The sequence below is a fragment of the Bos grunniens genome, chromosome 2 (genome assembly GCF_055505025.1).
Source record: "Bos grunniens cultivar Pamir isolate PY7600 chromosome 2, Bosgru_T2T1.0, whole genome shotgun sequence".
Taxonomy (NCBI): domain Eukaryota; kingdom Metazoa; phylum Chordata; class Mammalia; order Artiodactyla; family Bovidae; genus Bos; species Bos grunniens.
In genome coordinates this window covers 64,026,009-64,602,724 of record NC_141166.1, presented here as the reverse complement: position 1 = coordinate 64,602,724, position 576,716 = coordinate 64,026,009, and the positions used below count along the sequence as shown (strand labels likewise).

The 576,716-nt window shown below is 49.0% G+C and overlaps 1 protein-coding gene and 5 long non-coding RNA genes across 13 annotated transcripts; 1 reads left to right on the top strand and 5 right to left on the bottom strand.

Annotated features, from left to right (window-relative positions):
- Positions 1–85,937: 85,937 nt before the first annotated feature.
- Positions 85,938–101,055, bottom strand: LOC147378166 (uncharacterized). The gene is made up of 3 exons (XR_015151463.1): positions 100,199–101,055; positions 99,449–99,529; positions 85,938–86,189 (listed from the first exon to the last, which is right to left on the bottom strand). It is a non-coding gene; the product is annotated as an uncharacterized LOC147378166 (long non-coding RNA).
- A 51,306-nt stretch (positions 101,056–152,361) lies between these two features.
- Positions 152,362–219,996, bottom strand: LOC147378165 (uncharacterized). Its single transcript, XR_015144904.1, has 3 exons — positions 219,765–219,996; positions 181,286–181,339; positions 152,362–153,570 (listed from the first exon to the last, which is right to left on the bottom strand). It is a non-coding gene; the product is annotated as an uncharacterized LOC147378165 (long non-coding RNA).
- A 55,253-nt stretch (positions 219,997–275,249) lies between these two features.
- LOC147378164 (uncharacterized) lies at positions 275,250–285,105 on the bottom strand. Its single transcript, XR_015144895.1, has 3 exons — positions 280,280–285,105; positions 279,702–279,774; positions 275,250–276,897 (listed from the first exon to the last, which is right to left on the bottom strand). It is a non-coding gene; the product is annotated as an uncharacterized LOC147378164 (long non-coding RNA).
- On the top strand, positions 277,427–540,953 carry GLI2 (GLI family zinc finger 2). 8 transcript variants are annotated; one of them, XM_086349276.1, is made up of 14 exons: positions 277,427–277,951; positions 346,466–346,544; positions 478,134–478,239; positions 503,407–503,609; positions 506,601–506,786; positions 519,441–519,642; positions 521,325–521,538; positions 523,161–523,283; positions 526,325–526,459; positions 529,046–529,195; positions 531,869–532,033; positions 533,153–533,431; positions 534,992–535,328; positions 536,734–540,953. In XM_086349276.1, exons 2-14 carry the CDS (start codon positions 346,496–346,498, stop codon positions 539,154–539,156), a joined length of 4,572 nt encoding a protein of 1,523 aa, XP_086205402.1. In that variant the 5' UTR covers positions 277,427–277,951; positions 346,466–346,495; the 3' UTR covers positions 539,157–540,953. The 8 variants fall into 8 exon arrangements, with proteins under 8 accessions (XP_086205402.1, XP_086205396.1, XP_086205433.1 ...); XM_086349270.1 differs by having other exon boundaries at positions 346,466–346,646; XM_086349286.1 differs by lacking the exon at positions 277,427–277,951 and adding an exon at positions 447,029–447,159 and having other exon boundaries at positions 346,466–346,646.
- Positions 502,346–503,668, bottom strand: LOC147378163 (uncharacterized). The gene is made up of 3 exons (XR_015144897.1): positions 503,540–503,668; positions 503,055–503,266; positions 502,346–502,466 (listed from the first exon to the last, which is right to left on the bottom strand). It is a non-coding gene; the product is annotated as an uncharacterized LOC147378163 (long non-coding RNA).
- LOC147378162 (uncharacterized) lies at positions 503,838–506,334 on the bottom strand. The gene is made up of 2 exons (XR_015144891.1): positions 506,176–506,334; positions 503,838–504,136 (listed from the first exon to the last, which is right to left on the bottom strand). It is a non-coding gene; the product is annotated as an uncharacterized LOC147378162 (long non-coding RNA).
- Positions 540,954–576,716: the final 35,763 nt, after the last annotated feature.

The following is a 576,716-nucleotide window of genomic DNA, read 5'->3' as shown; positions in this document are numbered from 1 at the left end:
GCAGGTGGCCACCACCGACCTGTGCACTTGAATGTGTCTTGTTAATGACCAATCTTCCTCCCCACGTCATGACATGGGCAGCAGTTCGGAAGGTCATGTGGATGGCTGCGCTCTCAACTCCAGAGCTGGTCACACTTGAACAACCTCAGACTTGGCTTGTCCATCACTGAGTCAGGCCACAGGGCACGAGGGCCAGCAGGGTGTCCAGGTGAGATCCCGTCTGGGCTTGAGGTCCAGGGGATGGCCTTGACGGGGCTCTGGAAAGGAATAGCCTCCACCAAGCCCAAGTCCGATGGCAAATCTGGGGCCCTTCACAGAGGAAATTCCTCAGCCTCACCGGGTGGTAACAGAAGACCTGAAAACAGTCCACAGGGTCTGCCGTGAGGACTTGACTGACATGGAGAATCAGCCAGAAGGTGGTGGAGTGGGCCGTGCATGCAGAGAACTTTCCATCTCTCTGTCCTTCCGCATTGGATTGGCTGCTCCACTTCAGCTGTAAGCAGGGGCACAACCAGGGTGAAATCCAGTCTCTCTGACTCTGAACCGGTGTCCTCTTCTCTGGGCAGACTAAGAACTTAGATGATCTGATTTCTTCAAAATGACTGCAATCAAGGCAGAGTGGTATTGGCAAAGGGATAGACACATAGATCAATGAACAGAATTGAGAGCCTGGAAATAGACCCATATATATGCCCAAATGATTTGCAACAGAAGTGCAAAGGCAATTCCATTATCAAAATCTAATCTTTCAGCAGATGGTGCTAGAATAATTAGCCATCCATAGGTAAACAATGAACTTTGATCCATACCTCACATCATATACAAAAAAATGACTCTTCATGGAGTGTAATATAAACGTATAGTTTAGAAGTATAAATTTCTAGGAGAAAAATATCTGTGACCTGTGTTAGGAACAAGAGACAATTTGTAACAAGAAAAATTCATATATTGGAGTCTGCCAAGATTTAGAAATTTTTGTCTTTGAAATGAAGAGGAGATAGGTTCAGAGTCTATTAAGGATTCTCAAAGGTCAGTGATAAGAAAATACATCACCTGATTAAAAATGGACAAAAGACATACGAGTGGCAAATAAAAACCTGAAAAGATGAGGAGCATACGAGTGGTCATGGAGATGCAAATTAGAACAGGAGTGGGACCCTAGGACGCACCCATTAGGGCAGCTAAAGCAACAGACAGAAAAGGACACACCAAGGCCTGACAGGGATGTGACACAGCGAGACCTCTCGTGCGGCACTGATGGCGACGCAGAGATGTGCAGCCACCTCGGAAAACAGTTCTTAAAACAGTTCTTAAAAAGTCAAACATAGCCCTACCATATGATCCAGGCTTTTTGCTTCTAGATATTTACCCAAGCGGAATGAAAACTGATCTCTACACAAAAACCTGCATGTGAATGGTTACAGCAGCTTTTGTTGTTGTGGTTCAGTTGCCAAGTTGTGTCTGACTCTTTGCGACCCGTGGACCGAAGCACACCAGACTTGCCTGTCCTTCACTATCTCTTGGAGTCTGCCCAAACTCATGTCCATTAAGTTGGTGATGCCATCCAACCAGTCATCTCATCCTCTGTTGCCCCCTTCCCCTCTTGCCCTCAATCTTTCCCAGCAGCAGGGTCTTTTCCAATGAGTTGGCTCTTCTCACCAGGTGGCCAATGTATTGGAGCTTCAGTCTCAGCATCAGTCCTTCCAATGAATATTTAGGATTGATATCCTTTAGCATTGACTGGTTTGATTTCTTTGCAGTTCCAGGGACTCTCAAGAGTCTTCTTCAGCGCTACAATTCGAAATCATCAGTTCTTCAGCACTCAGTCTTTTTTATGGTTCAACTCTCATTTTGTTCATAATCAATTCAAGCTGGAAACAACACAGATGTCCTTCAAGAGGCGAACAGGAAGCAAGTGGTGCTATACCCATACAGTGGCATGAAATTTTCAGCAATAAAAAAACAACACAAAAACAACATGGATAAATCTTAAAACATTTTGCTAAGTGAATGAAACTAGAAATAAAAGATAACATAACCATAATGTATGATTCCATTTTTATGACATTCTGCAAACGACTATTGGGATAGAAAACAAATAGGTGATTGCAAGGTTGAGGAGAGAGGCTGAGTACAAAGGAGCAGCTCAAAGGCAGTTTGGGGGAACGGGACTGTTTTGTTTGGTACTGTGCTGGTTGAATATACAACTATATGCATTTGTCAAAGCCCATGGGACTGTACACTACAAAAAATAAACTTCACTACATACAAATTCTAAAACTTAACCAGGGTGTGAAGAACCCAAAATGGAATGCAGATTATGACCAATGAATCAGATTTTATTACAAATGAATGAAATAATCACATTTAAGGAGATGGGGGTAAAAGGAGATACCTGGGTAATTTTAAACAGTGTTTTGTTTGGTTGCTATAAGACTAAATCAAAGAATCTATCCACAAACATGTACACTGGCTGATGAGTGTGTTTCTCACAGGGCACAGGCACCCTGACCTGACAGGGTTCTGACACCTGTGTGTTGTGCTCAGTCACATCCAACTCTTTGTGACCCCATGGACTGTAGCCTGCCAGGCTTCTCTGTCCATGGGATTCTCCAGGCAAAAATACTGGAGTGGGTTGCCATTTCCTTCTCCATGGGATCTTCCCGACCCAGGAATTGAACCCATGTCTCCTGAGTCTCCTGCATTGCAGCATGCGGATTCTTTACCCACTGAGCTACCTGGGAAGCCCCTGCATGTATGTATACTAGGGCTGAACAAACAGGTAATTTACTGTGGATAAGGACAGGGTTATCACTTCAGAAAAAGGAAACTTTTAAGTAAACAAGAAGATGCTAGAATGAACCCTGTGGTGTTGGGTTGGAGTTGGAGGTGTCAGTGTGTATATACACACTGAACCTTATGTGTGTATATACACACATACACACATGTATAAATGGACATAGGAAGAGGCATAGATGTGCACACACATGTGGTTAGCATATAAGCACACATTTCCTGGCTCTGTCCACTGACAGGGTCTAGAAGCAGTGACACCTCAAGAGCAATGTGTGCATCTAGCACACAAATCTTGGTTCCTAAGAATCATCCTCCAATAGAAGGAACCAGGGTTCCTTGGGGAAGTGATTGATTCCAGGGCCAAGGCAGGGAAAATATAAGGCTAAAAATCATAGATGCATATCAAAATGATACAGGGCAAAGGAGAGAAATTCCAGTGCCAGGAAGAAAAGCTTGATGTGCTTTCTTTGATTCCTATCACTAACTACAACGAAAACCCCCAGGCCATATATAAACCAAATGTAAGAAGATCTAAGAGGTGGAGAGAAGAAGGCAAACTGTCTAGGGACAGTTGGCTGCTATTTTATTGGAGTATGTTGGTTATTGACTAAAACTTCAGTTCAGTTCAGTCGCTCAGTCGTGTCCGACTCTTTGCAACCCCATTAATCGCAGCACGCCAGGCCTCCCTGTCTATCACCAACTTCCGGAGTTCACTCAGACTCACATCCATCGAGTCAGTGATGCCATCCTGCCATCTCATCCTCTGACGTCCCCTTCTCCTCCTGCACCCAATCCCTCCCAGCATCAGAGTCTTTTCCAATGAGTCAACTCTTTGCATGAGGTGGCCCAAGTACTGGAGTTTCAGCTTTAGCATCATTCCTTCCAAAGAAATCCCAGGGCAGATCTCCTTCAGAATGGACTGGTTGGATCTCCTTGCAGTCCAAGGGACTCTCAAGAGTCTTCTCCAACACCACAGTTCAAAAGCATCAATTCTTTGGCGCTCAGCCTTCTTCACAGTCCAACTCTCACATCCATACATGACCACAGGAAAAACCATAGCTTTGACTAGACGGACCTTTGTTGGCTAATGTCTTAATAAACCCTTAACTTATGTCAAATGACAAAGATTCTAAGACCATTCAAAGGGAAAAGATTATCTTCAAAAAATGTAGCTGAGAAAATGATGTTCACAAGCAAAAGAATGAAGCTGGAACCTTATGTACAAAAATTAATTTCAAATGGATCAAAGACTTAAATATAAAAACTAAAACCTCTTCAAAGAAAACATAGGGGAAAAGCTTCATGACATGAACTTATGAATGATGTTTTAAATATGACACCAAAAGCACAAGCAACTAAAGAAGAAATAGGTAAACTGGACCACACTTGAATAAAAAAATTTCTATGCACTAAATAATACAATTAATAGAGTAGAAAGTCAACCCATAGAAAGGAAGAGAAAAATTTGCAAATCATATATCTGATAAGGGGTCAACATCTAGAATACATGAAGAACACCTACAACTCAACAACAACAAAAAAGCCTGATTTTATGGCAAAGAATCTGAACATACACATTTTTCCAAAGAAGATATACCAATGGTCAGCAAGGATATATTCAGTGATACTAATCATTAGGGGAATGGAAATCAAAACCACAATGAAATAATATCTCACACCCATTAGGATACCTGCTGTCAGAAAAACAAAAACATCAACCAAGGGGAAAAAAACACAGAAAACAACAAGAATGTGAGAGAATGTGGAGAAGTTGGAACTCTTGTGCTTTGCTGGTGGGAATGTAAGATGGTTCAATGACTATGGAAAACAGTATGGCGATTCCTAAAAAAATTACAAATAGTATTATCATATGATCCAGCAATTCCACTTCTGGATATATACCCAAAATATTTGAAAGCAGGATCTTGAAGAGATTTTGGCAGGCTTAAGGCATTCAGTTCAGTTCAGCTCAGTTCAGTCACTCAGTCATGTCCGACTCCGTGCGACCCCATGAATCGCAGCATGCCAGGCCTCCCTGTCCATCACCAACTCCCGGAGTTCACTCAAACTCACGTCCATCGAGTCGGTGATGCCATCCAGCCATCTCATCCTCTGTCGTCCCCTTCTCCTCCTGCCCCCAATCCCTCCCAGCATCAGAGTCTTTTCCAATGAGTCAACTCTTCACACGAGGTGGCCCAAGTACTGGAGTTTCAGCTTTAGCATCATTCCTTCCAAAGAACACCCAGGGCTGATCTCCTTTAGAATGGACTGGTTGGACCAGTAACACTGAAGAAGCTGAAGTTGAACGGTTCTATGAAGACCTACAAGACCTTTTAGAACTAACACCCAAAAAAGATGTCCTTTTCATTATAGGGGACTGGAATGCAAAAGTAGGAAGTCAAGAAACACCTGGAGTAACAGGCAAATTTGGCCTTGGAATACGGAATGAAGCAGGACAAAGGCTAATAGAATTTTGCCAAGAGAACGCACTGGTCATAGCAAATACCCTCTTCCAACAACACAAGAGAAGACTCTACACATGGACATCACCAGATGGTCAATACCGAAATCAGATTGATTATATTCTCTGCAGCCAAAGATGGAGAAGCTCTATACCGTCATCAAAAACAAGACCAGGAGCTGACTGTGGCTCAGATCATGAGCTCCTTATTGCCAAATTCAGACTTAAATTGAAGAAAGTAGGGAAAACCACTAGGCCATTCAGGTATGACCTAAATCAAATCCCTTATGATTATACAGTGGAAGTGAGAAATATATTTAAGGGACTAGATCTGGTAGATAGAGTGCCTGATGAACTATGGACTGAGGTTCATGACATTGTACAGGAGACAGAGATCAAGACCATCCCCGTGGAAAAGAAATGCAAAAAAAGCAAAATGGCTGTCTGGGGAGGCCTTACAAATAGCTGTGAAAAGAAGAGAAGCGAAAAGCAAAGGAGAAAAGGAAAGATATAAGCATCTGAATGCAGAGTTCCAAAGAATAACAAGGAGAGATAAGAAAGCCTTCCTCAGCGATCAATGCAAAGAAATAGAGAAAAACAACAGAATGGGAAATGCTTAAGGTCATAGCAGCATTATTGATAATGGGCAAAAGATGGAGGCTGCCCAAATGTCCATTGATGGATATATTGAAAAAATTTGGTACATTCCATATATGTAATGGAATATTACTGAGTTTAAATAGGAAGGAAATTCTGACACACGCTGTTACATGGATGAACCTTAAAGACATTATGCTATGTGATTAAGTGAAACAAGCCAGTAACAAAAAGTCAAATACTGTATGATTCCACTATTACAAAGTATTAGAATAGTCCCATTTTGTAGTGTCCTAAGTACCATGGTGGTTGCCAGCGGTTGGGGGAAGGGTGGTCTAGGGCGTTACTGTTTAATGGACAGAATTTCAGTTTTGCAAGATGAAGAGTTCAGAGATGGATGGTAGCGATGGTTGCACAACAATGTGAATGTGCTTAATGCCTCTGAACTGGAAAAATGGTTGAGATGGCAAATATTGTGTTATGCATGGTGGTGGTTAAATCGCTAAGTCGTGTCTAACTCTTGCAACTCCGTGAACTACAGCCTGCCGGGTTCCTCTGTCCATGGAATTCTCCAGGCATTAGCCACAATTGAAAAACATTCTCTGTCTTGTTTAGGCTACCCTTTTCCTTGACCTTCAGTTAGTGAGAGCAGGCTTTTTCTTGGGGTTTTTTTTTTCCCCTTGTCTCTGTCCATTGGTGTTTCTGGATTATTGACTCTTTTGCTCAAAGTCTGAGGTATATGAGGCAACTCTCTGGTATGTGGTTCCCTCGGGATCCAGAGTCCCTAGCCAGCTGGCCTCTTCTCTCCACTTCTGAGTCCTTTTATATTAAAAAAAAATTTTTTAATTGAAGTATAGTTGATGTCCAATATTATATAAATCATGTGTGTGCTCAGTCGTGTTAGACTCTTTGCGACCCTGTGGACTGTAGCCCACCAAGGTCCTCTGTCCATGAAATTTTCCAGACAAGAATACTGGAACAGGTTGCCATTTCCTATCCCAGGGGATCTTTTTGACCCAGGGACTGAACTTGCATTTCTTGCATCTCCTGAATTGGCAGGCAGATTCTTTACCACAGGGCCACCTTATATAAATTACAGGTGTATGAGTCACAGTTTTTAATGGTTATACTCTATTTATATTTATTATTAAAATATGAGCTATATTCCCTGTGTAGTACAACATATTCTTGTGGCTTATTTTACACCTAATAGTTTGCATCTCTTAATTTCCTACCCCTATTTTGCCATGCCCCACTATGCCACTGATAACCACTACTATGTTCTTTATATCTATGTCTGCTTCTTTTTTTGTTATATTCACTCGTGTGTTGTATTTTTTAGATTCCTCATATAAGTGATGTCATACAGGGTGTACTTTTCTGCCTGTGAGTTTTCTTCTATTGGTGTGAGAGTTGACAGGAGGGTTTTTAGTTGTTCTTGGAGGGAGTAATTGGGAAACGCCCCCATCTCCCCAGAAATGGAGGTCTCTGTCTGCTGTGTTTTTATTGGTTCTCCAGGCAATGTTGTACTCTCCAAGGTTTGGGTACTACTGACCTTGCATCAGAGCCTCCAGTCTCCAAGGGCAAGGACTGGATCATCCTTGTTTACAACGTGTTCCCTGAGCTGCCCAGAGTCCTTGCCCCCAGCCCCGTGTTGGGTCTTCCAGGTGATCCTTCCCCACACTCACTGCTGTGTGAGTTCGTTGATTCATTCCCCGCTCCTCTGGCCACCCATTCTGAGCTTTCTCTTGTTTTCATCAAGCAAGAGGTCAGACCCTCCTCTTCCCCCACCCCCCAGGCCTCCGGAAGGTGCTGGAAAGCTCTGGGTCAAAGCACAGCAGGGAAGCCTCTGTATTTCCCTCCTCAAAGAGCCAGCCTCCCCACACGTCAGCCAGGCCCAGCCTTCAGCCAGAAGGAACTCCTTTCTTCTGGGTCCTCTTAGTGCCCATGCTAAGTCACTTCCATTGTGTCCAACTCTGTGAGACCGTGTGGACTATAGACCACCAGGCTCCTCTGTCCATGGGATTCTCCAGGAAACAGTATTGGAGTGGGTTGCAACGCCCTCCTCCAGGGGATCTTCCCGACCCAGGGATCGAACCGGCATCTCTTACATATTCTGCATTGGCAGGCAGGTTCTTTACCAATAGTGCCACCTGGGAAGCTCCACATTTATCGAAAGATTGTGGGCTTAGCAGGTGTAAAACATCACACTGCCCCAGATCCAGCCCTTCTCAGAGCTCTGAGGAGGGTCTTCTGGATTCTAGCCCTTTACAGAGGACAGTCTCATTGAATCCTCCCAATTCTTCAAAGATCAGACTTAGTGCCAATTCACTGAGGAGAAACGGGGTTCAGAGAAGTTAATTCATCTGCCTAGGGTCACACAGCTGGTGAGTGGCAGGGCAGGAGGACCAGGAGTCAGGTGGTCTTCGGCCCAAGATTTTCTGCATGAGACATCCCAGATATGGGTTTGTCTTAGGGACCCAAAGCTTCATGGAGCATCATTAGTTTGGACCATTGTCCACCTCCAAGGACTGAGTACAGTCCTCACGGCCATAACCTGTGTTCCATCTGGTTGGGTAACAGGTAGGCTCCACCTGACTTTAAAAGCCAAGAGGAGGAGGAGCAAGAAGCCAGCTGACTTGAGATTTTCTGAGGAGCACACAGGTTTCTGTTTCCTTGCCTCAAAAGGCCTATCTGGGTTCAGGGTTAGAACCACTGTTTCTTCTACAAAGCTATTAAGCTGCTCCAGAGACTGTTCGGCCATTGAACGCCATTCTTGAGAAATGAGGGCAGATATGTACATTCAGGAAACCTCCCATGGCTGACGAATGGCTGGCTTTGGATGTGGTCCAAGCCCCGGTGTGCTGTTGGTCTCCGGTTCCAGTCCCAGCTGGTCCTGGCTGCCCTGGGTGAGGATTTTTGCTGGACTGGATTCTTGGGACTTGACTTAATACATACTGAACTGTCTGAGTCTTACATCAAAAAGAAAGAAAGAAAGAAAAACCTTCCCTGGATCTCAGGAATAGTTGTCATCATAACCCTCAAAGCAATGACAATCCAGCTTCAGGGCAGCCACCTTTTCCGGAGGCCCACCATGTGCCAGGCTGATCGGGGGTCTGTTTGCTGGCCTGTGGGGCAGGCACTTTTTAATCTATTCGTTGTACAGATGCAAAAGCAGAGGCAAAAAACAACTTCAAAGCAGCCCTATTTTTTTCTGTTTGTAACTTTTTAATCTTTAATTTCAAACTTACAGAAAAACTCCAAGAATAGTACAAAGAATTCCTGTTTACCAATTTTACTGGGTATTGTTGTTAATATTGTTGCCACATTTGTTTTATCAGTCTTTTTCTTTTTAAAAAAATTTATTTATTTATTTTAATTGGAGGCTAATTACTTTACAATATTGTAGTGGTTTTTGCCATACATTGACATGAATCAGCCATGGGTGTACATGTTTTCCCCATCCTGAACCCCCTCCCACCTCCCTCCCCATCCCATCCCTCAGGGTCATCCCAGTGCACCAGCCCTGGGCGCCCTGTCTCATCCATTGAACCTGGACTAGCGATCTATTTCACATATGATAATATACATGTTTCAATACTATTCTCTCAAATCAACCTACCCTCGTCTTCTCCCACAGAGTCCAAAAGTCTGTTCTTTATATCTGTGTCTCTTTTGCTGTCTCACATATAGAGTCATCATTACCATCTTTCTAAATTCCATATATATGCGTTAATATACTATATTGGTGTTTTTCTTTTCTGACTTACTTCACTCTGTATAATAGGCTCCAGTTTCATCCACCTCATTAGAGCTGATTCAAATGTATTCTTTTTAATGACTGAGTAATAACCCATTGTGTGTATGTACCACAGCTTTCTTATCCATTCTTCTGCCAATGGACACCTAGGTTGCTTCCATGTCCTGGCTGTTGTAAACAGTGCTGCGATGAACACTGGGGTACACGTGTCTCTTTCAGTTCTGGTTTCCTCGGTGTGTATGCCCAGCAGTGGGATTGCTGGGTCATATGGCACTTCTATTTCCAGTTTTTTAAGGAATCTCCACTCTGTTCCAAAGGAGCCCTGTTTTTGAAATGCTTCCTGAGTTCAGATTCTTCTCTTAGTGTGAACTGTACACCCAGGAGAGGAACTGGCACAGAGCTAGTCATCGCTAGGCATTCAGCAATAAATATTGGTCAAATGAATGAAGAAGGAATTCCTTGTTTCTTTACTGTGATCTTTGACATCATTTAGATCAAAGTCCCCCTCAGCGCAGAAGTCCCTTCAGACACCATGTCCCCAGACACCACATCCCTGGCAGTGTCATCCACCTTGAATATTTCCAAAGATAGGGAGTTCACTCCCTCCAGGGACAGCTCTTCCCACCTTTGAAGAGCTCAAATCCTCAGAAAGGACAGTAGTTTCTTATTCTGAGCTGGGCTCTGCTTCCCTTCCTTGGGTCCAGGAAGCCTTGGCTTCATCCAGGTTCTGGTTTTATCCTTTGCTGTGTTTGAGCTCCTTCCATATCTATAGGTCTGTTCTTAAAAATCAAAAGGGGGGACTTACCTGGTGGTCCAGTGGTTAAGACTCCACACTTCCAGTGAAGGGGGTGAGGGTTCCATCCTGGGTTGGAGAACAGAGATCCCGCATGCTGTGTGGTATGGGCAAAAAAATCAAAAGGGGCCTATCCCTTTTCCTCCCAAGTTTTCTCATTTGGAGACTTGGGGGAAGGCTCCAGAGAGTCAAGAGCCTGAGACTCAGTGACAGGGTGACCACTGAAGGAAGGGCTGTGTGTGTTTAGCTGGAAGAAGGTAAGCCAGTAGCAAGGTGAGGGTGTATGATTGGAGCCCTTGGCTACTTCCAAGGCACAGCAGACAGATGGAGAAATAACAAAAAGAATAACAAGTAATCATCACTGCAGTTCTGGGTACTGAGTTCACAGCTTTCCTTGTGTCATCTCACCTGATCCTATAGGAACCCTCCACAGTGACTTAGTGTCCCCATTTTACAGATTGGGGAGCTGAGGCCCCAAGAGCCCAAATCCCATGTCTAGTGTCACTCAGCTGATTAGTGGAGCAGTTGGCTCGCAACCCCACTTGATCTGACTGGATCCTGCCCTCCCACTTGCCCCGTGCATGGGGGTCACTCTGCTCTTGGTGGTCGGAACCTGGCTGACAGGTAGAAGCTGTAAGAAAACAGGCTGGAGCTCTTTCTAGAAGCCAGGGATATTGGGCTGATGGAATTAGTTGCCTTAGAAGACAGTGACACCGATATGCCCAGATGGTCCAGGAGGGGTTGTGGACAGGCCTTTGGTCCACACTTCTTCAGTTGAATCCAATTAAAAATTAATAGCTGGAAAAAAATTAATAGCTGGGGCAACCTTAGAAAGAAAAAAAAGAGAGTGAGGGATGAGTGGATTTTGTGGTATGTCTTGAGGCCAGTGGTGTTTTGACCACAGCTGGGAACTTTCCCTTTGGTGCCTGCTTCTCTCAGTCTTTCCCCAAATGCTATGATGCTCTAAAACCTGGGATCCTTGGGAGGTGGTCTTGACTCTGCTCCCAGGAGCTGAGAAGGGGAGAAGAGATGGTGGGTCTTTTGCTTGAGGAAGCCCAGGCCTCCCACCCAGCCTGCCTATGCCCAGTCCCACGTCTAGAGGGGCTGCCTTGTCCTCCATCCATTTTTGTACAACCAGGATGGCCCTTGAAGGCCCAAGCTGGATTTCTTCATTACCAGTGCCCCCAGGAAGGCAGAGCTCATGGGTGGAGATGGGAAGTAAGTATCAAGGAGAATATCACCAGGAGGCTGCCCGCCTCATCCTGACCTGGGTTCAAATCCTGACCCTACTACTTCCCAGCTGAGGACCTGCGCTATAATCTCTCTGCGCTTCCTCTCTAAAATGAGGATAAACACCTTCCCGCACAGAGGAAATTCTCAATGAAAGGTTACTGTTTGGGCAAACTCCAGGAGAAGGTGAGGGACAGGGAAGCCTGGTGTGCTGCAGTCCATGGGGTCACAAAGAGTCGGATACAACTGAACAACAATACTGGTACCTCCAGTTGGAAGTCTGGGGCAAGGGAAAGAGCAAGAAAAGTGGATATAAAGAGAACAGGCATGGTTCCCGGGGGTGGGGGATGGGGGGTGGGGTAGGGATGGAGTTTGGGATTAGCCAGTGCAAGCTATTATATACAGGATAGATGAACAACAAGATCCTGCTGTAGAGCACAGGGAACCATATTCAATACCCCGTGATAAACCATAATGGAAAAGAATATGAAAGAGAATATATATGTGTGTGTGTATATATATATATATAAAACTGAATCACTTTGCTGTACAGCAGAAATTAACACATTGTAAATAAACTATACTCTGATAAAAAAAATTAAAAGAAATAAACCAGTGAGGGTTATTCAGGCCCTACAATTTTTTACAGAGCTATTTTGTTTGCTGGACAGTATTTAATCTTTACCAAAACCTACACAGTAGATGTCCTCTCATTTCCACTTTCTATGTGGTGAGATGATCCTCAGAGAAGATGAGTGACTTGCACAGAGCCACACAGCTCTTACACAGCTCAGCTGGAGACCTGGGAGTTTGGGCTGCAGGGGGCTCACCCTCATCCTGTCCTGGGAAGCCACTCACTATCTCCAGGTCACTGGTTCTGGACTGTAGAATAGTGTAGTTAGAGAACTTTGGTCTCTGATTTCTTCTGGTTGGTGAATCCTGGGTTCATGAGCATCAGGCTCTGAGTGGTTTGAGATCCAGGGCCTGGCTGGGAGCGGGGTTGGAGGCCACTGCTGTCGTCAAGGGCCAGGTTGATGCCCACGCGGTGCTGGGGCTCATCTGGGGGTCATCCGGGAGGCAGCCTTGTCAGACCTGGGGTCTGCACCTTTTCCCACCTGCCTTCTGTTAGGTCCTCCTGCACTTTAGGAGATGAATTACATTTATCTATACTTCCAGCTCTGTCTCCTGCAGGCTGCACAGCACAGCAACCCGGCATCTGGGTGGCAAGGAGTCCCCTCCTGGAAGGCTGAGGGTCAAGGGCACCCGGGAGAAGGAGGCCAGGGAGAGGACAGGACCTCATGGTGGCAGCAGGCTCCTTGAGGACAGCCCAGCTGCTGCCATCCAGGACCCCCTCGGCCAGGAGCAGAAGGTGGGGGAGGCCAAGTGGTGTCACCTCCCAGAGCAGGAGGCTGAGTCACCCTCCTGAGGTCACGCAACTGGTGAGTGACGGGCCGGGAACCCCCCAACCCCAGTCTCACCACAGAGCTCTCTTTCCACGGCTGGACTTTGCCTGCAGCATCATCGCCTGGTCAGGGTGTCCACTTCCACTACCTCACAGGCCCCTCAGGGGTCAGAGGTGGGCCCGGGCTTCAAGCAGCTCCCTCTTTCCTCAGAAGGCCTCCCAAATGGAGGCCCACGCCCTCCTCAGACTTCCCTGCTGTCAGAAGGCAAAGGGCTGTGGAGAGCATCTTACATATTCTTTTTTTAATGTTTTTTTAAAGTTGTGGTAAAAGTCACATAACACAGAATATACTATTTAACCCATACTCAACTGTACATTTCAGTGGCACCAAGTACATCCACATTGTTGTGCGACTCTCACCATCACCCATCTCCCAAATTTTTCACCTTCCTAAACTGAAACTGTGTCTCCATTAAACACTAACTCCTCATTCCCCAGCCTCTGGCATCTACCAATTGGACTCTACAAATTGGACTATTCTAGGTACCTCGTGTAAGTGGAATCAAACAGTATTTGTTTGTGAAAGTGAAGGTGTTGGTCACTCAGTTGTGTCCGACTCCTTGAGACTCCATGGACTGTAGTTCGTCAGGCTCCTCTGTCCATGGAATTCTCCAGGCAAGAATACTGGAGTGGGTAGCCATTCCCTTTTCCAGGGGATCTTCCTGACCCAGGGATCTAACCCAGGTCTCCTGCATTGTAGGCAGATTCTTTACCATCTGAGCCACCAGGGAAGCCCATTTATCTGTACTTAGTGTACATTGGAATGCACTTTTAAGGTTAATTTAATATATGTCCTACAGATTGTACCTTTTTATTCGCCGCTATACAGTAGGTTCTCATATATTAACACATATGTGGAATCTAGAAAAAATAGTACAGAGGAACATATTTGCAAAGCAGAAATAGAGACAGACGTAGAAAAAAAATGTATAGATACCAAAGGGAGAAAGGAGTGGGTGGGATAAATTGAAAGATTGGGATTGATATATACACACTACTATGTATAAAAATGGGGCTTCCCAGGTGGCACAGTGATAAAGAATCCGCCTGCCAATGCAGGAGATGCAAGAGACTCGGGGTTCAATCCCTGGGTCAGGAAGATCCCCTGGAGTAGGAAATGGCAACCTGCTCCAGTAGTCTTGCCTGGAAAATTCCACGGATGGAGGCACCTAATGGGCTACAGTCCATGGGGCCACAAAGAGCTGGACACGACTAAGTCTCACACACACACGCACGCACACATACTTGTATAAAATAGATAACTAATGAGAATCTTACGTCTTCTTTGATGGACAAGAAAACTGTGGCCAAGGGAGGGCGGCTGAAACTAGGGTGTCCTGACTCCCACACATGCTTGTGGGTGAGGCCTCCATACTGTGTCTTCCAAGAGTGATGCCTTGTCACATAAATGTGGGAAGGACCAGGTGCAGCCATGACCAGTGCTGTCTGTTCAGCCGTGTAAATATTCCAAGAATCCATGAAACTCAACAGTTTGTTGCTGGGGATGGTTATGATGCCCAAGCGCTTCCCTGTATGGGCCAGAGGCACCAGAGAAGCAGCTAAAGTCATGCCCCAGCAGTTCTCTCATCTTGTTATTCCCCATCTGAAGATGGAGAGGTTAGACCAGTTTCCTTCCAGCCACCAGCTCCTGGGTCCCTCGTCCGTGCCTTGGTTTCACTGTCTGTGAGACCTGACTCCATGTCAGCTTGTTTGCATCAACAGAGGCAAGGGCTCTGAGTGCAAGGAGGGTACAGGGAAGCCAGGGATCTGCTGAGCCTCTAACCACACTCAAATATATACATATTTTCTTTTATATTTTGCAGTATGGAAAGTAATCTTTTTTTCTTTAATTTTAGTACAGTTGATTTACACTGTTGTGTTCATTTCCGGGGTATGGCACAGTGATTCAGTTATACACATATTACACACTGAGGCCCACTGCCCTCCAGCCACAGCCTCCACTTCAAGAGGCTCTCTCCCTGTATTAGGGACCCACTGACCTCACAAGCTGGTCCCACAAAGGGGCCCTGCCATCTTTGGGAACAATGTCGCCTGTTTACCTGACAGAGCGTCTGCTTTCTTTTCATCTTGGAGGAAAAGAGCTCCTGCTGGGAGCCGCTAAGCCCAGAGTAAACGGATGACCTCGTGGTGCCTTTCTGCCCGAGGTGGGGTGACCAGCTTGTGCCCCAACTGTGCAAACAGACCTGAGGCTCGGGCCGCAGGGGGGGCTGCCCGGCTGGGAGGGGCCTGCCCTCTCCCAACCCTCCTCTTCCCTTTGTGGTTTCGGGTTGAATGGGGAGAAGCTCAAAGGCAGGGCAGGGAAGGTCAAAGCCAATTTGCAGGGCCAAGCGCGGGGGAGGAAAGCGGGGCAGAAACCACGTGTTTCTGGAGGCCTGACCTTCACCTGGAAACTACCCCGGCCTCCCCTCCCCGCGCTTCTGCCGGCAGCGCCCAGGCAGGGCCGGCTGGTGTCCCTGCTACTGAGCCTCAGTTTCCTCATCCTCAAGGCAGGGGTGAAGACAGCATCTACCAGGCCTGAGCCCTTCTCCAGGGATAGTGATTTATGATGAGGGAGCTGCTGCTGCTGCTAACTCACTTCAGTCTTGTCCCACTCTGTGCCACCCCATAGATGGTAGCCCACCAGCCTCCGAAGTCCCTGGGATTCTCCAGGCAAGAACACTGGAGTGGGTTGCCATTTCCTTCTCCAATGCATGAAAGTGAAAAGTGAAAGTGAAGTCGCTCAGTCGTGTCCGACTCTTAGCGACCCCATGGGCTGCAGCTTACCAGGCTCCTCCGTCCATGGGATTTTCCAGGCAAGAGTACTGGGGTGGGGTGCCATTGCCGTCTCCAATGATGAGAGAGGGAGAGCTCCAACTGTGGGAGCTGGAGCCAGGTGCCTGTGGAGCAGGCAAGGTGTCCCCAGGGGAAGGCCAGACAAAGCCGTCAGCTGGGGCTGACTAGCACCTGCCAGGACACAGTGAAGACACCCACTCGCTCTCTGCAACAACATAATCCCCTTGCGGGTTGTTATCTCTGGGAAAAAACCTGCACTCCCCCCGCTTCCTAGATGTGAGTCCTTGGGAGGCTACTAGGCCTCCCTGACAGTTGGTTTTCTCCTTTATAAATGGGGATGAGAAGTTTGATAACAAAGGGCTCTCATGAAGATGAAAAGAGGAACATGATACATAGTAGATACTCAATAAACATTAGTTCCTGGGGGCTGACAAAAGGCAGGCCCTCCAACCCCTGCGAGGAGCAGGGGAGTCTGGGTGAGTCTGTGATTGGGGTGCCCCTCCTGCCTCCCTTGTCACTGACAGACAGCAGACCTCTAGGCTGCGGGGACTCAGGTAGGCCCTCCCAGGGGGTGAGCGCTGAGTATCCCACTGGTTGCAGGCCTGTGCCTGTGGGTCTTTCCCTCTGCCCTCTCCTGGCTGCACCCCAGGTCTTGCTTTCTTGCCTGGGCAGCCAGGGCATATGTGGCTCCTGGCCCCACTCTAGGGTAGAGAAGGTGGGAAACCTCAGATTCTGTTATGCGGGTCAGTGGTCCTCTTAGCATCAGGCCCTTGGCTCAAACACATGGTGTCTTCCTGGGTTCCTTGGCTTTCATTTTTGTAGGCAAGGAAAGAAAGAGAAAAGGCAGAGAAGAGATGTTATATTTGATGAGCGCCTTAAAGCAAGCTCATAGGCATCAGAAATGTGCTTGGCTTCACTTAGCAAACTCAATTGGAGGTTTAGTTTTCTAACATATCAAGATTCTGGAAATGGGTGACTGCTGGTTTTGCCCAGCCACTGATGATGGTAGAGAGGACTGGGACCATTCCAGCTTTTGGCTCATCGTCCTTAGCATGGGCCTACTTCTTGCCTCATGGTGGCAAGATGGCTGCCTGAGCTCCATCAGGAAATAGAGGGTCTTCTCAGCTCCCTGTTGGTGTCTCATTGGCCAGAAATGGGTCATGTGACTACTTCTGCCAGCAAAGGATGCTGGGGATGCAAACTCTTGACTCTACTTCTCCAGCCTCCAGCCGGGCAGGCAAGGGTGAGTGGAGGGGGTGGAGTGAGGGAAGTATGTCAAGTCATCCAGTCGGTTGCCTGCCAGAGGAGATAGTGCCACTCACATCCCAGTCTTACAGGCGAGAAGCTGGTGCCAAGGGCAGAGAAATGCTTACTCAATACGCAGTTTAACTGATTTACTTTGACATTCTGGGCTGGCAACCAGAGATGGAGAGATAAAAGCCACTCCCTTGCCTTCCAGAGCAGGGAGGAGAATAATAGTATTAATAATAACAATGTAATAGATGAAATTCACTAAGCATGCACCAAGTGCCAAGTGCTTGCTGGGTACTTTCTAGATTTTTGTCTTGTCTCAGGCCCACTCCAACCCCAAGCTATCAGCATGATTCTTTCTGCTGCAAAGAAAGCCAAGTCTTGGTGAGGCCCACAGCACACACGTTTGCTCCCCGACCCTCACCCCACCGTGTGGCACCAGCCAGTGGTGTAAGGCCCTGGGGTGAATGATCTGGACTCTTGGGCAGCCCACAGGAAGAGCATGCCACACTCCCTGGAGAGCACGTGGGAAGTTCCTGGAGGCAGGGAGATGTGCGTGGGATTTGGAAGCGCCAATTGGAATTTCCCAGGCAGGCAAGGTGGGGGAGGTGCCCAGGTAGAGAAAGACATCTGAAAGGACTCTTTAGAAGTGATGTTAGTAAACTCTGAGGCACCCGGAAGGTCTGTTCACCCACCCTTCCCCAGAAATTTTTGGAATATCAAAAATAAAATCATACTTCTAACATCAGGGAGCAGCATGAATAACAATAAAATGCAAAAAATATTGAAAATAAAATCTTTTCGTTTCTAAAATTGTTAACAATTTTTTGAGAATTTGATGCTGGTGATGGTGTAGTAAAATGGACAATGCTCACACTCTGCTTGTGGGAGGGGGAACTGTTATAAACCTTTAGACAAGTAACTTGAAAACTATCCTGTAAAACATGCTGGTCTTTCAGCTGAACTTTTAGAAACATATCCTCACGGAATGATAAACAAAAGTAGACAGAAAACTTTGTGCAAGAAAGATAATTTGTTGAACTATGAATTTGCATTTTGCTTGTTTTTTCCCTAAGTCCCAGATTTGTAGCCAGACCACTTCCTAGTCCCTAGTCCCAGGGGCATTTGTAGAACCCAACCAAATGCTACGTGAAGGCAACGTCTTTTCCTGTACTAGGTGAAAAAAAGATAAAAAAAGAAAACATGCACACAGTCCCAATAAAGGGTAGGAGGAGAGCTGTGAGCAGGAAGAGGCAAGGGGCCCTAAGTCCCAGTGAGAGGACCTGGGTGCCCTCCACAGCAGCACCCCAGGACGTGGCATAATATCCCAAAGCTCACTGTCTGGGGAAACTGGAATTACAGACAGGCCTGAGGGTCCTGATGTCCCAGCCTGGCACACAGCAGCAGTCATTGGATAACAATGAGCATGCCCTTGGCATGGCAGGGGGTGGGGGGAGGGGGGAGGCAGATATCTCTGGGCACCCTTTTTGGTATGTGGCAGGCTGTCCAAACCCCAGGGCCTTTGCATGGCCCCGGGAGACAGGGAATTCTGAAAACAACTGAGGTTGATTTTCATACAAGGTATCCAGTGGAATTAAAAGGAAATTTTGGATGTGACATTATCACATACATACACTCATGAGGCAAAAGGTTTTTAGAGACAATGGAGTACAGAGTGATAATCTTGTTTTGATTCTTTTTTTAAGCTAGTAGTTAAATAGTTTCCATAGGAAGATAACAAAGTCTCCTGCCTTGTGTTCCCTGAGCTCTAGGCACGTATGTTTACTGTTGCACCGACCCTGCTGGGAGGGTCAGTGTCTATATTTAGTGCTCACTGTTCTTCGAGGTTCTTGGGCCCTGGAGACTCATCAGGACACTGTCTTGTTTACCTCCGTCTCCCCAGGGCCTTGCACAATGCCTGGCAAGCCCTCAAAGGATGAATGAGGGAAGGCGGGAGCACACAAGTGAATGAGTGAATGCGTGAGTGAACTCATGGGTGTCTGGTGTCTGGGATAAAGCTGCCCCTGTGGGGCCCACACTGCTGCTCCTGCAGTCCTAAGACCTGTGCCCTAGGCCGATGAAATGAACTGCAAGCACACACTCGGAGTGTGAACAGCCTTCCTGCGGGCCAGGGCCCACTGGCAGCCTCGCAGGCAGCTTGCACAATCCTGTGGGCTGCTGTGGTTCTCATTTTTGGGGCATGGAGTCATCTCTGCCATGGGCCTCTCCCTCCTGGCCCTGGACTGTCTCTTGGCAACATAAAAGGAACTGTGTGCCTGTTGTCAGTGGGAGGAAGTTCAGACCCCCATCCCCTCCAGGAAGCCCATCTGATTTCCAAGATCTGCCCCAGTCCTCGAAGAGGTTGGAGCTGAAAGGGGACTGGAGATCACCCAGCCCCACCCCTCCCTTTCCAGATAAAGAACCTGAGACTTTAAGAGGTGGGGATGCTGAGCCCACTGCCAGGGTGACCAGTCTTGGCAGGAGCTAAATGTCCTGGGATGGCAGCTCCTTTTGGAACCAAACAAACAGGGCTGTAAATTCCTTCCTACCCAGCCACCATCCAGCAGTGTGAACTTGGATCAGGGCCATGTCCTTCCGGAGTCTCAGTCCTTGGGTCTACACTATGTTGCGTGCAAGGTGGATGAGGAAATTTAAAAAGATGCTGTCCGTGTCAGCGCTGTGCCTGGTCCAGATGAGGCTTCCGGCCTCCTGCTCTTCCCGCACTTTCTTTCCCAGCCCTTCCCACTCACCCGGCTTCACCATCCCTCTGCATCTGGGCTTGAAGGGCCTGGGCTTCACTCTGAACCCTCCGCTGCAGGGAGCTTCCTTTCCTTCTGTAATGGGTGATGGCTCTGCATGCCCTGACTGCCTCTAGATTCCTGAGTATCCGCCCACTTTCTCTCACACGTTTTTCTGTCCTCACACACTTCCTGGTGTTGCCAAGTTTGTTCATATTTTCCTCTCTCCCTCCCTCCCCGCAGACTTTCCCAGGCCCCTGCTGTGTGCCAGGCACCTGCTGGGCAGGGATGCTTGTGGCCAGCGGCTGCCCTGACAAAGTTCATCCACTGCTTGAGAGGCCAAGTGAGCAATGACCGGAGAGGAGAACTGAATAGCAGAGGCAATTCTATATGCCCACAAAATCCTGGGTCCTCGCTCGGGTTTCTGGAACTCTGTGGTAGATGGAAGAATGAATGGCCCCTTAAAGACAGCCACGTGTTAATCCTCCCAATCTGTCAATGTTGCCCTCTGTGACAAAAGGGCGTGACTGAGTTAAGGATTTTGAGATTATCCTTGTGGACAAAAGGGTCCTTTATAGGAGGGCAGGAGGTCAAAGTGAAGAGGTTATTTGCTGGCTTCACACATAGAAGGAAGGGGCCACAGGCTGAGGCATGTATTCATAGTTGCCTCCAGAACCTTCGAAAGAACTCAGCCCTGCTGGCACCTTGACAAAGCCCTTGAGACTCATTTTGGACTTTGGAACTCCAGAACTGGAAGAGAATAATTGTGTGTTATTCGCAGCCACTAACTTTGTATATTAATTTGTTACGACAGCAATAGGGAAGGAACATGAACACCGGAGAATGCGTGCCCCTGTAGTTAGGTGGCCATGTGGCTCTAATTCTGGCCGAAGCAAGGTGAGGTCAGGAGACGCCTTTCTTTCCTCTGAAGCTTGGCCTCCTGGCTTTCCTCTTCCCCTGCCACCAGCCAATCAAAGGACAAAATGGTGATTTTGCTGGCAACCTGGGTCCTCGAGCTGACTGTCCAAAACTGTTAGGACTTGGGGGCTATTCATTACAACAGCGAACCCAGGCTCTCCTGACCCTGGGAGCTCTGATGAGTCTCCTGCTTCACAGAGGAGGTGGTACCTTGAGAAGACAGTTACTCCAGGCAAAGGCGATAGCGCAAACAAGGGCCTGTCGGAGTCTGTTTGGTGGCCTTGCCTGGGTGTTGGGCATGAAGGTTGGCTGCAGATCTCAGGGGCACCATAAACAGGGGACTGTCAGTCAAGGAGGATGGTGTGTGTTCTGGATCAGGGTTAACGGAGAGACTTTTGAAGTCATCAGTCATGGAAAAGCTCTGGGACATGGCAGTAGCCCACAACGTGAGGCTTACCGTCTCAGCGCCACCCTCGAGAGCTGGGCCATGGTTTGTACCCTCTGCTTTCTCTGAAGGTGACTCACTGCTGTGAGAGCCTGGCTCTTTCTCCAGGGCTGGCGTGGGGCAGAGAATGCCGCATCCATCAGTCTCTCCACTGGCCAGGTTTGCCTGATGTATTTATTGCCCACATTACTCAGTATTTTGTTACCTGAAATACATTTATTTCCCATTAATAACGAGCACTGTAGGGCATAGATTTCATCATTCATATTAAATGGCTTTATTGCAGTTTACAAAGGAGCTGCCTTGGATGGATGACGCAGCAGCTGGAACCAGGCCCGCATGCCTGAGCTGCTCACACTCATGTGGACATCGTACAGCAGAGTGTGTGGTCACAGGCAAATGGGTTTTCTTGCATGCCGTGTTTTTCAGCAGCCATGAAGGTAATCTTCTGTTTGTTTGGCCCACCTGTGGGGTGCTGGAGGGCTGCTGCGTCCCCAGCTGTTGTGAAGCCTAGACGTAAGACAGGAACCTGCTTTACTGAGAGTCTATACAGGTCGGGGTATGGCAGAGGCCCTTCAAGGCTCTTATCTCTCTTTTTTCAAGTTCTTTTTTCATATTCTTATGAATAAGCCATTCCCTTATGGCTTATTACAGGATATTGAATATAGTTTCCTGTGCTATAAGGTATAGGGCCTTTTCGTTTCTATTACAGTTAGCATCTGCTAATCCCAAACTCCTGATCCTGTCCTCCTCCCCGGCAACCACAAGTCTGTGTCTGTGAGTCTGTTTCATAGATACGTTCATTTGTGTCATAGTTTAGATTCCATATGTAAGTGATATTATATTTGTCTTTCTCTATCTTACTTCACTTGTTCAGTCATTCTGTACAGTCCATGGAATTCTCCAGGCCAGAATACTGGAGTGGGTAGCCTTTCCCTTTTCCAGGGGATGTTCCAAACCTTTCCATCCCTGGGTTGGGAAGATCCCCTGGAGAAGGAAATGGCAACCCACTCCAGTACTCTTGCCTGTAAAACCCCATGGACAGAGGAGCCTGGCAGGTTACAGTCCATGGGGTTGCAAAGAGTCGGTCATGACTCAGCGGGTTCACATGGTCATCTTACTTCACTTAGTATGATAATCTCTAGGTCCATCCGTTGTTGCAAATGGCATTATTTCATTCTTTATGGCTGAGCAATATTCCATTGTATATATGTACCTCATCCTCTTTATCCATTCATTTATCGATGGACATTTGGGCTGTTTCCACGTCTTGGCTATTGTGAATAGTGCTGCTATGAATATTGGGGTGCATTTATCTTTTCAAATTGCAGTTTTATCCAGATATCTGCCCAGGAGTGGGATTTCTGGATCATATGGCAACCCTTTTTTGAGTTTTTTGAAGAACCTCCATGATGTTTTCCATAGTGTATGCTCAAGGCTCTTATCTTAAAGCAATCTCCTGCGCCTTAAGGGTGGGGACTTCAATCTTCATTTTTCTGTGAGGAAATGGAGGCTTCTAGAGCCCAGAGGACTGGCCTGGGGCACAGGGTAGAGCCTCACTGTCAATCCAGCCAGGCATAATGCTAAAGTCTGGGCTTTCTTTGCTTTCAGGCTACCTTGCACCTCTAGCCTCTTGATGAAAGTGAAAGAGGAGAGTGAAAAAGTTGGCCTAAAGCTCAATATTCAGAAAACGAAGATCATGGCATCCGGCCCCACCACTTCATGGGAAATAGATGGGGAAACAGTGGAAACAGTGTCAGACTTTATTTTTCTGGGCTCCAAAATCACTGCAGATGGTGACTGCAGCCATGAAATTAAAAGACGCTTACTCCTTGGAAGGAAAGTTATGACCAACCTAGATAGCATATTCAAAAGCAGAGACATTACTTTGCCAACAAAGGTGTGTCTAGTCAAGGCTATGGTTTTTCCTGTGGTCATGTATGGATGTGAGAGTTGGACTGTGAAGAAGGCTGAGCACCGAAGAATTGATGCTTTTGAACTGTGGTGTTGGAGAAGACTCTTGAGAGTCCCTTGGACTGCAAGGAGATCCAACCAGTCCATTCTGAAACAGATCAGCCCTGGGATGTCTTTGGAAGGAATGATGCTAAAGCTGAAACTCCCAATACTTTGTCCACCTCATGCGAAGAGTTGACTCATTGGAAAAGACTCTGATGCTGGGAGGGATTGGGGGCAGAAGGAGAAGGGTGCTCAGCTTTCTTTATAGTCCAACTCTCACATCCACACATGACCACTGGAAAAACCATAGCTTTGACTAGACGGACCTTTGTCAGCAAAGTAATATCTCTGCTTTTTAATGTGCTGTCTAGGTTGATCATCGTTTTTCTTCCAAGGATCAAGCGTCTTTCAATTTCATGGCTGCAGTCACCATTTGCAATGATTTTGGAGCCCAAGAAAATAAAATCTGTCACTGTTTCTATTGTTTCTCCATCTATTTGCCATGAAGTGATGGGACTGGATGCCATGATCTTTGTTTTTTGAATGTTGAGTTTTAAGCCAACTTTTTCACTCTCCTCTTTCACTTTCATCAAGAGGCTCTTTAGTTCCTCTTCACTTTCTGCCATAAGGGTCGTGTCATCTGCATATCTGAGGTTGTTGATATTTCTCCCAGCAATCTTGATTCTCCTTGTGCTTCTTCCAGTCCAGCGTGTCTCATGATGTACTCTGCATATAAGTTAAATACTCAGGGTGACAATATACAGCCTTGACGTACTCCCAGTCCCTTTACTTTGTGGCAAATAGATGGGGAAACAATGGAAGCAGTGGAGACTATATTTTCTTGGGTTCCAAGGATCACTGCGGATGGTGACAGCAGCCATGGAATTGGAAGATGCTTGCTTCTTGGAGGGGGGGCTGTGACCTACCTGGACAGCATATTGGAGAGCGGGGGCATTGCTTTGCCAGCAGAGGTCTGTCTGGTCGGGGCTATGGTTTTTCCGGTGGTCATGTATGGATGTATGGATACAGAGGCCTGAGTGCCGGAGAATTGTTGCTTTTGGGCTGTGGTGTTGGAGGGGACTCTTGGGGGTCTCGTGGACTGCAAGGAGATCAAGAGATTAGACCAGTCAATTTTAGGGGAGATCGGTCTTGAATATTCATTGGAAAAACTGATGCTGAGGCGGAGTCTCTAGTGTTTTGGCCACCTAATGTGAGGAGCTGACACGTTGGATAGGACCCTGATGCTGGAAAAGATTGAGGGCAGTAGAACAGGATGACGGATGACAAGATGGTTGGATGGTGTCGTGGACTCCATGGACATGAGTTTGAGCAGGCTCCGGGGGTTGGTGATAGACAGGGAGCCCTGCTGTGCTTCGGTCCATGGTGTTGCAGACAGCTGGACACTGGCTGGGCGACTGAACTGAACTGAACTGAATGTAATTCAGTTATAAGAAATACACCTCTCTGGTGGAGAATGTTGATAATGGTCAAGCTTGCATGTTTGGGAGTAGGGAGTTTAGGGCTATCTCTGTATCTTCCACTCAATTTTACTGTGTACCTAAAACTGCTCTAAAATATAAACTCTGTTTTTTAAAAACAGTTTCAGAGGCAGATAGTTGTGCAACAGTATGAATATACTTCATACCACTGAATTGTAAATGTACTTAAAAATGGTTAAAATGCTAAATTTTAAGAATACATATAGTTTACCACAATAAAAAATTATTATAAGGTGTTTTATGCATATAAAAGAATATACCATATTTTATGTAGAAATAAAAACCAATACCCATGTACCCATCACTAGATTAGGAAAGAAATCTTTATACATAAGTCTTGGGCACCCCTCTGCATGATACCATCTTCCTCCCAAGGATAACCACTCTTCTGATTTTGTGTTTACCATTCTTTTGCTTTTTAATCTTGATATCCCTAGATAATATATTGATTATTATATTTTTCTAAACTTTGTATAAATGATATTTGGTATTCTTGAAACACTCCTTACTCAAAGCTATGATAATTAGATTTATCCACAGTGATACAATGTATGGAGGTGTAGTTCATTCATTTTCATTATCCTTGTAATGCATTAAGCAAATATATAACATTTTACTTACCAAAAATATAACTGTTACTTTAAATGATGTGATGTTATTTTGTTAAAATGCACTATCTTAAAATTTATGCCTTGGTTAACTCTTAAATGTTTTAGAATGCAATAATCTATAGGATCCATAGAATTTTTCAAGAAAAAAATTTGTTTTTAAAATAAAAGGTAGTGTTGAACTCCTGAAAAAAAAAAAAAACTCAACATTCAGAAAACGAAGGTCATGGCATCCGGTCCCATCACTTCATGGGAAATAGATGGAGAAACAGTGGAAACAGTGTCAGACTTTATTTTTTTGGGCTCCAAAATCACTGCAGATGGTGACTGCAGCCATGAAATTAAAAGACGCTTACTCCTTGGAAGGAAAGTTATGACCAACCTAGATAGCATATTCAAAAGCAGAGACATTACTTTGCCAACAAGGTTCGTCTAGTCAAGGCTATGGTTTTTCCTGTGGTCATGTATGGATGTGAGAGTTGGACTGTGAAGAAAGCTGAGCACCAAAGAATTGATGCTTTTGAACTGGTGTTGGAGAAGACTCTTGAGAGTCCCTTGGACTGCAAGGAGATCCAACCAGTCCATTGTGAAGGAGATCAGCCCTGGGATTTCTTTGGAAGGAATGATGCCAAAGCTGAAACTCCAGTACTCTGGCCACCTCATGGAAGAGTTGACTCATTGGAAAAGACTCTGATGCTTTGAGGGACTGGGGGCAGGAGGAGAAGGGGACGACAGAGGATGAGATGGCTGGATGGCATCACTGACTCAATGGACGTGAGTCTGAGTGAACTCTGAAAGTTGGTGATGGACAGGGAGGCCTGGAGTGCTGCGATTCATGGGGTTGCAAAGAGTCGGACACAACTGAGCGACTGAAGTGAACTGAACGATGCACCTGCTCCTCAGTTTTCCCATCCCCCACCCTCCCCACCAGAGCCCTTTAAGATCAAGTGAAATGATCTTTAATTGTTGGCAGCACTGGGAGACTGCAGGAAGATTACTCATTCTTCTTCTTCTTTGTTTTTTTTTTGCAGTAAAATTTGCATCTTCCACTCGTGGCCATGAGGGTCTCCCTCCCCGCCCCCTCACCAAGTCGCCTTGGTACAGGGTTGGTCAGAACAGATGTCAGCATCTGGGTGGGGTGAATGGTCCAGGGTCTTGGTGGAACTTCCCTCCCACCCACCAAGCACATACCCTGCATTTGCAAAAACAATTCCCTATTTGGCAGAGGGCAGTGTTTGCCCTGGGATAGGACCTTGTAGCCCTGTGCCAGGCCCTGTTTATTCTGGCATGGACCACAGTGATGTCCAAGCACTCCAAGTGTGTTGAACTTCCTGGATTTCTTATCACGCAGTCAACCCCGCTGGGGAGCAGGTGAAACGCTGCTGTGTGCCCAGAAGAGGATATTAAGAAGTTCCACAAACACCACTCCTGCCGCCCGAAGGGGCAGGTAGCACAGGGGCAGGGCCCCTGAGGGCAAGGGGGAGGAGGTGGCAGGAACAGCTCAGATGCAGAGATAAAGCCTTTCCTCTCCTCCACTCCACCTGGACCTCCTTTCCCATCACCGAGTCCCCACTCCCGAATCCTCTGTTCTGGTCAGGCTGGTCTCCTCACTTTACCTGGAACACAGCTTGCCCTGTCTGACCCCTGAACCTCTGCCTGGGCCTGCCCACCATCTGGAATTCGCTTCCCGTCATCTCTCCCATTGAAATCCTACTTGATGGGTAGAAGAAATGCATGACTGGACCATTTGGTGGTGGGGGAGGGGATGTGGGGCTGGGTGGGGACAGCCCATGCCCCACTCCACTTGTCTGCCCATCTCTCTTCCCCCAGGGTCCCTGAGACTCCAGGGCTCCTCAGGATGTCAGGGTGAACCCCCAGATAGCCCCAGAGAGACCCAGGAGAAGTTGTCTCCGCTCTGTCAGGCTGGGGTCAGGATACTGGGGTGAAGCAGGGGAAGGGTGGGGAGGGGGCTTTCAGGCTCAGGAGTCAACCAGGGTCAAGTCCACCATGCAGTCTTCTAGGTCCTGTAGCTTAGGAGGTGGCTCCCAGTGCCCTGTGCCCGAGTATAATGGACAGAAGAGCACTGCTTCCGGAGGAGGCCCTCCAGCTCGCCTAGCTCTTCCGTGTCTGGGAGCCAGGGCAGGGGAGGCAACTGCTGTTGCCAAGACAGCTCCCTCAGGTTCTTCAACAGATTGCCCCCTGCCAACCTCCGTCTGCCACGTACCTTAAATTCCCATCATTCCTTCTGCTGCTATGGTTCCCTCAGCATGTGGGCAAGACCCTGGGTGTAATGCAATTTACCATCTTTCTCCAGTGGCAGTAGGGACACAGCTGTCAAAGGACACAGTGGTATCTGAGGAAGGAGTCTCCCAAACGAGGGACATTCTGCTGGGGGGTGGGGACGAGGTGCAGGGGGGCAGTATTCCCCATGCTGGGAACGTGCTTGTGGAAAGGAATTTCTGTCTTCAGGCAGAGCTAGCTGGCCTGTGTAGAAGAGGTTTGTGGAAAGGAACCATTGTTCATGAGTCAGGGGGCTGGCCTGGCAGCTCCTGCCGCCCACCTGTTACGACCAGAGGGCCTGGGGGTGCTTTGGTATGGTTAGTCATCCAGGCAAGCGGCAGGCAGGCACCCATCAAGAGGGCTGCTTCCACCCCCAACCATTCCCTCACCCACCCCTCCTCCACGCTTCAGATGAGAAAACAAAGGTGCCCAGGATGCATGACTCATTTCCTTCCTGGGACCCATCTCCTCCGTGGGAGGGGGTGCTGGCTCCTGCCAGCGCTCAGGGCCTTGGGTCTCGAGGCGGGTGTGCAGGTGGGCACTCTGAATCACTCACATCCTCTCGCTAGACTTCATATGGATCCATGGCGTCAGGCCTAGCCTGGGATGCCTCCACCAAAAATAGTTGTGAAGCAAGGTTAAAGTTATTTGGGTTCACTTTAAAAGAAAGGGCTTCCCTGGTGGCTCAGATGGTAAAGAATCTGCCTGCAATGCGGGAGATCAGGGTTCAATCCCTGGGTTGGGAAGATTTCCTGGAGGAGGGCATGGCAGCCCACTCCAGTACTCTTGCCTGGAGAATTCCATGGACAGAGGAACCTGGTAGGCTACAGTCCATAGGGTCTCACAGAGTCAGACACAACTGAAGCGACTAAGCAGCAAGCAGCAGCAAGTTTCCCGCATCGTTCCTTTACCCACTGCAGCCTTTGGGAGGAAGGCAGTGTCTGGACAAGCTGGAGCTTGAAAAGGTTGAAAAACCCAAACCCACACATACTAAGAAAAAGGCAGAGAAGGGATTAAACTTGAAGTCAGTGGGACCTCCAAGTCCAGGTTCTTCACTACCTCTGTAGAGGTCGCTGGGTTCCAGCCCTCAGACCTAACATCTTATCAGAAGGGTTTCCCCTTCAGATGAGAAATTCAGTGCAAACACCAGGTTTAATACCCACACAGTATTCTATCCAGAGGCCATTTCACACGTGTGTCACCATCTCCCGGTGGGGAACACCTGCTATTTCTGATTTCTCACCATTATTCTGGGAGGAAATTGCTTCAGGTCATTACCCTGGGGCAATGCCTACAGTGGCAATGTGAGGTTAAAGGGTGGGGAGACTTTGAGAAGCTCCTGGAAGCACCGTCTGGGCATCTGATTTCACCTGCTGAGTCTGAGCAGACCAGCCCCGCTGGGCAGGATGAGAAGGCTGCTACTCCAGAAGCCCCTACAGCCCAGCATGGAGCCCCCAGGCTGACATGCATCAGGGGACTGAACACACAGCTGAGCTTTCCTTGGGCGGGCAAGTATGGGGCCCTCTGTCACAACTCCACCCTGTTCAAAGGTGAGAAAACTGAGTCTCAGAGAGGCAAAGTCACTTACCCAAGCTCACACAGCTGGGACCAGAACCCACAAAAGCCAGCATCTTTCGGTTAGGCTTGCAAAGTGCCCACCTTTAACTCTTCAGAAAGTGAAAGTGAGGTTGTTCAGTTGTGTCCGACTCTTTGCAACCTCATGGACTGTAGCCTACCAGCCTCCTTCGTCCATGGGATTTTCCAGGCAAGAGTACTGGAAAAGAAACTGGGTTGCCATTTCCTTCTCTGGAGGATCTTCCCAGACTAGGGATCGAACCCGGGTCTCCCGCATTGCAGGCAGATGCTTTGCCGTCTGAGCCACCAGGGAAACTTCAGAAGTTCTGGTTAACTTTCCCCACAGATTCAGGATCCCCAAGTGCCTCTTATCTCCTTCAGCATCTTGGGGAGATCATCACAGAGGCTGGGTTTTGGCTCAGTCCCTGCTTCCTCCCCAGCTCCATCTAAACTATATTTTTGACTTGGTCTGCTTGTCCCTATCACCTCTGCCTGGGATGGTGCCGTGGCCCTGGACAGCTCCCCCAAGCCCACTCTTGCCCTCTATCCATTGGGCAGGCAGGGAGATGTTTTAAAGACCCCAATCCCGTCCTGTGGCTCCCCTGCTCAGCCTCCCAGGGAGTCCTGGCTGGGTGTGAGCTAACTCCAGACTTGCAGAGATGGGTGGGTTCCACATCTGCCCCAGGCTATGCACAATGTCAGGCACTGCAGGAATAATTCACCAAACACAGAGCTTAGAAGGAAAACCAGATCCCTCAGCCTGACTTTCCAGGGCCCCTTCCCCCACCACTGGCCTCTCTCCTCGACCTTGGCCCATCCCTTCCCGGGCATCCTCTGGGCTCCAATTCTCAGCTTCCCTCTGTCACACAGACAGGCTGAACCTCCTGGAACACCCTCACCTGCATACTCTGAGTTCTGACTGCCTCTGTTCACAAGCTATTATCTTCTTAGACACCCCCCCCTCCAAAAAAAAACAAAACAAAACCATACTTACCACAGCTTCCTCAGGAAAGTTCTCAATTCAGGAGTTTCAGAGGTTATGAGGAACAAAGGGTCTGGGGGCAGTACACTTAGAGCCCCACCCTGATCAGTTTTTGGTACATACGATGCACATTTTTTCATTCATTAAGAGAAAAAAATGGAGCAAAGTCATCACGTTGAACGAGTTGACTTAGGGGCTATCGGACACATGGAAGTCAGCAATAGCTCTCCATTTCTGTGGATAGCCGTTTGGCTAGAATACCTTCCCCACACTCGCAACAAGATCCTTGTCAATTATCTGGTAAGCTGGGAAACCATTTTCCTTCTGTGTTTGGTCTTCTGTGAATCGATCTCACTAACTCCTGCTTTAAGGCCCTCTGTGGTCCCAGAGACACGACTTGGGAACATCTCTTGGCAGAAATAGCACTTGAAGCCCCCAACGGGGCCTGGCCTTGCTGGTGTGAGGGGGTGGTGGTACAGCCTGTCATGTCTTACTCTTGCCTGGAAAATCCCATGGACGGAGGAGCCTGGTGGGCTGCAGTCCATGGGGATCGTGAGGAGTCGGACACGACTGAGCAACTTCACTTTCACTTTTCACTTTCATGCATTGGAGAAGGAAATGGCAACTCACTCCAGTATTCTTGCCTGGAGAATCCCAGGGACAGAGGAGCCTGATGGGCTGCCGTCTATGGGGTCGCACAGAGTCGGACACGACTGAATCGACTTAGCAGCAGCAGCAACACTTTCCAAACCCTGTGCAGGGCAGTCATGAGGCCTGATTGTCACTCTGTTTTCTCTGGGTGTCTCAAGCCATTGGTGTAAGAAGCCCTTCCCCTGGGCCTTCATATGACCATCCTCTGGTTTCCTCCCTTTGTTCTCATCCTCAATAAGAAAGTATAGGGAACTCCCTGGCGGTCAAGTGGTTAAGACTTCACCTTCCAATGCGGGGGATGTGGGTTCCATCCCTGGTGAGGGAGCTGAGATCCCACATGCCTCCTGGCCAAAAAACATAAAACAGAAGCAATATTGTAACAAATTCAATGAAGACTTTAAAAATAGTCCACATCAAAAAGAAAGAAAGAAAGTATGGAAAACCAAGGCAGAATTCAGCCATGTGTGCTGAACTGTGATTGCTCAGCGGGGACTTGTGACCGGGAGGGGCAGTCCTGCCCAGAATCCTGTGGCAGAAAAAGAAACCAGCCCGATAACAGAAACACAATCTTTGCTGGGCTGAAACTGTGAATTCCAAAATAACGCAGTTAATGAAGAGGTTGCCTGGGTGAATGTGAGCTACAGTGTCTTTAGTGGGCAGGCTCTTTTTTCTAGCTAGGTGTCCTGATGGTGAGCTGGCCCTGGGCTGGGCTCTGTGAGAACCAGACCCGGATTCTGGAAAGTTCTAGAGGGATAGCTCAAGGCAAGTGTGAACCTGGACTGAGTCTTTGCTGTTAGCACTGCTGGACACTACTGGTGGGCAGCAGTTATCCTACGCGCCCTGCTCCCCACCAGCTGAAACGGGGACTCTGTTCGGAAGAGCCTGGCTTCCATCCATGAAGCTGTTTGTCCTTTGCCAAGGGCACAGGTGAGATCTCTCTGCTCTTTCCCATCCTAAAACTCCCTACTGGACCCCAGGAAAGCCCATGGGGAATTTGGGCTGGGCAAGTGCCCAGGCCTTGAGGTCTTCCAGAGCTGAGCCCCTCCCTCATCTGCCAATGGGGACTGGAAGCCCCTCACCCACATTCCAGGTGGCAGGACCTGGGCTTACTTGTAGGATGAAGAGGGCTTGTGAGCAAGTCTGGTGTTCCACAGTGACCCAAACAAGGCCAGGCTTAAGGGCAAGGCAGTGAGCCCTTCAGGGGAACTGGTCATGGGCAAGAGGGGTACGGGACTCAGCCCCAGGGTCACGGTCATGAATGACAGGTACCACCTAGTGTGAGGAGATGTACTCAGAACCAGAGCCACAGTGACAAGGGGCCTGTCTGGGGGAAAAGTGCATGGAGGTGTGTGTGTCTGTGTGAACGAACCACTGGGACTTTCACTTAGGAGCCCAGGAGATGCCGCAGAGGAGCCCCTCAGCCGCACACAGCCCAGCTTTTTCGGCTCTGGAGGCCCAGGCTGCTAGCACAGCACCAGCGCTGTGGGGATCTTAGGAGTTGCTAGTGCCCCTGGAGAGGCCACAGGAGACAAGGGAAGGGAGGCCCGGGGCTGAACCTTGGGGTCAGCCACCTGGCTTACAAGCCTGGAGGGCCAGGGCACAGGACAGAGGGATTCATCACAGACCACCTGCTGCCTTTTACCATCCATGACGAGACCCCTGGTGTGGGGAGGGGTGGGGGCTGACTTTCCATGAGCCCTGACATAGCACGCGTGTGGGAGTCTGCTCTGATGCGCAGGAGCCACACAGAAGGTGGAAGGACAAATAGCCATCATGCCTACTGTGCAAAGAAAGCCAGAGAACTGATGTTGTTGTCCTTGTTCAGTCGCTAAGTCGTGTCTGACACTTTTCAACTCCATGGACTGCAGCACACCAGGCTTCCCTGTCCTTCGCTACTTCCGGAGTTTGCTCAGACTCATTTCTATTTCGTCGGTGATGCCATCCAACCATCACATCTTGTGTCGACCCCTTCGCCTCCCGCCCTGAGTCTTTCCCAGCATCAAGATCTTTTCCAGTGAGCCAGCTCTTTGCATTAGGTGGCCAAAGCATTGGAGCTTCGGCTTCAGCATCAGTCCTTGCAGTGAATATTCAGGGAATGAGAAATGATGAGGGTCCATCAAAGACCCTGGTGTCCACATGGATCCATGTTGACAGAGCAGTAGATTATCAGCTTCTGAAACGCCTCTAATGAGGAATGAAAGCAAGTAAATCGAGTTTCAACAAACAAGCCATTGACCTTAAAGAGCAGCAGGGCAGACAGAACCCAGAAAAGGAATTTTGCTCTTTGTTCTGCCCAGAAGGGAACGACAGGGCTGCTACAGGGAAGCGCAATTGAGCATTTCTTCTGACATTGCTACCCAGTCTTCTATCAGCAAATCTGGTAGGATGAGGCCCGGTTTTCTAAGGTGACCAGATTTGCTCCGTGGCTGCTCTGGCTTGCTTCTACAGATGGCTTCTAAGTTTTTGAGGTCAGTGATGCTCTTGGGCTCTTTAGTTCTTTCATCAAGAGGCTCTAAAGTACTAAAGAGCCTCTTGATGAAAGTGAAAGAGGAGAGTGAAAAAGTTGGCTTAAAGCTTAACATTCAGAAAACTAAGATCATGGCATCCAGTCCCATCACTTCACGGCAAATAGATGGGGAAACAGTGGAAACAGTGACCGACTTTATTTTTCTGGGCTCCAAAATCACTGCAGATGGTGACTGCAGCCATGAAATAAAAAGATGCTTACTCCTTGGAAGAAAAGTTATGACCAACCTAGACAGCATATTAAAAAGCAGAGACATTACTTTGCCAACAAAGGTCCGTCTAGTCAAGGCTATGGTTTTTCCAGTAGTCATGTATGGATGTGAGAGTTGGACTATAAAGAAAGCTGAGCACTGAAGAACTGATGCTTTTGAACTGTGGTATTGAAGAAGTCTCTTGAGAGTCCCTTGGACTTCAAGGAGATCCAACCAATCCATCCTAAAGGATATCAGTCCTGGGTGTTCATTGGAAGGACTGATGTTGCAGCTGAAACAATACTTTGGCAACCTGAAGCAAAGAACTGACTTATTTGAAAAGACCCTGATGCTGGGAAAGATTGAAGGTGGGAGGAGAAGGGGATGACAGAGGATGAAATGGTTGGATGGCATCACCAACTCAATGGACATGAGTTTGAGCAAGCTCCGGGAGTTGGTGATGGACAGGGAGGCTTGGCATGCTTCAGTCCATGGGGTCGCAAAGAGTCAGACACGACTGAGTGACTGAACTGACTGAAGTGACTAATGCTCTTGGGGGATTATAAGCGGCTTTCTGGCATCCACACAAGGCATGCCTGGCTCAGGAGTTCCAGTTTTCAAAATTGTCTTTAAAAAACCCTTTCTGCCTCCACCAATGCTGTTCTGTCTCTCTCTCAGTTCGGCTGTACATGGGGGAACCAGGAACTCTGGGGTCTTAGGAACAGGGTTCAGATGGAGATTTCCTCACTTAAGAAGTTGGGAAGAAAGTGTTGTGTATGTAAATTGGAGTAAAAGCCTGGAGCAGGGCAGATACTGGTTCAGTTCATGTCAGTGTAACCAAGAATCCTGGTAAAGCCCGACGTGGCCCAGAGGAGCCCAGAGTGGGAGGCAACAGGGAGTCCGCCTCCACTTTGGTTCCTGCTGATCAGCTTAGCACACAGGAAGCAATCACAGACCCAGCGAGATCGTCTTCTATTACAAATTTCATGTGCTTCTGAAATGAAAACCACGGGACTTCACTGGCTCAGCTGTGAAAGGGCCAGAGTAGTTTAGTGGTTTACACGCATTCCTTCCCAGAACCTGGGAGTTCAGTGGGGTGGACCCCGACAGGGAGGGGTCGGGTCAGTGGGCAGCCGCAACCCAAGACCCTCCCAGTGGCTTAACTCTTCAATAAGAGTGGATCAGCAGTTATGTTTCCTGTATTGGGACATTATGTTTATTTTGGAGTGGGGGACAGTGTGTAAACGACCGGAGCGTTTGAATTCTCTAGTCTCCAAGCTATTCAGAGAAGTAGCATTGAATGTATTTTGAATACCAGGAAGTGTAACTACCCTAGGACACAGACAGAGGCGACGTGTGTGGGGCAGGAGATTCGGCCCAGGATGGTGGCTTGCTGTTCCTATCTGTGTGTTATTTGGTAGAGTCCTCAGGCTCATGTGGCAAGACACAGGTTTCCATGCATCTTGACCCCATCCCCTAAGGCTGCCTCCTGCCCTGCTGCCCCATGGCAGACCCAGCCACGGCTGTCCTGCTGGGGGAATGCTGGCGGCAACAGCACTGTGGCCACAGGCCCGAGGGTGAAGGTCCGTTTTGGCTGAGGGTATCTTTACTTCTTTTGCTTCGTGGTAGCAAAGAACAGACAAAGATGGCAGAGTGATCACACTACATGAACACTGCCACGCACCGTCGCATGGTAGACACAGCACGAACCGTGCACGGTAGGAACACCAGGCAAACACAGGCGCACAGCCTCTCGTCCCCCACGAATGGGGGTGACATGAAAACAACAGTGTGATGAAGAACACCTTTGGCCTCCATCCCTCCAGGGCTGTCATCTCATCATCTTCCAGTAACTCCAGGAGGCAGGAACTTCCGCTCTGAGAAAGCGAGTGCCCCCTGAGGTGAGGGACCTGTCTTGGACCCAGGATGGATCCCAAGCTCTTGCTATTTCTAATAACCAACCTGCTTCTCTCCACACAGCAATTCCTAATCTGGGAGCTGGGCAGATGGGGCAGTGGGGACCAGCACCCCCTGATTTGCATTCTAATTAAAGTTCCAGAAGCTTGGGAGGAGGGCAGGGTAGAGCCAAGCTCTGGAATCCAGAACTGGCCACAGGGTTTCGAAAACCCTGACAGTGGCGACTTGGCTGAAGAGGGGCAGAGGAGCAGGTCCAAGGGGTCTGGACAGTGCAGGGTCAGGCAGGGCAGGTCAGCACCACCTTGAACGGCTGACTCAGAGTGAGAGGAGCATTGATACACTGGCGCCCTGGTGTCTGCAATTGTTCAGTCCCTAAGTTGTGTTCAACTCTTTGTGACTCCATGGACTGCAGCATGCCAGGCTCCTCTGTTCTCCACGATCTCCCAGAGTTTGCTCAAATTCATGTCCACTGAGTCAGTGATGCTACCTAACCATCTCATCTTCTGCCACTCCCTTCTCCTTTTGCCTTTCATCTTCCTGCAGTTAGATGCACAGAACTAAGTTCAGAGAAAACTGTGAGATGCCCATGCCACCCTGGGAGGGAGCCTGTGCTGGCTGTGGCTCCCTGAGATGAGAGCCACTTCTGTGGCCTTGCATACACTGAGCCCTTACAATTACCTACATTCGAAGGGGTTGATCTTCCTTGCTTCCAGAGCAGCCTTGAAAAACCCCAAATCATATGTTTGTTCTCTACATCTGTGTCTCTGTTTCTACTTTGCAAATCAGATCATCTGTACCATTTAAACATACGGACACCAAAGGGGAAAGCGGGGTAGGATGAATTGGGAGATTGAGGTTGACAAATACATACTACTGATAGTATGTATTAACTAAATAACGAATGAGAACCTACTGCAGAACTCAGGAAACTCTACTCAGTGTTCTGTGGGTGACCTAAATGGGAAGGAAATCCAAAGAAGAGGGGATACATGCAAACATATAGCTGATTCACTGTGCTCTACAGCGAAAACACAACAGTGTAAAGTAACTATATGCCAATAAAAATAATAAAATAAATCATTAATTTTTTAAAAAGCCCAAATCAGCCAACGTCCCTACTCATGGGCCTCCACCCCCTCTCCTGCTTCTTCACTGGCCTTGAGTTCCCTCAGCCTGGTACTCCTGCCCTCCTGTGGGCCCACCTCTTCTCCCTGCATCCTCCAAGCTGAGCCCTCCTGGTCCTGGCCCCAGGAGGAGCACGTCCCACCAGCATCTCCCACCCGCCCCTCAGCCTGGGCCAGAGCCAGAGGAATAGTGGGAGGAAGTGAGAGTGTGGTGGATGCACCCACGTGGGATCTGGGCCTGGGCAGACCTGCTGCTGGACTTGTGACCTCGTCTCCTCCCCCGCTGATGATTTCTTTCTGGCCTTTGGCTTGAGTCCTCAGTGGGGGCTTCCATCCGCCTTCAGGCCCTCTCACCTCCCAGGAGAGTTTTCTTCTTGGTCAGGAGGCCCCCAGCAAGTCCAGGAACCGAGCTGGCTGGTGGAGCCCAGAGAGGGTCCCCCCACCCCGCCCCCGGCCTGCCTCATGCCTCCTACTCTCCTGCTCCTGGCCTGGAGGGAGCAAGGAACCCAGAGGACTCGGGGACTGTCCCCTCCCATTCCCCGGGCTTGGCCTGGGACCCCCTCCCATGCCACTGCCTGAACTGTGGGTGAAGAAGCCTGCCTTGAGGGAGTGGCCTTGCCTTCTATCAGGTGAAGAGAGCTTCATCTCCAAGACCACTGTCAGGGCGCCTAGGGCACCCCCACATCTCGAAGGTGCAGCGTTCAGGGGCGCCCCCTGGTGGAAGAGGCTTCATTTCTCCCTGGCTCCCTAGCTTCCACCCACCTCTCTCCACCCTGCTGTTGCCACCCTAGCCGAATGCCCCAGACAGTCCTCAGTGTAGAACGGTGCTCTTGGCCTTCTGCCCCTGATGCTCCATGCTGCTCCTTCATGTCAGCTGGCTGTGATGAGCCCTAGTGCTGGGATTTTAAGTCCTGGATATACTGATGAGAACCTGGAGCCAAGCTGTTGGTTCTGGCTCTGACACTCCACATTTAAGTCTATGTAGGCAAATCTCTTTGGGCTTCCCAGGTGGTAAAGAATCTGCCTGCAAAGCAGGAGCCACAGGAGATGTGGGTTTGATCCCTGGGTTGGGAAGATCCCCTGGAGGAGGGCATGGCAACCCACTCCAGTATTCTTGCTTGGAGAATCCCATGAACAGAGGAGCCTGGCGGGCTACAATCTGTAGGGTCTGAAACAACTTAGCATGCACACAGGCAAATATCTTCATCCCCTCGGGCCTATATCTTCTCATCAGTGTGCCCACAGCTACTGCTATTCCCACCACAGAGGTTCTCATGATGCCAAATATAATACAATAATGTGCTACATGAAGATCTTTAAAAAGGATTTAAAGAGGACAAGGAGAGACCCCATCTTCATTCTCATCCTAACCCACAGCATCCATGACCAGGGTCCAAGGACCTGAAGCGAAATTAGCAAAGGTGTGAAGCTCTGGGATAGCCAGGCTCATGTCTGGACTTCAGAAAATGTCAGTTGTCTCCCCTACTTACCCATGTGAAAATGTGTCAAGCCAGCGAGTAAACAAATACCTGTCCAGTGACTCCCTGAAAGAACAATCAATATATAAGATGATGTTCCTGGGCTTGGAGATCCAGCTGGACTTCCTGAAACATTCCTCCACCAGGTTTGTACACTGAGTTGTGATCCACAGGGGCGGTAAGTCACTGTGTTGTCCTCTTGGCTTAGCTCTGCCCCTGGGGCTCCTGGCGTGGTGATGTCATCCCAGGAGATGAACTCCAGGTCCCCAAACAAATGGACACACCCAGCAAGCCTGCTGTTTACTCTTTACATCTTTCTGAAAGCTTATGTTTTTGTATTCCTCATACAAATATCATCATGAACCATGGAGTCTGGCTCTGTGTGTGTGTGTGTGTAGCTGCTTTCTTGTAAGATCAAGAATCCCTTCTAAGATGGAAAGACAGAAGTTTGCACACAGGCACTGTGGACTGTTGGTTATTTGGTTTGCATATGTGTGTGTGTTCCATAATCGGTATAGGCCTTCCTGTTTTTGGAACCTGTGTATTTGCCAGTCCCAGAGGACTGTTTTTGGAATTGTCATTAATTTTGCCCTTCATGGGAGAGAACTGCTCCATGTCACCTGAGTGCCATTGCACTTGATTCCATCTGACCCTGAGAACCTGTGAGGCCAGCTGTCCTGGGCTGGGCACCTGGAGGAGGCAAGGTAAGGTCTCCATCCAACAAGCATCTCCTGGGTTGGCTGAGTCGACCATGTGCAGATGGGCCATACCTTCACTGAGGCAGTGGTGTCAACCAGAGGGGGTACACACGTACAAGCTCATGGTGTGTCAGCAGGGACTTCAGGTGTTTTCTCTGGGGCCTACGACTTCATATCTGAGGTGGGTGGGTAGGAGAGGGTCAGGAGGGCGCACCTGTGTGCATCAGAAGGCGACACATGGCTGGAACTTGTGGTGAAACTTGTAAGGGAAGAGACTTTGCAGGGATGCCATTGAATTTAGGGATTGGAAAGAACAGAAGCACCCAGGAACTGGCCACTATGGGAGCTGTTACCACCCAGGACCTAAAGGGGCAGGGAGCCGGGTTCAGAGCTGGAGATAGTGGAGGAGCCAGAGTTCAGAAGGGCACAGCCCATCCCAGAACAAGACGGAGGAGGGCAAACAGGATCCCTGGCCCTCTCTCTCTTCCACCGTCTGGTGTCCTGCCAGGTTTTCCCATCTAGCAGGCTTGGGGTTAGGGTTAGGATTAGATGTGTAGATACAGAGTGTCTTCCTGGGGCACAGAACAGGCAAGAAGGGCAAACAAGGATCCGAGGGACACACAAAGCTCTGGGTCCCAACTCCAGCTCAGCCGCAAATTCCCCACATGATTTTAGCAGTTGCTCTGCCGTGCTGTCTCAGCTTCCTCCTCTGGGGGATGGAGACAGTGGACCAGGTCAGTGATTCCCAGAGCTTGCTGTTGCTTGTGTACTCGGCATAAATTTTGCAGCACACAATTTCTGCCTAAATACCCACCCACCCCTCTGCATGAGTGCCAACACCATCAGCCCATGGGCACTCTTTCTGGGCCACATCTCCCTATCGTGTGGTCCACACCATAGTACACTTGAAGTTGGACCTGACAGCTGGTTGGGTGGGAGGGGCCTCCGTGGGCCCAAGACCCAGGAAACTTGAAGCATCTCTAACTGATGCTCTTGGTCTGTCAGGGTGAGAGGTGCAGATGCCATGGCTTCTATTATGGTGGAGACATAAAGTTTCCTTGTGAAATACCTCTGTTTTAGTTTTTTTTTTAAAGTGAGTCTGTTTAAAGGAAAACCCATGGATGTGGATGGAGGATGTGAATGTGGCAAAAGCCATGGTGATTTTAGTGGTGATTAGTAAGTGATCAGTGACTGAAATTTAAGGAAGAGACAGTGCCAATTCCATGCAGACTCTTCCAGAAAATTAAACTTGCTTTGTAACTTATTTTAGGAGGCCAGCATTACTCTGATATCAAAACTAGACAGAAACATTCCAAGAAAAGAAAACTTCTCCCTCAAAAACATCGATGCAATTTTTTTAAAATTTTTGAATCAAATTGAATCAAACTATATAGAAGAAGAGCAAATGGGGTTGATCATAGGAGTTCATGGTGATTTAACCTTAACAAAAAAATCAATAGAGAAAATTTACCATATTATTTAATAACTGACGAAACAAGAAATTATACGATCATCTTGATAGAAGCAGAATGCATGTGATGAAATCCAATACTCAAAGGCAGAAGACTAAATGCTGTTCTCCCTAAGATCAGAAATAAGGAAACAAATGAGCCCTTCAGATGGGCCAAAGGTTCCAGCAAACATGTCACCAGAGAAGATGGATAGATAGGAATGCAGCACGTGAAGAGGAAGCAGCCCATGTAGTTTCATCAGTCACCAAGGAAGCGCGTGTCTTCCACACAGTGCCCTGTACCTACACCTTTAAAACGGCCCTTTCTATTTTATCTTAAAATACCTGCCCCACAGGAGATACTTGGTACCTCCGATATCACCTGGAAGACACATCCTACCCTCCTCTTTTTATTTTCCCTCGGAAAGTTCCACATCACGCTTCACTTTTTCCTTTGTCATCTTTAGGGATGAAAGAGGAATCTTCAAGGCCTATAAACAGTGCACTCTTTGTAACAAGGCAGGTCAGAGTGTGGTGGGAATGGGGGAAGGTCCAGGAGAATTTGCTGGGAGACTGGGCTCCCATCCTATCTCTCTGCCCTGACTTCCGGGGATACCTGGTCTGACTCTGGTCTTGTCCCTCATGTGCCTCCCCGGACCCCAGCGATCAGCACTCTGGTCCCCATCTGCCTTTCCAGCACCCTGGGGCCTCCAGGCCCCTCCTGCCTCATCCTGCCCTATCGCTCCTTGCAGACACTCGGGCTTTCCCACAGCTCCTAGAAGATGTAAGACACATTCTATCCTCAGAACTTTGTATTTGCCAACCTGCCTCCTGAAATGCTCTTTCCCCAGGGAACTGCATGATGGACCATTTTTTAATATGTCTATGACCAGTTTCCACTGGACTGTGAACTCCAGGGAGGGGCCTTGGCAGTGGCTGCCACGTGCTCAGCCACATCCCAGGCCATACTGTCAATCGTGGCCTGAGCCTGGCCCAGGGCTGGGTCCCGGAGCCAAGTGCGCCCTGCTGACCCCACCTGGAGCCCTGCACGCAAATGACAAATGACAGGCGTGTCTGCTTGGGTGTCACGGACTGGCCCTAGAGTGTCCCACATTGTTCCCGGAAATTAGCAGCGGTTGCTGCGTCAGGGGAAGCACTCCACCCCACGGGTTATGGCACCGGGGGGAGGAAAGGAAAAGAAAAACAAGATCCCCAGGCGGGCCAGCGCCGGTGCCTTTTCCCTGCCCGCAACGCACACTTCATTTAATTTTCATAGTGGAGGGATACACAGGGTCTTTTGAGCATCGCTATCCTCGTGGGCCGGTCTGAGCATCACACAATATGCGCAGGGGCGAGTGCAGAGCTGTCAGTCTTGCCAGATTAACAACTTCATCCGAGCCTTTGTTGATATTGACACTCGGTTGCTAGGTAACATGTTTACCGACCAATGAATAGGGACTTGAGGGCCAGGGGCACAGTCAACAGATTGGCAAATCAGGCGGACGTGCTGGGACTTGATGGGGCCTCCGTGGTGCCCGGAGCAGTGCAGGGACCAGATCCTCCTTGGTCAGTGCCTAGGGGTCACGGAGGCTCGGCCCAGGGAGGGCAAATCCAGGTCAATGACCCTGCTTTCTCCCAGGGTTGTCCTCAGAGTGACATGGTGAGCCCGGCCTCTTGACCTGGACTATTTCTGTCCAGCAATCCTGTCTGACGGTCTCCCAGCAGTACTGTTGGGCTCTGCTCACCCTTCCCTGCACTTCACCCTGTCCATGTTGGGGAGGTGGGGTGGGGGTAGCTGCCCTGATGAGAATGCCCTGCTGGGGCTCAGGAGACCGTGGGTGGTGCTTTAACCCCTAGGCCAGGAACCTGAGGACTGAATGCCAACCTGCCTACACCACCAGGGTGTTCAAAGGATGCACAGGGGCTGGACTGCCTGCCACTTATGAAGTGCCAGGCATTGTGCTAGGTATTCCCTTTAGGCCTTACGACAGCCCTCAGAGGTGGCTGCTGTTGTCACCTCCCTTTTGAAGAGATACAGGGGCTGGGGCTGTGTTGACTGCCCGGCCTGAGGGCCCTCTGTGAAGATGCAGGCTGCAGAGGTCGGAGGACCCCCTTCCCACCACCTTGCTCACAGGACACACCTTCAGGGCCTCCCACCCAGACCCCAAGCAGGATGTTGACACACTGCCCACCTGGTTCAGGGCTGTACCATTGTGCTAAATGGGTTGGGGAGGCAGAGCTGCTCAAGGAAATGGGGTTAGAGGCTGAACCAAGGGCGATGAGAGCAACCTCAGGGACAGACTCTGCAATCGAGACCTTCCAGCCCCCAGGGAAAGGGGGTGGAGCTCAGTGGCTTGGGAAGACAAGGAGGAGGGAAACCTGGACCAGTGGAGGCTGAGGGCTGAAGGCACTCACATCCTGGAACAAGAAAAATCCAAACATGTCTGCCCCAGACTTGGTGATCCCTTATGGTGTGCAGCTGGGCCTGAGCCAGCATACAGCAGAGGTCCAGCCATGTTCACCCCGCACTTCTGAGGCCTCCAGAGGGTCTTGATGAAAGAGCCTTCATTTATTCACATGTTTGTTCATTTGTCAATGAAAAAATGTTGCTGCCCCATCAGTAAAAAAGTATGTTGCAGTCAGCAAGCCGCTGCTTCCACCCCAGACTGTGAGCCCTGAGGGAACTCAAGATGGAGACAGGACTTCTCCACCCCTGCCCTCAGCAGTCACCCCAACTGTGAACCTTGAGAAAACTCAGGATTCTGGCCCCAGAGAGCTGAGGTGCATAGCAAAGGAATGATTTCACTGAGCCCAGACTCTTGCATCTTCCCATACACAGAAAAGCACTAAATCCCTTAACTCAAGATGCCTGATTTTCTTTAATTAATGGTGGCTATTTGATGTTCTGCTACCTGGTCTTTGTTGCAAAAACTATATATCCTGGCTCTTCCCTTGCCTCTTCAGAGCAGTCTCTCAGAGGTCTGAGATGCTGTCTCCTGGGCTGTAGTCCTCAGTGTGGTCCACTGAATAAAACATAATTCTCAACTTTGAGGTTGTGCATCTTTTTTTGCTGACACCTCCATAAATATTGGTGCCTTCTCTCTGCCAGGCTGTGTGGCTGTTGAGACTAGAGCTATGAAGGAGACAGGCCTGGTCCCCGCGTTCATGGGACCTTCTGTTTGGTGGAGGAGGTAGAAATGAGACATATAATTACACAGCTCCACACCTGATTACATTGTGCTAAGTGCCAGTAAAACGTTGACAGTACAGTGTGAGTGGCGATGGTGGTAGTGTTGTAGGGGCGCTTACCTAGCCTAAGGGAAGCCAGGATGCAGCTGAGACGGCAGGTGATGGGAGGGACTGGAGAGTGGGGTGTTGCTGGGGGGAGTGGGGATGACTCTGAGGCCAGAGAGAGATCAAATGTAGCAGAAACAGGGAAAAGTCCAGCTGGGCCAGAGCTGAATCTGAGGGGAGACTGGATGAGAAGAGAGGAGGCAGATGGGGGATAGACTCCCCAGGACTTGTTGGCTCTGATAAGGTCCTGGATTTTTTCCAAAAATAAAGTAGTAACAGGTTACCATTTGCCGGCCTTAGCAGGGGAGTGGTATGGTTCTGTCTGGTTTCTTTTCTAGACACCTCCTATGACGTCTTATCCCAGCACCAAGAGGGCTGAGCAGGTGGGAAATTCCCTTCCACAGTCCTATTTTGGGGAGCTCCTCCAGGACAGGGAACCCTCAGCCTTGGTTCGGTCTCTGTTTATTCCCAGGGTCTGGCTTGGAACCTGGAACAGAGAGCGGCTCCATCCACACTTGCTGAGTGGAAGGGAACAGATTTGGAGATCCTTGCCCTTTCTGTGCCTCGTGCAGTTACCAGATCTCTGACAATGGTGCCTCCTCTTCTCTCCTCTCTTCTAATCTATGCTCCCAGCCGCTGTCAAAACCACCAGACTCTCTACCCCTGGGATTCTGCCAAAGTCTTCACTCAGGGAGCTGCAGCACCCCAATCTTCTGGGATGCTTGGAGAATGTTCTGGGTAACTGACATTTCTATATTGATATCATGGATAATTGACCTTTTAAGGCCAGATGTTTTCCTTGTATCTATTTCGCGCCAAACACTTTCTAAAATATACAATTTCCTGACTTAAAAATGGTTGAACTGGGCCTGTTAACTATGTCATTTTAATAACAATTCTTGAACTGAATAAAAACTTAATTGCTGAAAGTCAAGAGAGCTATTTAAATGAATTAGAACTGAATAAATTCCTTAGAGTCAAAAGATTCCTGTTGCAACTCAGCAAAAATATGGCACAGACATCCCCAGCCTCAGTCCCTCATCAGTGGCAGACATTGCTAATCAATGACCAACCTCGTTCCTGCTGAGTCTGGGCTTGGCTTCTCACCCTAGGCAACCACAGCTACTGAGTGGGTACTGAGATTTGAAAGTGAAAGTTGCTCAGTCTTTTTGGACTCTTTGTGACCCCATGGACTAGCCAGTCCATGGAATTCTCCAGGCCAGAATCCTGGAGTGGGTAGCCTTTCCCTTCTCCAGGGAATCTTTCCAACCCAGGGATCAAACCCAGGTCTCCCACATTGCAGGTGGATTCTCTACCAGCTGAGCCACAAGGGAAGCCCAAGAATACTGGAGTGGATAGTCCATCCCTTCTCCAGTGGATCTTCCTGACCCAGGAATCAAACCGGGGTCTTCTGCATTGCAGACAGATTCTTTACTAACTGAGCTATCAGGGAAGCCCCATTGAGATTTGAGATGAACCTAAATTAATCGTGCAAGTGATTCTGTTTGAGGCTCTTCTTTGCAGTCATGTCACTGCTCCATAACTGTTGTCCTCCTCCCACTGCCTCTGCCCTGGTTTGGTCTTAAGCTACTGCTCACTCCCCTTCCTACCCTCTCCCCTCTTCCTCCTTCTCTCTCGGTTCCCCTTTCTCCTATCTCTTCTTTACACACTTCTCAGTCTTGGCTTCTAGGACCGCCACCAACCCTGAGAGATGGCAGATCACCCTATGTCTGCCTTGACCATCCAGGATTCAGACCTTTGGGTTGGATCAGCGCTTCTTGTAAGAGGACATCAAATAGCTGAGAGCTAGCACAGAGGCTCACTTTCCCGGGAATTTAATAAGTAGAAAATTTTCTAGTGCTTTCACATCCTGCCTCCTGCTTCCTTAGTTGGTCTACATCCTCTCCACGGAGAGGAAGGAAAAGGGAAGGGAATTCACAACAATCGAGTGTGTGCTTTCCCACTTCATTTATTCCCCCAAAGCAACTTTTCCAGATGCAGCTATTTCACAGATGAGAAAGCTGAGGCTTGGAGCAGTTATATGACACTGAAGGTTACTCACTTCACACATCATCACTGGAAAGGATGTGCAGCCAGCTCCAGCTCACACATGGCTGTGTCCTGGCTCTAGGTGGCCAGTTTGAGCTCTGGGAATTTTTTCCAAAGTAGAGGTTTTAAATTTTGACAAAATTCCATTTATCATTTTTTATTTTATGGATTGTGCTTTCGTGTTATATCTAAGGAGTGATCAAGATTTTCTCTTATGCTTTCCTCTAGAAGTTTCATGGCATTGGGTTTTACATTTAGATCTAAGATCTAAATTCAGTTGATTTTTGTGTGAGATATGAATAAAGCTTTCTTTGAATGTGGACACCTAATGATTCTAACTCCATTTTTCAAAGATTGAATTGCCTGCACTTCATCAAAAAAATTTTGACCATATCTTTTTGTTGTCATTTGTCACTAAGTCAAGTCCAGAGTTTTGCAATTCCATGGACACAAAACACCAGGCTCATCTGTCCTCCACTATCTTCTGGAGTTTGCTCGAATTCATGTTCATTAAGTTGGTGATGCTATCTAACCATCTCAACTTCTGCCACTGTCTTGTCTTTTTGCCTTCAATATTTCCCAGTATCAGGATCTTTTCCAGTGAGTCAGCTCTTTAAATCAGATGGCCAACGTATTGGAGCTTCAGCTTCAGCATCAGTCTTTTCAATGAATATTCAGGGTTGATTTTCTTTAGACTTGACTGGTTTGATTTCCTTGCAGTCCAAGGGACCCTCTAGATTCTTCTCTAGCACCGTAATTCAAAAGAATAAATTCTTCAGCCCTCAGCCTTCTTATGGTCCAACTCTTACATCCATACATGACTACTGAGAAAACCATACTTTGATTATACAAACCTTTGTTGGTGAAGTGATGTCTCTGCCTTTTAATACACTGTCTAGGTTTGTCATAGCTTTCCTTTCAAGGAGCAAGTGTCTTTGGATTTCATGGGTGCAGTCACCATCCACAGTGATTTTGGAGCCCAAGAAAATAAAATCTGTCACTGTTTCCACTTTTCCCCCTTTTATTTGCCATTAAGGGATGGGACCAGATGCTGTGATCTTTGTTTTTTGAATGTTGAATTTTAAGCCAGCTTTTTCACTCTCCTCTTTCAACCTCATCAAGAGGCTCTTTAGTTCCTCTTCACATTCTGCCATTAGAGTGGTATCATCTGCATCTCTGAGTTTGTTGATAGTTCTCTCAAAAATCTTGATTCCTGCTTGTGATTTATCCAGCCTGGCATTTCACATGATGTACTCTGCATAGAAATTAAATAAGCAGGGTGACAATATGCAGCCTTGTCAAACTCCCTTCCCAATTTTGAACCAGTCAGTTGTTCCATGTCCAGTTTTAACTGTTGCGTCCTGACCCACATACAGTTTTCTTAGGAGACAGGTAAGGTGGTCTGGTACTCCCAGATTTTAAAAAATTCTTCAGTTTGTTGTGAACCACACAAAGTGTTTGGAGTAATCAATGAAACAGAAGTAGATATTTTTCTGGAACTCCTTTGCTTTCTCCATGATCCAATGAATGTTGGCAATTTGATCTCTGATTCCTCTGCCTTTTATAAAGCCAGTTTGTACATCTGGAAGTTCTCGGTTCACATACTGTTGAAGACTAGCTTGAAGAATTTTGAACATAACCATGCTAGCATGTGAACTGAGAACAATTGTATGGTAGTTTGAACATTCTTTGGCATTGCCCTTTTATGGAACTGGAATGAAAACTGACCTTTTCCAGTCCTGTGGTCACTGCTGAGTTTTCCAAATTTGCTCACATATTGAGTACAGAACACTCACAAGAGATGACTCTACACATAGACATCACCAGATGGTCAATACCAAAATCAGACTGATTATATTCTTTGCAGTTGAAGATGGAGAAGCTCTATACAGCAGCAAAAACAAGACTGGGAGATGACTGTGGCTCAGATAATGAATTTATTATTGCAAAATTCAGCCTCTTGATGAAAGTGAAAGAGGAGAGTGAAAAAGTTGGCTTAAAACTCAACATTCAAAAAACAAAGATCATGGCATCCAGTCCCATCACTTCATGGCAAATAGATGGAGAAACAATAGAAACAGTGACAGACTTTATTTTCTTGGGCTCCAAAATCATTGCAAATGGTGACTGCAGCCATGAAATTGAAAGACGCTTGATCCTTGGAAGAAAAACGATGACCAACCTAGACAGCACATTAAAAAGCAGAGATATTACATTGCTGACAAAGGTCCGTCTAGTCAAAGCTATGGTTTTTCCAGTGGTCATGTGTGGATGTGAGAGTTGGACTATAAAGAAAGCTGAGCACTGAAGAATCGATGCTTTTGAACTGTGGTGTTGGAGAAGACACTTGAGAGTCCCTTGGACTGCAAGGAGATCAAACCAGTCTATCCTAAAGGAAATCAGTCCTGAATATTCATTCAAAGTCTGATGCTGAAGCTCCAGTACTTTGGCCTCCTGATGTGAAGAACTGACTCATTGGAAAAGATCCTAATGCTGGGAAAGATTGAAGGCAGGAGGAGAAGGGAACGGCAGAGGTTGAGATGGTTGGATGACATTGCCAACCCAATGAACATGAGTTTGGGCAAGCTCTGGGAGTTGGTGAAGTACAGGGAATCTTGGCATGCTGCAGTTCATGGGGTCTCAAAGAGTCGGACACGACTGAGTAACTGAACTGAACTGAGTGCAACAGCTTAACAGCATCATCTTTATAATTTTAAATAGCTCAACTGGAATTCTGTCATCTCCAGTAGCTTTGTTTGTAGTAAAGATTCCTAAGGTCCACTTGACCTCAGACTCTAGGATGTTCGGCTCTAGGTGAGTGACTATACCATCGTGGTTATCTGAGTCATTAAAACTTTGTATAGTTCTTCTGTGTATTCTTGCCACCTCTTCTTAATCTTTTCTGCTTCTGTTAGGTCCTCACCATTTCTACCCTTTATTGTGCCTGTCCTTGTATGAAATATTCCCTCCATGTCCCCAGTTTTCTTGAAGAGATCTTTAGTCTTTTTCATTCCTTCGTTTTTCTCTACTTCTTTGCATTGTTCATTTAAAAAGGCCTTCTTATCTCTCCTTGCTATTTGCTGGAACTCTGCATTCAGTTGGGTATACCTTCCCTTTTCTCCCTTGCCTTTCGCTTCTCTTTCCTCAGCTACTTGAAAAACCTCCTCAAACAACCACTTTACCTTCTTGCATTTCTTTTTTTTAAGGAGGATTCTGATCACCGCCTCCTGTACAATTTTACAAATCTCTGCCTATAGTTCTCCAGGCACTCTGTCTTCCAGATCTAATGCATCTTGAATATATTTGCCACCTCTACTGTATAATCATAAGGGATTTCATTTCCAGAAAAACATCTATTTCTGCTTGATTGACTATGCCAAAGCCTTTGACTGTGTGGATCACAATAAACTGTGGACAATTCTGAAAGAGATGGGAATACCAGACCACCTGACCTACCTCTCGAGAAATTTGAATGCAGGTCAGGAAGCAACAGTTACAACTGGACATGGAACAACAGACTTGTTCCAGATAGGAAAGGGAGTACGTCAAGGCTGTATATTGTCACCCTGCTTGTTTAACTTATATGCAGAGTACATTATGAGAAACGCTGGACTGGAAGAAACACAAACTGGAATCAGGATTGCCGGGAGAAATATCAATAACCTCAGATATGCAGATGACACCACCCTTATGGCAGAAAGTGAAGAGGAACTCAAAAGCCTCTTGATGAAAGTGAAAGTGGAAAGTGAAAAAGTTGGCCTAAAGATCAATATTCAGAAAACGAAGATCATGGCATCCGGTCCCATCACTTCATGGGAAATAGATGGAGAAACAGTGAAAACAGTGTCAGACTTTATTTTTGGGGGCTCTAAAATCACTGCAGATGGTGACTGCAGCCATGAAATTAAAAGACGCTTACTCCTTGGAAGGAAAGTTATGACCAACCTAGATAGCATAATTCAAAAGCAGAGACATTACTTTGCCAACAAAGGTCCGTCTAGTCAAGGCTATGGTTTTTCCTGTGGTCATGTATGGATGTGAGAGTTGGACTGTGAAGAAGGCTGAGCACCAAAGAATTGATGCTTTTGAACTGTGGTGTTGGAGAAGACTCTTGAGAGTCCCTTGGACTGCAAGGAGATCCAACCAATCCATTCTGAAGGAGATCAGCCCTGGGATTTCTTTGGAAGGAATGATCCTAAAGCTGAAACTCCAGTACTTGGGCCACCTGATGCGAAGAGTTGACTCATTGGAAAAGACTCTGATGCTGGGAGGGATTGGGGGCAGGAGGAGAAGGAGACGACAGAGGATGAGATGGCTGGATGGCATCACTGACTTGATGGATGTGAGTCTGGGTGAACTCCGGGAGTTGGTGATGGACAGGGAAGCTTGGCCTGCTGCGATTCATGGGGTTGCAAAGAGTCGGACACAACTGAGCGACTGAACTGAACTGAATGACCTAGTGGTTTTCCCTACTTTCTTCAATTTAAGCCTGAATTTTGCAATAAAGAGCTCATGATCTGAGCCACAGTCCACTCCAGGTCTTATTTTTGCTGACTGAGCTCCTCCATCTTTGGCTGCAAAGAACATAATCAGTCTGATTTTGGTATTGATCATCTGGTGATGTCTATGTGTAGAGTTGTCTCTTGAGTTATTGGAAGAGGGTGTTTGCAATGACCAATGTATTTTCTTGATAAAACTCTGTAGCCTTGGCCCTGCTTTATTTTGTACTGCAAGGCCAAACTTGCCTGTTATTCTGGGCACCTCCTACTTTTGCATTCCAATCCTCCATGAAGAAAAGGACATCTTTTTTGGTGTTAGTTCCATGAGGTGTTGTAGGTCTTCACGTGTGTGTGTATTCAGTCACTAAGCTATATCTGACTGTTTGCAACCCCATAGACTTCAGCATGCCAGGCTTCCCTGTCCTTCACTATCTCCTGGAGTTTGCTCAAATTCATGTCCATTGAGTTGGTAATGCCATCCAACCATCTCTGCCTCCCTCTTCTCCTTTTGCCTTCAACCTTTCCCAGCATCAGGGTCTTTTCCAGTGAGTCAGCTCTTTGCACAGGTGGCCAAAGTATTGGAGCTTCAGCATCAGTCCTTCCAATGAATATTCAGGGTTGATTTCCTTTAAGATTAACTGGTTTGATCACCCTGCATTCCAAGGGACCCTCAAGAGTCTTCTCCGGCACCACAGTTTGAAAACATCAATTCTTTGGCTGTTAGACTTCTTTATGGTCCAACTCTCACATCCAAACGTGACTACTGGGAAAACTGTAGCTTTGACTAGATGCACCTTTATTGGCAAGGTGATGTCTTTGCTTTTTTAATACTGTCTAGATTTGTCATAGCTTTCCTACCAAAGTGTAAGTGTCTTTGAATTTCAAGGTTACAGTCACCATTTGCAGTGATTTTGGAACCCAAGAAAATAAAATCTGTCACTGTTTCTACTTTTACCCTTTCTATTTGCCATGAAGTGATGGGACTGGAGCCATGAACTTAATTTTTTGAATGTTGAATTTTAAGCCAGCTTTTTCACTCTCCTCTTTCACCCTCATCATTAGTTCCCCTTCACTTTCTGCCATTAGAGTGGTATCATCTGCATATCTGAAGTTGTTGATATTTTTCTTGGCAATCTTGATTCCAGCTTGTGATTTATCCAGCCTGGCATTTTGCATGATGTACTCTGCATGTAAGTTAAATAATAGAACTGGTTCACTTCAGCTTCTTCAGTATCAGTGGTTGGGGCATAGACTTGGATTACTGTGATATTGAATGGTTTGCCTTGGGAATGAACAGAAATCATTCTGTCATTTGCACCCAAGTACTGCATTTTGGACTCTCTTGTTGACTGTGAGGGCTGCTCCATTTCTTCTAAGGGATTTTTGCCCAAAGTAGTAGATACAATGGTCATCTGAATTAAATTCGCCCATGCCCATCTGTTTTGTTAATAGTTCACTGATTCCTAAGATGTTGATGTTCACTCTTGCCATCTCCTGCTTGACCTCATCCGAGTTACTTTGATTCATTGACCTAACATTCTGGATTGCTATACAATATTGTTCTTTACAGCATTGAACTTTACTTTGACCAGGAGAAACATCCATGACTTAGACCATCATTTCTGCCTTGGCCCAGTCACTTAATTCTTTCTGGAGCTGTTAGTAATTGCCCTCTGCTCTTCCCTAGGAGCATATTGGACACCTTCCAACCTGGATGGGCTCATTTTCTGGTGTCATATCTTTTTGTCTTTTTATACTGTTCATAGGGCTCTCCTGGCAAGAATCCTGGAGTAGTTCACCATTTTCCCCTCCATCAGACCACGTTTTGTCAGAACTCTTCACTATGAACTGTCTTGGGTAACCCTGCACAGCATGGCTTATAGCTTCATTGAGTAATGCAAGCCCCTTCACCACGACAAGGCTGTAATCTATGAAGCGGTGACCATTATCTGTGCATTACTATTTCTGAACTATTATTCTCTCCCAATTGACCCCTCTCTATCCTTTCATCAAGAACATACTGTTTTACCCACCCACCCCAATTTTATTGAAAAATAATTGACATACATCTATAAGTAAATTTAAGACTTATGGCCTGATGCTTTCATTTATATATATTGTGAAATTATTAACACAATAAGTTAGACTAACACCTAGCTTCTCATATAGGTACAATAAAGAAAAGAAAGAAAAACAAAAAAAGAATTTCTCTTTGTGATGAGGATTATTTGGATTTACTCTGTTAACTTTCCTATATGTCATAGAGCAGTGTTAGCTATAACCACCATGCTGTACATCACATTACCAGGAGGACTTACTTATGGGTTTCCCTAGCTTAGCTGGTAAAGAATTCGCCTGCAATGTGGGAGACACCAGTTTGATTCCTGGGTCAGGAAGAACCCTTGGAGAAGGATAAGTTACCCACTCCAGTATTCTTGCCTGGAGAATCCCCATAGAGAGAGGATCCTGGTGGGCCACAGTCCATGGGGTCGCAAAGAGTCAGACACAACTCAGTGACTAAGCACACACACTTATCTTATAATTGGAAGTTTGTAGCTTTTGACCACCTTTATCCAATTCTCTCTCCACCTGCTCCTTACCTCTGTAATCACAAATCTAGTCTCTTTTTTTCTGAGTTTTTGGGTTGCTGTTGTTTAGATTCCATATATAAGTGAGATCAAACAGTATTTACCTTTCTCTGATTTAGTTCAGTTAGCATAATGTCCTCAAGGTCCATCCATATTGTTACAAATGGGAGGATTCCCTTCCTTTCCATAGATGAATGATACTCCATTGTATATATGAATGACAGCTTCTTTATCCATTCATCCATCGATGGACACTTGGATTGTTTTTCACATTTGGCTATTGTAAATAATGCTGCTATGAAGATGGAGGTACATATATCTTTTTGAGTTAATGTTCTCACTGCCTTCAGATATATTACCAGAAGTAGAAGTAGTGGGTCATATGGTAGTTCTATTTTTAATTTTTGAAGACCTTCCTTATTGTCTTCCATAGTTGGAACAATTTATAATTCCACCACCAGTGTACAAAGGCTCCCTTTTCTCCACACACTTACCAACACCTATTATTTCTTGTCTTTTTGGTGACAGACATTGTAACAGGTCAGAGATGCTATCTCATTGTGATTTTAGTTTGCATTTCCCTAGTGACTAGTACTTATAAACATTTCCTTATGTATCTGTTGGCTATTTGTATGCCTTCTTTGGAGAAATGTCTATTTTATCCTTTACCCATTTTAAAAATTGGATTATTTGGGCTTTTAACCTTTGAGTTGCATGATTTCTTTACATATTTTGGATAGTAATTCCTAGTCAAATATATGGTTTGTAAAGATACTTTCACATTCTATAGGTTGTCTTTTCACTTTGTTGATGGTTACTTTTAACGTGCAGGAGATTTTCAGTTTATAGTAACCCCACTTGTTAACTTTTATTTTGTTGCTTGTGCTTCAGGTAGTTTGAGCATTCTTTGGCATTGCCTTTCTTTGGGATTGGAATGAAAACTGACCTTTTCCAGTCCTGTGGCCACTGCTGAGTTTTCCAAACTTGCTGGCATATTGAGTGCAGCACTTTCACAGCATCATCTTTCAGGATTTGAAATAGCTCCACTGGAATTCCATCACCTCCACTAGCTTTGTTCACAGTGATGCTCATGCTAGTAAAGTAATGCTCAAAATTCTCCAAGCCAGGCTTCAGCAATACATGAACCATGAACTTCCAGATAATCAAGCTGGTTTTAGAAAAGGCAGAGGAACCAGAGATAAAATTGCCAACATCCGCTGGATCATGGAAAAAGCAAGAGAGTTCCAGAAAAACATCTATTTCTGCTTGATTGACTATGCCAAAGCCTTTGACTGTGTAGATCACAATAGACTGTGGAAAATTCTGAAAGAGATGGGAATACCAGACCACCTGACCTGCCTCTTGAGAAATCTGTATGCAGGTCAGGAAGCAACAGTTAGAACTGGACATGGAACAACAGGAAAGGGAGTACGTCAAGGCTGTATATTATCACCCTGCTTATTTAACTTATATGCAGAGTACATCATGAGAAACACTGGACTGGAAGAAACACAAGCTGGAATCAAGATTGCTGGGAGAAATATCAATAACCTCAGATATGCAGGTGACACCACCCTTTTGGCAGAAAGTGAAGAGGAACTCAAAAGCCTCTTGATGAAAGTGAAAGTGGAGAGTGAAAAAGTTGGCCTAAAGATCAATATTCAGAAAACGAAGATCATGGCATCCGGTCCCATCACTTCATGGGAAATAGATGGGGAAACAGTGGAAACAGTGCCAGACTTTATTTTTCTGGGCTCCAAAATCACTACAGATGGTGACTGCAGCCATGAAATTAAAAGACGCTTACTCCTTGGAAGGAAAGTTATGACCAACCTAGATAGCGTAATTCAAAAGCAGAGACGTTTCTTTGCCAACAAAGGTCCGTCTAGTCAAGGCTATGGTTTTTCCTGTGGTCATGTATGGATGTGAGAGTTGGACTGTGAAGAAAGCTGAGCACCAAAGAATTGATGCTTTTGAACTGTGGTGTTGGAGAAGACTCTTGAGAGTCCCTTGGACTGCAAGGAGATCCAACCAGTCCATTCTAAAGGAGATCAGCCCTGGGATTTCTTTGGAAGGAATGATGCTAAAGCTGAAACTCCCAATACTTTGGCCACCTCATGGGAAGAGTTGACTCATTGGAAAAGACTCTGATGCTGGGAGGGATTGGGGGCAGGAGGAGAAGGGGACGACAGAGGATGAGATGGCTGGATGGCATCACTGACTCAATGGACGTGAGTCTGAGTGAACTCCGGAAGTTGGTGATGGACAGGGAGGCCTGGCGTGCTGCGGTTCATGGGGTCGTGAAGACTGGGACATGACTGAGCGACTTAACTGAACTGAACTGTGCTTCAGGTGTGATACCATAAAATCATTACCGAGCTCCATGTCAAGGAGATTTATTTCTATGTTTTCTTTTAGGTGTTTCATGGTATGAGGTTTAATTTATGTCGTTAATCTATTTTAAATTAATTTTCATGAGTAGTATAAGATATGGGTCCAGTTTCATTTTTTTACAAGTGATTATCTAGTTATCCCAACACTTTGTATTGAAGAGATAGTCTTTTCTCCATCAGATATTCTCAGCTCCCTTGTCAAATATTAGTTGAGTATATTGCTTAGAGTTATTTCTTGGCTCTCAATTCTTTTCTGTTCGTCTATTTGTCTGTTTCTGCCAGTAACATACTGTTTTGATTATTGTGGCTTTATAGTATAACTTGAAGTCAGAAAGTGTGATGCCTCCTGCTTTGTTCTTCCTTCTCAAGATTGCTTTGGCTCTTCAGGGTATTCTGTGGTGACAAATAAATTTTAGAAGTATTTTTTATACTTCTGTTAAAAATGAAATTGTAGTCTTGATAGGGATTATGTTGAATCCTCAGATGGCTTTGGTAGTATTGAGATTTTTACAATGTTAACTCTTCCAATCCACAAGCATGAGATACTTCTCCATTTCTTTGATTTTTTCATCAGTGTCTTGTAGTTTTTAAAGTAGAAGTCTTTCATTTCCTTAGTTTAATTTATTCCTAAGTATTTCATTGGTTTTGAGGCTATTAAAATGGATTATTTTCTTTATTGCTTTTTTAAAACATTGTTGTAGTGTATGGATATGCTACTGATTTTTGTTTGTTAATTTTTTATCTTGCATCTTTGCTGAATTCATTGATAAGATCTAACAGTTCTTTTCCCAGGTCTTTAGAATTTCCTACACATAAAATCATGTCATCTGCAAACAAATAATTTTATTTCTTCCTTTCCATTTCTGATGCCTTTTAATTCTTTTTCTTGCTTGATTGCTCTAGCTAAGACTTCTAGTACTATGTTGAATTAGAGAGGCTGGAGCAGGCACCCTTGTCTCCTTCCTTATCATAAAGGAAAAAGTTGAGTATGATGTGTGCTTGTCATATATGGCCTTTATTATGTTGAGATATCTATGAGATATTAGGCATAGATATTCTTCTATGCCTAATTTGTTAAGAGTTAGCATCATGAAAGGATGTCACATTTTGTCAATTGATTTTTCCATGGCTATTGAAATGATCATATAATTCTTTTCTTTAATTCTTTTAATGTGGTGTATCACACTGATTGATTTGTGTATATGGAAACATCATTTCATTTCAGGGAGAAATTTCCCTTGATCATGATGAATGATCCTTTTGATGTCATGCTGAATTTGGTTTGCTAGTATTTTATTGAAAAGTTTTGCATTTATATTCATCACAAATATTGATCTATAATTTTCTTTTCTAGTTCTGTGTTTTGGTATCAGTATATTGCTGGCCTCATCAAATGAGTCTGGGAGTGTTTCTTCATCTTCAATTTTTTGGTAAGAGTTTGAGAAGGATTGGTATCAATTATTCTTAAAATGTTTGATAAAATTCACCAGTGTAGTTATCTTGTCTTGGGCATTTCTTAATTGGGAGATTTTTTATTACTGATTCAGTCTTCTTACTAGTAATTGGTTTATTTAGATTTTCTGTTTCTTCCTGATTCATTCTTACTGAGTTGTATGTTTCTAAAACTTTTTCCATTTTTTCTAGGTTGTCCAGTTTGTTGGTGAAGATAGTTGTTCATAATAACATACTACCTTGATTATTGTAGCTTCGGAGAAGGCAATGGCACCCCACTCCAGTACTCTTGCCTGGAAAATCCCATGGACGGAGGAGCCTGGAAGGCTGCAGTCCATGGGGTCACTGAGGGTCAGACACAACTGAGTGACTTCACTTTCACTTTTCACTTTCACACATCGGAGAAGGAAATGGCAACCCACTCCAGTGTTCTTGCCTGGAGAATCCCAGGGACGGGGGAGCCTGGTGGGCTGCCGTCTATGGGGTCGCACAGAATCGGACACGATTGAAGTGACTTAGCAGCAGTAGCATAGTATGTCTTAAAATCAGGAAATATGACTCCTTCAAATTTGTTCTTTGTCAAACTTGTTTTGACTCTTCCAGTCCTCACTTTTCTATAAAAATTTTAGAACAAACTTGTCAATTTCTATTTTTAAAAATCCTGCCAAGACTTCAATAGAAATTGTGTTGAATCTATAGATTAACTGAGGGAGATTGATATCTTAAAGCCTTAGGGATACTCTTGCCCCTAAATCACAGTCCTTGGAAGGGTTAAATGAAAAGTTCCACAAAAAAAGTAGAGTTATAGTGGAGAAAAATGGGAAGAAGGGTCAACCCTCACAAATCCATTGTACATGTTGAGAAAAATACAGCAACAGATAGAAATATTGTTAAAATTGGATAATAATGGTGTCAAAATCCCATCAAACCCACTTTGGGGTAAGCTCTGAAGACTCTGGTTAAAATACCAATGCCAAGGAGAAAGGATCATGCAGGAAATTTCTTACTAGCCTTTATCTACTCAGCCATCTCCAGGCCTCTCAGTAGCCCTCTAGCAGGGCTTGGAGAAGAGCAGGTGTTGGTGGGGGCAGGACTGTGGGATTTGGATCCTGGAGATCTGGCTCAGATCCCAGTTCTGCCTCCATCCACTACGCAACCCCAGGCAAGGCACTTCATCTCTTTGAGCTTCCATTTCCTCAGTTATACACTGAACAGCAACAAGCTTGCAGGATTATTATGATGGTGGACCTGGGACACAGACAGCTAAAAAAAGGAGCTTGGGGTGGATGGGCCCAGTTTGGCCCACTCTGCTGGGGTGCAGACAGTGAATAGCAGGAGGTCCCTGGTGAGTCATGGCTCCTTGGATGAAGGTTTTTAATGGTTTCTTCAATGGTACTTGAAAGAAGAGAGCAGAGGGCTTGTGGGGTCATGATGCTGGATTCGACCCCTTAAACCTTCATTCAGCTCCCATCCGCTGAGCACCCACAACCTGCCTAGCCCTGAGCCTTCCCTCTGGCTCCAACACGGTTGAGAGGCAGGTCCTGCCCCACAAAATGCCCTTGACCCAGCAGGCAGTGGTCTGATGAAGATGGGCCTGAACGCTGCAAGACCCAATGGGAAGGACCCAGGCTGTATCCTTAGGGACAATTTGGACCTGTGTCACACAGAGGGGATGTTTTGCTCTAGTTATGAAGGGGCCAACAGCTCATCCAGGAGACAAGTGAAGAAGGTCCCCCCAAGTGGCAGGAATGGCAGGTGTGGACTTGAGGTCCCATATGAGCTTGGAGGGCCCTGATGATGCCATGACCTGAGTTGAGCATGACTGAGGGGCCTGATTACATGCATGATAGGAGGTCATGGAACAGGCTGACACAGGAACAGACAGGGTGAGATCCTTGTATTGAAAACATCAGCCTGGGACTGAGCGAAGGGCCCAGAGGATGGGTGGCTGGTTCCCAGGCCAGCAAAGCCACCACCTGGCCGTGTGTCCTAGCCTCAGTTTCTCCATCTGCAAAAGGAGCAGTTACCCGGAACGATGCTAATGGCAGCTTCCTGCTCTTAAACGCAGTGGAGCTTCTCCGTGGCCCTCACCACTCTGTCTTCCAGGCCAGGCCTGTGGCTGCCCCAGCAAGCGATGACAGAATGGAATTCTCAGACGCTTTTAGGAGGAAGGGTTCCTGCGTGTCCCTGCCAAACCCTGGCACGGCTGGAAAGGCTAAAACCGAGGTGCCGTGGAAGCTGGGCTTGTGTGAGCTGCCCCATTAATATTCCCTCCAGGAAGCCTTGCCAGACAGGGAGGAGGCAGGGGGCAGATGGGGCACTGAGAGGCCAAGTAATCTGCTTAAGGTCACCCAGCAAAGCAGCAGCAAGCTGGACCAGGCCCCAAGCCTCCAGATGTCCAGTCTGATGCCCTGCCCACTGGACCATGAGGCCTTTAATGAGGCCACCTCCGCAGGGGCTGTGGGCTGGCCCACCGCCCAGGGCCGGTGACTTGCCAGGCATCCCAATAAGCCATCCTGAAAGGCCCTGCCCTTGGCCGCCAGGCTCCCCGAGGCCGGGAGTGAGTGTGTCAATCAAGACTGGTGTTTCTGCGAGGTGGCCCCTGGGTCCAAGCACACCTGGCCCTCTGGCCAGGATCCCCAAGGAAGAGGGTTCTGTGTCCCGAAAGGGGCCACGCATGCCTCAGGAGTCGGGGGTTGTACTCTTCAGGGAGGGTCACCTGCAGGCTCCCTCTTGTCCCAGACTCCCCAAGGGGCCCAGTTTTCCTGGACTGTGGAGTCCACAGTCAGTGTCAGTGACATCTCTGGGCAGCATAGCCTTGCCTCCCTGCTCCATCTGAAGCCCGTGGCCCTTCATGTACAGAAGAGAGGACGGGGGTGTGATAGGGAGACTGGACTTGGGTCGCACAGGGAGATGGTCACAGAGGCAGGCTCCAGTGGGGTCCTGACTTCCGGGCCAGCCCTCCTGCCCCGCTCCATAAGGTCTCAGACTTGTCCACTCTGGCCCCCTGCCTCTGTGACCCCTGGAAAAGCCCCCCAAGTCAGAGGGCATGGACCCTGGGCTCTGGCACGTGTTAGAGGGAAGAGAACACCGCCCTGGCTGCTGGCGGGGAGGCCAGGGTCTCAGTCCTGGCCCTGCCACCTCTTCAGCCCGTAGGGGCCCTTGGCATTAAGCAATTACCGTGTAACCCATGGCCGGAGCGCCTTGAGGACTCCTCCCTCCGAAGCTGAGTCTCCCGGGGGCGCCAGGGTGTCCATGAGTGCGGCTGGCAGCATGGCGGGGCCATGGCTGGCAGCTGGGCCCGGCCAGGGCTGAGGGGTGCCACTTTTTCCCAGGGCTTAACCTCCCCCCTCCTCCCCTCCCTGCCCCTCCCGACAGTCTCCACACCCTCCCCCTAACACACACACACCTCAAAGAAGCTCAATTCATCTGGACCCCTCCCCCACCCTGCCCCAGCCCTTCCAAGAACCTTCCCGGCTTTGCCCCCCACCCCCCACTTCCCCTGGGCCTAGCTATTGGGGGGGGTGGTCACAGAAGGAGGGGACAGGGAGAGGCAAAGTGAAAAAACACATGCCCGACCACAACAAAACCCCCAACACCCCACATTATGTTCCACAAAGCTGGAAACACACAACAGCGAGCAGCATCTGTGTGGAATAATAAAGCGGGTGTGGACGTGTGGTTCTCACAGGGCATTTGGCCGAGCCCGGGCAACGCGAAAGCATGCATAGTTAACGCTCCTGACTGTGTGAAAGCCTTTGTGGCGGCCCCCGCTCCGCCAGGGACCCAGGGCCCACGGCTTGGCAAGGGCCCGAGACATTTCTTGGAATGGTTTCCTGTTCATCACTGACACTGGTAATGAGAAATTTATACACCATCCTAAGCGGATAAATTAATTTCAAACACTTTAGACTTTGGAAGACAATGCCTCCTGGCAGGACCCTTTATCACCCCTTTTATTAAAAAAAATAAAAAGAAGAAAGAAAAGGAAAGAAAGAAAGGAAGGAAGGACACCGCCCCCTCCAACCCTCTAGGGACCATCCAAACACAACCTGTGAGCCCGGCCCTGGGGTTGCTTCCCGACTTGGGGAGCCTGCTCGACCCCATGTGGGCCGGGGCCCTGGGTCACCTTCTCAACTCTGGTTTCAGTGTTTCAGTGCTGTCCCCTTGCCCCTGGGGGAGCTCCACTTCCGCTCATCCCTGGCTCCACGCAAGGTTGGCATTGGGGCTGAGGACTGGGGTTTCTCAGGCTGCGTCGGTGAAAGGTAATTAAATTGTGATAATGTTTCCATTCAGACCCAGTTCCAGAGAAGGCTGGGGACTTGTCACACTCCCGCCATCCACTGGACACCAGGGCCAGGCTGGCGAGAGCCCCTGCCGGGGACCAGCGTGTCCCACGCTGTCCACACCATCGGGGGCCGGCCGTGCCCTCAAGGTCCTTGTCACCTCGGGATGACACTACCTGTAGCAGCCTGTGACAGCTGATCAGTGTGGGTGTGGAGGTGAGGTTGCTGGGCTCCACCCAGGGCCCCAGACCCCGCAGCCCCTTCCCAGGATGCTGGGCATAGTGGTCTAGGGCAGGAAGGCCTTTATTTCTTGGCTGGAGAACTCTTTTTTTGGCCAAGGCACTCTGCTGATCAGAGGAACGTCCAAGAGCTGGTCTGATGTTCAGCCCCCCTGCCAAAGCGTGAGTCCTGCGTCTCCTAGGACAGATCTTTCCTCTTGGGGGCAAACCCCTCCCACTCCCAATGACCATAGCTCACCTGTCCCACCCTCTTCTCAGTGTTACCCAAATGCCACCCATCTTTCACGTCCAGACCCACCTGCCAGAGCCACCCAGCCCCTCCTCCTTAGGCAATCCTGCCTTAGGGCTCCTTGGAACTCCTGTTGGGAATCTCCTAGAGGTCCTGTCCCCTGACCAGGCTGAGGGATTCCCCAAGTTCTCATTGGTGCGTTTCCCAGACAGTGACTCATCCTTTCCCAAGTTGGAGCCCAGGTAGAAAGTTAGCAATTCATTGGATGTTTCTTGAGACATTAAGTACACTAGAGGCAAAAAAAGAAAATTACATTTTTCCTCTATTTGATAAAATTATCTAAGAAAACGTATAAGGTAGTGTAGTAAATAAATAAACGTAAATAAGCATCCAAATAGCATTCTTTAAGAAATTAATTAAATGAGAAGCAGCTGCTCCCATAACAAAACTTGTTTCTGTGTCAGATTGAATGTTTGGGGTGGTTGCACGCAATTCCAGAATAAGAGGGTTTTTGTTTGCTTTTGAATTTTTATTTTGAAATACTTGTAACTCACATATATTGTGAAAATAGTAGAGAGAGGTCCTGTCTACTCATTGCCCAGCTTTGAGCCATGGGGCGGCTTATATAACCACAGCATGTGGCCCAAACCAGGAAACCAAATTTTCTAACAGCCATGTCTTCAGCTCGTAATCACCCCCTTGACAAGAAACATTCTTCACACAAGCAGGTGATGAAAGTTTAAAACAATCTTGAAAACAATTAAACTGTATTTTAAAAACCTAACAATTGTTCTCTTTCTTTCATTGACAAGTGTGACGTTGAAATACCTTATGATTACACAAGTGGATGTCGTACCCTTACCCTATTGAATTTTTTCTCACAGACGGTGTTTTTCTGTCATGATGAACTAGCTCCGGTTTTCGTGGTTGGCTCAGTTACCTGCAGTGGTAGGGACTCGACAGACGGGGCCTCCCTGACTTGATGCAAAGTGGGGTCCCAGGCTGCTACAGGACTGTGCCCTTCTCCCACCTTCCTGCCTGGCCACAGTGGGTTGGGGGCCCATGTCTCAGGCAGCAGAAGCCCAAGCCCCTCTGCCCACACCTGCTACAGTTGCCAGGCAGTTCCTACTGTCTCTTGACATCTTCTCTGCCTCTGCACCTCCTTCAGGAAGCCCTCTATGATTTGGCCCATCTCTTCCCCCAACGGTGGTGGGTAATCATGCTCCTCACACAGATCACACTCCATGGCATTTCCTGTGTCCTGGACTCTGTCTGCCATGGAAGCACAGCATCCTGAGGGCAGGGCTGGCTCTGGTCCCTCTCGGTGGTCCTACCAACCTGCCCTCCCAGGCACGTAGTTGGGGCTCAGCCTTTACTGAAGGCAGAAAAATCCTCCTTGTGCTCTGCGTGATCCCTCGTCCTCCACTCCAACAGCCCCAGTGCAAAGCACTTCCAGGTTCACAAACCAGCCGGTTTCAATGTGCAAGACTGTCAGAACACACTCCCCTCCGCCCTCCACCACATGTCCTGAGGCTGACTCTGCCTGCCGGAGTTACTCCCGGACAGGCTCCCCTAAGCGGGTGTCTTGAGCCCCAGCCTTCCTCAACCCAGAGCCCTTGGGTTCTCCTAACCTCCATGCTCTGGAGGCTGCTCTTGGTGGTTCTGCTCCCCTGCCCTCTTCCCCCAGACCAGGTGGAGCAGAGTGCAAAGCAACCAGCTGCTCTAACAAACACTGTCTGCACTGGGTCTGAGCAGGGCTTCTGGAAGCTGTGGGGGCAATAAGACCAGCAGAGCCCATGTAGTGGGAGATGGTTGGGAACAAGCGGGCACCTGTTGCCTCTCCTACATCCTCAGGCCTTTTCCTTGAACTGTGCCGCTGAGCTAGCCCCTCTGCTCCACTCACCCACCTTCCCAGCCCCCTTCCTCCTCAGCTTCCCCCTTCCCTGCCTCTACTCTCTAGCTCCCACAAAACCCCACCAAATCACCCCCTCCTTTCTTCCCCTGGTCCTGTCTTTTACTGCTTTTTGGAATCCAAGGGCAGTCCCTCCCATTTTGGTGGGAAATCCTGTCTTGGGTGGGTCGGGCTCCTGGTGCTGATGGGTGAAGCAAGGCCTTTAGGTCTCAATTGGAGCCACTGGCTATGTGTTCCCCGGCCCCCTAGTGTACTCTGAACTTGGGGAAGACCAGGCTTGGCCCTGGTTGTCCCCACCTGAACACTCAGCTCAGGTCTTGGACCCTCTTGTGTAGGTTTGTAGATTTGGAAAGTGAGCAGGAAGAGCAGAGAAGGTTCTGGGAGACCTTCTCTGGGAGACACCACAGCTCCAGGCAGGGGGCTGCCCCGAGCAGTGCTCAGAGGCTTATTAAGTCCCCCGTTATTGTTTGCAAGCTGTGAGCCCCAGGACTCCATGGGAAATGGACCCTGATTGCTTTCCTCTCCTACATAAACGCCCCCTTGGATTTTTTTTTTTTCCAGTAGGGAAAAGAGTCCAAGCTTTTTGCTGCCACCCACAAAGCCTGCAAGCACCTGTCCTGTGTGTCCCTGGGAACCCTAGCCCCTCAGGGTTGACCAGCCAGGCATCTTTCTGGTCCTCATCCTGCAGATTCCTGCCTCTTGCTCTCCCTGATGCTCCCCCTTGAGCCGCACACAACTCTGGGTTTCTCCTTCAGGCTCAGATGTCCCCCACATAACAGCCTTCTCTGACGACCCTGCTAACATCACCTGGGTCTCCCAACCCACCCACCCCGACCCCAGCCAGCACTCTCAGCCCTGCTGTGTCTTCAGATGGCCAAGCCATGCACTGTGAAGGCTGGGAATGGCCACCTTGTGGAGAGAGCCCTGTGAACTCAGGCACTCGAGCTCTCTGCACCTCAGTTTTCCTCATCTGTAAAGTGGAAACTAAGACCCAGCACAGCCAAATAAAGAAATTTTTTTTTTTTTTTAAAAAAAAAGGTAAGGTGAGTGAGGGACAGGTTGGTTGCTGCAAAGTTCATGGTGCAGAAATCCTTTGTCTACATGAGTCTAATCAGGATGACCTACAACAAAAGAAATGTTATTCCCTGTTCTGCAACTTTTTATCTCTCTATGAATAGAAATATGCTGTATCCTTAAAGCTCAGAGCCATCAGAATGGGCTACCTTGTGTACTTCAAGCTATAGGCATCATTTTAAAAAATACTTAATTATACTTTTCTTTTCTTGCTGCATTGGATCTCAGTGGTGGCATGTGGGACCTGCATTGGGTTATGCTGGATCTTTCACTGTGGCCCACAAACTCTCTAGTTGTGGTGGGTGGGCTTAGTTGCTCTGCAGTATGTGGGATCTTATTTCCTGGATCAGTAATTGAAACTGGATCCCCTGAATTACAAGGTGGATTCTTAACCACTGGACCACAAGGGAAGTCCCTGTAGGCATCATTCTTAACTCAAAGCAAAAGCAGAGTACAAAGATTACAGGAAAAAAGAATACAAAGATTACAGGAAAAGAAACAGATCTAATGTCAAGTCAGATTTGTTCTTCCCTTTGACATAGCTGGAAAAGGTGAGTTTTCATTCCAATCTCAAAGAACGACAATGCTAAAGAATAAATTCAAACTACCGTACAATTGTGCTCATTTCACATACTAGCAAGATTATGCTCAAAATCCTTTGAGCTCAACTTCAACAGTATGTGAACCAAGAACTTCCAGATGTACAAGCTGGGTTTAGAAAAGGCAGAGGAACCAAATTGCCAACATTTGTTGGATCATAAAGAAAGCAAGGGAATTTCAGAAAAACGTCTTCTGCTTATTGACTACACCAAAGACTTTGACTGTGTGGATCACAACAAACTGTGGAAAATTCTTAAGGAGCTGGGAGTACCAGACCACCTTACCTGTCTCCTGAGAAACCTGTATGCACATCAAGAAGCAATAGTTAGAACCGGACCTGTAACAACAGATGGTTCAAAATTGGGGAAATGTCACCCTGCTTATTTAACTTCTATGCAGAGTACATCATGCAAAATGCCTTAACTGGATGAATCACAAGCAGGAATCAAGATTGACAGGAGAAATATCAATAAACTCGGATTGCAGCTGATACCAGTCTTATGGCAGAAAGTAAACAGGAACTAAAGAATCTCTTGATGAGGGTGAAAGATGAGAGTGGAAAAGCTGGTTTGAAACTCAACATTCAAAAAACTCAGATCATGGCATCCGGTCCTATCACTTCATAGCAAATAGAAGGGGAAAAGTGGAAAGAGCGGGCTCCAAAATTACTGCAGATGGTGACTGCAGCCATGAAATTAACAGACGCTTGCTCCTTGAAAGGAAAGCTATACAAACCTAGACTGTATTAAAAAGCAGAGACATCCCTTTGCTGACAAAGGTCCATCTAGTCAAAGCTATGGTTTTTCCAGTAGTCATGTATGGATGTGAGAATTGGATCATAAAGAAGACTAAACACTGAAGAACTGAATCTTTCAAATTGTGGTGCTGGAGAAGAGTCTTGCGAGTCCCTCGGACAGGAAGAAGATCAAACCAGTCAATCATAAACGAAACCAACCCCGACTATTCATTGGAAGGACTGATGCTGAAGCTGAAGCTCCAATCCTTTGGCCACCTGATGCAAAGAGCTGACTCATTAGAGAAGACTCTGATACTGGGAAAGATTAAAAGCAAAAGGAGAAGGGGTCAGCAGAAGAGATGGTTAGATAGCATCACCAACTCAATGAACGTGAATTTGAGCAAACTCTGGGAGATAGTGGAGGACAGAAGGGCCTGGTGTGCTGCAGTCCATGGCACTGCCAAGAGTCGGTCATGACAACAGCAACAATATGCATAGCTGCCTATGGCAGGAGAAGGAAAGTGATACATTTATAAGCTCTCTTGGAAAGTCACCTGCATCTGCCTCCTGCAGCAGTGAGTGTCAGCCTGCAAGAGACTTGTGATCATCCCCATTTCCCAGATGAGGAAACTCAGGCATCACCACACCATCAAGCTCACACATGCCAGTAGAGACTCTACCACCACTTTCTCTGGATCCAAACCCTGTTCCCTTTCCCTGACTCCACACTGCTTCCCACCAACTGTAGTTCCTAAAAATATACTTGCTTCCCATCTGTAAGATGACAAATTTGACTCTGAATCTTGTTTCTAGCCCTCCATGACTTCTGGAAAAGTCCTGAAGGAGGGTCTGAGATCACATCTGTAAATTCCCTGGTTTCCTGGGAGCTCATCTGTCTGGGCCAAAGAGCTGGGGCTTCATTTGAGGCCACTAGGAGCTCTCTGGTCATCTCTCCTTCCTGTCCTGGGGCCACCTTCCCTCTCTGGGGTGCAGGGCCAGCACCTCCATGGGACAACCCTTCTCCTGGTTGACATGGGGAGTCACAGCCTCTTTGTTTTTCGTCCCCACCATATGAAAATAATTAAGCTTTCAACATACTCTTACTCATTGCGGGGATGCCCAGAAAATAAGAAAGACCTCATTTCAAATCAACAATGACCACTGTTGACAATGGAAGTATAAACATGGCCTTAATACATGAATTGCTAGTCATCAGCCCTGTTAATAGACACTGCATTTGCTGTACACACATGTGGTTGGAGGCTGATGCTCACATTGGCCAAGAGGGGCCAGTGAGGGCTTGGGGCTGCCCAAAATGCAAATCAGAAAAGAGGGGCCACGTTCCCTCAGCCCCCAACGCTGTCCTGTGGGTAAATGAATTGCCTTGCTAGGTTGCTCAGATCAGTGGTTGGGAAATTTGGTCTGCCCTCAGCCTGGGAGCAAGCGTTCTCTGTTTAGTTCAGCACAGATGGGCCCCTAGGAAGCCAACACACACACATTCATGTACACGCAAACGTACACCTGCCCAAGTCCCACTCAGATTTTTCCAGGGACCCCACCCAGTTGTGTGAAATGATTAGACGGCTCTGGATGCCTCCTGTTTTCACACACCACTTGCTTTCTATACAAACAATACACACTTCTGTAAGGTAACTTTAAAGTTTTGGCTGTAAAGTAACAGAGATCAAAATAATTGCATTTATGCAAGATAGAATTGGGCCTCCCTGGTGGCTCAGATGGTAAAGAATCTGCCTGCAGAGCAGGAGACCCAGGTTCTATCCTTGGGTCAGAATAGCCCCTGGAGAAGGGAATGGCTACCCACTCCAGTATTCTTGCCTGGAGAATTCCATGGACAGAGGAGCATGGCTGGCTACAGTCCATACGGTCACAAAAAGTTGGACACAATGGAGCAACTAACACACAAAATATAATTTGATTTCTCTCATAGAAAAGTTTAGAGGGAGGTGGTCCGGGCTGGCTTGGGAGCTCTCTCAGTGAAGTCTTTGGGGGCCCACGCCCCTTCTCGGCCATGCATGGCCTCTGTTCCCAAGGACACCTTCATGGCAAACAGCTATTCCCGCCATCATCCCCACAGTCTGGCCCACTGGAGAAAGGAAGGGATGGAGAGGAAGGGAGTAACAGCCTTTAGCTGTCTCTGTTTTTAAAATTTTTATTGAAGTAAAGCTGATTTACAATGTTGTGTTAATTTCAACTCTATAGAAAACTGACTCGGTTATATATACGATTTAGTTCATCATGGAATATTAAATATAGTTTCCTATGATATACAGTAGGACCTTGATGTTTATCTATTTTATATGTAATAGTTTGCATCTGCTAATCCCAAACTCCCGCTCCACCCCTCCCCAACCCCACTTCGCCTTGGCAGCCACCAGCCTGCTCTCCACATCTGTGAATCTTTTTCCGTTTTGTAGATAAGTTCATTTGTATCGTATTTTAGATTGCACATATAAGTGATATCATATGGTATTTGTCTTTGTCTGGCTTCATTCACTTAGTATGATAATTTCCGAGTCCATTTATGTTGCTGCAAATGGCATCATTTCACTCTTTTATGGCTGAGTAATACTGCAGCCATGAAATTAAAAGACGCTTACTCCTTGGAAGGAAAGTTATGACCAACCTAGATAGCATATTGAAAAGCAGAGACATTACTTTGCCAACAAAGGTCCGTCTAGTCAAGGCTGTGGTTTTTCCAGTGGTCATGTATGGATGTGAGAGTTGGACTGTGAAGAAAGCTGAGCACTGAAGAATTGATGCTTTTGAACTGTGGTGTTGGAGAAAATTCTTGAGAGTCCCTTGGACTGCAAGGAGATCCAACCAGTCCATTCTGAAGGAGATCAGCCCTGGGATTTCTTTGGAAGGAATGATGCTAAAGCTGAAACTCCAGTACTCTGGCCACCTGATGCGAAGAGTTGACTCATTGGAAAAGACTCTGATGCTGGGAGGGATTGGGGGCAGGAGGAGAAGGGGATGACAGAGGATGAGATGGCTGGATGGCATCACTGACTCAATGGACATGAGTCTGAGTGAACTCCGGGAGTTGGTGATGGACAGGGAGGCCTGGCGTGCTGCAATTCATGGGGTCACAAAGAGTTGGACACAACTGAGCGACTAAACTGAACTGAACTGAATGTTCCACTGTGTGTATATATATACCACATCTGTATCCATTCCTCTGTCATTTGGGTTATTTCCATGTCTTGGCTATTGTAAATAGTCACAGCTATCTCTTAAGTTTCCAGAAGCTTTCACATGACACTTCCATTAGCCGGAAGGTAGCTATGTGTCACCTTTTTCTACCTGGGAAATGTCATCCACAATCCAGGCCAATCCCATGCAATGGAATAAGGAAGAATGGATATAACTGGATGAATCAGAGTGCTGTCCTGTGGACTTAGGTCTCTTTTTGACCTGGCGAAAGGATCCACAACCAGTTTTCACTTCTCCTGGAGATAGAAGAGAGCTTATTGGCCAGTTTCATCCTTTTTTCTCCTGTTTCACTGATGCTAAAACTAGCTCAAGAAAAGAGAAGTGACCTTCACAGGTGCCATATAATCAATTGGTGGAAATGCTGGATGTGGCCCCTTGTTCTCCACACTCTCAGCCCAGAGTCTCACTCTCTGCTCTCGGGTACCCTGTGTCCTGGCTCCTGGCCGCAGCCCATGTGTGATGGAGAAGGCAGGTCAGCAGAATAGGGTCTGTGCTGGTGTTGGATGGGGGAAGGACTCCTGAGAGCCTTCCAGAGGTCAGACAACAACCTAGACATTTTACATCCGTCACTTTAGCTAAAAATTCCAACAATCTGTAAGGGGAGAAGCACTCTTGATTTACAGAAGAGGAAAATGAGTCTTGGAGAGCTAAGGCCTTTGTCCAAGGTCACGGCTGCTGAGCCCCAGGGCTGGGTTGAAGGAGCAGTACTCAGGTCTGTCTCATCTTCTACTGCCCTGGGAAGCCATGTGTCACCCCAAGCCACCCTTGCCCTGGGGTTTGAGCAGCATTCTTGCAGGGCACACTGGAGGGAGCAGCAGTGTCCAGGGTGGGCCGTGTGTCTCTGCGACTGGGCTTCTCCTCCCTGAGTCCCTTCCACCCCTGCCCACGCACATCCCCACGGTGCCTGCTCTCTGTGGTCCTGGCTTCACTAACCACAGCTCCCTCTCTGTCCAGTGGGTCAAGGGGTCATTCCTAAGCCTAGAGTCACTCCAGGTACTGTGGATAGACAACCTCCCCAAGCTCAGCATCCTCATCTGTAAACTGGGCCCAACAGTATCTGCCTTGCTGCACTGTGGGGAAGAGTGGGTCAGTGGGCGCTCCGCCCATAAATACTCCTTCCCTCCCCTCTCCCATCTGCCCAGGGCCAGCTCTGCTGATGATCTTTGGGCCTCAGTGTCCTCTCTCGTCTCTGCTGTGCCCTAGATACAGGCTGGAAATGTCCTAGACAGCCTGCCTCCCTACTGGCTTCCTCCCTGCATCCAGAACCCCCTTTCTGAGCATCCTGGTGCCTGACTCAAGCCATGCTGAGGGGGATCCCTCCTGGGGAGCCTTGAGAAGCTCCTGGGCTGACAGCTGCCCCGAGGTGTGGGTTGTCCAGCAGGGTCAGATGATGGCCAGGGACATCCCTCAAGGTCCTGAGCCCAGATAGCCACTCCCCAATCCAAGCTCTATGAGGAGCCTGGTGGACATGCTCTGTATGAGACCCCCAGAGCCCTGATATCATGTGAATGTCACCTAAAGGGACTAGTGCAGGAGTGGTCATGGCCACTGCCCTGGGCCGCAGGAGGCGGGGAGTGAATGTGTATGAAGAAGCCCTGTTGCCTGCCAGGACCTGCTGGGGACCTTGTCCCTCCTTCCTTTGCGTCCTCCCCTCCCTCTGCCTAGAACGCCCTTCGTGACTGCTTTTGTCCGGGTGATCCTACTTGTGCTTACGATTTGAACAAGGGCTGCGTCTTTCAGGGAGTCCCCCAGTGCCCCCAGGATTAGACACCCTCACAGAGCCCTCTCAGCTTCACCAGAAAAATGCACATCGTCTGAGCTGGTGTAAATAAACGGTACTCCGCAAACTCTTCCACTGCGAGGTTCAGCAGCAGAGTATAAACACTAGGTGTTTTAGGTCATGGAATAAAAACAGCCACGATGACAGTTCCTTTGATCTCAGTGGTTAATGTGAACTTTGCACTATCCTCCAAAATCTGCACTTTTGTAACACAAAAATTTTATTAAATTATATAAAATTTTTAAAATTTATTTTTAATTGGAGGATAATTACTTTACAATGTTGTGTTGGTTTCTGCCATACATCAACATGAATCAGCCATAGGAATGCAAATGTCCCCTCCCTCTTAAATCTCCCTCCCATACCTCTAGGTTGTCACAGAGCACCAGGTTGAGCTCCCTGCATCATATACCAAATTCCCACTAGCTCTCCATTTTACATATGATAATGTATACGTTTCAATGCTATTCTGTCTTTGTCCCGCCCTCTACTTCCTCCACTGTGTCCAAGTCTGTTCTCTATGTCTGCACCTCTGTTGCTGCCCTGCAAATAGATTCATTAGTACCATTTTTCTAGATTCCATACATATGTGTTAATATACAATAAATTACATAAAATTTTACTTGCCACAATCCTTCAAAGAGATACATGTCCCTACATAAGGGAATGTGTTTTCTCCAGCTTGAGAATCACCAACCTAGAGGTGAGGAGTGAAGGAGACATCTAAAGCCGACATATGGCATCGGCTGGGATCAACTATTTTTGGAGTTGGAGACTCTCCTGCCATTTCTTACCTGTGTCTTGTTGCTTCATCCCTGGACCCACTTACCTTTCTCTGAAGTAACTTTGAAGCTTTGGGCAAGTACTGCAGTGTCAGGCCATCACAGTAAGGGAGGAAATGTTGATCAGGTGGAGACTTTACCATAAATTTCAAAGTACGCCTGACAAAAGGGCATTTGTCACTTTTCCTACTTCTTTATGATCTTTGACCAGGCTCGGTTCACCCTTGGGTGCTCTGGAAGTGTCTGCCAAATGAGTGAATGGAGTTCTCAAGACCAGAATCAATAAGGTTGATCCTTATTGAATGTTGGCTAGAAGGTTGAATGTGTGATTGTAGGAATGAAGGAAGCTTCTGGGAAGTTGGGGGTGGGAGATGTGCAGGAAAGGTAAATGGTATGCAACCCATCTAATCCTCACACATCGTTATGAGAAAGGTGCCTATGTGAGTCTGCTTGGGCTGCCATAACCAAATGCCACACACTGGATGGCTTAAGCAACAGAGATTTATTTTCTCACAGTTCTGCAGGCTTGGCATCCATGCTTAGGAGGCCAGCAGAGTCAGGTGCTGGCGAGGACTCTTCCTGGGGTGCAGACTGCCACCATCCTGCTGTGTGCTCACGTCGTCTCTTTGTGTGACACAGAGAAGGAGGGACAGCGTGCGTTCTGTTGTCTCTCCTTGTAAGGGTACTAATCCCATTGTAAGGGGCCCACCCTCACAACCTCATCTGAATTGAATTACCTCCCAAAGACCCTACCTCCAAATACCATATACCATCACATCGGGGTGAAAGGCTTCAACATGTGAATTTTGAGGAGATGTAATTGAGTCCATAGCTCTGCTAAATGTGTCCATCAATTTAGGCTGGGTTATGCCATGGCAACAAATAATCCCAGCATGTCAGTGGCTGAAAGTAACAAAGGTTTGTTTCTTGCACTTGGTACAGGTCCAGCACAGGTTATCAAGGGGCCTCTGCTTTTCGTGGTCTTTCATGGTCACCATGGGAGTGGTGGTTGTGGGGAGGATGTGGCAAATCACTTACCATTTCACTGGCTAAAGGAAATCACAAAGCTATTTCTAAGTTCAAAATAGGTAGGGGGAAACAAAATCACTTTTCTGAATGTTTGAAGAGTGTCTGAAAGAACATCTGTCTATTAAAAAAGAAAGTAGATGGAGAAGTACAATCATACCGTGTGTCCAGAAAGAGAATTAGAGTATTTGTGAACAGCCCAAATGACCCATGTAATCTTATTCCCATTATACAGGTAGATAAACTGAGGCAAAGAGAAGTTAAGAAAATTTTCCCAAGGTCATTCAGTTAGTAAGGAGTGGAGCCAGGATTTGCACCGAGGAAGTCTGATTTGTGAGCCTAAGAGTAATGCTGGCAAGGCAGACTTCTGATGGTCTCCCATTCTGTCCTAGAGGAAGGGCAGGCCGTATACCACAGGTGCTAAGAGGAGGCCAGGAGACTGGCACATTCAGATATCACTTGTCCTATAACCTGTCCCACCAAGGAGCTGCCACTGTCCCCAGAGCAACACAGGAAGCATAAGATTCATTGGATTGGACCAAACTGGATTAATGACAAGGCACTGACCTCATAGTTTGCCATAGGCCAGGCACTAATACATGCAGCACTGAAGCATCTACAGTTTCCCCATCCAGTCTCAAATTCAAGTATACCACTGTTCCCACAACTACCTCCACAATCCTTGGCATGGAGAGCTCCTCACTCCACTTCAGGTCCTTGAGATGCCTGACATGTCCTTCTACCCATCAACACCAAGAATCCATGTGAAACTTGAAGGGCTGGGCCCTGGTTGCCGGGACCTCTTTCCCACCTCCCCTGCCCCTTGCAGCTTGGTGTTGCTGCCTTCAACATCCTACTGGCTCCTAGTGCTCAAGACCAGCCTGGACATTCCTTTCTTGGTCCTCCAGGGGCCCAAGCATCCCCTTGGCAGAAGTGAATTTAATTAAATATGTGCATGGAGTCGATCTGAAGAGGACTGAATGAAGAAGAGTACTTGTCTGGATGTCAGATACCTCCTGGGTTAACTGCTCAGCATAGTCTGGGTAGATATGAGTTAGACTTGCTGTCTCTTTACATCAATGTCTGGTCAATTTGGAAACTTAGTCTATAGTAAACAGACGGACAGACAGATGGATGAATGGATACATGGACAACAGATGGATGGACAAATGAATAGGTGGATGGACAGAAGGAGGATGAATGGATGGATGGATGGATGGACAAATGGATGCAGGGAGGGATGAATGCATGGATGGATGGATGAATGGACAGAGGGATGGATGAATGCATGGACGGATGGATGGGTGGACTGACAGATGGATGGAGGGATGGATGAATGCATGGACTTATGGACGGACAGATGGATGGCTGGTTGCTGGAGCTGTAATCCTATGCAGCTTCCTATCAAGTCTTTTCAGGACTGTGAGCTAGTGCGATCCTGGCACACGTCAGATCAGTAAATGCTTGTTGAATGAATGAATGAGGCCAGAGACCAGCACCAAGTCTGGGCAAGACGCACCAGCAGCACTAGCAGGACCTCGGGCTCTTGACCCCGGCTCCAAGGGTAGCCCCACCAGCTCACAGTTTCCCCTGACGAAAGCTCCTCCGCGGTGCCCAGCATTACTGACCACAACTTTGCACGTGAGGCACGGCGGAAGCACACAGGAGCCTCAGAGAGCGCCTTTTGGACAGCTTATCTCTTGGCAAGATTAAGCCGGCTCTCCACAGAGGGGCCCGTATTGCAGGTCTGCGGGGAGGGCCAGGCCCGCCGAGTTTGCACCTTTTACCCAGCATCTGTCCCTGGGATCAGGAGAGCCGGGAGGCTGGATTAGACGGGTCAGCGCCCTGATTGACAGTGACACTTCCACCGGCGCCCCCGCCTGCCCCCCGGCCTCTCCCGCTGTTCCTCTCCTGCCTCACCCGGGCCCCATCCTGTTCCCGAGAGCGGCCACTGCCTTCTAATCTCCTTACCAGGAAATTATTTTCCTGGGTGTGAAATCCCTGCCCCGGGAGGGAGGGCAGCAGAGCAGCCTGCCCTGGCCTGGAGGCTGACCACAGGGCTGTCTCCCAGAGACATCTGGCATGGGGGTGGGGACAACCACAGCTAGCAGTGGGCACAGCTCAGGCAGCTCCATCCCAAACATGACCCTGACCTCCAGAGTGGGCTGTCCCCACACTGCCTTCCCCTATCTCCATTCAAGGGACTTTTTGAGAATTGGACCTGCCTGCCAGTTGGTGACTGACCCCTCCAGGAGAGAGCAGCACGGAGGTGGTGCGGGGGGCACTGGGAAGAACCCGGCCCCTGGGGAGGTGGCCTGGGACCCCACCCTGGCCCTGTGCCAGCTGCTCTGTGACTCTGGACACATCCCAGCCTCTGTGACCTCAGTTTCCTCCTGTTGTAACCATAAATGGACTCTGAAGTCAGGAGTGGGGTCTATATTTCACATCCCGGGATCTGGGTGTATATGACTACAGGAACACGGTTGGGGCAGCAGGGGAGCAGCCCTGAGCCCCAAAACATTTCTCAAAGGGGCTCGGGTCCAACTGGCGACAGGTTTTGAGGGACTATTTGTCTGTGATAGTTACTAAGACCACAAAGGAAAACCTTAGAGGAAGCAGGGTGGAAGCTGGGGCCCCTGTGTGGTTCACAATATCCACAAACCTGTGGTCAGACCAAGGGAGGAACCCATGAGGAACAAGGGATGGGACAGCTCTTTAATGCACATGCTGGCAACTGCCTGTCAATGGGATGGGGGAGGAGGGGAGGGTTGGTCTGACTATACCACGGGGCTACCTGACCTTGGACCATTGGTAACTTCTCTGTGCCTCAGTTTCCTCAACTGTGAAGTGCAGATACAGCAGCCTTTTTAAAAAAATTTTTTTTATTTATTTGGCTGCATCAGGTCTTAGTTGCATCACATGGGATCTTCGTTGCAGCACACAAACTCTCTAGTTGAAGCATATGGCTTAGTTGCTCCACCATATGAGGGATCTTACTTCCCTGACCAGGGATCAAACCTGCATCCTTAGCATTGCAAGGCAAATTCTTCAACAACTGGATCACCAGGGAAGTCCCCAGCAACTCTGCATCATAGGCTTGTTGTGAGGATTTGGGGCCATGAATACATGTAAAATTCTTAGGTCCCTGGAACAAGTGCTGCTTTATGATGATGATGATGATTTTATCACTATTGTTTGTCACAGAGCAGTGCTCAAGCCATTGTTTGCTGCTGTGGGCTGAATTGCATCCTCTAAAAAGATGTGTTGAAGTCCTGACCCCTGATACCTGTCAATGAGATCTTTTTTGGAAATACCTAGGGCTTCCCAGATGGTGCTAGTGGTAAAGAACCCACCTGCCAATGCAGAAGCCATAAAAGATGCAGGTTCAATCTCTGGTCAGGAAGATCCCCTGGAGGAGGGCATGGCAACCGACTCCAGTGTTCTTGCCTGGAGAATCCCATGGACAGAGGAGCCTGGCTGGCTACAGTTCATGGAATTGCAAAGAACTGAACATGACTGAAGTGATGTAGCACGCACACACAGGGTCTTTACTAGATGTAATCAAGATAAGATGAAGTCCCACTGGAGTAGAGCGGGCCATTTTTCCAATGCAACTGTCATCCTTATCAGAAGAGGAGAGAGACACAGAGACAGTCACAGGTGGAGCAGGCCCTGTGGGGACAGGGGACAAGATCAGTGTGACGCAGCTGCAGCCAGGGAGCCCCAAGCCCACACCGAAGCTGGGAGGAGGCGAGGAAGGATCCCGCCCAGAGTCTCAGAGGGAGCAGGGCCCTGCTGACACCTTGATTTTGGACTTCTGGCCCCCAAGACTGTGAGACAGCACCTTTCTGTCTTCAGCCACCTGTTCGTGGTGCTTTCAGAGCAGCCCTCAGAGGTGTTACAATAACCAGAGGACTGACTGCAGACCAGGAAGGTGCAGCACACAGTAGATGCTCATTCAGGGCTGGCTGATCTGCTTGCAGGATGCCTGAGGATGGGGAAGGGTGGGGTTTGGGGAGGGCCCGGTTCCTACGCCCTCTTTCAGGCTTTGGTGTGGCTGACGGGGGCCCTCAGGCTGCTGGCTGGAGGAGGCATGGCTTTTTGATGTGTGTGTCTGACCTCTTGGCCACAGGTCAGCCATCAGAGGTGAAGAGGGTGCAGCCGTGGGGTCTTGCTGACAGAGTCAAGGGTCCTGGGATCAGCGACACCTCTGAGAGGATGCAGCTGCCTTTGAACCAGGCTCTCAGGATGGACAGACAGAAAACAGGCCCCAAGGCAGGGCTCCTTCCTCTGCTCTCTGATTCACCCTCACGGGAACCCTGTGCCCCTAGTGACACTGATGTGGTCCAAATACCTCGAATCGTTGCGAGACCCCTGGAGAAGGGGCTGCGAGGTGCTGGGGGTCCCAGAAGAGGAGTTTCCTGTGTGCACGCAGGCTGGGGGTGGAGCATATTTACACAGGGCATCTCTGCCGGAAAGGCACAAGCATGCTTGCCCTACAGATGCGGAGACTGAGGCTCAGCCAATCACACAACTGGCCACTGAACAGAAGGAAGTTAGGCTTTCACCCAGTCCCCTGGGCCCCAAGGCCCAAGCCCACTGTGTGCCGTATCCTTTTTTAAGCAGAAAAAATTTCCCTTCAAGTGCTCCTGAACACTTCCACCCACCTGTAAGCCCTTTCCCTGTCCAGTACCTTGGAATACCAATGCCATTAACTCTCCCTTATAGGGACCATTCTGAGTCGCCTCCCAAATCAACGTTTATCTTCTGGGCCCTTGAAATTTCATGCGCTACAGAACAAGCAGATGCACGGCCTGGGAAAGGTGGGAAGGACCCCGGGGGCTTGAAAGTCCTACGCTTGACCTAGCTGTTATCTTTCTTTACCATTCTGGGCACAATACAGAAGCTTCTTGTGCCTTGAATGTCCCATTTATCAGTTGTTGTTCAGTTGCTCAGTTGTGTCCAGCTCTTTGTGAACCCGTGGACTGCAGCACACCAGGCATCCCTGTCCTTCACCATCTCCCAGAGCTTGCTCAAACTCATGTCCATTGAGTCAGTGATGCCATCCAACCATCTCATCCTCTGTCATCCCCTTCTCCTCCTGCCTTCAGTCTTTCCCAGCAGCAGGGTCTTTTCTAATGAATCAGCTCTTTGCATCAGGTGGTCGAAGTATTGGAGCTTCAGCTTCAGTCCTTCTATTAAATATTCAGGATTAATTTCCTTTAGGATTGCCTGGTTTGATCTCCTTGCAGTCCAAGGGACTCTCAAGAGTCTTCTCCAACATCACAGTTCAAAAGCATCAATTCTTAGGTGCTCCGCTTTCTTTGTAGTCCAACTCTCACATCCATACATAACTACTGGAAAAGCCATAGCTTTGATTAGATGGACCTTTGTTGGCAAAGTAATGTCTCTGCTTTTTAATGTGCTATCTAGGTTGGTCATAGATTTCCTTCCAAAGAGCAAACATCTTTTAATTTCATGGCTGCAGTCACCATCTGCAATGATTTTGGAGCCCAAGAAAATAAAGTCTGTCACTGTTTCTATTGTTTCTCCATCTATTTGTCATGAAGTGATGGGACCAGATGCCATGATCTTAGTTTTTTAGAATGTTGAGTTTTAAGCCAGCTTATTTGCTCTCCTCTTTCACCTTCATCAAGAGGCTCTTCTCCTTCGCTTTCTGCTGTTAGGCTGGTATCATCTGCATACCTGAGGTTATTGATATTTCTCCCAGCAATCTTGATTCCATCTTGTGCTTCATCCAGCCCAGCATTTTGCATGATGTACTCTGCATGTAAGTCAAATAAGCAGAGTGACAATATACAGCCTTGATGTACTCCTTTCCCAATTTGGAACCAGTCTGTTGTTCCATGTCTGGTTCTAACTGTTGCTTCTTGACCTGCATACAAGTTTCTTAGGAGACAGGTCAGGTGGTCTGGTATTTCCATCTCTTTAAGAATTTTCCACAGTTTGTTGTGATCCACACAGTCAAAAGCTTTACCGTAGTCAATGAAGTAAAAGCAGATGTTTTTCTGGAATTCTCTTGCTTTTTCTATGATCCAACAGATGTTGGCAATTTGATTTCTTCTTCCTCTGCCTTTTCTAAATCCAGCTTGAACATTTGCAAATTCTCAGTTCAAGTACTGTTGAAGCCTAGCTTTAAGGAGTTTGAGCATTACTTTGCTAGCATGTGAAATGAGTGCAATTATGTAGTAGTTTGAACATTCTGTGGCATTGCCCTTCTTTGGGACTGAAATGAAACTGACCTTTTCAAGTCCTGTGGCCACTGCTGAGTTTTCCAAATTTGCTGACATATTGAGTGGAGCACTTTCACAGCATCATCTTTTAGGATTTGAAATAGCTCAGCTGAAATTCCATCACCTCCACTATCTTTCTTTGTAGTAATGCTTCCTAAGGCTCACTTGACTTCATACTCTAAGATGTCTGGCTCTAGGTGAGTGATCACACCGTCGTGATTATCTGGGTCATGAAGATCTTTTTTGTATAGTTCTTCTGTGTATTCTTGCCACCTCTTCTTAATATCTTCTGCTTCTGTTAGGTCCCTACCATTTCTGTCCTCTATTGTGCCCATCTTTGCATGAAATGCTCCCTTGGTATCTCTACTTTTCTTGAAGAGATCTCTAGTCTTTCCCATTCTGTTGTTTTCCTCTATTTCTTTGCACTATTCACTTAGGAACGCTCTCATATGTCTTCTTGCTGTTCTTTGAAGATCTGCACTCAGATGGGTATATCTTTCCTTTTCTCCTTTGCCTTTTGCTTCCCTTCTTTTCTCAGCTATTTGTAAGGCCCCCTCAGACAACCGTTTTGCCTTTTTGCATTTCTTTTTCTTGATTTTGATCATTGCCTCCTGCACAATGTTATGAACCTCCATCCATAGTTCTTCAGGCACTCTGTCTATCAGATCTAATCCCTTGAATCTATTTGTCACTTCCACTTTATAATCATAAGGGATATAATGTATCAGCTACCTACTGCCAAGTAACAAAATACCCCAAATTTCATGACTCCAAAGCATTGGTTTACTCAAGATTCTACTGTTGAGGGAGGTCTTGCTGGGGTCATTTGTGCAGCTGGCAGGAGTAGTCGGTTTTCCTCCCCACAGCCTATTTGTGTTCATCAGGACAGCTCCATCTCTTGTGGGACTGCAGCAGCACCCTAAGAGAGCAGGGCCCTCTGAGCATCATGTGGGCTGGTGCCTCAATACGAAACAAGTCACATGGCCAAGTCCAGAGGAAAGGTGGACGGGGACCCACGAGGACATGTGTAGCAGAAAGTGGCGTCAACAGGGGGCATTTATGTAATCATTTGCCACATCCTCTATCCTAAATTAAAAAAATTTTAAGGCAGAAAAACATAGCTAGAAGGTCAGGTTGTCAGCCCTCTCTGTTTGCCCTCACACAGCAATTATATGGGGCTTTATTTATGGTTTAGGAAAAATCATTTCAACATAATGCTGCCACCTGAGTTTCCCACCAACCCTCTGACACAGGTGTCCTCAGGGAAGAGGGATTCAGGAAAACCAGATGCTAAGAGGTGGTGAAGGAGGCAGGACCCAGGCCACATGGCACGAAGCCCATAGGGCCACATCTGTCCCTCTGGGCTGGTCCCCTTTCCTAGAGGCAGGGCTCAGCCCAGGCTGACGGACTGTCCCAGGATCCGGCAGCTCTAGAAGCTGTTTTAGAAAGAACCAAGGGCAGCATCCCCTGAAGTGGGGGTGAGCCGCGTGATGGCCACCTGTTCCTAGAAGCTGTTGCTGCTGCCCTGGAGGCTATTCTCAGGGAGGCTGAGGAGTGTCCATGTGGAACATCTCCCATCATGGCCAAGAGGGCTCTGCAGGTCAGCTGAGGCCACAGAGATGGAGAAAAGTGTAGGGCTTCCCTAGCCTCAGAGGCCAAGGCCGAAGGGTCTGGTGCCTTTGTCTGTCCACAGGACGTGACCCAGCAGCAAGGGCAAGAGCTGGGCTTGAGCCACCACAGCCCCAGAATGTCACCGCCTGGAGCAGGCGCTGCTTCCTACTATAGACCTGGGATTCTGCCGGGTCCAGGGTCCCCTCGGGACACATTGTTCCTTCTGGCTGTGATGCCATTATCCACTTCTAGAAGGGAACCCGCCCATTCACACCACAGCTGCCAAAGAGGGAAGATTCAGTGTTTACAATTGTTGGTGTAAACAATGTGTGTGCCTCCCATGATGCTTCTCAGGGAACAGAGCATGTTCTGGTTTATCTTCCTTTCTGAGTGGAGGTTAGGTCACCAATATCTGAAAACACATATGTCAAGTGGAGTGGGTCCATATACATGCACCCACTATGGTTGAGCGTATGATGTGCAGAGCGTGCACAACGCACACAGTGACCTGTGATATGGGTGCAGACGCTGTGTGTGCACCTTGCTGTGAAGCTCATTTCTAAGTGCTACGTACTGCATGTAGATCTGGCTGTAGACGCACATCCACGGTGGTGATGTGCTATGTACACCACTAGATGTGTCATTGCTGGGTTTTTTTTAATATTTATCTATTTGGCTGCCTCGGGTCTTAGTTACGGCATGTGGGGGCTTCACTGTGTCAGGAGGGAGCGCTTGATTCTCTAGCTGTAGTGTGCTGGCTCTGGAGTGTGTGGCCTCAGTAGTTGTGGCAGGGGGCTGAGTCACCCTGAGACCTATGGGGTCTTAGTTTCCTGACCACGGATCGCAGCTGTGTCCCCTGCACTGCAAGGTGGATTCTTAATCACTGAGCCACCAAGGAAGTCCCTAGATGTGTCATCTTTGGATGCATGTACCCTTACATACTTCACACCCACACCCACATAATGCATAGCATGTGCTCACAGGTACTACATAAGATTTGTCTGGAAATGTACACGTAGGAGCCTGTGTGTGTGCACATGCTTTGTGTGGGTGTAAGAAGTACATTTGCTCTGAACTCCTCTGTAATCTGACCATATGTGGGAATGGCCAAGGAGCACAAGGCTACATGGGGCTATATGGACCCCCACGGTCCATCTCGTCCCCCGAGTCAGCTGTCACATCCTGGCCACCCTCCTTTGTGTCCAGCTTCCCCCTCTCCATGTTTGCAGACAGCCTTGGCACTGTGCCTCTGTTCTGAACACTCCTAATCCTCCCGTGACTCAATCCCTAATCCCAGGGCCTGAGCTCTTGGGAATACTCCCTTGGAAAGGAGGGGGCTGTGACTGGTTCCGTGGCTGTGGCTGGCAGGGAGGGGGGACTCGCTCCCAGACACTGCCACCCTTGCCCCCACCCCTACTCTCCTAGATCCCTGGAACCAGGGCACACTTGCTCTCAGCTCTGGGGGACGGGCTTCAGGACAAGGACCAGGTCTCCAGGTGCTTCTAGCTGGGGTCATCTTGGCCACTTGTCTGGAGCTGTGCTGCTTCCCTGAGGACAAATCCGGCACTTCCTCCAGGATGCCCACTGGCCTAAATTGACCCACTGCTCTATTAGCTCATGTTTCTCACTTCCTCGGTGGTCACGTATTTCATCCATCCCATCCCAGGAGGTGGGATTTTCCCCAACATCCTTGGCCTTTTGCCCCACTCCTTCATTCTCACCCCAGAGCGGGTGCTGGCCACCCATCTAGGGGAATTAGGGTGAGGAAGGGGGCAGCCCAGCCACAGGGAGGGCACCCGTGGCTGAGCCTTTCAGAGCTGCCAGCAACCAGGGTGGGAGGCAGAGAAAGGTAAGTCCAACTTGAGGCTCATCCATTGTCATCACATAACTAACCATAAACTCTGGTTCACTTTTTCTCCTTTAAATGGCATTTTTATCTCCATCTACCATAATTTTATCCTCCTAATTAGTTACTTTGCCAACAAAGGTCCATATGGTCAAAGCTATGGTTTTTTCAGTAGTCACATATGGATGGTGAGAGTTGGACCATAAACAAGGCCGAGCACTGAAGAATTGATGCTTTTGAGCTGTGATGTTGGAAAAGACTCTTGAGAGTCCCTTGGACTGCAAGGAGATCAAGCCAGTCAATCTTAAAGGAAATCAATCCTGAATATTCACTGAAGGACTGATATTGAAGTTGAAGCTCCATTTTGGCCACCTGATGTGAAGAGCCAACTCATTAGAAAAGACCCTGATGCTGGCAAAGATTGAAGGCAGAAGAGAAGGGGAATACAGAGGATGAAATGGTTGGATGGCATCACTGACTCAATGGACATGAGTTTGAACAAGCTCCAGGAGATGGTGAAGGACAAAGATGCCTGGCATGCTGCAGTCCATGGCGTGGCCAAGAAGCAGATGCGACTGAGTGACTGAACAGAAAATTAGTCCCAAACTGGAGCATCCACAGTATTTATTTTGTTTTTAATTCAGTCTCCTTTAGCCCCAAGTGACTGACCCCCCCCCCCACCCCACTTTGTGCCTGGCGCAGCACTGGGTCCTGAAGACATTGGGACAATAATGTGACATAGTCTCTGCCCTCGTGGAATGCATGATTCATGGAGGAGGGCAGCACACATGTAAACGGATGCATGTGTGCTCAGTCATGTCCAACGCTCTGTGCCCCCATGGACTCCAGCCCGCCAGGCTCCTCTGTCCATGGGATTCTCCAGGCAAGAACACTAGAGTGAGTTGCCAGTTCCTCCCCAGGAGATCTTCCTGACACAGGGATGGAACCCATGTCTCTTGTGTCTCCTTGTATTGGCAGGCTGATTCTTTACCACTTAGTCACCTGGGAAGCCCCATATAAATGGATACCTCATGCATAATGGGGCCTGCAAACACAGGAGACCTAAGAGACACAGGTTCAATCCCTGGGTTTGGTAGATCCCCTGGAGGAGGGTATGGCAACCCACTCCAGAATTCTTGCCTGGAGAATCCCCATGGACAGAGGCGCCTGGTGGGTTACAGTCCATGAGGTCACAAAGAGTCAGAGAGATGAATGAACGACTAAGCACAGCACAGGGTGGCCAGGGCTTTAAAGGAAAGGAGAAGACTGCAGAGCAGACAGTACTGGTTAGGTTGTGGAGGGCCAGTCTGAAAAAACAACGAGAAAGTGTTCTGGGGTGAGTGATGGCATATGCAAAGGCCCTGATGTTGAGTGTGGCTGGAATATGGTGAGAAAAGAGGAGCAAGAGTTGAGTTTGGAGAAAAAAGCTTGCTCATCCCTTATAGGACACTGTCTGTGGAGCCTTGAAAATTTGGGGAGAAGGTAATGGCATGACTCATGCATTTTACAGAACAATCTGGCAGCCATGAGTTCCCTGAGAGCAATCCTGGGCAACCACTGAGTGGGCACAGTGCAGGCATTGTCTCAGATCCTGGGCAGAGGAGGGGTGATGGCTGGAGCCCTTCCCCAGCCAGCAGCTATTAATACTAGTACAGCAAGAATAGCAGCAAGACAGTTTCTTGTTCATGGGCGTCATCCCATTTAATCCTCACCCCTGGGAGTTAGACGCTATTTTGCACCTTCACTCGTCAGACATGGAGCCGAGGCTCAGAGAAGTTAGATAATTTAGCCAAAGTCACCCAGACTTTCGGGCACAGAGCACAAAGACACACAGTGCTGCAGAGGTCGGGTGCCTCTCCTCGCTCTCTGGAAAGAACTGGATTTTGCTCCTGGTGAAAACTTTTCTCTGGGTGTGTTACAAAGCATGTTCTTAAACATTTTTAAAAAGCACAATGACTTTGCACAATAAGTGCTTCTTAGTTCAACAACAACAACAAAAAAATGGAGATTTAATTTGAGAGTGGTTGGTCCAGGGTGGGACAGAAGCGTGATGGAGGACACCAGGGCACATTTGCTACCCCTCACCTGGCAATCTTCCAAAGTGGTGCTTCTCCATGGCTGTTAAGATGATGACAGAAAGATGAAAATCGGGAGGCTGGCGCGTCAGTACACGGGTGAAGCCAGGAGCTGCAGGAGCGCCTTTCAGATCTGCTTGCCTTCCCATCAGCCAGCAGCGCCCCTCATCCGAGCTGCCTCCCTCAGATATGAGAACAGGGGAAGCCATTAACGGGGGCCCTGAATACCCCCAATGTCCCCACGTCAGGTCCTGACCTCCCAGGAGGGAGGAAATATAATTGCTGGAGATTTGATAGAATTATCAAAAATATATCAAGTCAGCTACCTAAATTGTGAAACATGCTGGAAAATGTCCTACCATATAAGAAACCATCTCAAAGCAAGGTCATGACTGTCATCTTTTAACAGATGCCCACCACCATATCCACATTATCTGTGCCACCCCCAGCACACAGACACACACACACACACACACACACACACACACACTCACTCACACAAAGACCTAAATTTTTTTTGCTTAGCCCATCATTCTGAAATGCATGGAGTCCCTGCATCTGATCAGGCCTCCATGCAATAGACATTTTCTACCTATCACACTTTTTTCTTCCAATTCACCAATTCTCTTTTCAGCCGTGGCCTTTGAATGGTTTTTAATTTTAATGACTGCGTTTTATGTTAATTTCTCAGCTTAGGGTTCTGGCTTGAAGCTGCTGCTGGCATGCCTCTAAAGCTAGCACTTCCCCCAGGTACAAACTTGAGCTTTCAGCTTTTCACAGAAGACTTAAAAAACCCCACTCAGAGCTCTGAGCAGAGACGATGCACCCCCTTGTCTAGGTTAGTCTCATTTTCAGAGACAGTGGCCTCTTTTCCAGTGTGTTAGCTTTTTGCAAAGGTCCACACTTCAGCTGCCCATCACCACAGGCCCCAGGCCATATTTCCTGCCCCAAACTGGCATTGAACTCCAGCTTCCACCCCCACCCCCCAGCCTCTCACCTCATGGGCAGCTGAAACATCAGCCCTGACTGACCAGTGTCCCTGGCTATGTTGTCTCTTTGTGACTGGCCCTGGCATCTCCCTTTCCTTTAAGGTTGGCTCTGCATTTAAAACCTTTTTTAAAATATCATGTAGGCTTGGGTGCAGTGTTTCTCTATGCTTGCATCAGAAGTGGGGGTCCACTATCAGGAGGCTGCTTGGCCCAGCAACATTTTCAGTAGCTGAGTTCACTCTGCTGCTGCTGCTGATGGAAAATGATGCTGAAGACGAGACAAAGTCTCAGGGGTGGGGGGCAGGGAGGGGATGCCCCACCCCCCCACAACCACCAGGCTCTGTAGCAATCCTGGGTGGCTGGCTGTCCCTCCTCTCTGCTCCTGTGAGAAGGTTGTCATTGGCTGAAATGACAGAGGTCCCAGAAGTCCTCTCCCCCAGGTCATCCTGAAGCTTTAAGACCCCCAAGTGACCCTGGGCTTTTTTAAGGCTGCAGTCCGTCCCCCATCACAGGGAAAGTCCATCCCGCATCACTGGGCAGAGTGCCTGGGATTCCCCCTCTCCCCGCCCAAGGGACGGAGCTGTGATATGGCTCCTCCTGCCCTGGATAATTCAAGGTGAGTCCTGAAGGCCCTGGGAGGTTGGGTTCATCAGGGGACCATGGAGAGCAGGGCCTGGTTCCATCCTAAAGTCCTGGAGGTGAATGGGTGGGGACTGGCCATCTCAGGCTGTCACTCAGAGTTGTAATCCCCTCTTTCTCCTTCTGTCTTCCTCCTGACTGTGTCTGCTGCCTCCTTCCCACATCACCCACCTGCTTCAATATGGACTTTCACTCCTCTGGGCCTGTTCAGATGGGGGGCAGCTCTGTGTGGGAGTCGGGTGCTTGCTCCCAATCCTCCACATGATCTCCTCCTTCCATGCTACAGTATCCCCCGCTGTAGCTGCAGAGGTGGATAGGATGATTTCCCAGAGCCCTTCCACCTCTAGCATCTCTAGCATCCCTGGTCAAGGGCGGCTGGTTGGGAGCTGAAGGTATTGGTGGGGAGGGTTTCCTGGTCTGTGTCTGAAATACAGAAAAAGCTTTATATACAAAGATGCTTCCCAGAGCATCATTTATAATTGTGAAACACAGGAAAAAACCCACAAGTCTTATAAGAGGGGTTTTGTTCAATAAACTGACACATTTCTTAGATTGAATATCCAGCATTCTCAAGAATTGCTAACAATACGGTGGACAGTTGGAATGGTTTGAATATAGCAGAAAAATGTACCATGTCACAGAGCTAACGAAAGGGTCGTGTGGACCCCTTTCTCTTAGCTCTACATGCCGATGTCCTCTGCCGGCTCCTCCTGCAGCTGGTCTTTGGCTGCGACATGTGGTGACTGTTCTAGGAATCACATCCAGACACAAGCATATGCAGAGGAAGAAAAGGGACTTTCTCTTTCAAGATCAAGGAAACCCAAGAGGCCCCAAGGACTCCCCTTTGCCCTCATGGCCGGGAAAAAGGTGTTCACTGATGTATAGGCTAGTAGATGGCAGGTCTGGGCCTCACCAAGACAGGCTGTGGCCATTTCCTGGGGTGGCTGCATGTGGGGCCCCCCATTCGCATGGAAAATCAAGTTACCGCATGAAGGCAAAGAAGCAATCCCAAAACTGTATATAATAGGAACTCTGTTATTATCTTTGTTGGTCTCCTATATATCTAAAATGATTTCAACATAAACATTTAAAAAAATCTAAGATCATTTTCCTAGGCTAAGCTTTTGGAAAATCAATGAGAAGTGAGTACATCATACTGGGACGGTGATATATTTTCCCCTCACTGTTTCCTTTCCTTGGTTGATAAAAAGAAATAAAATATGATAATGATCCTACTGCCACTGAGGCATGGTACTGAAGCCAAACCTATAGCATCTAAATACGCCTGAAAGAAAGTGAAAGTGTTAGTTGCTCAGTCGTGTCTGCCTCTTTGCAACCCCATGGACTACAGCCTGCCAGGCTCCCATGTCCATGGAATTCTCCAGGCAAGAATACTGGAGTCAATTGCCATTTCTTTCTCGAGGGGATCTTCCTGACCCATGGATCAAACCTGGGTCTCCTGCATGCATATGAAACTTTAAAAAATGATTTTTTAAATTATATCTATATAGTAATAGGAAATGGCAACCCACTCCAGTGTTCTTGCCTGGAGAATCCCAGGGACAGGGGGAGCCTGGTGGGCTGCCGTCTATGGGGTCGCACAGAGTCGGACACGACTGAAGCGACTTAGCAGCAGCAGCAGTAATAGCACTCTCTGTTCTAGCCCAGCCTTCCTGTGAGCATAGCCAAGAGCTGGGCATGCAGTTGATGGTTGATTTGGGAACCATCACCAGCAGCTAGAGTGAGGGGTCTGGAAAGTGAGAAGAGGAGAGAAAGCCAATTTAATACTACATCGATGTGGGCAATGGGGGCTCCACCTGACCGGAGCCGTACATCCCAGTTCGGTGGGAGTGGCAGGCACAGTGGCCAGGACCCCGATGCTCGGGCCCTGGCCCATCCCCCACCCTGCCCAATGCACAGGTCAAATGCCCAAGGTCCTACTGTAACTATTGATAAAGCTGCCAAAACAAGCGGAGATCCAGCTCTGTTTCTCCACTGGGAAGCAGGGGTAATAACAGCTCCTTCCCTGAAACTGGGAGGAGCCAGAGAAATGAAGCTGTGCAGCTTACTCGATGAAAAATGATGGTTCATCTCCAGAGTGTCCTCACCCCAGGCCTGGGGGGTAAGGGAATACCTAACTTGCCCAAGGCCACACAGCCAAGAAGCAGTCAGCCTGGGAATTTAATCTGAGCCTTGATCCCCTAATGCGTGTTGCTCCCTGTCTCTCTGTGTGGGGTTCTGCTTGCTGGTTTCTGCAGCCGTCACTAACACACCTGGCTGTAAGGCTAAACTTGCCATCACCTTGGTTTCCTGCTGGGACCACTGGATCCCAGAGGCTGTGAGCTGGACTTGTGGGCTTGATTTAGCTGTCCGCCTCTGTTCCACCCAGAGCAGGCGGTGCACGGCTACAGAGTGGAGAAAATACTAGAGAAAAGCAGAAGAGTCCATGGGGAGTTTGCTGAGGGGAGTAGGAAACTTGAATCTGAAGAGCATTTATTGGTGCCAGGCCTGTGATCTCAGGGGATACGCAAAGCAAACCTATCAGGTCACATACCCATTTTACAAGAGCAAGAAACTGAGGCTCAGGGAGGTTAGGGAACTTGACCAAGAGACTAGTCGAAGGAACTAAGAACTCTACTTACTGTGGGGAAGGGCCTCCTGGGGCCGTAGCACCTGCCCAGGTGCTTCCTCTGGGACCAAACCCTGGGGGCTCCATGCCATTGCCCCTGGCCCCTGGCCCTGCCAGTCTGCCTGTCATCAGAATCCAGGCCCTTTCATGGAGCTCTCAGCTATGCCAGTTCCCTGTTTCCAGTTGGTGGGAGACCTCTTGCATTAGCCTGGCCGGGACCCAGCAACCTGCAGAGCAGACCCCCGGGGGCCCCCAGGATCTCCCTTTGGAGTGGCTGGTGTGGTTGAGCCAACATCCTCTGCCTTCTCTGTGTCTTCCTACCACCTCTACCTTGCCTCTGCTCATCCTTTTGGTCCCGCCCAGCTGCTGCCTGCTTCCAAGGCCTTTTCTGATGCCACAGCCCTCAGGGCATCCTCTTTTTCTGCTGCCTCAGAGCCCAAGTGGTTCCCAACGTAGGTGAGCTCCACCCTGGCTCCGTGCAGTATGGCCTTGCTCCCAAATAATCCCATCTGGCTGCCTGTCAGGAGGACTTTAGGAAGATGCCCCTCGGGGGCACCTGGAGAAATCAGAGAGGTGTCATGGGTCTTCCTCTCTCCTCGGGCCCCTCCAACGCACTCAGCCTGAGGGGTGACTGCAGGACCCTAGGCCCTGTCCCTCAACAGCTAAAGGACAACGTAGGGTGTGGTGACCCAGTGGCCTGGAGGGGAGCTGAGCTAATGTGGCCAAGGGTCTGCATCTCAGGGTTATGCATCCCGGAGCACACTGCTGCTTGGTGTGCTGGATGGGAGGTGAGCGGGCCAATCTTGTCCTTTGATTCCAGCCCTCTCGGAGACTAAGGTTCAGTGCGTTCCACCATGCTGTGCTCACGAAGGCAGGAAGGAGAGGGCTGTCCGTGGCCAGCTCTGACTGTCGCTTGGAGTTTACTGAGGGCAGACTGTCCTGAGCCGACTGCATGCACTGCTGCCTCTGCTCCCTCCCAGTGGCCCTGTGAAGCCTCGGGTCCCCTCCCAGTGGTGCTGTCCTCCATGGATACACTGCCTGGGTTCTGCTACCTGCTGTCACAATGCTAAGTGGGAATCACTATAGTGTCCCAGGGAAGACTCAGACCCGCCTTTTCTGGCCCTGACAGGAGAGCAGTTGGAATGCTTGATTCATTCACAATGTGGTAATAATGCACAATCTGTTAGGTTTGCTGTTGCTGCCATTGATTCTCCACCATACCTATTATCACTAGAGTTACTTCAGATGGGTACTGAAGTACAGTTACATCATATCTGGGGGCATTACGGTGGGGTTATTGCAGTGGCTACTAGGTCGGGAGTTAGGAGACCTGAAACCTAGGCCTGCTTTTATATGTCTTTGAATTATTTACTTTACTTTTTTTTTTTTTTTGGACTTGTCAGTATCATCTACGCTGTTCAGAACAGAAATTTCCAAACAAACTAGTCTCAATAATAACACATTTGAAAAAGAAAATTTGCTAGTTAACATAAATGAAAACATAAATGAAAAATGAAGCTATGTAGGCTTCAGGTGTGGGTTGATCCAGTGAGTAACAATAGCTTCAGGCTCTGGTGCCATTCTCTGTCACTCCCGTTGCCCTTCCTCATGGGGTACAGTGGTTGCTCCACCGGCTCAGCCCTGGCAAGATAACAGAAGCAGTTGTGGCAATCCCACCCTGCCCCTCCTCACATCCCTGGTCCGGAGCAGAGTGTCTGCCGCCCCTCACGCCTAGCAAAAGCCTTGATGTTCACTTGGATTGGCCTATCTTAGGTCTCAGGCTGAACCCCAAATCAGGCGCCATGGCCAGAGAGATGGAATGTGCTGATTGGCTCAGCCTGGATCACAGATCCCACCCCCAAAACAGCAGGGAGGCTATTTCCCTAATCAGCGTGAAGAGGTTCGGAAGGAGGGAGGTGGTGATGGGTGGAGCGCAGGCAACAGCTACCCACTTTATGTTTCAGTTATGTCGTTTAGCCTTCATCTCTACTCCTTCATTTAGAAAACAAGAGACTTTGTCTAGAGTCCTTTCTAACACTAACATTCTGGACCTATCGGTCATCTTTATCTTCCACACTGAATCACCGAGACCAGAGCAATAGATAGAAGTGGCCTTGCGCTATCCACAGAGAAGGGTTTTCTGCTCCAAATGTAGCAACCATATCTTCCCCAGCAAACAGTCACTGTGTCCTTTGTCTGCGCAAGGCCAAGTACTGCCACTGTGTGAGTGTAAGACCCAGACCCTGGCCTCGAGGGCCTTACGGGTAAATCAGTGGCATGCAGCAGGCATTTACTGAGCACCTACTGTGTGCAATGCAAATTACAGACAACAGTGACATCTTCCAGGTGTGAGATTTCCAGTTACTAAGCCCATCCTGTGGGGCTGACAGGTGTCACTAGACGAGGACAACAGAGGGCGGGGCAGACAGAGCTGGTCAGCAATGACAGCCCTTGCTGTCCCAGGCAAGGGCGCTGGCTGTGGTGTGAAATGATTACAGTGGGAATGGCTTGAATGTGCTTTGAAGGCAGAGCTGGTACAGTGTTTACATGGTTAGGGGCAACATGAAAAGGCAGGACTCCTGTTTAAAAGACGGGGAAAGGGGCTTTCCTGGTGGTACAGTGGTTAACACTCTGCCCTTCCAATATTGGGGGTGTGGGTACGATACTTGGTTAGAGAACTAAGATTCTATATGCCATGTAGCCAAAAACTAAAAAAGAAAGAAAAGGCAGGAAAAAGTGTCACTAAGGATACTAAATCATAAAGCTTCCTCCTTTCTGATTCCTTTCTCTCTCAACTTGTCATGGTGTCTACTTGTTGGCCACTTAATGTCATTTTAAGTAATGATAAGTAAACACCTCATATGACACAAATAAACTTATCTACAAAACAGAAACAGACTCAAAGACATAGAGAACAGACTGATGGTTGCCAAGAGGGAAGGGTAGGGCGAGGAAGCGAAGGATTAGGACTTTGGGGTTAGCAGATGCAAGCCATTATATATAGAATGGATAAACAAGGTCCTACTGTGTAGCACAGGGAAACTATATCCAACCTCCTGGGATAAACCATAATGGAAAAGAATATGAAAAAGAATGTATATCTATGTATAACTGAATCACTTTGCGGTACAGCAGAAATTAACATTGTAAATCAACTATACTTCAATTCTTTAAAAAGTAAACATTTTAAATGATGAGCGTGCATTTTACTGTTCATCTCTAGACTGTGCCAGGCCAGTTTTAAGCGTAAATAGAAGAACATTTAACTCACATGCAGAATCACCAGGATTACACAGTTTGTGTTTCAGAGTTAGTCCATGCATATGTATTTCATTCTTACCAGAGCAGCGGAAACGCAGCCCAACACTCACTCAACTGTTTTTATTTCACTTCTTGATATGCACACACTCTACCAACATGCTCTACCTCCAACTTCCTGTTGGAAGGAAGAGGACCCGGGGCTGCGTTCTTGTTCCCTGTGCTTTGGGTCTCACGTCCAGCACACCAGGTTGGCAGGTACAGGAAAGGGACAGAGTAAGAAGGAATGTGAAGACACCTCAGCTGTCCCTGTTTCATGAATGCCGTGGCCTTCTCTTTGCATTGGGAGCAAGTTCTGGCTCAAGTGGAAGGCATGGCCTTTCAGGGCAGTCCACATTTCCATGGACTCACCTGGTCCTGAGGGGCACTAATCCCCCTGCCCCCCGGCACTGGACTTCACCTACAAAACACAACATCAAAGACCAAATTACTGAGAACTTCTGCATGGCAGCCCAGAGCATTAACCCAAGTGTGGGGCCTTTCAGTGAGGGGCCTTGGGTGACCACACAGGGAAGATGCCCATGGGGCAGGCTCTGCTGGAAGGACAGGGATTTGTCCAGGGAGAGAGATGGTGAGAGGGCATCCTGGGTAAGCAAAGGACAGGCTTCGGCAAAGATACCAAGGTGGGAATTCTCCTGGTAGAGTTAGGAGGGGGAGGCGGTCCATCCCTAATCAGGAGTCTGATTAGGGATGGACCTTCTTAACGGCTGGTGGTCAGTCAGGAGCCAGCAGTCCGCAGAGAGCCGTACACCTTAAAAGCCTCAGTGTCGCCATCAGTCCTGGGCCGTGATCATGAATGGGGCTACTCATAAGCCATCTGTATGGCTTTAAATTGGCTCCTCCCTGGGAGTGGGGGGCTGGTGGTGCACCTTCCTCTCCCTGGACTGTTTGCCCCTGAGTGTCATTGTTTGCCAAATTGGACCAACCCCACTTGATCCCAAGCTCCTTAATAAAGGGGTAGGTGTTACACTATATTTCAGAACTGCCCTTTAGTGCCAGACATCAGAACTTCAACAAAAAATTTTATGGAAGGAAGAAAAGAGAACTCGTTCTTTGGGAATTATACTTTTTTAAAAAATTGAAGTATAGCTGACTTACAATGTTGTGTTAGTTCCAAGCGTGCAGCAAAGTGATTCATCTATCTATATTATACATATTCTTTTCCATTATAGGCTAATACAAGATATTGAATATAGTATGTGCTATATAGTAGGTCCTTTTGGTTTATCTATTTTATATATTGTGGTGTGTATATGTTAACTCCAAACTCTTAATTTATCTCCCAGGAACAATGCTTCTTTAAGTGTTTTAATTCAAGTAGTGACCTTTTTTGAATTTTAAAGTTTAATCTTGAAACTGATCCATGCCTCCCATTTTCCATTCGACAGGCTTTCCCTTCGGTAGACGACGGGGAGCCACACCTGGACAGAAGAGTGACTGCTGACTAACGGGGGGACGGGCGGGCCCTACTGCTTCTGGCTGACATCATCCTGAAAGCCTCCGGAGAGGGCCAGACATGGGCCCTCCCGTGATGGTGACTGCGTGTGATGAGGTCCGGAGACAGCGAAGGAAGCGGGTGAATGGGTTGTAAAGTAAAGATAAATAGAGAGGATAAACTAACCCTAGAGAAGATCAGAGCAGCCTGAGGTCCACCCAGCCCTGCAGGGCCTCGACCCTCGGATTATTTCTAAGCTGTGAGGCCGGGTGAGCAACTGAGACACTGGTACAAGTTTTCCCTGGAGTTCTCTGGGAGGGAAAGAAAGAAAGATTTACAAGCCTTCCGTGAACACATCACGTGGTTAGAAAGAGAGCAAGGAGGGATACCCTTTGTCAGATTATATGTTGGCCTAGCACTGCGTACCACCAAACAATTAGCTAAAGATGTGAAGTTTTCCTGACTTGGTTTTCAAAATTCCAGTGCAATATAAACACTTAAATTCTTGGTGGATTTTTTTCTCCAATTTTCCTCCAGATGTTTGGAGGGGTGCAGATACCACAGTACATAAGTGTGTTCAGAAGGCCACTAAATTAGGCAAGTGGGTGTGAGGGTGTGACCTTCTGCCAGGGAAGCCCTGGGACAGAGGCACAGCCTGGACCATGAGGTGTCTTGCACCTTCGGAGTTGGGAGTGGGGTTGGGGAGCTGGGCTGGAAGTTTCTGGAACAGCCAGGCACTATAGATAGCAAGGAATGTACCCATGAGGCCGACACCCGCCTGAGCTGTCAGAATTCACACCCTGGAAATGAAGGCAGGGGCCGAGGCGGGAGGAGGACGTGTGTACATGGGGATATGCAGAAAGACACTGCATGTCCCTGGGGGCAGCTGTGGCCCGCATTGGGCTGGAGTGGAGGGAGGCAGGGCCTGGCTCTGGGATCCTCACTTCATATGTCAGCTCTGGGGGATCTGCACTGCTGCCTGGATGGGGAAGCTGACAAGCAGTGGTTACATCACTGTCCAGAGGCTTGATGGAAACTGACTCATGCCGCCCACTCAGTGCCTTTTATGCCTCCTGGCCCTGGGGCCAAACGAATTTGCTTGATGATGTGTTACCCGGACAGCTGAACAGTCGGAGGAAGAAAGAAAAAGTTGTTCTTGGTGGTTTTAACTCTGAGATTAGGCAGGGACAGCAAAAAAAAAAAAAAGAACTATCAGTAATTAAATGAAACAAACTCAGCCTTGCTGGGGAGGGAGGGAGCTTCCTTGCCTGCCTTCTCCTTTCAGAGCACAGGCCAGGTGGGGCCCCAAGCCTTCTGGCTCAGAAGATCCCTTGCTGCTGGGGAGGCAGAAGCCATTAAGGATGACATATGGCTGTCAAAGGATGCTCTCAAAGGCGAGCAGGCCCCAGGAGGGCCCCTGCCCACCCAAAGCACCTTTTTTGTGTCACACTGTCCCTGGCCGTTTCCTGGGGTCATTCGCCGGCTTTGATATCCCAGTGGTAGACTTACTTGGGTTGCCACCTTTGAGACTGGGCCCTAGGGAGCTGTCGGCTCATTTACGACTGTCAAGCCCCAAGATAAGGTGCTCGCAGATCAGGGTCACTTCCTCATACGCCAGGGGGCCCTGAATTGAGCATAAATGTGTCAAACACCTGCAGCCCAGAGCTGAACAGCTCTCAGAGATGTTGACCCGCTGGCCCCAGCCTTCACTGAGCTCAGACTGCCTGCCAGGAGATGGGATTTCTCTCCTTGTAGCCGGTGAAACTGAGGCCCAGAAGTAGTCAGGAGTCACTGTAGGAACCGCTAGAGAATGGCAGCCAAGAGCGTGGACCCTGAACTTGGAACAAAACTGACATACCTGACCTCCACTCATTAGCCAAGTGACAGTCAATCCATCTAAGGTCCATTTGCCCATCTGTAAAATGGACAGATGTGTCGTATCACTTTCTCAGGGCTTGGCTGTGAGCTTCAACGGGGATTCTGAGAAATTTATTGCTGTCTTAGCCTTTTTGACTGTGAACGAATTGCTTTCTGGGGCAGCCTAGCACCTGAGCCCCAAGCTCCAGCTTAAACCTCGTGGGCTTAAGGACTTTTAGAATTTTGGGTCCAGCAAGGAGAATTTGCCTGTAGAATCCCAAAGAGAGGTGGAGGGAAGGCTTTGGGACATCCAGATGGCTCATGAGGACGGGGAGGGGCAATGACACAGGGGCTGGGGGTTGGCCTTGCACAAACAGAAACATTCAGGTGACCCCACCTGTTGTGGAAAGGGCTTCCCTGGTGCCTGGAACTTTGGAGTGTAAGCATGGGGAACCTTAGCTGCAAGAGGGCCCCTCTGGTTGGCTGGCTTAGAGCAGATGTGGCTACCAGCAGGAGATGCCCTCCAAGGACAGGCAATGCTGATGTGGTCAGGAAGCTGCCTGGCAGGCCTACCCCATAGCTGCCTGCCACAGCTGCCCGGGGATGCCACTGCTCACCATGCAACAAACCACCAGCTGTGACTTCTTGGGAAACCTCCAAAGCCCTCCCAACATTCCTCAGAGGCTTAGGAAGGGGCCAAGAATGCCCAGTTTGTGAGTGGGATATCTTGAAACTGATTTAATCATATGCAGATAAGTGAATGGGGCATTTCCTGTGTCCAGGTGTCACCGAGGTGTTCACATGTGTCACCCACATAAAGAGTGGGCACAGAGTCTAGGACAGACAGGCCTTCAGCAAATGTCTTGCACATGACTCTTGATAAAGGGCCCTGAACTAAGACCATCAGCTTCAGGGTGTTTCTCGTGGATGAGCACGGCTCGGTCCAGGGGTGCACTTGGTGCTGTTCAACTCCTCCCCCACAAGCTCATGACCATGCTACCTTGGAAGCAAGTCTCCATCCAGCTTCTGCTCCACAGAGGACTTTGGGGAACAAGCATTGCTTCTCAAGGCCTCAAGGGTCTATACAGACTCCTGAGTGGGTGGTGTCAGGGGACGCCAGACCCCCTGCCCTTTGAAGAACTCCCACCCCTGCATGATGTCCCCTGTGACAGTCACACACTTCCTGGGTAGGATTCCATGGTCCTCATCATCCAAGTAGCCAGGCAACTGGCAATCCTTCCAAATGCCGGACAACTGCATGGAGGACCACTTGGGGATCAAACTTCGGGTACCAGCGCTACAGGCCCAATCTCCAGGCCTCCCTGGATTCTTATCCTCAGTTCATGCACCCTGGGGAGTGTTTCTAAATAATGCAGCCAACTGGCAAGTCTGCAATACCTTTATTTTCACCAAGGAGCACTTATTTCTCATGTCATCAGGCTGGTTACTGGGCAGCTATTTTCACACATACACCAAAAACTCCACAAAGCAAAACACACCAATTCTAACATTCTTTGTGTTGGCAAATTGTGGGCTGTATTTTGAGGCAATAGAAGCCCTTACAGTAGGGTTTCCTCAGGAATGGCCTTCTGGCCTGGGAGTCATGATTTGCAGCTTGGAACGCCCACCTCATTGTTTAATCTAAGTGGCATCCCCAAATGTCACATCAGAGCAGGCCCTTGGGAGCTTTTGCTCCGAGGACTGGAACCTGGGGTGTGAATTGGTCCCTTGATGAAAATGTGAACTAAAGGGCTCTTTTCCTTTTTTTTTTTTTTTTTTCTTCTGAGATCTTAAGTCTTGCTCCCAATTAGCTTATGAGCTCCTTGGGAGCAGAGCCAGAGGTTCAGCCACACGATGCTAAATTCATTGTATTCGCTGCTTCTTTAAATATTTATTAAGTGAATTTTGGGAGAGTAGAAAAGTTGGCTGAAAAAGGCATTTCGGGAAAGGAGGGCCTTGGTGGCCAGGTGAAAGAAGCTGAATTACATTCAGGGGAGCCAGGAAGCCATGGAACTTTTGAGGAGGAGACTGGCTTGACCAAAGTGATTCTTGACAAGGAGCAGTTCATGGTCTGAGCAGCCATCCAAGGGTCCCTGGTACATACACAGAGCATCTCTCTTCCTGGCCAGGCTTCAGTTTAGCGTGGTTTTTTTTTTTTTTTTTTTGGTCATGCTGCTCAGCATCTGGGATCTTAGCTCCCCAACCAGGGTTTGAACCTGCACCCACTGTGATGGAAGCATGGAGTCTTAACCACTGGGTTTCTAGGGAAGTCTCTAGCGGTTTCTTAAGAACAGGAACCATGGAGGATCTGCTGAGTACCGGATTCTGTGCTAGAAGTCTCAGGCCCCAGGTGTCCGGATGAACCCTCTCTCTCCCCCTTTTCTAGAAGAGGAAGCCAAGGTTGAGAGCGGTCAAGTGATTTGCTCAGAACCCCAAGCAGGAAGGGTAGATGGTTTCTGTCTGTCGCAAAGCCCTCCCTACACGAAGCCTCCACTCGTCCTCCAAGCTGAGGCATTGGCTTCTGAGTCTCTCTGAGGTATCTGGAATCAGAGACATGCAAAGCAGGCCGGTTCCAGCTCTTGCTCGGGAACAGCAGTGCAGAAAACGAAATGCTTTCAAGTCACAATACCCACTCTCTGCATTGCAGCCCATCTGTGCTAAGTGGAATTCCACAGGGATCATGGTCCTCTGGAGGTGGGAGGAGGCACTTGATGGACTTCGGCAGCCGAGACCAGACCTCTGCTGAAGGCAAGTCCCATTAGACAGCTACGTCCTTAGCCTTTCGGGGGAATGCTTGTGGGGTGGCTGGTATTTCGTCTTGTTGCAAGATGATAATGCTTAATTAGGACATTTTGCATAATAAGCCCGTGTATTGGACTGAATTTGCAATATTTGGCACATTAAAAATTATTTTTCAGTTGAGATTAAAAAAAAAATTATACTTTCCTGCCTACACTCTCATTCAATCTAGAGACCCTTAAGTTATTCTATGTGGAGATGGATTATTCATCCTGATGTAGGACCAGATAGGAGGCAAACCATTTAAATAAAAAAAAATTTATTAATACTCAGCATGTAATGAGGGGAGTTTTATGGCTCAAGATAGCTATTAACACCCTCCTTGTCTTAGGCTCTGGGGAGCTCACATATTGCAGAGGGGTCAACAGGGATGCAGGGGCAGACAGACCTGGATTCTGCCCCCAACACCGGTACTTCCTCGTTGTGTGTCCTTAGGCAGGTTACTCAATCTCTCTGAGAATTGATTTTCCCCTCTATAATATCTGTATCTGCTGCACGTGTGCCCAGTCATGTCCAACTCTTTTGTACCCCATGGACTGTAGACAACCAGGCTCCTCTGTCCATGGGATTTCCCAGACAAGAATACTGGAGCAGGTTGTCATTTCCTACTCCAGGGGATCTTCCCCACTCAGGGACCGAACCTGAGTCTCCTGTGATTCCTGCATTGCAGGTGGATTCTTTACCTCATGAGCCATTGTGGAAGCCCGTACTTTAGGGCAACTAATTGAATTGCCAATTAAACTAGGTAACAAATACCAAAACAACCCACTGGCCACCCCTGGAATGTTGACTTGCGGCTGGTAGTTGATGCTTTTTTTCTTTTTTAGGAGTTCCCAGCCGTGGAGGTAAGATTAATAGGGATTAGCTGTCACCTGGAAGAATGTAGTGGAGAGAAATCATGGGCTTTGGGATTGCTCAGATACAACTCATACTCTACCAATCACTAACTCCATGTCTTGGGGAGTTAATATAGCTCTTGGCACCTCTGTGTTCTTATCTGTAAGATGGGCTCATCACACTACCTGCCTGGCAAGGTGTGTTAGGGGAGCTCATGCCTGAGGAGGAGTAGATTTATATTAAGACTCCATTTGTTGGAGAGTGCTCAGGTCTCCAGACTAAAGGCAACCAGCTCAGGTCCCACCAGGATCCACCAGGGTACCCAGCAATATCTGTGAGCTGAATAGAACTGTCTCATCCATACATATCTGAAGAATGTCCACATGGGTACAGATGTTGTGATCGACGGAATCCAAATTCTAAGGCATGACTGAAGTCATTTTCTCTTAGCGGAAGTAGAAAGGGCAAAAAGGAGGAGCAGAAATTTTATTTGGCACTGAAAAGGGTCAGCTAGAGAGGTTGGAAATTCTGGTCCACAAACCAACTAGTCAGTCGTGTGTGATGCTGGATCTGGAGGCTGGTTGGAGGTCAGAGACAGACTGAGGAGGAAGCTGGTCCTCAGGAAACCCAGTCCGCCACTGTCCAGTCCCCTTCCCTCTCTTACTGGACTCCCCAGGGGAAGGGGGGCACCTACCTCATGATCAAGAGCTTTGGGGGCAAACCTAAGAGCTTCTTATGAGGTTGTGTTTCTATCCAGGCTCACTTCACAGGGAGCAAACTAAGGCATGGAATGGTTAAGTGACTCACCCCAGGCAGCAGATTGGGGCTTCACACACAGGCAGACCTGCTCCAGGAGGCTGGCTTCCATCCAGGGCTTGGGAGAAGAGTCTGGGGACACGGGCAGCAGTAGCAGCAAGGGCAGCGGGTAGAGAAGAAAATCCCAAGAGAGTGTGGGTTAGGCGGAGGCCAGTTCGTCTGCACACTGCCCTGCCTGCTCCACAGCCCTGGCCAGGAGTCTCAGAGCAGCCAGAGGACACGACTCTGCAGCTCGCCAGAGGCCTAAAGTCCTTCATCTCCCTTTCTCTCACCTTCAGGTCAGGAAAGCAGGGAAGTGGTGTGAACTGCTTCTGCTGTAAATGTCAACCCAGAGACCTGCACGTGTCGGCTGCCCTTGCTGGAGGGGAGGGGGCCAGGGGACCCCCTCACCGCGGTTGCAGAGGGTGACACCCTACAGAGCAAGACTCCTTCTATCAGGAACAGGGTCAGGGCAGAAAACATCACAAGAAAGAGGCACACAGAAGAGACCCAATGTTCAAGGGCAGCCCCACTATGGATGTGACCAGACCTTGAGTTAAGCATGGCATCCAGAAGGCTCAGGCAGCAGATGTGGAGGGAAACAGAGGCAGACTAGGCCATTGCAAGACTCTGGGAGGCCTTCTGGAAAAGGCCAGCTAGCAGGCATTGGGTTCTGTGAGCATCTGGGGAAAGGGCCATAGAAGGAGCAGGGGCAGGGGATGCTGTGAACCCGGATGTGGAGATAGGCAGGTGAAGGTGTACCTGGGAAGCATCAGCTCACGGCATTCCAGGAGGCTGTTTCCCGGTTCCTCATGGCCTCTGGGAGGAGCTCTGGGAGCCACCAAATGAGACTCAGCCCTGGCCAGCAGGGAGCTCACAGTCCAGCTGGGCAGACACATTTTCTCAGAGGTTCTGAAACTTCACCCTGCCCCCTGGGGAGGGCCTGTTCAAAGGTAGGTTTATGGGTCCCTTGTCCTCAGAGCGTCTGCTTTAGAAGGTCTCAGGTGGGACCTGAGGTTCTGCATTTCTACCAAGATCCCAGATGTTGCTGCTGCTAGCTGGACCACACTTGGAGAACCGCACATCAAAAACAGTGTCGCTAATAGAGCAGGGGACCGAGGAGGAGCTTCCAGCGGAAAGAGGTGTAGATGCAAGAAGAGTGGGCCAAAGGGCAAGGAGGTTAAAGTGGGCATGGAATCCAGCTAGACCACAGCCAGTGGGTGGAGAGCCTGGACTCAGCTGGGGGATGGGGGCATTTCTCCAGGAAACACTGAGGACCTCTCAGTTGAGAAAGGTGGACCCGAGATGCTAGGTTGTTAGAGGAGCAGGACAGAATTGAGATTCCCGGGGGGAGCCTTCCAGTGCTCAGAGCATCTCCCCACGTCAGTTACCGAGTTCACCCACCCACAACTCTCTGAGGTCTGATTCTACATCTTTTAACACCAGGCTTGCCCGCCTGTTCCAGAAAAGGAAATCGAGGCTCAGAAGTTGTGCAAAGGCAAGTACAGTGTGAACTAGATCAGCTGTAGTTAACCACAATCCCGCCACCTCCTCCAAGTCCAGAGTCAGGCAAGCCCTTCCCTTGTTCCCACTGAATAGCTGCCCCCGTTGTGTTCATCCTGTGAATAAAATAGCAGGAAGTCAATAGCAGGCCACGTAATGTGAGAAAGGTAATCATCCCCCATCAGGAAATCCTGTTGCTGAGAGTCCCCTGGGAATGTTCACTTTCCCACTCAGACTACTCCCCACCCACCACCCCCTCCCCTCCCCAGCTTCCCGACTGTCTGCCCAGTTGGCTTCTACAGGTGAAACTGGGCCAGAAATGCTGGGCTCTTGGCCAGAGTCTGACCTTCACCCTCTGGCCTTGAAGAGTCCCTCAGTGTAGCATCTCCTGGGGAGGAGGAGGCAAAAGAGGAGCCACCAGAAGTCCCCCAGCACTCGTGGACTCTGCCAGGAGGGTTGCGAGCCCTGGCTGGGGAGAGAGGGGGATGCTGGATGCTCAGACGTTGTACCCTCCATGGCAAGAGGCCCCAGGACAAGCATCCTGTCCTCCCTGGCTTCCATTCCCTTGCCTGTAAGTGAAGCAGCAAAGGGAAGTGAAGTTTACACACGTGAATCTGCACATTGTAGGTTCTAGTCAACCCGCAGGAGATTAAGCAGGTCAGAGCCCCCAGGGCTCAGAAGCCACAGAGGAGAACCCCTCATCAACTCCTCTCGTGCAGAGAACCCAAGTTCTGCCCAGGCAGGCATCTGATGCCACTGACTGACAGTCTCATTTGCTGGCGTTTTCTTCCACTGAGTGATCTTATTTTATATGACACACATTCACTTTCACATGTAATTACCTCCCTTCTCCCATCAAATAGCCCTGCGAGTTAGGCTGTCTTGGGTTATCTATTCTGTGATCCAGTTCCTCAGTAGATAGTACTGGAGCCTCCTCCAAGTGCCAGGCATGGGTAGGTGCTGGGAACACAGATGCGGTCCTGCCCTCGAGGAAGTCTCCATCTGCCAGGGAAGCTAAGTCTGATAAACAAATCATATGCTCAATTAGCTAATTTCAGTGATAGAGCTTCAAGGGAGAAGGGCTAGCTGCCCAGGGAGCCTCTAACAGGGAACCTGGTTGAGTGTACAACTGTGAGCTGGGAACTACAGGAGTTCCTCTGCCCACTTTTCCACAGACTCCACCTGGCCTGTTCACCTTGCATCAGTAACCAAAATGCCCTCCTGATCCCTCTGTGTGCTGAGTGTGCAGCTGCTGCTTTCTTATCTTGATCATTTTGCTTAAGCTGTCCTCTTTTTCATGGTGCCTACCTGAACCTGAACTCTACGTGTTGTCTGTCCTTGGGGCCTATGTCTCCCTCCCAGACCATGATCTCTACCCTCTGAAAGTTCTGATGCCCTGACAGAATTGGTAGTCTCTGCTGCAGAGATCTCACCCTTCCCTCTTCCTGATTCCCCAGCATGCCCCGCCCCTTGTTCACTGTCAGGTGTGAGGCACTGGGATGAGGAGACCCAGTTTCCATGTCCCCGGGCTCACAGCCAGGCAGGACCATGGCATCAAGGAACCATGAAGTGACCTGATGGATGTTGGCTCCCAGTGCTAGTGAGGCCCTATCAGAGAAGGCTCCCTGGAGGAGGTGACGCTGAACTGAGTCTGAAAGGGTGGGAAGTAGACAGATGCAGCATTCTAGCCAAGGAGAGCAGTGAGAACAGTCTCAGGAGTGAGGGGAGTCGGGTGGTGGAGAGAGAAAGGCCTATTCTAGAAATGACAGACTGATGGGTACAGCTGGACAGTAGAGTAGAAGGGGCACTTCATCTAGTTGGGGGCATTCAGAAAGGCTTCCTGGAAGCAAGTGAGACAAACTGAAGGATCAATAGCAGCTGGCAGGAGGGAGGGGGAAGGATGCCATAGACACTGAGGAAGGAGGGTATAGTCACTAATAATGCTGTATAATAACTCACTCCAAAACTCAGTGACTTAAAGCAAAAAAAGAAATAACCATTGGTCCTTTCTCATGGTTTCTGTAGATGGGGGATTTGGGAGCAACTTGGCTGGTTTTTCTGGCTCAGGGTCTCTCCTGAGGTTTCATTCACATGTCAACTGAGCTTGCCTGCGGTTGGAGGGCCTGTCGCCCAGGTGGCCTCCTCCCAAGCCCAGCTCACTGGCGGTGGCTGTTGGCAGGAGGCCTCAACTCCTCAATCCAGTCCACCTCTCCACTGGACTGTTCAGGGTCCTCACCCGGTGGCTGCTGGCTTTCAAGGGAGTGAGTGAGCCAAGAGGCCAAGGTGAGAGCTAGAGAGGCTTTCATGACCAAGCCTCTTAAGCCACATGCTTCTGGAGTATTCTACTTGTCCCATAGGACAGCCCTGCTGCAGGGTGAGAGGGGACCAGCACTGGGACCATGCAAGGCAAGTGAGGCCTTTGCCTTGTGTACAAACACTCGGTATGGAAAGCAAGACGTATTTTGAATAATCAAAATCATTGTGAAAACGACCATGATAAACAAAGTACCAACATTTAAAATAAAGACTGAACCCAACAGGGCTTGGATTAGGGATCCTGTGCAAGAATGTGAACTCAGGAGCCCAAGACTGTGGCAGGCCATCCTGGAGACTGGATACCATGCCCAAGGATGAGTGGATGTGGGCTACGTGATGAGCCAGGCCCTCGAGGTAAAGCCCACTCCCCAAGTTCTGGGTCTAAGAGCCTTAGGGTCTCAGAAGCAGGTGTGCAGCCCAGACCCAAGGGCAAGGAGTAAGTACTGGGGAGACCTGTTTCTCCAGCAAGAGTCACTGAACCAAAGAGGAAAAATCTCCACCCACAACTCAGATATAAACAGCAATCTCATTTTCAGGGAATTGGGGTTGGGAACTTTATTCTTTTCCCAGTGCTACGGTAACAAATGACCACAAACTGGGGGACTTAGAACAACAGAAACAGTTATTATCCCAGAGTTCTGTTGACCAGAAGTCCAAAATCAAGGAGTCAGTCCCTTCTGGGGGCTAGGAGGGAGAATCTGTCCTGTGCCTCTCTCCTGGCTTCTGGTGGGTGCTGACAACCCCCGAGGATCCTTGGCTTATGGACACGTTCCCATTCCACGTGGTGCTCTTCCCTGCATCTGTGCACTAATAGCCCTTCCCTTTAAGGACACCAGTCATTGGGTCAGGACCCACTGCAATTTGACCGCATCTCTAAAAGCCCTGTTTCCAAATAAAGTCATATTCATAGGTACTGCGGGTTAAGACTTGAACAGGTCTTGGTGGCAGGGGCACAATTCTACCCACGACAGGAGTATAGGATTATTCTAAGGGCTTGCTACATCATTAGAATTGGAAGGAAGACAAATATTTTAAAATTCACATTTCATGCATCTGCCTTTTTCAAGCACTAACAGGAAGCAGAAATGCTTTTGAATAAAAGTGAAAAAACAATAAAATATCTGGTTCCATTCTGCTATGATTTGATGGAGGAGTGTAGTAGAGGACCTGGATGAATGGGAGAGGGGTGTGGTCCACCCTGAGACTGAGGTTAACAGATAATCCCAGAGATGCAGCAAACAAGACAAAAAAGATAGTGGCAAAGGCTCTGAGGATGGACCCGCTACTAGAGACTTCCAAAACCCCACTGCATATTTGCAACAGGTGGCATGAATTAGGAGCTCCAACTTTGTTACTTAATCCCTGGGGTGGATAACAGTAAGAACAGGATGTAGTTTGAACTTTGGTGAGCCTGCATTCCTGCTCCTGACATTGTTGCCCAGAATTTTCCAAGCATACTTTGGTACTTATCAAGAAAATGTCAACACTGGGCAAGTGGGAAAGGATTGAAGTGAGTTTTGAGGTCAGGGAAAGCAAATAGGTTTTCTCTTTCATGCCCTGCCCCCACTGGTACTTGTCCAGGGCACCACGGGAAGAAATGTCCAGGCTCAGAGAACCATGATCAATTAGTGATATCTGCCCTGAGTGCAGGAAAGACAAGCAGCCTCTTTTCACATTTGCTATTCTAGATCCAGAACAGGACATTGTGGGAAGAAGTATCCTTGCTCAGAGAATTGGAATCAATTAGTGATGTCTGCCTAGAGTGCAGGAAGGACAAGTAACTTCTTTCCACGTTTGCTAGTTTAGGTTGAGCACAAGCAGTGTATTTTGAGGATGCGAATATAGGCCAAGTAAGACAAAAGAGCATGCCTGAGATCTCTTTGCTGTTTGCTAGAACTCAGGTATGTCCCACTCCACAAGCCCATCCCAAACTGGATTCCCCGTCCTTGTTCCCATGTCAGTGAGTGGCACCAACATCCACCCAGTGCCTGGGGATCATCCTTTCTACCTTTCTCTCCCTCACCCTGAACACTCAGTTACCACAACTCATTCACTTCCGTCTTGCCTTTCCCTCAAGCCTGTTCTCCATCATCCTCCTGATCCAAGGTTCTCAACAGGGGGCAGTTTTTCTCCCCAGAGGACATTTGGCATGATGTGGTGGGGCTGCTACTGGAGCCTGGTGTGCAGGGACCAGGGCTGGGGTAAGCATCCTACAATGTACAGGGTAGCCCTCATCATGGCAGCCCACATCCAGCCCAGAGTGTCAATGATGCTGAGGTTGAGAAACCCTTCCCTTGACCATGTGACCATCATCTCTTGCCTGGACAAGCTCAAGGGTCTCCCAACTAGGCTTCCTCGCACCCTCTTGATCCTACAGTCCAGTTCCCACCCAGAAGCCAAAGACTTCTTAACATATCAGTCCTATTACTGTACTTCCTTGCAGACCCAGGCTTGTCCCCAGGGCCCAGAAGACCTCGTGTGATATGGCCCTGCCTCTCCAGCCACCCCTCCTCCTTTTCTGCTCCATCTCAGCGCTCTGGTCTCACCAGCTTCCTTCAGTGCTTTGAGGGAGCCAAGCGTCTTCCTCCTTCGGAGCCTTAGCAGCAGCTGCTCCTTGTGTAAGAAACACCAGCCTTCCACCCCCACCTGTCTTCCTTATTAATTCCTGCTCATCCATCTGATTTTACTACTTCCTTGGCCCTTCTTCACCCCCTGCCCTTTTCCTAGCATGTATCATAGTCTGCAGCTGTATATATAGTTGTGAGACTGTTTCATGACTGTCTTTCTCCTCTCACTGCACTAGAAGAAGTGCCCGGTAGGCAGGAGCAGTATTTGTCTTGATGAGTCCCATATTTTCAATTTCTAGTATTGTACCTGCATATAGGTTCTCCATAAATATTTATTGGATGAGTGAATGAAAGAAAGGATTGATGGATGAATAAATGAAAGAAAGAAACGACAAGTAGCTGGATGAAAGGATGGGTAGATGGATGAACAAATGAATGAACAACCTCAGGTCTTTGGACCCCTTGGCTCTTCATTCACTCAGTTATCACCACAGTGTCTCCTTCTTTTCCTTCTTTTCTATTTCTTTGCCCTTCAAATTTCCCTCCTACACTTTCTTCTCCATGAACTATCATCTTAGGCAGCCAACGATGTTCTGTATTTATTGTGCTGATTAAATGCTGTTCTTTGTGAAACAAATTCATTTGATTTTCTTATTTGCATATCCTTCAACGGATGTTGCCAGGAATGAAAAATAGTCAAATAGAATAAGGCATCTATGCTGGATGGATTACTGGCACTGCCTGAAGGCAGGCAGGAGACCTGGTGGCCTTGGGCTCAGAGTCAAAGTCAATGGCCGATAGGTCTTCAGCCCCAGCCCCAAGGGGGACACAGTTGCTGGCTCCCCAGCCCTAAAGAGAGGTCATTCTCTGGCTTTGCCCAGGATGGGTAACTAGTCAACCTGCAAGTCCAAGTCAGATGTCATCTCTTCAGTGAGGTCCTCCCAGATCACCAGTCTAAGTATTCCAAGGACCAAAAGCACAACCAGGAGGCGGAACTCAGAATTGGGAAGAGGCAGAAGCCCTGATAATATCTTAAAATCATGTGCCTGCCTTGCTTCTTTGCCATATGTGGTTGTTAAATGGCCTGATCAAATCTTTCTTAGTTGGATCGCTTGTTACTTGCAGCTAAAACACCCTATCTGGGACTCCCCTGGCTAAGACTCCACACTCTCAATGCAGGGGGACTGAGTTTAATCCCTGGTCAGGGAACTAGATCCTACATCCCACAACTAAGAGTTCACCCCGCAACTAAAGATCCTGCATGCCCAACTAACGCCCAGTGCCAGATAAATAAACAAAAACAAAGGCACTCTACCTGATACATCCTTTACCACATGGGTTAGTTGGCTAGACTTTCCATAATTTCCATAACAAAGCCATAACAGACTGGGGGGCTTAAACATCAGAAATGTACCATCTCACAGTTCTGGAGGCTGGAAGTTCAAGGTCATAATGTCAGCAGAACTATTTCCTTCCAAGAGCCAGATGAGGGCAGGATTTCCTCCAGGCATCTTCCCTTAGCTTAGAGATGTCCATCTTCTTCCCATGTGATCACACCATCTTCCTCTGCACATGTCTGTGTCCAGTCTTCTTATCAGGCGCCAGTCATATTAGGTTAGTAACCTCATGTTAATTTAATTACCTTTTTAAAGGCCCTGTCCCAAACACAGTCACATTCTGAGGTTAGGACTTCAACATACAGATTTTGGGGATCTCATAACACCCATGGAATTCTCTTCCATCACACAAGGCCATGAAAACTATCTTCTCCCTTCTTCTCCAAAGTAGGAGTTGCTGTAGAGACATTTCTCCAGCCCCCACCCCAAAAACCTCTCCCCAGTGTAATCTAGCCAACCGTCCGGGGTGAGAGAAGGCAGGAGTGAAAACCTCCCTCCAGAGACTTGAATCTCAACAGCCAGAAGTAACTGCTACTCATCACCTCCCATAGCAGGGGTCTTGTAAACGCTGTCTCCAACTACCCTGTGAGGGTGACTCTGTCCCTGGTCCACACTGAGAAGGCTGAGCTCAGAGCAGTCAAGCACAGGCCCAGGGTCACAAGTATGACAGCCATGCAGATGTCTCTGCCCTCTGCTCTCAAGACAGAACCTGCTGTTCAGCTGTGGGAACACAGGAGCCTCCCTCCCAGGGCAGCATTTGCAGTACCTGCCTCCACATCTGAGCCAAGGCCCTGTATTTCTGGGGCAGCCCCCCACTCCTACTCCACCCAGCAGGGGAGGAGCAGGAAAGAGGTATTTGGGCTTGACCTCTCCAGCTCAGTGAAAGCTCCCCAGGGGGCTATCCCTGCTCAGTGATCTTTGGTCCAGACTCTCCTTCCAACTTCTTTTTTAACTCTTAAAAAAAATTGTTTTTAATTTTTGACCGTGCCTCATGGCGTACAGTATCCTAGTTCCCTGATCATGCGTCAAACCTGCTAGAGTCCTAACCACTGGACAGCCAGGGAAGTCCCTCCTTCCACCTTTTATCTTTCACAGGACTTAACTCTCCATAAACCTGTCCCACTCCCAACCCTGTCATGGTGCCTGCAGCCTGGAGGACTGGTACCGGTCCTCCAGGGTAGGACACACCAGGATGAGAACTGTGACTCCACCTTGGGACCCATCACAGCAGTCTCTCCAGTCACCACTCAGCCTTGAGGCTGTAGGTTTCAGATCTAGAGGTGGGGGGAGGGGCTGGGCTTTGTGAGCCCTGGAGTCATTGTTACCTAGGCTGATGGGAGTGTAGTTAAGGTACCTGGGCTGGGAGGATGGGAGCAGTGAAGGCACTGTCCAAGGTCACCAGCTGCTTGGTGACAGAGCCAAGTTCACAGCCCCAGGTCCCTGAGAACCTGAGTCTGGACCTCCTGCCTGGCCAAACCAACTCAGAGTGGCAGTCCTGAGGAAGGAGGAGGCTGGGAGGCTGAAGGTCCATCACTGAGCTGCAGAAACTGCAAGGGTTCTTCAAGGTCCTCACACTGGACATCCTGATGATGGAGACCCTCATCTCCCAGGGCAGAACACAGACAGGGCAGAACAGACAGACAGTAAGATGTAGGGGATGAGAAGGGTGTAAGCCCCTCCTCCTCCTTTGCATTGACTTTGCCAAGTGAGGCAGTCCCTCTTAACCACATGGAAAACTCCCTTCTTGCAGGGACGTTGGGGGTCTTCAAAAAGGTGGGTGGGTAAAGAGCTCCCAGCCAGGGCTCTGGAGCTCCTGCCTCTGGCCACCTGACCATACTTCCTCTCATCAGGGTGCCTTGCCCTCAGGCTGGCTTCTGGCTTACTGATTTATGACAGGGATGACCTGAGATCTCTCCCCAGGGATTCAGGATGCCAGTTTATAGTCCTGCCACTTTCAGGGCTAGCTCATCTTACGAACAACAGGAGAGAAGCTTGGCGTAGCTGCTTGACAAGTCTTTGCTTCAATAGGCATAAAACCAGGCAGAGTCCCTTCCTCTCTGTAGCTGCTCTGGTCTGGACGACAAGGGTGTGACAAGTCACGAAAGGGTCCCTCCAAAGCTGACAGGCCAGAGCGAGGACAGCCTTCCTACTGCAGCTCCCATGTGGGACTGCTCTCTTGCCAAGGGTTCCAGGCTAGATTAGGGGTCCTCAAATCCAGGATGAAGGGAGACGTCTACTCATTCTCACCTTGGGAAGCCTCAGCAGGGTCTCCTGGAGCCATGACGCCCACCTGCCTCCCCACCATCTTGGACAAGCTTTCCAAGCTGAGCGTTTGCACTCGAGGTGTGTCCTTCAATAATTTCCCCAGCAAAGATTGCACTCTGCATGTCCCCACAGATGATGGCAGCACCCCACCTGCACTGGGCCTGAGCTATTAAAACGTGCAGAGTATGTGGTGTGTGTGAATTTCCAGTTGTCACAGGCAGACAGTATGGTGTCATACAAAGCAAAGGCTTTGGAACCAGTCAGATCTGGTTCAGTTACTTCAAGTTATTCCCTAAGCCTTGGGCTCCTTATCTGTAAAATGGGCTAGTAATGCATCCTTCAGCTATTAGGATTAGATGAGCTAAGTGCAACAAGAGCATTTAGGCTGCCGTGATTGGGACGCAATATTAGTATTCATGAGGAAGGAGGGAAACAGGGGACACAGGGCAGCCCTGGAAATGCGGGCTGCCAGTCCCACCGGGACAGCTAGGCCCTTTGGCAGTCTGCTTTTCTTTTTTTTTCAATTGAAGTATACTTCATTTACAACATTGTGTTCGTTTCAGATGTACAGAAAAGTGATTCGGATAGCTGTATCAATCTATCTATCTATCTATGTATATTCTTTTTCAGATTCTTTTCTATTATGGTTTATTATAGGATATTGAGTAGAGTTCCCTGTGCTACACAGTAGGACCTTGTTGTTCATCTATTTTATACAGGGTGCTGTGTATCTGCTAATCCTGAACTGCTAATTTATCCCTCCCCCCTTGCCCTTGGGTCATCATAAGTTTGTTTTCCATGTCTGTGAGTCTGTTTCCGTTTTGCAAATAAGTTCATTTGTGTCATATTTTTAGATCACACATTTACGTGATATCATATGATATTTGTCTCTCTTTGACTTCCCTCACTTAGTATAATCATCTCTAAGTTCATGGCAAGTGGCATTATTTCATTTTTTCTTATGTCTGAGTAATATTCCACTGTGTATATGGACCACATCTTTTCTATCCATTCATCTGGTGATGACATTTAAGTTGTTTCCATGTTGTGGCTAATATGAATGGTGCTGCTATGAACATTGGGGTGCATGTATCTTTTCAAATTAGAATTTTCATCTTTTCTAGACATACATCCATGAGTAGGATTGCTGGATCATAGGGCAGCTCTATGTGTGTCTGCATTTCTGGACACTGAGCTGATGGCTGTGGTTACTGTTCTGACTCAAGAGTTTTTACGGACAGAATCTTCTCATGCCCATGCTCCTGCACATTCATGTGCATAAGCCCGTATCTGGGCACATGCCTCCCTGGAGACTGGAAACCGCAGTTACAGAGGTGGCTTTGCATATGTGTACTCTGCATCGAGGTACGTACCTACATTCACACACACATGCATCCAATGTATGTTGCACACAAAAAGTCCCATGGACACACGCACATATACACACGAGCTTACATTGCTGTATGCACACTGTACACACATATAGAGTCCTGCAGGCACATGCCATATATACCATATATATATATATATATATATATATATATATATACACACATGCGCATACCCCTGCACACATACACACACACCCACAGGACCCCATGCTTCCAGCACATATGTGGGCGCAGAGGAGCAGGTTGACAAACCCCAGAGCCAGACCAGTGTGGTTAGCTTGGAGATTAGGGTCCAAGGAAAGGAGGGAAAAGCAGATGTTTTTAGCTGCTGAAGGACATCCCAAAGTAAAAATAGCCCAGCTTGGGCCTGCCAGGAGGGGTGTTGGGCAGCACAGAGGCCCTGACACCCCAACACCCCCACCTCTCCCACCTTTGAATCGAGGTCTTCAGAGGACTCGCTTGTACAGCCCAGATGCCACACGAAGGAGTTGCAGTGAGAGGACAGGGCGCTCCAGCTCGTCCTCAGTGTCAGGGCAGGACGTCAGGGCAGGACAGCTGCAGAGCTGGAGATGGAGGGACTCCAGCATCCCTGGCCCTGCTGGTACCCAGTTTACCCCGGAGCCGGCTGAGGACCACAAGGCGGGGCACACTGTGACCCGCCATCCTCACAGTGCCTGGCTGACTGCTATGGTCCTAGGACTGCAAGGAAAGGGAGGGAGGCCAGGGACCTGGCTAGGAGGAGAGGTCAGGACTTAGGGAGCACACTGGCTTTTGTGATAGGAAGAGAGTTCAAACCTTGGCAAGCAGGGGCCTAGCTCCCACGGGTCCCAGCTTGCACAACCTCCACAAAGGGAAGAGAAGTGAAAACCAAGGCTACTAAGACTGGTAAAACTGCATAAATATTAAAATACATCGCCATCCTTGATCTGTACATTCCAAAGAGGCGGATTTCATTGTATGTGAATTATACCTCTGTTTCTAGAACTCTCCTCTTTCACTCTTACTTTGATGCTCTTGTCCGGAACACTGCAATTTTTTTTCAAGTCCATTATCTCATTAAACCCTCCCCCAAATCACCTGCAGGGAAGCTGTGGGGCCTGGTGCAAGGTCACCAGGTGCTCCATGGTGGAGTTGACTCCAAACCTCACTTAGCAAGACTGGCAGGCTGGCTCTTTCCTTCTCACATTTGTTCTGTCGACATTAAGTCATTGAATCTAGGTGTCCAATATGAACTGGATCAGGGGTTCCTGAATTCCAGGATCCAACACATATACCATCTGGAAGGCTATCAAAATGCCAATTTTGGGCCCAGTCCCAAGGTTCTGCCTCAGTGGGTGAGGGCAGGTCCCAGGCTGGGTGGGGATGAGAGTGCAGGCTCCTGGGCACCCAGAGAGGATGAGATGGTGTCACAATGCGTCTGTGTCCAGGTATTAATTGAAACAGAAAACCCTGATCAGCTGTTTCTCACAAGCCAGGACGGCACTCCGACCTCTGCTGTGTATTAAACAACAGGCAATGGGTCACATGGACATCTCATTAAATCGCCCTCTCCATGGGGGGTGGGGGTGGGGAGGGATGACAAAGGACAGAACTCAACGGCAGAAGCATTTTCAAGGTTAACTAGTGACCTTGGCAGAGGATGCAGGAGAGGGGCAAGGGTCCCAAGGGGCGGGGCCTGGGTGAAAGGATAAATTAGAGCATCCTTTGTTTGCCAGTCAATAGGTGCTTCCAGGGGAGCCTGGGAGGGAGGAGGGGACTTTGTTTGCCCAAGCGTTTAAACAATACCCCTGCAATCCTGTTTACACTCTTCATTTGCTCAGCAAACCTGCCCCTCGGAAATAGCTTTGGGGTAAACTTGGGCCCAGCTGCTGGTGGAGATTGCCACACAACCTGCCTGAGACTCCGGCCCCCAGGGTTGCTCATGACCTGCACAGGTGGGGGCAGGGGCTTCAAATGAACACAGTGTCCCACTGATTGTGTGCTCACGGGCGCACACACACATATGACCCCACCTGACCTCATCTTGCAGGACAAGTGAGAGTTAAACGTCCCAGTTCAAGTTCATTCCATCTCTTAGCTTTGTACCTGACTCTTCAAAGGTTGGAACAGCTGCAAGGCTGTCGCTTGCTCTCAAGAGGACACCCCTCCTCCCTGTTCTTCTTTGCTAAGCTGCAGGGATGCGGCTGTGCCTTCAGGGACTGCTGGTCCCTGGGCTGTAGGGGACAGGCCATCTTGCTCTCAACCCTTCCCACCACCACCCCCCCCCACCCCAGTAGTCCTGTAGCTGGGGTCCCGGGGTCTGCTCACTACACCTAAGCCAGGCAAGGGGATTGCAACCTCCACAGCAAGGCCCTGCTGCTGGGTTTCCCAATCTGGGGACAGCTGCCCAACGGTCTAGCTATGACCCCATACTTACCCCTGGAGTGGCTGGCTGCTCTGCAGTTCTTGGTTAGAAGGCTGATCCCTTGGCAAGTTCACAAGACACTCTCAGCTTCCTTCTGGTTCCCTTCCATGCCGCTGGGAGTCCAGGAGCCTGGGGGCTCTGCTCCAAGCCCCTTTTATGCTTCATGAACTTGTGTCACTCAGGGGACAGCCCTGCTATGGAAGTTGGCCCTCAGTTCCAGAAGCACAGGGAATGAGGTAAGTGGCAGCGTCGCCTTTGACCTTTGACTTTCTTTCTTCCCCACTCCTGGGGTCCCACATGAGCTGCCAAGGCCCCTGAGTTTCATGAAACCTGGCAGCATTCTCTGACACCCCTCCCCCGTCCTGAGGTCCCTCTGTCCAGCGCCAGCTCACCTTCTTGTCACATTCAGTGTCTGCTCCACCTTGCACCAGCTTAGAATAAGCCCCAGGGCTCAGAGCTCCAAGCGCTGCACCTGATGTATACAGGACAACGTACAGAACTTAGCAAACATTTTCTTCTGCCGCAGAGCCTGGCTTCTAAAGCTCTGGGCTGTGGCTTGGAGCTCCTAGCCTGGCTGCACGTTCTCTTTCTCTTTGTGCCTTGTTACCACCCTGATCTCCTGTGGCACTGGGTACCTCTGGCAGGTGAGCGGGAAGGTCACAGAGAAGAAAAGAAGAAAAAACCTGCATGTGCCACTTTTCGAGAGGTATGATCCCACTGTGTATATAGGTCTGCCCGGGGGACGTGCTGGGAGGGCAGGAGGCAAGCGCAGGAGTCGGTGGGTGGGGGGGCCTCACCTGAGCCTGAGAACCTCCTGGCACCTAGAGGACAAAGGAGCCCTGCCACTTAGCTCATGGTAGATACCTGTGACATAAGAATGAGCAGGTCTGCGTCACCAAGGTGTCAGCATTAAGAGATGAAACTCCTGGAATAGACTAGGGGCCCTCAAGAGGGTGTCCACCCCTGACCTCAGGCACACGTGGAGATGCTCCTGGTCTTGCTCCTTCTTGGGTGGATCTTAACCCCTAGCCAGACCACACGGGCCCTGCCTGCCCCCCAGAGTAAGCTTTGGTGGCATTGCCAAGGCAGAGAGACACTGTCCCCTGGCGTGCAGGAGACGTTGAAGGATGAAGAATCCCCCAACTTCTGTCCCTGGAGCGAGACACTGGTGCTTTCCACCAGGCCATCCTACAACATTATGGCTCCTCTCTGTCTCCATTTTCTCCCTGTGCTGTGCACAGCAAGCTGGGGACAAAGGGTGGGGGAGCAGTAGGTCTGCAGTGCACCCCAGTTAGGAAATCAAAGCAGTCTTCTTGTGATACAGATATACAATGGAATATTACTCAGTCATAAGAAAGAATGAAATAATGCCATTTGCGGTAACACTAATGGACCTAGAGATGATCATTCTAAGTGAAGTAAGTCAGACAGGGAAAGACAACATATGCTATCACTTACATGTGGAAGCTAAACTATGACACAAATAAACTTTTATGAAACAGAAACACTCATAAACCTAGAGAAGAGACTTGTGGTTGCTCAGGGAGGGGTGGCGGGGTTGGCGGGGGAGGGTTGGATTGGGAGTTTGGGATTAGCCAATGCAGACTATTACATGGACAATCAACAAGGTCCTACTGTACAGCACAGGGAGCTATAGTTAATCTCCTATGATACAGCATAATGGAAAAGAATACAAAAAGAAATGTATATACATGTATAACGGAATCACTGTGCTGTACAGCAGAAATGAACACAACACTGTAAATCAACTATAATAAAGTAAAATTTTTTTTGAAAAGCAATCTTCTGGATGCTTTGCCAGGGTGGCTTTGCCTGAAGGTCGAGATAACCCCACCACCACCACCCTGCGGTGGGAGTGGGGGTGGGGTGGGGAGCAGCCGCCAGTGTTTTGTTTGGCGCAGCGGCTGGCGTGGTTGCCTCGGTAGCTGAGAACATCGGCTCTGGTCACGCTTGCCTCCGCTCCAATCCTATTACTCCGTGCGGTTGGGCTCCGAAAATAGCCTCTGTCAGCCCCGTCATCACAGTTTAGCGTTTCCACCACCGGCCATTTATTGTTCCTCGGACACAGGCATCGTTAACCCCTCCGCTGCCAGCCGGCCGGGGGCACCTGAGCTGAGCGGCCCCCTTTGGGGAAACGGTTTTCTTTTCATTGTCTTCATCCAGGAGGAGCTGCAAAGGGCGGGGAGTTGGCCTCCGTGCCAGACCCTGCATACAACCTCTCATTTTAACTCATTTGAGAAACTGACTGAGGCCCTGGCGTTTCTGTCCGCATCTGATGCAGGAAGATGAAGTGACTTGCCCAAGGTCGTCCAGCCGGGCTACAGTGAGCGTGGGTACAGACCAGACCGCCTGACTCAATGACCGTGACCAGGCCCCGACACCACGCTCCTGAGTCTGATGATAAAGCCCATCAGGACATACATCTGTCCCAAGACACTGCAGGGCCCCCTGGGAAGGAAAGAACACGGGCCCACGGGCCCCGCAGTGTGCTCTTCAGACTATTAACACGCATCATTCTGTTTCTTTTGGTACCAAATAAATCTTTCACTCAAGAAAAAGAAGATTTCTTTCACTGCACCAGATTGTTCTCTCAAAAGAAAACAGCCAACAATTGTACTGCAAAAGACCAGCCTGGAAAATGGATGTGTGTGGCACAGTCCTGAGCCTGGACCTGGCTCACAAGAGGAAAGCAGCTAGGCAGGACAGTGGCTTTGAGGACAGGTCCTGGGATCAGACAGACCCAAAGTTGTTGGGGGCTTGCGTAAGGTGGTGTGAGTCTTGGGGTTGGCACAGGGCCTATTGCTAGTGATAGCATCTGGAATACACTGAGCCTCAGTTTGTACAAGACTGTCCTGAGAACTATTTTATGAACTCACTTAGACTTGTCAGGCAGATTTTGCTATTAGCCCCATTTTACAGGTGAGAAGACAGGCTACTTCATCCTACAAGTAGGGCTGGAAACTAGACACCTGGCTTTGGAGCTTATGTCATGTCATCATAATTAGATGTGTCCTCCGATGACCCTGGCCTGCCACTCAGACACGTAGATTTTTCGGCACCTGCCAGGCCTGGACCAAACACTCCCAGGGACAGGTGGGGCGTCCTGGCAGGATGGAGGAGTGCTCCTGCTCAGTGGACTCTGGCTGAGTCCCTTGCTGTCAGGAGGCTCTCTCCACTGGGTTCTTTCAGTGAGATCTGGGACAGTTCCCAGACCCTCCTTTCTTTTAGGTCTGGAGATGGTGGGGACAGATGCCTCAGCAGACTTACACCTTGGCCTTAATTTTGAAAGACCTTTTTATTAAACTCTCTGATCCTTCTACTTTGAGTGCAAGATCTGTTTCCTACTGGTACCCTGACTGGTACAGTAGCTAAAAATATACAAAACCATTGCAATTAATAAAAAAAAAAAAATGACTTCCTTGTTGATCCAGAGGTTTAGACTCTGTGATTACACTTTGGAGGGCACAGGTTTGATTGTTGGTGGGGACTAAGATCCCACATGCCATCTACAAAAAAAAAAAAAAGGGTTTTAGTGGACCTGAGTTTGAGGCCCTGAGATGGGCAGCTACCTGCCCAAGATTGCTTGTGAGTTAGTGGCCCAGATGGGCCAGGTCCCCTGCCTCCTGTGCTGTTCCCCCCTCATACTTCAGACCCTCTACTCCTGTGGGGAGAAGGGAATGCAGTCTGCCCACAGGGAGGGAGCCTCAGGCGCAGTGTGCATTGGGCCCCAGTAGGCCTGCCGAGGGGTGAAGTGGGTGTTCTTCACTTTGTAGAGGCCAGCTGCTCCCGCCCAGGACAGAGGCTGCTGGCTGATCAGACTCTTAGAGGCTTGTGAAGGGCTTCTCCACTTCATCTCTGAGCTTTCTGTCCCGTCACTCCATCTTTGTTCCTTCTGCTAAGGGAAAGCAGTGGGCTGGCCAAGGGCCCAGACTGCCCTGTTCCCCTTCTCTCTCACCTGCATGTGGATACAACAAAGCTCTCCAACCCCAAAATAATGCCTAGTGTACCCCTACATGGCCTCATTCCTTACTCCATGGCTTAGCCTAATGCTCCAATTACTTTTGACATTCAATTGGGACAGACTGAATGAATTGGCACCACTGTATAAATGAGCTTAGCAGAGCTCTACCTGAGAAAATACTTTGATAAAAGGAAGAATGTATGAGTCACAATTCACAACTAAATCTTACTGAAGTCTAAAAGGGCATTTTTGAGCCTTAACCTCGTGAGAACCGGACCATAAAGAAGACTGAGCACTGAAGAATTGTTTTTGAATTGTGGGGCTGGAGAAGACTCTTGAGAGTTCTTTGGTCAGCAAGGAGATCAAACCAGTCAATCCTAAAGGAAATCAATACTGAATATTCACTGAAAGGACTGATTCTGAAGCTGAAGCTTCAATACTTTGGCCACCTGATGCAAAGAGCTGACTCACTGGGAAAGACCCTGATGCTGGGAAAGATTGAGGGCAGTGGGAGAAGGGGATAACAGAGAAATGAGATGGTTGGATGCCATCACCGACTCAGTGGACATGAGTTTGAGCAAACTCTGGGAGGGTGTGAAGGGCAGGGAAGCCTGCAGTTCATGGGGTCACAAAGAGTTGGACATGACTGAGCAACTGAACGGCAACAACAAGAAGACCACCTCATCCCCAGACTCAGGCTCTGGAAGCCTCTGTGTCCTGCTCTGTCCGTTTGTGGCTGCTCCCGGACTAGCCAGCAGTCGTTCCTCCAGGCCAGGATGTGTATCACTTAGAGTAAATAACAAACACCTACCCCACCCCCATCTGAATTTAGTCAAAGTTTGTTTCTTTCTCACACACCACTCAACATGGCCATTTCTGGTGGGTGGGTGGCCTTCCACTGGGTCAGGCAGGATCCTGGGGTCTTGAAGCAGCACCCATCATGGGAGCCAAGATATTTGCGCACATGTGACTAGGGAACAATTGTAATATGGCTGAAACTGAATTTTGAATTTTCCTGAGTTTCCATTTGCAAAGCTACATGTATCTAAGTGGCTGCCGTCTTGGCTGCTGCAGCCTTGGAGTTTTCACCAGATCTTCTGATTCTAGCTGGAAGATGGAGGAGATTTGGAGATCATTTTGAGACAGGCCTGGGAAGTGGTATGTGCCTCTTTTGCCAATGTTCCAGTGACTGAAACTCATTCTCTGACCACATCCACCTGCAGGGGACCCTGGAGCTGTAACCTCACAGCTCCTCAAACCCTGGAGATAGAGTGAGGTTTCTGGCAAGAGTGCAGCAGTCTTTGCCACCCACTCTACTCCTTCACTTCCATGCTTCCCAGACCTAAAAGTGCCTGGCAGGAGACTGGCATTCAAGAAAGGGTTTTTTTTTTTTTATTTGATCGAATAGATATGAACATGAGAAGGTACATGTGTCTAAGTATCAATATGGATAAAGTGGTGAAAAAAATGCTAGTGAATGCTAGGCAGTGAATTCAGCTCCCAGGGGCTACTGGGAGCTCCAGGCCACCTCAGTGACCCCAGATTCTCCCTTCCAGGTCCCAGAATACAGGGCAAAATGCAAAATCTCAAACGCAAGCAAATAGCATCATTTAAATAGCAAATATTGACCCTGCAAGGAGATAAGCAGAATACAAAGTGCAGAAGGACCAGGGCTGATCTGCTTCCGGCTGTGGCTCAGTTCTCCCGCCTCAGCCTCCGCCGTGGCTCATGGTCTTCCCTCCATAGCACTGTCGTGGGAGCTGCCCTAGGAGCTGGCTGAGGAGGCAAGTGGGGCCAGGTCCTGGTGGTGGGAGTGGGCGGCATCGGCTGCAAGCTCCTCAAAAACCTCCTGTTCACCAGCTTCTCCCACATCGACCTGATTGATCTGGATACTAACTATTGATGTCAGCAACCTCAACAGGCAGCTTTTGTTTCAAAAGAAACATGTTGGAAGATCAAAGGCCCAGGTTGCCAAAGAAAGTGTACTGCAGTTTTACCCGAAAGCTAGTATCATAGCCTACCATGACAGCATCATGAAGAATGCTCTGATTATTATGTCCCAAAATTGTATTTGCTGTGAATTTTTAATTAAACCTTCAAAGTATATTTTTATTAGCTAAAAAAAAAAAAAAAAGACCAGGGCAAACTCCCAGCCAAGCCAAGCATGTGGGAGGGAGACTCAGGGCTGGGACCCTGGGTCAGGGACAGAGTGGGGTGATGCCTTTATGTGACCCTGTACACAAACCACCCAAAAGGGGCTTGTTGGCTGCATTCTAGGAACCAGGGTCGCTCTCAGAGATGGGAATGGCCACTGGAGGGATCTTGGGGTAGAAAAGGGGTGTGTGGGGGGGAGCTCAGGTAGGGGGTCAGGGATCCTGAACTTTACCTACAACCTGGTGTGGGCCTGCAGGCATGATCCTCCCTGTCCTGGGCTCCTGCAGCCTGAACAAGGAGAAGGCTGGACATATGATTTCTAAGGCCCCTTCAGCTCAAGAGACATGAGATTGACTGTCATCTCTGTCCCTCAGGAAGCTGCATAGACTCCAGCAAGACCTTTGACCTTCAGAGGCCTCAGTTTGCCCAGCTATAAAATGGGAGGAATGCTGCTAACTGGAGTCTGTGTGGGAAAGCAGAGCCTGGGACTTAGGCAAATGGTCAGAGGAGCAAGAGACAGAGGCCTATCTCCTTGGTAAACCTGGGCCACCCTGCTCCCAGTGTTGAGGACTGCAGGTCTGTAGGGGTGATGTGGTCACATGAGGCCTGTCTCCTTTAAGGAGATGGGAGATCCTTGAGGGCAGAGACCCTACCCAGGAGGGAGGTGGGGAAGCCTGATTTGTCGATTTCTATGGTGTGGATATCTCCACTATGGCCAATCCCAATCCATGAGGACTTTACAGAAAGTGGAGCTGAAAAGAGACGTGCACCAGGACAGCAGGCTGGGGGCATTCCTGGGGTAGTCCCCACAGGCAGCCTCAAGTGGGGCTTCCCCTTCTGCAGGTCAGACCCCACATGAGTGTGTCAGAACCCTCAGAGCAGGTTGAGGCACCTCTGGGCCTGCCTAGCAGCCAACCTCAGCTGACACTCCCATCCCTGCCCCTCTGCACTGCTGCGGGACAGCCAACCCCTGCTGACTTCAGAGAGGCGTGGGGTGGGGGGAGCTTGAGCAGGGCTCTGAGTGGCATTGACCATGGGTGGAGGGTCCAACAAGACTTCACGGGCACACTGGCATGTCTGGGCACAAACTCAGGGCCTCTGCAGGGTGACTCCTACCTGGGCTTCTGGGGCAGTTGCTTTCCGAGAGGGTGCATCCCAGGAGAAGCAGGGAAGCCGCCTGGCCTTTTCTGATGCAAGCTCAGAACCCAGGCAATATCACTTCTGGCCCTGGATTCAAGGGGGAGGGGAATCCAGCTTCACCTCTTGATGGGAAGTGCAAGGACCAAGTGCAGATGAGCACATGAGGTGGGATAGAGCTGTGGTCATCTGCGGCCACCAAAGGGGACCCCGCAGCCAAGCTGTCACCCAGGTCACTGTCTCTAGTGCAGCCCAGGGAAGGGTAGGCTTGGAGGGTCTGATTCACAAGGTATTATTAATACTAAGAAAACACTGGGTTATGACTTTCCAATAGTGTGATAGTTAAGATGATCTGAGCAATAACTGTGTGCCAGGCAAGGACTGTTCTCAGTGCACACACAGGTTATCTCATTTCTTTCCCACAATAATCCTATGGGTAGGGACTGTTATTCTCCCCAGTTACAGATGGGAAAACTAAGGCATGTAGCAGACAACAGTATCCAACTTCCCTGGAGGAAGCACAAGCAGACACCAGCTTTGGGCCCCAGAGCCCAGCTGTGCCCATAATATACCCTTGGGTTTCCTCCCTAGGAAAACCATGGAAGGAGCATCAGGCTGACTGCCAGCCTGCCACTTCCTAGCCGTGTCACTACTTTCCTGACCTCCTCTGAGCCTCGGCTTCTGTGCCCATGTAATGGGAGCTCCGGGCTTGCTGGAGAATGATATGGAATCATGTATAGTAGTGCCAGGCATGGGATTGATAGAATGAAAACATTAAATTCCCTTCCTTTGCCTCTTCAGGAAGAAACTTGAAGACAATGCTCAGGACAAAACTATCTTTTCCCCATAGGATGGAGACTGTGGAATTCTAGTGATGCTGTGATGAAAACCAATGGTGAGCCCCCTGGAAAGGGTAAAAGGTAGTGATAACTGAGGCTAAAACTTACCAAGTACCTCTGAGTGCCTCCTATGTGCTGGAGTTCCCCATAGATGCTTTATATCCCAAGCCCTCCCAACAAAGTTGCAGGATGAGATAAAACTCTCAATTTAGAGAGTTTAAGCATCGGATCCAAGTCTCAAAGCAGTAACTGCAGAAGAACAAGTCAAACCCAGCACTCTCTCATTTCCTGCATCCCCTGCCATCTTGCCGGGGCCCTGAGACGCAAGGTTGAAACACAGAAGCTCAGTATTTGGAGGAAAAGTAGTTTGAGAATCACCTCGAGGAAGGGAATATGACAGCCTGCTGTCAATGACATGAATGAGTTGTTGGCCTGTGGCTAAGACATAGATCCAAACTCCTCTTGGAGCTAAGAGGCCCCTGCCTGCTCTGGGTCCCAGAGACCTCTCAGATCTCCGCCCCTCCCACACCACCTCTGCTTGCCCCCTTGCTGCTTTTGCCAGTCATGTTCCTGCATTTGCAATTCCCAGTTTGGAGCACTCTGTCCTCAAGCCTGGGCATGGTCCCTCTCTACCTCATCCAGGTCTCTGCTCCAAAGATACACCCTCAGGGAGTCCTTCCTAACCACTCTGTCATTACACCCACCCCATTCTGTTGAGTTAGGCTGCCTTTTTTTCTCTTTTGCCAAATAGCACTGGGTACTCCCTGACCTTATACTGTATATTTGTCTTCTTATTTATATTTATTTTCTGTCTTCCCCACTACAGTGACAGACCTAGGAGGTCAGGAGCTTCATCTGTGCTGATCATTGCTGTAATCCTGGGGCTTGGAGCAGGGCCAGCACACAGCAAGTACTCAATACATAGACACAGGGCCAAAGACTTGGTTAGCAGGGCAGGGAGAGCCTTGTGACTTAACAATCACGCTAAAGGAGAATCTACTTAGGGTCTTGTTTTAAAGCAAAGCTTCATTGGCCTGAATGAATGGACACATCGTTGCCCATTGATTCCAGAATTTCAGTAGGTCTTTCCTAGGAAGGGAAATGTTGCTCTTTGGCTGAGCGTGATCACCTTACAGGCAGTGCCCATAGAGGGCAGTGGTTATAATATCTTCACAGGACACACTCAAGGCACTTACCCCCAAGACCCAAGGGCTGGGCTACTTAACGGATGGGCAACCATGCAAAAGTGCAGGGCCCATGCTCAGAAGTGCTCACAGAGCTGAATTTAGCACTCTGTCATCACCATCTTGAAATTCTTAACATTTTAACAAAAGGCCTGCGTTTTCATTTGCGGTGGATTCCACAAATGATGTAGCCAGTGCTCCCCAAAGAACTGGCCAACAGTGAAGCTTCAGACTTTCCAGCTGTTGGTTATCTATGGACAGAAGATTCTTTGAGGAGTTGCTCATCCACACCACTGAGACCACTATGTGCATCGCCAGTTAAATTCACTGGGCACCTGTTGTGTGTTGGACTCTGTGTTAGACACTGGAGAAGCAGAATGAAGGAGACTTGGCACCTGCCCCTGGAGCTGCCAACCAAGCAGAGAGACTGGCAGATGAAAGGAGAGGTTACATTGAGCTTGAGGAGGCAAATTGAGTGCAGAGTGAATAACAACATTGGCCTGCAATGAGCTAGATGCTTTCTGGACCATCAAGTTGAGATCAGTCCCAGGAAATCTGGCCCCCAAGCTTACACTGTCCCCACCCTCACTAAAGCCCCTGCAGAGGCACCAGGAGGAAGAGGGGAGGGAGGCAAGGTGGCTGGCTCTGGAGCACCAGATCTGAACCTGGCTGGGGCCCAGGTGCCCAGGAGCAACTGGAGCCAAGGATGCTGACAGGCTCAATGGGATGGACTTCATCATCTCAAGTTTGATGGCTCTTTTGTGGCTGAAGGGAGCCCTGGAAGATTTAGAGGGCTCCATGTGATGACCTCTTGTTGAAGAGCCTTCCTGCAGTTACCCCAGCAGGTGGAGGAATGGAAAGGGAAGTCCATGGAGCAGGGAAGGGAGAAATTTTTTCAAAACATCTCTGCTCTCCACCCCTCAAATCTCTCCTTTATGGAGCCATGACTACAGCAAGTGATGTACACGGATCTCCCTCCGTCCTTACAAGCAGAGGGGGGTGTTTATTATTAGCCTCACGTTTCAGAGAAGGAAAAAGAAGCACAAGAGGGGGAGTGATGTGCTCAAGATCACGGGGTCAAAAAGCGGACAGAGCGTCTGGGGACTTCAGGGCAAGGGTGCCCCAGCAAACTGCCAGACTCAGGCCAGCGCCAGCTGACGACTGTTTGAAGCGGGGAGTGGGATGGAGGGCACCTAGGTCCTCGGAGGTGATGCCCAGCGCCCCAGAGTCCCGGGGAGAAGCCGCCAAGGGGCTCAGCAAAAACGACTCGGCAGGAAAAGAGCCTCCAGCTCCCGGGGAGCTAGGCATCTGCGCGCTGGGGGTTCACGGCGCCCGCCCCGCCGTCCCACCGGCCGCGCTTCCGCCTCCTCCGGGCTGTGCCGAGCGGATGCGCTGCCTGCGTGTGAACAGGGCTTGTTTTCCCTTCACGCCCTCGGGCTCCGTTTTTATGAAGAACTTCCTTCTGTTGGCGCTTTGGGAATATTCATTCCTGGCTTGCGTAGCGCGCGGGTGACAGTTGGGCTGGGAAATGTACCCGCGGCTTAATTAGGGCATCACTAGACCGCGCCAAGAACCCGCCCCCGGACCCCAAGGACCCCAGAGCCTGCCGCCCGCTGCGAGGAGGGAAGAGTCGCCGCTTCTGCCTGTGTGCGCACCATGCTCGCTTCTGCTTCAGCCCGCGACTCTAGGGTCCCCAGCCTGCCCTCCGCCCTCTCACCCCAATTCCTTCTTCTCCCCTCCCCTAGCCTTCACTCATCCACCCGCTGGAGATCCCTTCTCAGCCAGTGGGCGTCCTAAGGCCTCCTGCCACCCTGGCCCTTGGACAGCCCTGGGTAGATGGACCATGATGGACCATCTGCTCTCCGTTTCCTGCATCCTCACCAGAGCATCCCCAGGAGAACAGGCTCACACGTAACTTTCACCCTGATTTTGAGGAAGCTGAAAGTAACATTAAAAGGAAGGCCGGCAAAACTGGGTATACACATCATCAACCTACATGATTCAGGGCAGAGTCGGGGGAGACCTCACACCCCAAAAGCCCAGAAGAGTACTGCAGAAGAAGGCCAACTGGACTGACAGTAAATGTCAAGCCAAAAAATAAATATTGAAAATTTGACTGCATATTATATTAGAATTCCGCTATAAAAAAAAATCTGGAAAAATATTTGCAACACATATGGCAAAGGGTGAGTTTTCTTAAATGTGAAAGCACTCCTACAGTAGGAAGAAAATCAACCACCCCAAAGAAAACGAGTAAAAAGCAACAGGCCACTCTCAGAAAGGAAGTATGAACGGCTGCTCAAGAAATGAGATGTGCAGCCTTACTCATGATGACAGAAACATGGAACGGGGAAATGACATTGTGGTGTGAATTGATAGAGAAACATCATGATGGGTGGCCTCATGGGAGAAAAGGGCTGCAGTGAGAGGCTGTGAGAGGCTCCCACTGAGTGGAAGCCAGGTCGGCATAATGAGTTCGGTGGACGGCAGGTCATGCCTGGTGAGTTCAATGGGCTGTGCAGGGTGAAGCTGGCATGAGTCTTCACTCAGAATCCATGCAAACCGCTGCTCCATAGCTTCCCAGCTGCAGCCCTGCAGGCAGCTTCCTTCTGTTCTCCCAGCCTTAGTTTTCTCATCTGTAAACTGAGCTTAGGATGAGCTTCCAGGGAAGATTGAGAGGTGATAGCAGAAGGGAAGAGTCCAGGAATAAAGATGGAAGCTGAGAGAGTGAGACCTAGGAGGAGAAAAGGCAGGGTTACTGTGGGGGAAGGCAGGGCATTTGATAGTGGGAGATATGGCCTTGGGGCTGAGACAAATCAGGTACACAGGAAGCAGATACAGAAGAGGCAGCCCTGGGCCTGCCAATGGGATTGGGTAGAAGAGCTGGCCTTGGAGACCACACTTTCAAGGTTATTTGGTGACAGAGGAAACGGAAGAACTTGAAGGAGGGATAAGGATACAGAGGGGAAGGGGGTCAGGATGGGGAAGACGAACTATCTATAGGCTGTGAAAATGACTTCAGGCTCCTAGAACTCTCAGCAGCATCTCAAAGCCAGGCCTAAGACTAAGTTTTACAAATGAGCATATTTTATATGATCCAATCTAGTAGAAGTCCCACTTACACTTGCAGGGCAGAGGCACACCTAAAGTCCATCAGAGCATGGGCCAAAATCCAGCCTTGCCAGCACTGATGGAGAGGATGATGTTTAACCCAGAGCTGAAAGGACAGCAAAGCCAGAGGAGCAATTTGAAGCATATGTGAAGAAGACCTGTTAAAACAAGTTGTTCGAGCCTGTGAGCACAGTGAGGACAGGATAGCTTGAGGTCAGGGGCTGCTGGAAATGTCGCTTTGGGTCTCAGCACTGGCTGGGCGGGACCTAGTGGTCCTGCACTTGCAATTCTTTTTTTTTTTTTTTCAGATTCTGTGTTGTTTATTACTGTCCAAATACATGAAGTTCTGATGAAATAAAATCATATGGTACAGATAAAAACAGGCCATGAGAGCCCAGAGTCATTTTAGGGGCAAACGGTAGACCACTCAACGGTTCACATTTTAGGAATCTGAAATGCCTTAAAATAGATAAGGTGGTGTCTGAGAAAGAAGAAAGGAAGAAAGAAAAGGAGATAGGGAAGGTGGAGACAAGAAACCATTGAGGACATATTAACTCATAAGAAAACCCAACTTAAAAAGAAGTGACAAATGAATAAAAAATGCACAAACCTTGTGCAGGTTAATGAAATACTAAACGGTAGAATACGTAGGCCTCATAATACTTTTGTAATCTGCCCTTGCAACTCTTGAGGCAGGCATAATGCTTCCCCTACAGAAGAATAATCTGAAAGGACAGAAGATTCCTTGCTGGGGCAGAGCCCAGGCTATTCGGATTCACAGGGCTCCTTTCACTGAGCAGGAAATCCTACTCGCCTTGGATAGAGAATGGGAGAAGTTATTAGGGCTCCAGGGCTCACAGGTTCCAGGGGCTGTAGGATTGTGGAGGGCAGGTGGTTGAGGGAGAAATGAGAGCAGCACTGAGGACCTAAGGAGCAGGCAAACAGACTTCATCACAATATCCCCGCGGAAGTCAGGCCTGGGTTCCCCAGTGGGGGGGCTTCCAGGCAAGACTTGGAGAAACTAACAAACATATCTGATTGGCTACTGGTCAGCCAATGAGCAGCCCTCTCTCTACCCTTGGTCCAATCAGCTGCAGGCTGGGCTTGTGGCAGGCAAGCCCTGTTGGAAGAGGAAATTGGATAGGACAAGAAAATTAACTAAGATCTGCGTTATGTTGAGTGATTAGTGAGATGAAAGACTCCCTGGCATTGAGGTCCATTCTGCCCTTAAGAGGCTTTGTGAACACAGTGCATTACCTCTCCAAGCCTCAGTTTCCTAAGTTGCAAAATCGTAGTTATAATGGGTTTGTCACAGGGTTCTTGTGAAGAGAAAATGAGATGATAAACAGGAGAGTGTTTTGTAAACAGTAAAACTAGAGGCGAGTCGTTTTATTTCACACCCAAAAGAGTCAATGTTGTTGGGTTTTACTTTACAATGAATGCAGATCCAGCCCCCAGCTGGTGCTGTACACAGGTCAGACCTTAGAGTTATATCCTCAGCCTATGTGAAAAAAATGCTTACCAGGCTTCCTGCACAAGGCACTGGGTTGCACAGTCTTGGCTCTGGTGGTATCTCTGCCTCCAGCGAAGCTGGTTAGGCCCTCCAAGCCCCAGTTTCTCCACCTGCAAAACAGCATCCTTGACCTGATCACACACTGCTGAAGGATGAACTAACGCCCTGCTTCCTCTTCCCTCCCTTCCTCTCTGGGGTTCCGTGCATGGCAGCAGCTGAGAAGAACAGAGCCCCTGGGAACATTTCTGTGCCCTCACCAAACTCTCCCACCTCCAAAGGCCTCTGACACTCTGCCAACTGCCCGCACAGCCCAATGCCAGACATGAGTGCAATCTGCATCCTCGTTTCAATGTTTCCAGTGCATCAGCAACATTTCCACAACTGGATTATAAACCTTAGCGGTTGTATGTTACCTCTTTTGTAAATATCACAGCTGTCTCCGTGTGTGACCAAAACTGGGCACCCAGCAAAAGTTCTGTGGAGGACATGGACCCTAGCAACCCTCCTGCAGAGGAGGGTTCCTGCCTCGAGGGGCCCCTTCCTTTCCTGTGCTCAGCCTCCAGACCTCACACAGTCCTCAACATCCCCACAGCTTCAGTTTCCTGGACCCCGGATCCTGGGACCAGGCGAGGAGGGGCTGCCGCTCCCCGAACTCTCACTCAACCCTGCAGGCCCGGGTGTCATCTCCTGCAACAGCTGACGACGACGCCTCACCGCGCTGGTGTCACTTTTAACACTGCACGTTCGCACCCGCGGCTGACTGCGCAAGGAGGCCCCAGCAGAGCCGCGTGCAGCCGCACCCCACGTGTGGAACTGCTAAGCCGGCAGTTGTTCAGCAGGTTCTCTCGGCCTCACCTCCAAACGTGTTACTTCTGGAGAGAACGACACTGCGGAGCTGCACGAGCATGGAGAAGCAATGGCGGGACCTGCCTGTACTTTGTTGGCTGGAGGAAGCGAAGGCAGGCAGAGAGCTGGGGCTGAAGCCTGCCACCTGCACACAGCTCCCTAGGCTGTAAGGGGGCCAAGAGAATAAGGAAAGGGGAAGCATGTCACCACAGCACTTTAAAAGTTTTATTAGAGCTGCATGTTGACCATATGTTTCCAAAGAGCAGTTCCTAATATAATGGTTAGAGACAAAAGCAGCTGGCAGAACCCTATACACAATGTGATGTCCGCTCTGTAATGTGCAGAGTAGACATGCCACTGCTCACCTATCCTCCACCCTCTGCCAGGTGCAGTTGGAGAACTTAATTTTCTCAACCTCCCCTAGAGCAGGCGTGGCCATGTGACTTGCTTTGGCCAATGACATGTGAGGAAAGTAAATGTATTACTTCCGGGTGGCAGTGTTTTAATTGCTGGCTGGGGGCTCCCCAGCTCATGCTCCTGTGGTCTCAGCAGCCCTGGGAACATTGGTGATGTGCAGGGACCAGGAGGTCACAGGAGCCACCTTGGGGGGAGCAGCACCCCTGAGAGTCACCAGGACTCATGTGGTCTGGATATGAGCAGAAATAAACCTTTGTGCTGTTAAACTGCTGAAATTTCTGTATGGTTTCCCCAGCAGCATGAACTGCCCTATATTGACTGATACTATAAACAGATGCAGGGAGTTCCCTGGTGGCCTCATTGTTAGGATTTGGGACTTGCCCTGCTGTGGCCAGCGTTCAATCCTGGTCGGGGAACTAAGATCCCACAATCCATGAGGCCCTGCTTCCCTGAAAAAAGGCAAAATATATATATTAGAAAACATTGCAGTTACTGATGATTTTTGTTTTTCAACTACTTTAAAATTTCCAGATGTTGTGTAATCAACATATAATATTTTTATGTTTTTTTACATTTATTGAGATATAATTGACATATTGACATACAGCATATGTTTAAGGTTTTCTTACTTTTATGACTTTAAAAGGTTGTTAGTTTTACCCACTGCTAGCTTTTTAAAGTAAATAAATGTGTCCTTGGAACTGTGCTAGAGGTTTCAGCTATGTCATTTAATTTCATCCTCAGAAAACCCTAAAAGGATTTTCCTGTTTTAAAAAGGAGGTGTCTGATCTTTAGAGAGATTAGGTGACAGGTAGTCTACACTCATTATCCCATTTATCTCCTCAGTGGCTCGAAGTATATTGTTCCAGTTTTAAAGATGAGGCTCAGAGAAGTTAAGTGAGTTGCTTAAGGCTAATCACTTGGGAACTGAAGGAAGCAAAATTGAAACAACAATAACCAGGACGGCAGACATCGTTATGCGCTGCTTCTCCATGCAGGCTCAGGTATGAGCTCTTTTTATCCTCTCTGTAACTCTACAGTGTAGCTACAAGTATTATCTCAACTTTCTAGATGAAAAAACAGTGGCTCAGAGAGCGAGCAACTTGCCGATTATTAGGGTCATACAGCTAACAGTTTGTGGAGCTGGGACTGGTGTCTTGGTCTATCCAAATTTTAGTCAGCTCATTTTGACCTGAGTTCTATCTCTGGATTGGGAAGATCCCCTGGAGAAGGAATGGGAACCCACTCCAGTATTCTTGCCTGGAAAATCCCATGGACAGAGGAGCCTGGCAGGCTATAGTCCATGGGGTTGCAAAGAGTTGGACACAACTGAGGAATACAGTTTCATTTTGCCTGGAGCAGAAGTGATACAAAAGGTGCCTTTAATTATTTCACACAGGGATATTTTAAAATCAAATTTCTATTTTTATCAAAATATTTATGTAGAAAAAATTTTAAATCAAGTGATCCCATGAAACTGATAATCAAAAGTGGCAATCCATCGTTTTACCACCTAGCCCCCTCCCCAGAAGCAAATACTTTCAACTCCTTTAGCTCTTCCTTCTGACATCTGCCTACAATGATGGAGACCGGGATTTGATCCCTGGGTCGGGAAGATCCCCTGGAGAAGGAAATGGCAACCCACTCCAGTATTCTTGCCTGGAAAATCCCATGGACTGAGGATCCTAGTAAGCTATAGTCCATGGGGTCACAAAGAGTCGGACATGACTGAGCGACTTCACTTCACTTCACTTTCTGACATTTACTTTTATATTTCTAAATACCATTCTTTATCATTATTGTTTAGATATGCATTGGCTTCCTCCTGTATAAGATTGCTAATGCTCTGCCAAACACCACACACAAGCCCCCACTTTCCCATCCAATACAGTTCTATGACAGTTTTAAATGAAAACACTTATATTATTTATATGTATAGCATTTTTAAGTGTTAGCCACTCAATCATGTCTGACTCTTTGCGACCGCATGGACTGTAGCCTGCCAGGCTCCTCTGTCCATGGGATTTCCCAGGCAATAATACTGGAATGGGTAGCCATTCCCTTCTCCAGGGGATTTTTCCGACCCAGGGATAGAACCCAGGTCTCCTGCACTGCAGGCGGATTCTTTACCACTTGAGCTACCAGGAAAGCCAGTAGTATTCATAGCTAAACAAAATACTATTTAATGGTTGTAAATACTATCTTCTACAGTTTCCCCCACCCCCGGAGTTAGCAATTACCTGTTTTTCATTTAATTGTTTTTCTTTTAGCATCATTAATTCATCCCACAAACATGTCTAAACATCTAGCAATACATTCAAACATATCTGGTAATCTGTAAGTTCTATATTTTTCTTGAACTCTGTCCTCCTGCTCCTAACTGACCAGTTGTTCTCCTGGCCACTGTCTAGTGGAAGTCCTGACATTTCTCTTCATCATTAGCCTGAGAATTCCCTTCACCTCTTTCCTGTGTTGATTCCTTATTTCTTAGATCCTAAGCCATTTTCTTTCTTAGTTGACTCCCTTCATTTTGTTGTAATATGTACGCCAGTAGCTTCCTTGGAGACTGCATATGGGATTTCAGTTATTGGATAATTGATTGACAGTTTGGCTGGATGCCTAAATCTTGGTTGGAAATCATCTTCCCCCAGAATTCTGAAGGCAGCTCTCTGGTATCAGCATCTGGTATTCTGGGTTGATGTTAAGAAGTCCAATGATTCTCATTATGAGACCTTTTTAGTCTCTAAAATCTCTAGAATTTTTATCTCTAGTGTTCTAAAAAATGATTTAATAAAATTCAATATTTATTTTGATTTTTAAAAAAGTTTTGAGGGGGACTTAACTGATGGTCCAGTGGTTAAGACTCTATGCTTCCACTGTGAGGGGTGGTCGGGGGGGCGGCAATCCCTGGTTGGAGAACAAAGATTCTACATATGCCCCTTGCCCTCTAAAAAAAAGCTTTAAAGAAGTTAGAATACACGAATAATGCCATAAATTGACTTCTATATATTTGGATCTGAAACCGGGGGAGATAGTGGAAATACCGCAACCCCATCACTATCTACTGGAGTCCCGGTCAGTCAAGTGGGAAAGAGGCATCAACCTGAAAAAGAGGAGGTGACCTGCTAGTTTGAAGATTGTCTGACTGTTTGCTTGGAAGCCCACAGGAAACAACTGAAAACCTTATTGAAAATGACAAAAAAATTGAGTAAGGTAACTGGGTACAAAGTTAGTTTTCTATTATCAATAGCTTTGAAATATACAATTAGCTAGTACTAAAATACAATGGAAGAAAGATTCCATTAGCAAAAGCAACCTAACAATAAAATTCTTTTAAAAAGTGAAAAATCTATGTGAAGAAAACTTTTTGAATGCTACTGAAGAATACAAATATGAACTTACACCATATACTTGAATAAAGAGATTCAGTCTTATAAAGATGTCAGTTCTCCCTAACTACAGTAACATAATCACAATGACAACAGCAGGAGGATTTCTCATAGAACTAGACAAGTTGATTCTAAAGTTGATGTGGAAATATACCCAAGCAAGATTAGCCAAGAAAAGTTTGAAAAAGAAATGTAAAGAGCAGAGATAACTCCATCAGATATTTCCATGTCTTTTAAATCTATTATACAACTAAAATAATGAAAAGTATGGTACAAGCCCATGGAGAGATATATAATTTAGAAATGATAGGAAGTCACCCAATATATATAGGAAGTTACTATATAGTCAAGTTGGCATTTTAAAAACAAGATTTATCCATATTTGGTATTGGGACAATTGGCCACCCATCTGTAAAAGAAATGAATTTAGATCCTCACTTCATATGTTACACCAAAATAAATTCTACGTGAACCGAAGGTTTAAATGAAATCATAAAAGCCTTAAAGGACCAGGAGAAAAACAAGGATATTGAATCTCTTGCTACTTCAGCTCAATGCCTGGCCGCAGTGAGCAGTCCCAACTTGTGGGTTGTTGATTGAAGAACAGATTGATTGTGAGGTGCTGGACTAGCTGTCGTGCTTGCAGCTGCCAATCAGAAGGCCCGGACTAACTTTGCTCCATGGCATTTGTTTAGTTCTACCAGCATTAAAACATTTTTGGTTTTGAGCTAATGTTTTAAAACTGGGAGTTTTCCCATACAAATCAGGATTTCAGACTTCCCCTGAAATGTCTCAATGTCTGGCAGCACTGGGCCCTTGCTGCTGCACTGCATGGAACAATCAAATGAGCCCTTGACTTTTGCACTGAGGTTGAAGCTTGGGCTCCAGTGACTAGAGCAGGTGAAGGGGCATGGTGATCCTGGATGCGGGAGCCCTGAGTTGAAGGTAAGCAAATGAGGTTGTCACTGGGACATGGGGGACAGGGGGCAGTTCCTAGGCTGTTGTCACTCAGCCTAAGAAGATATCATAGCAGAAGCAACAGGAGGGACTGGCTTGGCCAGAAGGAATTTGGGGTGTGAATCCAAGAGGCTTGGGGACAGATGGAAGGGGTGTGTGTATGTGCATGTTGGGGGTAGGCAGAGGAGTTCTTGGAGGATGAACTAAGGAAGCACCCCAATATTCTCATTCGGATGGGTAAATGCTCATGAACACATAAATCACATCCAGGCATACTCCTGCTTAAAATCCAAACTCCTTATCTAAGCCAACTGGCCATGATTCATCCTCCATCCTTTCCTCTCTCTGTGTTCACCTTGCACACCAAGCCACAGAGGCCTTGAAGTGAAGTGAAGGTTGCTCAGTTGTGTCTGATTCTTCACGACCCCATGGACTATATAGTTCATGGAATTATCCAGGCCAGAATACTGAAGTGAGTAGCCTTTCCCTTCTCCAAGGGATCTTCCAAACCCAGGGATCAAACCCAGGTCTCCTGCATTGCAGTCGGATTCTTCATCAGCTGAGCCACAAGGGAAGCCCAACAATACTGAAGTGGGTAACCTATCCCTTCTCCAGTGGATCTTCCTGACCCAGGAATTGAACCAGGGTCTCCTGCATTGCAGGTGGATTCTTTACCAACTGAGTTATCAGGGAAGCCTTGGGCAATCCCAAAGCTGCTGGGGGCTTTTTGCCTCAGAGCCCCTGTTCTTGACATTCCCTCTGCCTGACATGCTGTTTCTCTAACTCTTTAGCTGGCTGGTTCCCCTTGTCTTTCAGGTTTCCTCTTAAATATTCTGTCCCAAAAGAGGTTTGGAATATGCCAAGGGACAGCAAGAAGGCTAATTCCATGAGGTCCTGGAATTTTCTGGACCATGGGGTCCAGAAAAACACACAGATTTCTGAATGCAAGAAGGCTTTGAAGGGGCAGCCGGTGCTGGGGGTGCAGTGACGGGATCTTATGGACCTCCGAAGACTCCCTCTAGCACTTGCTGGGGGCGGAGATCCCCAAGGCCAGAGTAGGAGTAAGAAAGAGAATTCAGGGCACTTGTCCGAAAGAGGAGATGGCAGGGGCAAGGCATTAGAGCAAGGTCTCTAGGTGTTTTGTGCACGTGCAGAGCCATGGGTATCAGGAAGGAGAGTCAGGGAACTGCTTGGGTTCCAACCCTGGCAGAGGGGAGGGTGGCGGTGCTGGGGTCCTAAGGAAGGGACCCTAGGGCAGGAAAGCGCTGGGCAAGTGTTGAACAGCCCCTCTCCACGGTGGGCCCAGAGACAATCTGAAGGCAGCAGTGCAGGCGGGGCCGGGGGGTGGGTGTTAGTTGGGCCTGCGGGCAGTGTCAGTCAGGTAGGGGATGGACGGGGAAGTGGATGTGCAAAGGTCTGGAAAAGGGAAGGGTGTAGCTGCAGATCCCCTAGCCTGGCCACAGCCTGACCAACAGAAGGTGCAGGGCCAATGACCCCAAGAGGAGGCAAATTCTACCTGTGACATGGAGTTGGTCAAGCTCATCTAGAAAATAAAGGTCTGATGTCAAAGTGTGAAGGCCATCCCAAAGGCCTAGATGCCTGAGGACATCTTCATTGTTCCCAGAAGGGGTGCCATTTAGCTCAATTAATATGCTAAACAGAAGTTAATCTGGTCCTTGTTCCAAGCAGAGCAGGGTTACCACTCTAGTGGCTAGTCCAGGCTCTGGCCCTGAATCTCAGGATCCTCAGGCCACAAACTATGCCTCTCTGGGCTGCTGTAAGAGTTCATTATTACAGAAAGCAGGTAATTGAAGAGTATCTAAAACAGTTAAGGGCTTCCCTGGTGGCTCACATGGTAAAGTATCTGCCTGCAATGCACAAGTTCCAGGTTCGATCCCTGGATTGGGAAGATCCCCTGGAGGAGGGCATGGCAACCCACTCTAGTATTCTTGCCTAGAGAATTCCATGGACAGAGCCTGGTGGGCTACAGTCCATAGGCTCTCAAAGAGTCAGACATGACTGAGCACAGGCTGATTGGAGCTTACATATTCATGACTCATAATTATGCTCTTGAGCCTTGAATGGGTCTCAGTCTCACTTCCTCCCACTCAGAAGCAAGCCCAGTTATACCCACTGTGCAGGCGAAGTCAGGAAGCTGAAAGGTTCACACAGGTGAGCAGGCAAAGCCCTGACCCAGCACATAACCACTGTTGGTGCCTCCTATACCTTTTTTTTTTTTTTTTTAAGACACCCTCCTCCAACACCCTCCCCTCTCCTTGGTCACCAGGGAAAAATGCTTCTGTAGGCAGGGTTCTGCTATTCCAGGGACAGCTCCAACCTTTCTTCATTTCTCCTGATTTGAGAAACTTAATGAAGCTCTTACTCTGTGCTCACACTCTTCTAGACTTAGAGGATTCCAGAACAAAACCAAAGATGCCAGGCCCTGGTGGGAGACTTGGAGTGAGACTATCTCAAGGGATAATGAACAAAAAGAAAGGATAGGACTGACAGCTGAGCTGTCTGTGGAGGTGACATGTGAGCAGAGACCAAAGGAGGTCAGGGCAGGGACAACTGCCCTGGGGCAGCCACCCAGGAGGCCAGGGAGGCTGGTGTGTGGGAGCAAAGGGGTGTGAGTGGCCAGGATGGGCACTGGGGAGCTGGCTGATACTGGGGCGCTGGCTGACACTGCGGCCTCCTTGTTTGGGTGTCAGGAGTCACCAAGTGCCCTGGGGTTCTCAGTGGCAGCCAGGATGATTCAAAGTTGAGACTTATCTCTGCAGGGTGTTCAACCTGCAGAGGATTCTGAGCAGAGGACTGACCCAACCTGCCATTCTAACATAAAGTTTTTTTTTGCTTTTGCTTTTTTCTCAGCTCTAAATCATTTTATCTTTAAGCCCTGATTTTACAAAATGTGCCAGTTCCAAAGGGGAATTACATTTCCATCTGAATTTGTTCCTGTAGATTGCATTCCAAATACATTGGAGCTAAGATGTGTGTACATTTTTACATGCGTGTTGGAAGAAAGCACATAGAAGCAGCTGCTTTTTTTCAGTAAACTTGGGCCATTTTCCATCTCTTTGGGTCAGTGCACTGCAGTCAGGTGAGGGGAGATTTATCTGGGCCTTGTAGTACATACTGAACCACTGGGTGATGATTCGTCTTCTCTGCTTGTACAGCCACTTGGGACATTAGACCAAATGTCTGATTGCAATTTTTGAAAGAGGACTCTTTATAGATGGCGTCTCTCACTTAATTACTACCAGCCTGCTGCTTTAAGGTCAAGTATTAGTTCCTGCCCTCTGCTGTCGATCAGTCAGCATCTGCTGACATGGCCCACAGGCTCAGACTCCCACCTGGAAATGTCATGAACGGCCCCTACCCTACACCTCCAGGCCCCGCCGACATAGGGTTTTCTTGATAATCACTCTGATTGTGTGTGGAGACCAGGTTGTAGAGGGAGAAAAGGAGAACTTGGGAGACTAGGTAAGGGCCACAGCAATCCCCAGACAATAGATGGGTCTGCTCCATCTCCCCGTAGCCTTGGGAAAGTGTCATTTCTGGAGTGACCCAGAGAGATGGGTGAAGGATGACACGTTTCTAAGGAAATGTAAGGCTGAGAAGGGGAACTGCTTTTGAGAGTTCTTATTCTGCCCTACAGGGCAGCACATCTCCACAGAGAAGAAAGGTTTCCAGGTTGCACATGTGGAAGGCTCTCTGCCCACCATACACACACACTCTGTGTTTCAGGGCTTCCTGTTCTGCTTCTGAGCCAGGCCCAGAGCAATCTGGTCTCTCTGGCATCAAACAAGTCAAGCCTGGAGTTACCCCATGCATTCCAGAAAAATTCCAGGCTGCTTCGATCCCATGTGTAGCCCAGACATAAACTACTGATACACGATGTGGAAAGCCCACTGACAATCTTCCTGCTTAGAGGCCACTGGGTTACGCAACGTGCTTCAAGTGCTTCCATTTTCCAAATCTCCAAGCACATTCCAGAAACATTAAAAAGCACAACTCACTTCTTCCAGTCTCAGCTATAGGGATTGATTTCCCCGTGCTGCCTGTTGTTGGCCCAGGGGTCTGACCTGGGATTGGACAACCAGACAACTCAGTGGGAAACCCCTCTGCTCTGGGAGGGACGTTCCCCAGGTGGTTGACAACTCCATGAGTGAGGGACTGGATGCTGGAAGGGGAGAAAAAAGGGGCTTTGTTTTTGTTTTTGTTCTAAAGTGTTCTCCAGATGTCTGTGGAGGGTCACATTGAGGGTTTCCAGAGGCAAAGGTATGGACTACGGGAACCAGTACACTGTCTTCCTGATATTCACATGTAATTTTCTTCTTTTTAAAAAAATTAATTTATTTTTTGTTGAAGTATAGTTGATTTACAATGTTGTGTTAATTTCTGCTGTACAGCAAAGTGACTCAGATATACACACATATACATTCTTTTTCATATTCTTTCCGTCATGGTTTGTCATAGGGTATTGAGTATAGTTCTCTGTGCTATACATTAAGACTGTGTATAGCCATTCTAAATGTAATACTTTGCATCTGCTAATCCTAAACTCCCAATCTATCCTTCTCCCACCCCTCCTCCACCTTGGCAACCACAAATCTGTTTTTTATGTCTGTCACATGTAGCTTTCTTATTGGAAACCAAACCAACACAGAAACAGATTCATTTTTGTTCTCAAAGGATTTCTGAAATAAATTAAATTGAAATTATTTAGTTAAGTGGTCAATCTTTTCTTTTAATAAATAAAGCTGACAAACTTTATGCTGTATGCTTAAATCAGTCCTGAATATTCATTGGAAGAACTGATGCTGAGGCTGAAGTTCCAATACTTTGGCCACCTGATGCAAAGAACTGACTCATTGGAATAGACCCTGATGCTGGGAAAGATTGAAGGCAGGAGGAAAAGGGGATGATGGAGGATGAAATGGTTGGATGGCATCACTGACTCAATGGTCATGAGTCTGAGAAGGCTCTGGGAGTTGGTGATGGACAAGGAAGCCTGGCATGCTGCAGTCGTGGGGTCGAGCACAACTGAGCAACTGAACTACAGTGAACTATAGTGCATGCTGTGCAGGTCACACCCACTTGAGAACATCTGGCCTGGGGGCAAGTGAGGCCAGCACCAGCCCCATGCTCTACACTCAGAGCTATCCCCAAGCCCCAGGCCCATGAGCCCAGAGGAGGGCCTGCCTTTTTTGAATTCGCATGAAGACGCTGTGTGTGCTGAGAGCAGTCATGCTCGTGGCAGGGGCTGCAGATTGATCTCTAATATCTGTTCTCTCCTTTCTCAGTGTTAGAAGTATTACCAAGATCCAGATTCACCTAGAACTACATTTCCCAGCCTCCCTTGCAGTTGATTGCCATGTGACTAGTTTCTAGCCAATAGAGTGTGAGCAGTATTGTCCTGTGGCAGCTTCTGGGAGCTTTCTAAAAGGACAGCTGATATATGACCTCTGCCCCATCTTTTTATTCCCTATTTTATTCTGAAAATTTTAAAATATATAGAAAAATTGGAATAATTATATAGTGAACTCTTACATACCCATCCCCTAGATTCTATATGATCTATCCAGCTATCTACCATCTATTACCTATCTATCATCCTTCCTATCCTTCCATCAACAACACTATTAATGTTTTTGATTCATTTTAGAGTAAATTGCAAGCACCAATATACTTTCTTCCAAATATGTCAGTGTATATTTGTTACAATATTTTGAGGTACACTTTTTACATATAATGAAATGAACAAACTTCAAGTGTACATTTGGTGAGTCCCGACAAATATATTAAGAATCAGCAGCCCAGAAAGTTTCCTCACACCCTCTCCCAGTCCATCCTCAACCTTCTTCCCACTGCTAGGCAACCATCGTTCTGATTCTCACCGTTAATTAGCTTTTCCTGCTCCAGAATTTCACTTAAACGGATCATTCATACAACAAATACTCCTGTGACTGATGGGTTTAGGTCAGCATCATGTTTTTGAGGGTCACCCTTGTAGTTTCTATTGATGAGTGATCGTCCATTGCATGAGTATATCCATGCCCCTGTTGAAGGACCCTGGATTATTTCCGGGCTTGGGCTATTATGAATAAAGCTGCATGTATTGAGAAACAGTTCCCCCGTGGGTCTCTCACATTTTTACTGTAAGTGAGGGACAAGCTGCCCTTTCAAGGATGTTTCTATTTTGAAGAGTCTTGTAAAAGAACATGTCTCTCAGGGGAGCAAAGGGCAGGTGTGCTTACTCCCCATTATAAAAGCTCCAGGTTCCCTAAGTCAGAGTTCCTCTCCTGTAATGCCTCACTACATGTGCTGCATCCATCTGGTCCCATCCGCGTTGCCCCCTGAGACTTCAGAATAAGAGGAACTGACGCAAATACACTAATGCTCTTGCTACTTGCTGTGCTGTGAGTAATAAAGTCTATGGTTCTTGGATCTTCTGCCAACCTCTGTAAAACAGTGGCAGGCTGACATGATAGCCTTCACGTTGAGTAAAATCTCAGCCCATTCGTAGTTCTTGACACTGAACATTCTTGTAACCCTTGTTTTGATGACCATATGTTTGTCTCTTTCCTTTCTGTCCTCTTATCCTGCCGCCTGGAATACAGATGTGATGGCTGGAGCTCTAGGCGATCTTGGCTCTAGAGGACCACAGCTTTTCTCTAGGGGTAGTGATGCAGGAAGGTGCAAGAAGCATGCATCTCCTGGATCTTTACAAATTAAAAATCGCCGTACTGGCCCTGGAATTTAACAGGACAGATGCTTTGCTTACTCTATTGTTACCATGTTCTTTTCCAATCCTATCTAATGCAACCCACATCATCGTTTATCCCTTCTGAGATGTCTTCCCCTTGTTCTACAATGAACACTGTACTAACTTCAATGAATGACACTGTCAGGCCTCTAGTCCTTTCCACAAGGATTACTTCCCATATCCCAGTGCCCAGTGCAGTGTCTGGCAAGCAGGAGGGGTTCAGGAGATGCTAATTGACCATCCATAAGTGAACAAATCCATAAAAGAGAGGTTCAGGATGGGAAAGGTCCATCCTCCAAGTGGTGGAATAGAAAAAAACGTTAGACTTACAGAGAAGGAGTCAGAGTTCCAGCCCTGTGCTGCGTGACCTTGGGCATAGCACCTACCTCTCTGGGCTCAGTTCTTTAGCTGTGCAATGTGGGCTTTGGCTCAGATGATGAATGTTCATGGCCCCCACTGGCCCTGAAGTGCTCTACTAACCCTGAAATCTTGGCTTTCCTGATCATGCTTTTTGCTCCTTCTCATGTATCTTCTGCTGGACTCTTGGTGGCCAAAGGAAGACCCACCTCTTGCTGGGCCTGGGACTGCTCTCCACCCAAGGTTGGGGAAATGTGGGTGCCTGGGCCGCTTGGCAGCTGGGGGAGATTGGCAGCTTTAGCAGCCCAGCTGGTGGCGTCAAGTTGCTGGGTGCCTGGTCACCACATTAATCTGCTCTTGGTGCCACTAATACCAATTTGTGAGCAGACAGCCAGGATCAGACAGGCCAGCTGTCAGGCAACTGTGGACAGCTCAGTATGTGGTTTGATTTTTATGGCTTAGGGCTAGAATTAGAAATTAATTAGCAGATTTAAGTTTCTGGAGCTGCTTCAGACAGGTAGCTCCCAGGGACCAGGTGACACCCGTTCAACCCAATGACCCCAGCCCAAGCAGCCTTGTTCCATCCTGCTGACAGCCAAGGCATCAGTTCTGGCTCCAGCTCTGCCGCCGCCCTGCTGGGTGACCTGGCTGAGTATCTTTCCCTCTCTGTGCTCAGCCTCCTTGCCTGGACCATAGAGGAGTTGGGCTGGATGCTCTCTGCATCTTCCCAAATCCAACATCCTGTGATTCTCATTTGGTCTAGAATGCCCAGCATGGAGTAGAGTAGAGCTTGGCAAGCCCTTTGTCCCCACTGCCAGTGGGACAACTTCCCCCATGGCATCCCTGTAAACTTTCCAGGATCCCCGTTTCTAGAAAAAACAGGCAATAAAGTGAAATGATCTCCATTGCAGCTAAGTCACCCCCTCCATCAAAGCTTCCACCATTGCTGGGAAGGAAGCCCTGTCCACCTGAGTCACCCCCTCTCATCTCATGGCCCCCCTGCTCCCCTTCATTGCTCATAGGACTCTGGCCACAGCAACCTTCTTTCAAATCCTCTAAGTGACACGTTCCTGGTGGCCACAAGTTCCTGCCTCTCTCTGCCTGGTGGGAACTTCTTCACTGCCCCCACAGTCCCCTCCCCCCAGCCTATCCTCCTGCATGTCTTTGCTCTGATATCTCTGCCCTGCCTGACCCCTGTTAGCACTCCCTGTGCATTTCCATGGTATCCCTCAGCTCAGTGGGAGGCATAACTCTTGAGGTCATTTGTCATTTGACATTCATCTGGCCATGAGTCTCCTCAAGGCAGGAGCACATCTGTTTTATCCATCATTTTTGTCAGTGCTTGCTAATTATCACCCATTCTCTGTCCCATTCTCTCTCATGCAGTGGCAGATCTCCTGATTTTAACTTGACCTGTGTTCACCCCAAATAAAGGACCCCGTTCCCAGTCCCCCTTGTGGCTGGGCATGGTCACGAGCCAAGTCCTGGCCAATGGATATAACTGGGCAGGAAGGGAACCACTGCCAGCTGTGCCCATCCCCCTGCATTTCTTCTCCTGGTAGGAGGCAGGGGTGAGGCAGGGGCTACTTTGGGCCCTGCAAATGGGTTTCACTCCAGAAGGGCTGAGTCACAAGGTAGTGGGGTCTGAGCGACATGCCAGCTGGGACTTTGACAACACAGATTGTCAACATCAGGGTCCCCCAGAGAAACAGAGCCAATGGGGCATATAAGCATAAGTACATGCATGTTAAGTGGCTTCAGTCATGCTGACTCGGTGACCCTGTGAAACGTAGCCCTCCAGGTTCTTCCGTCCATGGGATTCTCCAGGCAAGAATACTGGAGTGGGCTGCCATACCTTCCTCTAGGGAATCTTCCCAACCCAGGGATCGAGCCCAAGTTTCTTACATCTCCTGCATTAGCAGGCAGGTTCTATACCACTAGGGCAAACTGGGAAGCCCATATAGATATACAAAACACCTAAGAGGAAATATTATAAGCATCAGCACATGCAGTTATGGAGGCCAAGAAGTACCACCATCTGCTGCCTGCAAGCTGGCGCACAGGGATGCTGGTGGTGCCATCCCAGTCCAAACCCAGAGGTGCAGGGACCAGAGGAGCCAGTGGTGTGTGTCTGAAGTCCCAAGACCCTGAGCACTGGTGTTGGAGGCAGGAGATGGATGTTTCAGCTCAAACTGAGAGCAAACGCACCGTTCACCTTCCCTTTGCTTCTGTTCTTCACCCTCAATGGATGGCAGATGTGCCACCTCTTCTCTGCATGGGTGAGGGTCTACTGATCCCAACGCTAGTCTCTGCCAGGAACACCCTCATGGACACACTCAGAAATAATGTTTCACCAGCTCTCTGGGCTTCCCATAGCCCCATCAGTGGACCCATAAAATGAACAATGACAGGAGCTAGTCCTCTGCCTTGTTCGAACCACTGTCATTCTGGGTCTGTATCATGGCAGCAGTAGTAGTAGTGTTAGATGTTCAGTCGTGTCTGCCAGGCTCCCCTGTCCATGGGATTTTCCAAGCAAGAATACTGGGTTGGGTGATCATTCCCTTCTTCGGGGGATCTTCCCGACCCAGGGACTGAACCTGGGCAGTCCCTGCAGGCAGATTCTTTACCATCTGAGCCACCAGGAAAGCCCCATATCATAACTACACCCCAAACCTAATTACTCCTAATTACCACTGTGTGTAGTAGGCACTTAGAAAGTATTTGTTGATTAAATGAGTGAGTGAGTGAACAAATGAATGAGCAAAGTTTTGTGTTAAGGAACTAATGATCTTAAGCACCGGGAGCTATAGTCAATATCCTGTGATAAACCATAATGGAAATGACCTTGTTGGTTTTCTGTTTTAAATATAGTAGTTTGTTTGCATCTGTGAACCCCAAACTCCCACTCCATCTCAGTGACTTCTTGTGAAAATTAAATGAGGTACTGATGACAGGCATCTGGAAGAAAGAGGCTGACCCAATACAGTGAACAGGCTTCTTGGTCACAAACCTGGGCTCCAGACACTTCTGCCTGCTTGGTCGTCTGTGTCTGAATCATATCATTTAGTGCCTGATGTGTCTCCACTGCTCAGGGTGCAGGGGGCGCCCAGGACTCAGACTTGCCTGAGGCAAACTTCACTCAGCCTCCAAACAGTATTTGAAAAATCAAGATATCACTCTCTGTCTTTCACATCCACACACACACACACACACACACTGTCACATGTGCACACAAACAGACATACACGGATATACACCCTGCATTTCAAGATAAATCAGAAGACTGGGCCACCCTAGGCTCCAGTTCCTGTGGGTACCAAGCAGCTGTTGATAAATAGCAGCTGCCCTTTCAGACAGGAGCTTGGGCTTTCTGACGCCCTGATCCTCTTGCCACCCTCTAGGTGACCCCTCACCTGGCCCCATCCCAATCCCTGCAGTCCTCTCAGCCTCCTCGCTGCTCTGTGCCTGTGGGCTCATCTGCTCATATCTTCTCTCTCTGCACCCTGACTCCCTGAGCCCAGTGCAGCCTGGAGCCTGGAGCCCAGAGTCAGATACAAGTCCTTTGCTCTTTCCCCACAGTCCCCTGCTGTGACCACGGTTTTCGGGACAAACCACGTGCCCGTTGTGGGCTGGATCTCTGAGCAACTGAAACGGGACCAGTGCCTCTTTGAGGTAGATCGGAACTCAGTTTCTGTGCTTCTTGAGGGTGTGTGGGGCAGCACACGGCACCCAGGGTGGCTTTTGAGGCCCCGAGAGCTGACGATCTCAGCACACAGGCAGCTTGGATCCCCGAAGGGCTGTGTGGCCCCTGCCAACCTGGAGCCTCCATTCTGGACTGTTGGATGAGAGAGTGATGTGTCTCTCTTGGGCTTGAACCGTTACATGTCAGAGTCTCTGTGCTACAGCAATTCAGGCTGCCCTACCATCACCTTCCAGAGCAGACTTCCGATCCTAGAACACCCGGTCACCCAGGGCTGTGGAGACTTTGGATGTGCGTGCAGGCGGAGCACAGACAGGTGACAGGCCTGCTGGCCAGTCACCACACTGCTGTTGACAAAACTCCCTTCTCGGAGAATGAGAGGCTAACGTGAGGACCCATCAGCCCAAGAGGGGCCAGGCCATGACTCTGTGGTGGTGTCCCACCCTCCAACCCTGCCACACCCTGGCTAAGTCCCACCGTGTGGGGGCCTAGATCCTGGCCTGGTGGCTGCTGCAGCTTAGGTCTCCCAAGCACCCTGGCCACTCTCCTCTGTGTCTCTCCCCGACACAGGATTGAACAGGCCCTTATATGCTCTCCAGAGTGGGCAGTCTCTCACTCCACTTTCCCTGGTGCCTCTGTGGATGGCAGATGACCATATGGGTTTCCAGGACTCTATGGCAAAGCCATTGGGTCTTCAAAAGTGGAGTTGCCTGGGGAAAGGGGAGGGGTTTAGGGGAGGGATAATTGAGGAGTTTGGGATTAACATACACACACTGCTGCTGCTGCTGCTAAGTTGCTTCAGTCGTGTCTGACTCTGTGCGACCCCATAGACGGCAGCCCACCAGGCTCCTCCGTTCCTGGGATTCTCCAGGCAAGAACACTGGAGTGGGTTGCCATTTCCTTCTCCTATGCATGAAAGTGAAAAGTGAAAGTGAAGTCACTCAGTCGTGTCTGACTCTTGGTGAGCCCATGGACTGCAGCCCATCAGGCTCCTCCATCCGTGGGATTTTCCAGGCAAGAGTACTGGAGTGGGGTGCCATCGCCTTCTCCAATACACACACTACCTACTATATGTAAAATAGATAATCAAAGGGGACTTACTATATAGCACAGAGAACTCTACTCAGTGCTCTGTGGTGACCTAAATGGGAAGGAAATCCAAAAAAGAGGGCGTGTATGTATACATGTAGCTGAATCACTCTGCTGTATACCTGAAACTAACACGACATTGGAAATCAATTATGAAAGTGAAAGTGAAAGTCACTCAGTCGTGTCCGACTCTTTGTGACACCATGGACTATAGAGGCCAGAATACTGGAGTGGGTAGCCTTTCCCTTCTCCAGGGGATCTTCCCAACACAGGGATCAAATCCAGGTCTCCTGTATTGCAGGTGGATTCTTTACCAGCTGAGCCACCAGGCAAGCCCTAGATTACTGGAATGGGTTGCCTATCCCTTCTCCAGCAGATCTTCCCAAGCCAGGAATCGAACTGGGGTCTCTTGCATACTCCCATATAAAGTAAAAATTCGAAAAAGAAAGATTTTGCCTAAGGGAAAAAAAAAGAAAGTACTAAATGCATATTTGAATAAACAAGCAAATGGGGAAAAAAGGAGAGTTGCCTCCCTCCGTCTTTCCTGCGGTGACTGTCACTCCTAGTCACAAAGCCCTGCATGGGGATGGCTGTGGCCTGCCTCATGGCCAAGGGAGGAGAGCACAGGCTGTACGTGGCTGGATATGGGAGCACCACCCACTCTGATGGCCGCTTCACTGACAAGCTTGGCAGCAGGGATCGTGCTGGGACAAATGCAGTTGGCCCATCACGAATGGGCCAACTTACAGCTGACAGGCCCCTACACCCATCACTGGGGCTTACAGCTGCTTTTTATTTTCATTCCTTTTCCCCCAAAAGTATGAATATAAAAATGACAAAGGATGCTGATTCTACATCCCAGGGACCTGATTTTTTGGGGCCTTTGGAGGAACTGGCAAACCCCTTCGGCCTGATGAAGCTCGAGCAGGTTCATCTGCAGGGCTGGTGGTCACTCCAAAGCCAGGTGACAAGGTTTCCATGGCCCCAGGTGTTCCTGAGTCCCATCTCCATGTCCTTGTCCAGGCCACTTTGCAGAAGGGGGATTGAGGGCTGGAAAGAGCATAGACTACAGAACTCAAGCGCCCTGTGTTCGAGTCTTTTCATCCACAGGTAGCAGTGTCTAAGCATTGACAAGAATCATAACTGCCTGAGATCTCAGTTTGCTCATCTGCCAAACGGAAGAGGAATGCTCACCACACAGGCTTATTGTGAGAATCGATTAACTACAAGTTCCTGGCATCTACCATGGGCCAGACATGTGACTAGAAAGAATGACAAAGCCTTTCCAACTTCATCTCACTCCTGGTGACGGTGGCTTCCTTCATGACGTCAGGGGCCAGACCTCACTGGCTGTCCTTACTTGAAGCTTAGTGTTGGCTCTTTGCCTCTGCTCAAGCTCTTTCTGCTCACATGGGCATGTGCCTCTGTGTGTGTGTGTGTGTGTATGTGTGTGCGCATGTGCTTGCACACGCATGTGCTAAGGGGAAGGGGCGGCTCAGAAGCACGTGTGCTTGTGAACCTCTGTGAGTGATGTCAGGTTGGCAGCTTCTACCAATGGCCATCAGGGGGTACTCATAAAGGCCCTTCTTTCAGCATCCCCAGGGACCCTTCTCCAGCCCACCCCAGCCCAGTTCCCACACTCCATTCTGCCACCACCAGGGGCCCCAGAGATCAGATTGCTCCCCTTTCCTGCCTCACCTCTGTCTCTATCCGGCAAACCTTATCTCCTCCAGGTGGGCCTGGTGCTGCCTGCTGGGGACACTAAAATATGCTTGGGCCCTCCTGCCCTCAGGAGGCTTACAGTCTCCCAGGGAGGTGGACAGGTACACCAGAGTGTGGAGCAAGGCAGGGCGTGCAGAGCAGTGGGCCCTTGCTGTGGAGGGGTGGGGGGCCTGGCAGTGTCTTGTCTCCTGAGCTGGGGTCTTCAGCTCCACTCCCTATTCAAGGCAAGCCTAAGGGCCTTTTCTTCCTTTTCCCAGTTTTGCAAGCTAATAGCACAAACTGAGCTCCGAGAGATAAGAAAGGTTCCCCAACTTCCCAGGGTGGGGGTCCAGCGTTGAGCCTGGCCTGTGCATCTGCTTCTTTCCTCAGCACCAGCCTTCTCTCTAGCAGGGCTCTGCCACCCACCTCCAATCGTCAAGACCTCCAGTCCTCAGGCCCAGGCTAAAGGCTGCCCTGCTGGCTCCATGAAGAGTAACGTCCACAGAGAGCTCTCATCTCTGTCCAAAGAGGCCACTGGGGCTGGTGTTCTCTGGGGGCATGGGTGGGACTGTCTGCAGACCAGCCCCTCCTATAGACTGTGCTGGTGAACCCTTTAGCCCACCTATGAGTAAGTCCTGAGCCTCCGCCATGCTCCAGGCCTCATGCTCAGAGGCCACAGATTGCCAGAGAAGTCCTTGCCTTTCAGGGGATGGAAGATGAAGATGAGAAGCTGGGCTGTAGCAAGAGGCAGGAACCCTTGGGGACAAGTCCTGCGGATGCTCCAAGGAAGGATATTGTGGATCGAGAGGTGAGGATTTGTGGGTGGAGAGGTAGTCAGGGAGGGCTTCCAGGAAGAGGTGGGGAAGGGACTCTTGAAAGGAATAAGCTATCCTTTGTGTACATGCCTGCTGTTCTCAACTTCTGAAAATGTCCCCTTCAGCACATATGATGGTTACAGCTAAGCACATAGCTCAGAGCATGGGGTTTTAGCTTGTCTGAGGGAGCTGCCAGGACTATGGTCCATGGAGAGGAGTCTTGGAGGTCCAGCCACACGTCTGGCTGCCCCTGGGCCCTGGCTTCAGTTGCTGTGTCTCAGCTCTGGCTCTTCCTAACTCCTCTACTCCCCACGACCCCCCGCCCAGGATCACTGCTGCCCCACGCCCTTTGCACACTGCTTGCTCTCAGCCTGTCACTCTCTGGATCCTTCTCTGTGTGTTTAGCTTCCAAAAGCCCCAAGAGGGAGCATCTATTTGGCTGGACAGACACTGGGCTCTGGGCCACGTGCTCAAGCCAAGCTACTGACAGCTGCTCTGGGTCAAGGCTCCAAGTCTGGTGTCCCTAGCTGTGGCCAGTGCCTTGGGTCGCATGGAGGTGCCCCTCCTCTGAGGGGCCTCGAGAGCCTGGTGTGCGTGGGGGGTGCATTCTCAGAAGCTCTCATGTCCAGGATCACCCCAGTGATCCCAGACCCTCAGGGTAGCCTCGGGCAGTGCCGCAGCTCAGCAGGAGCAGAGGTCGACTGGAGCTGTGAGACGCCAGTCACTGACACTGCCCCTGGGATCCTTTGCCCCAGGGCCTCTAAGGGACTCTGAAGGCCACAACACAACCCTTGATAAGGCCTGAGCCCTGTCCTCTGACACAAGCTGGAGGAGCCAGCTGCTATGAGCAGCTTGGCACTCGCCAAACCTCAAGATTTTTTCGGCAAAGGAGTTTGTTTTCTCTGCCCCACCAAACACTTGTCTTCTTTGATTATGCCATTGTTCTTTCCAGGGAAATCTGATTTTAAAACAAAAAAACATGTTTTCTAACCAACAGGACACAGACATGTGCCAACACATATCTGATTTGAAAGCAATTCCTTGCTCAGTTTAAGTTTTGTTTTGGAGGGACAGGACAGAACATCGTCCCCAGCTGTTCGGAGCATGGGTTTGGCCCTGGGGAGGCTCCTGTGTTCCCTTCAGCTTGGAAATCTGGCTAGAGGTGTCCAATGGAATTCCTTCCATGAGGGTCACATAGCTTCCAATCTGGAGGGTGAGGCGGGGCCAGGCAGCAGCAGGATCATCTCTTTAAACAAGGAAGAACCAAAATACCCCTGTTTGTGGTGTTCTCAAGCCCAGATGTGTCTCCACACACAAGGCGGCTCTAGAGACAAAGCCACTTCCGTGTTCAGGCCAAGGGTGATGCTGTCTTCATTGAAGCTAATAAGTAACCTGTCGCTGGGTGAAATCTGTTTGGTTTTGTGGGGGTTTCTCTGCCTCAGGGAGCAGTTCTTCCACCCCTGGGTGTTCCTCTCCCTTACCCCACCTTCTCCTCTCTCCCAGGATGCTACCCCCACCGGCCTGGGGTTCTACCAAACTCTGTGTCCCCTAGGTGTCCTCAGCCACCATCACAGGGGCCAAATCATGCCCTGCTCCCACCTCTGAAGAAGAGGGAAAACTGCCTGGTCCATTCCAGTAGCAGGAAACCTAGAAGGTGAGGGGTGACTCTCGGGTGTCTGGACTTCTCTGAGACCCTCACAGAGGCACGGAACAGGGGCAGGGGCAAACCTGAGACAGGGATGGATGCTCAGTCGTTCACCGATTAAGTCTTCACACACACATATGGAAGCTCTCTGGGCTTTCGCTGTCTCCTCTGAGCCACGGAGCCAATATACCATGCCTCTTGAGGCTCACACGAGATGAGGCCGTGAGGCCGTGTAGCTATGTGCGGAGAACCATCCCACCTTTCCTAGTAACACAAGCCTGGATTTTGCTAGGTACAAGGCTACTCACAGTAGACCGTGTTTCCCCTGGTGCCTAAGTATGGCTGTGGGATTAGCCAGTAGAAGGTAAGCACAAGTGCTGTGTGGAGCTTCTGGAAATTTCCTTTGCAGCCAGGACTTAAGTTCACCCTTGGCCTACTTCTTTGTCCCACCATCATGCTGTGATAAATTGTGATAACCAGACTCATGAATTGTTCCTCTCCATCCCCGTTAGTCAATCCCTGACCACAAAGCCCAGTACTTTGTGTACAACATGACATTCACCTTCCCAATTACTCTACCATGAAGACATCTTATCCCCATTTTACAGATGAGAAAACTGAGGCTCAGAGCAGGAGCTGGTGTGCAGTTTGAACCCATGTCATAGAGACTCCAAAGCCATGTGCAATTTTCATTCATTCAGTGAACATTAACTGAATGCCTTCCATGAACTGGGCTCAGAATGGGACCCTGGAGACAGAGCCATGAGCCACACCCACAAAGGGCTGTGGGTACCAGCTTCAGAGAGGGTGCCAGATTGTGGTCCCAGGCTTCACTCTCCTCTCTGCTTTCCTCTCAGAGCCAAGTGATAACAATTGTCTGCCCTACAGACTGTTAGACCAACCATCCAATTCTCCCACTTTGCCACCTGTGGGCACCTGGGTGGGTGAGAGAGCATCTTTCCTGCTTCCTCTGGGATGAGACAGGAGCCCTTCGGAGGGATGCTGCACACTGGCTGTGTGGCTTCTGGGGTATGGGACCACCATCCCGCAGGGGACTGGAGAGCTGTGAGCATGTGCAGCACCCCATGAGATGTGAATGGAGACACCCCAGATCAAGCAGACCCAGAACTGCTTGGTATTCAGCATTCAACTCCTCAAAACCTCTCATGACTCAAGAGTCGTCTGAGTCAGGTTCATCCACTTGGTCCTGTTCTCTGTGTCAACCAAAGTACAACAGCTCAGCACCTTGTCTTAAAAATGCCCTGCTACTGGTCCCAGAATTTTCTCTTGAGCCACTGACACCTATCCTGCAAGTTCTGATGTGTGTGCCAGGAAAAGACAATAGTCACAAGAGCAGCCTGGCCTGACAAAGACTGTAAAATGCCCTCAGATTGCAAAGATGCCAAAATGTAGAAAGTGTCATGGTAGAGTCCATCAAATATGACAAGAAGGGAAGAGGGTGGGTGCCATTTTCAGGACAGACTTGCCAGACAGTGCCCAGTCCTCCCCAGGTGGGCTGGCTGGGCTGTGCCAAGATTTGGTGGTGGGGGGATCACTGGGGTCAGAATTCTACTGGCTTGGTGACCTTCATTGACCTTCCTTCTGTTTCCTTGTGTGAAATGGGGTCTATAATATCCAACTCATACAGTGCTTGTGAGGCTTCAGTGAAAATGCGCAGAAAAAAATGTGAGTGTAAATGCTTAGCAAATATGGGAGCCTCCACATGTCTGGTGGTCAGGAGGTCAAGAGGTGGCATCAAACAGGCCTGGCCCAGCTCTGGCAGCCTTTGTTCTTAATCCCTCCATAGATAACAAGGCAGTCATGGAGCCCACCTTGAGGGGCTGACAGGGTGAATGAGGGAAGGCTGCCTGGAGGAAGAGGACAGTCTATGGGCAGCAGCCAGAGTTCCTGCTGCCCTGGCATGGCCTCTTTCCCCCTGCTCCTCCTGAGCAGGCACCACCATCCTGGCCCCTTTGCCTGATCAGCACAGAGCAAGGGCCTCAGTCACCAGCACATCTGCCCACTGCCCCAGCCAGGGCATTTGCCTCTGCCATTTGTTCCCAGTTCTTCCCAGCCTCTCAAATCTCCAGCTGATCAGCTCCCTGACCGCAGGGACCAAGGTCAGAGGCAGAAATAAAGACAAAACAGTTTAGCTGTCTTCAATCACATTAGCTGTTGTGGGGAAGGGCAGTAAAACAAAGATGAGATAGCAGGTCTGACATAGAAACACAGAGTGGGGTGACCAGGGAGCAGCTGGCAGTCTCTGGAGGCAGGCAGACCTAGGAGCTATCTGGATGACCTTGAGCCAGTCCTCTCCCCTCCTGGAGACCTTCCCTTTGGGCTCAACACAGCAGTAATCATTACCATCCGTAGTGTTATCTCAGGCTTGTACGCAGTCTTGGAGCATGACTCATTCAATGGACGTGAGTTTGAGCAAACTCTGGGAGATAAAGAAGGATAGGGAAGCCTGGAGTGCTGCAGTCCATAGGGTCGCAAAGAGTCGGACACGGCTGAGCGACTGGACAGCAAGTCTTGTACATGCAGATGACCCAGGCCTTCATCCTGAGCCCAGTGCTCTTCTCTCCCATCCCGGCCCTGGGTGTCTTCACCAGCTCATGACTAATCCCATCCAAGATCTGCTCCCAGGTGGTCCAGCTGGGCTTTTGCCCTGAACATAGATGCACTCAACCCGCTGTGGGCTGGTCATCTGCCCTGAGGTCTGGTACCTATCTCTACATTAGCGTGTTCAGAACTGAACCTCTGGGCCATCCCAAGTGTGGACCATGCACTGTGGCTGCATCTATGAAAAGAGAAGGGCCCTAGCGTCCTGGGAAGGGGTACCCCAAATCCTCGGGGGTGGGAAGACACTGCACAGGAACTGCTGCACGTGTCTCAGGATCGCTGAGCTGCAAGGGTGATGCGGGAGCTGGGGTCCTGCCACATCTTACTGTCCCTGATTGTGCCAGGAAAGGGGTCTCTACTTCCCTATTGGGGTCGGCCCTCCTCTGCCTCCCACCCTGGACCTCAGGATTTCATCTCTCTCTAGGCAACAGAGATGTAGGGATATAGGAATCCACCGCCTGGGGTTCCAGGGAAGACTGCTACCTGTTTCCCACAGAGAGTGAACCTGCCCTAAAGGTGCCCCGTAGTCACCCAAGCACTTCAGCTGGCCCACAATCCTCAGGTCTCCCAATTTACCCACCAGCATCACACACCCCAGCTGCATCCTTCCTCAATGAGTTATCTTTCCCTTATTGGAAAATCACAATAGTAATATATTTTAGTTGCTAGAAGTTTATGATAAAGAAATGAACAGGAAAGACAAAAAGTCAGTCCTCAAACCACACCCCTCCACCCTCCCCGCCCCTGTCCCACAGAGCTCTGCCCCCCATGGAGGTTTCCCTGCACAGGCGTGTGTGTGCCTCTTCATGAATGCACGTGCAAGACTTTAAACATACAAAAGGGGTCCTGCAATTGCTGTGCTTCTGCATCTTGCTTTTATTTTCACTTACTAAGCTGAGAACATTTTTCAGGATCAGAGCGGAGGTTTCATCGCCAGCTGTATAATTCTTTGTCATGCGGCCACCTTCCTGCCTCGGGACACACAGGTGACCCTGCTGTCTTCTCATGCTAGAGGAGACACCAAGGCATGGGACACCTTCGGCATTTTGCAAGGAAAGATTCCTAAAGGGGGAATTTCTGGGTCACAAGGAGCATGCATTTTAAATGTGGCCAAGTCTGCCCAGGTCGCCTTCCCGCTGGCAGCAGGTACCATGCCGGTCCCATGTCTGTGGCACCAGGGACCTGCATCCCCAGCAGTGCACCCCTTCCCATCCTTTCAGCTCTGTCCCCAGTGGCTTCTTCCAGTGACTGGTGAGCGTAGGGACCTATTTTATTGTTCAATGGCTAAGAGTGTGTCTCCTTCTCTGGGTTACCCCTTCCTCTCCTTTGCCCATTTTTCTCTACTGGGTTGGACATGTCTTACTTGTGGGCTCACAGAATTTCTTTAGATGTTGTACTATTAATTTCTTGTCCATTGTACATGTTTTAAATATTTTCTTGAGTCAAATATCTTTTAACTTGGTTTCTCGTGTAATTTTGCCATGTATGGGCTTTTTATTTTTATGGAGTCAAATCTATCAACCTTTTATTTTATAGCTTTTGCATTTTGTGTCTGGCTTGGGAGGATCCTCCAAGATCTTGAAAATATTCTCCTCTCTTTTCATCCATTGGTTTTATAGCATTTTAAATAGGTTTTATGGGTTTTTTCAATCGGTTTTATAGTGTTTTTATCTTTTACAGCCTAGATTCTTCTGAAACATATTTTGTGGGTGTAACACTCCCTTTCTTGGGAAATCTGATGTTCCAACTGGCCCATCTTCCAACCCACCCATTCCTTCACTCATGCTCTCCACAGCATTTTGAGTCTTCATGTTAAATCGTTTCAGTTGTGTCCAACTCTGCAATTTCAGAAGAGCCGCCTGGCTCCTCTGTCCATGGGATTCTCCAAGCAGAAGTACTGGAGTGGGTTACCATGCCCTCCAGGGGGTCGTCTTGACCCAGGGATCAAACCCACGTCTCTTATGTCTCCTGCATTGACAGCCAGGTTCTTCATCACTAGCACCACCTGGGAAGCTGCCTCAAATGCTGAGGGCACCACAGAGCCTGTTCTCACAGGAGTCACGTCTGGAGAAGATGACAAGGAGCAAAGAACAAACATGCAGTTAGCTAATATTATTTCAAGTAATATGGTGGGAGATGCAATAAGGGATGGAGGGTTAACACAGAGGTGATATTTTAAATAATGTGGTCATAAACAGACTCCCTCAGAGGACAGCCAAAGCCTGAGATGCTGACAATGCAAGGGAGGAGCTGCTGGATCCCCGGGAAGACAGCTCAGGACAGAGGCAGCGGCAGGAGCAAGGCCCCGACAGGAACCCATTTCTTCAGGTCAAGGATGGCTGTGCTCCAAGTGGATGCTGGGGAGCGGTGGTGGGCAGGATTACGGGGCCTTGGAGGCCCCTGGGAAGGGGCAGGTTTCACTCAGTTATTGGGAGTCTTTGGTGGTAGCTTTTGGTACATGTGATGCACTGGGAGTGGGGGGCAGGCAGGTGGCCTATGTGAGTGCAGGGGGCCCCCCAGGCCTCGGTCCTAGCCTGCACTCTCACTTCTGTGGTCTGCATAGCCACTGGCGTGCAGTGTCGCACCTGGCCCTGTGCCTGGCACATGGGGAGCCCTCCACGGACATCTGATAGACCTAAATTGAGCCTCACACACAGCAGGTGCTGATGCGAGCTCCTTCACTCCCTACCCAGGCTCTAGAAAAGGAGTTGGGATGGAGGCTGGTCACTGGCTGGCCACAGAGGGGCAGTAAAGCTGCCGCTGCCCGAACCAGCAGAGGCTGAGCCATCCGCTCCACCCGGTTCCCTGCACTTGGGAGGTTGTGACGGCGGGTCACCCAGGTGATGGCACCTGTGCCTCCTCACAGCCTGGAAGGGTCTGCAGAGATGGCCAGGATGAGGAGGGACTCTGGAGCCAAATGAGGAGGCAGAGCGGGCAGGGCTGATCCAGAGCTGTGCCTGAGGCCTGTTCTGAGAGGAAGCAGGAAGGGGGCAAGGAGATGCTCAGTGTGGAGGAGGGGGAGAGGAGGGGCTGGCCCCAGGGAGCGGGCAGGGACTCAGAGAAGTGGAGAGACAAGGAGCGACCCCGCAACATCACATCTTCACCAAGGGCTCATGACACCAGGCTGAGGAGCCAGCTGGGCTGAGCCCACCATGAACCTATGTCAGTTCGGCATCCCACTCTGCAGGGAGGCATCGAGGCCCTGCCCCACGTCCAGCTCCAAGGGCCAGAGACTAGCTCAGAGGGCCAGGGAAGCCTCCCAGCCCCATCGACCTGGATGCTGAGATTTTAGCCAGGCCCTCACCTCTGTGCCTCTTTTCATTTCTTTGTTAAGTCTTGTCCTTAAGAGGTGCCAAACTAAAGCCTTCTAAAGCCTATGTTTTCCAGTAGTCACATACAGATGTGAGAGTTGGACTATTAAGAAGCCTGAGTGCCAAAGAATTGATGCTTTCTAAAAAAGAATTGCCAAAGAATTGATGGTTTTGAACTGTGGTGTTGGAGAAGACTCTTGGGGATCCCTTGGACAGCAAGGAGATCAAACCAGTCAATCCTAAAGGAAATCAACCCTGAATACTCATTAGAAGGACTGATGCTGAAGCTGAAACTCCAATGCTTTGGCCACCTGATGGGAAGAGCCAACTTATTGGAAAAGACCCTCATGCTGGGAAAGATTGAGGGCAGGAGGAGAAGGGGACGACAGAGGATGAGATGGTTGGATGGCATCATTAATTCAAGGGACATGAGTTTGAGCAAATTCCAAGAGAAAGCAAAAGAAAGGGAAGCCTGGAGCACTGCAGTCCATGGGGTCGCAAAGAATCAACAATAAAGCCATCTTCATCCATCCTCAGCCGGGGAGAGAAGGGTGGCACTAGCAACTGAGGTAATCAGGGTAACTGGGCCAGGGGTCATTTGGAGAAAGAGAGCCAAGCCAGGAGCTCAAGGTCCAGGAACTGGGAGCTCAGGATGACCTTGCTTGGGCAGACGCAGATGAGTCCAGTAGGAGGGAAGGCCAGGGAGCATGGAGACAGGAGAGTTCCAGGGCCAAGCTTTCTTGGTCCTGCTTCCCATGGAGGGTCAGGTCATCATTCCTGGATGAAGTCCACCATCTCTCCCCACCAGGAGGCCTGTGTGGAAGGGAGCACTGGGAGTGAGGTGGGTGGCAGGACCTCCAGGGCAAAACCACCTAAGCTCTGGTTGACACACAAAGGTGAGAGGCATGTGGGACCAGGCAGAAGGATGAAGCAGAAAGAGCCCTAGTCCCAGACACCACAGGTCATAGCCGCGGGATGACGAAAGCAGATGCCCCAGACATTGGCTCTCACCTGCTCTCAACCTGTTGTGTTCTCCTCTGCCACAACCGTGAGCTTTAGTCCCTGAATGCAAACACACTTATGTTTAGGTCTCTGGTACTAATGATGACCTTGATAGAGAAGGATATAGATGCTCCGGACTAACAATCTAGAACTCAGAACCATTCAGCCATCTCTCCAGACGCCTGACCATGGTCCACACGGCTGAGGAAGCTGGCCCCCATCACCCTCTTCAGACTTAAGGCCCCTCAGAAGTTCCCAGACACCCCCACCCCCTCCTTGGGAGCCTTGATCTGGCAATTCTTCCCCCTACTACCCTTGCTGCAGCCTTGATGCCTGGCTTCCTCTCATCCTCCCCACTCTGGCCTGGTGAGGCCCTTCCTAGACTCCCTCCACCCTCTGCAATATTCCCTTCCCACAGTACACACAGCCTGTCATGCTTTGCACCACATATTATTAACTACAAATATTCGTCCGTTACTAGCTAGTTAGCTGGCTGGTTAATCAGTTATTTGTTTCCTGGTTTATGTTCATGCCTCTGCCCCAACTTGCTCATAAGGACCCAGAGGGCAGAGACCTTGCTTGTCCTGCTCAGGACAGTATCTCTTTGCTCAGCACAAAATGGCACAAAGTTGTTGTTGATGAATGAACGACTGCATCTACTGGACTCATGTCCCCTGCACACAAACTGAACTTGCCAGCACAGGGCAGCTCAGATGAATAAGACAGGTTTCTGTCCCTCCAGGAGCCCCCAGTGGTGGTGTCCCCTTGTTGTCAGCCTCTCCCCAATCCAGAAACTCAGCCCTGACAAATGGCCTTATTCTTCTTACTTCCTGCACCCCAGATCCCACCCCTCCATGTCTGACTTAGTTCTGGGGGCGCCTGCAGAGACTTTTCTGAGGCCCTGACCCTGCTGCTCCTACAAGCTCCATTCGTCCATGATTGGAAGTAACCTCTGGTAAAAACAGCCTTGGGGTGAATGGCAGGAACAGGGAAGACTCCCCTGGGGCAGCAGAACTTGGGGGCCCTTTACGACAATCCAGCAATGCAGCCTAGACACTTCAGCAGCTTTAGCTCAGTTTTTTCAGAGTATGAGGCCACTTGACTCCATTCTCTATGGCTGACAAAGAGGTCGAAAGAGGCTGTAGGCCCATGGAGACAGGGACCCCGTCAATGATGTTGCTTCTGCTACAAGAAACAGAAAAACCAATCTGAAGTGGCACTGAAGAAAATTTGACAGGTCAAGAAGGCTGGAGGAAGGGAAGCACTTGGCTGATCATTTCAGTGATTCAGTGACATCAACCTGAACCTGGATTCTTTCCATGTTTCAGTTCGGTTCTTCAGTATGAGAACTTTGTCCTAGGCTAGCTCCCATCATGGTTTCAAGATAGCTGCCAATTTTCTAGTCATGATACTGACACCACACAGGGAGAGAGAAGGCAACTCTTCTAATGTGTCTCTCTCTTTTTTTTTTAATTTTTGGCCTCTCAGTGTGTGAGACTTTTAGTTCCCGAACTGGGAATTGAGCCAGCAACCCCTGCATTGGAATCTTGGAAACTTAACCACTGGACCACCACTAAAGTCCCTAGTGTGTCTCTTTGGTCAGTGGGAAATCTCTCCTGGAAGCTCCTCCCCCAGCTTGACTCCCCTCACGTCCTATTGGCCAGAATTGTGTCACAAGCCTCCTTTGCACCAACCAGTGACAAGGAGTCTGGGATTTCCGGTGTTTGGCTGAGAATAATTGGGATTTATGCTTGAACCACAGGTGGAGGAGGCATTCGTACTTGCGGGCTAAACTGCTTCAGTCATGTCTGATTCTTGGCAACCCTATGACTGTAGCCCGCCAGGCTCCTCTGTCCATGGGATTCTCCAAGCAAGAATACTGGAGTGGGTTGCCATGCCCTCTTCCAGGGGATCTTCCCAACCCAGTGATTGAACCTGTGTCTCTTAGGTCTCCTATGTTTGCAGGCAGGCTCTTTATCAGTAGTGCCGCCTGGGAAGCCCTAGAGGAGGCATGGACACCAGCAAATCCAAGTCCTACCAGTAAGGAAGACAACTACTGAGGAAGGGATTGGCCTCCAGGGCAGAGAGAAAAAGGTGAGACTTTAGAACCGTGGTGTCCCACAGCCCACAGGCCCCAGCACAATGGGTGTGTGGAAGACTGGAAACCCAGCGCTTGTCTGGCTAGACTCCTGGGTGACCACATAGCAACACACACCTTTTACGACACTACAGAGTGTGGACCCCGGCCAGAGCCAGAACTGCAAATTAACAGCCAAGGGGGCTTGTGAATCAGACTGGATGCCTCACCCTCTGGGCCAATGCTGTCTGGTATGGAGCACAGGGCTCCACAAGCATTTTGTCAAAGGAGTGCCCACAGGAGAGAATAAACGCTGGCCTCGACTCAGAAACGGGCCTCTGCCTCTCCAGAGGCACCAGCCCAAGCAGCTGTGGGCCTCTCCCATGCCCCCAGGAAAGACAGGAGCCTCGCTAGATGGTCAGTGAGAACTGACCCGCTCCCTGGAACTGCATCCATTTGCTGCCAAAGAGTCTTCTCAGCCTTTCACAGGCGGGCGGCTTTCCTGAAATCCAGAGGCCCTCACCCTGCCATGAGGCTCCACAGTATGGGAAGAGGCAGAAAAGCCTCTGCTCTGGTCGCATCTCCCCACATCATTAGCTGCTGTTGATGGAAAGTCAAATGACCCTTGTGTGGGAGGTGGCATGTGGAAGAATTTATATGCTTTTAGAGCCCGTTTTCCCATCTCATCATCTGCTGTTAGCTCAGGGCTGAATTAGAGCTAGTTCTTTCCGACTCCCAGCTGCAGTGTCATTTGATGTTGAAGAGAAGTCCAGGAAGGCAAAAGAACAGCCCCCAGATGGGCCAAGATGTTGCAGTCTTCAGAGATTTCAGGATGGAATCAGGCAGAGGAATGGAGGAAACCTGGAACCTGACGTTCTTTTTAATTTTCAAATTAGTTTCTTATCAGTGAGTTCATTCGATTTGCTTTACAGCTCTGTGAGACAGGCTGCCAGGGATTTTCATGTCCATTTGACAGATGAGAAAACTGAATGACTTACCCAGGTTCCCACTTTGGGTGAGTGACAGAAATGAGATTAGGATTCTCCCAGCCCTAGATATCTGGACAAAATTATAATTTAAAAAAATGCATGCACTCGCATGTTCATAGTAGCACTGTTCACAATAGCCAAGACAGGGAAGCAGCCTAAACGTCCATCAACAGAGGAATGGATAAGGAAGATGTGGTACATATATATAGTGGAATATTACTCAGCCATAAAAAGAATGAAATAATGCCATTTGCATCAATGTGGATGGACCTAGAGATGATCATACTAAGTGAAGTAAGTCAGACAGAGAGATAAACACTATATGATATTATATATATGTGAAATCTAAAATATGACACAAATGAACTTATCTATGAAACAGACACAGACTCAGACACAGAGAACAGGCTAGTGGTTGCTGAGGGTGAGGGAGGGATGGACTGGGAGTTTAGGATTAGCAGATGCAAACCACTCTATACAGAAAGGATAAACAACAAAGTCCTACTGTATTGCACAAGGAACTGTATTACTATCCAGTGATAAACCATAAATGGAAAAGAATATGAAAAATAATGTGTATATATACATGAGTCACTTTGCTAAATAGCAGAAATTGACACAACACTGTCAATCAACTATACTACAATAACATAAATTTTTTAAGGAATCATCCCAAGCCTGGTTTGTTCAGTTATACCACTCACGATGCCCTGTGGGTGAACAGATCCTGCACTGGGAGGGGAGCTGAGGTGGTCTTCTCCACTCAGGTTCCCCCAACAAATACTCCATTGTCATGAGACTCTTTCTCAAGGCATCAGGCTGTCCTCTCAGTTGGTTAAAGCTTCACCAATAAGGCTGGCTGATGTACTCTTGGTGGTGATGCAGTGCTTTGAATTTAGCTACCGAGGCCCTGTTTGAAATGTAAGATTGTGACAGGTTTTTAGCAATATATTTGCAGAGGATCATCAGAGGTAGAGAAGTCACTTGTGTCTGGTTAAAACCTTCTCTTGTCAAGGGTTCCGCATATGGTGCTAGTGGTAAAGAACCCACCTGCCAATACAGGAGATGGAAGAGATGAAGATTCAGTCCTTGGGTTGGGGAGATCCCCTGGAGGAGGACATGGAAACCCACCCCAGTATACTTGCTTGGAGAATCCCATGAATAGAGGAGCCTAGCGGGCTATGGTCCATAGGGTCACAGAAAGTCGGACACAACTGAAGCGACTTAGCACGAATGCATGCGCTTGTCAAAGACAGCTGAGGCAGGACTCTGCCCACTTGGCTCATTAACAGAAAGGATGCAAAGTCTATCTCTTTGAGATGCCCAAGAGCCCCAAGACTCCCAGCCTGCTGGCACTGCACTTATTGGGCACCTGACCCTCTGAAGGACATGTGCTCCTTGGATTGATAAGGCAAGACCCAGTTTCAGCATCCTTGGTACCCCATGGTAAGGGGCTGCTCCAGGGCCTGCTGGGACCTAAGTACCAGGCCCCATCTCAGCACCTTCAAAACCCAGCCAACGTCCACCCCTCCTTCATCCTGAGCCTCCCTTAATGCCCATCACCCTCATTCTTGGACCATCTTGGGCCAGTTCAGGATTTTAAATCCCACCTCTGTGCAGACAACCCTCGGATCTGAAACTCCAGTCGTGGACTTTCGTAATCTCCAGTCCCCCTCAACCCCATCTCCAGACTGGAACTCTCCCCTGGCCTAAGTCACAGAACTGTCCATAGTGGCCACAACCGGCTTCTGCACCTGTGCCTTCCTCTGGGAATGATGGCAAATGCCCCACCTCCAGCTCCAGTCACCACTCCACTCCCAGTCTGCTCTCCAGGCCAGTCCAGACCCCTGGGAGCCCCAGGAGCTTTGATTTCAGTCTCCAACATCTCCTCCCCTACCCCACACCCTCTTTCCCAATAGGGACACCTCTCTTTGCACCAAAATTTATCATCCTGGGTCCCATTGCCTGAGCGGTCTCCCAGCTGAAAAGGGAACCCACTGTAATATGTTAATGACTGCCCAGATCATAAATATTTGCTATATTACTAAAGATTTGTGGAGAAATGCCTTATTCAAAGGAATGAACAAAATGGAGGAGGTGGCTGCTGGCAGAGGCGCTGGGGTAGGGGTAAGGGTCTTCTATCCCTCCACCCCTCCACCCTTGGCCAGCTCCTGGCATGGCGGTAAAGAAAAAAGGACCAGAACTTTGCATCCTGATCTTCCCAGCTCTGCTCTGGGCCTAGAATTGGTGCGCACAAAGTCACCAGGTCCCCAGCTAGAGAAGACAAGGTTGCCAAGGCCAGAGTCCCATGAGCTCAGAATTCAGAATTTGGACCTTTCAAAATCTGAGCCCATTTAGACTCCAGAAAACACAACTTCTGGGCTAGAAAACACAACTTCCAGGACAGAGTGTAAAGCATCTCCTGAAAAGATCCCGCTGGACATCCCAGGGCCTATGAGGAGTTCTGGGTACAGGAGTAATCAACCAACCTATGGAGCAAATTCCCTCCTCATTATGCACACACCAGAGTTCAGGAAAAGTTTCACACAGCGCGGCCCTGGTTCAACGAGCTGGAAAATGCTCTGAGTCATAGAGAGGCCCCAGAGGCAATCAGCCCCTTCCTGCCATCCCTACAGGCCTTTCTCTGCGGAAAAACCTGCACCAGAGGAAGCTGGCTGTGTGTATGTATGTGTTAGTTGCTCAATCAGGTCTGACTCTTTGCAACCCCATAGACTGCAGCTTGCCAGGCTCCTCTGTCCACGGAATTCTCCAGGCAAGAATACTGGAGTCGGTTGCCATGCCATTCTCCAGGGGATCTTTCTGACCCAGGGATTGAACTTGCGTCTTCTGTATTGCAGGCAGATTCTTTACCCTCTGAGCTGGCAGTGAAAGTGAAAGTCACTCAGTCAGGTCCTACTCTTTGCGAACCCAGGTATTGTACCCTGCCAGGCTTCTCTGTCCATGGGATTTTCCAAGCAAGAATACTGGAGTGGGTTGCCATTCCCGTCTTCAGGGGATCTTCCCATCCAGGGATCGAACCCAGGTCTCCTGCATTACAGGCAGATTCTTTACCAGCTGAGCCATGGGCTGGCCTTAAATCCCAGCAGTACTCCAATCAGATTTGTTCTCCAGCTCCCCTCTGAGGTCCCCTCAGCCCCCAGGGCAGCCAGGTTCCTGCCCCATGTCTACCCACCTCATCCTCCCATTCCTCCATCCCTGCGCTGTGGCCCGACCACCCTTGGGATCTCTACAATAACAATGGGCCTCCCACAACCCATTCAGGTCCATCAGGGATGAGGCTTCATCTTCCCCAGGCTTTACTTCCTCCTGAACTAGGCCTGTGCTGTCGCAGGAAGACCTTTGTGGGCCGCAGAAGCTGGAAGCCTCCCTTCCTGCTATGGAAGGACCCCCACTGAGTCCTAGGATCCTCTGCATTCATCCCAACCTACCTCACAGGTCACAGGAGAAGGAAGCTTCTCCTAAATAACTGCTCCTCTTTCAAATTCATCACCATCCTCCAGGCCTTTCTGAGATCCTCATTCCCCTGGAAGCCCTGGGCTCACGACAAACACTCCTTCCAGCGGCTTGCGTCTGTGCCCCATCAGAGTTGAGGGCAGGTTCTGCGTCTCCATCTGTCCTGGCATTTGACTAGAAGACCCAGCAAGGCAGGATCCAGCTCCTCTGAGGTCAAGAGGACAGATGCTCAAAGAAGCACAATAGTAAGGTTTTGCCTCTTAGATGCCTCTCTGGATCCCCCTTCAGGAATGGAAGACTCCAGTTGCTGGAAACACCCCCACTCCACCCACCCCATAGTCAGCTCTCTCTGCCTTACTTGCTCCCCCATAGGATACCCCTCCCTAGGACACACTCCCTTCCTCTGCAGGACTGCAGGGCTATGACCGATGAATTGGTATATCCTCAAAGCCCCTTTTAGGCTAGCCCCAGGCCTTTGTGGAGACTGCCTGGCAACTGGACACCTTCTGCACACTCCTGCATCGGCCCTTCCCTTTCATAGGGGTGTGCCTTCAGAGTGCTCCCACAAACTCCCCACAAACAAACCTTCTGTCCACCGTAGTGGGCTCCAAGGGGACAGCGCCTGTGACATATGCCAAGCAGGAGATGGAGAAAGGGCCACTTTAATAAAAATAGTTCTCTTCCAATGGTCCATGCAAAGATCTGGAGAGCTTGGTGGAGAGCACATTTTGGTCCTCTGTGGGGAGACTTCCAATTTCCCACTGAACAGGAATCCTATTCTCTGTAGCCCAGACCCACAATCTCAGTCAGCACGTTCATGTGTGCTTAGTCGCTCAGTCATGTCCAACTCTGTGACCCTATGGACTGTAGCCCACCAGGCTCCTCTGTCCATGGGATTTCCCAGGCAAGAATCTTGGAGTGGGTTGCCATTTCCTTCTCCAGGGGATCTTTCTGACCCAGGGATTGAACTCATCTCTTCTGCATTGGCAGGCGGATTCCTTACCACTAGTGCCACCTGGTTGAGGAATAAAACAGTCCAGAATAAGCTGGGGCCCTCTTCCTGGGCCAACAGAAACTGAAGACCCTGGAAAAAGGCACATTTTTGAGGGCCAGGGTCCTGCCCAATGGCTAATGTGGCACGTTGGTACATCTTGCCATCCGAATAGAAGAGTAGCTTATATTCCCTTGAAAGGGGTGTGGAAGTAAGCAAAGTGGCCAGAGAGGGAGTGGAAGTCCTGTTTCCCCCACCCCATTCACCCCCACACTCTGATTTGAAGTTGAGCCTAGGCATCACCAAAATAAAGTTTCCGTGTCAACTTCAGAGAGTATTATTAAGTGCACAATGACTTTAGTCCTGGGAAAGTGAAAGTGAAAGTTGATCAGTTGTATCCAACTCTTTGCAACCCCATGAAGTGTACAGTCCATGGAATTCTCCAGGCCAGAATACTGGGGTGGCTGGCCTTTCCCTTCTCCAGGAAATCTTCCCAACCCAGGGATTGAACCCAGGTCTCCTGCATTTCAGGCAGATTCTTTACCAGCTGAGCCACAAGGGAAACCCAAGAATACTGGAGTGGGTAGCCTATCCCTTCTCCAGGGGATCTTCCCAACCCAGGGATTGAACCCAGGTCTCCCACATTGCAGGCAGATTCTGTACCAGCTGAGCTCTCAGGGAAGCCCTTAGTCCTGGGAGCCTCGGTTTACTTCCCTATGACATGGCAGCAGTGGCCCCACCCTGCCTACCTGGCACCTGAGTGAGGATGTGCTGAGAAAAATGTGCCAGCCGTGAGGAAGTGCACAAGAATAGACACCCACTATTACGGTGTTGCTGAAGTGTTTCCCACAAGCCAGTCTGCTCCCCTCTAGATTTTCTCCTCTCGGCAGGCTAGGATCAAGCTGCACAATTGGGCTTCCTCCAGCCCATGGAACCAGCCGGGACACAGGTGTTCCCCAAAGCTGGCCTGATGAACAGAGTCTGGATTGAAAAGATCGCCACATACTCTTTCATTTTCTCCCAAGGGCCCAAAGGCAAACAGACAGATAGGAGGGTCAGTGTGACATGGAATCCAGCCCGGCTGTCAGGAGACTTCCTGTGGCATTCTTCTCCATAATTACCTCATTCCTTTGTCCTAACACCCACATCTAGCCTGTCGATTTCTGTGATGTTTGTGGTTGGGCTGAGACTTGGGTGGGGAAGAAGAAAAGGGAGGCTTTTCTTGTACACGGGACACCTGTGGATTTTATAAATAGTCCATGGAAGCCAGGGTACCACTCCTCAACATACAGACTGGGCACTGCACCAAAATGCCCAGCTGGGGGCTGTGGAGGGCTCCAGTCCAGGCTGCAGCCCACTGGTCAAGCCCTGTGCCCAGAGGGCATTTTTCTCATTCTTACAAAGATGCTCCATAGGTTAGCAGTGCCTTTGGTGTTGTTTTATAGAGGAAGAAGTTGATGCTCAGAGAAGCTAAGTAACTTGCTCAAGGTCACACAGTAGGCAGGTGATGGAGCCAGGACACAATTTCATCCCCATCTGACTGCACTCTGCTGGTTTATGCCTGACCCAGCCATACAGTTTGGCACCCAGATCACCCCTCACGTCGTTGTTAGAGATCTTTTGATTTCAAATAACAGAGACCAGACCAGTAAAAGAAAGAAAAAAGAAAAAAAAAAAAAACTAATAAAAGGATGCTGAAAGGCCTGGTAGAATCTGAGGAAAGAACTAGCAATCCCAACAGGAAGACCCAGGGGACAGAATTCAGGAATGTCTGGATATAGCTCTGAGGATCCCAAAGGTGGCAGTTCATGACCTTCCATCTCGAACTCTGTCATTAACTTGATTTGGTTTCCAGTCCCTTGGTTAAATTTCCTTTTTTGTTGTTGTTGGAACATGATTGGGCAGCTTGGGTCAAATGTCTGCCTTTACTTTGATAGTTTCCTGGGGTTGGGTTCCACATGAGAGTCATGACAGCCAGCAGCCTATGGCTCATAGAGCAGTTGCCATATCAGTGGCCTTAGACTCAGCAAGAGGGGCCATTGCCCTGGGCTCCATGCTTCAGAGTTCTACATATTAAACACACACACGCAATTGTAATAGAGCCTTTTGAAATTTTTTAGAGAAAAAATATTTTTCTGAAGACACAAAACTTGAGATTTTTTTTGCCCTTATGTTTATCATAATTCAGATTTTTTGATGGAAATATATTCATATTTTGTGCACTTTAAAAACAATTACAGGGACTTCCCTGGTGGTCCAGTGGCTAAGATCTCCTCGTACTCCCAGTGCAGGGAGCCCGGGTTCTGTCCATAGTCAGGACACCAGATCCCACATGCCACAACTATAGGTCTAAGATTCCACATGTGCACCTAAGACCTGGCACAGCCAAATAAATAAATATTAAATACAATTATTTTCTTTTCAACCCTTCAGGTCAGAGCTGGCCAATTTTTTCTTAAAGATTGGTATAAAAAATACTTGAGGCTTGGAGGCAATATAATCTGTCATAATTACTGTTACAGCTATGAATAAAATGTAAATAAATGTGTGTGGCTGTGTTCCACTAAAGCTGTATTTGCAAAAATGGTCTATTTATATGTTGCTTCATGTATAAGATGTTTTTTAAAGTGTTTGTTGTTTAGTTGTTAAGCCAAGGCTGATCCTTTTGCAACCCCAGAGGACCCACCAGGCTCCTCTGTCCATGGGATTCTCCAGGCAAAAATATTGGAATGGGTTGCCATTCCTTCACCAGGGATCTTCACTACCCAGGGACAGGACCTGCGTCTTTTCCTTGGCAGGCAGATTCTTTGCCACTGAGCCACCTGGGAAGCTCCTCTTTGGAGTTAAGATGAACAAAAAGAGTTCTTTGATCAAGTATGAATAAAGATTGTCAAATCACACCATGCTGTTCACTGAACATGAATATTCAAAGAAAGTCAAATCTGATGAGGTCATCGACAAACTTGCAGAAGCTAAGGCTCAAAATCAGAAGCTGTAATGTTCTTCATTACTGTGACTGGCTAATATTTAGAAAAAAGTATTTTCCTTTTTTCAAAAAGTAGAAAACACACTGATGTGGGAGTTTGGGGTTAGCAGATGCAAACTATTATATAGACTATGGATAAAAATCAAGATCCAACTGTATAGCACAGGGAAATATATTCAATACCCTTTAACTATCACAGAAAAAAAAATACAAAAAAGAAAAAATAGATGTAATGGCTTCCTAGGTGGCTCAGTGGTTAAAAAAAAAAAGAAAAGAAATCTGACTGCCAGTGCAGGAGCTGCAGAAGTTTTAGGAGACATGCATTCAGTCCCTGGGTCAGAAAGATCCCCTGGAGGAGGAAATAGCAGCCCATTCCAGTGTTCTTGCCTGGGAAATTCCATGGACAGAGGAACCTGGTGGGCTACAGTTCCTGGGGTCACAAAAAATCGGACACAACTGAGTGACTGAACACATGCACACTTATATATAACTGAATCACTTTGCTGTACAGCAGAAATTAAGACAACATTGTAAATCAAGCATACTTCAATAAAATAAATTTTTAAAAAAATACACTGAAGTGACTTAAATATGATTCCATTACTCTTCTCCTTTCCTCTCTCCCAGGTCTGTTAAGTGCTGAGAAAACTCCAGAAGCATAGGCTCTGGTAAAATAGTTTCTCCTGAGGGCAGGTTTTGTTAAGAAGAACAGGGTTTGGGGAGGGATAGATTGGGAGTTTGGGACTGACATGCAGACACACACCGCTGTATTTAAAATAGACAATCAATAAGGACCATTACTGCACAGCACAGGGAACTCTGCTCAACACTCTGTGGTAACCTACATGGGAAAAGAATCTAAGAAAGAACGTACATACGATGAATCACTTTGCTGTACGCCTGAAACTAACACAACATTGTTAATCAACAATATTCTACTATAAAATAAAAATTAAAAAAAAGGAAACAATATGCTCTAGTATATTCCAAAACAGTTCTTTTCCCTTCTCCCTACTGGAATGTGGAGAGGTTTCTTTCTCTGATGACCTAGTGGAGCTCCCAGAGGCAAAATTTACAGTAATGGACTCCCCACCCCCCACTTCCCTTTGAGTGGGTCTCCCTGCAATTTTTAAGTCTCTGGCTTATCCACAGTGAGCCTTCAGCAATATGTCAGTCGGTTTCCCTACCCCATCCCTGGTTCCTGCAGGGATATCAGCTCATGGGTTTCTGCTCAGGAAGATTCTGATTCTCTGTTCTGCCAGTCAGTCTCTTCAATGTGGGGAGAGCTATTTATCCTGGGTCCCCAGTTCTCTGAGAGATTTCAGAAGAGTTGTTGATTTTTTTTTTTTTAGAGCATTCAGCTTTTTTATTTATTAGAATGAAGAGGGGGGGCATCTAAGTTCCTTAAATTCTGGCCAAGAAAGCATGTGTCCTATCACCTTCTCTTTTTCACTGAATTAATTTTATTTCTATTTAAAAGATATTTACCAACATGATCACTAGAAAAATGTGTTTCACTGTGTGCTTTTCTGGTCATTATTATTCATTTCCTGATTCTTTTCTGAAAAGAATCTTGTTACATAGAAGAAAGGGATTTGAGAAAAAGATCCACTCTGGGAGGCAGAATGATGGTCCCAGCTCGTGCTGATTCATGGGAGCCAACAGTGAAATCTCTTTTCTGTTCTGTGTTCAGTGACATCCTGTTGGTAGCTTGAGATCAGCCGCAGGGGTAGTATTTATACCACAGAAATGCAAACACTATAAATCAGGGCTCCCCGCAGCCTGCCAAGAGAGTTGGTTGTTAAATACACACCATCACACCTCATATTCTGGGTATTAAATACTCTGAAAAAGTGAAAGTCACTCAGTGGTGTCTGACTCTTTGTGACTCTATGGATTGTAGCCCACCAGGCTCCTCTGTCCATGGGATTCTCCAGGCAAGAATACTGGAGAGGGTTGCCATGCCCTCCTCCAGGGAATTGTCCTGACCCCAGGGTTGAACCTGTGTCTCTTACATCCCCTGGATTGGCAGGCAGGTTCTTTACCACTAGCACCACTTGGGAAGCCCTATCTGGTCTATACCCTCCTTTAAATATTTTTTATTGGAATACAGTTGATTTACAATGTTGTGCTAGCTTCAGGTATATAGACAGTGATTTAGTTATACATATATTCATTTTCTAAGATTCTTTTTCACATATAGATTATCACAGAATATTGGGTAGAGTTCCCTGTGCTATATAGAGTAGGTCCTTGCTGGTTATCTATCTTATGCACTGTAATATCTGTATGTTCATCCCAAGCTCCTGCTTTGTCCCCTACCCGTGTTTACCTTTTGATAACCATACGTTTGTTTTTGAGGTCTCTGAATCTGTTTCTGTTTGGTAAATAAGTTTGTGTGTATCATTTTTAAATGACATTGCGCATACGAGTGATATCATGTATTTGTCTTTCTCTGTCTGACTTACTTCACTTAGTATTATCATCTCTAGGTCCATCCATGTTGCTGCAACATGCAAAAAGGCAAAATGTTTGTCTGAGGAGGCCTTACAAATAGCTGAGAAAAGAAGAGAAGCTAAAGGTGAAGGAGAAAAGGAAAGGTAAACCCATTTGAATGAGGAGTTCCAAAGAATAGCAAGGAGAGATAAGAAAGCCTTCCTAAGAGATCAATGCAAAGAACTGGAGGAAAACAATAAGAATGGGAAAAACTAGAGATCTCTTCAAGAAAATGAGAGGTATCAAGGGAACATTTCATGCAAAGATGGGCACAATAAAAGACAGAAATTGTATGGACCTAACAGAAGCAGAAGATACTAGAAGAGGTGACAAGAATACACAGAAGAACTAGACAAAAAAGATCTTCATGACCCGGATAACCATGGTGGTGTGGTCACTCACCTAGGCCCAGACATCCTGGAATGCAAAGTCAAGGGGCCCTTAGGAAGCATCTCTACGAACAAAGCTAGTGGAGGTGATTGAATTCCAGTTGAGCTATTTCAAATCCTAAAAGATGATGCTGTGAAAGTGCTGCACTCTATATGCTAGCAAATTTGCAAAACTCAGCAGTGGCCACAGGACTGGAAAAGGTCAGGTTTCATTCCAGTCCCAAAGAAAGGCAATGCTAAAGAATGTTCAAACTACCTCACCATTGCATTCATCTCACATGCTAGCAAAGTAATGCTCAAAATTCTCCAAGCCAGGCTTCAATAGTACATGAACTGTGAACTTCCAAATGTTCAAGCTGGATTTAGAAAGGGCTGAGGAACCAGAAATCAAATTGCCAATATCTGTTGGATCATTGAAAGAGAAAGAGAATACCATAAAAAACATTCACTTCTGCTTTATTGATTACACCAAAGCCCTTGACTGTGTAGATCACAACAAACTGTGGAAAATTCTTTAAGAGATGGGAATACCAGACCACCTTACCTGCCTCCTAAGAAATCTTTATGCGGGTCAAGAAGCAACAGTTAGAACCAGACATGGAACAACAGACTGGTTCCAAATTGGAAAAGGAGTACATCAAGGCTGTATCTTGTCACCCTATTTATTTAACATATATGCAGAGTACATTATGAGAAATGTTGGGCTGGATGAAGCACAAGCTGGAATCAAGATTCCTGGGAGAAATGTCAATAACCTCAGATATGCAGATGACACCGTGCTTATGGCAGAAAGCAAAGAAGAACTAAAAAGCCTCTTGATGAAAGTGAAACAGGAGAGTGAAAAGGCTGGCTTAAAACTCAACATTCAAAAAATGAAGATCATGGCATTTGGCATTCCCCTTCACTTCATGGAAAATAGATGGGGAAACAATGAAAACAGTGAGAGACTTTATTTTTTGGGGTTCCAAAGTCACTGCAGATGGTGACTGCAGTCATAAAATTAAAAGATGATTGCTCCTTGGAAGAAAAGCAACGACCAACTTAGATAACATTAAAAAGCAGATATATTACTTTGCTGACAAAAAGCCTGTCTAGTCAAAGCTATGGTTTTTCCCTGTAGTCATGTATGGATGTGAGAGTTGGACTATAAAGAAAGCTGAGCACCAAAGAATTGATGCTTTTGAACTGTGGTGTTGGAGAAGACTCTTGAGAGTCCCTTGGACTGCAAGGAGATCCAACCAGTCAATCCTAAAGGAAATCAGTCCTGAATATTCATTGGAAGGACTGATGCTGAAGCTGAAACTCCAACACTGTGGCCACCTGATGCAAAGAACTGACTCCCTGGAAAGACCCTGATGCTGGGAAAGATTGAAGGCAGGAGGAGAAGGGGACGACAGAGGATAAGATGGTTGGATGGCATCACCAACTCGATGGACGTGAGTTTGAACAAGCTCCAGGAGTTGACGTTGGACAGGGAAGTCTGGCATGCTGCAGTCCATGGGGTCTCAAAGAGTTGGACATGACTGAGTGACTGAACTGATGTTGCTGCAAATGGCAAAATTTTGTTCCTTTTATGGCTGAGTAGTATTCCACTGTATTTTTGTACCACATCTTCTTTATCCATTCTTCTGTCGATGAATATTTAGGTTGCTGCCATGTGCTGGCTCTTTTACCTCATGCTGCAATGAACATTGGGGTACATGTATCTTTCTGAATTATAGTTTTCTCTGGATACATGCCCAGGAGTGGGATTGCTGGATCATATGATAGTTCTATTTTTATTTTTTTAAGGAATCTTCATACTGTTCTCCATAGTGGCTGCACCAATTTACAATCCCACAAGTATGCAGGAGAGTTCCCATCTTTCCACACACTCTCCAGCATTTATTGTTTGTGGACTTTTTTGATGATAGCTATTCTGAGCAGTGTGAGAGGATAGCTCCTTGTATCTACCCCCTTTAAATAGTGAGGCAATTTGCAGGCCAAACTCAATTTTATGTCTTGGTGGAGCAGATAACTCCCAGCTAACATGGAGAACAGGCCGCATGACCTTCTGACATCTTCTGGTGGGGTATATCATTTCTCTACCTGGCCCAGGATAATGCCAAGGGCTCCTTGTCAAGACAGAGAAGAGTTGCTTGCTGAGCAGATCATTGCATTACCCCCAAATCTTAGGGTTTCTGCTGATTCTCCAATCCATGATCTATTAAAGCAGCTTGGCACCATTGGATCTATTGGGTTATAAAGGTCCAAAGAGCAGAGCCACTTACAGTAGAGCCTGGACCAGCCTAAGAGGCTTCTCTGCTGCTGAGTCCCACTCAGAACCGGGAACCTTGCAGCTCACTTAATAAATGAATCAGAAGAGCCCAACCAAACATAACATTTGGTTCTTTCCATGTTCCTTCTGAAGTCCAAAGGAGTTCACAAAGCATCATACCTCCTTCTTTGTAGTAGTGAGTCAGAGCATGCGTGCTAAGTCACTTCAGTCATGTTAACTCTTTATGACCCTGTGGACCATAGCCTGCCAGGCCCCTCTGTCCATGGGATTCTCCAGGCAAGGATACTGGAGTGGGTTGCCATGCCCCCCTCCAAGGGGTCTTCCCAGAGATTGAACCTGCATCTCTGATTGCATCTCTTCCTGCATTGGCAGGTGGGTTCTTTACCACAAGTGTCACCTGGAAGCCTATAGTAGTGGGTGTAGTGGATCAACTTCTTCACTTTGGAGGGAATATCTCAGTATATCAGAGACACTAGAACCCAGAAACTCCAGTGAGGTAGCCAAGCTCCTGTATTTTTATGTGATTCATTGCCGATCCTATAGTGCACATGTGTCTTGCAAAAGCATTTAAGTATCTGTTACTTTCTGCTCTCTATGACCTGTGGGCTTGAGGTCAGCAATGCAGTGCACAGCATCGTGACATGTATAGGATGAGAACATTAGAGTGAATTGCACCACTGTGCCAGGAAACTGATGTCATCCAGAGAGCAGTTCATGAAGATGCACTGATCCTTTTCAGGGGAAATCCAACTACTGAATTCTAGATGCCTTTGTGCTCAGAGGGGCTCCAAAACAGAAACATTTACTAGCTGTGATGCCACAGGCTGTGTCACATCATCAAGATAACCTTGTCTAAAATAACAGCTGAAATTGAAATCACCATCTGAATAAGCTTAAATGATGTGTGGTTACTCCGCAAGATGGATCTGTGTCCTGTACCAACTAAATAGGCAAGCTCTGTGAGAGTGTAATTGAAATCACTCCTGTGAAATTTTTCTCAAATGTTCCATGTTGGCACGAATATCTGAAATGCCCCAAGGATGTGGCATTGTATGGGCTGATAGCTTTGACAAGGAAGTAGAATTCTGGAAGTTTCTATACTTGGTCCTTCCCCACTGTAATTGTAACTATTCCACAAACCAGGGAGACCATCTGGAGATTCTGTCAATTCTCAAGCATGTCCCCCATCAAACTAGTGACTCAAAACCTTGGCAAATAAGCGCGGGGTAGGTTCTGGTTCCTATTGCCTTCATTGAGGTGAATTGAGTCAAAACTCCAATTATGGAGACTTCCCTGGTGGTCAGGACTTCCCACGTGGTGCAGTGGCAAAGAATCTGCCTGCCAAAGCAGGAGACATAAGAGATGCAGGTAGGAAATGGCAACCGAAGCCAGTATTCTTGCCTGGAAAATTTCATGGACGGAGGAGCCTTGCAGGCTACAGTCCATGAGGTCACAAAAAGTAGGACACAATTTAGCATGTGTGCACACATGCCCTGGTGCTCCAGTGGTCAATACTCTGCACTCCCAAAGCAGGGGGCCCAGGTTCAATCCCTGGTCAGGGGACTAGATCCCACATGCCACAACTAAAGATTCTACATTCCACAACCAAGACCTGGTGCAGCTGATAAATATGTAAATAGTTTTTAAAACCCTCCAGTTATCACCTTAACCTCAAAATCCTCTAGCTGGTAGACCAGAGTGTGGTTCTGAGTTTCCAGGAATCAGTCTTTGCTCGGAGCCATTGTTCAGTAGCCCTTTCTCCAGTGCAGAAATACCCAGCCAGTGACCCAGGTTACCTTGTAGTAGGTCAGGAGGAAGATTCACATTCCTGAAAGGTCCTGCTTTAAAGGTGATAGATTCTTTCCATAGGTTCTGGGTCTATGCATTGAATCAGGTCTAGGGATTGACAGGTTAAGAGGCCACGTCACTCTGTCGTGGTGACCCAAGTCAGGTCCAAGAGGATCTTAGCTTACTACCTGTCTATTTCAGCCTAAGATCCCTAAAATCAAAGCCACAGCAAGGTTCCTGTAAGTCAGGTCACAGTCATTCCAGTCCCACACTCTCCAATGGTCACCAAGTTTACTGCCTCTAATGATCCAGTGCCACTGCCCGGCCTCTGCCCCTCAGGCTCCTCCATCCTTGAAATCAGTGCCTGTCCAACCATGTCATCTCTGAATCCATCTCTGGTCTTCAGAGAACAAGCATCACAGCATCTTCCAAGGATGCTAGCACTCCCCTCACCAACGTGTTCCTGGTATATGAGGTGTCCCCTTAGAGAACAAAATTAAAGGAGGATTCCTGCATAATTGATTCACTTCAGAATCATCATTTTATGGGGAATTTCTGACATTTTGGTGGTGGCTGCACTGAGTCCAGGTTTTGATCAAAACCACAGAAGGCAACTACCTCCAGTTGCCTGGGCGACAGGTTGAACCCAACTCTCTGGGAAGGCCCCCTTGGGTAACCCCTGCTGTAGAGCCAATGGTTTGAAAGATGCTTAGAAATGGAATCCACAAAACATACTGATAGTGTGGTGTGGAGTGTGAGGAAGAGGAGATTTCAGAGATGATGCCCCAGTCTTGTCAGGAGAAGCTGGTGGATGGTGGTGTCCTTTCACGAGGATGGGGATGCAGACTTGAGGTCAGTGCTGCCGAGATGCTCACATAGCAGAAGTGGATGAGTGGCTGAAGGATGTAAGCAATGCCTGAGCTCACACAGCTGCTAAGGGACCATGTGGGCCTGAGTCCACGCTCCACAGATTCCAGAGCCCAAGCTCTGCCCACCCCCACTTCCTCTGCCACCCCTCTACCAAGTCTACCTCACTCTAGGCAGTAATTTGGAGGATTCCAGGCTAAGCCGTTAACATACTTTTGAAACTCAGTTCTCCTGGCATCCCTGTGAGGTGGACTCAATCATCCCCAATATTCCCGATGAGGAAACTGAAGCTCAGACAAGCTAATTAGCTGCTTCAGTCTACACATGGCTGGTGCTGGCTCTTACACTGTGTCTAACCAGGCTGTTAGGAAGATCACAAGAGAAAGGGTTTGTGAAAGTTCTTTGAAACATTTGCTTCCCCGGGTATAATGCAAAATCAGCTCTCTATGGTTCTCTCTGTGGCTTCTTGCTCAGCAGCAGGGCAACTCTGGTGAGTGCTATGCCCAAGGAGACTTTTACTGTGGCTCAGAAGTGGGTACCCAGGGTTCACCCTATGACTTCAAGAGAGCGGCCAACAGCCGTGGCCCTGCTGCCAAGTTTATGGGAGGCTAAAGCTGCCATAGGCTTGCTCCAGTCAAGTGTCACTGTCCTGCTCAGCCTGCTCCTATGGAAGGGGCTGGGCCAGGGCAGGGGAGCGGATTTGAGGCTGGTGGATTTGGTGGGGTTTTGCAGTGGCATGGTTTCCCGTCCCTGCCCAATGGAGGAAGGGATTGCCTCTTACAATGGTTGATTTTACACATCAATTTGACTGGGCTATGGGATGCCCATAGAGGTGTCAAAAACCATTTCTGGGTGTGTCCAGGAGGGTATTTCTATCAGAGATTAGCATTTGAATCAAGGGACCAGTAAGACCACTCTCACCCATGCAGATGGGCATCACCCCATCCATGGATGGCCTAAGTAGAACAAAAAGATGGGGGAAGGGGGACTTCCTTGGTGGTCCAGTGGTTAAGACTCCATTCTCCCAATGCAGGGGGCACAGGTTTAATCCCTGGTTGGGGAACTAAGATCAAGCATGCTATACAGCATGGACCTAAAAAAAAAAAAAAGATGGGGGAATATTTGATCTTTCTGCTTGACCTGGGATGCATATCTTCTGCTCCCTCTCATTGGCTCCCCTGTTCTTGGTGCCATGGAACCTGGCCTGACACCAGCAGCCCCCACCCACCCACCCACCCACAGATAGCGGGTTCTCAGGCCATTCAGCCTCAGACAGGGAGCTCCACCATGGGTTCTCCTGGCTCACAGCCCTTCCAACTTGGGCTGAACTCCACTTTCTGGTTCTTCACCTTGAAGATGGCAGACCATGGGGCTTCTTGGCCTCCCTAATCACAGGAGCCAATCCCTATAACAAGGGAGGGGTCAGAGTGAAGGGCAAATACACTTGCATCCAGCTGAGGACCCCCACATCAGCGTCCTGCAGCTGCAGGAACCAGGGACCACTTGTCCCTTCCAGCCTTCTCTCCTGGCCCCATCCTGAGGGTGCCTGTGTCTAGAAGGCAGAATGGGGTGAGGCAGGAAGGAGTGCTTGTCTCAGAAGAGGCCCCTTTAGGTCCTCCCAGCTATGGGGTCAAGTCTGAGTGTTGTCAGAAGGGGGAACCCCTTCTAGGGCCTAAGAGTAGGATCTTGTTTAACACTTGGAAATGGATTGTCCAAGGAGACCAACAAAGCAAGAGACTGTATTGGGAGGGGTGCACAGGCAGAGAGCAGCAGGGTAAGGGAAACCAGGAGAACTGTTCTGCCACGTGGCTCACAGTATCGGGTTTTATGGTCATGGGGTTAGTTTCCAGGTTGTCTCTGGCCAATCATTCTGACTCAGGGTCCTTCCTGGCAGCAAGCACATGGCTCAAACAAGATGGATTCCAGAGAAGAGGAGTCTGGGAAGTTGGTAGGACATATAGATTGGCATCTCCTCCCTCCTTTTGACCTTTCCTGAGTTCTTCCAGTGGGTGGCAGCTTGTTAGCTCCTTGTTCCTTGCCTCCTGTTGTAAGATAACTCATGCACATGGTTACTGTGGTGCCATGGCAGGTGGTTTCAGTCAGCGACTCCCCTAACATGAGTGGGGAGTGAGATGTATTGAGTTTGGGATGGAAGGCTTAAACCAGAATCTTCTACCAACCAAAGGTTGCTTAATTGTGCTTGCCTGTGTGCCAAGTCGGTTCGGTTGTGTCCAACACTTTGCCACCCTATGCACAATAGACCACCAGGTTCCTCTGTCCATGGGATTCTCCAGGCAAGAATACTGGAATTGGTAGCCATGCCCTCCTCCAGGGGATCTTCCCAAGCCAGGGATCAAACCTGCATCTCTTCCATCTCCTGCATCGGCAGGCAGGTTCTTCCCCACTAGCACCACCCTGGAAGCCCACTTAATCCGCTTACTACATTGCTAAGGATTCAACAAAACTTGCTTGCTGACAGCCATGAATCGAAAGTTAAACCTTTCTAAACTGACCCTCTTCCATGAAACTCCTCCTAGACGATCTGGAACATGGCCCACCCTGGAGGACGCTGCTTCCTACACCTCACTATGAAGGGGATCCTGCAGGTCCCAGTTCCTTCCTGTTAGCCTTGGCTGTGACCCCAGGCCCTGCAGCCAGTATAGAGAGAAGAGGAGGAGATGCTGGCTGGGAGCTCCATGACAGCATTCCCACCCCTGGTGACAGCGACCAGATGGCAAAGCCCTGTCCCGGGATCACCCAGCGCTCACTGCCAGAAAGCGCCTGTCCATCACAGACCAGCCAATTAGCCCTCCAGGACTGCTGTTTGCAGCCCAGGGCTTGGTTCTTTAAGCCTCAGCATTTTCGTCGGCTGTTTCTCCATTAGAGATGGCTGTGAAAAAACCAAACTACACCTTGGCGTCTTGGGAGGATTCTGCACCTTCCTTTGGCCTCTGCCCAGGCTCCGTGGCCCAATGGCCCTGCACACAGAGACCAGCAGTCAGCGCCAGCACCTTGACCACAGCCACCTGTAGTCAAGGCCCAGAGGTGGGAACCAAGCCTCACTCATTTCAGCACAATAAGGCCAGCCTGCATGTTTGGTCTGCCAGGAAAGCCAGACATGGTCCTCGGCAGCTTCTGTCACTTCCTGTCTTTAAGCTTCGCGTGAGTGGAGGCTCAGGGTTGCCCCACCCCAGGTCCAGCCCTCAACTCCCTGCAGGACCCACATGAGCAAGGGCTCTAGACCAGTCTAGTCCAAGCCCAGGCTCGGAGTGGGTACAGGAGGTGGTGAGGGGTCAGAGAGCCTGGAGCTGTCCTCTCGAAGGCTTTGTGCAAGGAGCAGCAAGTCCCAAAGAAGGATGAGGTTCTGGACAACGCAGGCAGCAGGCAGGGCCTGCAAGCAGAGCACCCAGGATGAGACTTATCGATGTGTGGGGCAAAATTCCAGGGAGGTCTCCTGCATCCAGTCCCTGTGCTACAGCTGAGGATGAGACCACAGTGGGGTCAGCAGGACTGTGCCCTCAAGAGCTTCTTATCTGGGAAAATACAGGAGAGGGAGCAGCCCAGACCACGGGAGTGGTCCCAGCCAAGTGTTTGTGGTGTGTGTGTGGTGGGCAGGAGCGGGAGTAGTGCGTGCCAGAGGGCTCCCAGGTGGGCCTGGATGAGGCCCTGCCTTACTCACCTGGCAGTGCCCACTGCTGCAGCTTCACCCTCTCCATCCCTTTCAGCCTCAACTGAATCCTTCCTCCTCCACAACTTCCTTCTTTGGTGCCTTGGCCAGTACCATCCCATGGACCCCAAATGCTGTTTCCCATCTCTGCCTGGCAAACCCCAACTTAGCCTCTCTGTGAAGTGCCACCTCCCCCTGCACCCCTCACCAGATGGCAAGCGGGGGCCCTCCTCTGATCTCTCCCAGACCCTGACATGACCATAATAAGGACATCAGATATTAACTCATGCTATCCTCACCCTAAATCTGTAAGGAGACATTAGCATCTTCATCTTAGAGATAAGGACATTGAGGTTCAGAGAAGTTAAGTACGTTGCCCAAAGTCACATAGCAGCTTCCTCTACAGCAGAAAATTCTTGTAACTTGACAGATCTAACTCCATTCCTTCCCAGGAGGGTGTCCAGGTCCCAGGAGGCATTCCCCACCTGGCTTCACAGTGCTTTTCTGGGCCAGAGTCCAGGGGATGTTTGTCCAGCAAAGAGTGTGCACTGGCCCACGAAACCGTCAGCCATGCCTGAACCCCTGGCAGGTGGTGGCCACAGCAGTGACGACTGTAAGGTGATGTTGCCTCCCCTCCCCTGGCTGCTACCCTGCCCTCCTAGAGAGGGTGGGGTGATTGCAGGGCATAGCTTCCAGCAGTAAGAAAACAAACCTCCTACTTTTCTCGGAACGGATGCCCTTCAGGCTATCAAGCGTGAAGGAATTCTTCCGAGAGGGACCAGGGAGAGGCAAGAAGGATGTAGACAAGACTGAGTGACAGTAGAAACATGCGCCAGGCCTCTTGAACCATGCTCTGAATCTTCACCCCATGTTAGCCCCCTTCACCCAGTTGTCACCACCCACGGTCTGTGCAGGTAGGTGGCTGGTCCCACACTAGGGACGAGGGAGCATCGTGCACCAGCCCCTCAGCACACGTACCTTGCGTCCTCAGGACCAGCTGGCTTCTCCTCTTTGCAGGTGCCCAGGTCTGTGTCTCGTGACACTGCCTTCCCAGGTGCCTGACGTCCTAACGTTCTTGCACTAAGGCACATATCACGGGGTTGATCTCATTTCAATCACAAGTCTCTATAAGCTGGATGTACCCTTTCTCTTGTCCTCCTCTGTTTTCCTGACAGATGCATGAACTACCAGTGTATGGGTCAACACAGTCCGCTGGCCCCCGCCAGCCTCTCTGCATGTGGGCCTGCTCACAAGCTACACACACGCGTATGCCCAGATATTCACACACAGGCTTGGGAGTTCTGATTCCTCCTGGCACTCTGGATGGGCCCACTCTTTACACAGAGCACAACCGGGATGAGAACAGGGCTCCATTAGTCATGTGACTTTCCCAGAAGTCATTGCCTCAACACTCTCAAAATAATGGGGAACTCAAGTTGCCAGCATCAGCAAGGCCACTGCAGCCACGATCAGTCAGAATTAGGTTCAGCTTCCTTGATGGCACAAACAGTAAAGAGTCTGCCCGCAATGCGGGAGACCCGGGTTCGATCCCTGTGTCAGGAAGATCCCCTGGAGAAGGGAATGGGAACCCACTCCAGTATTCTAGCCTGGAAAAATCCCATGGATGGAGGAGCCTGGCAGTCTACAGTCCATGGGATCACAAAGAGTAGGACACGACTGAACAACTTCACTTTCACTTTCAATAAAAGTGGCTTAAAGGCGTGCTTCTCAAACTTTAAAGGGCATACGATCACACAGGGATCTTACTAACGTGTAGATATTGATTCAGCAGATCTGGGTGGCACACTAAGATTGCATATTTCTAACAGGCTCCCAGGAGATGCCAGTGCTCCTGGACCTTGGAACACTTGAGTAACAAGAGCTTAAACAAGATAGCTTCTTCCTCCTCCAGCTATCACATGGTGCTTCATCCAACCTCTTTCTCATAGAGGAAGAACTGACAGAAGGAGTTTGCCCCTTCCCTATAGTACACATCCAAATTTGCACATTTCCACTAATATTCACTGGCCACAGTGAAGTCACATGGCCTAACTGATCCCTCCCCTTTTCCCTTTGACAACCATAAATTTGCTTTCTACATCTGTGAGTCTACTTCTGCTTTGTAAATAAGTTTATTTGTATTTTTTTTTAGATTCTACGTATAAGTGATATCATATGGTATTTGTCTTTCTGTGTGACTTCACTTAGTGGGAGAATCTCTAGGTATATCTGTGTTGCTGCAAATGGCATTGTTTCCTTTTTTATGACCAAGTAGTATTCCATTGTGTATGTATATATATACCACACCTTCTTATCCATTCATCTGTCAGTGCTGCTCCCACTCTACACAGACACTTTCATCAATGCTCATGTGTTCATACACAGAGTATTCCAAGACCCTCCTGCATTCCAAGTGCCAGGTCTGACAGTAGGGATTTAGGGCCATTTCACATGTGGGCCTGCTGCAGAGATGCCCCCAGTCTGGTGGGGGAGACAGGGCCGTCTGTAGGCAATTTTAACCTGGGGCAGCAAGTGCCCAGGTGAGGGACAGCGAGCACAGAAGCCTATGTGGGCCAGAAGCCAGCTCCGCCTGCAGCACCAGAAGACAGGGGAGGTGGCCATGTTGAGGCGGCCCCAATCTGCTCTAAGGGAATTCTTGACATCTCTTTTTCTTTTTTAAATTTGGCCACACCACAAGGCTTGCAGAATCTTAGTTCCCTGATCAGGACTGAACCCAGGCCCTCAGCAGTGAGAGCATGGCGTCCTAACCACTGGACCACCAGGGAGTTCCACTCCTAAGATCTCTTTCCCAACAGGACCCTGGAATGAACCTGTAGGCTGAGAGCTCCTCGCAGTGCCAGCCTTGAGTGGTCCTGAGGGGTGGGTGACACTGCCCCCCTCCATGTCACTCCCTTCTCCCACGCCAGGACCTAGCACTCTCATACCACTTGTCTGGCCCAGCGCCCCCGTGCCTGACCCCTTTTCTGCACACTCCCTGGGGTGCGGGAGGCCCTGTCTCTGATGAAATGAGTAATGGCAAGTGAGGAGGGTTCCTGTCTCTCTCCACTTCTGCCCGGGGTCTGAGCCCCAGAGGGTTTTCACAGGCCTGCACACTGTAAGGCATCTTCACCATTCTTTACTTAACAAATTCTTCTCTATATGCTCAACACTGGGGATCCAGAAACTCATGAAGCCCCAGGCCTTGCCTGCCCCCAGTCCCTCCACCCCCAACCCCAGCCTGGCCTGAAGTGTCATAAACACCCTGATAGACTGTTCTGAATGATGGAGCCCTGGTCTGGGGGTCCTGGAAACATCAGCCCCCGGTGAGCAGGCTGCCCTCACCACTCCCTGGGGAACAAAGAGCATGCTGGGGTGGTGGGGAGGGGAACCGATGCTGGGAAGGAGAGGGCAGGAGGGGGAGGGGGGAAGGGAAGCATGGAAGCCTCTAGTCCGTGTTTACTCACCACCGAGCCAGAAACTCTCTGAACTTACTGGAAAGTTCCCGGGACTTTGTTTTCCTGAAACGAGACAAAAACAGGTTGGACTTCTCCAGTGTTTACTTGAAGACTTAATTACCTAATTATGAACCAGTTGCCTGGCAGGCTGGCAAAAGGTCAAGGTGGGGCAAATGCATCTGCTACTCACGTGGCCCTGAGAAGTCTCAGGAGGGCTTAGCCTACCCAAGACTAGAGGAAAAGGCTGAGGTGAGGCTGGAAGGGGCCTGGCTGTGGAGGAGGACAGGTCAGAATGCTGTGCGGCTCTGAGCAGCTTATTCAACTTCTCTGAATCACTGTCTCTGTCTGCTAAGCAGAAATAGCAATACTTCCCCCACTGGGTTATTGGGTAAACAGTGGTGACCTCACACTAGGCAATGATGGCTACTGTTAGTAAAAAATCTTCATCTGCTTGTGTTGTTGGGGACTCCAATGTTCTGGAGACCCACCCATCACCATCAACCTTCTTCACAGATTGATTTCACCCCAGCAGATACCTTCACTGCCTGCTCAGAGCTAGCTCCCAGCCTCATTGCCCCATGCATGGCACAACTTCAAGACAGTCGGTGGTGATGTCATTTGCGGAGCTGAAGTTGCTGCTATGGACAGGAAACTCTCCCAGCTGCTGGGAGAAGTCTCCTCTATATGTTCATCTTGGCCATATCATGAGTCAGTTTCCCTCTGCTCTTGTCCTCCTGAACTCCTGAGATGCCACGAGCATGCCCTGATGGCATTTGGCCCCCTCTTCCTTCAATCTCCCTAGACCATTGCCAAGTTGCTGCTTGAACCCTGGCACCATGAATGGAGAAGAAACATGTGAAGTACACTGAAGCTCCTGGTGGGACTCAGGGCCGTGCAGTTGGCTCAGCACACTTTTACATGCATTTTTAGATTAACTTGAAAATGAACACATGCCGCTTTTTAATCCTCAAGAAGCTCCTGACCCCAGTCTGAGGGCCAACAGGACCTAATGGAGTCTCACCCAACCCTTTTCCCCACATGTAACAGCTCTCCTTCCTGACCCCCTGGGCACAGAGGAGCAAGGGTGGCTGTTGGCCCAGAGCCCTCAGTGTGACCATAGGCAGATCGCAAATAGAGGACAAAAGCTTTCCTCCTCCCCATCTCTAAGTCCCTGCAATGACACTGCCCTCCTTCCTCCAAGAGGTGGGAAGGAGGTGTCTGCTCCCTAGCCCTTGATCCAGGCTGGCCGGAGCTTCACTCTGACCAGTGAACATAGGAAGCAAAGGTGCTGGGTCTGAGCCAGGCCCCACTGGTGGGTTTCCTCTACTCATTCACCTCCTGGTTCCTCCCTCTAAACCCAGAGTCTTTGGTGTTGGTAAACTGAGTTGGAAACGAGAATTCCTTCCCCCATGGGAGAAACACCTGGGTCCTCTTCTGGTGGAGAAGGGTGGAGACAAGTGGCGAGGGATGTGGGAAATTTACAAGCCTCCAGCCCTGAGCTGGAGAGGGGAACAGAGGGCCACGCTGGGCCTCCATCCCCATTGGATAAGAAACTCCAGCCATATGAGAGGCTGACTACCTCCCAGCTACAGGGAAGCCCCAGCACAAGGACAGAGTGCCTTCATCACAAGAGCCCCAGCTTTTCTGATGGTAGTAGCTGCTAAACTATGTCATGTCATTCTATAGAAGGGACCCCACCAGCCCAGAGACACAGTGTCCCTTTCCCAAGTCATGGAGCAAGCGACGAGGAGCTTGGACTGTCTTGTGAGCAGACACACTCTCAGCCTCTCACCAGGGCACACAGGGCCTTTCTCCTGCCCTGCCACCTGCCCTCCCATGAAACCCAGAACAGCTTAGATCTGAGAGTCCCTCTTAAAGATGGGAGATCCTTGGAGTCCTGTCTGCCTTATTCCTCCATCCTCCTGGTGTCCAGTGCTGTATCTGGCCAGAGGAGGAGCCAGGGCAGGGCTGCTTCAGGAGCTCTTCTGACTCCCTACCCTTGCGTACAAGGTCAAAGTCTCTGGACACAGAGCATACACCTCTCTTAAAGATGAATGGTTATCTATAATTGCACATTTGTGAGTATTCGTGTGTGTAAGCACTCAAACACCCATTCTTGTTACTGAACTGTGAGTTCCTTGACGGTGTGGGCTGTGAGATAAATGAAAGATAGATACAAATATAGATAGATAGATAGGTAGATAGATAACTGGGTAGGTGGATGGATGGATGGAAGGATGGATTGAAAGACAGACAGACAAAAGATAGTAAGATAAATAGATGATAGATAACTCGGCTAGTGGATGGATTGGTGGGTAGATGGATGGAGGGAAGAAGAATAGATAGATAGATCCAGCTATTCATCCCCTATGATCTCAGGATGGCAATTTATTGGTAATGGACTCAGGTAACCTGAAAGGCAAGAAAGAAGGCAGAATCCAAGGTGGTCCTCGTCTCTAAGAAGAACAAGGGAGCCAGGAAGACACTGCAGCAGCAAAGCCTCAGGGCTTGAACTTCGAGGGCCCAGTGTGGTCTTAGCCACTGAGTTTCTCTGACCTTCCATTTTCTTTTGCACAGAAAGAATGGTGACGATAGGCCCTGCCTGTCAAGGATAAACAGGAGGAGAAGCCTAGAAGACTGTGTGTTTGAGGTTTACAGAGCAGACAAGCCCAGGGCTTCGAATGAACACAGGATCCAGTTCCAGCTGTGCCACTAATGTAGTGCTGGACCTGAGGACACTGTACGACCTCCCCCCAACCCCAGGCCTCGGCTGCAAATCTGGGAGAGGAAGCAGCTCCTTGGCAGGGGTTTGTGAATATGGAACCAGGTCCTGGGTGTGGGGTATGTGCTCAACCAAGGTGAGCACCCTGTGATGCAGTCAGCATCCTTGTCTAGAAGGCCTGGCTCCAGCCCTTGCAGTTTGAACGATCAGAGAGATGCAAGTGGAGACTGTGATGGACTGCGGTGGATGCTGCAGGCTGCAGAGAAGGGCTTAAGTGGCACAGGCTCCCGTGGCAGAGCATGGGGCTCATGGAGGATGGAGCCAAGACGAGCTCCTCGGAGGAGATGCAGAGCGTTTGTGAGGAAAGCCCTTTCTTCCCCAGCTGACTCCCAATAAAGGGGAGGTGTGGAAGGGAGACATTTTAACAACAAAATAATGGCAGTTCTGGAGGAAATGCCAATGTCTCCTAACCTGTGAATGTGTTCCCCCACAGAAGGGTTGGGGGTCTGGCCACTGGACAGCTGCCAACACAAACAGAGTGGGGCAACTTGGCTTCATTTGTGGATGCACACTTGGCAAGGGCTAGGTTCATGCAACAGGGGAAAATGGGGTCTTGGGGGCCACACGGCCCCAGGGGCCCAAACAGGTGAACAGAGCTGGGTAGGCAGGGGTCCTAGGTTCTCCCTTTGTACCTAGGCCTCTTGTTCTTTGCAGGGCCTGAGATAATTGGCTTCCCTTTGGCCCATCCGTCCGTGCATGAGCCCAGCTCACATCAGCCGGTCCTTGTGCTGGAGGGACAGTCCTGCTGCTTGGCCTCAGAGAAACCAGCCACCTTCAGCCCCTCCACCAAAGCCACCAGGGTTTGGCCAGGGCTATCCTCCTCATCACCTTCCCTGGCTGGTGGACAGAGGTAATGGAACCTGGGAGGGCCTAGCCCAGGGTAACTGACTCATGGGTGGCTGGTATCCAACAGTGGTCCATCACATTCAGATCTTCTCCATGGATCAGAACTTAGAATTTTCCAGGAGATGAAAGGCTGCGTGCAGAGGGGGGCTGCTTAGCAAAGTGGTATGGATGAGGGGGATGCAGGAGCTTTTGTGGAAGAAGGAGAGATGCTGATGGAAGGAGGGAGGAAGTGGGCCAGGAGGGGAGAGAGAGAGAAAGAGAGCCCAACTTCCTAAAACGCCCTGCTCACAGTTCCTTACATCAAATCTTGCCCTGTTAAACATGTTATGGACTTTATTTCTTCAGGCAGTTTTGCAAAATAATATGACAGAGAAATAGGCATAAAGTAACTCATTTAACAAATGATTTGTTATTGTTGTTCAGTCGCTAGTTCTTTTGTGTTCGCTGATAGGATGTGTTTTTAAACTGTGGAACGTAATAATTGGTGCTCTCAAGAAACTTTCCACTTTTATTGATTCAAATGGAGACTTTGTGCTAAACACATAGTGTGCAAATGTTGGGTTATTTAAAATAGGAATACAACTGACATTAGCCCTCCCTCTTTACTGTGTGTAACTACAAACACTTCCTCCATCTGAGTCCTGAGTCATCACCAACTCATTTTGATGCTGCTGTATTTACTTGGTAAGAATAATAATAGCCATGCCACACACTTGAATCCCACTTCATCACGTGATTACGTTTATTCCATGTATCAAACCTGTGTGGTGTAAGGGAGACATCGTTAATTATATTTGATAGATAATGGATGAACAAAGCAAGGTTCAGAGAGGTTAATTAACTTGCCCAAGGCCACAGCTAATTATTGCATATGTTGATCTTGAATAACTCTTATTAAAATTAATGTTGCTGTTGTTCAGTTACTAAGTTGTGTCCAACTCTTTGCAACCCCATGGACTGTAGCTCCTGAGGCTCCTCTGTTCTCTACTATCTTCTGAAGTTTGCTCAGATTCATGTCCATTGAGTTGGTGATTCTATCTAACCTTCTTATTCTCTGCCTCCCCTTTCTCCTTTTGTCTTCATTTTTTCCCAGCATAAGGGTCTTTCCCAATGAGTCAGCCCTTCACATTAGGTGACCAGAGTATTGGAGCTTCAGCTTCGGCAATGAATAGTCAGGATTGATTTCCTATAGGACTGACTGGTTTGATCTCCTTGCTGTCCAAGAGACTCTTAAGAGTCTTTTTCAGCACCACAATTTGAAAGCATCGATTCTTTGGTGCTCAGCCTTCTTTATGGTTCAACTCTCACATCCACATGACTACTGGAAAAACCATAGCTTTGACTATATGGACCTTTGTTGACAAAGGGATATCTGTGCTTTTTAATACACTGTCTGGTTTTTCATAGATTTTCTTCCAAGGAGCAGGCATCTTTGAATTTCATGGCTGCAATCCCCATCTGCAGTGATTTTGGAGCCCAAGAAAAGAAAACCACTTTTCCCCCTTCCATTTGCCATGAAATGATGGGACTGGAAGCCATCATCTTAGTTTTTTGGATGTTGAGTTTCAAATCAGCTTTTTCTCTCTCCTCTTTCACCTTCACCAAGAGGCTCTTTAGTTCCTCTTCACTTTCTGCCATTAGAGTGGCATAGTCTGCATATCTGAGGTTGTTGATATTTCTCCCAGCAATCTTGATTCCAGTTTGTGATTCATCCAACCTGGCATTTCACATAATGTATTCTGCATATAAATTAAATAAGCAGGATGACAATATACAACCCTGTCATACTCCTTTCCCAATTTGGAACCAGTCAGTTGTTCCATGTCCAGTTCTAACTGTTGCTTCTTGACCTTGCAAATGATTAGTGAACTAAATTAAAGGCCAGTTGGAGAATGGAGATTGCAGCCCCTGCCAGCCCTTCCAGCTCATCACCCCCATCCTGCCCACAAAGATGGCCGACACCAAGCCTCATGGCTTTTCTGTATCAGTCTTACAGAGCCAGCCAAGAAGGCAACCTTAAACCCTGCAGTCGAATTCTGCCATCTTTTCAACTTTATGGAAATGGACTTGCACCAAAGTATTCTTTCGAGTTCAACTTCTTTCATTCACTGTAATGGTTTTGAGAGTAAGTCACGTTTTTCCTGTAGTTTAGTCCATTCACTCTTTGGGCTGTGAATGGCTTCATAGACTGCACTCCATCTTTTTATTGACTGATGTGGGGGTTGCTTCCAGATAGAGACTGTTGGACAAATCACCCTTCCTGTCCTAGCGCCCAGTTTTCTGTCAGTGTCCTAAGGAGATCTCTGATTTTTACCACCAATAAACAACTTGAAAATGGGAGAATCTAGAGAAATCCTAGTCCTTAGGGGGAACTCGATCCTGAACCTCTTAGGGAATGGAAATTCAGATTCATTTCACTTTCTAGGCCAAGAAAACAACACAGACTTCTTGAGGATGTAGAGTCTGAAAGGAAGGGGAGGAGGCCACAGAGGACAGGGCTTCAGGCTTCCGGAAGGAAGCAGTCTTTGGGGTGGACTGAGACGGAGGATTCTGTTTAGAGCAACCTGAAAATTATTTGGGCCTTCCCTGGTGGCTCAGCAGTAAAGAATCTTCCTACCAATGCAGAACATGCAAGAGATGTGAGTTCAATCCCTGGGTTAGGAGGATCCCCTGGAGAAGGAAATGGCAACCCACTCCAGTATTCTGGGAAATCCCATGGACAGAGGAATCCGGTGGGCTATGTACAGTCCATGGGGTCACAAAGAATCAGACACAACTGAGCAACTGAACACAGACAGAAATTATTTAATTCAGTCTTTTGTGCAGAAACCTCTCCAAATGTCTGAGTCTCCTGGCCTTCTTGTCTTCCCAAGGCAGGTGGACATGGAAACCTCTCCATTCCCATCTAGAGGAGCAGCCGGTCGCACCTGTCTGGACATTGGAGCCCACTGTCTGCACCTGAAGGCAATGGGGGCCAGAGGGGGGTACTGTGCAGGACGGAGCTTCTCACCCAGCAGGCTCCGCAAGCAGGTGATGCACAAAACAAACCACCTCGTGAGCTTCCTGCAGTGACGTTGTCCAATCTGAGGTCTTTTAGAAGACTTTTATGATCAGGCCTGGAGTTGTGAACTAGAGCCTTTCAACAAGACCTACTGGCTAGCAGGGGTTTGGTTGGGAGAGCCCAAATAAATTCAGACCTGTCCTTGTGGCCTGTGCTAGTCACGGTCAAGCATTGCAGATGGCTTTTAGGGCTTGAAGAAAACACATACACACACACAGATAAACTTGACACTTCACCACACAACTTACTTCTTCACGCCAAGTGTCAGGAACATTCCTCCGGGCAGGGGTTGGGAGACGGGTACAGACAGCTCAAACTCATAATCCACGGAACAAATACAGCATAGCTTTTTCAACCAGTCCTTCATTAATGTACATACAGGTTATTTCCAGTTTAATTTTTTTTTGCATACGGTGATGTAACAGTCACCCTTGTGCATACATTCTCATATACTGAGGTTTCTACCACACATGTCAGAGCACATCACTCACTTCCTCCTCCTGGCCCTTCCTCTGGCCATGCTGTCTTCTCCGAGTCTACCCTGGATTACTTCCCTGTGCCCATCAGCACCAGTTACACCTGCCCAATTGCAAGGCCTCGACCTTGCCAAGCCTAATTCTGCCTTGAGGCCTCTGTGCCAACTATTCCCTCTCCTGGAAGGCTCTTCCTTGATAATCAGTGACTTCTTCCTTGCCATTCAGAGCTCAGGTAAAAATGTCACCTCCTCTGAGAAGCCCTCCTGCTTGTTCAAGCTTAAGTAGCCACCCTCACTCTCTTGTATTACACTAATTCTTTGTACAGCCCTCTGAGAATTGAATTGTGTCCTTTAACAAGTTGTTGAAACTAACACAGCATTGTAAATCAGCTACACTTCAATAAAGTTAAAAGTAAAAAAAATAAAAATAAAAAGATAGTTGACTGACCCTTGAATAATGCAGGGGCTGGAGACAGGGACCCTCCATGAAGTTGAAAATCTGAGTATAATTTATAGTCAGCCTTCTGTATACATGCTTCCTCCAAATCCATGATTCTGTATCCTGGGTTCAAGCAACCTCAGATCACATAGTACTGTTATAGTTACTATCGAAAATAACACATATGTAAGTGGACCCGCACCGTTCAGCCCAGTGCTGTTAGAGGTCAACTCCTGGTGCCTGTGAAAGTGACTATTGGAAACAGTTTTTGTGGATGCAGTCAAGTTAAGAAAAGGTCAGACTGGACTCAGAAGAACCTTAATTCAATTCCTGGTCTCCATATAAGAAGAGGTCATTTGGACCAAGAGATGGGGAGAGGGGCAGGCTTTGTGACAACAGAGATAGGAGTGATGCATCTACAAACCAAAGGCCAGCAAGGATGCTGGCAGCCACCAGGAGTGAGGACAGAGGCAAGATTCTCCCTCGGAGCCTCTGTAAGGACTCAGCCCTCAGTTCTGGACTTCTAGTCTCCAGAATTGTAGGGGGATATTGCCCAGTTGTTGTGAGCCACCCAGTTCACAGAAATCTGTTAGGGTGTCCCTAGGACATCAATGCACAGCCCTAATCCCAACCCGGTACATTTCCATTTCTTGCTGTGTATGTTTGCGGTCTGCATCTTCCGTGAGAATGTCAGCCCCGTGAGAGCAAGGCCTTCTCTCTCCTGTTCGTGGCTATACCTTCAGTGCTGACACATTGTCATTTTTGGAATGGAGTGACAGTGTGTTATGTCTGAAAGAAATAAATTCCTAGAGGTGAGGACTCAAAATGTAAGTGCCTGTTAATTTTAACAGACTATCAGATTACTTTCCCCCAAACATTGTACAATGCCCTCCTCCTAGCAGGGCATGTGGGTGCTCATTTCTCACATCCTAATTGGCTCTGGACAGTGTTACTCTTTTTCATATTTGCCATCTGGAGGGTGTACAAGGAATCTCATTGCTGTTCTTTCATTTTCCTGACTATCGAGAAGGATGTTGAAATTTTCATAGATTTACGGGCTGTTGCAATTTTCCTGTGAATTGTTTATTCATATCTTTGTTCATTTTTAATTGATGTGTGTGGTAGATATAATAAAGATCCCCTCTCAAAATTGTCTGTGTCCTAATCCCCAGGACTTGTGAATATATTAGTTTACATAGTAGAGGGGGACGAAGGTTGCAGGTGGAATCAAGGTTGCTAGTCAGCTGACACTGAAAATGGGGGAGGATCACCCTGGATCATCTTGGTGGGCCCAATGTCATCACAAGGGCTCTTAAAAGTTGAAACGAGGCCGTGATCCAGCCGTGGCACTAGTGGTAAAGAACCCACCTGTCAATGCAGGAGATATAAGAGATGTGGGTTCGATCCCTGGGTCAGGAAGATCCCCTGGAGGAGGGCATGGCAACCACTCCAGTGTTCTTGCCTGGAGAATCCCATGGACAGAGGAGCCTGGCGGGCTACAGTCCATGGGGTTGCAAAGAGTCTGACATAATTGAAGCAACTTAGCACAGCATAGCATAGCACATAATCAGCTCACACCGAGATGAGGAAGATCACTTTGGATCATCAGGGTGGGCCCAATGTCATCACAAGGGTGCTTAAAAGTTGAAACTGGAGGCAGAATAGAGAGACCCAGAGAGATGGCAACATGTGGAATCAGCCTGACATCGATGGCTTTGAAGATGGAGGATGACACCAAAGGCCAAGGAATCCAGGCCACCTCTGGAAGCTAGAAAGACAAGGAAATAGATTTTCCCTAGAGCCTCTAGAAGGAGCTCAGACCTGCTAACACTTTTATTTTAACCCAGTGAGATTCCTTTTGGACTTCTGACTTTCAGAACTACAAGGTAATAAACTTGTGCTATTTTAAGCCACTGTTTGTGATAATTTGTTAGAGCAACAATAAGAAATTAGTGCACTATGCAACAAATAACGAATATTGGAGACAGTGTGGAGAAAAGAGAACCCTCCTTCTACGTTGTTGATGGGAATGTTAATTGGTGCAGCCACTATGGAGAACAGTATGGGGGTTCCTCAAAAAACTAAAAATAGAATTGCCATAGGATCCAGCAATCCCACTCCTGGGCATAGATCTGAAGAAAACTCTAATTCAAAGATATATGCACCCCTAAGTTCACAGCAGTGCTAGTCACAATAGCTAAGATGTAGAAACAACCTAAATGGCCATCAACAGATGATTGAATAAAGAAGATGTAAAACTACTCATATATAAAAAAGAAAGAATGCCATTTGCTGCAACATAGATGCACCTAGTGTGCAGAGAGTCAGACAGAAAAAGACACATATCGTAAGAAAGAAAGTGAAATCGTTCAGTCGTGTCCAACTCTTTGCGACTCCATGGGCTGTAGCATACCAGACTCTTCCGTCCATGGGATTCTCCAGGCAACAATAAATAAACAAATGGAGTGGACTGCCATTTCCTTCTCCAGGGGGTCTTCCCAACCCAGGGATCGAACCCTGGTCTCCAGCATTGCAGGCAGACGCTTTACCCTCTGAGCCACCAGGGAAGTCACATATCATAGGATATCGCTTATATGTCGACTTTAAAATATGACACAAATGAACTTATCTATGAAACAGAAACACACTTCACAGACATAGAGAAGAAACTGGTGGTTGCCAAGGGGGAAGGGGAAGGATGGATTGGGAGTTTGGGATTAGCAGATGCAAACTATTATATATAGAACAGATAAACAACAAGGTCCTAGTGTATTACACAGGGAACTATATTAAATATCCTGAGATAAACCATAATGGAAAATAACATTAAAAAGAATATATATATGTATAACTAAATCACTTTGCTGTAGAACAGAAATTGACCCAACACTGTAAATCAACTATAATAAATTTTTTTCTTTAATTAGTGAACCATGTTTGGATTTTTTATCAATTAACAGAAGCCTGATTTAGGTTAGGGATATAAATGCTTTATTTTCTTTCATCTGTGCTACCCTCACAGTCTGGTAATGGAATTATTGGCTTATAATTTACCTCCTTTCTCATTGAGCCTCAAGGACAGGATCCATATTTTATCTTGGTATTTCTAGCAAAACAGAACTTGGCAGGTGCACCAAAAATGTGAAATGAATGAAAAAACTAGTGAACTAGTCACATTCAGTCATCCCTGCATCTAAGTCATCCCCATGCTCCATAAACATTGAACCCACGGATAATGGGGAGACCCGGGTATTGTCCCATTTCCTGGCTGTTTCCCAGGTTTAGCTCAGAGAGAAGGTTGATCATCACTTCCCCGGATGATGGGGTCCTGGCCTGCCATTCACTTCCTGGGTGGGGTTGGGGTATGTAGCAGGCTGGGGTGGGGGGGACCTTTGCACTCAACCAGATTCAGGGACTGCAGAGCTGGCATGGCTTCAGGAAGTAGACTTGGATAGAATGGAGAGGATTCCCGAATCCCTGAGGACTCCTGTGTGTCATGGACTGCAGCAAGACACTCTCCCATGAGGATGAGGACGGGGCACTGTTACTCTGTCATGTGGTTCACCAGAACTGGAGTGGCCCCAAGTCTGGTATACAGCAGAGGGGATGGAATACTGCTTCCAGGATTAGATTATAACATTGTCTTCGGCTCTCTAGTCGGCTGGATCACGCATGCTGCGGGAAGCCACGTCACCAGCAGCCCCATGGAGCAATCTCTGTGGCAAGAGACAGCAGCCATGTGCCAACAATCACATGAGTGAGCTCGGAAGCAAATTTTTCAGCTCCTGCTGAGCCTTGAGCTGCTTGCAACTCTGTCCCACAGCTGGATACAACTCACGAGAGCTCAGAGCCAGAACCACTCAGCTAAGCTACTCCTGGATTCCTGAACTTCAGAAATTGTGAAATAATAATGTGTTTTATTTAAAGCTGTTAAGCTTTGGAGTGACTTGTTATGAGTCAATAGTAACAAATAGTGTTGGGAATCCTGTTTCTTCACAGTTTTGAAAGATTTGCTCTGAGGCTAAAGTTCTAGTTTTCTGTTAAGAGACCTTCTCTTTGTTTCACATGTCCTGACATTGCACGGTGGTTTGGGTCTACATTTTCCATTGGGTGGGCCCCTGGTGGGCCATTTCAATATGAAAATTCATGTCTTTCAGTGCTGGGGAATTTTCTGGAATTATTTCCATTGACAATTTCCTTCTTAACATTTTTCTATTCTCTATTCCTAAAATTCCTTTTATTCATATTATGAACCCTGGGGATTCATCTTTAATTTTCTGATTTATTATCCCCCTTTTCTCAATTTTCCATTTCTGTGGTTTTCTTCCTTTGATTTCTGGGTAATTTCTTTATCTTTTAATAAAGTGTCTTCTTTTATTTTTTATTGTGTTCTCTTTTTTGTTGTTTTGTTTTTCCTGAGATTTCCCTTTTCATAGCATCTTGTTCTTATGTTATGGATACTGTATCTTTTCTTTCACTCTAAAAATATCAGTACTAGAGCTATGGAAATTTTTTTGTTTGTTCTGTTAAATTTTCTTCTCTTTGCATAGTCTCTTGGATTCCTAGTCCTTTCCTTCCATAAGGTCATTGCTGAGTCAGTGTATTCACCGAGTATTAGTAGAGAGGTCTATTGGGGGAGGAAACCCAGCAGAGCTTTGGCCAACCACGTGGACAAGCCTGAATGGCCTTCCTGGGTTGATGCTTGAAGGCTGGGGCACGAAGTCTTGCTCACCGTCTGGCATCTGGGCTGGGGAGACTCAATAAAGTGGGAGTTACAACAGTTGGGGCTCTTTGGGTCCCCATCTCTCTGTGTACTCTCCAGCACAACAGTTTCAGGGGAAGCAGAGTTCTTACATGTTGTCTCAGGACTCCCACAGCACCAATCCAAGCGGAAGAACAAGGCAGGGCAGCAGTTGTATCACTTCTCACAACCTAACCTCGGAAGTCACATTGTTTTTCTCCTTGAAGCAGGAGTCAAAGCCCACCCAGGTTTAAGGGAAGGAGAATAGCCCCCACCTCTTGAAAGGAGAGTGTGAGAGTTCTCACAGAGCATGTGGGGCAGGAAATACTGTGCTGGCCATTTTTGATACACATTATCCTAGTATTTGAGTTCATCCTAGTGATGAACTCGCCTGCTAATGCAGGAGATATAAGAGACGTGGGTTTGATCCCTGGGTGGGGAAGATCCCCTGGAGGAGGGCATGGCATCCCATTCCAGTACTCTTGCCTGGAGAACCCCATAGACAGAGAAGCCTGGAGGGCTACAGTCCATAGGGTCACAAAATGTCAGACACAACTGAAGTGACTTAGCATGCACGCACGCACATCCTAGTATTTAAACAGACCATGTCCTCAAAAAGTCTGTATTCGTTCCCTATTGCTGCCACCACAAGTTTGGTGCTTTGAAAACCACAAATTTATTATTTTACAGTTCTGGAGGCCAAAGTCCAAAATGGGTCAGAAGTCCAGCTGGCCGAATCAAGGCCATACTTCCTCTGGAGGCTTTGAGGAGATCCCATCTCCTTGCCTTCTCCTGCTTCCTTTGATTGATGGCCCCTTCCTCCACCTCCACAGCACATCTCTGCTCCCACTGTCATATCCTCTCAGACTCTGACCCCCTCACCTCTCTCTCATAAGGAACCTTGAGGTGACATTGGGTCCAACTGGATAATTCAGTACTCATCCCATCTGCAAAGTCCCTTTGGACATGAAAGGTTCCATTTTTACAGAATCCAGGGACTATGAGGTGGACATCTTCAGAGGGGACATTATTCTGTCCCTGGACTCACTTATACAGAGCTGCTTGCATGTGTCTTTCTTGGGTGGCAGAGTCCTGAGGGGTTGATCCAGTGGACCTAAGAAAGCTTTGCCTTTATCCCTGGGGTGCCTACGCTTAAGCCAGAAGCATTCTTCACCACATACAGACCACTCCCAGGTTTATAAAAGCTCAGGACTGGGGTCAGCTCTGACACCTTCTTCCCTGGTCATCAGCCTTCTCTCTGCTGCTGGGATTCTGAGCAAACACACAGCCCCATGACCTCTCACAAGCCTGGCCCAGCCCCAAGTATCTATCCGGCACCATGACACAGAGCCCCCTCTCCAAGTCTGGTGAGTCTTTGGGTAACATGGACCCTCTCAAGCTGGGAGACATAGATGATCAAAGCCAAGTCGCATCTATATATTTTTTTAAATTTAATGTAATTTTATTTTATTTTTTAACTTTACAATATTGTATTGGTTTTGCCATATATCAAAATGAATCCGCCACAGGTATACATGTGTTCCCCATCTTGAACCTTAAATTCAGCTCTGTAAATAGGCTCCTGATAGGCAGGTCAGGGAGGGGACAATGTGAGCGAGCTGAAGAGCAGAGCCTTGCAGTAGGAGGGCTCCTCAGCCCCCAAGCAGGGTACCCCACTCAGACTGGGCCACCCTCATGCGTCAGACCCCTCTAGACTCTGACATTCCCACCTCTCCTGCTCTGATCACCACTGTCCACCCTTCCGCTCCCTCCCACCTTCTGAGTCTCTTCTTTCCACGTGTCAAAGACACTCATTTCATCTCTCTCTTCTATAATGAGAAATTTCAAAACTACAGTGTAGAGAGCAAAATAGCACACATCCATTTGCCACCTGCTCAGTGGTGATAATTTGAACAAAGTTTGCTTCCAGTTTTTTTTTTTTCTTAAGGCATGAAACACTATAGGTATCATTGAAGTCTCTTGTGTGACCCTTCTGAGTTCCTTCGTCCCCCCTAAACTGAACCCTTGCATCCCTAGAGGAAACCACTCTCTTGACTTGGATGTGTCCAAAAAGTATGTCCACATTCTTTCCATATAGGTATGCCTCCATAAACAATAGATTACAAGCATGATCCACTGCTATCTACAAATTCAGTGTAATCTCTATCAAAATGTCAGCAGCTTTTTTTTCACAGAAATGGAAAAGCTGATCTTCAGATTTATACAGAATTGCAAGGAATTTGGATAGTTAAAATAATCTTGTCAAAGAAGAATAAGGTAGGGGGAAGGGTCTCATACTTCCTGGTTTCAAAACTCACTACAAAACTCTAGTAATCAAAACAGTGTGGCAAAAGCATAGGCCATCCAGACCAATGGAGTGGAATAGACAGCCCAGAACTAAACCCTCCCATGTGTGGCCCACTGATTTTTGACAAGGATGCCAAGGTCATTTGATGGAGGAAAGAACAATCTTTTTAGCAAATGGCACTGGGAAAACTAGATACATATCTATGTGCAAAACTTTGGGCCCCTTCCCTAACACCATACACAAAAACTAATTTGATACAGAAGAGAGATCTAAACTTAGGGTTAAAACTTTAAGTTTCCTCCAAGAAAACAGGATAAGACCTCAATATTGAATTTTGAGACAATCTCAATGGATTTGACACCAAAAGTACAGGTAATAAAAGGAAAAATAGATTGGATTTCTTTAAAATTTAGTCTGTTTTTCAGAGAAAGAGAAATATCATATGATATCCCTTATATGTGGAATCTTTAAAAATGATAAGATGAACTTTATTTCCAAAGCAGAAATAGACTCACAGACATAGAAAACAAACTTACGGTTACCAAAGGGGAAAGAGTGGGAGGGATACATTAGGAGTTGGCAATGACAATCTAGAGGGGTGGGATGTGGTGGGAGGTGGAGGGAGGTTCAAGAGGGAGGGGACGTAAGTATACCTACGGCTGATTCATGCTGACATATGGCAGAAATAAACTCAATATTATAAAGCAATTATCCCTCAATTAAAAATAAATAAATTTTAAACACTGACATCTTGATTTAGCTCTAACATTAATCTACAACAATGGTTACAATAAAATGAGATTCCAAAAGAAAATTAGAAGTTGGGATTAAAATATACACACAGCTATATGTAAAATAGATAACAATAGGGACCTAACATATAGCACAGGAAACTACTCAATATCTTGTAATAACCTATAATAGAAAAGAATCTTAAAAAGAATATCTATGTGTATCTATATCTATATATATAAAAGAAAGAGTAAATCAACTACATTTCAATACAAATTTTGAATTAAAAAATGTTTAAGAATATAGAGCTAAAAAAAAGAGAATATGAAAAGATGCATTACTCAGATATGAAGATTTCTGGGGAGAGCCTAAAACTTCCCAAGCAGGCCCAAAAGTGGCTTAAGGGAGCAAGGAAAGGAGATTGGCTTGGGTCATTGGAGGATGGGGCTGGGGTAAATGTTCCAAAGCACAGACCCAGGCTTGCAGGATTTGAACTTCCTGATGAGGCAAAGGCAGGCAGCACTCAGGCTTTCTGATGAGCTTGGCATATCGAAGACAGGAAGGAAGAGGGAATTGGTGGAGTTTGAAAGGTGTCAACAGTCAAATATCAAAAACAGAGCCAGACACGGTTATAATCTGTGTTATGGAATAAATGCTTGTGTCCTCTCAAAATTTACACACTAAAGCCCTAAGCCTCAATGTATTTGGAGGTGGGAGCTTCAGGAGGTAATTCCGTTTGGAAGACTTCATGAAGGTGGTGTCCCCGTGATGGGATTAGTGCCTTTATAAGGAGAGGAAGAGACACAGAGCACCCATTCTCCACCAGGTGAGGGCACAGAGAGGTGACCATCTGCAAGCCAGGAAGGAAATCCTCACTGGAAACAAAAGCTTGATCTTGGACTCCCAGCCTTCAGAACTGTGAGAAATGAATATCTGCTGTCTAGGCCCCATGGGCCTAGTCTGTGGTATTTTGTGATGGCAGCATGAACTGACTGAGACACTCTGTAAGTCTGATGCTATTGTATTTTTTCTCAAGTCTATTGGTCTCATGTTTTCCACCTAGTCACATGTAATTTTTATTTTTACTTATTTGTTTTTTGGCTACATGGCTTGTGGGATCTTAGTTCCCCAACCAGGGGTTGAACCCATGCCCCCTTGCAGTAAAAGCACAGAGTCCTAAACACTAGACCACCAGGAAAGTCCCTGTCTTATAATTTTTAAACTGACTTTGAGATATGGTATATAAAAAATCATAGAATTTAAAGACATTATTCTTCCTCAGAAAGTATTCCCTCCTCTGTTAGGCAGATAAGGTGAGGGTATCATCACCTCAGTCTGACCAGAAATTGAGTTGGACTGGACCAGGTTCCAGTGCTGGTCAGTGTGCCTCTGGCCTTGGACGTCCCCAGAGTGAGACGTGTCCTGCTTTTCTTGCCACTCCTCCTTCTAGAAGCTGCCTTCTCAGGCATGATCTCCCTACATTTTTGACTCTAAGACTGGCCAGTCTTTGTCTCCTTGACCTCAGAAGTTCTGCTTCTCTGAGATTTTCAGCGTAGCTCTTTCACCCCCACCTTCACATGCAAGCAAAATATCCGGCAAATGTCTTGAGGAGGAAAATGATCATGTTTCCTCTTTATTTAAGTAAAGTTGTGTTGATTCCTGCTGTACAGCATGGTGATCTACTTACACACATACATACATCCTTTTCTATATTCTTTTCCTTTATAGCTTATCTTAGGATATTGAATATAGCTCCCTGTGCTATACAGTAGGTCCTTGTTGCTTTTTCATTCCCTGTATAACAGTTTACATCTGCTAATCAAAAACGCCCAGTCCATCTCTCCTCCAATCCCCATTCTCTTGGCAACCACAAGTCTGTTTTCTATGTCTGAGGGTCTATTTCTGTTCTGTAGATAGGTTCATTGTATTATATTTTAGATTCCACATATAAGTAATATCACGAGGTATTTTTCTTTGATTTACTTCATTTAGTATGATAATCTCTAAGTCTATCAGTGTCCCTGCAAATGGCTCTATCTGTTCTTTTTTATGGCTGAGTAGTATTCCTTTGTGTATATGTACCACATCTTCTTTATGCATTCATCTGTTGACGAACATTTAGGTTGCTTCCTGGCTATTGTGAATAGTGCTGCTCTGACATGTTCTTGATGGCATTTTCCTCTAGTTGTGTCTGGCTTCCCAAGGACTGAAAAACAGTGTCTTGATGCCGAGCATCCTACACTACCTACCACACAGTGTCCCACTGGGAAACCATCAATCACTGCTGTTCTCTGGGCATTCAGACTCATCCATGTGGCTGTCCCAAGTCCTGCCAGATTCTCCTCACACTAGTACACCTCTCTGCCCAAAACTCAGGCTGAACACTGACTCAGCGATGGCTTCATGGAAGAAAAGGACTAGGAATCCCAACTCACCTAGAAAGAAGTTTTCCATTTCTGGAATTTTAGTTTCATCCTGACTTCTTATCTTCCACAGAGTTCCAATGTCCATAAAATATGATTTCTGTAATTTATCCAGTTTTTCCCAGTTGGTGCAGCATGAGAAAATGTTGGCTGCTGCCTACCACATTCTACCCCCAACATATTAGAACCTCTCTGGCCATTCCATTTTTACTGCTGCCTATCATGGGATTATCCCCCTTATGTAGGGGGTAGACAAATGTGAAAATATGGTCAAGACAATAGTGGTGTAGGTTATACCTAGTTGAACAACTCCAATGGAATTTCCAAATATTTTTCTTTCTCACTCATACTAGGAAATTAATGCCTTCCTCCCATAAAAGATTTGAATTGTAAGACTCTCAAGGGTCAAGTAATGTTTAACCCAGCAAAATAACTGTCAGTGGCAGTGATTCATTCATCTGCAGTGAGTTGAAGAATAAAAGAAAGTTTGGGCATGCGATCTTGTCATCCTTAAATCTTCCTTGCTTGGCAACTGCTGCTGCTGCTGCTAAGTCGCTTCAGTCATGTTTGACTCTTTGTGACCCCATAGACGGCAGCCCACCAGGCTCCCCTGTCCCTGGGATTCTCCAGGCAAGAACACTGGAGTGGGTTGCCATTTCCTTCTCCAATGCAGGAAAGTGAAAAGTGAAAGGGAAGTCACTCAGTCGTGTCCGACTCTTAGCGACCCCATGGACTGCAGCCCACCAGGTTCCTCCATCCATGGGATTTTCCAGGCAAGAGTACTGGAGTGGGGTGCCATTGTTACTCCTCGGGCTGGCTTAGGAACTGAAGAAACAGTAGAATAACTGAAAGAGAGTGAGTTTGGAGTCAGGCAGACTTGCTTTTAAACCCCTGTGTTACCTTAAGAAAATGACTTAACCTCTCTTAAGTTCTTGTTTCTTCCTCCATAAATTAAGACAAGCAATACCCACCTCCTAGGGTTGTTGTAAGAATTGTGTGAGGTCTGGAGCACCCCTCCACACACAGGGAACATCTACACATTGTCCTCATCAGTCCTCAGCTTGTCCTCTCTTGTCCTCAGCTTACTCTTCTACAAAATTAAGATGTGCCAACCATATAGTCATATTCAACTCTTTGGAACCCATGGACTATAGCCTGCCAGGCTCCTCTGTCCATGGAATTCTCCAGGAAGAATACTGGAGTGGATAGCCATTCCCTTCTCCAGGAGATCTTCCTGACCCAGGGATTGAATCCAGGTCTCCCGCATTGCCAGCAGATTCTTTACCATCTGTGACATCTAGTCTTTCAAGGTAAAGTGTTAGTTGCTCAGTCATTGGGCTTCCCTGGTAGCTCAGTTGGTAAAGAATTTGCCTGCAATATGAATTCCCAGGGAGACCAGGGTTCAATCCTTGGGTTGGGAAGATTCCCTGGAGGAGGGCATGGCAACCTGCTCCAGTATTCTTGCCTGGAGAATCCCCATGAACAGAGGAGCCTAGTGGGCTACAGTCCGTGGAGTCGCCAAGAGTCGGACATGACTGAGTGACTAAGAACACTCGCACACAACCATACAGAGTTGTTTTGATTCTCTGGTTCAGGGAGACCATGTAGGTAAAGGGATTTGCAAATTGAAAATACTGTGCACAAAGACTTGGTCTCTTTTTTTTTCCCTTTGGCTGCATCACAAAGCATGTGGGATCTTAGCTCCCCAACCAGGGACTGAAACCTTACCCCCTGCAGTAGAAGCACAGTCTTAACCACTGGACTGCCAGGGAAGCCCAAGGCTTGGTGCTCTAAGTGGCTGAGGTACCAAGTGACTTATCTCACAGTAAAGTCCAAAGGCTGCTCTGGTTTTATTTTTGTTTCTAAAGGTTCTTCATTGTTAGTGTCATCCTCAGGGCCCCCATCTTCATAGAGCAGCCAAGTGCCATCTCCCATAGGAAGCCTCCCTTCAGGTGATCCAGCCAGTACCTAGTGTGCAGATACTTCAGAGCCTGGTGGGCTATTGTTACCCATCTAATCCCTGGGATACTCTCATCCACACCCATTAGGTTACCATGGTGGTACAGAACTTGGAATCACACAAAATATCAATCAAATCAAAGCCCACCTCTGCAACTTAGTAGCCATGTGACTTTGGGCAAGTCCCTTAAGCTTCCTGCCATCACTTTCCTCATCTAGAAAGCAAGGATATAACAATAAGGGGGCACCTCTATGATACTGTAGATTCCATTCAAGACCATTGAGATAAAGCAGATATCACAATAAAGTGAGTCACATGAATTTTTTTGGATTCCCCAATGCATATAAAAATTTTATTTACACTATACTGTAACCTATTAAGTGTGCAATAGAATTGTCTTAAAAAAATGTACATATCCTAATTTAAAAATACTTTCCTGCTTTAAAAAAAAAAAAGCCCACTAACCATCATCTAGAGCTTCCCTAATGGCACAGATTGTAAAGAATCTGCCTGCAATGTAGGAGACCCAGTTTCAATCCCTGGTTCAGGAAAAACCCCTGCAGAAGGGAACGGCCACCCATTCCAGTATTCTTGCCAGGAGAATTTCATGAACAGAGGAACCTGGAGGGCTACAGTCCATGGAGTCTCAAAGAGTGAGACACGACTGAGCGACTAACACACACAACCATCATCTGAGGCTTCAACGAGCTACAATAGTGACATCAAATTTTGCTGGTCACCAATCACCATAACAAATAGAATCAAGAAAAAGGTTGAAATATTCTGAAATTACTAAATGTGACACAAGGCCGGCACATGTTGTTGGAAAAATGGCGCTGATAGACTTGCTCAGGGGTACAGTGGCCAGAAACCTTCAATTTGTAAAAAGTGCAGTATCCGTGCAATACAACAAAAGGAGGGCTGGCTGCATCTACTTCTCAGGACTGTTGTAAGCAACGGATGAAAGAACAGGAAGCCTGGTGCACAGGGCAGACACCTGCAAACGGCAACTGTCCCTTTCCCTGGGTCCCTGACCCTTCCTGCGCCCACGTGCCTGGCTCGGCGCTGGGTCAGCGTCTACACTCACTCTCCGCAGCCCAATCTCCTTGTGGCCCAGCATCTCAAAGGACGGCACCCTCTCGGCTTTCCGGTCTCCCTGGCAACGAGGGAGCGGCTTTCAGGGGGCTGGGCCAAGGGCCAGTGAGAGCCAATGAAAGCGCGGGGAGGCCACAAGAAGCCAATGGGTTTGAGGTGGGGCGGGGTCGGCCTCTCTGGATGCCCAGCGCAGGGCTCCCAGCTGCGCTGTCCAGGCGGGTGCGGGCAGGGCACAGGGCCAGCCACCGACTTCCACCCTCTTCCCAGCTTGGGAGAGCACGAATAAATTAGCTATTCTTAGTAAGGCCTGAAAGGGAGCCTATTCTGTCTAACAAGGAAGACAAAGTTTTGTCAGTATGTATTTCTCCAACTCAAATAGTACAGTGATGTGGGCTAACAAGGAAGACAAAGTTTTATCAGTATCTATTTCTCAAACCCCGGTTCTTCATTGATGGGGCCTGAGCAGGCCCAGGGTGCTGGGTGCCCAAAGGGGCCTCCTGGGCAAAACTCAAGTGGTTTATGCTCTGCTGGGCTTTGGCAAGAAGAAAAGACCATCTGTGGGAATGGGGCATCTCCTGGGGTGCTGGCAAACAGGAGGCTTCAGTCCTCCCCCAGCTTGGTCCCCGGGGCCTTCGCCCGACAGCACTTCTGGACCAGTCTAAAGTGGGCGGGGCTTCCATTGGCCCCTGCAGACCTCACAGCAGACCTCAGCCTCAGCCTGAACCCTGCTAGGGCCCAGTTGCTTCTGTGTCCTCCTCCCCCATAACCCCTGCTTCTGGATTCCTCTGCTCCTCACACATGAGCCCTTCCCTATGTTACTTGCAAGATCTTCAGTGGCTGCTGTTTCTCTTCTTTCCAGCCTTAGCTTCCCTGACCACACACCTGCAAGAGATCCCTCCTGCTCATCACTCTCCAGCACATCACCTGGGTCTCCTTTCCAGGAATTATCACAGTATGGAATCATTAATTCATCTGTTTGCTGTCTACTCCCCAGCTAGAGTGACAGCAGTTCCACCAGGCCAGGGACTGGCTGTCTTGTTCACTGTGTATCCCAGGACACAGAGGAGACACTAAAATACATGATGAATGAGTGAATGAATGAATTCAAAATATAATATTGAAGGGCCTCCTGGAACCATTCTTGTTGTTGACAGATGAGCCTGACTGACAGCCTTTTTTCCACATTCACTTGAACAGAGACTTATCACTGGTGATGGAGCTATGTGGAGTCCTGTATTAAGGAACACTATGGTCCAAACCCATCTGTATGACTCTCTCAGAACTAAAAGGAAGGAGAGGTCCTGCCAATATCTCAGACTTTGGGAATTTTCTATAACTGTGGTGGACAAGCTGCCCAGAACTCCCTGAATATCTTCTGATATTTTATTAACTGTAGAGAGTCTACACTTGTCAAAATAATAATAAAACTGACTGCTATATACTGAGTGCCTGCTGTGTTCCTGTACCAGACATTTCCCTGTCTCAGCTCAGGATATCATAATGAAATGCCAGAGACTAAGTGGCTTAAATAAGAGGCATCTTCTTCTCACAGTTTAAGAGACTTGGAAGTCCAAGATCAAGGCGTTAGCAGGTTCAGTTCTTGGTAAGGGCCCACTTCTTGGCTGACAGGTGGCCACCTCTTTGCTATGTCCTCACATGGCAGAGAAAGAGCTCTGTTCTCTCCTTTTCTTATAAGGTCACTAATTCTGTTGTGGGGTCCCCACCCTCATGATCTCACAGAAACCTAATTATCTACCAAAGATCCCACCTTCTAATACCATAACATTGGAGTTTAAAGTTTCAGTATAAACATTCAACAAGCACAAACATGCAGTCCATAATATTCCCTACAGAGACTACAGTTTCTGTAGAAATAGCACAATGTAAGTGATTAATCTCCTTTAGTAGGTCTCAGTACATGAGGTGATGGAACTCAGAGTCACATGGTAAAACTAAAGGTTGGTGGCCTCCCCCTACAGTGAGCTGCCCCCTCAAACCTGCTAGCTCACACCCAAAGCTAGCAGGAGATCACACAACAGACCTTGGGCTCTGATCTGGCTGGTTAATTGATCATGGGATTTGTGGCTGAAAAAAAAATTCTCATAAAAACAACATCCATCCTGGATTGGATGGGACCTTTTACCCCAATCATCCCATTTTGGACTTTCTCATTTATTCCTTCATCCCACAAGGGTCTGTTGAGAATTTCCTCTGTATCTGGGGATACACAGTGAACAAGACAGCAGAAAGTCTCTGGCTCCACAGGTGTATTTCTGAAGTTTGGGGCAAGTGTGTTAGAAGGATCATGCAAGCAGGACCCATATCCCAAGGCCTAACAGGAACCCAGGGTTTGCTGCTTCTTTGCCCCTAGCATCCTCTGCCCCAGTGTCCACCTTCCCTCCAGCAGCCACCACCTCCCACACCTCCCCTTCGTTTCTTTATTTGTTTTACCACTTCGGAGGGGTTTTTAGTGGGAGAAAGGGCCCAGGAATGGGGTTGTTTGAGGACAAGGAAACGAGCCACTTGCTGTGATGAATGTTCTTGAAAAGCAATTTATTTTTTCACGGGTAGCTCGCCGGGCTCAGGAACAAAAGTGCTTTGGCTGCCTATCAAATATTAACAGAGGCGAACTGTTTTCTCGGCGGTTCTCTTTTCCCGCACACGCTCACTTGCACCTCTCACTAGGCATGACAGAAGTGACATCGAGTTCAAGGGCTCCCTGGGGTCCCCTCCCAAGATAAAGTGGCGGCTGCTTTCATGGGCCAAGGGACCCTCTCCCTCCTGCCTACCCTCTCCACTCTCCATGCATTTGCTTCCAAAATACGACTACACTGCGAAGACATTCAGTGGAGTGGGTCCCCAGGAAACCAGAGTTCAAGTGGAAACATTGGACATGCTGCCCTCAGTTAAGCAAGAGAGGAGACAGCCCTTCCTTCTTTGCCTCTGGACTCTAACCGCATTCCCCACTGAAGCAGCCATCTTAACATCTTCCTGGTGTTTTCGGTTCCCCTCCCTCATCAGGAGCAGAATCACTTCCCCCCAAGGATGGGCTCCCAGGCTTTGGAGTACGTCTGCAGAGAAGACCTCTCAGGTGACTGACACTCCTAACAACTCACTGGGACCCTGCTTTTGCCAAATGATGGTTGTGCCTGGCTGTCTGAGTAAAGCCTCTCCATCCCCGGAGCTAAAGCAACACAGGGCCCTCCCAGGACCAAGGAAAAGTGACAGTGTCTGAAACTTACCATTATGAGAGCCTGAGTTTTAGCAATAATTCCAGGAAGCCAGAAGTCTTCTGCTAGCCTGCATCTATTGAGGAGGACCAGACCAAACCCTGCCTCTCACTCCTGCTCCCCTTTGGGCTGACTCCCACTTTTCCATTTGCTGAAGGAAGTTTCTGAAACTGTCAGAAACAAGAGGCTGTGGAGGGGAACCCTCCACGTGGACAGAGGGCAGACTTCCCCATCTAATCATATTGCCCACATGTCCAGAAGAGTGACCTTCCTTCCCCAGCAGACGGTTGGGGTCAGGGACTTGGTTTCGTTTTCCTGAAGAGGGGAGTGAAGTCTCTCAACTCAGTGACTATGGAATAGAAGCCTTTATCTTCTCTTAAAAGAACTTGAGACAAGGAGCAGAGGGTGGGCTCCCTTTTGCCCAGTCTGCCAGCCCCAATTCTGGAGATGGACAGATCTCTGGACTGAGGCCTCCAAATCCAGCTTCCAGCAGTGCTGCAGAGGCAGGGAGTGGAAGGGTCAGGCCCGGGCCCTCCTTCTTCCTCTTGAAACTGTTAGCCAGACTGCAAAGAGGGCCTCCAGTGAGCTTGGCCCTGGTATCACCCACTTTCAGAGTCCCCTCCCCTTTAGTGCGGGCTACCCTTGGGGCTAGCTTTTGTCTAGCAGAATGTGATGGCAGTGATGCTTGAACTTCTGAGGCTAAGTCCTAAAAAGCCTTGAAGCTTCTGCCAGGGTCTCCTGGGTGATGCATCTGGAGGTAGCCAGGCCCCATGTAAGAAGTCTGACTCACTCGAGACCACCAGGCTTGGAGGAAGTCTACATAGAGAGGCAACGGGGGCAGACAGCTACCTGGCTGGTCCCCAGCTCTCCCAGCCTTCCCAGCTGGAGTGACGGACATAATAGTGTATGATGATCCATCACTGTAGCCTCGGAACTCCAGCTCCGGCCACCACCTCAGGACAACTGCAAGAGAGGCCCCCAAGTGAAAACCACCCAGCTGAGCCCAGTCAGCTGATGAAAGAAAATCAGAACTCACTGTTGTAAGCCACTACATTTCGGAGTGTTTTGAAATGCAGCACAGAAACCCAGGACAGAGATCCTGGCCCAGAGAAGCAAGAGCTTTGCAAGGAATTTCCCAGGCTAGTGGACAATGGTTTCAATCAGTAGCTTTGAACGCAACCAGTTAAGGAATCTTTTGTCTATGGGAAATCATAATTGGAACTCTGATATGTAAAAGAGACAAAAGTATGGTAGTAGCTCTCTTCTTTAAAAAGTGGGAAGGGCAACCTCTCCTTTTCCCCACCTGACCCTGGGCAATGAATGAGACTCCACCTGCCCTCCCAGCCCTCTCTCTCTCTCTTTTGCTCTTTTTTCCAAGCAAAGAAAAACGTCACAGCAACTTTTCTTCAGCCACGTTCCCTGGTCCAGAGGAAATCGTGGCAACACCCTGAATCCTGGCAACAGCCTTCTGTACCTTTGAAAGTGACATACTCAGGATCTTCTCTTTTCAGCCCCCATGTCCTCTGGCAACACCCTGCCTTCCTTCACCAAAGGACACCAGCAGTCCAACCAGTACCCCTCGAGATGCTAGAACACATTTTCTGCCATGAGATGTTGTTATCAGACTCTGCTTCCAGCTAACCTTTTAGACAGAGAAGAGGTAAACAGATATAATCCTTGTTGTGTCAATGGGGAAAGTGATAGTAAGTAAGTGTTAGTCGCTCAGTCGTGCCCGACTCTTGCGACCCCATGGACTGCAGCCCACCAGGCTCCTGTGTCAATGGGGAAACTGAGGCCAAAGATGGTCAAGCTCTAAGTTGAGCAGGAGATTCCTCCGGCCTCAGTTCCAGTCTCTCTACTAACCCTGATCCCTGCAAGCATGAAGGCTGTGGCCCTAGGCCTGAGAGCAGCGCACACCTTGCTCTTCCAAAACCAAGCCAAGCTGCACCTCACGGAGCAGAGGGACCCAGCCTGCCCTCCTCCCGACCTGGCTTGTTCTACTTGATGCTGAAGACTCAGCTCCCCGCCTAGAGGCGATGGCCACGCCCCCACACACTTGGCCACGCCCCCGCACAGACACGGTGTGTCCCTCATCGATCTTGTTCCCTTTTCATCCTTATCGCCAAATCCCCCCTAACTCTGTTTTTCTCATCGTGCTGACTTCTCCTTGGGGAGAGCGAGCACTTGCATAACAAGCACTTGACTCGTCTCCAAAGCCAAGGTTTGTTCCAATGAGTTTGACTTTCAACCTCCCCACGTCTCCTTGAGAAGATGAACCGCGCTTTTGTACCACAGGACATGCCAGGAATAGCTCCCCCGCAGTGCTCGCGGGAGGGGCAGGGATCGTGAGGAAGAGGCTGCAGCTCAGCTAGACATCTAAAAGGTACCATTAAGATGATGGACGCCTTTTTCCATGGTGCCTTGGGCAAGCCGTTGCGCTTTATTACTCATCTCTTCCGCAGGGAGGTCACGGCATGTCCTGTGCTCTCTGGCCTGGATGCACGCTCTGGGGACCACACTCACATCCTGGGGAGGAGAGGATGCGGGAGCAGGGCCTCAGGATATGCTATCTCTGCATCCTTACCTGGACGCAGGGCTTGGGCAGAACAGACCACACTCCTGTGGTGATGTCACAGACACGACCTCTCCCTCACCACAGTCACCACCCCCTGCAAATCAGCAGATTTTCCCAACAGTCTGCAACTTCTCATCACGGGAAAAATCCCACAGGCAAAAACAGATTTCTGACCAACTTAGAAACATCTGAACACACTCCACTAACAACAGTAGTGATAGTCACCAATTACCTAGCCATTACAGTGACCAAAGGTTGTCCTGGGCATTTGAGACTCCCTGCAAAGCAGGTTTGACCATCTCACTTGTCCAGAGTCTAAGGGAAGTTCAGAAAGTTGTTCCTTGGTACTTAACTGGCAGAGCTGGGATTTGAAATGACCCCTGGCTGGGTCTAAAGCACAATGTTCTTCCTATTGGAAAACACTGCCCATGTGACTCCAAGGGCAGGATCTAAGGTAGAAATAAGCATGGACTCAAGGCCTGGGACAAACTGGGTTAGTCTGAGCCAAATAATGGGGATTGGTGGCCTCCCTGCCTCCTAGCCAGTATTCCCTGGCTAACCTCCACCAGGCAGACATGTAGGCTGTAGAACCAGGCAGGTCCTTCAGGAGCATCCAATGGAAGAAAGGGATTCAGGAGCTGAAGACCCACTATGCAGTAGGGCCATCGCCACAGGAACCTGGTTCTCTCTAGAGAAAGCCCATGAGATGTGGGTTTCCTGACCCATTTCACAGATGGAGAAATAAGGCTTTACCAGAGTCAGAGGACCCATAAGACTTGCAGATATCAGGTCAATCGTGTTGAGTCCAAAGTGCGCCTTCCTACCACAACCTCAAGCTGCATCTGTGAGGAGAGAGCTTGACTTTTGACTCCAGAGGGTCAAACCACCTGGCTACCACCTTTTAACCACTGCTGGGTACCACTCTCAAAGGGCACTGAGCAAACGTGACCACATCATTTCTGTCTCATCCCTGAATCACCTTCTGGCTCATATGGGATAACATCTGGGTGATTATTACCAAAAAGAATAGTTTTTGATTCCCTCAATGTCCAAATATGGTTTCCACTGCTGTGCTTAAAAAATTCTTTTCCCCTCCTTTGGTATGTTAAACCATCTCTCCTGAAATATCATAATGATCTTTGTTGACACCATCGACTAGCTTTTTAAGGTCTTTCTGTGTAAATACAGCAAAGATAAATTCCAGGCCAACTCCCATCTGAATCATTCCAAGCCTGGAATGCTGAAGGGTCTGGGTGAGTGAGCCTTGGCTGTACCTCGAGTCAGGAGGAGGAATACATTACCCTTGACCTTTCTCAGAGGAGCTGAATGGCTGAGCCTGTCCACTGGGAAAGTCTGATGGGAGAGTCTTTCCTCCTCCCCCACTCTCCCTCCCAGAGCCCGGAAACAGGGAGGCACAGGGCAAGGCTCACCCCTCGTCTGTGTTGACGCCTTCAGTTTGCAGCTCACGGCCACCCTTTGTCAGCCCTGCTCTCTGCCCTGGGATGCAGACCCATCTGGACTCCCTGGCCCTCTGCCTTCCTATTGGATTTGGTCCTGGGAAGCCCAACAGAAAATGGGAGGAGATTGAGGGTGGGATATTCATGCCTCTGAGGCTCCCTCCCAGCAGGTCCACCAGTCTAGCGATCCTTTCCAGGCAGATTTAGCTGCTCCCTCCTCCCCTTCCCCTGGCCCCTGAATGGTCAAGGGGACTAGCTTCAGGTTGCCGCCCTGGTCTTTGCACAGCAACCCTGATACTAGGAATAGGAGTCACCATTTACAGAAGCTTCTCTAGCCAGTCACTTTATCTACATGATTGTGCATAGTTCTAAGAGCAGCCCTTTGAGGAAGGCATCCCATGTGTCAGCTGAGGAAGCTAAAGTGGTGGCCGCTAAGCAGCTCGTTCAACGCACTCACTAGTAAATGGGGAAACAGGATTAGAGTCCCTGCTGAGTGGACCATCTCCCGTTGAAACCACAATGGTAGCTCCCTGGGGCCAGTATGGCAGGGAGCCATACTGCCATATCCCTCCACACCCCTATGGCAATCCTGATCCCAGCCCCAGTCTGACCCTTTTCCAAACCCTCCTACTTCAACCCTAAACTCCCGACCAACTGGGTTTTCCCCAAAGACTGGGTCACCCTTGCCCCCGTCAGTGCCAAAGCTGGGGTCCATCTCTTGGCTAAAATGCTTGCTGTCCAATTCAGAAGCAGCACATTTTGAATTCAAAGGGATATGAACCAAATGTCCTCAGCCCTGTCCCCGCTGTTTCTGGGTCTGTGTCTCATGTGACCATTTAGGTCTCCTCTTGGCACTAACCTCTCACCCCTTTCTCCTTCCCTCTTGTTTTTCCATTTCCCAAAAGTGTTCACAAGTTTCTGATAGATTAACAAAGAAAGAAATAGAACCTCCTGCTTTATAGACAATGAGTAAGAAATGTCATCAGTAGACATAACAGTCAACATAAACTACATAACACAATATTGAAACCAGCCCATGAGGGAAAAAGGCGTGTGTGCCTGTTCAGTCACTCAGTCGTGTCCGAATCTCTGCAACTCACGGACTGTAGCCCGCCAGGCTCTTCTGTCTATGGAATTCTCCAGACAAGAATACTGGAGTCGGTTGCCATGTCCTTCTCCAGGGGATCTTCTGGAGCCAGGAATCAAACCTACGTCTCCTGCATTGCAGGCAGATTCTTTACCCACTGAGCTACTGGTAAGCCTTGAGGGAAAATGTCCAATTGGCCAAAATCTAAAGAAAGAATTAAATCTTCTTCATGAAGCCTAGATTTGCACAATGCATTCAAAATAAACTGGACTTGGTAGAAACAATGGCTAAAAGCACACATATGTGCACGCGCACACACATAGGCGCTCACAACAGCAGAAGGCAAATTATGAAGGGACAAAAAATTAGTTGTAAAATTTTGTTATAAAATTTAAACTTGTTGAAAGACGTGAAAGTGAAAGTCGCTCAGTCGTGTCTGACTCTTTGCCACCCCATGGACTATACAGTCCATGGAATTCTCTAGGCCAGAATACTGGAGTGAGTAGCTATTCCCTTCTCCAAGGGATTAAACCCAGATCTCCCACACTGCAGGCGGATTCTTTACCAGCTGAGCCGCCAGGGAAGCCCAAGAATACTGGGGTGGGTAGCCTATCCCTTCTGCAGCGGATCTTCCCGACCCAGGAATTGAGCGAGGGTCTCCTGCACTGCAGGCAGATTCTTTATCAACTGAGCTGTCAGTGTTGGATGAATATAATTTCAATAAAGTAGCGAAGAAACAGTAACAGAAATTATAATTAGACTGTATGAAAACCTAGAATTGAAGTGTCATGTGTTTGTTCTGAAAACTAGTTTCACAGTGAGATTTTATCACTGTTAATGTAATTCTATTAAAACATAAATATTCCCAGGTTTTAGAATCCAAATAGCCTCAGTCTTTAAGAGGTGGAGCCAAAATGCAAGAGCCAGAGACATGGATGGACCTAGAGAGTGTCACACAGAGTGAAGCAAGTCAGAAATAAATATTGCATGTTAATGCATATATGTGGAATCTAGAAAAATGGTAGAGATAATCTTATTTGCAAAACAGAAATAGAGACACAGGTGTAAAGAACAAACGTGTGGATACCAAGGTGGGAAGAAGAGGTGGGATGAACTGGGAGATTGGAATTGACATATACACACTATTGATGTATGTTTATGCGTTAGTCGCTCAGTCGTGCCCGAGTCTTTGCAACCCCATGGTTTGTAGCTTACCAGGCTTCTCTGTCCATCAGATTCTCAGGCAAGAATACAGGAGTGGGTTGCCATTCCCTTCTCCAGGGGATCTTCCCAACCCAAGGATGGAACCCAGGTCTCCCACATTGTGGGCAGATTCTTTACCATCTGAGCAACCAGGGAAGCCCATACACTACTGATACTATGTATAAAATAGATAACCACTGAGAAGCTACTGTATAGCACAAGGAGCTCTACTCAATGCTCTGTAGTGAACTAAATGGGAAGGAAATCCAGAAAAGAGGGAATATATATATATATATATATATATAGCTGATTCACTTTGCTGTGCGGTAAAAACTAACACAACATTGTAAAGCAGCCATACTCCAATAAATTTTTTTTAATGCCAGAGTCAAAATTGAGGATTTCAGCTTACTATCTCATTCCCAGTAAGCCCACCAGCACCCTGCCCTGCCATACCTTCAGACCCGAACTTGCATCTCAGCCCATGTTCTCCATCTAGGCCCCACCCCAGGGTCTGACCTCCAGTCTCACTTCCCCTTCAAAGCCTCCTCTCACTCTCTTCCTCCTGATACGAGTTTCTCATGCCTGACTGGTCCTCCTCCCTCTGATTATGAGTGGAGTGCTCTCTCAGGGTCTCCCTGCCCACCTGCCCAGGCCCAGACAAACCCCAGAGACCCCTAAGTGATGTTAGCCCAGGAAACCTGGTTTCCCCCGACAGCACTGCAGCCTACCATTCATAATGCCCCTCCTTAGAAGCCTCCTGGACCTCACATAAACAAGATTCACAGATTCCCATCCTGAGCACTAGGAGCCGGGCAGACTCACTGAGAATATCAACCACAACAGAGCTAAGTGTCTCAGGTCCCTGCCAAATGTTGGATAATCTGAAGTATATCCAGTGTGTTATTTCCAAACCTGCTAGCAATCCTGCAGAGCAGGTATTAACCCCTTCTTTTAGAGGGATAATGGGCTCAGAAAGATTGAACAACTTGGCCAAGGTCACCCCATTTTTAAAAGGTGGAGGTGTAATTGGAACCCATACCTCACTGGACTCTGAAGTCCACCATGGTCTCTACTCTGGGAGTGTTCTCCACCCTGCTGAAAACAACCAGTGAAGTAGAGAGATGGAAAATAAACATCTGTAAGAAGGCTTAGAGAGCTGCCAAGCAGTGAGGAACTGGGGTGCAGAGACTGTGAGCAGAGGGGAGCCCAGAGCAGTGACCCCAGCATGGGGCCACTTTCCTCTAGAGGATCCTAAGTGAGAACACAAATGAGAGCCTGAACCACAATTCCTAGAGATCTAGGACAACCTTTGAAATTTAGGGCCTACTAAGCATGTCCTGGTAAACATCCCAGACTTTCAGTTGAGACCCAAAAGCTACACTCTATGAGTAAGAGTGAACCGCTCATACTGTATCTGAAGCCCAAGATTGGACTGGATTAAAGTGATCTGGGATGATGGAGCCCCTAGCCTCAAAGGCAGCCATAAGCAAACATAAATCTTTTCTTTTTTTTCTAATTAGACTTTACTTTTTTTTTTATTTTATTTTTAAACTTAAAAACTGTAACATCATCCAAGATGAAAAAGCTCTAGAAATCTGCCATACCTATAATTAACAATAATGTACCATACACTTAAAAATTTGTTTAAAGCATATATCTGATGTTAAGTGTTCTTACCACTAATGTATTTTTTAAAAATTGTAACATCATCCAAACTCTCAAATGAACACTGTTTAAAATACAATGTTTGGCATGCAATCAAAAATAAGGAGATACTTGAAAAGGATAGATGACATGACCAAGATCTTGGAGAAAAAAATATACGATAGAAATCGCAGGCCCAAGGAGTTCCACGTATTGGAGTTACCAGGCACAGACTTGAAATTCTTGCTTAATACTCTCAAGGAAATGAAAGATAAGTTTAAAATTTCAGCAGAAAACATAAGCTATAAAAAATTCAAATTCTGCAACTGAAACAAAAAAGGACATTGAGAACACAGTGGATACATTTAGGAGCTAATTAGGCCTGGCTGCAGAGAAGATTAATGACCTGGAAAGTACAACCAAAGAAAATATCCAGAGGAAAGCTCAAGGAAACAAAAGGACAGGACAAATCAAAAAACACCTAGGAGACATCTAAGATACAGCAATGATTCCAGACCCATCACTGAAATTCAAACAGCAGAGAAGAGGAAAATGGAGGAGATCCTTCTGAAAAGAGAAGAGCTGAGAATTTCCCTATATGTGAACTCTTCCCATTTAATCCATCCTAAATAATTCAAGTTTCTGGATTCTTTTGTCTTTACTTTCCCTATTCTATTTCCCATCATCGATTGTTCCTAACTGTTACTTTTTGAGATGAATTATGGTTCAGATATTGGCCACATGCAGCATTAGTGAATTAGGAGGCAACATTTTCTGGGAACTCTGAAAAACAATGATCTTTCCTCCACTGGACAGTAGAATGTGAGATCTGGAACTGCTGCAAATAGTTTGTGAGCATAAAAGAGTAGTCTTGGGAGGAAGATGATACCACAGACATAGAGAAAGTGGGTTATGCCCTCATTAGATGACTTAGTTAAGGCATGCCCGAAACCAACAACGTGCACACACACACACCACACACGTCTGTCTGATTATTTAGGTAATAAATTCCTTTTAAGCAGGTTTGTATCAGTTTGTGGACACTTACAACCAAAGCTACAAAAATGATATAAAATGTTGGAAGTAAAACTACTCTCCAGAAAATCTGAAATGAAATCTATCTTGAAGTGTATCAAGAGTCTCTTGCAACCACTCCGATATTTAGTATTGCCATTGTGAATTCTGTTTGTGACAGGCAAAACAATAATATTTTCTCTTTAGCTCAGACTTTCCTAGCTCTAATTTTCAGTGAAGTGGATTTTGTTGATAAACATTTGAATGTCCTCAGTTGTGTATTGTCACTTTGTGGCTGTGACTTCCTTAGACCTTAGATTTCCATCTTTTCCCCTTGCTTCCACTGTTTGATTTACCAGCTGAAAGCCAAACACTGTGGGGCGTGGGGCAGGAGCCCCGGAATCAAATGGACAGGCCTACGTCCTAGAGAGACTGAGCCTCTAGTAATGACGGACAAACAAGGGTGCAAACATCTGGACCAAAAGGCTGATGACAGCCCTGTAGAAGGAGATACAGGTTACGCTTATTAGGACTTCTACACTTTATTCCAAACAACTTTATTTGGAATAACTTCCGTTACTTAATCTTAAGCTTTCTTTGTATCTGCTTTTCTTTTGCTTATTTTATTCCTCTCTTTCTCTGTCTTCATTATATTGATTGGATTTTCATTGTTTCTTTATGTTCACCCAAGTTTAAAAGTTATACATTCTATTTCTATTCTTCTACATTTACCATGTTTTACAGGCACCTTTTACATTTATCATCTTTTACATGCATCATCAACTCAGTGGACATGAGTTTGAGCAAACTCCAGGAGACAGTGAAGGACAGGGAAGCCTGGCATGCTGCAGTCCATGGGGTCACAAAGAGTCAGACCTGACTGAGCAACTGAACTGAACTGGATGCTAATCCACTGCATTTTTTTTAATTGGAGTATAATGCTTTGCAATGTTGTGTTAGTTTCTGCTATACAACAGTATAAATCAGCTATATGTATAATATATCCCCTCCCTCTTGAGCCTCCCTCCTGCCCCCGCCCCTATGCCACCCTTGTAAGTCATCACCAAGCTGAGCTCCTGTGCTTTACGGCAGCTTCCCTTTGGCTATCTAATTTACACATGATAGTGTGTATATGTGAGTGCTATTCTCCCAATTCGTCCCACTCTCTCCTTCCTCCACTGTGTCCACAAGTCCATTCTCTGTACCTGCATCTCTATTCCTGCCCTGCAAATACATTCTTCAGTACCATTTTTCTAGATTCCACATATATTCATTAATATATGAAATTTGTTTTTCTCTTTCTGACTTACTTCACTCTGTATGACAGACTCTAGTTTCATCCACATCACCACAAATGACCCGATTCCATTTCCTTTTATGGCTGAGTAATATTCCATTGTGTATTTGTACCATATTTTCTTTATCCATTCATCTGTTGATGGTCATCTAGGTTGCTTCTAGGTCCTGGCTATTGTAAATAGTGCTGCAATAAACATTGGGGTACATGTGTCTCTTTGAATTATGGTTTCCTCAGGGTATATGCCCAGTAGTGGGATATCTGGGTCAAATGCTAGTTTTATTTTTAGTTTTTAAAGGAACTTCAATACTGTTCTCCATAGTGGTTATAATAATTTACATTCCCACCGACAGGGTAGGAAGATTCCTTTTCTCCACATCTTCTCTGGGATTTATTATTGCCCGTAGGTGTTTTTATAGTGGCCATTCTAACAGGTGTGAGGAGATATCTCATTATAGTTTTGATTTGTATTTCTCTGATAATGATCGATGTTAAGCATCTTTTCAAGTGTTGGCCATCTATATGTCTTCTTTGGAGAAATGTCTGCTCAATAACACACTATATATTAAGACCCATACCTAAGGCTTAATCAGCATCTTTATTCTTCAGCCAACTATTACATGGAGTTTACAGTTATTTAACTTCAATCACCCTGGAGGAGGACATGGCAACCCACTTTAGTATTCTTGCCTGGAAAATCCCACGGACAGAGGAGCCTGGTGGGCTACGGTCTATAGGGTCGCAAAGAGTTGGATGTGACTGAAGCGACTTATCACACACACACAAGTTCAATCAGCCAATGAAGACTTATCATGTTATTGCTATATACTGATTCACTTCCGCTTCATTTTTAAGCCCTCTCTACAGATTAATTCTTTTTAACAATAAATGCTTATTTGGATTTACCAACATGCTTAGTAATTTCTTTGCTTAGTTTGCTACTTTCATACACCCCTTCTTCTGGACTCACTTTTCTTGTTACTGAGAAGATACTTTATTAAATATTAGCTGGGAGGCTGTGAGTAGTAAACACTCGGGTTTTGCTGAAAACTGTCTTATTTCATCGTCTTTCATGAATGACTGTTCACCTGGACATCAGTGATCAAATGGATAGCTCATCTTTCCCCAGTTACGTGGTGACTTTGCCCCGTCGTCCCCTGACATCGCTTGTTTCTTCCCGGTGGCCCACTGCCAGCCTGATGAGCATTCCTGTTTCATTTCTTTGTCTCCTCGCCTGCTGTTTTTTCAGTTTTATATTGATTTCTTATTATTTCAGTTTTTGGAACTTGATTTGCTTCTTCAATCTTTCTTCACTATTTCCTTCTCCTGGAGAGAATATGTATCTGGAACATTTCATTCTGTCTCCCAATCTCTTAACATCACTGTTACATTTTTCTTCTTCTTATCTCTTTCTGTTGAGTTTTCTCAGATTTCTCAGAAATCTCAGGGAGATTTCTACCATCTCCCTATTTCTCTCTGTGTAAATGAGAGATACTGAGTTGTGAATATTATGTAATACACTTTTATTTCTCAAGATCTATTTGGTTATTGTTCACCTCTGTCTCACTTTGTGATTGTTTTTCTTATTTTATATTTTTAAATGTTTTGATCATACTTTTTTACAGTCTCCTTGTTTAATTCTAGATTATTCAGCTATTTCTAGTTCTTAGAATAGGAATCTTAATTGACTCTTCAGGAGTATTTTAACTATGAGGGACAGAAAATCCCACATAAAACAGACCTAAGTAAAAGTAAGTTAATTGGCTCATATAACTGAAAAGTCTGGGTTATCCTGGCTTTAGTCACAATTTGACTCAGGGCTGAAGCTAATTTCTCTTTTTTTCTATTTCTTGGACCCACTTCTGTTTCGGCTCTATTCTCAGACATATCATTCCTCATGAGTGACAGGAGAGCTGCCAGCAGGCCAGCAAGAGAAAACTTTTGCTCACATAACTCCTATCAGAGTCCTAAGATTGCCTCTGGTTGGTCCAGCTTAGATAGTGTGCCCACATCGACACCCACGACTGTGGTCACAGGAAGGAGAAACACGGACTAGCTTGGCCTGGGGTGGAGCCCCAGGAGCCCACCTTGTATTGAGGAAGAGCTGTTGGAAGAAGACAGGATAATAGATGCTGGGAGGAGTGGTGTGTGGATGAGAGTGTGTATGTGTGTTAGCCACTCAATCATGTCCAGCTGTTTGTGACCCGATGCACTGTAGCCCGCCAGGCTCTTCTGTCCATGGAATTCTCCAGGCATGAATACTGGAGTGGCTTGCCATTTCATTCTCCAGGGGATCTCCCTGACCTGGGAATTGAACCCAGTTCTTCTTCATTGCAGGCAGATTTTTTACCGTCTGAGCCACCAGGGAAACCCTTGGGTGAGAGTAAGTTTCAGTAAATGCTAAAAGACTAAGTGAATTTGGTCTGACTTTTATCTGATTCACAAGTTTGCCTTCTGCACATGCCCTTACACACACATGATACACGCACATGCACATACATAGAGTTAACTGCTCCCCCAGCCCAACAGCTCCATCTCCTGTCTTGGTAGACGCAAGTCCAGCCCAGAAAGCTCCTTTCCCAGTGGTTCTCACTGCAGCACTGAGCCTGAATCTCTCTGGCTGGATTAGACCCAAGGCCTTTCCCTGAACTCAACATGGTCACTTTGTCTGGCCATGCCTGGGTCACATCCTTTCCCTACATCCAGGGACAGGGGCAGCCCCACAGAGCTGCATAGTCTGAGAATGGAGGAGGGGTGGCCCCTAAGGATGGTGGAGTTCTTACCCCCAGAGAAGTGGGACGGGTGCTGTCAGATGGAAAAAGGAGCTGTCCTTTTCAAAGAGAAACCCACCAATTCCCAAAGCCATCCCATTCCCATTGAGCAGCTTGGCTTGCCATGCCCTGCCTCCCTAGCCTCATCATGCTATGGACACTTTACAATTTCTCTAGTCAGTTCCTAGGTAGGTTGATAAGAAGTCCAGGGTTCCCAAGGAGGAGAAACATGTCCTTGAGCAAGATATAGTAGGTTGATAAGAAGTCCAGGGTTCCTCAGGAGAAAGGGGTCCAGAGCCCTTGAGAAGGGGAAAGGGGCCTGGAGCTCTCAAGGAGAAAAGGAGAAACAAATTCTTTTCTACATTCCTTTGTCTTAGTCAATAAAACATAGCTCAGTTGGTAAAGAATCCGCCTGCAATGCAGGAGATCCCAGTTCAAATCCTGGGTCAGAAAGATATGCTGGAGAAGGGATAGGCTACCCACTCCAGTATTCTTAGGCTTCCCTTGTGGCTCAGCTCATAAAGAATCCATCTGCAATGCAGGAGACCTGGGTTTGATCCCTGGGTTGGGAAGATCCCCTGGAGAAGAGAAAAGCTACCCACTCCAGTATTCTGGCCTGGAGAATTCCATACAGTCCATGGGGTGGCAAAGAGTTGGACATGACTGAGCAACTTTCACTTTCACTTTTCACTTTTCAGTCAATATAACAATATATCTTGCTTGAGGACATGTTTTGCCTTAACAAGAACCTTCTGACTAATCCTGTCATCTTAAAATGTATATTATGGGTGTGTGTCTGGTAAGATCTTTCTACTGTTCTTTCTGATCTTGTTAATTTAAGATGTATGTTGTGGGAGTGGGTCTGAAACAAGTATATAAGACCTTGATAAGACTAGCTGGGGGCGGGCATTCTCTGCCCCCCTTCTGATGTCTATGTCAGGGACTTTCTCTGTCCCTTTTTTTTTTACTTTAATAAAACTCTGCTACACAAAAGCTCTTGAGTGATCAAGCCTGGTCCCTGGTCCCGAAGCTAAATCTTCTTCTTTGAAGATCATGAATCCAACACTGTAAGCTATCAGTATATCCCATCCGTAGATTTATTTGGGAGCATTTCTCTAATTTCAGCCTGAACCACCGTCTAGGGCAGTGAGCTTCAAATGTGTTACTCCCTCTCCAACTATGTTGGTCCCTGGGATCAACAATTCTCATTTGTGCATCTTTAGAAATTCCTAGTCTAGAACACAAAATAGCTTCCATATCCCTCTGATAAACACCTTAACATCTTCAGGCCTCAGCAAGCCCCTCCTTCCCCGAGATGAGCCCACTCTGTACAGACCACACTCACCTCTGTGACCCGGCCCCTTCCTGCGTGGTCAGACAGACTCTTGCTGGTCCCAGCCCTGCCACTCAGAAGCAGGGAGACCTTTGGCGAATCACCTGACTTCTCTAAGTCCCACACCTGCAATGTCAGCATAAAGATATTCATCTGCAAGGTCAGGGGAGGATCTACTGATGGCACTGTTGGCAGGGCAGCCCAGGCACGTTGCCTGGCTCAAGGTCAGCCCTCTGAGTGGAAGGGCCTCCTTCTCTCCTCCCAGTGAGCCTGGCTTCTTGCTCAAGGACTGGCCAGTCCTTGGCCTCCAGCTTTAGTAGCCACATGTCTTTGAATCAATATAACTGCCCATCTGACCTTTGATCTCTGACCTGTGAAGCCTGCTCCTCCCCTGTGGGATTTCCCTGTTGGCCCATCTCCTCCTATGACCCCTGACCCATGAACCCCAGGCATGGGTGCAGCCGCCCCAGAACAGGGTGGGGGTAGAAGCAGGAGAGGAGGACAGGTGATGTGGAGGAGGTGATGGAGGTCACGCCAGGGTGTCATCTGGAGGGAACATCTGTGGCTTCCATGTTGTCACAAAGCAAACAGCAGTGAGTTTTCTGTTTCACAATCCAGGCAGCTCGTTTCATGGGCCTTTGACAGTTCTTTCATGTCCCTGACAGTGAGGAGCTTTTCCCCCAGGAAGTTAGAAGGATGGCCACCCCCCATGGCCCCCCTCACCTGGTGACGTTCTGTGGCACACCCACCTGATGACACTCCTCAGTCACTTTTCCTGTGTGAGCAGATGTCACTGAGCCACATCCCTGCCACCTCCTCTTCCTGCCTCCCCAGGACCCCAACCCTGGGTCCTCTGCTCACAGAGGGCTCCTCATTCAGCCTCTCTTGGGCAATCTTTCCAGTTTTCAGTGAACGTTTTCTGCTCACAACAGCACTTCTTGGGGCCTGGGAGGGGGTGCAGGTGGGTGTCACCCTCTTGCTATGGTTTGAAGCACAGCCCACACACTCCTGGTTTGCCAGTGGGACCCTGAGACTATCCTTTGGTTTGGGGCTCATTAGTGTAGCTAATGTTTACTTCCTTCTCCTCTCCTGCCTCCCCCTCCCCCTGACTGCCCCCTGCCTTCCCTTCCCTTCCAACTCCTCCTCCTTCCTCCTCCTTCCCCTGCCTCCTCCTCCAGGGACCACTTCTGGTGACAGTCCCTCTGACAAAGCTGTGATCAGCCCCATGGGGAGGGGGTTGTGATGGGGGCTGGGCTCCTGTCTGACCCTTTCCTGTCCCTCACCTGCTCCTGCTGCACCACCCTCTCCTGTTTACAGAGCAGAACCTGTCAGAGTTTGGAGGCAGAAAGAGCCCTTCTAATGGTTACAGACCTTCGCTGTGAAGCCTCAGCAGTTTTGCCCTGCTCCAAGCCTCTGCTTCCTTACCCGGGGAGCAAGGACACTAATGCCCACCTACACAGCTGCAGTGAGGGTTAAAGGAGGAGAAGGTGCCATGGAGTGGTTTCCAATCCATCATCGCAGCTCACGTTCACGACACGCTGACCACACCGGGGCACACGGAATGCAGATGAACTCATCCAACCTGCACCACAAAATCCCACAAGGCGCCCATCCTCCAGATGGAGAAATCACTGCACAGAGAGGTCAAGTAACCGCACAGGGAAACACAGCTGTTTGGGAGCCCAGGTATCTGCCCCTTCCCTCCAGGAGGAAGTCGCCCCCACATCTCTGAGACACAAGTTCTGGTCTCCCATCGCCCTGCTGGTGGTCAGTCATCCCAGTCTCCACTACCCTCTGGTCACACTGACCAGGGCTCTGCCTAGGGGGATGCCCACCCCCAAGCCCCTCTCACACTGGCCTGTGGGTGGCTCAGGACTCAGGCCTCCTTTGATTGGGCAGGAGACTGTGTTTCTGAGAAGATGGTGTCATAGTCAGGGCTGGGACGGGGCCAAACAGTGGCTCTTGGCCTCGTGTCCCAGGCAGGCAGCTCTCATAATGGAGTGGGCGGCGAGGGGACGCTGGGCACAGGTGCTCCCGGGAACACGTGGAAGGAGGAGCACCCGCGGGCAAAGGGCTGGGGAAGAAGGTGTCTGTTGTCTCCTCCTTCATCTCCGAGAACAATTCCCCTTTTGAGCTTCTTGGCTGGGAGAGTTGAGAGATTCTTTCTCCAAGGCTTCTTCTTGACAGGTTGATTTATCTGTTTTGGTAACTCGGTCTTCCTGAGAAAGAGAGGCTGTGCGCCAGGGCCGGTGTGAGGGCCCACCTTGGGGCAGAGGAGGGCCTGTCCCCGAGTCCCACGCGGCCTCGGACCCTCGGGCCACCTCCCTGCCCCCTGCTCCTGAGAGAGGGAGGGGGACCAGACCGGGAACCAAGAAGAGCATGAAAGCCATGGCAGAGTCTGGGTTCCTCCTGCTGTCTGCCTGGACTCTGCTGCCCAAGGCGGGCCCTGGACCCGTTTTCTGGATGGGAAACTTCTGCCTAAGGATGTGGTGAACACGAGGCAGAGATCAGATTAATGCTGAACTCAGCGCCTCCACTGCGGCTCCCAGGCACCCAAGGAAAGGACTCTGAGCCCCAAGGGCAAGGTGGGATGCTGGACCCTGTCCGAGGCAAGTGTGGCCTCCCCAGATGGGGTGAGACCACAGGCTGACAGCCTTCTTGGGGGCCCCCTCTCTGTCTCCCAACAGGAGAGCCCATTGCCAGTCCCTGCAGGGCTGTCCCCCACTTGTGCCCACAGCCCCAGCACAAACCCCCACCCACCTGGTGTCTCCCCATCAGAGTGCCCCCTCCTCCAGGTGGGGACCCAGGACACAAGCAGGGAGAGAGGGAAGGGTTAGGAGGGAGAGAGTCCAGAACCTCCAGAGGGAGGCTCAGGAAGCCTGGGGCCATTGAGAAAATCTACAAGGCAACCTGTGCTTGAAAAACCTAGCGGAAATAAAGCACAAAGTCAGGCCCCAAGAACAATTTCTTTTCCGGGCAAGGAGACTGCATTCATCAGCCGACACCGCCTGGTCCTAGACCTGCAGGGTGCGGTGGGGCAGAGGGGAGTGGCAATGAGTCCAGGACCGAACTGGGGCTCTGAAGCCTGAACAGTACAGACCACCCTAGCCCTGAGCCTGCGGGTGTGTCATTGCTCCCTGCTGAGCCCCGTTCCCCACCTCTGTAAAGGGGGTGCTAGTGATGTTGAGTCAACCAAAATGGAACTTGGGTACACCCCCTGCCGTATTTTGTGTGTCCCTACAAATCACTCCAGGCCCCTTCTGAGAGCAAGCTAGGAATTTGCATTCGAAATGAAACACTGTGGAAAGTGGTGCTTGCGTGCACCGCTGTGTCCATCTCGTCGTGACCCCATGCACTGTAGCCCGCCAGACTCCTCTGTCCATGGGGTTCTCCAGGCAAGAGTACTGGAGTGGGTTGCCGTTTCCTTCTCCAGGGGATCTTCCCGACCCAGGGATTGAACCCACATCTCCTGCACTGGCAGGCAGATTCTTTACCACTGCGCCACCTGGGAAACCCATGGAAGGTGGTGGTAGGAGGGTGATAAATGAGGAATTTGGGATTAACAAGTACACATCACTGTATATAATACAGATACCAACAGGGACCTACTGTGGAGCACAGGGGACTCTACTCAATATTTTGTAACAACTTATAATAGAAAAGGATATGAAAAAGAATATATATGTATGAATGTATGTGTGTAACTGGATCACTGTGCTGTACACCTGAAACTAACATGACATTTGTAAACCAACTATTCTCCAGTTTTAAAAGAAGGAGAACACTGTGTGATCAGGGGCAGCCGCTGGCCCCAGGCGGGCTGCTTTAGGAGCTGCTTCGGTACCACCCAGGAGCCCTTTCCTCCTGACCTGGAGGGGGCTTCCTCCCACCCCCATGCTGTCCTCTGTCCTCAGGCCACCAGGTCCCCTGCTGCACGGTAACCTCAAGGCCGGGGCTGCTCAGGCAGCAGTGGGCAGTCTCCAGGCCCCAGCTGCTCTGCTCCTGAGCTGTTCTTGACCTCCTGGGCATCTCCCAGGCCTTGGGCCACCTCTGGGCCAGTCCTCACTGCATGCTCTGGGGTCATCCCAGAGGTTTTGGAGGCTTGCTGACCCTTGTGGTCCCCCTCTTAACTGAGAAGATGGATGCCCATGGCCACACACCTGGAACCTGCACCTGGAGAACCCCCACAATCTTTCCACTCAGCTCCTTGCCCTCTGCTTTGGGGATTCTCTCTTCACACCTCCATGTTTCGCTTCAACTCCTTGCAGTTTAAAAACCATAATTTTAACTTATTTTTTAAATTGTGGTACAATATCCATGACATGAAATTTACCATTTTAACCATTTCCAGTGCAGCTCAGTGACAAGGACATCCATCATCACACCATCCGTCCCTAGGATGTCCTCATCAGGCAGAACTGACACTCTGTCCCTATTAAACCCATTCCCCTAACCCAGCCCCTGGACCCACCTTCCTGTCCCTTGAAATGTGACGACTGCAGGGACCCTGTCTAAGTGTAGTCACAGGGTGTTTGTCTTTCTGTGACCAGCTTCTTCCCCTGGGTGTAATGTCCTCGAGGTTCATCCGCCTAGTAGCAGGTGTCAGAATGTCCCTCCTTTTCAAGGATGAATAACATCACATTGTGTGGATGGACCACATTCTCTTCATCCCTCCATCCACTCAGGTCCTTCTGCACCGTGGACCTGGGGCTGCCCACCTGGGTCCTGCCCCAGAGTGGAGCTCTGCCCTTCATGCCCTCCCTACCCATCAGGGTGGCAAGGGCCCCCCAGCCTTGCCTTTCCCTGCACAGGGAGACTGGTCAGGTGAGGCCCTTCTGCCCCCTCTCTCTGGGAGGTTGCCACTGTGGGTCATCCACAGGCCTTGCTCTGCTCACTACCCCTCCCCACAGGGTGCCATCACAGCCAGGCACTTTCGCCACTGGTTTTGCCCCATGGGACCCCAAGCAGGATGTCAGGGACACATGTATAGGAAGGGGACTCAGGAAAGGGCCAGGCACACCCCAGGGAGCCCATCTCTCCCTCCACGAGTGAATGGGCCAGCCTTAGGGGGCCTTCGCTGTGCCCTGAGGACCTGGACCCGAGAGATGCCTCCCACCCAACGCCACTCAGCAGCTCAAAGTCCAGCGTAGGTGCCTCGATGACCCTGACCTCGAGTCCAGCCAAGCAGGGCTTGAATCCTGGCCTGCTCCAGATGCCTGCCAGGCCTTCAGAGTCCCCCTTCTCAGAACCCCAGTCCCTCCCCATCCGTCTTCTGCTGACCTAGGACGAGCCGAGGGGGCCTGAGAGCACAGGGGCCCTGGAGCCTCAGCAGAAAAGAGAGGAAGAGAAAGCAGGACCACACCCCCTCACCCCCTCAGGAGGAGTTCCTGAAAGCCAGGCCCCAGGGCCCCAGCCACCCACCCACTCAGCACAGGAGGGCTGTGTGCTCAGGGCTCAGCCCCTCCCCCTGCTGGGCAGTCAGGCCCACAGTCCAGGTGTGCCGAGGTGACCCCGCCTGCACTGTGCTGGGAAACCTGAAGCCACCGTGGTGACGGTGCTGAAGCCGCACACAGCCCAGCACCAGCTGGTGCTCCAGCACCCAGGAAACAGACACGAAACCTACAAGGCAACAGGTGATGGCACAGTCCCGTCCTGGGACCGGAGCTTAGGTACTTACCGCCTCTGTTTCAACAATTTACTCGATTGTTAAGTTTAACATGTGATGACGACTCTCAGTGTTCCTTACCATCTGACAGCTAGTCGGTTCTCAACGCCTCCAGCATAGCACTGCCCACCCCGATGCTCAACCTCCTGGCCAAGGTTTCTTGCTGAGGTTGGCTTTAGATCTGAAGTTCTGACCAGAGTCCCCAACTCCTCTGTGAATAGGGGGGTCCAGTGTCATTCCTACTGCCCAGATGAGACCCCGAAGCTCATCACAGCCTCACACACTGCCCTCACAAGGACAGTGCCACTCAATCTGTGGTCCCTGGGTGTCGGGGCCGGGCGGGGGGGGGGGGGGGTGCCCTGCTGAAATCCCAGGCCCAGAAAGTAGATAGGCAGTCAGCAAAGTCAGTACCAGGGGACAGAGAGCAGTCTGGGCCCAGGGCCCACACACATGAGGACGAGGGCGTTGGGGCCAGGAGCCTCTGATCCTTCTATCATCGTGGCAATCTCAGATTTCCCTGAAAGGAGAGAGTATAAAGCCCAGAGACACATGGCACATGTGTCCAAGCCCCTTGGCACATGCTGTAAGTTGATCAGGTGACACGTGGGTGACAAACCAGCAGGCCACAACAGTACACCTGGTGCACCCACCACCTGAAGCCCAGGGGCAGCCGGTGAAATGGGCACCTCCCTCTAGGGGCACCCAGACCCTCCTTTTGGCTCTTTTCCACTTGTGCCCCTTCCAGCTCTGCCCTCAGAGAGCTTCTGCTCTAAAGAGGAAAGAAATAAGGTGCAAAAGGGGCGAGGAGACTAGAGGTTGCTTGCTCAATAATCTCATGTGATGAAAGAAAACACCCACACTCACTGAAAAGGGCGCCACTGATTCTGATAGAGCTTAGGCCGTTTGGGGTGGGGGTAGGGGTTCTATTCTTTTTTAAATATGTTTGACTTTTTCAGCAAAAAGTCATCCTACCCCAGAGGGAGGATGCAAAATAAAAATCAATTCTGGTTTCTTCTTTTTTTTTTAATCTAAGATGACCCACGTTCCTTCTTTAAAAGTGAGAAGTTTCTATTCACGATATACAGCCAATCAGTTCTTTCCACTCTGACCTCAGTTTGCATCAGACCAGACATCAGTCCACCCAGCCTCCAAGCCTGAATGAGCATCTGCTAGGAGCATCCTTCGCTAAGAGCTGATGGCATGTGGTCAGCCCCGGCAGCGTGGCTTACAAAGAAGAGCTCGGACAGGGGAAGGAGTGGGAGGCAGCCTTGGTGAGGTGATGCAGGCATGTCCCAGGAGAGCATGGAGGAATACCCGGTTGCCCGACACAGATAAACCCAGGCAGAGGGAAGGGTCCCCCTGTAGCCAGGGCAAGAGAGAGTTTTTTTGAGTAACATCTCCCTCTACTGGTCACTTAGGGTATTATGGGCAGGAACTCTTGAATCCTTGGACTGTTGCAGTTTCACAGCAATGAACTAACACCTCTCCACCTTAGCACCACAGGTTGGAAAGGATGAAAACAAGGGTGGATCTGACCCACCTGATTCAGGGATTAAGAAGTGCAAGTCCCTAGAATTATCTTCAGACACCAAAAATACTTGTTGTTTAGTCACTCAATTGTGTCAGACTGTGCGACGTCATGAAGTGCAGCACACCAGGCTTCCCTGTCCTTCACTCTCTCCCAGAGCTTGCTCAAACTCATGTCCATTGAGTTGGTGATGCCACCCAACCATCCTGTCCTCTGTCGTCCCCTTCTCCTTCCTGGGGGGGATGAAACGATTTTAGACAGGACAGAGCTCACGTGGAGGGATCCAGCTAACCACTTGACAGTATCTGGGGAGCACACTTAGAGCCTGCCTGTCAGGCATGCATTTGGACCTACACAGAGACCACCTTTGCTTCACCAGGGCCTCCTTTTAACTCGGAGTCTTCTGCCTGAGAAACCACACTTGCATCTGATCAAGCCTCTCAATGCAATTACTAATGGGAGAAAATACAAAGACAGAAGAACTGGCTCGGCCATAACACGGGGATGCAACACACAGAGTCCAGACCTTCCTGTGGGAAACTCTACAGGACAAACAGCCAGTTTCTCCAACAAATAATTGGTGCAGGAAAAATGAAAAGGTGGAGAGGGATATTTGGATCAAAAAGACTTGAGAATGGAGTGACTGCCAGGAGATATTGTTGAACAGAAAAGCAAGAAGTGTGAATGAGTATCTACCATAGGAGAGAAAAGGGAGTGAAAAGGGCAATATGCATACACCTGCTCGTTTGTATAAAGGAAACACAGGGAGGATAAACTGACTCTATGACAGTGGTTACACACAGCGGTGGGAACCAAGTGGAAAAGACGGGTGAACAGGGCACGGGGCTTGGAGGGTGTGATACTTGAATACACTAACTTGAATAGTTCTGATTTTTAGAATCATGTTAAGAGTGCGTGTACTCAAGACATTTTTTTGAACTTTTTATGTTGTATTGGTGTATAGCCAATTAACAATGTTGTGATAGTTTCAGGTAAACAGTGAAGGGACTCAGTAATAGGTATACATGTATCCATTCTTCCCCAAGCTCCCCTCCCATTCAGGCTGCCACATAACAGTGAGCAGAGTTCCATGTGCTATACAGTAGGTCCTTGTTGGTTATCCATTTTAAATATAGCAGTGTGTACATGACCATCCCTAACTCCCTAATTATCCCTCCCCCCTAGCAATCATAGATTTGTCAAAACCTTTTTTTTTTTAATCAACAAAGATGGAAAGAAGCCTCAAATGGAATACAATAAGTAAACAATGAAATTAAGAGTTTTACAAATGAATTACACATTTACACTGAAGGGGAGGGAGGGGAAAACTCATCTAAGAAGCTTTGGAAAACAATATTTCTATTATAACCTCTGAGGCTAAAAACATAAAGACCTGTGCTGTGCTATGCTGTGTCAAGTCGCTTCAGTCGTGTCTGATTCTTTGCGACCCTAAGGACTGTAGCCCACCAGGCTCCTCTGTCCAGGCAAGAATACTGGAGTGGGTTGCCATTTCCTTCTCCAGGGGATCTTCCTGACCCAGGGGTCGAATCCAGGTCTCTTATGTCTCCTGCATTGGCAAGTGGATTCTTTACCACTAGCGCCACCTGGGAAACCCCCTAGAGACCTGTATACATCTATTATTCCCTAAGGGGTAGGTGTATTTTTCACAGGGGTACAGGAAAGCAATTCTGGATGCATGCCCAGGAGAGGGCTTTCTGGATCACATGGTAGTTCTAGTTTTACTTTTCTGAAGAACCTCCATACTATTCTCCATAGTGGCTCCACCAGCTTACCTTCCCACCAGCAGTGTAGGAGTGTTCCCTATTCTCCACACCCTCTCCAGCATTGGCTATTTGTAGGCATTGTGACAATGGCCATTCTAACTGATGTGAGGTGGTACCTCAACGTATTCAATAGTTTTGATTTGCATTTCTCTAATAACTAGCTATGTTTGGAATCTTTTCATGTGTCTATTGGTCATTGAGAAGGCAATTCTAAGACTAGTTTATGTGCATCCCAGAATCGAGCAAATGGGTAAATACGTCGTGGATACGATCCAAGTCACTTGGATGGAGGAGAGGTTGGAGAGGTTGGAGAGAGGAGTTTTAAATAAGGAAAAGAGAAGCTAGAGGGAACCCTTTGGTGTTGGATTGGAGATGAGGGTATCAGCATGAAATCATGATTTTTAATATGCATACAGATATGCATACTATATGTGGTATGCATATACTAATAGCATATATATATAATTCTTGGTTTTCAATATATATACATGTATCTCCTATACATATATTATGTATAATAAATACACATATACATATAATACATAACTAATCGTACCTACATGTAACTCATAGGTTTTAATTTTGTTGTTTAGTGAGTTTTTTTTATTGTTTTGTTTAGTGGTTAAGTCATGTCTAGCTCTTTTTGAGACCCCATGCAGGTATTATATATCTATGTATATAGTGTGTGTATATATATACATATATATACACACACACACATATATATATATGTGTGTGTGTGTATACTACATATATACACAGATATATATATATCTGTGTATATATGTAGTATTCTTGCCTGGGAAATCACAAGGACAGAGGAGCCTGGTGGGCTACAGTCCATGGAATCACAAAGAGTTGGTCAAGACTGAAGTGACTGAGCATGCACACACGAACACATACATACATATATATGGCTTTTTTTTACATACATGTTTCCTAGCTTCATCTGCTGAGATGGCCCAAGTGCAGTGAGCACATCCAGCACCTAGATCTTGGTTCCTACTCACCATTCTCAATGAAGCAAATCAGGGCTCCTTAGAGAAATAGCTCACTCCAGGGCTAACTCAACAAAGGTCCAAGACGAGCCTGGAGCATCTTGTGATGGCAGAGAGCAAAGAAACACTCAAAAATGATAAGGACATGTCAAAAGGACATGGAAGCTGGGACTTCCTCGGGGGTCCAGTGGTTAAGACTTCACTTTCCAGTACAGGGGGTGCAAATTCAATCCCTGGTCAGGGAGCTAAGACCCAATGCCTTGTGGCCAAAACACTAAACACAAAACAGAAGCAATATTATAATGAATTCCAAAAAGACTTTTAAAATGGTCCACATCAATCAAAAAAAACTTAAAAAAAAAAAGATATGGAAGCCAATCTGAGAGAGCTCCCAAGAGCCAAACCTGGGACAATTTGAACAACAAAATAAAAGGTGATGGTAAAGACCTGTAAGACACTGAATAAACTAAGAGTCTATGAGTTACACCAAAATAGACAAATGAATGAATACATAAATGAGGAGAAAGGAAAAGTCTTCCTCACAGAAGAAATCGCAAGCATTGAATGTAGAAGGAAGGATGGACACAGAAAACTGACTATTTAATCAACTCCTCAGTAACCATTTTTTCAAGCAAGAATCAACAAAAAATTCTAAAATAAGTAGGCAAAAGAAAAAAAGATGAAAAACAAAACATTTACATGGTCTTAAAATACCTTCCCACAGACCGTTATTAATTACAAAGCGAAAGAATGATAACTTCACAATACAGAAATCAGACATCGTGTGTCCCCAAAAGGGTACACTGAAAGGATGCGGGTGCCTGCCAAAAAATGCATAACCCAAGTTTAATCAGGAGGAAACATCAGACAAACCCAAATTCTACAAAACAAGTGGCCAATACTCTACTCCTCCTCGCCCAAAAAGAAGATAAACCAGACTGAGGAACGCCTCCAGATGAAAGGAGACAACTGAACTGGCAAAACTTAAGTAAGATCTGTAGATGAGATCACAGTATTTCAAGCATGTTAATTTCCTGATTTTGATAGTTGTGCTGTGGTTATGTAACACGGTGAGGTTGGAAGAATCTGGGTGAAGAGTACAATGGGAATTCTTTGTACTATTTTTGTGACTTTCCGGTAAGTCTGAAATTATTTCAAAATGAAAAGTTGAAAAGGAAGATCCCAATGGAACAAAATAGAAAGCCCAGAGATAAATCCACGCACATATGGACACCTTATCTTTGACAAAGGAGGCAAGAATATACAGTGGATTAAAGACAATCTCTTTAACAAGTGGTGCTGGGAAATCTGGTCAACCACTTGTAAAAGAATGAAACTAGAACACTTTCTAACACCATATACAAAAATAAACTCAAAATGGATTAAAGATCTCAACATAAGACCAGAAACTATAAAACTCCTAGAGGAGAACATAGGCAAAACACTCTCTGACATACATCACAGCGGGATCCTCTATGACCCACCTCCCAGAATATTGGAAATAAAAGCAAAAATAAACAAATGGGACCTAATTAAACTTAAAAGCTTCTGCACATCAAAGGAAACTATTAGCAAGGTGAAAAGACAGCCTTCAGAATGGGAGAAAATAATAGCAAATGAAGCAACCGACAAACAACTAATCTCAAAAATATACAAGCAACTCCTACAGCTCAACTCCAGAAAAATAAATGACCCAATCAAAAAATGGGCCAAAGATCTAAATAGACATTTCTCCAAAGAAGACATACAGATGGCTAACAAACACTTGAAAAGATGTTCAACATCACTCTTTATCAGAGAAATGCAAATCAAAACCACTATGAGGTACCATTTCACACCAGTCAGAATGGCGGCGATCCAAAAGTCTACAAATAATAAATGCTGGAGAGGGTGTGGAGAAAAGGGAACCCTCTTACACTGTTGGTGGGAATGCAAATTAGTACAGCCACTATGGAGAACAGTGTGGAGATTCCTTAAAAAACTGGAAATAGAACTGCCTTATGATCCAGCAATCCCACTGCTGGGCATACACACTGAGGAAACCAGAAGGGAAAGAGACACGTGTACCCCAATGTTCATCGCAGCACTGTTTATAATAGCTAGGACATGGAAGCAACCTAGATGTCCATCAGCAGATGAATGGATAAGAAAGCTGTGGTACATATACACAATGGAGTATTACTCAGCCATTAAAAAGAATACATTTGAATCAGTTCTAATGAGGTGGATGAAACTGGAGACTATTATACAGAGTGAAGTAAGCCAGAAGGAAAAACATAAATACAGTATACTAACGCATGTATATGGAATTTAGAAAGATGGTAACGATAACCCTGTGTACGAGACAGCAAAAGAGACACTGATGTATAGAACAGTCTTATGGACTCTGTGGGAGAGGGTGGGAAGATTTGGGAGAATGTCATTGAAACATGTGAAATGTCATGTATGAAACGAGATGCCAGTCCAGGTTCAGTGCACGATGCTGGATGCTTGGGGCTGGTGCGCTGGGAAGGCCCAGGGGGATGGTATGGGGAGGTTGGGAGGGAGGAGGGTTCAGGATGGGGAGCATGTGATTTTTTTTTTAAAAATAAAGAAAAAAAAGAAAAAAAAAAAAAATAATAGATGGATGGCTGTATCAACTCTAATAAAGACAACAGCAACACTATTTCTAGTAAAAAGTAAATAATAAAGCAAATTGTTCTTCAAAAAAAAAAAAAATAAAATAAAAATTAAATTAATTAATTAAAAAAAAAAAAAAAGAAAAGAAAAGGAAGATCCCAGAGGGGCCTCCCTCGGTCACTCTGGGTGGATCCTGATTCAAAAAACCTGGAAAGGAAATTCAGCCCCCTCTCAGATAACTGGGCATCTGATTCTGGGCGTTTGCTGCCACCTCCGCATTAGTGGCCCTGCCATCTTTTAGAGATGTGTGCTGAGATATTTTTGGATGAAATGATGTGGTGCCTGAGATTTGCTTCAAAATAATAGAGGGCAGCAGGAGGTATGGGTGTGGCTGGGGCAAGGGTGGCCAGGAGTTAACTGTTGGGGTTGCTGGGTGGGTCCCAGTGTTGATAATACAGTTCTGTCTGTGTGGGCTCGAGAGTCTCCAAAATAAAATGTGTTTGGAAACACTGCCCAGAAGCAGATCTCAGCCCAGACAGAGGAAGGGAGAAAGAGTGTTGTTGTTGTTGTGCAGTCGCTCAGTCTTGTCCAGCTCTTTGCAACCCCATGGACTGCAGCACACCAGGCTTCCCTGTCCTTCACTATCTCCTAGAGTTTGCTCAAACTCATGTCCGTTGAGTCAGTGATGCCATCCAACCATCTCATCCTCTGTCGTCCCCTTCTCCTCCTGCCTTCAATCTTTCCCAGCATCAGGGTCTTTTACGATGAGTCAGCTTTTCACATCAGGTGGCAAAAGTATTGGAGCTTCAGCATCAATCCTTCCAATTAATATTCAGGGTTGATTTCCTTTAGGATTGACTGGTTTGATCTCCTTGCTGTCCCAGGGACTCTCAAGAGTCTTCTCCAACACCACAGTTCAAAAGCATGTTGGGCAGTGTTGAAAGCGTGTTGGGGTAGCCAGTATTCCTCCCTGGATCCTTCCTCTCTCTGTGCAGGGCCATTCGAGGCCTTGGCCAGACTGTCTGGGGCCTGTTCAGCCACCTCCCATGCCCCAGTTTCAGAGGTTTGCAGTCACCTGCTCCCACTGGCCAGGAGAGCAGACTTCAGAGCCGGGACCACTTGTCACACGGCCCTGAAGCTGCCCCTCCCCCACTCTCCACTCCGTTCCCTGTCCATAGGCAGCACAGCATGTTTTCATGACAGCTAAAATTTTCCCTTCTTTTTGTGCTTCCTCTGACTCAAGCCACACGGGGATGTTGGAGGGTGGAAAGTAAGTGTCCTCCGGGCCCCTCTGGGGCCATCTCTGTGGACAGAAGCATCTTCTGTATCTCAGGATGCTTGTCATTCCAACCCCCTCTCTCCAAACACCACTCACAGCCCTGAGTCACCAGGACAACCAAAATGTGCTCACACTGCTGCGAGCTGCCACACTGGTCTTGCCTGGTCTTGGTCTTCCAAACGTGTCCTGTAGACAGACAGCACACGCCCTGTCAGATCAACACTGGGGAGGATGTAGTGAGAATAGTGTTCTTACTACACCACCCTTCCAAGACCAGGCAGGAGGGTGGATGTGAGGGTCCCAAATCCAGAAGCCCAAGACAGCCTCTCGGGACCCAAGGGCAGCCCTAAGCCCACTCCACCTCACCCCACCCATCACCTCACATCCCTTGAGCTCCAGGGAGAGGTGGGCTGCAGTCTGAGCACCAGGGATTACTATACCTGGGAGAAGTCGCCTGGTGAGTTCCCTGCCCACCCCCAAGTTGGCACAGAAGCTGTAGAGAAAGCTTGAGACCAGAAGGATGTTGGGAACAGTGATAGGACAGCCTCATTTCCTGGGGCACAAGTGGTACCCAAGGCCAGATTTTGTCTCACACACACGCACACACACAAACACACAACACACTCATTCTCACATTCACTCTCATCCTCTAAACTTTGAGCCAGTGCCCATGATCAGTGAGGAGTCAGAATGCATTAAGGTTTGTATTCTGATGGGACAGATGCATGAAATAGACACTAAGTTATGGAAAAGGAAGCAAGCAACCCCCCTTGCATCCCTGACTTTGTACTCTGTAAAAGATTAAACCTATGTGGTTATCATTTCATGCTGTGTGAAAGTCAAATCGTTATGCTGGTCACCTTTAACTTATACAGTGCTGTCTATCAACTATATCTCCATAAAACTAGAAGAAAAAATAAAAATATATGAGAGTACATTTTAAAAAGATTAAAAAGAAGGAGGCGGCAGAACATTATGAAATGCCTGCCACGGTGAGAGGTTGCCCTGGGGGTCAGCATGGAGCCTGGAAAATCAGACAATCATAGAGGGTCCATGGCCTGCAATCGGGCACGCACATCATGCTGTAAGTCATGGGGCCTCAAAGGTAGGTTCTGGGGAGTTGATGTGTATAAACTTGGACTGGGAGAAAGTAAACATGTGTACTTTGGTTTTTACTATTTTCTCCTATGCTGTGACTTTTAGTCACTGAATGTACTTGGGGTGGAGTAGTTAGATAAGAACATTGAATGGTGGGGACCTGGGAACACACTTAACTTTTACAATTAATTATTACAAAACAATCCCTCATTTTTAAGCCTCCCTGCTGTCAATTTCCTGGAAGGTGAATAGGAAATAGACCTCTTTAGGTGGGGCCTCTGTACTCAATAGCCAGTACTGGTGGGCTCATCCTGGCCCAAGCCCACCACCTCCAGACACCCCATCCCTACCTTCCAGGCCATTCTTTGATTTTTTTTTTTTTTTCTGGAATGAAGAGTTTCAGTGGGATCAGATGCTCCAACTGTGGCATCAGGGCGCCACCTGGTGGTCAGTCTGTGCAGTGCCATTCTCCCAAACCATCAGCTATGTGCGATGGTATGTGTATGGGTGTGTATGGGAATGAGAGAGATCACAAGAGGAGGGAGTTTCAAATCCCAACTCTGCTACTTACTTAGTAATTGACCTTGGATAAATCACTTAAGCTGGATGAACTTGCTTTTTCATCTGAAAAATGGGAATAACATTCCCTCCTCATAAAGCTGTTGGATGCACGTATAGGGCATAGAGGAGGCCAGTCATAAACTGACACTGATTCTTCCATGCATGGTCAGCAGGGATAAAGGCGGAGGTCTTCTACCAACCAAGTGCCTGCCCTACCCTGACCCCACACCACCACCCAGAGCAACACACAAGTTATTGCCTCCGAACTTGGTCTAAGGCTTTCACTAGTTCATACTTTAACTGAGGCCTGCTGTCTCCCTTTGGAGCTGGTTCCATATCAAGCAGCGTTAAGGGAGGCTCATCAGGACTGGGGCGTATCTCCAGCACCCTTGTAGATGCTCAGGGAATAGAGAAGGACAGAGGAACAGCAAGCAAGAGCCAGCCTGGTGGGCAGATGGGGTGTCTGGGTGAATCGCTTCCATTAACTCCCAATTAATGGCTGAACTGGGGTTTCTGCAACCATAAAAAAGGGTCCCACTGCAAAGCCAGAGGTGGAATCTCCTTTCCTGATAAGCCTCAAGGTCCCTTTCCCATCCACCATGATACCTCGTTATAACTGAAGAAGATAAAACTATAATTCAGAAAGACACATCCACCCCATCAGCAGCACTATTCATAACAGCCAAGACATGGAAGCAACCTAAATGTCCATCAACTGATGAAAGGGTAAAGAGGATACGGTAAGTATATACAGTGGAATATTATTCAACCATAAAAAAGAATGAGATAATGCCGTCTGCAGCAACAAAGATGGATCTAGAGATGATCACACTAAGTATGTCAGACGAAGACAAACACCGTATGATATCACTTATATGTGGAATCTAAAATATGACACAATTGAACTTACCTATGAAACAGAAATGGACTCTCAGACATAGGGAACAGACTTGTGGTTGCCAAGGGAAAGGAGTACAGGGGGGATGAAGTGGGAGTTTGGAGTTAGCAGATGCAAACTATTATATAGAAAATGGATAAACAACAAGTTCCTACTCTATAGCCCAGGGAACTATATTCAATATCCTGTGATAAGCCATAAAGGACAAGAAAATGAAAAAGAATGCATGCATATGTATAACTCAATCACTTTGCTGTGCAGCAGAAATTGACACAACACTGTCAATCAACTATACTTCAATAAAATAAAAAAAATTTTTAAGCTAAAAAAGAAAAAAAGATCTGGGCATTCTGTAGCCCAAAGCATGGAGGGCCATAGGGGTTTTGGGATCATGGACCATGGACCCGTGGTAGAAACTGAAACTATCTCTTGGCTCATTCAAACTGTGCCCAGAACTGTTAAAACTGAACATTCTAATTCACTTGCTTCTCTTCACCTCTTTTCAAGTTACGACTCTGTAGTTCATTCTGATTTCTGGTTGTATTAACTTTTGTCAATTTTCTGGTCACTGTCAATTAGACCACGTTTCTTGAGGCTCCAGTTTGAGGTCAGCCTTTGACCTAAAACAACTCAGAACAATCTGGTCCTTCCTTCCTGTCTCCTGGACCATCCCAGGCGGGACCACCAGCCCATCACCTCCCTGCATCTCCCTCTGCCGTCACCCACGAGTTCTGTCCAGTTTTCCTAGGCCTTCTGGTCCTCTCTGGGAGCCCATGGGGACTTTCTCAAGTCAAGGTTTCTAGATATTGAAATCAGTGCAGCTGCAAGGGAAACCAATGACACAGAAAAACAGTTATCATTGTATTGTACATGCAAAAGAGTAAATGCTGCAAAGGTGTACTGAGCAGCCTGTGACAACTGCACTGTGAGATGAAAATATCTGTGACTGAGGACAGAGATATGGGTCCTTCTAATAAAACTGTTTCCGTCTCCTTTTTTTTTTTTAACCTAGGTACTGGAAGGGAATGTGACATTCCAGTTAGAGGTTCACGAAAAGAAAAGTGTAATTTTTTCCCATCTGAGTTGTGGCCACCCTGAGTTCTCTTCATGGACCCTCAGGGTCCAGGGACCCACATGAAGACCCTCTGAGCCAATGATCACTGATCTGCTGCCAGAGCATGACTGTGGGAGACCCTTGCAGGCCGGTGCTCGCTGAGTGCCGGCCAGGGAAGAGCATGGCCCTTGGAGGACAGGAGGCTGTTCTGACACCTCACTGTGCTGATTTCATTGCCACATGGAGCAGGGCAGCCTGGACTAGCTGGAGGGGGCCTCATGCCCTAGCTTTGGGCTGGGGGGAAAGTTGAAACTGCATAGGGTCCCCAGGGTGCTCTGGGTCCTGCCCATGCAGTTTCCTGACCTGAGTGCAGTACCCTCGTGATCTTTGCATCTTAAGGGAAGTTAAACATCTATGCAAACTTTATTTAAAAAAAAAAAAAAAAGCAAAAAAAGCAAGGAGGGGATAGAGAGCTTACCATAGGGTCCTCTTGAGGGAGAGATGAGCCCTGAGAATGGAGTCTAAGGAGAAAGGGGCAGTTTGGGAGCTGTCCCTGGAGAAGATGGGAGGGGACGCTGAGCAGGGAGAGACTGACTGGAGGGTGTGAGGAGGGCTGGGAGAGGCCTGAGGGTGGAGCAGGCCTGTTCTGATGATGTTTCCAGCCCTGTGCTGGGAGGGCCAGGTGGGAATGTAGGTCCCGCCCTTCTGTATCCATGGCTACAGAATTCTGACCTGGGCCAGGGGGTAGTGAGCATCCCTCTATCGTACACCGGATGTTATGGCAGGGGTTGGGGTACCAAGATAACTGAGACAGTCAGCGCTCTCCCAGGGCCCACAGGGCCAAGTAGGGCAGAGAGGAGAGGCACACGGTGTTAGGGCCATCTGACCCAGTCCAGGAGGTCAGGGAGGAGGGCACACAGGCTGAGACCCAGGGCAAGAGTCGGATGTGGCCAGGAAGAGTGAGGAGTCTGCCCAAGGCCCTCTGGGGAGATGGCAGAGCAACCCCAGACCCTGCTTCACACTTTGAGTTAGAGATCTCATCCCACCTGCTCACTGGCTTATAAGACCCAAAGCTGTTGTCCATCTCAGGGACAATCTGAACATCAAAATGGTGATGGCTAAGCCAAAAGGGAGCATCATTTTATGAGAGAAGGCAGTAACCAGCATCTCACTTGATGCTGCTGTTTCGTCCTGTTGATTTTATGTTCTTTAATGCTGTCAGCTCTTCCTGCTCTAGGCCTGACCGATGAATAAGTCAGTTGAAATCAGCTTCTCCTCAGTTATCTGCAGATTCGTGTGTTTTATTTCACATGAAGCTTAGATGACTTTCTGGAAGCACAGAAGTGTGACATAAAGAACATCACACCAAGCTCTTAGGCTCGGGACAGAACAGCAAAAGAAAAACACTCTGACTTGGCACAAATTCTTCCACTACCTCAACACTTCCAGCCAATGAAGAAACCAAGACCCAGCCATATATTTACCTGCCTCTGTATTTCTCCCACATCTGTTGTGCCTCACTTATATTGAGCTATAAATAAAATGTCATCCTCCAGGGGGAAAAAAATCACTTTACAAATGCTTTGTTCAATTGAAAACAGGCAACATTTTTGAAGTGAAAAATTTCACTTTGTGAATTTGTTATTCATTTGGTTGTTAACCTGTGAGAAGTTCCAGGACATTCCTCCTAATGGGAGTCACTGCTCAACCAGCTGACTTGGCAGTAGCTAGGCGATTTTATGGCCACGAGGCCTGAGTGCAGAGGGAACTGTGTGAGCCAAACCACTGCTGCCTCCGCCCTCTCCTCGTTCTGCAGGCGGGCACACAAGGCGACAGGCAGAATACCAGCAGGAGAGAGCCTCCAGGAGCCTGCTGATCCAGGGACCTCCTTGGCCTCTGAGACCTCTGCCCTCATGGGCCACACCCATGACCAAGGAGACTCAAGTTTAGCTTTGGGCTTTGAAGATCCCAGGCCACCCACATTTTCCACACGGGGGTGGCCTGGGGTACAGTGGAGTGGGCAGCAAGTCCTACTGGGGTCTGAGATGGTCCAGGTCATCTTATAAGAGGTATCCCAATCCCCAGACCAGCCAGCAGACACCAGCCACCTGAGAAGGGGCCTCCGCGTCCCTCTCTCCATCTCAGGGCCAGCTTGCAAGACACAGGACTCAAGACAGGAGCTATTGAGGCGGTGTGGGCGACGGGTGACCTTAGTGTCTGCTCCCACTCTCCACCCAAGAGAAGGCAGCCAAGGGAGGAGGGTGGAGGCAGCACGGAGGCCCCCGCCTTCACTCTGCTGATGGACTTCACATTCTTGCAGCCTCTGCATCCCAAATCACAAATCTAACCTCCCCCAGGGCAGAAGGAGCCATCCTCCCAGCCCTGGGTCAGCAGTTCTACTGGGTACGACCATGGTCCTCTCCTTCTGAGAACTTGGGGTGACAGCCTCTGCGTTGGATGGTGTGACATGACAAGGTGATATGGAGGGAACACCTTTCGCCCCAAGTCTTACAGTCCCACATGCTGGGGGTCTCTGAGGTCTGGGATTAGGTGCTGAGCTGGAGGCAGAGGAGGAGCTTGAGGCTGGTGTGCATTCGAGGCGGGGGCGGGCAGCTGTGGGCAGAACCCACTCCTCACCTGACACTCTGGCGGCTCCTGTGCTAATAAACCTATCTCATCATCTTTGTCCCCTCCACCCATCTCCATGTCCTCAGGTCTCAGGTCTGCTCCATCCCACTCCTGCTGGGAGGCCTCCCCTCTGCGGACAACAACGCTCCCAGCTCCAGCGGGAGCACCCAGCACCGAGCTCTCTGCCTGCTTCTCAGCTCATCCCCTTCAGCCCCGAGAGGGAAGCCCCACTTCTATTCCCCATTCCCAGCTGCAGAAACTGAGTCTCAGAGCAGTTACTCTGAGTCAGGGGGTCACAGGGGCGGGTCATAGCGGGATTCTCATGCCCAAGATCTTGCAGGCTGCCTCCCCAGCAGGGCTCTTCTCTCTGGCCAGCTTCTGGGGTTCTCCATCCTGTCTCCCAGCGCACTCACTGCTGCCTAAAAACAAAAAAAAAAAACAGTATGGGGTCATCTTGTGGAAAACCTAGATAATACAAAAGTAAAGAAGGAATTAAAACTCACCCACCTTTGCATCCCCTCTTGTTTGGCTCTGCTCTTTGGTTACTATAGACACAGGCTGTATGCACGGTTTCTCAGACTTTTTTCACTTATATTTCACTTATATTGAGAGCAATTTTCCCATCGCGAAATATTTGTGGGTAATGTCATTTTCATGGCTGCTCTGTGCTCCATGGGACAGCTGAATTAAATTGTGTTCAGTGTTAAGGGATTATAACATTCACTTTCAAAAGTCTGGCAATGGGAAGGCGGGGTGACTCAGAGCTGTGAGGGCTCTTATGTGCTCCCTGTTGGGAGGGTAGAGCCATGCAACGGCTTTTGAAAGCATCCGAGCATCTGGGTGCCGCTGAAGAGCTCTGGCTGGTACCACCCAGCCGCCTGTCTCCTTGGGATATGCCTTAGCAAAAGTCACCAGCACGGACTCCTGCAGATCAGTACTGCAAGGCCAAGGGCCTCAAACATAATGTGGATGCAAGCAGCTGGAGAATAAACTCTATGCTGTTTATACCAAATTGAAAAGCATGCAAAGCAACACTGTGCTTTTTAGAGATACACGTATTCTAGAAGACTGAGCATCGAGTTCGGGATGGTGGCTGCCTTTGGTGAAGAGAGGCAACAGAGAAATAGTTGGGATGGGGTGTGGACTCTACCCAGCTACCCACTGGATATGTTGATTTATGCAGTTGTGTTATTGGGTACGTGGGGCTTCCCTGGTAGCTCAGTTGGTAAAGAATCCACCTGCAATGCAGAAGACCCAGGTTCAATTCCTGGGTCTGAAAGACCCAGGTAGGTTTTGTTATTAGGTACATAGTTTTTACATTAGCAGATTAATTTTATTTTGTAATACATTAATCAAGAAAGAGAGGAAAGGGACCAACAAAACTGACAAGCTTTTAACTGGGAGTACGAAAAGAACAAGAAATTAAAGACTAAATGAAATGGAAATACATCCTGTGTTTGTGGATTGGAATATTGTTGAAATGTACATACAAGTCAAAGCTACCTACAGATTCAATGTCTATCAAAATCCTAATGATGCTTTTTTTCAGAAATAGAAAAACCCATTCTAATATTCATATAGAATCTCAAGGGGCCCTGAATAGCAAAAACAATGCTGAAAAAGAACAAAGCTTATTTTAAACTTATTACAAAGCTACAGTAATCAAAACAGTGTGGTACTGGCATAAAGGCAGACCAGTGGAATAGAGTAGAGAGATCAGAAATAAAGCCTCACATATAGGATCAAATGATTTTTTAGAAGAGTGATGCAATTCAATGGGAAAAGACAGTCTTTTCAACAAATGATGCTGGAAAAACTGTATATTCACATGCAAAAGAGTAAAGTTTGATCCTTACCTAACACCATATACAAAAATTAACTAAAATGGATCAAATGCCTAAACATAAGAGCTAAAGCTATAAAACTCTTAGGATAAAATATAAGTCAAAGCTTCACAACATTTGATTTAGCAACAACTTTGTGATTATGACACTAAAGGCACAGACAACAAAAGAAAAAGTAGACAAACTTGACTTTGTGAAAATTTTTAAATGCTGTGTGTATTTAAAAAAAACAACTATCAACAGAGTAAAAAGACACCCCAAGGATAGGAAAAAAATTGCAAATCATATATCTAATAAAGGATTAGTATGCAGGATGCATAAAGAACATCTAAAACTCAACACCAAAAAACCAAATAACCCAATTTAAAATGGGCAAAGGAACTGAATAGACATTTCACCAAAGGAGATATACAAAGGGCCAGTAAGCAATAAAACATGCTCACCATTACTAACCATTAAGGAAATGCAAATCAAAACTACAAAGGGGCTGCCCTGATAGGCCAGGGACTCAGACTCTGCTCTCCCATTGCAGGGGGCCCAGCTTCAATCCCTAGTCAGGGAACGAGATCCCACATGCCACAACTAAGAGTTCTCATGCTTCGGTTAAGACCTGGCCCAGCCAAATAGATAAATACATATTTTTTAAAAAAAAAACATTAGAAAAACTACAATGAGATACCTCCTCACACCCATTAGGATGGCTACTATCAAAAAGGAAGGAAAGAAAGAAAGAAATTCTCAAATGTTGGTGAGGATGTGGAGAAATTGGAACTCCTGTGTATTTTTGGTGGGAATGTAAAATGGTGCAGCTTCTGTGGAGCAAAATATGCTGCTGCTGCTGCTGCTGCTGCTAAGTCGCTTCAGTCGTGTCCGACTCATGTACCACCCCGTAGACGTCAGCCCACCAGGCTCCCCCGTCCCTGGGATTCTCCAGGCAAGAACACTGGAATGGGTTGCCATTTCCTTCTCCAATACATGAAAGTGAAAAGTGAAAGGGAAGTCGCTCAGTCATGTCCGGCTCTTAGCGACCCCATGGACTGCAGCCTACCAGGCTCCTCTGGCCATGGGATTTTCTAGGCAAGAGTACTGGAGTGGGTGGAGCAAAATATGACAGCTCATCAAAAAATTAAAAACAGAACTACCATATGATCCACCAATCCCTCTTCTGGGTGCATATCCAAAAGATTGAAGGCAGGGCCTCAAAGAGATATTGTACACACATGTTCAAAGCAGTATTACTCACAATAGCCTAAAGCTGCAAGCAACTCAAGTGTCCTTCAGTAGATGAACGTATAAGCAAGATGTGGTATACACATACGATGGAATATTCCCCAGCCTGAAAAAGGAAGGGAATTCTGACACATGCTATAATATGCATGAATTGAAGATAATATGCTTAGTGAAAAAGTCCAATCACAAAAGAAAAATACTATAGGATTCCATGTACACGAGACACACAGAAGAGTCACACACACAGAGACAGAAAGTATAAGGGTGCACGTCAGGGGTTGGTTCATGCTCTTACTTCACTTTAATTTCGTATCATTAATTTTCACACCTCTCCAGCTTTGACTTATACGTCAACATTCATGATTAAAATTGTGTGACGCTTGCATGGTCCCTGGACAGAGAAAACTGTGACACGTTTCACCACATATACAGCTGATCTTGCGAATTTGTTCGGTCACATGTCCTGGGTTTATTGGAGGAGAGCTGGTCTATGGGTGATAATGCATCGGGGTCTCCCTGTTTTACTTTCTGTAAAACATCCTTCTGTTCTACTTTCCTTTCTCCCTTCCCCAGGCTGGGGTGGGGCTTTGAAGGCTCTCTAGGGTGGGGGGCAATAGGACAAAGAGTGACGTCGATTTGAAAGCAGACTCTAGCAGTCTCTGTGAAAACACATCAGTTCTAATTCCAATTTTTAAAAATTGAGGAGTTAGAATCAAGAAGTAGAATACTTTCTGCTAGCTAGCCTGTGGGCTCCCTGTGGAGGATCCCTGTCTGATTCATTGTTGGATCCCAGAGTCCAACGTGGGGCCTGACCCAGAGCAACCCAGTTCAGTCAGAATCCACTGAACAAATACTAACGATCTCATCCAATACTAAATTCTGTGAGGGACTTTCCTGCTGGTTCAGTGGTTAAGACTCCATGCTTCCACTGCAGGGGATGTGGATTCAATTCCTCATCAGGGAACTAGGATCCTGCATGTAGAGCAAGCTCAGTTAAATATATAAAGGAAACAAGATTAATTTAAAATAAATAAATTCTGTGATTCTACTAAGGAGAGAAGTAAGGAAAAGATGAGATTTCTCAGGATCCTTGACTTTGTACTGGGACTCCCATGAATGAATAGTTCTGGGTAGATCCTTCAGCTTCAGGCTTGGCTTGATCCAGGGGTGTACACAGTGTCAGGCACTAGATTCGATTCTCTCCATCTCTTGCCTTTTCTTTTCTCTGAGTTGCCTTCTGTCTCAGGAGGGATACTTGTCAGGAGAGGGCAAAGATAGCCCACAGCACCTCCAGGTGATATTCCAACAGCTGAGCAACCTTAACAGAAAAAAACCTGTTTCCCTCTAGTTCCAAAAAGGGGAAGCTGTGCCAAGAAGCAGAAAATAATTGAGGTCCTATATTCAATACCCCGTGATAAATCATAATGGAAAAGAATATGAAAAAGAATGTATATACATGTATAACCAAATCACTTTGCTGTACAGAAGAAACTAAGACAACATTGTAAATCAACTACGGTGGTGGTGGTGGTTTAGTCACTAATTCGAGTCCGACTCTTGTGACCCTACAGACTGTAGCCCACCAGGCTCCTTTGACCATGGGATTTTCCAGGCAAGAATACTGGAGTGGACTGCCAGTTCCTTCTCCAAGGAAAGCAACTATACTCCTATTTTTTTTTTTTTTAAGTGGCAATAACTGAGGTTCAATCTGCAGGTTAAAGAAAGCAGAAACACAAGTCAATTTCCCTGTGAAGCTGGACTTGAAGATAATTAAGAAAACCTATAAAACAATGTGTCTTGCACTTTCCAGCTTTTTTTAGCAGAGATGACTTGGGATCCAGAAGAGTTTAGGGGCAGTAACATCTGCCCGCAGGACTGGCTACCTAGGAGAACCGCTGTTACCCCAGAGCACCATGGCAGATGGGGACAAAGAACTTCTGTTACGGCTACATAGAATTTCAGTTCTTCTTCACAACTTACAACCCATCACGGATGAAAACTACATACACAGCCCGCCCCGCAGGGTGGTGGTGTCCACTCTCACCCTGGCACAGAAGAACCGTCCAAGGGCAGCCAAGCAGCCTCCCTTGACCCTGGAACACTCAGCCCAGTGGCTCCACAGAAAGCCCGTGGCTAGGGCTTGGCCAATGAGAGTCCTGCATGCCTCCCCCAGTGGTCAAGGTGATTGGCTCAGGGAAGGACACGTGATCCAAGCTAGGCCAACCAATCAGAGGCTTCCAGAGCACTCGGAAGCAGGCAGGATCTTAGCTGGAGCTGGCTGCTCAGAGGGCCCCTGGGAGATGGCTCGTCACCAGCACCCTGTTTCTGACCAAGAGGAGCAGGGTCAGAAACAAGGCACTGGAGGTACTGTGTGGCCAGAGAGCTCCCGGGCTATCTCCTGAGGACACAGCCTCCTACACCCTTTCTCTCCTGGCACAGATCCCTTCTCCGTCTGCTACCATTTCTTTGGCCTCCAAGAGGACTTCGTATCTTACTGATGTCACCCCAGGAAGCGCCTCAGGCAGCCCTACCACAGGCTGGAGAGGAAGGAAGGGGCTCCAGCCCACAGGTGAGAGACTGTAAAGCCTGCTGAGGAGAAGGGGAGAAACAAGCCTTCAAGCAGTGTGAAGATAAAGTGGGAACATTTTGGTTTTCGTTTTGGCTGAGGCCACAAAACAAGACATTTTCAAGGCAAGAATACTGGAGTGGGTTGCCATTTCCTTCTGCAGGGAATCTTCCCAACCCAGGGATCAAACCCAGGTCTCTCACATTGTAGACAGACGCTTTACTGTCTGAGCCACCGGGGAAGTCCAAAACAAGATATACCTTATGCTAAAGGACTTGCAAAAAGTGGCTTAGAGGAAAGCAGAGGTCAGGGAGGAGGCCCAGAAGAGCTTTTGACTCTTGAGAGAGTCAGCCGGCAGAGCAGCCTTGGCCACCCCCTCTTCCCTAGGCTGCACCAGGGTATGAGCTTGCAGATCCTTCCCCGGGTTCCCCCGCTTCCACCCCACTCCCACCTCCTCCAGGCCTGGCCAGTGGTCTGGCTTGGGGCACAGGCTTCTCACATGTGAGGCAGGTAGATATAGCTTCCTTGCTACCACCCCAATAATTGCAGGAACCACTGTCTCATGGTCCCCACACCTAGTCATCCTCATCACCTGCTGTCCCACTGGGATAGTCTTAAGAGACAGCAGAGACTTGCTGGTTGAGATCCAGAACTGCCTCCCAGCAACCCCCAGCCACCACAGGCTCACCCTGAAATGCACCAGAGAGGGGGTTCCATTTCTGGCCTCTCCTGGACTGCTATCTGTTTCTGTTAAGGTTGGGGAGAGTTCCCATCTCTCTGCAACATGTCTAAGCCCCCAACTTCTATTCTGGGGCTTAAAGAGCCTACAATCCCATTGGGAGAGTGAACAGAGTTTTTGGGACTGGAAGAATCCTCCAGTTCAGGGAATCCCCTCCCTGGCCCGGGGAACAGGAAGTCTCCCACAAAAGGTCCGTGTTTCTCATTCTTTCAGACCCACCCAGGTACGCTCCCCTTTCTTTCCTTTTCTTTCTGGGATCTGGGCACAGGAAGCCCATGAGGAAGTATACCCCCCAAATGCTGTTGTACAGACACAGCCTCATTGCTGTGAGCGTTCGAGGGGGAATAGGGGGAGGGGAAGGGCTTCCCTGGTGGCTCAGAGGTAAAGTATCCTCCTGCAATGCCAGAGACCCAGTTCGATCCCTGGATTGGGAGGATCTGGAGGCGAGTATGGCAACCCACTCTAGTACTTTCCTAGAGAATCCCTTGTACAGAGGAGCCTGGCAGGCTGCTGTTCATAGGGTCGTACAGAGTTCGACGCGACTAAGCAGCAGCAGCAGCAGGGAGATGGTAAGGCCCTGGGAGAGCAGTTGGAACCTTTATGTGGTGGTGAGGGTGTGGGAACACGGAGTGACACTCTGCTCCAATTTTTCCATTCCAAGACTTTGAAATTGGATCCCGCCTCTGAAAGGGCGGCGTGAAATTCTGCCACCAGCTGGCAGTGTGGAGCTAAGAATCCAGTCATTCTGCGCGGTCCTCACCAGCGGGACACACATTCTGGTTAGGGAACTTGCGATTCCAGCTCTGCCTTGTGTGAAGTGTCTGGGACTTAGGATCGCTGCGGCCCCTCCCTGTACAAGGGAAAATAACCCAGCATTTACTGAGCATCTTCAGTGTTCCAGACACCGTGCTGGGCCCTGGACAAACACAAGTCCTTAAATTGCCGCAGAAGCGATGAAATGGCATTTTGAACCCGTTTTGTATCCAAGGAAACCGAGGCTGCAAGGAGGTTAAGTGACTGCTCAGTTGCAGAGCCAGAATCAATGCCAGCTGTCCACATGCAAAGCCAGAATCAATGCCAGCTGTCCACATGCAAAGCTAGTGTTCATTGTGCTACCTCCCTAACGCGGCCTGAAATGACAGAGTCCCCTTGGCTGTCCCCTTCTTTGGAGGCAGAGGGGTGGAACTGGAGGCTCCCCAGAAGTACAGAGGGATCCCCTGACCACCATATGAGGAAACACCACTCAACTGCAAGAAAACCATGCAAAACAATAAGACTTGCCTAGTGTCTCAGATCTGCACTTCGTTTTATCTTCATGTCCCATCTGCACTTCCTTTTGTTTCCTGAAATCTCACCTTCCCTTACATCCTTTCATTTTATGGAAGAGCGAATTGCGATTCAGAGGGGTTGATCCCTTGGGTAAATGCCCGGAGTGTCCCGATCACAACCCACAACTTCATGCTTGTGTACAACACACTCTAATTGCATCCCTTGGTTGGCTGAAATCAGGGTGGACATCTCTGAGTGTGCTTAGAACTCCGGTCCCATGTCTGCTGGTGAGTTCATACAGGAAGGTAGGAGCCCAGGGGGTGGAAAAGGTGGGAAGGGATCCAGGAAAGGTAACCAGGGGACTTTTGGGAACAATTGGATGGTTTGGGGCATCCTGGTTCCAACCAGTCCCCACTGAAAGAGGGTGGTGGCTGGCAGGTCTGCGTTTGAATTCTGGTGCCACTTACCAGCTGCCCAGGTTTTAGTTTTCTTTTTTCTAAGACTGGGGATGATAATCATGGTCTGTATCTCAACACATTTTCTCAGGATTAAATATAAATAAAATATATTTAATCCCTGACACCCACTAAGATGGCTCCTACCAAGATTCTTTACTGTCTGAGCCACCAGGCCTTATCAAAAAAGCAGAAAATAGCAAATATTGATGAGGTTGTGGAGAAATTGGAATCCTTGGGTCCTGTTGGCAGGAATGTAAAATGGAGCATTTATGGAAATCAATATGGAAGTTTCTCAAAAAATTAAAAATAGGAAATTTCTTGGCAGCCCAGTGGTTAGGACTTGGCACTTTCACTGTCATGACACTGGGTTCAGTCCCTGGTCAGGGAACTAAGATCTTGTGAGCTGCATGGCACAACCAAAAAATAAAAATAGAATTACTATAAGATCTAGCAATTCCACATATTTACCCAAAAGAATTTAAAGTAGGTCTTGAAGAGACATTTGCATACTATGCTTGTAGCAACATTATTCACCATAGCCAAAACAAATGTGAAGGCAACCTAAGTATCCATTGAGAGATGAATAGATAAGCAAAATGTGATATATATATAAAACAGAATATTATTCAGCCCTTCCTTAAAAAGCAAGAAATTCTGACACATGCTGCGACATGGATGAACCCTGAGGACATTATGCTAAGTGAAATAAACCAGTCTCAAAGACAAATACTGTGTGATCTCACTTGTATGAGGTTTCTACTGAAGTGACTTAGCAGTAGCAGTAGAGTAGTCAAATTCATAAAGACAAAAAGTGGAAGGGTTGTTGCCATGGGAATGGGAGAAGGTGGGAGAGGGGTTAATGTTCAATGGGGACAGAGTTTCAATTTGACAAGATGAAGAGTTCTTTGGGTGGATGGTGGTGATGGATGACAGCAGTGTGAGTGTACCTAATACCACTGAACTGTAAACTTTTTGTATATTTGACCACTATTTAAAATACAAAAAAATTTAAATGGTAACATTATGAATTGACAATAAAAGACATTAGTATATGTTATATATATGTTATATATATATATATATGTTATATATATATATAATACACATACACATACACATATATATGTGTGTGTGTATGTGTTTTAATGAGCCTCTGGGTGACTTGATCCAAGGCCGCTTGTTCTTCGCTTGTGGATACAGGTTCTTTGAGAGATGGAGTCTATATCCCTTTCCTTGAGCTTGAATCTGAATGGACTCGTGACTAGCTTATCACCAAAACAATGCAACAGAAATGCCACAGAGTGACTTAAATCTAGATCACAGAAGTCCATTCAACTTCTGCCTTGTCTGCTGGGTGATTTGTGTTGGGCCCCTGAGCTTGAAGGGAAGAGTCTGAGCAGCTCCCAGGGCTGCCATGCTGTGAGGAAACTTAGACGTCATAGACGGTCCACGTCTAAATGCTCCTGGTCAGCAGTGCCAGCTCCAGTCCTGGCTGGCAGGTTCAGACAGCACAGGGCAGAGAGAAGCCATCCCTCCTGGCCCTAGCTGAACTCCTGACCACAGAATCCACAGGCATGGTAAAAGAGTTGTTTTTAGCTGTTAATTTCCTAAGTGTCTACTGTTATATAGCAATAGTTACTAGAACACTCACATCACATATGGAAACAGTGTCCCTTTGAAATCTCTGTGTGACGTTTGACACTTTCCCTCTCCCCATCTCCTCCATCTGGGCTCCCTCCCTCCCTCTTCCCTTCCTACAGAGGCACAAACAAGTAAATCTAAAATGTCTTCTGAGTGTGACCCCAGATTGAATTACTAAGGATTCCTGCAGCATCCTCTGCTGTGGAAATGTTCTCTGAGTTCATGTTTTTTGCTTTTTCCTTCTTTTTTATTTTTTAAATTATCAAAGTATGATAACACACCTACAGGAGACTTGGAAAATACAGAACAAATTACATATAGTTCCACTATATATTGCAATTACTTTTTAAGTAGATAAGATTTTTGGTTGGAGTTTCAATATCAACTCTTCAAAATTAATAGAATGAATAGGCAGAAAAGTAGAAGCATATAGTGGACCTGAAAAGCACTATGAACCAATTCAACATGATTAAGATTTATTTTCACACAACAAATTCTATTAAAATTCCCGTAGATTATAAACTGGGAGACACTAGAACATATCCAGGGACATAAAACAAAGTGCAAAAATTTCATGGTCTAAAAGTATTGACATCGTACAGAGTCTGTTCTCTGAGTTCATGTTTGAAAATGAAGTCAAGTCAGAATATCACTCAGCCATAAAAAGGAACAAAATTGTGCCACTTACAGAGATGTGGATGCACCTAGAGACTGTTGTACAGAGTGAAGTAAGTCAGAAAGAGAAAAACAAATACTGTATATTAATGCATATATGTGGAATCTGGGAAAAATGGTACAGATGAACCTATTTGCAAAGCAGAAATAGAAACATGGATGTTGAGAACAAATGTATAGATACCAAGGCGGGAAGAAAGGTCGAGTAGGATGAATCAGGAGATTGATATATACATACTATTGATACCAGTATGAAATAAATAACTAATGAGAACCTACTGTATACCCCAGGGAACTCTACTTAATGCTCTGTGGTGACCCAAATGGGAAGAAAATCCAAAAGGAGGGGATATATGTGTTACATATAGCTGATTCACTTTGCTATACAGTCGAAGCTAACACAACATGGTAAAGCAACTATATTCCAATAAAAAAAATTTTTTTTAAAGAAAATGAAGTCAGGTCACCACCCACGGGAAAAGACTTTACTGGGCACGTTGTCCATTCAGAGCTCTGTCATCAGACCTTCTTTCCCCACTGGTGCCCTTTCTTGCAAGAATGCTCTCTGGCCCTCTGGCTTTTCCAGGTTAAGCCCCACTGGACACGTGCCTCTAGCAGCTTTGCTCTGAGCATCACTCAGCTCTGCTCTCTGCTGGGTGAGGGAATGGGTCCCAACCCTTCCTTGGCAGTGTGGGGGGCTGCCAGGCACATGTGCCACCACGGTTTGGTTGTGACCGTGCTGTGCCCACAGGGCACAGGCAGACATTATTGGGGGTGGGTGAGGTTTCACTCCCTGCCCTGCTGCACACCAGTTTATCCCAGGCAAGTCACTTTGGTCCTGGGCTGCCCTTCTGTTTGTTGTGTTTGAGGTGACAAGCACCAGCCCACTCAAAGGGCCCAATATGTCATTCACTGGACAGTGATGACTGTTTTGACACTTGAGCTGCTGAAGGGGACAAAGAAGACCCTGGCTTCCTGAAGCTCAGGTGCTTGCGGGCAAGGCACATGTCTGAAATCAACCAAGTACATGAGCGGATTTTCACATGTGAGAACTACCGTGGGGAAAAGAAGGGAAGGGAGGTGCTGGGGCACACTGGGGAGGGGGTGGTCACAGTTGGTGACCTTGAGAAGATGACATCTGAAGGCCGTTAATTATGCAGAAATCTGCAGATTTTCACTAAATCATATCTGACATTTAAAAATAATGATTACCTGAGCTGACCGCCCAGCTCTTCTGCCAGAATCAAAGCTCTACCCAGGAACTTGACCCCTGTCACATTGTCAGCAGTGATATTTTATGACAAAGCGTACACAGTATGGTCAGAGATGATCTGTATCTCCTAAAAATCTATGCTGTGGATGCAACCTGAGAGGGTGTCACTCTGTCATCTGTGTGTCTGGACTCCTGCTCTATTCACTGGGGCCAGAGGCCACCCCTTAGACCCCTTGAATTCTGCCACCATGCCCCTGGGTGACAGGAGCAATGGAGCCCAGCGGCCCCCTTTTTGGGTTGGTTTAGTCACTCAGTCATATCTGACTCTTTGTGACCCCATGGACTATACCAGGCTCCTCTGTCTATGGGATTTCCCAGGCAAGAATACTGGAGTGAGTTGCCATTTCTTTATGAGGTGCCAGTTTGGGGGATCTGGTAGGTTGTAGCCCTTAATCTTCTGCGTCTGAGCCCCTCTCTCTGATGGCAGTCTTTCTGGAACACTGAACTCCGGACTTGCCATTAGCATTTCATTCTGAATGAAGCTTCCCCCCAGCAGGCATGATGCCCCAGGGGTCGGCAGTACTGAGGGCTCTTGAAGCGCACTTTGCCGTGAGCGCCACTAGCTGCCTGTGGCCAGTTAAGTTCAACTGTAAATTAATTGAAAATAAAGAAAAATGCATCCATCAGTTGCAAAGTTTTCAAGTACTCGAGTACTTTAGTACTTGAGTAAAGTAATTGAGTACTCAGTTGCAAAGAAGCACATTTCAAGTACTCAGTAGCCACAGGTGAGTGGCTGGTGGGTTAGATAGTGCAGGTATGGAATACTGTTAACCTTCACAAAAAGTTCTCCTGGGAGTCCCTGATCACCTGCTGGTTGAGAATGGAATGCAGGGATGCAAAGATCCCTTCCCCCCCTCCCCACCTTGGCCTCGGCCCTTTCCTCCTCCTCGCCAGCCCACTCTTCCCTGAAGGGACAGAAAGTGAAAGTTTCACCAGGCTATTCTGTCTGTCCATGGAATTCTCCAGGCAAGAATACTGGAGTGGGTAGCCATGTTCTTCTCCAGAGCATCTTCCCTACCTAGGGATCAAACCCGGGTCTCCTGCATTGCAGGCAGATTCTTTACTGTCTGAGTCACTTACCAGACAGAAGGCAGCTCTTTCAGCTAAATTGGAATCCAGTTCTTTCTAACATGGCTCTGTGGGCATTAGGAAGCAACACTGGTCCTTTGCAGGAAGACTGCTGCATTGGAGGCTGTTTTGCAGCATCCTCGGTGTCTGTCCACTAAGGACAGCAACCTCCCTCCTTCCCACTGTGATTACCAAAAACGCATCTCCAGACATGACTGCATGTGGGGCCTGGTGGACTGACCCCCCATGACAGTAAGTCCCGGTGGCCTAGCTGAGTGGGAGGTGGGGGGCCTGAAGGATCTGCAGGTTTTCTGAGGTCAGACACCTGGAAAGATATTTTAGGTTCTCAGAGGCTAGACAAGGATGAACAGACCTGGGACAGCTCAGCCCCTTGGATGGGCAGTTTCCTCCTCTGGACAGTGGGCTTGCCACCCTCTCATAGGGCAGTGAGAAGCATTAAGAGAGACAATGGATGCAGGGAACTAGCTCAGTTCTTGGTCCTAGATGGGTTCGATCACTGCATTTTCAAAATTTTAGCCTAGTGGATTTGGAAAGCCTCCGTGTCTTTCTCAAGGATTGGGTGGGCCCTGGGCAGGTGGCAGTAAGGAGGAGATGGTGTGAGAGGGAGCCCTGAGGCCCCAACCCTGGAGCCTGCCTGTCCGGTTGCCCCAGGCTCTCTTCCTCCCTCTGCGAGGACTAATGGTGCTCATAATCCTTGGGGGCTGGTTGTGCTTCTCCCAGCACTTGCCCAATTCCAAGGCTACTGTCAGTTACTCTCAGCCCCACGCCAGGAGTAAAGGAAGAATTAAAATTATCTGGAGGAAAGGAAACAGTGAGTCCGCTGCCCAAGGTCAATGATGCCAAGCCTGGGGTCGCCTGGAGTCACCTGGGTCCTCATGTCCTTAAATATCACATATTAAATCCTGTTTTTTTCATGCTTAAAATTCTTTGGGGGTCTCCCATTGCTCTTGGGGTTCATTTAAAAACCTGTGGGATCCGGGCCCTGCCTATCTTCTAGCCTCATTTCTCTCTCCACACTGTGGTCCTTCCTACTTTAGGGTCTCTGCTAGGCACACTCCCTCCCCCACCCAACACACACCTGTATGAGTTTAAGGACTCCGCATTGCAAGCCCAGCCCAGTGCCTGATGTATGGAAGAATTTTGTAATTATTTTATGAAATGAACACCTATCTTGATTAATGGGTGAGTGTGCAAAGGTGGGGAAATAAGACCTGAAATTAACTGCTTTGGCCTAAAGCCATTGTTACCATTCCCCCAGGTTCCTCACCAGCCACATCCTCTCACCCACCAGCGGATTCACATGCGCATTCTCTCTGGACACCTGTCACTTCCAAAGCCACAGAAATGACAAAACCAAACCAAAAAGCATGTCAAAACCCCAGCAGGTCAATCGATCAGCAAAACAAAGCCTTTTTTCATTAAATACTCAAAGCTTTGGGTTCCTGTTCTAATCCGCATCTCAGATGTCGCCCCGCCCTCCCCACCCCAAAGGCATCCTGGACCTTGGAAGCCTGAGCAACCGACTAGTGGGAGGGGGAGGAAAGCGCTTGGAAGCCTGGCCACTGGGAGATGCCGCCCATCAGTGCTTCAAAAAGGATGGGCCAGCGTCCAGTCCCAACAGGCCTTAAAGGGGTAAGGAGGGCCAATTCATTGTTGGTGGACGTTGAAAAGCCCTTTGGAATTACTTTGCAAAGTTTAACATTTACCACTTGTCCCAGCCATTCTACACTGAGCTTTACATCACAAACGATTTTCACACTCTGTACAAAGATCTATGCCCCAGATGTTCTTTGTGACACTCTCCATCATCGAGAAAACAGTCCGCCCATCAACAGAAGGACCCAGCACATCGTGTGCATCACTGTGGGGTATGGGGACATTCTTAGGACAAGGAGTCTAAAAAAATGTTAAAGGGAAAAAGCACCTTTCAGAACAATAAAGTATCATACGGTTTACGTCTATATATATTTGAAATAATGAGTCGTTCTAGGATGTGAAGGGGAGTTGATGGGCTGTGGGGTCATAAAGGAGGGAATGGCTTCCAGGAGGGACATTCAGCAGACACTGGAAGGAGGAAATGGGGAGAGAGGAGAAGATGCCCAGTCTTGAGAAAGGAGGTGAAAAGGCACCAAGGTGGGTCACATGACCCTGCCAAAAAAGTCAGGGTCCTTGCTGGGTACTGCAGGGGGGACCCAGGCCATAGAAGAGGGTCTATGGCCCATGGAATCACCTAGGACCCCTTGTCCTGAGAGAAGGAGTGAGGCCTTCCAAACATTGTAAACAGGGGGATAACAGGGCGAAATGTGGAATTGCTGGTATGTAGCTGTAAAAATTATCCCCACCCTCTCTTAGGAAGGGAAAATGCTCAGAAGCATCCTTAAGCTGAGGCAGAAGTGGGCTGGAAAGGTGCAAGGAGCTGTTGGGGGGTGATGCTCGGCCGTGTCCCAAGAGGGGCGCTGGTCTCTGCTGCCAAGCGAGATGACGTCTGCGACCCCTGGACTTGCCGCTCTGCACTGTGCAGGGCCTCTATAGGTTGACTCAGAGGGCAGACGTGAGAAGATGACACTCAGGCATCGGGGAAGGTAACTCAAGACCGCAGAGGAGGTTTAGTCCCTGAAACGCAGCAGATGGCTCTCTTCTCCTGATAAGGGGCTGAGGGTGGGAAATGGACCTTTAACTTCTGACTACAGAGCCCTTGTGGTCGTGATCTACTCAGTCGCCTTGGGTTAGGCTTCCCCATCCTGATTCAGTATCAGGATGTCCTGTGTTCGGGGAAAATGTGGGGAGCAGACCCTTTTTATGCCATAAAAGTCACTGGAACCACCAACTCCAATCAGTGCCAGTGATCTTGGATCGGTGTTACTATTGAACCTGCCCCGAAGGGAAACATGAAGGATACTATCCCTATACACTCCACATTCCCAGACAGAGGAGGATATGTAACCAACACCACCAGGGATGCTGAAGGAGGGGAGAGGTCTTTAATGCAAATGCTTTACAACAGAGTGCATTTCACGTTCATAATCTGAAATGCAGTAAGAAAAAAAAAATGACCTAAGCCACTGTTTCAGCATCACCCTTTCTAGTTGTTTGTCCATGGAGGGGATTCCAGATCCCAGTCAAGGCCAGGATGGCTGAAGTCAGGTGGACTTCTGCCCCACAGAATGCAGTTCACTCTCATTGCATTTGCATTTATGCGCTTCATAGGATTTGGGATTTGCAGGAGTTATGGCAGTGATTTCCTAGTCCAACACAACCACTAGCTCATACTCATAGTATGTAATTTTTTTTTAGAAAGGAGGAGACTGTGTGCTAGGCTCTGGGCTGGGCACTGTGTGTGACTCCTTCATTTAACCCTTATAATCATTCCTTGTGGTGGGTCCTGTGATTTGCCCACTTTGCAGATGAGAAAGCTGTGGCACAGTGAGCTATTGCCTCTAAAAGTCTTTGAACTTATTTTAAATACAAAATTTTAAAAAGAGAAATGGACCCCTCCTACATGGTGGGAGTGTAAATTGCTGCAGCCACTATGGAGAACAGTACGGAGGCTCCTAAGAAAACTGAAAAATAGAATTGCCATGTGATCCAGCAATCCCACTCCTGGACATGTATCCATAGAGAACTCCAATTCGAAGAAATACATGCACCTCTATGTTCACAGCTTCCCTAGTGGCTCAGACAGTAAAGAATCTACCTGCAATGTGGGTGACCTGGGTTCGATCCCTAGGTTGGGAAGATTCCCTGGAGGAGGGTATGGCAACCCACTCCAGTATTCTTGCCTGGAGAATCCCCATAGACTGAGGAGCCTGGCAGGGCTACAGTCCGTGGGGTCGCAAAGAGATGAGCATGATGGAGCAACTAAGCACAAACACACTATGTTCATAGCAGCACTATTTTGTAATAGCCAAGATTTGAAAATAACCTAAGTGCCCATTGACAGATGAATGGATAAAAAAGATGTGGTACATATATAATGGAATACTACTTGGCCATTAAAAAGAATGAAATAATGACATTTGCAACAACATGGGTTGTTTAGACTTTAGAGATTATCATACTAAATGAAGTCAGACAGAGAAAGACACATTCCATATGATGTCACTTACATGAAGAGGAATCTCAAAAAGTGATATAAATGAACTTATATATAAAACAGAAATCGACTCAATCACAGACAATGGTTACCAAAGGGGAAGGTGCGGGAGATAAATTAGGAGTTTGGGATAAACATATACACACTATTATATATAAAATAGGTAAACAGCAAGGTTTTATTATATAGCACAGGGAACTATATTCAATATCTTACAATAACCTCTAATGAAAAAGAATTTGAAAAAGAATATATATGTATAACTGAATCACTTTGCTGTGCACGTTAAACTGACACAACATTGTAAACCAACTATACTGCAATTAAAAAAAATGGTTAAAAAGAACCCTCTAAGAAGAGGTATCAACCAGTATGATATTGATTTGATGCTGAGTACATAAGACCTATGTTATCTGTTAGTCAGTCATGGATTTCTTTTGGAAATTGCTTAAGACAATGGTTTTCAAAATGTGGTCCCCAGACAAGCATCATGTCATCATTGACACTAGAGATCTTGGAATGCATATTCTCAGGCCCCACCCAAGATGGACTGAATCAGAAGCTCTGGGTGGAGCCCAGCAAGCTGTGCTTTAACAAGCCCTCCAGGGGATTCGGATGGTTAAGGCTTGAATTTAAAAGAAATTAAACCATCAATGGTCCCTGACTGAATCCTCCTGGGATCTTTCAGAACTAAGTGGTTCCCCTGAATATTTCTTGGAGCTAGAAATCAGTTCAGTGCTTCTCACGTTTGAAGATGAACAGAGTCTCTTTCGAGGCTGGCTGGGCCCCACACCTAGAGACTCTGACTCAGGTCTGGGATGGGACCTGAGAATTTGCATTCCTGATGAGTTCCCAGGCTCTGCAGATGCTGATGGTCGGGGAGCACACTTGGCGAGCAACGGAAGGAGTCAGTGCCCAGGGAGGACTATGGCCAACTCAGAAAGCCCCCTTCACATGGATCCCTTTTTACTTTCTGAAATAAAAGAAATAAAATAGCTCTTAGATCCACTAATAATTGGAGTGTCTACTTATTGAGCTCCTACTGCACACTAGACCCTGGATGGGAGCATTGGTTTCACACTGGAAGATTCCAGAACTGCAGTCTGATCCAAGAGAACAAGCATTTATTTCTTAAAATAAGAAACAGATTTCTAACTGTGAGGGGAGGCAGTCTTCTGCATTGCAGGGAGATTCTTTACTGTCTGAGCCACCAGGGGAACTCCCTAACATTTTATTTCTAACTGTGAGACTGCCATCTTTGAATGGAAACTGAGAGGCAGTTACAAAATAGGAGCCAATATAGTCACAGCCAACGAAGAAGTGCATCCGGGGACAGAGTAATAGGTTGAGGGTCTCCTGTCTACAGGTTCCTGCTTCTGAGAGCCCTCGGTGTCCCTTTGAGGCTGGGTTCCCTGCCCATCTCAGGCTCCCTCTGGAGGAGGGAAGTCATACCCAGGAGGTCGTTCTCTGGTGCAAAGGGCAGGAGGAAGATGGTTTAGGGGAGTGTTATGGGGTATCTGTAAACAGCCGGGAGATGACAGGTCCACACAGGTCTCTCTGGTCACTCCTGCACACAGAAAAAGCAGATAGAAATGCCTTAGCAGGCCTGTGAGGTGTTAACTGGGAAGGGCCACACAGGATCCTCAAATCATCCCATACATGGGATGTATGAGTATCCAGAGGACAGTGTGTACGTGACTTGCTAAGATTTTCTTTTGTAAGAATGCATGTTTAATTCAAGCACAGTCCCCAAGATCAGCATTGATGGTCTTTTACCATTTGTCTTTAAAAATCTCGAAACCAATAAATCTCAGTAAATTATCTTAAGAGATCTGTCCAAGCATAATTTTGGCTCTTATTGGTAGAAAACATATTTTAAGATGGAAAAATAAACATTATGAAACAAAATGACTTTCTCAGTGGGTCCTTCACTGAATAGGCCTAGGAGTCAAGAGAAAAGTGATGTGAAAAGAGAACAAGCATGAGCTGAAGACCTACTAAGTGTTAGACACTGGGACCTTGGTCCTGTCTTTGTTTGAGGAAGACACAGAACTGAGGTTAGTGCATGACTGTGTATCACAGGTGATAAAGCTGAGAGAGATTAGTGTACAGGAGGGGCGTCTAAGGTGGGGTTGTGGTGGGGACAGGGGACACAGGGCTCTTGGGAACAATAGGGCTGGTTAGATGAAGAGGACAGAGCAGGGTTTGACAGCAGGGATGGGTGCCCTGATAGGAACCTGGTCCTCTGTGAGGACCACAGCACTTTCAATGGCTAGAGGGCAGTGGGGTGTGGAGTGGGCAGTGGCAGTGGGCTCTGACACTGATGGTGTGGCCCTGGACCAACACACTGCCTGGCAGACAGAAGGGATGTCAAAATAAGAGATACGCTTAGAAGGGAGAGAGTGAAGGACTTGGGAATTAATTGAATGTGAAGAAGGGAGGAAACGAAGGGCATCAGGGGAGCTCTTGGATCCACCAATAATTAGAGTGTCTACTTGTTGAGCTCCTACTGCACACTAGACCCTGGGTGGGAGCATTGGTTTCACACTGGAGGATTCCAGAACTGCAGTCTGGTCCAAGGCTGTGGCTAGGGGATCCATCTTGAAGCAAGCACACTGTTTAATTTGAATTTCTTGATTATTTTGGGTTGAAGGAAGAGTGAGTGATTAAGATAATAGAGGTTAGCCTCTCCCAATCATCCCAAGTAGGACCTCTACTAAGTTCTAGGGATTCCAAGAAGATCAAAATGTTCTCCCTGCCCTTAACAGACTCATAATTTAGTAAGACAGGTGCACTGACAGATAATTAAAAAGTAATGTGTCAGATATGTTAAAGAGACACACACATGATGCCATGGAAGTCTGTTGGAAGGTTATTTAATCCACTGGGAGAAGAAGAGTGATCCAAAAAGGCTTCCTGGAGGAATTGACACAGGAGTTAGTTTTACAGCTTTCTGCACAGGTCCTTCAGGTGTGGGGCTTGGCTTAAGGTTGGCCACTCGCTGGGGTAGTAAATACTGAAAGAGGAACAGGTTGGAGAAAAAGGTGACAAGTTCAGGTTCAGACAGATTGCCTCTGAAGCTGCTGTACAACTCTAAAGAGTGATGTCATGTAGGTATTGGATACACAAGTTCAGGTTCAGACAGATTGCCTCTGAAGCTGCTGTACAACTCCAAAGAGTGATGTCATGTAGGTGTTGGATACGCAAGTTCAGGTTCAGACAGATTGCCTCTGAAGCTGCTGTACAACTCCAAAGAGTGATGTCATGTAGGTGTTGGATACGTGGGTTTGCCACTGGTCCCATTTTATAGATGGGAAAACTAAGGCTCAGACTGGCTAAGTACCCTGCTGACTGACAGCAACATAGCTGGATAATCACAGATTTGAGCTTCAAATCCAAGCCAAGGGGTGCTGGACGCCAGTCAGCTGTCCTGTGGCCCTGTGGGGAGCGCCCCAGACACACGCTTGGTGGCCTAGTCAGCTGGGCCATCAGTCTAGAAAGACCTTTCAGAGAGTTTCTGAAGATGATCAACAGAAGGGAGAAGATTTAATTAACGGGAACAGGAGGGCAAAAAAAATGACTCCTATTAGAATGAGCTCACGTTCTCTTGTCTGATTTCCTTTAGATGGTGAGATAAGAAGGAAAATGGCAGAATTTCAAGTTCCGCCCAAACCACCAGGAACCCTTCCCAGTGCCCAGAACCCACAACCTTTGCCCCCCACATCGCCCTCCCACCGACATGCCACCCTCAGGGCCTACCCCAATCTTGCCCTCTGTGACGTGAGCCAGTGGCATCTTGGAGAGAGGCCCTGGAGGCTCCCCCACAACCAGCCGCCTCCAGAGTGGGTGAGCAGAAAGCTTTGTGATGTTCTTCCCCTCCGTTTGGAGAGGAGGGAGACTGAGGCCCATGTTATGGGGTCTTGAGTTTCACACAGCCCAGCCTTCACACCTTCCTCCTGGCCTGACTTTTACTTGGAGCAATAGCTCTCAATAACAACCAGGACAGGCAAGTCACATATGCCCATAATCAGAGCCACGTGGTCCAGAGAGGAGTAGGGACTAGGATTCAGGAGCAGGGGATGGCCTGACTCAGGACCTCAGCCAAGTCAAAAAGAGGACTCATGTGGACTAAATCATTCCCCTTTCAGCAGACAGTTAGCTTCTCCAAAATTAACATTAAAATTTTAACAAACACCAAATTGGTTTTTTCCCATGACTCCACTGTAAGATTTTCTTCCCTGTGTGTTTGCTGGTGGTTTCTGTCTTATTAACAGTAACTGTCTCAAGGGGCCCTGTTTGAGGCTGGCTTGTTGGCCACTTACCCCTTGTGTTCAGAAGGACAGCTTTCTTTACAGGAAGCTCCTGGGGGTTCCTGCTCTGCACCCACACTAACCACCCAGCCCTCCTCCTGCCTGAGTCCAGGCCCCTCCTCCTGCCCGAGTCCAGGCAGGTGGCTGGCATCCCTCCCTCCTTCAGCCAGGTTGCTAAGGAAGGATTTGGCTTGAGCAGTTGCTTGACAACAGGAACCCCCATTACCCACCCTCACATCCTCTACATGACTACATGCAGCATCACCCAGAGCAACCCCAGATCCTGGTTCAGAGGCTGGGCATGGGCCCCTCAAGTTCACAGGGTCATTTTTATGTCCTCCCCTTGGCCTCCTCCTGCCATATGAGACCAGCCTCCCCTGCTCTCCCCTGTCCCTTAGCTTGAATTTCTGACCCTGAGATGAAGCAGAGTGCAAATACTTTATCTGGCACGTCTACAAAATACCAGCATGGGGAAACTATTAGTGTGCTGGTGCTGCCATAACAAAGCATCACAGACTGGGTGGTTTAAACAACAGAAATTTATGGCCACGTAGTTTTGGAGGCCAGAAGTCCAAAATCAAGGTGTTGGCAGGTTTGGTTCCTTCCAAGAGCTAGCTTCAGGTGGTTTGCTAGCTGACTATGGCATTCCTTGGCTTGTGGGAGCATCACCCTGATTTCTGCCTTTTTCCATATGTGTTGTTTCTCCTGTGTGTTCAAATACTCTGTCCAAATTCTCTCTTTTTATAAAGATAATGGAAACAGTCACAGACTTTATTTTCTTGGTCTTCAAAAATCACTGCAGATGGTAACTACAGCCACGAAATTAAAAGACGCTTGCTCCTTGGAAGAAAAGCTATGACAAACCTAGACAGAGTATTAAAAAGCAGAGACATCACTTTGCCAACAAAGGTTCATATAGTCAAACTATGGTTTTTCCAGTAGTCAGATATGGATACGAGAGTTTCCATAAATATGGTTGAGCACTGAAGAATTGGTGCTTTTGAACTGTGGTGTTGGAGAAGACTCTTGAGAGTCCCCTGGACAGTAAGGAGATCCAACCAGTCCATCCTAGAGGAAATCAGTCCCTGAATATTCATGCTGAAGCTCCAATATTTTGGCCACCTGATGCGAAGAACTGACTCATTGGAAAAGACCCCGATGCAGGGCAAGATTGAAGGCAGGAGAAGGGGACGGCAGAGGATAAGATGGTTAGATGGCACCACCGACTGAATAGACATGAGTTTGAGCAAGCTCCGGGAGTTGGTGATGGACAGGGAAGACTGGCATGCTGCAGTCTCTGGGATTGCAAAGAGTCGGACACGACTGAGTGACTGAACACCAGTAAAGACATAGTCGTATTGGATTAGGGGCCATCCAAATAATCTCATCTTAACTAACTACATCTGCAGCAAGCCTAATCCAAATAAGGTCCCATTCTGGGAGACTGGGGGTTAGGACTTTAACATATGAGTTTTGGTGGGAAGAGATGCAAGTCAGCTCATAACAGGGGTGAGAAGAGAAACAGGGGAAGGAAGGAAGCTGATATAGAGCTTACCATCCAGCAGTTTTCAACCTTGGGCAGCTGTTATCCTACAGGGACTTGGGAGACAGTGGGGATCCCTGGTGGGATAGATGTTGAGTGGCTTGTCCCCCAGCTCCCATTTACCCATGGCAGAGGCTGCTCTCAGGGGACACAGTTCCTGGGGGTTTCCTGCTGCTGTGCAGACAGAGTAGCCCCCAGTGTCCAGACAGAACTTCCCCTCACAAGCCAAAAGACAGGGGTGCTGGCAGCTAGACCTAGGGCTGAGTGGGTAGTGCCCAAAATGGGAAGGGTGATGGGATGTGTTGACATGTCACCAAGCCCCTGCCCCGACTCCCAAAGCCTTCCTGTTCATCAAGTCTATGAACACAAATTTGGCATCTGGATCATCACACAGGACCCAGAGATGATGGGTCTCCTTAGTCTTCAGCATCTTCCCTGAGATCTGATACACCACCATCTACTATGGCCAGACCCGGTGCTCACATTTTGGAGGAAAACCATACCCAGGGGGAGCCTTATGGTTTATGACAGGGTGGTCGAGCCCAGCCCCTGGAAAGCTGGGATTTTAGAGACAATGAGGGTAGGGCAAGGGGGGCTGGGGTGAAGGCTGACTCTGACTCACCAAGCCTTGTTCTTTCTACACATTAGCACAGCCAGGATCTCTCCCCCAGACACACCACCTGGGCGGGCCTGTAGCGTGCTTTGGGAAGACAGGCAGGGGCAGGCACGGGAGGGTCTCACCTTCTGCCAGTCCCGTCTTTTACATGAGGTTCCCCGGGCAGTAGGCAAGGGACCAGGAGCCAGGCCCCCAGGCGCTGCTGTCTCCTCCAAGCTTCGTCCGAGCCTCAGCCTGTGCTGGATGCCTGCCCACCAGACCAGGAGCAGGGCAGGGAAGCAGGCACCACCACAGAGACAATCCCATCCAACTCCTTCATTCTAGACGTGGAAACAGGGGCCCACAGGCAGAAGTGAACTGCTACAAGCCTCACATCGACTCCATCATGATTTATGAGGCTATAGTTAATAATCAAACACTTAAGATCTATTGAACAGGCCCTGGCATATTAAGAGCTCATTAGAAATTTTCTGATTTTATCATCAGAACGATTCATAGTAAAGTGTTATTTACTGTCTCTGTGTGACAGATGCGAAAACTGAGGCCCAGATGAACTTGGCTGAGTGTGGCTCTGGGTTTCTGGGACAGGGCCACCTTAGGATGGGCTGTGCAGCTCAGGCAGGGTGGGGAGCCCCAAAGCACACAGGCCTACCACATTCCACCTTGGCTCAGCCCCAGCGACAGGAACAGACAGGGAGCACCCTGGGGCCTGTCTGCCACCAGATCAAAGCACCAGGGTGGGGGCCGCCAGCTCTGGCGTGCAGAGCAGAGCAGGGCGGCAGTGTCTGGGCCAGGGAGGCCCCACAGCACCCAGCAGAGAACCACTCCCATGCCAGGGCCCCCCTCACTAGGTGCCCAGGAAGGGCCCTGGGAGGGTCCTGAGAGGAGGCAGGGAGGCTGCAGCAGGCCTCTTTTGTGGGTTTTGCTTGCCCATTGGAAACCCAGCCTCCCCAGCTTCTAATTGTTCCCCGCCCCATGCCCAGGGCTGCCAGCAGAGTGCGGGGCAGCCAGCAAAGTGTCCACGAGCAAAGGCTGAAACGTAGCTGTGGGAAACCAAAGCACTGCCAGGCACATGCAGTCAGAGCTTGCCCCTTGGGTGTCCCCTCACCCACTGCCACCCTAAAAGCCATCTGATGAAAGAGGCCAGGGGTCTGCACTTTGTAAAATCTTTTATTTTATTTTATATTTTATTTTCTCCAGCTTATTGAGGTATAATTGACTTACAACACTGTATCAGCTTTAGGTATACAGTATAACAATTTGATGCATGTAGATATTACAAATCTGATTATCACAATAAGTTTAGTTAGCATTCATCACCTCACATAGCTATAGAATTGCTTTTCTTGTGATGAGAGCTTTTAAGACCTACTCTCTTAGCAACTTTCAAATATAAGATAGAGTCTTGTTAATTGTAGTCACCATGCTGTACATTACATCTCCAGGACTTATAAGTGGAAGTTTGTACCTTTTGACCATCCATTTCACCCAATTCCCAATTCCCACCTCTGGCAGCCACCAATCTGTTTTCTGTTTCTAGTTCAGTCTTTTAAGATTTCACACATAAGTGAGATCATGTGTTATCTGTCTTTCTTTGACTTGTTTCACTAAGCATAATGCCCTCAAGATCTATCCATGTTGTCACAGATGGCAGAATTTCCTTCTAATGGCTGAATAATATTCCATTATGTACATCTATCACATTTTCATTATTCTTTCATCAATTGATAGACACTTAGGTTGTTTCCATGACCTTTTCTTTAATTTTTATTTTATATTGCAGTATAGTTGATTTACAATGTTGCGTTAGTTTCAAGGGTATAGCAAAGAGATTCAGTTATACATACATATATACATATGTATGTATACATGTATATATATATATATATATATTTTAAGATTCTTTTCCCATTTAGGTTACTACAGAATATCAAGTAGAGTTCCCTGTGCTATATAATAGGTCCTTGTAGGTCATCTAAAGCTGAAACTCCAATACTTTGGCCACCTCATGCTAAGAGTTGACTCATTGGAAAAGACCCTGATGCTGGGAGGGATTGGGGGCAGGAGGAGAAGGGGACGAGAGAGGATGAGATGGCTGGATGGCATCACCGACTCGATGGACATGAGTTTGGGTGAACTCCAGGAGTTGACGATGGACAGGGAGGCCTGGTGTGCTGCGATTCATGGGGTTGCAAAGAGTTGGACACGACTGAGCAACTGAACTGAACTGAACTGTAGGTTATCTATTTTAAATATAGTAGTGTATATATATCAATCCCAAACATCCAATTTATCCCACCCCCAACTTTTCCCCTTTGGTACAATAAGTTTGTTTTTGAAGTCTGTGAGTCTTTCTGTTTTGTAAATAAGTTCATTTGTATCATTTTTTTTAGATTCCACATAGAAGTGATATCATATGGTATTGTCTTTCTCTGTTGGATTTACTTCATTTAGTACGATTATTTCTAGGTCCATCCATGTAACTGCAAGTGACTTTATTTTATTCTTTTTTATGGCTAAGTGATATCCCATTGTGTATGTGGGTGTGTGTGTGTGTGTGTATTCCACATCTTTATCCATTCATCTGTTGATGGTTTTTGCCATGTTTTAACTATTGTAAATAATGCTGCTATGAAAAAGAGGGTGTCCACATGTTTTCATTTGCTTAAGATGTATGCCCAGAGATGGAATTGCTGGGTCATATGGTAGTTTGCCAACTTTTGAGGAAGCTCCAAGGGACCCTGTGCTTTGCAGCAGGGGAAAAACTCTTTTACCTACAAAATTTGGGCCAGTTAGGTACTTGTGCTAAACAGAGCATCAGAGCAGGAAGGGCTAAGAGATCACCCCATGTTGTGTGGAAGGGGTCCAAGAGCACATGGACATTCGATGATAGGTCTGGCTACCATGTCTCAGCCCCAGCCCTACTCTGTCCATGCCTGCATTTGTTTCTACCACTGCCATGACAAATTGTTACAAACTGTGCTTAAAATGACACGAGTTGTGTTTTTTAATTTTTAATTTAATTTTTGGCTGAGCTGTGTGGCATGTGGGGTCTTACTTCCCTGGCTAAGGATTAAAGCTTTGCCCCTGTAGTGGAAGTGCAGAATCTTAACCATTGGACCACCAGATGCTGAAGCTGGAGACCTAATGCAAAGAACTGACTCATTGGAAAAGACCCTGATGCTGGGAACGATTGAAGGCATGAGGAGAAGGGGGTTACAAAGGATGAGATGGTTGGATGGACATGAGTTTGAGCGAGCTCCAGGAGATGGTAAAGGATGGGGAGGCCTGGTGTGCTGCAGTCCATGGGATTGCAAAGAGTTGGACACAGCTAAGCGATTGAAGAACAGCAACATGAAATGGTGATATTTTGATTCTGTCATTCCTTCCTTGTTTATCAGTTTCTCCTAAAAAGAGAAACTATATATATATATATATATACACATTTTTTTTCATTCAATCTGTCTTCACATGGAGATATTTGGATAATTTCCAATTCTTTGCTATCATGAATAACGCTGCTATTAGTAGTTTTCTGCATGTATTTTATTTTATTTATTTTGGCTGCACTGGGTCTTCATGGCTGCACACTGGCCTTCTCTAGTTGTGGCGAGCAGGGGCTACTGTCTAGTTCTGGCACAAGGGCTTTTCACTGAAGTGGCTTCTCTTGTTGCAGAGCATGGGCTCGAGAGCACAAGGGCTTCTTTAGTTGTGGTGCACAGACTTGGTTTCCCTGCAGCATGCAGAATCTTAGTTTCCTGACCAGGGGTTGGATCTGTATCCCCTGCTTTGGAAGGTGGAATCTTAACCACTGGATGACTAGGGAAGTCCCCGCATATGCCTATTTGTACTGTGTCTGAGATAGATACCTAGAAATGAGATGTGTTTGTCAAAGGGGTAAATGCATATGTGATTTTGCTAGATATTGCAAATTTCTCTCTATCAGGGTTGTCTGTTTCGCATTTCCACTGGCAATGTATAAGAGTGTCTGTTTCTCTACAGCCTCACTGACAGATTTTGATGTCAAACTTTGGGTCTTTGTCAGTCTAATAACTGAGAAACAGTCCCTTGTCTAGTTTTAATTTTCAGTTTTCCTAGTACAATTTAGGTAAACACTTATTTCACCCACCCATTCCTGATGCCAACTTTATCAAAATTGAAATTTCTATACACAACTGGGTCTATGTCTGGATTTTGTATTCCATCCCAATGGTCTATCTTTTTATCCACTCATCAGTACCAAATTGTTTCAATTATGCTGCTAAGTCGTTTCAGTCGTGTCCAACTCTGTGCGACCCCATAGACGGCAGCCCACCAGGCTCCCCCATCCTTGGGATTCTCCAGGCAAGAACCCTGGAGTGGGTTGCCATTTCCTCCTCCAATGCATGAAAGTGAAAAGTGAAAGTGAAGTCACTCAGTCATGTCCGACTCTTAGCGACCCCATGGACTGCGGCCCACCAGGGTCCTCTGTCCGTAGGATTTTCCAGGCAAGAGTACTGGAGTCGGGTGCCATTGCCTTCTCCATGCTTCAATTATAGAGACTGTTTTAAAAAATTAAAGTACAGTTGAGTTTTGGTTTCCCCAATGGCTCAGTGGTAAAAAATCTGCCTGCAGTGCAGGAGATGCAGGTTGTCTCTGGGTCAGGAAGGTCCCCTGGAGAAGGAAATGGCAATGCATTCCAGTATTCTTGCCTGGAAAATTCCATGGACAGAGGAACCTGGTGGGCTACAGTCTATGGGGTCACAAAGAGACAGACACAACTTAGCCCCTGAGCACAGTCTCGGTGGTGGCGCGAGGGATCTTGGTTGTGGCGGGTGAGATCTTTCGTTATAGGCTTCTCTCTAGCAGCATGCGAACTCAGTAGTTGTGGAGCACACGCTTAGCTGTCCCACGGTATGTGGGATCTTAGTTTCCAAACCAGGCATTGAACCCACATCCTCTGCATTGTAAAGACGATTCTTAACCACATTAGGGAAGTCCCCAAGGCTTGCTGTCTAATACACCCTGTGGGTTGGCCTCAGCTGTGGACCAACACCCATCTTGCCACACCAGTCTCCTGCTTCCACTTTGCTGACAGCCTCTGCCACATGGTCTGACCCTGGGTGGCCCCTAAGCCATCTCTCTCCTTCTTGGATTGATTCAAAGGCAGTGAGAGTTTGCCTCTCCCCTTCTGACTTCTGGCAAAGGAGGCTCCCCAAGTAACCTGGGTGCAAAATAAAACCCTGACACCCAATGTTTAAAAAGATAACTTGAAACGTTGAAGAAAAATAATGGATATCGGAGGAGGAATCAAAGGAGAGAAATGATGTGCATGCATTTGGGAAGATTTGAGAGTAAACGTTCTTTTATTGAAGCCCGCAAGCCAACTCTACGTTATCTTTCTGCTGTATACAGTGGAATGGATGGAACCCCAGGAGGTGGATGCCTTGGAAACTAAGCCATCTCCCACACTATCCACTGCTTCTCAGTAACTCCTTAGAGAAGCAACTAATTTCAGTTAAATTCAGTATACTATGGGCTGGATCAGTTCAGCATCTTATAAAAATTTCATCACATTTTAATTAGGAGTCTTTCATAATTTTTTTCACATATAAAAATTTTTATTTTTGTGTACATCCAACAGTCAAAATGAGTCCAATGACCACCCATAAGTTTCCTTATGTTTCTTTGTTATCCATTCCTTCTTGCCAATTCCTCTGCCCCTAAGCAAATGTTCATCTGATTTTTTTTTTAATTCAAGTATAGTTGATTTACAGTGCTGTGTTAGTTTCAGGTGTACAGCAAAGTGATTCAAAGTATATGTATACATATATAAATGTATGTGTATATATATATATATACACACACACACATGGGCTTCTCAGCTGGTGCTTGTGGTAAAGAACTTGCTTGTCAATGCAGGAGGCATAACAGACCTGGGTTCGATCCCCCGGAAAAAGAAATGGCAACCCACTCCAGTATTCTTGTCTGGAGAATCCCATGGACAAAGGAGCCTGGTGGGCTACAGTCCATAGGATCGCAAAGAGTTGGACATGACTGAAGCGACTTAGCATGCACATGTGCAAATATATATATACATACTTAAGTGTACACACACACACATATACGCTCTTCAGAATCTTGCCACTCCCCACAGAGAAGCTGAGTCGAGTTTCCCTTTCTTTGAACCTAGGCAGAACCTTGTGTCTCAATGAATAACATGCAGCCAAGGGATGCTGGGTGACTTCCAAAGTTTCCCAAAAAGCGACAAGGTTTCTGCCTGGATATCTCTTGTGATGCTCACCCTGCGAACCCAGCTACCACCATGCTGTGAGGAAGCCCAAGGTAATCTCAGTAGTGCGGCCACATGGAGAGGTCCAGACCAAAAGGAACCAAGGCCCCCCAGCCAGCAGCCAACATGAACAAACAGCAGGCATGTGAGTGACCATGTCTTCTGATGATACCAGTGCCAGCCTTGGAATCTTCCAGCTGAGGCCCCCACACTGTGGAGGGAAGACAAACCATCCCTACCATGCCCTGTCCAAAATCCTGACCCACAGAACTTTAGAACATAATAAATGGCTGTTTACACCATTGAATTTGGGGGCAATTTGCTACACGACCCTAGTGACTGGAACACTGTGTGATGATGCCCAAGCCACATCTCTCTTGGGGCTAGATTTTCTTGTCACCAGGCTCTTTTTACAGAAAGAAAAAGGGAAAACTGGAAAAGTACACCCCCACCCTGTTCCCTCTGCTCACTGACCCTCCCTCACTTCTTTCAATTCCCCCAGCTTTACTGAGGTAGAATTGGTGTAATAAAATTGTACCTCATTAAAGTATTCTGTTGTTGTTACGCAGTCACTAAGTCATGTCCGACTCTTTGCAACCCTACTGACTATAGCAGGCCAAGCTCCTCTGTCTCTGCTATCTCCCAGAGTTTACTCAAATTCATGTCCATTGAATTGGTTATGCCATCCAACCATCTTATCCTCTGCCACTCCTTTCTGCTTTTGCCCTCAATCTTTCCCAGCATCAGGGTCTTTTCAATGAGTCTGCTCTGCGCATCATGTGGCCAAAGTACTGGAGCTTCAGTTTCCGAATCAGTCCTTCCAATGAATATTCAGGGTTGGTTTCCTCTAGGATTGACTGGTTTGATCTCCTTGCAGTCCAAGGGACTCTCAAGAATCTTCTCTGGCACAATTAAAAAGCAGTAATTTTTGGCACTCAGCCTTCTTTATGGTCCAACTCTCACATCTATACATGACTACTGGAAAGCTCATTTGTTGTTCAGTTGCTCAGTCATGTCTGACTCTGCAACCCCACAGACTGCAGCACGCCAGGCTTCCCTGTCCTTCACTATCTCCCAGTTTGCTCAAACTCGTGTCCATTGAATCGGTGATGCCATCCAAACACCTGACTCTCTGCTATCCCCTTCTCCTCCTGCCTTCAATCTTTCCCAGCATTAGGGTCTTTTCCAATGAGTCAGCTCTTCACATCAGGTGGCCAAAGTATTGGAGCTTCAGCTTCAGCATCAATCCTTCCAATGAATATTCAGGGTTGACTTCCTTTAGGATTGATTAGTTTAATCTCCTTGCTGTCCAAAAATGGACCTTTGTTGGCAAAATGATGTCTCTGTTTTTTAACACACTGTCTAGGTTTGTCATAGCTTTCCTTCCAAGGAGCAAGCATCTTTAACTTCATGGCTGCAGTCACTGTCCACAGTGATTTTGGAGCCCAAGAAAATAAAATTTGTCACTGTTTCCACTTTTTCCCCTTCCATTTGCCATGAAGTGATGGGACTGGATGCCATGACTTGTTTCTTCAACATTGAGTTTTAAGCCAGCTTTTCACTCTACTCTTTCACCTTCATCAAAAGGCTCTTTAGTTCCTCTTCACTTTCTGCCATTAAAGCGGTATCATCTACATATCTGAGGTTGTTAATATTTCTCTGGCAATCTTGATTCCAGCTTGTGATTCATCCATCTCTGCATTTCTCAAGATGTACTCTGCATATAAGTTAAATAAGCAAGGTGACAATATACAGCCTTGTTGTACTCCTTACCCTATTTTGAACCAATCTGTTGTTCCATGTCCAGTTCTAACTGTTGCTTCTTGACCTGCATACATGTTTCTTAGACAGGTAAGGTGGCCTGGTTCTGCAGTTTGTTGTGATCCACACAGTCAAAGGCTTTAACATAATCAATGAAGCCAAAGTAGTTTTTTTTTTTTTTTGAATTCACTTGCTTTTTCTATGATCCCATGGATGTTGGCAATTTGATCTCTGGTTCCTCTGCCTTTTTTAAAATTCAGCTTATATATCTGGAAGTTCTTGGTTCACATACTATTAATGCCTAGCTTGAAGAATTTTACCTTACTAGCATGTGAAATGAGTGAAACTGTATGGCATAGTTTGAACATTCTTTGGGATGGCCTTTCTTTGGGACTGGAATGAAAACTGACCTTTTCCAGTCCTGTGGCCCCTGCTGAGTTTTCCAAATTTGCTGGCATATTGAGTGCAGCACTTTCAGAGCATTTCAAATCTTTTAGGATTTGAAATATCTCAGCTGGAATTCCATTACTTCCATTAGCTTTGTTCATAGCAATTCTTCCTAAGGCCCGCTTGACTTCACACTCCAGGATGTCTGGCTCTCGGTGAGTGACCACAGCATCATGATTATCCAGGTCATGAAGGCCTTTTTTGTACAGTTCTTCTGTGTATTCTTGCTACCTCTTCTTAATCTCTTATGCTTCTGTTAGGTATACAGCTGTGTTGCTATCACCACAACCCAAGTAACAAATGTATCCCTCATCGCCCAAAGTTTCCTGGTGACTCTTTTTTTTTTTCTATGTGGTAAGAGCACTTACCACTTAAGAAATCACTCCAAATCACTGTGGATGGCGACTGCAGCCATGAAATAAAAAGACACTTGCTCCTTGGAAGAAAAGCTATAACAAAGATAGAGAGCGTGTTAGAAAGCAGAGATTACTTTCCAAAAAATGTCCATATAGTCAAAATGATGGTTTTTCCAGTAGTCATGTATAGATGTGAGAGTTGGACTATAAAGAAAGCTGACTACTGAAAAATTGACGCTTTCGAATTGTGGTGTTGGATAAGCCTCTTGAGAGTCCCTTGGACAGCAAGGAGATCAAACCAGTTAATCCTAAAGGAAATCAACCCTGAATATTCTTTGGAAGGACTGGTGCTGAAGCTGAAGCTCCAAATACTTTGTCCACCTGATAAGAAAAGCCAACTTGTTGGAAAAGACCCTGATGCTGGGAAAGATAGAAGGAAGAAGGAGAAGCGGATGACATAGGATGAGATGGTTGGATGGCATCACTGATTTAATGAACATGAGTTTGAGCAAGCTCCAGGAGATGGTGAAGGACAGGGAAGTGTGGCATGCTGCAGCCTGTGGGATCACAAAGATTCGGACACGACTGAGTGATTGAACTGAACTGACTGAAGAACACTTAATATGAGACCTTCTTACACTGTTGGTGGGAATGTAAAATTGATGTAACACTGTGGAGACCACTATGGATGTTCCTTTAAGAACAAAGAACAGAGCTTCCATTTGATCCAGCAATCCCACTCCTGGGCATACACCCAGAGAAAACTGTAATTCCAAAAGGTACATGCATACCAATGTTTATTGCAGCACTATTTACAATAGTCAGGACATGGGAACAAACTAAATGTGTCATCAACAGAAGAATGGATAAAGATGTGGCACATATATACAATGGAATATTACTCAGCCATAAAAGGAAACATTTGTGACATTTGCAGAGATGTGGATGGATTGAGAGACTCAAACAAAGTGACATGAAGTCAGAAAGAGAAAAATAATTATCATATGTTAACGCATACATGTGGAATCTAGAAAAATAGTGCAGATGAGCCTATTTGAGCAGAAATACAGACACATAAATAGCAAATGGATGAACACCAATTGGGAAAGCGGGGGTGGGATGAATTGGGGGATTGGGATTGACACATATATACTATTGATACCATGTATAACATAGGTAACTACTGAGAACATACTGTAAAGCACAGGATGTTCTCCTTCATGCTCTGTGGAGACAAAGAGGGGATATGTGTATACATATAGCTGATTCATTTTGCTGTATATCAGAAACTAACACAACAATATAAAGCACCTTAACGACAATAAAAATTTTTAAAAATTTATGAGATATACCCTTTACATTTTTTTTTCACCCTTTACATTTTTAAGTAGACAATTCCTTCTTGTTAATGACAAGCACAGTGCAGGCATTCTGTTTTGTACAGCAGATCTCTGGGATTTACTTATCTTGTGTAACTAATTTTATACTGATCCAACAACTATATTTCCTTATCCTCCCAACTTCATCCCTGGTAACAACTATTCTACCATTTCTATTGTTTTTTTGTGTTGTTGTTGTTTAGGCAGTAAGTCAGTGTCCAGCTCTTTTGCAACCTCATGGATTGCAGCCAATCAGGATCCTCTGTCCATGGGATTTCCAGAGATTACTGGATTACAGATTTCCCAGAGAATACTGGAGTGGGTTGCCATTTCCTTCTCCAGGGGATTTTCCCTACCCAGAGACCCAACCTGGGTCTCCTGCATTGGCAGGAGGAATCTTTACCACTAACCTATGCCTTCGATTATTTTAAATGCCTCAAATAAGAGGAATCAGGCAGTGTTTGTCCTTCTGTGACTGACCTATTTCACTTAAAATTTCTCCCAGGTTGATCTCTGTGACTGCAAATGGTAGGATCTTTTTTATTTTGAGGATAATATTCCATGGTATGTTTCTTTCACATTTTCTTCATGCTTCATCTAATGGCATATATTTGGGTTGTTCCTATATTTTGATTATTGTGAATAACATTGCAAGGAACATAGGAGTGCAGATATCTTTTCAAAGTCCTAACTACAGTATTTTTGGATCTATAACTGAGAGTGTGATGACTGGATTTATTTCTATTTTTGTGAGAGACTTCCATGGTATTTTCCATAATTGCTACACTATTATGTACCATTTAAATTTCATTTTACATTCCCATTGACAGTGCACAAGGATTCTGTGTTTCCTACAAACACCAATACTTGTCATTAACATCTTTTGGTTTTTTGATGATAAACACCCTAACAAGTGTGAGTTAATATCGCCTTGTGGTATGTTTGTTTGTTTTGAGGAGCTTGCAGGCTCTCAGTTCCCCAACTAGGGACTGAACTTGCACCCTTGGCAGTAAAAGCACATGGTCCTAATTACTGGACAGCCAGGGAATTCCCACCTTGTGGTTTTTTTTTTTTTTTTTTCACCTTGTGGTTTTGATTTGCATTTCCCCAGGATGACCGAAGCTGAGCACCTTTTATATATCTATTGGCCACCAGTAGGTCTTCTTTGGAGAAATTTCTGTTCTCCTTTGCCCATTTTCTAGTCGGGTCATTTGTGTTTTTGCTATTGAGTCTTAGGAGTTCCTTATTTATTTTGGAAATGAACTCTTTGTCAGTATATGGTTTGCAAGTATTTTCTCCCACTCCATAGACTGCCTTTTCACACTGTGGATTGTTTCCTTTGCTGTGCAGAGCTTTTATACTTAATGCCATCCCACAATTTTTCTTTTTTAGTCCTTCATTCCTTCTTCCTGTCAGACAGTGCAACCTCACTCCCTCAGATAAGCCTTCTCTGTGTTCCCCACTGCTGCCTCCCATGCTAGGTTAGGTCCCCTATGGTGATCTTTTGGTGCACTTTGTATGTCTTCTTTACCCAGTTTGCAATTATACATTTGTCTATGTGTGTTTTAAAATATTTATTATTTATGTATTTGACTGTTCTGGGTCTTAGTTGTGGCACGTGGGATCTTTAGTTGTAGCATGTGAACTCTGAATTGTGGCATGTTAAATCTAGTTCCCTGACCAGGGATTGAACCAGAGCTCCTTGTATTGGGAGTGCCGAATCTTAGCCACAGGACCATCAGGGAAGTCCCCTGACTGTTTATTCATGAAACAATGAACTCCACGAGAAGGATCTCGTTCGTCCCACTCACTGTGATGTCACATCAGTTGGCATGGTACCGGGCACACAGAAAGATGTGGACTAAACAAACTGGGACTCACCCAAGGTCATACATTTAGCGCTAGACTTGGACTACGACTTTGTGTCTAATGTTCATTTCTCTGCTCTGCCGGTTTGCCTCCACTCCACACCTTCTATTGCTTTTTTTTTCAGTGCCTAGACTTCTGACCATCTAGAGATCAAGGCGTGATGTTTACACCTTCTCCTCAAACTGAAAAGATTCCATCTTCATCTCAACAGCCACCTCCTTGCCAAAATAAGCCAGAAAAGGTTATGAGAGTGCCTGCATTCCAGCAGGACTGGAGCGGGACTGAGAAGAAAAACAGAGAAAAACGAAATATCCTAAAATGTCGATTTGTTTAAACTTCTTCACAAACTGAACAACACAAGGAAACCAACAGAGACAAGCTTGTAATGAAGTAATCACCCAACGCTGCTAATATTCCAGTAACATGAAATGATTCTGCACATTTCATGGGGTAGATATGAATAGGGTCATTAAAATATGGCCAAGGAAGGGAGGGAGAGTTTACTTTTTCTGTCTCCTTAGAGTCTGTGTCTGAAAGCTCAGCAGGAATTTAAACAAATAGCACGGAGGAATGGTGAATCTGATCATATTTAAAGAGAAAGCCCTTCCAAACTTCTCTTTCCTTTGATAAATACATTGACTTCTCCAAGATTTGTTTTTTAAAAACCCTGAAGGGTTTTTTTTTTTCTTTCAGTCCGGAAAGGCTACTTGAGAAAAACAAAATTAGCATCAGATTGCTGTGATATTGTTCTGCATATATTTTTTCCTCGATCAAGAAGAAATTGTCCTGTCATCTAAATGAATGTAAGGAAATTAAAAGGAAGGTGAGTAATAGGGAAAGGGGATCATAATGCTCTCTCTTCTGTTAAAATGTGGAAAATAAAGTTAGAGAAAGGCTGGTCAGGTCAGTGGCACATGGAAAGAGCTACTGACAAAGGGAGGTCACATCAGTAACACAGGCTTGTGAAAGGAGGGCAGAACTGGGTCTCTGAGACTTTAGTCCCATACATTCTATACAAGATGCAACTGTAGAAAGGGCTGAAGAGAGAGAGATGCTCTCAACACCCTTGGCTAAACTAATGGTACAAACTACTGAACTCATGGAGGATGGCAGTTCAGTGCTCTGACCTGGTACAAGCTACTTCACTTAAAGCCTCAGTCTTCTCACCTGTAAAGTGGGGGAGAAGAAAATCTACTTCCTGGAGTTTTGTAGGTTATATAATTCAAAAGAAATAATACAACATGTCACCTAGCACATAGTAAGTCGTCCACAACTGTTAGAAGGAAAATTTGGAAACTTGTGCCGGTGAGGGTCCCCTTTTTGGAGGAGGATCCTCAGCTTTAGAGAGGTTGGAGGCTGGCCATGGGTTGGGGGGCACTTCAGCCAGCTGTCCCCTGCTTCTTACAGTCAAGCAGCTCTTTCTGGGCTGCGGTGAGGCCTGAGGCCCAAGGCTTGTTACCTAGTTTGCTTAAGCAAGTTCTTTCACACACACACCCATACACACTTTGGTCCAAAAGTTCAGTGAGGTTTTTTTCTTCCTTCTTCCTCTGTTGTTGTTGGGTTCTGATTACTTCCATCTGGTTGCGGCAGCTCGAGTGGAGTCTCTAAAAACAAAACAAAACAAACAAAAACCCTTCCTACCAAACACACAGGCACCAAACCTAGAAGGCGGCTACGTTTCTCACCAGCAGGCGCCCAGAGGGCGACTCGTGCTAGCCGCGGCGGGGGGCGCAGGCCGGACCCCGGCACCTGCGCGCGCTGGTGGCTGCCGGAGAGTCGGCGTAGAACCAGCCCCCCCAAAGCCTGCCTCCCTCCCCGCCAGCCCTCCAGTCCCCCGCTTCCGCCCCGGCGCCCGGAGAAGCGGGCACACTGGGAACGCCGACCCGGGCATCTCCCGGCGGAGGGGAAGAGGGAGGTGGGGAGGGCGGGGGATTTCAGAGATTGAAAACAGAACCGTCCCAGCGCCTCGGCTCCGGAGCTCATCTGACTTGAGTTAGCGACCCCCCACCCACCCCGGCGCCTTAAAAAAAAGTGTTGGGGACTGGCGCGCTCTTTCGTTCTCTGCTGGAACTTTCTTCGTAGGTGTGCTTTCTCTCTAGGGCGCTGAGGAGGGTCCTAGGCCGCCCCTCCCCTCCAGGTCCCCGGGATCCCCTCCGGGCGGGGGCGCGCGGCTCGGGCGGGGGCGCGGCGCCCTGTGTGCCGCAGCCGTGCGCGCGGGGGCGCTGCGCCGTGCGGGTGCGCGGCGGGCTGGAGCGCGGGAGTGCCGAAGCTCGCCAGCCGAGGCAGCACGGCTCCGCGGACTTTTTTTCAAACTCCCATCAATGAGTCTTCGAGGAGGAGCGGGAGGCGGCGGCGGCGGCGGCGGACGCGAAGGAAGACGAGGAGGAGCGGGAGGAGCCGTAGGAAGGAGCTCGGGCCGCCCTGCGCGCCGGAGCCTAGGGGAGCTGCCCGCTCGCCGGCTGTAGGGGCTGCCTGGCCCCCGCCCTCCTCTCGGTCCCCTCCCCTGCCTGGCCCGCAACGCCCCGGCCGGAGTGAGCCCGGGCACACGGCAGCCCGCGGTGGATCGCCGCGCCAACCAAGTTGGGATGGGGTCCCGCAGCCACAGCCCGGCGCCCCGGAGGCCACCTGCGTGCTAGAGGCAAACTTTTGTCTCCCTCGGTAAAGTTGCTTTGGCCTTCTTTTGCTTGCTTTTCGTCGCGAAGTGCCCCCTACTTCGGCCGAACTCGGGCCGACTGGGATGCTGCGCCGTCTTGGAGCGTCCCTCGGCCGGGTACCCGCGCCATGGCACGGGGATTCGGGCACCGGGGGCTAGCGCGGCGGCCCGCGTCCGGGTTCTGACTAAACCAGGCTGGGACCTAAGGGGACTCCAGGGATGGAAACTCGGGACCAAGGGGGCGATTTTGCATCTTCCTTCGCACCTGGGGGAAAGAGCCTGCCTTCTTGGGGAGCGCGACCGAGCTTGCCTCCACCCGGTCTCCACCGCCCCCTAGCCCGGGGCTGTTTTTTCGGGAGTTGGGGGTAGGGCGGGGAGACTGGGATGCTGCGAGCTCCAGCGGTGGGCCGTGGGAGTGTGTCTCCGGGGAGTGTGCAGGGGGTGGAGGGGCTGAAGCCGGCCGCTGCGAACTTCTAACTGCACTTCTGCGCGCTGCCCGTCCCAAGCCCTGCCTTTCTTTCTTTCTCGCTCCTTCCTCCCCTCCTCGGGCCCTGTCGCCCCCTCCCCCTCGGTCAGGCTTTCCCTCCCGCCTCCCTCCTTGCTTCTCTCCTCCTCCTCCTTTCTTGCCCTCCGCTCTGAGATCCGCTTGACTTCCCCGAGGGATCCTCACGTAATCTCTCGCCCTGTCCTCCGGTGTTCCCCCGCCACGCTCTTTCTTCCCCGCCCCCACTCATCGTCCACCCCGCCCCCCCCCCCCCCCCCGCGTCTACCCCCGCGCCGCCGGCAATCTCTCAACAAGTATATTTGCTGAGGAATTTGAAAAATCCACTACTGCAACTTGATCTGTGTGCGATGGATGGGGAGCGGCGCAGAGAGAGTTGGGCGCCAATCCTATTAAGGGTTTAGAAAGGGGAGCGTTTCCCTCAGACGGGGCCCGGGGAGGGGGGCCGCTGGTAGGAGGAGAAGGAAGGGAGCGCGTGCGTGTGTGTGTGTGTGTGAGCGCGCCCCCCATGTCGGGGGAGGGGGCGCTGGAAGTGCACCCAACTGGGTGCCTTTTCAGCCCGACAGTAATTGCTGTCACTTCCTAGGAAACCCGACTTCCACTACGCGAAGATCTGGAGATGGAGCCGGAGCGCCTCACCCCGGGTGCCCTGTCGCAGGGGCGCTCGCGGGCTTTGGATCTCCCGCAGGGTGCCTCCCTCCACTCCCCTCTCTTTTGTGTCTTTTTGGTGTGACTTTCAGAATTGATCCCGGCCGGGGAAGAGTCGACCTTTTCCCGGAGTGTGGTGCTGGGCCGCGGGGATCTTTTACTGCGCTGCTCTGCTTTCTCGCTAGGGCATCCCGCGCGGCGCTCGGGCTCCTGGGAGGACTTTGCAGCCTGGTGGCCGCGGCCGAGTCCCGGGACCCCCGCCCTGCCGTCCTCGCCAGGCGTGTGAAGGTTTAATCCCGACAGCTCCAGATAAAGGGAGCAGTTGTAAAACGCTCATATGCTGTTTGCCGACGAGGCTCAGGGGGATGTTGGAGCATTTGAAAGTAAACGGTTCCCTCGCAAGCGGCATAAAATAGTGTTTAAACAAATATTGTATTGGCGTGCTCAGGGGGCTCGGTGCCAAAAAGGAAAGTAAATAAACGCTGAAATCCAAAATATACAGCGATGGAAAGCCACGGAATAGGCGGGCTGGTCACCAATCTCCTGAGGAGATCTGTTTGTTCTACCACCTGACCCAGAAGCCCCCTCCCCGCCCACTTCCTTACCTTGCCTGGGAGTTTCCTTTCTTCGGTGGCTTCCCTGTCCCGTGGGGGCCTCAGAGCGACTTTGCACTTGCCTCTGCCCGGAAAAAAAAACTCATTGTGTAGCTACCCGGGCTGGTCTCCCCAGGGCTGGCATGGGCACCCTAACTGTGCCTGGCTGCTTTGACTTCTGGTGGCCTTCAGGCTCGCCCCAGCTTCTGGTCTGGCCAGGGTCACTGATTCTATAGGGAGGCAGGAGGCATCCAGACCACTGCAGATACATCCCTTCAGGACCCCACCTCTTCCCTTCTTGTGCCTCTTTCTTCCTTCATTTTTCCTGCTTTCGTTTTCTCAGACCTACTGCTTCGACCCTGATGGCTGAGGGTTCTCCCCAAGATTTAAGGTCCCAGTCAGACCCAAACATGTAGAGAGTTGTCACTTGTCTGAGTTTCAGAAATTAGTTCTGGTTTGTGATATTTAGGATGGTTTGTATTTCCCCTCTGCTGGGAGAAATAAACTAATTTCGTGAGGTTAGTTAGTGATGGTAGGGGGATTTAAACTCAGGCAGGAAGCACTCCAACGGAGGTGAGGCCCCCACTCACCCAGGAAATAGGCCTCAGGTGACCTGACTGTCCCTTGGCTAGGCATCTGAGTGAGACTGTAGTCAGCTCAGTCTGTTTTCAAAGTCAGTGGACTGAGAATGCCAATAGGAAGGAGGAAGACACTCCCAAATCAGGCACGGGCTCACTGAGGACCAAGGCAGGCCTGACTGTTAGGGAGAGTTTTCTTTTCTTTTTTTTTTTTTATCATTCTCCATGGGAATGGTTTGGAGGGGAATTTGTACAGGGTTCAGACCCCTTCAGCAGAGCATCCCAGGCTGCTTCCAAACTCATATGGACCCTGCCTGTGGCCTTGGAGGGGACTTTTTGGCTTGGCCCATCTTGAAGGGTATGTGGGGTTAGAGAGGCCCTTCTGGCCGGGCAGCCTTAGAAAGGAGGGCTGGTGTGTGTTCTGGGAGGGCCAGTGTGTGTTCTCGGGGATGCTCCAGCTCACTCATGGAAGAGGGGGCTACAGGGCTGCTTGTCAATGACTCCTTGCCGGGCTGCAGGGGTCTTGGAGGCTGTGTACTGTAGCTGGCTTGTTTGCACTGCAGACTGAAAGATACACAAATGCTTCATGCTTTGTGTACTCCCACAAGTGCCCTGTACACAGTACAGCCCTTAGGGTTGGATTAGCCAACCTGGCGATTCAGCAGGCAGGCTGACAAAATTGAATATTTGCCTAAAAAACACCCTTCTTTCAGCAGGACCTCTCTTGACCACCCAGAGGAAGGCAGAGGAACCTTCACCCTACAGATGCCAGCAAGTCCCTCTAACTGGGACCAGGCAGTTTTCATGGGCACTTTGAAAGACTGTGTGACCCCTACACACCCAGCTGACTTGTGGAAGCACAAAAGGCGAGCCCAGTAGCTTTATGGACTCAAGGGGTAGGGCAGCCTGCCTTTTCCTGGGAAAAGTGTGTTCAGCCGCATTTCCTTTTATCCCATGACGCTGGCTCATAGGCCAGCTCCAGGGAGGTGGAGCTACCTGTCCTGCTTCTTTAGGATGCAGAGGGGTTCTACCTGTGCCAGGCCCTGTTTCCTGGTGCTCAGGGATGGTGCTCGGACCTAGCCATGGAGGGCTGCAACTGTATCCCCTGGAACCTTTGAAAAGGAACCCCTCCCCGGGGTAGCAGCTCCCTGCTTTTCTTCTTTTCAGTAAGTGTCAGAGGCGTGCACACTTGAAACATGTGAAGAATACCAAAGAGGAAAACTGCACTCTTAGATTTCAGAAAATTCAGAGAAGCCACAGAGGTGATTGTACAAGCCACCAGAATAGGCCCGGTTTCAGTGATAAAGGCTCACTGGCTTCTAAAGAAGGCTGGAGGGGAGGCTGCTCTTTAATTGTGGCCTCAGGTTTGTTTAAAAGATGGTTTGGGAAGGGGTCCTGGGACGGCTTTGTCATTTGGCAATGTCTTTTGGTAAAGAACAACAGCTTCGTTGGTTTTAAATAAATCCTTGCCACCAGATTTAATACTGCGTATTCCAAAATGAATTTGAATGTTTGCTGTGGACTCCAAAGGATAAAAAAAAAAAAAAAAATCATCGATCATTGTTTTTTTTTTTTTTCTTTCCATGTTTTTTTGATCATTGTTTTTAGGTTTGGAGGGTGACCAAAATATCCTAAACCTACAAAACTATGTTTAACCCCCTGGGGGAATACCCTAGTGATAACAGCAGACTTTCTGCCTGTTTAGTATTTTATTTTCCTCATCTCCTTTATCAACAAAAGCACCCTCAATATAGTTGCTTGTGTTCTGCTTCTAGCTTTTTAAAAATCATACTGTGTGAGGGAAAATAACTCACTTAAGATGTGACCAAAGAGTTCATATAAACTGTTTTTGAGATTTTTGGTTTAAAGTGAATAAGTTCATGTGGTTTTGTGTGTGTGCATGTGTGTCATAAAAAGCCCCCCAAAAACAGGTTGCCGGGCAATGTGTTTTAACTGTGAGTGCCCGGTTTCAGGCATTAGCATAAGAAAAAAGTTTTAGTGCATTTCCTATTGTCTTGAAAGAAGAGTTTCAGCAAAGGGAAGGAAAGCCGCAAAAGGGTGATGGTCCATTGAGATTCTGCGGCAGCCCCAGCTCGTCATCTGGCCCTGAAATCTGTGATCGGATATCACTTTTATCTCAGTTTTCCATTCTCCGGCCTTTTTCACACGTTCACTTTTTGTCAAGGTTTATTGATTACGTTTTCTTCTCTGCAAATCTGTGGAAAATTTAATGAACCAAACACAGCAGTGAAATAAAAGGGACTTTTTATTCATTAGCAAGGGATTGATTTCCCCCCTTGGGCGGAGGGCCCCTGGCCTCTTGAGAGGTAGTGAGCGAGTGAGAGGGGGGAGGGGGTGGCCCTGCCCCCGGGCTGAGGCGGGGCCTCCCGGCTGACCAGCGCCGTCTCAGCCCCGGACTCCCGTCCGCACTCCATCCTGATGGTTGTTCTGTGCCAGCTGCAGACCTCAGCCTCGACCTCCGGGATCCGGGTTCCTCTGGGATCGGGGCTCCCTGGGCTTAGGGGGCGGAGTAGGGATGGGGATATTTGTGTTCACCCTGGCAAACCTCTCGAGTGCCTGGGCCTTCCCCAGGACACAGTTAAGTAGGGCCCTTCCTCCAGCCCCGGCTTTCAGACCTGTAATTAAGCAAAGCCCCTGGTGTGATTACGCTGTGCTGACTCGGCTGGGTTCTTTGGAGCCGCTTCCCTCTACGAAACAGAGTGAACTTTAGCTCTTTGTAGCGGCTTCCTGGGTAGCCTGGGGTCGGATTCGATTGCACGTCTGTCTGTCTGTCTCCCCGACACCCGCTTCGCCCTTCTCTGCCCGCTTTGTCTCCTCCCTGTCCATCTTCCTTTCCCCCAGTCTTCACTCTCGCTCTCTCTGTCCCGCCTCTCCCCGCCCTACGTCTTCTTTCTCTCCTCGCTCCTGTCTTTTCTTTCCCTCCCTCTCCTCTTTCTTTAGGCATCTTTTTATTTCAGTCCCCCTCCGCTCCCTCCTCCGTCTCCCCGCCCCTCCATTTTCTGCCCCGCGGAGGGCTGGCTGCGAGGCCTCCGGGAAGCCGCGTGTCCAGGCCACCGGGACGGTGCCCGAGTACCGGGACCCCTCCGCGCCCCGAGCCGCTCGCGCGCCGGCGGCGCCGCGTCCCTCCCACCTGCCCGCCGGCCGGGTTTGCGGCGCCCAAACAATGGCCACATTGTCCTGGCCGCGCACCGGCCGCCCCCGGCGAGTGGCGGCAGGCCGGACCCTGCTCGTGGCGGCTCGGGAAGAAAGCCAGCGGCCCAGATCCAGATCGGGCGCCTTTGGCGCCGGGTAGGAGACCGGAGCGCGCCCGCGCTCACCTGGGGAAGGCGCTTCTCCCTGCCCACGGCCGCTGGCCCTCCCTCCCTCTTCCCAGTGGCTCCCCACCCACTTCTCCGAGAAGAGAAGGGGATTCATTCGACTTTAGGTGACAGTTTGCAGAGTGAATTGAGAGCATTTCACTAAAGCCAGGAGAAGAGGGGCCACGTTACCAAACTTTTGGCGGCATCAGAAAACTTTTTCCAGAAGGCATATTTGCGAGTGACTGGAGCCACGAAGGCCTCCTTTTGCCCTATCCATTCGCCTTCTCCCACCAAGGCAGGAAAGTAATGGTGGTCACTCAAAATAGTATCCCCCGCCCCCCCCCCCCATTCGTCTTGATCTGTAGGGATTGAAGACCTCTTAGCGCTCAGAAAAAGAAGGATCTTTGAATGCTGAGGATGTTAAAAGAGCGTCGGTCCCGGGTCCAAGCAGACGCTTAGCAATGCTCCTTTGTGTTGTGGACAATGCAATAAGTCAGCCCGACTTTTGAGCCACATTTATAAGGAACTGTAAGGGCCGCTCAAGTACACTTGTGCTAAGTTGAATTGATTGAAATTTAATGGCGGTTAGTGGCGATGAATGGTAATGATTTCCCAGCGTATCTTTGGCATACTTGACATTAATAACCGGAGTGTGTGTGTATACCCGCACCGGGAGCCTGCCACACACGTGAGGCGGGAGCATTATTCATTTTCTGAGATGCCAGCCCTTCGCCTCCTTCCTCTCCTCAAATCCTTTTCCTTCTCACCATAATTCAGTTGTTCACATGATGTTAAAAAAAAAAAAAAATCAAAGGGAAAGAAGGAAAGAGAAAAATCTTTCTCCATTGAGTCCGTACATCATGTCAATATAATTTTGAGCTCATGATTTTTTTCAGTTCCTACATAAATCAGCTTCTAATATACAGAATGTGATGAATTTGTTTTAGCTGCCACCATGAATTAATATTATGCAAATAGAAGCTTTGCAGGTGAAATGATTTACTTAATAATTTCAACTTCTAATATTTAAACTCATTCATTATGTTGGGAGTTAAAAAAAAAATAAGTCCATATTTTTCAACCTGTGATGGGGAGATTAGTATGCAAGTATTTGTGGCATAGGTAGGCCTTGATGGCCAGAAAATAGCTCTTAATGTGTTGATTCTTTCTAGGAGGATCTATAGTTCACCAAGCAGAGGTTTAAGAAGCAGGGGATGGAAGTGTTAACAAGTGCCTTCTGGGGGAGGACATAAATGCATGGAAATAAATCCAAAGTGACCATCACTGTAATACGTCTCCTGGGACTGTACAGGCTCTACTTTGGTAACCTAGCTGGGTTTTTGCTTTTGAACTAGTCTTGAAGAATGAGTCTGTCTAAGCCAGGTGTAGGCTGAAGGGGTTCTGATGCCTCCTGCCCCCATCTTTGTCACTGGTTTGTCGAGACCATCTTAAGACGAGTTGTTAATAGCTGCCCATGAAGGTGGCAGTGATTTAGAAATTTGGGCAGAGGACTGCCCCACCAAAAAAAAATGCTAGGAAGACTTTCCTATATGTATCATCTTTGCAGGATGTGTTTTCTTCTGGAAAAAGTTGAGGAAGAGAGTAGAAGTGATGGATAAGTGCCCTGTGATGAGTAATGAGCCTGAACCCTTGGGTTACCCTCCAAGAGTGTGAGACCAGTCACTTAGGAGCTGGGTTGACCCGGTGCAAGTCGCTTGGCCTCTCTGTGGAAGGGGCGGGACTTAGCAGGTGTGATCTCTCAGATCCTCCAGCCACAATTTCTTGGGAGTTAGCACACCCTGCCTCTCGCAGTCATCATTAAGAATCAGACCTCATGCAGGGTTGGTGGGGGGCACCAAGGTCTGGACAGAGTGTGGGGTCTTGGTCTTTGCCTCTGCTTTTGGGGAGAGTGTAGTGAGGCTCCTCTCAAGGAATAACCCTCCTTCCCTCACCTCCCCGCCTGTCACTACCTAGTCAGCTGTAGTGCTCAGAGCTCCTCTGGGATATGGTCACTGGGTGAGCGGGCGTGGGCTGGACGTGGGGACATTGGTGGGGGCGGGGGAAGCATTTGGTCTGCAACGGCCTTTTCAGACTTTCCTGAAGGCTACTGCCAAGTTGAAGGGTGGGCTGACACATAAATATGTCTTGGATCTCTGAAGATAAGTGTCGAGTTTTGACTTGCCTTCTCCAAAAATTGAGGTCATCGTGATCAGATGATGGGTTGAAAGGACATTACTCAACCATTTCTGCAGGTAGCAGAGTGTTGTGCAGGGGTGATACATTGTGTGTCCAGGCAGCGACAGAGTATTTAGGGCTGACTCTCACTCTCTATGGAGATCAAGGTGAGGGGACATCACTGATGGTCGCTGGCTGAATGTGCCTCATTCATGTAAGGAGAGAAGAAATCTGACTCAGCAGTCACTTAGCCAGGAGTTGTCAGGTGCGCTGGCGGCAGGATGAAGCAGGGTGACAGGGTTTGAATGTGATTTGGATGTCTTCATCTTTCTAAGATATAGTACTCTAATGTCTTTATATTACTTACATGCATGAATGTAGTATCGATATGTATCCACTCTTCAGGTTAAGTATGGTGGTATAGTCAAGTCTTGTCTGACTCTCGGCCCCATGGACTATAGCTCCCTAGGCCCCTCTGTCCTTGGTATTCTCCAGGCAAGAATACTGGAGTGGGTTGCTATTTCCTTCTCCTATGTTAAGAATGTGTGTGTGTGTGTGTGTGTGTGTGTGTGTGTGTATACATGTATACACACACATTCAGAAGTCTTTTAACTACCAGATCCCTTTATGAATTAGATTTTTTTCTTCTAAGATGCACTTAAACAAAAAGAACTAGCATAGGAGAATGAAGTCAGAACTGGAAATGAGTTAAAGAGGCAAATCTGAAAAGAAAGCCTCCAGCGGGCTTCGTTCCTGCCAGGGATTCAGGTGGAAAGCTGGTTAAATATGTAGATTCTCAAGCCCCTCAGCCTTTTCGATGGTAAAGAATCTGCCTGCAGTGCAAGAGATCCAGGTTCAGTCCCTGAGTTGGGAAGATCCCATGGAGAAAGGAATGGCAACCCACTCCAGTATTGTTGCCTGGAGAATCCCATGGACAGAGGAGCCTGGTGGGCTACAGTCCATGGGGTCTCGTAGAGTCAGACATGGCTGAGCTGAGCTAGTAACACTTTCACTTTCAGTTTTCAGGCCCCCCCCCAGGGAGAACCTACAGACTGTGAATTCCCTTGGAGGGGACCCTGAGATCTGCATTTAATCAAGGATTTTTAGGGCAAGGTGATGGGGATTTAATGATTTCTTCCTGTGATGCTCTTCACCTCACTGATTTTTGCATTTAATAAAGGGAGAGCATTTCCTTCTGTAAGACTGGATGGATAAGCAGCATTTAGACTGCCCAGCTATTTGGTGGACTGGAGGTTGGGGCAAATAAGCTAGCTGAGAATTGAGCTGCTTCTGCTCCAGACATCACAGAGAAATGGGCTGTCTTTCTGAGACTGTCGGCCAGCTCCGACAATACCACAGTCTGCTGAGAAAGATACCTGGAGAAACCAGAGAGCAGCGAGCTTATTAAATCAGCACCTTAGTTTCTGTGCCATGGGTTCTTGACCTGAGGGTCCTTTGGATGGCTCCTTTGTTTCTTTCTGTATAAGAAACTATACCTGTGCATCATGATGGCTGGTTCCTTGCTTCAGCTGGCAGAAGTCCGACCCTTTTTGGCTCTAGTTCAGCATTGGAGAGTTTGAGCAGGTCTTTGGTAAGAGTGACCCAGAGTGAGGTTTGACTTACCTGTGGGTGTCTTTATGGTTCCCTGAGAAGGGCAGGAAGGAGATACAGACTGAGTGAGAGGAGCTGGTGTGGGATATCACGGCCTCCCAGCCGTGATGGCCTCAGGCCTGGAGCTGGAGAGAGCCTGCCATGAGGGGGATGGGCTGGTGCAGGGGGCCTGCCATGATGGGCATGGGCTGGGTGCAGGGGGCCTGCCATGAGGGAGATGGACTGGTCTAGACCTCCCAGGGCAGATTGAGGGCACACTGCCCACCTATGCCCCTGGCACTGGGAGGCCCGAGGGAAGTGGGATGAGGCCTGGTGGCATTTCTGTGTCCCTGGTGTCTGACACCTGGGTGCCTCATTCCTTTCTAGATCCGGCCCTCAGTCCACGGACCCCCAGACTACTAGTGCCCAGCTCCACTGTTCTACCGAGAGCAGCTGAGGTCCCATACTAGAGTGCTGCTCCTTCATTGACATGCCTCTTCCCTTCTCCAAGGACCCCCTTGCGTGGGTGGTTATTGGTGGGCAAGAAAGATGGAGGTAGCATCAGGCTGATGGCCCCTTTGGAATCTTGCCTGGAGGTTGGTTGGTTGGACTAGACGTGACCCATAGACCTCCTAGCCCCCATCCTGCCCATGGTATAAGTCCTGTCCTTGCTTGCAGTGATGTCAGCAGTGAGAAGCCAAGCCCCCAGACCACTCCCCAGCCCTGGGCACCCACTAACCTGCTTCCCAGAGCACTGTGTGTCCCTCTCCAGCTGCCTAGCCACCTGCCCAGCCAGGCCGACAGCAGCAGCGCAGCACTTGGGCCAGACCTGGTCCCACCCACTCTCCTGTCCAGCCCAGCTCACCCTGTGGGTACCTCCCATTTCCCCAGTAGTCCAGGCCCACCCTCACCCTCTTTCTTCTGCTTCTGTTTCCTTAGATTTCATTTCTGTTTTATTTAGGTTTGAACATCCATCTCTTTGCTTGGCTCAGGCTCTATTCAGGTCTATACTTTGGTTTAGCACCTGGGCATTCAAGCAGAGCCTTCCCTTCTGATGTAAAAATATTAACAACAACAAAATATCTTCCCCACAAGATCTTAAAACTAAGACGTTATTTTTTTTCACATTTTTTCTTTATAGAAAACTTATGAAATAGGAAATAGCACAGAGAGGAAGATTTTGTCAAGTTTCCTTCCAGTCTCTCTTTTGTTTCTAAGGAATAATTTTTTGGCTGTATATTTTCTTACAAAGTTGAAGTTACATCATAACTTAATTGTAACAGTAACTTCACTATAACATTACCTCATCGATAGTCCACATTATTAATGCATACTCTTTATGTGATTTTTATTGTCTAGTATTCCTTTATCTACTCAAGCATATATATATATACACTTTTTCTTTTAATTTGACTATGCCGTGTGGCATGTGGGATCTTAGTTCCCCAACCAGGGACTGAACCTATGCCTCCTGCGGTGGAAGGGTGGAGTCCTACCTACTGGTTCACCAGGGAAGTCCATCCGTAAACATATTTTATTTTACTCTATTGTTGGGCATTTAGGTTTTTTTCCTATCAGTAGTTTTTGCTGTTGTAGATAAACACCGGAATAGATATCTTTGGGTGTAAATGTTTACCTGAAATTCTAATCGTTTCCCTAGAATAGATTCTTAAAGGTGGAATGACTTGGCCAAAGTATTTGGACAGCTGTTCTTGAGGCCCTCAGTAGGCCTTAGTAGGTTTCCAGTAGTATTTTTCTAGCTTTTGTGGAGAGATAAGTGATGTTAGCTTGAGGTTTTCAGAACAGCCATGTACAAATCAATGTAAAGCAATTAACTGAGTGCCTTCTGCCAGCCCAGTGACTTGCAAAATATGGGCTCATTTTGCAGATGGGTAACCTGAGTCTCAACATGGCAACAAATTTGGAAAACTCAGCAGTGGCCACAGGACTGGAAAAGGTCAGTTTTCATTCCAATCCCAAAGAAAGGCAATGCCAAAGAATGCTCAAACTACCGCACGATTGCACTCATCTCACACGCTAGTAAAGTAATGCTCAAAATTCTCCAAGCCAGGCTTCAGCAGTACGTGAACCGTGAACTTCCAGATGTTCAAGCTGGTTTTAGAAAAAGCAGAGGAACCAGAGATCAAATTGCCAACATTCTCTGGATCATTGAAAAAGCAAGAGAGTTCCAGAAAAACATCTATTTCTGCTTGATTGACTATGCCAAAGCCTTTGACTGTGTGGATCACAATAAACTGTGGAAGTCTGAAAGAGATGGAAATACCAGACCACCTGACCTGCCTCTTGAGAAACCTATATGCAGGTCAGGAATCAACAGTTAGAACTGGACATGGAACAACAGACTGGTTCCAAATAGGAAAAGGAGTTCGTCAAGGCTGTATATTGTCACCCTGTTTATTTAACTTCTATGCAGAGTACATCATGAGAAACGCTGGTCTGGAAGAAACACAAGCTGGAATCAAGATTGCCGGGAGAAATATCAATAACCTCAGATATGCAGATGACACCACCCTTATGGCAGAAAGTGAAGAGGAACTCAAAGCCTCTTGATGCAAGTGCAAGTGGAGAGTGAAAAAGTTGGCTTAAAGCTCAACATTCAGAAAACGAAGACCATGGCATCCGGTCCCACCATTTCATGGGAAATAGATGGGGAAACAGTGGAAACAGTGTCAGACTTTATTTTTCTGGGCTCCAAAATCACTACAGATGGTGACTGCAGCCATGAAATTAAAAGACGCTTACTCCTTGGAAGGAAAGTTATGACCAACCTAGGTAGCATATTGAAAAGCAGAGACATTATTTTGCTAACAAAGGTTCGTCTAGTTTTTCCAGTGATTTTTCCAGTGGTCATGTATGGGTGTGAGAGTTGGACTGTGAAGAAGTCTGAGCGCCGAAGAATTGATGCTTCTGAACTGTGGTGTTGGAGAAGACTCTTGAGAGTCCCTTGGACTGCAAGGAGATCCGACCAGTCCATTCTGAAGGAGATCAGCCCTGGGATTTCTTTGGAAGGAATGATGCTAAAGCTGAAACTCCAGTACTTTGGCCACCTCATGCGAAGAGTTGACTCATTGGCAAAGACTCTGATGCTGGGAGGGATTGGGGGCAGGAGGAGAAGGGGACGACAGAGGATGAGATGGCTGGATGGCATCACTGACTCGATGGACGTGAGTCTGAATGAACTCCGGGAGTTGGTGATGGACAGGCAGGCCTGGCATGCTGTGATTCATGGGGTTGCAGAGTCGGACGTGACTGAGCGACTGAACTGACTGACCGACTGAACCTGAGTCTCAGAGACATTGGATGATCTCCATGCTTACCTGGGAGGTGGGAGGCAGAGCCCTGAGCAGAGGCAGATTTACTGATGCCCAAACCAGGACCCTATCCTGAAGCTGTCTTCTGAGCGCTGCCCTGGTCTGCCTGGTGCAAAGGCTACAGCACTTATTCTCAGCCAGGGCTGTTTGTTCCCCAGGGGACATTTGTCAGTGTCTGGAGAAATTTTTGGTTGTCATAAAGGCGGGGTGGGCAGTTACAAACCTAGACAGTGTGTTAAAAAGTAAAGACATCATTTTGCCGACAAAGGTCCATATTGTCAAGGCTATGGTCTTTCCAGTAGTCATGTACAGATGTGAGAGTTGGACCATAAAGAAGGCAGAGCACCAAAGAATTGATGCTTTCGAGCTGTGTTGCCAGAGAAGACTCTTGAGAGTCCCTTGGAAAGAAAGGAGATCAAACTAGTCAATCCTAAAGGAAATCAACCCTGAATACTCACTGGAAGGACTGATGCTGAGGCGGAAGCTCCAATACTCTGGCCATCTGATCTGAAGAGCCGACTCACTGGAAAAGACCCTTATCTTGGGAAAGATTGAAGGCAGAAGGAGAAGAGGGTGACGGGATGAGATGGTTGGATGGTATCACTGACTCAGTGAACATTAACTTGGGCAAACTCTAGGAGATAATGAAGGACAGGGAAGCCTGGCGTGCTGCAGCCCATGGGGTTGCAAATAGTTGGACATGACTTGGTGACTGAACAACAACAGTGGTGGTGTTGCTCCTGACATCTAGGGGGTAGAGGCCAGGGATGCTGCTTAGTTGCCAGCAGTGCACAGGGCAGCCCCCATGACAAAGGATGAGCCAGCCCAAATGTACCAATGCTGCAAGTGAGCGATCCTTGGTGAAGGTCATAAACAAGGCTTGTGACTCTCGATGGGGGTCACCAGCAAGGCCTGTGACCCTGGGTGGAGGTCACCAGTGAGGCCTGCTGTGGGGTTTCCCTCTCTGGCTGACACAGCACAACTCTGGGGCCAGGGTTTTCCAGGGTTTTGGAGTAGGCAGAGGTGCTTATTCACAACTCACACTCTCACCAGGCTGGAAATCATCAACCTTCTTTTCTGTGACCTGAATTTGAAGCAGGGTGGCAGTTGCCATCAAGAGGAATTCCTTGTGCAATCCATCAGTCAATCAGTTAGCACTTACTGGAACATCTGTTATGGGCCTGGTATGGATCAAGCTCGCTGCCGCAGGCTTACACCTTGCTAACTTGTTTAGGAGCTGGCGGCCACCAAAATCCCAGCAGATTTCTCCCTCGTGCATCTTCCTCCTGTGTTCTCCATGCCTCACCATGCTTTAGGAAAGCCAGGGATTAGCTGGTGTGACCTCAAAAGGCTGGTACCTAGAAATGTTGGTCAGGAGCAGATAGTGTACCAGACAGTCATCAGAGAGAACCTGTCTGCTTTTCTGGCCCCAGGCTAAATTTCCTACTTAGTGAATTTTGTACCAGGCTCTTTCTGGCCAATCAGGGATTGTAGAGTCCTGGGTCCAAATAACAAAAAGCCAGGGGTGGGGACCTTTGGTGGTAGCTTATTTATTCAATCCAGCAGTTGTGCCCGAGTAAGTCAGGGAAGGCTTCCTCCAAGAGAGACCCAGAGTTGGGTCTCCAGGATAAGGGCATTACCCATTGAGGGGCAGGAGAAGGAAGGGCCATCCAGGAAGAGGAAAGCAAATGGTGGGCAGAGAGAGGCATTTCTGGAACCTCTAGGGCATCAGTGTTACTTGGAGGATGAAGTGTAAGGAGCAGGTTCAGCAGGATACAGAGGGGCCCTTTATGAGAGTCTGGGGTACTTTGTGCTCCCAAGGATGACTCCACCAACTTAATGTCACCCATGGCTTATCTTTATTCAGGACATGAAATATAAACATGTGGGGACTCAGGTTCTTTCTGGAACTGGAACATTTGGGATCTGATGTGGAGTAAAGGGATCATTACCTTTGCCTTATCATTTTCCTCCTTTTGAATTTGGGTCAACTTCATTTCTTGTTTTTTTCTGCTGGTATCCCCTGGAGGAGGAAATGGTAACCCACCCCAATATTCTTGCCTGGAGAATCCCATGGACAGAGGAGCCTGGAGGACCAACAGTCTCTGGGGTCTCAAAGAGTTGGATACAGCTGAGCAATTGTGCACTCACACATGCACGCAGGCCAGGCCCAACTGTGGAAGAGGAGACTCCCCACAAATATGCACATACCTCTTCTCACCCTGTCAACCCTTGCCCGTCTGTAGGCAACGGATATGGTGTTCACCTATTCCTGACCTGCTACTGGAAGACAAGTCTACTTCAGGGTCTGTGTAGGGGATGATGAGTTGAAAAGAATGAGATGAACCTGGTTCTCAGAACGCTCTCGACTATGATACTTCGGAACACTTTCAGTGATTTAAGAGTAGTAGTTGTCATGCATCCCATCATCCATCCACCCGTCCATCCATCCTTCCGTTATTCATTTTCCACTTATCCATCCACCCACCATCTTCCATCTATCCATTCATTGTCCATCATTGTTCATCTACCCCCATCCATCTATTATCAGTCATCCATCCATTCATCCATTATTCATCCTTACATTAATGATACATCTATTCATCCATTTATCTATTGATCCACCCATCTTCTGTATCCATCATTCATTCATCCTCTATCCATTCATCCACCCTCTATTCATCCATCCATCCATCCATTGACTATAGGAATTTTCAAGTCCTTTGCTGTTGGTTCTTGGCATATCCTTCATCTCCTATCCATGAAGCCAGTAACTCAGGGGTCACCTCCTTGAAATCATTCCTAGACCTAGGCTTCCATTTGTCCCTGGGGTTTCCCTTGCTTATAACATTCATTAATACTGTCTTGCTATTGTCTTTTTATTTGTGCTTAATAGTTGATTGGGCTTCCCTTGTTGTTCAGCTGGTAAAGAATCTGCTTGCAATGCAGGAAACCTGGGTTGGATCCCTGGGTTGCAAAGATCCGCTGGGGAAGGGAAAGGCTACCTACTCCGGTATTCTTTCCTAGAGAATTCCATAGATTGTATAGTCCATGGGGTTGCAAAGAGCTGGAGCACAAGCTGGAATCAAGATTGCTGGGAGAAATATCAGTAATCTCAGATATGCAGATGACTCCACCCTTATGGCAGAAAGTGAAGAACTAAAGAGCCTCTTGATAAAAGTGAAAAGAGGAGGCTGAAAAAGCTGGCTTAAAACTCAACATTCAGAAAACTAAGATCATGGCATCTGGTCCCATCACTTCATGGCAAATAGATGGGGAAACAATAGAAACAGTGACAGACTTTATTTTCTTGGACTCCAAAAATCACTGCAGATGGTGACTACAGCCATGAAGTTAAAAGATGCTTGCTCCTTGGAAGAAAGCTATGATCTACCTAGACAGCATGTTAAAAAGCAGAGACATTACTTTGCCAACAAAGGTCCATCTAGTCAAAGCTATGGTTTTTCCGGTAGTCATGTATGGTTGTGAGAGTTGGACTATAAAGAAAGCTGAGTGGAAGAATTGATGTTTTTGAACTGTGGTGTTGGAGAAGACTCTTGAGAGTCCCTTTGACTGCAAGGAGATCCAACCAGTCCATCCTAAAGGAAATCAGTCCTGAATATTCATTGGAAGGACTGATGCTGAAACTGAAACTGCAATACTTTGGCCACCTGATGCAAATAACTGATTCATTGGAAAAGACCCTAATCCTGGGAAAGATTGAAGGTGGTAGGAGAAGGGGATGACAGAGGTCGAGATGGTTGGATAGCATCACCGACTCGATGGCCATGAGTTTGAGTAATCTCCAGGAGTTGGTGATGGACAGGGAAGCCTGGCATGCTGCAGTCCATGCTGAACTGAACTGAATAGTTGATCAATGAATTAGAGGAAATTTCTCTATGGGAGAAATTTTTCCATGGACATTTGTTCAATTTACTTTGACAGTTCTGTAAAGAAATGTGAGCCAACCAAGCAGTCTTCAGATTGGCTTCCTTTAGGATTGGCTTCCTTCTAGAGCAAGAGCGCATGTTTATAAAGTGATTAGTTTGTAACATAGCAGAGTTGTATTTTAAATAATTCAAGCATTGTTAAAGTTCATTTGTGCCCCACACATAACCTCTGTATTCAGTGTTTTTATAACCACTTTGAAGAGTTTTTAGGTGGGAGGCAGGATGTTTCAGTGGATCAAGCATTGGAAATACAGTGCAGTAACCAGGGTTCTAGTCTGGCTTTGCCTGGAATTTACTATGGGACTTCGGGCAAGCCATTGTCCCTCTCTGAGATTCTCCTAGTTTATTCTTTGTCCATCAGATGAGGTGGTTAGAATAGATCATTTCAGGCAACCTTTAAGTCATGACATTCAGGGCCTGAAATTGCAATTTCTTTATTTTAGCAATGAGAGAGGGTTATTTGGGGGTTTTTTAGACTCATGGATGATCACAGCACTGATTTGCTTGAATAAAGAAGCAGCCTTTGGCCTTGGTATTCCCATAGGAGGTGCTCTGTCTCTAATTACCATGATGGTCTCAGGTGGCAGGGCTTTAGAAAATGTGCACTGTTTTACCACCATCACCATGGGTCATGCTAGGATAACAAACCCATGCAGTAGGAATTATATGCATTTTACAGATGCTATGGAGGTTTTCTGGTTTTATTGGACTTGGCCTGAGGTCCTGAATCTACATCAGTCGGGTCAGTTTCCCATTCATGTGGGGCTCTGCTGTATCCTCTAAGGGGGCAGGGCCCAACATCTGTCTCTGCAGAGACACCTCTGCCTGGAAGACCTGTCCCTGCAGCCCTGATGGTGAGAATGTATGTATGGTCCTGTCATCAGTTCTGGCCTGCCTCCTGTGTCTCCCTTGTCAAGAGGTGATCCCTTCTGCAGAGCCTAGCTCCCTAAGGAAGGACAATGGGCATCTTCCCTGGGCTAGTTTTTTACCCAAAATACCCCCATTTTGGGGGGCAAGTCTGGGTCCTCTGCATTCCATGAAACTCAGCTTGACATCTGTTTTGTGCCCTGGCATTCACTCCAGAGGGGGCGTGCCCAGATGGGAGCTTGCTGCTCCAGCTATGGTGCTGTCATTGGGAGGGAACAGGCACGTGAACCCTTATTGGAAGGTTTTGTGGAATAGGGGCTTTGGATCAGGCACTGGAGACAGACTGATCATTCCAGCTCTGTGCCTCTGTTTTCTCATCTGTAAGGTGGGGATACCTGTGGACCTGTCTTGTGGGGCTTCAGTGGGAATGAAAGACTATGTGTCCAGTCCCTGGTACATAGCACAAAATCTTTTTTTAAAAATTGAAATATAGTTGGTTTCCCTGGTGGCTCAGTTGATAAAGAAGCTGCCTGCAATGCATGAGACCTGAGTTCAATCCGTGTGTTGGGAAGATTCCCTGAAGAAGGAAATGGCTACCCACTCCAGTATTCTTGCCTGGAGAATTCCATGGACAGAGGAGCCTGGGAGGCTTCAGTCCGTGGGGTTGCAAAGAGTCAGACATGACTGAGCAACTAACACTAACCTAAACACTAACCTATAGTTGGTTTGCAATCTTCTGTTAGTTTCAAGCGTATAGCAAAGTTATTCAGTTTTATATATACACACACACATACACACACACAGACATACTCACATGCACACACACGCATATATATTCGTTCTCAGAATCTTTTCCATTGTTAGGTTATTATAAGATATGAGTATAGTTCCCTGTACTGTACATTAGGTCCTGTTTTTCATATTATGTATAGTAGTGTGTATCTGATAATCCAAAACTCTTAATTTATCCCTCCCCCCTTCCCCCTTTGGTAACCATAAGTTTGTTTTCTGTGTCTGTGAATCTGTTTCTGTTTTGTAAGTAAGTCCATTTGTATGATTTTAAGATTCCACGTATAAGATTTCACATATATCTGACTTAATTCATGCAATATGGTAGTCTCAAGGTCCACCCATGTTGCTACAAATGACATTATTTCATTCTTTTTCATGGCTGAGTACTATTCCACTGTACATAGATATCACATCTTCTTTATACGTTTAGTTGATGGACATTTAGTTTGCTTCCATGTCTTGGCTGTGAAATCTTGATTATTATGAAGAAGGCAGCCCAGGTGGGCACTGTATATTTGGCAGCTACATCCTGCTAGCAACTCATTTAAACTCCAGTTAACCCACATCCTAAACCTCATTTGCACTGCTGCTGGCTTAAACCAGAGTCCCCAGCACAGTTTCTGCTAAAAGACATCTTGACAGAGCCTGTTCTTACCGGCCCCTGGACGCTTTTGTGCCCTTGTCTCTGACCTGGAAAGGGATCAGTTCATTAGCAGAGGGAGTGCCTGATTGTGTCCTGTCTCAGACCGATAGGCACTTTCTGGACCTTACCTGGGACTGGCCACCTGAGGGTGATGATGCGGTGCCACGTCTGTCCTGCTGCACTCCAGAGAGGTCTTTCTATAATGGGGCTTTTGACCAGATCCTTTCACAAGGCAGGACGGTGGTCATGCTCTTCAGCTAATGGACCTGTTCAAGGCTGCAGGTTGCTGGTCAGAGAACAGGCTTGTGGCTTTATGAAGCCACTGACCACATGGTTCCCATAGGGCAGCCCTCTATGACCCCTCAGGGGTACTCTGCCAGCCAGGACAGCTGCAGTGAGGCTCCCTAGCCTAAAATTGTCTTCTCATTTTAGCCCAACCCAGGGGTCTTGGTGGCCACCGTATTAAAACAGGAGATTTGTTCTGGGCTTATTAAGGTTTTATTTTGTTTTTTGGTCTGCTTAATCCTCGTCTTCATTTTTCTGTTCCTATCTTTGCTCTCCTCAATGTGTAGAGTTTGCCATTGTATGATTTATAGTTTTGCATCCTGTAATTTTTACTGGATGTCTTTTGTAAGCATTTGTTGTAGGCTCTGGCAAACTGTTCGTGGCTGATCCCCCTCTTTTTTTTTTCTTAATATCTATTTGACTGCATTGGATCTTAGTTGCCACATGTGGGATCTTCCGTTGTGGTGGGCTGGCGCTCTAGTTGTGGCAGTGGCTTGTTGCTTCTTGGCATGTGGAATCTTAGTTCCTAGACCAGGAATCGAACCTGAATTTGCAAGGCAGATTCTTAACCACTGGACCACCAGGGAAGTCCTGACCCCCCTCATTTGGACATAGTTACTTTTTTTTCACTCTCATAAGCAAGTCTTCTAAAAAACAGCTTTACGTATATTAAGGCTCTACGTTTCTTAGTCTACTTAACTTTCTTTTTAAAAAAAAAACAGAACAAAAATAGGTCACTTGTAAACTAATTGTGAAGAAAGGCTTAAAAAGAAGAAAGTTGAAGCCACCGTGACCTTGGGTTTCTGTTCCCCATGTTCTGCGTGGGATCCCCAGCACCTCAGTGAATGTTCTTCTAGACTTTTCTCCCTATGTTTACTAACATTTTATCACATCACACATGCTGTTTTATAATCTAGGTTTTCACTCACCACTACGTTCAGGGATATGTTTCTCCACAGATGTAATTCTTTGACTGTAACTGATGACATCCTTGGATGAATTTCTAAAGGTAGAATTCCTGATCAGAGGTGAGGTCATATTATATTAAACTCTTTTCTCATGTTTTTAGGTAAGTGGTTAAAAAATGTAACTGCCTAGGGGAGTTTTTTTTTCTTGTTTACTTTTTGATTCTAATAAAAATAAAAGGTATATTTGTTATTCTGATTCAAACATTATACCAGTAAAAATTTATCCTTCTTTTTGCTGATACAAACCTAAATGCAAACAGAACAAGGTTAAAGATTCAGAAATGTATGATGTGGAGAGAGTAGGTTCCCCCCAATTCTTATTCCCTAGAGATAATCACTGATAATGGGTATATATGTGTTTCCAGTTTTCCGTTGACATAAACCAGTGTTTTATTGTCATTATCATTTATCTTTACATAAATGGGATCATACTACTGATAGTGTTCAGCCCCTTGCTTTCTTGGTGAGTGCTTACTTTAACAATATGCCTTGGTGTTCTTCCCACATCTGTCTATGATAGATCAACCTTACTCATTTTCCACTAACCTTTAATTTTTATTTATACTTATCTGTTTATTGAACAGTCATGCATTCACATGGTTAATAATCTCAAAAAAGCATAAAGAGTTATCTGTACACATGTATAAAGTCTTCCTAGCTCTGCTGTAGCTCTGCTGCCCACGTAGTTCTCCCAGAGCTACCAGTGATACTGGGTTTGGTGTGTATCCTTCCAAAAAATGTTTCATGTGAGTCACATGAAAATGACTAGATAGTCTTTTATCCCTTTTTATACCCAAATGGAAGCATAGGATACATCTGTATTGTAACCTGCGTTTTTCACTCGCCACCTCATGTAAACACGTGAAGAGCTTCCTCATTCCTTAGGTTAGAGAGGTGTACCATTGTGTGTGTGTTTTTTTTATCTAGTTCCTAATGATGGACACTTGCCACTGTAAACTGTGTTACTTTGAATGACCTTGGAATATGTCATTTCGCATACATGAGTGTATCTTTGTAGATGACTTTCTGGAAATGAAATATCTGGACATAGAGGTGGGAGTTTTTGTAGCTTGGATAGATATTACCAGATCATTTTCCATGAAGTTTATACACCCACCAGCAACCAGCAAGAGTGCTCATAGTCCACGCCAACAGAATGTTCTAATCAAACCTTTGGTCTTTGCCAGTCTGATAGTTGGAAGGAAAACTACATCTCAGTGGCGTTTTCTTTTAATGTAAAGTTTGATAAGTTTTGACTTATGTCTGTAAACCACAGCCAAGATAGTGATCATATCCATCATCCCCAGACGTTTCCTCCTGCCCTTTATAATCTGTCCCTCCCACCCCCTCGCTTGCCCAACACTGATGTGCGTTCGATCATTATAGACCTGTTTGCCTTTTCTAGAGTTAAATGGAGCCGTACAGGATGTGTTTTTTTTTTTTTTTTTCTTTTGGGTCTGTCTCTTTCACTTAGGGCGGTTACTTTGAGATCCATCCATGTTTCTTAGGTGGTGGTCCCTCCTTTTATTGCTGAGTGGTACTCCATCAGATGAATACACCCTAATTTCTTTATCCAGATGTCTGCTGATGGACATTTGTGTTGTTTCCAGTTTCTGGCTATCACACATAAGGCCACTGTGAACATTTTGTACAAGTCGTCATACGACTTTTTCTCTTCTGCCAGGTAAATCTTTGAGGGGTGGGGCGTCTGGCTCAGAAAGTAGATGTGTCTAGGTCATGAGGTTGGACTTTTTAAGAAACAGTAAAACTGTTAAACAAAACTGTTTTAACTGTTTAAAACTATTCTGTATTCCCACGAGCAGCATATGAGAACCCAAGTTCTGCCACATCCTTGCCAACTCTTGGAATGGTCCATCATTTGAACTGTTAGCAACTTTTAAGAAATAACAAATTGTTGGGAATTCCTTGGCTGTCCATTCGGTTAAAACTTTGTGCTTTTACTGCTGAGGGCGTGGGTTTATCCCTTGTCAGGGAACTGAGATTTTGCAAGCTATGTGGTGTGGCTAAAAAAATAATAATAAAATAACAAACTTTATTTTGGCTCACATTTAGTCCTTTTTTTAACCATACTATTCACTCATTTAAAATGTACAATTCAATGGTTTTTTTGTATGCTATATTATTGTTTTTTTAATTGTAGTAAAATATATATATAATGCAGAATTTTCTACTTTAACCATTTTAAGGGTACAATCCAGTGGCATTAGTTACATTCACAGTGTTGTGCTACCATCACCAGTGTCAATTTTCAAAGCTCTTTCATCTCCCTGAGCAGAAATTCCATAGCCTGTAAGCTGTAACTCCATTCTCTCTCTCTCCCCCATCCCTGTTAAGTTCTTTTCTGTTTCTTTTTTTAAGCTGAATGTAGTTGATATACACTATTATAAAGGTTACAGGTGTACAATATAGTGATTCACAATTTTTAAAGATTATATTCCATTTATAGTTATTATAAAATATTGGCCCTATTCCCTATGTGTACAATGTATCCTTACAGCTTAATTTGTACCTAATAGTGTGCCCCCTACCCCATTCTACTTTCTGTCTCTATGAATCGCCCATTCTAGATGTTTTATATAAGCAGAATCATACAATATTTGCCCTCTGTGTCTGACTTATTACACTTAGCATGATGTTTTAAAGTTTCATTTATGTTGTAGCTTCTCTTGTGGCTCAGCTGATAAAGCATCCGCCTGCAATGTGGGAGACCTGGGTTCGATCTCTGGGTTGGGAAGATTCCCCTGGGGAAGGGAAGGGCTACCCACTCCAGTATTCTGGCCTGGAGAATTCCATGGACTATATGGGCTCTCAAAGAGTCGGACACGACTGAGCAACTTTCACTGTCACTTTCCATGTTGTAGCATGTGTAAGATCTTCATTCCTTTTTAGGGCTGAATAGTATTCCATTGGACAGATAGATTGCATTTTGTTTATCCATTCATCTGTTAATGGACACTTGGGTCCAGGGAAGTCCTCTATGTTTTCTTTTAAGAGATATTAATGTTTTAGGTCTGTGGTCCATCTTGAATTCATATGGATACAGTACAAAGTATGGACTAAAGTTAATGATTTCTATACATGCACATCTCATTTTACTGTACTTTGCATTGTTGCACTTCACAAATACTGTATTTTTTTACAAAGTGAAGGTCGGTGGTGATCCTGCACGAAGCAATTCTTCTGGTGCCATTTTTCCAACAGCATTTGCTCACGTTGTGTCTCTGTGTCCCGTTTTGGTAATTCTTTCAATATTTCAAACTTCTTTGTCATTATATTTGTTATGATGATGTGCCTTCAGTGATCTTTAAAAAAATAATTTTATTCATTTATTTATTTTTGACTGTGTTGTGTCTTCATTGCTGTGCGGGCTTTTCTCTAGTTGTGGTGAGTGGGGGCTTCTTTTCATTGCAGTGCACAGGCTGCTCATTGCGGTGGCTTCTTTGTTGCAGAACATGGGCTCTAGGGCGAGGGGGCTTCAGCAGTCGCAGTGTGTGGGCTCAGCAGCTGCAGTTTCTGGGCTCTGAAGCACAGGCTCCGTAGTTGTGGTGCACTGGCTTAGTTGCTCCATGGCATGTGGGATCTTCCCAACCCAGGGATCGAATCTGTGATTCCTGCATTGACAAGTGGACTGTCTACCATTGAGCCACCAGGGAAGCCCTGATTAGTGATCTTTGATGTCACTATTGCAAGATTATGAATTGCTCAAGGCTACACTTTTTAGCGATAAAGTGTTTTTTAATTAGGTACGTATGTTGTTTTTTTAGACAATGAAATTGCACACTTAATAGACTACAAGATAGTGTAAACAGCTTTCATATGCACTCAGAAAACAGAAAACTTGTGTTGACTTGCTTTATTTTGATATTTGCTTTATTGTGGTGTTCTGGAACCAAACCTGCGATTTCTCCGAGGTCTGCTTATATTTATTTATTTGCAAATGGCTGTCTTAATTGCTCCAGTACCATTTGTTAAAAGATTATTCTTTCTACACCAAGTTACCTTTGCACCATTATTAAAAAAAAAATCTATTTCCTGAAAATGTGTGGGCCTGTTTCTGGACTTTCTATTTTGTTCCTTTGATCTATTTGTCTGTGTTGGCACTGACACCATACTTTCTTGGTTACTAAGTTTTATAATAAGTCTTGAAATCAGGTAGTTTAGCCCTCCAATTTTGTTCCTTTTTTAATTTTAATGTTGCTTTGGCTATTTTAGATGCTTTGCATTTTCATATGAGTTTCTCAAAAAAAGCCCTGCTTTTCAGATTTTGATTGAGAGTGTAGTGAATATAGATAAATTTGGAGAGAATGGACATTTTAACAATACTGAGGAATCCAACCCCAGAACAAAGTGTGTCCTTCCATTTGTTTAGGTCTTCTTTTAATTTACAAGCATTGTGTGTCTTTTTCAGATTTATCCTGAGATATTTTATGTAATTTGAAGTTGTTACAAGTAGTATTTTAAAATTTTATTTGGCTAGTATTTAGAGATGTAAATGACTTGTATATAATGTACTTGTATCTTGTTTTACAGGTTTTATCAGGTTTTAAACATAAATGATCACATCATCTGAGAATAAAGACAATTTTCTTTCTTTCTTTACAATTTGGATGCCTTTTATTTAGTTATTTTGCCTTATTTTACTGCCTCTAAACCATCCAGTACAGTGTTGACTACAGGTGATAAGAGCAAATATCCTTTTCTTGTCCTTGATCTCGGATGGTATAATATGGTGAATCATATTGACTGGCCTTCAAACCAATTCTTTCAGTTTTTACTTTATGTATTTGAAGCTCTGTTTTTAGGTGTATACATGTTTAGAATTGTTATACGCTCTTGATGAACTCGCTCCTTTATAATTATCAGTAACTTTAAAAACTTTTTTTTTTTTATTGGAGTATAGTTGATTTCTTTGGAAGGAATGATGCTAAAGCTGAAACTCCAGTACTTTGGCCACCTCGTGCAAAGGGTTGACTCATTGGAAAAGACTCTGATGTTGGGAGGGATTGGGGGCAGGAGGAGAAGGGGACGATGGAGGATGAGATGGCTGGATGGCATCACTGACTCGATGGACGTGAGTCTGAGTGAACTCCGGGAGTTGGTGATGGATAGGGAGGCCTGGCGTGCTGCGATTCATGGGGTCGCAAAGAGTTGGACATGACTGAGCGACTAATCTGATCTGATCTGATCTGATAGTTGATTTGCAATGTTGGGTTAGTTTCAAGTGTATGGCAAATGAATCAGTTTTACATATCGATACATCTACTTTTTAAAAAATTCTTTTTCCATATAGGTCATTATAGAATATTGAGTAGAATTAGTGACTTTCTAGATCTTAGCTGATAATCTCTACTCTGGATCCTTTTTTTTTTTTTTTTTCAGATTTTCTTTGCATTTGCAGTTTCCATCAAATTTGGAACATTCTTAGCCTTTATTTCTTCAAATATTTCTTCTTTCCACTCTCTTTTCTCCATTTCTTCTTCAGGGACTCCAATTACATGTGTATTAGGCATCTTGAAGTTGTCACATGCTCTCTTTTGTAATTCTCTGCTTTTCGTATTGGCTAGTTTCTATTGCTGTTTCTTCAGATTCATTGTCTTATCTAAGTTCAGTGTTTAATCTTCCGCTGATGCTTCCCAGGTGGTGCCCGTGGTAAAGAATCAGCCTGCAAGAGACACAGTTTGATCCCTGGATTAGGAAGATCTCCTGGAGTAGGAAATGGCAACCCATTCCAGTATTCTCGCCTGGAAAATTCCATGGACAGAGGAGCATGAAAGTGTTAGTCTCTCAGTCATGTCTGACTCTTGCGACCCCATGGACTATAACCCATCAGGCTCTTCTGTCCATGGGATTCTCCAGGCAAGAATACTGGAGTGGGTTGCCATTTCTTTCTCCCAGGGATCTTCCCGACCCAGGAATTGAACCCAGGTCTCCTGTACTGCAGGCAGATTCTTACTGTTTGAGCTACCCGGGAAACCCACAGAGGAACATGGCGGGCTATAGTCCATGGGGTCACAAAGAATCAGACGTGACCGAGCATGCACTCTCAATCTGCCACTAATCCTATTTAGTGTGTGTTACATCTCTAGAGGTTTGATTGGGTCTTTTTATATCTTTACTGTCTCCTCTTAACTGTTTGAAAGCTCTTATCTTCAAGCTCTGATGTCTGTGTCTACTCTGATTCAGTTTTGATTAATTGATTATTTTCTTATAATGGGATGTATTTTCCTGTGGGTTTTTTTTTTTTTTTTTGCATGCCTGGTTATTTTTGATGGATACTAGATATTGTAAAATTTATCTTGTTGGGTATTGAACGTTTTTGTTATCTTGTAAATATTTTTGAACTTTCTTTAAGACATGGTTGACTTATTTGAAAGGTTTATCCTTGCTTTTAAGATTAGTTAGATGGGATCAGAGCCCAGGGTTAGTTAATCGTTGCTGCTGAGGCAAAATCCTGAGTTCTCTACCCAATGCTTTTCTTTCCAGTCTGGGTGGTGGGAACAGGCAGTGGCCCTGTTTGTCCTGGGCAGCATCCCTCTCCTCCTTTTAGCTGCTTCCCTGGCCCTGGTGCAGAACTGCATGTGTCTGTTGTAGTCTGCATTGATCACTGGGGTGCCCTGCCAGTCTCTAAGGTTGTCTTTCTGTTCACCTCTCCCTCTTGGCATACTGTCTTGCAAACTCTTACTGCCCTGGTCTGCCTGGACTTCAGCTCCATCTCTGCAGGCCAGGGAGTCCACCAGGTCTGCCCTCCCCCTGTCCCCACCCTGCCCTCACCCTGGGGCACTCTCTAGTGCTCACCACCTTGTTTATTTCTGTCTCTCAGGACCACTTTCCCTTTGTCGCCTGCAGTTGAGTGTCTTGAAAACTACGGTCAAATATTTTGTCTGTGGTTTCGGGTGGGAACCTGATTCTAGTTCCTGTTATTCCATCTTGACTGGAAGCAGAAAGCTGGATTGGAGGCTCCGTTTTAAACGGTATAGAGATTCCATGGTATGGATCATCTGTATCTGAATGTGCTCATGGCCTGATTTGAGAGTCTGGTTTGGCCAGAGGGTGACTGGGGAAGGGTCTGGTGCCGAGAGGGACAGGGACACCTCCCTAGTTATCTGGGCTGATCCTGCCTGGAGGGAGCCAGGCCTCCAAGAACATTTGTGTGGGCTGGAGGTTTGTGTTTCACCACTAGCACCACACACAATCTCAGCAGCCTGTCCAAGGGCTGTGTGCACAGCCGAGCGTGGGAGCCGCATCGGGGCAGAAAACCCCAGGGTGCTCGGGCTTGCCAGCAGAGGCTCTCGTTCAAGATGTTGTCATGGGGAGAAAGGGGAAAACGGAAGTGGGAAGGGCCTGGTGTGAACCACGCTGGCTGGGAGGCCTGGCCCTCCCCTACCCGGGGTTCTTGGCCCTGGCTGCGGCATTCTGAGCTCCCGCTTGCTCTCCCCCATGATGGAGTGCTTGTTCCTGGGCCTGGGCCCCTGGCCACCTGCGCCATCAGGAGATGGGAGGCCGGGCCAGGCTCAAGGTGCAGACTCAGGGCTCCCTTGAACGTCTGAACTCGGCCGTGGCCATGGAAAATATCTGCTGGGCCTGCCGCCTTGGGAAGGGCGGCTGGAGGAGGCTATAAATCAGGCAGCCGGTCGTCAGCCACCCCCGCCTTCCTTGTCCTGAGGAGAGGGCCGTGGGCAGGCCCTGGGGAGCCCACTGTCCGCAGGCCAGGGCCAGGCCAGCTGTGGCCACTCTGTGGGGCCAGACTTCCAGGGGAAGAGGCCAACAAGGCCTGCGGGCCTCTGAGTCTTGCTGTGCTGGTCGTCTTGTTGTAGAGAAGGGGAAGCTGAGGTTGGGCAGTGGCTTGTCAAAGGACACACAGCCTGACCCAGGGCTGGGCACCTCTAACTTTTCCCCTCCTATAGAAAAAGGGGAAGAAAGGGGCACGGTGACTGGGGGCCAAGCTCTTTCAGAGCTGGATCTCAAGTGATTCTCCCTGTCCCCCACCCCATGGCAGGTTTCTTTGCTCTAGAAGTCCTCTTGGCTGTGTGAGGCCACATGGCCAGTGAGTACAGACCGAAGTGGGTGTTCCTGCCTCTGAGACACCCACCCCGGTGGCACCTTGGACAAATGAGGGGCCTTAGTCCTTGGGGATGTCCCTGGTGGTCTCAGAGGTCCTCTGGTGGCCTTCTTCCCTGGGCCATGGCTGGTCAGCCCCTGAAGGGCAGGGTGATTCATGTTCGCTGTGCGCCTTTGGGCAAGGCCCTTGTCTCTCTGGTTCTCACTTGCTGCATCTGTCAGGTGAAGGGGATATGACCGTCCCAGGGCCCTGGGATTTGATCTTTCCTTGGGATGCCTGGCTGGGGAGTGGCCCTGGAGTGGGCTCTGAGGAGAGTCTGGGGCCTCCCAGAGGGCATCACTGTGCCTCTGGTGGAAAAGGTCAGAAAGTCTGGACCTTCCAAGGATCAGAAGGATCGAGGCTTCCCTAGGGCCTGGGGTGACCTCTGGAGGTTGTGTTGGGAGATTTGGGGAAATTTTCCTTATTGACACTTGTGTATATGTCAGGGGGAAGGAGAGGCTGTCTTCAGGTTATTCTGGGCAGGTGACCACATTTTAATCATCACCTGTGGTCCTTGGTTTCTTATCCCTATTAGCCCTAACAGCACCCGCCTGCCTTCCCACTGGCTAGGCCAGGCCCTCCTCCCCCACAATGTCTCCGTCAGCTCTTGGACCATTGCTGCATCAATCTTTCCTTCTCTGGGCTTTCTCAGACCTCACCCCTGTCCCTTTCTACTCTGTTCTCATGCCCTGAAGTTCTGTGTTTGCCTCTTTGCAAAAACAAAACAAAACAGCCACAGTATTTCCAGGTCCTTCTGGAATCCTGCCCTTTAGTTCCTCTTCATTAGGCGCACTTTTCTCCTCTAAACCCTGTCCCGGGAAGGTCTGACTCTGAATGCCCTGTTGTGCAATCCTGAGGAGCTGGTCCAGCGCTGGGAGGATAGAGGGGCGGTGGCATGGAGCGGGGAGACGGTCTAGACTGGGCTGCACCTTGGCTTTGCTGCAGCCAGTACTGTTGCCAGACATTTCTCCCTATCCTTTGCTGGTCTGGATCTTGGTAGCTTCACTGCTTTTCAAAATAAAGGAGTTGGGTGATGGGAGAAAGGCAGGTCGCCAAGGAGGAAGCTGGTCTTGTGTAGCCAACTTGAGGGCACGATGCGAAGGCTTGTGTGGACTGACCCAGTTGGGGGAGGATGTCTAAGCTGGGGCTGTGAGTGGAGGAAGGGGCCCAGGAGGCAGCCTTGGTTCTTGCCTTCCCAGAGCCCCTCGTGGTGGAGCCTGGGCCGGGGTGGGTGAGGATGCTCAGGATGTCAAGGGGCAGGGGATGTGCTGGATGGGTGGCACAGGGAATGGGAGGGCTTCCCGTGAGACGGACAACCTCCCCTGCCCTGTGCCATGAGTGGGCTGTCGAGGGCCTGTGGCTGATCCAGACTCAGCACTGGTCCCAAGCCTCCTGGCTCCCCAGCTGGCCTTGGGTTCTGTAGTTGTATCCCACCACTGGCCTAGCTGGCCACGCCTCCCCCTCCCCCAGGACAGACTCCTATCTGACGGTTGTCACACTTTTGATTGGCTAACTGGGTATCAGATCTCTGTCTCTTTCATCCGGTGAGAGAGCATTGGCTCTCATCAATGTCTGCTGAGGGAGGGAAGAGAGGGAGGCAGGAAGGGACAGGTGATCATTCTGTAATGTATAGAAACGTCAAATTGCTGTTGTATACCTAAAGCTAACATAGTGATGTAGTCCGTTTTACTTAAATAAACTAAATAAAATTTAAATAATAAAAAATAGAACAAACATTGCGTCCTGAGGATGTACTGCTTAGCATGATAGCCGTGGTTAATAACGATGTATTCTATATCTGAAAGTTGCTAAGAAAATAAATCTTAAAAGTTCTCATCATGAGGAAAAAAATATGTAACTACATGAGTTTGATGTTTGCACCCTAGACTTCCTGTGTTGATCACTTCACAATATACATACATATGAAATCATTGGGAGTCCCTTGGACTGCAAGGAGATCCAACCAGTCCATTCTGAAGGAGATCAGCCCTGGGATTTCTTGGAACGAATGATGCTAAAGCTGAAACTCCAGTACTTTGGCCACCTCATGCGAAGAGTTGACTCATTGGAAAAAACTCTGATGCTGGGAGGGATTGGGGGCAGGAGGAGAAGGGGACGACAGAGGATGAGATGGCTGAATGGCATCACTGACTCGATGGACATGAATTTCAGTGAACTCCGGGAGTTGGTGATGGACAGGGAGGCCTGGTGTGCTGCGATTCATGGGGTCGCAAAGAGTTGGACACGACTGAGCGGCTGAACTGAACTGAACTGAACTGATGAAATCATTATGTTGTGTGTGTGTGTGCTCAGTTGCTTCAGTCGTATCCAACTCTTTGTGACACTGTGGGTTGTGGCCCATCAGCTCCTCTGTCCATGGGGATTCTCCAGACAAGAATACTGGAGTGGGTTGTCGTGCCCTTCTCCATGGGATCTTCCCGACCCAGGGATTGAACCTGAATCTTCTGCATCGCAGGCAGATTCTTTACCGCTAGCCACCGGGAAGGTCCATTGTGTTGTATACTTAAGCTAGTATAATGTTATTGGTCAATTACATCTCAATGAAATGGGAGGGAGGGAAGGAGGGAGGCAGGAAGGAAGGTAGGAGGTCGAGGGTGGCTTGCTGGGGGCGGGGAGGTGGGGAGCTTGGTGCAGCAAGGCTTGGTATCCAGTGGACACTCGGGTCTAGCTGCTGTCTGGCACTGGGCAGGGCAGGGTGGGGGGAGCCCTCCAGGAAAGAGCCGGGAGGGGCTGGCACAGAGCCAGGAGACTGTCTTCTAATAACAGCCTCTGGACAGAATGACGAAGATCCCTACTGTGTTGGCTGGGCCGGCATGTGCCATCTTGTCCACTGGAAGAGATTCTGACGGACTTGGGGGCCTGCCTTTGCTCACGGAGCTGAAGTTGGATCTGGTGTGTGCGTCACATGTCTGTGGGCCCAGGCTGCGAGAGACAAGTAGGGGTCAAAACCCAAGACCATTTTCACAGATTTTGGGGGTAGGTTCTATTCTTAGAGGGTTTTTTCAATGACAGGGCCTTTTATGTTTTCCCTGGCCGGTCGGATGGCCAGGGCTTTCCAAAGCCATATTTCTCTGTCCATGGAGACAAGCACAGAGTCCTGAGAGGACATCTTGCTTTAAGAACTTTCCTCTGGGGGTCCCAAGAAAAGCCCCACTGGTGATGCAGACCCTACGTGTCCCCCAACCTTTCCTGCTGGATGGAAGTCTCCTGGGCCTCCTATATTGTCACCTGGATGTGTTCACCATGCTCTGAGCTGCAAGGAGGATGTACTGATGGCCCTAGGGCACGGGAGTAGGTGCAGGTGAGGAGCCAGAGCATGTGGGTTGTGGTTCCCAGGCTCTGGTGTCAGCCAGGAAGGGTGGGGCCTCGGCCGAGGGATGTGGTGGCCACCTTCCATGGTGCTACCTGAGGACATGCTGGGAGTGGATGTCACTGGCTCGGGAGATACCTGGAGGAGACCCAGGCTGTGCCTCCCAAGTTGTCAAAGCAAGCTTCTCACCTCCATCCCCAAACCGTTAGGTGTGTCCCAGGAATTGGCTAATAACCCTCATACATTGCACGTGTTGATGTGAACATTTAAAAAATTTTTTAAAGAACTGACACTCTGAGGGGAGCTTTTTCATGATTTCACCCTCACCTGTTTGCACCCCATCCCTGCACCCCATCCCTAGCAGGAGTGAGGGGTGGATCCCAGCCAGGCACAGGATTCAAGCTCTCCTGGGGAGACCCCAACCAGCTTGCTGTGCCCTGGGAGGGGGAGGGAGAGGCCAGGAAGGCTCCTGGAGTTTCCAGCTCCCCTTGTGCACAGACTCTGCAGGAAGAAAGGGCCAACTTTGGGAGAAGCCTCTTGTGAAAATGAAAGTTGCTCAGTCCAACTCTTTGTACCCCTATGGACTGTAGCCCACCAGGCTCCTCAGTCCCTGGAATTCTCCAGGCAAGAGTATTGGAGTGGGTAGCTGTTCCCTTCTCCAAGGGATCTTTCCAATCCAGGGATCAAACCCAGGTCTCCTGCATTGCAGGCAGATTCTTTACTAGCTGAGCTACCCGGGAAGCCTTAGTCAGGGGCTTTCCAGGGTCTTAAAAGCACGAGGCGCTATTTTGAAAGCTCTGTGAAGTCTTCCACTAAAGAAACTTGCTTCATGCTGACCTAGCGTTTCTAAACCTCATCACCTGTGGAGCTGTCATTTCCCTGGGTTTTTAGGTGTTTCTCTGATAAAAGGCTCCTGAGTTAGCTCTGGTCTGTCTGCCTTTGTGTCTCTTGAGGCAGCAATGAGCTGTCACCTTGATTCATTGGTTCTTGCTGCAAATGCCCAGCGCAAAGAGCTGAGGGTCCTCTGTCTAGGGTGTGGTGAGCACTGCCTTACTTCTAGCCCCGAGGCCCCTGCTGTCCACAAGTCCCAAGCTGGTGCCCACTCTGCCAGGGGTCTTTCCTTGACCCTCCTCTGTCCTTGGGATGGAGGATTCATATCTGGCAATCCCATGCTGTCCCCAGATATCCCGGTGTGGGACCAGCAGACCTCTCCCAGGTGCCCTAGGGTCCCTTTCACACCCTGAACTCAGTCCTGGATGCTGCAGAAAAGTTGACTGTTTTCATACATTCTGGGGACAGAGCCCCTATCACCGCATGGCGCACTGCTGCCTTTTTGCCTTTAAGCGAGGCTTAAAGTCCCAATGGCTCAGTTGAGGTTTTGGGAGTATGTATATATTGTGCTTTAGAAAGCTTCAGAATTTGCAGGTTTTGATCCTGTGATAGGGCCTGGACTCCTTTTGGTGATAAAAGTAGAGCTTCCTTCAGGGTGATAAGAACGCAGTGACTACCCTGTGCTTACAACACCCCTGCTTCCTACTGCCAAGACTCCTTGGGCTCTGATGCCCAGGGTCAATGCTGCCTCCTCCAGGAAGCCTTTCCTGACAGCCCAGGCTGATTCCTGCAGTACCCACTCACGTCTGTGTCTTCCTTTTGCAGGGAATCTGTGAGGCTAGAACATTGAGGACCCCGGGGTTGGTGGGGGTTCGTCCTGAATAGCTGCAGCAGGGTTGGGAGGGGGTGTGCCTGCCTGTGTTGTCAGTGGACACTTGGAGCCATCTGCCCTCTGTTAGGGCCATCAGGGCTTGTCCAGGGAACAGATAGGAGATTCTGCAGGACGAGAGGCGTCCTGTTGCCCAGCAAAGTTCTGGCCGTGTGGGAGTCAGTGAGGAGGTGAGACAGAGTTCACCATGTGTCTCCGAGGCCAAGGTCTCCTTTGTTTCCAAAGTTCGCTGCCTGATCTCCTTCTGGTGTGTTCCAGTGCGGGCTGGAGGAGACGCGAGGCATAAGATCGGAGGTATTGGTGTAGAGGGAGATTTGGGGATTGAGAAGGCAGCAGGAAAAGACTCCTGGAATCCAGACAGCATTTGTCACAGTGATAGCGCGTGTTTTCCAAACAAGAGTCCCTCTGTGGATGAGGTCACAGGGACGTCTGGGTCCCCGCCCAGTGCCTCTCCCGTGGTGGATGGGGTTTCCTTACACCCCATGCGGAGGGTTCAGAGGCTCACGCTGGCGAGGCCCGGCTGGGGTGAGCTATTCCTGCTGTTCTTCTGCATGTCTGCAGCCGGCTGACCCTTCCCGATCCCGTAGCCTTCAGTCCAGCTGTGGCGCCTCAGCCTGAACCTATCGGCCTCACCAGGAAGCACTGTGGCTGGGGCAGCACGTCCCTTTCAGCTCCTGGGCGGTGTGAAGTTGGCCAGCAGGCCCCTCCAAGCATGTGCCCACTCGGTGGGGACCCCAAGGACCTCCTTACCTGGGGAGGACTGTCCCACAGCCCCTCTAGAGAGGATTCAGGGAGGAGCCCTGGGGTAGGGAGGCACAGAGGCTGCCCTCAGCAGAGAAGAAAAGACTGTGGTCAGGAGGGACCCCCATCTCAGGACTGGGAAAGTCCTTACGCCGAAGCATATGTTCTGTGTTCTTCATCAGTCTGAGAAAACCTGGGAGCTGGCTGGGGCGTGGAGGAGCGTCCCGGTGCTCAGACTGGCCTGGTGGGATATTGACTCAGTTCCTCAAGACCTTTGTGCCTCAGTTTCTGCATCTGTAAAATGGGAATGTTATCGTGCTCCCCTCCACCCCCACGGGGTGATTTTCACAAATCACAGTGTGACATAACAGAGTCAGCGTCTGAAAAAAAGCAATGGCTGTCATGACTGTATTATTATAGGGAAAGATTCTAAAAAACTTCAGTGAAATTCCTGGGGCTGATACTAGAAGCTCCAATCAAGGCAACTTGCCCTGTGGGGCTTGTTCCCAGATCTGCCTTATCTCTGGGTATGAGAGGCAGGTTCACGAGAAGGGAGTGGGGATGGAGGGAAGCCAGCCTTCAGAGTCAGACCAAGGCCACACCCAGAGGAAATCGGGCAGCTGCCTCTTTCCCCTATCCAGCGGGTGTACTCATGGGGTTTTGGCAAGGCTGAGATGTGGAGATGACCGAAAGACCTGAAAAACACACAGCCGCTCTAAGGGCTGTTCATCTTTTCCTCCCATCTGCAGTGTGCCCTGGGCTTTCCCCGCTCCAGGCAGTGGGCCTGGGACTGTATGCGAGCTGCTTCCTTGGTTGGGAGCTGACTTCCTTGGAGAGGCGGAGACCTGAGTCCCTGAGGAGGTGGTCATGGCCTAGAGGGCTCAGAGCTTTTCCAAATGAGAGCAGTGTGTGAGGCCAGGACCTTGAGTGCATGGAGCAGGGTGCCGGGGTGCAGGGGAGGCAGCTTACACCCCAGCCTTGTCTGGCACCGGGGTCCATCACGTTCAGTGGGGATGTTTTTATCCACGATCGGCCCCCAAGGGGCAACCCCCCTCTCATCTCTGTCTGCGACTGCCGAGAGGGTCATACAATTATGGGTCTCCTCATTTCCAAACCAACTGGGAAATTAAGCCGCATCTTCATCAGAGTGCTATTAGTAATTTCCAAGAAAGGAGTAATTGAAAAGAAACTTTTTAATACCCTCAGCAAATTGGCATGGGGGCACGGGCACCAGGGGGCTTCTCCCCACCTCCCCCATGGTCCCCTGCCCCGTCCCCCTGACCTTCTCTCCAGCAGCCCCAGCCTCAGTCCTGGCTCCATTCAACAAGCCGCCTGATCCTCAAGTTCTTTTCTATTCCCTCGCTCTTATTCTTATTCTCCATCTGGGAAAGGAGGTTGTCCAGGACTGCACCCTGTGGGCGCTGCGAGGTGAGGGACCTGACATCCTTGGAAGCGCCGGGCTCTGTTAGGCACATCCAGGGCCTCCGTGCCCGGTGTCTGCAATGTTCCCTTCGATGCTGGCACCCCGGCTACCTCCATCGCCTCTGGGCTCAGTCCATGCCCGTCTCCTCCTGACCTTTCTGGAACCCAGACCCACTGAAGCTCTTCTCTAAATGCTTTTACTTCGTACTCCACCATGTATTGGTGTATTATTTTTTATTAAAAGCTGCAGCATCTCCGGTGTGGAGTAGCAGTGTCTCTCCCAACACGCATGCGTTTCTTGTGCATTCACTCTGCACCAGGCTCTGGGCTTGGTGCTCCTGTGCAGTGGGTTCATGTATCCTTATTTTACACAGGGAGACACTGAGGTTCTGATAAGTGAAGTGGCCGGTGGAGCTGGGGTTCCTTTCGAGGCCCACTGAGCCTAGCTGTGGAGCCTTCTCCCTGTGGGAGGGTGGGGTGCTTTCGGTGGTCCTGTCTGCACCTAAGAAGTGTGTTCAGGCTACTGGAGAGCAGAGGCCATGAAACCCGCTGCTTTGCCACTGCTGTGAGCAGATGGTGACTTGAGCCATGAAGGTACCTTCTCTGTGCTGTCTTTGGCGTCAGGCCAACCTGGTCACTTAGTTGTGTGACCTGAGTGCTCTGTGTCCCTCTGTGCCTCCCTGTCCTCACATGTGGGACAGAGGTCCTTGTTCTTGCCTTGCAGGGGTGTCCTGGAGATGACACGGTGGTAGGCACTCGGGTGAGGTCTGGACCTGGAGAACATTCTGTGAATGGCAGTTCTGATTGGGAAAGGCTCCTGCCTCATCCCTGCCAGGGTAGGTCCCGGTGTACCTGGACCTGGAGGCACTGTCTGCCCCTCCTCTGCCTGCTGCCTGCATCTGGACGGGACCCCACAGCTCCCCCTCAGCCCCAGGACTTCAGGCCTTGCTCTGCCTGCCCTCAGAGGTCCCCCACACACCTATGCCCAGCAGGCTGCAGTCCCCCTTACTGCCACAGCTGGGGGCAGGATGGCTCCCTGGGAAAAGTGGGCCAGGAACCTTTGACAGACAGATAAAATACCTGTGGGCTGAGGGGCTGTCCCATATTTTTCTCTATTCATTCATTCAGTTGGGGAATTTGAGGGCTTCTTCAAGGCTGGTGGGCCTAATATTCCTATGGCCTCCTGAGGATGAAGAGAGGTAACAAAATTCCTCACTGGGAAATGGTCCAACAGCAGACACTGTGACCAGAAGTGACACTTCCCTGCTCTGGGATCCACTCTGACATTGGAACCCACTTTGCACTCAGCTTGGTGTGCGGCACTGGCACCCACCCACTGCCAACATTGATTGGATGGATGGATGGATGGATTTGTCAATGGAGGAATGAAGGGAAGTCAGGAGAGGCTCCTGGGCCTTTACACATGTGCTCAGCCCTGTGGCGTCTTCAGTAAGGTGTGCAAAAGTCAGCGCACCCCCTGCTCATCATGAACCCTTGGCTGGTGCTGAGCAGCCGGCACTGCCTGAGTCCAGTGGGCTCTTTCTGCTGCAGAATGAAAGTTTCCGGGGCTTCCTGGGACTTGGGGCACCCGCAGAACCTTAGGACCCTGAGCATTTAGCCCCCCTCTCTGGGACTTTGTCTCTGCCTGGCCTGGCCTCCTTACTGCTGGGGGGACCTCATCACCTGTCCCCCCCTGCCGCTGAGACAAATGAACCTGCCTGGCCTGAACTGTGGAGCGTACTTCTGGCAGCGATTTCCCTGGGTTCCAGGAGGCAGGCTCAGGGGCTTGTCCCTTGGGCTGCTCCTATGTGTGTATACCAAGCAGTGCCCGTGTGCTGCTGTGTGAGGACATGTCCCTTTCATATGCCTGTTGTACGTGACTTGTATATTTATGAATGCCCAAGTGCGTCTGTTATTGTGTGTTTGTAAATTCATCCATTGGATGTGAGTGCATTTCTGATTGTGTATGGATTTTGAGTTTATAGAAGTTTGAGTGCACAGTGTGCACGTGTGTGTGTGTGTGCGTACACAGATAAATGCACATCCTCTAGATGTCTGCATGGCAGGACAGGTCCTGCTTGACTGATGATGGGTGCCTGCCTGTGCCTCCTGCCCTTCTCCTTGGCCCCACAGAGGGAGGGAGTTGCCTGGAGCAGGACTGAATGAAACCAGCTTGGCCAGGGTGCTGGGTGGTGGTGGTGGTTGGAAACCTGGCAGGATGGGGTGCTCAGGACTTGGCTGGATACCCTGAGAGCTTGGCCTTTGTTGTTTGATCCGAGGCCCGTGGTGGGGGTGGGGCTCGTGTTGCTGGGGTCTGTGAGTCTCATGGGCTGATAAGCCCTCGGCTCTGCAGGAGCCCTTCCTTCCATGCACTGAGAGGCTTTGCTGTACACTCCCAGCCTGGAGTTGTCTGCAGGCAGGGGCCTTTCCATCTCAAGCAGACTCCGCTCCCAGGCCGAGGCCCCTAGTGGACCTCAGCAGCTCTCATTCTGTATCCTGTGTGTGTAGTGCTTAGTTGTGTCTGACTCTTTGTGACCCCACCCATTGGGCTTCTCTGTGCATGGGAGTCTTCAGGCGAGAATACTGAAGTGGGTTGCCATGCTCTCCTCCAGGAGATCTTCCCAACCCAGGGATCAAACCCTCATGTCCTGTGTCTCCTGCATGGCAAGTGGATTCTTTACCCGCTGAACCATCGGGGAAGCCCATTCTGTATCCTGGTTGTGCTCACGTTCACTCAGACCATATTGTTTGGTGCTCCTTGGAGTTGTGCCAGTTTGTGGCCCCTTACGAGACGTGCAGACCCTCAGCTTCCATCTTCCCAGCCCCCTCTCTCCTCAGACACTCACATCCTCTGTGCTGCTGATCACCAGCTTCCCACTGGCCTCTCAGTGCCCATAGCTGCCTCCTCTCCTGGCCTTTGCCTGGCAGTTCCTTCTCCTGGAATGCCTCCTCTCCTGGACATTGCTCCATCCGGTACTGGTGCTAGGTTACCAGTCTGCCTCCACAGCTGGACCAGGGGTGTGCTGAGGGAGGGTAGGAGCTGCCCTTGTCTGGGTCCTGGCTCAGGTGCCTGGCACAGACCCCAAGGCACTTGGGGGTGTTGGTGAGTGACCAGGTGCATGGGGAGGGTGCCCTGCATTTAGGATGTCATTGCCCAGAGGACAGCCAGGTGTTACCCGATGGGCAGGTGATTTGAGGTAGGGACGATGTGAGGTGGGACCTGTGTGCAGAGTCCTAAATGTTTGCCCTTCTTCTGCTCTGTGGTCTTAGCAAGAGAGGGAACCTCTGGGATCCTCGGTTCGTCTTGAAAGTGGGGCTGGGACTTCCCTGGTGGTCCAGTGGTTAAGACACCATGCTTCCAATGCACGGGGCTCAGGTTCAATCCCTGGTCAGGGAACTAAGGTCCCCCATGCTATCTGGTGCAGCCAAAATATACAAAAAAGAAAGAATAAAACAAGATGGGGCTGGGAACCTCTGAATGTCGTGTGGATTGGGAAAGGTTGCCAGTGGGAAGCCATGTGCTGGGTGCCTGCAGGTGTCTCTGATTATAGTGGTAATAGTAATTGGGGCTCAGCCATCAGTGCTGACCACACCTGCCTGACAGATGGAAAAAGGCCTCCTCTGTGAGCCCACCACATCCCCTCTGCTCCCACCTGCTGAGTCTGAGTTAATCTTTGGAGCCCAGGCACTGCTGATGACATGCATCTCAGCCCTGCTCGCCAAGGCCCAGAGCCCACCAGGAATCCTCGTCTGTCCTGGCCACATGAGGCTCCGTGGCAGCAAATCAGAGTGCATCTTTGAAGAGCACGCCTGAGCAAGCCCAAAAGCAGCCATGCGATCTTGATGTGGTGCTGCTGATGGGCACTGCATGGGTCCCCACTCCTGCAAGGGGGCTGAGCCTCTCTCTGCGTATTGTGTGCAAAGGGTAGGCTGGTGCACAGGGTGGCAGCCAGCAGCCCCAGGGCCGGTGCTCAAGGGGGAGGACTGCCCTGCACTAAAGGTTTGGGTGCCTCCTGGGTCCAGCACTCTGCTGGACTCAGGAGACAGGGTCATGCCATGGGACACACTGAACTCTGGCTTTGCCGGTCACCTGCTCTGAGTTCAGAAGGTGTCTCCATATGTTTGAGCCTGGCCTTCCCGTTTGTACACTGAGGCTGGCTGGTTTCCAAGGGTCCTTCCTTCCAGCTTAGAGTCCTGTGGGTAAATCAAGAGCTTCTTCCTTTTTTGAAGAGATCTGCAGTCTCCTTGAGGAGACAGGACACAAGCCATCGGGGGCCACGTGCTCTGAAGGAACAGTTTGAGCAAGTGGCTCAGACACTGACCTGTCTGGGAGGACATGAGCCTTTGGGCAGGTGCCCAGGGCTGTCTTGGGGGGCCTTCTGCCCATCCCAGTCGTGAGCTGGCCAGTGCAGCCCTTCTGTGCATTTGGCTGCTTGGCCAGGCTGGAGTCTTTTTCCTTCCAGAGGGCTAAGCTTGCTGGGCCTCCTCAAAGTTAGGAGGAGAGAGGAAATTGGCCTCAGAGTGGACAGTGCGGCCCTGTCCACTCCCTCCCCATGCCCTTGGCACACTCCAGGGCTTGGACTTCTACATCTGTCTCTGGCCTGGTCTCCCTGAAGCCCAGGCAGCCTTGTGTCCGGAGCAATCTGTGTCAAATGCGGTCAGGCCACTCCCGTCCTTACAGGGCGTGTTGCCCACAGGCACAGATGGAGGGAGTTGGTTGCCTGTGCCAGGGCAGTTTGATTGGGAGAGGCTGTCTGATGTCTTGCCCCCACCCCCACCCCCTACCAGGGCTGCTCAGAAAAAGCACTGTGATTGATTAGCAATGTCTGCCTTGGACCAGGAGCAGGTTGGCACTGCCAGTCTTATACAAACCTTAGTCCAGGATAACATTTAAATTCTTGGTAACACCCAAGGCTTCCCTCCTCCACTTGTTTCCCAGCACCCAGAAGCTCAGGTCCTTTTCCTCAATTAATTCCTGGTTTCCTTGTTTCTTGCCTCCACTTAAGCAAATCCTTCTGAGGGTACCGACCACATTCATTTGGTAACCACGGGGGCTGGTGTGGCACCCAGCACCCAGTGAGTGGCAGGGATATGTTTTACTAGAAACAGCTCATTCTGAATCCCCAGGAACACCCAGGGTGACGAGTTCCAGGCTGGGCAGAAGAAAGGGGCTATGCTGATGCTCAGAGGCTCCGAGATCTTGGGACCTGTTGCCTGGGTCGTGGTGGGGAGGAGAGATTCGTATCTTCTGTGGACAAATGGTTTGGAGCATATTTTGTCATCAGATCAGATCAGATCAGTCGCTCAGTCGTGTCCGACTCTTTGCGACCCCATGAATCACAGCACGCCAGGCCTCCCTGTCCATCACCAATTCCCGGAGTTCACTCAGACTCACGTCCATCGAGTCAGTGATGCCATCCAGCCATCTCATCCTCTGTTGTCCCCTTCTCCTCCTGCCCCCAATCCCTCCCAGCATCAGAGTCTTTGCCAATGAGTCAACTCTTCCCATGAGGTGGCCAAAGTGCTGGAGTTTCAGCTTTAGCATCATTCCTTCCAAAGAAATCCCAGGGCTGATCTCCTTCAGAATGGACTGGTCGGATCTCCTTGCAGTCCAAGGGACTCTCAAGAGTCTTCTCCAACACCACAGTTCAAAAGCATCAATTCTTCGGCGCTCAGCCTTCTTCACAGTCCAACTCTCACATCCATAGATGACCACAGGAAAAACCATAGCCTTGACTAGACGGACCTTTGTTGGCAAAGTAATGTCTCTGCTTTTGAATATGCTATCTAGGTTGGTCATAACTTTCCTTCCAAGGAGTAAGTGTCTTTTAATTTCATGGCTGCAGTCACCATCTGTAGTGATTTTGGAGCCCAGAAAAATAAAGTCTGACACTGTTTCCACTGTTTTCCCATCTATTTCCCATGAAGTGATGGGACCAGATGCCATGATCTGCATTTTCTGAATGTTGAGCTTTAAGCCAACTTTTTCACTCTCCTCTTTCACTTTCATCAAGAGGCTTTATGGTTCCTCTTCACTTTCTGCCATAAGGGAGGTGTCATCTGCATATCTGAGGTTATTGATATTTCTCCCAGCAATCTTGATTCCAGCTTGTGTTTCTTCCAGCCCAGCGTTTCTCATGATGTACTCTGCATATAAGTTAAATAAACAGGGTGACAATATACAGCCTTGACGAACTCCTTTTCCTATTTGGAACCAGTCTGTTGTTCCATGTCCAGTTCTAACTGTTGCTTCCTGACCTGCATACAAATTTCTCAAGAGGCAGATCAGGTGGTCTGGTATTCCCATCTCTTGAAGAATTTTCCACAGTTTATTGTAATCCATAGTTATAAGCAAACAATCCATGCTCAAAGACACAGTGTGTGCAGTTCCAGAAAGTATAAATGAAGAAGGAAGAAAGCCTCAGTGATGCCTTTATTCAGCAGTGGCACGTGGTGGCAGGTACCTTTCCTTCCAGCGTCCCTCCTGCAGTCTGTGAGCTCGGTGAGAGCGTCCTGCTTTGTGTGCAACTTTGCACCCTGGGTTTTTTCACTTGGTATTTTAACATAAGCCCATCTCATGGTATTAAGTAATTCTGTAAATCTGATTTTCAGTGACTAATGTTACATCGTTTGGACATGCTGGGGTGACTTAACCAGCCCATTATTTGGGGTTGTTTGGAATTGTTTCCACTATTTTGGCGTTCTGCGTTTTCCTGTGACAAGCAGCTTTGTCAGGGCTGTGAGGGCTCTCTGTGGGAGAGATTAATTTGAAGAGGAATGGGTGGGTCAGAGTGGAAGTGCTTTTAAGGCCCAAGGAAGATTGTTAGGGTACTTTGCAGGAAAGGGTGAGTGAGAGAGGTTCCAGAGGGTAGGTCTATAGAGTCAGTTACAGGGTTAGGAGAGCAGGGTGCCTTGAGGCTGGGAGGCGGGGCTGCTCTGAGACTGCTTTTCTGGAAGGGCTGGCTAGGCCTGTGGCTTGAGTTGGGAAGAGTCCCTGGCATTTTGTGGTGTCCTCTCACTCAAGGTCACGGCTCAGACAGGTGGGAAAGCAGGTGCTTGTCCAGGCTTCTCAGCTCCATGTGCTGTTGGACGCCACGCCGGAGCTCCCTGCTTCCCTCTGAGCCCACCGGGGCGGGGTGCCCTCTGTGCCTGGTGCTGGAGAGATATGAGGATCGCCGTTCATCCCTTGTGCGTCCTCTGGGCGCCTTCTCTGTCCAGTGCCTGCTTTCAGGTCGCTCCCGGTTGGCAGAGGGTGGGGGCATGTAGCTGCGTCCGCAGCACTGCAGGTGTGGGGCTGGAAACATTGTGATGCAGGTGGCATAGCCTCAGGGCCCGGAGCAGAGCATCCACCTTTGTGGTGAAGCTGGGCTTGGACCGGGTGTGGGAGGACCATCAGGGGCTTCCCGATCTGGGTTCCTGAACAGACGGGTCTCATTCTTCTCCCTTCCCCTCCATCACTTACCACCCTTTCCTGAGAAGCATCCTGATGCCTAGGTGAAGATGAAGCCTCTAATACAAGCTGACAATTCAGAAAAGCATCCAGGCTCCACTGATGTTGGGGGTGGGGCTGAGGGCACCCCCTGCCGTCTGCCCAGTTCCCAACCCAAGACAGCTGCACCAGCCCCTCAAGATGCATCTGAAGAATGAGAGAAGGATGCATTGGTGAAAAATCTGGCAGCTGTTGGGTGCATGTGATTTAAAAACCATACTTTTTTTTTTTTTGGTAACTGCCTTGTTGAGCTACACTTCATATACCATAAAATTCACTCTTTTAAAGCTCATAATTCCATAGTTCTTAGCTGTACACCTGAAACTAACACATCGTAAATCAACTATACGTCAATAAGAAAAATTTTGGAGAGGTATAGTTACGAAGTTTGAGATTGACATATACAGACTGATATGTTTAAAATGGATAACAAGCACCTACTGTGTAGCACAGGGAACTCTGTTCAATGTTATATGGCAGCCTGGATGGGAGGGGAGTTTGGGGGAGAATGGATACATGTATATGCATGGCTGAGTCCCTTTGCTGTCCACCTGAAACTATCAAAACAGTGTTAATTGGCTATACTCCAATACAAAGTAAAAAGTTAAAAAAAAAATAGTCAAAATAACAAAAAAACTCCAAGAAAAATAAAGGTAAATAAAAAATTTAAAAAATAGTTTTTAGATTATTCATAGAGTTGTACAACTATCAGCAACATTTATTTTTTTAACGTTTCCATCAGCCCCAAAAGGAACCCCACGTCCACGAGTAGAAAGCCCCCCTACCAGCAGTCACTACTCTACTTTCTGTGATGACACTCTGGTGTGTATCTAGGTGCGGAAATTCCTAGATAAGAGGTCAGATATTGATTACCCTTAGGTTAGGCTTTCACTGTGTTTTAAAACTTAGGAAACTGGAAAAACTCTATCCCTGACTCTGTTGAGAGTCTGGCACTTGATCCTGACTCTCCTGTGGGAAGAGCCAGCCAGAGAGGAGGAGCAGCCTGCCCTTCATGGTAGCCTCCTCTTAGCCACAAGCCTCACTGATCTCTATTGCCTCTCATCTTCTCCCAGCATGACCTTGTAGGCATGCAAAGTGGGGGTCCTTGCTTGAGTCCTTTGCCTCCCCCAGGGGATACCATGTAGTGAGGTGATTCCTGATCTGTCCAGTCCAGACCACAGTCTACTCTGTAGCTCACTGTCCACAGTTGGGGCCCCCTTGAGAATTCTGTGACTCTTGCCAGGCATAAAATCTCTTTTCCCAAGGCAGAGTCTGTGCAGAAGTTGAAGGAAGCACTCTCCACTTCCATCTCTACACCTGGACATGCTGCCTTTTGCCAGGATTGGTGGGCATGGATGGGCACAGGGGCCTGGCGGGGGAGAACCTCTGTCCTGCCCGCCTCCCCTTCTGTGATACTTCCACACTGAGTCAAGCCACGTGTTTGACTCAGGAGCCCGTTCGGCATCTCACGCTGTTTAACCCACTGTGATGAAAGCTGCGGCAATTATATTTTAATTGAGATGCACGCTGCTTCAGCAGACACAAGACAGCTACAGCTACTGCTAATTAATTTTCTTCCGAAATGACAGCATTTAATAATTATGCTCCGTGGTGCTCATGATTCGGATGTAGTTTACCTCTCTGGGCGCTATTCAGTGGTTTCTACCCAGAGTTGGTTGGGGACATTCTCGTGTCTTGTGACGCATGTGGCTTCAGACGTGAGCAGACAGTCGTGCCCCACAGGTGGGCAGTTCCTGTTCCTCGGGGCCTGGGGGAACTTGCCCCCTGCCCCCTCAGCACACAGGCCAGGGCCTCTCACTGGCCTCCAGTCCTCTGAGGCAGGAGGACTGAATGATGGAGAGTCTGGGGTCTGGAACATCCCATGTAGACTTGGGTTTTAAGTGTGAACTTGGACAAGTTGCCCTTAGCCATCTCACCTATAAATGGGAAAAACACTGCTTCTCTCTGGGGTGACTAGGAGGCCGCACAGACCCCTTGTGTGCCACTGGGAGACAGCATGGGCCCTGTGGGCACAGGCATGGCTGGGGCTGAGACAGACCCTGCCGGCTGTGAAATAGCCACCTTAACCCTTCCCCTGGGCTCCTGTCACTCTGTGTCCCCAGGCGCTTGGCCTCTGGGCCTTTTTAAATGTCAAGTACAAATTCCTGTTCTTGGCTCAGCCCTGCCCGGGGGCTAGGACTGTCCTGTTAGTGAGACAGGGCCCCCAAAAGCCCTCTGAGATGGGATTGAACCAGATGCTGGTTTTTGTAGCCATGGCAGCTCCTGAAGCCAGGCCAGCGGCAGCAGGTGCCAAGCAGGTGGGGGATGGCATGGCGGGGGGAGAGGGCAATGGCTTTGAGTACCTGCTGGGCGCCTGTCTTGAGACATATGGACACATTTAATGCTTTCAGTATAGAGTGGTTTGTGTTATGCCCAATTTCTAGATGGAGGAAACTGAGGCTCAGGGAGGTGGGGTTATGCAGCTCACGAGAGAATCCAGTTCTCTCTGACTCTGCACCTGACTCCTTCCACTCTGTTGTCTGTCAATGGGTGGCCTGGTGGGCAATGGGGAGACATGCAGCCTCTGGCCCTGGGAGGGACTGCTTGAGGTCGAGTAGGACAGACAGATGTTAAGAAGGTAAGATAGGTGTGTGTATGTTGGGGGTGGTCAGTGTTTCTAGAATTCAGGGCTCTGGTCCAGGACAGTCTCTGGCAGTGGGTCATGGAGATGCTGAAGCTGGCTGGGGCCCCACTCCCAGGAAACACCCCAAGGTCACCTGGACGCCTTGTGTCCTTGTTGAGGGGCTTTCCAACCTGCTTCCCCAGGCACCTGCTGTGCTGGGGTGCTTGTGGTGCTCCGTGCCTCTTCTTGGTGTGGAAGGGCTCCTGGAGAACCTGGGGGCTGTGTCTCGGGGCTCCTCTGACACAAGCTGGGTGGTGGGAGGCCTGTGGGATGGGCGGCCGGGGACCTGGAGGCAGGTCAGAGTGGGCTCTAGGTCTCACTCTTTCATCCCCTTGACTCCCCTCCAGTCCTGAACTCTGGATGTGCTATGAGGGGAGGGCTGCCACTGGGTAGGGAAGGTGAGTTCTGAGCCGGCCCTGCTGTGCAATAATGTCTTCCCCTCTCTGGACTTGAGGTCCTCACCTGGAAGATGAGGGTTTGGTGAGAGACTCCCCTTCAGCTGGAAATATTAGGCGGTAGACTGGGAGTGTGGTGTTGGAGACAGAGGACTTGAGGGGCCAGATGGAGTTGTGATGGACTGCATTCTAGAATGGGGGAGAGACCCTGCCATTCTTCCTTCAGAAAACCTGAAGGAGGCCTTTTTTGTGAGCCTGCTCAGCCAAGGGTCATGCAAGAGTTCAGAAGTGACCAAGAGCCAGTCCTGGTCCCTGGGTGATGTTCTGGGAAGGTTGATCCCAGGTGTGTCTGGGAGGCCTGGCCACTGCTGCTGGCTTCCCAGAGAAGGCTGACCAGAGTGGGGAGAGCCCTGGACTGCCTGCTCACCCCAGCCAGGACACATGGCTGAAATATGTGGCTATTTACCCCCGCCCCTGAGTTCCCAGCAGACCCTTGGGCCAGCTCTCCTGCTCTAGACCTTCGTGCAGGGGGTAGGAGAGTGGCATATGATCAGGAGCAGCCCAGTGAGTCTTGCATGGCAGCTGCTCCTGTGGATAGAGGGTGGGATGCAAGGAGCCTGGCCAAGACCTCAGATTATTCACTGCTGGGCTCCGATCCCCATCACCCCACCCAGCTGAGAGCAGGAAGCTGTGAGGTCCAGAGGAAATGGCAGGGTATAGGGCTGCAGAGGTGAGGGGCTGGGTGTGGGGGCATGCAGGCATCTTGGCAGCTGTTCTCCCCAAAGGGACAGAAGGATCAGTGGGAGCAGGAGGGAAGGGTGCTCTGGGGCCAGCCTGTGTGCAGTGGGCTAGGGATCTTAGGGGGCTGCACAAGGAGCCCTGAGCAAGGAGGGTCCCCTCTGCCCCCAGCCAGGGCCTCTCCCACCTGGAAACCCCTCCTCTCACAGCTGTGAAGCTTCTTTCTTAGAGGGACACCACCTCCACACCACCACCTCCCCAGTCGTAGGCAGAAGCAGTGCTGGCAGAGAGTGTCTAGGGAGTCCCAAACTGGGGGCAGCTCTGTCTGGGGTGTGTTATTTAAGTGTGAATGGGTGCGTGTGAATGAGTGTGTGATTGTGGGTCTGTGTGCAAGTATGCATAAGTGTGACAACACGAACCAGTATTTGTGAATGAGTGTGTGACTGTGAGTGTGTGTGCTTACGGATCATGTGAGTGAACATGTATAAGCTTGTGTGAGAGCTGATGGGGAGAGTTGATGGGTATGTGTGTGTGAGTGCGTGAGAGGGTGGGTGCTGGAGGAGGGTGAGGGTGAGAGAGGAGGTCCCGTGTCCCCCACTCCGTGCTCTGGGCTCTGGGCTCTGGCTCTGTCTCAGCTGCGGGGCTACAGCTGTATCTTCCGGGGCAGAGGGTGGAGGCAAATGGGGGATCCCCAGGCACCCCTAGCCCCCGTGGATCTAAAGACCCTTCCCCTGCACAGCCTGAGGATGAGTGGGTCAGGAGGGCATGGCAGTAGCTGGAAATAAAACTTGGGGATCTCAGCAGCCATTTCTTTCAAGTGGGCTCACTGTTTGCGAGATGGGAGTGAGGGCATCTGAGCTGCAGCTTAGGGCACCTGAGTCCAGCATGGGCCAGGTGGAGATCGGGGACTCTCAGCTGCAGAAGCTGCTGGGGAGTCCGGGGGGCAGGCAGGGACACCTGGCTGACCAGTCAGCCTCACGGCCTCCAGAACCAGCCTGACCTGGTCCTCGGAGCCCGGGCCTGCCCTGGCCTCCTCCCTATCCTGGTCTCCTTTCCATCCTGGCCTCGCCCCCTCACCTGTCATCGAGTGATGATTTCTTTGGCAGCCCCCCTCCCCACGGCTTCCTGGCTCTTGTCTCCTGGCCCGGCCGTGTTCCACCCCTCCTGTGACTGAAGCTGCCCCCCGTCCGTCCTGACGCAGTCTTAGCAGCTCACACCGCCGCCCCCGCAGCCAGAGAAAATAATTAGGGGAGTGAAGTGTGTTCCCTGCCAGGTTCCCAGGGCAGGTGACGTATGTGGGGATGGGGCCGAGCCCTGGTCTCTGTGGTCTGTTTCAGGAGGGTGATGACAGGGTGACAGGGCTGGTGAACTGCTGGGCTGGTGCTCGCCTGGTCCCGAGTGTCTGAGGGTCTCAGGTTGTACACATGGCTGGTGGGGTGAGATCAGGGGTAAAGCTGCCTCAGGACCCCTCTCCCTGTGTTTAGAGGGTGTGCAGCAGGCTGGATGTCCTGAGCAGGGGCCTTCTACCTGTGCCAGGTGAGATGCCAGAGACCTGATACCCTCTCCACACAAACCTAGGGCCTCCTGTCTGCTTATCCTGCTTGTGGGAGCTGTGACAGGGAAGCCACGGGGCAGAGTTGGAAATACTAGAGGTGTTGAAAGGTCTGCTCTTGGTTATGTCAGCGGAAGTGTGGGTTGAACCAGAGGAGGGCAAGCCTCTGGGTCTAGCCTGCACTTGGGTTGGGCACCAGGGCTGACAGCCTTGTCAGAGGGACGGATGGTGGATGCTTCAGGGGGGAACAGGTATTAGAGAATCTTTATTAAGAAACTCTCCACCCTGGGGTGACTGTCACATGAGCCAGGCTCTCAGGGCAGAGCGGGGCACAGGGGAGGGAATCAGCACCCCCTTTCTGCACATCCATGCTCTGCCCCATGTGAAATCACTCTCGTGTGTCAGTGCAAGGGCGCATGTGCCACTGGCTGTGTGTCGTGCTGACCACCGGCAGCCAGACAGATACATCCCCAACCTATGAAATCGGTACGATTGTCCCTCTATGTTGCAAACCAGGAGCCATGTCCTGGGAAAGGCCAGTTGACCCCATGGCCTCCCAAGACAGGCTGTGACCCAGGAAATCCTGCTGGCCCCTGTCCTGGCCTGGGGTGTGTGGGAGGCCCCAGCCAGGGCTGAGCACTGGGGCCGGGACCTCCTGCAGCCTGTGTGCCTGGCTTATCAGGCCCTCGTGGGCATCCTTGAATACTGAGCCTGGAGCAGGTTCGGGCCTTGGGGGAAAAAGCTATAGAGTCCAAATCCTGGACTCCGAGAAGGAATCAGGATGGCCCAGCTTGGAACATGGACCTGGGCGACATGGAGCTGTTGCCTGGAGGGTCCAGGCCCAGTGTGCCTTCTACCCTCTCCACTCGGTAAGAGAATTTAGACTCTCATGGTTCAATGATGGTTATGGTTGGCACCTACTGAGGGCTTTCTCAGTGCTGAGGGTGCCATGTTATCTAGCTCACTGTGTACAGAGACAGTAACCAGCTCACCAAGGACACAGCAAAATAGGGCAGGGCTGGGGTGTGACCCTAACCACTGGGTGCTCCTGCCTCCCCAGACTCAGACCCACCGCCTCTGTTCTCCTCCCCAGACCTGGCAGTGTGCAGGTCAGTGCTGTCTGGGGTCAGCGTGTGTTTGAGTGTGTCTTTTTGTGTGTGTTTGTGTCAAGGGTGTGTTTGAGTTTAGGCAAATGGGGAAAGAAAACAACACGCGCGTCCTTCCTTGGCTTCGTAGACATCACTGCATGGGGAAGGAATGTGGATTCAGCAGAACATGTTTTTCTCTGTAGTATGTAAATATCTTGGGATTTGTCAGTTCTCAGAAAGGCATCTATTACTCAGGTCTTACCTAGCAGTCGTCGCTGAAAGGGAAGCCTGGTGCAGACACACACACACACACACACACGCACGCACACTCACCACCCCCCCCCCCACACACTCATGCACACACACACACCCTTTAGCAGCCGGAAAGCAGATGCTTCTAGGATTCGGATGAAGCAGGCATGTTGAGACCAAGGTCTAATTGCTGGGGTGTGCCTGGGAGGTTGGAAGCCACCAGCCTCGTGTCATCTTCCGTTCCTTTCTGATAAGCAAATGGCCTCTCTATGGGCACGCAGGGCCCTGGCGGGCTGTCCTGTTGCTGGATGGGTGAAAAAGGAAGGAAGGAAGGGTGGGAGGAGAGGGGAGAAAAGAGAAAAAAAAGAGGAATGAAGGGAAGAGTAAGAGAGATAAGAGAAAGGGATGAAGAGAGACAGATCACAGCTCAAAGCAGGATCTGCAGAATCTTTCCAGGGGCAGAGGAGTGGGAGGGTGGGGTGGTGGCTGTCATTCACTCCACCTCCCCAGCAGGCCTCCTGGGATCCGAGGGGGATGATGATCCTGGAGACCTCAGTTTCCTAGGAATAGATGGCGTCACTGGCTGCTACAGATAGGAAACCTTGGCTCAGAGAGGTGACGACTCCTGCCGACTCCCAGTTAGTAAGTGGCCGTGCTGGCCTGGGAGTCTCCTCTGACTGGCCCTGGCCAAGCTGTCCCCTTCCTCTAGGAGGACACTGTTCCCCTGATTCAGGTCCCCATAGCCCTCTCTGATGGTCCCTCTCAAGTGGGCCTTCCCCGTGCTCTGGGCAGGATAACCCACTCCTTCCTTCACCAGGAGTTACTATGTCAGTGCCACTTGCTGGTGGACCTGCCCCTTAGTCCACCCGCACAGCTGGATTCCTCCTCGGGAGCTCAGAAACTGCAGAGTGAAGGGCTCAGCCCAGTAGAGGTAAAGAGTAGGGGCTTGTGTGGGGGACCAGAGGCCATCTAGAATATGCCATTGGTTTTGCAGGTGTCAAGGAGCCTTGGTTTTTAGAATGCAAACCTTTACAGTATAAACAGATGTTGATTCTAGCTCCCTTTTGCTCAAAGACTTCAGTGACCCCCAGTTCCTTCTGTATCAAACCCAGACTCTGGCCCCCACTCTCCTTCAGTGCTGCCCTGTCCCTGGCTGTCTCTTGCCTCCTGCACTTCTCAGATCCTGTCTCACCTTTCCTACCTGCTGGGGGTGTAGGCCTTGCTGTGAGGCCCCAAGGGCAGGCTCCAGGGCTGGTAGGCTTCAGGGATCCATTTTTGTCCCCAGGGCCGAGCCCACAGACCCCAAAATGTGCTGCCTCTCTCCTGACACTTCCCCAGCACTCTGGAAGCTGCGCCCGAGGGACCAGGAGTCTGGCTGCCGTGGCAGGTCATCTCTTGGCCTCTCCGGTATCCTCCGGCTGCCTTTAGCTTGTCTCCCCATGACTGCCCCGCTCAAGTGTTGCTTCCCCTCGCTTGGGACCTTGGTTCCAGCACATAAATCTGAGTCTGAGTAGGCCCGAAGGATGTATGCACAAGTTGGAGATGTGGAAACCGAGGCCCAGACAGGGATGTCAGTTCTCCAAGTGGTCATGGCAGAGAGGTTCCCAGGGCCCGGTTCCCTTCTCCCAGTGAAGCGTGGTGTTCGGCTCTGGGGAGGATTTTCTGACGTGTTTCTGAGCAGTGTTACATCTCTGGAGAGTCTCAGGAGCCTGGCAAGATGACCCTGTCTCCCTGCGCCCACTGTCTGCTGACTTCAGCGAGGCATCCTTGCCTGCAGTTGGCTTATCCCCCACTCCGAAGCTCCCACGTGTCTTCAGTGAGTCCCCACGTGTCTCTTTACTCCCCATGGTCTCTTGGCAGAAGCCTCTCTTTGCCACGTTTCCTCATCTGGAACACTAGCTGTGCCCACTCCTGGGGCTGCCAGGAGGGTGGGATGGGAGATTGGAAGCCAAGGACCCAGCCGGGGCCAGGCCCTTCCAGCCTCTGTTGTTGGTGTCTCTGAGCTTCAGTTTACTTGTCTCTAAAGTGGGGATCAGAACAGTATCTTCTTCATAGGAGTCAAGATGCAAACCGGTGCCATGTAATGGGCTCTTACGTGGGAAGGCTGTCAGTAGCTATGAATCCCCCAACTCAGCTTTCATCTGGATATCTCAAAGGTGTGGCCATTTTAACCGAGACTCTTGGAACCGAAAAACAGGACCCACACAGGTAGCCTTTTCATGGTGGAATTTCAGACTCTGGAGGTGGGGTGGATCCTGGGGAGTTAAGGAAAGGGGGCGTTTGTTGGAAGCAGCAGTCATGTCTGCACCAGACATCCTGAATTGGAGGCACGATGTCACCTCTGGCCTGGAGCTTGATCTTTCTGGCAGTTTCTTAACAGTGAAGGAGCTGATGGCACCCAGTTGTGATGGATGGAAGGATGCTGGACTGCTGGGGGAGATGGATGGAAGGATGCTTTGCTGCTGGGGGCACAAACCAGTTTCATTGTTGGGGGCTCTCCTTCCATCCTTAATGATTCTTTTATTCCATGAGGAATGGGAATGCAGACCCCCGCTTGGGGTCCCCTCATCAAGTTTGAGAGATGTTGTACAGCACATCCAGTCCCCTTGAGGAAGAAAGAAGGTGTTTTTCTATAATATCAGCTCCTGCCTGCTCTTCCCCCCAAAATCATCACCACTTGGCCTTTCCTGGACCTCCTGCTTCCTTTCTGGGCCCCTCCTTGCTGGCACTCCGTGGCCTTTCTCTCTCCTGGTGAGGAAAGGAGGCAGGGGTCCGGAGGGCCCAGCTCCACCTCAGAGGCTCTCAGCACAGACTCCCCTGACCTGGCCACAGTCCAGCACTTGAGGGGCCTCAGTCACGGGCAAGGATGGTTCGGTGGCACTGGCCAGGGTTCTCTGGGCCAAAGGAAAAACAAAGCAGCTGGCACAATTTTTGGCTTTTGAACATTTCCTTTGGGGATGACTGGAGTGGGCCCTTGGTAGGAAGGGAGATGTAAGGGGAGACTGAGGTTTTGAAGATGCTTTTCACAATATTTCTGATAAATTCAATTTCAGGCTGCCCAAGATTTGGGGCCAGCCTGGAGGTTTCCAGCCCAGTTTGCTGGCTTCTGAAGCGGAGGGGCCTCCCTGAGGATGGAGAGCCAGACACTCTGGTGGACACTAGACTCCGTGAGGCTGTGGACAGAAAGCAGTCAGACCCCTTGGCTGGGTCTCCATTGCCTGGCTTCTCTCTGTCCTGGTTTCTCGTCTGTGAAGAGGGAGGTAGTGTTGCTTCAGTGTGAAATGTAGGGAGGGAGACTTGCCCTGGTGACCCTGAAGGGAGAGTCCTCTCTGCGGGCAGAGGAGCTGGGGGGAGGGGCAGACCATCCTCCTCTGTCTGCCCTGCTGGAGTAGGGGTGCTGGAAGCAGCCCCCATTCTGAGGCCCAGGAGGCCCCCCTTTAAAACTGGTCAAGGACACAAATTGTTCCTACACCCCTGTACTTCGTAGTTAAAAGAAAGGCTAGATTTGTAGTTTGTGTTGGTATTTTCTCTATTTTCATTAATAAATAACATTTTAATGGAAAAAACAGTATGACTTTTACATTAAGGAAAATTGCCAAAACCCAACATGACCACACATGCCATCATCCTAACAAGAGTTTTTTCCTTATGTATTGTTTCCAGTTTATTCTCCAGTTGCAATTATGGGATGCATTCAAGTTTGCTTTATTTTTACCTCCCATATGATCTCAAACATTTCTGTATTTCTGTCTTTGTAACAGTGATCTAACATAGCTGCAATACTGTTCCACTGTGTTGCTAAAATACAATATATTAAAAACAATCTCCCTCCTGTTAACATGGAGGTGGCTGCCAGGGTTTTGCAAGCATGGCTGCAGGGAACATGTTGCACGTGCTCTGGTCTGTGGCAGCATCAGGGAGGCAGGCCAGAGGCTTAGCAGATGCTTTACTGCAGGTGGTATGCTTGCAGTAGTCTTTGGGCTGGCTGGAGTTCTGCTTCCTGCTGCATCCTGAAGCCACACACCACCCAGCAGGTGCCTTCTTCGTGTGAGGTGCTGACTAGATGTTTCAGAGACAGGAAATCATGGTCATTTACAACAGCCCTGGAATATCAAATTTTTAGCTTCATTCTCCATCAAGAGATTCTGAAGTAAGGAAGAGCTGAGTCACTTGCTCATGTGCAAGTTGCTCAATTGTGTCCGACTCTTTGCGACCCCACGGACTATACAGTCCATGGAATTCTCCAGGCCAGAATACTGGAGTAGATAGCCTTTCTCTTCTCCAGGGGATCTGCCCAACCCAGGGATTGAACCCAGGTCTCCCTCGTTGCAGGCGGATTCTTTACCAGCTGAGCCACAAGGGAGGTTCCAGCAAAAAGCTGACTCTGGCTTTGGGTCCAGTATTCATTGCACTGCCTCTCCTGGCATAAGGTAGTGAGCTCCCCATCCCTGGGGGTGAGGTAATCAAGAAGAGGTTGGATGATGAAGTGTCTCAAGTACCCTAGATCAGAGTTTCTCAATCTTGGCAGGGTAGTTCTCTTTTGTGGGGAGCTGTCCTGACCATTATTGGAGAAGGAAATGGCAACCCACTCCAGTGCTCTTGCCTGGAGAATCCCAGGGACGGGGGAGCCTGGTGGGCTGCCGTCTCTGGGGTCGCACAGAGTCGGACACGACTGAAGTGACTTAGCAATAGCGGTCCTGACCATTATAGGATGTTTAGCAACATCTCTGCCTCTCTACCCACCAGTAGCTAGTAGTGCAATTTGAAAACAATAAAAAGTGTCTCTGGATAGTGCCAACCCATTCCCTGGGAGTCAGATTCGCCCCCAGTTTCTCACCTGCTGGAGAGGATCCCTGAACTGTTACAGAAGGTTGGTCATGGGCTCTCAGGACCTCTGGGACCTCCGAGGGGCTCTGCCTGGGAGGATCCCTTGATGGATTCTGTCCCTATCAGTGGGTGGTTGATTGGAGGGAATGAGTGTGGTGCCATCATGGAAGGAGTCTTGGGACCCAGGTTCAGGAAGGGCCTTTTCCACACGTGGCCCCAAAGTCCAGATGTAAAGCCTTACAACCATGTAATATGCTCTAGGGTGCGAACCCCACTGCCAGTAAGGATGATGGGTTGCAAGACAGTCCTGTGACCAGGGGGAACCTAACTTTTTACCTTCTCTGTGGCTTCTGGCCCATTTGGAGGACTTGCCTCATTTGAGGAAACCCTGCATGGCAGCTTGGCCTCTCACATGGGCTGAGACATCCTGGAGCATCTTCCCAGGGGCAGTCCTGTCTGGGAGTCCAGAGCCTCTCGACTCACACGTCAGGTCTGGGTGGCGGGGCTGGCAGGGAGACTGTGATTTGCAGGGCTGCGTGTAGACTTGGGCTTTAAAGAGCTCTCTCATTTCCTCTCCGGAAGCCTTCAAAAGGCCTGGGAAACAAAAGGGGCTTGATTGAGTGTGCCTTGGAGAGCTTCATCGAAAGTGGGAAAGAACAAACGGCATGCACTCCAAAGCCACTTCATTCTGCATGTGGTGTCACGCCAAGAAACGCTGAAGTGGGGGACAAGCAGAGAGACATGTTCCTTGTTATCAGGAGGGTGTGGACTGGCGGTTAGAGTCAAGGACAGCCGTCAGCAAACTGCGTAGGGATTTCAGCACCCATCCCCCAGATTCTCCTCTTACTCCCCTCCACCTCCTCCCTCCAGCCCTCTCCATTCCTGTATCCTTCTGCTTAGAGACATTAACTTTTTATATGACAGCCACTTAAGGACTGACCTTATTCCAGGGCACTTTGCATTTAAATAGACTGTTCTTGAAAATGAAAAATCTTCAAAGAAGTGACTTTCTAATGGTAGAATTTCAGATAGTGAATAGAGGTGGATTTTTTTTTTTTTTTAAGCCAGAGAAGTGACTCTGGTAGAATTTCAGGTAGTGAATTCTATCTGGCACCTTCTAGGCTGCCTCTTTCTGTCAGGGTCTCAGGGTCAGTTAAATAACTATTAATAGCCGTCGACTGTGTGGCAAGCACTAGTTAGGGAACGGTTTAGGAGATAACTGATTTAGAAATGCTGGATTTATTACTTTGATGGCTCCCACTCATTGCACATGTATAAGACACAGAGTGTGTGATGGGCAGAGTGTCAGGGTCTGGGAGCAAATGTCAAAAAGCTGAACCACTGAGAGAGATGGTTAAGCAGAGAGCTTAAAGTGTCTCCTGAGCACTGTGTTAACATGGGAACCCTGGAAGCCCTCCTGGGGGAGGTGGCGCTGGCCTTGACATTCAAGGTATAAATAGGAGTTCATTGAGTAAGGGTGGCAAGAGCATGAGCACAGACACTGACCCGTGGTGTCTGTGGGTTGCAGACTTCTGGAAATATCCCATGTGAAGGGTGAGGTCTGAGTTGGTGGGACCAAGGCTGAGGAGGCAGGGAGGCCTTGGGGGCCAGGTGCACCCAGGTATGTAGTTTAGACATCTTTCCACAGGCTATGGGAGCCACCAGTGGTTAACGCTCACCCTCTGTTGGACACGGCTTCAGGGCTCTGAGGCCCAGGCTCGCTGCCTCCCGCTCACTGTCTAGACATTGCCCTCCATCGACCTTAGGACACCTTTCTGGACCTCAGCTGTCCTCCTTTTGAAGATACTTATTCACCCCTTCCTCCAGGAAGCCCTCCTTGACCTTCCTCAGGCTAGCTCAGGCCCCTCATGGAGCCCTGGGACATCCCCAGTCTCCCTGAGTGGGCGGGTCCTCAGGCTTCCGTCAACCAATCCGGGGTCAGGTCCCCAGGCCTGGGGGAACCAGACACCCGGTTTGGGCTGTGATGTGTGACGGCCAGGGGGTGGGGATGGAGAAGGGTGTGTGGGGACATGAGGGCTCCAGGGTGTGCAGGCCCAGGAGAGGTGGGGACCAGCCGGGCAGGGTCCCAGTCCCACCCAGGACAGCTTAGCAGGCACTGAAGGCAGGACACTCCTGTTGGCTTTAGCTGTCAGGGTGGTGCTGGTGGACTCCAGGGAAAGCCAGTGGCTAAGCCTGGCAGAGGCACAGACAGAAGAGCTGAGTGCAGGCATGGCCTGGGCCGTGGGGGGGGGGCTGTGGCCGGGCAAGTTGGAGCAGGGTGCTGCGCAGGCCGAAGCGGGAGATGCTGGGCCACCCACCCGCCCGGTTCTTCCAGGAGCCTTGAGAGCAGAGCAGCTGCCCCAGATCTGCAGCCAGTCCTCCCCACCCTGTCTTGCTCCCTACCCCGGGCCCGGCATCACCCGTGGAGAGGGAGATCTCAGGTCTTTGGAGATTGTTGGTGCTCAGTATACATTTGCTGGTTCGTGGACACAGGTGGGTTCAATCTGTTTACTCATGTCCTGTCTCTGCTTCCCCAGGCCAAAATCCCTGTTTCTGCCCAAGTGTGGCATCATGTGACACTCCCGAGGGTCCTGCTTGCCCATCTCACTGGTGGGGCACTGAGATCAGAGATGGGCAGACACTTACCCAGAGTTGCACAGTGAGTCAGGGTACTCTTGGGACAGGGGAGTGATGTGGTCAGTTGAGGTCAGTGGCTGAGGTGTGAACTGGTAAGGAGCTTGGGGACGGCTCTTTGGCATTGTTGGCAAGGAAGGGGCTCGCTGCTCTGTATGTGAGCTGCCTGGGTAGGGGGCTGGACCAGGTGACCTCTGGAGGCCCTTCTTGGTGCTAAACTCTGGGATCAGAATGAGAAAACTGAAGGGGTTCAGGAAACATACTTTGTACCCTGGAGGGGCTCCTTGCCTGGCTGCCTTGTGGTACCCAGAGTCCTCAGCAGGCCTAAAGCCAGAAATCAGACCAAGGTCCTCTCCTGCTATGGGCAAGTTTAATCTCTTCCTGTAGCCAACTCAGAATTGCCCCTGGCACCCTGCTGGCAACTGGGGCGACCCAGCCCCTCCCCAGGAGAGCTTCTGTGACTTGGGTCGCTTGTGCTGAGATGTTTACTGAGATGTTTGAAGAGATCTATTCTGGGTATGCAACTACCCCACACCCACCATCCCTGACCTGGGGGAATGCTCCTCTAGAGGCTGCAGTTTGGTTCCGATTAGAAGGATATGGGATGGCCATTTGCACCAGGCCTCTAACCTGAAAATGCCACTCTCTAGCCTACGGTTCCACTGGGAGCAAAGAGTGCCTTAGGATGGGTAATGGTTCAAAAAGCACCTTTTAACCAACAAATACTCCCAGGTTTTATTTGTCTTGAAAATGGTGTACGCTTACAGTACAAGAGATAAGTATTCATAGACTTGGGTGCTCAGCACTGTACGTGGCAATCTTCATGCTTCACTTCCCTGAGCAGGGATTGAACCCCCTGCATTGGGAACATGGAGTCTTAGCCACTGGACCACCAGGGAAGTCCCTGGGAACTTTTTTTCACAGCCCAGCTGGCAAACACTGCCATTAGAAGTTGATGACAGCCCCTTCTCCTGACCTCAGGGCCAGCCTGAGTTCCAACCCACCCCACCCCCGTGCTTCTGGGTCCCCAGGAGCCCCCAACCTTGTGGGAAGGCCGAGGGGAGGCTGGGTGGGAGAAGAAATGGATCCTTGCAGGCTTGAGAGCTGAAGAGCATTTGTATGTTGAGTCAGTCACCAAACAGGGACTTGACCTTTGTCAGGACGTTTGTCTGGGGCAGGCGTTGCAGGCGTAAAGGGGGCGGCCATACGACAGGACTCAGAATACAGTGACCTGGGAGCATGCCCTTGGGGGACACGAAGCAAAACTGGCCTGGTAGGGGTTGGCCGGGTGGGCTCTAGGGAAAGAACACTTCAGACAGAGCTGGAGATGTGTTAAACTGGGCGGCTGTGGGGCGAAACTGGGGGGGCAGCGAGCCTGGAGGGGCAGATGGGGACAGATCCCAACGTGGCCTTGGTGCCGTGAAGGGATTCGGACCTTGTTCTGTGGTTCTTTTCCCCACCTCAGAGCTTTGCTCGGGCATTTTCTCCACTTATTGGGCCTCTGTCCTTGTGTCTCCCCCGCCCCAGGTTCGGACGAAGGGGACCTTGGTGCCCATGGTGCCCATGTGCCTTCCACCACCCCGGAGCCCTGCAGGCTGAGGCCTTCCCCCTGCCGGCGGCCTGCCCAGGGCCGTGTTTCTCCTCCTCTGGGCAGAGGCGAAGCTTGTTTTTCCTCCCTACTTAGGAATCGGCGCCTCAGAAACACACAATGCAGCTGTTAAAATATCTGGGTCTGTCCGGGCGGCTGCACAGTGGGCTCCTTGTTCACCTCGCAGACGGCGGCCCTGCGGGGGCTGAGCTGGGAGCCCGCCTTTGCCAGCCGCCTGCCGGTGAGGGTGTTGCGGCAAGACCCTGGCCCTCGGGGCTCTGCTGCTTTGGGACTTCCACAGGGGAAGGGGACAGACAGTGGCATTTGGAATCAGCAGGATAACACATTCTAGAAAGATGCCAAGTTGAGAGTTTCCTCATTAGACCCCAGAGGTCCAGACATCTGCGGAGGGTGGGGGAGGATGGAGAGGAAGGGGGTGTCATGGGCTGTGGGGTCCAGGCTCAGAGGGGCCTCCTGCCGCTGCTGGGACTGCCAGGGGCAGGTCTTCCTGTCCCGGTGGGCAGATGGGTGGGTGTCTGGCAGGGACTGCAGTGATGGTAACGCAGAGAGCATTTGAGTGGGAGGTCCCGTGTGTACAAGGCCCTGTGCTCTTCATCTTTATCCTGAGGGAGGCACCATTTTCATCCCCATTTTACAGATGAGGAGACTGAGGCTTAAGGAGGAGTTGGTTCTTATGCACAGCTCTAAGTAGAGCCGGGATGCAAGCATGGACCTCCTTTCTCCAGTCTGTGCTCCCTGTGTCTCCTCTGAAGGTGCTGGCTGCTGACATGTGCAGGGGGTGTTCTCGGTTTCAGGAGCAGCCCTGAGCCCTCATCAGAGCTCACCCATCTTCTTGTGCTGCTCTTGAGACTGAGGGTGAGCTCTGATGAGGGCTCGGGTTGGGGGTGTCAGGGCAGGCTTCCCTGATTTTAGAGCATGGCTTCCCTGGGTAGAGCCTGGGGGAGAGGAGAGAATGTTCTGAAGCAGTGGGATGAAGAGGTAAGGGGGATGGAGGCAGCCTGATGTATTCAGGGAAGGAGCCCAAGTGCAGGCTAGTGGAACTGCAAGGCTCTCTGAAGAGTGAGTCACCAAAGAGCTCTTACCCTCTCCCTCCCAGAAAGAAAAAGCCTCTTGCCCAGCCCCGGCCCTCCCGACACTCTGCTCCCCTTGTCTGAGGTTGGCTGCTGGCTGCCACCAGAGGGGCCTGTGTTTCCTGTCGTCGGGGCCTCCCTGGCTGCTATTCTGGTCCAGAAAGTCAGTGTATTAGGGTTATAATCTGCTTTCCTACACACCAGCAAGCCCAGGGGCTGGACAAATGAGGGAGTTTTCATAGTTAGAAAATACATTCAAGGAGAGATAAATAAACAGGTGCCCCACGAGGAGAGTGGTTTCTGCATGGTGCCCATCCCTGGCCACAGGAGGACGGGGAAGGCTTTGCACATCCCTCACCCCCAGCCCCCAGCTCTCAGGCCTCTGGTCTGAAGTTTCTGGCAGCAGTAGGGGTTGTGGCAGCCACACGGGCTGGCTGGTGCCACAAGGGTGTGTCCGAGACCCAGCAGGCATGTCTCCTCACTGAACCTTGGTCTCCCCGAATCCTGTCTTCTTGGAGAAGGGTGCCCACCTGCAGAGGTTCACGTGCCTGGTTGAACTTGGCCCAAACCCCACTGAGGACCCAGTGTTTGCAGTACTGCTGCTGTAGGGTGTTCATGGCCACGTTGGGAAGGTTGACTGCCTTCTCAACCACCCTGGGAGTAAGGAGGATGCTCAGTGTTACACGGGAGGCTCAGAGAGGGAAATCCACCTGGTCAGACACACAGCAAATGTGGACTGCACTGGCCCAAGCACAGACATGTCTCTCACTCTGAGAGAAGAAAATGCACACGTTTTAAAAGGACATGATTTTGTCCCTGGCATGAAGGGCAAGCAGAGTGTGTCCCACCTAGTGCCGCCCTGGGGAGCCCTCCCCTCACTCCCTACCTTTTCCCCTCAGGATGGAGAAGCGACTGTCAGTTTGATCCACTGGGCAGGGGCTGAGTTGAAGTCTGTGTCTGTCTCCCTAATACCTCTGACATAAGGAACCAGGACATCCTTCATTTCCCTGTGGCTGGCCTTACACTGTGGTGCTCGTCGGGTGACCCTTGGATCTGGAGCGCCCTTTAGAATGTCCATTTTCCAGATGGAACACAGAGGTGATGGGAGATGAAAAGGCTCAGTCTTCCACTCATGGCAGAGGTTGGACGAGTCCTCGGGAACTGGGGGCCATGAGAGGGAGAGCGCCTGCTACTATCTTTTCAGCTGTAATGAGATTGTAATTATTATACCATTCACCTGCATTTTCCACTGCAGGAAATTTCACGTGTTTTATCTCATTTGATCATAAAACAAGTCTGTGATTAAGGCTGGGCAGTTGATTATTATGTGTTTGTGTACCCAGGGTATATGTGTGTGTGTGTGCATATCTCTGTACACATACATGCATATATGTGCCAGTGTGTGCACATGGTGTGTACATCTCTCTGTAACTGTGCATGCACATGCGGACAACCCCGTATGAACGTGTGACAGTGGGTGTGTGTGTGTGTGTGTCCATGCTCACGCATGTGACTATGTGCATGGTCGTGGTCACTGCTGTAGGTTGTGTGGCTCTACGTGTGTGCCTGTGTGTGTGGGACCTGGGCAGCATGCTGAGATCAGCCAGAAGGTGAGCACGCCAGGGCCCCAAGTTGGCCAGCATCGCTGGGAGGAGAGGTTTCATCCCTTCCCTGGAGACGGATTTTGCCCGAGGAAGACGCTCTGATTCCTGCAACTCGCTCATTCAGGAGAGTTCAAAGCAGCCCAGTGGCAGGAGGGAGTCTGGGTTGTAGAGTTCAGAGTGATTCGTTCATTCTGCTCTGATAATTAATTTATTCTCAAGCCAGTCCTTTCACTCCGAGTGCTTCATCTTTGCTGTGCTATGGCCTCCTCCTCAGAATAACGTTTTGTAGTATAAAATACATAGGATTGGGAGGGATAAATCAGGAGCTTGGGATTAACATATATACAGTACTATATATAAGACAGATAAACAGTCAGGGCCTACTGAATAGCACAGGGAACTACACTCAGTATTTTGTAATAACTTATAAGGGAAAGGAATCTGAAAAAGCATGTATATATAAATATGAAAAGTGAAAATGTTAGTTCTCAGTCATGTCTGATTCTTTGCGACCGCATGGATTGTAGCCTGCCAGACTCCCCCATGTCCATGGAATTTTCCAGGCGAGAATACTAGAGTGGGTAGCCATTCCCTTCTCCAGGGGATCTTCCCAACCCAGGGATTGAACCTGAGTCTCTTATGTCTCCTGCATTGGCAGGTGGGATTTTTACCATTAGTACCACCTGGGAAGCCCATCTGTGTGTATGTATATGTGTGTGTGTGTGTATATATATATATATATATATATGTATTTATATAAAACAGAATCACTTTGCTGTACACCTGAAACTAACACAGTATTGTAAATCAGCTATGTGTTGTGCTTAGCCGCTCAGTCGTGTCCGACTCTTTGCGACCCTATAGGTTGGACTATAGCCCACTAGGCTCTGTCCATGAGGATTCTCCAGTCAAGAATACTGAGTGGGGTTGCCATGCCCTCCTCCAGGGGATGTTTACAACCCAAGGATCGAACCCAGGTTTCCACATTGCAGGTGGCTTCTTTACTGAGCCACAGGGAAGCCCACATCACCTATACTTCAATTAAAAAAAATTAGGATTATGGAGGAGACTGCACTGACTGCAGTGATCATAGGTTAATAGGTGTGCTTCTTTGCTGGCATGGCTGGCAAGGTTGGTGGGGAGGTGTTTAGTGCCGACCCTGACCTTGAGCCAGCGCTGTGCTAAGCATAGGTGATGCCCATGCTGTGAGCATATCTGTGGCTTGTGCTGGTGGCAGGCTCACAGGCACTGTGACTTTTACCCACTTTCATGCCCAAGGGAAACACCAGATTCCTGTTTCAAATTACTGAAGAATAGTACTTCGTTCCCATCCAGGTTCTGCAGCCTTGCTTTAATTGGAACTTATCAATTATTTGGAAGCTGGAAGCGATCTTAGGAGCACCCTGTGTAGTTTTTCCTAAACCTGCCTGTGTATCAGAAACACCCGTGGAGCTTTTGTAAAAGTTCAAGTATTTTGCCCCCCGCCCTCTGCCTGGACCTGTGGCATCAGAATGAATGATGGCAGGAGAAGCCCCAAGGGTGTCTTCAGAGGCTTCAGGTGCTGCCAGTGTCCCTGGGGGGGTGGGTGCTGAGAACCTGTGTGCAGCTCCAAACAGAAAGGGGACTCCTCGTGGCTCTGGGTCTAGCCCCTCAGCCCCTTCCCCAGCAGAAGCCCAGGAGCGTGGCTTCCTGGGTAAAGTGGGGGTGTTGACTCTCTCTAACCTGGTGGGGGCTGTGCTCTCAGCCCCTCCTGATCTGGATCCTATTGTGGAGTTGGTGGGCTGTCCCGCAGCACAGACCACAGGCCGCCAGCAGGGGCCTGGGGACCCGCACCCCTCCCTGCTGTCCCCAGCTGGCCTCCTGGAGCCCAGGTGAGGCTGTTGACAGGCAGAGTCTGCCCCAGAGGAGCTTCAGGGAGTGAAAGTGGCTGCCTGGGACCCTGGGCGCCTGGTGTTTACCCAGAAATTGTGCTAATCCCGGTAATTCCTGTGATTTACGCGGCCTCTCGGCTCTGTCTGCTGCCTTCCTCTCCTGGAGGAGAGGGATGGGGAGGGCCGTGGCTGGTCTGCAGAAGATGAGGCTTGTGACACAGTGGTCCCTGCAGGCCCCACCCCTTTCCCGGCGGGGTCAGTTCCCCACGGGAGCTTGCGGAACCCTAGGCACTCCCAGCCCCACTGCCCTCTGGGGTATGGAAATCTAAATAAGCCCACTCCCACCCACTGTGTCCACCTGGTCCTGGGGTGGGCTCGCCCTGAGGCTTTGGGCAGAGTTCCATCCAGAGGAGCTGACCGTGGACCTGGACCCTCTCCCTCTGTGGACAGTGGCTTTGGGCTGCTCCCCTCTTCCTCTGTAATGATCTGAATGCTGCCATCTATACTGACCGTATAACAAGGTGGGGATGTTGGCATGAGACAGCTGCAGCTGCTGTACCCCAAGAAAACCCCCAGCCTCTCCCTCTTCTTTCCAGTCTCCTCATGTCCCTCAACAGATGTGGTCATGGTCCCTTCTTGACTGAGCCTCTTTATTCGCCACGGCAGCCCTGACTCTACAGTCCATGGATTCTGAGTTGCCGGCCCCTCAGGTTCCTCATCTGCCTTTGGGGCTGCCTTCCAGAAGCCTGGGTTTGGTCACATGGACTGACCCTGTGGGTTCCTTGAGTCCTGTCCTGGTTTCTGGTCCCTCAAGCCCACTTCCCTCCAGATGCTGGCCTGGTTCCCTGGGTCCACTTTGTCCCATCGGCAAGGGGTTGGAACACATGCTCAGCTGGGCCTGGGGACCCAGGGGTGCAGAAGCCCTGCCCTGGCTTGGAGGAGGTCATGGTTAAGTAGGGTGGATGTATAGCAGGTTGTGGCCAGGCTGTGTGAGAGGGGTCAGACCCAGGGGAAGGAGCCTAACCAGCTCCCAGCCTACGGCAATGTGAGACACGAAACTGATTGTCTACAAAGAGTTATTGAATAAAGAGTTAGGGATGAATGTACAACTACCAACTCCTTCTTCCCTCCATCAGCCTCGGTGGACCATACTCCCTGCAGGGCCATGTTGGCAGGCAGCCCTGGACAGAGCCTCGGCTTTTGCCTATCCCTTGGCTGGTTGTCCCCATTCGCCAATCTTGCTACCTTAGATACAGCCCTAGGACAGGGGCCATGTTGAATCCTCATGGGCTTCTGGCATAGGGCTCCTCACACTCAACACTCAACTCAATTCCCTAAATGCCTCTAGGGAATTCTGGGGCAAATCTCTTTGTACCGCAGGGTCCTCACTTGAGGAACAGTTTACCGTGGTGCTCCAGAATGCAGCTTTGTGCCAGGCAGCCTGGGTTCAAGGCCGGGTGCAGCCACTTTAAGCTGTGTGTCTTTGGGCTACTCAGCCTCTCTGAACATTGGTTTCTTCCTACATACATTGTTGCAAGGATTAAATGAACTCACTCTTGCAAAGAGCTTGGCACCTGGTAAATGCTTGTTCAAGGTGTGTTGTTCCAGCTATTATTTTGTTTTTACTTCTAAATTCAAGATGTGTTTAAGCTCACCTGAGCTTCTTGGGATGAAAAACCAGATTGTTCACAAAATCACTTGTATTTCCAAGAGCTGTGATTTCCTGCATCTGAGATGCACTTTCTTTGCCAGGCATTCTTGAGAGGGAGTCCCTGGTGGTTCAGTTGATAAAGAATCTGCCTGCAATGCAGGAGATCTGGATTTGATCCCTAGGTCGGAAAGATCCCCTGGAGAAGGGCGTGGCAACCCACTCCTGTATTCTTGCCTGGAGAATTCCATGGACAGAGGAGCTGGCAGGCTACAGTCCATGGAGTCACAAAGAGTTGGACATGACTGAGTGACTAACACTTTCACTTCCTGAGTGGTTGCTCTGTGCCAGCCTGAGTTGGGAGCAGCTCTGGACCTGGTGGTGATGATGAATATAGTACGGGGGTAATGGGGGTGCTGCAGGGGTCTGGAAACAGAGGTGACCATGATTGGGGAGGAGTTGGGGGGCCTCCCAGAGGAGGTGACAGCTGAGTGGCATCTTGAAGGAAGAATATCAGTCTGTCATACAGAAAGGGTGATGGGTTTCCGGTGGGCATGCCAGGGTCAAGGTAAAGAGCAGGGTGGGATGAAGATGCTGAAGGTAGACCCAGGAAGACTTTACCTGACGGCCAGGGGGCTCAGCAAGACCTTGGCCAGGGGGAGGGTTGTGATCAGATTTGGTCTGGAGAAGGTGCCTGTTTTTAGGATAGAAGGTGCCCTGGAGGGGTACCCAAGGTGGGACAGAGCTGCTTGTGACCCAGAAGGGAAGGATGTGGGGTAGAGAGGCCCCATTGGTGAGGTGCTTTGGGGGTGAAATGATGTCTATTGCAGCTGATTAGATGTGGGAGGAGGATGTGGGAGGACGGTGGCCTAAAGTTCCGGCCAGAAGGCTGGGAGGGGTGGTTCCTGGGGCCAGGCTAAGGGGGCAGAGAAGGTGGAGCAGGCGCGGCCCAGGGGGTGTTGTTGGTGCTGCTCAGCCAGCCAGCATCTTACAGCACAGATTATACAAATAGGCTTAAAGGATCAGCCAGTGATCCCGAAATCTCAAGGCCAGAGGAAACCCTGTAACTCACCAGAACCCTCAGGGAGAGCTCTCTGTCTCTCATCTATCCAGGGTTTTCTGGATGTTTTCAAGACTGAAACCAGACAGGCTGGCCTGTGAGATAAATTCAGGCAGTTCAGAGCTAGGGCTGTCTGCCTGGCAGGTCAGCCGAGCTGCGACCGCCTCCTTGCCTCACGTCCAGCATTCTTTTGCACTCCCACTTTCTACTTAGAAAAACATGAGAATATTGTGCAGACTTTTAAAACGTGACATTCTAGGGCCTGTGGATGTAAGATTTGAGGCTCCCAGGGAGGGAGCTGACCACTGCCTTTTGGTTTCTGCCACCCGCGACCTATAAGCCCTGCCCAGAACCTTCTCTTCCAGCCGGTGTGGAGACCCACTGCCTTCTTTCTGAAACAGCGGCCATGGGCCTCCTTGGCTGTCTCGAATGGCTGCCCCATTTTTTGCTTCTTTTATGGCAAAACTTCCTGACTCAGTGCCTGTGCCACCATCTCTCCCTGAGCGTACCTGGGCCCTGGTCACTGCCGCGCAGCTCCGGGGCCTCATGGAGTCTCTGATGGAGCTGACTGCTGTCAGCTGTTTCTCTCTCGGTTGGATTCCAGGCCCCAACACACCCCTAGAGATTTTACTTTCTCTTCTTTTGCCCTCGTCCATTCCTGCTCACTCTCCTTGGCTGGTTTATCTTTTCCCTCCTGGTAATGTTGGAATGCCCTGCATCCTGTTCTGGAACTTTCTCTGCCCTCTCTCTTGGACATCTTGCTCTGGGCCTGCCATATTCCCATTTGTAGCCTCCATGTCTCCCTGAGCTCGGCCTTATTTCTAACAGTCTCTGCTCTTTTTTTAATTGAAGTACAGTTGATTCACAATGTTGTGTTACTTTCGGGTGTACAGTGAGATGGCTCAGTTTTACTTATACATACATTCTTTTCATGTTCTTTTCTGTTATGGTTTATCCCAGGATATTGAGTAGAGTTCCTTGTGCTATATACAGCAGGACCTTCTTTCAGTCTTTGCATGTCTTTATAGGCATCTCAGACTTAACATGGCCCAAACTGAACACCTGCCCTGAACCTACTTCTCACCCCTGCTACATCCAAGCAAGTGGCTCCATTGTGCAGTCACCCCAGTGCTCAGCCAAAAATAGGAGCCATCTTTGACCTACCCCTGTTCTTTTAAGAAAATTGGCTTTCAGATGTCTGTTCTGTAATAATTGATGCAAACACTGAATTAGCAGTATCTGTGGGGAAGCATCACTTAGAAAAACACCTGCTTGTGACCCACTAGCCTGATGGAGATGGCGCGTTCCCTGAGCCCTGTGTTCCTTGGGTTCCTCTCTTAACCCATGACAACTCTTTCTCTCATACCCAAGCGAGGACTGTGGGCTCTGTCTTCAGAGCCAGTGTCCCTTTAATCCAAACCACCATGTATCTGCCTGGGTCATTGTAGTCAGGCCCCTTCCTCCCAGATCTGCTCTCTATACACCTGTAGGGTGACTCCTTTATACTGTTGAGTCCTGTTACGTCCCCCTTCTGCTCAAAATACTCCAAGGGCCTGTACTCAGCTTCTTGCTGCTCCTGGAACAAACCAGCCTCCTCCCACCCAGGCCGGCAGCCCCTGCCCCTGCCCTGTGACTGCCGCAGTCTCCCTCAGACCCTCAAGTGGCATCCCATCCCTTCCTTAGTGAGGCAGGATGGTGGCCTTCCTGCCCTTCCCATGCTGCTCTAGCCTGCCCCTCTGCTTTCCTTCACACACCACCTCTCACTAAGGGGAATGAAATATACATTTCTCTGTCCCCCACCTTAGTTATCATTTCTCCCAAGAAGGGTGTCAACTCTGTGGGTTGTGTTCTCAACACCAGGCATAACACTTGATGCATAGTAAGGCCTCGATAAGATATTGACTAAACGCATGAGAGTAAATAAATGATGAAAACTGTTGAATGAATGAATGAGCAAATGGATGAAAGAGTGAATGAACATACACGTGAGTAAGTGAAAGGTGGACCTGGTGAGCAGCCAAGGAATGGGAGAACGAGGGCTTTTCTTTGAGGACCTCCTTGTCGTGGTCCTCTCATTGATTTTTCTTGTCCCGTGAGTCTGAGTTGAGGGGCATTGCTTTCTGACTTTCTTTCTCAAGATAGTTCTTGCTACTTGCCATGTGCAGGACTAGGAACTTGTTGCTTAGATTTGAAAAATCTTGGGTAACAGTGAAAATGCTTGGCTGCTGTCTGTGAGGTCGTTTGAAAGACCAGATGAATCTCAGAATGAAGAAGCCTCAAAATTAGTTAAACCCTCCTTGGCAAAGATCAGAGGAGGAAGCTGTTTGCTTTCGGAGCACGGGGCGGTGGCTGGGAACCTGGGTTGGTGCTTCCTAGCTGGGTCTGGGGGACACGTTGGTGATTGCCTTTGTCTCCCCCTCCAGGGCTGCCACCCAGGACTATGTGCGGCTAGGATGGAGACATCCGCCTCAGCCACGGCCACGGACAAGAAAGAAGTCAAAGGTGGGATCCTGGAGGGCCTCGCTTTCCCTGACCCCGGCAGGAAAGCCTCGGCCCTCGCGGTGGCCACGGCGGCGGCTGCGGCCGCAGTAGCTGCCCAAGGAGGTACTTGCTGTTCAATGCACTTGGCAGGGGAGGGGGCTGTTTTTCATGAGTCCATTTGAGATTCAATGAGACGGGTGGTCGATGTCACTGGGCAGACATCCTGGGTTCATGGGGGGAGCCAGAGGGTGCTCCAGGTTCTGGGGACCCCAGGCACTAGGATGGAGGCCTGCAGGTGGATCTTGGAGGTCCAGCCCTCCCAAATTGGGAAGGGGGTTTGGACATCTCGGGCTCCACTGGGAAAACGGGAAAGTGAAGGGATGGGAGGTGCGGGGCTGAGGGGCGGCCCTTGGCACACATGTGCCAGAGAGGTGGCTTCTTGCCTCCGGCCTGCCAAGGACTATTTTGGAAAGTAATTGTCTCCTGATCCCTTCTGGCTGTAATTAGAGGGTCAGGTACGGAATTTAGCATCCTTAGGTGAATTTCTGGCCAACTTAATTATAACAGAAGGACTCCCCGAGCCACAGCCTCTCATTTTACTGCCCCAAAGAGAAATACGCTCTGGTTTCCACTGGTCCGTGCCAGCATCCCGTTGGGAAAGTTTGGCGGGAAGGCGAGACCTCCCCTTGTGTCTGCGCGGTCCATCTGGAGGCCACAACACTATTTCTGTCTCTGGGGAATGGAGAGACTTAGATTTCTTTTCTTCCCCTTTTTATTCAAGCGCAGTTAGTCATGCCCTGTTGCTTTTGCCACTCAAGCGCAGCTCAGAAGCGCAGCTCAGAAGCACAGCTCAGAGGCAGAGTGGGGGTGGGGGGGATTGTGCCCTCTCTGGAGTGGGGTGTGAATGCTGGCCGCACCACTCACACGTTGATGTACACAGACCCCAGGGGGCTTTGTTCCAGTGCAGACCCCCACTGGGTGAGTCAGAGTGAGGCTGAGTTTCTGTAATTCTAACCCGTGTTCAGATGATGCTGGGACTGCTGGGCCGTGCTGGGTGCAGCTTAGAGCTGGAGCCCCGGGATTTGGAAAGAGAGAGTGTGTCGGATTCACTGTTTCCAAGAGTGAACTGGTCATTGTTACCACATTGTTTTTATTTTTCCCCGTGATTCTGAGTTGGAGGTCAACTGTCAGGATGTGTGGCCCCAGTCAGTGGAAGGAGGTCCCAGGCCAACCTTCCTACTCCAGGAGGTGGGTACTTGGCCTCCTGCCCTGTGTGATGTCCCTTGACTCCAGTCCCCTCTAGGAGCCGGGCTCTCCAGGCCCTTCCCCTGTGAGGAGGGGCCAGTGGGGTGGAGGAAGGCGCCAAAGGCCAGGGTGGAACCCGTGCACATGTTGTCAGGGAGCCAGGCCATGAGTGGAAGGAGAGGAGGCGTGGCCGAGGGTGGGGACCTGCGGTGGTCCAGTGCTGGCTTGTCCTGGGCCTGGCTGGGTCTGCATTTGGTCTGTTCCTTCCCCTGACCTGTGGTGGCGTCTCAGGCTTTCCCTCTGCCTGATGCAGAGACGCATGGGCCCCTTAGGCCTGTGTCACCTTGGTGCATCTGTGGCCCACCCTCCAGGGCCTCAGCTGTCCCCACCTTGGCCTGTGTCTGCCTCTCTGAATCCAAGAGTGGATTGTGAACTGCCATGCGGCACGCTGCACTGTCATGTCCCAGGAGCTGAGAACAGACCGAGGTGGTAATTAGGGAGTAATTATGGAATAACTGGGAGAAAGCCCTTGAACATCAGACCTGGTTGTCACCGATGGGGCAATAACCACAGATGCTTGAGGGGGTCTTGGTCTCTTGGGGGCGGGGGAGGGCAGTGGGCCTAGAGCTTGGGGTGCAGTGGCTCCCCAGAGGCGCCTGACCTTGCTCTGCCCCATACCCTCACCCAAGATGTGGTCCTGCCCACCCCCGCAGGCCTCCATCCATCCCCTCATTGCTGGACCCCAGGGGAGTGCTTGGCTGATGAGGTTCCTGCACTGCGTGGACGTGCCTGTCCACCCAGTCGCCCGGGGCAGGCGGCTCATTGTCACTGGAGCAAGGCAGGTGTGTCTCCTGCTCCCTGAGCCACTCTCTGGACACCCCATTTGTGAAGAGCCCTCCTGGAGTCAGGGCAGAGCAGTAGCATCTTGGAGCGGTTCCCTGAGGGCTGGGGGACCATGATGTCTGCGTCCTGCCGGTGGGGCAAGGGAGGCCGGTGGAGCAGCCCTGGGACACTGGCCTGGGTCCCCATTCCAGCCATGTCCTGGGTCCCGGTGTGACAGGCCATTCGCTTCTCTGGGTCTCGTTTTCCTAAACTGTGTTGTGAGAGTATTTGGCAAATGTTATTCCAAGTCTGTATAATCTCATGACATCAGACCTTCCTTAAATCTTACCCACGGTGACAGAGATGCCGTGAGCAAGACTCCTCTTTCACTCAGGAAACCAAAGTCCTAGAAGGTTCCAAACAACCTTTGCTGTGGGCCCACAGGGGCTTAGGCCTGTGGACAGGTGAGATGGATGCACAGAAAGGGGTGCCAGGCAGCACAGGGGGTTTGTGGGGGTCCCCCACATGGAGGCCCTCTCAGGCTGGGAATATTTGTGTTCTGCTCTGGAGCTCAGTGCCTGAGGGTGTCCTGGGGCCCTGGGTGGTGTCAGGGAAGGTGGCATTGGTGAGGAGCTGGCCCAAGACGGGGGCTCAGTACCTGGCTTTGGGGCTGGTGTGAACATGGGTGGGCAGGGCAGAGGGTCTGCCTGAAGACCTGGGAGAGGGGCCGTGCTGTCTGGTGTGTGCTGGGCTGGGGCAGGGGGTGGGGGAGAGCTGAGAGCTGCCTGTTGAGGGGTCTGTCCCTGAGTTGTTTTCTGGAAAAGATGGGGTAACCATCCTGGGATGCCTGCTTGCTGAAGCAGGGGTGGGACTGAGCTGATTCCCTGTGGTTGAGCAAGTGACTGCCGGCTCAGACACAAGGCTCTTCTGACACTGTTTGTCCCTGAGATCGTCTCTGTGATCCATACCGTGCTTTGCAGCTTTCTCAGAAGAGAAACACAAGCTCAGTGTTTCATGGCCTGTTATGCATCTGTCCAGAGTAGGGGGAGTCCTGTCTGAGGATGTTGGGGGCACTGTGGTGAGGAATGCAGAAGGGTCAGACCCTGAGAACTGGCAGGGCTGCGATCACCCGCTCCCTAGTTGCCCTTTGGCCTCAGGAGCTTCAGTCCCAACCCTGGAATTATAGGACTTTGATTCCTAAGAGTGATCATACCTTTAGGCAGAAGGATTTCATTTCCACGTTATTTGTAACTGTAAACACTTGGAAACACCCTAAGTGTTCATTGATAGGGGATTGATGAATCAAACTGTAGAATGTCTATTGAATGGAACATTATGTAGAGCCTGAAAATGTTGGTTATGATTATCATGATGGGGGATGTGCATATGTTTTGGGGCTTGCCAGGTGGTGTTAGTGGTAAAGAACCCTCCTGCCAATGCAAGAGACATAAGAGAGGTGGGTTCAATCCTTAGGTCAGGATGATCCCCTGGAGAAGAGCATGGTGACCTCCTCCAGTATTCTTGCCTGGGATATCCCATGGACAGAGAAGCCTGGCGGGCTACAATCCGCTGGGTCTCAGAGTCAGACATGACTGAAGCGATTCAGCACACACGCATGCGTATGTTTTAATGCAAAGTGTAAAAAAGCAGGATACAAGTTATTCTCACCTCTGTCACAAGTTTATAGTACATAGAGGTTCCCTTAGAAGTAGTTGACCCAGGTCGATGTACATTGCATATAGGAAACTTATCTCTTTGGTTCTTAAGGACCTTCAGTTTTCTAGAACCCTCTATTAGAATGTCAATAACGGGATTCCCCTGGTGGTCCAGTGGTTAGGACTCAATGCTGTCACTGTCAGGGCCCTGGGTTCAATCCCTGGTGGGGGAACTAAGATCCTACATGCCTCGGCCAGAAAAAGTCAGCAAGTCTGAGAGGCAGGGGTGCACTGGAAGCAGACTATGCAGACTTGGGAGAACCAAGTATACAAGCTCTCCTTCCAACTCTGCCATCTGTGGCAGAGTTTCAGTTCAGTTCAGTCGCTCAGTCATGTCTGACTCTTTGCAACCCCATGAACCGCAGCATGCCAGGCCTCCCTGTCCATCACTAACTCCTGGAACTCTCTTGCTTTTTCTGTGGCCTTAGGTTGGTCATTTAACCTTGCTGGGGTGGAAGTATTTACACCATGGAAATTGGCAAACGCTATACATCAGGGCTGCCTCCAGCCCCTGTCCTCTCCCAGCACTTTACTGATAGTATCTGGAGACTGACTCAGCTTTCTTGGCCCCATTAGGAATGAGAAGGAGAGTAAGGGTCCAGAGTGAGGAGGTCAGGGATGAGGGCAGTAGTAGTCCCCAGTGGCAATGCTTGGAAAGGACACGCAGGACGTCTAGGGTGTTAGGGGTGCAGTGTTGGCACGTCTAGTTCATGGGAAGTCAGAGTGTCTCCTTTTGTAGGTGGGACTGAAATGAGGTGGAGAAGGGACTGGCCCAGACCTTCTGCTGCTTCCCTAGAGAGTGGGGTCTGAGGCTCAGGGCCCTTGCCTCTCCCATACTGAGCATCTCCTTCTTGAATTTGCTTTGAGATCCTGACTTAGATTGTTTGTGGGTGATTTGGGCCTCAAAGCTCAGCCTGCTGACACTGTGTGTGTGTGTCTGGCCTCTGCACCAGCTCTGGACAGTTCTTATCTGTCCCCTCCCTTGTTGGTTGGTTCAGTGGCCTAACAGCGCCTGCTTCCTTCCAGCTCTTGGAGGTCTGGGCTGTGACTTATTTGCAGAGGGACCTTAGAAGTTACCTGGCTCGAGCAGCCTCTGTTGCTTGACTACCCTTTGGAGTTGTGAAGCTAGCTATGCTCAGGACTGGGTATTTCCACTGAGAGGTTCCACCTCCTTGTGTGACAGGAACACCTCTGCATCACAGGGCTGTGCAAGGACAAGCAGCCCTGTGGTCAGACCAGACGGCAGAAGCCGCGGCTGGTGGGCACTTTCCCAGCCTCTTGAGCTGCTCTGCTAACACTTGGGAGGCCATCAAGCTTTAAAAACATATTTTTGCCCAGAGCTATTTTTCCCTTTAATTTTTTCACATGGCGTAATTTTAAAGGCAATTCGATTCAGATGTTTCTCATTTTTTTACACTGAAACTTCCCCGATGCTGTCGTATTTTCCTCTTCAACAGTGGATTTTCTTTCCAAAAATATTTCTGAACCTCTGTGTTTGCTTCAGCTGAGCACCAGGGACCCAGCCACCCCCACGCCTCTGGGCTGGGAGGATGAGAAGGCTGGAGCCATAAACCTCAGCTGCATCTTGATCCAGGGAGCTTTCCTTGTCCCCAGAGTCAACACAGGCCATAGAAATTCTATGATGCATCTGTGGTAGCCAACACCTCACTCTTACATGGAGCACCCACCATGTCCTAGGCCAGGGTGCTCCCAGGGTGGTCCTTCCATCAGAGTCAGCAGCATCAGCATCCTTGGGACTTGGGCCTCACCCCAGACCTCCTGAAGCAGAGCCTGTGAGCTATGATTCTGATCACTCTTAGATGTTAGGCTGTCTATGCCTGGCAGCAGAAGGCAAGACAGGTCTTTGTACATGTAGAGTGAGAATCATATGCAGAGGTGCCATGAAGAAATTACAGGAGACATACAGTGTGCTCACACCTGCCTGGGACAGACGCCTTGTGAGTAGTAGCTATCTCTTTCCTTGTATGCAGTGTAGAGTCATAGTTGAAGCAGCCCAGCCTCTGGAGCCAGTCTGCTTGCTTAAGGCCCAACTGTGCAGATCTCGGGCAGATCTGTGCCTCAGTTTCCACATCCATAAAATGGGCACCAGAATGGCATCTGCTTCATAGCATTGTGAGAATTACCTGTGTTAGCACACGTATGGTGCCAGGCACACAGTTAACTCCAAGTTAAGTCTTTGCTTTATAAACTATAACCAAATTTCCTTTTCTAGGTCTGCAGGCTCTGCCTGACTTAGAAGGTCTCTTTCTGAGGTAACCCTTGCTAGTGGACCACCCCGAACAGGTGGTAGGAATCCCAGATTTCTGGTGTCTTCCTGTTTGAGAAGGTGGAGGGAGCCCTGAGCTGGAAATTGTACCTGAGTTCTTGTCCTCCTGTGCTTTGCTACCACAGGGTGTCATGGATAGGTGACCTTAGTGGGTCTCTGGCCTCCTTAATTCAGCCTTGTGTGCTGGAGGGTGGGGTCAGACCTAATGATGCCAAAGCTGGCCAAGCCTTAGAGTCTTGGGTGACTCTAATTAAGGCAGACTTTCAGGATGCCAAAACAGAATCTACTGGGCCAGGGCCTGGGTGTGCATATGTTAACAGATTTCCCAGGTCACTGTCCAAGGCATGGATGAGCCCCCCAGAAGTAGAGAATCGGTGGCAGCTGGGCAGTTTTGGTGGAGGGGTGGCCTGGCATTGCTGTTAGCACGGCACTCCCTGTTGCCTGAGCTCCCACTGGCCACCCCTTCCTCTTGTTCACAGGCCATTGGCTTCTCGGAAAGTTTCTTCAAGGTAGATTTTTGTTCAAAGGAGAGGGGCATTCATGCCTGTTTCAGAATGCTGTGAAAATGCCAGAGTATGGAAATAAGATGTTCTTACTGTGAGGCTCAGGACTGGGAAATCCCAAGTCATATGGCACCCACCTTGCCCTGTCATCCTAAGTGTCTCCATCCCTGGTGTGTCTGTTTCTTTCTCTTTTGTTTAACAATAATTTTTTAAAATTGTTTCTTTTTGGCTGCACTGGGTCTTCGTTGTGGGTGTGGGCTTTCTCTAGCTGTGGCAAGCAGGGGTGCTCTTTGTGGTACGCAGGTCTCATTGCGGTAGCTTCTCTTGCTGCGGGACACGGGCTCCAGGGTGCTCAGGCTTCAGTAGTTCTGGCACAGGGGCTCAGTTGCCCCGAGGCATGTGGAATCTTATTCCCTGATCAAGCCTGTGTCCCCTGCATTGGCAGGCGGATTCTCAACCACTGGACCACCAGGGACGCCCTGGTGTGTCTATTTCTGAGTCTCTCCCACTCCCCCCGCCCAAGCCCCGAGGCCCTGTGACAGCGCCCCCAGCGAGGCAGACATCCAGGAAGTGATTGCTGGGTAAGGGAAGTGAGTCTGGGACTGTCACGCCAAGTGTGTGCCTGGCGGACTGGGGTGGCCAGCTGCCTCTGCCAATCCGGAGGTCCCCTAGGATGAGGGTCTGTTGGGCCTGGCCTCCTCCTGGGCCCTGGCTCCCTCCTGAGACTCCCTGGACAGCAGGGAACTTGCTGCTGTGGGCCAGTCCTGCTTGGCCTCCTGAGCTGCCCATCCCCTAGGATGAGGGTCTGCTGGGCCTGGCCTCCTCCTGGGCCCTGGCTCCCTCCTGAGACTCCCTGGACAGCGGGGAACTTGCTGCTGTGGGCCAGTCCTGCTTGGCCTCCTGAGCTGCCCAGCAGGGCCACACACTTGCTTTGAGCCCAAGGATGCACTCACGTGTGACTAAGTGGGCAATTACTCTTATTTAAGTGATTTCCAGAAAGCTGTTGGTGCTGCTTCTGAGCTTGTTTTAACGGCCCAGCCACACGGAACAGCCGGTTCCCATAAGACTTTTCCCGAAAGCAGAGCTCAGTTCTCTGAGACAGCTCCGCACGCCCAGGAAGTGGAGTGCAGCACAGTTCCCTGGATGTTTTCAGGATGGGCTCTGAATGACTGTTTTTTTCTTTTTTTTTTAATTGAAGTATAGTTGGTTTACAATATTGTTTCAGGTGTACAGCAAGGTGATTCAGTTATACATATATAGACATTCTTTTTCAGATTCCTTTCCATTATGGTTTAGCACAGGATGTTAAATATAGTACCCTGTGCTATACAGTAAGTCCTTTTGATTATCTATTTTATATATAGTAGTGTGTATATGTTAATCCCCAACTCCTACTAATTTATCCCTCCCTGCCCTGAGTGACTCTTGATGATGCCCAGACATGGTCTCAGGTGCCGGGGTGTCCTGGAGGATCAGAGAGGGAGGGCTGGAGCCTCCTGGCAGCCCTCCGTGGAGCACAGAGAGTGGGGGAAAGGACCTGGCTTCCTCCCAGCTCCCCACTTGTTAGCTCTGTGTTCTGGGGCAAGTCAGTTAACCTCTCTGAAGTCTGGGAAATGGAGATAATACTGGTCACTCCTTCTGGCCACGATGGACTGAAATGGGACAGCCTTTGACCACGGCTGGCAGAATGCCTGTGTGGAAATGAAGTAACTGGTGGGGATGTGGGTCTGAGCCAGCTTTCTTCTTGCGTATGGTGGCCTCATGTTTGATGCTGAGACCTCATGCTTTAAATGTCCCTCAAAGCGGCTGCCACCCCAAATCAGAGGGGATGCCCGCCTGCCCCCAGTACAGCAGGCTTCTTCCCCTCCTGCCTACAGTGTTCAAAGACAGCCTGGGGTCTGCACTCTGGCCACTCCCCTTGGCTCACGTTTGCATTTCGGACCTGCATTTCTGTGCCTTTGAGCTGCCCTGGCAGCAGGAAGGTGTTCCAGGTGCTGCTTTGACCCTTGGTCTTGTTAGTCCCTGGGACATGGGACCCGCCTGGTAGACGTAACTTCACTTCTCGTGACTCTTTTACATGTTAAACTGTTGTAGAGTTTGGAGAAAGCTTCGAAGTCATTTCCAACGATAGAACTGGAAGAAGCTTTAGCAATCATCTAGTTCAAATCCGTTCATTTTACAGATGTGAAGACTGAGGCCCATATACTTGAAGTCCAGTCACCCAGGGACACCGTGGTGACTGGAAACCCATATTCGAGGCTCTGCCTATATTGGAGCACTAGCGCCCCCAGCCCTGTCCCCTTCCTGGGCCCAACCTCAGCTTCCGAAAAGGATGGTTGGTGTTTATGTTAGAAACATTTTTCTGACGTTTGGTTCTGTCAGAACTAATTTTAGCATTTCTAAAGCTTGGTGAAAATACAGCCTCATTACTTTGATGTCAGTGCATAGTTTACTATTAGTATATTCTGGGGTTTATCATTTTAGTCATGTTTAACACGACTGCACCAGGCATGCACTATTAAATCTGGCTTATTTTACATTCCTGTCCAGAATTATTTATTTGTAACAATTTCCTCTCTATCAAAAGACACAGCTAATGCTGTGTTTTAATGTGTTATTTACACACAAAATAACCTATTTACAACTCAGTATGCGCTGGAGGGAGGATGAATGGGCCCCGGTTTCCTGCGTTCTGTTATATCGGAGTTTAACAATCTGGTTTGCTAATAGAACCATTTATCATTGGTGTGGGGAGGATAATTTATTTTATGTTTGTGGTCAGGTCTCACGGCCTCTGATCTTGGGAACATTTGGAAGATAATGAAGTCAGGCCTGGCGTTCGGGGGCCATGGGAGATCCCTGGCCTTCTTGAGATTGCCCTGGCGGCCTTGGGGTTCCCTGAGCTCACATGGGCATTACACAGATGGTTCTGAAACGCCAACCAGAACTGTATTGGTGGAGACACTGCCTCTGCCTTCTAGGGGTTCCAAGGGATGATCCTGCCCAGGGAGCCTCCTCGGAGGCAGCTTGAGAGAAGGGCCCATAGGGATGCGCGAGGTTTTTCCAAGTGGGAAGAGGAAAGATGGTGGACATTATGGGGAGAGCAGAAACAGAGTAGCCTGTCAGGAGGGCAAGGGCTTGGGGGCAGTCAGCAGGCTGGCGCACGTGCCTCTAATTTGGGGTGTGTGGCCTGAGAGGGGCACCAGGGTGGCAGATGGAGTGTTCAGACTGCCCTCCCCTCCCCAGGGCATCCGGGAGCCAGCCACAGAGGCTGAAGTCAGGTCCTTGCCGTGCTGGAATGGGAGGGCCAGCTGGGAAGCTCACCTGCAGTGGGAGGCAGTCTTGGGCAGAGCAGCTGGAAGCAAGGGGTCCAGCAGCCAAGCGTGGAGGGATGGGCAGTGGTATCTGGGGACCTATAGGACCCAGGAAGGGGGAGGCCTTTTGGACTGCCCTGCAGTTAGGCCCAAGGGTGACTGGGGTACCCAGGTGGATGTGTGGCCACTGGACCATGTGGACTGAGGTTCCTATGGCTTTATCGGTGTCCCCTCCTTTTCGGCACACTGATGGGTGAAGGGGGAAAGCAGCGCATCTGAATGCCAGCACCAGATTGGGCAGGTGGGAAGGAGGAGAGGAGTCATCCAAGACTAATGCTTGTCCCCAAGAGCTTGACCCGGGGAGAAACCAGATGCCCCAACTCACAGTGCTGATGTGGCCATTGCCTGAGGCCTGAATGACCAGGAAAACTGCAGGGAAGGAGTGGGGCCCAAAAGGCCTTGAAGGCTGAGTCGGGCCCTGGGAAGGCCATCATCTGCAGCTGTGTGCTGGCTCTCAGCTGGGGTCCTGCTGGGAGCAGCCACACATTCAGATCAGGTGGTTGGGGAGATGTTACCAAGGAGGTGTTTGCAGAGTGTGGCAGGACTTAGGACAACTGCGTGTATGGTGCATGGAACATGCAGCTCTGGGACGGTCACTGTGGTCTGGGACCTGGGGCTCAGGCTTGGGAAGATGAGGTTTGAATCCTTGCTCTGCTACTTGCCAGTTGAGTATCCTTTGCTGATCTGAACGCTGGTGTCCTCATCTTAAAATCGGACAAAATACTTATCTTTTGAAGACCGCAGTGCAGGTAAGCAGTGTAGAGTGCTTCGACATCACCTGGCACGTAGTAAACATTCTGTATGGACTAGTTTCTGCTATGTTTGTATTATTGTGGCTACTATTAGGTTTATTCTAGAACTATTTCCCCAGAGTAGCATGTATGCTTCCAATAGATATCTGAGCATGAAGAAATGAAGGCATGAATGCACAGGTATCTGAACAGTCTTCATGGAGGAGCAGGTTGTCCATGATGTGCAAGGGGGATGGTGTTCTAGCTGGAGGAAAAGCACATATAATACAAAGGTCCTGGTGTCTGAAACGGGCTGGGGGTGGCTGGCTCTGGCTGTCCCTTGGGAGAGCAGATCCCTTCACTCCCCAGCCCCAGCACAAGCCCCACTCTTGGAACTGGGAAGCTCTATAATGCTGTGTTCAGAGGCCCCTGCTCCACCTGTGTCCACCAGCTGCTGCACAGCCATATGAGGAGGCTGGAGGCCCAGCCTAGCCTGGCTCTGAGTGTGCAAGGCTCATTTGGAGCCCCTTCCAGGTTTAGGCGGGCTTCCCAGGTGGCGCTCGGTTCGGTTGCTCAGCCGTGTCCGACTCTTTGCAACCCCATGGACTGCAGCACGCCAGGCTTCCCTGTCCATCACCAACTCGCAGAGTTTACTCAAATTCATGTACATTGAGTCGGTGATGCCGTCCAACCATCTCATCCTCTGTCGTCCCCTTCTCTTCCCACCTTCAATCTTTCCCAGCATCAGGGTCTTTTCCAATGAGTCAGTTTGTTGCATCAGGTGTCCAAAGTATTGGAGTTTCAGCTTTAACACCAGTCCTTCCAATGAATATTCAGGACTGATTTCCTTTAGGATAAACTGGTTGGATCTCCTTGCAGTCCAAGGGACTCTCAAGGGTCTTCTCCAACATCACAGTTCAAAAGCATCAATTCTTCTGCACTCAGCTTTCTTTATAGTCCAACTCTCACATCCATACACGACTACTGGAAAAACCATAGCCTTGACTAGACTTTGTTAGCAAAGTAATGTCTCTGCTTTTTAATATGCTGTCTAGGTTGGTCATAACTTTTCTTCCAAGGAGTAAGCGTCCTTTAATTTCATGGCTGCAGTCACCATCTACAGTGATTTTGGAGCCCAGAAAAATAAAGTCTGTCACTATTTCCACTGTTTCCCCATCTATTTGCCATGAAGTGATGGGACCAGATGCCATGATCTTAGTTTTCTGAGTGTTGAGCTTTAAGCCAACTTTTTCACTCTCCTCTTTCACTTTCATCAAGAGGCCCAGGTGGTACTAGTGGTAAAGAAACCCGCTTGCCAATGCAGGAGATGTAGGAGATGCAGGTTCGATCCCTGGGTCAGGAAGATCTCCTGGAGGAGGGCATGGCAACCCACTCCAGTATCCTTGCCTGGAGAATCCCATGAACAGAGGAGCCTGGCTGGCTGTAGTCCATAGGGTCGCACAGGGTCAGACACCTCTGAGGTGACTTAGCACGCACACGCCAGGTTTAGGCAGCCTCTTCTCCGGGGGCAGGCAGGGAGGGAGGGGGCTGGAGGGGCTCCGTCTTGAGAAAACTGCCCTTGGCCCTCTCCCTGTGTGCTGGCTGGCACCGCTCCCAGTGGGTGTGGACTGGCAGCTTGCGTGTGGGGGAGTTGGGCTGCCTGAAGTCCCGACACCAGACAGGGCGAAGCACTTTGCCACATCCAATTTTCTATCCCCTTTGAGCAGCCGCATTTGAGAGGAGGGCTTGGGCTTGGTGTGGTGCTGGTGATAGACAGCAGGCTTGAACGCTGTGCTGTCCTCCATCCCTGCCATTCTGGACATGGAGCCTTTGCATGAAGCCAGAGCAGGGTGATGCTGGGCAGGGCAGGACAGCACTCTCCGCTCCCAACCCAGAACCTTACATTTACCCTTAGCCATCACCTTGCGTCTGGGTTCCTTCAGAGGCCCACATTGTCCTTCATCCCTTTTGTGACCCAGGTTCCCTAGTGCCAGGACCCTCCCCATGGACAGCTGTAGGCACCTGAGTACCAGGGGCTGGGGCAGCTGAGCCCGGGGATAAGAGGGTCAGAAAGGGAAGGAGAGGTTGCCAAACGCGCGAGTTGTGAGGCTGGATGCGATAGAGAAACTTTGTCCTGTTTCTGGTCCAGAGTCTGCCCACTGATCACATTTCTCCAGGCTGCGTTGGTGCCAAGGAAAGCAACAGGTGCCTTCAGTCAGGTACAGGCATGGGGCACCCTTGCCTGATGTGTGAAGTGCGGTGAGGATCTGCATGTGGCCGACAGGGGGCTACTGTCACTATTCTCACGAGAGGGTGACCTCACCTGCCTCAGGGGGCCTGTGGCAACTCCTGGCTGTGCCATTAGTGGCCGGAGTCGTGTGGTGCTTTCCAGCTGACCTCTGCCCTCAGTGGTGCCCTCATGCCAGGCCCCCAGCTCTGCCAGCTCAGGGCTGACTACAGGATGGAAAAAGGAGGGAGGGAGGATCTAGCAATTCCGCGCTTAGGTATCTACCCAGGAGAATTGAAAGCATGTGTTTCTACAAGACCTTGTAGATGAATGTTTACAGTGACATTATTCATAATAGCCCCCCAAAATGAAAATAACCCAAATGTCCATTAGCTGTGCTCAGTTGCATCTGACTCTTTGCAGCCCCATGGACTGTAGCCTGCCAGGCTCCTATGTCCATGGAATTTTCTGGGCAAGAAAACTGTAGTGGGTTACCATTCCCTACTCCAGGGGAATCTTCCTGACCCCTGGATCAAACCTGCATCTCTTGCATCTCCTGCATTGGCAGGCGGGTTCTTTTACCACTGGCACCACCTAGGAGTCCATTAGCCAATGAATGGATAAAATGTTGTCTATCCACATAATGGAATATTATTTGGTAAAATAAAGGAATGAAATACTGATACATACTTCAGCACCTTGAAGTTGAAGGTATTCATACCATAGCAGGTATGAACCTTGCTAACATTATGCTCAGTGAAAGAAGCCAGACACAGAAGGCCAGCGTTCCCCTTACATTAACTGTTCCAAATGAGCAAATCCATAGGGATGGAAAATAGATGAAAGGTGGCCAGGGGCGGAGGGGAGAAGGAAATGGGGGTGGCTGCTGATGCATATGGAGTTCCTTTTTGGGGTGATGAGATGTTCTGGAATTAGAGGTGATGACTGTTCAACATGGTGACTGTACTAAAAACCACTGAATTGTATGCCATAAAAGGGTGAATTTTATGGTATGTGAATTATATCTTAGTTTTAAGAGAGAAGGAAGGGAGTGAGGGAGGAGGTAAGGAAGGAGGTAAGAGGGTGAGGGAGGTGCCTGGGGGTGTCTAGGAGTGGCTTTGTCATAGCCCTAAAACCCCGGCATGAGTTCCGGGCCTGCGTGAGCACCACTGCCCCCCAGGGAGGACTCTGCTGCCTCTGGCCAATGAGCAGCCTCCCTCATCAAGTCTATAGGCTCCAGAAGCTCTAAAAATCACTGGAGTAGAAGGACGGTGTTTAATGACAAAGTAAATAATTACATTAAGGGTGTGAGAGTGGAGGGGAGCCGAGTAAATCACTTTAGAAGGAGCACCAGCCTGCAGTTCACTTCTGGTCCTTTATCACCACATTACGTCCTCCCTTGGATGCCGAATAATTGATCGTGGCAGGGCTATGGGCTCTGCAGCAGCAGGGGTGGCGGCCCAGCGGGGCTGGGAGAGACTGCCTGCCAGCAGGCCAGGGTTACCCGGCTGCCCCTTCTCCTGCTCCAGGTGGGTGAGGTGCGGGGGCCCGGGAGAGAGGGGTCCCTGTCCTGCTGGAAATCAGATGCTTGGTTGGGAAGGGCCAGCTTCTCTTCGGAGCTTCCAAGTGGGAGGGGCGTGGGGCCATCTGGTCCACTGAGGTCCAGAGAGGAGAGCAGTCTGCCCGAGGCCACACACTGAGCACGGCTGGACCCCGGTAAGGAGCTAACCTGGGTCCCCCAGGCCAGGATGCTGCCCTTGCCTTGGGCCGGGCTTGAAGGAGGGGAGGGCGTTAGATACTTAATGTGTGGGTTCCCAGGCTTTCTTCAGAGCAGCATCCACGGAGGGCAAGTGCTGGCTGGATTGCAGTTGCTGGGAAGTGGTGGAGGTTTCAGGTCAGCTTGATGCAGGTTGTGGGGTCTGGCGCGCACCCCCTGCCTCCCCTGGCCTGGCCTGGTGTTCCCAGAGTGGCCCCTTCCCTCCACTGTTTTCCCTCCACTCCGTGGTCTCAGTTGGTCCTCAGGGAGTCCCAGTGGATGGCTCAGGAGCCCTACTTCCCCCCTCCCCAGTCCCCTGCCTGTCCTTCAGGCCAGCTCTTAGCCAGGGACCATGGATGGGCAGGCAGCTGAACTTGATTCTGAACCCCAAGAGGGTCATGCATGATGTTGAAAGATCCAGGAAGATGGTGATATCTTGGCCTGAAAGTGTGGCTCTTCTCTGATGGAGACTGAGTCAGGATGCTTAGTGGCAAGTGATAGAAGCCCACTCAGATCCTTCAAACCCAGGAAGCCAGAACTGCTCCACCTGGGGCCCATGATATCACTGAAACACTGCCCCTGCCTCTCTCTGGCTCTTGGTGGGCTGGGTACACGAGTGCGTCGTGCAGTCAGAGCTCTGGCTCTTCAGAAGCAGCAAGTTTCTTCCTCTTAGGGCTGCTCCTGGGGTGACTAGGCCTGTCCCCAGTCCCTCGTTGTCCTTTGGAGCCTCCCATGAGGGAACATAAAGTGCACCTGATTGTTACCAGAGAGTCTTAGAGAAGAAATGCCAGAAAGTTCTGGTGGGCGTGGGGTGGCATCACCAAGGCGGCTCCTCCAAGAAGGTGAGGCGGGGGTGCTGAGAAGAGGACAAGAGTGGTGGCCTAGCGGCAGGAATGAGATGGCTTACTTAGAGGATGTGGATGAGAGGGCTTACTTTGCCTGGGGTGTTCACATGAAGGGGTGGAAGGAGAGATGCAGTTGTCAAGAGAGCTTTGTAAGGTGTGGGGAAGCTTGGATGTGCCACAGAGGAATTCAGACTTTGGGTAGTAGTGAGCCATTGAAAGTCCTTGAGCAGGAGAGGGCTGTTTCAAATAAACCCTCTTTTTTGCTGAGTTGACTGTGACTTGAAGCCCCTACAAAGGAGATACTGGTGATTCTGGCTGAATTTCTCTGCTTTTCAGATCACTCTTCCTTCCCTCCCCGCCCCGGCCTCCTTCCTGTCTTTCCACACATGTTTATTGACGGTCTAGTGTATCCCAGGCGATGTTGTGGTCACTGGGTCACAGCAAGGGACACTCAGGCAAGGTTTGCTTTTCCTGGAGTGGATGGTCCAGTTGGGTGAGAAAGGCAAGTCCTCCCATGAATGGCCACACCGCGGAGAACAGGAAATGGGGACCCTAGTTGGGGGAGGCAGTGTTTCCCAGGATGGTTAAGGCCACTGTGCTGCTGAGTCAGAGTGGAAGTCGCTTCCTCTGCCAGGAGAGAAGGGGCAGAGGAGCAGGCTCTGGCTGTGCCCGTGCTGGGGGGCAGTAACTAGCACACCCCATCCAACTATCCCTGTGCCAGGAGCAAGAGCTGAAGGGGAACCCCAGGGAGCCAGATGCCCTGTTTCCAAGCCACTGTAGGGCAAGGGTGGCTCCTCGAGTCCTGATCTTTCTCACGGGAACGGGCTTACCCTGCCTCTGGGGCCTGTGGTCAAGACTGGAGCCTTCCCCCTGGGAGCTCTGGCAAGGCCAACCACAGTGCCAGCGTTGGGGACCACAGGCCCCACTCTGTGTTTCTGATGTCATCGCACCCGGAGTGGGTCGCCTGTTCCATGGCTGCAGTGATGCTGCTGGGTGACATCTGTGAGAGGTTCCAAAGATTCTCAGTGTGCCAGATGGAAGGTGCTAGAACCCAGATGGAAGGTGCTACTAACCCCATTAGTGCCCGGAGCAGCCCTGACCAAGGGTCCTGGCGGGGCTGTGGGTGGTCAGAGATGGTTTTTGTGCACGTGTCCCCGTGGAGGAGTCAGGAGCTCCTGGGATCTTAAAAAAATTAATAAATAAAATAGAAAATGGAGTTAGTGTTTCCCTGTGCTGTGATTCTGGGCACTCCATTGCTCTGGAGCTGGGGGCAGGACAAGAGTGGCCTTTGAAAGCTCTTCCCAGAGGAGGTGGAGGCAGGGAAGATACGATGTGGGGCCACGGCCTTGAGCTCTTCTGTTCCAGAAACATCCCAGCTGCACACCGGGAGCAATCTGACCCCCTCAGCTGGCTTCTGTCTTGGGAGGGAGAGAACCAAGCCCAGGGTCAGACTTGAGACTCTGGGCTCTGCTTGTACAAGAACTTAACAGCTGGGTGGCTGCCTGGGGCAGATGGATGCCACCATGCATGTCTGCTGGGCCAGCCTCTTGCTGGTGGCCTTATATGTACAGCTGCCTCAGGCCCTTCATCCTCAGGTGCACCAGGCTCTCCGTCCTCAGCTGCAACAAGCCCTCCACCCTCAGCTGCATCAGGCCCTCCGTCCTCAGTTCCCCCTCCCATCCCGGTGCCCACCCCTGGTCTCTTCCTGCCTTTCTTAAGTGTGGGCTCATGCCCACTAGATGTCCAGGCTGTACCAGCCTCTTGGACTGCCGCATCTTGAGGAGTAAGATCACCCCAGCCTCCCCAATCCATCCAGGGGACATCTTAGGCTGTGCCCAGGTGTGTAGTCACTTGTATACAAAGTCATCATCCTCAGAAGCTCTGAGATGGGGGGCTAGTGCACAGGGCTTATCAGGAGGTAAGAAGGGGGCTGGGGACACGAGATTGGACAGGTACAGGGTACCTCAGCCAGCCACAGCCACCAGTAACTAATGAAGTTTCATCCTTTGGGAAAACTCCAGGACCCTTCGTGATATATCCCACCCAAGGAAAAGGGAGCTGAGCTCCTGTCACTTCGACCTCCAGTGCAGGGGGACAGAGTGGTATTTGCAGGCGGAAAACCGCAGACAATTAACCCCAGGTGCTAGCGATTGGAAGCTGGGTGTGGATACTTCACAGTGGTGGGAACAAGGGGACATGAGTGGAGATCACTGAGCATCTGTCACACAGAGACAGAAGTGGTGGGAACTCAGAGGTCATGATTTCTGGGGGTTTAGGAGTCCTTTTCCATGTTCTTCTCAGTAATTTCATCACTAGAGATGAATTCTTATGGCTTAAGAGTGGATGAGTGTGGAACCATAGAGATTCCCCAGGGAAAAGACAGCAGCAGGGCCATTATCAGACATCTGTGCCTCATGGGATGAGTGTATCAGATGCTGTGTTGAGAGAACAGGGTTTGATAGGGACAAGCCAGGAGGACAGGAAAGAGGCTGTTGCTTGGAGAAGGGGCTGGATACAAGCCTGAGGGACCCAAGAGTCCCCTTGGTGCACCCTTGAGACAAAGGCCCTGTGTCCTGCCTTCCTGAGGACCATCAGTGCTGGAAGTGCAAGCACGGGGGATGGTTCTCCCAGCCTGTCCTGGCGTGGCGGAGACCTCAGACCCCAAGCCCCAGGGATGAGCCTGATTTATAACCAGTCACTAAAAATATATACAGTGAAATGAAAACCACCGCCACTGAGCAGACTCCCGCTGCCCACTGTGAAGATAAGTAACGGCAGTTATAAGGCCACTTAAACCCTTATCTTTGGGGTGTGGAGGGGTCTCTGCAGACTGTATGTCTTTATCAAGAAACGTTTACCACCACTAAGCGGGAGAGGAGGCAGCTCAGCCACAGGGCTCTTCTGCCTTTATGGAACTGCAGCCCATTGGAAACTGGAGCCGCAAATCACTGCATCCAGAGATCGGGGGGAGTGAGTTAACCCTGACCGCTGCCTTCCAGACAGTGCCCCTGCCCCGCTGCCACATCAGTGCAGGGGCCGTGGGCCAAGTGCAAGCTCTGTGGGCGCGCGTGGCCCCTACTCCCCTCTGTAGCCTCATGGGGTCCCTTGCACATGCCAGCCTCTGCCTCTCGGTGTGGCTCTCCCTCTTCCCAGATGCCTTCCTCTGCTCATCTGCCAGAGCACCCTACTTGTCCTTTGCACAGGCCTTGTGGTCCCCTAGACACCCACTCTCCCACCAGCTTCAGGTGAATCAGAGGAGCATAGCCACTGGGAGCGACATAGGACCAGAGTTGGGATGGGGCTAGTTCACACTGAGCTGCGGGAGCCACAGAGTTCTGGAAGGTTGTGGCCTCTGCATCTTGGGTCGGCTATAGGTCAGTGGGGTCCACAGTAGGAGGAGAAGCTGGGTGTGATGGGGAGAACATGGCTGTGGACACAGATCTCATGTCATCCTTGACGAGCTCCCAGTCTCAGGCCAGATGAATGCAGGGGAGCTGCAGAGTGAGCCTGCCTCTTGCAGCTGTTTTCACATCTGGTCTGGGAGCTGGGCCAGCCAGCTCTGCCCCTTTTGCCAGGGTGAGCCAAGGATCAGGGTGCCTCCTGTCCTTTATCATGTGTCCCCAGATATTTTGATACCTTAAAAATGACTGAGGACCCTAAAAATCTTATGTTAGTGGGCTTCACACCTCTTGACATTTACCTTACTAGAAATGTCATGTGAGAAAAATTTATATTTTTAAATTCACTGGAAAATAACAGTGGTGGTTCCGTTTTTATGAAAAGTGTTTTCTAAAAATAAAAAAAAAATTAATGGGATGATTCTTTTGTAAATCTCTTTCATGTCAGGTTGAATAAGAAACACCTGGGTTCTTTTATCTGCTTCTGTATTTCATCTGTTGCGATATGTTGTTTTGGTTGAAATATATGGAGGAAATCCTCCATCACATAAGATGGAGTTAGAAAGTGGAGGAATATATTTAAAGTCTTTTAAGTGAGTTGTTCTTCTCAGATAATACACCAAAACTTGACATGTAGTTGTTCCTGAAATGTTACTTTCAGAAACAACTCATCTCAAAGCCCTTTCTGTATTCTGTTTGTTAAAAGTCCATTGGTCTGCCTTGCACTTGGAAGGGGTGTTTTTTTACCCAGGCACCACTGTGTGTCATCATGCTTTCGTCCCTTGGAAATACTGGCTCATGGAGTTGTGAGGCTGACCAAACATAGAGATGAGAAAGACACATCGTTTCTTGGTATTACTGTGAAAGTGTTGCGGCTTGCCCTGTCCTGAAAGAGGACCCAGCTCTGTAGCAGCCTTCCTCTTAACCCCACCCATATTTCGCCACGGCCAACCCTGAGCTGGAGTCACGCCGGAGAGGGAGATCTTGGAAATGAAGTGTCAGCTTAGGGATACCACCATGGGAGTTTCCCCCTGCAGCCTTCCTGTGCCCCTCGGTGCTCCCTGCCCTGTGGCTGCACTTTCTCTCTTCTCTTCTGACCATCTGTATTCTCCAGCTAAGCACAGGTCCATCAGGACCCTGCCCCATCCCCCCACCCAGATGGCTCCTTAGTCCCTCTATTCGTTCTTCTCCCACACTGAGACCATCGGTCTGCCCACTGGGGGAAGTCCCCTGCCTAGGGACTCCTCTGAGGGTCCTGCATCATCAACCTCTCACTTATATATATATGATAGAAACTTAAGAGACCCGTGCCTGAGGATGGTACAAGATGCCGGATGGCACGGCCCCTACTGAGGATAGACTTTTCTAAAGCCTTTATGCCCGCTGTCCCACAAGAGGCCCAGAGGGATCCCCAGACTTTCCCACCAGGTCTCCACAAGCAAGAAGACTGGTATTTGATGGGGTCCTGGACCCAGTGCCCCTGCCCTGCTCTGTGCTTTGCAGGCATCGTGTTCTCAGTTCACGGAACCATGTGGCCCTGTGCCCACGCTTGGCAGAGGTCAGAGCTGCCTGAGCCTGAGGACCCAGCCCCTGGCAGAGAGAGGGTAGAAGAGCCAGAGGACTCCAGGAGTGCCAGCATCCTCCCCGGAGGTGGCAGTGCCTCCTACATGCCTGGGAGTGGGTGCTGGAGGTGGCAGCACCTGTCTTGAGTCTGACAAGAGGGCTGCCACCTGCATTTGGGATTTTTTTCCATCCCAGAAGACATCTCTAAGAAGAAAATAGCTCTGTATCCCTCAACAGCCTCTGGGAGGCAGAGTGGAGGTGGCTAGGGCCCAAAGCAGAGACAAGAGTGTGGGCTGAGCTCTTCAACTGGCTGGGTCCTCCGCTGACACTGCATGTTGCTGGCATTTAGCATGAAGCCGGGAGCCAGACTGGACCCTAACTTTGGGGAGATCCTTATGGGGCTGGGCTTTTTGGTAGGGAGCCAGGGTGTCGCTTACTGCAAGACCAGCAGGGTCCATCAAAATGCTGGGCTCATCTCTCCCTGCTTCCCCAACCCCTCCACAAAGGACTTCTGAGCCTCCTGACTTCGGGCTCACAGCAAGTCTCTGCGGGGGACTCTTCCCCCAACTCCGCCCTGGGTCCCAAGTTTCTTTCAAGACCGTATTCAGTTAGTCAATTCCATTTAATTCAAAAAGCATTTGGTTGTTTACAGGAGGCCTACTCATTAGCCTGTTGCCAAGCTCACCCAGTTATTAAGTGGTTCAGCCAGGACTTGAACTTGAGTCTGTCTGAGCCCTAAGAGCAGGCCCTTCTTTCTTCCTACTGCTGCTTCCCTCCTCCTGTCTTCAGCTCATAAACCTGCTTATCTGGACTAGTCACAACCCCCTGCCCTCTTTAAGTTATACCCACGTTAATAGATATAAATCTGCTAGAATTGTTTGTAGACAGAGAGTCCAGGGGCAATGAGTAAGGGTGTTAGGGCCTCTTCTATTGATGAATTACATACTATTTAGTAAAAAGACTCTGGTGCATAGGTCTGGGGGCCCAGGGGTATCTTGCCTCTTTCTGAGTTCCTGGCTCCAGTTGGTAGAAAAGTGCCCTTGCTGCTGCTGCTAAGTCGCTTCAGTCGTGTCCGACTCTGTGCGACCCCATAGACGGCAGCCCACCAGGCTCCCCTGTCCCTGGGATTCTCTAGGCAAGAACACTGGAGTGGGTTGCCATTTCCTTCTCCAGTGCATGAAAGGGAAAAGTGAAAGTGAAGTCGCTCAGTCGTATCCGACTCTTAGCGACACCATGGACTGCAGCCTACCGGGCTCCTCTGTCCATGGGATTTTCCAGGCAAGAGTACTGGAGTGGGTTGCCATGCCCTTAGGGGTGGGTAATCTAAAGATGGGTGAGGTTTGTTCTGCACTTTACAAGTGCTGATAGCAGATAATTTAGTGTGATATTAATAGGATCCTAGTGTTTGGGAACGCTTTCGTGTTCTCTTTCCACTCCCTTTATTTTGCTTCATTTTGCCATTCTTCTGCCAGAGGCTGAAGCCCAAGGGCAGGCATAGAGAATTCTCCATGAATGTCCACCTCAAGAATAGCAAACCTGAGGAACTTTGTGACAGGCAATTTCTTTGTCTAGTTGCAGGTATTCACCAGTCACTTTGCAAATAACCCACCATCCAAGCCTCCTGGGAGCTCATCAGCCAGGAGGAGGGACTCACAAGCACAAGGCTGGCATCTCAGGATGGTCAGAACTTCAAGAGATGTCAGCTCTAGATGCTTCTTCCTGCCTTTGGGGAAAAGAGGCTGGGAAGACTTCCTGGAGGAGGCATGCCTGAGCTGGGTCTTGAGGGATGAATAGGAGTTCACTAGGCAGAAAAGTGGAACAGAAAAAGAACATGAGCACAGGCAGAGGCTAGGGTGGTAGCTGATGGTGTGAATCTGAAGGCCATTGATCCTTTTGCTGTGGGGACCTTCTGCAGCAACTTCCCCTGGAGCATCATACCCTGGACAGACTGGGATTGACAAGGCAAGCAAAAGAAAGATTCCAGCAGGTCCATTTTGCCTTCTGTCTGGTTTTCTCAGCTGCATCTGTGTTCCCTCTGGCTCCCTGAGAATCAGTCCGCTTGAATGAGGGTGGGTTTTAGGAACAGTGTTCCTTCCCCTCTCTCACCCAGACCCTGCTTTCGCATCTAATGTGAATTCTCAGCTGTTGCCCTCATGTTTGCTGAAGTCACTGTGACTGAGCTCTGGGACCCTGGAAGGGGGACTGAGCTTTCATCCCAGTGGGACACCCTGGAAGCCTGAGTGAGTTAAACTGCTGAGCCAGCTGGGGAACATCAGTGCCCCTCTCCCGTGATAACATCAGAGGACGACACTGGGGAGGGCAGAGCCTCTTTGAGGCTCTCGTTGGGGTGGACTCCAGCCAGGACCCCGAAGGTAGGCTGGCTGTGGGCGTGTGGGCCTCCAAATGTCTGCGGGGACAGCCAGCGCATGGATCCGGGTGGCCTGAGTGTTTGTTCTGCTGTGACCAAAACTTCCGTGGAGAAGGAGGGTGTGTGGGTGCCAGAGGGGTGCTTCTTCTTCTGGTGGGAGGGGACTGGTTTCCCCTTGGTGAGGGGCTGTATCTTTTGAGCAGTGGCGAGAAGTAAGGAGGATTGGCCACCCTGTGACTTTGTGGCCCCAGAGGAGGAGCCGCTCTGTCCTACCCGGGCCTGTGGTCCTGAGTGGCTAGAGGAGCAATCGCTGAGTTGGCTGAAGTGTCTGTTGTCTCAGTCGGTCTGTGACCGGGAGGCCTTCCGAAGGCGCTGCCATATGCCGACTCAGAGACTGGTGTGTGGCCTGCCCATGGTTTCAGATGCCTCCCCAAGACCCAGGATCCCCCTCCTCCAGGGAGATGGGAGAAGTGTGTGCGGGGCCCAGAGCACCGGCCCAGCCAGACAGCCACCAGGATGTGACAGGGACGGTGCTCCCCAGGGGCGTCTGGCCCAGGGAGGCTCACGGGGACTCAGAGGGACCGACGCGCCTGGTGGTTCACTGGCTCCTGGGCTTCCTGGGTTGAGTTTCCTCCACCTGATATGTGGTGTGTTTTCCTACATTGATTGGCTGTTGGGAGAAAAATGTCCAAATTAGGGATGGGCCCGTGGCTTAGCTGAGCTGCATAATGAGTGAACTTCCATCATGGCAGAAATATCAGATTCCGAGAAGGCAGTCTCAGCTTTGGGGAGGGTGTTTAGTCTCATGCCAGCCTAGGCTGTCAGACCATCGGAGGGGCTGGTAAACTTGTGTCCGACCCCAGACTTAGACTCACAGGCGTGTGGTGGGATCCACGTGGACACCTGGATGAGAGCTGGAGGGCCTGGGGAGGATCAGGGAGGGCACACACACTCTTGGGAGGGGGGTAACCTGGCCCACTCCCCCTTCACTCTTCCTCCTTTGTTAAGCAGTTGGGAGGCTCTCTTGCATCCATTTTTGTCCATGTTATCCCAACCAGCCCGTTAGGAGATTCCCCGAGTCTGTGCTAAAACCCCCAGAGGCAGGTGAACTCCCATTCTAGGGTCCTCGGCGTCACGTGACCCGCCCCACTGGACAGCAGTAGGATGAGGTCATATTGGGCCTCCCCTGGGCTGGGCTCCCATCGATAGACTCAGTGGGAGTTTGGGGACTTTGACTCCATGAGGCAGAGCAGAGAGTGGCCTTGGGGAAGCGAGTTGCTGGTCCATCAATGTTTGCTGTGTCCACGCCTCTGACTTGGAAAGGAGGCTGCTGTGGGTAAGACCCAGCCTAGTTCAAGTTTTTGTTTTTTGGACCACACCACAGGGCATGTGGGATCTAGTTCCCTGACTAGGGATCGAACCCATGCCCTTCAGTGGAAGCATGGAGTCTTAAGCACTGGCTCACCAGGGAAATCTCTAGTTCGAGTTTTTGCTCTGCTACTGACCAGCTCGATGCAACCTGGAGCGCTCTCTGGGCCTCGGTGTCCATCTATAGAGCCCACCTGCTGGGGACCTGGATTATCGTAGTCGGGTATCAGGAATGCCAGTGGAACAGTGCCTGGCAAGTGATGTGCTCACAGAAGTGTGTGGGTGAGAACAGCCTTCCAGAGAGGGTGTCCTGGTCCCTCACCCATCATGCTGTGGGTGCAGGGCTAACCCTGCAACTCCACAGATACTCTGGGTAGTGATCCTGGTCCCTCACTCATTGTGCTGTGGGCACAGTGCTAACCCTGCACTCAGTAAGCACTCTGGGCAGCAATCCTGGTTCCTCACTCATCGTGCTGTGGGCACAGTGCTAACCCTGCACTCAGTAAGCACTCTGGGCAGCAATCCTGGTTCCTCACTCATCGTGATGTGGGCACAGTGCTAACCATCCATTTAGTAAGCACTCTGGACAGCAATCCTGGTCCCTCACCCATTGTGCTGTGGGCACAGTGCTAACCATCCACTCAGTAAGCACTCTGGCTAGTGATCCTGGTTCCTCACCCATCATGCTGTGGGCACAGTGCTAACCCTGCACTCAGTAGGCACTCTGGGCAGCTATCCTGGTTCCTCACCCATCATGCTGTGGGTGCTAACCATGCACTCAGTAGGCACTCTGGGCAGCACCAGGGGCAGGCATGCCCTGTGGCTCAGGGTATTGGACAGAATGGCTTTGGAAGCATGTTAGCAAGCAGCCCAGTGGACGGGGGGCCCCAGAACTCTGTGTCCCCCCAACTTCTGGGCCTTTCCCCCATTACGGGAACTCTTTATGCACACTTGCCACAATTAACCAAGAGAGATGGTGTCCGCTCCACCCTTTAGTGAGTGAGTGAGAGTCACAAGGACAGCAAACATGGCACTTCTGCAAATTACATATTTACATGGTTTTCTGATTATTAAAGCAATCTGAAAAATTGATTAATGCAGAAAAGCACAGTGAACATGGTCATACTCTTCCCTCATTCTGCCTCCCATCATTAATGTGTTTGCATATTTTTTTTCCATTTCTTTCTTTCTGTGTAATCATTTCTCTTTTCAGTGTTAGGTTCAATGAAGGAAATTTTGAAAACAAGTCCTTGGACTTTTGGAATTTAAAGTTTCAGAGGAAATGTCGAATGTAACCCAAATGGCTAATTTCCCATCTGATTTTTTTTTTCAGTACATGTCAAACCCATCTTCTGCCCCTTACCCTGCTTGGCACTTCTGCAGAGCCAGGGTACCCCCAAATTTCCCCTCTTGCCCAGAGGGCATCTCCACAGAGTGGTCTTGGAGGGACAGCCCAATAGGGTGTTGGGAGGGGACTCCTGGACAGGTGTGCAGAGCATTTGCAGTGAGAGGCAGGTGAAGGATGGGCAGGCATCCTTCTTGCCCCTGCTCGTATCCCGTGTTTCCAGAATGAGGTAGCGTTTGACATGCAGTGGGGTACAGCCTGTTTTGGTATGCCGTTTGGTCCCTGGACTTAATGAGTTCTACAGGGACGTGCTGCTGTAGCTAAAGATCATTTACCTGAATTGCTTTTTAATTTCTGCCATGGGAAGCTGCCCCTGGCGCGGTATAATTACAAGATAATTTACAGCAATCCCAAATCTATAAATTCAGCCCTACTTGGTTGGGGGGAAGGGACCAGAGCTATGGGAGGGCTGAGGGGAGAGAACCCCCCTGTCGTTAAGTTAACCTCAGTTTCTGGGTGCAGGTTCCAGTTGCTGGGCGAGTGTGGAAGAGGCAGTGAGGGACGCTTCTTGTCCAGTAGACGCTGAAGTTTCCTTTAACACCAGGAGCGAATTCTTCTTGAGCTGGCCCGTGGGAGAGGACATTGTGTGATTTCACAGTTTTGCGACAGGGCCTGGGGAAGTAGGTGAGCTGGGGCTGTCTGGAACACATGGTATTGGCAGTCAGGGTTCAGAAGGCTCCTCCCCCCATTCTTTTAGCACAATCCTCCCCCTACACTGCAGGCTCTGAAAAGGACAAGTGGGCCTCGGGGCAAGGCCCAGGGGATCCTGTATGGTCATCCACACACTCCCTTGGGCAGGAGATGATGGAGTTTGTGGCAGCTGAGCCCTGTGGGGGTGAAGGGGACAGGGCCAAAGCTGCAGGAGAAGTGAGGGGCTTTCTTCTCTATGCATACCTCGCAAGGCCCACCATCTTTGCCCAAAGGGAAGGATTTATACGCGTGATGACCCTTAACTTTCCCTCTCACTGGATAAATCACCCTTTTCCACCAAAACTACCCACAGAGCAAAATATCCATATTTTCTTTGCACAAAGGCAGTTTGTTAATTAATAGAATTCCATAGTGAATTAACTTTATATAATAAGGAAAAAATAGACTTTTCTGATATATTGGTTATAGAAATCTAAACGTTCTTTTCTTGGGTGATTTACATTGGGATGACTTTTTTTGTTTGTGTAGCAGTGGGAGGCCATAGCCATAGCCAAAAAGCCAAGGAGCTTAGGTTCAGAGAGGTAAAGTCACCTGCGACATGTCACACAGCTGGCAGGAGGAGTTAAGGCACCCACATAGTTCACTTGACCTCAATTCACTGTCAGGCTGTCCTGTGGGAGAGGTGGGAGGAACAAAGAAGGAAGAATAATCCATTCTTTCCCAGAGCCAGAGGCAGGGGTGGGGGTGGTGGGTGAGTGTCTGTCTTGATGGTTATTAGCTCTCACAGAGAAGGTGGGGGGGGTGCCCTCCCCCCAAGGTGTGCAGTTCTGTCTCACACCAGGGATTGTCTCCTCTCCCAGGAGGCTGGTGGTCCTCAGACCTGGCTCTTACACCATGAGGACTGGGCCTTAGAGGTGGGAGAACTCCAAATACTCAGATAGTGCCCCTCACTTTCTCTGGCTGACAGTTCTTTTCCTGCCTTCTAGGGTCTACACCAGTCCCTCTCCAGTCATCCCTGAGGAGGTGTTCTAGGGGGTCTTTGGGGGTCTCAGCTCACCGGGGGGGTTTGGCTGGGCTGTGAGCTAAGATATCCGCACAGCATGATGTCCACACCACAGGGAGACGTCAGGACCTGAGCCCCCTTGTCAGTAACACCACTGAGAGGGATGTCCCCTCAGCAGCACCTCTCACGTGGAGCCCATGGGCCTCTGGCCCCCACACAAGTTCATCGGGAATGTTGGGGGAGAATTTAAAGACGCTACTTAGGGTTGGAAAGACTTCACTACTTATGTAAAAGAAATCTTTTTGGCCATGCTGTACAATATGTGAGATCTTAGTTTCCCGACCAGGGGTTGAACCTGCGGCCCCTGCAGTGGAAGCACAGAATCTTGGCCAATGGATGGCCAGGGAGGTCCCAGAATTTACTGCTTTTGAAGAAGGCTGCTCATTTCTCAGGTTTGAAATGCAGGCGCACAGAATAAAGCCTCTGACCTGGCCCTGTCCACCTCTGCAGCCATTTACCTGTAGTAGTGTCTTGATGCACCCATCCTATCCTTTGTCTGCCCCCTCCAGGAAGCCTTCCCTGATGGCCCTCCCCAGTGCTTGCCTCTCCCTCAGAGCCCCGTTGCGTCCCATCTTATCTGATGACGCTTGTCCCCCATCAGCTTGTGTTCACCCAGGCAGAGCCAGGGTGTGTTCTGTCTGCAGGACCTCTCTCCGGCTGGCTGGAAGATGTTTGGATAACCAGGCAGAGGACCACAGGGATGCCTCCTTCCTGTGTCTGCTCTGGTTCACAACTGTCCCCACACGAGCCTCGACAGCTTGGACCTTTGAGCTCCGGCTGTGGCCCAGCAGTGTCCTGACGAGGGACAGGATGTGGGGTTGAGAACTCGTGGCTGGGCACTAGGGGAGGCAGATTTTTGTTATGACAGAGCAGGGCCTTGGGCCGTGGCAGGCTCTGTCCAGAGACAGCTGAGATGCTTACAGCCAGCCTGGCCAGCTGGTTGGGAGGGAGCTGGGGCTGAGCTGGCTAGGGATTCAGGAAGTATGGTCTGCATCAGATCACATCCACATTCATGCCCATCTCCTGATTCATGAATTTCTGGAGCTTGTTCCTCTGCTATCTCTGCCCTCGGAGGTTTCGAGCCCGGGCCTCTGACTGCAGTCAGCTCCCATGGGGGCTGCTTGACTGGGGGCGACATGTCTCCATACAGAGGAGACCCCGAACCAGACTGCTGAGAGGGCAGGTCTACCAACGTGGAGTCTTCTTGAAGGTGATTTTGGCTGATGGAGATTTTTGTCTTGTCCAGGCTCTAGTCTCAAATCCCTACAAAAGCTGGGAAACCCCTCTACTCCTGTTTTACATATGAGGGACCTGAGGCCCAGAGACAGTGGGTGGATCACACAGGTGGGAAAGGTGGATTTGGACATAAACCCATGAGGTTTCAAAGCCGGTGGCTTCTCCAAGTCATGCCCAGGGGACAATGTGAGAATTGGGCAGTTAGTTCTCTCTGTGGTTATGTGTCATCCCCAGGGATAACCTTCAGAGCCCATTTCAGATCAGCACTACACCCTCCCCTCCCCCTCCCTTAGATGCTGGCACATGTTTCTCCATGAGCACCCTTGGAGCTGTGTCTCCCCACACCATAGCTTCCAGGTTGAGTGGAAGATGAGTGGACAAACACTGTACATGTTTGTCGATGTTTTTCGAGTGAATCAGTGATCACATGAGTGTTTCAGGGATTCAGAGCCAACCCAGAAATGCAAAATTTGGCTAAGTTTTTCTGGCCCCATCACTGTCCTCTTTCAGGCTGGTGGGATGACCCACATGCACATTTCTGCTGATACTTCTTGATGGTGAACCCAGGCCACCTAAGCCAGGGCTTCTGTGTGGAGTGGGTGATGGAGAATCAGGGAGATTGACACTCACTGGGATGGCCACTATCAAAACCCAGAAAAATGTTGCAGGTGTTGGCAAGGCTATGGAGAAACTGGAACCTTAGTGCGTTGCCATTGGGAATGTAAAATGGGGCAGATGCTATGGAAAATAGTCTGACAGTTCCTCAAAAAATTAAGCATAGAATTATATAATTTGGCAGTCTTGCTCCTGGGTAGGAGGAGGAGTTTCTTTGGGCTTCTCAAACCCCAAAGAAGTGCAAGCTATGTACATCCATGTCTGTAGCAGCATCAACCACAATATCCAAAAGGTAGAAGCAACCCAGGTGTCCATAGACAGATGAATGGACCCACAGGATGTGTTTTGTAACATACAGTTGAATACTATTCAGCTTAAAAAGGAAGGAGAATTTGACACAGCCTATATCGTGGATGAGCCTTGAGGATATTATGCTGAGTGAAATCAACCAGTCACCAAGAGGACAAATACTATGTGATTCTACTTTTATGAGGTCCCCAGAAGAGTCACACTGGGTGGGTGCCAGGGGCTGAGGGAGGGGGACCAATGAGTTGTTGTTTCATGGGGACAGAGTTTCAGCTTGAGGCTATGAAAAGAGTTCTAGAGATGGATCGTGGTGGTTGCACAAAGTAAATGTACTTAATGCCAGTGAACTGTGCCCCTAAAAATAGTGAAAATGAGAGATTTTGTGTTATATGTATTTTAGCACAATTTTCAAAATTAAGAAAAAAGAATCAGTGGGGAGCCAGATCCAAAAACCCATGGACTTTAAAAAAATTTTTATTCAAGTATTGTTGATTTGCAATGTTGTGTTAGTTTCTGTTGTACAGCAAAGTGATTAAGTTAAGCATATGTGTATCTTCTTTTTCATATTCTTTTCCATTATGAGTTATCACAGGATATTGAGTATAGTTCCCTGTGCTATATAGTAGGACCTTGTTTGTGTATCCATTTTATGTATAATAGTTTGCATCTGCTAATCCCAACCTCCCACTTCATCCCTCCCCTGACCCCTTGTCCTCCTTGGCAACTCCAAGTCTGTTCTCTATGCAAAGACCCATGGACTTTTAAAGCTGGGACAAAGCTGGGGGCCCTGACCCACCCGTTCACCTTGTTTTACAGACAAGGAGTGCTGGCTGGGACAAAGCTAGGGTCCCCCGACCCACCTGTTCACCTTGTTTTACAGGCAAGGAGAGCCAGCTGGGACCCTGCCCCAGCTTTTCAGAGAAGGTGTTGTTTGGGACCCGAGGTCACTGTTCCAGGAGACCAATCCCATGTCTGAACTCCTCACCCCGAGACTTCCATCCCACTGGAGCTGTCACCCCAGACAGACGCTGAGGGCGAGCAGGGCTGGTGGGAAATATGTTGGTTTGAGAAATTTAAATCTGATATATTTTTTCTTCTCTGTGAAAAGAATTAAAATCCAGCAGAAGCTTATTACAGGCAGACTGAGGTTATTTTGGGAAGCTGCAATTAACGGTTTTATACTTTTCCTCTCCTTTTTGCCCTTGCTGCCCGCACAGGTCTGGGAAGCTATTAAACCTTTCACCCAGCCCTCAGCCCAGAGGATCTGCCCTTCCCTGTTTCTCCTCTGCTTGCATGCCTTGGGAAAGAAAAGAGAGTTCCATTCCTACTAATTACCTCCAAATCCGCTCCGTAAGCACTTGGTGAATGTGCTCGGCGCTGAGGTTTAAAGCCCGCCTCTGAACAGAAGAGTAAAATGAAAGGAAGCATGCATTTGGTCGGACGCTGTAATTTGCCACGTCATCTACTCTCTTGTTGCTAAAATGGATACTCTGCTGAGGCCATGACTTCCAGCTGCCCTAGATCATTATCCATGGTCACACCCTCCCTAAGAGGTCACCTAGCCCCTCCTGGCTGAGGCTGACTGGTCTCAGGGAAGGCAGGCAGCACACACATGTGCTCGCGCACACACACACACTTTCTCTCTCATGCACATGTTTTCATATGCATGTGGGTGTGGACAGCAGGGTAGTAGCTCAGTAAACTCTTTCTACTTAGGTGCATCGCAGGAGTCTCTGAATATATTTCTCATCACAGTTTGTGCTTTCTGAGGCCAGCTGACTCAAAGATGCTTCAGTGATTAAGCCCTAGGCCCAGGAGTTGGACAGTTTTGGGTGGAGTCTCAGACCATCTTCTGTGTGACGTTTGGTAAGCAGAACTAGCCCGCAGCCTCAGTTTCTTGTCTGTAAATGGGAATCACAAAGTGTTGACCTCATAGGATGCTTAGCAACTGTTTTCCAGGAGGGTCTTACCTGCATTGGACAGTGTCATCACCCTCATTCTCCACATTTGCATGTTGCCTAGGGTCCTATCGCTTCACTGGATGCCTCCCTGCCTGGGGCTGGTGACCAGGAGGGTGGCTTTCCCCCTCCAGGCTATAGTAGGGGGCCATGTGGGCTGGAGATGCTGGCCAGTACTCTTTCCTTGGGGGCCTCCTTCCCAGGGGCTTTGGGGTACCCAAAGGCAAGAGTGGAACCCTTTGAATCAACACTGTGCTGGACACTCAGACAGAAGGCACCTGGCGTTTGGTGGGCACATGTCTCGGGGAGGTTGGGATGTGCCTATGTGTCTGCCCCGGTGCACACATGCTTGCAAGAGGTAGCTTTCCAGTGGAAGTGCTTTGGGTGAGAATTGTCGCAGATTTGGAGGTCTGTGTTTGCTGTCACCCGGGGGATGGAGTCTGGTGGTGGCAGTGGCCTTGGTGATCAACCACACAGACCCTGGACAGGTCACAAGCCATCTGCATCCGCAGTCTGAGTGCCTGGTGTCTGGAAGGACAAGTGTCTCGAGGAGGGCAAGTGTCTGGCTGGCCTCTGGGTGCAGCTGTGTGGGCTTTTCAGTGCCACCATCAGAGACCTGGTGTCCCTCCTTGTTGCCATGTTTTGACTTAGTGTCTTAGCTCCCTCTGCCCTTAGAGGGTCACCCTGGCCCCTGCCCCACACCATGCCCAAGGCCCCAGAAGACCCCCAGTCCTGGGGTGTGGGATGCATAAAGGGGAGGCTGAGCTCTCCCAGGTGGCAGTTGCTCAGCCTCTGTGAGTGTGAGTTTGGGCTGCAAAGACACACGCAGACCACAGGGCACCTGCCAGGCCCACCCCATCCGTGGGGAGGGTGGCGTGGTGCTGGTGCCACCTGTGCAGCCCAGTGTGTCCTTGGGAGCCCATTTCAACCTGGTGAGCTTGGCCAGGCTCGGGGCAAAACGGGGACAGCGGGCTCATCTCCTGAGGCTCCTGCAGAACAGGCCAGGTCCATGTGCTACAGAGGGGACACAGCTGGGAGGCACGTTCTCTCTCCAGGAACTTCCCGGCCAGGCCAGCCTGTGGGGCTGCGTCCCCTGCCTGTGTGTCCCCATCACGCGCTCTCTGTGTCTCGGGTGGCTCTCCCCATGCCTTTCTCCTGTCCCCACTGTCCTTCTCTGACTGCACTGCAGTGCTTGCCACTCTGCCTGCTTGTCTGTTTGTGCCTGTCCTGCCGTCACTCTTTCTCTCATTCAATTCCTGTCCTCAGTCCTTCTCTGTCTCCTGGTTTCATGGTCTCTCTCCCTCCCTGCCTCTCTTTTCTCCTCTGTGGGCTCTTTGTTTTTCTGTTACTCCTTGTCTTTCTACCAGTCTCTCTTCCTCTCTCATTCTGTTTGTCTCTGGTCCTTTCTCACCACATCTGCCTCTCTCTGCACATGGAGGTCTGTCCTGAGTGGCAGTACGTCCCATCTGATGCCTGGCCTTCCCTCCGCTGGGCTTCTCGAGCAGACTTGAAATTCCTTGAGGCCATTCGGCCCAGGCTCCTGGTAGTCGTCTTGCTTGGGCGGTTGATGGGCACTCCTCCAAGGAAGAGCATGGTGCAGTGACCTAACTTCGTGTGGGGACAGTTGCTTGCCAAGATGCCAGCCTAGGCCAGGGCGGCACCTGAATGTTCCCAAGGGACAGGCTGCAGGCATCACAGCCGACAGGCTCACACCTGTCCGGGATGGAAAGGCTTGGCTCAGGGTTTTTTTTTTTTTTTCCGGTTGAGTAAAATAATAGTTTCCATTCAGAGAGCATCTTCAATATGCTGGAACCCATGAAAAGAGCTTTACATATACAGTAAGTCCCCTAATACGAACTTTCAAAGTTGCAAACGTGTGTTCTATCAGCAACAGGCATGAGTGAAATTACAGCTTGCCTCCGTCTCCTATGGCTGATGATCCTTCAGCTCTAGCAGCTCTCACTTCCTCTGCCTCCTCCAGTCAGTAACTCTTCTTACCTGTTCACTTGATGCCAGCTCCCATATGCCAGCTGTTGTACTGCACTACTGTATTTTTCAAAGTTCTGTACTATAAGATTAAAACTATCTTCTTTATTTTTTGTGTTTGTTTCTTATGTATTATTTGTGTGAAAAGTATTATAAACTTATTACAAAATAGTACTATATAGCCAATTGCATTAGTTAGGTACCTAGGCTAACTTTGTTGGGCTAATAAACAAATGGGACTTACAAACTCACTCTCAGAATGGGACTCGTTCATATGTTGGAGACTTACTGTATTGTCTCTGATTGTCACAGCCCCTGATGGTGCGTGTCATTGTCCCATGTGATGGTGGCAGCTGGAAGGATGGGAAGGGAGGTGGTACACATGGTGGTCACCCAGAGCACAGGTTTGAATCCTACTCAGACATACAACAAGTTCTTAACCTTCCCAGGCATTGGTGTCTTCATCGGTGAAGAGGGTTAGTTGTGATTCCTGCCTCCCAGGACTGTTACTGGGATTCGCTGAGGCCTTGTGTATAAAGCGCCGGCCTGTGGTAAGGATTTACTAAAAGCTGCCAATACTGGGGAGATTGGGAGTTTTTTTTTTTAACTTTTTGACTGCTCCTCACGGCCTGCAGGATCTTAGTTTCCCAACCAGGGATCAGACTAGCACCCCCTCCAGTGGAAGCACAGAGTCTTAACCACTGGACTGCCAGGGAAGTCCCCAGATTGGGACCATTATTGCCCCAAATCTGAGCCAGTGAAGGAGCCACTGCAGCATCCGGGGGAGGATTACAGCCCTTACTGGCTCCGCAGTGAGTTCTGAACTGGTGAGAATAGTGAGAAATCAGGACGCACTGTGGCATTTGCCTGGTGATGTGGCAGTCATTGAGAGGGTCCCCTGTCCATGTCCGTCTGGATCAGGGTGGGCTGACGGTCCCACAAGAAGCCCAGAGCTCCAGATCTCTCCTCTTCCGCTTGGCTGACACAGCCTGTGTGCCCGGAGAGTCAGCGTCCTGTAGCTGGGAGCACTGACCTCTCTTGCCTTCTGCTGGGCACTCAGGGGCAGACAGCTGCCACCCACTGTCAGTGTGGCTGTTTGGGGATGGCTTTTTTGTGTCTGTCCTTGAAGGGAACCATGCTTCCACCTCCCAGCTCCGGTCTGGCCTGAGCAGATTACGGGCCCCTTGGCCGCTGCCCCTGCCCCTGGGGTGTGCCTGGCTGTTACTCTGTGCAGTGTGTTCGGGCAGCTGGAAAGTAAACAGCTTCCTACTCTGAAGGGCAGCTAACTGTGTGACCTGGAGAGGTCACGTCATTGCCTGTGCCTTGGGAGGACACCTGGGCTGAGTCAGGTGTTGGCTGACCTGGGGGGAGGGGTCTTTCATGGGGCAGCAAAGGGTTAGAGGCTGCTGGAGCTCTGTGTCCTAACCCTTTGGAAAGACAGGGACAGCTGGAAAAGATGTGCCTGCCCACCCCCACTCCAAGCCATGGTGACAGGACAGTGTGTGCTCAGGCACCAGGAACCAGAGAAGCTTGAGCTGGAGAGTCTCAGTTTGCAGTCCTGTCTGCTGTTCCCTGGGGAAAGTCACGGTGGCTCTGTGTGACCCATCTCAGTCTGCAGGACCCAGGAGGTCAGGGTTGTCAGAGATCAGTGGAAGCCTCCTCCCACCCACCTTGGATGAGCAGGTTCCCTCCTGTGTGCCTCTCCCCTCGGAGTCATTTGCTCCCTGTGGACGGAGGTGTGGGGGCATGCAGCAGCCACTTCGTGCCATGGAGGTCACCTCCCTCCATCTTGGTGGTCTCCAGTGGGGAGCTGAGGACTGTCAAGGCCCCTGGGCTAGCAGGATCCTTCAGCTCCCCCATCCTCCCAACTGGCAGTTAGGAAATATGAAGGCCATTTAGGGACACTCAGCATTTGAATTTAAGATGCTCTTTCAGCAGAATCCACAAACCAAGGTTTAAAATTCAATTGGAAACCAGTTCCTAGGCCTTCCAAAGCCGTCCTAGTTCTTAAAACTAGCAAGTAGCACTAAGGGGTCTGTCTGACCTGGCTGAGGTCAACGGTGCACTGGCCTAGTTCTCAGTTGGATTCACTGTACTGTGAATGCCAGCACACAGCTCTGGGGGTGTGCCCCTCCATGCCATCGTGCCCTGGGTCCTCTGCAGAATGTACAATCATGTTCTAAAATGTAGATTTTGGTATTATTCAGGTATCGTGAGGCCACCAGATAGAAAATGAGTGTCACTAAAAGGATAGTGTTATTCACAGCCCAGAAGAGGAGAGGGCCCGCCACACCATACAGGGCCACTCAGGGAGCACCAGGGTCGGATGGAGGTAGAATGCGGATGGGGAGCATGGGCACAAGCCTTGATGGTGGTATTTGTGGGAAGGAGTGGGTGAGTGTGGGTCAGTGGGCTTAGGATGGGCTAGTTTGAATATTTCAGGAGCTCTGGTGTGTAGGGTGATCTCTAGCTGTCCGGTACCTGGCTCTGGGGTGATTAGGGCCACGAGTTTTTGCCTGTTGGAGTCTAAGAGCCAGATTGAAGAGGTGGTCTGCAGTATTGGTTGGTTTGCTTATGAAAGTCATGCTCCCCTGCCAGTCCTGTGCTATCTTTAAGAACTGACCAGTTCTGGAAGGGGCAATCTCTCCCTAGTTAGTGAGACCCCAGATGCCAGAGCATCAAGAATACAGACAGTAAGAAAATATAGTTAATACAAATAACCAGGAGCCATGAGATGGGGTCTGGGTCACTACAGACCCTTTTACTTTTCTGGTAACAGTTTTTATTTGCGTTAATTTTTTTGATTTTTCTAAAATAATTTACTTTTAATTGGAGGATAATTGCTTTACAATATTGTCCTGGTTTCTGCCATACAACATGAATCGGTATACATATATCCCTTTTGTCTTGAACCTTCCCCCCACTCCCCATCCCATCCTACCTCTCTAGGTTGTCACAGATACTGTGTTGAGCTCCCTGTGTTACAGAGCAACTTCCCATTAGCTGTCCATCTTACGCTTGGTAATGTATATGTTTCAGTGCTACTCTTAATTTGTCCCACCCTCTCCTTCCCCCACTGTGTCCAGAGTCTCTTCTCTATGTCTGTTTCTCCATTCCTGCCCTGCAAATAGGTTCATCAGTACCATCTTTCTAGATTCCATATAGATGCCTTAATATACCATGTTTGTTTTTCTCTTTCTGACTTACTTCACTCTGTGTAACAGGCTCTGGGTTCATCCACCTCATTAGAACTGACTCAAATTTGTTTCTTTTTATAGTTGAGTAACTTCATGGCAAATAGATGGGGAAACAGTGGAAACAGTGTCAGACTATATTTTTGGGCTCCAAAATCATTGCAGGTGGTGATTGTAGCCATGAAATTAAAAGACGTTTATTCCTTGAAAGGAAAGTTATGACCAACCTAGATAGCATATTCAAAAGCAGAGACATTACTTTGCCAACAAAGGTCCATCTAGTCAAGGCTATGGTTTTTCCAGGGGTCATGTATGGATGTGAGAGTTGGACTGTGAAGAAAGCTGAGCACCGAAGAATTAATGCTTTTGAACTGTGGTGTTAGAGAAGACTCTTGAGAGTCCCTTGGACTGCAAGGAGATCCAACCAATCCATCCTAAAGGAGATCAGTCCTGGGTGTTCTTTGGAAGCTAAGGCTGAAACTCCAGTACTTTGGCTACCTCATGCGAAGAGTTGGCTCATTGGAAAAGACTCTGATGCAGGGAGGGATTGGGGGCAGGAGGAGAAGGGGACGACAGAGGATGAGATGGCTGGATGGCGTCACTGACTCGATGGATGTGAGTTTGAGTGAACTCCGGGAGTTAGTAATGGACAGGGAGGCCTGGTGTGCTGCGATTCAGGGGGTCACAAAGAGTCGGACACGACTGAGTGACTGAACTGAACTGAACTGAATATTCCATTGTGTATATGTACCACATCCTATTTATCCATTCATCTACCAGTGGACATCTAGGTTGTTTCAGTGTTCTAGCTATTGTAAATAGTGTTGCAATGAACATTGGGGTACATGTGTGTCTTTTTCAATTATGGCTTTCTCAGGGTATATGTTCAGTGGTAGGATTGCTGGGTCATATAGTAATTTTATCCCTAGTTTTTAAAGGAATCTTCATCCTGTTCTCCATAGTAGCTGCATAAATTTACATTCCCACCAACAGTACAAGAGAGTTCCCTTTTCTCATACCCTCTCCAGCATTTAGTGTTTGTAGATTTTTTTGATGATGGCCATTCTCATTGGTGTGAGGTAACACCTCGTTGTAATTTTAATTTGCATTTCTCTAATAATAAGTGATGTTGAGCATCTTTTCATGTGTTTGTTGACCATCTGTGTGTCTTCTTTGGAGGAATGTTTGTTTAGGTCTTCTGCCCACTTTTTGATTGGGCTGTTTGTTTTACTGGTGTTGAGCTGCATGAGCTGTTTGTGTATTTTGGAGATTAATCCTTTATCAGTTTGTTTCATTTGCAATTATTTTCTCCCATTCTGAGGGTTGTCTTTTCATCTTTTTTATAGTTTCCTTTGCTGTGCAAAATCCTTTAAGTTTTATTAGGTCCCACTTGTTTATTTTTGTATTTATTTCCATTGCTCAAGGAGGTGGGTCAAAAAGGATAATGCTGTGGTTTATGTCAAAGACTATTTTGCCTATGTTTTTCTCCAAGAGTTTTATAGTTTCTGGCCTTATATTTAGGTCTTTAATCCATTTTGAGTTTATTTTTGTGTATGGTGTTAGGAGGTGTTCTAATTTAATTCTTTTACATGTAACTGTCCAGTTTTCCCAGCACCACTTATTGAAGAGGCTCTCTTTTCTCCATTGTATATTCTTGCCTCCTTTGTCAAAGATAAAGTACCCATAGGTGCGTGGCTTAATCTCTGGGCTTTCTATCTTGTTCCATTAACCTATATTTCTGTTTCTGTGCCAGTACCATACTGTCTTGATTACTGTAGCTTTGTAGTATAGTCTGAAGTCAGGAGGGTTCATTCCTCCAGCTCCCTTTTTCTTTCTCAAGATTGCTTTGGCTATTGAAGGTCTTTTGTGTTTCCATACAGATTGTGAAATTTTTTGTTCTAGTTCTGTGAAAAACACCATTGGTAATTTGATAGGAATTGCACTGAATCTGTAGATTGCTTTGGGTAGTATGGTCATTTTCACAATATCAATTCTTTCGATCCAAGGGCATGATTTATCTCTCCGTCTGTTTGCGTCATCTTTGATTTCTTTCATCAGTTTCTTATAGTTTTCTGTATACAAGTATTTTGTCTCCTTTGGTAGGTTTATTCCTAGGTATATTATTCTTTTTGTTGCAAAGGTGAATGGGATTGTTTCCTTAATTTATCTTTGTTATTTTTCATTGTTAATGTATAGGAATGCAAGGGATTTCTGTGTATTAATTTTGTATCCTGCAACTTTACTAAATTCACTGGTTAGCTTTAGTAATTATCTGGTGGCATCTTTTGGGTTTTCGAGCTATTCCAAATCCTGAAAGACGATGCTGTGAAAGTGCTGCACTCAATATGCCAGCACATTTGGGAAACTCAGCAGTGGCCACAGGACTGGAAAAGGTCAATTTTCATTCCAATCCCAAAGAAAGGCAATGCCAAAGAAGGCTCAGACTACCACACAATTGCACTCATCTCACACGCTAGTAAAGTAATGCTCAAAATTCTCCAAGCCAGGCTTCAGCAATATGTGAACCGTGAACTTGCTGATGTTCAAGCTGGTTTTAGAAAAGGCAGAGGAACCAGAGATCAAATTGCCAACATCTGCTGGATCATGGGAAAAGCAAGAGAGTTCCAGAAAAACATCTATTTCTGCTTGATTGACTATGCCAAAGCCTTTGACTGTGTGGATCACAATAAACTGTGGAAAATTCTGAAAGAGATGGAAATACCAGACCACCTGATCTGCCCCTTGAGAAATTTGAATGCAGGTCAGGAAGCAACAGTTAGAACTGGACATGGAACAACAGACTGGTTCCAAATAGGAAAAGGAGTACATCAAGGCTGTATATTGTCACCCTGTTTATTTAACTTCTATGCGGAGTACATCATGAGAAACGCTGGTCTGGAAGAAACACAAGCTGGAATCAAGATTGCAGGGAGAAATATCAATAACCTCAGATATGCAGATGACACCACCCTTATGGCAGAAAGTAAAGAGGAACTCAAAAGCCTCTTGATGCAAGTGAAAGTGGAGAGTGAAAAAGTTGGCTTAAAGCTCAACATTCAGAAAACGAAGATCATGGCATCTGGTCCCACCACTTCATGGGAAATAGATGGGGAAACAGTGGAAACAGTGTCAGCCTTTATTTTTCTGGGCTCCAGAATCATTGCAGATGGTGACTGCAGCCGTGAAATTAAAAGACACTTACTCCTTGGAAGGAAAGTTATGACCAACCTAGATAGCATATTCAAAAGCAGAGACATTACTTTGCCAACAAAGGTTCATCTAGTCAGGGCTATGGTTTTTCCATTGGTCATATATGGATGTGAGAGTTGGACTGTGAAGAAGGCTGAGTGCAGAAGAATTGATGCTTTTGAACTGTGGTGTTGGAGAAGACTCTTGAGAGTCCCTTGGACTGCAAGGAGATCCAACCAATCCATTCTGAAGGAGATCAGCCCTGGGATTTCTTTGGAAGGAATGATGCTAAAGCTGAAACTCCAGTACTTTGGCCACCTCATGCGAAGAATTGACTCGTTGGAAAAGAGTCTGATGCTGGGAGGAATTGGTGACAAGAGGAGAAGGGGACGACAGAGGATAAGATGGCTGGATGGCATCACTGACTCGATGGACGTGAGTCTGGGTGAACTCCGGGAGTTGGTGATGGACAGGGAGGCCTGGCGTGCTGCGATTCAAGGGGTCGCAAAGAGTCAGACACGACTGAGCGACTGATCTGATCTGATGTATGGTATCATGTCATCTGCACACAGTGAGAGTTTTACTTCTTCTTTTCCAATTTTGATTCATTTTTTTTCTCTCTTTTTTTCTTCGATTACTGTTACTAAGACTTCCAAAAGTATATTAAGTAATAGTGGTGAAGGTGGGCACCCTTTTCTTGTTCTTGATCGTAGAGGAAATGCTTTCAGTTTTTCACCGTTGGGAATAATGTTTGCTGTGGGTTTGTCATATATGGCCTTTGTTATGTTAAGTAGGTTCCTTCTATGCCCATTTGGTAGAGAGTTTTTTTCATAAATGGCCATTGAATTTTGTCAAAAGCTTTTTCTGCATCTATTGAGATTATCATAGGTTTTATCTTTCAGTTTATTTATATGGTGTATCACATTGATTAACTTGCATATATTGAAGAATCTTTGCATCCCTGGGATAAATCCCACTTGATCATGGTGTATGAGCCTTTCAATCCATTGTTGGATTCTGTTTGCTAGTATTTTGTTCTGGATTTTTGCATCTGTGTTCATCAGTGATATTGGCCTATAATTTTCTTTTTTTGTGATATCCTTGTCACCCTGTAATATCAGGTGATGGTGGCCTCGTAGAATGACTTTGGGAGTGTTCCTTCCTCTGCATTTTTTGGAAGAGTTAAAGAAGGATAGGTGTTAGTTCTCTAAACGTTTCATAGAATCCACCTGGGAAGCCATCTGGCCCCGGGCTTTTGTTTGTTGGAAGATTTTTGATGCCAGTTTTGATTCGGTGCTGGTGATTGGTCCCTATAGACCCTTTTGTTCACAGAACGTTTCCTGGCCTCCTTTGCCCACAGTTTCTGGTGCCTCTGTCCTTGCCATGTGTTCATTGCCACAGGTATGAAAGTTACCAGTTTTCTGTAGAGGATCACATGCTTTGTCCTGTTGTTATCCTGGTTTCCAGAGCTGGGAGATGGCATGTAAGGAAGGACCTTGCTGTGCAGTCCTCATGTGGGTATTTTGGTGACTCTGTGCGCCAGGTTTTCTAATCCATAAGTGTGAATGACCTCATTTTAATTTGCACCGTCCCCCCCATTCACTATGGGGCATTTTAGTTTCTTCTCCCTTGATAGGCCCATTCAGCTCCTTTGCTCAGCTTTCGGGTGGATGTCTGCTTTCTAGCTTTTTTAAGAGATACTAATCTTTTTGTTTAGACGTGTTGTAAATAATTTCTTCTGGTCTTTGGCCATTATCTTTGTTTATGGTGTGGTTTATGGGGACAGAGTTGTACCTTTTAATGTTGAGTGTATCATTCTTTTCTTGGGGCATATATTGGTATCCTTAAGAGGTCTTTTCCTACTTTGAGGTCGTAGAGATATTCTCTAATATTTTCTTCTAAAAATTATAAAATTGTACATTTACATGTAGTTTAAGAAGTCTGACTGGAATTGTTTTGTCTTTTTTGTGTGTGTGTGTGTTTTGTCTTTGACATGACATAAGGATCAAATTTTGTTTTGTTTAGGTAGATAGGTTCTTTCAGTAGCAGTTACTGCATTTCTTAATTTGCAACTGCAAATGCTGTCCCATGTAGTTTCCCTTGCATCCCGTGTGTCTGTTTCTGGCTTCTCTCTTCTGTTGCATTGGCCCATTCATTTCTTCATTTGTCATCCTACACTGTCCTAGTTACTACTGCTTTATGTAGAGTTAGTATCTCATGGGGTGAATTCCTCATTTGTTCCTCTTTCAAATTGACTTGGCTCTTCTTTACCCTTTGTTCTATGGTAAGAATTTTAGGATAAACTTTTGTTTTTAGATTCCCTGAAAAACCTCAATTGGGACTTTTGAGGTTAAATTGATTTGATTGGCAATGAATTGAACTGATGTGATTAATTTGGGGAGGATGGCCATCTTTGTCATATTTAACTTTCCCCACCTAGAATCATAATCTTTACTGAATGCTTCTTTTATAAAAAGCTTTTAATTAGCTTTAGTTGTGTCATAAAGCTTTTACATATTTTTTGTTAAATTTATTTCTGAGTGCCCTATAGTTTGTTGCTCTTGTAAATGGTAAATATATACCTAAAAATGACAATTTCTAATTCTTTATTGCTGGTGTCTAGGAATGTAGTTGGATTTTGAATATTAATCCTATTTCCAACAATCTTGCCTGATATCTTATTAAATGTATCCATAGATGTTTTGTTTAGTCTTGTTATTCATAAGTTATGAAAGTCTTTTCCTTCCTTTTCGATTCTTACATCTTTTATCTCTTTTCTGAATCTTACCGTGCTGTCTAGAATATCACTGTCCAGTGGAAATACAATGTGAAACATGTGTTTGATTTAAAAGTTTCTGGTATCCCCATTTTAAAAAGTAAAAAGACATAGGTGGACTTAATTGCATATTTGTAGTATATTTTATTTAACCCAATATTTAACCTAAATACTAGCATGTCAACATGCAATCAATATAAAAATGATTTAGACAGTGTACATTCTTTTTTCTCCAAGTTTTCAAAATCCACTGTGTGTTTTGTACTTAGAGCACATCTCAGCTAAACCACATTTCAAGTGTGTGGTTATTGTCTTGGACCCCCAAGGTCTAGAATCTTCACTGTTGAATAGAAATTTGGTGAGTGGGCATTTTTATCTTGTTCCCAACTTGAAAGGGGATAATTCTGAAGTATAAGAATAATATTTAATGGTTTGGGGTTGATTTTCTATATTAGATTTAAAATTTCCTCTTTTGCTGCTGCTGAGTCACATCAGTCGTGTCCGACTCTGTGTGACCCCATAGACGGCAGCCCACCAGGCTCCCTCGTCCTTGGGATTCTCCAGGCAAGAACACTGGAGTGGGTTGCCATTTCCTCCTCCAATGCATGAAAGTGAAAAGTAAAAGTGAAGTTGCTCAGTCACGTCCGACTCTTCATGACCCCACAGACTGCAGCCCACCAGGCTCCTCCGTCCATGGGGTTTTCCAGGCAAGAGTACTGGAGTGGGGTGCCATTGCCTTCTCTTTTGTTAGGACTCCATGATTGTGAAAGGATGTTTATCGATGCTTTTCTATAAATACTAGGCAATGATGAAATGTCTTCTTTATTTTCTTATTGGGATGACTTTATTTTGATACATTTCTGTTATTATAGCAGCACTAATTCTTGGGATAAACCCACTTGAGTTTACTTTGTTGGATTTAAGTAGTAATATCTTCATTAAGGTATTTGAATCCACGTTCAGCAATGAGATCAGCCTATGAATTTACTTTCTTTCTGTTCTTATTTAGTGGAAGTATTCACAAAATTAGCCTCATTACATGTGATAAGGAATACTCCTCTCTCAAATATCCACATATTTAAATACATTATTTAAGGATTATCTTAAAGTATTTGTATATGTTAACATATTTGCATATGTTCATATTTGTGTATGTCAAATATAAGCCAAGGATTGATTGTCCTCAAATATTTCCACGATATTAAAGATTGTTCACTCCTAGAAGGTTTGGAAAAACCCAAACTGCAAAACTGCCTGGTTTTGTTTGTTAGTTTTTTTTTTGACTACTGATTCAATTTGTTTAGAGGTAATTCAGTAGGCAATGGCACCCCACTCCAGTACTCTTGCCTGGAAAATCCCATGGACAGAGGAACCTGGTAGGCTGCAGTCCATGGGGTCATGAAGAGTCGGACAGGACTGAGCAACTTCACTTTCACTTTTCACTTTCATGCACTAGAGAAGGAAATGGCAACCCACTCCAGTGTTCTTGCCTGGAGAATCCCAGGGACGGGGGAGCCTGGTGGGCTGCCGTCTATGGGGTCACACAGAGTCGGACATGACTGGAGCGACTTAGCAGCAGCAATTCAGTGGTTAGAGGTAATTCCAATTTTTAACTTCTTTTTTAGTTTTCCATTAAATCAATCAATCCCTCTCTCTTTAGGAATGTGTCGGTTTCTCCTGTTACCAGATTTACTGGCAGTGTCTGTAGTTATGTCTCCTTTTTTATTCCTAATGATGTTGATTGCTGCTTCTCTGTAATTAACAGAGGTGTATGGGCTTTGTTAATCTTTTCCACTTGCTCAATCCCATCTGGTTTCTTTCTTTCCTGTTTCACTGATTTCTTCTTGTGTCCTGTAGGCATTCTTCCTTCTTTAGGTGTGCATCAGTGTTATTTCCCTAATTCCTAGAGTTGGGCCCCTAGATGATTGACTTTCATCCTTCCTATGTTTCTGCTCTCCCTGACATTAGCATGCATTTAAATGTCACTTCAGCTCCATCCCAAGAGTTTTGATATGTAGCAATTTTACTCTTTTAAAATATTTAGATTTTCTTCAGTTTGGGAAAATTTTCATCTGTTACATCTTCCCATTATTCACATTATGCTTTTCCCATGATTCTGTCCATTCTCTCCTTCTTGATATGTTCCATGTGGTATCTGCTGACTCCTCCTTGTGGGTGTGTGAGTGTATTTTGTAGTTTTGGATTGTAATCTAAATCAAAGGAATGAATCTCTAATGGTGGAATTCCAGGCTTGATGGATTGTGAATAGAGATTTATCTATAGGAATCCTGTGTAACCTCAGTGACGCTTTCTCCCCTCAGAGTGGTTTCCAGATCAACTGAATTCTTTTTGTAGTTTGGGGGTTTTCTAGTCATTGTGGGGACTGTAAATTGGAACTGTTGCCCAGTAAGAAGGCAAATAAGTCATTCTAACACTCAAAGGAGACTTTTTAAGTCTTTTTCCCATTTCCCAGGTAGAAGTACAGGCATCCAGGCAGTCTCAGGGTGCCCCTATGCTGGTGGGCATTGAAAGGTGTTTATTCCCCACCAAAGCTATAGCCCTGCCAGTGGACTTGACTGCACAGGGGTGTCCCATCCTTTCCCTACGTGGGTCACTAAAACAGGACCCCTGGGTTGTACAGATGCCCTGGGGACCTCCAACATCAGCTCACCTGTTCTTGCTTTTGGTCTCCAGATTCACTCTTGAATGAAGAAAAGTGAATCTTCCTCTTTTCCCAGCTCAAACGTACATCTAAATGATATTATATTTATTGAGTTAGAGAGCTTACCTTGTCAACTCTCTATGCTGTGTGTTTTTTTTTTTTAATATGGAAAATGAAAGGTAGGGAATGAGGTTGATGGGGAAAGAAACCCATATTTTGGGAAAGAGCTGTAATTATTATCCACTCCAGGCAAAAGACCCATAAAGTGGTCGGTTTTAGGGAGAGGAAATCCTTGGCGTCTGCCTTATTCCCAAATCCACTGGCTAAGTCCCTGACTGACTAAGTCCTTTTGGACAGGGACCAAGGCTTCTTCTACATGCCACACCAAAGCCCAGTGTTTGGGGTTCAGAGGGGGCCTGGAGAGTGGGGAGGGCCTCTTTCATCTTATTGCAGCCTCCCAATGGGTCCTCCTTGCTGCTGCCTTGCTGAGTCATCTTTGCAGGTCACCGACCATTCTGAGAGCGTGTGCTTATCTAGAAACATATTTTTATTTATTTATTTGTTTTTGGCTGTACTGGGCCTTTGTTGCTGCGCACGGGCTTTTTCTAGTGGTGGTGGGTAGGAGCTACTCTAGAGGGGTGTGGCTTCTCGTTGCAGTGGCTTCTTCTGTTGCAGAGCAGAGGCTCTAGCATGCAGAGGCTTCAGAACCTGTGGCTCTCGGGGTCTAGGGCACAGGCTCAAGTTTGCAACGCATGGGCTTAGTTGCTTCATGGCATGTGGAATCTTCCTGGACCAGGGATTGAACCCATGTCTCCTGCATTGACAGGCACGTTATGGACCACCATGGAAGTTCCTAGAAACAAATATTTTGATGATCATGATTTCCCTGATAACGAATTCAGGGGCTTACAGTGACTTGCAGGGGAAGATGCTGAGTTTTTGTGGTTAGTATTGATTTCAACTTTCTGAATGTCCTCATACATTCAAAGACTGTTTCCTGAACCCCTTCTGTGTGTCAGGGGTTTCCTACCAGCATTGCTGAAAATAGCTCTTCACTACCTTTGATGTACTAGGGGCTGGGAAGGCAGAGAAGAGCTGGACTTGCCTTCCAGCCAGTCCAGGAGGTGGTGGGGACAGGGCTGTCCTCAGAGTCCCCTTGCAGAGTAGTGAGCAGCAAGCACGCTGATACAAGGGCCAGCTGGGGTCTTCAGGTCTTCAAAGGTGAGGCTATCATGATGAAGCCAGTTGAGAGGGAGAGTGTGTGTGTGTGCGCGCGTGTGTGTGTATGAATATGTGTGTGTGACTGTGTAACTGTGCATGTGTGTGTATGTGAGTGTGTGTATGTATGTGTATACGAATGCATGTGTGTCTGTGTTACTGATGGGGTCTGGGGAAGATGGATGCCACCCCTTCCCTTGATTGAGTTCATCCATTATTGGGAACAGTCAGAGGTCTTCAACTTTTTGTTAAGTTTTAAGTTATTTCATTACCTGAAATAGTGTACCTTTCATAATCCAAAATTCAATCATTACAGAAAGGCATATGGTAAAAAAAAAATCTTCCTCTCCACTCTGTCTCCCTGCCAGCCAACTGCTTCTGCTCCCTGGTGGCCACCAATGTCACCAAGTCTCACACGTCCTTTCGAGATATTCTTGATGTACACACGTAAATAATACATACATTTGTGAATATTTATATATGTGTGCTGATCTATAAATTTACACGCATACACACATACATGTTTTTTAATGCAACTGTCGACATCTAGCTATTTTGGCTTGACAATGTATCTTGGAAATTGGTCCATATCGGGCCTGAAGCTCTTCTTCATTTGTTTTTATAGCTGCTTGGTATTCCATTATATGGACGGACTGGAATTTATTTAACGAGTCCTCCTCTGATGCATATTTAGATTTCCAAGGTTCTGCTGTTTTCAAATAATGCTGCAAGAAATAGTCTTGTGTTTGTTACTTTACACATTTGAGAGTGTGTGTAGGGTACAGAAGCTTCTGAACCTTTTAAAGTAATAACCAGAGCTCTGAGTCTGGTGTGGGGATGGGCTGGCCTTGGCCTCCTGAGCTTCCTATGGGCTGAATCTGCAGTTAAAGGAATTTTCCTAAGACTTCATTCATAGACTTCCCTTGTGGCTCATCTCGTAAAGAATCCACCTGCAATGCGGGAGACCTGGGTTTGATCCCTGGGTTGGGAAGATCCTCTGGAGAAGGGAAAGGCTTACCCACTCCAGTATTCTGGCCTGGAGAATTCCATGGACTGTATAGTCCATGGAGTCACAAAGAGTCGGACACGACTGAGCGATTTTCACTTTCATTCATAGACTTGCAAGGTATGGTTTCTGAAGGAGTAAGTGAAAGTAGTTACAGCTCAGAGAAATTACAATCAGTAGCAGGCACAGGAAGTAGTTTTGTCAAAATCCATAATTTTGGATTATGAAAGTATCTCAAATAGTTGAGATACAGATTATCCTCAAATGACTTCAAAGAAGTGTATTCTTTTTTAAAATTTTATCTATCGATTTTAATTTTGGCTGTGCTGGGTCTTTGTTGCTGCATGCAGGCTTTCTCTAGTTGGCAAGTGGGGGCTCCTCTCTAGTTGTGGTGCGCAGGCTTCTCATTATGGTAGCTTCTCTTGTTGTGGAATACTGGCTCTAGAGCACAGGCTTAGTCATTGTGGCACACGGGCATGCTTGTGGCTCACGGCATATGGAATCTTCCTCAACCAGGGATCGAACCTGTGTCCCCTGCGTTGGCAGGCAGATTCTTAACCACTGGAACACCAGGGAAGTCCCCAAGAAGGATATTCTGCTTGTATTTCCAGTGAAGGACTTGCAGGAGAGCTGCCTAATTAGACCTTCTGTGGTCTGGGTAGAAATCTGGCTGAGGAGCCATTCACTATTGTAAAAGTTGGCTCATGAGACTTCCTGGTGGTCCAGTGGTTGGGACTCTGCTCCCAACAGAGGGGACAAAGTTTTGATCCCTGGTTGAGGAACTCAGATCTCACATGCCCGGCAGCCAAAAACGAAATAAGTTGGCATCAAATGAAAGATGAAATAGACAGCGGCACTAAAATAACGTGGTTAACTTTGGTAGAAGCTTCATTTTTAACCTAAGGCTTTTTTCATAAGCTACTCCATGCACTGGGTATGTGCGTGCTCAGTCACTCAGTCATGTCTGATTCTTTGTGACCTCATGGACTGTAGCCCGCCAGGCTCCTCTGTCCATGGGATTCTCTAGGCAAGAATATTGGAGAAGGTTGCCATCTCCTCCTCTAGGGGATCTTCCTGACCCAGGAATCGAACCCATCTCTCCTTCATCTCCTGCATTGGCAGGTGGATTCTTTACCACTAAACCACCTGGGAAGCCCCCATGCTCTGGGCAGATTTTTAACTAAAGGCCTGTTTCCTGTTTTGTTCCAATTTGTGGCAACTGTGAGTGATGTGTAAGGAGCTGGTGTTAGAGGCCAGCTTCTGCTGGAATGCTCTCATTCGGTCCTTCTGACAATCCTGTTGTCACCCCCACTTTACAGATAGACAGCCGTGGCTCAGAGGGTGATGTAACCTGCTTGAGGTCTCACGGCCAGGATTCAGCCAGGCTTCTGGCTGGGCTCTTGAGAACTGAGTCCTTTTCCCCCTCAACTCTCCAGGACCCAAGGTTCAGGGTGGCAGGTTTTGACCAGGATCTGTCTGCTCTTATTCAGGCCATGCTATCAATCAAAATAATTCCAAGCAGAGCATCGAAGGTGCTGTTGAAGACCATTAGGTCCCCTGTTCTTCTAGGACAATATTTTCAAAAGGAAAACCAGCACCCCCACCCCACTCCAGTATTCTTGCCTGGAGAATCCCAGGGACAGGGGAGCCTGGTGGGCTGCCATCTATGGGGTCGCACAGAGTCGGACACGACTGAAGCGACTTAGCAGCAGCAGCAGCAGTGAAGTCACAGGAGAGCTGTGATGCTGTGGATGTCTCATTGCAGGCTGAGGGCATAAGAGGGGTTTTGGGGGTGGGGGAGCCTGCAGTGTGGTCTAGCTCTGCCGGAGCCTGCAGTGTAGTCTCCAGCTGGGCCTGTTTCATCATCTATGGGCTGGAGTCCTCTCTGATGTCTTGACAGAGCCTGCAGTAACCCCTGGCAGGCTGTGCTTGCTCCTTTCCCCAGCTCTAAGGCGGCAATCAACACACTTGGGCTGTCAAAGGCCAAATAGTAAAGATCTGTGTTTGCAGGCCATACCTAAGGTCTTTCTCACAGCTTCTCACTCCTGCTATTGATGGACTAGTAGCTTGGACAGTCCGTGCCTAATGGAGCAGGACTGGGGTTCAATCAGACAAGGGTAGAGGGTCAATTTGGCCCTCAGGATGCAGCTTGCTAACCTTACTCCTGTTGACAAATGACGTTAGACTGAATCTACATCATGTGAGTGAATCCATCCTCATGGATACGAACTCCACTTTCTTTGTGTTTGCTGGGGGTGCAGAACACTTCAGGTTTCCAACCTCTGCTCAGACACCTCACCACCAAGTGCAGGGGGAGAGCGCTGGTCGGGTGGGGAGTCAGAAGACCCACCTCCAATCAATCCTGTTGCCTGGAGCCTTTGCTGCTGTGCGCCTCGCTTTCCCCACCTGTCAAATGGGATGGTTGACTGATGTCTCAAAGATTCTGCCTAGCTCCAAAATTAATCTTCTTTTATCTGTAGTTTTAGTTTGTGTCTTTGGTCACCCAGACATATTGGATGAGGTAATTTTGTCTTGCAGTCTGTCCCCCAAGAGTCATTTAATCTCTGGGCTGGTGGCTCTGTTGGTAAAGAATCTGCCTGCAATGCAGGAGACTTGGGTTTGATCCCTGGGTTGGGACAATCCCCTGGAGGAGGAAATGGCAACCCACTCCAGTATTCCTGCCTGGGAAATCCCATGGACAGAAAAAGCTGGGTCAGCTATAGTCCATGGAGTCGCAGAGTTGGACACAACTTAGTGATTAAACCACCATCACCATCACCCTGTCTTAGCAGACCCTAAACCTTTAGTTGTAGGTGGGGTAGGGACCATCCTTGGTGCTTCCTACCCACACAGTAGTATTGTGAAAGGATACCCTCACCTGTGACTTTCTGGGTGGCCCCAGGCAAGGCATGTGTTAACCCCTGCATGCTCACCACCCAGAATTGACTCCTACGTAGCCTCAAGGGATGAACAAGTGAGACAAACTGGGGAAAGAGATGCTTCAGATGAGCAAACAGTGCAAAACTTTATCCTTGTTATTGCCTGTCTTTTGTTCTGAGGGAAGATGCTGTACTAAGACCAAGCCTGCTCACTGTCGCTCAAGGAGCTGGATCAGTCAGGCCCAATCCTGCACCCACCACTCAGCCAGGCCTAGGAACACCCGTGCTGGCCCTTCAGGCGTTGTTTGAGCATGCGCATGGCAGTTGCCAAGGGGCTGGGTTGGTGCCTCCCATTTTGTCCTCAAAACTCTCCCCAGCCTTGGTGGCATGGGGGCTGGAGGAGCACTCCCTGGGAGAGCTGGAACCCACAAGTGGAACCCAGGAGCTGCGTTCGCTTCTGGGCCGACATGGCTTGTTTCACCACTAACGAACTGGGAGCTTCTGTTTCCTGATTTGAATTATGGGTGATACCTGCCTCGAGACCTGGGTTTCCGTGGTAAATCATCCGCTTAGTAAATATTCATTATTTACTAGGCTCCAGGCGCTGTGCCAGAATTTATGTCTAATAAGATATTATTATGAGGTTTTCCTAATTGCCAGGCACAAGACTGAGTATTACCTGGATCAGCTCATTTGGTCCTCACAACAGCCTTTCCTATTTCACAGATAGGAAAACCGAGGCTGAGTGGTCTCGTAAGTCTCAGGTGGGTCTGGGCTGGGATGATTCCAGAGTGACTGTTGTTGGATGACTCCGCCTTTTCCCTGGTTAGCAGGGGGATATCACAGGGCAGGACACCAAGCACAGGCTAGACCCGGCTATGTGTTGTCATTCGAGGTGTATGCACTGCTTAGATGCTCCTCAGTCAGCAAGTCATTTTCTTGCTCTGAGCTGACTCCCTTCCACTTTGCTGAAAGCCCCTTGTTTGGGAGTCATTCTCTGGAGCTCTGGATGGAGGTAAACTGTGGCCCTGGGCTCTGGACCCCCCAAACCGTGGCCATTGATGGAGAAGGATTGGATTCTTGTCCACAAGTGTTGTCAGAAGGGGTTTCCTAAAAACCTGAGTAGGCCTCAGTCCTGCCTGGCTGGATCTGGATGAGTCATGGCATCTGTATGGTTAAGGAGGATGCTCTCCAGGTGGGTCCTGTGGCTGCTGGGCCTCTGGCCTCCGGGTGGCTTGGTGCAGGCCAAATGCATTCTGGGTGATGGTACCATCCTTGATCTGTGGGGATCCTGGGGGCCAGCACCTTCACTAGGCTGTCTCCTACCACCTGCAGTTGCCCCAAGGCCCACTCATTCCAGGCCACTTGACTGTGCCAGGTCAGAAGGTGGGAATGGCTGCAGTGTTGGAGCCTCTGAAGGGTCTGGCTTTGACAAAGCCATCGCCCAGGCTTGGAGCCCGGCAGTCCTGGACTTGGGCCTCAGCACCCACTTCAGCTTAACTCCCGTGGGTGAGTTACGTCCTCTCTCTGAGACGTGCTTTCCTTATGTAGAAATCTGTGTCCGTATCTCCATCTGGGAGTTGCTGTGCAGATGACGGGTTCTGTGTCCGCAGAGCGTGACAGTGGACCACATGTCCAGCCAGGGCCTTATAGGGAAGTGTTCGTTCCCAGCTCTGACTCATGGGCCTCGCTCCTTGGAGCAGATTTCAGCTGTGTCTCTCCAGGTCCTAGCAGGGTCCTGACCCAAGAAAGACCCCAGCCCTCTTGGGTCCTGACCCAAGAAAGACCCCAGCTTCCAGGTCTGGGGTGTGTCACGGTTAGACTGCCTTGTCTGTCTGTGCTTCTGAGGGACTTGGAAGGGCGAGCGGGCTGAAGGCAGGCTGGCCCTGGAGTCAGGTGAGGTCAGGGTGAGCTCCTCTTAGGCCCAGTGGACAGGATGCTGAAGGCCCACAGTGCTGTTAGGGGCCCGTAAAAAGTTTTAATTGCTTTTTAAATGAGAAGAAAATAAATGACTAGAGTCTAGCACAGAAGTCTGGGTCATATTAATCTCTAAACCATACGTGCCTGAAATAGAATTTTAAAAATGAAGGAGCCCCTAAAGGCAAAAGTGCTCAGGGCCACGAGGGTCATTGTGTGCCTGGGGGAGGACGGCCACCCACCGCACCCCCTACCCTCCCCAAATCCCTGCCTGGGGGCTCTGTCTGAGGATCAGGAGAAGAAGAGCTGGCGGCTGGTGGCAGCGGAGAAAAATGGGTGCACAGCCACAGGCATCCAGGCAGTGAGGTTGCCGAGATTCTAGCAGGGGAAAGGCAGTGATGGTTGTGTGTCTGGGTGTGCCGAGCCCCAAAATGCTTATTGGGAGCTTGATGACAGGGTAGCAGTGTGTGTGTTGAAAATCACTCCTCACCCTCCCACAGCAAGCCTGGACATTCTGGTCTTCAGATGCTCTGGCCGCATGGGGGGTAGGGGTGGGGATTCCTGTTTGGAGCCAGGGAATTGATTTCATCCAGCCAAGGCCAGGACCCAATGTGGAGGCTTAGAATACAGCTGGGTCCCTACCAACCCCCCTTTCCCTACCACATGTGGTTCTAAAGCCCAGAAAGTAGGAGACCCACAGAGGGTGTGGCAGATGTCACCATCCCGAAACATGCTTCTTGTTTATCTTTTATTAATGACATGCACTTAGGTGGGGGTAGTGCTCAGAGCAGCTGGGAGAAGAGGGAAAAGGCATGAATGATATAGGCTGCATCTTGATGGAGCTAGTTGGGCAGTGCACACCTGAGCTGGTCGTGGATGCTCCTGGCCCCTGAACTTGGGAGGGAAGCTGTTCTTAGCTCTGGATGGCACTTACTGAGCCATCCCTGGGACAGCCCTGGGAAGGGGAGGCCCCAGCTCTGGCCTGTAGTTTGCACCAGCGAGGCCTGGGCCTCCTCCACGAACAAATCTGTGATATCTGGGGCTATGCAGTTCTACCCCGAATCTCATCACCTAGGGAACTTGGTGTCCAGAGCAATGATGCTTACACAGCGTGTTTGCAGCTGGGTGGTACCCGGCCCCTTGACACTGCTCTGGGTTTGTCTCCAGATTTTCATTTTATTTTCAGGTGGAGATAGGGTATTCATGACAGAGATGAGAACTTAGGTCTGTTTTCCATTGTTCATCCTATTCTTGGCAACTTTTGCCTAGGGACCTGGCAGAAAAGACACTCTGGAGAGGGAAGAGTTGAAGGGAAACCAAGCCTCCTTGGCTCCTTTGCCTTTTCTGCTAAAAATGGTGGCAGTTCTGTGTTTCCACTAAAAATAGCTAGTCTTCCGTCAAGGCCACCCACACAGAGGATCTGGGGGCTGGGGGAAATGAGATGTGGGTCTTGGATATGTCCTACTTGCGTGAAGAGGTCTGGAAGCTGACAGATGGAGGTGTCCATGAGAGAGAGAGGGCGGGATTGGGAGGGGGTGAGGTGGAGCGTCTGAAGACCTGGGCTGCTTGTGCACGATGAGGGCAGTACTGTATTGTTGTCAGGCATTCCTCTGAGCTGCTTTAAGAGTAAATGGGAAAAAATAAAAGTAAATGGGTGGCAGATGAATGGATAAACTATACTACATACATACAGTGGGATATTATTTAGCCTTATAAAGCAAGGAAATTCTGACACGTGCTATCCCATGGGCAAACTTTGAAGATGCTATACTAAGCAAAATAAGCCAGTCATAAAAAGACAAATATTGTATGATACCACTTATATGAGTTATCCAAAATAGTCATCCACAGAGACAGAAAGTAGAGTGGTGGTTGCCAAGGACTGGGAGGATAGGGGATGAGCAGTTAGTGTGTATTGGGGATGCATTTTTAGTTCAGGAAGATGGTCACACAAGAATGTGAATGTACTTAACCTTACCGAATTATGCATTTAAAAGTGGTTGAAATGGCAAATTCTCTGTTATGAATATTTTACAAGATTTTTTAATAAAGATTCAGTGAGAGGTGACCCCTTTATTCCTTGTGACTCCCCTGTGGAGAATGATTGAGATCGGGTTTTTAATCTTTTATGTCAGTAGTGATTAGTTGATAATTGGCTTCTTCTGCAGAGAAACTAAAGTGACTCTCTTGGGTCACCAGGGCAGAACACGTGCATGGGGAGCCCCAGAGCTGAGCCTCATGCACCTTGGCATTTAGGGATCCCCCAGTGGAACAGTAAAAGTTTCCACTGAACAAGTCCCAGTCGGCATTGTGGAACTTCCAGACAGGTTTCTAGTCTCTCATCATTATAGATAAATTGACATTCAGTGTTTAACCAACATCTGGAGAAAATGACATGAAAGAGTGATATCAGCATAAACCATGGGCAGAGTATTGTCCCAGGAGAAACCAAATTCAAGAAGAAGTGAAAATGTAAATGACAAAGATATCCTTCTCATGGGTATTCTCAGAAAGCATTGCATACATAAAACAAGAATAGAATGCTATGAAACAAGAATTTTTAGAGAGCAGAAAAACAGCTTTCTGAAAATTGAAGTATAGTTGATTTCCAATGTTGTGTTAGTTTCTGCTGAACAGCACAGTGACTCAGTAATACATATATATACATTCTTTTTTAATATTCTCTTCCATTATGGTTTATCACAGGAGGTTGGTATAGTTCCCCTTGCTGTACAGTAAGTAGGTCTGTGTTGGTTATCCAGTCTCTATATAATAGTTTGCATCTGCTAACCTCAAACTCTCAATCCATCCCACCCCTAGAAAAACAGCTTTAAATTAACTATATGGTGGTGGAAATAAAAGGTTCATCAAAGGAATAGATGGAAACATCATGGAAAGGAGAATAAACAAGCAAAGGCAAAGAGAAATGAAGAGAGTTGAGAAAGCTAGACTGTTAAAGCAGGTGGCTGAACATATAACTAATGGAAGTTACAGAAAATGGATGAGAGAAAATGAATAAAGAGTTAATAGAAGAAAATTCTCCATATCAGAAAGACAGAAATCCTTACATTAAAATGCTCTTCTGCATGCCTAACACTTAAAAGAAAAAAAAAATCTTATTTCAACGTGTCTTTGTGAAATTTCAGATAACCAAGAATAAAGAGATTTTCTAAAAATGTCTAGAGAATGGGAAAACAAACAAGCAAACAAAGACAGTTTGTCTACCCAAGTAGGAGGATGGAGCCGCCCTGTGGAGCAGCAGCAGCCTGTGTGGAAAGACTGTGATTCTGCCCTGGCAGGGAGAAGGGAAACGGTCCATCAGACTCTCAGCCTGTCACTCAGGGATGAGGGATGCTTTCAGTCATGAAGGAAGGACTCAGAGGTTTTACCTTCCGCACCTCTTTCTTATTTTCTTAAAGATCCTCTGGTAAGGGAGTAGGTGAAGGAAGCTCCCTGGGACCCCCGCAGGGAGCTCCCTAAAGAGAGTGCTGCAAGGTTTGCACTGTGGCCACCTCCCGCATCAGTGCAGAAGGAACCGGGGGCAGAGGACCTGGGGAGCTGGGGAAAGGCCTCATAGAGAGGCTGCACACCGGGAGGAGCAGCAGGCGAGCCGTCACTATCTGGGAGGAAAGGGTGGCCGATCCACGGTCCTGCGCCTGGTTGGCGGGCTTCCGAGAATCAAGTTTTCCTCCATAGAGAAAACTGATCAAACACTGAGCTCATGGGATTAAAGAACCAAAACATGGTGTTTTAATATATTCCTTATAAGGATCACGTAGCTGTCAGAGGAGTTAAAAGTAGAGAAAGTTTGAAAAGTTCAAAGCAGATAGATGCCTCCAGACCACGGTGGGGGATGTCAGTGTTCATAAGCCTTTCTGTGCTATTTGCTTTCTTTTTTTTTTTTTTCTTTTTTTCATTGTATGCAGAAATGCCTAGATATTTTTTTAAGTTTAAAAAAAGAATCATGAAAATTAAACCGAAGCAGTATGAAATGGGCCATGGTCTGCAGCGGGATCCTTTTGGGGTCTACTCAGGGAAGCCCGGCTGGGCTGTGGACCCACCGGCTTGAGCCCACTGATGCAGTCCATCTGGGCCTGGGTTGAAGTGACCTCTCAAGTGAGGACTTTTCAGTTCTGTTATTTTGCTCTGTTTGGGTTATTCTTTGGGGAAACAGATATGCAGACATATTGCCAACGGGCCTGGGCAAGTTCAGAGCCAATGGAATGGTCATGGCCTTGTACTTGGGGAGGTCTAGTGGACACGGTCACTTGCCTCTTGGGCACCTGGCTCCTCTGGAATGCAGGTCTCCCTTGGAATGCTTTGTTTGGGGCTCTTTATGTCCTGGGAGGACCCACAGGTGAAGTAGGCTGGGTCCTTGCCCTTGGGAACTAAGTGTGAGTCAAGGCAGAGTGGGAGGCCCTACCATGGAGGCCTTCCTGGAAGAGGGTGGCTAGTGCCTGCCAGGCTGTGGGCAGTGGGCTAAACCATTATGGTGCCTACGTCCATGGAGCTCCTGTGCCCTTGGAGGCAGTGGGGGTCGGGGGGATAGACAATAAACAGGTAAACACACGTGAGACCATTTCAGCAAGAGCTGCTGGGAAGGAGGTACACAGAACAGGGCAGGAGAGAGTGATCAGGGAAGGCCTCTCAGAGGAGATGACGTTGGAGGGCAGAGAGCCGTGATGGAGCTTAGGAAGCCTGTTTGCAGAGAATCCAACTGGGCCCAGGAAAGGAGGAGCAGAGGCCTATGGGGAGGAAGTGGAGATGTCCAAGGGGAGGGGCAGGCTGGTTGGGTGGGAGAAAATCATCACATCTTGCAGAAATACTCTTCTTGGCTCAAGACTGAGCTGAGACTGGAAAGGCAGGGCAGGGCAGGGCCAGGGGAGCTTTGAACTTCAGGCTAAGAGGAAGCAGCCCCAGACCCAGAGTGAGTGGGTAAGAAAGACCCTGGGGCAGCTCTGGGATTACAGCCTAGACGACGTTTGCCAGCATAAAATACACTTGGTGGTTTGGTGGTTTAGTTGCTAAGTTGTGTCCTACTCTTGCAACCCCATGGACTGTAGCCCACCAGGCTCCTCTGTCCATGAAATTCTCCAGGTAGGAATACTGGAATGGGTTGCCATTCCTTTCTCCAAGAGATCTTCCCAACCCAGGGATTGGGAAGATCTCCTGCATTGCAAACTCTTTCTTTACCGATGAGCCCCTGTTGACTTGGTAGCAAATCTCAAGCTTGGATTCTTGAAGGGAATCCCAGCAGAGAAGGACACATGGAGTTTGCCATCCGTGTTCCACCCAGGCTGATGTCAGGCAGGGACAGGTGTGTAAGAGTTGTTTCCTATGTGAGGAGCATTCTCCTGGCCCTGTTCATGGGCCAGCTCTGCTCTGGGCCTGGCCGGGGCCACTTCAGGCCAGAGGAGGTGCTGGAATCCTCCCCTGCTCACTCCAGGCAAGCCCCAGCACCCCCCCATCCCTTGTCACTCCAGCCCTGGGTGACATGCTCTGTGGGCACCAATAAAGTCAACATGGGATGGAGGGATGGTACTGGGAGCCAGGGCCGGTGTCTCCAAGGCAGAGTCACTTGCACACACAGACAGAAGAACAGCTTTTCCATGGTGGGCTTGAGGAAGGCTTCCGTGCCCACACACATCTCTCCTGCCTGCCCCTCTCCAGCCCACTTGGTGCTGAAGCCTGGAATTCCACCATTAGAAGTTCATTCCTTTGGCTTGGAATACAAATGTCCCAGTGAGGAGATGAACTTTGCACCATCAGTGCCATCGCTGGCCCCGAGCACCTGGTATGTCTCAGCAGGGTGTCAGGGCCTTTGCCATTCCATGGAACAGCTAGCCTCTACCAGCTGCGCCCCTAGGGGCTGTGCATTGTGCTCAGTGTGGTTGTGCAAAGATGGGTTAGCCTCTTGTGAGGGTATCATGGGTGCTGAGAGAGAGGAGCAGGGGGAGCACCCGGCGTGTGTTCTGTTAAGCTTATTGTGGAAAGTCGGCTATGTCATCACTCTTGTCTGCATTTTACAAAAGGGGGAAATTGAGGCTCAGGGAGGCGGGTCACTTAAACATGTCTGTGCAACTTGAACTCAGCCTGGGCCGCTGACTCCAATGCTAAGTTCTCCCTACTGTCCATCCTCACTTTTCAGGCCAAGAAACTCAATGAATGGGCTCCTCTCCATTTCTGCCCACTTTCCTTCTTTGGGGCTCCTCTGGTGTCGGCGCCCAGGAGTGTTCAAGGATATAGCAATGCCTGCCTCCAGCATCTCAAGTGGATGCTGATGTGGGCTCTAGTGGCTGCACCTAGAGTCTGAGCCAAGACTGTCCCCATCTCATCACCTTGGCCGAGCCTTTCCAGTTCCCTCCTGCCAGGCCCCAAGCCGGGATTTGGGCTGCCCACATGTGGCAGGCTTGGGAAGGCAGCTCCTGAGCCAGGAGGCAGGATGGCCCATGGAGAGTAAGTTGGGCTGGGGAGAAGTTTGGTCAGTTAGGGGCTTCATTCTAAAGTGGACCTGCACCCTCCCCTGGGTCTCTGCTGCCCTTAGGCTGTGTGGTGCCTGTCTGGCTTTGGTCTGGGACTGGCTACTGTGTGAGGGAGCTGGCCTGACTGCCCACAGGACACCCCCACAACACCAAGAATCCCCAGGACCCTCTGAGCTCCAGGGTACTGCAGTCCAAGCCCTGCCTGCCCTCCCCCACACTCTCCCAATATTCTGCAGACCCGTGTTTCCTGGTTGCTTCTGTTGGCTGTCCAGTGCATTTCTCGTTCCTCCAGGGCATGTGAAGAAGCCTCATGTGTCTGGAATGGGATAAAAGTCCAGACAAATAAGCCCCTGATGGGTGACTGAGCCCATTGGTGGACCTGGCTCATTTTCAGGCCCAGGGGAGTGGCCCTCTTTGAGTTGAAACAGACCCAGGGGCCCTCTGATTTATGTCCAGGGGGTTGCTGCCTGGACAGGCAGAGGCCTGGGCTGTGGGCTTGTGGAGGATGGCAGGAGAGTGTGGGTGGTGGGATGCTGAGAGGAAAAGTTCATTCCTCCAAGCCTTTGGCTGTTCTAGTCTGAAGACGAGGGGAAGGCTTCATGATGTATGTTCTCTTAGATGGACAGGGCTGAGAATCTTAGTCTCTGAAGCCACTGTCCTTCCTCTGTGGGCACCTGCAAGAGATCAAGATCTAAGTTGAGTGTCTATGGAGGAAAGGAAAAAGAGGAGTCAGGTAGAGATGAGAGGTAGAGACAGAAAAGAGGAAATGCCCTGATTATAGAGCTTCTGTCCATCCATACCCCCATCCATCCATTCACCCATTCCTTCATCCATCCATTCACCCATCCTCCATCCTTCCATCTATCCATCCATCTATAATTCACCCATCCCTCCATCCATTCACCCATCCATCCATCTATTTACTTATCCATCCATCCATTCACCCATCCATCCATCCATTCACCCATCCATCCATTAACCCATCTCTCCATCCATTCACCCATCCATTAACCCATCTCTCCATCCATTCACCCATCCCTCCATCCATTCACTCATCTCTCCCTCCCTCCTCCATTCATCCATTCACCCTTTCCTCTATCCATCCACTCATCCATCCACCCACCCACCCATCAATCTATCCATCTGTCCACTCCCCAACATCCATCCATCAATCCACCAACCCACCCATCCACCCAACCACCCAGCCATCTACCCAGCTCATTTTTTTTATTGATCACCTGCTATGTTCTTGCCATTCCCATGCAGCTTGCACCTCCTCATTATAGCCCTCAGTGGACAACCACACCTTCACTGTTTTTTTTTGTTTGTTTTTTGTTGTTTTTTTTTTTTGCACTTACAACCCGATCATGACCTGTGGCCCTTGAAGACTCTCCTTACTATTTTTTTTATGATTCTACTTGTTTCTCTTTGCAAACCCTCAGAGGCTGTAAGCCCCTTCATTCAGAGTCATGGTTGCTTTTAATTCTGTTGGTGCTATCCCTGGAGCAGTCACTCAGAGCATCTTTAGAGGGTTGATGGAAGCATTACTGCAGATACTTAAATTCCTTGAGACTGAGGTTGCCTGGGCATCTTTCTAGAGTGGTGGGGGTGGAAAGGGAGTTCATACTTGCTGGGGCTCAGGGCAGGGGGGTGGTACAGAGCATGGTGCATTTTGGAGCCAGATGAGAGTGGAATTGATTCCCAGGGCTGATGACCTTCAGTGAGTCACTTAACCTCCCTGAGGCTCAGTGTCTTTACTGTCAAGAAACAAGATATAAACAATCTGTGCAAGTAAATGGGTGTGTGTGTATCCATGGTACTGCGTGTGGCTGGTGGGTGATGCCTTCCCCTGTCCCATGTCCATAGATTCAAAGAATGATTAAGGCCTCCTTTGACACCCCCCCCCTCCACCTTGTTGGGTTGGGATGGGCAGAGCCAAATGAAGCTTTCTGAGGATGCAGGACTCCCGGGCCAGGGCCGAGCTGTGACCCGCAATGGCAGTCTTGGATGTTTCTTGGGACTCCCTCTCCTGGCTCCACCCTGGTCTGCTTGCCTCCTGCTGTTTTCCCTCTTGGGCCTTAGTGTCCCCCGGGCAGGATGGGGAAAGACACAAGCTGCTGAGTGACTGGAGGGCTTGGGCTCTCCCTAATGCCTTGTGTGGGCCCTCCACCTTGGGCTCCCTTGCAACTCAGTAGCCAGTGGGCTACTTCTCACTGGGTACCTGGGCAGTGATGGAGGTGAGCTCGGACTCAAGACATCAGGAGGAGAAGAGGGAGGCTTAACCCTGGGGGATGCATACAACGCTGGGGGCCACAGGCTTTTAATCAACCGAATTCCCTCCACCCTTCCCTACTCCACTTATTACCTATTAAATAATTATCTCATTTGGAAAGTGTTTCTTAATGTAGGGCAGACTCCTCCCTGAGGCATGGGTTTTGCAATGGATTGTCTCCTGCGTGTTCCAGGTTGGGACAGGACTGGAGCAGTCTTGCCCCGGCAGTGCCTGTGCACGAGACTCAGTCCTGGCTGGGCTTTGCCAAGGCACAGCCAGGTGGGGCGTCGCCTCCCCGAGCCCCAAGATGACCTGGCTAATAGCTTCATTACAAAGATGCTCTTCATCGTCTCGTAAAGGAGGTTGCCTGGGGCTGGGCAACCTCCAATTACTTGATATTTTCTGGGGCCCTCCCCAAACATCTGGCAATGACAGAGATGGAAGGGGCTTTTTTCCTTTTTACAGGTGAGGCCCTGGGGAGGGGAGGGACCATCCTGAAGTCATATACTGAGTTGGTTGTGAAAGTAGAAGCCAGGGCCTCCTGCCTGAGAGAATCCAGAGCTTTATCCACTTCATCCTTCCTTGGTCTTGGAATGTCATGTTCACCAAATGTGCCCCCCCTTTTGTAGGAAGGGGTTGTTTCCTGAAACCAGAGCTGGGAGACAAAGAGTGAGTGAGTGATGAATGAAGACAGCTAAGCCTCACAGCAAACAACCCTATAGAGGAGCCTTCTTTTTTGTTATTAAAAAGTTATGCCTGCTTTCCAGATTGTGTGTAAACAGTCCTGAACCCCATATAGAAAAGCAGGCCTCGCCCCGCCCTGTCTGCTCCCAGAGGTCATCACAGTGACTGGGCAGGCACGTGTCTTCCCTTGGCTACAGGATGGAAGATGGATGGGGTTGGAGAGGAAACTCAAGAGGTTGTGGGAGTTTGTCAAGGTCCCCCAGGTGGATCAGTGGCTGTGGACCAGGGCTGTGTCCAGACTTACTTCCTGGTCTACAGTCAACCCACGGCCAGGAATTTCTGTCGCCTTCACACTGTAAGATGCTGCAAGGCATGACTTTGGTCCCCGTGCCACCACGGAACTGGGTGGCATGCTATATGTCCCACCTTGCCTCACCTGGGCTCCTTCATCTGCTTGGTAGGGTCCCTCATCCTCTCCCTGCCTTCATCCTGGTCTTGAGACTCACTCCAGTTCTGGCCCAGGCCCTGGAAGCTCCCTGTGCTCAGGCTGGTTCTCAGTGTCATTGATAGAAGATCTAAAGGCTCCCCTTGGGAAAGGAGGGGTGGGATGAACTGGGAGATTAGGATTTACATCTGTATACTACTGTATGTAAAACAGATAACTAATGAGAACCTACTGTAGAGCTCAGGGAACTGTACTCCCTAAATAGGAAAGAAATCCAAAAAGAGGGGCTATATGTATACGTATAACTGATTTATTTGATGTACAGCAGAAACTAATACAACATTATAAATCAACTAAACCCCAATAAAATTTTTAAAAAGTAGAAAAAGTAGAGGCTCCCCTTGGACTTGGCCCAAAGTCAGGACTCTGGGATTGGGACTCACCAGTGGTCACTGTTACCCGGAGTGGGGAAGGGGCACTTTGGTGTGAAGGATGAGTGGCTGAGCTGTGTAGAGGGACCCGGAGTGGGCATTTCAGACAGCTGTCCTGGTGGATCGGAAATGTGTGAAGGGTCTGGAGGGAACCTCTTTGCCTTGGGAGAACGTTCGGTGGAAGATTCCACTGTGTGCAGGCAGGGGCTCATCGTACAGCCTGGGCTCAACTCCACTGTTAATAGGTAGTCATTGAGGGTTCTAGAGCAGTGGAGGTGCTAGACACAGGGGATGAGGAAGGAGTTGGGCTCTGTAATTCAGTCCTTGCTTTTGAAGACAAAAAATCAGTCTCATGGTTTAGTCTCTAAGTCTGGCCGGGTCTTGGGCCCCCTGAGGAAGTGGACATGGTGGACTGCTGATGCCACAGCGGGGCAGACTCTCCACAGCCCCAGCGGTGCCCTCCCACCTCCCTGACCTTGGGTGTGTGAGAGCCTGCTGAGCTGAGCTCCTTTGTTAATACAGATGAAAAAGGCCTTAACCTGTGGGCGCTGAACTGCCCAACCTGAAAAGGTGACTTGGCTGCCTGCACAGCAAGTGCTAAGAGGCTCACGAGCTGGCCTGTCTACCCTACAGACTCATTACCGCTGGACCACAGTGGAATCACAGAGCTAGGTAGGGATTGTGTCTGCAGGCTCCGACAGCTCTGTGGATTTCAATGAGCTGATAGCTTGTCATTTTTTATTAATGAGCGAGTGCCTGATTCATTATACATCTGAGGGGTGAGCCACCCGAGATGGGGAGGAGGAACATGGAGACGCACAGCCGCCATGGAAGGGGTGAAGTGGCCCACACGTGTGTCTTTTCTTCCTCTTTTCCCAAAAGAAACAAGTCAGAAAAGGTGTCTGTCTTGGGCAGGCCAAGACAGATGACCTGCTGTGTGATGACAAAGGGGAGGTGGCCGGATGGTCCCTTAGTCTGGGGGCTGCAGCACTTGGGGAATTCTCTGTGGCCACTTTCCCCTGGTTTCTTTAGTTCAAAGTCCCCTGCTTACCTGTGCCTTGACCATGGTTGGGTGGGGGGTGGCGGTGAGCAGAGGGAAGCCAGGCTCCCCAAGCCTGGGACTGTTGATGAAGGAAAGGCTCAGCGAGCCCAGATGTCTATGAAGGAGGTCCTCAAGGAGACCTGGAATGCACTTCGGGTGAGCGCTGGCCCCAAAGGCATTTGCTAAATGTTTGTGGGATGAACACATGCCTGCATGGGAGATGCCTCCTAACAGCAGGACGCAGTTCACCCGCCACGCTGCCAGCCCTCGCCCTGTGCCAGGCTTCCTGTTGGGCGCTGGAGACACGGCAGTCCTCACTTTCTGGGAGCTCCCGGGAGTCCTGGGTTCTGTCTGTCCTGTCCCTGCACCAGCTGTGGGATTTCAGACACTCTTGTTTCCTTATCTGCAAGATATGCTGAGCAGTGTCTGCCTGCTGCCTCTCCCTTGGGATGGATCAGCTGTGAGAGCTGGAAGCCTTTGGCAGGGGCTGTGGGTCTACCAGGAGCACCTGGCATCCAGGTGAGCTGGCCAGGCTTGCCTTGCCTGGCAGGTGGGGACTGAGCTTTTAAGGAGACCTGTAGCATCCTTCTCAATATAATAGTTCCCCTGTGCACGTGTTGAGCAGGTGCTCCGTGATTCTGGGTGAACGAGAGGGGTCTCCAACAGCCCTGGGGAAGTGGGAGGTGGCCGTGCTCCCCGTCAGTCGTCTGTGTGTCTTTGGTATGAGAGCATCACAGGAGCAGCCATGGCCACACAGCCGGCTGTAGGCTCTGTCACATTCCAGCTGTTTCCACTGGTGTTTGCAGCATCTGCTTCCTCAGGTTATAAGATGATGGGAGTCCTGGGAACAGCCTTTGCTGTGGCTGAACCATTGGAGGACCTGGCTTAGATTACTCACAACTTGACCTCCTTTCCTCAGGCCAGCAGGTCAGTGAGAAGAGGATGTGTCCACTGGGGGGCCTGAGAGAGGCCTTGGGAGACCCTGGGAGCATGAGGTCTGCTTTGAGTTCCCCTGAGAAGGGCTCTCAAAGACACCTGCTGCCCCCTCCACACCCAGCCTTCTGCAGCCCTGGCCAGTGACCACACTGCCCCCAGTGAAGGATTGTGTGAGCCGCCAGTGCCTGCCCCTTCCTCAGCACCCCAAGAGGACCAGCCCTGGCTGTGGAGTCCATCCCAGCCTTCTCTGCCCTGATGATGCGCTGTCTGCTTTGCTTCAAGCCCTAGGACGCAACAGACATAACACACAGATCCGTATTCTGTTGTAATCAAATGCTTAGTGGCTTCCAGTTTGCTTCATTATGAGGATTGTATTGTATTTTTAATTTTTTTAAATTAATTTTTATTAGAGTATAGTTGATTTGCAGTGTTGTATTAGTTTGACATGTGCAGCAAAGTGATTCAGTTAAATGTATACATATATCTGCTTTCAGATTCTTTCCTACATAGGCCATTACAGAGTACTTAGTAGAGTTCCCTGTGCTAAACAGCAGGTCCTTATTAGTTATCTCTTTGTGACCCTGTGGACTGTAGCCTACCAGGCTTCTCTGTCCATGGGATTTTCCAGGCAAGAATACTGGAGTGGGTTACCATTTCCTTCTCCAGGGGATCTTCCCGACCCACGGATCGAACCCAGGTCTCCCGCATTGGAGGCAGACACTTTAACCTCTGAGCCACCAGGGAAGACTATTGTATCTACAGTAGTGTGTATATGTCAGTCCAGTCTCCCAGCTTATCCCACCCCACTCCTTCCCCTTTGATAACCATAAGTGTATTTTTTGTATCTGTGACTCAATTTCTGTTTTGTAAATAGGTTCTTTTGTACCTTTTTTTTTAGATTCCTCATATAAGCGATATCATATGATATTTAATCTTTCTCTAGGGACTGTATCTTTAAGTAGAAGTTTTAACTATAGTTATGCAGTTTCCCAGCACATTGTGGGTCACCTGGAAACCCACTCACACATTATTCACTATGGAAAAATGCATCTGGGGTCCAAATCATTGGTTTGCAAAATGCTGAACTTGGGGAACACAATTCATTTGTAAGTGGGAACAGCCTGGATTCAGAATAAAATCAAGGTTCTGACGTGTCCTGTCTCACAAAGGCAAAGATAAGCCCGGAGAGGATGAGGCTAGGGGAGCCTAGTCAGGAAGGCTGGTGCTCAGAAGAGGCAGGGTTGCAAGGGCAGAAGGGAGGCTGTGTGCTGGGCCTGTGGGCACATTAGATCAGTGAGAAGGCCAGCTTATCAGCTAAATGGCCCATTTTGGGGGGGGCGACCAGAGAGGTAGACAGCTTTCCAAGGGTGGTCACTCGATTTGGCCATCGACTGCAGGGCTTTGGTGGGGCCACGTTTTCCAGGGTGTGGAGAATCCGTGTCTGAGTGGGATGCTCCCTGAGGGTGGAGTGGGGACAGACCAGTTGGGGACCCGAGGGAGCTGCTGTGGTCCTCCTCTGTGGCTTTGCTGCTAAGCTATGTCTGTTTTCTACCTGCTGTCTCTAGTGTGGCTTCCTTGGGGCCAAGGCAGCTTGAAATGATCCTCTGGGCCTGTGAGTAATGTTCTCTGCTGGTGTGTTTATGTGTCTGGGGGAAAGAGAGAGAGAGTCGTAGATGGTGGACTTCCTGGAGGAGATTCTACTAGAATCCCCTCTAAAGATTGAAGTAGAATCTCTACTAGAATCTCCAGATTCTTCCTGGAGAAGATCCCCTGGAGGAGGGCATGGCAACCAACTCTAGTATTCCTGTCTGGAGAATCCCATGGACAGAGGAGCCTGGTGGGCTACAGTCTGTAGGGTTGCAGAGTCAGACCTGACTTGTACACACAGGGCATTTGTCAGGAGGACATTTCTTAAAGCTCCCTTAAGCTTGGTGGAAGAGAACTAGCTTACTGCTGCATGTGGAAGGTCTGAACAGGAGGGCAAACACCTTGGGAAGGGCTAACTGGAGATGGGTGTGGGGCCTGGAGAGCAGCCCTTTTTGTGGGGTGTCCGTGGTTGGGCCAGGAGCTGTCTCATTCTGGCCCAAGGGAACAGAAGAACGATGACATCCTGTGGTCCTGTCCCCTCAGGCCACCTCACTTCCGTCTCTGAGTAGGGTTGGGGGTGGGGCGGGCTGTATAAATCCAGCTTGAGCTTCTAGCAAGTTTAGAGGCATAATTGTAGCGATTTGGGAGGCTCCAGACAGCCACATGCCTTAAGTCAGGAAGCATCTCCCTGGATGATTGAGAGCAAGTAGCTGCTAGGCCAGTTCTCAATTGTCTGGGGAGGAGCCCCGGCTCCCACCTGCACCACAGCTTGCTGCGTTGTGTCCTTGCCACCAGGAGAGGCTCTGGCCTGCAGCCTCCCACCCCATCCCCAGACCTTGCGCTCCCCCCAGGCTGAGGCTAAGTTTGGGTCACTTCCCTTGTTTTTTTGTTTTTTTTTTTTGTGGGCTCTGTGGTGCCATCTGAGGCCGTACCACCCAAGAAGGGGCCTGCTTTTTCATTTTGCTGACCCAGGAGGTTTGGGGATGAGCTTTTTGTGTAACCAACCAAGACAAACCTCTGACCCTTTGCATCTCCACCCATCCCATCTGGTTTGGCGGTCTCCTCCGCACCCTCCTATCCCAGGAAGTAGCCTTGACTCAGCTCCAGCCCTGCTGTTCAGAGAGTGGAGGAAGTGAGCAGGCCTGAATGGTGCTCACCTGGGATCCAGAGGCCCCAGTGATGCCCAGGTCCTGTGGGTGGGGCCTCTTCTGAGTGTGGGGCCTCGCTGGGGGCTCTGTTTCTGGGGCCAAAGGCTGGCAGTGTGCCCTGGGCAGGTCAAAGATGGGACAGAGGTGATGGTGATGGGCAGGCGGGCCACACCCAGCCTGGTGCCTCGTGCCCGTGGGCTGCACTGCCGGGACTTTGAGTGAAGGATGCACTTGGTGTTTCTGCACACAGTTCCTTCAAGATCCCAGGGAAGACCATGGCGGCCTGGGCTGCCTTCCTGACGTAGGAGTGGGTTCCACAGGCTCTGCCCTCTCTGTACGAAGCTGTCTTGCTTTGGGAGCCTCCAGGTGTGCTCCTGACAGCTTAAGTGGGAGGATTTGGTGGGTGGGGGCAGGGGTGATGTTGGCCACACTCAGTGGGTCCCTGTGGCGACGTGGAATCGGGGACCTTCTTTTAAAGAGGAGTGGAACTCCAAAGGGTCAGGGTGTGGGGAGGGGTAGATGGCTCAGAAGCCTCCCTCCTCCTGGTCACGCCTTTCCTCCCTGCTTCCCCCTTTCCATTCCTGAGGTGAATTTCTAGCCTCTTGTATTTTTGTTAATCCCATTAAGTCAGGCTCTCCCTTTGGGGACAGAAAGGCCACCTTTCATTTTCATGATGCCTTGAGATCAAATGGGAGAAAGGGTCCAGAATGTCCTTAGGGGTAAAAGGGCCGAAGATGACAAAGATACTGATCACTTCCCACCCCAGTGGGCCCCTCCCCTCTGTGAGCAGAAAATACAGAATTCTTCCACCAGTTTGGCACCTGGCGAAAGTGGTGTGGGAGCAAGGTGGAGGCTTTGTAGATCAGTGGTCCTGGCCGACCTCCCCCCGGCAGGTCCACAAGCTGTGTTTGATGGGCACTGCTTGTCCCAAGGTAATTGCCATGGCCCCCCTCTCTATTGAAGGGGAATGAAAGAAGAAGGGTGAGCTTCCATAGCCTGGGGAGAATTCTACACTCAAAAGACAAACTCTGTACGTGTCATTTCTGCCAGTTGGCTTGGGGTCACATCCTCTGTGACCCCTGCCTGTGAAGGGCCACTCTGCAGGCCTCTGCTCCCTAGCTCTGTGGCTCTCAGTGTCTGCACAGGACCAGGGAATCCTCCAGAGATTCCTTGGGGACAGTGGCCTGGGGTCCACTTGCACCTTGAGCAAGTCACCTTCCCTTTCCTGGGCTCCGTTTCCCTTCCTCCTCCGGGTCCGGATGGACCCCTGAGGTCCCAGCCAGCTCCCTCTCCCTCACTGGGGGCTGCAGAGCAGGGAGCTTGAGGCACTGCGGCCCCCCAGCTCCAGACCCTTGCCCCGGGACAGCCCAGCCCCGTGGAGGACCGGCGGACAGGCAGCTTCTCCCAGCAGGAAGGCGCTACAGTTCCCAGGCCAGAAACGTTCCCCGTAGGGAGGTGAACACGCTGCCCGCAGCGGCAGCCGGATCCCCCAGTCCAGCCGGCCTTTAGATTAGCCGCGTTCTTAAACCCTCCCGAACAAGGGAGCGAGCGCCGGTCATCAATGATTCATGCGCTCCGCCTCCCTCCCGGCGGCCACTTGATGTTCCCTCCCGCTGCTCCATCCCGAGGCTCCGGCGGCCTCTCGCCCGCCCGGCGACACCCTCCCCCGCACGGCCGCCCCTCCAGGCGGGTGGCATTCCTCCTCCCTCCCGGCCGCGCTGGGTAAGTTGAAGGAGAAAGACTGCTTTCCCGCGACGCTTCAAGTGGAAATGAGGAGGCGGCTGCTCTTGTTTGCACAGGCCTGGCCTGCAGGTTCTGCTGCCGCGTCGCCGCGCTCCAAGTTTGAAGTTGGGAGCATGAGTAGGGCCCAGCCAGGGGGAAGCTGGCTGGGGGAGGTAGGGGGAGAGGTGGGGGCGGGAATGCAAAGAGCTGAGGTGGGGGGGTGGGGAGGCAGGACTTTGGCCACTAGAGAGAAAGAGAGATAGAGAACAGAATTCGAAAGAAAGTGAAGTGACTCCTGCTTGGCGAAGGGAAGGAAGAGGTTGTCAGGGATTGTGTAGGAGGCAAATTCACGTCGTCAATTGCAGGATTTCTTCGCAGCTCCTCCTCCGGGACAGACAGCCCCTGAAACTCTCTGGGTGCCCAGGAGAACTTTGAACTGGGAGCTTCTCCTGAGATCTGGCGAACTGGGGAGTCTGGGAGCTCAGCCTTCACCGCTGCAATTCCCTGGTGGTCTCAGCGGCAAGGAGGATTCGCAGACAAGAATCTTTATTGTCTGTGGAGCCTCAGCTCCGAGTTACTTAGAAAAACATGTGTGTGTTAAAGCCGAGCTTCCCTGGGGAAGACACTGTGTTCGCATGAGGAATGAATTTGGGAAAAGTTGAATTGAGGAGAGGAAGAAACAAAATCATATTCAGAAGGAATGTTCTCGAGGCTTGGCAAAATCTGGAAGACACTTTCTTTCATTGTCTCTTTTTAACATCCTTTTGATTCTTTCTTCTGGCTTCCAACAAGTCCTTACTTGTCTTAGCCTTCAGGTCCCCAGGAAAGAAGCTCCCAGGGGTCCTGAAAGTGGGGAACTTGTTCCAGTGGGGGCGATGGTGCCCCTGAGGCCTTGGGAGAGCCTCCCTGGTTAGCGGAATTCACACTGTCCAGGGAGGGCCAAGGAGGGACAGAGGCCCTCATCAAGGGCTGGTCCCTGGGACATCTGTGTTTTCCCCTTCGCTAGTTGGAAACAGAGAGTTACAGAGGGAGGTAAGGTCTTCTTGGCAGCTGCCTCTGGGGAAGTGGTGACACGACCCCACCATGTCAAATCAGAGACTGCTTGTGCTAAAGGAGAAGTGTTGGAAACCTACACGTAGTGGACGTAGTCGAACAGCTGCTGTCAGCTGGAAATATGCTTCTCTGTGTTATAAAGGGAAACCTTCCCAGACAGAGGGAGCCGCGTGTCATTGCCCTATGAGGGGGCAGGAGGAGAGAGGAAAAGTCACTGTCCCTGGAACATGGTGAGGGACCAGGGAAAGGTGGGGATGAGATGAGAGAGGAGATGGGCCCCCTGATGTCACAGGCATTGAGAATTGGGACCCCCCCCCCCCCGATCCTCAGGGCAGCAGAAGGACACACCCGATTGTCATGTGGAATAAACTCTCTCTCGCGGCCATGCTGAGACAGGGCTGGAGGGATGGGGCAGATGGCCTTGGAGGGGACCAAGACAGGGCCTAGCAGAGATGAGCATGGCCTCGCCTGGAGCTGGGTGGGGAGGGTGCTTCCTCTGGCCAGCTGTTGGTGAGTCAGGGGTGGACTATAGTCAGGGGGCCAAGGCCCTGGACATTTGAGTACAAAGTGCCATTCAGTATAATGGACACAGCTCAATCTTGCCCATTTGTGGTTTTTAAACAAATCATGATCCTTACCTTCCAAACAGTTTAAGGTTTTTTTTCCTAGCCAGCCCCATCACAAACTTTTGAAGCATGAAATGAATTTTGCTGCCCCCCGCCAATAGGATCCTTTCCCTAGATAATGGATTTTATGAAATGGCTATAATCCTCCCAGGTAATGAGCGAAAGCTACACTCTCCAGTTGGACCCGGCATTCCTCTTCCTGATTTATGATGTATTGGTTAAAATAGTAAACTGATAGCAGTCGCAAAATAGTCATCAATCACTAGGCAGTGTTGTTTAAACTATAGAAAGGTTTCCAGAAGGGATATGCTAGAAGCCAGCAAAGGAACAGTTTGGCAGTACCAAAGGCGTAAAGCACCAATGAAAGCAAATCTATGTGCTTGTATTTCGAAGTTGGAGAAATGGAGTGAGGAAGGAACTGCAGGCAAGCCTGTTCTCAAAGGTCAAGGGATGTCCCCTCCTGGGCTCCAGACTGCAGGGGGTCCACGGCTCTCTCCATTTGACTTGTAGTTTGTTTCTCTTTCTAGACATTTTTGGAAATGTCCCCAGTTTCTAATATGTATAAGAATGTTGGGCTAATGGGTGGTGTTGAGTTTTAAAGCAAAGCCTATCAAACATCTAAGTGGCGTCAGTGTATTTTAACTAACACTGGAGTACAGAGCCTTAAAGTGTTGGTTGGTGCTTGAGAGACTGATATTCTTGGGAGGCAGGGAGGGGGGCAGAAAGCTTGGTTTGGTTTGCAGCATTGTTTTCACAGAATTGCTCCGTCTCAGTGAGTTATTTCATAACTGTGAATTACTTCTATCAGTTTAAGTGGAAAACTTTCCCATCATTGGCTGAATGAATGAATGAATGGGAGAAAAACTGTGACGATCTGTGTCATGTCTAGGTAACCCCCTCCCCATTTTATAGCTGAGGAAACTGAGTCCTGGGAGAAGGGAGCAACTTGGCTTGGGTCTTATAGGGAATTGGTGAAGTTGTCTGGAGTGGGATGGACCCCAGTCAAGGTGCAATTCTCAATGACATCGACCAGAACTTGAGTTTTGCAGGTGACATTGATCCGTAGTTGTGTCCGTGTAGTACTAGCCCTGCATTGGAGGACAGGGTATAAAGTCAGCAGCAGGTGACCCCTGTGGTGAGATTGCATGGGTGCCTCTGCCCCTCCCAAGGGCTGTGCCACATGCCAGCTTCACACCCAGCTCCTGCTAAAGGGCCACCCGGCCTCTGGTTGGAGCCCAGTGCCAGGAGCCCCAGAGCCTCCGGATGGCTGTCATCCGACCCCCTGAAACTTCCCTTTTTTATGGAGCCTCCTACAGAGCTGGCAGCCAGCAGGCATGCAGTAAATGCGACCCGTGTCCACTGAAAGCTTACTGCTTTCAGTTCAGTAAGCAGCCATCAGGCACCAACTCTCTGGGCCAGGCCCCGTGCCAGCTTGCAAATGGAAGTTCAATAAGAGATGGTTGGAAAGGCCACTTGGGATCTGGGACAAGGCTGTCAAGCCCTGTCCTGGAGGTCAGCACTCCCAAATTGAAGAACGAAAATGCCAGGACTTGGAGGAATAGATGGGAAAGAGTGACTCATGACTGCACTAGCCTTGAACTAGTGAACTAGTGAACTAGGAGAACGAGGCAGCCCTTCCCTCCGGCCCTTCCTCCAGGCCACAGCCACCAGGCTTCCGCAGGGGCCCTGATGCCGACACCCCGGGAGCCTTCCTTATCCTAAGTCATGGCTTTTATCTTGAGAGGGGCTGCATCCCCATGCCTGCAGTAAGCTGGACGTGGTGGGCAGTTTGTGAGCATTTGCCTTCCAAATGCACAGAAGGGGCTGGCTTTTTGGAAACCTTCCCTCCAGGGGTCCTTGCAGGGCTGGAGATCCTAGCCTAGGCCTCTCCATCCCTTCTCCCCTCCCCACCAACTCTGTCCTGACACCTGGCCAGCCACACCCACCCAGGACAGAAACTTTTCTGTCCCTCTGTGCACCTGGCTGTCCAAAGGTGAGTGCTAAGCACATCCAATCTGCACTCTTCTCAAGGTGCGGTTTGCACAGGACGGCTTTTGTTCTTGTTAGAGTCGCTAACCTCTAAATCTATTTAACACCCCTTCCCTGGTTGTCCATCATTATGACACATGATTTTCCAAAGGATTTACTATTAGTTAGCAGCACAGGGCTTTCTCCCTGGGGTCGCAGCTACTTGCAGTGAAGAAAATGCATGTTCAATGTAGCAATTTGTCTTTTTTTTTATATATTTATTATAAGAGTAAATGAGTTATTGTTGGAGACTTCAATATTATTGCAAATTAGGTGCTGCACATGGAGCCAGGCCCATTTATTATGTTTTCCAACTCCCACGGCAAGCACACCCGTTCAGAAACCAGCAGAGAATTCGGACCCTTCCCAGGGGGCACCAGGGGGGGCGCTCAGGGTCTTCGCACTGTGCCGGGGTCGAAGGAGATAGGGAGCTGCCTGCTGAGGCAGGGAGGCAATACGGAGTTTGTCCTTGTGCCAGGCAGTCAGCGGTGGGCAGCCAAGTCAGCAGGCTGGAGCAGGTGGCAGCAACATGACCTCAGACCGTGACACCCTCCCTGTGACCTGTGCCCCAGCCCATGTGGGGCAGTCAAGAAGCTGAGGTTGAAGATCTGTGCCTGGGGGTCCCTGGGGCCATGACCTCACTTCTGGCCTGGTGGTCCAGCCTCAGAGGCTGCATTTGTGTTCTGATTTGGGATGAGCTTCTGAGGGATGGAGTGGTGGTGGCTGGACCCTTGCTGAGGTGTTGCTGTACCTGCTCACCCTGTTTGATAGCCGCTGCCTGGTCTGGAAGTGGACATGGGGGCTTCAGGATGCTCAGAAGAGAGCTGGGTCCTGTCCACCAGAGCTGAATTCCATGGGGCAGAGTGAGAGGGCCCCATCCCATCAGAGCCAAGAAAGTGTGGGCAGAGACCCTGGCATGCAGGCTCTTCTCGAGGCTGGAGAACCAAGGGAAGGCCACCTAGCCAGTGGTCCAGTGGCCAGGGACACAGGCTTTTGCAGACCAACCAGCCCAGATCAGAGTCCTGGCTGTGTGTTCCCTCTTGTTTGTGTGACCGTGGACAAGATGCTCAATCATGCTCTGACCTTCAGGTTCTCTTCTATAAAATGAGGCTGATAACCCATAAGCATCATTGAGATTTGATACTCATGTCTCTTGAACCCTTAGCATGGTACTCAGCCCAGAGGAAGGGCTCAAAATGTTATTTGTTCAATTTACTCTTCCATGGGCTTTTCTGAAAAGGAGAGGCTTAAACCTTAAACATGAATTATTCACTTGATTTGATTGTAGTAGTAACATATGTGAATGGCAGGTGCAGAGGGATCCCTCCCTCCACACCACCGCCCAGACAGAGCCCGTGGTGAAATCTTGGGCCATGTGCTTGCATTTCCTTCTGTGTCCACATATTATACACACACATCTATCTTCTTCTTTTTTTTTTTTTAACAAAATGAGATCATATTGTATTGCCTGCTTTGGAACCTTTTCACTGGCCAGGGCATCCTGCCCACTTCACCACCCCCTGTCATTAAAATTCTACCACTGCTGTTCTCAAACGTTTTGGTCTCTGGACTCCTTTATGCTCTTAAAAATTATGGAGAACTCCAAAGAGGTTTTTCAGAAGTGTTGTATCTATCGATATTTACCATTTTCAAAATTCCAGCTGAAAAATGTGAAAGATATTTTCAACTCATCCTAAGATAATAGTTACAAAGCCACTTCAAGTTAAGGAAAACAAGCCATTTTTAGGAAAAATGTTTTGCAAAACAAAAAAAAAATGAGAAGAATGACCTTGTTTTTCAACTTCATGTACCTCTTAACTGTCTGGTCTTATAGAAGGTAGCTTTTTCATATGTTTCCTGCATTTGATCTGTTCCGTGGTAGCCTCTGGGAACCGCCACTGTCCACTCATGAGACAGCAAGAGGGAAAAAGATAACATCTTAGTAAAAGATAAAGATAGTTTGACTTTGTGGAACCTCTGAGAGAGCCTTGGGGTCCTCAGGGATCTTTATGCTCTGGTCCCCTTTTTAATGCCTGGAGAGTGTTTGCAGCCTCCCCAGCTGAGGCTGGGCCATAAGCATCCCTAGAGCAGTCAAAGGCTCCCTGGACAATGTTCTTCCTCTGAGCATTTGGCTGCATCTTTCTCCCCATTACCTTACGATGGAACCGACGTCAAACCTTGCTTATGTGCAGGGTGTGTAACTGCTGAGAGCGTTTCATACCTCTTTGGTCACCTTTGGTGTCGACGCCCAGGGTCTTCAGCCAGCCCAGCACCTCACCCAGATCAACTTCTTTGTCCAGAGGCTGGTCCAGGAGGAAACTGCTGCCCCAGGGTCTAGCCACACGGGAAAGCCCCCAGGTCCTGCCTGTCCTCACCCCAGAGCGCTTCTGGCCTCAGGCCATGGTCCCTTCTGGCACCCGAAAGGCCAGAATGACGACGTAGAACTGAACAGGGCTGCTCTTCCAGAACCGCCCCTCAGGCCAACAGAGCCTACTCTGTGAGGGCTCTGTAGGTTTGTGCGAGGGCCCCTGTTTGCTTTGGCGTTGGCCTGATTGCTCGTCTGGCTGGCCAGCCCTTTTCAAAAACTGGCTGCGGTGTTCTGAAACTTTATTTTTCAAGAATTCCTGGACCTGGAGCAAGGAGGAAAAAAGTTACGACAATGATCAAAAGAACCAGTAGCCAAAGTAGAATGGTAAGGATTTGGAGATACTGAGAATCATCAGAGAGCAGCATAGATCACCTATTAGGAGAGAGGCTCGTGGTGAGTGGCTGGGAGCCATGGCCCCGTGTATGTGGAGCAAGGCCGTGCCGACTTCTCCCCGTGTCAGCGTTTGGGGAAAAGATGGATGTGCCTGGAAGCGGCTGCACTCCTGTCTGTGTAAGCAGGGCCCACGTCGAACATCCATGGGTGGCATCCATCATCCACGACCTGTAGCATTTGTACTGGTTGTTTATGGTCTCCTGGCATGCATTGTTTTCTCGGGGCTGAAATATAGCACGCTAATGAGGTATCTCTCTGCTCAGGAGGACGCGGGCGGCTTGGAAAGATGCCTCGGCAGGATGCTGACTAGTTTGTCAACAGCTGCATGCTGTGGCAGCTGCTGTCCCTGCAAAGAAGAAAAAGGAGTGTGGAGGGTGGTGCTGGGAGAAGCTACAGGGAGGATGCAGCGGGGGTTGGGTGCCTGGGAACCTCAGTTCAGTCAAGGGTGTGCCGGAGGTGACTTTCATTTGGGGTATGTGTTCCTGGGACTGACGGCCCTAGGGCCAGCAATCACTCAGTGGAATGTGGCTGGGGGAGGGCTGGGGGGACAGGTAGACCTGGGTTTGGGTCCTGGATTTCTCCCCATTCAGCCTGAAATAGACCTGTTTCCTCATCCATCAGATGGATGGGGGCACCCACTCTTGTAGGCGTTGGGAAGCTGGACTGTGGCTTGGGGCTGTGCTGCGTCTGAGGTGGCCGGGCAGCTGGTGGTGGTAGCTGAGCCTAGCATGGCAGACTTTGTACTCACAGGGGCTCCTGTTGATCAGGAACCTGGGCGTGGGCAGGCGATACCCCCAGCGGCACATGGTACCTGATCAGAGCGGAGGCCGAGTGAGCATCTGCAGGTGGCTCAACAGCCACAGAGTGGGCTCAGGGGCCAGGGGAACTGGACCAAATCTGGGGGAAGCCTCAGGAAGGACCTCAGGGACTTGTGCTCTGGGTACCAGAGTGCTTCTGGCCAAGGTGCTTCTAAGTTGGAGGGAAGTCATATGAAAGGCAACTGGCCCAGATGAGGAAAGGGAGGGATTTGGGAGGAGTGTGAAAACAATTTTCAAGCCAAACAGTAAAACAAATATCATATGATATCATTTTTATGTGAAATCGAACTGGGGGAAAAAAAAGACACAAGTGAACTTATTTCCAAAATATAAAGGGAAGGAGCACAACCCTGTGCTCTGTAACAATCTAGAGGGATGAGACGGAATGGGACATGACAGGGAGGTTCAAGAGGGAGGGGGCATGTGTATACCTATAGCTGATTCATGTTGATGTATGGCAGAAACCAACACAACATTGCAAAGCAATTATCCTGCAATTAAAAATACATTAAAAAAAAAACAAAACAGAAAGGGACTCAGATCAGACCAGATCAGTCGCTCAGTCGTATCCGACTCTTTGCGACCCCATGAATCGCAGCACGCCAGGCCTCCCTGTCCATCACGAGCTCCCGGAGTTCACTCAAACTCACGTCCATCGAGTCACTGATGCCATCCAGCCATCTCATCCTCTGCTGTCCCCTTCTCCTCCTGCCCCCAATCCCTCCCAGCATCAGAGTCTTTTCCAAAGAGTCAACTCTTCGCATGAGGTGGCCAAAGTACTGGAGTTTCAGCTTTAGCATCATTCCTTCCAAAGAAATCCCAGGGCTGATCTCCTTCAGAATGGACTGGTTGGATCTCCTTGCAGTCCAAGGGACTCTCAAGAGTCTTCTCCAACACCAAGTTCAAAAGCATCAATTCTTCGGTGCTCAGCCTTCTTTACAGTCCAACTCTCACATCCATACATGACCACAGGAAAAACCATAGCCTTTGACTAGACAAACCTTTGTTGGCAAAGTAATGTCTTTGCTTTTGAACATGCTGTCTAGGTTGGTCATAACTTTCCTTCCAAGGAGTAAGCGTCTTTTAATTTCATGGCTGCAATCACCATCTGCAGAGAAAGGGACTCATGGACACACAAAACAAACATGATTACCAAAGGGGAAATGGAGGGGGAATAAATTAGGAGGCTGGGATTAACAGATACATACTGCTATCAGTTCAGTCGCTCAGTCGTGTCCAACTCTTTGCAACCCCATGGACTGCAGCACGCCAGGCTTCCCTGCCCATCACCAACTCCCAGAGCTTACTCAAACTCATGTCCATTGAGTCAGTGATACCATTCAACCATCTCATCCTCTGTCATCCCCTTCTCCTCCTGCCTGCAATCTTTCCCAGCATCAGGGTTTTTCCAGTGAGTCAGTTCTTCGAATCAGGTGGCCAAAGTATTGGAGTTTCAGCTTCAACATCAGTGCTTCCAATGAATATTCAGGACTGATTTCCTTTAGGATGGACTGGTTAGATCTCCTTGCATTCCAAGGGACTCTCAAGAGTCTTCTCCAACACCACAGTTCAAAAGCATCAATTCTTCGGTGCTCAGTTTTCTTTATAGTCCAACTCTCCCGTTGATACATGACCACTGGAAAAACCATAGCCTTGACTAGATGGACATACTGCTATACATAAAATAAATAACCAAAAACGACCTACTGTACAGCACAGGGAACTCTACTCAATATTTTGTAATAGCCTATTAGGGAAAATAATCTGAAAAAGAATAGATATATATATTATATATGTATGTATGTATAACTGAATTTCTGTGCTGTATACCTGAAACTTACATGATATTGGAAATCAACTATACTTCATTAAAAAATTTTAAAGAGAGAGAGAATGTATCCTTGGATTAGAAGAGCCATGATACATGCACCATGTCCCTGGTGAAACTTCCCAGCTTGTAACAACAACAACTAATAATACTATCTGCTCCTCTTTATGATCCACTAGCCATGGCCCACAGAGAAGGCAATGGCACCCCACTCCAGTACTCTTGCCTGGAAAATCCCATGGGCGGAGGAGCCTGGTAGGCTGCAGTCCATGGGGTCGCTAAGAGTCGGACATGACTGATCGACTTCCCTTTCACTTTTCACTTTCATGCATTGGAGAAGGAAATGGCAACCCACTCCAGTGTTCTTGCCTGGAGAATCCCAGGGACGGGGGAGCCTGGTAGGCTGCCGTCTATGGGATTGCACAGAGTAGGACACGACTGAAGCGACTTAGCAGCAGCAGCAGCAGCAGCCATGGCCCAAGCCCTTTACAGACACCATCTTTTTTCTTGTCCTCAAAACCCTACCTGTGTTATTACCTATAAATTCTGTAGAGTCAGTCATGATACAAATCCCTGGAGGATTCTAATGGAATTCTCCAAGTTGATTGTAAAATTCACATGGAAGAGGAACTCATCCCACAGAGCCAGGACTGTTCTGGGAAGGAAGACAGTGATGGGGATGGGAGGGCTGCCCTTGAGATGCAGAGCTGGAGTGATTATAGCAGAGCATTGCATCAGAATGAAGAGTCCAGAAAGACAGAAATGTAGAATTGGAGGGTTAGCCTGTTTTTAACAAGGCTGTCTATTGAAATCAGTAGAGAATGATAACAGTTTTGTTGGTAGAATTAAGAGAATGGGTTAGAGAGAGAGAAATTAAATTCATAACTCCTTTTTTTTTTTTAATTCAAGTTGTGTAAGTGAACTTCTCTATTCACCCCAGCACTTTGGCTGCCATGGGAAGCCTTACACAAGACACAAATGTGAAAGCCTTAAAGGAAGAGATGGATATGTTTGACTGTATCAGAAATGCATACTTCTTCTCTGACATTTTTATTAGGAATTTTCAATACATTTTCAAAATTTTCAAATTTTGAATTTTCAAACGTTCAGTAGAGCTGAAAGAAAATTCCAACCCGATGCTGCCATGATCGTGTTCCTCTCCTGGACCACGCATCTGTCTGTCCATCTGTGCCTCTCTTCTACCTCTGTTTCATCTGATTTCTGAGGCAAATCAAAGTGAATTGGTGCCATCAGTGAAACAGTAAACTTTTATAGGAAAAAGGTGCTATAAATGAAGTTAAGAGACATGGCAGCTTGGGAGAAAACTTACTACACACAACCGAATGAAGAAAAGGATGGTCCCATTTCCAAAGAATAGATAAAACATCAGATCAGATCAGATCAGTCACTCAGTTGTGTACAACTCTTTGCGACCCCATGAATCGCAGCATGCCAGGCCTCCTTGTCCATCACCAACTCCTGGAGTTCACTCAGACTCACGTCCATCGAGTCAGTGATGCCATCCAGCCATCTCATCCTCCGTCGTCCCCTTCTCCTCCTGCCCCCAATCCCTCCCAGCATCAGAGTCTTTTCCAATGAGTCAACTCTTCACATGTGGTGGCCAAAGTACTGGAGTTTTAGCTTTAGCATCATTCCTTCCAAAGAAATCCCAGGGCTGATCTCCTTCAGAATGGACTGGTTGGATCTCCTTGCAGTCCAAGGGACTCTCAAGAGTCTTCTCCAACACCACAGTTCAAAAGCATCAATTCTTTGGTGCTCAGCCTTCTTCACAGTCCAACTCTCACATCCATACATGACCAATGGAAAAACCATAGCCTTGACTAGACGAACCTTTGTTGGCAAAGTAATGTCTCTGCTTTTGACTATGCTATCTAGGTTGGTCATAACTTTCCTTCCAAGCAGTAAGCATCTTTTAATTTCATGGCTGCAGTCACCATCTGCAGTGATTCTGGAGCCCAGAAAAATAAAGTCTGACACTGTTTCCACTGTTTCCCCATCTATTTCCCATGAAATGATGGGACCAGATGCCATGATCTTCGTTTTCTAAATGTTGAGCTTTAAGCCAACTTTTTCACTCTCCACTTTCACTTTCATCAAGAGGCTTTTGAGTTCCTCTTTACTTTCTGCCATAAGGGTGGTGTCATCTGCATATCTGAGGTTATTGATATTTCTCCCAGCAATCTTGATTCCAGTTTGTGTTTCTTCCAGTCCAGCATTTCTCATGATGTACTCTGCATAGAAGTTAAATAAACAGGGTGACAATATACAGCCTTGACGAACTCCTTTTCCTATTTGGAACCAGTCTGTTGTTCCATGTCCAGTTCTAACTGTTGCTTCCTGACCTGCATACAAATTTCTCAAGAGGCAGATCAGGTGGTCTGGTATTCCCATCTCTTGAAGAATTTTCCACAGTTTATTGTGATCCACACAGTCAAAGGCTTTGGCATAGTCAATCAAGCAGAAATAGATGTTTTTCTGGAACTCTCTTGCTTTTTCTATAGAAATAGTTAATTATGAGAAGAGGAATTGTCAATGTAATTTGGATTAAAGGAAAACCTTTCAACCTTCGTAGTATTTAGGAGTAGATCTTGATTTGGCAAAGATTTAGTAGTCAGCTAATGTTGAAGGAAGGACAGGATGCCTGCTAACGGCCCTCTCTTGGTCGCTGGTACGGTGTGAGCTGGGGCTGGGGGCCTGTGGCAGCAGGTAATGACAGTTTTCCTTCTCAGGATCTACTCTGAAGGAGCATGTACCCAATGAGGCCTGCCCAAAAAGTCCCTTGTAGCCCTGATTAAAATAATGAAAGGTTGCAAATACCCCAGGCAATCCATAAATGTTTAAACAAACCATGGCACCTCCATTTAGAGGAACCATATACAGCAGTTAAAAGTGAGTCTGATCTGTTAGTTCTGACATGGGCTGATCTCTTAAGAAGCATCGCTAATTGAACCGTGAACAGACTATATCTCTTATTTGTACAGCGTGAAGTAGAGAAACTTAGAAACAGTACAGCCAGCCTTTACTGGGTCCTTGTGTTTTCAGGCTCTTTCTGCCTATTATCTCTGTTCCTTGACAGAAGGCTATGTAGTCCTATTCTTCCCATTTCACAGATGAGGACAGTGAGGTGAGTCTTGCCAGGATCACATCTGGACTCTCCTGCCTGCAAAGCTGTTGCTGTTTCTGCAATGCCTTCACTTTGTTTAGACAGGAAAAAATGATACCTGTCCAGAGCAAAAGCTCAGGAAATTGAATTCCCTCCCTATCTTCAGCTTTTGGACCTTGCTATTATTCAAATACTATTATTTACATATATAGCTGCACATCAGAAACACCATTTAGGTACAAGCTGGAGAAGGCAGGGGACATGCCGTGGACAGGGCTCTTTGTAGAGGGTCTGGTGTCCAGAGGTCTCGTTTCTTTTTCCTTGGGGCTGGCCAGAGGTTATCAAGGCTGCCTTACTTGCTGAGCAAGCATCTCTGCTGGAGGAAACAAACTTTTTGGGGTGATGTCATGGAGCCACTCCCCATAATGTCCTGCTGGCCATGCATGCCCTGACCTGGGGGGCTCACAAAAAACCAAACTGGGCTCAAAGCCAGCTGCTCCCTAAAGCTCATCAGAACTTCCCTCTGCAAAGATGCTGGAGATCAAATCTCATCTGAGGAAAATGTTAAAATCCCTTCATAGGGTTCTAATAGTCACCAGAGAAGTAAGATAAGCTAGGAATGACAGATGGGAGGGGGCTGCTATCCCAAAGGTTTGTAGCTGGCTGCAGAGGGATAGAGTGATAGATGCAAGGGATGCCCAGGTGGTGGAGGTGGTGTCTTCTCGGGAGTGGCCTTGCTCCACAGGGTCTCTGTGGGCTGGATCTGGCCGACCATTAGGGTAGAGCAGGGCTCTGCGGGCCCCAGCTGAGGCAGGCCCCGGAAGGTACTGATGGACAGTCGGGGGCAGGCCAGTGTCAGGGTCAGGCACCTGGGTTCCAACAAATCAGTCTCATTCAGCAGAGGCTGATGCTTCAGGGCCCTGTTTGCACAGCCCCCTCCATGGCCTTGTGATGAAGCGTAGACGCATTATTTGATATCTCTTTTAAAGAGCCTCCCTTATCCCAACTGTATAAGCTTCAGGTCCCATGGAACCTGGGCTTGTCCCTCCCACAGTCGGTAGCAGTAGGTTGAAGGGCAGAAGGTCTGAGAAGGCCTCGCCAGGCATGGGTGTGGGGCCTGGGAGGGACTGGGCCTTGGCCCTAGGTCTGCAGGTAATGCATCTGCACCAGGCTTGACCCACCCCAACCCCCAGCCAGTGTGACCGTGTGGGTTGCTTTCCCCGAAGATCTGGAGTGGGAGGCCCTGTCTGTGGGACCCCTGCTGCCCACTGGCCCATCAGCCTGAGCTTCCTGAGACTGGCCTCCAAACCCAGTGGACAAGTTCTGTGTCACTTATTGATTTCTCTGGAACTTTGAATGCAGACACTTGAGACAGTCTTTAAGTAAACCCCTTTGATTAAGTTTAAAAAGGACCACACATCCTTCAAAAACAGTTATGAGAATATAACATACATACAAGAAAGAGCACACATCTAATTTTTTCCTATTTCTTTTTTAAAATTGAAGTATAGTTAATTTACAGTCATCATGTTAGTTTCAGGTGTGCAGTAGAGTGATTCAGTTATATATACATATATATCTATTTTATTTCAGATTGTTTTCCCTTATAGATTATTACAAGGCATTGAACATAGTTCCCTGTGCTATACAGTAGGTCCTTGTTGTTTATCTATTTTGTATATAGTACTATGTGTATATGTTAATCCCAAACTCCAAATTTATCCCTCCTTTCCTTACCCTTCAGTAATCATAAGTTTGTTTTCTCTGACTGTGGTTCTACTTCTGTTTTGTATGTAAATTCATTTGTATTATTTTTTTTTTAAGATTCCACATAGAAGCCGTATCACATGGTGTCTTTCTCTGTCTGGCCTACTTCACTTAGTGTGATCATCTCCAGGTCTTTCCATGTTGCTGCAGATGGCATTATTTCATTCGTTTTTATGATTAAGAACATAACATATGTTAAGTGTACTGCATTGGTGAAATTTTGTCATTTGAACACAATCTTCTAACCAGCAGGCTTCCCAGGTGGTGCTAGTGATAAAGAACCCACTTGCTAGATTGTAGGATCAATCCCTGGGTCGGGAAGATCTCCTGGAGAAAGAAATGGCAACCCACTCCAGTTATCTTACCTGGAGAATCCCATGGACAGAGGAGCCTAGCAGGCCACAGTCCATAGGGTCACAAGAGCCAGAAATGACTTAGCAACTAAACCACATGTAACCAGCACCCAAATCTCAAAACAGACCAAAGCCAGCCTCTGGGAGTTCCTGTACCGGTCCTAGTCTCTACCACCCCTGCCCCATCCCAGGCAACCCCTCTCCTGCCTCTGGTAGCATCTCTTGGCTTTGCTTGCTGTACGTTCTTAATGTAAATAGAATTATGTGCTGTGTGCGCTTTTGTGTCTGGCTTCTTTCTTACATTTGGGGGATTTGCTCATGTTGTTACACGGCCTGGTGGTTTGTTCATTCTTACCATCAAATGGCATTGACTCCTTTTTGGTGAATACAGTATCATATGCTGTATGGTTCCAGTACCGATGGGTGTTGGGTTGTTTTCTGTCGGGGGCTGTTCTGTGTTCCTTGTTCACATCCTCGTGTGGTTTCTGTGGATGTACAGGTACATTTCCACTGGGAAAGTACTTAGGAGTAAAACTGGGATCTTGGGTGTGTGTGTGGTCAGCTTTCATAATTACTGTCACTTGTCCAAAATCGTGTACCAGTTGCCTCAGTTTTGATACTGGGATTTGCTATTCAAAGGTTGTTTGTTTAGTTTTTCAAAATTTTCTGTATTAACATCTAGGAAAAATTATTTGGGTAGGGATGGCTACGTGAAAGTGTTGACTGAGCCTGAGTCCCTGATGAGAAAGTAAAGAATTGTGAACTGTAGTGAATAGACCTAGAGGGATATTCACTCACACACAGACTCACTGACTCACATATTTTTTCTTCTTCCAGCCACAAATATTCACTGTGGCCTCCTCCCTCCTAGAGGCCAGCTGAGCAAGAAAGAAAGAAAATCAAATCCTTTCTGTTGTAGAATATATTGGTTATTTCTTATGGCCGTTAAAGGCTCTCACTGAGGAAGGCCATCTGTTTATACAGTGAGGTCCATGCAGAGCTGCCTAAGCAGAAATCATGGGTACAGTAAAGTCACTTCATAGTGTTGAAAGACTTGGCTGAATAAAGGGGAAAGTTTAAATAAATTAATGCCTGTCTATGGAATGAAGAAGTTTGAATCCTCTAAAATGTTATTTATGCAGAATCTTAATGATGATATTAAAAAACAGAATATAGAATTATATACACTGTATGAAATGTATTTTTCAAATGTGAAAACCAGTGGAAGTGTTAGTTGCTCAGTTGTATCTGACTCTTTGCAACCCCATAGACTGTTGCTCACCAGGCTCCTCTGTCCATGGAATTCTCTATACTGGAGTGGGTAGCCATTCCCTTCTCCAGGGCATCTTCCTGACCCAGGGATTGAACCTGGGTCTCCCACATTGCAGACAGGTTCTTTACTGTCTGAGTCACCAGGGAAGCCCATTTTTCAAATGTATTCTGTAGCCAAAAGGAAAAATGCAAACTTGGCTTACTTTATCTGGTTTTAAAATTTTTTCTTCTACTTGAAATATCCCTTGAACTCCCTGATTCTGGCACCATTCTGCCCTGTTGGCACGCACCCACATCTGGGTACAGCCACGGAGGGGTGGGAGGTGTGTGTGTGTGTGTGTGTGTGTGTGTGTGCACGCGCATGCGTGCACATGCTGGACACAGCACTGGGGTCCCAGCCTGTAGTCACCTCCTGGATCTAGGAGGTGATCCACCAGGGCAGGGACTTCACTTTCTGTGGCTTCTGCGTGCCCCTTGTGCCCTACCCCAAACCTTTCCTCACTGGCTTTGGTTTAGGCGAGAGGACTTTAGCCAGGCATTGCCCAGCCTGGAGCAGTTTGCAGAAAAATGGGGAACAGACCAGGTGTTGGGAAGACCTGGAGGAGCCGTGTCCCTGGTTTCGGAGCTTGCTGTTGGTCGGTGAGTGGGTGGGGCAGGTTTGTCTGGAGGCTGCCGCAGGGTCTCTCCAGGTGGGAGATGGTGGGTGGATCCAGGCTGAGCCCGGATCCCAGCGTTGTGAGGGAAGAGCTGGTCTCAGAAGGCTGGAGGAAGGAAGGCTGTGCAGACGACTGCCAGCACCCATGTCCACCAGTCTGCCTCTGACCGCAGCCCTGCTACGAGCCGGCCGCCTGGGCAGTTCCCAGGCTGGACTCTCGCTCAACGGTCGGGTTGTATCCCTGCAGTAACTGTTACTACTTAGCAACTGCTTAGGAGTTACCAGGTTACTCATAATTACTACTTAGCAGTTTGCAGACCAGAACCCGTCCATCGATTCCAGTGCAGCGTGTTAACTCTGTGCAGGCTCCCGCTCTAATGAGGAGCTTTGAACCCACCAGAGCCACCCTGCCACGTGAGGGGGCCCCTTTAGTCAGCGGAGCAAACCAGTAATTTTCTTCAGCATTTAGCTGAACTTCCACAGTTGGCTGTATTTCAGCACTGAGGATTTTAAATGCTGTTGAAAATGCCCATATGGAGAGATGTGTGTGCATTTCAAATGTGTGTCAATTTCGTGTGTATGTTGCTGTGGGGACCGGGAGTGGGAGTACATTGGAGCATCTGGGGATGCCGTCTGGCAGCCTGTGACCTCCCTGCATGCGTGGACTTGACTGGGTGGGATGCCCCTGACTTTCTGACTTTTATCCTATTAGGGGCTCTTATGGGGAAGGAAAGGGTTTCTTTAAGGACCCAGAGTGTGAAGGATTGGAAAGTGGAGCGTGTTCCTCTGAAATCAGGCTAGCGCTGAGGAGCTGCCAGCCTGGAGTCCACTGTCCACACGCTTGGTTTCTTCCCTGTGTTTTACATGAATGTCTAGCGCCCGGCCATGGGGGTTCTACTTGTTGGGAATTTTAATTAGAGAATTGGGCAGACTTAATTACTCTCTATTCAGATTTAAAGCAAAGGGAACGGATTCATTTTTCCTCATCTTTCCCAGCCTGCCCAGGGCCACCTTGTCCAGGTCCAGTCTCTGAGGTTTCATCCTGTCATGTCATGTCTCCCCTGCTTCCCACCCTGGCCCTCCGGCTCCACCCTCAGGAGGGGAAATCAGGTCACATGTGTGGTTATTCACAAACAAACACAAACCTTGTTTGGCCCTGCTAACAGGCGAAGCTTGTGGGTTTTGTGTCCATGCCCTGGGATACCCCGGAGCAGGAACAGTGTTAAGACAGTCGAGGCAATCTGCTTATGTGTGAGGTTGTCAATGACTAGGTTATGTCTTTCTCAAGCAAATTTGACTTGTACTGATTTTGTATGTTTATTTTTATTTCTTCTCAAAAGTTTTTTTTTCTCTTTTGGGTCACATTGCTTGGCATATGAGATCTTTGTTCCCTAATCAGGGATTGAACCCTTGCCCCCTGCAGTGGAATCACAGAGTCTTCACCACTAGGGAAGTCCTTGTACTAGTTTTGAAAAATACAGTTTTGGTATTAAGTTGAGCTTTATTTGGGGACTGAATCATTGTTTCTCGACGTCACTGTCATACAGAAGACCCAGCTCGGCTTCCACCTGGCTACCTAGGTGGAAAGATCACTGTTTCTACCCCAAAGAGAAAATCTTGAAATTAGTCATCGTTTTAAGCCATCCTTAAAAAGCAGGTCCTCATGGTGGCAAAAACTAGTCATGTTACCACAGTGACACGGTGTCTAGGAACTTCAGTTTCTGCATCTGTGAAATGGGGATGAGGCACTAACCATATAAAATGTTTAATCCAGTTATCTGGGAAAGTTCTGGTCATTCCCCTGGCCCCCTCTCTGTGCAGAGAGGTCCCATTAGTGTTGCTACTTTCTCACTGGAGACCTTGAATGTGATGCTTGCAGGAAAAACAGCTCCAGTTCAGAGCTATTTTCCAGTGCCCTGTCAGTTACCCCTGCCACACCCAGAAGTGCCAAAGCTGGGACAGTGTCCAGCAGGAGGAAGGCTCACCTCCCCTCCCATCCTCAGGGTACCCCGGACATGGGAGGACAGGTGGGAAGGGAGGGCAGATGGAGCTGGCAGCACAACCACGCTGAATGGGGAGGGAGAGAAGGGATCCCATGACCCAGTATCCACAGGTAGCTTCAACAGGCCAGCTCCTTGGAGATGGAAAGTAAGAAGGGACTGGTAAGACCCAAAAGGTCAATTGCAGAGGACACTACTGTTCAAGTACAGGGATGGGGAGAGACTCCCTGTGGCTTAGAAATCAAACAGTTTAACCAATTTCAGGGGTCTTACTTGACTGTGAGTCGACAGTGGTATCTAAATGGACATGCATATTAGTTGCTCAGTCGTGTCTGACTCTTTGTGACCCCATGGACTGTAGCCCGCCAGACTCCTCTGTCTGTGGAATTCTCCAAGCAAGAATACTGGAGTGGGTTGCCATTCCCTTCTCCAGGGGATCTTCCCAACCCAAGGATTGAACCCACATCTCTTAGGTCTCCTGTATTGGCAGGCAGATTCTGTACCATTGACATCAGAGAAGCCCTTAAATCCTAAAAGAGGTGTATAGTCATGTTACCACCACCACAATCAAGATAGTTCCCTCCCTCCAAATATTCATCCTGTCCCTCTGCAGTCTCACCTACAGCCCCTGGCAACCTCTATTACGTTTTCTGTCCCTGTAATTTTACTTTCCCCAGAACATCATATAAATGGCATCATAAAGTGTGTTTAGCTGGGGTTTTGAAGAGAGAAAGAACAGGGTCCCTTCAGTCCCTTGAAGCAGGTCTGCCTTCTAACTGTACGTGCTCTAATGAGAATTGCAGACTCTGGTCAGGCCTACGAGAAGATCACCTGGAGGCCGGCCTCATTGCAAAGGGAGTTGTGGTGTTGGCAGGGACTTGTTGAGCATTGGCTACATTCTCTCCTTAAATCTGCAAAACAGTCATAGGAGGACCAGTATCATTGTGATTCCATTGAACAGATCTAGGAATCAGAAGCTCAGAGAGGTTCAGTAATTCACTGTTTGCACAGCTGAGATAAGAGCCCAGTCCTGTCACCTTCATTATTTTATGCAGCTCTTGAGCTGAGCATTGACAGATGTTATTTACTAGTGACAAGTAAAGCTCTGGCACCTAATGGTGGGGGAGTGGGGGGGTCGGGTGGTAAGGAAGCGCCTAGCCCCATGTCTCCCGTCCCTGTCTTGGGCTTGGAGGCTTCCAGGTAGAGTGGTCTGAGCCGTGGCCCCTTCCTAGGAAATGCATGTGTTGAGGCCTGCCTTTAGGGAACAAGAATTTGCACTGTGCTTCAGCACGCCTGCCCCCCACTGTTCTGTGTTATACATTCTCTGTCACCTGAGGTCCTCTGGAGGGTTGGGGGGCTGCTCCAGGGATCCAGGGTAGCTCCCAGATGGCAGCCCCTCCTCGGGCTCATAGTCACACAGAGCAGGTGGGATCACACACAGCCTCTGCCTGGGCCCGGCCAGGCCTCTCCGGGCAGGGGAGAGGGTGCCCACTGCCTGGGAAGGAGGCAGGGGCCAGGGCTGTGGGGAGAGTGAGGCGGTCCACCCTAATGGTGGAGTGGATGGACATGGCACCAGGGCCCTGCTGCACATGCTGGCCGAGGGGAGGGCTCAGGGAAAGGATAATATCGCCGTCAGGGGACCAAGTGCCACTAAACCTATAGGTAATGGGTTTTCCATCCCCTGGGTAATAGGAGACACCAAAAAATGAGGACATTACTTAGTGAGTCCCTCACCTCCCTGGCCCCATTCAGCAGACTCGGAGGAAGGACATTGCCCAGCATTGAGCCGTGTGTGGATTTAATGGGGTTTCCAGCTAAACCTTCCATCAAATTTACAGCTGTGCCTGTCTCCTGACCTTCCCCCTCTCACACATTCTTTTCGGAAATGAAGCTGTGTGCAGGCTGGGAGGTGTCACTTCCCTGGCGTCGGAGATATACAGCTGTGGGCCCGGGTTGAGATGGTGGATTTAATCAGGCTGGGTTGCTGCAGTGCACCTGCCCCTAAGCCAGGTGACATTAGAAGAGCCACTGGGGTCCATCTGACCCACAAAGAGTCGGCGAGTCCTTATCCTGCCAGTTACAGGCCCAGGCCCAAACCTTGCCCACCTCCCTGCTGGACCGAGGCCTGATGTCTGCTCACCCCAGCCAGCTAGGAGAAGGGGTCACTACACCATGTTCTCCCTTCACCCCCCAGCCTCCCTGTCGCTGCTGTGAGCATGGATTCACTTCTCCTTCCTCCTACTCCCACGCTGCTCCTCACTGCCCCCTCTTCCTGTTTCTTCCCCTAAATACCCACTCCTCCCTCTCTGCCCATCTATAGCCAACTGTCCTTCAAGTTCCCACATAAACGTCACCACCTCCAGGAAGCCTTCTTCTGGGAACTACGAGGGCATTGGAGGTAAAAGCCACAGACACTGCCTTCACAAGGGCATTCTCCCTCTTAGTATGCAGCCCCATGTGGACTGTGAGCCTTGAGGGTGGGCTTCTCCCTGTGGGTCCAGTTGCTGCTGAGCTTGGTCCACAGAAAGCACTTATTATCATAGGCACTGTCCCTGTTGCTGCCATAAGGCCTTATGGTCAGACCCCTGCCCCAGAGAGTGAGGATACAGTTACACTGTGAATGCTCCCATCCCCAACAGGGCATGCTCAAGGCTCACAGATGGGTCCTCCTCAGTGCCAGGGTGCTGGCCTCCGTATGTCTGGGCTCTAAAATAACTGGTCCCGTGGGAGGCACCCCTACACCTTTCTGTTCCAGCCTGGAAGCACTGACCAGGTCTTTCTGACTGGCCTGGCCGCCCTCGCTCCCATCCCTGGATGGGGCAGGCAGTTTCTTCCGCTCCTCTCTGCTCTCTTGGGGGGCAGGGTGTATTTTCCCAGCCCTTCCCTTCCTGGCCCTGTGTTTGTCTGACTGGCTGCCTCAGAGGCCTGCGGTAGAGGCTGTAGCAACAGGCAGTGTCCAGTGCCCACTTGGACAAACAGCACGCGAGGCGGCTGCTGGCACAGGGCGGTGTCTAGCAGGTGGGCAGAGTGACTCAGGCTTGAGGCCTCAGGGGAGGATTCAAAATCAAATTGTCTGTGTTCCTTGGAAGCTGAGGGCTTTTGTGCTTAAAGTTGAAGAAGGAAGAACCTGGAAGCTCAAACTTTCCTGGGGCGTGTGAGGTGGGGTGAGCTGTGGTTGTTACATTCATGTAATCACTGTTAGCACAAAGGACCCTGGGCTAAAACTGAACTTTTCTCCCTCTCTGGCTCTAAGAGAAGGAAAAAGGGAAAACAACCTGTTTACTGAGCACTTGTTAGGTGCCAGAGCTTTCTACACCCATCAGCATGTGTTCTTCAGGCAAACTTTTCAGAGGAGGGAGTTCCTAGTCCCATTTTACCAAAGAGTTTAGGAAGGGGAAGGCCATGGTTGGACCCGTACTGTAGAAAGCTTACACTAGCCTTTGTGATGGACATGAAAGGGCAGAGGCAGAGTGGTGAGGCCAGGAGACTGCTTAGCAGAGCTAAGACTTAGACAAGCAGTAGCGAGGGCTGAGGGAGGGCTGGGGTACGTGCCAAATGTGCTGGTGTGTGGACTTCAGCAGGGAGGAATCCAGGACAATGACAGCTGGGTGGATGGTGGTGCCATCACCAAAGTGGGAGGCCTGCTGAGAGAGGGGACAGGAAGGAGATGCCAAGCTCTGTTTTGGTTGGATACGTCACCTCCAGGTTGCTCACGGCTCCTGCAAGAATGGACAGAGCCACTTGTTGCTCAGAAGAGAGCTGTGGGCCCAGGATGCAGCCTCAGAAATGCATAGTGAAAGATGGGCACCCAACACACCCATGTTTTTTCTCTGTAGGTGCCAGGGACCCTCTAGGAGGAGGCCCGGCTTCTCAAACGAACCTTAGAAGCTGGCCCTGAAGGATTCCTGTGGTTATTGAAAGCAGGTGCCTAGAAGTCTTGTCTGAAAACTGCTCCCCCCATTGCAAGTGGCGGACAGTGCCAGCCATAGGACCCTAGTGTGAGGGAGCAACTGTAAATATGCAGCCTAGAGGAAACCTGGGAATATCCCCCCATAGTGAATCTGTACTAATGCTCACCAAATTAGACCATTTCCAGCCAGAGCATTGAGCCTGTGATTATAACCCTCTCAAGCCATCTTTTTCCTGACCAGGCTGGGTATTAGCGTTCCGAGTGACTTGTGATCAGCAGCGAGGAGAGCTGAGGATGGCCGCTCGCTGGTGCCTGCGAAGCCCAGGACGGCCCCTCTTTGAGGTTAGCCTTGAGTCAACTTGTGCCGTGTACTTGGGAGCCTTTCAAAGGAGACGGGTGCACACAGATCATTATGAGGCTAATCAGAAGTTTGGGTATTTAGTGGGCTGTGTACACAGCAATCATTGTTGGCAAGGGCCCTTCTCCTCCAGAGGCCATTATTGCAGAGCGGGGTGCTGTTTGCCTGGTTTTGTCTGGACCACGATTTGCATCCACTTGATGGATTGTCAGGGTCGGGGGTCTCCTCCTGAGGAAACAGTGGAGTGGCTGCTGAGTAAACCCTTGAGAGGAAGGGGAGCACTAATACCAGCATTTGCCCAGGTCCTCGAGAGGGCTGGGCTCCTGGTGCGGTGCTCCATCAATACGATAGGCAGCTCCGAAGCTTTGGACGCTCATTCGCAGACCCCTTTTATTGTTCGCTCAGACAGGGACTCAGGAAGTCCACTCCCGGGTAGGGAGTAGCCGGGCTGCAGTGGCTCAGATGCAATGAGCGGGACCTGGCCTGCAGGCTCTTGCTTTGTGGCCAGCTCTGGTGGCCTGCGGCTCAGTTCAAGTTTGCAGAGTGATTTGGATGTGGCCTTCTTCCAGTCTGGCCCTGTGGGGTTCCCCTGTAAGCCCCTGTCCTGTCACCTGCCTTCTTCTGTCTGACTGGACGCTGTCAAGAGCCTCCAGAGGGGGCAGGGGTTGGGGGTGGGTGGGGAGGACTTTGCTCGCTTACTGCAGAGAAGGCTCCCCCCGCCCCCCTCCCCCCACCAGAGTAAACACTTTCAGTTGCCAAAATGCCCTGCCATCCAGCACTGTGCTGTCTTTTTTGGCGAGGCAGGAGGTGTTTGGGGTTTTATTTTTGGTGTTTTTCAGGGACATCTCTGACGCCTGGTGGTGATTCGTTTTTCTCTTTATGGGACATTGTGGCCGAGCATAGGAATGAGACCTAAAGTTTTATTATGTTTATCTTCTTATTTTTCAAGGAAGACTTCAACCCTGAGATTCAGGGCAGGGTAGGCAGCAGACACAGACCGCAGGGCCACACCCCATTAGGAAGCCTGCTGCTCACTATAGACACGCCTGTGGTTGGTTTGAGTTTGGATGTGGAAGGTGGTGAGATTTTTTTAGATGACGATTTCCATTTAGAACCATCAGGGGTTTTCTTTCATCACAGTCATAACTGTTTGACACTAGCTGGTTATCAGCAAGGATGCCAGTTTTCTTCGAACAGCCCTCTGTTAAGAGTTTCCACTATAGGGAAACTTCCAGCTCAGGGCAGGAGTCACCACTGGAGTCCGGGCTCCACTGAGAGGCTCAAGGTGACCGGATGGGCCAGCTTTGGCTGAAACTTCAGTAGTGAGCCCTTCTTTCCAGAGAACCCACCATTCACAGGCCATCTGTCAGTTAGCAGTGACTTCATGGTCCTCGTTTTCTCCGTTTACAGGTAAAATGGAGGCAGTTGAGCTGGCAGCCCAGCACCAGCTGGGGACCAAGTCTCCTTGTCCCAGAGATGGGGAGGGGCCAGGCTAGGTGGATGTAAGGTCCAGGTGAGGTCATTAGGTCAGGTCTCCAGGGACCCCAGAGGAACAGAATGCATCTTCTACCTTTTCCTCAGGGGCCACACAGAAAAAATCTCTTTCAGCCCCTTTTTGGTCCTGCCTGTGACAAAAAGCTGTCGAGTAAAGACTGAAAGGAATTGGGGCTAGTTTAGTCATTGAGATGTTCTGTGCGCGCTCAGTCACTTCCGTTGTGTCCAACTCTTTGCGACCCCATGGACTGTATCCTGCAGGCTCCTCTGTCCATGGGATTCTCCACGCAAGAATACTAGAGTGGGTTGCCATGCCCTCCTCCAGGGGATCCTCCTGACCCAGGGATCTAACCTAGGTCTCCTGTATCACAGGTGGATTCTTTACCACTGACCCACCAGGGAAGCCCCTGTTAAGATGTTCTAAGGAAGTTTAAATGTCTCTTTGTTTGCATCTCATCTTTCTTAGCAACTTGTAAAACACCTCAGCCAGTCCTTAGAAGGTGGTTGGCAGATAGGCAGAGACAGAGAAAGGATACCACCCACCTCAGAGAGTGCAGGTTTCCTCACTTGAGGAAGGAATGAGAAATCAGAACACAGTGTAAATGTAAAACATAAAATGACAAGACTTTTTGTGAAAAACAACTCTTCAGGGTTCAGGGCCTTGCACAAGATCTGGACACCAAAAGCTTGATTGGCGAAAGGAAAAATTGATATATTGGACCTCAACAAAAATTCTGAAGTGAGCTCTTCAAAAGACCCCATGAAAAAGATGAAAAGATAAGCTGCAGACAGGAGAAAATATTTGTAAACTGTGTCTCTGACAAAAGACTCATATCTGTGATATGTAAAGTGCTCTCAAAACTTGATAGTTACAAAAGAAACAATCTAATTAGAAACTGGGCAAAAGACATTTCAGCAAAGAGAATGTATGCAGATGGTGAAGAAGCTCATGGTATGCAAGCTAAGGGCACAGTGAGATACCACTGCCCATCTGTCATAACAGTTAACAGCCCGGTGTGCTGGCCAGGTTTTGGGGCAACTGAATCCATTGCTGGAGCAAAGGTGAAGTGATGCAGCCACACAGAGAACTGTCTAGCAGTTTCCTATCAAATTAACCATGTATATAACACATAATCCAGCCATTGTGCTCTTGGGCATTTATCCCAGAGAAGTGAAAATTTAGGTTCATACAAACACTTGTATCTGAATGTCTTTTGCAGCTTTATTTGTAATAAAACTCAAACTGGAAACAATCCAGATGCCCTCCAGAGAGTGAATGCAGTGTAGTCCATCCATGTTGTGGAATACTACTCAGCAACTAAAAGGAACCTACTGTTGATATTCATACCAACTTTGTTACATCTCTGGGAAAGGATGCTGAATGAAAGAATCCCCAAAGGTTATAAACTGTGTGATTCCATTTAGATAAAAATTTTTGAAATGATAAACTGTTAGCGATGGAGAACAGGTAAGTGGTTGTCAGGGTGGAAAACAGATTTGGAGGCAGGAGGGAGGTGGGTGTGGTTGTAGAAGGACACATGAAGGATCCTAATGGTGTTGGGACTGTTCAATATCTTCACCGAGGTGATGGATACATAAACACACACACACACACACACACACACACACACGAGTACCAGTAACATTTGGAAAATCAGAACAAGATAGAGGGATTATATTATTAGACTCCTGGAATAGTGGCTCTCTCTTTCCCTTACTTCCCCCGTGTGTGACCAGTGCCAGACCCCACCGAGGCCCAGAACTCTCCTGACCCTGTAGGACTGTCTGCCTCCTGACTTCTTGCTTACTATGCAAATTCTGGTCACCTCCTTGGACTACTTATTGCAACACCCCACATAGGTGTTTATTAAAGTATTATCCTGTGTGTGTGTCTTCCCCACCCCCAACCCCACCCCACTGAGGTCAGGACGGGAAAATTTGGTCTTTTGGTTCAAGTCCCAAACACATCCTCTTCTTGGTTTTCACCTCCTGAAGTTTCTTCTGGGTCACAGGGAGAAGTTTGTTTCAGAAGAGAGTTTCTATAGATGGTGGGTGGACTAGAGCCCCCACCCCCAGGTCAACAGGGCTAAAGTCTGGACTGTGGACCCATACGGTCCGGTCAATGTTAGTTTTGTGATGCAGGGAGTTAGGAAGGCCTTGTGGAATGTTGATCAGGGCACAGGCCTTTGTTGCATGTCAGGAAAGTGGGTACATGCAGGCTGTTTTGTGCAACACAGCTAGCAAGAATGCAGCATAGGGAGGGTTCTAACTGGTCTAAAACTTGACCAGCAGTGCTTCTGGCAGCCTCCTACTGCCTCATGACCTGGGTCCTGGCACCCACATGTGCTTTCTCTGCTGCTGGCCAGAGGTCCAAGAAGTTAACCCCTGAAACCATCAGCCCTGCTTCATGAGTGGCTGTGGCAGAATTAGTGTATCAATGCCCCAGCTCGTTCACCCTTGGTCAGGGTCTCCACGTCTGTTTCTGGGGTACCCAGACCAGATGGGGTTGATATGGCTTCCCTGGCAGATACTGTGCACTTGAAGTCATGTGGGATGGTCCACCACCAGCAAAATGGGGACTGTGACCCCTGACTAGCCCAGTTCCTGCCACCTGCACACATAGTTATTATTACTGTTATTACTACTTTTTGGTGTGTGGCACACAAGACCTTAGTTCCCTAACAAGGGACTGAACCCATGTACCCTGCAGTGGCCTTGCAGAGACTTAACCAGTGGATCAGCAAGGAAGTCCAGTTACTAGTTTTTTGAGTAAGATGTCTTAGAGGGAACGGCTCAGATATCTCAGTAGCCCAGCCTGTCTCCAGGTGGTTTGAGAGGAAGGCTGAGTTGCCACAGCTTCTAGAAGTTTCTATTTCATTTTTTATTTTAGTTTTTGTTTTTGCTGGTGGATGGAAGCTGAGAGGAAAGGTGGGCTCAAAGGTGAATAACAAAACCCAGCTCCCCAAGAAATGGAGGGCAGTTGTCAAGACCCCGGCGGGCCTGCCCCTCAACTCCTCTCCCCTGCACCCAGGGTATGTGTGTGGCTTGGGACAATTAGGGTTCTCTCTGGGCATCCGCAGCCCCCTGTCTTGAAGGATCTTCTGAGAACCGGCTCCTTTCTGGGAACTTTTATAAGAGATTTCTCATGGCTCAGTTCCCCTATAGAAAACTAGGGATTGTAAGTCTTGCCGAGCTCAAGAAAGAAGCTGAAGGGAGTGAGTTAGAGCCCGGCAAGAATAAGTTAACAGTATTCATGGCAGTGTCTTGGGAGGAATTACCCAAAAAAGAAAGAAGAAAAGCTGAACACAAAACCAGCCGAAATGAAAAAAAGGAAAACTTGAAGGCTGCTAAGAAAAGATGGACAGAACACATCCAAACTCCTGGGCCCAAGCCGTCGAACAAGGGGGCAGACGGTTTTGTGAGGCTCTGGGTGTTCAGCCTCCTGAGCCCAGGGCTTTGTGGGCCCTGTCTGGGAGGATATTTAGCAAAGCTGTTTCTTTTGCATAAACCCAAGTAATGACCGAGCTTGAGGAGAGAGGAATTGTGTGGGCTGACAGCAGAGTGATTTAACGAGGGGCCACCTGATCCTCTGCACCTCCCAGCCTCCCTTGCTCAGCCGCTGCATGTTAATCACCACAAAAGGCTGAGGCCCGAGGGAGGCCCATTGTGGGGACAGAAGGCCACAAAGGGGTGGCCGGGGTCCTCCTGGGGCTTTGTGACTCAAGCTGAGTTGGGGGCGTCATTCAAGTTTCCTTTCTCTTGACGCTGAAAACTCAACTTGGCGGGTGAGGGCGTGAGTCTTAGTTTTGAGCTTCATTTACCTTCTTGCTTCTTCCTAAGAATTTACTTGCCTCCCACATCTGTGTGCTTTCTTTATATATATATATAATTAACATATAGTTAGTTTATAATGTTGTGCTAATTTCTGCCGTATAGTGAAGTGACTCATTGTACCCATGTGTACATTCTTTTTTCATATGCTTTTCTATAATGGTTTATCCCAGGAGATTAGATATACTTACCTGTGCTACACAGTAGGACCTTGTTTATCCATTCTAAACACTTTCTGGCTGCAAAAGTCATTCCCCTCATTTTTAAAATGTAATCTTAGTGGCAGATATCCAGACCTTTAGAAAGGAGAGCTTCGCGGCGCCCACAGGGTGGCTGCTGGATTGACCAGGGCTAGGTTTTAGCTGTGCCCTGGGGGCCTTTAACCTCTCGCTTGCAGAAGCGCTTGCTCTGTTCCCTCTCCTGCATTCTGTTCCCTTCCTCTCGTCCTAGAGCATCAGGGCTACTGGATCAACCCTTGTTGCTGGGGAGTAGAGGCTGGGGGCATGGATTTCTGTGATTCAAATCAATGGACCAGGTAGGGATTGGAAGGGGAGGAATTTCAGCATCATCAAGAGACTGCAGATGAGAGAAAGTGGATTGGGAGCATCAGCTGGTTTCAAGTCCACAGAGATAAATTCACACGCCTCCATCTTGTTTTTTTTCTCCAGGATAAGCCCAGTTCTGCTTCATCAAAGCCTCAATGGGCACCTTCCCAAGGGTGTGGCTGACAGTGAGGGAGGGGGTCTCTCCAGCAGAGGCTTTGGCCAGGAGTCTGTGAACCCCTCACAGCCCCAACCCCAGGCTGGTCTGAGCCTTCCTGTGCTGTGATGCCCATGGTTCTCCACTCCTGAGAAACTGGGAGAAAAAAGACAATAGGAATAATGGAAAAAAAAAAAACCTGATAATGCAAACTTGACTGTAAATATGGAGCAGAAAAGTCATGCTTGGGCTTGCCACTGAATGGATGCGTGGAAAGAAGAGTACAATGTAGGGAGGGGGAGAGGTGAAGTTAAGCATTTTCTTCTGAGAACCAGGGTGAAAATCAAAATCATTAAGTGTCCATGAGAGGGGGTGGACCTCAAGGAGATGGTGAGTCTGGGAGGTGGGAAGCCTGCTTCTCATCACTCGTCTCCCCCAGAAACCCACCTCTTCCTTTTCTCTTTCTAACATGAAGGCTCCCTCTGTTACTGCCAAGGTTTTCCAACGAGACCTTGATGATTGCAAAAGACTCTCAAGTCATTAGTCCTTCTGTTTCTCCTGATGGTACACAAGAATCTCTTCCTGTCCATTATCTGGATAAGAAACCGAGACCAGGTGGCTGAATGGTGGGCAGGTTCTAGAGTTTTGGGTCCCATCAAGCTAAGCAGTACGATGTCTGATTTTTCCATCTCATCTCCACTCCCTGTGTGGGTTCTCAGATACACCTGGTTGTGCATCTCTCAGTATATGCTGCGTTCAGATTTCTCCCTCCCTTCCTCCCATCCTCCTCCCCGCCCCCTTTCTCTGTCCCACTGAGGGCCACCTGGAGGCACCCACCATCTCCCATCCCAGACCCAGTCCCAGACCTCATGGAGCTGAGCTTCAATGAGAGAGTTGGTTTGGGGTCCAGAGGGGCCCTTTCTCTCTACTTGGGTTGGGGTGGGGCTGGCAGGGCTCCAGCAGAGTCTTGAGATGTGAGTGTCAGCCCAGCTGACCAGGTTGGGACAGGGCGTGTATTTACAGAGACAAGGGAGGTGGCCTTTCTTTACAAAGGATGAGACTTGAAAGGCAAGCCTCAGGTTCCATGGTTACAGCAGCCACAGTTTCCAGGGCAAAATTGCACCCTAACCGTTGGCATTTCATTGTAAAGGTGGGAGTGTTAACATGTCTGTGTTTCCTCTGAAACCCATGCATACAATACTCTTTTGAAGCTTTGTCCCTTTTTCTATCTTTCTTAAGGAATCCCCAACTTGGGGATTAATCACTTGTGAGTCACTGAGGGTTAACTTGATGAGGTTTGTTACTTCGTTTTTACCCTCTGTGGTTCTAGAGGCAACCTCCAAACAGGCTTGTCGTTTAATGGGGTCAACAAAAAAGAAGACCAGGGTTTTAAAAAGGGATCATAAAATAAAAAAGAACAGGGCAAAGTGGGGACCAGTGCTTGTGGAGCTGGGGGAAGGCATTCCTTCCCATACTAGGTGGTCTGTGACCCCAAAGGAAGGAGCCTCAGCTGGGGACTGTCCTATGGGCAGCGGTCCCAGAAACCAGAGTCCAGGACTCTCCTCTGTTATGATACCCTGAATGCTGTGCTTTCCCCAACCCAGCACCTCTCCCACTGATGCTCCATCACACACCTCTTACTCACGAATGCATCCACATTTCCTGATCTTGTCTCAACCTCCAGCGGGGAGGAAGTGCCCTGAGTTTATTTCCTCAGGAAATAAGGGAAGGGAAGTAGGGCTCCATCCTTTCCTCAGTCTTTCTCCTTGCCCAGAATATTTTGGAAAAACAAGCAAACAACAACAAAGGAAATTTGCTATCAGGCTTTGCCATTAACATCTGTGATCTCAGGAAGGCAGGTGACAGCTGGGAACTTCAGTTTCCCTGGCAATACAGGGAGTGGGTTTGGCTGATAATCTCTTGGGTTGAACTGATAAGATCTTTGATCCTATGCATGGATTATCCTATACTTGGATTATCTCTTTAGGGTCCTCAAATTTTATGAGGCTTTTCTCACCCAGTTTCATGAAATCATCTAGTAATTCCACCCAGTGGGGTGACATTTTGTTTCCAATATCAGTGTCATGTCTGATTAGATGGATTCTGGTGCTGGTCCTTGGGAATTCTGCCTTTCCAGCTCCTGCCATTCAGAAGAGTAAATATAGTAATATTTTCCCAATGAAAGTTTCTTCACCTATAACATTTTCTTACTGCTGCTGTGTGATGTGATTCCCATCCAAACCCCCTCCTTCCAAATCAGAATATGAGGCACTGCTAGAGTAGATTTAAAAAAACAAAAAAAAAGATTATTGTAAAGAAATTCATTCCAATTCTGTGATTTTCGCATTTTATTTCCCCCAGACATTTGCTGTGTTTACAGAGGAAAAGAAATGTCTTTGTAAACATAGGTTGTATTTACAGAGAAAAATAAATATCGAAATAAATGTCAAGCTGTTAAAACTGGAGCACTGGCAGAATTCCACACAAATGCTTGGATGAGGGCTTCCCTAACTTGGGCTGTGCGTTCCCGGATTGCTCGTAAATGGGGAGTTGGTCTTTCTCTCTTCAGTGTTGAGCCCAGCTTGAGGGAGGGGAAATGAACAATGATCAGCATTCACTGTGGGATGGGTATTTTACACAGCCACATTTTCTTACCACCCAGCTATTACTACCAGTCTTCAGATGAGGCAGCTGAGGCTCAGAGAGGGAAAGCAACCCGTCCTGAATCACAGAGCTAGCAGGCGGTGCAGCCGGCTGTCTCCCCAGCCCAGATGGCAGGGCCGGCTGCAGGACCTGCATGCCTGTTTCCTTCTAACCTAGATCCAGGGTGACGGCCTGCTTGGGGCACCTCTAGCTATAGGGCAGACTGGAAGGGTGTCTGGTGAGCAAGGCAAGTATCTCTCTCTCTCTCTCCAGTCCCTCTGGTCTAGGATGTCCGGCTGCGCACACGTTTACACCTCTTCACCGAAAGCTGGGGCCTTTGGAATCTCTTCCAGCCGTCAGGCCGCCTGCACACCCCCCAGGACAGCTCTTGCCTGGGGCTCACCGTGAGTGGAACTGCAGCTGGGCTTCGTTTGTGTCTTAGAGTTTTACTAGCGGACATCTCGGTGGGAGGTGGGTTTTGCAGATTCCTGTAATACAGAGACAAACACCCTGGGATAGAAGGGAAAACACATTTCTCACTTTAGGGGTTTGCTTCTGAAGGCTTCCTTTTTTGGAAATGTGTTCTGTCTCACTCTCTCTCTGACACACACACGCTCGCACATACATGCCCCACAGCCTCACTGTTCCTCAGGCTGCCACTATGGAAGTCCAGCCCTGGAGGATGGATTCCCCACCCCACCTCCACCCTCACCGCATCCCCACTTCCCTGCCCCAAGTGTGCTCCTGGCTGGACCAGCATGGGGCCTTCAGCCCTCCTCTGTCCTGGAATGCCTCTTTGGCGGGGTGGTTGCAGCAGGCAGTAGAGTGAGGGTGATCGTGAGGCCACGGCAGACAGGGGAGGCTGGGTGCCTGCAGCCCAGGGACCCCCTTTCTGCCCAGACCCAGCTTGGACCTGTACCTGATGGGGCCTCGGTTTCCCATTTGCTCAACAAGAACATTTGGGCCCTACCTCGCTTCTTTCTTGTGGCCGCTCTTAGGGTGAAGTGAGGTCTTGGATGAAAATATGCCTTAGAAATCAGTCTGCCCAAGGGAGTATAAATGCAGGCTGTTTTTCTTGCTGGTGTCCAGCCCAGGTGTGGGCCGCCAGTGAAATGTCAGTGCTTCTGGGAGGGACAGGAGCGCTTTGTAGGGAATGTGCCCTGGCTTGGTGCATCCAGGGGCTTGGTGAACGCTGATCACTGAGCTCTAGCCCCTCATTCCCAGGATCTGGGGTGATGCCCAAGTGTGTGCATTTTCTGCCTGCTCCCAGGCCACCCTGAGAACTGAGCCAAGTGTATTTTTCTTTGAGTTCCCAGTGGGGCTGGGCAGAGTCTTCTCGGGGAGCTGGATGCAGCTGGCCTGTTTGTTGCCACTGGAATCCGTGTGTGTCCTGCTGCTATTCTCAACTGTCTTTTTTGGGTCATTCTTTAACGGACTATAATCCTTCAACCAGTGTTCTCAGACTTCAGTGTACAGAAGAATCACCCCAGGATATTGCTGAATTTGCTCCTGGATCTGTAGGTCAGCATGGAGCCCAGGAGACTTCATTTTCCACACACACCAGGTGATGCCAAGGCTACTAGTGCTTGGACCACACTTTGAGTAGCAGGGCCCAAGACAGGCAATTTCGTAGTAGTGGAGTCACTTCTAATTGGTGAACCCACTTGTCATTGTCTCCGTGAACTCTAAGCAGCTCACCCACTAGCTTGGTGACCCTGGGCACAGGATCTGAGTGGGTGCAGCCTCGGTCTCCCCTCTGTGTAGTTAAGATGATAAAGCTGGCCCCAGGATGGTTGTGTGGATGAAATGAGAGGACGAGACCTTGCCTACAGCCTTGGAGGTTTTGGATGAAAATTAATTGCTGTCTTTCAACTCTTTGACTTTCACAGCCCCTGATAAAATAGCCAAGAGATTTGTGTGGCTATAGTTGTTTCAAAAGAGTGAAAAGTGTTGGCTGGTTTGCCCAGGGTGGTGGAGGAAGCCCCAGGGGTGACCACGCCCCTGCTGACCCCCAAGTCCAGGTTCAGCATCATGCCTTGAGAGCGATGAGTAAAGACCCCTCAGAGCATCTACCTGGTACTCAGATCCATTTGGACTTTTCAAGAATTTGGAATCACTTACTTTTTTAGGTCAAAACGGAAAACAGAGGCTTTTTGCCTGATGATTACACATCTTAGCTTTGAGGTTTGTACCAGTATGAGTTCTTTCTCACATACCCACACATTTACCCTCACTCCTGTTCAAATCTGTAAACAGTTTTTAAATGTGTATTTTCTTTCAAAAGAAAGCCACTTAAGCTTTACCAAGATGAGCTGCTGACATGAAACCCACATTTGGGAAACCTCTGTCACCCGTATCTTACTGAGTGTGGGCTATTGTAAATTAAGTGAGGTCACAGTGGGGATTTCCGCCCCCCTCCCTGAAATGGTTATGGAAGTCGAGCTGCTCCCAAGTAAAAGATAAATTATGGCTGGATGTAAAGAGGCATCATTTAAAAAGTGTCAGGATACAATTGGGTTCTTAAAAACCACGCAGAGCTGCTAAATTCACATGAAAATTGAGTGGTGAGGGATTGCCCGGGGTGACAGCGTCCTTGGCATTGATTTATCCCATCTGTTTGGCCAACCCATTACTTCAAGCCTCTGATGGAGACACAGCATCAGCCAGGAGGGTCTTCATGGCCCTGGCCCTCAGCTAGATATCTGGTGAACACCAGGAGAGCAAGGGTCTGCCCAGACCCTGGGGAGAAGGGTAATGCATGTGGAACCCCACTTTACCAGTATTTTTATTGAGGTATAGTTGATTCGTAATGTTGTATAAATTTCTGGTGTACAGCAAAGTGATTCAGTTACACATACATATGCTTTTTTCATATTCTTTTCCATTATGGTTTATCACAGGATGTTGAATATAGTTTCCTATGCTCTACAGTAGGACCTTGCCATTTGCCCATTCTGTATATAATAGTTTGTGTCTGCTAATCCCAGCTTCCCAATCCTTCCCTCCACCACCGCTCTTCCCCTTGGCAACCACGAGTCTGTTCTCTGTCTGTGAGTCTGTTTCTGTTTATTTCATAGACAGGTTCATTCGTGTCATATTTTAGATTCCCACATATAAGTAATATCATATGGTATTTGTCTTTCTCTAATTTACTTCACTTAGTATGACCGTCTCTAGATCCATCCATGTTGTTGCAAATGGCATTATTCTGTTCTTTTTAATGGCTGAATAACACCCCACTTTACATATGTGCATTTTCTTTATCCACCCATCTGTCAATGGACATTTAGGTTGCTTCCGTGTCTTGGATGTTGGGTATAGTGCTGCTGTGAACATAGGGTGGCTTTCTTTCTTTTTTTTTGGTTTATAATTTTGTTTAGATGTATGCCCAGGAGTTGGATTGCTGGATCATATAGTGATTCTGTTTTCAGTTTTCATGCTGTTCCCCATAGCGGCTGTGCTGGTTTACATTCCCACCAGCAGTGTAGGAGGGGAACTTCACTTCAGAAAGGGGACATAAACCCCTTTTTATTTATGATCAGATCCTTTCAGTGTCATCTCGAAGGTTGATTTTAGGCCTAACTGAACCACTTCTCCCTAATGATTTTAGGCCACCCACAATCATTCAGTATTATAAGTTCTACTGCAAACAGAGTCAAAATCTCTGGACCTGAACTTTTCATCGCTTAGGTTTTTAGGACTAGAAGGAGAAAGTGAGTTCCTGAGTCTAAGGATATGATTCTGATTCTTGAACTGTGTTTCCAAATTATTTCTAGTAGTCATTTCCAATACAGCACCTCCAAATGCCCTCTCCAGCCTTGGGTATTAAGAAAAAAATCTAGCCAATGTTTTTAGGTAGGAAATAGTATTATTTAATTATTAGGACATCAAGATGGTTTTGCTGTTTTGTTTTTTTTCTTTTTTCCCCCCAAAAGAGAAGAAGGTCCTTGATTACAGAAGCATTGAGGGTTGTAAGGACCCAATTTGGCAGAACCTGGCTGGAGCTTGCTTATGCCAGCTCCCAGGAGCCAGTTCTATACATTTTCTGGCTCCCGGTTCATGTCACTCCTCAGCAGCTTACATCCAGCCATGGTGGGAGCATTTACATTGTGGAAATTGGCAAATGATGCACACCAGGCCTCCTCCCTCTACCCCTGCCCCTAAGAACTGGTTGCTAACCTTATCAACAGTGCAGCCATTTAACACGTGCTTCGAGAGAGCTTGCTGAGGAAACACACGATAGCAAGAAAAGCCTGCTGTCTGGTTAGGAAGAAGGAGTCTGGTTAATAGTAATGGACACTCTTCAATCAAGGGCTGGTCTTTGCAGCTCTCCTAGTCCCTGCATGGGAGAGAACACGTTCCTTTTCAGGCTTGAGTACTCAAGGAAAACTTTAAGGAAGAATTAGCACTTAAGCCAGATCCCCAAGAGCCTGCAAAGCATGGAGGAAACAGGAGTAAAGCCTGGGAGGTGTGTTGTGTTGGAGGGGCTGTCAGGAGCCCTCATTTGTTGTCATAAGTGAAGGCTCACATTAAAATCCCAGCTGGTGCTATGAACCTTGACTGTGACATTAGCCAGGACCCCCAGAAGGGCCATGCTGCCCACCCCCACATCCCTCTAGGGGCTGCACCATGATAGCAAGATGCTGTGCACCTCCCGATTGCGGCATCTGGTTCCTATTTTGTCAAAGGTTGGGGTTCACTATGCACAATCTACAGCCCACGTGATTTCAAAGGCAAGGCTTAATTGGTCCCCAATGCGGGGCTTTTTTTCATCTCCCAAGAAGAAATGAGTTCTGTTGCCTTGATGGATGGGGGAGGACAGGTGGAACTTGCAAGTGTATTTGGAAGTTGCAGAAGGAGTTCATTCTGAGACTCTGTATATAATAAACGGTTCAAGCTGGGGCCGAAGTGAGATCCAAGAAATAAGACAGGAAAGGAGGGAATCAGGGCCAGACGGCCAGAGGGAGATGTTCAGGGCTTGGTTTGGTTTGGCTTAAAAGGGCAATTCAGATGGTCACTTTTCAGTGGCTCCAGTCTCTTGGTGCTGGATGCTGGTGGCCCTCGCTGTCAGAGGCCTCAGTGATAGAACTGGGATCCAGCTATTCAGTTCTAGCTGCTCCAGAACCTTCTGCTGTCAAACCTTTGACCTTGGCCCAAGAAGACAGGTTGGCTGAGTACGCCTCTGAGGGTCCTCCAGCCCTGGCTGGTCTTTAGTTTCATGTCCTGTCTTCGTGTCTGTATGTGTCCTCATGGGCAGAGGATGCGGAGTCTCTGTCCACACGGGAGATGCACATGGGCATAAGCCTTAGATGCCACAGAGCTGGCAGCAGTGACCCAGGTGAAGGGGAGCCTTCTGCAGCCCCGTGATGCTCCCCACACCTACCCTCTGCCCACTGTCTTCCTAATGGCCCCACATTTGATCCGTAGGTGTCATGACAGAAGAACCTATAAGAGGGTCCTGGGAAGAGACAGGTGTGACTGGGAGGTGTTGGTGAGCGGGGAAAACAGGGACTTGCTCAGGTGCGGGCATCTGTAGCATGGGGGGCCTCGGAGGAGGAGGTGTGTGGCCAGCCTGGATTGTGATGCAGGGGCAGGAAGAGCCATCCTCAGCCCATCACAGTCCTAGGGATGTGTTCATCGCTGAGAACAACTGTGGGCAGTGGGCACAACTCTGTGAGCAATGCCAGGAGTGACTATGAGGACAGGTAGAGGTCTTGCCAGACTTGAGTTCTGGAATCTGCTCGGTGCTTCTGGAAAGTGAGTGTTTGGGGAGCACTGAGCACCATCCCGACCGAGGGAACATGGAGTGGTCTGAGGAGCTTCTTGTAGGTGGAAGCCATTCCTTCATTCGTTCTTCCTCATCCCTTGAGCACTAGCCTCACCTTCCACTCAGATGCTCATTTCAAGCATAGCTTCTTTAGAGTGGAAGGGTAGGGGCCTGGGTGCTGAGGGTGACCTTGTGACCTCTGGGTTTTGGTTCTTGAACCATCCAGTACTGCCCAGTACCTCCCAGGTGCAGAACCAGGTGTGATCGTGCATGAGCGATGGACGGCCTGTCCTGGAGGAAGCACAACTGTTTGCAAGGCCTACAAGTCCCTTGGGATCCCCCAGGGAGCTTTCAAAAATGCTGATGTCTGGGAGCCCACCCCAGAGGCTCTGTTGGCCAGAGTGGGCTGGGTATTGGCATTTTTAATTCCCTGGTGTTTCAAATATGCTTCCAGGTCCTGCGATCCCCTGAGGTTGAGAAACGGGGAGAGGTAAGGGGGATGGTGGGTGATGGCCTCCCTGGACCCCTAACCCCTCAGGCATGGGGGGGTATGCAGCCAGCTGGTGCAGGGACAGAAGGATGCAGAGAGCAGCCCGCACTGCAGGCTCTCCCTCAGCCATTAAAGTTTATCGTCGCCGCGGACAGTGATTGAAAAAGGCTTTTTGCAGGACTGAAATGTGAGCAATGAAACTTGCCAGCTGATACCTACACAGGGCACTTATCTCATAAAAATATCCTCCGTGTCAAAAGGTTTCAGTAAGTGTGGCTGCGAGTATTAGCAGTCGTTTCTGCCGGCCTCAGGCTCCCCCGGGGCCGCAGGAGGGCTGTAAAAGGAGGGAGCTCTTAGTTCCTGCAAAGGTGGAGGGAGGGACAGAAGGAGAAAGGAGGAGAAGCTCAGCCCTGTCTGCTGCTGGCCAGGAGAGTGCTGGCTCCTCGGCAGCCCCCAGTTCAGTCTGTGGGTGCTGTCCCTTGTGTGTATCCTCCAGTTGCCAACTTCTGTGGTGGTAGGGCCGCTCCCCCGGGGGCAGGTGTGCCAACAGCCAGCTTAGGGATGAGGTTTCATTTGTGTGAGCTCACTAGCTGCCCCCACTGATCCTGCGAGAGAAGGAAATTAGCTAGGCTGAAGCTCAGGGAGGGTAAGCAACTTGCCCAAGATCACACAGCAAGTAAGTGGCAGAGCCGGGGTGAGGAAACCAAAACCCTCCTCTTTTCAGGACACCCAGCGCTGGGATGAGTTCTCACTCTGTTGGAACCTGAATCACTGCTAGAGGCCCAGGCTGACCTGAGCAAGCCTCTGCCCACTGCTCCCGGGAATGTTCCAGAGCCTGGGCTTGGGGCGCAGATCCGGCTGAGAAAAGGTCTCCTGTCTGTATCTGGGAGGCTCTTTGGTGGGAACATGGGTTTTCAAGGCAAACTCAAGCGAGACTCATCATGTGGTGTAGGGGTTTGTGGCTCGGGAGTTGCTGCCTCCCTGGGGTCACCAGGGACTGCTGAGAAGTGGCTGTACCCACAGCCATCCCAGTCTGAGTTTCTGTCCAGGTGTCAGGACCCCAGCTCATTCTGTCCCCTGCCCCTCACTGGGCTCCAGTGACCTCCTGAGCCCACTGCTGGCTTGGACGGAGGGGTGCAGTCTAGAGCAGGGCCTCTCTGAGAAAGCAGCTGTACTAGCCGTGGGCAGGGCACCCTCCCCACCCAGCTTCCCATGGCAGTGTCCCCCAAGAGCCAGGTCAGTCTCTGGGCTCAGAACCTCACTGGGAGCAGGCCAGCCTGAGTGGTGGGTCCAGTAGGAAGACAGTGGGTTGGCCTTGATGGGGGCTTCTGGACTCTGATCTGGGGGAGGTCCTGTATCCAGATGGGTTTCCCCTCTCCTGGCCTGTACCCATGCGTGGGTGATGAGGCTCACTGGCCACCGGGTCAGCCCTCCTCCCACACAGGATGCCAGGTGGGCTGGGTCCAAAGCAGAGCACCCAGAACCCAAGCCAGCAGCTCACAGACTCTGCTGACCCCAAATTCCCAATCCATCCTCCCCTTTGGCAACCACAAGTATTTTTGTCTGTGAGTCTGTTTCTGCTTTGCAGATATATTCATTTGCGTCATACTTGAGATTCCACATATAAGTGGTATCATATAGCGTTTGTCTTTCTCTGACTTACTTCACTTAGTATGATAATCTCCAGGTCCATCCATGTTGCTGCAAATGGCATTATTTCATTCTTTTTTATGGTTGAGTAGTGTTCCATTGTGGAGAAAGAAATGGCAACCCACTCCAGTATTCTTGCCTGGAGAATCCCAGGGACAGCGGAGCCTGGTGGGCTGCCGTCTATGGGGTCGCACAGAGTTGGACACGACTGAAGCGACTTAGCAGCAGCAGCAGCAGCAGTGTTCCATTGTGTATATGTATTGCATCTTCTTTACCCATTCATCTGTCAATGGACGTTTAGGTTGCTTCCATGTCTTGGCTATTGTGAATAGCACTGCTGCGAACATAAGGGTGCATGTGTCTTTTTGGATTATAGTTTTGTCCCCATAACTGCCCAGGAGTGGGATTGCAGGATCATATGGCAGCTCTGTTTTGAGTTTCTTGAGAAGCCTCCACACTGTTCTCCATAGTGGCTGTAACAATATATAATGTCGAGTGTCCTTAGCATCCTGTAAGAAGTCTCATGCCCCCGTCCCTGCCCCCGCTGCGGCCCTGCTTTGATGCTGTGATAACACCAAGCCTCCCTGCTGCTTCTCATCTCTGTGCCTTCCTGGTCCCCTCCTCTCTCATTTGTCACTTGCTACTTTGGGTGTCTCCCACTGGCTGGCAGATCCTCGAGATCAGTGTCCATGCCCTTTCCCTCCTGTGTCTCCAGAGCAGAGCCTGGGCCCAGGGACTGAAGATGTATGGTGAAGAAGACAGAACAGGGAGCTGGACTCTCCCAAGGAATCTGAGTGGAGGTGGCCTCCCTGAGGAAGACCACAGGGAGTGTCTTTCCCATGGCCAGGAAGTTAAACGTCTTCATTTGTCCAGCCAGCCATGCTGTCATACGAAAGCAGTCATGATGATAGGCAGAATACAAGGGTGGTTAAACCTCAAACTCTAGAACACAGACAAGGCTTGCAGTCCTTTCCTGCCTGTGACTGCCTGCTGTGTAATCTTAGACACGTGACGGACTCTACAAGCATCAGTTTCCTCATCTGTAGAACTGGGGCAGTCATATTGCTTCCTACCCCACGGAGGGCTGAAGTGAAAGTGAAAGTCGCTCAGTCGTGTCCGACTCTGTGACCCCATGGACTATACCGTCCATGGAATTCTCCAGGCCAGGATACTGGAGTGGGTAGCCTTTCCCTTCTCCAGGGGTCTTCCCAACCCAGGGATTGAACCCAGGTCTCCCACATTGCAGGCAGATTCTTTACCAGCTGAGCCACCAGGGAAGCCCAAGAATACTGGAGTGTGTAGTCTATCCCTTCTCTAGGAGAATCTTCCCAACCCAGGAATCAAACCAGGGTCTCCTGCATTGCAGGCGGATTCTTTACCAGCTGAGCTACCAGGGAAGCCCACAGAGATCTGATCTAAGAGCAAGTAAACATGAAAGTCAAGTGCACAGGATTATGCTTGGCATGGTGCTCAAAATGATGTTTTAAAATATTCATTTATTTATTTGGTTCTGTTGGGTCTTAGTTGTGGCACAGGGGGTCTTCGTTGCATCATGCATGATCTCATTGCAAACACACGGACCCTTTAGTTGTGGCTCTCAGGCTCAGTGATTGCAGTGCACTGGCATAGTTGCTCTGCAGCATGTGGGATCTTAGTTCCCCGACCAGGGATCAAACCTGCTGCAAGGCAGATCTTTAACCACTGGACCAGTAAGGAAGTCCCTCAAAATGATTTTGGTAGTTGTACATCATTCATTAGATATTCTTGAGGGTTTACTTCTGGACTTATGGGCATGGAAAAACAATATAATTACTACAGTGAACAATACGGACATGGAGGCTGCTGTCCTTGTGGATATTTATTGATCCTCTTTCATGTTTGTGGGGTACGGGGTGACCAGAAGGCCAGTGTGGACAGCACACCATGGCCTCATGTCCATGTGGGACCCCATGTGCCCCCAGCACTGCAGGGTGCGCAGAGACCATCTGTAGTGGGACGTCATCCAGTGGTGACGAGGGAGGCCCTCAGACCCTGATATGGTGGTCTGTCTGCTCAGTTTCAGCCCACAGGGGGCTAGCCAGGGGAGCAAGGGTGCCCAGAACCAGCCAGAGCATGGCGTGTGGCCATGGGTCTCTGGGTGACTCATGCACTCGCACCTGGGTAGGCCCGCCAAAGGGCCACACATGGCATCTGCCCTGGAGCTGTGGTTTGGGGGAAGCCAGTGCTATGGGCACAGCTCCTGGCTCGGGCTGCTGTTGCTCCAGTCCCGAGGCAGATTCATGGTCAGGGGTTTGGTTTGGGAATCTTGCTTTGCTTGGAAAGGAAGGGGAATCAGCTTCCAGGTAGAATACTTCACTTCACCGCATGGCTTATGGGCAGTGGTCTGACTGTCTGTAAAATTGAGAAGTAGGCTTTGGGGTCTAGCTTAGTGCCAAGCCCCCCTCCTCCTCTGCCCTGAAAGGGCGTCTCTGACCAGTGGGGAGAATCAGGCTGCAGTGTCACCCAAGGCTTGTGCTGATGATCTTATCCCCAGCAGAGTGGCTATGAGAGAGGGTCCCCTAGTTCCAGTCTCCTGTGACACTGTGAACCCCAGGATTGCAGTGTGCTCACTGTCATTCCTTCTTGGAAATAAACACTCTTCTGCCTTTTGGCCAACTGGTGATGAGGGTCCCACAAGGAGATCACCTGGAGGTGTCTCCCAGACTCAGGAAGCCCACCTGGTGCTTCAGCCTGGCTGGGGCCCCTGGTCTCTGCCCATAGGTGGCCCTGTTGTTTCCCCCCACTTTAAGCCCCACTTGCCCTCCCAGCTGCCCTGCTGGTGTTCAGCACCTCTGGCCAGCTGTGCCCTGTCATTTGTATCCCCACTGCATGTGGTTCTGTCCACGTCTGAGAACTCTTCCAAAGTGCCCTCTGGAGGGAGAGAGTGAAATATTCTGGGGCCCTGGAGAAGGGATGTCGGTTGCATGGCTCCAAGCCTGGGAAGCTGACACTCAGAGGAGTGGAAACACAGACATCGTTCATGGTGGGACAGCTGCTGGTTGTGCCCCCTTATTCACTCCTACTTTGCATCCTGGTTTGTCCCAAGCCACCAGTGGGTCCTCGTTGCCTTCTCCCAGGCCCCCAGTGGGCCTTCATCCCCATGGACAGCAGCACTCAAGGGAACAGATCAAACTGTAGCCATAGCCACAGCTTGTCCAGGTGCACGTGCTGGGCATGGGCATGGCCATCTCATTTCCCTCTGGGTGCCCTCAGGACCACTGATGACACCTGCAGTCTACCCAGGCTGTGGTTTCTTCTTCCAGCCATCCTGTTCTGACCTCGATCCCCTGGGGCATCTGGTCCAACCCTGCCAGTGGGACCTTTATTCCATGGGTCTCCCTGTGGCCCCCAGGCCTGAGGCAGGGGTCGTGGCAGAGCCCTCAGGCACACCATCCCTTGGCAGGTATGCGGGAGGGGGGGGAGTCCCCTCCTAATTATAGGCTGTTTGTCATCTATGCAGAGGGTAGGAGTCACAGACATCCATCACCCCATCTCCCAGCATCAGTCAATCATCAGCGGGGCCTTAAAGATAATACACTCTTTGTTTAAGGCAATTACTTAATCTTGACAAACTCCTCTGTTACACAGGGCTCATAGAGGGGCCATGATTAATCAGCACAGAACCAGGTGGGTGCTTTTTCTGAACCACAGTCACTCCTGGGGACCAGGGCTGGGCCCTTTGCCTCCTTGCTGCCCTAATTATGCATGCAGCATGCTAACAGCGAGCACCCCACTTGCGCTTTGGGGGCACCAAACCACGGCAGGGCAGAGGGGTGCATTTTTAACATTAGTCAGCACATTTCCAAGCCCAGCAGGATGATCCATGGGGGTGATTAGCAGGGCCCAGGAATACAGCTGGGGAAAACAGACCCCCTTTTGTGTGTCCCCCAAGACTTGCCTCCTGAACTTTGCTAGATCCCTGGGTAGTGCTTAGAAGCTGCTGCAAGAAAAACTCATTCCATTTGGGGAGGAGGGGTTCAATTTGTTTTTGGAAAGGCCACGGACCAAGTGCAAAGAGCTAGTTCAGCCCTGTGACTGCTGGAGTTGGTCAGCTCTGCCACTTTGCTTTCCTAGCTCACCTGTGCCTCGCCCCCTCCATCATACACCTGTGGCTCTGGTCACACTGAAGCCCTGCTCCAGGTCCCCTTGGCTGGGGGTGAATTTGGACCCACAGAGTAGGACCCTGGACCTCCTCCTTGGCTCACATTTTATCTTCATGATCCTAGAAGAGCTCTTACTGCCCTGTTCCGCCTATAAGAATGTGGCTGGAATTTCTGTGGGTAGTTGTATCACTGTGTGACTGACCCTGGCTGGACTCCTGTATCTCTCTGTGCCTCGGTTTTTTCATCTGTAAAATGGACCTGATGATGCTGCCTGCTGCTGCTAATGAGAATACATCCTTCCTCAAATGCTATGAGGATTAAATCAGTTAACAGATGATTTAATGATTTAACAGAGATCACACACTCAAGAAGCCTCCAGAACATAGGAAACCTGGTGATTTTGCTCTTAGAACAACTTCTAATTTCAGTCTGTGAGAAGGGCCCCAGCTGACAAGTTGAGAACTCTGTCCTGCTTTACCTGTGACTATGACTCAATGGACATGAATTTGAGCAAGCTCCAGGAGATAGCAAAGGACAGGGGAGCCTGGGGTTGCAGGAGTCCATTGGGGTTGCAAAGAGTTGGACATGACTTAGCGACTGAACAATAACAATGTTCTGTTGGCTTTCCAGGTGGCGCTAGTGGTAAAGAACCCACCTGCTAATGCAGGAGATGCAAGAGATGCAGGTTCGATCACTGCGTCGGGAAGAACTCCTGGGGGAGGAAATGACAACCCACTCTAGAATTCTTGCCTGGAGAATCCCATGAACAGAGGAGTCTGGAGGTCTAAAGTCCATGGGGTCACTAAGAGTTGGACACGACTGAAGTGGCTTAGCACGCAATGCTGTTAATACCATGTCCGCTACAGCTGCTCTGTCTGGTGCTCTTCTGCCTGCTGCTGCTGTCCTGTCCACTCTGCCTGCTCTCCCTGCTTTAACTCTGCTCTTCCTACTGCAGATCTGTGCTGTAGGACTTTCTCTCCCAGGTCCTAATCTATGCAGAACATTGGCAGCTATTTGCCCCCTTGTTATCCCCAAGCCTCTGTTCTAGCCGTGAACAGATTCCCTCACTCATTCATCCACTCATTTATTTACTCCCTCCCTCCATGCCCTGTGCTGGACTCCAGCTTGGAGGAATTGGCCCAGAGGCTGTATCTTCTGCCTGATTTGGGGAGGGAGCAGGAGACAGGTTCAAGAAATGTCACAGCAGAAGGCACTCGTGATCTTGATACCAACCAGGGTTCCCAGCTTTCCTTAATCAATAGAAATTGACTAGAGGCCAGGTAAGAAATTCAGGCAAGGCTTTACTGGGGGTATCGAGAACAGGAAACAGGTTTCTTCACTTAGTCCACATAGTGGGGTGAGCTGGTTTCTTATATGGGGTGAGGGTAGGGGTGTGTCCAGGGGCTGGGCTGGAGGGGAGGCTTAGGTGGTTTGCCCACCTCTTATGTGATGTTGAGTGCAGGGGACATGCATGGTACCCTGCTTTTGCTCCCGGCTCCTCAGAAATGGCAGTTGGCTTTTTTGGTCTCTTTGTATCTTGTTGTCCATAATTTGACCCAACTGTGCATGCAGGCATTTTTTTTTTTTTTGGTTTTGTTTTGCTTTTTAATCCCTTAGCATTTCTTTGTATTTTGTTGCTCTAGGAGACATGTGTTCAGATGCAAGCACTGCAGCAAAGGGTCCCAGATCCAAGCCTGCCTCAGTTTGGAGTTGTTTAAGGCAGTATGAGATGGTGTGATAAGTAGGACATGGGCTTGGTGGGGAGTAGCAGAATGTGTGGGGGTAGCAACCTGGGAGCTTTCTGGGGTCTGCAAGATGTCTGACTAATCCTGGAGGGAAGACTTGGGGACAGGATCAGGAGAGTCCAAGGGCCTGGCCAGGCTCTGGGACTCCATTCTGCCGGTGATGGCAGGACTTGGGGGCCACCTGCCAAGCAATGGGAGCCCTCCTCTGGGTCCTCTTGGCTGGGGTGAAGCTGGACTCACAGAGCAGGGCCATTGCCCACAGCCCTTGAATGGGGTGAAGAGGGGCTAGGATGCTCTGGGGTTTGTAGGGAGGGCAGCTCTTGTTTCTTCAGCCTCCAAATACATTGTGTGAGAGAGTTCACCCCTAGATGTTAAACACTCTTTGTTTTAAAGAAAGTGCACACTATCTGCGTTTCATTCATACACTTAGCTCATCAAAACATTGTTTTGCAAGAGGTCTTTTTGATGTCCAGGGAGCCTTTGGAGGTTTTTTTTTTTTTCTTTTTTGCATGCTGCCCCCTGCCATCTTTCAATTCAGTTCAGTTCAGTCGATTAGTCACGTCCGACTCTTTACGACCCCATGAATCACAGCACGCCAGGCCTCCCTGTCCATCACCAAATCCCGGAGTTCACTCAAACTCCATCGAGTCGGTGATGCCATCCAGCCATCTCATCCTCTGTCGTCCCCTTCTCCTCCTGCCCCCAATCCCTCCCAGCATCAGGGTCTTTTCCAATGAGTCAACTCTTCCCATGAGGTGGCCAAAGTACTGGAGTTTCAGCTTTAGCATCATTCCTTCCAAAGAACACCCAGGGCCGATCTCCTTCAGAATGGACTGGTTGGATCTCCTCGCAGTCCAAGGGACTCTGAAGAGTCTTCTCCAACACCACAGTTCAAAAGCATCAATTCTTCGGCGCTCAGCTTTCTTCACAGTCCAACTCTCACATCCATACATGACCAATGGAAAAACCATAGCCTTGAATAGACAGACTTTTGTTGGAAAAGTAATGTCTCTGCTTTTGAATATGCTATCTAGGTTGGTCATAACTTTCCTTCCAAGGAGTAAGCGTCTTTTAATTTCATGGCTGCAGTCATCATCTACAGTGATTTTGGAGCCCCAAAAAATAAAGTCTGACGCTGCTTCCACTGTTTTCCCATCTATTTCCCATGAAGTGATGGGACCAGATGCCATGATCTTTGTTTTCTGAATGTTGAGCTTTAAGCCAACCTTTTCATTCTCCTCTTTCACTTTCATCAAGAGGCTTTTGAGTTCCTCTTCACTTTCTGCCATAAGGGTGGTGTCATCTGCATATCTGAGGTTATTGATATTTCTCCCAGCAATCTTGATTCCAGCTTGTGCTTCTTCCAGCCCAGTGTTTCTCATGATGTACTCTGCATTTAAGTTAAATAAGCAGGGTGACAGTATACAGCCTTGGCGTACTCCTTTTCCGATTTGGAACCAGTCTGTTGTTCCGTGTCCAGTTCTAATCTTTAGTCCCTGTTATAAACTTTAGAAAACAAGGTTCTGGGCCCTGTTCAGAGCCAGCAGGTTGAGTCTTGAGGCTATGTTTTCTGTGTCTGTTTATCCAGCAGCAATACTGGGGGAATGAGCTCTCCTGGGCATTCTGTAGATGGGTCTCCAGTCCTGCAAGGTGGACATCCCATGTCCCCAGATGTGGCAGTGAGATGTTGTGGGTCGGCGTGTGGGGTGGAAATGGCATATGCTGGGACTGTCATTCAGACAGTTGGGTCCAGAATCACGTGGAGCCAGTGCTGCCCAGGGAGCCGGGCTTCAGGAGTGTTGAAGGACTCAGCCTGTGTTTGTCCACAGCCCCGCCCTCACCACTCCCTGTGTGTACTTTGGGGACCCTCTTATTTTTCACAGGGTCTTAGTCCAGATGCCTACTCTGCCTTGTTTGGTATGCCTGCCCAAGCCAATGGGGAAGACAGTGGGCAACAGTCCAGGGCAGAATTCGGGGAGGCTCTGAGGGCTTAGACTGTACCACCCTCATGGGTTAAGGGTATGGAAGAAGTTTTGTGATGAACATATGCACATGACTATATATAAAATAGATAACCACCCACAGTCTACTGTATAGCACAGGGAACTGTACTTAATACCTCATGGTAACATAATGGAAAGTGGTGGTCACTCAGTCATGTCCAACTCTTTGCGATGCTGTGGACTGTAGCCCACTAGGCTCCTCTGTCCATGGGTTTCTCTAGACAAGAATACTGGAGTGGGTTGCCATTTCCTTCTCCGGGGGATCGTCCCGACCCAGGGATCGAATCCATGTCTCTTATGCCTCCTGTACTGGCAGGTGGGCCCTTCACCACTGGCACCACCTGGGAAGGCCACATATATGTATGTTGTATAGTTGTAGCCGTGATCTTGTAATAACATTCAAAGGAGTATAATTGGGAAAAACACTGAATCCCAGTGCCATACACCTGAAACTAATGAAATATTTCAAATCATCTGTACTTAAATAAAGAATTTTTAATGAATAAAGTCAATAGATTAAAAAACAATAAACAAAAAAGGATGTGGAAGGAATGAACCTGGGCACCCTTGTGACTTAAGCAGATGCAAACAAGGGAGAAATGGAAGGAAGAACGGTTAACTGCTTGTTAATTGGCTAATTTAAGGGCCAAATAGAAGTTGGCTGGGAGCTTAGATTCAGAAGCAAAGGACTGAGGTTTGGGGAAAATGTTTGTCACCATTATTTATATATCAATGAAACTTTGATCCAACTAGACTAGAATTCAAAAGCAAAGTCTGATAATGATAACTGGTTAAGCCTGAGTTGTGCAGTAAGGCGGCTGCAAGCTATGTTGACTGTCCTGCACTTCACATGGAGCCGATTCAAACTGAGATGTGCTGTCAATGAAACTACATAACTGACTTGGAAGACTTAGTACAAATAAAAGTGAAAGTCACACAGTTGTGTGCTACTCTTTGCAACCCCATGGACTATACAGTCCATGGAATTCTCCAGGCCAGAATACTGGAGTGGGTAGCCTTTCCCTTCTCCAGGGGATCTTCCCCACTCAGGGATCGCACCCAGGTCTCCCACATTGCAGGCAGATTCTTAGCCTGCTAAGCCACAAGGAAAGCCCAAGAATACTGGAGTGGGTATCCTATCCCTTCTCCAGTGGGTCTTCCCGACTCAGGAATCCAATCAGGGTCTCCTGCATTGCAGGTGGATTCTTTACCAACTGAACTATCAGGGAAGCCCCAATATAAAACAGCAGCTTAATTACTTGTATGTTGAAAAGACAATATTTTTGACATACTGGGTCAAGGAAATTGTATATGAAAATTAGTACCTATTTCTTTTTAGTTTTTAGTTTTTTTTTTTTTTAATGCGGCTACTAGAAAATTTAAAGTAATGTATGTGGCCTACATCACATGTCTGTGAGGCCAAGGCTGTCCTTGATGGAGGACCACTGGAGGAGACTCATTTGAGGAAGATTGAAGGAAAAAAGTCCCTTTGAGTAGCATGTAGTCATCTGTGCCGTACTGACAAGGGCCTCCCAGAAGGGATCCTTAAGAATCCTACTTCAGTGAGGGAATGGAACGCATTTGTGATGAGCCGTCCATGGCAGGAAAATAAGTATGTGCCGCCCATGGAGGTTGGAAGTGCTTGAAGGCTGTTCTCATAGCAGATTCCGCTGCCTGGTTTGGAATCTCACTGACTGGCTTTGGTGGGCTCTGCCTTGGAACATGCTGTGAAGTTGGGGGTCTTGGCCAGCCTGGGGAAGTATCACCAGTGCTTGGTGGGGACAGGATGCTGTGGCCTCCTTGAGACCCAAAGCCTTCTTGGTGCTCTCGGGAGGTGGGAGGCAGGGCCGTAGCACAGACAGGGGAGCACCTTTTGCTGGATCTGTGCAGGAAAGGGCAGATGCTGGTGAGGGAAGCAGAGTGACAGGTGACACTTTGGGGACCCAGGGGAGACAGGCAGAGTGGCACAGGTGTCCTCCTGAAGAGCCTCAATGCCCCTGTGACAAGTGGGCTTTGGGGTCAGTGACAGGACAGCAGTGAAGCTGCTGGCTAGTGGGGCTGCTCGTGCAAGCTGGCAGGTGAGTCAAGGGCATGTCTGGCAGGTAAACCTGTGTGGGGCAGGGTCGACACTGGGGTTTGTGCGTCCATCCCAGGCCACCCCACCCACCTCAGCCTCTGGAGCCACTGGAAGGAGGACAGGAAGAGGTCAGTCTCTTCTCCAGGCCCCTGAGCTGAATTTGTGCTTTCGGCAAGGCCCCTCAGAGGGCTGCAGGGGATACCTTTAGAGCCACAGTCCCCTGGGCCTCAAGTCTATTGTAGATCTTGGGGTCCTGCAGACAGTTGTCTATGAGAGAGATTCTGTGGCCAAGACAGTTTTCAAAATTAATCAGGCTTGACCTCCCAGGTTTCTTTTGATCCTAATCTGTAATGTGGGACTCCACTGGTCTACCCTGATCGGCAGACCACTTATCCCTTTCCTAAGACAGCAGGGATTTCCCCAGGGCCTCCCTGGAGCTCCCTCCTAGTCTCCCAATCCTCACTTCAGGGGCAGGAGATGACCAGGCTGGCACTGCTGGGGCCCCACTGTGTGCCCAGCCAACATAGACTCTGACATGTTAGCTGGTCTCTGCTTCACATCCGCCTCTGACCTGGGTCCTAACACCACCCCCACTTTACAAATGAGAAAACCAAGGCATGGGAAGGTTAAGTGCATCAGTGGTGGGGCTGGGCTGTGTCAGCACGGCAGCTGCAGCCTCAGTGCTGTTCACCACGATCCTGTGGCCTCTGGCCCAGGTCCCATCTGCCTCCTGTGGACTCATTTTCCCACCACCCTCTGCAGGTGTCTCAGTCAGCACAAGCTGTGTAACAAGAACACCAGAGGTGGGTGGAGAGCTCAAACAGCAGACATTAACTGCTCAGAGTTCTGGAACCTGGGAAGTCAGAGATCAAGACACCAGCAGATTCAGTGTCTGGTGACATCCTACTGCCTGATTTATAAACTGCCTGTTCCCACTGTGTCCTTATATTTGGAAGGGGACAGGGGCTCCCTGAGTCTCTCTTATAAGAGAACTAATCCCATCATGTAGGCTCCACCCACATCACCTCATCACTTCCCCAAAGCCCCACCTCCAGATACCATCATCTCAGGTGTTAGGACTGCCACATAAGGATTTGGGGACAATGTAAATATTCAGTCTGTGGTGGAGAGGAGCAGGCCCCAGGACTGCCCAGGTGCCCATGCTGTGAGGGCCACGTGGCACTCAAGTCTGGACTCACATCTGCCCGCTCCCTGTTGGTGTCTGTTCCGCTGTGGACCTCATACTCCTCTCTGCCTGCCTGCCCACCCACCCTCAGACCAGCATCAAGGCACTGCCCTCGTGGAGTGGCTCATACTGGCCCCAGCCCAGCTATTTTGTCTTATTTTGTCTAGCAAAACCTTCTTTGAAAGGCCAGCCCATGGTGGTGAGGTGGGCCCAGCCACGGCCCTCGTCTTGCCAGGCCCTGGGTGGGGACAGGTCTGACTGTGCCAGTGTCCTGGGCCTCAGCCCCCAGACACATGCCAACTTGTAGTGCTGGAATTTCCTGTCTGATTTTCATTTCCCCCCACTATTTTCCCCCTTAAGTGAGACAAAAACGCTTTTTAATTGCATGCTCTGGAGTGCCAGTCAGGATATTATTATTCTTATTAAGTGCTTTCCTGTGGGGCGGTGCCCAGGCATGGGGAGGGGCTCTGGAAGCAGCCTGTCCCCCGGTTATTATTGGGAGTAATAGTGCTATTTGCATAAGGTCTGGCCACTGAGGAGGCTTTCCTGGCTGTGCCTGCAAGGTCTTCTTCCCGGCCCTGGTACTTCAACCTATAACTTGGTTCCCGCTGGGAGAAGCCTTGGCCATCTGAGTCCATGTGTCTGAAGAGTTGGCCTTTGAAACTCTCCAGGTTTGAAAGTGGACTGAGCCCACCCCAGCACAGGGAGGTGTGCACAGGGGCCATCCGCGTGGTTTCTCCAGCCCCGTGTGCATCTTTGTTCTTGTACTCGGAAAAGCAGACTCTGGGCCGCATTCCTCATGATCCTCTGGCCATTTGAAGTCTGTGTTTAGGAGCCCTGGTAAATGGGACAGCTTGGTGGTCCCCTGGATTCAAATGACACACCTAGGGCAGTCTCTCTCCTCAACCATGGAGTTTCTCCAGCTGCGAATGTTCTTCTGCCAGGACAATGCATAGTAGGTAGAAATATGAGAAGTAATCTTACTGGCACTTACTGGTGCCAGAGGGAACTCTGGGAAACAGGAGGAAAAAGGGTGATCCAGGCTAGTTGTTTTCCAAGTGTGGTCCTTGGCAAGCTTGGTCAGTACCACCTGGGCACTTTTTGTAAATGCAGGGTCTCAGGCCCGCCCAGGCCCATGGAAGCCGAGACTCCGGGGAAGAGGCCCAGCCACAGTGTTTTAAAAAAGTCTGCAGGTGATTCTTGGGTCTGAGAAGCACTGATGTGAGCATCTGGTAGGTGTTGCATTGTGAATCCCTGAGTGGGCCCCAGGCCTTCCTCAGCCTGGATATACCCGAGGGGCCACATGGTTTGGACCAGCACCCACATGGACACAGCTCTGTGCCAGGATGTAAGCAAGCCCTCTGGACTCTGTCCACACTGCCTCCCAGCCCGAAGGACCTATCATCCTCTCCCTTCTGTCCAGCTCTCCCACTCCTGGTTCCTTGAGGACCCAGCTCCAAGACCACCTTCTCCAGGGAGTCTTCCGGGCTGCTCTGGGTCCCGTGGAAATCTCGCTTCCTCAACTCTGAGGCGTTCTGGCAGCTATGCCCATGGACCCCATTGAATCCCACAGGGTCAGGGTCTCCAGCTTTGCAGACAGCCTCCACTGAGGTGCCCAGTGCATGACCTGTGGGCAGGAATACTGCTCCTCACTCTCTGGGCCTCCAGACCCTCGAACAGGACTCCTCTATTTGGGAGAATAAGGGAGCCTTAGGTGGGCTGTCAATATGAGTTCCATTCTTCAGGCTGTGATGGGCCAGAGTTGAGAGCTCCACGCTGTGAATTCCCCAGAAAGTTAAGGAGCTGGACCTCGTGGGGCCTGCAGCCTGTGTAGGTCAAGGCAGTGCTAGAGGGGTCACGTGTCTGAACTGCATCATGTCCCTAGGTCAGACCTGTGTGCTGAGGAAGGGGGCATCCCGTGTCTTTTTTGCAGCTGGCACCTTCATTCCTGGTATCTTTTGGAAAGGCATGGATCTGGGGTCTTCACAGAGATGGGAAGGGTTGTGAGATTCGAGACAAGCCCAGCTTCAATGGCTGAAATGTTGAACTTAGGTGCTTAGGCGACCAGCTGGTGTCCAGCAGCCCCTTGAGGGCTGGTGGACCCTCTGGGTTCATCGGGGCACAAAATATAAAGGCAACGATCACCATCCCATCCCTATCAGTCCTTTTCCTTTTGCCAAGTGTCCTCACGTTCTCAGTCCCTGAAGAGTTAAACAGTTTAATTGACCAAGTTGGGCATTCAGGGTGGAATAGAAAATAGTGATTTTCTTCTCTTTTGAGAGTCCTCCCCAAAGGTTCACTTGTTCATTGATCCCTCCTTGCTTCCTGGAAGGGAGAGCAGGGTTTGATGTCAGGAAGTTCGATCATAAAAGGGATCCATCCTCTGAGCTGCTGCCCTCCAACACACAGGACAGCTCAGTCATGTCTGACTCTTTTGCAACCCCATAGACTGTAGCCCACTAGACTGCTTCATCCATGCATTTTTCCAGACAAGAATACTGGAGTGGGTTGCCGTTTCCTTCTCCAGAGGATCTCCCTGACCCAAGGATCGAACCTGGGTCTCCCGGATTGCAGGCAGACTCTTTACCGTCTGAGCCACCAGGGAAGCGAGGAAGGGATGGGTACACTTTTATCAAAAGCCGCCATTTGAACAAAATTCACAATGATGTTCATTGGAAGTCTCAAGCCACCTGCAAATCCCCTATTTGTTTCGTCTTGGGCGGCACATCACAGATTCTAGGGAAGGAACAGTGGGGACCGCTAGAGTTGGAGTAGCCAGCCTGAGCTTCCTGCAGTGAGCTGTGTGGGAATGGGCGTGATTTCAGCAGGAATAAAATCATAGATTTTATCTTCCCACAGTGCCCTAAAGCCCATGACCCATCATTTCCACCTGTCCCCACTGTGTAAAGCAGCAGTTCCTGACGAGGCCACATTCAGTGGTGGGTGGTACATCTGAGATCAGTGAGATGCATCTTGGGGTCCCTTATGCCATGGATTGGAGAAAAGGTCCCCACATGATTCTTGTTCACCTCTCCTGAGATGCACGGTGAGCGGGGAGAGGGCTGCCAGTTACTGAGTTCCTGCTCTGTGTAGATGCGGTCATTGGCTACACAAGTTGGGTGTGTGCCATCACGTTTTACAGATGAAGACTAAAGCTCACAGCCCTTGTCACTTGTTGTTCAGTCACTGAGTCATGTCTGATTCTTTGCGACCCCTTGGACTGCAGCGTGCCAGACTCCTCTGTCTTCTGCTGTCTCCAATGGTTTGCTCAAATTCATTCCAAAAAAGCATTGAAAAGGAGTTGGTGGTGCTATCTAACCATCTCATCCTCTGTCGTCCTCTTCTCCTTTTGCTTTTAATCTTTCCTGGCATCAGGGTCTTTCCCAGTGAGTCAACTCTTTGAGTCAGGTGGCCAAAGTATTGGAGCTTCAGCTTCAGCCTCAGTCCCTCTAATAAATAGTCAGGCTTGATTTCCTTTAGGATTAACTGATTTAATCTCCTTGTTGTCCAAGGGACTCTCAAGAGTCTTCTGCAGCACCACAGTTTGAAAGTATCAAGTCTTTGACACTCAGCTTTATTTATGGTCCAACTCTCATATCTGAATATGACTACTGGAAAAACCATAGCTTTGATTATACGCACTTTTGTCGGCAGAGTAATGTCTCTGCTTTTTAATACGCTGTCTAGCTTTGTTATAGCCTTCCTTCCAAGGAGCAAGCATCTTTTAATTTCCTGGCTGCAGTCACTGTCCACAGTGATTTGGAGCCCAAGAAAATAAACTGTCACTTTTCCCCCCTCTATTTGCCATGAAGTGATGGGACTGCATACCATGATTGTAGTTTTTTGAATGTTGAGTTTTAAGCCAGCTTTTTACCTCTCCTCTTTCACTCTCATCAAGAGGCTCTTTAGTTCCTCTTTACTTTCTGCCATTAGAGTGGGATCATCTACATAACTAACGTTGTTGATATTTCTCCTAGCAATCTTGATTCCAGCTTGTGCTTCATCCAGCCTGGCATTTTGCATGATGTACTCTGCATTTAAGTTAAATAAACAGGGTGACAATATACAGCCTTGTTGTACTCCTTTCCCAATTTTGAGCCGCTCACTTGTTCCATATAAGGTTCTATCTGTTGCTTCTTGACCCACATACAGGTTTCTTAGGACACTGGTAAGGTGGTCTGGTATTCCCATCTCTTTAAGAATTTTCCACAGTTTGTTGTGATCCATACAGTCAAAGGCTTTCATGTAGTCAATGAGGCAGAAATAGATGTTTTTCTGGAATTCCTTCGCGTTTTCCACGATCCAACAAATGTTGGCAATTTGATCTCTGGTTCCTCTGCCTTTTCTAAATTCAGCTTATACATCTGGAGTTTCTCAGGAAGTACAGGTGAAGCCTAGCTTGAAGGGTGTTTTTTTTTTTTAACTTTAAACTTTTTATTTTGTATTGTGGTATAGCCAATTAACAATGCTGTGGTGCAAAAATTGTCTTAATGACCCTGATAACTACAGTGGTGTGGTCAATCACCTAGAGTCAGCCGTTATGGAGTGTGAACTCAAGGGGATCTTAGGAAACATCACTATGAACAAAGCTTGTGGAGGCGATGGAATTCTAGCTGAGCTATTTAAAATCTTAAAAGATGTCACTTGCTAGCAAATGACAAAACTGGGGTTCACACCCAGCTCTGTCTGGGGCCCACGTGCTTCCTGTTCCTCCCCTGAGCTCCTCAGACCACAGGAACAGGTTACCCCTTAGGACTCTGATTTGACTGATGCACAACTCAGGGGCGAGGCAGACATCAGCTGAGCTGTTAAGCTCACTATGCTTGACTTGAAGCCTCGTCATCTGCCATTTTTTTCTCCTGCACACTAGCCCCTTCCTTCTCCAAAGATATAGGTGTCACTTGCTGCCTGGGTCCTTCCATGATGGGGAAGTGACCTGATAAGTCATCTGTGAATTTTCACATTAGTGTGAATTTATGACTTTCCCATGATCTGTTTACTTTTAAGAAGAGTGAAACAATTGCACTGGATGTTTTTTAAGACGCAAGGAATTATAAAGGAAAGGAACATGATCTATTGGTCATGAATGGGGAATCCCAGGCAGAAATAGTGGGGGCCCCTTTCCTGGTCTCCAGAGCCATGCCTCCAATCTCAGCTTCTCAGAGACTACTGGATCCCAAAAGTCCCCCTGACACGGCCCCAGCACTGGCCTTCTGCAAGTCACCCTAGAGCATGGTCAGCCTCCTGAGAGGGATGGGATCAAGCCCTGTCCTGGCCACTCTGACATCATGTCCCTCCTGCCCAGTCCCACAGGCCAAGCTGAGATGCATTCGTGCCTCATTGTAACTCAGCCCTGTGTCAGGCCAAGACCAAACCTCCTTCCAGAGGCTGCTGTCTGCACCCTCCCTCAGTCAGTGCCAGGGCTAGACAGCTCTTCTCGCAGAAGCCCCTTTCTTCCCTGGTCCCAGGCCTGGAGCCCATGTGATCTGAGCTCATTCCTTGCTGCAGTCTTGATGGGAATGACCACGTAACTGGACAGCATGCTGATCTCTAGGAATTAGACTGCCTAGAGGGCTGGGGTGTCCCCAGCACGCCTGGTCTCTCCTGGGAGATGGCTGCTTCCCCCTGGCTGGCCCCTCCTACTATGTCTCTGAGCCCAGTCCTCCGGGCAGCGCCTCCCCATTGTAGCAACACATGACTTCATCCAAGGAGAATTCCTCCAGCTGCTGACCTGGCTGCCTGGTCATGTTTCCATGACCCAGTTTTCCCGATTCTTTGTCTAAATCCTCTGCTGACACCCCACCCCCACTGTCCCATCCTCTTAGGCAGTAACCCACCAGAGTCATTAGTAACGGGCATTAACTAGAGCTGGGCTTCCAGGGGAAGGTCCCCTTGGCCCTTTCTGGGCTCTGCTAACTCACAAAGCCAGATCCTTATACCAAGGACACTGCTGACACAAACGTGCCCTCACCCCTGGGACCACCAGCCAAGGAGCATTTAGCATTTAAACCTTAGTGCAAAAAAATCCTGGGGTTAAAAAAAAAAAAAAAGCCATCATACCACCATCATCAGTTTCTCAAACTGTTGTTCTTTCTATGTAGGATCAAAAACACATGTGCTTTTTTTTTTTCAGAGGGGGCAGGGCAATCCATAGAAATTTTCCATCTTAGAGTTTCTTCCTCAGAAACTTAAAAAGAGAGCCATTTCTTTGAAATGGCATATGGTGTGTGTATGTGTGTGTGTGTGTTCCCTGCTCATGCCAGAAGGACATGATTTAGTTTGAATTTTTTTTTAGCTTCAAAAAAGAACTCACAATGAAAACAATGTGTGGATGGGTCTCATTCAATATGTTTCTGGAAGGCTGCCTTGTTCTTTGTGCGTTCGTGAGTTCCTTGGATGCTGCTGATGGCCTCTGGATGGCGTGCTCTCTCATAGAAGGTCCAAAGTGGGGCTTCCTCCTCCTCTGCCTGACAGAGGGGCCCTGGGTACAGCATTCCCGTCTGAATGTTTCCATCAGGGGCATGGGGCCAGCAGTGGTCCGTGCTGGTCTGTGAGGATCCTGAGTCCTCAGATGAGCCAGTGTCAAGCTTTATCCTCAGTTTATGTGCACAGTGAAGCTGATCCCAGAGGCAAATGTATAGTTGGGCTCAGGTGCCAGGGCCCAGGGCTGAGGGCTGAGTGGATTCAGCAGGGCCACTAGGTCAGTGAGTTGTACACAGAGGACCGTAAAGATGAAAGATGCAGGTGCAGAGCCTGCACCCAGCACCCACACCCCTCCCCCACCTGTATCCCCCCCTGAAGCTGCCCGTATCCCTCCTGAAGCCTTGGTGAGTCACCAGCTGGGACGAGCATGGCTCTTCCCTGGGGATGTGCAGGTGACACTTCACACAGCAGGGTTGTTCCTGTAGGAAGGAGCTTGGAGTTCATCAATCCCCATTGTACAGAAAGATAACATGAGACTCAGACTGGGAACTTAATGCTCCCAGTGTCCCAGGGCTACCTAGTGGCAGAATCAGTCTGGGGTTCCTGGCCGATGCATGCCCAGCCCCATGTGGCCTGGCTGTATCACGTGGTCTTCTGAAAGATTTCATCAGAGCACATGACTCCCTGCTCAGTACCCTAGGAAACTAAATCTGCCAGAAAAGAACCCCCAAGTCTTTTCTAGGGCCCATCCAGGCTTATAGGACCTCTTCTGTCTCTCCCAGCTCTATCCCTCTGCTCCAGCCCAGGTGGCCAGGTGCTGAGACCACCAAGCTCTTCTCCCCACCCACCACCCACCCACCAGGCCTTTGCAATGGCCATGCCCCTTGCCAGGCCCACCTTCTTCCCTGAGAGCCCTGACTTCCTTCCTCATGTCATCCGAGGCCCCTGTGTTCCCCTGCCCAGCTGGGTTTCCTTCTTAGCCTCATCACCTCTGGCATTATATCATCAGTGTATTTCTGGTTTGCTCTCTGCTTGTCTCCTCTCCCAGGAAGCTCTACAGCTTTGTGGTAGCAGCAGTGTAGGTGGCTCGGTGATGCGCACCTCCCGGACCTGGAGCCGGGCTTTGACAGAGCCAGCCCTTGATACAAGCTGGATGAATGAATGAATGGATGGCTGTTGCTATGGTGATGGCCGCCTAGAAGTAGCCCCCTGATATGAATGGCCTGGGTGGTTCTCTGAGGGTGGGCAGAGGGGCCTGGACCGCAGGTCCCAGGTTGGACTCCTTGCTCTCTGCTGGCTTGTGGGAGGCCCGCTGTCCATCCTGGGAGTTGCTGGATTGGAAGTGAGTGCTCAGAGGCCCTATGGTTGATGGTCAGCTTTGTGCAGAGGTCTCCGGGAAAGTACATGGGGCTGAGTGGGTAGATTCAGTGAAACCAGCAGTCACACTAGTTGGTCTCCTAGAGTGGAGACACACCACTCTGAGCCTTGATGTTTTTTCCTGAAAAATGGGGATAAGGACAGGGTTGATGGTCGAACTAAGCAAGACACTGTAAGCAAAGCTGCATGAGGCCGCTGATGTCACTAAGAATGAGCATCTGGGCCCATTCCCTCCTGACCCTGGTGGGGCCTGCTACGCTCAGCAGCTGGCCGACCCAACACCTTCCCCACCCTGACTAGAGGAACTTCTGAAATGCATTCCCAGGCTTGTCCTGAGGATCCCAAGGGGGTGAGGCCAGAGCCCCTGCTGCCTGCTACTTCTATGGGTGTCAGCTGCCCGGGGGGCAGCAGGGCTGGGGGAATTCGTGCCTGGTGGCCCTGACTTGAGAACGAGGAAGCTGCTTTCCTTGGTAACCTCCACAGCCTGCACACCAGGACCTGGCAGAAAGGAGGGAGCAACCCCAGCTGCAGCAGGACCTGTGGGTGGGTGTCTCTTATGCCTCTGCTGGGAAGCCCCAGGCCCCTCCTCCGCCACCTTGTGCACGCGTGCATGCGCACACACAGAGCCTGGTCTTGTGCAGCTGGCACCTTGGTGCCACCTCCGTTTCATATTTGCCTGGTCAGCTACCATGAGCACTCCATTCCTGGAGTTTTCACAGCTCTATAGACCTGATGAAGTTGAATGAAACCTGAGAAGAGCACTGCTAGCTGGTGAGGTGGAGGGGAAGGTCTGGGCTCTCCTGGCATCAGGGGATCCCCTTCAACCTTGGCAGGCACAAGATCCGGGAGAAAGGAGCACCCCAAGGTGCTGGGAGGTTGGTCAGTGGAAAGAATAGGAATTCTGGGACAAATACAGCCTGGGCTCTCAGTCAAGACCCAGGAACTGATGTTTGCAAAGCACTGAGAGCAGGGCCTGGGACTGTGTGAGCGTTTGTTAAATATGACACATCAACAAGGTGGGGACAGACAGACCCCAGGATCACTCTTGGACCCAGAGACTGCCTCCGAGTGTTCGTTGGAACTGGGCAGAGGGAAAAGCCTATGCCCAGCTGTCCCGGGCCTTGGATTCCCCTCCTGGCTCTATCATCTTTCAGCTCCACAACTTTGAGCTGAAATCGGCCTTGGTCTCCATTTCCTTATCTATGAAATGGGCACAGTGACACCTACCCTGGCTGTCTCGGGGAGCCTTTTGAATATGCAGGGAAACAGTCAGAAATAGACAAAAACAAACCATGTTTATTTTATTAGCAAATACTGTTATCTGATCTGCCTGGCTGTGTTTTAAGAAAATTTTAAAAAACATCATAAAGGCCCTTTCCTGCAGGTTTGGAAAGGTGAACACTGCTTCTCTGCTGACTCCCCTGGGGTTCAGAGAACCCCACTTTGCCTCCTAGGCTGTAAGCAGACCAGCACCAGCCTTCTGCCCTTCCGCCCTCCCCAGGGTCTGCAGTAAGCAGAGGAAGACTTGTCGCACACCCTAGGGCCAGTAAATGGTGTAGTCGTGGTTTGATTGCCTTTTTATACCGTTCATTGAGTTCTCATGGCAAGAATACTGGAGTGCTTTGCATTCCCTCCTCCAGTAGACCATGTTTTGTCAGAACTCTCTGCTGTGACCATGTTTTGTCAGAACTCTCTGCTGCATGTGTCAGAACGCATGGCTCATAGCTTCACTGGGTTTCACAAGTCCCTTTGCCATGATAAGACTGTGGTCCATGAAGGGGAATATTCCTTGCAACCCTGAATATTCATTGGAAGGGCTGATGCTGAAGCTGAAGCTCCGGTACTTTGGCCACCTGATACAAAGTGCCGACTCACTGGCAGAGATCCTAATGCTGGGAAAGATGGAAGGCGAAAGAAGGGACAGCAGAAGATGAGATGGTTAGGTAGCATCACCGACTCCGTGGACTTGAACTTGTGCAAACTTCGGGAGAGAGTGGAGGACAGAGAAACCTGTTGTGCCGCAGTCCATGGGCTCACAAAGAGGCAGACACGGCTTGGCAGCTGAACAACAACAACATGGTTTGATTATGGCCGTGGAGCTCCGAACATTAGTGATAATTGTCATCATCAATAGTACAGACAGGGTGCTTTTATGTGCACTGGCATCTCTCAGCAGGAGCATTTTATCTTCATGGCAGCCATACGGGTGGTTACTGTTACTTGTCTTCAGATTGGACACAGAGAGATGCAGAGAGGTAACGGAGTTTGCCCAAAACCAGGAGTTGGTGAGCAGCAGCTGGTCTCCGGGTCTCTGACTCCCAGAGGCTGTCCGCTCCTCCTGTCACTGTTTTCAGAGTCACAGCTGCATGCCCAGCCTCACCTCCTCAGAGGACAGGGCATGATGGGAGAAGAGGTTGGTCGTTTCTGCAATCAGCAGCCCCAAAAGGGAGCGCCCAGCCACAGGGATGGGGCAGTGTGCTGGCATCATGTTCCCTTGGCGCCCAAGATTTGTGGAGTCTGGGTTTGGCAAATTGATTCAATCAGGGTGAGAAGATTTGCTTTCTTTATCCCCAGCCCCCGTGGAGGGTGTCAGGATTGTAGAATTAGGAAGATACAATTAAATACATGAAAGTTAAGGTTAAATGTCAGGAGAAAAGTTTACTCTTCTTAAGAATTCATAAGCGATGAACCCAAGTGTCCATCAGCGAATGAATGTGTAGTCCAGATGTGGTGGTATATCTATGCAGTGAATATTAACCAGCCTTAAAAAAGGAAGTTCTCCCACTCAGCCCTAAGAAGAATGAAATCATGCCGTTCGCAACAACATGGGTGGACCTAGAGACTGTTATACTAAGTGAAGTAAATTAGAGAATGACGAATACCAGATGACATCACTTGTATGTAGAATCTAAAAAAATTAATACAAACGAACCTATTTACAAAACAGAAATAGACTCATAGAAGTAGAGAACAGATTTGTGGTTGCCGAGGGGGAGGGAGGTAGGGGAAGGGTAGATTGGGAGTTTGACATGAGCAGGTGCAAACTAGTATATAGAGAATGGATAAACAAGGTCCTACTGTACAGGGAACTGCAGTCCATACCCTGTGATAAACCTTCATGGGAAAGAATATGACAAAGAATATATATATGTATAACTGAGTCACTTTGGTGTACAGCAGAAATGAACACAATTTCAAGTCAACTCTACTTTAGTAAAATATATTTTTTAAAAAAAGAAAATTTGGGCACAAGCCACAGTGGATGAACCTTGGGGACATTATGCTAAGTGAAGTCAGCCAATCACAAGACAAGAGACACTGTGATTCTGCTCATAGGAGGTCCCTAAAGGAGAATGGTGATTGCCTGGGGGAGGGGGAGCTGGTGTTGAATGTGGAGAAAGTTTCAGTCCGAGACGATGGAAAGAATTCTGGTGATGCATGGTGGAGGCACACTCAATTGTGCGCTTATAGATGGTTAACATGGTAAATTTTCTGTTACATGTGTTTTACCACAATCAGAAAAGATTTCGTGGTGTTTCCAGTACTAGGATCCGCTTGGACAAAACCCACAGCATTATCTGTGTGTCTTTATCACCTCAAGTCTGACAGTCAGCTGACCTGTGCACATGGAAAACAGACCCACCTGACTTCTTTAAACTCTTGGGTAATTTAGACTCAACACTCATCCTCTTTGGCCCATGGCTCTCAGCCTGAGTGAGAGCTGACTGAGAAATCTTAGCCCTTTCCCAGTCTCACTACTTTTTAAAGAGCCTTGTTTTCTTAAGGCCTATAATTATGTTTGCCTCCAGGGTACCCAGGAATTTTCTTTTTTTAATAAGCAAAGAGCATCCTACAATTATCATGATGATTTGTGGAGGGCAGGCCAAGTGCAGACAGGAGGCTGACGCACTCTGGAAGCTGGGTCTCACGTGTTGGCATTGGCATCCCGGGGGCCGGAGCACTTGGGGTCTGTAATTAATATTAAGAGCTGGAGAATTAACAGACCCACAAAGGTGTCCACTGTGGCTGCCAACGGGATGGGGCGGGCGGCTCAGTGGGATTGGCCTGACGGAGGCTGGCCGCAGCCAGGAGCGGTCCTGCCTCCGCAGCCGGTTCTAGGTAAACACCTCCGCCTGGGTGACTGAGAGCCCGGATGCCCTGACCTGGGGCTGCCGGAGCCACATCCAGCCAAGGCCGGGATGCGCAGAAGCCTGTCGGCGCTGTCAGCCCTGATTTGCGGCCAAGTCTGTCATCTCCCTGAGTTCAAAGAGCGCTTAGCTGCTTGTCTTTGTCAAGAGCGCGGTTGGGGATCTTTTATGTGAAAGATGTAGGGTTCTCGGGCTGACTTTGATTATTTATTCATCCCCCTTCGTGGGTGTGTGATAGCTGGGCACCCCGGAGCCCCCCTGTCCTGACCGTTCTTGCTCTGAAATTCATCGAGCTTTAAAGCCCTTTGAAAATTGCTTTTTGAGGGAGGGGAAAAGTTTCTGAAGTCCTGTTTCTCTCTCCCCTCCGCAGTGCCGCCACATCTCCTGCCACCGTTCCACGCCCCCTTCCCGATTGACATGCGACACCAGGAGGGACGGTACCATTACGAGCCTCACTCTGTCCCCGGCGTGCATGGGTAAGTTCCACCCACCGCCCCGCCTCAGTCTCTCTGCTCCCCAGTGGACTTTGCCCACCTGTGTCACCTAGGCGAGCACTGACCCCGTGTGAAGGGGGCTGTCGTGTGAACCCCAGCTCTCCTCTGGTTTCCTGAGAGGGAAGTGCACCCGCCTCCCACATCACAGCTTCCAGGGTTGCAGGGGGGCCCTTGTGTCCAACAGCACCCTGAGACTCTTCCCCATCTAGGCAGCGAGGACATTCTGCAGGCCAAAGTCCCCATATTAATACCGTGACTCTGGATAGATGTTGTTCCAACATAATCATTCAGAGCACCCCACCCTTTTCACGCCCTCAAGTATCCCAGTTCAGACAGTGAATTATAGAGTCTCCCTACTGATAAGGACAAGTTCAAAGTTGTACTTTGGGGCCTCTCCTGCTCCCTGCTTTGAGACCACCACCACCCGCCGCCACCCCTCACCCCTTCCCAGTGAAGGAGCTCATCCCCTGTGTCTCTCTCTTTATTCTTGCTTCTGTCCCTCTTCACTCCCACCTTCGGGCTCAGAGCCCATAGCCGATGTCTCTCTTCTTGGTTTTAATGACTCCAAGACCTGAGCCCTTGCTACAATGTCCCTTTTGCTTCTAGAAAAGAGACTAAATCCTCTGCCCCACCTCCTGTATCTCTGCTGTGCCTCTTGACCAGACATCTCCCATTCCATGCCAAGCTGCCATTTATGGTTCCAGCCCCCATGTACCTGGGTCTCAACCCCTGCTGCCCAGCCGCCTGGAATGGCCCCTTCTGCAGACCCCTGAAGCCTTGGCTCAGGACCCGCCTTCTCTGGGAAGCCCACCCTGAGTGGGGACCCTCCCCCGGATTCCCACCACCCTGTAACACTGGAATGAGCTGTTTTTACACTGCCTCCAGCGGACTCTGGGCTTTGCTCTGATTCCCGCCTTGACGATGGCTGACATGTGTGTAATAAGTTCACAATCAATGTTTGCTGAGCAGAGAACCCCCTCCACACTTTCCACCTGCTGAAGACAGACCCTGCCACCTCTCCCAGCTCCCGCTGGAATAAAGTCAGTCAAAACTTGCTGACCCCTCTCTGTATTCAAAATTCTATGCCCGAGCAGGGGGCAGGTAACTTCTACACTCACTGCTCACCCCAGACAGAGCAAATCTGGGACTTCTGTTTGCTTTTTAAAGATATTTTGTATTCTGGAATAATCTCAGACATTTAAAAATAAGTTGCAAAAATATACAAAGATTTCCTGTATATCCTCACCCTATTCCTCAGACATTCATATCTTACATAACCAAAGACTGGTTCAGTGTTATTAACTAACTCATAAATCTTGTCTAAATTTCATCAGTTGCCTGTGGATATCCTTTTTTCCTCTGTTCAGGATTCAGCCCTTACATTTAGTTGTCATAACTCCTTAGTCATCTTTACCCCAGGACATGGCTCAGTCTCTTTTGCCTTTCATGACCTTGACACATTTTTTCTCTTTTTCCATTATGGCTTATCAATTGAATATAGTTCCCTGTGTAATACAGTAGGACCTTGTTGTCTATCCATCTGTATGTAATAGTTTGCATCTGCTAATCCCAGATTTCCAGTCCTTCCCTTCTCCATCCTCCCTCTCTGTTCTCTATAACTGAGACTGTGTCTGTGTCATAGAAATGTAATATTTTATATCCTTCATATAAGCAATATCATGCTATTTGTCTTTCTCTGTCTGACTTACTTCACTTAGTATGATAATCTCTAGGTTCATCCATGTTGCTGCAGACGGTATTATTTCATTCTTTTTTATGACTGAGTTATATACCATGGTGTATATGTAACACATCTTTATCCATTCATTTGCCATTTAGGTTACTTCCATGTCTTGGCTATTGTGAACAGCACTGCTATGAACATAGGACTGCTTGTATCTTTTTATATTTGAATTTTGTCTAGGTATTTACCCAGGACATACATACCCTGGATTGCTAGATCATGTGTCAACTCTGTTTTCAGTTTGTTGAGGAACCTCCACTACTCTTCTTCATAGTGGCTGTACCAGTTTACACATGACCTTGACACTTGAAGAGGAAAGGCCACTTAATGTATAGAATGTGCTCAATTTGTGTTTGCCTGATGTTGCCTCCTGATAAATTCAGATGGTGCATTGCAGGGATACTGCCATGGAAATGCTGCTCTCCAATCCTCGAACATCATGTCTAGGGCCCATGATGGCCATACTTCTCATCCCTGGAAATCCTGACTTTGATTATTTGCTTACAGTGAGGTGTGCTGGGTTTCTCCACTTTAAAGCTGGTCCCTTTGTAATTGCAAGTCTCTTGTGGAACAGTACTTGGATAATACGTAAATTCCTATTTCTCACAATATTTTCAGCCACTCACTTAAACATCCATTGATGATTCTTGCCAAAAACAGTAACTACTATTATTTGCCAAGTGGTGATTTTCTATTTCTGTGATTCTTTCCACATTTATCGATTAGAATTCTACTGTAAGGAAGACCTGTCTGTTCTCCCCCATTTCTCTATTTATTTGATCACTTTTGTATCAAATCAATGTGTGGATATTTGTGTTCTTCCAAGAGTTCTACTCCATTGCTATCACTACTCATTTTATTGTTCAAATTGTTCCAGGTTTGCCCATTGGGAGTCCCTTCAGGTTGTCCCCTTTGATGTGTTTGGATCTTTGCGTTTTACCTCGGTGCCCGCAGCTGGTGCTTGCTTGACTAGGACCTGCCCTGGGCAGGCTTGTATCCCCCTGGTGGATGGTGGGGCCATTTCAGCCCTCTGCCCACAGCTCAGGCAGCTTCTGGAAGGTGTGTCCTATTAGAGCTGGTGGATCACTGCAGAGTGGCTCAGCTGGTGGCAGCTAAGAATCCTCTGAGTATCAGGGGAGCTGAATCCCTTTTCAGAAGGGGGTTGAAATGGCTGTTTTTCTGTTCTTGGAAACTGTCGAGCTGATTCCATGACACAGATCCTGGGCTTGGCAGGCCTACAATGAAGTGCTCCTGGCAAGGAGCCCCATGCTGGTCATAGACCAGGGCAAGGCTGAGAGCTCCCTGGGGGAGCATGCAGGCAGGCACACATGTGTCACTGTGCCGGGGAACATCCAGGCACCCATGGCCCCACATACCTAGGGACAGTGATAGAGATAGAAGAATACCTCACTATTAACAATTGCCGTTTCTCAAAGTAACCAACCTTTGGACAAGCTCTGCCTATAAACAATTCATGTGTTCATCTTACTTAATCCTCTTAACCCTATAAGGTGTGTGTCTTGTGTCGGCCCCATTTTACAGATGAAGGAACTGAGGCAGCACAGAGTGGTTAAATAATTCATCATTAGGGCCCCGCCCCCCAACTTAGGGAGTGAAAGAGTTAGGAACCTAATTATGGCCCTCGGCCCAGACACCGGCTTCTCCCTTGGGAGCATGTGTATGACCACAGGTCCCCTGTGTGTGTCCACACAATTCCTTCTTGGAAGCTCATATAACCCTTTAGCAGGACACTGCCCCCCGAATTCAGTGGTTCCCCAAACCTCTGGACCAGCAGCATAAGCCTGCTAGGAATGCAGGGTCTCAGGCTTGGGCCCAGACCTGCTGAGTCAGAGGCTCTAGGATGGGCCCACCATTTGTGTTTAACACACATTACAGGTTTGAGATGCTCTGTCTGCAGGCAGGAACTTGTCACTGAATCAGGGGGCCCTTCGAACTGTTAGTCCCTGGCTTAATGGAGAGCTGTGGTTGAGAGGTAGTCCCTGAGCCTTCTCCAGACTTTGTCATCCCCTAGGTCAGGGCTGGACACAGGTCATGTCCCCCTTCTGGGCCTGCTTCTCTCCTGGCCAGTAAGGAGAAGTAAGTCTTCTGGGCCTAAAATCAAGGTGTTAGCAGGGCTGGTTTCCTTCTGGAACCTTCCAGCTCCAGGAGAGCATCCATTTCCTTGAGTTTTCTAGCTTCTGGAGGCTGCCTCCATGCCCATGATCCCTGCCTCTCGCCACATTGCCTTTATGTCCCCTGCTTCTTTTCTCACATTGCCTTCTTTCTCATCTGCAGTAGTTTTCTTCCTCTGCCACTCTTAGAAGGATGCCAGTGATGCTTTTAGTGTGAAATCCAGGATCATTTTCCGGTCTCAGGAACCTTAACTCAAATACATCTGCAAAGCCCCTTTTCCCACAGAAGGTGACATTCATGGGTTCCAAGGATTAGGACACAGACATCTCTGGGTGTCACCATTCAGCTCGTTTGTGCTCATAAAGTTTCAGTGGTGAAGCCTGGCATCACCCAGTAGAAGACAGTAAAGGGTGTCAATCATTTGTGCAGGGCCTACTAGGGCCAAGCTCTGTACTGGAGCCTGGTTGGGCTGTATTAGTTGAGCTTCCTGATTGCCTGTGAAATGAGGTTATAATCTGCATCCTGTGGATGCAGACACTGAGGTTCAGAGAGGTGCACTGATTTTCACATGTCATCCGTGCAAGGTGGACCTGTTTGCTTCCCCTCAAGGGTTGAGGAGCCCACCTGCCCCTCAAAGCCCACCTCCTGCTAGGGTGGGCTCCGAGTGGCTACACACTATCCTGGTTCCTTCCCCCCAGGCCACAGGAGGAATACAGCCATTGGGCCCTGGGAAGCCCACCCCTTCATCCCCCGAGTGGGTGCCCCAGGTGGGAAACAGGATAAAGCCTAGAAGAAAAAATGGGCCCCTTGGCTGTGACTTTTCTGTGATCAATGTGGTCTGATCCTGTGAAGCACGCCATCCACCAAGCCCGTGCTGTAGCCACTCCTCCTCATCGTTGCCAAGTACATCTAATTACACAAACATTGTGCAGCAAATGAGTTGCAGTGTCATCTCCCGTCCCACCTTCAGAGCCTCTGCAGCTGCTGGCACCCAAGGCCACTGCCCATTGGCTCTCTTGGCCGCAGTGGGCATGGCTCCAGGGGGAGCGCCCCACCACTGGCCCCTCACCCTGCTACCTGGGCTTGAACCCAGGACTGAACGCACCAGCTTTGGGAGGTAACCATCTAATCAATCTGAACAGATAAACCCCAGTTTTCTCATCTATAAAAGTGCATGATAATAGTAACTATCCCATTGACTGAGTTATTTGAAAAATTAAATAGGGTAGTACAAATAGCGTATTTGGAACTGTGTGGAAACTTGCCGTGGACACATTGTGATTGCTGTTGTTATTTCTGTTGGCCTATTAGAGAGGGGTTCATTGTGGCAGAGGTAAGCCATGGCGTGACCTTGGAAGGGGATGCTGTCTGGGGGCTGTACCATGGGGAGGTGGGAAATGGGGCTGAAGAGGAACTGCTGGGGATGGAGGGAGGAGGGGTCTTCTCCCACCACCCCCTACCCTCCCCACTTGAGGAATTTGGACTATTTCCTTTTGGTGACCAGGAGCAGGAGGGAGTGGTCTGATTCATTTTCAGGGTAATTGTAGGAGCTGCTAGAGGATGGGCAGAAGAAATGGGAGACCATAGGAAGGAGATGGGCTATAGCAATCACTGTGGTGAGACAGAGGAGGAGACTGGCCAGGGTTGGCTGCACACCTCCCCAAGCAGGCAGCTACTCATGGGAGGGGCAGGCAGTGGGTCTAGAGTGGGAAATCCACTCAGCACCACCCAACTGGGCAGCTTCCTCCTAGATAGCCATCCCAACTGCACAGCTTCCTCATAGATAGCCATCCCACTTCCCAGCTCTCTCCAGACCCACCTTCCAGTCCCCTGGAGGTGCAAACCCACCACAGGCCTTGCACAGTTTATGAATGCTTAGGTGGTTCCTGAAGAGTAAATGGTCAGGACTGCGGATGCAGCCCCTGTCACCTGTGTAAACCACGGGTGATGGGGAGGCAGATGGATGGGAGGGTGTGTTTGCTGGTCAGGTGTGGTTCTTCTGTGACACCCCCACCCCACCATGGGCACGGGCTCCTGAGACTCCGAGAGTCCATTCTCAAGGGCAGGAGAGAAGGTCCTGTAGTCTCTCCATCACCTGGTGACTACTAGCAGGAAACAGGAGCTCTGTGGATGTCCTCCACCCCTGCCCCTTGGAACTAGGCTCAGCAGGTCATGTGGAGAACCAAGGCTGAGGTGGGGCACAGTGGGGCCCTCAGCTGGAGCCCCCACCTTCTCGGTGTGCATGGGAGTGGGGACTGCCTTGGGCCCAGATTCACTCACATGCTTGCAGGAAGGGCAGAAGCTCATATTCCTGGTGCAGGGGCTGGGTGGATTCTCAACTCGCCATGCTGTTTGTAGGGTCCTTACCATCCCAGTCCTGCCCTAGGGCTTCGTAGAGGACCAGTTCCAGCTGCTTGCAGCCCAGAAGGGCTAGAGAGACTAGCTCATGGAGCAGTTCTCATACTTGGCTGTAAATCTGAACTAGAATGTGTCTTAAAGATGCACATTCCTAGGCAGTGACCCCAGAGTGGTTGTGCAGAGTCATAGAGGTAGCAAGCATTTAGGCCTTTTCCCTCCATGCTAACAACTCTGCGATATGGGTGTTAAATATGCCCTGCTTCCTTTTCATCACCTTCTCACAGAAGCCCACAAGATGACCTGAATCTCTCCATATTCTCAGCCTGCAGAAGGAGATGTACGTACAGGGACAAGAGAGGGAGGGAAGGAAAGGGGACAGACATAGCATCTCAACCGTAGGGAGGACAGTTGCCTCCATTCTCCACTCACCGGGCTCCATACCTGACCTCTGACATCCATGACCCCAGTACCTGGCTGGACTCCGGACCACCACTAATTGCTCCCCTGCATCAGCTGATCCTGGGCTGTGATTGGTGGACAATACTCCAGCAGTCACAACCCAGGCCACGCTGCACAGAGAGGGAGCAGGGGGTAGGGTGGGGTTGTTGCTAGAGACAGGTGGCTCTGGGGCTTAGCCATCAGTTCATGGAAAGGCCACACGCTGACCCAGGTCCTGTCAGGAAAGAACAGGAATATCAGCTGGTGGGTGTGAGGGCTTCCACCTTTCACTACCCTCTGGATACTCTGTCACGTGTGCCAGTTGCCCAGCACCCACTGAGAGCCATCCAGGGTGTCTGAACCCTACCTCTTCCTGGTGACTGCACATGAATACAAATGGTCATCCCCACTTCTCTCAAGAAAGTAGTTTCTAGGCTGTTGCTGGCTGAGCTCATGAACCGTCAGGTCTGGATGGATCTGAAGATGGAGTTTTCCAAAGTCAGTGTTCCATCAAGATGGCATGCTCATAGCTTGATAAACACACAGCTGGCCTGGCTCGCAGCTGACCTGCATTGTCCTGGGCCTCTAACAGCTCTGTTCTCAGCCAGCCACCGAGGGGAGCAGAAAGATATGTGGAAATTTTCTTGATTCTTGGCCCACACGCCAGGTTCACATTCAGAGGGGAACGGGCTTTGTGTTTCAAGAAGAGCATTCTCTGCCCTCAGCAATCATGCATGCTTCTGTTGAGTGCAATGGGACAGAGGAAGAGATGTCTGAAGGGCATGTCTACCTGGCTCCTGGGCCAAGATGCTGGGTGGGCCCAGGGTTGCCCACCAGGGAAGGGCCTTGTCTTCCTTCATGTCAGTCGACACTGCCCTTCCTTCTCCAGGGAGTGCTCCTTAAAAGCTGTAAGGCTGACCACTTCTTCAGAGGAACTGCCCAGCAAGTGAACGTGGAACCTGGAAAACCCCTGGGACAAGGCAGTTTGTAGGGCAGCTCCCCCTCCTCCCATGGCTGTCTGAGAGTTGAGTGACAGGTTGATGTGGAACCTTGCCTACTGGGGATGGGCGTGGCCCTTAAAGAGCCCTCAAGGCAGGTCCTTTCCTCTCTCTGGGCGGCAGGATGCTGGGCTCAGACTAACTGAGATGCAGTCATAGCAGCTTATGTCCAGCCCTCTGGATTATGTCATCTGCATAGCTCAGTCAGTAAAGCATCTGCCTGCAGTGCAGCAGCCCTGCCTGGGTGGAAAAGATTCCTCTGGAGAAGGAAATGGCAGCCTCTTCCAGTATTCTTGCCTGGAGAATCCCATAGACGGAGGAGCCTGGCGAGGCTACAATCCGCGGGGTCGTGAGAGTTGGACACGACTTAGCGACTGAACCATCACAAACCCTCATCAGTACCACTTGAGCATCTTCACGCCTGCTGGATACATGGGGTAAACTGAGGCATGACAATGTTGGCTGCTGTCCCCAGGGACGTTCTAGTAAGTAGCACAGCAGGGACTGGAACCCGGACAGTTTGACTCTAGAGGGCTCCTCTTTGCCCCAGTCCCTCTGTGGAAGTCCCTCACGCTTAGAGAGCTTCAGATCCCCAGCTCCAGGAACGTGCTCAGCAGCATGGGACAGACAGCTCATTTATAATGGAATCTGCCTGTAAAAGTTTAATGAGGAGCGTGTCTGATAAGGCAGCCTGCTCTTTGATCTCTGCTGAATGCCGGCCCTTGCAGAGGAGTTGTTGCCTGACTCTGGGCTTTGCGGAGAGCCATGTGGTCAGCTGAGGGCAGGAGGGGCCCCAAGAGTGAAGCAAATCTTGATGTACAGAAATGAGGTGGGTCTGCAGCAGGGGAGGGTATGCAGAGCTGGCATGGGGAAGAGTTCCCCCAGGGAAAAGGTCCTGCCGGGTGGAGAGGTGATCTTTCTCATTTCTCTCCTGACCCACTGGGCCCCCATCATCTTGGGCTGTTCCCATCCTACACCCCCAGGGTGTAGGCAGTACAGCGTGAGGCCAGAGTTCAAATCCTATGCCGTCTATGTACCCTTTACATTCTTGGGCTGGCTGCGTAACCTCTAGAGCCTTGGTTTCCCCATCTCTAAAACAGAGACAAAACAATCCCCTTCATGGGGTGCTTGTGAGAATTAGGTGAGTGAGTGGTGTGAAACAGAGAACAGGTCCTGGTACCTGGTGGTTACTGGATAATGGCTTGCTCTTTTCACTCTCCTGTTGACACCAGAAGGAAACCCATGTTTTGTTCCGGGCAATCTGCTGGGTGCTGGGCAGATTATGTTCTGTCCAGTCTTCTCAAATGCCCTGTGAGTTGCATGGTAATTCTTCCCCATTCACAGAGCAGAAAATTTGAGGTTTCCAGAATTTAAGGGCTTCCCAAGATCACTCAGCCAGAAAGTGAGATCTAACCCTCAAGCCTGAGATCTTCTTTCTGCTGTGATTATTTTCAGGGAGGAAGGGGCATCTCATTGTAGGTCTTAGGGCTATGGTGTGTTATCTGTGCTATAATCAATCCAAAGGAATTAATCACTAACAGTAAAATCTCAGGTGTTGGTGGACAGATTGGCCTTTGACCTGGGGGTTCTTTTTCCACTGCTTGTGTCCATGTCGTTCACTCTGGGTGAAGGCTGCTGCCAGTGCCCAGAATGCATCCATTTATTGAGCTTAATTCTTTCTTGCTGGATTTATCTGTGTCCCAAGGGCGATCACTCAGGGTCACTCCTGCCAGCCTTAGTCCACATCTGTTGAGGGAATCTGTGAGCAGTGAACTGCCCCTGAGTCCTGTTGCAGCTGCTCTCCAAGCCTTCATTACTGCAGCCAGCATTGCTGCATCAATGATGTGCTCCGGGACCCATGGAGAAGTGTATCTGGCACTGTGGGAGCCCGTTCTTTCGTCTTCCCCTTCCAGGAGCTGCACTCCTGACATGTGGATTTAACCTGTCCTGCCCAAGCAGAGCGGCGTTTAGTTGTTGCTTCCCTCAGTGGGGAATTTCTCAGCACCTTTTCATTTGATGACACTCACCTACTGCCTTCAATGTGCTAGCCTTGCACCGGGCATGAGGGATGTGGCCCAAGGAGATGCAGTCTTGGTACCCACAGATGGCTCCTGGCCTGGGAGGGGGAGGTAGGGCAGTTACAGAGTGATGTGCTTGGGTGGGGTAGTAGGGGAAACGGGGAACCCAGAGCACCAGGAAGCCAAGAGTGGCAAGCATTTATCAGCAGGAAGGCACAGAGGCTTGTCTCTGCCCGCATGACTTCTGGCCCCAGCCTGCTGGGGTGTGGGGGGAGCTCCCAGCCTTTCTGGAGTTGCCCTTGTCCTGATGAGGGGCCTCGACTCCCAGGCCCTTTTCAAAGCACATACTAATGCATTCGGAAGCTTGGTAAAAATTGGCAGCACACCCACCTCTAAGAAGACAAGATGTCTTATCTAAACTATTTGGGATTATCCATTTAGCTTTGACAAGCAGCCAGGAAAGGAAATTCCACACACCCCTTTGGCTGGCCCAGGCCAGAGTCGAAGAATTCTCACTGGAGAGGAGATCCCCTCTATGTAGCCCACCCTCCACCCAGGCCTTTTCTCCTTGCTTAAACCCAGACTCCAGGAAAGCCTAACAAAGCCCCTCTCCCAACCCCGAGACCGAGTGTCTCACTCCCACCCATAGCTCCCCTTCCAGCCCCCTGCATTTGCCCTGTGATGGGACCATCCCCATAAAGCCATGACTTTCTGGAAGGTTCTACTCAGCTGTGCTCAGTCAAGGGTGACTTGTCTTACAGAAGCAGGATCCACATACCCAGAGCTGTCCCACACCTTAGGTACCTTGTGCTGTGCTTAGTTGCTCAGTCGTGTTCGACTCTTTGTGACCCCATAGACTGCAGCCCACCAGGCTAGTCTGTCCATAGGGATTCTCCAGGTAAGAATACTGGAGTGGGTTGCCATGCCCTCCTCCAGGGGATCTTTCCAACCCAGGGATCAAACCCAGGTCTCCCACATTGCAGGCAGATTGTTTACTGACTGAGCCATCAAGGAAGCCCAAGAATACTAGAGTGGGTAGCCTATCCCTTCTCCAGGGGATCTTCCTGACCCAGGAATTGAACCAGGGTCTCCTGCTTTGCAGGTGGATTCTTGATCAGCTGAGCTACCAGGGAAGCCCCCAGGTACCTTGTAGGGGGGAGCTAATCCAGTTGCCTCCCAAAACATGTGGATGGAATCCATCACCTCTCTGTTCCCCACCCAGCTCAGCCTGCACATATCAACAAGTGATCAGTTTGCTAGGGAAAAAACCCTCCTTGATACTCCCCTCTTGTTTTTTCTGCTTTGGGGGTTTGGAAGTTTGAAAACGCTGATAACCTTCCCATCCTTCTGCTCTGATGAAAAGAAAATGTGATAAAGGGTGAGTGATTGAATTAAGCCCGGTTGTTTGTGTGGCTAGGTCTTAACCAAATCCATCTGTATGGCCTCCTTTGTAGGCGCAATTTTATAACCTAATTTCCCTACCCAAACATCGGTGTTTACTTAGCAAGAAATCTGCTCTTTGTCAGCTGAACACAGTGATTTCTTTATTATGGGTCTGCCCTGCGTAGGGAGTGACAGCTGAGAGCTGGCGCTCAGCTAGGTCTGGTGGAGCATGTGGGTCTCTACAGGGTGAGCGGAATGTCTGAAGGATTACATGTATACACAGATGTCTGTCTGTCACAGAGCAGGGTTAGGGTGAGGCTTAGCTGAGGCTGGCCAGGAGGGAACCTGGCAGCAGACAGATGGAGTGGCCAAGATGAGCCCACCAAGTGACCCTGAAGGCAACCACTGGACCTTTCAGCAGCCCTCACAGATTCTCCATGACTGCCCTGTGGTCTCTCCACTCCCCAACCCAGAACTTCCGTCCACTCAGCCAGCTTCTACCCAGCCACCTTTTTAAAAAGTTGGTCTTATTACTTTGAAGACGTACAGGAAAATAGCAGAAGCGTGGTTATGATGTAAAGAGTAACAATACGCATTGGTTCCCTGCCCTGCCCAAGGATGGGGGATGTGCTGGCATCCTCGGGACGCTGTGTGCCCCTCCAGGGTCCTCCTTGGAGCTCCCTGTATCTTGGAGTTATCACCTTCCTGCATCTGTAACAGTTCTACATGGTGTCTGCTGTTCAGTTGTTGAGTTGCATCTGACTCTGCAACCCCATGGGCTGCAGCACGTCAGGCTCCTCTGTCTTCCATATCTCCTGAAGTTTGCTCAAATTCATGTCCATTGAGACCTGGTGTCTGACTCTCCTAATAATACATTGTTTGGTTTTGCTCTGTGTGCTTTATATAAATAGAATTGTTGCAGATGGATTCTTGGGAAATCTGATTTCACAGGTCACAGAATGTTCCAGAGAGTCATCGCATTGATGCATGTGCTCTTAATTTGTGAATTCTCACTGCTCTGAAGCAATCTGGCCTGACAGGCACCTGAGATGCATCTGTGCTTTTGCTATCTTGAACATCATTGCAGTGAATGCTCTAACACTGATCTCCGGGGCTCGAGTACTGCCCGTTCTTTAGAATAAGTGTGTGTCTGAGAATGAAATTGCTAAGTCACAGGGTATTCATGTGTTAACCCTCCTAGATGTTGCCAGACGTTTTGCCGAGCCACTCCCACCAGCGAGGTTCAAGGACTCAGCCTGTTCCACATCCTTGTTCCCAGGGTGATGTCATACACATTTTAATTTTTGCCAAAACGGCATCTCCTATGATTCGATTTTTCCATTTCCTTTGTCACTAATGAAGCTGAATACATCCTTTCATATGTTTGTGAAGTGAACTGAAGTCGCTCAGTCGTGTCCGACTCTTTGCGACCCCATGGACACCAGGCTTCTCCATCCATGGGATTTTCTAGGCAAGAGTACTGGAGTGGGTTGCCATTTCCTTCTCCAGGGAATCTTCCCGACCCAGGGATCGAACCCAGGTCTCCTGCGTTGTAGACAGACGCTTTACCGTCTGAGCCACCGTTTGCCAATAATATTTCCTTCTCATGAAATGCCTGTTCAGTTCTTTTGCCCATTATTCTACGGAGTTGTCTTTTTCCTACTCATCTCACTAAGCTTTTTATATATTAAGGCTACTCATTTTGTGGTTGATTACTTGTGCTGCAAATATCTTCTTCCAGCCTGTGCCTGGTCTCTCTGCTCCTGTAATGAAGCATTTGGGTGAAGGGACATTCCTGTTATAACCTGGCACAGCTTACTGACCCTTCCTTCATGAGTTTCCCCACATGCTCTCTCACAACCCAGCTGTCTGATCTGAGCTTCAGCCCCTGGACTTTGCTAACTGTTTCCTGATTTGACCCACCTTTTTTTTCAACTCTTCTATCACAGAACACCAGGCCTGCACCACTCACTGACTCCTTTCCATTCCCCTGTGAGAGTTGAGGCCCAACTCAGATGCCACCTCCTACAGGAAGCCTTCTCACATTACCCCAGAAGAGTGAATGAAACCTTTCCTTCCCACCCCTCTTTTGGCTCTAGCACCTTGTGTACTGTTTGTGGGCTACAGTGTCCACACTCCCTCCCTAATCCCAGAGGTCCCAGCATGGTGATTGTTTTTTATTGAAGAATAGTTGATTTACAATATTGTGTTAGTTTCAAGTATAGAGCAAAGTTGTTCAGTTATATATATTCTTTTTCAGATTATTTTACATTATATAGGTTATTACAACACATTGAATATAGTTTCCTGTGCTATGCAATAGGACTTTATTGTTTATCTGTTTTATATATAGTAGTGTGTTAATCCCAAACTCCTAATTTATCCCTCCCAACCCTTCCCCTTTGATAACCATAAGTTTGTTTTCTAAGTCTGTGTGCCTGTTCCTGTTGTATTATTTTTTAGAGTTCACATGTAAGTGGTATCATATGATATTTGTCATTGTTTGGCTTACTTCACTTAGTACAGTAATGTTCATGTGGCTGCAGATGGCATTATCTCATCCCTTTTAATGGCTGAGTAATATTCCTCTGTGTGTGTGTGTGTGTGTGTGTGTGTGTGTGTGTGTGTGTGTGTGTGTACCACATCTTCTTTGTCCATTCCTCTGTTGATGAACACTTAAGTTGCTTCCATGTCTTGGTTGTTGTACATAGTCCAGCATGGTGATTTTGTCAAGGCACCAAAGTGAACTTTAGGTTGGGTTGGGGGAAGGAGCTAGGGGATTGTCTTTTCCTAACAGCTTGTCATTACTGGGACCATATGACACTCAGGCACTTGGCTTAGATCTGTGTGTGGGGGAGGGGGCTCAGAGTGGACCCAGGGAAGGTCAGGGTTGACCAAACACTCCTGGTTCAGCACATATCGCTCAGGTTGACAGCCACTTGCCCTACTTTCTGGCTGTGAAGTCCTGGCTGAGTCTTCTTCCAACCCTTTGGTAACCATAAGTTTGTTTTCTGTCTATAAGTCTGTGTCTATTCTGTATATAGATTCATTTGTATCATATTTTAGAGCTGTCAGAGACCCGCCCGGTGTTGTCAGAGACCCACACTCTTCAGCTGGCAGAGGCAACGATGCATGACCACAGGAACAAATCAGTGACTGGCTGGCTGCTTTGGCCGAGCTCCTTTTCGCAGGTGTCCTTTTGCTGTTTTGTAGAGCCGCCCCCCTGCTGGCTCAGTGGTAAAGAATCTGCCTGTTGGAGACATGGGTTTGATCCCTGGGTGAGGAAGATCTCCTGGAGAAGGGAATGGCAACCCACTCCAGTATTCTTGCTTCGAAAATCTCATGGACAGAGGACCCTGGCAGGCTACAGTCCATGGAGTCACAAAAGAGTTGGAAATGACTTAGCAGCTAAAACAACAAGAGCATCCCCCATGTGGACAGAGTGCAGTTCAGATGCACCAGGATGTGCCGGTTGGTCTCTGATTTAGGGAGAGGTAACTCTCCAGTGACTTTCAAGGGAACTCACTGTACCTGTCTTTATAATTGCAAACCCCCATAGTTTATTTTGAAAAGGACTTGATTTCTGGAACTTTTGAAATCAATGTGTGAAAAAGGTGGTAAGCAAACTTGCCAAGGTACAGTTTCCATATAACAGAAATGAAAGAAAACCAGACAAGCAAGAAACAACACAAACAAAACCAATAAACAAAAGCCTTGGAGAGGAGATTGAACTCCATGCAGCAGGGCATGATGGAGCTCCATTTCTTTTCTTTTTAAAAAATTCTTTTTATGTATTTATGGTTGTATCAGGTCTTCTTTGCGGCACGCAGGCTTCTCTCTAGTTGTGGCATGTGGGCTCCAGAGTGCAATCACCTGAGATCCTGCACTGGAAGGCAGATTCTCAGCCCCTGGACCACCAGGGAACTCCCCCTGGAGCGCTCTTTCTATCTGTTCGTAGGCCAAAGGCTTGCTGGGCAGGGATGCCTGTGAGAACAGACCTGTGCCCTCCCTGGCCCCGGGTGCTAAGAGCCCCAGTTTAGGGAAGAGCAGAGCTCAGAAGACCAGGCCAATTTAGGAAATTCATTTGCTTTCTGGCACATCAATGGCCCTGAGGTCACCTGCCTGGTGTTTCTGAGTAAGCGGGTCCTTGGCCTGGGTGACTTGGTCACAGCAGAGGGTCATGGCCGCCCCACTCTGAGCCCATTGATCCTGCCCATGGCCCTGGGATCCTGGTGGGTGGCAGCAGCTCATCCCAAAGGCAGGACCTGTGCATACAAGCAAGCAGTCCCTGGGGCGGGCAGGGTTGGCATGTCAGGGCTGTGTGCAGGGCGCGTTCAGCTAAGGGGAGCCAGTGACCGTGTAATCCAGGCGGCTGGCAGGAAGGCATGCTCCAGAGCCCTGTGACACAGGGGGGATGGAACACAACCCTCAGACCCCCTCCCCCACACCCCAACCCTGGTGTGAAGGGGAGCTCCTTTTCCTGGCCTGCCTGCCACTGATGGAGTACCCACTGTGGTGAGGCTACTCCCGGAAATAGCACACTGTCTCTGCTCTCTAAGAGCTGACCGTCTCGGAAGAAGTGTGACAGTAATAATGACAGCAACTCCTCCCATCCCAGGGGCCTTCTCCACACCAGCACAGTATGCTTGACACACCTTCCTAGCTCCTAGCAAGTTACCACCAACTCCGTGGCTTATAACAATACCGATTTCTTCTTTTATGGTTCTGGAGGCTCTGGAGGGAGTCCCTTCCTGGCCTCTTCTAGTCTCTGGCGTGGCCAATACCCCTTGGCTTGTGGCCACATCCCTCCAGCCTCTGCCCTAGAGTTACATTGCCTCCTACTCTTCTGGGTCAGGTTTCCGCCTGCCTGGCCTCTCTTAACACTTGTGCTGGCATTTAGCATCCATCCAGATAATCCATAGGGCTTCCCTGATGGCTCGGTGGATAAAGAATCTGCCTACAATGCAGGAGACCCGGGTTCAATCCCTGGGTTAGGAAGATCCCCTGGAGGAGGAAAATGGCAACCCACTCCAGTATTCTTGCTTGGAAAATCCCATGGACAGAGTAGCCTGGTGGGCTACAGTCCAAAGGGTCACAAAGGGTTGGACATGACTGAGTGACTAAGCACAGATAACCCATAATCGCATCTCAACATCCTCACCTTAATCACATCCTTAAGATGTTTTTTTTTTTTTTTTCCCCCAAATACAGTAATTTCATAGGCTCTAAGGATTAGGACATGGAGACACCTTTGAAAGACATCAGCTTCCCACACTTGCCTCCTTTCCACTCCTCACTCGTATTTGTAAGAGTGCTTCTGTGAGTGCTCTTTCTGGATGAAGAAGCAGGTTCAGAGAGGGGCATGACTTGTTCCAAGGCCCGTGGTCAAAAGTGAGGCAAGGAACCCCTGTCTTCTGCTATAATGCCTTGCTCTACACTGGACACACTCACAAGTTCATCCATCCATCCATGTCATTCATTGTTCATTATTCACTCATTCATCCATTATCCATCATCCATCCATCTATCCATCCATTCATTCTTTCAAAAGGTTGAGCACATGTGTACCCCTGACTGCACAGGGCTTGGTGCTGGGGGAGGAAGTGAGAGGAAGTGGGCCTGGAGTCTGCCGCTGGGGCTGCCTGTCCACTGGGGAGACAGGCCCCATGTGACCCCATCACTGCAGGTGCCTGATGACTAGCCATGATGGACATGCTCAGGGTCCGGGGAAGGAACTGTCCTCCACATCCAGGGCAGGGTAGGGATGAAGAGAAAAAAGGTGTGAATGGAAAAGCAGGTGTCCGGGGCCAGATCCCTGAGGAGGAGCAAGGCAGGGCCCAGGACCAGAGAGAAAACCATGAGGGAGCATGCAGGGTTCAGGAGGGGGACATAGGCAGTAGGCCACGCAGGCATGTGGGGTCCTGGTGCCATGAAGGCCATCAGTCACCCCAAGAAGCAGGCTGGAGGGGAGGTTTGAAGGCCTGTAGCCCCAAGTGGCCAGACTGCTCCTTTCTCCCCCTCAGTGAGGCTCTTGGGCCAGGCCGGGATAGAGTGATGCCCAGCACTGGGTCCCAGTGTTCTGCCGACTGTCACTGTGGGTGTCAGTCATGCTGTCTGTGAAATAAGACATGGAAGGCATTCCCTTCCTATTTCTGGCCCTTCGGAGCGCACAGGAAAAGGTCTGTGAATATAATTGGCAGCAGGAATGTCTCTGAGTGGCCAAGGGTCCTTCCTTCTGGCTGCTGACCCCCGCCTGCGCAAACCTGCTCTGACGGCTGGTGCTGAGTCTGGGTGAGTCAGCACCCTCAGCTCTGCATTGTTCTCCTCTCCAAACAGGTACCTTGGGTGGGGTCCAGGGCCCCCAATCCCCAAATGAAGGGGCACGTTTGTTCCTGCCCAACGCCTTGGCTCAGACTGTACCAGGGGTCAGATACACCCCCCCACCTCCTCCCATCAGCACAGACTCATTCAGCTCCACAGCCCAGCGGAAGCCAACACCCTCTAGAAACGCACCTTGTTGTGCCAGCACCCAAGGATGGCGCCCGTCCCCAAGGGTCTAGGCGTGCTTGCTCAAGTCCAGCCAGCTTGAGCTGCTGTGCACATGGACGTGCAGGGCTCCCATCACCATGCCTTCCCTTTCATCTCCCTCCAACACTGGTGCTCAGCACTTGGGGAGGGAGGGACCCAGGGCTGGATGCTGGGAGAGGCGGGCGGGGTCCTCTCCTCCACCCTCTGAGTGCCTTCCATTTGCTCATGTGTTAAATGTAAGAGAAGAGACAGTGGGCACAGGCCAAGCACCTGCTTGTCACCCAGGAATACAGCACACAGTTTCTGTACTGAGCTCTTTCTGTCTCCCAGCTGCCCAGCCTGCTGGTGAGGGTGCGGATTGCAGACCAAGGTCCACAAAAAGTAGCAGAGCCGTAATTCAGACCCGGAGGGTCCAGACTCTGCCTACTTATGTGACAGCTCCCCTCCGCCAGCGCCCCCATCCCCAGGGTCCAGTCAAAGCCATGTCTGTAAAGGGACACCCGACAGGACTTCTCTGGGGCAGAGACAGCTGTGTTGGGGTCTTACCTGTCCATGCGCTCTTGACAGCATCAGAGGACCGAGCCTGTCTTCCCAGAGTCAGAAAACGCTCGGCCACTTACAGCTCTGCAACCTGGGGCCAGGCTCCTAACTGCCCCCAACGCGGACAATAAGACCTACGTTGAAGAGTTTCTGAACCTGCTGCACGCTGTTGGCCTCTAGCGCACGTTGACCACATGGTGAACGGCACCTTTCCTGGCAGTGCCCACTTGGACTGAAATGGCAATGGGCCAGTTGGTCTCCACTTGCTTTTTTCCTGCTCTTCTTTCTCCTTTTCCTCCTTTCTTTCCCTGGCTGGTAGCCTGGCCCTGAAACCTTGTCCAGGGGCTTTGCAGGCCCTTCCCAAGGGGGAGGGAAGAAAAGAAGAAAGCGCTGATATTGGGAGGAACCACAGGACTCCTGTCCTGCAGCAGAATCAGCCCAGAGAGGCTGGGCCCCGCTGCTCGTCGCACACACACAGACACACACATACACAGAGACACACACAGACACAGAGAGACACACACACACACACACAGAGACATGCATGCACACATACACTGACATGCGCACATAGACACACACACAAACACGCACAGACACATGTACACACAGACACACTCATGAGGAGGCGGGAGGTAGTTGGCCATTCCTCTTACCCAGACTCCTGCTTGTACATCGTACCCAGACACAGAAGGGCCAGCACAGCTGCCCTTGCTGCCCAGCAGCTGTGGGCAGAATGCCTGCAGGCCAAAGGGTGTCAGGCCCGAAGAACCACAGCTCGAGTCTGCCTTGCAGGAAACCAGGCCCCAGATCTCTCGGGCAGGGGGAGTCAGGGGAGGCTGCATTAGTCAAGGCTCGCCTTGACAAGCCTTGGCAGTTGCCTAAGACAGAAAAAGTCAGCTGGAACTGGTTGAAACAAACAAACAAATGAACCGGCTCAGAGAACTGGAAAGGACGAGGATATTAGCTTCTGGTGGACTTCTCTCGTGGCTCAGTGGTAAAGAATCCACTTGCCAATGCAGGGGACACAGGTTTGATCCCTGGGTTGGGAAGATCCCCTGGAGAAGGAAATTGCAACCCACTCCAGTATTCCTGCCTGGGAAATCCCATGAACAGAGGAGCCTGGCAGGCTACAATCCATGAGGGTCCCAAAAGAGTCAGACACGATTTAGCATCCAAACACCAACAGCTAGCTTCCAGTAAAGCCAGATCCCTATCCAGGGGCTCAAGTCAAGAAATTTATTCCATGACTCTCAGCTCTGATGCTTGTGTTTCCTCAGCTCTGTTCCTGGCCTTGCCCCTCAAAGCCCTCAGCGGCTCCACACTTATGTCCTACCTGCACAACAACACCTGTGGACAGAGCACACTTCTTTCCCAAAAATTTCAGTCAAATCTGCTGTTTTGGGCACATGCCCATCTCCAGTGGTGCCTGGAGATTTGGGATACTCTGACCATCTGAGCTGGGGTCACGTGCCCCCACCCAGAGCAGAAGAAGAGAAGCAGATCCAACATAGATCCAGCCTGAAGTTCTCTGTGGACTCTGCCACTCCCCCCAGGATATAACCTTTGCAAAAATGTTCTTACATTCCAGCCCTTCTTTGTACTTGCTTCCTTTATTTTTAATATACTTCCCCCATAAACTCCTTCTTGGTTCCTCCTCTAGAACCCAAACCATATGTCACCTTCTCTGAGAAGCCTTCAGGCAGAGTCAGGGAATTTGTTCCTCTGCTGGAATCTTGTGTGTGTGTGTGTGTGTGTTATTTTTTTAAATTTTATTTAACTTTACAATATTGTATTGGTTTTGCCATAGATCAAAATGAGTCTGCCACATGTATACATGTGTTCCCCATCCTGAACCCTCCTCCCTCCTCCCTTCCCATACCATCCCTCTGGGTCATCCCAGTGCACCAGCCCCAAGCATCCAGTATCATGCATCGAACCTGGACTGGCGACTCGTTTCATATATGATATTATACATATTTAAATGCCATTCTCCCAAATCATCCCACCCTCTCCCTCTCCCACAGAGTCCAAAAGACTGTTCTATACATCAGTGTCTCTTTTGCTGTCTCGTATACAGGGAACAAGGCAGGGGGAGGAGAAATCAAGTTCTTCTGTTCCTGGGTGCTGTCCCTTCCCTGGTCCTGTGCCCACCAGAGCCCTGCTCACAAAGAACTGCAGTCATCAAGAGCACCTGCCTCTCTGCTAGGGGACCCTCTTGGATTGATTGTGGTTCCAATACTTGCTCTCTTAGTGACCTTGGGTGAAGTACCTAGCCTTTCTGAGAGTGTTCTCATCTGTAAAATAGACATAAGGTGCCAACTTTGTGGATTTTTTATTGAGATTATTAAAGGAAAAACATGCATGTGACCCCCTGTCAGCTGACACCCAGCCTTGATGCAGTGCCAGGTCAGGGCACAGCTAAGGGGGGCCGTGCAAAGGGGACATCCAGGGAGGCTTCCCAGAGGAAGTGTCTAGACTGTTACCTGTAGCTGTGTTGTTAATGGGCCTGTTGTCTTGGGTCCTGGGAGCCTAGGTCAGCAGATGCTCCACACCCAAAGTTGGCTGGTGGCTCAGAAGGGAAGGGAAGGGACTTAATGCTTATTTAGCTGCTCCCATGTCCCCAGCGCAAATCTTTGTGTACCACCTGGTGAGGTGCCAGGGACGGGCAGCATCCTAGCCTCAGACACCCAGATGAGTGAAAGGATCGGGGTTGGCCCCGGCCTGGGTCCCCCTGGACAGCCCCCAGAACCCAGTCCTGCTCTGCGTTGCCCAGACTCACATTTGGTTCTGTCTCTCCTGGGTAGCTCTGCTGGCCCAGACCCCTCTCCCAGGCCTGGCACTGGAAGCCCTCCTGTCATTGGAAGAGCAGGGGATGTTCTGTGCACCCCATCATCAGCTCTGCGGTGAGCTGACCCATCTCATGGCCAGCCCCTGTTGAATCTGCTTCGGGACAGGGTAGTGGTCTTTCTTGAGCTTCCTGCCGTGTCACACCAAGGGGACAGGGAGACCTTGGCCCTGTTCCCCACTAGGGCAGGAAGGACCCGGGCTGAGGGCAGCGTGGTTGTGGGAGTGAGGACTTGGAGCTGGAATTGAATCCTGCCCGTGTCGCTGGCAACATGGCATGGGGGTGACTCCCGTCCCTGGACCCGGAGCCCTTGTGGGTAAAGTACAGTTGTTGGTGCCAGAGTTTTCATGTCTCCTCCCAGAGGCCATCAGCCCCTGCTTCCTTCACAGGCTGCTGTTTTGAAGTCAGCAAGGCATCCCTGAGGGGAGGGGTTGGCGTGGAAGAAACTCAAGCTCCCTATCTCCTTGGTGAAGAATGTGATGGGAAGGGGATGATGGAGGTCGCTGCCCTCCAAAGGATGGTGACAGAGGTGTGGAGACAAGAGTGCCAGCTCCTTGGTGTACAAACTCGGGCCCCACCTGCCACCTCTGGGCCCAACCGCTGAGGCTGCACAGGATTCCAGTCCCGCCGAGGCAGCTCCCCAGTGGGGTGCACGTTGCCATGACAAGACCCCTTCCAGCCTCCTGCTTGGCCAGTGGGATGTTGTCACCATGGACAGACAGGGGCTGCCGTGTGCCCTCCATGTGTTCCTTTAAACCCCCCCGTAATCACCCACTTGTCTGGGGTCCATGCGCCGCCCCATAGGGTGACCTGATACTAGGGAGGCCTGACCAGGCCACTTAGGGCCACCAGCTTCATCAATAACAGACTGCCTTAAGCTCGATGCCAGCCAGCCTCCCTGCAAGCCCTTGAACTTACCCTACGTTGAATTGTCTGGGGGAGGACCCCAGCTCTGAGGACTCACTCACTGAAGGTGCATCACTTGCTCACTCCTCTTGCAGTGACACTTGGCCTCTGTGGCCGGAGCAGAGCCGTCTCTGATCCCTGGACTCAGTGCAGTTTCCTCACAGGCAGCCCGGGCTCTTAGTAGTAGTTGCTCAGTCGTGTCTGACTCTGTGACCCCACAGACTGCAGCTTGCCAGGCTCCTCTGTCCATGGGATTCTCCAGGCAAGAATGGTGGAATGGATTGTCATTCCCTTCTCCAGAGGATCTTCCTGACCCAGGGATCGAACCCAGGTCTCCTGCATTGCAGGCAGGTTCTTTATCATTTGAGCTATAAGGAAGCCCCCTGGGCTCTTAGGGCAGGTTGTGAGTGAGAAGGGCTGGAGGCTATGACTGACAGCAGAGGCTCCCCTCTGCCAAGCTCAGGACCTGGCTCAGGTGTGTCGCCATCGCTGGCTTTGAAAATAACTCTGAATGACTGTGGGATGTCAGCTGCCCGCCGGGCACTTGATGCAGCAGTGCCTGGGACACGCCTTGCTCCTGGATAGAACCTGGTTACCTGGCAAGCACACCTGCCCACCTAAGACGAGAATCATGCCTCCTTGAGGGGAGCAGAGAGCTTGTGCCAGGGGGAGGGGCTTCAGGGAGGGCACTACTGATTGGGTCCCTGGACCCGGGCCTGCAGGGAGGAGAAGAAATTGCCCTGACAAGGTATAGGGTGCAGGTTGGCTGAGAATTGACGTGAGCAAAAGCACTGCAACAAGGAGGCGGCTTGGCAGGTTCATTGTATCTGTATGTCCCTTGCAAGTCACATCTGCCAAAGCTCCAAAATATGCACTTCCCTCCTGGTCCATTGGTTAAGAATCTGCCTTCCAATGCGGGGGATGAGGGTTCGATCCTTGGTCAGGGAACGAAGATCCCACATGCCACCAGGCAACTAAGCCCATACACTACAACTAGAGAAGCCCACGTGCCACAACAAAGAGCCAGCGCAGCAAAAAGAAAAACCCTCGAAAGTGACGTAGCAGAGTGCGTACACCTAGGCGGGTGGAGTGGCCTCTGAGCGGGGAGTTTGTGTAACGCAGATGTTAAGACATCCGGACGTCACCTGTTTGGGTTCTGGTGTGTGCTCTGTCATAACACAATTGTCATGCCCCGTTGCACACAATCAGTAATTAGCTCTAGTTTACTGCAGCCACAAACAAATCATGCCTTCTCTGAAGTAACTGGTTCTCACAGTGCCTTTTCACACACCCGACATAACGGTTTTGAGGGCTTCCCTGGCACGTGCGAATTTTGCCCTCAAATGTGGTCCTGATGCTGTAATAACAGCTCTCATTTGTTGACTGATAGCTGCGTCTCAGGCGCTGTTTGAGGGACTTCCATCCTCACAGCAACCCTATGAAATGGGTACTGTTGTTACCCCTATTTTGCAGATGAGAGAACTGAGCCTTGGTGAGGTTGAATAACTGGAGCACAGTGTGGCTGAGCTGGTTAAGGCTGAGATTCTGTTTTTTTAAAACAAATTTGTATTGAAATGTAGTTCATTTACAATGTTGTGTTAGTTTCAGATGTACAGCAAGTGACTCAGTTATATGTATAAGATTCTTTACCATTGTAAATTATTACAAGATACTGAGTATAGTTTCCTGTGCTGTACAGTAGGTCTTTGTTGATTACCTATTTTATATGTAATTGTGTGTATATTTTAATCCCAAATTCCTAATTTATCCCTCCCCCCAACCTTTTTCCTTTGATAATCATAAGTTTGTTTTCTCTGTGGGTCTGTTTCTATTTTGTAAGTTTATTCATATCATTTTTTTATATTCCACATATAAGTGATATCATATGATATTTCTCTGTCTGACTTACTTCACTTAATATGATGGTCTCTAGGTCCATTCATGTCTCTGCAAGTGACACAATTTCATTCCTTTTTATGGCTGAGTAATATTTCATTGTATATATGTACCACGTATTCTTTATCCATTCATCTGTTGACGGACATTTAGATTACTTTCAAGTCTTGGCTTTTGTGAAGAGTTCTGGTATGAACATAGAGGTGCATACATATTTTTGAATTAGAGTTTTATCCAAGCCCAGGAGTGGGATTGCCGGATCATATGGTTCTTTTATTTTTATTTTTTTAAGGAACCTCCATGCTGTTCTTTAGAGTGGCTGAGAGTCTAATGCAGATTGATCTGAACCTCCTGCAAGGCTGACAGATTGGTCTGAACACATTCTTTGCACTGTGTGAAGTCAGAGAGGTCCCTATTTTCTGAAAAATCAAAAACGAAATCTTGGTAAATTTGGTTTCCAGTGACTTAGTTGTGGTTTCCCAGCAGCTCCCCCCATCTGATTTTTCTTTAACATGAGCACGTTTTGGAACAGGTGACCTCAGAACACCCCTGCAGCTAACATGCTCACAGCTGCCTGGAGGCCCCTGGGGCCGGGCCCATCCTTCTGTCAAGTGGAGCAGGCACCTTCTGCGAGGCTGACCATGGAAATGGGCCGCAGCCACGCCAGGCACGTCCCTGGCTGGTGTCAGAGAAGAGAGACTCAGGGAAGGTCTCCTGCAGTGCAGGTGGATTCTTTAACTGACTGAACTATGAGGGGAGCCCAAAGAATGCTGGAGTGGGTTGCCGTGCCCTCCTCCAGGGGATCTTCCCAGCCCAGGGATCAAACCTGGGGCTCCTGCATTGTAGGCAGATTCTTTACCACTGAGACACCGGGGAAGCCCAGGTCTCTTTCCTGAATTGGCAGACTGGTTCTTTACCATTAGCGCCACCTGGGAAGCCCATTTCCATGGTCTGTTTTCCACACCGGTTGGTAGGAGGCGTGTGTCTGTCCATTAACAGAGACTTACTTGTTAACGCCTCCAGCCCTGAGCAGGCCATGGGGAAGCAGTGGTGGGAGCTCGCAGGTGTGTGGCCTGCCGAGCTTGTGGCCCAGCAGATCCAGTCCCATGTATGCAGAATTTCATCACTGACGTGAGATGCGTGGGTGGTCAGCCGCACCAGCCTCGAGAGCTTTCCACCTGCACTGACTGGCTCATGTGTTAATATGAGAGTTGAGACTCTGTGTGAAAGGTGACCAAGAGACGTTAGTGCATGAAATAAATGTGTGGTTGCTCATTGGTTCTGCTGCTTGATAGGGTTCCCCATGCTTCCTCCTGGGTGGGCCACGCTTTCTTATAACACTGTCGTTTCTCTCTGCAGGCCTCCCGCCCTGAGCGGCAGCCCTGTCATCTCTGATATCTCATTGATTCGGCTTTCCCCACACCCCGCCGGCCCTGGGGAGTCCCCCTTCAACGCCCCCCACCCGTACGTGAGCCCCCACATGGACCATTACCTGCGGGCCGTGCACGGCAGCCCAACACATCCCGCCATCTCTGCAGCCAGGGGCCTCAGCCCCGCGGATGGTGAGTAGGAAGGCCTGAGGTACAGGGTCAGAGGGGGCGATGCTAACTCAGATGCTGTGTGTTTCTCTCCCCTGTCCGTGGGTTGGCGAACAGGCTGGCCTTCCTCCCTGCCACCCCTCAACAACAGGTCTTTCGATAAATAAGTGGTCAGAGCCAAAAGAACTAGGGGTGCATTGGGTTTTGCGCTCATTTTGAAGAACTATTCATAAACACCCTTAGCATGCAAAATGATGTAAGAATGATAAGTTCTGTTTATTCACGGAGGTCCTATCTTGGGTGAGAATTATTTGGTTGTGAGACACCAAAGCCTGCAGAAGCTGGTATTAAGCAGAGTGGATTTTGTATCAGGGTGTCTTGGGGCCCCCAGAGCAGAAGGAAGGCAGAGCCAGGCTGGTTGTCTGCCTGCATCTCTTGTGGGTCAGCACATGGCCTCCAAATGGACTCCAGGCTGCAGCGGTGACCACCAGTGGCTTCATGTCCCTCTTGAGAGGATGTTGAATGTCCCAGCTCAGAATCAGATGACAAACCTGTTCGATTCATTTGAGACAGAAAAATGCAGAGTCACAAAGAGAAACCAGACCAGGTGAATGGCTGCAGCCACAGGACTTGAAGATGGACGATCAGGATGCATTCATTTGGAAATGGCCTTTTAGGATTGGACCCAGGGCTGGACTCTGCGTGGGTCTTCTGAGTGGCCTTGACCAAGCCTGGCTGCCCTGAAAGGTTGTGCTGACTCCATGTGGGGCTGCCATCTCCCAGAAAGTGGACCCAAGCTCCTTCACGTCTCTCCTGGGCATGCAGACCAGGTTCTGAATGCTGCCCCACCTTGAAGTTCACATGTGGTGCAGTGGGCAAGAGGTGTGTTGCCTCACATGGAAAAGGATCCTCTGCAGACATGGTTAGGTTGGGGATTTTGAGTCAGAGAGATCATCATGATGATCCACGTGGGCCTTAAATCCAATGATAAATGTCCTCACAAGGGAGACATGGGAGACGACCCAAAGATGGAGCCATGTGGCCGCAAGCCAAGGAAGCTGGCAGCTCCCAGATGCTGGAAGAAGCAAGGGACAGATTTTCCCCTAAAGCCTCCAAGAAGGAGACTGACTCCTTGATTTGGGACTTTTCGGCCTCGAGAGCTGTGAGAGAATCAAATCTGTTTCACAGCAGTTAGCGGCAAGTCTGAGCTAACCTTTTTTCTGCAGCCCAGGGAAACTAATACCCATAGTGACAGGGCGGTCCTCCCGAGGCCTGGTTCAGAGAGGGGCCAGAGGGCTGTCTGGAGGGGGACGAGGAACAGAGTGCCCTCCTGGAGAGCCTGTGAGTCGGGGACCTCGTGGCTGCCGACAGCAGTGTAGCCACAAAGAGCTAAGTGGTAAGACAAGACTGCCCTGGAGGCAGACTTCTGTTGACAGAGCCCTGACTTTATGCCTGCTTTCTATATACCAGCCTTGTGGCACCGACCACACCCACTTGGCCCACCCCTAGACCCTTGAGACAGCAGAGAATGTACCAAGGAGATGTGGCTAATGAGCATGGCCCTAACCCCTACAGAGGGTGGCTCAGAGACCCTGAGGCCTCTCTGGTCCCCAGACCAAACTCCCCAGTGAGCAGAGATAGGCTGACAGCTTCATTCAGCAGCTGTGCCAGCTGGAAATTTCATCAGTGGTCTGAAGCCGAATCTGCCACAATGTGTGTTGCAGAGGACAATGGGCATTCCACGGAAGGCTTCAGGGAGGAGGTGGACAAGCAAGGGGGAAGGAAGGGCATTTGAGGCACAGACAGGGCAGGAGAGGCCATGGGGCTGCAGGCCGGGGCTCTCGCTGGAGGATGCAGCCCGGGGCTCTCCCTGGAGGATGCAGCAGGAGGAGGGGAGGAAGAAGCAGCAGAGGATGGCTTGCTTCCGTGGACTGCCTATTTCTCTCTGCCCAGCACACGTGCATCTCCTCTAAGATCTGCCAAAGCTAATATCAGAGAGGCTGTGAAGACAGCTCTTAGATACTTGGGCTCTGGCTTCAACATCTTTAACTCTTAAAGTGCCAGAGTCCTCAGCTGCTAAGGGGCTCACCGGGTGATGCTTGTGAACCTAGAGACTGGATTCCATCCCAAAGCCCTGAGACTGCACCCACCCAGGAACGCCCAGCCCAACATTGGCTGATACTGTTATTCTACTAGTAATTCGACTCATATGATTACCCCCATTTTACAGATGGAAAACTGAGCCAGCTCAGAGAGGTGGTGCCTTCTTAATTTTTCACACATGGTAAAAGCCAAGACTCCCAATCAGGATAGTGGAGTGGCCAAAAAATTTGTTAAGATTTTCCTCTGATGGGAAAACCCAAACAAACTTTTCAGCCAACCCAAAATTTGCTTCCCAAGCCTCCCTTTAATTAGCACCACACCCTGAGTGCCAGGCACCTTCAGGATACGCTGAAGTTCATCCTCCCACCTCCTTCCTAAGCCTCAGGCAGAGCTGAGTGCGAGGTTGAAGGCGGACAGTCCACCCTGGTTCTGCAGCTGCGGGACAGGCGGGGAGAGCTTTATCTGGCCAGGCTGGGCGAGCACTCACCCACAGTCCCGCCTTGAGTGTTAAGGTGAGTGTGGCCTGGCGCCCAGCCGTCTGGCCACCCCGGCACTTCCCATTGCATCGTCTTCCTCCTTTGGAAACTCTGGTGGATCACGGACCCTGTCAGCCTGAAGCCTGGGGCTTCTGTGGGGCCTGGACTGGGAGGAGGAAGCAGTTGTTTATGGCTTTGAGGAAAGAGGAATGTGAGGCTGGGAGCTGCAGCCCCATCAGCAGAAACTGTCCCACCCCAGCCAGCCCCGCCCAGCTGTCTGCTCAGGGCTGACCTGGGACAGCAGGGGAGGGGGACCCAGGACTCTAGTGGGTGGAGGATGGCTGGAGGGCGCTGAGGGGCCTCCTCGGGCCAGGTGTGTGTTTCTCTTCTTTTTGGCCAGATTCTAACAATTTCTTTCTCTCCCTCCCACCTGCAGTGGCTCACGAGCACCTTAAGGAGCGGGGGCTCTTTGGCCTTCCCGCTGCAGGCACCAACGCCTCAGACTATTACCACCAGATGACTCTCATGGCAGGTCACCCCGCGCCATATGGGGACCTGCTGATGCAGACTGGGGGTGCGGCCAGTGCACCCCATCTCCATGACTACCTCAATCCAGTGGATGGTGAGTGCTAGGCCGGGGTTGGGGTGGGAAGCAGGACAAGGCTGACAGTTCCCTCTGGGGATGAGGCGGGTGCTGGTGGCTCCTTTTTCCTGGAGGAGCCAGATGGAAGGGTCCAAGGTTTACCCCAACCCCTGCCGTGATTGTTTTCCATGGGGGACCAAGTGTAAACACCACGCAGAAATACATAGTGGGTCATCAAGGGCCAAGAGTGTTGTAGGAATTGCAGACAGTCCAAAGTACAAAAAGGACTCACGTCTGCCTTCATGGAACTTATAGCATAGTGGGGAGAGACAGCTCAGAAATGGGGGAAGGGGAATTCCTTAGCAGTCTTATGGGACTCTGCAAAGATCCCACATGCTGTGTGGCTAAAGGAAAGGAAAAAGTAAATGGGATAAGGAGCTTCGAGTGGATGGGGGTACCATCTTGAATGAGGAAATCCTCACTGAGAAGATATTGGAGCAAAGAATTGAAAGAGGTGAGCCATGCAGAAATAAGCCAAAGAGTGGTACAGGCAGGAGAGACAGCACATGCAAAGGGCCTGAAGCAGCGTTGTGCCTGCTGGGATCAAGAAAAGCCCAGGAGGCCAGTGGACCTGGTACCCTGTGAGTGCAGGGCCTGTAGGGTATGGCCAGAGTTCTGGGGCTGGCTGTGCCGGCCGCTCAGGGCTTTCACAGCAGAGTGATATGGGGCCTGTGGAGAAAGTTGCACAGAAGAGTAATGAGACCTGACTTATTCTTAAAAGAAATCCTATTCTGGCTGCTGGTCAAGAACAGATTTAGGGGCAAGGTGGAAGCAGAGGTTCCAGCTGGCAGATATTGGGAGAAGTGGTCGTTTCAGATAGATTTTGAAGGAAGAGCCACAAGATTTGTTCCTGGATGGGATGCAGAGTAAGGGAGGAAGAAAGGCTTTGAGAACAACATCAGGGTCTCCAGCCTGAGCAGTTGGAGGATGGAGTAGTCAGTGACTGAGCCAGGAGGCTGCAGACATGTTTGTGTGGACGCAGGATTGGGTGACCTGGGGAAATGAAGTGGGCTTGTCCTCCTTAGATGCTAAGACCCCCTCCTACCCTCTGCACTCTCACAGCTGTTTTCACAGGGGCACCTGCACCCTGACCTTAAGCCCCTGGGGTTAAATGGAGGCCCCTGTGTGGGAAAGGGTGGAGGAGGGGTAGAATGCTAAGGACATCTCATCCCCTCCCCAGCCAGTGCTGCTCCACCTGCTGGTCTTGGAGCTCCCCCCAGAGACACCCAGGGATACAGGCCAGGCAGCGGGGCTGGAAACCACATCAAGACTCCTGCAGATTTGTCCTCCTCAAGCCCTTCTTCACGTCCTGATTTCAGGGAGCAGACAGGCCTGCAGGAAGACCTGCTGGGCTGCAGCAGCCCCATGGGACCAGACAGAGCTCAGGGGGTGCTCTGCATCCCTCAGCTCCCCACCCCCATCCTCTAGTCCTCTGCTCTGGGCTTCTGTCCACCCCTGGCCAATGCAACTCCACCTTATTGGCTGGAGCAAAGCCAAGCCCCTTACTTCCTAAGGCTTGGCTGAGATCTTACCTCCTCCAGGAAGTCCTTCTGGATGTCCCTTCCCTCCCCTCCCTTTCTTGTTACTGACCAGGGTTCCTGGCCTCTTTAGTCAATAGAAATTGATCAGAGGCCAGACAAGAAATTCAAACAAAGTTTTACTGGGACCCATGCTGCAGTAAGGAGTGGCGAGAACAAGTAACAGATTCCCTTGCTCACTTACTCCCCAAGGGAGTTCCTCATGTTGGGGGTGAGGGTAAAGGTGGGCCCAGGGGTCAGTCTGAAGGGGTGGCTTGTGGTTTGCCCACCCTTTAAGTGTTGCAGTGTGCAGGGGTCATGTACAGTACCTTGCTTTTGCTCCTAACACCTGGTTTTTGCTCCTGACCCTTAAGAAGTGGCAGTTGGGTGTTTGCTGTTTTTGTATCTTGTTGTCCACAATTCACTCCTACTACACATGTGTGCAGTTTTGTTTTGTTTTGTTTTAATCCCTTTATAGTGTCTTTGTATTTTGTTGCTCGAGGAGACATTTGTCCAGGTGCAAGAACTGCAGCAAAGGGTCCTAGGTCCCAGCCTGTCTCATCCTCTCTATTACATCTCACACTTACGGGAGCCACCTCGTGTGGTCTCTGAGCCCCCAGGTTCCCTGCCACTCCCCTCACAGGAGTGCTACCAGGGAGGAGCGTGGCAGTCCTCCCAATGCCAGCTCTGTGGGCATTGTTCCATGTCACCCTCGGTCTGCCCTGAAGGGAACTCACAGCATGACCGAGCAATGCAACCAGCATCTGATCCCTGGGTCCATCTCACCGTGTGCCTTCCCCAGGATGGTGTTTTGTCCAGGATGTGAGCTTGTCCTGGATGAAACAACAGGTGAAGTGACACCTGTCAGCCCCCTGAGTACACGTTCCTCTGTGATTTTCTCTCTCCTCCCCTTAACAGCCCTACAGGTGTCCCCACAGGGAGCAGGCCGGCTCCTGGGAGATCATGGGTGCTTGTTACTCATCACAATTAGACACCAGATGACACCAACAATACAGGGCATAAATGTTGCTGCTGTTGTCTGAACATAAGGTTCCCCAAGTGATGTCTGCCTTCCAAGGGCTCAGGGTAGGTGGTGCCTACCCTGAAGAAGCCATGGCCAAGGGGTGTGGTCAGGCAGGTGTCCCCAGAGGGCAGGAGAGGCTGAGTCAGCATATGTGAGTGCCTGCTGCATGCACGCGTGCGAGCGTCTAAGTGAGGTCTGCCTGTGTTCCATGACTTCACACATACTCCCTATGTGACTCCACTCAGCCCCTTTTTGGGGCTGGAATTCCCATCCCTGCTGTAAGATGAGCTCACTGGGGTCCCCAGCACCCAGGAACTTGCCCAGGCCGCACACTGGAGATCCAGGCTCCCCTCCACTTGTCACCCCACCCAGCTCACCCCACCAGACCACCCCATGCAGCCCACCCTACATTTGCCAAGTCTGTTGTGTCAGCTCCCCAGCCACCCAGTCCTGTACCAGCTCCCAACACCGCCTCTCAACTCAGGCTCCCTCCACCTGATCCCCCACCTCCTTGGATCATGTATCCCCCCCCTCTCCCCGGCCCCCATCACCCTCAGGGTCAAGCCCAGACTTTACAGTGTGGCCTGAGCAGCCTTCCCTCCAGCCTGTCTCCTCCCACCTACACACTTTGCTGCACTCCCCATGCTCTTGTGCCTCTGTGCCTGCTCCCGCAGGCTGGCCTGGCTCCATCCCGCAGAGGTTGCAGGGCTCAGGTCAGCTGGCACTTCTCCTGAGACACCACCCACATCAGCTCCCCTTGGGTTCTGCACCTCCCTCTGCCCACCTGCAGGACGACCCCCTGCCCCCAACCCAGGTACACCAGCTGTACCTGGCTGGTACATCTGTCTTCACACACCCTGCAGGTCCGGAGCATGGCTGCCAAGGAACAGGGATCTTGTATTTGTGGGGTGAGGGAGGGAGTATCGGCCACAAAAGAACCTGGGGTAGAAAGATGCCACTTAGTCGGGAAGAAGCCGTGCTGAGGCCAGCAGCTGTCAGTCTGCAGGAGCCTGGACAGGAACACAGCCACTTTGTTCTGGGGCGCTCAGTGCTTGACAGCGAGTGGGGCTGAGCATCTGAGGCAAGGGATTTCGTGAGCTCAGTGGTGGGCATGGGAGCTGCCCCAAAGAACTCGGCACACCCACAGCTGTCCTGCCACTGCCTCAGTTTTGAGGGTGTGATGGGCTTCAGGGCGCAGAGGGGAGCATCACCACCTCCAGCCTCGGCCTGAACAGACACTGACTCATGGCAGGTGATTTTCCTGAGTCAAGATGGATTTCAGCAACAGATTGTTTCTTTGCCCTGTTTCCCATCAGTTAGGATCCAAGGAAATCAGCGTGAAGTGTACTATGATTTCCTGTGTTTGTTGTTACCTACATTGTTTTTTCCAAACCAGTTTCAACCAGAACTTTGCTTCCGCTTTTCCAAGTTCTAGGCGTTTCTGTGCAGCGCCCATGTCTACGAAGATGTGTTGCTCATGTGGCCCCTGAGAGACTCAGGTGATCACGGTCCAAGCCTGTGCCTGGTGGAGCAGACCTGCCTCTGGGGAGTCCCTGACCCCCACTCCTGTGAACTGTGGGAGCCAGGAAACCCATCAGTTCCAGAGTTTCTGGCTGGTCCCAGCTGCACAGATCTGGGGAGAGATGCTCCCAGGATGCTCTGTCCACCCAGTGGAGGTGTGTGGTTCTTCCAATCAAGTTTCCTTGTGCTCAGACTCTCACAGAGGAAGGTGTACCGGCCAGGGGCCAGGGCAGTGGGGCTCAGGGGACCACCTGTGAAGGGGCCCTGAGGCTCTGAGGGCCTGTGTACCCATGAGGAAGCTGCCCCCATACACAGGACAGTGACGTGTGAGCTCCCTGTGGGTGCGGGGGCCCTGAGAGCTCGTGGGGAGTCGGGGAGACTGTGTGTATGTGTGTTTGTCTCTCTTTTACACATCCACACTCATATTGCACTCATGCCATATCTGCTGCCACACACACCATACCCTCACCACACACACACACACCATACCCCTCTATACGCACACCCTGCACCCACACATGCTACATCCCCACTACATGCACACACCACACATACACACCATATACACACACCATACCCCTACTATGCACACACACCATATACACACACCATGCTTCTCCATACACACACCCTGCACCCACACGTGCTACATCCCCACTACATGCACACACCACACACACACACCATATACACACACCAGACCCCCACCACACACACACACACACGCCCTGCACCCACACATGCTACATCCCCACTACATGCACACACCACATACACACACCATACCCCTACCACACACACACTATATATACACACCATACCCCCACCACACACACACACACACACACACACACTCCATTCCCCTCCATACACACACCCTGCACCAACACATGCCACATCCCCACTACATGCACACACCACACACACACACCATATATACACACCAGACCCCCACCATACACACACACACACACACACACACACGCCCTGCACCAACACATGCCACATCCCCACTACATGCACACACCACACACACACACCATATATACACACCAGACCCCCACCATACACACACACACACACACACACACACACGCCCTGCACCAACACATGCCACATCCCCACTACATGCACACACCACACACACACACCATATACACACACCATACCCCTACTACACACACACACCATATAAACACACCATACCCCCACCACACACACACACACACACCATGCCTCTCCATACACACACCCTGCACCCACACATGCTACATCCCCACTACATGCACACACCACACACACACACACACACACCATACCCCTACCACACACACACACACACACCACAAACACACACATAAGCACATACCATGCCCCCACCACACACACACACACCCTGCACTCACACATGCTACATCCCCACTACATGCACACACCACACAAACACACACACCATACCCCTACCACACACACACACTATATACACACACCATACCCCTACCACACATACACACACACCACAGACACATATGCACATACCATACGCCCCCCTCAACACACACCCACCCTACACCCACACATGCCACATCCCCACTACACATGCACACATCACACACAGACACCATACACACACACACCATACCCCACCACACACACACACGCACACACACACTGTACCGCACATCCCCACAAGACACACACCACATATACCTGCCATACCCCCACCACACACACACTCATTCACTCTCCTCATTCATTCTGAGGATACTTACTGAGCACCTACTATGTGCCAGGCATGGTGCTAGGTGCTCGGGATGCAGCATGCCAAGCCCTGCCCTTGTGCTCACCGTCCAGTGGGGCTGTTCTGAGGAAGCTCCTTGTCGGGACAAAGAATACCTGTCCTGAGGCCGCCCCACCTCCCCAGTCTCCTTCCTCAGCTCCTTCCCTTCATGTTGCAAGAGGAGGCAGAACTATGGGGGAGAGAATTTCCAGAGGCATCAACTGTCGAGCTAAGGCGAGATCAGGTCCACCCACCTGACTGAGAGGAGGCCTGCAGAGAGGGTGTCAGGAAGGCCACCCAGGGCCACATCAGCAGAGAGTGTCCCCAGTCCACCCAGCGGCAAACCAACCACAATCTACTTTAGCCAAGTACCATCTGCACAGTTATTTATTTAATATTAAATTTTTAACAGACTTGTCTTAACATAGATGTTTATTTTTTCATGAAATGAGAAACCCATTGATATCTGTGGAAGAGGTCCCCATCTGTGTATCTGTCAAGCCTAAAATGGTCTCCTTTGGGTTGTGTGTGTGTCCTAGGCTGAGGGAGATGCCCCAGTCTTAGCAGTGAGGCTGGAGGTGGTAGGTACTTATTGAATGGAAAAGCCAAGCCCTCTCTCTGCCCTCCAGAGCACGGGGCCAGGCTGTGGGCAGGACAGGGGCATTGCCTGAGGAAGCCCCCCGCCCTCTGCTGGAGCCTCCAGGTGGTCGATGAAGGACCATTGCCCCATTCTTTAAGAAGGCTGATTTATAGCCGGAAGCTGTGGAGTGATGTGCCTTTGGAAGTTAATAGATAACCAGTCAGGGAATCCAAGGTTATCATTCTGCCTAGTGGTTCTCTAGAGAGCGGGGAAGTCACTGGTTGTCACCGGGGCCTTAAGATGGAATTTTCTCATGTGATGCTGTTGAGTATCGGTGATTTAACGGCAGGCTGGCAGCAGCCGCAATCCCACCCCCTCCCACCCTCACCACATTGAGAAGATTGAAATGTTTCCGATTGAAATGTTGTCTGTTTACAGCCCATATTTCCTCTGAGCCGTATATTTTATCGTCATATTGACACTAATTTGAATCGGATGTCACCTCCGTTCTGACGCCCGTTCTTTATGCTGCCGGCAGGTCCGGGGAGGTTTCAGAAACCAATTACATTGATCACACCACAGAGAGGCAGAGGAGGTAATGGAGGGACTGATAGAGGCCTCATTTGGGTGGGGCCTCTGTGCCCAGCCCGCCAACAGGAGGGAGACCAGGGGCAGGGTGCTGAGTGCAGGCTCAGGCTGGATGGTGTGTCCGGGTCATCTGGTAGAGCTGCAGAAACAGTCTCATGATAAAAGTGTTAGGAAGTCACTGTCCAGATGAGGAGCCTCAGGCCCAGAGCCCTACATTTCTTTTATCTCTATCATAGATCCAGGAAATACCCTCAGTCTCACACCTCTGGGCTCCCAAACCTTGGTGCTTTTTACTCCCCCACAAGAGGGTTTGTGGACAGCTAAGTTTGGGGCAGGTTAAGGTCCTCAAGCTATATTTCCTTAGAACATCTCCGCAGTGAATCCAGAAATGATCTGAGTGAGGGGCTGGGCCATGCAAGAATGCTCCCTGAGCAGGGGGTAAGAGTTCAGAAGCCCTGACATGAGGCTGCACATGTGCTCAGTCGCTCAGTCGTGTCCAGCTCTCTTTGCAACCGCATGGACTGTAGCCCGCCAGGCTCCTCTGTCCATGAGATTTCCCATTTCTGACACCCAGCTCAGAGCCTGTAGACAGGGACAGAAACTGGGTCTTCCTAGGTCCAGGGTCTGATTTTACATCTCCTGCTGATCCCAGCTGCCCCAGGAAAAGCCACACTCCCCCTCCCACCCCTGCAAGCACTCCAGGGTTGCCTGGGCTCACCCTGCTTAGGTGGTATCTGTCGAATCCTGCCTGGAGCTGCAGGTACCATTGTGCCCTCTCACTGGGATCCTGAGATCCAGGAGACGAGGCCGAGCATCCTTGCTTGCAGCCCCCACAGTGTCCAGGCCTGTGCTGGGCAAGCTGCTGTGCAAGGGTCTGATGGGTGCTTGAACTAACACCAAATGAACAAAAGAAAGGACTAATGGATTAAACGTGGTCCAGATGCAGGTGATGACAGGAGTGGGTAGCATCTGGCGTTCGCCCAGGTGAGAGCAGGCAGGTGGCTGGTCACCCAGTGGCTGTTGGCTATCAGAACGGGGGCATCCACAGATGAATGGACGTGACGACTCCACCAATCCCAGTCATAAATCACAGGAGAAGCCACGGGAAATGAGTGCCAGGCTTTTCTTTCTATTTAGTAATTTATCAAGGGAAGAGGCACATTAATAAACATATTTCCCTTGAGGGGTGGGAATAACAGAGATGAATATCACTGTCAGATTTGGCCTGTTTCCTCTTGTTAGGGGCGCTCATGAGGGTGGGAATCCAAATATTAGTAGCAAAATCTTTTTTTTTGTTGTTTTTAACATATTACAAAGATGTGTGTATTTCTTAATTTGTGTGATATTACATCTCACCCTGCCCATGTATTTTCCCATTTGCCACTCAGTTCATAAGTAATAGAAGTCTTTTGAAAGATTCACTTTTACATCTTGCTTAGAGTTGCCTTTAAAGTGATCATGAACAAGGAATGAACCCAGTAAATAAGAATTAAGACGCTTAGAGGATGCCCAGATGGATGGATGAGTGTTTAGGGACAGATGTCCTCCTGTGTGGCCCAGTCATTTCTCTCTAGATCTGCTGTCTTTTTTTTAAGGCTGCCCAGGGATGCAGGATCTTAGTTCCCCAACCAGGGATCAAACCCGTGCAGGGGAAGCATGGAGTCCTAACCACTGGCCCGACAGGGAATTCCCTAGATTTGCTGTACTTTATTCCATTATTAGCTCTAAGCTCACCTTGCTCACCAAAAGAGTCCTTCTTGCCCCTAAAGAAGCCATATTGCTGCTGCTGCTAAGTCACTTCAGTCGTGTCTGACTCTGTACGACCCCATAGACGGCAGCCCACCAGGCTCCTCCATCCATGGGATTTTCCAGGCAAGAGTACTGGAGTGGGGTGCCATTGCCTACTCTGAAGGAAGCCATATTAATTCAGCTTTATTTTGGAAGCGCTACTGGATTTGAGGCACTGTCCATGGTGCTGTCCCTGAGTCGTCAGGGCAAACCTACTGCACTGCACCCATTGTACAGATGAGCATAGAGAGGCTCGAGAGGCTAAGTCATGCACCAGGACAGCCACTACACATCAGTCTGTCTGTGTGCACCCATTGCTGTGGGTGTGTGTCTCCACCTAGGGCCCCCAAGCCCCTGAAAACCAGCCCTGGTTATCTGCCCTCACCACCTGGGTAGAAGCAGTGTGGTGATGGTTCTGGTGTCCTGCTTTTCAATCATTCTCTACTTCCCCTGGCTGTGAGACCTTGGGCAAACTTCTTGTCTTGTCCTTTGTAAAATGTGGCTCATAATAGTCCCTTCCCTATGGGACAGTTGTGAAGATTAAACTGCTTTATACTTTAAAATGCTTAGAAGTCACAGACACCCTCGGGCACTCAGTAAATACTGACTTTGAACAGTTCTCCCTTGACACACCAGGCCTCTGCCCCATGCCCAGTGTTTAGCATCTCCACTGAGCTAACCACAGAATCTGCTGATCCCAGTGTTGGGATTCAATGGTGAGCAGGGAGCCCTTGTCCCTGATTCATGGAGGCAGGAGGAACAGGAGCAACCAGACATACACAAGAGGGTTCAAACTCCCTCAGAAGGGACTGGGGTGCCCTGAGATCATCCGGGCAGGGGGGAGGGCAGCCCAACTCCAGGAGGTCAGTGACGTTTTCCTGGGGAAAGTGATGACCCTGCTGAGGACAGAGCACTACAGACAGAGGAAATAGTACATGCAAAGGCACTGTGCCAGGGACAGGAGGAGGCTGGCGAGGGAGGCAGGCAGTGGCACCCACAGGGCCACTGTGTAAGCAACACTGAGGACTTGTGCCTTTTTCATAACAGCAGTGGGAGCTCTGGAAAGGTTTGAGTTGGGCAGATACAAGGATGTGATCTGGTTTGGCCATAGTGAGGAATGTGGATTGGACGGCAGTTAGTTAAGGGCCCCGGGATACCCTAGGCAATTGGTGGGCTGGACTGGTGGAAGTCGAGGGAAAGGGGGCATGTGGAGGGCTTCAGCAGAGACTCAGTTGTGAGGGAGATGAGGAGGGGTCAGGCCGGCTCCCACTCCCCAACTCTGCTGCTGTATGGGTGGCAGATGCCCACAAGGCCCAGCCCTGCAGGAGTGGGGCTGTGTGGGCTGAACTAGGGCTGCTGCCCTGCAGATGCAGGAGGCCAGGTGGGCAACTGCCGTCAGAAAGCTCACTGTCAGAGCTGCTTAAAGTGGGGAATGGAAAGCAGTTTGTGGTGGGATCTTGCTGGCCCTGCCCCTCCCCACCTCTCTGAAGGTGGACACTGAGGACCCAGAAAAGCCACGCATCAGGGCTCCTCTGGACCTGGGTCCGAATCCTGCCCTTGAGCAAGTCTCTAACCTCCCCAAACTCAGTTTCTTATTTGCACAGCTGGGTTTGCGTCTCGGGGGACCGTTCACTTCAGTCGCTCAGTCATGTCTGACTCTTTGTGGCCCCATGGACTGCAGCATGCCAGGCTTCCCTGTCCATTACCAACTTCCGGGGGACACTCTTGGGGGACAGTTGTGGCTGTTAATTGCAACAGTAGGTCTGAATGTCCTAATTGGTGGCCATCACTGGGTTATACATCACACCAAAATCCAGAAGCAGGCATTTATCCAAACACCACACCAAATGGATACACACCGTCTCTAGTTGCTGACAGGCCAGGATGTGTCTGTTCTTGGTCCAGAATGATTGTTCAGATGGGTGGGCACAGCCCAGGCTCCGTCAGGCTGACCTTCTGTTCCTGGGATCCTTCCCACCGCAAGAGAAAGATGGTGACATGGTCTGAGCGTGTCACCTGCTGGCCTGGGTGCCAGCCATGCTCCTGGGCCCCTCTGCGAGGCAGTGTCCCCCACAGCATCTATGGAGTACCTTCTGTGTACCCAGCATAGCCCTGCTTCCTAAAAGATAAACAAGCCCCAGTTCTCAGAAGCCAACAGAATACACAGACAAAAACAAAGATGTGCTACAAGGGCTTCATCCTTCTGGTTGAAAACAAAGTCTACAGTTACATGCGTGCTGCAACTGTGGAGTATTTCGGAGTACCCAGGCCATCTCAGCATCTGTCATCCCATTGCAGCCTGATGACCCCAGTGCTGAAAGGGTTCCCATTTTATACTAAGGACATGGAGGAACATTCCAGTCTTGTACAGCTTAACAGTTTGCCCCAAGCCATGCAGCTGACTTGTACACACATAACATACAGGGTACCAGCCCTCACCCCACCCCAGGCCATTGGTCTTGGACCCAGCATCCCTATCCATAAGGGAGACAGGAGAGAAAATACCAGAATCCCCTTGCAGCCGGGGGATTCCAGGGCCTCCTCTGTCCTCTCCACAGCCTCAGAGAGGTGTTTCTCCTCGGGGCCCAGCAGTAAAGGGATTTCCCAGATTTGCCAGCCAAGGATAAGTGTTGGGGGAGAGCCAGGCGTGGTCGCCCCCCAGGGCAGGAGACAGTGGAGCAGCGGTTCAGCTGAGGCTTCTTCACTTGGTGGCTGTGGGCTTTCTAGGGGGCCATCTAGTCCTGGGGATGGGCGTTCAGAGGGTCTCAGGGTTCACTCCTGCCCCCAGTGCTCCTGCAGTGGTGGTGGTGTGGCACACTGATATGCTGACCCTGCAGCCAGGACAGCCTACGTCTTCCTGGAGCAGGGACCTACAGGGTCTGAACAGGCAGAGGGAGGAAGGCATCGCGAGCCCAGGCATGGGAGTGGGTTGGGCCAGGCCATGTGCATCAGAGGCTGGGGTCCAGCAGCCGCTGCTCTTGTTCACAGGCAACCCCTCCAGCCCAAATGAGCCTGAATGCCACTGGAGGGAAGGGTGTAGGCAGGGGTACAGCATGCCCCTGTGCCAGGCATGCCTCACACATCATGTGATTCGCTCTACAGTTAGGTGGAGCCTAACCTTTACAGTGAGGGAATAGGCCCAGGGAGGGTCTGGAGAAGTTGGAAACCTTGGAAGGTGGGTCGTTGTCCAGAGATGGTGTCAAAACATTTCGAGGCCTCTGTGTGTCCAGAGGGGAGAACAGGACCCTGAACGGCAGAGGAGAGTCTGTAAGCAGGAGCCTGTGGGAACAGGGAGCCCTGCTGGGGCAGGTGCTCCTCCCTCCCCACAGTTGTGTGCATACGTACAGGGGAGGGGAGAGAGTATTCATGGGCAGTCGGATAGGGTGTACAACTCTAAGCCGTCTGTGAGAAGCCAGGGAGGTGGGCTACCCGTGGGGAGGGTCGGGAAGGGGCAGAGTGGCTGCTGGGCCCTGCTTCTTGGCCTGATGCTGGCTTCTCAGGTGGGTTCCCTTTATGAGAGGCCACCAGGCAGCTCACCTACGGTTTGTTCCTTGGCTGTCGTGCCTTTAAGCGTTGCTGCATGCAGTCCCAGCCTCTGTGTGTCTAACAGGAGAGGCACGAACACAGCTCCTCGGCACACCAGGTGTGGACAGATCCATCCTGCAGAAGAGCAAACTTGAGATTGAGAGAGGCCCATGCCCCAGAGCCCCCAGCTGGACAGGGGCAGAGCTGCAGTCCCATCAGACCGGTCCCCTTCCCCCGAGTCCCGTCCCTCTGTCTCGTCCCCTCTGTGAGCGCCATCACGCTCATGCGGCTTGGCTTGGATGTTCCGCAGTGTCACGTTTCTCCAGCCCCCGGGTGACACCCCGCCTGAGCCGCAAGCGGGCGCTGTCCATCTCCCCGCTCTCAGACGCCAGCCTTGACCTCCAGCGCATGATCCGGACCTCGCCCAACTCGCTGGTGGCCTACATCAACAACTCCCGCAGCAGCTCGGCTGCCAGCGGCTCCTACGGACACCTGTCAGCCGGTGCCCTCAGGTGAGCCTGGGCCAAGAGGTGGGGCGGGAATGGAAGCCGGGCGGGGGCCCAGAGGGGCGGGTCTGCACAGGCGATCCCAGGAGAAAGACAAGACTTGTATTATTTTTTAATTTGTTAAAGTATAGTTGATTTGCAATGTCGTGTTAGTTTCTGCTGTACAGCAAAATGACTCAGTTAAACAGATATTCTTTTTCATATTCTTTTCCATGATGTTTTATCCCAGATATTGAATATAGTTCCCTGTGCTATCCAGTAGCACCTTATTGTTCATAGGACTTGCTATAAGTCAGCCGACTTGCAACTATTCCATGAATTCAAAACCATTAGGGATGATATTGAAATGTGCCAACATTTGGGTACATCTTCGTGAGCCTGTTTTTCACCCACCAAACAATTTCTGATGTGATTAGTTACCCTTACCGAGCCTGTTATGAAAGATTCCACCATAAAGTCCAAGGCTGACTTTGCTAATATTTCAGCAGGTGTCCCTGACCAGCACTGGAAGTACCATACTGACTTGGCCCTCACATGTCTGGGCTGGCAGAGGCCTCCCTCCCGGGTCACAGCATGGCACACCCAAACCTCCTCAACACTGCCTACCCTGTCCCCTCTGTGCAGCCCTCGGCTTTTGAGAGAACTCAGACTCCAGCCAACCTGACTGAAACCCACGACCTTCCCATGGCCCTCCAGAAAGAGGGCATGGGGGGCAGATAGAAATGTCAGGAGAGCTCAGCCGAAGGACCAGGACGAGGAAGGATAATGACTGCATCTGTTATCTTTTGGTGCATGACAGAACAAACAGAAACAAAAAAACAGTTTGGAAGCAGTTTCAAACAACAATAAACATTTACCATCTTGTACCGTTTCTGAAGGTTAGGAGTATGAGACTGGCTTAGCCTCAGGTCTCAGGAGGTTGCAGTCAAGATGTCAGCCAGTGAGACTCACCTGCCTCTGGGCATCTGTTTCCAGGATGGCTCACCCTCAGGGCTGTTGGCTCAAGCTTCAGTTCCTCTTCACAGGAGCCCCCCCACATGCTGCTTGAGCATACTCACAGCATGGCAGCCAGCTCCCCTTCCTCCAGCGCCCAGGGGAAGTGATCCCACAGAGAGCAAGGAGGAAGCCACAGCATCGTCTATGACTTAGCCTCAGAGGGTACCATTTCTCCCTTGATAGATCTGGGATAGATCCATTCTGTAAAGACTGGTGGGTTCATAGGCAGATCACCTGGTAGAGCTCAGAAGTGCAGTAGGAGTTCAAGAAAAGAGGAGAATGTGAACAGAGGCCTCAGGGTGCACTTCCTGGACGAGGGGGCATTAGAACAGACATCAGAGGTCAAAATGGGTTCAAATAGTTCAGGGGCATCAGTGATGCAGGGATGCATCTCAGGCATCAGAGCAGTGAAGGGCCAGGATGTGGGGAGGGACTTGCCAGGGCAGAAGGCTGCATCCTGGGGCAGGGCCTAGTGTCTAGCACAGAGGAGGACGCCTGAGACAGCAGGCGGTGGGGAGCCGCAGCTGGTGCTTGAATGAGGTAAAGTCATAGTAATGGGGAGAGGTCAACAACTTGACCATCCTGATCTCTGGGCAGGGTCCTGTCTGCCCAGGACATGTAAGCCTCACAGAACCATGCTCCCCACCCCACCCCAACCCCACTCCTTCAACCTTGTCTGCCCTTCTCTGCAGCCCAGCCTTCACCTTCCCCCACCCCATCAACCCCGTGGCCTACCAGCAGATCCTGAGCCAGCAGAGGGGCCTGGGCTCAGCCTTCGGACACACGCCACCCCTGATCCAGCCCTCGCCCACCTTCCTGGCCCAGCAGCCAGTGGCCTTCACCTCCATCAATGCCACACCCACCCAGCTCAGTAGCAGCAGCAACTGTCTGAGTGACGCCAATCAGGTAGGTGGGTGCAGGGAGCAGGGGGGCCACCAGCTACTCCTATGAACCCAGGGAAGGCCGATTGTGGCCATCTCATGCCAAGAACTTGTGGAAGGACTCTGGGCACAGGTCTGACTGGCAGGATACCTCTGGGCAGAGACCACGTGATCAAATGGGCCTTGGGCTCGATGCCTGGTCAGGAGACCCAGACTGGGGCTTCACACTGCCCTCACTCCCTGTGGGCAAGAGCCCAGCCTCAGTTTTTTGGCCACCTATCTAATAAGACTAATGAGCAAATGGAGAAACTCTAGGATTCAGAGTCAGGCATCATACAGGGGCTTCATACATAGCACGTAACATGGATGAAACAGATGGAGTCATGGCTAATACCATGCAGCTTAGTTTTAGAGCATGAGAGCCATCTTATTTGACTTTCCCAATGGTCCTTGGACAGGCCTGGGCCCACTCACACAGTACCTGGCACACACTTGGTGCCATGAGCATTTGATGAATGAACGAGGTCCTTTTTTGCAGATGAGGAGATGTAACTGGAGTCATGGAGACAGTATGAGACAGCGAGAAGGGCACAGGCCTCGGAATCAGACAGTGTTTTGAACCCTGATTTGCCCGAAAGCTCTTTCAGCCTGAGCTGACGCCCCTGCAGAGTAGGGCCTGCCACCCATATTAAGTCACTGTACCTGGGTCCACCTGGATCCTGGTTAGCACCCATGATGACAGTTCTTGAGGTGAAGCACAGGCCACTCAGTTAAGGAGCAGCTCTCCCCAGGGCTCCAGCCAGCCACCCAGCACCTCCCCCAGATGGTGGCTGTCAGCTTTTGTCACACCCCCTGACACTTGAACTGTGGTGCTGGAGAAGACTCTTGAAAGTCCCTTGGACAGCCAGGAGATCAAACCAGTAAATCCTAAAGGAGATCAACCCTGAATATTCATTGGAAGGACTGATGCGGAAGCTGAAGCTCCAATACTTTGGCCACCTGATGCGAAGAGCTGACTCACTGGAAGACCCTGATAGTGGGAAAGATTGAAGGCAGGAGGATAAGGGAACGACAGAGGATGAGATGGTTGGATGGCATCACCGACTCAATAGACATGAGTTTGAGCAAACTCCAGGAGATGGTATAAGACAGGGAGGCCTGGCGTGCTGCAGTCCATGGGTTCACAAAGAGTCAGACACGACTGAGCAATTGAACAACTGACACTGTAGCTCTAACCTGCTTGTCCCAAGGAACCACGCTCTTCTGTCCTGCTCTTCAGGCCCTGATAGGGCCTGAGTGGCCAGGCCCTATCGTCCTCAAACCCAGAGTTGCCCCTGACTTGGAGGGCTGAGAAGTTGAGGCCACTGAGTCAGGAGTGGGGGTCCCCAGCATTTCTCAAAGAGAGGGTCTCCTGCTCCATCTCTGTGGGGTGGGGGCTATATGGTGGGGAGGAGGGCGCTGATGGGCCAAGCTCTGGGCTCTCCTGGCTGTATCCCTGGCCTGAGGACTGAGCTGGGGTGTAGAGTGGAGTGTTTCTGAAACTGCAGTCACAAATGTTGACACAGATGGTCCCAGAGGTAAAGCCCCAGGAAAACTTGGGAGGTCCTGCCCGCATGTGATGGGTCCCTCTGTGCTTCCTTCTCTCAGAACAAGCAGAGCAGCGAGTCAGCCGTGAGCAGCACTGTCAACCCCATCATCATTCACAAGCGCAGCAAGGTCAAAACTGAGGCTGACGGCCTACGGCCAGCCTCCCCACTGACCCTAACACAGGTAACCTGCCAGCTGTCCTCGGGCCGGGCTCCAGCCTTGTCCCCTAGGGGCCGTGACTCTGTTGGGAATGAGTGATGGACAGCTTGCATGAATGAATGAGTAAAGGGATGACCCAGAGAGGGAACATTGCAAGTTCAAGGAGGGCTAGAACTGTTTCCCTGCTCCCTGCACCCCATGTGCTCATCAAGCACCCACTGAACAAAAGAAGGAAGGGAGGCAAGGATGCTGGGTCTGCAGCACAAGCCCCAGGTAAACTGAGTCGCTCACAGCCCCTGAACAGCTCAGGCCCGTCCTTGCTCCCTCTCTCTGGAAATCTGTCCCCCACCTTATCCCCTGGACAGTAGGAGTCACATCCGTCCAGAGGCTCCCCCCACCCTGCCAGCTTCTGGGTCACTTTGTCTCCTGCGCTGCTTGGTCAGCTTTAGAAAGGTGGCGCTTTAGGAACAGTGCCTGGTTTGGCTCTGCGCCACCAGGTTTGCACAGGGCCTGGTGTGCAGTAGCTGGGAGATAAGGTTTTCTAAGGACTCAGTGCCAAGCTGAGGGAGTGAGTGTTCCAGTGTGCAGGAGGGGAGAGGGGACAGGTCCTGGTGGGAAGGAGAGGAACAGAGCCACCTGAGGCCCATAATGGGCCTCTGAGGTTCCTGGAGATCCTGCCACTTGTTCCAACATCAGGCTGGCAGGCATGCAGCCCCAGCTCCTGGGAGGGTCAGTGTGTATACTGAGCTCCAGGGCCACCTCTCATGGTACCTCCACCCATTACTGCAGAATCAGCAGCTTTGACACCGAGCGTCCTGGGGGCCTCTGGTCCCCATCTTCCCTACATCTGCCGGACCATCCTTTATCAAACCTGTAAGCCATCAGGCATGCTCCGGGCACTTAATTTTTATGAAATATTGGGTTCTGTTATTGTCAGGCAAACACAGGGGTTGGTGACAAATTCTTTTCCCTTCACTGACGCCAAAGCATCTCCGCGTGATGCATGGTCTCCACGCGGCCGGCCATCATTGGGGGCCGTTGAAATTGATGAGGACAGCACGCATCCAAGGGAGATAAATGCGCTGGAGCTTCGGGGACAGGACTGCGGGGCATGGGGGCGCAGTGCAGGCAAGGGCGCTCAGCCCCGGGGAGCCTGCTGCCCTTCCTCATTCACCCGGTGTCGGGGGGTGGGGTGGGGGCTGGCACACAGAGCCCTCCCTCCTGCCCAGCTCGGCTCCCACCTCATGTCAAGAAAGGACAGGCGTTTATCACCAGGAGGCTGTCACCATGTCACTCAGGGTCCTGATTCACTGACCTGACAGGGTCCTTTGCTCCCTGACTCACTTGCAAGGTGGATGGGCTCTTTCTTTTGGCAGAACAGAACAAGTCCCTCCTGGGCTTCAGCCCTCAGACTCCTGGGCTAGGATGCCACCCCGCTGAATCTGGAGACCTGCCCCCCTTCTTGTCCGTCCTCCGCTCAGGTCCACCTGGCAGCTTTTTCACACCTTTTCCGAAATAAGCAGATCAGGCAGCTTGAGGAGTAATAAGGTTATCTCCAGTTTTTCTGGAAGTGCAGAGGTGTTCAGAGGCCCTGCCCATTGCTAGACATTCGGGACAGAATGTTCCTGCCCCTCCTTTTAAGGTGGGCTGAGTGCTGCTGCCTGGGGACTTACTGAACAACATGTCATCATTTTCCAGAACGCAAACATTGATTGTAAGGTGCTCTGGGAAATGACACCTAGAACCCGCCTCTTGGAGGAGCCCTTGCAGCATTTTGGAAAGCCAATCCTGGGTGCGAGTCTGCATCAGCCATGGGAGGGTCACGGGGCTGGTTTCTGCCCCTAGAAATGCACTCGGCTTCTGGAGGGAGGCTGAGGTGGGGGCTGCAGCCTCCAATTCATTGAGTCTCTGGAGCCTGCTAGGGGCTGGGGTGCCTGTCTGTGGGGAGAGGGTGTCTTCCCCCCACCACTCAGCCTGAGTTATGAATGCTTTCCCTGGAGGCTCTTTTGAAAGACAGAACATTCCTGCCATTTTGGAAATAGTTTGCAAGTGAAACAGGTCCCTTAACATCTGCCCCTTTGCCTGGCTTTGCCCTGAGCCTGCCCCATAGGCCAGGGGGTCCTGGGGAGGCCTCGGCCCACTCTGGGGGGCTTCGCCAGGCCTGCCTCCCAAACTGGCCATCTGTGCCTCTCCCCAGGCCCTCTCCTGGAACCACTCAGATTGTCCCGGGCTCCCTGCTTTGAGGCTGCCCCCACCCCCCACGAGCTCTGTTAGCATCGGCTGGGATGGGGGCAACCTTGTGGGGTTTACTCTTGGTCTGTTGCTGCTTCGAGAGGAAAAGGCTTTGTCCTCTTTGAAAGGAGCTTTGATGCCTATAATCAGAGGAAGGCGCACCTTAGGGGCCTTTCCTTCCCCCTGAAATGGGCACACGGGGGCTCCAGCGTGGCCAGAAACATGAACCCAGACCACAAATGCACTGTGTTCTGGAGGGAACGGTCAGCCTCCACTTGAATGTTAGGGTGCCTGGCTGTGGTAGCAGCATACAAACACCCACATTTTAGGCTTGTTGCAGGGAAGCCGATTCTGGGAGAGTACTCTGGGTGCCATGTATGACCCTGGGAGGAGGGGACAGTACAAGGATAAGGCCAGGCCAATGTGTGTGGAGTTTCCTCTTGCCTCCAAAGAAGAGCCGACCCTGTTCATATACATCCTGTGAATACAAATGCCCCATCCCAGCCTGTGGGGCCCACCCCAGCTCTCCCCGGAGGAGACCATATCCGATAAGCAAAAGTCACTGCCCTCCTGTCTCCTGTTCTCGGAGCCATGTCCACTGGACCCATGTCCACTGGACACAGGATGTGATGGGACACCTGGGTGGTGACAAGCCAGCATATGTGCGTGCCTGTGGGTGCACGCGTGTGATGTGTATGTGAGTGCAGGTGTGCCTCCACCTAGACCAGCCCATGGGTCCTTGGCACAGCCTTCACGGGGCTGACAGTGACCTTTCCCCAGGACCAGGCGGCCACACAAGGCTCACGTGGGTATCCTCTGCCCCACTCCCCCAGGAGCAGCTGGCTGACCTCAAGGAGGACCTGGAGAGAGACGATTGTAAGCAGGAGGCTGAGGTGGTCATCTATGAGACCAACTGCCACTGGGAGGACTGCACCAAGGAGTACGACACGCAGGAGCAGCTGGTGCACGTAAGCCCCTGAGCACCTGCACCCGGCCACGCGGAGCTTCCAGGCCCTCTGCTAGAGAGAAGGGACCCCAGAGGTGCCTGCACCACCTCCTGGGCAAGTGGGAGGCATGATTACTTACCAAAGCTGTACTTATTTCTAAAATGGGGCTTATAAATACCTATGTCATACAAGAGAGGAAGAAAAATAAGGAGAAAGTTAGAAGGAAAAGGAGCAATAAAATAAAGCCCAGAATAAAGTTAGTATTAAAAACCAAGTATTCTGAGCTAGAGGTCACATACACATCTCTCTCTTTTTTCTTTAAGCTTCCTGGCAGTCAGAGCAAAGAGGGAAAGAGGATTAGTTAAGTCAGCCAGTGCCCACAAGATAATAACAAACCTAACACTGAAATCTGAAAGAAGGTCCTCCCATGGAGAAAGGAATTGGTCGTTTCCTCTTGGAGACCGTGCACAGATACTCAGTGTACATGGGTGCAGTTGAATGTATACGCCCATACAAGGAGTGAGCTGCTTAAAAATGCCTAGTTACTGACAGACCAGGAGATCAGAGATCTTGAGAACTGGGTGTGCTCTTCAGGGTCTGCCTCTAAACTCCCTACAGCAGCAGCCACTGCGGGCTAACTTGTGCAGTGCAAAAAGCAGGAACAGGGGCTTAAGGCAGGAGGTGCCTGGCTTCCTACCTGACCCCACCACAGCACGCCAAGCAGTTCTGAACAAGTGACTGCACCTCTGGGAGCCTCAGTTTTTCCCTCCTGTAAATAAAGGTGGAGCCAACCCTACAGAGGGCTGAAGGCTGACTATGATACCAGCATAAACACTTAGCAGAGAGCAACCTCCAAACAGCAATTCCCTCCTAGTTCTTCCTCCCTGTTCCCCACACCAGCCAAGTGTTCTCCTCCTCTGCATCTAGAAAAGAACTTTAAGTCAAGAATAAGTCTCCCCCAGTCCCAACACACACACTTTTTAGTGAGTGAGTGTCTATAAAGATGAACCTACACCAAGCTGGCAGCTCAAGTGCTGGGTAGATACACATCAACACACATACATACACAAACACACACACGCAGCGGTCACACCTACAGGCTATCCCACATGAGTTGCCTCCTCCCCAGGTCTGTAAATCAACATTTAAGACACTGCCCACTCCCCCTGCTTACTTTTGGCATGAGCTTGCACTCAAAGACTGTAGGGTTCTTTTGCCTTGGGCTTTTTCACCCCAAACTCTCACCCAGGGGACTGGAGTTTCTTAGCAAACCCATTACTGCTGATGTTGAACCTTTAAAGCAGGGTCTTATCTAATCCCTCAGGGACTCGAAGATAACTTTTCAACCTGTGCCACCTCTTTGGGTTAAACAAGTCTTGAGGTGGAGTCCGGGCCATGGGAGCTGTGAGTTTTAAGCCAGTAAGATGAAGAGAGGAGAAGGAGAAGATCTGAGGTGGGGAGAGGGCCCAAGCAGAGGGGTGGAATGAAAGTGAAAGTCACTTAGTCGCATCCGACTCTTTGCGACCCAGTGGACTATACAGTCCATGGAATTCTCCAGGTCAGAGTACTAAAGTGGGTAGCCATTCCCTTCTCCAAGGGATCTTCCCAACCCAGGGATCGAACCCAGGTCTCCTGTATTGCAGGCAGATTCTTTACCATCTGAGCCACCAGGGAAGCCCAGAGGAGTAGAGAGGAAGATGTAAAAGATGCTCTAGCAAGGACTGAGTCGACTCCAAAGAGCAGGGAGGGGATTCTTCATGGAAAGGCAGACAGTCCAGATGTGGGAAGCAGGGCTCCAGCTGCAGTCTCCTACCTGGGCCCTGGGCCGTCATTGGGGCTGTAGGTGACTACCTGAGTCTGGCCCTGGAAGGGACAGGGTCCCATGAGAGGGGGCAGCCTGTTCTGCCCAGCTCCATCTCTCTCTGTGCTCCCTGCGAAGATGGATGGCCCAGGCACGCACATAAGCTAGAGCCCCTAGTCAATTATTAACAATTTGTTGCTAAGTAAACCAATAAGAGAAAAATGAAAGGCATTGTCAGGAAGCATTTTGATCATTTGAAAAGCTTTCAGAATGGAAAGTGAGGCTAATATGCTAAGATTTCCCTGGAAGTTCAAAGCGCTGTAGATTTTGCTTATCTCAGTGTTGGCATTTGTATGCATAACAGTCTGGCCTGTCACCTGGGGCAGAAGGGCCCAGCGGTTTTCTGTCTCACAAGGATAGAGGCTGCCAGTAACCAGATGCTCAGCTCTGGGCAGCGTTGTAGGTTGCAAAGATCTACAGCAGTGTTGTCCAAGAGAGGGACACTGCCAGCCCCAATGCCAGGCACATGTGTAATCTTACATTAGCTAGGAGCACATTTAAAAAGAGGGAAAGGAGACTGGTAAAATCAATTGGAATCATATAGTTTAACCCAATGTATCTAAAATATTATCCTTTCTGCATGCAATCAATATAAAACAAAATTTTTGAGCTATTTCACATCCTTTTTTTTCATTCTCAGTCTGTGAAACAGGTATGCCGTGTGGGGGGTGGTCTGCACAGACCAGGTGTAGTCTGGAGGGGTGGGTGGCTGGGCTCATCCCTCTCTGTGGGCTTGTTCCTGGCAGCACATCAACAACGAGCACATCCACGGGGAGAAGAAGGAGTTTGTGTGCCGCTGGCAGGCCTGCACGCGCGAGCAGAAGCCCTTCAAGGCACAGTACATGCTTGTGGTGCACATGCGCAGACACACAGGCGAGAAGCCCCACAAGTGCACGGTGAGTGGCCATGGGCTGGCCCGTTGGCCAGGTTACGTGGGTCACGTTGGACATGGCTAAGCACGGAAAGACCCGGTGGAACAGCTTTGGGACAATGGGACAAGACCTGTCAACAGGACATCCTGTCTGCTCCTGCCCGGTCTGGCATCCTAGGGGCCCCTTGTTCTGTCTGCTGCCCCTTTCGTTTGCACTCTCCCTGAGGAACGTGTGCATCTAGGTACCTGCGGTGGAGGTGTGCTGGTGTCTCTGTGGTTGTGTTTGTGTGACCAGGAGCCCCAAAGCTATGCCCCACTCAGCTGGGTGGCCCTGAGCAGAGGGCTGGCTCCGTAGCTCCCCGCAGGCTGTCCTCTGCACAGAGAAGAGTTTCACTGGAGAGTCACAGATTGAGTGATGATGGTTTAAAAGTCACTTTGGCGGACTTAAAAAAAAAAAAAAACGTGAACACAATTATAAGACCTTTTGGACAGTCTCCCTTATGGAGTCAACAAGGTTTGTGACTATCTGGTGAGACCTTTATTTAACACACAGGAGTTCCTCCCTTTCAAAGGAGCAGGCCATTTGTGTATCTTCTTTGGGGAAGACTCTATTCTAATATTTTGTCCGTATTTAAATTATTTGTCTTTTTGTTGTTGAATTGTAGTAGTTTTACTAGACTCTAATCGGATATATGATTTATATGGTTTTATATGATATAATCGGATATATGATTATATGATATATATGATTTTCTCCTATTCTATAGGTTTTCTTCATAGTTTCCTTTGAAGGATAAAAGTTTTGATGTTCAGAGAGTTTCTTTTATTGATATTGCTTGTGCTTTTGGTATCATATCTAAGAAACTACTGCCAGATGCAAGGTCACAAAGATTTATCCCTGTTTTCTACTGGGAGTTTTATGGTTTATATGTATGTAGTTTTATTTATATGAACATGGAAATATATACACATATATATTTTTAGTAGTGTAGCTCTTCCATTTAGGTCTTTAATCCATATTCATTTAACTTGTATATGGTGTGAGGTAAGGATCCAGCTTCATTCTTTTGCATGTTGTCACACAGTTGTCCCACTCCATTTGTTGAAGAGACTGCTCTTTCCACATCAAATGGTCTTGGATCCTTGTTGAAACCCAATTGACCCTAAAAGTGTGAGTTTCTTTTTAAACTATCAGTTCCCTTCCATTGATGGCTACATCTGTCCTTATGCCGGTACCACACATGGTCTTTTTTAATTGAAGAATGGTTGATTTACAGTGTTATGTTAATTTCTACTGTATAGCAAAGTGACTCAGTTATACACACACATATATATGTTCTTTTCTATATTCTTTTCCATTATGATTTATCCTAGGAGATCAGATATAGTTCCCTGTGCTATACAGTTGCTTGATTACCATAGTTTTGTTGTAAGTTTTGAAGTTGAGAAGTGTCAGTCTTCCAAATTTGTCCTCCTTTGGCAAGATTATTTTTGCTTTTCTGAGTCCTTTGCAGAAGTTATTTTCTTCAGGCCTGAGTGGTAGCAAACCATAGCCCTCTGATATGAGCTGTGAGCTGCAGAAACAGAAGTCATTGGAGCCAAGTGTGCTCAGTCAAACTGGTCAGGAATAAAGGGGAGGATGTGAGGAATGAAACAGTTCCTGCTGGGGTTTATGTGTCATTCTGGGGGTAATTTTCACGGCTACACTGGATGCAGTTGCAGTATCTTTGGAATAGGTAACCCTTGCAATGATCCTTCCCTCCCTCCCTTCCTGCCCCCCTCTCTGGCTCCCTCTTCCTTTCCTAAAATGTTTCTTGAGTGCCAAAAAATGATTCTATTCACCAGGCACTGATTCCTAGGAACACAGAAATGAATAGGACCTAGAAGGTATCTGCTTGCAGGGAGCTTGTATCCTTGTGGGAAGGCCAGATAACAAAATGATTAAGATAATTATAAACTGTATTAGGGAGTATAAAGAAAAAAGGGTGTTATTATAATTAAGAAAATCAAAGAATTGCTGTAGGAGGAGATGACCCCAAAGACTGAGAGGGAGTGGGCTGGGCCAAGGCCAGGGTGGGTGGGGATAGGAAAAAGCTTCCAGACAGAGAGGATGGTGCGTGCAAGGCCCCTCACGCGGGAGAACTTAGTGGGGTCAAGGACTAAAAAGGAGAGAGACATGGCCTGAGCCAGGGTCAAGGTGGCCTGCTCCCTCCGCAATGTGGGGGACACTGGATTTTATTCTTGGCACATTTTAATGCATAAAAAATTCTAATCAGGGAGGGGCATCAGGAAACTGTTGAAAATAATATTTACCGAGTTTTTAATCATATGGGAAGAGTCTCATAATGTGCTGTCGATTTTAACAAGCAGAATAAGCAACTGAATGCTTGAGATGTTCCAGTTCAGGTTTTTAAAATGTGAGGGGATGACCTGCAGAGTCCCAGAATGAGACTTGCCTGGAGGTCAGCAGTGCCTGTCCTGGGCCATGGAAGGTTTCATTTTCCTCCTTGCACTTTTCAGTCTTTTCCAAGTTTTCGAGCTGTGTCATTTACATGATCAGGAGGGAAGGGAGATGTTTAGATCTGCACTCCTGGCTGCACCTGTAGGGCGGAGTGAACCAGTCCACAGGTTGGGCTCCCTGCACTGTATCTGGGACTCACTGTATCTGCCCTCACTGACCAAACCCTTCTCTTCCCAGTTCGAGGGCTGCTCAAAGGCCTATTCCCGCCTGGAGAACCTGAAGACTCACCTGCGCTCCCACACCGGGGAAAAGCCGTATGTGTGTGAGCACGAGGGCTGCAACAAAGCCTTCTCCAATGCCTCAGACCGTGCCAAGCACCAGAACCGCACCCACTCCAACGAGGTACCCGCCTGGGGGCCCCGGCATGGGTCACCCTCACCCCATGGCTTCTTGACACCTATAGGCCATTTGGTAGCCAGATGTCACTCCCTGCCACCCCATGCTGTTGGAGCTCAGCACACAGCCCTAACCCCTGTCCCCACAGTCCGACAGCAGCTGATGACACACTCCAGCTACTAGTGCTGCCTGGCCTGCCATGGCTGTCAACCTGCCCTCAGTGGGGCACATGAGGCTCTATCTCCCCAGGTAGCCAGGGCCCCGGGCAGAGCTGAGGGAGCCCTTGGTGTGGGCTGTACCTGCCTCCCGGTCTCTCCTAGGGTCAACCACCATCACTCAGGTAGACTCAGGAAAGGATGTCTCTAAAAGTTTAGGGACATTTTGGACCCCAAAGAGACTTGCTTTGATAAGAAGTCAGAGGAATTCCCAAAGGTATCAACTCAGAGCATCTAAAGACAAGAGATAGCCTTGGAAAGGTATGTGTGTTTGCAAGTATGTATGTGCCTGTGTGGATGTGGTTGTATGTGTTATGCGGGGAGGAGGTATGGATACGTATTTGTAAGTATGTGTACACACGTGGGTGTTTATATACATGTTTAAGTGTGTGTGTTTAGGTGGATGTGTGTGCATACATGTGTGTACATGTCTGTGTGTATACATGTAGACAAAAGTCTGTTTACATATGGATGTCATGCATGTGTGTCTGTATGAGCTCAGGACTAAGCGTCAGAAACCCTGGGTTTTCATTCTGCTCCTGGGTGACTTGGAGCCAGTGTCTTTGCCTCTCTGAACCTGTCTTTCTTCATGAGAGAGAGCAGGGTGTTCAGTGCTGTCTCACAGACATATAAGGAGGTAATACACTCACTGATACTAAAAATCCCAACATGCTGATCACACCAGGCACTGTGACCCCTCCCTCCACAGGCTCTGATCCGTATCTCCAGTTTGGGGGGGTGGGGATGAGGGTCTCATTAGCCACATGCTTACCTGCAAGAAAAGGTAGCAGGCGAGGCCGGTGGGGCAGGGCTCCATCCAGGGGTCCAGCCCCTCTCAACAGGGGTGCCGCAGTGCTGCCCTGCGGAGTCTGCCTTCCTGCCCCATGCATGACGCCTCTTCACTTCCCAGAAACCCTACATCTGCAAGATTCCAGGCTGCACCAAGCGGTACACGGACCCCAGCTCCCTCCGGAAGCACGTGAAGACGGTCCATGGCCCAGACGCTCACGTCACCAAGAAGCAGCGCAACGATGTGCACCTCCGCGCCCCCCTGCTCCGGGAGAATGGGGACAGCGAGGCCGGCGCCGAGCCCGGCCGGGGCTCCGAGGACAACGCCGAGGCCAGCAGCACTAGCCAGGCCGTGGAGGACGGCCTGCACGTCAAGGCCATCAAGACGGAGCGCTCCGGGGTAAGCCAACTGGGCAGCAGGGGCCCCGTCCACGCCCCGCCCCCAGGGGGCCACGCCCAGCAGCAGAAGAGCAATGCCATCTGCAAGGGGGCACCCTCTCCAGGAGCAGAAGGATGTCCCTCCTCTCTACAGCTCAGTATCCCTCCCTTCACCACCTCTGGCCCCCACCGAACCTGTCTTGAGCCAAGTGCCATTCTGCTGGGCTGACCGTGGGGAACAGGATGCCTGCCCCGACTGGGTCAGTCTGCAGGGTGCGGGTGGTTTCCGGTGGCTGACTTTCCCACCGGCCCCCAGGTGTCGCAGCTGCCCCCCACCCTCTGTCCTGTCTCTGTGTCCTTGCCCTTCTGGCCTGCACCCCTTTTGTTCTAACCATCTGTTCTTTGTCTCCACCTCTTTCTCCTGACTGTACCTCCCCTAAGGATAGACGGTACTGAGGTGAGCAGAGGAGCTGGGTGGGACTGGGGGAGGGCTGGCATGAGTAAGGGCGGCTGGGGTGCTTGGCCAGGCTCCTCAAGGGCCTGGGAAGGCAGATTTGGTTAGGTAGACAGCAGGTGCTGCAAGTGGGGCCGTCGGAACAGGTTACAGCTGGCAACAGGGGGCAAGTGTGCAGTCACAGGAGGAAGCCATGGGGTCCGAGCCTGCATGAGGATCAGGGCAGAGTGGAGGTGCAAATCAGGCTGCAGAGGAGGGAAGGACAGACCTCCAGAAGGTCTTGAGTCCTGAGGTGAGGAAGGTGGGTAGTGCCATGGGCAAGTGAAAGCACTGCAGCTTCCCTGGAAAGGTCTGGAATGTGGGACCTTCAGACCAGGAGTGAGCCGGAGATGCTTCATCCCAGGTGAGCCTTATTTGGGCTCAGATCCTAGGTCACAGTGAAGGTTGCCCACATTCTGTGAAGTTCCGCGCCGTACACGTGTGCCATGAACTCTCATCCCACTTTGCCTTGACTCAGAGGGAGTGCTGGTTTGGGGAGGGCAAGGGCAAGGGCTGCATCCAGCAGCTACAACCTCTGCAGTCAAACTCCCTTTCTAACAACCCATCTCCAGCCTTTTGGGCAGGCAGCAGGTCAGCAGGCCTTCACTCTTCCTTGCTTCCTCGAGCAGCCCATTACTGCTGTCAGGATGCTTAAGTCTCCTCTTTTTGTGTTAATTTCACACGGCTGCGGCAGCCTCTGTGGGGCTCAGCTGCCAAATGTTCACATACTGAAAGCTCTTCAAGCAGAGCTCTGGCCCAGACACTGGCTGGAAGAGCTTAGGAGCACAGCAGGGAGGCTGTGTGTGGGGAGAGGGGCTGTAGGTGGGTGCCTGACGATTACCTGGTGCCTTCTACTTGCTGGGTTGTCTCCATCTATCCATTGGCTCTCTCCAGGGGGCAGCTCAGGTCCAGCTTATAGTTGGGGAAGCTGAGGTTCAGAGAAGTAATGCTTTGAAAGCTCCTCCATGCAGCAGCTTCCTTCTCGCCCCCCGCCCCCACCTCCCCAGGTGTGCAAGAGTGCTGTGTTGGGTGGCAGGGCCCATGGCTTCTCGCACCCTCTGAGTCTGTGCCTTATCATGCCCCCTGCAGCTGTGTCAGTCCAGCCCCGGAGCCCAGTCTTCCTGCAGCAGCGAGCCCTCTCCCCTGGGCAGTGCCCCCAACAATGACAGTGGCGTGGAGATGCCGGGGACAGGGCCCGGGAGCCTGGCAGACCTGACAGCTCTGGAGGACCCGCCGCCAGGGGCTGACACCTCCGCCCTGGCCGCCCCCTCTGCTGGTGGCCTACAGCTGCGCAAACACATGACCGCTATGCACCGGTTTGAGCAGCTCAAGAAGGAGAAACTCAAGTCACTGAAGGATTCCTGCTCATGGGCCGGGCCAGCTCCGCACACCCGGACCTCCAAGCTGCCTCCCCTCCCGGGAAGTGGTAGGTGGAGGCCCCAGATGCACTGGTGGGGTGGGAGGGAATCCATTGTGATTCACACCCACCAAACACCATGTGCTCTGGAGAAGATAGATCTTATAAGCCCATTGCACAATTTTGGAAATTGAGGTTCAGAGAGGTGAAAGTGCTTTGCCTAGATTAGTGGTAGAGCTGAGACTTAGCCCAGGCATGAGTGACTCCAAAGCCCATGCTCTTCCAACTACACCATGCTGCATCCCCATAACTCCTCAAAACAGGCAAACTCAGCTCCCATCATCCTGTTCCTCATAATCCATTCACTTGTCTATCAGGCACCTGCCATAGATACCATAGCAAAGACCCTCTGCAGGATAGTGAGATATTCCAGTCGCTGTGGTGAAAGGCCATGCCACCAGATGCAGGATGAGCCAAGTAGCACCTAGGACAGAGCTCAGGGTAGTGAGAGAAAGCAGGGCAGCTGGGGAAGAGCTGGGAGGACCTCCTGGAGGAGGCAGCCCTGTCCTCAGCCTCGGGAAGTGTTAACCAGGCTTTGAGATGGAAGATGTCCTCACTGAGCATTTCCTGAGTGTCGACTCTGCCGAGCAGTGTGCTAGGCACCAGACACCCTGGGGCGCTGAGCCTCTAAGCTGCACTCCAGGGACTGATGGCCGTGTAGTAGGACTGGGTTATAGAGGGGTGACATTGAGAGGTCTTCCTTGAAGGGAGGATTGTTGTCCCAGCTGTTGGAGGAACTGCCAGCAGATGGCCTTCAATTCCCAGCCTCCTCCAGAGATTGCCCAGGGTGTGACAGCTGCCTCACCCAAGGTCACCCCTTCCCAGGGTGGCCCACATCCAGGAACAGATCAGGGATGTAGAGGCCGCTCAAGGCCCAGAGCGCTCCGTGAGATGAGCCGCAGCTGTCGGGGGTCCATTGTTGCAGCTGTCTTCTCCCAGCCCACTCTGCAGCCTCTCTGCCCTCCCGTGGCCCTAGGTCCCAGGACGCTCTCTATAAACAGCCTGCTGGGTAAACACAACCCCAGGGGAGCCCAGCTGGCAACACCCATCCATGGATGAAGAGGGTACAGGGAGGCTGTGTCCAGGGCCCTCCTGGGCTCTTTTCAGTAACCCAGTGTTCCCCAGCAACACATGCCACCCCCAGCTGGAGACCGAGAATGGGGAGAATGAGAGCACAGGGCCTGCCCGGCAGCAGCAGACTGGGATCAAGCCTCCTAACTTCTGCTTGTGCCCTGGCAGTAAGTGCCACCATTTGCTCCCAATTGTCTCTTTCTTCCTTTTGTTGAGAAATCATTGACTGGGTGCCAGACCCTATTCCAGGGCTCTAGGCCCAGCAGGCTCAGTGCCCTCCAGGCAGTCCAAGCATCGCCTTTTGTCCCACATTCCCAACGCTGATCCCTCTCCTCTCCCACAGGCTCCGTGCTGGAAAACTTCAGCGGCGGCGGGGGCGGCGGGCCCGCGGGGCTGCTGCCCAACCCGCGGCTGTCTGAGCTGTTCCCGGGCGAGGTGACAGTGCTGAGCCACCTGCAGGAACGCCGGGACAGCTCCACCAGCACAGTCAGCTCGGCCTACACCGTGAGCCGCCGCTCCTCCGGCATCTCCCCCTACTTCTCTAGTCGCCGCTCCAGCGAGGCCTCGCCGCTGGGCGCCGGCCGCGCGCACCCTGCCAGCTCTGCTGATTCCTACGACCCCATCTCCACCGACGCATCGCGGCGCTCGAGTGAGGCCAGTCAGTGCGGCGGCGGCCCGGGGCTTCTCCAGCTCACGCCCGCCCAGCAGTACAGCCTGCGGGCCAAGTACGCAGCAGCCACAGGTGGACCTCCCCCGACCCCACTGCCGGGCCTGGAGCGCACGAGCCTGCGGACCCGGCTGGCGCTGCTGGATGCTCCCGAGCGCGCACTGCCCGCTGCCTGCCTGCGCCCGATCGGGCCTCGGCGGGGCAGCGACGGGCCACACTACGGGCCCTCGGGGCCGTTGCCCGCTTTCCCCCACGAGGCACCAGGCGGCGGGGCGCGGCGGGCCAGCGATCCTGGGAGGCGGCCTGATGCCCTGGCAGCCCCGCGGGTGCAGCGCTTCCACAGCGCCCTCGACGTGACCCCAGGCACGCTACCGCCACCCTGCGGCCAGGGCCGAGGCCTCCGTCTGCAAAGCCACACGAGCGCAGACGGCAGCCTGGCCCGCAGCGGCTACTCACCCCGGCCGCCCAGCATCAGCGAGAACGTGGTGATGGAAGCCTTGGCGGCGGGGGCGGACGGCACAGGCCCAGAGGTCAGCCTCGGACTGCCAGAGGACGACCTCGTACTCCCCGATGATGTGGTGCAGTACATCAAGGCACGTACCAGTGGCACCCTGGAGGAGAGTACCCCACCGGTGTACCCCCCGGAAAGCACCTGCTTCTCTGAGAACCCCAAACTGCCCAGCCCCGGGCTGCACGGCCAACGTACCATAGCAGCTGCAGACTCAAACGTGGGCCCCTCCGCCCCGGTGCTGGGAGGCTGCCCACTGGGCTACGGGGCCCCCTCCAGCCTGAACAAGAACAGCATGCCTGTGCAGTGGAACGAAGTGAGCTCAGGCACCGTGGACGCACTGGCCAGCCAGGTGAAGCCTCTGCACTTCCCACAGGGCAACCTAGCTGTGGTACCACAGAAGCCAGCCTTCACCCAGTACCCAGGATACAATCCGCAGGGCCTGCAGCCGAGCCCTGGGGGCCTAGACAACTCACAGCCACACTTACAGCCCTACAGTGGAGCCCCATCCGCACCCAGGGGAAATTATACACAGCAGCTGCGGCAGCCAGGGGCTGGCAGCCAGTGTCCCAACATGACTGCTGCAGTGAACCCCCACCCCGGCTACGGCCAAGCCCACCCCCAGCTGAGCACCATGGGTGGGACCCTGAACCAATTCCCCTCCTCTTGCAGCAACATGGCAACCAAGCCAGGCCACCTGGGGCTCCCCCAGCAAATGGAAGTTGCTCCTGACCCCACCATGATGGGCAACAGCCACAGGGAGCTCGGCATGCCCAATTCCAGCCTGGCCGGGATGCCACCACCTCATCCAGCACAGAACTACTCACAGCAGAGTCATCACCTGGTGACCACCATGAGCCAGGAGGGCTACCACCAAGGCCCCAACCTGGTACCTTCCCACCAACCTAGTTTCATGGAGCCCCAGCAGGGCACAATGGGGGCAGCTGGATCTAGCTTTGGCCTAATGCAACCCCGGCCACCCCCAGAGCCTGGCCCTGCCGGCCGCCACCGCGGGGTACGTGCAGGGCAGCAGCTAGCCTATGCCAGGGCAACTGGCCATGCCATGGCTGCTATGTCAGCCAACCAGGAGATGACAGAGTCTGTACCCAAGGGGACAATGGGCAGCATGTTGTCCCTACCCCCTCAGCCACCCCCACAGGACACAGGTGGGACCCAGGACCACAGCATGCTCTACTACTATGGCCAGATCCACATGTACGAGCAGAACGGAGGCCCTGAGAACCAGGCCGGCTGCCAAGCCCTGCGACCCCAGCCAACACAGCCCCAGGCCTTGCCCTCACCGGGGGTCAACCAGGTGTCCAGCACTGTGGACTCCCAGCTACTTGAGGCACCCCAGATTGATTTTGATGCCATCATGGATGACAGTGATCACTCCAGCTTGCTTTCTGGCGCCCTGAGCCCCAGCCTCCTCCACGGCCTCTCCCAGAGCTCCTCCCGCCTCACCACCCCACGCAGCTCCCTGACTCTGCCCTCCATCCCCGCCGGTATCAGCAACATGGCCGTGGGGGACATGAGCTCCATGCTCACCAGCCTGGCCGAGGAGAGCAAGTTCTTGAACATGATGACCTAAGGCCCCTGGCACTGAGCGGACTTGGAAGGACCATCACTTCCCAGGGCACGGTGCTTTTATCTGTTTTACCTTTTTCCCCAAAAAGTATTAAATAGGTCTGAGGGAGTTTGGCCAGTGGCTGGTTCAGACCACAGATGCTTTAAGGGCAGGTTTGTGTGCATCCCGTCTGGTCTTCCTTTAGATAATCTTTTGGAACTCTCAAAAGTCTCCACGGAAAAGGCAAGGCAGGGATACAGGACTCGTTTACACAGTGCTTCACAGCCTCTGGTGTTTATGGGTGTCTGGCTTTGTCACCTCTGTCATTTGGCTAACGAGGGATAACATTGGCCCAGGGCATTCCAAGCACACATGGAAAGAGGTGAGAGGAACCACATTTGGGTTTGAATCATCCAAAAGCCATACCAGATATCCCAATCCAGGAAGATAAGTTTCTTGCTCCGGTGCCTGCAAGGTAAAGGAATTCCTGGCCCACGGGAATTCTTCTGTGAAGCTTAATTGTTGAAGCCTCTGACATCCCTTGCTGTGGAGGGGGAAACTTTTTTTTTTACCTGGATGGTTTGGAAGCACATCCTTATGGGTTTGGTAGAGCTGGTGTCTCTACCCTGCAAAGCCAAGTTTGCAGCTGGCTGACTGTCCAAGTGTATATGGATGAGTAAAGTATGAAAACATTGCCCAAAAAAGGAAAGAAAACAGTATAATACTCAGGGCAAGCCCAGAAGCTGCCCAGGCCTCTCCAGACCATGTTTACAGTGTTCATGCATGTAGAATGTAGCCCTTCCTGAAAAGAACACATTTCTAAATACCTCGGGGCTGCTGGGGGTTAGGGATGGACCAAGGTGAGCTGAAGTGTGTGATGAAGAGGGGCCTGGCTAAAGAGCACACTGGGGGCCCAGCCTCAGGCCGCCCTGGAAGTCTCCCAGTAGGAAGAGGAAGTCACCTGTTTACCCAACCCTGTTTCTCCAATGCACTGTCCACCCACCTTATGGTGGAAAACTGTGGGGCTTGATGGCAGCCTTTGCCCACATTCCTCCAGGCCATGCTGTCCACTCACCAGCAGCCCCCTGACTGACCCCAAGCTACAACATGCAGTCCTGGTATCTTCTGGTCTCCCTTCCCTCCGCCCACCTGTTCATTTCACAGAGAGTAATGATATGCATGGTATTTTGGGCAGGGGTGGGATTTTGAAGGGGTTGATTCTTGGGATTCTGAGGGACCATCTCTGAATTTTCCTGTTCAGTGTTGACCAAGCCCCACCTGGAAATGGAATTTGGAACTGGCATCAGAAGACATTGTTCCCGAACATATGGGAGGGTGAATGGATGCATCCTCCCCACTACACACGTTCACATACACTCGGCACCTTTCTCATGTTGAATTTGTGGCAACCTTGCTGAATCCACCTGCATCACTATGAACTTGACTCTGACTATGAGCCTGGCTTCAACCAGAACATGGCCAAAACCTGACCTGGGCCTCTACACCCCAGAACAGCAAGTGCTTTGTCAGGGTTCAAAGACAAGGTCAAGTTCAAATGACAGCCCTGAGACACCTCCAGGGGTCTGTGCTCTGTGTGGTGCATGTTCTTTCCCTGGGCTAGGATTTCACTGGCCGTTCCCAGTTTGTATATAATCTGTACAGAAGACGGCGTCCCTGAAAATACCGTAGGTGCATCATCCGGTCAGATTTATATCTCCAAAACATTTTTAGCTTTTTCTACATGCTATGAATTGAGATGACATACTCAACTTGTAAATAAGTCGTTTTTTGTACATTAAAAAAAAAGTAATTTTTTCATAATTTATTTGGTCTGTCTGCTTCTTTCTTGACATTAGTTAATGAAAACCTGAGCAGTAAATTCAGTGCATTTAAACAGAAATGAGGCTGTATTTTTTTCTCAGCAGCATCAAAATTGACTGTCCCACCTTTGCCAGGAAATGTTTAACGCTGGGGCATTTACTGGCTGGCTGTTGTCTCAGGGTGGAGGCAGTGGGAGGCGGGGCCGGGGGGTGAGCAGGATTTGACGTTGTAGAGGGAACATCTTGCTGTTCTTCCAGCCAGGTGGTTGGAACATCTAAGTTGGTTTGCTGACTGTGAGAGGCAGCACTGGTCTCAGGCCGTCCTGATGTCAGAAGCCCCTCTTGGCCAGGCAGTTGGATGAGCACACTTGAGTTGTGGGAGGCAGGGAGAGGAAGACAGGCAGCCCCCTGTCCTCTGGTGCCAAAGCAGAATCAGGCAGGCTGATGAAGCCCTGGATACCCAGCAGCTGGCCACGGGCAAAGGAGCCCATGGGGAGCAGCCACATGCAGGGACTCTGAGCCCTCGGGGGAGGGCCTGGCAGGTGCACAGAGTTACCCGGGTCTGGCGATCCAGCAGGCTGCCACTGAAGCAATTGAGCTACAGCCGTGTGTCTCAGGGGGATCAGTGAGGGGAACCACTGGGGCGTGGGATGAATTCTGAAACTGGGAGGGGACAACCCAGCATGGGGTTGAAAGAAGTAGACAGCACCTTCTATAGAGCCAGTTAGGCTGGCCTCTGGTATCCCAGCCCGGGCCCCTTAACGCCTTCTGCTCTAGGAGAGAAACCTTGGCACCCAGCTCGGAGAGTTCCCAAAGCTGCCTGAAACACTCAGCTGAAAACGAGTTCTGAGGGATGTCACGGATGCTCAGAATAATATCAAGTATAGGAAATCCCTGAGGGGAAGGGAATTCAGCATGTTTTCTTTCTGGGGGTGTCCCTGAGTCTTCACTATGTGTTAGGGAGCCATTGCATCTCTGGCCGTATCCTCGTGGTGGAAAGATTACAGCCGAGTCCCGCCCCAGGAATTTAGCGGACTGTGCCCTCAGGAGGAGGAATGGAGCACAGACGGCTGAGCCCTTTCCTCTGCTCTCAAAGCCCATCATCTTCAGGCCTCTCATCTCTTCTACATCACATGCTGAGTCCCCGGAGGCAGCTGTGCCCTGCTTTGGGGGCAGGGAGAGGCCAGGAATTCAATGCTGCCTGAGACTAGATGAGCTACAGTATTAAGAAGTCCACTGAGGCCATTCAACTCAGCCATGTGCTCTGTGTCTCTTAACTTCGGCCACGATCATGCTGCATGACCATACCCACAAAGCCTTAGCACCAGGGAACAGCGTCTATTTCATTCATGAATCTGGCTTCACTGACGGTTGGCTGATCCCCATTGGGCTGGGCTGGGTGGCTCTGCAGCTCAGCTGGGAGCAGCTCATCCAGCCAGCTGGGCGGGGGCAGCTTGGAGCTGCTCCACGTGACCCTCATCTTCCTCCCTGGTCAGGACACTGGCCTGGGCATTGCCTTCTCGTAGTGATGGCAGGAGCATGGGAGAGCAAGCAGAAAAATGTGAGTCCTTCTCAAGCCTCTGCTCAGAATGAGTGCACCATCACATTCACCTCATTCTGGCAAAAGCAGGTCATGTGGCAAACCCGTATCAGGGATGGGAAGTGTCCTTCCATAGGAATAAGAGGAATAGAGTGACTATTTCTCAGCAATAGTACAGTCATCCCCAGTCCACCCTTCGCACTCAGATCCCTCCCACATGTAGAACAGACTCACCCAAGACCCCCAGAGGTCTCTCTAGTCAGTCGTCAGGCTCAAAGTCTGGGATCATGTGGTCTCCATTTGTTCTAACCTAAAAACAGAGCTTCTCTGTCCCCCAGGCACATGCACACGCTCAGCACACAGAGTGGCCCAGGCTTAAAATCACTGCGGGTTCTGCTCCTGTCTCAGCCGCTGGTCCATGGCCTCTGAAGTTGTGCTGGGCAAACATCACCAGTGATCTTACCCTGGGATGGAATGTTCTCTGGTCTACTATTCTTTGCTCTGACATCCATGTTGGAGTGTTCTTTGTTTTTCCATCAATATTTCCACTTCTAAAGAGGGCACTGAAAAGTGTGCCTTCTTGGGGAGCAGAGTAATTCTTCAACCTCTCCCTGCCTGAAGAGGGTTGAGAGCTTGAGGTACTTTATGTGTCAAGCAAACTTAATATACTCCATGGTTACAATACATTTGCCCACTCAACTCTCTTAAACATGGTGGGTTTTGGTATTTGATTCCGGTCTACTCTGTGCACCAAAGCCACACCCATAATTCCTTTATCAATGGGCATCTCTACACTGATTACTGACACCCCACATCAGGCTATGTCTAGGCACCTCATTGTCACTGAAGGGCTATTCAAGAGTCACCTTATTCCTTTCAAGGACCATAAGTTCAAGGACACACCCTAGACTTCATCTTTGCTCTGAGGCCATGTCTCACAGGCACTGCCCTAGTCTCTTAGCGGTGGACCAGAGCTTCATTTGAACATCTTTGAGAGCCCAAAGAGATAAGAGATGAGTGATCATTTTATTTTCTAAATTCTGCTTTACGCTGGCTGGTTCCTTTCTGAACTCATCTCTTACTTGTGGTTCCTTATCATTTACAGCTCAAAGAAGATGCTGTTTATAATATTCTGCCTGGAAACCAGCCTTCCAAATTCCACAAATTCACAAGAACATTTTCTCCCTCCCAGAAGACCATAGGCAATCCTTTTACCAACTGTTTCTTCACCACACCATCCAAGTCACTATTTTTCTTGCCATGTTTCCAACCTCCTCTAAGTGTCCTCACTGCCCTGTACCAAACCGATGCTCCATATTTTAGAACTTGTGCAAACAGCCTCCCATTCTGGGTACCAATTTCTGAAGAAGCATGGTAACACTGTCTGCTAAGCACAGAAGTCCTGAAACACAAAACACCCAGCAGTTGTTTAGCTTGGGAGTCTGCGAGTCAGCTGAGGGGTTGCCTCAGATGGCAGCTCAGCTTTGCCCCTGGGCCTTCTCTGGGCCCAGAGCATTGCTTGGATATGGCAATGGCACAAGTTCCAAAGGGCACATGAACACAGAGGAGGTCACTTAGGACCTAGGCTAGGAGCAGAAGGCCAGTCACATGACTGAGCCCCAAATCAGTGGAATCTGGGAATGCATGCCTCCTGCAGAATTATTGCAGATCAGTATCTGAACAATTATCCAACCTACCACATCAGACCAACCTTGATCATATTAATAATAAGCCTGAATTGGACCTCCATCTCTCTCCTGACTCTGTCTCTGTTGGCTCTAAATCCAAAAGGGGAGCAGAGTGGAGTCATTCATTGTTGCCCTGTAACCAGTGAGGTGCCACAGCCAGCTTCTGATCCTAAGATGTACTTTTCTTCCCAACCAATAACTTTTGTTTATGGTTAAGGAAAATGTATGGAAGCTTTTCCCAAGGGGCATTATTGGTAAAGACCCTGCCTGCCGAGGATTCGAAGATGTGTATTCAATCCCTGGGTCAGGTAGATCCCCTGGAAGAAGGCATGGCAACCCACTCCAGTATTCTTGCCTGGAGAATCCCACGGACAGAGGAACCTGGCATGCTGCCGTCCATGGGGCTGCAAGGAGTCAAACACAGCTTAGCGACTGAAAAACAACAAACTGACATCAAGTCAGGTCCTCACTTTTTCCTGTCTCCAAAATGCCAGGTTCAAAACTGAAAGTTGTAGAATGATTGGTACTAAAATGATTTGAAGATGATTTATTATATAGGCTTGATATTTTTAACCCAGTTTTGCAAGTAATTTTTAAAAATCTGATACCTCATTTCACAGGCAGATGAAATTTGCAGTGGGCTGCCTCAGATTTTTTTTTAATTTTTTTACTTTCCTTTGCTTGTTAAAATATAAATCTGAAAAGCAGGCTCAGAGCAATTTACACAAATACTTTTGGGACAATTTACGACTATCCCACTGGTCAGTGAAACTATCCATGTCCCGAACATTTACAGTGATCCCTTGACACTGGCCGTGTTGGGAGAATTTACACCATGGAAACCAGCAAACACTATTAATCAGGGCTTCCTGCCCTCAACTCCAGGGAGCTGGTCGTTAAACATTTACCAGTGTACCTGGCAGCATACTGATATCCTGTGAGTTGCCAATAGCCCGATACACCTAGAGATCTTTTCTAAGGTTCTAAGTCCACAAAACCAGTTTCAGGATTGGTTTCACAGAGAACTTGTGAGTCCAGGGTGCCATGGCTACCTTGGTCATCTAGTTTAGTGGTCATCTAGCAAGCTGGCTCCCCCGGCACTAATAACACAGGCATAGCCCATATGTACTCTCCAGTCCTTCCCTTCTTTCTGGCCCTGGTGGTCTGTGAGTTCTTTGAAGGATGAGCTGTGTCTGATTCAGCCCATGAGAAGCCATAAGTGGTTTTGATTATTTCTGCTGAGTTTAGTTCCAAATCCAGTGGTTCTAGAAAGCTTCATAGAGGGAGACGTGAACTGAACTTTGACAAATGGATAGAAACTGGACCTTGTGAGTAGCCCATTCAGAATTTATTTGAAATGAGGCTTCAAAGAGATTAAGCTATAGAAACAGTGAAGTTGTCATTAAGAGGTAATGGGGTTTGCTTTTTAAATAGATTGGGGTGGGGGAAGAAGGAAGAAAAAGAAGAGGAAATCTGGCAGCTGGAGGCTGAACAGAGACCAAAGGCCTTGGGCCATGGTCTCACAGTAAAAGAAATGAGACTGTCTCATGACTGTGACCTGAGGGTCTCTGATGGGCCCTTCCAACTTCAAAAATGCACTCCACTGGCCTGCTTTGATTCCAGAAAATTTATTACTGAAGCATATTTCCTCTGAGTGCAGGCACTGAAGTCTGCTGAAAAAGAGTCCAGTGACGGAGGGATGCATGGAGAAGCCCACAGCAACATATAAGGCCTCATCAACAGCTCCCTGAACCACCTGGAAATTTCCTGCAACTGGGTAGGTGTGAAAGACTTGCTACATGGTTGTAAACTGACTTTCTTCCTTGGAGGGGCCCCAAGTTCATGCATTAGTTCAGGTTCAGAAACATCCTCTGAATTCAGAGGTCATCTGAGGTTCCTGAAAGGTGATCAGTCTTCACTGTCTCCTTAATCTCCTCCTTCTTCTCCTCTCCTCTTATTTCTTCTTCTCCTTCTCTTTCCCCTTCATCCCCTCCTCCTCCTCTTTATCCTTCTCCTTCTTCCTCTTCATCTTCCCCTTTCTCTTCTCTTCCCTCCTTCCTTCCTTTTCCCTCCCTCCCTTCCTCCCTCTGCTCCTTTCTCCTCCACCCCTCAGCTGATGAAAATGAGCAAAAACAAGTGTGCGAGCCCACGTGTGATTGTATCACTACAAGTAGAGTGATGTGTGTGATGACATCACACTTAGGAAGGTGTGATGGGCTTGTGATGGTGCAGGGAGGGGGCCCATAAAATCAGCATAGTTTGAATGAGAAATAAGACCTGATCCAGGTTTAGAAGATGAATAGGAAGTTGTCTGAGGGGATTGGAAACGTCTCATCAGAAACCATGGAGGCCAGAAGTAAGTGAAATATTTTTTAAATGTTGAAAGAAAAGAACTGTCAATACAGAACTCTGTATCCATTAAAATATCTTTCAGGGATGAAAGTAATACTCTTAGATGAAGGAAAAGGAAGAGAAATTCATTGTCAGCAGGTCTGCTCTAAAGGTAGAAAGGAAATGATATAAAAAGAAAATGGAGCATCAGGAAGGAGGGAAGAGGAATAGAAACGATATCTGGATAAATACAGTGGGACATTCTTCCCTCCTGAGTTCTTTAAAATAAATAGTAAGTCCCCTACATACAAACTTTAAAGTTGCAGACTTTCAAAGATGCAAACCTGCTTTTGCATGTCCAATTACTGACGATAATTTCATGTATCTGGTGTATATTGTCATGTGCGTGTATCCTCTACATGTGGTCATGCTTTTGTGTACTTCAGTGTACAGTAGTGTACAGAGGACAGCAGTATGGAATCTTTATTTCAAGCCCAAGATGTCCAGAAGCGCTAAGCAATAACCACTGAAAAAAAAAGTGGAAATAATTGAGAGAGTGGAGCAAGGTGAAAAGGTGGTAGGTGTCGCTCATTCTTATAACATGAATTGTTCAACAGTCGGCACAGGTCTAAAGAACAAGGACAAGATCATGGGACATGTAAGTCTCCTGTGCCAATGATGTTGGCAATAATATCAAAGAAACCTAGAAAAGTGATGGAGAAGATGGAGAAACTTCCCAGCGTGTGGATGCAGGATCAACATCAGAGTTGAGTGCCACTCAGCTTAATACTGATTCAAAAGAAAGCTAAAAGCCTTTATGAAGACTTGAAGAAGAAACATGGCAATGACTCAGAGGGTGCAAATTTTAATGCCAGCCATGGTTGGTTTCATTGGTTCAAGACTAGAACCAAACTTCACAACATAAATGTCAGTGTCAAGGCAGTGAGTGCAGATACGGTAGCTGCTGGGAAATTTCCTGAAACACTTAAATTACTGATGAAGTTGTGTATTTATCTGGGAAGATTTTGAATGTGGGTGAGATGGGACTGTACTGGAAGAGGATGCCAGACCAAAGTTACATCAGTAAGTAGGAAAGCTGGAATCAGGCTATAAACCATCAAAAGATAGACTAACTCTGTTGTATGGTGGCAATGCTTCCAGCAATATGAAGCTTAAGCCTCTCTTAGTTTATCATTCAGAGAACCCAAGAGTCCTTGAAAACAGCCGAGGGCTCTCTTCCTGTTGTGTGGAAGAGTGACCCCAAAGCCTGGGTTACACAGGTCATTTTCCAGGACTAGTTTTTCCACCACTTTATCCAGGAGGTAGAGAAAACATAGCTTGGAGAAGGATGTCCTATTTAACATTCTTTTGCTGCTCGACAGGACTCTGGGCCACCCCTCACGCATGGATGACCATCATCACAAAGTCAAAGTAATGTATCTGCCATGGAATACTACATTGCTTATCCAACGTATGGAACAGGAAGTTATAGCAACTTTCAGAAAATACTATTTACGTCACACTTTTGGTCAAGCTGTAAAGGTGAGTGATGAATCAAGAACAACCTTACAATTTTGGAAAGACTATAACATCTAAAAGGCCATAAGAAATAGTGATTTGCTTGGTGTGAGTTTACAGTTGTCACCATGAATGGGGTTTGGAAGAACCTATATCTGCAGCTTTTTCATGATTGTCATGGATTTGAGAACGTGGATGAGGATTCCAAAGATATCATCAGCAACTTACTGATCTTCAGTGAGTAGCTGGAGCTAGATCTGGAAGAGGAGCACTTCATTGGACTCCTTGCCGTGCAACACAAGGAGCTTAGTAATGAAGACCTGATGGAACCGGAGGCCCAGAGAAAGGATGAAGAGAGACAAGAGGAAGAAGCAACTGAAGAACTAAAGAGATTCACGATGCAGGAAACGGCAAGGGGGTCTTTTTTATTTGAGGAGGCAATGTCAGTTTTTGAGACAAATGACCCGAATGTAGAATGGTACATGAAGCTTGTAGTAATCCAGTGCTAACATGTCATATGATGAGAAAAAAAGAACTACTACACAGACATCACTGGATCATTTTTTTAAAGGGTAGATAGAATTAAATCCAGCAATATACCAGAGGCTATGCCATCAACATCAAGCACAAGTGAAATTGCATTTTGCCCTCCGTCTCCTACTGCTGACATTTCTTCCTCTTTACCCTCTCCCACTTCCTCTTCCTCCCCCAGTCAGTAACTCTTCTTGCCTGTTCACTCAGCCCCTGTGTGCCAGCTGTTTATACTGTACTATACTGTACTGTACTATTGTGCTTTTCAGGGTAGTGTACTGTAAGATTAAAATGTTTTTGTTTTGTGTGTTTGTTGGTTTCTTATGCATTATTTGTGTAAAAAGTATTATAAACCTATTATAATACAGTACTATACAGCTAACTGTGTTCATTGGCTACCTAGGCTAACTTTGTTGGACTTATAAACAAACTGGACTTACAAATATGATCTCAATGAAACTCATTTGTATGTAGTGGATTTACTGTATTTAACAGCTGAAGCAGTGAGGGCTTTCAAAGTATGTACGTGGGCTTCGCCAATGGCTCAGCAGTAAAGAATATGCCTGCAATGTAGGAGACTCAGGAGACATGAGTTCAATCCCTGGGTCAGGCAGATCCCCTGGAGGAGGAAATGGCAACCCACTACAGTATTCTTGCCTGGAAAATTCCAAGGACAGAGAGGCCCTGTGGACTACAGTCCATAGGATCACGAAAAGCCAGACACGACTGAGCAACTGAGCACACACGCATATGTGGTAAGACAAATGTGTCTTGAAGAAGGAAGCGGTTACGGGACTTACGGGGCTAGATAGCAACATTCCACTTGAAGTGGTAAAGTATTGTCAGGAAACAAAGTTCAGCATGTGTATTGTCTTTCTTGGTACAATTAATAAACAAACAAACTATACAAAGTGATGTGTGCAGAAACACCATAGAGAAATTGAAATGAAATCCTCAGAAGGGCCCAATAGCCCAACGGAAGGCAGGAAAGACAAAACAAAGACAGCAAAACATAAAACGGTAGAACTGAGTCCAAACATATCAATAATTACATAAAATGAAAGTGGCCTAAAAGCATCAATTAAAAGACAGACAATAAAGTTGGAGCACTCATCCCACCAGATTTTAAGACTTAACTATAAAGCTGCTATGGATAAGATAGTGTGATATTGGTGACAGAAACACGCAGATCAATCGACTGGACAGAGCCAGAGTCTGCAAGATACAACCCAAAGAGAAAAGCTGCCCTGAGAACTGTTTTGTATGAACTGTGAGCTAAGAATAGTTTTTATATTTTTACTGGAGTATAGTCTTTTTACAATGGTGGGTTCGTTTCTACTGCATAGTGAAATGAATCAGTCATACATACACAAGCATCTCCTCTGTTTTTGGACTTCCTTCCCATTTAAGTCACCACAGAGCATTGGGTAGAGTTCCCTGTGCTATACAGTAGGTTCTCATTAGTTATCTGTTTTATACATATTATCAATAGTGTATACATGTCAACCCCAGTCTCCCAATTCCTCCCACCCATACTTTTTCCCCTTGGTATCCATATATTTGTTCTCATATCTGTGTCTCTAATTCTGCTTTGCAAATACGTCCATCTGTATCATTTTTCTAGATTCCACGTATATACATTAAATATATAATTATTTGTTTTTCTCTTTCTATCTTACTACTCCCTGTATGACAGTCTCTAGGTCCTTCCACATCTCTACAAATGACCCAATTTCATTCCTTTTTATGGTTGAATAATATTCCATTGTATATATGTACCATATTTTCTTTATCCATTCATCTGTCAATGGACATTTGGTTGCTTCCATGTCCTGGCTATTGTAAATAGTGTTGCTATGAACATTGGGGTGCATGTACCTTTTTGAATTACAGTTTTATCCATATATAAGCCCAGGAGTGAAATTGCTGAATCATATGGTATAACTCTATTTTTAGTTTTTTAAGGAACTTCCATACTTCTTTCCATAGTGACTATATCAATTTATATTCCCACCAACAGTATAAGAGGGTACCCTTCACTACAGTAATCAAGACAGTATAGTACTGGCACAGTTTTTACATTTTTAAAGGGTTGGGTTTATTTAAGGATATGAGACAGAGACTATATGGCCAACAAATCATAAAATATTTACCATGCAGCCCTTCACAGAAAATATTCAGGCAATCCCTGGAACAGAGGATATAGAAATAAACCCATACAAATAGGATCAATTGATTTTTGACAAAGAACAAAAGACAATTCAGTGGAGAAATGGTAATTTTTTCAACCAGTGGTATTGAAACTACTAAATATCCATAGACTGAAAAAAAAAAGAAAACCTTCATCTAAACCTCATTAAAAAAATTACCTCAAAATACAGTATATAAATACAAAATTCAAAAATCATAAAGTTTTTAGGAAAAAGATCTTGGAGGCCTGAAGTTAGGCAAAGAATTCTTATACACATGATAAAACATGACCCATAAAAGAGAAAACTGAGTAACTGGGCATTATCAACATGAAAAATGTGTTTCAGCAAGAGACGCCATTAAGAGAATGAAAGACAAGGCACAGATTTGGGGAAAATGTTTGTTTTTTCTTTTTTCTGTCGCATCCTAAGAGCACCAGAAACGCTAGAGTGGCAAGGGCACAGGTGCTAAGACTTGCCTGGCGAAAACTTGGCCCAGCTTGGCAGGATGTACAAGGCCACACAAGAACCCAGGCATCTGGCGATTAGAGGCGACCAGGAAGGGATGATGTTAGAGATGGACGATGGTGGGGGACCCAAGGACTACTTAGGAGGTGAAATCCAGAGGACTTGGTGGAGGATTCCATGTGAGTAGTGACAGATGGAGGCTTTAGAAGCTGTCCCAGTTACTGACCCACCTGCCCTGAGAGATGAAGGATTGTGCAAGGGCCACTGTGATGGGTGGAGACAGCGCGGGGCAGGGCAGAATGGGGGCACCAGGAGTTCAGATTTGCATGTGTTGAGTAAGTGTGCTCTGCACACATCCCAGAGAGAGCCCTAAGAGGTGTTAGGATGGATGAGTCTGGAACTCAGAGGAAAGTAGGGGCTATGATGATGGCTTGTGAGTCAATCACATGTTGGAGGCTGAAGTTACCTGGGGTAACATGGAGCCTCAGGGGGTAGGGAGCCGGGAAGAGAGTCTTATGAAACCCTAGCAATCAAGGGTCAGAACCAAGAGGCTGAGGCTGCCAGAGAGTCTAGAAGGGACAGCAAGAAATGGTGAAGAACCAGAGCTGGCGGGTTTGGGGAGGGTTCCCCAGCACACAGGCTGGGAAGGAACATCTCCAGGAAGGGGCATGGAAACTGTGGCCAGTGCTCCTGATTGCCACTAGACTGGGCAGCCTTGCAGTCATCCCTGGCTGCTGCATTTCTCTCATATCTTGAAATCCTTTTGGCTCTAACTTCAGAGAATATCCAGAATCTGTTCACTTTTCACCATGATGCCCCAGGACCCCATGAGGCACTGGATTCCCCTAGTACCCAGGCAGTTGGGAGACACTTGGCAGTGCACCTCCACCGTGGGGGAATGTTTCACCATGAAATGACTGGATCAGGGCTCTCCCTGCATCCATTGGGAGAGCTGGTTGACCAGCATTCCACTCCACTGCTGTATCCTCTCTTTATTCCAAGTTTCCTTGCTGGTCCACCTGTTCCCACCCTTGTCTCCTATGGCCTAGTCTCATCCTCCAGTTGGATCATTCTTCGAGATCATGTCACTTCTCCCATAGCACTGACCCTGAGCCCCTCACCCACCCCACCCAAGTGCTACAGCCCACAAGGCTCTACAGGACCTCACTGTCTCCCCTACCCCAATCACTCCCCTCTCCCACCCTGGCCTCCTTGCTGCCCATGTACGCTCCAAACACACTCTGCCTTGGGAGCTTTGCACTTGCTGTGCCAGCCGCCAGGAATGTCCTTCCCCTGATACACACAGAACTCACACTTTCATGTCTTTGCTGCCCTGACCACCCTATTTAAAGTATATGCTCCTTCCACCCCTACATTCCTGTTGCATTTTTTCCCTGCAACACAAATGAGCATCAAGCTCAAGGTATAACTTACATTTGCTGAGTGACTCCACTGGCTCCAGGAGCAGGAGCTGTGTGGATGTGTGAGCCGGGCAGGAAGATGGAGATGAGAAGGTGCGGAGAGAAGGAAGTGATGGAAGACAACTCTTTCAAGAAGGGTGCCAGCTAGGGGCTTCCCTGGCAGTTCAGTGTTTAAGACTCTGCACTTCCAAGGCAGGGGTCCTGGGTTTGAGCCTTGGTCAGAGAACTAAGATGCCACGTGCTGCACAGGGCAGCCTAAAAAAATAAATTAATTAAAATAAAATTAAAACGAAAAAGAAAGGTGCCAGCTAAAGGGAGAGGGAAAGAGAGAGCAAGAACTGGAGAGGGTCTGTATGTGACTTTTTATGGGAGATTTGTGTGTTGGAGAGCTGCTGAGAGGGACCCAGCTGAAGGGAGAGGCCACTAGACAAGAGGGAGTGGGACCAACAAGAGCGCATGGTGGGGATTAAACCCTGGTGGCTGCCGGGTGGGAGAACTGGCCGCAGATAGCAGAATCAAGAGGGAAGGAGACAGGAGAGAGCAGATGGAGGTGGGCATAGAGGCTTGGCCCTGGGAAGAGAAAGGAGCTCCTATTCTTCCTCTTGGGCTTCCCTGGTGGCTCACAGTAAAAAATCCACCTGCAATGCAGGAGACCAGGGTTCGATCCTGGGTCGGGAAGATCCCCTGGAGAAGGAAATGGAACCCTCTCTATTATTCTTGCCTGGAGAATCCCCATGGACAGAGGAGCCTGGTGGGCAACAGTCTATGGGGTTGCAAAGAGTCGGACATGATTAAAGTGACTTATCACAGCCCGGCATTCTTCCCCTTGATGCAGGAGTTGAGGTGGTCTGCTGGGAGACCAGTGGTCACAGGCTTAAGAACCAAGGAGAAGGTTTGGGATCATTAGCCACTGGAGAGTGAGTTGAGGAGAATCACCAGTTGATTAAACCACCTGCTCTGGGTAAGGGGTCTTGTTCTAGCAGGGCTGTGCTACTCAGGGGTCTTGAGAGAGCAAGCTGTGGTCACCCACACTGGCATAGCTGGGAAGCTCTAATGATGGGGTGGGTGGGGGGAGCAGGGCTGTGTGGCAGCAGCAAACACTACGAAAATGTGCCCCTAGCCACACATCATGGGCCGTTGTGGCCAAAGAGCCAAAAGTGTCACTTCCCTCCTACTTGGGCATTTGGATTCCAGTGCCAAATCGGGGTTTGGGGACAGAGCCTTGTTCAGGGAACTGTCTCTCTCCTTGGAAGAAATTGCCCTGGGGCCGGGAGGAATGATGTCTAACTATGACACTTTACAAGGTGGCGAAGAGAGGGGGTACCCATTAGGCCTGCTGCCATGGTCCCTGCAGTGCAGCCAGCTGCCCAAGTGCAAGGTAATCCCCCCTGTCCTTTATGGCCTCGGCTCGGTGGGAGTGACACCGGGCCCTGCTTTACGAGCTGCCAGCACGGCTTCTACGAGCAGACCCGCTGTCAATAAAGGCTGTGTTTTATATTACGGGCAGGACGATTTATGGGCCGCCCAGCACTCGGCAGACAGCCATTTGGCCAGGGAAGAAAATGACCTAACACTTCAGATATTTGAAAACCAGAAAACAGGGTGTGTGTGTGTGTGTGTGTGTGTGTGTGGCACGTGGAGCTACGTCTGTGTCTGCTGACTTACCAGGTATTGGAAAACAGGAACAGCTTCATGAAAGATGTTGGCTATAAAAATGAAATGAAATGACATATTTCCCTCTGGATGGGGCCTTTGCATCACACACTGACCATGAGGTTTTGGGGCAGAGGAGCAGGTAACCAGATGGTGGTTGCCTGTATGCTCAGTCATGTCCAACTCTTATGACCCCATAGACTGTAGGCTCTTCTGTCCATGGGATCATTCAGGCAAGAATACTGGAGTGGATCGCCATTTGCTACTCCAGGGGATCTTCCCGACCCAGGGATTGAACCCACATCTCTTGTGTCTTCTGCATTGGCAGGCAGATTCTTTACCAACTGTGCCACCTGGGAAGCCCCAGCCAGTAGGTGGTTGGTTCCTGCCAAATCCACTGACTTTCAGCATGGTAAATGAGAAAGTCTCCATGGGAGCATTTGCCCTATTTTATTGAATTATCTATTCAGATCTGTCTTCCCAAAAGACTGCAAGCTCCTCGAAAGCAAGGCCGAGTCTCATTAGACTTTGCATTTTGGTTGTTTTAGTCGTTTCTGGCCTGGAGCAGGGATTCAGTCAAGGATTCTTGAATTCATGTGTAAGTGGGAATTGTCTACCTGGGCGCTGAAGTGATCTGCTAAGAGCCAACATCCCCATTAGACAGTGAGCCTCTTGCCAGCAGGTACCCTGTCTGGGTCAGCTCAGGCCCTGACACATAAGTGAAAGTGAAAGTCGCTCAGTCGTGTCTGACTCTTTAAAATTCCATTGACTATACAGTCCATGGAATTCTCCAGGCCAGAATACTGGAGTGGGTAGCCTTTCCCTTCTTCAGGGGATCTTCCCAACCCAGGGATCGAACCGGGGTCTCCTGCATTGCAGGTGGATTCTTTATCAACTGAATAAGAGGGAAGCCCTCATGAAAATGAAGGAATATGAGGGAAGCCCTCATGACACATAAGAAGCATCCAGAAATGTTACTGCACTGGGATAGGCTGAACAAACCTATGGGTCACATGACTGTCCATCCACTTAAATGGATTTGCAACTGGTGGAGCCCCATTTCAGACTTTGCTGGGAACAAAAGTAGGGGGATGGCTTCAGGGCCGTTCCTTCTTTGTCTTTTGGCTGCCCCTTTCTCCTCCCACTGACCTCTGAGTGCTGGAGGGCTCCAGGCTCAGGCTGCACCCCTTCCCTCTGTTTTCTATCCCCAGCTGTGCTCACACAATGTCAAGACTTTAAACACGGTCCATGTGCTAATAACTCTGAAATGCAGACCTCACTCAGAAACTCTAGACTGTAATATTTACCTGGTTGTTTGACATTCCCTTAGAGATCTCATAGTCATCATCATTTTAATTAATCCCCAAACTTTCTCCTCCTCCAGGGTCCTCATCTCAGTAAATGGCATCACCAACTCATGAGTTGACTAAGGCAAGACCCCAAGAACCATCTGAGATGGTCAAGTTTGTGTGTCAAAGTTTGTGTGGTTTGACTGGACCATGGGGTAGCCAGATATTTGATTAAACATTATCTGGGTTTATGTGTATGAGGTATCTGCAGGGGTGTTTCTGGATGAGATTGACATTTAAATTGGTAGATTGGGTAAAGTGTATTGCCCTTCCCAGTGGGATGGGCCTCATCTTATCAACTAAGTGTTTGAATAGAACAAAAGGCAAAACGGAGAACTGGCTCTCTCTGCCTGTCTTCAAGCTGGAACATTGGTCATCTCCCACCTTGGGACTTGGACGATAACTATACCATCAACTCTACTGTGTCTTCAGCTTGCCCACCGCAGATCTTATGACTTCTTAGATAGATACAGGTACAGAGATAGAGATGGAGATGGAAATATATAATTTCTCTTTTTTCTCCCACTTAAAAAAATTTTTTTTTGATGTGGACCATTTGTAAAGTCTTTTTTGAATTTGTTACAACACCACTTCGGCTGTATGTCTTGGTTCTTGGCCCCAAGGCATGTGGGATCCCAGCTCTCTGACCAGGGATCTAAGCCACACCCGCTGCATTGGAAGGCAAGGTCCTAACACTGGAACAGCAGGAAGTCCCTCTCCCACGTTTATTAATGGAATTCTACTGTAAGAAAGAGCTGTCTCGTCTCTCCAATGTATGTATTTATTTCGTTTTTATTTATATCAGTATAGAAAGGTGAATGTTTAATTTACTCTTTGGGTTAAAATCCAGCGAATGCCATCATTTATTTTCTTGCTGAAATAATTCTAGTTTTGACCCTGCAAGCTGCCCTACGCCTGGGTCTGAGCCCGGCTCTTGCAAGTGTTGTTTCATTTAACTCTTCACCGCAGACCTCAGAGTGAGCTGTTGTGGTGTTCTCCGACAGCTGAGCAAACAGAAGCTCAGAAAGTGTGCCTGTTCACCGGAAGTCACCTGGACAGGTTGTGGAGAACACAAGTTCTCACATCACAAGTGTCCCCTCAGGGCCTGAGCCCCTGCTCCTCCCACGCCTTAGTCACCTCAGTCACCCAGGGGTCCCCAGTCACCTTGAGAGGGTGGTCACTTCCATTTCCAGTCAGGGGAACTGAGGCACAGATTGGTCTTCTAGCTGCCAAGGTCCCGTGATGCCAGCATGACTGGCAAGGTGTGATGCCCAGGGTGCTAGATTCTGAGGGCCTCCACATGACCTGCCTTGTCATCTATACCGCACCCTCTTCCACACAACAAACCTGTTTTCAGTAATAATCTTGTAACAGAAAACTATTAATGACCAGGAAAGAACACTTATTGTGAAATTTCTGTCTTGCTAATGTTATACATACATACGCACACACACACACACACAGTGAAGAAAAACTTGAAAGGGAAAGAAATCAAATATTATAACACTTCAAAAGAAAAACATCAACAATACCTCTCCTGTCTACCTAACAATCTGAACTTTGATCCCCTAGTTACAGGCTGAGGTAATAATGTTTTACATAAATAATTATCTTATAACTAACAAGTGAGATTTAATAAAACAAAAACATCTGCAAAGGGTACAATTTAGGCAATTACTGACTCATACAATGATGTCATGTTTTATTTTTTTGATTTACTGTTTTTTTTTCCAAAATAACCAACCAATATTGAAAAATGTAAACTGAGATTTTAAAGAGACGATTCAAACTCTGCCAAATGGTTTATGTGTGAACTAAATCTGTGCTTACCAAACAAAAGCATTACACTATTTAACTGCTTTCAATTTCAAATACTAATTATCACAAGTTCTGGGATTTTCGCTTTAATCATTATACTTGAGCAGTTTATTGCATTGGGAATTGGAAACATTTACTATGCCTGAAAGAAGCTGGAATGATTCTGAAACATGTTCTTACCCTTGTGACATGTGTAGCTCAGTCTGTGTGTGTCAGACACTAACTGTATAAAATTCAGTTCAGTTCAGTCGCTCACTATCTGACTCTTTGTGACACCGTGGACTGCAGAATGCCAGGCTTCCCTGTCCATCACCAACTCCCAGAGCTTGCTCAAACTCATGTCCATTGAGTCTGTGATGCCATCCAGCCATCTCATCCTCTGTCGTCCCCTTCTCCTGACTTCAATCTTTCCCAGAATCAGGGTCTTTTCCAAGGAGTCACTTTTTTACATCAGGTGGCCAAAGGATTGGAGTTTCAGCTTCAGCATCAGTCCTTCCAATGAACATTCAGGACTGATTTCCTTGAGGATTGATTGGTTTGATCTCCTTGCAGTCTAAGGGACTCTCAAGAGTCTTCTCCAACACCACAGTTCAAAAGCATCAATTATTTGGCGCTCAGCTTTCTTTATAGTCCACCTCTCACATCCATACATGACTACTGAAAAAACCAAAGCTTTGACTAGATGGACCTTTGTTGGCAAAGCAATGTCTCTGCTTTCTAATAGGCTGTCTAGAATGGTCATAGCTTTTCTTCCAAGGAGCAAGTGTCTTTTAATTTCATGACTGCAGTCACCATCTGCAGTGATTTTGGAGCCCAAGAAAATAAATTCTCTCACTGTTTCCATTGTTTCCCCATCTATTTGCCATGAAGTGATGGAACCAGATGCCATGATCTTTGTTTTTTGAATGCTGGGTTTTAAGCCAGCTTTTTCACTCTCCTCTTTCACTTTCATAAAGAGGCTCTTTAGTTCTTCTTCGCTTTCTGCCATAAGGGTAGTGTCATCTGCATATCTGAGGTTATTGATATTGCTCCCTGCAATCTTGATTTCAGCTTGCACTTCATCCAGCCCAGCATTTCACATGATGTACTCTATGTATAAGTTAAATAAGCAGGGTGACAATATACAGCCTTGACGTACTCCTTTCCCAATTTGGAATCAGTCTGTTGTTCCATGTCCAGTTCTAACTGCTGCTTCTTGACCTGCATACTGTATAAAGGGGAGTTCTCAAATCTTCCATGCAAAAAACTAAATATAGAGCTACCATATGATCCAGCAGTCCCATTTCTGGGCATATATCTGGAGAGAGCTCTAATTCAAAAAGATACATGTACCCCAATATTCGTAGCAGAACTACTTACAATAGCCAGGACATGAAAGGAGCCTAAGTGTCCACTAACGAAAGAATGGATAAGGAAGATGTGCTTCATACATGCAATGAAACCCTACTCAGCTATAAAAAAGAATGAAATAATGCCATTTGCAGCAACATGGATGGGTGTAGAGATGATCATACTAAGTGTAGTAAGTCAGAAAGAGAAAGACAAATATATGAAATCGCTTATAGGTGGAATCTAAAAAGAAAAAAAAAAGATACAAATGAACTTATTTACAAAACAGAAAAAGACTCATAGACATAGAAAGCAAACTCATGGTTATCAAAGGGTAAAGGGAATAGGATAAAGTAGGAGGCTGGGCTTTGCATACACACTACACTATGCATAAAATAGATAAAAAATGAGAGCTTACTGGATAGCACGGGGAACTCTTTCAATATCTTGTAATAAACCACAGGGGGGAAGAATTTGAAAAAGATTTTTACATATACATATATATATATAAAACTGAATCACTGTGCTGTACATCTGAAACTAACACAGCATTGTGCAACAACTATACTCCAATTTAAACAATTGTCTTCCATGTAGAAACTGATGTTTATTAAAGGATAACTTATTCTTGCCTGGAAAATTCCATGGACAGAGGAGCCTGGTGGGCTACAGTCCATGGGGTAGCAAAGAGTTAGACATGACTGAGCAGTCACACACACACAATAAAAATACGCTCATTGTGCTCACAAGTATATCATGAAAACTAGCCAGAGCAATTATTTAGAACTTACTTAAAGAAAGATTTTTCCCCAGAGGAAAATCTTATTACCAACATTGTTTAGATTACTGGTAAAGGGTGAAAAGCAGAGCAACTCAATCCATTTTATCATTGTTTTTATACTTTCCATCAACCATGCACCTTCATACTGTCTGCACCCAAAGTGGATCCCTCCCACCATCCACCCTTGGTTGTGAGGAGGTCCCACTTAACTTCTAGGTATCTTCTGCTAACAAGATAAAATAAAGGCAAGGCCCCTGGCCTTCTAGAAGCACAGCAAGTCATTCTCAGAACCCGAGAAGCCTCAGCTCAGTCATGTGCCTTCCCTATTTTTAAGGCCTAGCTCACGTCCTCCTTTCTTCAGACACTTGCCTGACTTGCCCTTCTCTACAAAGTGGGCTTGTAAAGTCCCAGCCAACTGGCACCTGCAGGTTAGTCTGGGCTTCACCAGGGTCCTTGCTCATCCAGCACTGGGTCAGCCTTGGTGTCCCACTCTGTCCCTCCATCCCCAGCACCCATCATGAGGTTGGCAGGGCTGCTGAATGAGAAGGGACAGCAGGAGACCAGTGCCCAGCCTTTCATGAGGGAACCACAGCCGAGCAATGGAGAACCACAAAATGGTTCGAGGTCTAGAAAGGCTTAGGGGTTGCCTTCAGTCTTCTCGGGCATGTAACCCTTGTTACTCAGTGCTCCTCCCCTATCATGTCCAAGCAGGCCATGCTGGTAGGAGGTAGGGGTGGGGGTGGCTTTGTACTCTCTGCCCCGATGACATGCAAAATCCCACACCAGGCACCGGATACATGTCTCCTCACTTCAAACTCACAACCTTCCTGGCCTCACCCCCTGCCCACTCACCAGCCTGCTCCATACTCTGCAAGGCCTCAGCTGTGAGATCTTGTCCATCTCAAGGCCCCCTGCTGACTGTCAAGTTCTCCTGCTTCTAAATCCCAGGGAAAAAGTCTTTCCTGAGAGCAGTCCTCCACCTCAACTCAGGGGTCTCTCCTTGGTCCACCCCATGGACCAGTGGCTGCCCTGGGGGGGAGATAATGTAATGGTCCTGTCTAATGCAGGGAGATCCTCTTATTATTGTGCCACTCAGTCTACAAATGAGGATGTTGTAGAGAGGTTCCAAACTTGCACAAGGGCCCCTGAAGTTGGGTCTGTGGCCCACCCTGTGGTCCCCACCCCAGGGAAGCCTCTGGAAGGCAGCAGTGTGTGGCTGCCTGGTCTCCTGTGTCCCCCAGCCCCAGGTGATGGACGGCCTTCTGCTGAGACTTATGAGCTATTTGAAGCCATCAACCAGCTTTGTGTAAATATCAACTCTGTTTGGCAAAATAGCTGGAGAGGGATTTTTATTTCTGCTGGGCATGATTATGAGTATTGATTTGAGAATCTGAAAAGTCAATAAAACAGATTAAACCTCCCGAAGAACGAAAGCAGACCATCAACTTGGGTTGCCGAGGGCGTGAAAGCGAGGTGGGTGGGGAGGAGAAATCAGAACTGCGTCAAGTACAGCAGCTCTCAGGCCCCACCTATTGCTTAGCCTGGTCCTACCCCAGGCATTCAGGACACAGTGAACACACGGCCCTCCACCTGCAGGGCACTTGGCCTGGCTCTGCTGTAAACTGACATCATGGGAGTAATTTGGATATTCTTTTTCTCTTTAACTTTGATTTTTCTTTTGAAGGGTAATTGACATATAACATATTAGTTTCAGGTGTACAACATAATGATTCAATACTTGTAAGCATGGCAGAATATCACCACAACAAACCTAGTTGATACCTGTCATCTTAGCATAGCTACAAAAAAATTTTTTTTTCTTGGGATGAGAAGTTTTAAGATCTATTCTGTTAACAACTTTCAAATATACAGTGCAGTATTAGTATAATCACCATGCTATACATTACATCCCTAGGACATATCTAATTTATGACTGGAAGTTTTTATCTTACTCATTTCTCTGCCCCCCTGACCATTGCCTCTGGCAACCACCAGTCTACTCTGTAACTGTGAACTAAGGGTGTTTTTTTTTGTTTGTTTGTTTGTTTGCTTGTTTTAGATTCTACATATAAGTGATATTTATGGTATTTGTGTTTCTCTGACTTATTTCACTTAGCATCCTACCTTCTAGGTCCATCTGTTAGGTAGGTAGTACAGGAAAAAGGAGTCCAAAATGGTGGTGGCTAAAAGACAAAGATGGGTTGAGGCCTCTTCTTTGGGGTCCGCCTGCCCTCATGCCTCGAGGGTGTACTATACTTTGTCAAATAAAACTCTCCCGTCAGGAGAGTGTGTAATTTCCTCGATTCTGTCTCACTGCAACAAAGATTTTAAACTGTGACCAGTGTTACAACTCAGAGTTTTAATTGGCAAACAAAGGATTGTACACCCTAGGCATGAGGGTGGGGGCACCTCAATGGAGAGACCTCAGCCTGTCTTGGCTCCTTCTTTTTATATGTTTGTCTCCTCCCCAAGTCTGCCTATGCAAATTAGGGCTACCCAGGAAGGGGGCGTGTTTGTTTCACCTGAGGTTCTCATTCAGGTCCATGGATTTTTCCTTTGTCCCCTTTTCACGTGCTTTTCCCTTTCTTTGTCTTTTAGCCACTGCCATTTTGGACTCCTTTTTCCTATTCTAACTACCTAACACATCAATGTTGTGGCAAATGCCAAGATTTATTATTTTTATGGCCAAGTAATATTCCACTGTATATATATGTATACACACCATATCTTCTTTATCCATTCATCCATCACTGGAGACTTAGGTTGTTCCTACCACTACTAAGTTGCTTCTGTCGTATCTGACTCTTTTCGACCCCATGGACAGAGGAGCCTAGTGGGCTATGTAAGCCAGACGGTAGCCCACCAGGCTCCTCTGTCCGTGGGATTCTCTAGGCAAGAATACTGGAGTGAGTTGCCATGCCCTCCTCCTTCCCAAACCAAGGATCGAACCCGTGTTTCTGGTGTCTCCTGCACTGGCAGGTAGATTCTTTACCACTAGCAACACCTGGCCCTTGTTTATTTTTACTTTTGTTCCTTTTGCTTTGGAGTCAGATTCAAAACATCATCACCAAGATCTGTGTGAAGGTAATTAGCACTCAAGTCTTCTAGTTTTATGGTTTCAGGTCTTTTGTTCAAGTCTTTAATCCATGGAGCTCTTGATTAAAAGAGTCCAAAGAGATTCAGCAAACTAGAGCTAACCCTGAGTGAATCCTGGTGTGGAACTAAAAACAAACAAATCAAAACCAAAACAAAACAAACAGCTATAAAGAACAATCTTGAGGTAATCAGTGAAATCTGAATATGGACCTGACATTAGAAGATTTTAGAGAATTGTTAAATATTTAGGTGTGATAATGGTTTTGTAGAAGAATGTCTTTATTCTTAGGAGACACACTAAACTATTTAAATAAGAAATGTCATGATGTCTTACTTTGAAGTTACTTTGTCTATAATTTTCTTTTCCTCTCATGCCTTTGTTGGGTTTCATAACAGGATTATTCAGGCTTCCTAAACTGAGTTAGAAAGTTTTTTCCTGTTCCTCTATTTTCTGAAAGAGTTTATGTAAAATAAATATTATTTCTTTTTAACTGTTTGATAGGATTCACCAGTGAAAACATTTTGACTTGTTTTCTTTGATAAATATAGGGCTGTTCAGATATTCTATTTATTAATAAGTCAGTTTTAGTAAGTTTTCTATATAAAACTGTTTTTCAAGGAATTTGTCCATTTTCTCTAAGTTGTCAAATTTCTTAGCATAAAGTTGTTCATAATATTTCCCTTTTTATTCTTTAATGTGTGTAGAAGAGCCAGTATTATTTCCTTTTTCATTTATCATAGTGGTAATACCTGTTTGCTCTTTTATTTTTTCTTGATCATTCTTGCTAGTGGCAAATCAGTTTTATTTATCTGGTCAAAGAATCAACTTTTTCCCCTAGCTTCTTTAGGTGAAAACTTAGGTCACTGATTTTAAATCTTCATTCTTTCCAGATATACATTTTAATCAGAAATTTACCTATAAGTGCTAGTTTAACAGTATGCCACAAATCTTGATATTATGTGTTCATTATCACTCAGTCAAAAATGTTTTTAGATTTCCCTCATGATTTTATTTTTTTTACTTGTAAGCTATTTGTCATTTATATTGTTACAGAAAAACCCAAAAGAACTTTTTGGCCAACCCAATAAATGTGTTAGTGTCCAATACTTAGGATTGCCTAGGATTTGGGTTTTTTTTTTTGGTTGGTTGTTTTGCTTCCTAATTAAATTCTATTGTTGAAAAACATATTCTATAAGGTTTAAGTCTTCTGAAGTTAACTGAGATTTACATTATGGTCTAGCAGATAGGTCTATCTTTGTGAATATTTCACACACACTTAGGGAACATGTGTATTTTGCAGGCAACCCAGCTTGAATCCAGGTATGCTATTTATTAGCCATGTGAATTAAGCAATAAATATAACTTCTCTGAGCCTCCAAATATAAAATGAGAATAAATGATGATATTACTGATCTGAAGAAGGTTGTAGTGAGAATGAAATAAGAAATTCTTAGTACACAAGTCTTGCACAGTGTTAGCTGTTCTCTGTTTTCTCCTCCTCCTCCTTCTCTTTATTATTATTACTGTTATGGCCATAATCATTACTGTTGCTATTGCTGCTGTTACATAGTTGCAATCATCTTTAATTGAACTTCTGAAGTTGCTATTAAGCCATGCCCTCGGGGGAGTTTCTGGTGGATTATTTTATAGTCGGTACAGAGTTATTCTCATCATGTTGATTATTATCACCCTCATAACTAGATTGTGTGCTTTACATTTCCACCTGGAGGCTATTGTGGAAGGATGCACCAGCTCTGCCACAGGGGTATCCCTGGCCCAGACAAGTGAGGTCTTCAGAGCTGACTAACCTTCTGGGGACACCTGATGTTTGATAATGCAACTTTCTCATTCTTGAGTTCTTTGATTTGTTACTTTGGGGTGGCCTAGAAGGTGTGTCTTTGGATGATTGTCATCTGTAGGACACAAGGGTTGGAGGTCCTGATGGGACTCTTTGCTGCAGTGCTTGCACCTGGACAAACGTCTCTGCAAGCAACAATAAAACTACAGGGGACTGGGACTTCCCTGGTGATCCAGTGGCTAAGACTCCACATCCCAGTGTAGGGGTCCTGGGCTTGATCCCTGGTGAGGGAACTAGATCCCACACGCTGAGACTAAGATCCAGCATGGCCAGTAAATAAATAAAAATAATAATAATAAATAAATAAAAACTGCTGCTGCTAAGTCGCTTCAGTCATATCCACCAGGCTCCCCCGTCCCTGGGATTCTCCAGGCAAGAACACTGGAGTGAGTTGCCATTTTCTTCTCCAATGCATGAAAGTGAAAAGTGAAAGTGAAGTCGCTCAGTCGTGTCCGACTCTTCCCGATCCTACGGACTGCAGCCCACCAGGCTCCTCGGTCCATGGGGTTTTCCAGCCAAGACTAAAAACAACAGCACGTGTGCACAGCTGGGATAAATTATGGACAAGATGGAAAAAGCCCCCCACTCCAAAATAAAATCCGAATTTCTGCTTCTCAAGAGCCAGGAGACAAAACAGGATGTTAGGAGCAAAAGCAGGGCAAGCCCCCTTCACATGACACCACCTAAGGGATGGACAGACCACCTAAGCCACCCCTCCGCCCAACCCCTGGACACACCCCCTACCCCATATAAGGAAGCCGCTCACCCCACCTCAGGGAGCAAGTAAGGGAACCTGTTATTTGTTCTCACTCCCTCCTTCTGCAGCAGGAACCCCAAAAAAGATTTGTCTGAATTTCTTGGCTGGCCTCTTATCAATTTCTATTGATTGGGGAAGGCCTAGAACCCTGGTCAATATCACTCATTTCTTGGATATTAGCTGCATTTTGTCCATTGTCATCTCTGGTGCTAGGTGGTCTGTCTGGTTGTAACATCTCAGGCTGTGAACTTTCTCCTTCAAAATCGCCTCTCTATGGCTCCTTTGCCTTCTGGCATTGAAAGTAGCAGAATAGAACTCTGAGGCTAGCTGGATTTTTGTTCCTTAAGAAAGAACTCTTATTTTTCTGCCTAATGGCCTAAGACTTTTTTTCTTCATAATGCAGTTCCAAAAGTTTTGCATGATATGAGTATAAACATCTTTCCTGATCCTGTTTGATCCACATACACAGCTCTCTAGCTGGGAAATCTCTTTTTGATAATATATTGATCACTCCTTCCACATTCACAGACTATTTATTGAGTACCTAGGTTCCAGGCACTGGGAATTCAGCAGTGAAGAGGAGAAAGATCCTGCCCTCAGCGAGCTTCCAGATATTAAGGGAAACAGTTAATAACCAAAAGAAAATGATAAACAAGAGCTCCAGGCAGCAGCAGGCAAGATTTTGGAGGATAATAAAACTGCATGAGGGGTGGAGAATGCGGTTGGCAGAGAGGCCACCTAGGGTGGCAGGAGAGGGTGAATGGGCTGGAATTTCGGCCTCTTCCTTCCTTCAGCTCAGTTTAGTTGCTCAGATGTGCCCAACTCCTTGTGACCTCATGGACTGTAGCATGCTAGGCCTCCCTTTCCATCACCAATTCCCAGAGCTTGCTCAAACTCATGTCCATCAAGTAGGTGATGCCACTCAATGATCTCATCCTCTGTTGTCCCCTTCTCCTCTGGCCTTCAATCTTTCCCAGCATCAGGGTCCTTTCCAAGGAGTCAGTTCTTCGTATCAGCTGACGAAAGGATTAGAGTTTCAGCTTTAACATCAGTCCTTCCAATGAATATTCAGGATTGATTTCCTTTAGGATGGACTGGTTGGATCTCCTTGCAGTCCAAGGGACTCTCAAGAGTCTTCTCCAACACCACAGTTCAAAAGCATCAATTCTTCAGCTTCAGCACTTGGCTTTCTTTATAGTCCAACTCTCACATCCATACATGACTACTGGAAAAACCATACCTTTGACTAAATGGACTTTTGTTGGCAAAGTAATGTCTCTGCTTTTTAATATGCCATCTAGGTTGGTCATAGCTTTTCTTCCAGGGAGCAAGAGTCTTTTAATTTCATGACTGCAGCCACCATCTGCAGTGATTTGGAGCCCAAGAAAATAATCTTTCACTGTTTGCATTGTTTCGGATCTATTTGTCATGAAGTGATGGGACCGGATGCCATGATCTTAGTTTTTTGAATGTTGGGTTTTAAGCTTTTCACTCTCCTCTTTCACTTTCATCAAGAGGCTCTTTAGTAACTCTTCAATCTGCCATAAGGGTGGTATCATCTGCATATTTGAGGTTACTGATATTTCTATCAGTAATCTTGATTCCAGCTTGTGCTTCATCCACCCCAGCATTTCGCATGATGAACTCTGCATACAAGTTAAATAAGCAGGGTCACAATGTATAGCCTTGATGTACTCCTTTCCCAATTTGGAATCAGCCTGTTGTTCCATGTCCGGTTCTAACTGTTGCTTCTTGACCTGCATACAGATTTCTCAGAGGGTGGGTAAGGTGGTCTGGCATTCCCATCTGTTTTAGAATTTTCCGCAGTTTGTTGTGATCCACGTAGTCAAAGGCTTTGGAGTAATCAACAAAGTAGAAGTAGATATTTTTCTGTAATTCTCTTGCTTTTCTGATGATTCAACAGATGTTGGCAATTTGATCTCTGGTTCCTCTGCCTTGTCTAAATCCAGCTTGAACATCTGGAAGTTCACAGTTCACATACTGTTGAAGCCTGTCTTGGAGAATTTTGAGCATTACTTTGCTAACGTATGAGATGAGTGCAGTTTTGCAGTAGTTTGAACATTCTTTGGCATCACCCTTCTTTGGGATTGGAATGAAAACTGATCTTTTACAGTCCTGTGGCCACTGCTGAGTTTTCTAAATTTGCTGGCATATTGAGTGCAGCACTTTCACAGCATCATCTTTCAGGATTTGAAATAGCTCAACTGGAATTCCATCACCTCCACTAACTTTGTTGGTAATAATGCTTCCTAAGGCCCACTGGACTTTGCATTCCAGGATATCTGGCTCTAGGTGAGTAATTATGCCATTGTGGTTGTCTGGGTCATGAAGATCTTTTTTGTATAGTTCTTCTGTGTATTCTTGCCACCTTTCTTAATATCTTCTGCTTTTGTTAGGTCCATATCATTTATTTCCTTTATTGTGACCATCTTTGCATGAAATACTCCCTTGGTATCTCTAATTTTCTTGAAAAGATCTCCAGTCTTTCACATTCTATTGTTTTTCTCTATTTCTTTGCATTGATTACTGAGGAAGGCTTTCTTATCTCTCCTTGCTAGTCTTTGGAACGCTGCATTCAAATGGGTATATCTTTCCTTTTCTCCTTTGCCTTTAGCATCTCTTCTTTTCTCAGCTATTTCTAAGGCCTCCTCAGACAACCATTTTGCCTTTTTGCATTTCTTTTTCTTGGGGATGGTTTGATCACAGCCTCCTGTACAATGTCACGAAACTCTGTCCATAATTCTTCAGGCCCTCTATCAGATCTAATCCCTTGAATCTATTTGTCACTTCTACTGTATAATCGTAAGGGATTTGATTTAGGTCATACCTGAATGGTCTAGTGGTTTTCCCTACTTTCTTTAATTTCAGTCTGAATTTGGCAATAAGGAGTTCATGATCTGAGCCACAGTCTGCTCCCAGTCTGTTTTTGCTGACTGAATAGAGCTTCTCTATCTTTGGCTTCAAAGTATATAAGCAATCTGATTTCAGTATTGACCATCTGGTGATATCCATGTGTAGAGTCTTCTCTTGTGTTGTTGGAAGAGGGTGTTTGCTATGACCAGTGCGTTCTCTTGGCAAAACTCTGTTAGCCTTTGTCCAGCTTCATTTTGTACTCCAAGGCCAAATTTGCCTCTTACTCTAGGTATCTCTTGACTTCCTACTTTTGCATTCCAGGCCCCAATGATGTAAAAGACATCTTTTTGGGGTGTTAGTTCTAGACGGTATTGTAGGTCTTCATAAAACCATTCAGCTTCAGCTTCTTCAGCTTTATTGATCAGGGCATGGACTTGGATTACTGTAATATTGAATGTTTTGCCTTCGAAATGAACCGAGATCATTCTGTCATTTTTGAGATTGCATCCAAGTACTGCGTTTCAGACTCTTTTGTTGACTATGAGGGCTACTCCATTTCTTCCAAGGAATTCTTGCCCATAGTAGTAGATATAATGGTCAACTGAATTAAATTCACCCATTCCGGCCCATTTTAGTTCACTGATTCCTAAAATGTCTGTAATTTCCTCAGTTTTGTCTCATTAAAACAAAAATTTGAAACGACAGACCAGCCTTACAGCCCTCAGATGGACCAGGGTTATAGCCCTCAGATGGACCAGTGTTACAGCTCTGTGTTACAGCTCAGTTTTATTTAGAAAGTAAAGGAAAATACATCCTTGAGGCATGAGGGCATGCCGACCCAAAAGACACAAAGAAAAGAGAGGCCCCTAGCCAAATTTTGGCTCCTCTTTTTATATGTTTTTTTCCTCTCCCTGGGCCTTCCCTATGTAAATTGGGCTATCCAGGAGCGCTGTTTCTTTTACCTGAGGTCCGCAGACCTTCCTTTGTTCTATTTTCGTGGGTTTTTCCCTTCCTTGTCTTTTAGCCACCACCATTCTGGACTCCTTTTTCCTATTCTAACTACCTAACATGTCAATGTTTACTCTTACCATCTCCCATCTGACCACTTCTAATTTACCTTGGTTCATGGACTTAACATTTCAGGTTCCTATGCAATATTGCTCTTTACAGCATCGGTCTTTACTTCCATCACCGGTCACATCCACAACTGGGCATCGTTTTCACTTTGGCTCCATCTCTTCATTCTTTCTGGAATTATTTCACACTCTTCTCCAGTAGCATATTGGGCACCTACCGACCTGGGGAGTTCTTCTTTCAGTGTCCTATCTTTTTGCCTTTTCATACTTTTCATGGGGTTCTCAAGGCAAGAATACTGAAGTGGTTTGCCATTCCCTTCTCCAGTGGACCACGTTTTGTCAGAACTCTCCACCATGACCCATCCATCTTGGGTGGCCCTATAGGGCATGGCTCATAGTTTCATTGAGTTAAACAAAGCTGTGGTTTAATGTGATCAGTTTGATTAATTTTCTATGATTGTGGTTTTCACTCTGTCTGCCCTCTGACAGATAAGGATAAGAGGCTTATGGAAGCTTCCTGATGGGAGAGACTGACTGTAGGGGAAAGTGGGTCTTATTCTGATGAGAGGGACCATGCTCAGTAAAGCTTTTAATCCAATTTTCTGTTGATGGGTGGGGCTGTGTTCCCCTCCTGTTGTTTGACCTGAGACCAAACTATGGTGGAGGTAGTAGCTCCCACCAAAGCTGGAGTTTTTGAGTAAGGGGCCAGTGTCTGTCCCAAGACATATCCTCTAAATAGTCTATGGAGACTGAGGCAAACCCTCCTGGAAGGATGCCCTTGTAACAGGAGAGACAGGGGCAGGGCACAACTTTTGAAAGAATGACATAGGCCCAAAGACACAACATAAACTTATTAGAATCAAATGGGACCAAGATGGCAGACAAGACTAGACCTTGATCCTCAGTCAGCAAGCGAAATGACACACCCAGAGATGCCATGACAGTTCCAAGGCACTGTTAAAAGGCCAAGGAGTGGGTTGTGGCCCAAATCCTGGAAATCTCCACACCTTCCCCAAAATAGTTGGGATACTCTTCCCAATCCTCATTAACATATGAAATTGCCCAGCCCATAAAAACTAACCATGCCACATTTCACAGCCACATTCACCCTCTGCAATGGCCCATATTCTGTCTGTGGAATGTGCTTCTCTCTGTATGTGAATAAATCCACTTCTTACCTATCACTTTGTCTCTCACCAAATTCTTTCTGCAATGAGACATCAAGAACCTGAGCTTCATTAGGTCCTGAAACCAGGTGTTATGGGTTTAGGCTGGGTTTGGGCTGGGTTTGAGTCCCTGTCACGTGGGTTCAAGTCCCAGTCAGGGTTTTGGCTGGGTTCGAGTCCCAGCCATGTGGGTTTAAGTTCCAAACTGGGTTTCGGCTGAGTTCCAGTCCCAGCACATGGGTTCAAGACCCAGTCTGTGGTAAACAGTTTCACCCTGACTCTCAGCCTGTTCAGTTGGGAGCCCTGGATACAGGGGCATAGTAAGAGGAGAGGAGGGAGCTGGAGCTTCCATACCCAAATCTGCACTCTTAGGATATAAGTCTGGCATGTCTCACAGAGAGATAAAGAGCAACACATATGGCACTTCTACCCACTTCCCTTGTTTTCTATAGAACCCGTCTAGTTGTAAAACAGTATTGTAATTGGGGCCCTTCAACAGGCCAGCATTCCCCATCTTCCAAAGAATATTGTAGCCATTAAGTATCATGGAAGACGATCAGGCACGTCTTTTTTTAAATTCTGGGGATCAAATTTGTCTCAGTTTTTTTTTTTTTAATACATTTTAAAAGAGTGGTTCTGGAACTGCTAGCTCCCATCTTGTTCTGAAGATCCCAGATGAACCCCCAAGATCTTAGCTTATAGAGAACGATGTCAAATTTGTGATCTCCAAAGAAGATTTAGTTTTGGGGCCAGGGACCAGGCTTGATCATTCAAGAACTTTTGTATACAGAGTTTTATTAAAGTGAAAAAGGGACAGAGAAAACTTCTGACACAGACATCAAAGGGGGATGGAGAGTGCCCCCCCCCGCTAGTCTTAGCAAGGGAGCTATATACTTCTCAGTTGGTGATGAGCTCAACTGTGACCTTCTCTCTGGAATGAAGAATGCTTCATCAAGTACTTTCATCTTCCATTTGCTGAGGTTTTAGTTCTGAAAAGACCTTCCCTGGTGGCTCGGACAGTCTGCCTGCAGTGTGGGAGACCCAGGTTCAATCCCTGGGTTCGACAGATCCCCTGGAGAAGGAAATGGCAACCCACTGCAGCATTCTTGCCTGGAAAATCCCATGGATGGAGGAGCCTGGCAGGCTACAACCTATGGGGTTGCAAAGAGTCGGACATGACTGAGCAACTTCACTTCCTTTTTCTTTAGTTCTGTAAAAGAACTCAAAGATATCCTTATGTGTTCCTTGAGGCAGAGGCAGAGTCCCGTCCCAAGGCTTCACTATTTTTTATTGGTTGCTCCTCCCTTGTCTCTGCATCCCCTCCCTTCCCTGATTATCAACTATCTGAACCTGCTTATTGGAACTCAGGGAAGGTCATGGAGGCTGGAGTCTGTTCCCTACAAACAAGAAACAGGGGACACACAAAGGCTTTTGTACCCAGGGGCCCCACAGTGTCTTGCTTGGTTTCACCTTCAATATATAGTTATAAATTTTTATCATTTGCTTCTATATTATTTCCAGCAATCTGGGAGAACTTGCCAAAGTGTCCTTCATTCATCTACCGTGCCATCAATTCAGTTTTTCCCAGTTCCTCATGTTCTTTTCTGCCTCTGGGGAGGATATTGAGTCCTTAAAACGATTTTTACTTTCTCTCACTTTGTGATCTTTTTCCCTAGGTCTCATATAGAAGTCTGTGTTCCTAGACTCACACTTGGGTAAGGGTTATGAAGTCCCGCTGTGTTCCCTTCAGTGATGTTCAGAGGGTAGGACAGAAGCCCTCTCCCTGCTGTGTCCTATGGGCTCTGGGGTAGATAAATTCCACCTGGATGACAGATGAGTGCAGGTTAATGAACACAGCACCCAGTCCCAGCCCTGAGAACACAGGCACCGGGGCAGCCCTGTCTGGAGACCCTCCACTGGCTTTGGCAGTCATGCCCAACGGATGGATCCCACAGACACTCCTGGTGGCCAGAAAGTGCTGCCACCTCTGCCTTGACTTGTGGAGAGAATTTGGAGGGGCAAATAATTGCACAAAACCATATATTATTCTGCCTTGAAGTTTCTCTTCTGAGCCCCCCAAAGCCCCACAGCTGGAGAGGTTATTTATGTTAACCTCGTATTTAGAAATTAAGCTCCGATTTAGAAATTAAGGATTGTAATTTAGCATTAACCCAGATGTCAAGACATAATGAGACACACTGTGGGGGAAATTGGATTCCATATTGCCAAAGACCTATTTTATTTATAATAACCAGCCACTCACATCCTGCCAATATTGATGGATCATATGTTTAAAATTTTGATAGCTCATTCATTTCTATAATTACATTTATTTCAAATTAAATAAGTCTTGCACACCCTTCATATACAAAGAGACAAAATTAATTTGTGGATCAGAATTAACCTGCCATTCAACCCCCAGAACTGTCCTTTCTGAAAGCCCTTGAAGAGCAACATTCTGCCATTTCACAGACAATTTGCATATGAACCATTTTTAACCTGGAAGGGGTTTATTCTGGAGCTTAGAGGGAAGTGTCATTATAAAGGGGATAGGGTGACTCGCTCATCAACAGGCCTAGATATGGAGATGGGGCCTTTTGCCAATAGAGCCGATCTGCCTAGAAAACAGCAAAACTGATCAGGGGACAGCTATTTGGTGTTGCAGGGAAGGGATGATCATTGGCATTTGTCCCCAGTACTCTAGTTACTGGAGAGTGACCTTGAGCAGGATTCACACAACTGCCTTTTACTGAGCAGTGAAGAAATGCCCACTGCTTGCTGCCTGCCCACACCCCTGGCCAGGGCCTATCTCCTGGCCACAACTGAGTTGACAGGGGGGTAGAGTCAAAGGCAACGTGGCCAACCCACTGGGCATGGAGACCTGTGGAATGATGGGCTGTGTGAATGATGTTGAGGGATTCAAACAGCCCTTCCTGTGTGGTCACCCTGAGTCTACACCATGCACACTGTGGGGACACTGGCCTGCAGAAAGGATGGAGTCACCTGGCAGAGCAGGACACAAGTGGAACTGGACAGAACGGAGAGAGAGAGATTGGAGAGAGATGGAAAGAGAGCCCTTTGCCCTTGACTCTGACTCTAGCCCCCCTGCCTACCAGCTGTTCTTGGTTTCCTGTTCTTGGCCATCAGAACTTGCTCTGCATTTGATCAGGACACTCTCTTTTCTGATCCACTGGAAAAGACCCTGATGCTAGGAAAGATTGAAGGCAAAAGGAGAAGAGGGCAGCAGAGGATGGGAAGGTTAGATAGCATCACCAACTCAATGGACATGAACTTGAACAGACTCCAGGAGATAGTGGAGGACAGGGAAGCCAGGGTGCTGGAGTCTATTGGGTCCCAAAGACTCAGACACAACTTAGTGACTGAGCAACAACAACTTTCTTGTGAGCTGGAAGACTGAGAGGTGTCCACTCTGAGCCAACCCCCAGATCCAGGGCAAGGTCTCTGCCTCCGTGAACACATCCTCTAGGGCAGGAGTCGTCATGAATGCCACACAGTGTTCCCTGGTTATGGCCCAGGGTGCCCACCCGTCTCTGGGCTTCAGTGCTGTTGTCTGCCATGTGGACCTAACACCTTCCTGCAGGAGCTGTGCAAAGATAAGGATAATGTGTACAAAACATCAGCCCAGTGCTTGTACATTATAAGTGCTTCCCAAGTGGCGAAAGAAAAAAAGATAAGGCTGTCAACAAAAAGATATTCAGGGAACAGAGATCCTGATGAAGGCCTCTGAATCTGGGAAGCAAAGGAAGCAAAAGAGGACAGCAACTCCTGGATGTAGCCAAGATGAGAGATGCGAAAACTGGCAGGTTCCAGCATGACGGTAGAATGTGGGAAAGAGAGTAGGGTATCACTGAGGTCTCAGATGTGATTCTAGAGAAAGACCTGACCATGGAGTGGCTGGGATGGTGTACGAATTTTCATAGGTTAGGGTTAGGGTCCTGGAGTGCGGAGCTGAGGTAACTGTAACAGTAAATCCGTGAGACCTGCCAGGGGTCCTGAAATAGCAAAGAAAAGTGGCTGGAAGACAGGACTCCGTTCTATCCTAGGACTGTCATGGGTGGTCAGGATGGAGCCCACAGACTATGGTGAGAGAGCGCTCAGGCCCTGGAGCTGAGCATAAGTCTGGACAGAACGGGACATACCTTATACAGGTACCAGCAAGATAGCCCTAAGACAAAAACACCCTGCCTCAGGACATCTGCTTAATCTCCTCTCCCTCCCAATTCATCCTGGTCACAGGTGTGCTGGGAGTTGTGTATTGGGGGGAATTCTGAATTGATATAGTCTTAAATCCACAATAGCTAAGAAATCTCTAATTTTGACTCAGTTTTCTCCTAGGAGACTAGGAGGCATTCAACAGAACAGGTCTCAGCATTAGAAATTAAGTGATGCTCAGACATAGAGAACAGAATTGTGGTTGCTAAGGGTAAGGGTAGTGGGGGAAGGATGGATTAGAAGTTTGGGATTAGCAGATGCAAACTACTATATACAGAATAGATAAACAACAAGGTCCTACTGTATCGCAAAAGGAACTATTCAATATATTCAATATCCTATGGTAAACCATCATGGAAAAGACTGTGAAAAAGAATGTATAAGTGTGTGTAATTGAATCACTTTTCTGTATAGCAGAAATTAATACAACATTGCAAATCAGCTATACTTAATACAATTTTTAAAAATTTATAAAGAAAAGCAATGAACTTAAAAAAATCTAAATGCCCCTGCCTCCGCAAAAAAGAAATTAAATGATGCTAGCTAAATAGGGAGATTCACTCTAATATACTTGAATCTTATAAGTGTGAAATTTAGTCCCCGAAACTGGCATTTCACAGTGCCACTCTCTCCGCACGAGAATGAGGAGACTCTCCAGTGCTTGGGAATCATGTCTAATAGGAGAATCTCCAGGGAAGCATGTGACCATCTCCAAAGGCTGGCCCGAGGCAAGGGAAATAGGTGTTTCCTCTTCAGGGTTGAGGATGTTAGTAGTTTTGGGAGGGGAAAGTGAAAGTCACTCAGTCGTGTCTGACTCTTTGTGACCCCAAGGACTATGCAGTCCCTGGAATTCTCTAGGCCAGGATACTGGAGTGGGTAGCCTTTCCCTTCTCCAGGGGATCTTCCCAACCCAGGGATTGAACCCAGGTCTCCCACATTGCAGGCGGATTCTTTACCAGCTGAGCCACAAGGGGAACCCATCATCAATTCAGGCTGAGCGATAAAGGTTTCCTGGCCTTGAACTGTCTGTCCTGGGTGTGTGGATGGCCCCGGCATGGAGGATCTTATTAGGGGCTGCAAAGAAAAAAAGATGTCTAGATCCTCTCTAACTTTGAGGTGGACACTTGCCTACCCAGAGCTGCTGTCCTTCGCACAGCTCTAGAATGAAAGGGTGAAGAAAATCCAAGGCCAGGGACTTCTCTGTGGTCCAGTGGTTAAAGCTCCTCCTTCCAACGCAGGGGCTGCGAATCTTATCCCTGGTCTGATCCCTGGTTGGGGAGCTAAGATTCCACATGCCAAGGGGTGAAAAAAGCAAAACATGAAACAGAAGCAATACTGTAACAAAAAATGGTCCACAGCAACAACAACAAAACTCTTAAAAAAAAAAAATCCAAGGCCAGACCCTGGGGACTCTCAGACCCTGAGTGCCTATAGGGCTCAGTGCTGCAGGGAAAGTGACATTCCTTAACCCCCTCCCGCAATCTCCACAACAAACCAGTGATATTTGGAGTTATCATCTTGATTTTACAGTCAACAAAACCAACTCAACCGGAGTAATGAACCTGCCCAAGGTTACGCCCTTACTAAGCAGCAGAATCAAAATGAAATCACATCCCTTGTGCCCTTCTCAAACATTCCAGATGTCATTAAACAACCTTTATTCTAAGAGGAAACATTTCAGAAAACCGAACATTTAAAACCTCTTTATTACATTCTTCGGACTTCAGAGAGAATTCTGAAGCATAAATTGGCTCCAGTGAATCCTCACCTTGGAACAGGCAAAGGGGCAGTCCTTTTGGCATCTTTTAGCACCACCAGAATCCAGTGCTCTTTGCCTCCCCTCCCCAAAAGTGTCTCACTCTTGGTACCAGATAAATATTTCAGAACATTTGGGCCTGCAGAAGAAAGCAGGAAAAAGATCCCTTTGTGTATTTCTGGGACATCGTGGATGGGTTGTTGGGGACTTCTTGCCTGGCAAGTACTGCAAGCAAGAGAACCATGCAGGCAATTGATCTGGGCCTCTTGCCCCATCTCCCAGGGGGGCTCATCCATCATCTAGTCCATCAGGGCTGAACCATGCTAGCTTA

Bases quoted from the DNA above. Each gene is read 5' to 3' on its own strand.
- GLI2 (XM_086349270.1), top strand. From the start codon at position 346,496: ATGGAGACATCCGCCTCAGCCACGGCCACGGACAAGAAAGAAGTCAAA. The intron at 521,539-523,160 runs GTAGGTGGGTGC...TCCTTCTCTCAG, and splicing joins GTCTGAGTGACGCCAATCAG to AACAAGCAGAGCAGCGAGTC. The intron at 535,329-536,733 runs GTAGGTGGAGGC...CCTCTCCCACAG, and splicing joins GCCTCCCCTCCCGGGAAGTG to GCTCCGTGCTGGAAAACTTC.